The sequence below is a fragment of the Pinus tabuliformis genome, chromosome 3_2, assembly GCF_031772625.1.
Source record: "Pinus tabuliformis cultivar Carrire ecotype Pingquan chromosome 3_2, CPIR1, whole genome shotgun sequence".
NCBI lineage: Eukaryota > Viridiplantae > Streptophyta > Pinopsida > Pinales > Pinaceae > Pinus > Pinus tabuliformis.
This window is the reverse complement of record NC_142302.1, coordinates 44,208,492-44,785,207: the sequence shown is the minus strand read 5'-3', so window position 1 is coordinate 44,785,207 and position 576,716 is coordinate 44,208,492. Positions and strand designations below refer to the sequence as shown.

Genomic DNA, 576,716 nt, shown 5'->3' with positions numbered 1-576,716 from the left:
AAACAAATAGGGCACCTCAAGGAGGTTTTCACCCTATTTGCCTGCACTGGGTGCCTCCAAGGGAGGTTTTCACCTAGGGATCTTATTTTCTCTCATTTTTTTTGGCATCACTGGGCTGCCTCAGAAGAGGTTTTCAACCCAATGATGGGACTCAAGCGCCTCATGGAGGTTTTTGAGTCCTTATTTTTTTTTTTTTCTTCAGTGAGTGGGTGAAGTGGAGGCTAAGACATGCTCCACTACCATCACTGTCTTATTCAAATATTCAATGAACTCTCACTTGGAGAGGGGTTTCTTGTAGACTTTCAACTGGTGTCCATTGAAAAGCATGGGGATGGCTTCATCATCAATGGTTCTGATCAGAACTGAACCATTATCATTGCATTTCTCCACAGTGTAGGGTCCCAACCATCTTGTCCTTAGCTTGCCCTTGAAATCTTTGTATCTTGAATCATAGAGTAGTGCCCAATCTCCCTCTTGGAATTGCTTCTCCTTGATATTTTTGTCATGCCATATCTTTCTCTGAAGCTGAACTACCTCTGTATGGAGAAGGGCCTGCATTCTATGTTCATCCAATCCATTGAGCTGAAGTAATCTTTCTCTTTGTACATGGCTGAGGTCTAGGTGCAGCTGAACTGCCATCCTAAGGGTATTGAATTCAAATTCTATTGACAACAAAGCCTTCTTCCCATAGACCAGTTCATAGGGTGTGAACCCTGTAGTGGTCTTCCATGTTATGTTGTAGGCCCAAGTGACCTCAACTAATCTTTCCACCCAGTCTTTTCTGCTGTTGTTCACTACCTTTGTCAGGATCCCTTCCAATGCTCTGTTAGTGACCTCCACCTGTCCATTGGCTTGTGGATGGTAAGGGGTGGAAGTCCTGTGCTTGATTCTATGATGTGTGAGCAAGTCTTCAATCAAATTAGAAGTAAACTAACTGCCTTGATTTGTGACCAACTCTCTTGGATACCCAAACTTGTAGAATATGTTTTCTCTCAAAAATTGAGCTACTTTTTCCTCTGTCACTGCTTTGATTGTTTTTGTTTCTGCCCACTTTGTCAGGTAGTCAGTACACACAACGATGTATTGTTTCTATTTTGAAGGAGGGCTGATAGGATCCACAAAGTCCATGTCCCACTTCTCAAATGGCTCAAAGGTCACTTGAGGTTGCATGGGCATCTCATCCTTTGGAGTAGGTTTCCCCATCCTCTGACACTGATCACACTAGCTGGTATATTTCCTCACATCCTGATGAAGAGTGGGCCAGTAGTAGCCTGCTTGCAGTATTTTGAAGGTAGTTCTTTTTGTTGCAAAATTGCCTCCATAAGGCCCATCATGACAGGTCAGGAGGATGTTAAAGACTTCCTCCTCCCTGAAACATCTTCTCAAGATATGATCTAGGCCAAGTTTGAAGAGATTGCCCCCAATCCAGGTGAAATGAGCGCTTTTCCTTACTATCTTTCTCTTCTTTTTTTAGGACAGGTGTGGTGGAAACTGTGCTGAAACCAAGTAGTTAGTTATATCAGCAAACCATGGAGAGAGTACTAAGATAGTAAACAGATGTTCATCTGGCATTTGGTCATCCACCATTCCTTCTTCACCTGTAGGCAAATTTACTCTAGACAAAAATAGAAACAACATTTTCTTTACCAGGCTTATCAATAATGGTCAAATCAAACTGCTACAATAAAAGTAACCATCTAATAATGTGAGCATTTACATCTAGTTTGTTCATTAAATATCTAATTGCAGCGTGATAATTGTGCACAAAGGTTTGATAGCCTGTGATATAATGCCTGAATTTTTTTAAGGAATTCACGACAGCTAGGAGTTCCTTCTCAGTCACTGTATAGTTTAACTTTGCCTTTGATAATTTTTTGCTTATAAAGTATATGGCATAAGGTAATTTTTCATCAATTTGTCCCAAGGCTGCTCCTATTTCTTTGTTCAAGGCATCTGTGTGAATGTGGAAAGGTAGGGCCCAGTTTGGGCCTCTTAGAATTGGGGCAGTCACGAGCTTGCTCTTCAAGGTATCTAGGGCTTCTTGACAGTTTTCCAACCATATGAACTCGACATCTTTACCTAAGAGGCCAAACAAAGGAGAGGCTAGCTTGCTGAAATCTTTAATGAATCTCTTGTAATACCCAACTAAGCCTAGGAAACTTCTGACATCTCTCACCTTTTGAGGAGGTGGGACCCTTTCGATGATGAAAATTTTGTTGGGGTCCACGTGCAGTCCTTACTGAGATATGGCATGACCTAGCACGGTCCCTTAAGTCATAAAAAATTCACATTTTTCCAAACTAAGGGACAATTTCATCTCAATACACCTATCTAGAACTTTTCCTAGATTAGATAAAGCTTCCTGGAAGTCGGATTAAGGAGTAAAGTCATCCATGTATATCTCTACCGCATCATGAACTAATTCAGAAAATATACTTAGTACCGCTCTTTGGAAAGTGGCTAGAGTGTTACACAAACCAAAAGGAAGGACCTGGTATGCAAAGGTACCCCAAGGACAAGTGAAAGTGGTCTTATCTTGGTCTTCCGGGCTGATTTGAATCTGATTGTACCCGCTAAACCCATCTAGGAAAGAGAAAAACTTTTTCCTTACCAGACCATCTAACACTTGATCTATGAAAGGTAAAGGAAAATGGTCCTTTTTAGTGGCTTTGTTCAATGCCCTGTTAGCACCTAAATCTGCCTTAGGCTTAAGGAAGTCAAAATTCAGGGTAACCACAAACCATGCTTAGTTTGGTAGCTAGCCCTACCAGAACAGGAGAGGGCTCTCTCCGGGTCACACTCAGGAAAATAAACAATACGGTCTGAGATGACTCAAAAATGGATACTGATTTTAGGCTAGGTAAATAAATATGATGGAGATGTTTGAAGAATACCTGAGTTTTCTGGGATGTGTGGGGCCAAGGAACAGCATGAGCAAAGAATTTAACTCATAGACGCAGGTTATTTCGTGAGGCAAGACGGGCGGAAAGTCTAGCAATTAGAGTTGAAAAAATGTGAGGTGGAGAGATTGTTTGAGAGTGTGAAAAGGGCATAAATACATGAATCCTTTTCAATAGAAGAAAACATAGAACGTGAAAACTATCCCAAGGCAGAGCAGTGCACTGAATTCTACCTTTTTTACTTATAAAGCTTTCACTGGAAATGAATGTGAATGAAAATATGAAACATAATGAAATACATATGAAACATAAAGAAGATACATTTGCTAAACTCACACCACAGGAATCTCATGAACCAAAGCTGCAATCTTTCATTAATTCTCTATCAAAATGTACAGTGAGTGACTGGGCTTTTCTCCCACAGTTCCTAGAAATGCCAACCCTTTGCAAATAGTGTTGCATACAATAAATAGACTATGCCATTGGGAAATAGAACGACCCACAATTGAGGAGTTTTTCAAATGATTACAAACTGGAAATGGAAAGCCAACCATTAGTTACAGGTGTAGTGTTACAGAAATGACAAATGGCTTGGGTGACTGCTCGCCTTCCTTTGCCACTTAGATAGGAGCCGACCTTTAGTGAAAATACTTTTTAAACATTGCCTTAGTTTCTGAGAAAAATATAGTGTAAATGAGTAGGCCCACTTGGAGAAAATCGTGAATCAAAATGTCTCGGAGCAGAAGTGATTTTGGCCTTTGGGTCCCTATGCGCCGTGCCAAAAGCTATATGCGCCGCGCCAATTTGGAGGTGATTTTGAGGTACCTGCTGTAGGAATTTACAGGGTAAGTTCCTCAGAACATGGTCATGAATGAGCTTTCTGATGAAGTGCATGTGCAGTTCAATGTGTTTCTTGCGCTGATGTTGAACTGGATCTTTGCATAGCTGAATGGAACTTTGATTATCACACCAAAGTGTAGTCAAATGCTGCTGCTGAAGGCCAAATTCTGACAAGATCTGACGAAGCCACAAGGCTTCCTTACTAGCTTCTACGGCACCACGATACTCTGCTTCTGCTGATGAAAGAGAAATGGCAGCTTGTTTCTTACAAGCCCATGTAATAGGTCCTGAACCAAGAGTGAACACATAACCGGCAGTAGACTTCCGATCATCAGGGTCACCAGCCCAATCGGAATCAGTGAAACCAACCAATAGAGGAGCTGCTTCAGCATTGTAATGAATCCCAAACTGAACTGTACCTCGAACATAACGAAGTATTCTTTTAGCTGCTTTCCAATGACTTTCACGGGGGTTTTGCATGAACCGAGCAACAAGGCCAACAACAAAGGAAAGGTCAGGACGAGTATGGGTTAGATACAAAAGTTTTCCGACAAGTTGACGGTATAAGGTAGCATCAACTTCAGGAGAAGTACAAGTGACTGAAAGTTTGACTCCAGACTGAAAGGGAGAAGGGGTTGGCTTACAGTCTTCCATGTGAAAATGACGAAGAATATCACAAGCATACTTGGACTGGGAAAGGGAAATACCCTCCTTGGATTGCAAGACTTGAAGACCGAGAAAATAGTGTAAGTGTCCTAAGTCTGTCATTTCAAATTTCCTTTTGAGGCTAGACTTCACATGGTTTATAAGGTTGGGATCACTACCAGTAAGGATAAGATCATCAACATAAAGAACAAGGATGATAAGAGAGTTGCCCACTTTCTTGGTGTAGACAGTGTTGTCAGAATGACACCTAGAAAAGCCAGATTTTAAAAGAAAGCTATCCATTTTGGCATACCAAGCTCGAGGAGCTTGCTTGAGACCATAAAGGGATTTCTTAAGTCGACAAACAAGGCTGGAGTTTGTTTGTATGAAGCCAATGGGTTGTTCCATATAGATTTCTTCATGCGAGTCCCCATGCAAGAAGGTAGATTTAACATCCATCTGATGGACTTCCCAATTGAAAGAGGCAGCAAGGGAAAGAACAAGGCGGATAGAGTTCATTTTGGTAACAGGGGAGAAGGTTTCAGTGTAGTCAATGCCTTCAACCTGTGAAAAGCCCTTAGCAACAAGATGAGCTTTATGTTTATCAACTTTCCCATCTGGTCCATACTTGGTTCTGTAAACCCATTTGCATCTTACAAGTTTTCGTCCCTTTGGTAAAGGAACAAGATCCCATGTATCATTTGCCAATAATGAATGATATTCTTCATTCATAGCTGCTTCCCAATCTGGATGGCCTGAAGCTTCTGCAAAGGTGTCAAGATCATAATTTACTAGAGCTTGAGCCAGTAAAGAAGAGGCTCTCTCGAACTGAGAACGTGTGCGTCGCTGATCTGTAGGATCATCGACAAGATCACCTGCTACATCTCGAGTAGCACGAACCCATTTTGGAAGCTCAGGAGCTGAAGGAGGATCCTGAGATGTTGGGGGAGGATTGTCATCCTCACTTTCATCATCTGAAGAAGAAATGTTTTCAATGGTAGAAGAGATAGGGAGAGGTGGCACATCCGCCGGACTAGGCTCGCAGGCCGATATATTTTCATCAAATTTTACATCTCTTCTAATGATAACATTTTTGGACTTAAATGGAATAAGTCTATAGCCTTTTACATCTTCAGAATATCCAACAAAAGTACATTTTTCACTCTTAGGTTCTAAAGCTTTATGCTTTTCATCTGGAATATGGGCCCATGCTTCACTTCCAAAAACACGAAAGTGACTTACATCTGGTTTGATTGAACTCCATGCTTCTTCTGGAGTGATATTCTTTAGAACCTTAGTAGGAGTGCGATTTATTATATAATTTGCACAGTTAATTGCTTCTGCCCAAAAACTAAGACCAAGTCCTTTAGATTGCAGCATACAATTAGCCATTTCCTTTAAGGTGCGATTCTTCCTTTCAGCTACACCATTTTGTTGTGGAGTATATGGAACAGTATGTTGCATTTGAATTCCATTCTCAGTGCAATAGTTGATGAATGTGTTTTTCACATATTCTCCACCATTATCAGATCTTAACTTAAGAATTTGATGTCCAGATTGTTTTTCAGCAAAGGCCTTGACGGCCAAAAAAGTGTTAAATACTTCACTCTTGAGTTTTAAGAAGTATACCCAAGTGCGTCTGGAGAAATCATCAATGAAAGTTAAGAAATACTTGCAGCCAGAGAATGACACAACTGGAAGTGGACCACATAAATCACTATGCACAAGCTGTAAAGGGGCTGAGGCATGCCAAGAGGCACGTTTTTCAAAACTGTCCCGATGATGTTTTCCGAGTACACATCCGGAACAAACACCATCTCGGCAAGATACCATAGGAAGACCTGTCACCATATTTTCTTTACATAGATGCTGAAGGGAGTGATAGTTTAAGTGACCAAATCGCTCATGCCAAAGTTTGCTCACTTCATCGTTATGAGCAACAAATACTGAGGGAAGATTTGATGACCCAAAGTTGTGAAACTTATACAACCTTGTAGAATCATCAGCAATGCCAGTAGCCAAAATCTGTTTAGGATCTTTTAAGTCCTTGATTACAACATCATGAGGTGAAAATTCAACAATTTTACCTTCATCTGAATGAGTTATCTGATATACAGATAGAAGGTTGCAGGATAAGGTTGGAACACATAATACATCATTAAACTGACCATTGTCTAGATGAACAGTTCCAGTCCCTACAACATTAAGAGATCTATCATCACCAACATATATATTTTTGGTGTTACAATCATTTAAAGAAGAAAACATGGCTTTGTTTTTGGCCATGTGATAAGAAGCTCCAGAATCAATGAGCCACTCATGAGAATGAGAAGAAGAAGATACATTTAATGCATAGCCAGACCGAGATGCTTGACAACCACATGCAGAAAGTGCCATTCCTGAAGATGAAGTTGAAGTTGAAGATTGCCCCAAATGGATGTTATGCTTCTTCATTGCTGCTTCCAAGGCTTCCATCTTTTTAAAGCATTTTGATTCTAAGTGGCCATCTCGATTACAAAAATTGCAATGTCTATCAGTCTTCTTCCATTTGTTTTTATTGGTCTTATCATTTTGCTAAAATGATCTTTCATTTTGAGGCTGAGTTTGCTTAGGACCCTTGTTTGGTTTAGGACCATTCTTTTTAGGATATGACTTCTTAGGATTCTTGGAATTTGGTTGCTGCTGGGCGGCTAACGCTTTCTTGGAAGAGTTTCCAAGATTAAGAAGACCAAGGTGTAAGAGTTTTTCTTGTTCTCTTATTAAAGAATCACAAAAAGAGTCAAAGGAAGGGGGCTTGTAGTCTTTTCCTTGAGAAATGAAGGCTTCTCTTGTAGAATGGAAGGTGGAAACAAATACAGAGTAGGCTGGTCCCAACTTAATAAGGATTGAATAAATAAGGTTACTATCTTCTTTCTTAACCTTAACACCTTCCAAAAGATATCTAAGGGTCTTGAATTTAGACAAGAAATCTTCAATGCAAGAAAAATTATTAGGGTCCAATGTAAGCAACTCATTTTCAAGTTGATGGGCTCTAATTTCATTTTTAATCCCAAAAACTTTATTGATTTGTTCCATTGCTTCATGAGGAGTTTCAAGTTCTGCAATATGGAATCTAAGATCTGGAGAAATAGACATCCCTATCAAACCACGTGCTTGATCTTGTCTATTTTCCCATTTAGCAGCCTTGTCTTCATCTTTCGGTTTCTTTTCTTGGCCTGTGGCTATTCGGTAGAGACCTTTACTTCTAAGTAAATCCTCCATGTAGGACAACCATTGGAAGTAGTTGGTGCTGTCAAGGGTAACTTGGTATTGACTTTCCATTTCAATAGAAACTGAAGCTGAAGATGCTGAAAGTAAGTGTTCCAATGGATAGATCTCGAAAAATTAGGCTGGTTTAAAAAAAACGGCTCTGAAAAAGGCTTCCGGATGAAGAAGTTATGGCTTTTTGAAAAAAAGTTGTTGAAGTTGCTGACGAAGTGCGGGAATGTGTGGAAATGAAAAAGTCCGCCCCCACAAAATGGAGACTTGAACCCAAGACCTCTACTCTCTTAAAATAGCTTTGAACCAATTGATCTATACAAAAAATTTGAGAGAGAGAGAGAGAGAGAGAGAGGGGGGGGGGCCTTGGTTTGCGTGCTTGCCTTGAGAAAACTCTTTTTCCCTACAAAACAAAAAACACAAAACCCAACACGGACATGCAAAGAAAACGAACCTTATGGTTCGAAGTTAGCTTTACCCAAAAAACTAAATATTTTCAAAAATGAACCTTGCGGCTCAAAGTTAGCTTTAGCCGAAAAACTAAATATTTTTCTCAATGTTTCTGATTTTCCGAGATCACACTAAGGTGCAGGGAAAAGAGCATACGCATGAGAAAAATCTTTCCTTTCTGTTTCTGATTTGCCCAGATCGCACAGAGTCGTAGGGAAAAGAGCATACGCAGAAATGAAAGGTATAGATCCGGTTAAAAAAAAGCTAAATAAACCAAAACCGAAATAAGCAGAGAGAAAATAACAGTAAACTGCAAATAAACACTGTATACCTCTAGATCTTAAAAATGACGCAGCTAGGGCTACCGGAAACCTTTTCGCGTGAAACGAAAGGGGTTCCTCACTAGAACAGATGCTCCGAACACAACAGAGTAGTCCTCTCGGCCCGAAAGCAGTCAAAAACAGCAGATCTAGGAAACAACAGTCGGATGCAGTTCTACCGGCTTCAGATTTGGATCACCAATAGACGCAGCCCTCAAATAGCTCTGATACCATGTAGGAATTTACAGGGTAAGTTCCTCAGAAAGAACACCAAAAGGACACCTCTCACAACCAGATCACAGATCAATACACCAGTATTTTTGACATGGTTAAAACCCTCAAAGAGGGAAACAGTCCACGGCCTAAGCCAACGCGGCCACTTCAGGCAATTTATTAATCAAAGAATGAAAATTTACATAAGCTTCTCTCATGCACGGATTACCCTACAAATGACCCTCCATGTGCTTTAAATAGAATTCATGGACCAATCGGGTGTCAAGCCATGGATCAAGTGTCGGTAATACCGAGGAGAGAATGAACTGTCGGATCACTACATATCGTGACCGTCAGATTGTAAGTTACAAAATGTACAACGGTAAAGAAACACACTTTACCTAACTCTATACCTAACTCTATACTAGACCAAGTTGTACTTAACTATTTCCTATGTGTCGGAATATCCTAACACCTGCTGGAGTCCAAATTGTGCCCAAGTGTGCTTGTTGGAAAGCCTTGCCTATCTACTTTCCAACCCAAGTGGAATTTCTGAATTTGGTGCTCATTTTCCCCTCCAAAACTTCATTCTCCCAAGACTGCTTCCTGTGTGTCAAAATAGGGGCAGAGAGGTCATTTTTTGAGTGTTTTTGACCTCCTAGGGACTCAAAACTTGCCCAAACTTCTTGTCCATGCACCAGAAGTCATGATTTTTCATGCTGAATCCAAAAATGCAAACCATTTGTGATTTGGAGCTCCCAATCCTAAGCGTCGCGCCAGTGGCGCGGCGCACAGGGAGAAAAACCCTGTTTTTTGCACAAAAATTTCCAAAAACACCAAAAATGCCCCAAATTTCTTGAAATTTGGGCTGGAGCTTCCTTATCAAGTGTTATGCTGGGAAAAAGAGGCTTCGACCAATATCTAAAGTCGATCAAGCTCCCTTTGCCTCTTTTGCTTCTTGATTGCCTTCCTCAATTTCGCCTTCAAATTCCTGATTTGGGCCTTGCACAATTTGTTTCGTGCCATGTAGTGGAAAGCCATGTGTCCCAGCAATGCATGGTCCTTGTCGGCCTTGTCCAGCAGCCTCTCCAAGTGCATGTTAACTCTCTCAATATTGGCCTCCCGATCCTCATTAATCTCTTGCTCCAATGACGTGAGCTCAACTCTTCTCCTTTGTGCAGCTTGGCAATGCTCACGAATGTTTTGTAGCTCCATGATCACTTGCTGATCCTCCAGCTATTTGTTCCTCTACTCCAAATATTTCATGTTCCATTTGGCTCTTTCCAAATCAAGGGACAAGGCTTGAATCTCTGCTTGCTGCTCCTGGATGATCTCTTTAAGCTGTGCATTTGTCGGTTCTGTATCTGTCTCATCATCATGAAGGAGAACGAATTTGGTCTCTCGTTCACCTGAAGGCCCCTCATCCTGCATTGGCTCCTTGCCTTTGTCCTGTTCCTGTGATGCTGATGGAGGAAGCGAGGCCCCTTCCACCCTGGGTGGAGATAACACTTGCTTTGCCGCTGCAAACAAACGTCTGGTGCCTTTCTGATATGTGATGAAAACTGGCACACTAGCAGTCTCATGGCGATCATACCGACGAGAAGGTTCACCCTCATGCTTAACCTCTGATAATACCTGTGAAGTGCTGAAGAGGTCACGGGAGATGAAATCATCCCAAGTAATTCACTGCAATCCCAGCTGATGAACCACCAAAATCTTAATAAGAGCAAAGTGATAAACACTGCTAAGTTGTTGTTGAGGGGTCTTGTGCTGCATGAAAGTGTTCATCCTCTCTATGTTTCTGCAAATGAAATATGGGATGTTCATCATCTGTACCCTGGTAAAGTGCATGAGCAACCTGATGTGATAGGCATATAGACGAGAGAACCTCCCCTCACAACTGAAGTACTTCATGATCAACTTCATGAGTGGAGCATATTCATCTTTCAAATATCGGAATGGAAAGACTCTTGTGAGCTGCCTCAAGAAACTGGCCTTAATGTAAGGCTCATAATGCTGCCGATCAACCTTCTATTTCTTGTGCCATGGTTCTCCAACATTCGGTATGCCGGTTGCTAATGAGACAGTTTCAGGTGTCAATGTGAAGGTGACACCGGCCAAGATAGAGTGATCTCCATTTAGGTGAAGCACAAAAAGACGAGCCAACTCATGATGAACTCGAACATTAGCCACTCTTTGACAAAACTCAAAACATGATAGATGCTGGAAACATGACATAGCAAGAGGGCATGCCTGCAATTCTGTGAGGGTGGTTGGCTCATCCCTAACATGTTTTCCACTTTTATGATGTCTCCGGGGAGCCTGTTCTTCTGAGGATGAATCACTTTGAGTTTCCACCTCGTACTCCGATGAATGCTCAGATGCCATGACTGTTGTATATGGACTGTGCTTGGACTACCCTTTGATGATGGTAGTGAAACTATGTGTTGTTATGAACTCTGCCACCAAGGGGAACAATGCAAAAAGGGAATGTTAGGAAGGGGATTAATATGACGGGATTAGGGACTATGGTGAGAAGTTTTGTTTTAGGGACATGTAGGAGGGTTTGGGGATTTTATAAGGAAGGGTTTTGGGGTTTTACATTGACAAATGAGTGGAGGGGATAGGGAATAGAGGTTTAGTACTATTTTAGGGTAGGGAAATATGGGAAAAATGGAATAGGGGGAAAGGGAAAAATGCAAAGAAGGGGAAAAATGAAAGGGAGGAGGAACCTTGGCCTCAACACAACAAATTTGCAACCCTAAGAGCAATGGCTTTGATGATTTCAAGAGGTAGGGTTTAGGCATTTTTATTGCAACTATACATGGCCATAAACCATCATCATATCCACAAAATTTGATGACCAAGAAAGATGTAGACCCTACCTGTCAATTTGAAGGGTTTCAAAGTGATTTGTTGCAAGTTTGGCACAATTTCGGGCCTTTGTGGGTGTGCACTGTGCAGCAAACCCAGTGCACCGCGCTCTGTGTGTGTGCCACGCCTGTATAGTTTCACCACTGTGGGGTCGCGGTTTTTAATACACATTGATGAAAAGACCTGAGCCATCAGGTACAAGACATGAGGGGAATGAATGGTAAGTCCCTTCCGTCAGGTTATGGCATGCCCCTAGCGGAATGTAGCTGAGTGAATGGGGCGAGACACCTAAAAGTGAAATGCAGAAAGAGTTTTGATCTCTAATGGAGGACTGACAAGACCGACTCTAACATGCCCGATAGTCGACACAGATTCTCCACTTACCATTTTTCTTTGGCACTAGCACCAAAGGGGAGACCCATTCACTGTCAGAGATGCGATAGATGAATCCTGCATCATGCAATTTTTGTAGTTCTTCCTTAACAATATCTTTAAGTGCTGGATTCATCCTCCTTTGAGACTGTCAGACTGGCTTGAAATCCTCCTTGATATATATATGATGAGTACATACTGAAGGGTGCACTCCCTTCATCTCCTTATAACTCCAGGCGAAGGCATCTAGGTGTTTTCTCAGCAAGCTACGCAGTTCCTTCTCCTAGGAAGTGGATAGGGATGGATTGATTTTCAAGGTTCTTTCTGGGCTAAACTCTATATTCTTAACACAGAGAGGATTAGATTCGGCCTCAAAAAGATCAGTTGAGGGGTTGTTTTTGGTTTCTCTTACTATGTCCTATAATGGTGATACATTGGGAGGTGGATTCTGAATCATATTTTCAATCATATCATCCTCATCTTGTAGTTTCCCCCCATGGCAATTTCTAATGCACACAGCGGTGCAGAATAGACTTCATCCTCATCGTCCTCCTCCAACTAGAGAGGTAGATCATGTTCTAGCAGGGGTTGGGCAAGAGGATATAGTATTAGCTACTTGGACATATGCCCATTCTTTATGGTCATGTTCCCAGCTCAACAGCTGATGTAGGCATCGGCGGTAGCCAACCAGGGTCTTCCCAGAATGAGAGGATACCTAGTGAGCTTTTCCTTTGGCTGGAGAACTAAGAAATCAGCAGGGTACTCCGAAGAATCAATGGAGACCATCACATATTCCACAACCCCCTCAGGGGTCACGGTGGAGTGGTCTGTTAGTTGTAGCATGGTCATGGTCTTCCTCAAGGAGCCCTAGAGGTTGAGTTTGAGCATTGTGTCCTTTGTCATCACATTAATGGCAGCTCTCTGATCAATCAAGGTGTGTGGGATCATGGTGCCATTGATGTGGACATCAACTACTGGGCTTCCAGGGTTCAGATATTTTGGACAGATTACCTGCCCTAACATTAGGTTGGATAGTTGCCCTATGACATTGATGGTTCGGGCATCTCTCTTGCACCTTCTTGGATGCCTAAAGCACTTCTCTTTGATCAACCTGTTGTAGATAGGTACATCTTTTATGGCTTGGAGAAGTGGTATCTTTACACATAAATGTTTCAACTCTCTCAGGAGTTCGGTTTCTTCTGGGGTAGGCTAGACTATCATGGATAGTCTCTTAGGAAAGGGTGGAATTGATTTTGGTTCACTTTCCTCTTTATCTTCCTCAACTTCCCTAGGTGGAGGTTGGCTATCTGGGAGAAATTTCCCAGATCACAAGTTAATTTCCTAAATCTTCGCAACATAAGTTGGGCATGATGGTTCCCCACTATACACTTGTTGAGCCTGTCTGTTGTTCGGATTTGGATTTGGCTGGGAAGGCATTTGGGGTTGCTTTGGAGGAGCAAGTGGTAACAGTTGTGGTTGGGCAAGTGGTGGAGGAAAAAGAGTAGGAAGAGAGTTGTATTGGGGCCTCCACCCCTGATGAGGTGCATTCCACTGAGGTTGTGGTTGAGCATAGGATTGAAATGAATGGGTGGCTGGTTTGGCTTGATATTGAGATGTGAAGCACTAAGGAGGAGGCGTGGACCAGGAAGGATGAGCAGGGGGGGCCCAAGAAGGTATGGAAGTGACTTGGTTGGGGTTGTAGTATGCCTAAGATGTCCCTTGCATCCCTTGCTGGTATGGTCTAGGTCCATGCGGCCTCCTTTGGTTTATGTAATAGAGCTGTTCAGTGACTCCCTCAACCCCTTGATATACAACTTTAAGTCCGGGTAAGGAAGGGCACTTATCTGTAGAATGATTTTCTTCACAGACTGAACAAACCTCTATAGAGTTCAATGGGCATTCATTCCTAGGATGCCTCCTGGTGCATCTAGGGAAAAAAATGGCCAAATCCCTCTTTGTTTCCTCTTGTTTCCTTTTGATATGCAAGGTATCCATTTGCATGGCAAGAGTCTGCAACATCTCACTCTTGAAGTCTTCCAGCATGTTTCCAATTTCTCCTTTAATGGATGAGTTAGAGGAAGAGGTACTGGCTATGGGTTGACTCCCCCTACCTTTCTTTCTGGCTGCTCTAGAATGGTTTCTAAAAATAGTCTTTATGTCCTCATAGGATAGTTGGTAGATGTCTCCCCCGGCCAATAGATGGAGGGTGTCTAAAAGATCTTCCTGGATTCCCCTGAGCAGGACCAGCTTCAGAGACTTAGGGTCAAGTGTACACCCGACCCTTTTGTAACTAAGTTGGAACCTCTCTTCGTAGTCCTCCAGGGATTCATCACTTCCTATGGTCATTCGAAAAATTTCTTCTTTAGTATATTTTGACCTACAATAGTCTCGATACTTGTTGTTAAAGGCTTGCTGCATCTGAGCCCAAGTTGTGATGCTATTGCCAGGTAATCCCATGAACCAGCGCATTGTTTCATCCTTAAGAGTAGAAGGGAAAAATTTCAACTTTTGTTCATCTTTTGCATAGTCATAGGTTCGACAGATAACAACAAACTCAAACAAAAAGGTGTCAGGATCTTCTGTAGTCAGACCATGGAAATGAGGTAGGGAGGAAGGGCTTATATTCTTCATTTTGGTGTCCCCATTGGTCTCCCAATTGGGAAAAGTACCCTCTATTCTCTCTCCATTCCCCCTAGCATTTTTGTGTTTAGCCATTAGCTCCAAAGCAATGTTTTCTTCTTCTTCTTCCCCTATAGGTTCTTCAAATATGTCTAGTTGTTCACCTAAGGGTTCTTCTTGATCGCAGCCACCGAAGAAGAGAGAAGGTTGGCTGTGTGAAGCAGTGGGGGTGTTGGGAAAAAATTTCCCTGAGTTATCTCTATTCCTACAAGGCATGAAAGGAAATATTTTTGGTTGGTTTTTGTTTCTTTTCCCCACACTGAAAGTACCTGCAAAACTGAAATTGATTGAACAAAACAAATTGCAACTAACTAAAATGAACTTGCTGAAATGAAATTTGTAGAATTGAAGAGGAAAGCAAGGAAATGCAGAACTAAAGGAAAAGGAATGACTAGTCTACTCTTGCTGAAATGAAATTTGCAGAATTGAAAAGGAAAGCAAGGAAATGCAGAACTGAAGGAAAAGAAAGGACTAGTCTACTTTTGCTGAAATAAACTATTAGCAGAATGTTGCAATAGAAAATAGAAGAAAGCAGTAATCATAGAATACTTTGACGCTTCCTCGGCAATGACGCCAAAAAGTGGTGAGCACCAGTATTGCAACAATAATGTTGCAACTCCTGGGCTGCCTACTTTACTCTTATCAACCCGGTAGTTTGTAACAAAATTGGAAGTGACGGTGTTGTATGCACAAGTACTAGATGTTACTGCAGGTTGTCACTTGGTCAACCGGTGCAAGTTCACCAGGAGCTCAAGCCAACTTCTATGGATTCTAGAAGAAGCTTTATATGTGATGAAAGGAGAGAAAGATAGATGCTATTCTAATTGCAAAAAGGAGAAAGACTGAAATGTAAAGCAAACCAAGTAAATCCTAATTAACCAAATAATCCTACTTTTGTAGAAAGCACTATGAAAACCATGAAAATAATTCCATTACCTACTCAAGGAAATAAACAACATCTAACTAAGCTATTTCTAGAAGTAAATGAGAAAAAACATATTTTTGGATTTTTATGTATTTTTATGTGAATTTGACATGCATGTAATTCATTGTGTGTAAATGTGGCAGCGAATAGGTGGCGTTGGAGGGTGGTTTTGGGACTTGAGAGGATGTAGGATGGTGTGGTTGGGTCCTAGGAGGTCTTAGGTGGCCTTCTAGAGGCTTTTCCCACACTTTTCCTTCAAAAAAAATCCTACAGGAAAATCTACAGGAGGCCTACAGGAGGAGGCTGAGAGTAGTTTTGACTATTTTGAGGGTGTAAGAGTGGGTGAAAAAGGTGGATGAGGGTTGGCATGAGGTGTTAGGGCACCTAGGGTTTACCAAGAATCATTAGGAGAAAGAAAGATGATTGGATTTGCTCAAGGAGAGAGGAAGAAATTCTATGGAAAATGCAGGAAACTAAGGCAAAATTGAGGGGAGACTTGGGCGACCTGTAGGGCATGGATTAGATGGAGGATGGGATTACTGATAGGCTAGCCTACTGCTAGAAGAGATCTACTACAAAGGAACTGACAGTCAACCAATAAGATCAAACAAGAAATGAAATGAGTGCATCTAGAAAAATAGAGTTTTGCATCAAACTAGTCCAAACTATGATCTATGAAAGGAAATGCTGAGAAATGATACAAGAAAGGAAAGCATGAAAGAATACTATTGTAAATAAAGAAGTGAACATGATGAAGAAGTTCTAAAGCAAAGCAAACTAGACTATTAACCAACTAAAAAGCTGCAGACACTAGAAGTCCTATGAATGAGGAAAATCTGTGTTTTTAGTGCAAAAAGAGGGTCTTTGCCTCAAATCATTGTCCCAAAGGGAGGAAGAGAGGCCAAGGAATTGTTTCTAGCCTTTTGAATCTTCTCTTTATCACTGCTTAACCTGCTATAGAAAGCACAAATGGAAGCAAACTACTGAATCATCAAAAGCAACCTATTCTTAACCATAAAAGAAATACATCTAACAACAACCTAATCTACAAACTGAAATAAAACATACAAATACAAGTAAAGAGGAGCTTGGCTACTTGGATTGGGCCCTAACCCAAGAGCTTCAGTCCTCTAAGGTAACTTAGTGCTAACTCAAAAAGGATTCCATCTTTATTATCAAAATAATAACAAGATTACATGAGACTGTCACAAAATAATAAGCTCGAAGTTGAGCAGAGTTTACATAAGCAAAAATCCAACAAAAATCCGACCCTAGTGAGGCCCTAGGCCTCTCTACTTATACAAATGAAGCTACCAACAGCTTCCTTAAAATCAGGGAGGCTTGGCTCCCAAAACTCGAGATAATCATCAGTCATCCTCCACTTGCTCGGTTGCCTTCTAGTGCATGACTTGGCTACTTGTACTCCGAGCTTAATGAAGGGGAATTCGAAGTGAGGAGTAATCTCCTATAAGTCCTCTCCTTTTTCCACTTCAAGTTATTTCTGCCATTTGTCCACTGGATCCTTGACTTTGACCTCAAAAATCATTAATAATCTGCATTAAACACATGTTAGACCACATGGCATCATAACGAACTCAACTCACTCTATAAGCATAAATATAATCAGAAAATCATGTAATAAGCTAAGAGAATGGTTGATTTGACTAGTTTAGGAGGTAAAATGAGCCCATATAATTACCCATTTATGAGGCTCATCATCACCCCCCTACTGAAAGTGTTGCTCATCCTCTGAGCAACTTAGTCCATCTCCTCATCTTTTATGGCCCTGGTGGCCTCCCTAGCATCCCAAGCCTCTGATGTGGTCTCCTCTTCCTTGTCATAGAATCCTTCCTTTCTGGATTGGCATCAAACTAACTCAACTCACTTTATAAGCATAAATATAATCAGAAAATCATGTAATAAGCTAAGAGAATTGTTGATTTGACTAGGTTAGGAGGTAAAATGAGCCCATATAATTACCCATTTATGAGGCTCATCAGTAGCATCAGCATGAAAAGAACCATACAGGATGAGCACTCCAGAGTTGGTAGAGCTAAAGTTGCAGTTGAAGGAAATGATTGACAAGGGATACATTAGGCCAAGTGTATCACAATGGGGCACACCAGTATTGTTTGTGAAGAATAAGGATGGAACCCTCAAGTTGCACATTGATTATAGACAATTGAATAAGGTGACCATCAAGAAAAGGTATCCATTGTTGAGGATTGATGATTTTTTCGATCAATTGAAGGGAGAAACAATATTCTTGAAGATTGATCTAAGATCCGGATATCATCGGGTAAGAATTAAAGAAGATGACATTCACAAGACAACTTTTTAGACCAGGTACGAACATTATGAGTTTCTTGTAGTTCCATTTGGTTTGACTAATGCTCCAGCCACCTTTACGTGCTTGATGAATAGTGTGTTGCATCCTTATCCGGACAAGTTTTTTATTGTGTTCATTGATGCCATCTTGATATATTCTAAAAATGAAGAACACATCAAACATTTAGCAGTGGTATTGAGATTGCTAAGAGAGCATAAATTGTATGCTAATCTTAGAAAACGCAGTTTCTTTCAAACATAGGTACATTACTTGGGAGATGTTGTTTACAAGGAAGGCATAACAGTAGATCCAGAAAAGATAAGGGCTATCATGGAATGGGAAGCTCCTAGGAATGTGGATGAGGTAAGATCATTTATGGGGTTAGTAGGTTACTATAGGAGGTTCATCAAGAACTTCTCTAGCATTTCATATCCTATCACATCATTGCAATGAAAAGGTAAGAAGTTTGAATGGAAAGAAGAATGTGCAACAAGTTTTGAGCAGTTGAAAAATTTGTTGACAAATTCTCCTTTGCTAAAGATTGCAAATTCGAACAAATAATTTTTGGTATGCATAGATGCTTGCAAAAGAGGACTTGGTGGAGTTCTTATGTAGGAAATACAATTAGTATGATATGAGTCACAAAAACTGACTAAGCATGAGAAGAATTATCCAACACATGATATTGAGTTGGCAGTGATCATCCATGCATAGAAGATGTGGAGGCACTATATTCTTGGCAGGAGATTTGTATTGATTATCGATCACAGTGGATTGAGGTATTTATTTGAATAACCGAATTTGAACGTCAGGCAAGCTATATTGTTGGCCACAATCAACGAGTTTGACTTTGAGATCAAGTACATTAAAGTTAAAGAGAACATGGTTGCAGATGCTCTTATCAAGCGGATACAAGTGAACCACATAGAAACTATGAGTTCTTTTGGGATAGATTTGTTGGCATTGTGGCACTGATTTAGAGCTATGGCATAGGTGTTGTCGTTGATGGCAACTCACTTTGGTGACAGATCTCAGAATGAAAGAAAAAGATATATACGCAGGTTCACCTAGACTAAGGCACGTATACACGTGGGTTAGACGTTACAAAGGCACGTGTTAGCACTTGAAATTTCACTTCAGACTGAGAAAGGCAAACTTCAAGGCAACATCAAACCACTTAGCCTCGTAGCTAGCCCTACGGGGCAGGAGAGGGCTCTCTCCGGTATATCTCGGCAAAGATCTTCAAAGGGCGGAGATAACCAATAAAGAACATTGATTTTAGGCTAGTAAGCTGATAAAAGGTTTGATTTGAGATTTTTGGGATTTTGGTGGAAAATCGGGGAAAGTCAATTTTGGGTGCGGGGATTGGACACAGTTTTCGCAGGGGGCTCTTTGGGGCAAGATAGGAGACTGTATTGATGCCTTTGAAAGAGTTGGATGGATGAGAATGACTGGTGAGGAGATAAGGAGAGCAAGCAATCACCTTGAATTCCCCTTAAACAGATGAAAACATTGATATTAAGCAAACTTAAAAGCAGAGCATGGCAATCATGAATTCTACTTTAACACTTCATTTGCCTAATTTGCAGAAGGAAAAGTAAGAAGATAATTCACATAAAAAACTTACAAGTACAAAGAGAAACACACCATCAATACATGTAACCACAGGAATCCCAAAAAGGACTGCAAAACCCTGGTCTTTCTTCCTTTGCCAAAATTGCAGAGATACAATGAGTAATACAATAGAAGCTTTCTCCCTTAAGAGTCCAACCATGAAAATGACTAAGAAAGTACATAATATAGGCAATCTAACATCTTTCCTTGCCTCTAGGGGTCGAGCTCACTATCCTAGGAGCTGTTTCAACCAATTCCAAACTGAGCACTAAAATCTAGGCAGTCAAAACAACTTGCCTCTATAAGCTAGGAAACCAATTCATTCATTAAATTTTTGCCTATTTCATGAATGAATCTTCTAGAATAGGTAAATAAGTGCCATTTCAACATGAAAATACATTAATTACATCAAAGAGGGTGAAAAATCCCATCACAAGTCAAAACTAGTCAAAGCTGGGCGAATTCCTGAGTTGTAGATGAAAAATTGAGAAAATGTGCTGATGCGTAGCGCCCCAATCCTGAACGCGTAGCGCGCCTTTGAGACAACTTTTGAGGCACTTCCCGGAGTCCAAATGAGGCAAAAGTGGGCTTGTTGGAAATGTCGGGATGTCTACTTTCCAACCCAAGTAGAATTTCTGAATTTGGTGACCATTTTCCCCTCCAAAATTGCAACCTCCCAAGACTGCTTCCTGTGTGTCAAAAAAGTGGCAGAAAGTCATTTTTTGCTTGTTTTTTGACCTTCTGGAGGCTCAAAACTTGGTGAAATTTATTGGAAATTGCTGAGAAAATGAGTTTTTGCATGAAAAATCCAAAAATGCTGAGTTTTCATGAAAAGGAGTTGCCCATCTTTAGGGTAGCGCGCGGTGCGCTATGCGTTGGGGAAGAAAGCCTGTTTTTTGCCCAAAAAATTCACAAATGACCAAAAATGCTCAAAATTTTTTGAAATTTGTGCAGAAGGTAAGTCATTTAGCACCATGCTCCTTCAAGGAAGCTTCAGCCAAGATGTGGAGGGGATCGGGCCTTTTTCTTCGTTTTAGTGCCTTGGCCAACCTCCTTGGATCTGGCAATTGTAATTTTGACATTTCTATAAAACCATAACACCTGTGCAAAAAGTGAAGGAGGTTTTTCTTCTTTGGCATGTTGTGGACAAAAACCTCTCTCAGTTTTCCCAAATTCATTTTTGATTGCTCTGAAACATCTTTTGAGTGAAACTTATCCCGATGTGTGAAACAAGGAATTTTGTGGAAATGATGCGAAATGAAGGGGATAAGGGGCTTCTAAATTCTTGGGGAAATTTTTGGAAGTAGGGAGGGATGTTAGGAAGCAGGGGAAAGTGGAATCTCAGAGATCGAGCGAGGGGAAGGGGTCCAAACGGGCAAAACACAGGTCCAACCTAGAAAATTGCCAAGTTGTAGCAAGAAACTAGGGTTTGTGTGAAAATGAGGAATTTGGCGGATCTAAAGGATGGGAAGTGTTTAATAAGATACATTAATGATAGGGGAAGGTGTATGAACATCTGGATACAAGTTTTGCTAATGATTTGACCATCCAAGAGAAATTAGCTTTCAAAACCCTAGGAGAGGGAAATGACCTTGCCTAGGCGCAACTGAAGCATGAACAAGGTGTAAAATGACTCATTAGACACTGACATGATGAGGAAAACCCTATGAATGATGATAGAATCAGCAGAATGATGACATGGACCGACATTTGGACAACTTTAGAAGGAGTGAAAGCAAACCCTAGACCTAATGCCTAGTGACCAAATTTTGCTTGAAAACTCTTTGAAATGACAAAATTTAACCTGGACACTCTGAGACCACTTTGTAAGAGCATATTTGATCACTGGAGGAAGGCTGGAAAGACTGAAACTAACAGCGCGTATGCGTATACACTCACTTTCACGCAAGGAAAAGTGCGTATAAGTTGGAGAACTTACTTTTGGTCCGTGGTATTTAGTCCTTGGTATTTGAACCTATGGTTTTGGACCATGGTATCTCGTCAGAAGTGTTGATCCCAAGTATTGGGTCCATGGTATTTTTTTGTTATGGTTTTGGACCGTGGTATTGTGAAAGGCCTAAGACTATAAAAGGGGAAGGAGATCATTTGGCAAAGGATCATCTGAATTAATTGAATATCTAATAAGTGCTAAATCTGAAATATTGGTGATTGGGGTTATGGTGCAGATCTGGATCTGAATGAAGGAGGAACCTTAGCGCAAAGAGAAGGATAAGTTCTATAGATGGGTCATAATCTTAAGGCTTGAATGATAGTATCTTTGTATGATTTTGATCTGTTATATGTGGTGCATGCTTGATCTATAAATCTGATAATCTGGGTTAATTAGTATCAGAATATTTGAAAGAGTGAATTATCCTTTATAGATCTGTACACAGGTTCAGTGAAGCGAAGGCGCGTATACACGCTGGTTCGGTGAATAAAAACAGCGTATACGCAGGTTTCTCCAAACACAGAAGCGTATGCACGCAGGTTTCAGGTTATTGAAGTAGCGTACATCTCTTGAGTTGGGTTCTAGCTGCTTCTGTTTATTGTTGCAGTGTTCTGGGTTCAGAATTTGGTGTATGGTTACTATTACTGTGTTTTGGGTACAAGTGTCAGAGAAGTATCTACTTGATTCAGTTCTAATTGGTGAAAAGGAGATTGTTTGATGCAGAAATTCTTGATGATTGATTGATGTTCATGGATCCAATCTGAAAATTTATGAAACATGGTCCCTGGAAGAAAGAGAAGGTTGTAGCCTTCAGTAGGCCAGCACTTACGTACTAGTATCTTGGCTAGTGCAAGAGAAAAGGGGGTTGTAGCTCCCTTCCAGGAGAAGCTGGAGAAAGAGAGAGGGTTGTAGCTCTCTGCAGGTTGCAGCCTACATACTAGTAAAGGACTGCACCAATACATTGTAAGAAGAAGTTTCTAATTAAAAGAAGATAGAGACGAATTGCAGCAGGTGGTTTTCACCCACATTGGGTTTCCACCTTATATCTTGTGTTCTTGTGTGTGATTGTCTTCAGCTCTGTTTTACTATTTCTGGTTACTATTTATTTGATTCTGATACACAGATTAATGATCAACATCTGTAAGATAAATTAAATTATAAGTCTGCATTGTATACGCGGGTTTCCTTCTCTGTAGTTGCGTATATACGCGGTTTTATCTAACTGAAGTAGCGTATATGATCTGGGTTTAAAAAGAAAATAATTGACTTGATAATACTGATTCACCCCCCCTCTTAGTATTATTTCCAACAATTGGAATCAGAGCAGGTCCTTCTGAAGAAGCTTGATCGCTTGAAGGAAGATCCATCATCATGAGCAACTACGAGAGAGAAGCATCTATCAGGCCACCAATTTTTGATGGGACCAACTTCGTCTATTGGAAGGTAAGAGTCACAGCCTATCTACAATCTCTTGGTACAGAAGTCTGGGATATCATAGATACAAGGTATACTTTTCCATCCTCAACTCCTACAGATCCGGCTGGTAAGAAGCAATATGAAACAAATGCAAAGGCTATCAATCCGCAAAAGAAATATGGGACAAGATTTTTCTGAGCTATGAAGCAGATGAATAGGTAAAACAAGCAAAACTTCAAACCCTCAGAATTCAGTATGAAAATCTCTGAATGCACAATGATGAAAGTGTGGCTAACTATTTCCTTTGTGTAGATGAGATTGTTAATTGTATGAAAATTTTGGGTGAAGAAATAAAAGAGGTTGTTGTGGTTGAAAAAGTTCTAATATCTTTGTCCCCTAAGTTTGAATCAAAAGTTTCTGCAATAGAAGAAAAGGAGAATCTACGAAACCTTACCATGTCATAGCTGCATGGAATTCTGACTGCTTATGAAATGAGGAAAGGAGGACCATCAGACAGGAGAGAAGTTGCTTTCAAGGCTTCAGGCAAAGGAGATTACTATGAGTCAGGACACGTGTCAGAAGAGTCAAAACTTTGCCTTGGTGATGCAGAAAGAATTCGAAATGTCATTACTTAGAGAGCTGACATATTTTCTTGGTCTACAAATCCAACAAAATGAAGGCAGTATCTTTTTATCTCAAACCAAGTACCTCAAGCAAATTTTGAAGAAGTATGGCATGGAAGATTCAAAACCAGTATGTACCCCTATGGTTACAGGATGCAGCCTCAGTGCAAATGATGAATCAGCAGCAGTGCATCAACCAACCTATAGATCCATGATTGGAAGTCTACTTTATTTGACAGGTACCCGACCAGACATCATGCATGCAGTGGGAATAGTTGGAAGATTTCAGGCAAATCCTAAGGAAACCCATCTTTAGGTAGTAAAGAGAATTTTCAAGTATCTTCAAGGAACTCAAAACTATGGCTTGTGGTATCCAAGAGATACAGATCTCACTCTTCATGCTTATACAGATGCAGATTGGGCTAGAAGCGTGGATGACAGAAAAAGCACAAGTGGTGGTGCATTATTTATGGGTTCCAGATTAGTATCTTGGTTCAGCAAGAAACAGAGTTCGATTGCTCTATCTACAGCTGAAGCAGAATATGTGGTTGTCGCATCTTGTTGCACACAACTCCATTGGATGATGCAAACTTTGCAGGATTTTCAAATCACTTGTACTCCACCCATCTCCATCCTATGTGATAATACAAGTGCTATCAGTATCTCAAAGAATCCTGTCATGCATTCAAAGACTAAGCACATACCGATCAAGTATCATTTTCTCCGGGGAAAAGTGTTGGAACAAAAGGTCAAATTGGAGTATGTTCCCTCTAAAGAACAAGTTGCAGATATTCTCACCAAACCACTGCCCAGGGAAACTTTTGAATACCTTAGATAGAAGCTAGGAGTAGTTGATGCATCAGCTTGCTGTTGAAACTTGTCTGTTTCAGAGAAAAATGGGTGTACGCGAGTTGGATGAAGAGGATCCGTGTACATACGTTGGTTTATACAGATACAGTCACGTATATGGAGGCTTGATGGATATCAGTAGGGACAGGCTCTGGTTGAAGATAATCTGATATGGGTCTGACAGAGACCATCTGGCACAGGTTCAGGGGGAGCAGATAAACTTCTAATGATGCATTGTTGGCATTATCTTAGAAGCTTTTGGTTCTAGTTCACAGCTGTTGTTGGTTTCAGGTGGAACAAATGCAGAGGGAGAACAGAAGGAAATCATGGTTGCTGATCTGAATGGTGATTGACAGATGTTGTTGATATCAGTTATTAGTGACTTTCATAAGTCTTGCTCTAGATACTTCGTCTCTATGTCATGTATCTCTTTTATGGTGTCAAGGTCATGTAACGGCCTATCTTGGTTTCCCCACTATGCCTGGGATGAAGATGTAATGTACTTGGTTGTCATATGTAAATTTATGATGTATCCCCACTTGGTTGGGTGATGGATGTATGTATTGAGTCTTTTGGTGATAGGAAGGTCTTTTATGATGTATAAGTCATGGTTCTTCTTGAAGAACATCTTTTTGCAGATCTTGCCTACAGTCAGGGGGAGCATGGTCAGCACAACAAGGCAGAGATTTCAACACGTACTCAGGGGGAGCACAACCTTTTTTCCTTGATAACAAAGGGGGAGAATGACTTTGAGGATCTTGGGGTTGCCATCAAGTCCAAAGGGGGAGATTGTTGGCATTGTGGCACTTAGAGCTATGGCACAGGTGTTGTCCTTGATGGCAACTCACTTTGGCGATAGATCTCAGAATGAAAGAAAAAGATATATACACAAGTTCACCTAGACTAACGTGTGTATACACGCGGGTTAGACGTTACAAAGGCGCATATGCGTATACACGCACTTTCACGCAAGGAAAAGCGCATATATGTTGGAGAACTTACTTTTAGTTCGTGGTATTTAGTCCTTGGTATTTGAACCTATGGTTTTGGACCATGGTATCTCATCAGAAGTGTTGATCCCAATTATTGGGTCCATGGTATTGTTTTGTTATGGTTTTGGACCGTGGTATTGTGAAAGGCCTAAGACTATAAAAGGGGAAGGAGATCATTTGGCAAAGGATCATCTGAATTAATTGAATATCTAATAAGTGCTAAATCTGAAATATTGGTGATTGGGTTATGGTGCAGATCTGGATCTGAATGAAGGAGGAACCTTAGCGCAAAGAGAAGGATAAGTTCTATAGATGGGTCATAATCTTAAGGCTTGAATGATAGTATCTTTGTATGATTTTGATCTGTTATATGTGGTGCATGCTTGATCTATAAATCTGATAATCTGGGTTAATTAGTATCAGAATATTTGAAAGAGTGAATTATCCTTTATAGATCTGTACGCAGGTTCAGTGAAGCGAAGGCGCGTATACACGCTGGTTCGGTGAATAAAAACAGCATATACGAAGGTTTCTCCAAATACAGAAGCATATGCACGCAGGTTTCAGGTTATTGAAGTAGCGTACATCTCTTGAGTTTGGCTCTAGCTGCTTCTGTTTATTGTTGCAATGTTTTGGGTTCAGAATTTGGTGTATGGTTACTGTTACTGTGTTTTGGGTACAGCTGTCAGAGAAGTATCTACTTGATTCAGTTCTAATTGGTGAAAAGGAGATTGTTTGATGCATAAATTCTTGATGATTGATTGATGTTCATGGATCCAATCTAAAAATTTATGAAACGTGGTCCTTGGAAGAAAGAGAAGGTTGTAGCCTTCAGTAGGCCAGCACCTACGTACTAGTATCTTGGCTAGTGCAAGAGCAAAGGGGGTTGTAGCTCCCTTCCAGGAGAAGCTGGAGAACGAGAGAGGGTTGTAGCTCTCTGCAGGTTGCAGCCTGCATACTGGTAAAGGACTGCACCAGTACATTGTAAGAAGAAGTTTCTAATTAAAAGAAGATAGAGACGAATTGCAGCAGGTGGTTTTCACCCACATTGGATTTCCACCTTATATCTTGTGTTCTTGTGTGTGATTATCTTCAGCACTGTTTTACTATTTTTGGTTACTGTTTATTTGATTCTGATACACAGATTAATGATCAACATCTGTAAGATAAATTAAATTATAAGTCTGCATTGTATACGCGGGTTTCCTTCTTTGTAGTTGCGTATATACTTAGTTTTATCTAACTAAAGTAGCGTATATGATCTGGGTTTAAAAAGAAAATAATTGACTTGATAATACTAATTCACCCCCCCTCTCAGTATTATTTCCAACAAGATTTACAGGTTTGGATCTTATAGGAAGGTCAGCATGATAACAGGTACATGGAGCTCAGGCACAGGTTACAACAAAGTACAAGTACAGGAAGAGGTATAGTTATAGGTATAGGTGTAGGTATAGGTGCACAGGATGTGGACTATTTTCTCACAGTAGATGGCTTAGTCAGGTTTAGGGACAGGATATATGTGCCAGAGGATAGCGAGATCAAGAAGTTTAACTTGAGAGAGTTTCATGTGAAACCATACTTAGGTCACCCAACATATCATAAGACACTAACAATAGTGAATAAGTTCTACTATTGGCCGAACTTGAAGAAAGAAGCAGCAGAGTTTGTGGCTAGATGATTGGATTTTCAATAGGTAAAGGTAGAGTGTAAGCATCTAGGTGGATTACTACAGTCGATCTAGATTCTAGAGTGGAAATGGGAGATCATTTCCATAGACTTGATCATTGGTTTTTCGAGGAAATCTAGACAACATGACTCAATTATGGTTGTTGTAGACAGGTTGACTAAGGTAGCACACTTCCTTTTCGTGAAGTTTAATTATTTAGCTAATGATGTAGCATAGGTATTCATGAGGGATAGAGTGAGGTTGCATGGTGTACCAAAGAAGATCATATTAGACAGGGATGTCAAGTTCACTTCTAGGTTATGGAAAGAGTTATTTGTAGGTTTGAGTACAGAGTTGGATTTTAGCACAACTTACCATCCACAAACAGATGGAAAAACAGAGAGGGTAAATAGGATATTAGAGGATATGTTGAGGATGTATGGGATGGATCGGCATCAAAAGTGGGAAGAGTATATTACATTGGTTGAGTTCGATTACAATAATGGGTATCAGGAGTCTTTGAGGATGAATCTGTTTGAGGCATTGTATGGGGAGAGTTGTAATACTCCCATCAATTAGAGTGATCTAGTGAAGAGGGTGTTGATTGGATCAGACGTGTTGACAACAATGAATAGAAAATGCAGGTAATCAAGAAGAATTTAAAAGAAGCAAAATATAGACAGAAGAGTTATGCAAATCAGAATAGGTTTTTTAAGGAGTTTCAAGTTGGGGAACATGTGTACTTGTGCATCAAGCCCAAGAATAGCTCCTTGCAATTAGATCATGCGCTAAGCTAGCACCTCAGTTTTGTGGACCTTTCAAGATTATTGAAAGGATTGGACCAATAGCCTATTGACTTGCACTACCTCCGACAGTGAAAGTCCATGATGTTTTCCATGTGTCATTTCTTAAGAAATATGTTAAATAGGCCGATCATATAATTGACTGGTTTATATTGCAAGTGGAGCCAGAAGGAGAATTCTATCCGAAACCTCAATGTATATTGCAGAGAAATATTCTCATGCTCCAGAACCAAGAAGTCGAGCAGTTTCAAGTGTAGTGGAAGCACTTTGAGCTTGATGAATCTACATGGGAGATGGTGGATCAGATGTGAGCTATGTATCCTTCTCTAATCGCTGGTTGAGAAAATGTTTGGTATATGTTTTGGTATATGTTTTTGTGTATGTACATATGTATATGGATGTAAATACCACCACGAGCTATGCTATAAAATTCCAATAAGTGATATGCGTGTTATGTCATTAAGGTTTTCATGTTGTTATGTTTTCATGTTGGTTTACTTCTCAACAGGTTGATCATTGTAAATACTGAGATGAGCTAAGTTATAAAACTCCATGGGTAGTATGTTTTGTTTACAATATTTTTGTAGTTGTAGGTGTTGTCAAACATAGAGGAGGGTGTTCCCCCAAGGAAGGGGGGGGGGGGGGGGGGGGGGGTGTTCTGTAACAACCTGTTGAAGCCCCGAAAATCGGGTCTACAACAAGGGGGATACCCGCCCGGTCCGGACCTTGGTTAGTAGCTCCTTTTCCGTTTGATATAGTGGGTCCGACTGGGGATATGGGACCAGTTTCCCAATATATGTGTGTGTGTGTGTGTTGAGAATTGATATTTCTTTCCTAACGATTCCTAAGTAAAATGCTTTCTATTCTAAATCTAAGCTAACAACGTGCAATTCTAATAAACAGAAATATCTAATTCTAAGCTAACCCGGGATGTAATCTTTCCGTTATGCGATCTAAAATGATTTCAAATGACAGTTGGTAATAAATATCATTCAACTGCTATGAGAAAAGAATTCAATAGAGATAAACCATTTCATATAAAAATTTAGATGAAACAGTTGTGAAAAACATATTGCGTAGTAAGCTACTTATATACTAAGCATAAATAAATAGCTATCACTGTACAAAAGTGCCAAATGATAACTCAAGCATTTAAACATTCATATATAAATAACTGAACATGAATATCACCATAACACATAAGTAGAAACAGTTAAGAGATAAAAGTACCATTTATAACTAGTTCTACTCATGAGCTCCAGTAATAATGATCTACTTCTTCTTAATCCAACATCCACTAAGAGTACAGAAGTGCAACATCAGTAGTAGATATTAAACGCAGATATCAATAAATCATGTTCCATTCATTCATCAAAACCTCCTCGGAGGGTGCAAAATTGCATGTTCTAAGGACAAGTTTTTGATAAATTTCTAGACCCTTCTCTAAATGCATGAGAAGGTTTTAAATACTACTAACTAATTCTAAAAATAATTTATTACAAAAATGTAGGATGCTGTTTAAATGACCATTCTCATTTCAGGCAAAAAAAAAGAAAAATTAAAATTGAAACTGAATCTAAAACTAAAACTACTAACTAACTATTTATGTATCTGTTCCTTGAAATCGCATGCGTTCAGCATTTGCTTGAGGAGGGTTGGTTGGCTGACTTCTGACTTTAGCTGTCCTGCGAAAACAAAATCTGTAAGAGCTGGCACCATCTTCTCAACAGAATTGATGACACATTTTAGAGTCATGCACTGGCTATGTGGTTTTACCGAGTACACCCAGTAAGAATCCCAATTCAACCTGGTTAACCTTTGGATTGATTCTGCCTTTTCTTGAGCCTTTTGTCTCCAGCTTGTTTGTAGATGTTGTACATTTGGTAGATATTTACATACCACTTGATGATATACCTAATAAATATCATTGGTTTTGAGTTCCAGTTTTACTTTTTTTCTTTAGTACTTTTCCCTTCAAATTTCCGCGCTTACAGGAAACTAAGCAATTTGAGGCTTCCCATCTCGAGGGGTTTTTCCTGGTGATGCACGATTAGTGCTAGTAATACCGGCACTAATCACGCATCGGAAACTGCCTCTATTTCTTGATCTGGGCTTCCCTGGTGCAATTTTCGCCTCTTGCGCGCTTTGTAATTAGAGGATATAAAGCTTAAATTTTGTGGAAAGAATGACTTATACGTTCTTGGTTCTGAGATTTGAATTCTCTATAGTGATATCAGCACTATCTAGCATTCATTTAACCATGTCCGTATACGGGAGAATTTTGGGCCTCGCCGCTATCCTGTGCAAGAATGAACATGCTAGATCTGTGATAGACGCCTCAGAAGACCCGTGTGAGCCTGCAGTAGCGGTGACCTCCATTACCTTGGGATCTTCTTCCTCAAGTAAATTATACATGCCTTCCCAAGTAGTAATATCGGCATCTTTGTTGCAGGTGGTGTCTGTGTACAAGGGAGCCATCTCTTTATCTTCAGAACTGGGAGCTTTACCCTTCTTTCCCATAGTATCTTGAGTTCTGCTCTGTATACTTCTCAGTTCTTCGCTCCTGCAGTTTACAAATGAGGTGAGAACGATGATAAGAAAAGGTGACGGGAAAGCTTTAAATGCGGAAAACATATAAAATATATCACCTTACGTGAACTGGCTCCTTGATAAGATCAAAACCATATTTCATTAATGATTGCCAACTAACTCATTAATTAACATAAATGTGCATAACCGGGCCTCAGTTTATGGAAAAATATTTCTTGAATGACGGGCCGTGCAGATCTGCGATAAGGTGATTTTGCAATTTGCTTCGCAATATCACAGATCGCAGTATCGCAAGATCGCAATATCGTAATATCGCAATATCGCAAATCGCAGTTCCTTTACGTGTGGCAAGCATCCGTCAATGTATTTTCTGCGAAATGCGATTCGCGAGATGCACCATCGCATATCGGCGTTTTAAGACATTTCAGCGTAGGTGATGTTTAAGGCATGCGATGCGATGAGGGTTTTTCGATGCGTGATTTCGCATCGCAATTTCACATTTTTAGAATTCCACTTGTGAGAAGGTATTGATTACTCTTTTTGCGATGCGACGTGCTTTTAAGGAGTGATTTTTTTTCCTAACTTATCATAAAACTTAGGTTTTTTAGATTTTTGAGGGTATTCTCCTAAGTTTATGATAGTAAGTTTTATTGAAAAAGGAAATACAAGCATTAATCGATTTTTTGAATTTTTAAATAAGGGTCCCCACTTATTTAGTATTAGTGATAAAACTAAATAAGAAGGGGGGTTGTTGCTGGCCACAACAATTGGTGATTCACTTGGAAGAACCAGTTATCTCTGCTTTTCTTTTGAATTTCCTAAACTTCCAAAACAGAAAATTTCCTAGAAAATTAAACTTTATTATAGAAAGATAAAATACATTATGCTTTTCAACCGTCAATGATAGTTTGTTTCTTCTATGTGAACTTTGTTTATTTACTTCCTAGACCTCATTATTGTATCTACAACAGTCACTACTTGGTTTATAAAGATAAAAACATGGCCTTATCTGTAAATCAGTTTTAAATATGCTCATTTGTTGTAGGTAGAGCCACTGCTGCCAGCAAGCGTTTATAGCCTCGACAGGGTTACTTGTTACCCAGCAATGATCATGTATCCCACTTGGAGAAATATACAATTTTCAAAGAGAAATCCATATCTACACTTATTGCTTTCATTTTCTTTTAATCCTTAAAGAACAAGGCCTTGGTTTGATAGCCAAATTATGACAGTGCCACTCACTTTATTTATAGCTTTGCTGAACAAGCTAGCTCGTGATGAGACCCCTTGTCTTTTGATTGCAGCAATCTTGAGTCATTGTCCTGTTGTGGTATGCAGTTTTGGAAAAGTCAACAAGCTATAATATCTATGATCATGATAAGTCGGCTCATGATGAGACCTCTTATTCTTTAAGTTTAAAGTGTATCATTAGATTATTCCCTGAAGCTTGTGATTCCTTAGGTGGGGAGGAAGTCATTGTTTCCTTAAGAATAGCTCTGGACGACAATGGTAGAGTTTTTGGAAAGAGATTTTCTACATAGAATCTTTGTTTTGTTATTGACACATTTCATTTGACTGATATAAAACAAATTCCCGCTAAAGGTTGCTTTTTATCAAAATTTACAAGGTTAAAACTAGTATCATATTTCAGGATTATAGCTTTTTGACTGTATCTTTCAACAATAATGACTAACTTTCTAAATTATTTCTATTTATACAAATGGAAAAACAAAATATAAAAGAAATAATTGTCCTTTATGCGAATTCCAAATGTAACTATTTACAACTAGTTTTATTATGAAAGTAAAGAAAAACTAATCCACAAAAATCGAAGACTCATCTCCTATGGAAAGTATTTTTTGAGGATCTGCCCGTTAACAGGTAAAGATTCTCTTTTTCCTATTAAATCCTGTAACATAAAGGTAGATGGGCCTATGATTTCTGCAATTTGGAAAGGGCCAAGCCACATTCGTTGAAACTTCGTATGTTTGCCCTTTTCCTCATGAGCCTTGTCCCATTTTAAAACTAGATCTCCTATCTGAAAGTCTTTTCTGGACATCATGTTTGAGTCAAAAGAAGCTTTTACTAATGCTTGGTGATGAGCGTGAGTTATTTTAGCCTGCTCTCTTTGCTCTTCTAGCTTAAGAATTTGTAGCTGCCTTAGTTGTAAGGAGGAAGTTGGTGTTTCATCAATATATTGAACTAAGGCTAAAGAGGGAATTTCTAGATAAGTTGGAAGAACCACTTCTTTCCGATAAACTAAATTAAAGGGAGAAATTCCAATAGAGGCTTTCTGCGTTATTCGGTCTACCCATAAAGCATATATTAAAGACTTGTGCCAATTTTTATAATTCTGGTCAATGGTTCGCTTAATGATCCTAATCAAATTTTTATTCGTAGATTTAGCTAACCCATTCCCCTATGGTTAATAATTGGCAGAGTACTTGAGCTTAAAACCTCTTTTGAGTGCAAATTCAGTCATAGCATTGCCAGAACAATATGATGCATTATCAAACATTAAAGAAGAGGGTAAACCAAACCTGGTGATTATGAACTGATCTATAAAATCAATGATGTGTTCGGCATTAGTTGTCTTGAGAGGAACTGCTTCTACCCATTTAGTAAAATAATTTGTAGCTATAAGGATATACCTATGCTGTTTAGAAGAGTGAGGAACGATCTCACCTATTATATCCAATCCCCATTGATCAAAAGGTTGTTCAATGTTGACTGGTTGCAAAGGTAACGATGGCTTCTTTTATCTTCCAACAGTGGTTTGACAAACTTGACACTTCCTTACGTAGCTATGCGAGTCTTTGAATAGTGTGGGCCAGTAATAGCCTACGCAGAGGATTTTATGTGCAGTAGCGTCTCCAGCATAATGTCCACTCGCTGGTCCATTGTGTAGTTCCTGCAACACCTTTTCAGCTTTAGATTTCTCAAGACATCTAAGTAGAACAGAATCATAATTCATCCTAAAAAGTACATTGTTCATGAGTTGATATTGCTTAGCCTTCAACCTTAAAGCTCTTTTCTTTGTATAATCGAGGTTTGAAGGGGCATATCCGTTCTTTAGATAAAACATGATATCAGCGTATAATGAATCAACATTGTTTAGGCTTACCTCGTACATTTGTATCTCTGTAGATGGTATTTCAGAAATAAGCGATGCTCCAGCCAACATTTTGCAAAAGCCTTGACCTTTAACAATATTTGCTGGTTTAATCTCAATGCCATATTCTTGTAATGTGGTAACCCAATTGGCTCTTTTCTCACCCACATCTTTCTATATTAAAAGATTTCTTTCCTCTAGAAACAGTACTATGATCTTTGTATGGGTTTTAAGCAGAAAGGGTCTGAAATATTTTATCGCTTTGAAAACAGCAAATGCTTGTTTCTCTATGTCTGAATAATTTAACTCAGCCCCTTGTAGATTTGAACTGAAAAAAGCAATTGGGGCTTCTGCCTTGTCTTGATTTGCTTGAGTGAGTATCACAGCATATGATCTATCAGATGCAAATGTATATAAAATAAAAGGATTGGAAAAATTGGGAGTTGCTAAAGATGGAGCATTAACAATCGCTTGTTTGATTAAGTTGAATGCTTCATATTTGTCTTGGCCCCATTTGAAGATTGAGTTCTTTTTAATCATTGCCTGTAAAGGAGATACGATTCTTGAAAAATCTGGAACAAATCTCTTTACAAAGTTAATTTGGCCAAGGAAAGATTGCATAGCTTTCTTGTTGTGAGGCAAAGGTATTTCGGAAATCTCCTTGATTCTGTCAGGATCAATATGGATTCCAGATTTTGACACTATGAATCCTAGAAGTTTTCCTTCACTCAATGCAAAAAAGGACTTTTTTGGGTTAAGTGAAATTCCATACCTTTGACACTGTTGGAAGATCTGTTTTAAATCCCTGAGATGATTGCCTCGCTTCTTGGAGTATACAGTTATGTCATCCAGGTAGATTACTACCGATTTGTTTACTAATCCCTTAAATCCCATGGCCCTTTGGAATGTGGCACCACCATTGATCAGAACAAAAGGCATCTTTTGATAGGCATAAGTGCCCCATTTGGTTTTGAATGTGGTCTTTAATTGATCATCGGGATGGACCAAAACTTGGTTATAGTTGGAGAAACAATCCAAGAAGGACATTAATTCTGATCCTTGCAACTGCCTACAATATTTTCTCCCTAGGAGGCAAAGGAAAATTATCTTTTTGGTAGGCTTTGTTCAGGTTTCGAAAGTCAATGCAAATTCTAATGTCTCCATTCTTTTTTCTAACGAGAACCATATTGGAAACCCATTGAGAATGTCGGACGGGAAAGATGATTTTGGCTTTCAATAGCTTATTAAGCTCAGATTTGATCTGGTTTTCTAAATTAGGATGGATCTTTCTTAGTTTCTGCTGGACAGGTTTTTCATCGTTTATCATTGGGATAGTATGTTGGATGATAGAAGTGTCATAAGTCTTAAGTTCATCGTAGATCTAATCAAAGACACTTTTGTATTGTTTCAAGAGACGAACATATGCTAGTTTTTCTTCAGGAGCTAAGCCAAGGCCTAGGTTGATATTCTATGGCTTGGTATCAGTTCCTAGATTTACTAATGCAATTGATAAAGGTTCTTGACTCGAACCCCTATCTTCCGGGTTTCTCCAGTTGTCTTACTGCGCAAGAAAGCCTTTCCCTCGCTGAAGACTACATCATATCCCTTGTCTTCTAACATCGCCACAGAGATAAGATTCTTCTTCAATCCTAGAACATGCATCACTTCCTTCAATACGAAGGGTTTATCAGACTCCCTCCCAAAGGAAATGGTACCGATACCGGTCGCACTGTATCTACCATCATCGCCCATCTCAATGTGCACTCCAAGATCTTTCTCATCCAGATCAGAAAACAAATCTCGATCTCCTGTCATGTGAAAAGACGCACCACTGTCCAAAAAACATACCGATCCCATCACACTTGATACCAAGCATGCGATCAGTGAAAAATCCAACTCAAACTGCGAGGGTAAGGCCTCTCCCACTGTAGATCCAGCAGCTTGCTTATTTTTCTTCTTCTGCGGACAATTTGTGGCATAATGTCCATACTGGTGACAGTGAAAGCACTTCACCTTGGACATGTCTTGCTTCTTGCCTTTCTCACCAGAATGAGAAGCTTTCTTGTTCTTCCCCTTCTTTGCTTTGGCAGCCAAAGCATAATTTTCTTCATCAGATGCATTTGATGAAGATCTGTCCCTGGTATTCCGCCTGATCTCCTCTTGCACAAGATCAGACCAAAGTCTCTCCCATCCTGGAAATTTCTCCCGACCATTGACAAAGTCCTGATAGGAATGCCAACTCTTTGGAAGACCAAGGAGAGCCAAGCTCACCAAGTCCTCATCATCGACAGTCACCCCCACACTTCCCAACTCATCCCGGAATTGGGTGAACTTCGTGAGATACTTGGGCATATTGTCTCCTTTCTAACACTTAATGTTTCTGAGTTTATCCTTGAGCGCCAACTTCCTCTGGTCGCTCTTGCTTTGGAATAAATCTATCCACACTTTCCACATCAAGTATGGAGAAGCCTTTCCATGCAGGCTAGATACAACGTGATCCTTCATGCCCTCCAACAGAATCCTTCGACACTTTGTTGTCTTCTTTTGCCAAGCCTCAACTTGAGCAGCATCAGTAGGCTTTGGGACCTCAGCCTCTATGAAATCCTTCAACCCATTGTCATCTAACACTGCCTCCATCCTGTCTTTCCATGCAATATAATTCGAGCTGCCTTCAAGGGCATACTCTAATCGCAATCCATTGAAAGACATTTCAACTTCGACACCAAGAAAACACTGCTGCAAATTCGAATTCCACCAGCTCAAAACTCAACCGCTTCTGATCTAAAATTCGTGAGAACAAAGTATTTCTCGTACAAAGATTGATTGTATGGGCATTTACCGGATATCTCACCTTCCAAAATAAGGATGAATCTAGAGGCTACCTGGCCCGATTACAGAATCTGCCTGAAGAAATAAAAATGTAATCACTTTCTGAATAATAGATCTGATGATCAACTTCGCTCTGATACCATGTAGAAATTTGAATAATATAACACTTATTCACAGAGATTATCCTGATTATACATTATTTGCGGAATGCATTCATAATACATAACCTCCTCTACCATTGATCATCAATTTGCGGAATTAAAAAAACAATTGCATGCACACATTGAAACATCAATCTCACATATCAACACAGTATGTAATGGGGAAAGCATACAGTTGAAAACCCCCAACTATCTGTATATTATAATGATAGAGAACATGTAACAATACATAGTACAATACTCCTCACAAGTACTCAGTACTATCTCCACATGCTACACACAAACTAGCTCAGATCTGAACAAGTCATGGGTTCAAATCTCCTCCATTGTTTGCCTGCCTCTACTGCGCAATCCAAGTTGAGAATAGATCAGATCCAAGTTCGAATTCCCTTGGCTTGTACTACACAATCCTCATTGGAAATCTCAATCAATGATTTTGCAAATCTCATGCACAACTATAGTCACAACTAATAGTAGTCTCACCCTTTCACCCACCTCTAACACTTGTCTCCACTGAACTGTCCATGCACTGAGTTAACTGATGTATTCTTTAGTTGATTTATGAGTTAATAATTAGTGAATTAATTAATAATTAATTCACATCACTCATCACTAGTGTATTTGGCAGTTAGACTAAATACAACTAGTTCAACTAATTCAAACTAAACACAACTCCATCAACTCCACCAAACTCAATCACTTGAGTTCTAACTGAAGTCCATCATGCAATAGCTCAACTAACCCATAGGAAAAGCGTATTTCCTTCTGGAAGTTGCATGTGCCACATCCGTAGCTTGAACTGAAGTGCTGCAAGAGGATAAGATCATTTTTATAGTCCAAATATTATTAAGAGCTAATAATAACTAATTGGTTCATTTCGACCAGTGATTCCAGTCATTCATTATATACGTAATTACGTCATTCGAGATATGTCATACTGATAAGGCGCTGACGCTAGCGCTTTCTCTCTCTGAACCGACTGGATCCACTCCCAACTGTCTGAAAGGATGCGTAAGCAGGCTCGACTGATAAGGACCCTTTAGGGTGCTCGACTGTTAAGGATGCGTAAGCAGGCTCGACCATAGGACCTTTAGGTACTCGACCATAAGGGAGAGGGAGAGGACCCTCACCATATGAATAGTGAGTGACTCCGTCCCTTTAGGGTGCTCGACCATAAGGACCTTTAGGTGCTCGACCAAGAGGGAGAGGATGCGTAAGCAGGCTCGACTGTTAAGGATGCGTAAGCAGGCTCGACTTCGACTGTTCTATTTTTGACTGGCAGTCTAAAAATAGACTCTGCCCATATGTCTAAAAATAGAGGTCCATATATTTTTACCAACATGACCAATCATCGATAAATAGCATCCTGCAACTCATAGACCATGACCTATATGTCTAAAATTAGACATAGTCTAAAAATAGACTTTGCGCCAAAAATAGCCTGCGGGCCCACTTACTGAAGGCGACTTCTTTTCACTAAGCTCCATCATCTTGTTGCATTTTCAACATGTCTGCAACTAAAATATCGATAACCTGACATACCTTTGGATTGGATGATAGCCTTATGGTAACCTGATTTAATTCGCCGATCACTTCAACTTGTGACCGATCCTACTGTACTATGCGCACAACAGATTTTTGAGGTTGAATGTCCAACTTTGCACAAATCGATTTAGGTAAGATGTTGGATGAAGCTCCTGAATCCACTAAACAATTATGCAAATTTTTATTGAAAATTTCATAAGTAAGAAGAAATGGTGGAGTATGAGATCTTGACCTTCCTCCAATTAGAGCGATGTCATTTGGGTCAACTTTGTTAATCACAGTACTTGGAGGTCTTCCCATCTCATGGGAAGCTTGCGAGATTACAGCGGCGGGCAGAGGTGCAACTGGTACTGCATGCAATTCTTTCAAAAGGAGCTTTTGCTGATGTTTTAACTTGCTCAATTCATAAAAAGTGATGTTAGCCCTAGTCTTCTTCATATCTTCTATGATATTATACTCCATTTCATCCGAAACAATCAATGTTTTAGATGGAGTTGGTGAATCAGTTTGTACTGGGCTTGTTTGAGTCGCTTTGGATGTCGTTTTCTTGGTTGCGACTTTATCCTTAGGTGTTGAGCTTGCGCTCTTTGGCTTAGGAGTAGGTTGAGGAGGATCAAGCTGATTTCTACTTCGAGTACTAACTGGCGATGCCTCTTGATCCTCTTCATCGGGGAGGATGAAATCCCACATACCTTGTAATTCTACAACTTCTTCTTCATCGGTAGGTTCTTCGGTAGCAATTTCCTCTTCTTCTTCTTCTGATTCAACACTTGTAATAGCATTAGGGGGCTTTGAATTAGTTGAAGGATTTCTTCTATAAGGCTTGCAAGGCTTGTTAGAAGAAGTCTCTGCTATTTGTTTCTTTATATCAACCATTTCGTTAGACATGGTTTTCAAAACTTTTTGCAATCCTTCTAAATCAAATGGGTCTTTGGGTTGTTTTTTCTTTAGATCTTCTTTGAAAGAAACCTTTTTAGATTTACATTCGTCGATGGCATTTTTCTTTTCTAGAGCTATGATATGTTTCTCTACCACTATTGCTTCCTTCATATTGTTAGCTAAAGTTGTTTTGTTAGCTCTATCAATGAAGACTGCTATGTTTGATGGTAAGGCAGACATGTACCATTCGCTTCGCACTTCTTCACTTGGTTTAGAAGCAGTAGGAATCTTGTTCAATAGTTTATTAAAACGTGAGTTAAAATCTTTGATAGGTTCCTTTGACTCAACTCTAAGGTTAGACAGGTCGTTGATAATGTTGTAGTAGACCTGTCATCACCAAACTTAGTCAAGAATTGTTCTTGGAAAATCTCCCAACTAGTAATAGATCCAGATGGTAAGGAGAAATACCATGATCTAGCTGCTCCTTGCAACGTGTAATGGAAAAGCCGAATGACAGCGTCTTCATTAGTGACCCCATTGAGATTTACGGATAACATAAAATTATTTATGTGTTCTTCTGCTAGCATGCCTACTTCAGGATTAAACTTAGGCAGCCATTTTTCAGGATGGGTCGGTATTTGACTCAAGGGCGCAGGCATTAAGATTGCCCCTGGGTTATTCCATGGCATTTGGGCCATCGTTGAACCACTAATAGAGGAAAGTGAAGAAGCTGATCCCTATGGTTGGGAAGATGAGGATATTATAGTTCCAGATGTTTGAGAAGGAGATGTTGAAGTTCCAGTGGTCTGATGGACGATGATTTGAAGTGGAGGAGTGGATGGTTGACTTCGCTTTGGGGAAGTTGAGATGGATGATTATGATGAAAGAGCCTCACTATCGGACCCTTTAGGTGATTTCCTTGCTCTCTTCCTTGTAGGTAGAGGTAACTCGGTTGGTTCAATACCAAACTTTTCGCTCTTTAATCTGGTGAGAGGATGAGCAGGATTATATTGCGAAGTCACACTGCCTTGAGATTTATTAGATTTTTTAGGAGATATTGAAAATCGTTGAATTTTATGAATCGAAGATTCAACTTTAGGAGGTTCAATAGTAGATTTCTCTGAAATTTCATGGTTTACGGCAGTGATTGTTGTTATTTCGACTTCTTTCTCAAGATTTAAAGATTCTAAGTGCGATGGAGAAGTCGGGGGAGATGGTGAGGGCGATTTACTCTCAGAATGGTATTTAGATTTAGACTTACTTGCCATTCACAGTTTGGGGCCCTCCTTCTAGTGCCAAATACGCTGAAGCCCCGAAAATCGGGTCTACAACAAGGGGGATACCCACCCGGTCCGGACCTTGGTTAGCGGCTCCTTTTCCATTTGGTATAGTGGGTCTGACTGGGGATATGGGACCAGTTTCCCAATATATTTGTGTGTGTGTTGAGAATTGATATTTCTTTCCTAACGATTCCTAAGTAAAATGCTTTCTATTCTAAATCTAATCTAACAACGTGCAATCGTATTCTAATAAACAGAAATATCTAATTCTAAACTAACCCGAGATGTAATCTTTCCGTTATGTGATCTAAAATGATTTCAAATGATATTTGGTAATAAATATCATTCAACTGCTATGAGAAAAGAATTCAATAGAGATAAACCATTTCATATAAAAAGTTAGATGAAACATTTGTGAAAAACATATCACAAAGTAAGCTACTCATATACTAAGCATAAATAAATAGCTATCACCGTACAAAAGTTCCAAATGATAACTCAAGCATTTAAGCATTCATATATAAATAACTGAACATGAATATCACCATAACACATAAGCAGAAACATTTAAGAGATAAAAGTACCATTTATAACTAGTTCTACTCATGAGCTCCAGTAATAATGATCTATTTCTTCTTAATCCAACATCCACTAAGAGTACAGAAGTGCAACATCGGTAATAGGTATTAAACCCAGATATCAATAAATCCTATTCCATTCATTCATCAAAACCTCCTCGGAGGGTGCAAAAGTGCATGTTCTGAGGACAATTTTTTGATAAATTTCTGGACCCTTCTCTAAATGCATGAGAAGGGTTTAAATACTACTAACTAATTCTAAAAATAATTTATTACAAAAATGTAGGATGCGGTTTAAATGACCGTCCTCATTTCAGGAAAAAATAAAGAAAAATTAAAACTGAAACTGAATCTAAAACTAAAACTACTAACTAACTATTTATGTATATGTTCCTTGAAATCGCATGCATTTAGAATTTGCTTGAGGAGAGTTGGCTAGCCGACTTCCAAATTTAACTGTCTTGTGAAAACAGAATCTGTAAGAGCTGGCACCATCTTCTTGGCAGAATTGATGACACATTTGAGAGTCATGCACTGGCTATGTGGTTTTACCAAGTACGCCTAGTAAGAATCCCAATTCAACCTGGTTAACCTTTGGATTGATTCTGCCTTTTCTTGAGCCTTCTGTCTCCAGCTTGTTTGTAGATGTTGTACATTTGGTAGATATTTACATACCACTTGATGATATACCTGATAAATATCACTGGTTTTGAGTTCCAGTTTTACTTTCTGTCTTTAGCACTTTTTCCTTCAAATTTCTGCGCTTACAGGCGACTAAGCAATTTGAGGCTTCCCATCTCGAGGGGTTTTGCCTGGTGATGCGCGATTAGCGCTAGGCACTAATCGCGCATCGGAAACTGCCTCCGTTTCTTGATCTGGGCTTCCCTGGTGCGATTTTTGCCTCTTGCGCGCTTTTTAATTAGAGGATATAAAGCTTAAATTTTGTGGAAAGAATGACTTATACATTCTTGGTTCTGAGCTTTGAATTCTCTATACGTGATATTAGCACTATCTAGCATTCATTTAACCATGTCCGTATACGGGAGAATTTTGGGCCTCGCCACTATCCTGTGCAAGAATGAACATGCTAGATCTGTTATAGACGCCTCATAAGACCCGTGTGAGCCTGCAGTAGAAATGACCTCCATTACCTTGGGATCTTCTTCCTCAAGTAAATTATACATGCCTTCCCAAGTAGTAATACCGACATCTTTGTTGCAGGTGGTGTCTGTGTACAAGGGAGCCATCTCTTTATCTTCAGAACTGGGAGCTTTACCCTTCTTTCCCATAGTATCTTGAGTTTTGCTCTGTATACTTCTCAGTTCTTCGCTCCTGCAATTTACAAATGAGGTGAGAATGATGATAAGAAAAGGTGAAGGGAAAGCTTTAAATGTGGAAAACATATAAAATATATCACCTTACATGAACTGGCTCCTTGATAAGATCAAAACCATATTTCATTAATGATTGCCAACTAACTCATTAATTAACATAAATGCGCATAACCGGGCCTCGGTTTATGGAAAAAGCTTTCTTGAACGATGGGCCGTGCAGATTTGCGATAAGGCGATTTTGCGATTTGCTTCGCAATATTGCAGATCGCAGTATTGCAAGATCACAATATCGCAATATTGCAATATCGCAAATCGCAGTTCCTTTACGTGTGGCAAGCATCCGTCAATGTATATTCTGCAAAATGCAATTTGCAAGATGTGCCATCGCATATCGACGTTTTAAGACATTTTAGCGTAGGTGATGTTTAAGGCATGCGATGCAATGAGGGTTTTTTGATGCATGATTTCACATCGCAATTTCACATTTTTAGAATTCCACTTGTGAGAAGGTATTGATGACTCTTTTTGCGATGCGACGTGCTTTTAAGGAGTGATTTTTTTCCTAACCTATCATAAAACTTAGGTTTTTTAGATTTTTTATGGTATTCTCCTAAGTTTATGATAGTAAGTTTTATTGAAAAAGGAAATACAAGCATTAATCGATTTTTTGAATTTTTAAATAAGGGTCCCCACTTATTTAGTATTAGTGATAAAACTAAATAAGAAGGAGGGTTGTTGCTGGCCACAACACAACCCTAGTAAAAAATCCATGTAAAAATTAATACAGGTAAAATAAGACCTTGGTCATGGGACACGTATTCCAAGTTGAATGTTGGGCAGAACATAGTGATGGGGATCACTTGTGATTAATTAATGGCTATGGGAATTGGAAAAGGAAATGGACAAGGGTTTGGAAAGGAAAAATGGAATATATTGGCATTTATTTATGGAAATAATGAAATTTAGGAGAAAAGGAAGGTGAAAGGCCATAGGCTACATGTGACGAGGAAAATGAAGAAAAATAATGGAAAAATGAAGAAAATAGAGGCCTTATTAAGAAAAAGGCTTCTGATGATTAGTTCATGGCTTTTGATCAGTTCAGCTTTGGAGCTCTCATTTTCTCTCTCTCTCTCTCTCCCTCTCATACTCTTGGACACTTAGAGTTTTCTTGGAGCACTTTTGGAGGAGTGTGGAATACTTGGTATTTGGAGCAAGAAGGAAAAAGAAAATGAGGAAAGCACAAGAGGGCAAAGGGATCAACAACTACAATGGATTTTGATTAGAGGTACTGAGTTACATGTATGATCTTCTTACTAGTTTTTGCATGCATGGCATATGCATGTGGTTATTTGGTTATGATTTGTCATTAGCATGGTGGATTACCTAGATAGTGGTTTTTCCTAGCCTTGCCATTTCTTGGATGACCATGGTGTTATGGGTTTTATTTTTGTTTTCTGGTTGGTTTTCTTGTGCCTTTGGGTGTGGGTTGAGTTATTAGTTCCTGGAAGCCTTGGTGGGACAAATGCTCTGGAAGCCCTTTAACAACTTTGGTTGAGTTACTAGTCCTAGAAGCCTTAGTTGGAAAAACGCTCTAGAAGCCCTTAGTGGGTTGAGTTACTAGTCCTTGAACCCCTGGTTGGACAAATGCTCTGGAAGCTCGGCAATAGTTGTGGGTTGAATTTCTAGTCCCGGAAGCCCTAGTTGGAACAAATGTTCTAGAGCCCTGGACAACTTGGGTACAGACCAATCTGGTGATGGTTAATGACGTCCGATCGTGAGGTGGAATCACTAGTTGAGGGTTGAGGTGGTTTGGCCTTTGGAAGCCCTGGATGGTTTTGATTGAATTTTTTTATGAGATGCCACATTCATGCCTGGAATATGGCGCGGGGATGACTAGCTGAAAGAAAAGTTTGGTTCAACTTAGTCTACAGTCGGGTGGTTCATGGAAGTCCCATACATGGTCAACTTATGCAATCATCAATAAGAGCTCTCTTTCTCCTTAGTATTTTATGGGTAAATATACTTGTTTATATGTGGCTTATATGGTTGTTATATCCTTGATATTTCTGTTGGTTATATGCTAGTTATGAATGAATTTTATGACAGTGAAAATGTATGGCTCTCATAATGTTTTCGTTAATCACTAAATTTACAATGAATATGTGGCTTAATACATGGTAATGTAGTTATTTTGATGATGCAACAATGCTTCTTAGTGATTATCAGATAAGCTTGAGACCCCTATGCTCAGATATGTTGTTTAAACATGTAGGATGCATATTTGTGACATGTTTTAAGAAATGTTTGTCATGGCTAGTAGGGGTCCATTCAAGTCCTTATTCAAGTATTTTCATCTGTATCATTGTTTCAATGTTATTTTCCATTTCTGGAAGTTTCATGGAGTTTTGGGCAGTGGCCTAAGTCCTAGCCCTGAAAAAGTGGCACAAAATCTTGAGTCACTAGTACAAAAATACCTGGAAAAGTCCCCATTCACATGCATGCCTTGCTGTGGGAGTGACTGGAGGGTCCCATCCACATGCATTCCCATGTCAAGGGAGCGACTGAGGCTTTAATGTAGCAAAAAGTCAGTTTGTCTTAGGGGCTGGTCACCTGGATGGGTTGGATAGCTTGTGGGGTTTCTATTGCATGTGTGGAAGGTCAACATGTCTGTGTCCCATCAGTTCCACTTCCTTAACTACTACATAGGCAGTTGAATAATATCATAGTAACTCTTCATCACATGTTTACCCCAGTTGGCCGGTTACTTGGGTAGATGTGGGAGGAGAATGGTTACACTTATATGGACCCTGCACCCCCCCCCCTTCACATGACTCTCAATTCACCGATACCCAATCTGTCTACTATAATATATTTGAAACAAACATAGTAACATTCAAACATAAAAACTAGGAAAATAAAAATTTAAGGTGAATGAAAGAGAAAAAATCGACTAAAAACATATAAATACATACCTCGTACTTTTCAAAATTTTGATATCATTAATATTCTTCATTATCCATCTCATCATCTATATCATCCAGTTCAAAATTCATGTACAAAGGATTGACCATATCAACATCATCATCATCGTTTATAACATCATTTGGAACATTCTCTTCTACATTTGGTTCAACTTCTTCAAGTTCTTCATCCGACACAATGTCAATATCATCTAGTTCTTACAAATTACGTTGTCTTGATTAACATATATTCCTTGAACTTCTTCAAAATCTTCGTCTGACACTGCATCAAGACCCTGCTCCTCTACATCATCTTCTTCTCCAATTTCATATTCTTCTGTTATATTATAATTTATGGGCATTCCTCTTGAATCATATCTAACAACATCTGACCAGCCCTCTTTACCTGGAATGACTATGTAAAATTCATGTTCACATTGGCTTGGAAGAACATATCGCTCTGACCCCGAATTAATATTCCTTGTATCAATCATAGTAAATCCATTAGCATGCTCAATAATAGTTCTATCAAGGTCACATTCATGGTTCGTATCCTAAACCATTTGACATCGAACACAACTACTTGACAGATTCAAAGTCACACTTAAGAATATCACACATATACCAATAATATCAATTTTCAAAGAGTTTTGGATGTTTTTCACCTCTAGATGAAACATTAATTACTTGAAATACTGCAGCTATCCCACTATCATAAGTTTTCATCTATTCATACAACCTTTTGATGCGAAATTTGTGGCCATTGCACCACATTTTGTTGTGGTGTTTCAATCGCAATATGTCAAACACATAAAAAATGCATTTTCAATTGATAAGCATGCATATTTATACGTGCAAAATTTAAAAATTAAGAAAAATTCACACCACATCCATGATTATAATTGTGAAAAAACGAAGAGTATGGGTGAATATTCTAGCCTCATAATCTTTTAAACCATGTGCTAAATCAATTTTCCTCTGTGTAAAATTGGTATCTCGGCTACGTTGAGCTTCTTTGACCAATGTAGACACACCATACCATGATAACCTACCATTATTAGTTTTTTTTGCATCGTTCAATCCATACCTTCATCCAATATTTATTGCTCGCAATGTATAAATGTATTGCATTCCACTCTCGACCGACTATATTAAAATAAAACAATTCACATATATATAATTAGTTACCATGTTATACCTTCATAATAATGGATTAAATTATGTAGGAAGACTAAATATTAAATAAGTATGATATACATAAAAAAAATAAAAGTCAAATGTGCGATTAATCCCCACTGTCTACTTATATCTCACTTTTCTCATTCTACTTTTTCCCAATAGGTGATCCCCTTCAAAATCATCCACGGAGTTGACAACCGAAATGCGATCTAATAAATTAATACTTTCTCTTATTTCATCACTATATTGACGAATATAAACCATGGTTTGATATACCATATATCCCTCTACCATAGAACCCCTAGGGCATGCTCTTTGTCTGACCAAAACCTTAAGTGATTTCAAGTGCCTCTCAACCATCCACATTGATCTTGTGTGTATAGGTCCACAATTGTCAATCTCCTCGACTTGGTGTATGAGGTAGTGTTCTTGTGCATTGAAAATGCCAAAGGTATATACTTGTGTATTTCATACATTAAACAAGGAATTGTTTTTCTCCAGTACTTTATATATTCTTTATTGATTTATTTATATGACAACCATCTACATATGAAGCAAGAAATTCACAAGTTTCAACAAAAAAGGTATAATATAGTACATTATGACAAGGAAAACACATGCAGTCAAAAATATGTGACACAATTGTAGGAATTTACAAGGTAAGTTCCTCAGACAGAACACCAAAGGACACCGCTCACAAACAGGTCATAGATCAATACACCAGTATTCTTGACATGGTTAAAACCCTTAAAGAGGGAAATAGTCCATGGCCTGAGCCAACACGGCCACTTCAAGTAATTTATTAATAAAATAATGAAAATTTACATAAGCTTATCTCATGAACGGTTACCCTACAAATGACCCTCCATGCTCTTTAAATAGAGATCATGGACCAATCGAGTGTTAAGCCATGGATCAAGTGTCGGTAATACCAAGGAGAGAATGAACCGTTAGATCACTACATATCATGACCGTCAAATTGTAAGTTACAAAAGTACATAGTAAAGAAACACACTTTACCTAAATCTACACTAGACCAAGTTATACTTAACTATTTCCTATGTGTCGGAATATCCTAACATAACCCCTTAAGAACAACTTGGGATAGGATTGAAGGATGTACAAATATGACACAATAGGAGAAGGAAGGAGGCATTAGAGCCTATCCCTCCTTAGTGACAACTTCCTGAATTCCAACCATAAATCGAAGTTTAGTAAGCTTCGCCTCTGTGAGAGCCTTTGTAAAGATGTCTACAACTTGATCATCGGTTGAACAATATTGAACTTCAAGAACATGGTCATGAATGAGCTTTCTGATGAAGTGCATCTGTAGCTAAATGTGTTTGTTGCACTGATGTTGGACTGGATCTTTGCATAGTTGAATGGAACTTTCATTCTCACACCAAAGTGTAGTAGGATGTTGTTGCTGAAAGCCAAACTCTGATAGGATCTAATGAAGCCACATGGCTTCCTTACTAGCTTCTATGGCACCATGATACTCTACTTCTACTGAAGAAAGACAAATGGCACTTTGTTTCTTGCAAACCCATGCAATAGGTCCAGAACCAAGAGTGAAGACATAACCTGCAGTAGACTTCTGATCATCAGGGTCACCAGCCCAATTGGAATCAGTGAAACCAACCAGTAGAGGAGATTCTTCTGCATTGTAATGAATCCCAAACTGAATTGTACCTCGAACATAATGAAGTATTCTTTTAGCTGCTTTCCAATGACTTTCATGTGGGTTTTGCATAAACCGAGCAATAAGGCCAACAACAAAGGAAAGGTCAGGACGAGTATGGGTCAGATACAAAAATTTTCCGACAAGTTGACAGTATAAGGTAGCATCAACTTCAGGGGAAGTACAAGTGACTGAAATTTTGGTTCCAGACTGAAAGGGAGAAGGGGCTAGCTTATAGTTTTCCACGTGAAAATGGCGTAGAAGATCACATGCATACTTGGACTAGGAAAGGGAAATACCTTCCTTGGATTTCAAGACTTGAAGACCAAGAAAATAATGCAAGTGTCCTAAGTCTATCATTTCAAACTTCTTTTTAAGGTTGGAATTCACATGGTTTATAAGGTTGGGATCACTACCAGTAAGGATAATATCATCAACATAAAGAACAAGAATGATAAGAGACTTGCCCACTTTCTTGGTGTAGACAGTGTTGTCAAAATGACACCTAGAAAATCCAGTTTCTCAAATAAAGCTATCCATTTTGGCATACCAAGCCCAAGGGGTTTGCTTGAGACCATAAAGGGATTTCTTAAGCCGACATACAAGGATAGAGTCTATTTGTATAAAGCTAGTAGGTTGTTCCATATAGATTTCTTCATGCAAGTCCCCATGCAAGAAGGCAGATTTAACATCCATCTGATGGACTTCCCATTTGAAAGAGGCAGCAAGGGAAAGAACAAGGTGGATAGAGTTCATTTTGGCAATAGGGGAGAAGGTTTTAGTATAGTTAATGCCTTCAACTTGTGAAAAACCCTTAGCAACAAGACGAGCTTTATGTTTATAAACTTTTCCATCTGGTCCAAACTTGGTTCTGTAAACCCATTTGCATCTAACAAGTTTTCGTCCCTTTGGAAGAGGAACAAGATCCCATGTATCATTTGTCAATAATGAACGATATTCTTCATTCATAGTTGCATCCCAATCTGGATGGCCTGCATCTTCTGCAAAGGTGTCAGGATCATAATTCGCTAAAGCTTGAGCCAGTAAAGAAGAGGCTCTATCGAACTGAGAATGCGTACGTCGCTAATCTGTAGGATCATCGTAAAGAGCACCTGCTGCATCTCGAGTAGCATAGACCCATTTTGGAAGATGAGGAGATGAAGGAGTATTCTGAGAAGGTGGGGGAGGATTGTCATCCTCATTGTCATCATCTGAAGAACAAGTATTTTCAGAAGTAGAAGGGATAGAGAGAGGTGGCACATCTGCTGAACTAGTCTCGTAGGTCGATATATTTTCAACAAACTTTACATCTCTTCTAATGATAACATTTTTGGACTTAAGTGGAATAATTCTATATCCTTTGACATCTTCAGAATATGAGACAAAAATACATTTTTCACTCTTAGGTTCTAAAGATTTATGTTTCTCATCTGGAATATGGGCCCATGCTTCACTTCCAAAAACACGAAAGTGACTTACATCTGGTTTAATTGAGCTCCATGCTTCTTCTGGAGTGATGTTCTTTAAAACCTTAGTAGGATTGTGATTTACTATGTAATTTGCATAGTTAATTTCTTCTACCCAAAAATTAAGACTGAGTCCTTTAGACTGGAGCATACAATTAGCCATTTCCTTTAAGGTGCAATTCTTCCTTTCAACTACACCATTTTGTTGTGGAGTATATGGAACAGTATGTTGCATTTGAATTCCATTCTCAATGAAAAAGTTGATGAATTTTTTGTTAACATATTCTCTGCCATTATCAGATCTTAGCCTAAGAATTTGATGTCCAGATTGTTTTTCAACAAAGGCCTTAAAGACCAAGAACATGTTAAATACTTCACTCTTGAGTTTGAAGAAGTATACCCAAGTGCATCTGGAGAAATCATCAATGAAAGTTAAGAAATACTTGTAGAAAGAGAATGAAACCACTGGAAGTGGACTACATAAATCACTATGCACAAGCTATAAAGGGGCTGAGGTGTGCCAAGAGGCATGTTTTTCAAAACTATCTCGATGATGTTCTCCGAGTACACATCTGGAATAAACACCATCTCTGCAAGATACCATTGGAAGACCTGTCACCATATTTTCTTTACATAGATTCTGAAGGGAGCGATAGTTTAAGTGACCAAATTGCTCATGCCAAAGCTTGCTCACTTCATCATTCTGAGCAACAAATACTGAGGGAAGATTTGATGGCCCAAAGTTGTTAAAATTATACAACCTTGTAGAATCATTAGCAATGCCAGTAGCTAAGATCTGTCTAGGATCTCTTAGGTCCTTAATTACAACATCGTGAGGTGAAAATTCAATGATTTTACCTTCACCTGAATGAGTTATCTGATACACAGATAGAAGGTTGCAGGATAAGGTTGGAACACATAATACATCATTAAATTGACCATTGTCTAGATGAACAGTTCGAGTCCCTACAACACTAATAGATCTATCATCACCAACATATATATTTTTGGTGTTACAATAATTTAAAGAAGAAAACATGGCTTTGTTTTTTGCCATGTGATAAGAAGCTCCAGAACCAATGAGCCACTCATGAGAATGAGAAGAAGATACATTTAGTGCATAACCAGACCGAGATGCTTGACAACCACATGCATAAATTTTTATTCCTGAAGATGAAGTTGAAGTTGAAGAGTGCTCCAAATGGATGTTATGCTTCTTCATCACTGCTTCCAAGGCTTCCATCTTCTTAAAGCATTTGGATTCTAAGTGGCCATCTCGATTACAAAAGTGGAAATGTCTATCAGTCTTCTTCCCTTTGTTTTTATTTGCCTTATCATTTTGTTGAAATGATTTTTCATTTTGAGACTGGAATTGTTTAGGACCCTTGTTTGGTTTATGACCATTCTTTATAGGATACTGCTTCTTAGGATTCTTTGAATTTGGTTTCCGCTAGGCAGCTAAGGCTTTCTTAGAAGAGTTTCCAAGATTAAGAAGACCAAGATATAAGAGCTTTTCTTGTTCTCTTATTAAAGAATCACAAAAGGCATCAAAAGAGGGGGACTTGTAATCTTGTCCTTGAGAAATAAAGGCTTCTCTAGTACAATGGAAGGTGGAAACAAACACAAAGTAGGCTGGTCCCAACTTAGTAAGAATGGAATAGATAAGGCTACCATATTCTTTCTTAACCTTAACACCTTCCAAGAGAAGTCTAAGGGTCTTGAACTTCGACAAAAAATATTCAATGGAAGAAAAATTATTGGGGTCCAATGTAAGCAACTCATTTTCAAGTTGATGGGCTCTAATTTCATTTTTAATTCCAAAAACTTTAGTGAGTTGTTTCATTGCTTCATTAGGAGTATCAAGTTCTGTGATATGGAATCTAAGGTCTAGAGAAATAGACATCCCTATCAACCCACGTGCTTGATCTTGCCTATTTTCCCATTTGGCTGCCTTATCTTCATCTTGAGGTTTGGTTTCTTGGCCTGAGGCTATTCTGTAAAGACCTTTACTTCTAAGTAAATCCACAATGTAGGACCACCATTAGAAGTAGTTGGTGCTATCAAGAATAACTTGGCATGGAATTTCCATTTGGATAGAAACTAAAGCTATATATGTTGAAACTAAGTGTTCCAATGGAAATATATCGAAAAATTAGGCTGATTAAAAAAAACGGCTCTGAAAATAGCTTTTGAATGAAGAAGTTATGGCTTTTTGAAGAAAAGTTGTTGAAGATGTCGACGAAATGCGTGAATATGTGGAAATGAATGATAATGTTATATTTATAAAAAATCCACCCCGCCCCCCTCCCCCTTCCCCACCCCCCCCTCCAAACTTAATCTAATTAGCTCACTTTAAAAAAAAAAAAATTATGTGACTCACTTTTATAAATAAGTGAAAGCCACTTTTACAATGGTACTTTATGAGCTACCCACTAAATTGTAACTTAAATAAAAGATAAAGAGACTTTAGAATTATAAGTGACTCACTTTTTATAATGGTTGAGAACACTTTTACATAAAGTAACTTTAAAACATTAGTTACATGTGCTTTTTGAAAAAGTAACTCAACAAAAAGAAAGACTTGAACTCAAGACCTCTATTCTCATAAAGTAACTTTGGACCAAGTGAGCTAGTTTAAAAGGTTAGTAATTTTTGGAAAAGAGGAAGGGTTTTTCTTTTTTTTTTAGTCACTAAAGCTTTGGGGTGCATTCTTACTTGAAAAAGCTCTTTTTTGCCTACAAAACAAAAACCACAAAACCCAACACAAACATACAAAAAAAAACAAACCTTATTACTTGAAGTTAGCTTTATCCGAAAACTAAATATTTTCCTCAATGTTTCTGATTTTCCGAGATCACTCTAAGGTGCAGCGGAAAAGAGCATATGCATGAGAAAAATCCTTCCTTTTTGTTTCTGATTTGCCCAGATCACATAGAGTCATGGGGAAAAGAGCATACGCATAAATGAAAGGTATAGTTCCAGTAATAAAAAACAGATAGCTAAATAAACCGAAATAAATAGAGAGATGAATAGCTAGAACTGCAAATAAAGACTGTATACCTCCAAATCTTGAAAATGACGTAGCTACGGCTACTAGAAACCTTTTCACGTGAAACGAAAGGGGTTCTTCATTGGAACAGATGCTCCTAACACAATAGAGCAGTCCTCTCAGCCTGAAAGCAGTCAGAAATAGTAGATCTAGGAAATGACAGTCGGATGCAATTATATCGGCTTCAGATTTAAATCAACAACGGATGTGGCCCTCAAATAGATCTGATACCATGTAGGAATTTACATGGCAAGTTCCTTTGACAGAACACCAAAGGACATCGCTCACAAATAGATCACAGATCAATACACTAGTATTCTTGACGTGGTTAAAACCCTCAAAGAGGGAAATAGTCCACGACCTGAGCCAACGTAGCCACTTCAGGCAATTTATTAATAAAAGAATGAAAATTTACGTAAGATTCTCTCATGAACAGTTACCCTACAAATGACCCTCCATGCTCTTTAAATAGAGATCATGGACCAATCGAGTGTTAAGCCATGGATCAAGTGTCGGTAATACCGAGGAGAGAATGAACAGTCGGATCACTACATATCATGACTGTCAGATTGTAAGTTACAAAAGTACATAGTAAAGAAACACACTTTACCTAACTCTACACTAGACCAAGTTATACTTAACTATTTCCTATGTGTCGGAATATCCTAACAACAACAACTTATTGAACAAAATACACTTTGCACATAAATCTCCACTTACCTCATGTATTTTCCAAGATCATATATAACTTTTTTGACATTGTTGTCAAAGTTTTTTGGGAGAGATAAAGGTAGAACATACTACAACAAAATAATGATCGATCATTATTTTTTCCCAAATTAGTAGACAAAAAAACCACGAATTAACAATATGTTTCACCAATGTATAAATATAATAGATACACCAAAATAATTACCTTAATGAACATATGCCAATCATGAGTTTTTACCCCACATAATTCACCTTTATTTGTTAGGATATTCTCTATGTTTGAAGAAAATCCAGTTGGAAATTTAATTTCTTCAATAACCTCTTTAACATGCTTGCTTTTCTACTCTATCAATAACCATGGAAGGGTGCTTATATTTTGACTATCTCCATCGTTATTTGAATGAATATCACTTTGTAATTCATGGTAGGCCTCCTTAATGTCATTACAAATATTGACAATTTTTTCTTTATCTCTCCTTCCATCTAAGATTCACCATAAGGTCTCTGTTACATTCTTCTTAATGTGCATTGTATCAAACAAATGAACAATTTTTAGGTGTTCATAGTAGGGAAGTCTATTGAATTGCTCGAGATAAATTTTCATTACTCATGGAACTACCTTGTTATTAATGCCTTGATGACCTACAACGTGAATCATAGTTAAATATATTATAACAACAATATAACATATCAATTAGTACAGTGAAGAAAGTGCCATAAAAAGATAAAATAATCCAAACATATCATGTATATTGATTCATAGACAATTTGATCCATACCTTGAGAGACTCTATTATATTGCAACTTCTATGCATGAGGTGTCATTCTCCATTGTCTCAATCGAGTCTCTTCTTTCCCATTGAAAATATTTTTTTTCGGTACTTCGATACCTATGGTTCTTAGAAAGGAAGTGTCTATACTCATCAAACACATCCTTTCCTAAGATTCTTGAATGACAATATTTCATCTTAGGGCCACAAACTGAACAAGCAAATTTACCATTTGTTTGAAGGCCTGCAAGAAATGGAATAATTTTTATGTGAAATATTTTAAGTATGTACAATGAAGGTTGAACTATTTAAGAAAAAACATACTTGAAATGAACGTCATAAAATTAAACACTATTAAAGTGCAGGGTAAGGTTATTATAACATCCCACAAAAATGTGTTAGCCCTAGGGCATCATGAATTGTCTATACAAGCATTGCATGGAATTCAAATTCCTTTTATGCAACTATTGGTCTAGAGATATCATAGATAGTGACATGTTCCATAATTCCACTAACTCATTGATAAGAGGCTCAATATATACATTAATATGTTTGACTGAACATAGAATACATAATTACTACATATATGAGTAAATAAAAAAAATTATAAGGCATAATTGAACATATATGACTAAATTAACAAAAAAATATAGGACATAATTATGAAACAAACAAGACAAATGAGATTTTATTGTGCTAAAAAAAATTATTCTAAACAAATTAATACCTAGAACAATCATTGTCAACATTATGTGCTCCCTCTTTATTGAATTCCACGGAGGGATGTTATTGTTGATAATAAAAGCGGGCCACATCGAGTAAGTAGATGTGGGCTCTCCAAATGGATTGACACTGTCAGCTGCTAATGAAAGCCTAAGATTGTGAGGCTCTTTTTTAAACTCTTTCCACTTTTCCTATATATTGCTAAATACATATCCATCTACAGGCATTCGAAGAACACCATCTTCACTTCTATTCGTTGCATGTTAATCCATAAGTTCTACTAGGATTTTCCACCTGAACAATTGACGCAGATGTGGAATTATGGGAATATAATGAAGACCATTGTGACAAACCCTTTTTGTTACTTTATCTATTTGATATCTACTCTCATCACATTTTGGGCATTTGTCTTTCAATGCATGTTCTTTATAATAAAGAATATCATCATTAGGGCATGCATGAATAGAGAATATTTTTAAGTGTTTTTTAGGATTGTGTTTTTTTGTTTTTCTTTTCAAAAAAATTTGTAATGAAATATTTGTTTTTTCACATATTTAAAAAAAAAAAAAAATTCAATATTTTAAAGTTAGAATTTTCTATATGTTTATGTATCACAAATTAATATTTCAATGCACATCAATTGATTGTCACTAAAATAGCAATAATTTTGATCATTTGACAAAAAGTAAACATTTTCAATATAGATATAATGAACAAAAATACACATTTTGAGACTTTTTTGTTAAAAATAGCATGTCAAATAAACAATTTTTATGGGAAAATTTTAACAAAAAAACTTTAAAAAATAGCATTTTTTTATGAATTTTATGTCAAAAATTAATAGTAATCATAGTTTTTTTACAAAAAATAATGATTCACATAAAAATTAAAGTGAAAATCAGATAATACAAATATTAAACATATAACAACAATAATTGAATACTTATTCTTCTCATAAAATCTCAAAGTCAAAACATTACAAGTATAACTAATGAATAGTTCTCAAAATTGAGCTTGATTTGCAAGCATAACTTAAAGTTAATCAATAATATCATATAATCCACGTTCATCATCTTCTAGAGTTCATTATTGTTTCTTCCATAATATTTTATGCTTCAGTTTGGTCATTCTCATCTTCTAATAGATCTTTGATGTATGAAAATCTCCCAAAGTATCCTTTTCCAATCATTCTATCTAATGGTGGTTGAGGCTCCTTTGCATTTTTGTTGAAAATGCAATAATAAAATCCCGATTTAATTTTGTCCTTGAATTAAATTAGGAATAAAATCGTAATTCCACATCACAAGACAACTTGTACGAATTAACTAAGTTAATTTGACTTAGTTGGTTCAGTTAATTCGAGTTGAGGGTCTAACTTGAGTCATGTAGAGTGTCTCCTACTTTATAGGATCCCTGTTTGAGTCTATTGAGTTGTAATTAATTAATGAAGTTTAACTAAGTTAAATTCTGTTAAACTAGTTCCAACTGATGGAGGAACTAGTAGGAGGTCAGAAAGTAGGGTATTGCTTCATGTGATCAACCGGTTAGCTGATGATTCACTCATAAATAACTCATGTATGTCATATCTGAGAGTTACTCAGTTGATATTGGAGTTCAAGGGCAGTGTAATATCAATTGTATAATCATCTGAATTGTACAAGTGGTGCATGCAGTCAAAGGAAGGCCTATGAGGATTGAAAAATTCATATTGAGGAATTTCCCTAATTAATAGGGGGCTAATTCCCAAGGAAATAGGGACTTGGGCAAGTAGACATTTTACTAAGTATTGGCCAAGGCTTGTCTAGGAAGCTGTGAGACAAATAGAAATAGTGCAAAGGTTGATTGGGCTTGAGCAAAGCATTGTAATCTTCTCATATTTTCTAACTAATGCAATATACAGATAGCATGGGTTTTTAGTTGTGGCTTTCCCCAGTAAATCATTGTGTAATGTTTTCATTGAATTATTTCTTTTGTATGCTTCATGATTTCTCAATCAATTAATTGTTTCCACTGATCAGTAGAGTAGATTCAAGTCTTTTGTTTTAGAAAATTACATAAGCAGTTTGAATCTAAAAGGAATTTCTACATGGTATCAAATCATAAATCACTTTAGAAGAGGAGAATACGAGTTTGTCTTTCGCAGTTGAAATCGAATTTGTAGTATCATTCTTCAAATCTAGCAAGATGTCATTATATGGATTGAGACTTGAATATTCCCTTGAGGGTAGTTTGAACTATATTTCTTGGAAAGACAAGATGGAGGCAGCGTTGGAAGACAATGGGCTGAAGGAATTCATAGATAATGACTTTCCTAAGACTCCAACAACAAATGATCAAGATCTAGTAGAGTCGAGAAAATGTGTTACAAAGGTGAGAAGGATCATACTAGAAGCAATTCGAGATCATATTGTCTTGAATCTCCATGGGAAGGATACACCATATGCAATGTGGCAAGCCTTGATCGACTTGTTTTAGAACAACAATGACCACAAGAAGCTAGCACTGAAGGACAAGCTTCGGAATATCAAGATGGAGAAGGGTGACAAAATACCACAATACTTGAGCAGGTTCACCTAATGTTGGGATGAGCTTGGGAGTGTCGGTATTACAGTTGTTGAAGATGATTTAGTCAGCCTAGCACTTCTAGGCCTTCCCAAGAGCTAGCACAACTACTAGGATTCGGTAAATGGGAGGGAGCATCTACCAAAGTGGGAGCATTTGTGGTTTGACTTGGTGCAAGAAGAGATAAGGTAGAGCACCAGAGATGGAACCTCATCCAACCATGATGATGAGGAAAATTGTGCCTTAGCCAAAAAGGAAAAGCAGGGGAAAGGAAATAAATTCCAATTGAAAGGATATTCCAGTCAAGATGGCAAGAAGAAGGACTTGTTGAAGATTAAATTTTTTCACTGTCATGAGTTGGGAAACTATGCCACGAAGTGTCTGCACAAGAAGTCCAACAAGAAGCCCTCGGGAGGAGTGGCAGGTGAAGCTCTTGCTTCATAATTCAAGTTGGATTTCATCCTCATTGTTTGCATGGTGACATCGGTGATGGGTAGTGTTTGGTATCTGGATAGTGGAGCCTCATTTCATATGACCAAAAACAAAGAATTTTTCAGTGACTTGAAGGAGAAGGAACTCCAGATGCACATCAAGATGGGAGATGATGGAAGATATACCGCGACCAACATCAATACTATTACTTTTCAAAGGGATTTTGGTTCTCCTCTCACATTAAAATATGCCATGTATGTTATGGGTTTGAAGAAGAATTTAATTTCAGTTGCCATGTTGGAGGACTGTGGCTACGATGTGATATTTAGCAAAGGAAAGACTTTCCTTCGTCACATAGCCTCTGGAAAAGTGAAGTGGATCGAGGTTTGGGTGAAGAACCTCTACAAATTGGATGTAAAATATTGTGTAGCATTGAGCACAAAAGCAAAGAAGGTGCAGAGCCAAGACATCGGTGAATTATGGCATAGAAGATTGGGCCATCTTCACCATGGAGCTTTGAAGATCATGCAAAAGATTTCTACAAGACTTCCTAAGGGTGCACTAGAGCATAGAGATACATGCAAAAGGTGTACATTGGGGAAGTACACCAAATCCACCTTTCATGATAAGAAAAATCGAGCGCAGGGGATCCTTGAAAGAGTTCACTCATATGTATGTGGACCATTCTCAACAGCCTCCATGGAAAAGAACAGGTATTATGTAATATTTGTAGCTGATCTCTCACATAAGTGTTGGATTTTCTTCATGCAGAAGAAAGATCATACGTTATCTAGATTTTGCGACTTTAAAGCATTTGTTGAAAAAGACACTGACAAGAAAGTGAAGTCTCTTAGGAGCGATAACGGTGGAGAATCTGTGTCAAATGAATTCAAGAACTTATGTGCATCAAAAGGCATTCGATGGGAGTTAATAACACCCCATAACCCACAACATGATGGGGTTGCTGAAAGGAAGAACAGAAGAATTGTGGGAGCTACATGGGTGATGTTACATGACCAGGGCCTACCGTTGAACTTTTTGGCTGAAGCATGCAATATAATTGTATATGTGCAGAAAAGGAGTCCTCATTGGATTCTTGGGATGAGTACACTAAAAGAAGATTTTTCAGGTAAGACACCAAATGTGGCACACTTTAGGATCTTTGGTTCATAATTTTACTTTCATGTTACCAAGGATGCAAGGAAAAATATAGAACTGACAGCTAAGTTGGGCATCTTTATGGGGTAAACCGATACACCTCACAACTATCGAGTGTACCTTCCATCTCATAGGATGATAATGGTTCGTAGAGATGTGAAGTTCGATGAAGAGAAGGCCATGATATGTTCCCTTGAGAGGGAGCGTCAATTGCATGTAGATGAGGATATTTTAGCTCCAAAGGAAGAACTTCAGGATGATGTGGACCAACCACATGCAGAGGAAAAGAGAGTGGAAGAACCCACTCTTGCAGAGACTTCTAGAGATGGAATGAAGCACACCAAAGAAGTTGACAGATTGATGCATGATGCTAGAGAGAATTTGGGAGAAACCACATCAAAATGTAGGAAGAGGAGGTCACTAGATCAGTACAATAGCTACATGTCTCTGATGAGCGAGAGTGTAGAGATTGAGTCATCCTCATTCGAGGAAGTAGTGCAGCAACTAGTATGGGTTGATGCCATGGTAGAGGAGTATGACTCCATTATCAGAAACAATGTTTGGGAAGTGGTCCCAAGACCAACTGAAAATTCAGTGGTGAGTTCCAGATGGCTTTACAAGGTGGAGTAGGAAGAAGAAGGGGGTGTCAAGAAACACAAGGCCAGATTTGTGGCCAAGGGATTCTCTCAAGTGGAGGGAATTGATTAGGAGTATACCTTTGCTTCATTAGCAAGGTAATCTCCATTCAGATCTATTCTAGCACTTTCAGTGTAGATGGGATGGAAGATACATCATATGGATGTAAATATATCCTTCCTCAACGGAGTGATTGAGGAAGAGGTGTACATAGAGCAAACGAAATGTTTTGAGACCTTCAACAGAGAGTCGCATGTATATAGACTCAAGCGAGCATTTTATGGATTGAAACAAGCACCCTATGCTTGGTACACCAAGATGGACAACTATTTGACCAAGTTGGGCTTCACCAAAAGTGAAGCAGATGCAAACCTTTACCATATTGTGGTTGAAATTAAATTATTGATTATAGTATTATATGTCAATGATTTAATTTTAACAGGTGATGAGAAGCTAGTCAAATATTGCAAGAGAATTTGAGATGAAGGACCTAGGGATCATGCATTATTTCCTTGGTATGGAAGCATGGAAAGGAGATGAGGAACTATTTATCTATGAGGGAAAGTATGCCAACAAGATATTGAAGAAGTTCAAAATGGAGAGACGTAAACCCATGGAGACTCCTCTAACAAGAAATTGGAGGAAGGAAGATGCTACTTTAGGTGAAGTAGTGGAGGCTACTATTTACAGGTAACTTGTGGGTTCACTTATGTATTTGGTGAACACACGATCAGACATATGTTTTGCAGTTAACCAGCTTAGTCAAGCAATGGTTAAGCCAACCAAACTCTATTGGAAGGTAGCTAAACATGTGTTGAGATACCTTAGAGGCACCACTCAGTTTAGTCTTTGCTACAGACGGACAAAGGGAGTGAAGTTGCAAGGCTTCACAGATGTAGATTAGGTAGGGATTCCATCCAACAGGAAGAGCACATCAGGGGGAATCTTTAGTATTGGGTCAACAACAATTTCTTGGTACAACAAGAAGCAGAGATCAGTTGCACTCAGTTTGGCAAAAGCAGAGTACATGGTTGCTAGTCAAACAACTTGTGACGCTATCTGCATGAGGAAGATCCTTGTTGGATTATTCGGTCAGCAGATGGATCCTACAGTTATTTGCTAGGAAAATCAGAGTTGTATCAAACCTTTGAGAATCTAGTTTTTTTCGTGATCATACCAATCATATCGACATTTGGTATCACCATCTACGAGATTATGTGCAAAGGAGAATCATGTTTTTGGATTACATTCCTATAGAGGAACAGGATGTAGACATCTTCATTAAGGCACTATCAAGAGGAAAAATTGAGTTCCATAAAGACGGGATTGGGGTATCTGATAATCCCTTTCTTGTTGAGAGGGAGTGTTGAAAATGCAACTAGAGAATCCTTATTTAATTTTGTCTTTGAATTGAATTAGGAATCAAAATTGTAATTCCACATCACAAGACAACTTGTATGAGTTATCTAAGTTAATTTGACTTAGTTTTCTCGGTTAATTCAAGTTGAGGGTATAAATTGAGTCATGTAGAGTGTCTCCTACTTTATAGGGGCCCTAGTTGAGTTTATTTTAAGTGGTAATTAATTAATTCAATTTAACTGAGCTAAATTCAATTAAACTAGTTCCAACTAATGGAGGAACTAGTAAGAGGTCAAACAGTGGGGTGTTGCTTCATATGTTCAACCAGTTAACTGATGATTCACTCTTAAATAACTCATGCATGTCACATATGAGAGTTACCCAATTGATATTGGAGTTCAAGGGCAATGTATTATCAGTTGTAGGATCATATGAATTGTACAGGTGATGCATGCAGTCAAAGGAAGGCCTATGAGGATTATGCAATTCATATTGGGGGATTTCCCTAATTAATAGGGGGATAATTCCCAAGGTAAAAGCACAAGGAAATAGGGACTTGGGCAAGCAGAAAATTGATTAATTATTGGCCAAGGCTTGTCTAGGAAGTTGTGAGATAGATAGATATAGTTCATAGGTTCCTCGAGCTTGAGCAAAGCATTGTAATCTTCTCATATTTTCTGACTAATGCAATATACATATAGCAGGGGTTTTTAGTTGTGGATTTCCTCAGGAAATCATTGTGTAATGTGTTGATTGAATTCTTTCTCTTGTATGCTTTGTGATTTCTTGATCGATTAATTGTTTCCTCTTATGAGTAAAGTAGATTCAAGTCTTTTGTTTTATAAAATTACATAAGCAATTTGAATCGACAAGGAAATTCTACATTTTTTTGCCACACATTATTCATTAAAATCCCCTTTCCTGAAACCAATCTCTTTCATTTCATCTGGAAGAAATTGAAGAGAATTAACTCTTTGTTGAAGACTACATTGTAGTGAGTCTTTTTCAATGTCAATGTAATTTATTCCTTTTTGTAGGCAACATGCTAGTGTTGTACCTAATCATCAAGCACAAAAGAAATAATTAAGTAAATTAGTATAAACACATAAATATTAAAAATTAAAATATTGAAATTCAATTTTATATAATAAAACTTACCTGGACCTGAGAATAAATCCAAAGCCCAATATCCTTCATTTAAACATAAATCTATAAGATACTTAATCAAGGCTTGTGGTTTTTTATAAATGTTAACTATCTCTCCTTTTGCTTCTTTATCCTCATATGTTAGTTTTCTTATGACAACATCATGAACCAATTCTTGGCTATGACTCTTTCCATCTACTTGATTCATAAGAATAGGTTTATAGCTATCATCTTTTGTCCAACATTCAACATAGATGAAATCACAGTCACTTACAATCGACTAATCTTTGCAACAAATAATATTTGACTTTTGTCTATAACATGACATAGTAAAAGTTCAATTAACTTGTACATAAATAAATAAATAAATGTAACATTAATCAAACATACAATTTCAATGTCTTACCATGTAAGTTGCATCCTTGAGTTTGCTTTTCCCTTGAAGCTTGTTAATAACATTGCAAATTGTGTGTCATAATGAAATGTCACAAATATCCAAAGTAGTGATGTTGTGACTTCTTGAAAGCCTGTAACCACTTTATTAAAATATTGATAAGTATATGGCTCACTATCATATCCAATGTTTGGGAAATTGAAACCATGAGGAATATATGTAATAACTAGGGCATATTCCCTTTTAGATATGACTTTTGCAATGTCTTCACAATCACTTTGTATTATTTGATATTAAATAATTTCGATCCCATTCCAAATTAAATGACTAAGACTAGGATCAAGTTCAACATTCCTAATACATTGCTTTCTCAGCCTTTCCAACTTCATTTTTTCAATAAAGTTTTTGAAACTATTTGGTACTCCATCTACATCATTCTTCAACATCTTTAATGAAATAAACAAATATATGTCTAATTAATAAAACAAAAACAGTTTACATATAAATAAAATTAATGTATAAATCAACATATCTTTTTGAATGCAAGATAAAAATCTTTAAGTGTTGTTGTAGAACTTAATTTTGGGTAGTTGCGTACAACATCATCTCAACTATCTTCATTCAACTTTTTAACCATATGTTCTTGTATTTTCATATCGACCTTATGATTGAATAAATAAAGTAAAAAATTTTAATATAGTGATATTTATAACAAATACTACCAACAACGATATGTTATATTTAAAAGAAAATTATAATCGGCGAAAAATTTTGGGGAGAAAATTTGGAGGGAAATTTTCAATCTCTAAACTAAAAATTATCATTAGGAGAGTGCATTTGTATCATTCAACATCTTCTATTTGAAAGTCATGGATTCTTATGATAGTGAAGTTTTTCTTTTTGGAGCATCAACATCTTCGTCACGTAACAACTCTATTCATATTGATGAATATAGCAAGAATTCTTTCACTATGAATAAAGAGTAAAATTTTCCACTTGGTCCTAATCCTAAGGATTATGAAAGCAACATTGATGAAGGGCGGGACAAATAATTTCCTGTAAATAGAGAGTAAAATTTTCCACTTAGTCTTAATCCTAATAATTATGAGAGCACTACTGACGAAGGGTGGGATAAAGAATTTCCAGTAAATAGAAAGTCAAATTTTCCACTTAGTCTTAATCCTAAGGATTATGAGAGCACCACTGATGAAGGGCATGATGAATAATTTCCAGTAAATAGATATTCAAATTTTCCACTAAGTCCTAATCTTAAGGATTACAAGAGCACCACTTATGAAGGGGGGGATGAAAAATTTCCAGAGTTAAATATTCCACTTATTCCTAATCCTAAGGATTATGAGAGCACCATTGATGAAGGGGAGGGGGAGGATGAATAATTTCCAGTAAATAGAGAGTCAAAATTTCCACATTCCTAATCCTAAGGATTATGAGAGCACCACTGACGAAGGGGAGGATGAAAAAATTCCAGTAAATAGAGAGTCAAATTTTCCACTTAGTCCTAATCCCAAAGATTATGAAAGCACCATTGATGAAAGAGAGGATGAATTTTTTGCAAATGATAATTTTACTATGAATAGAGAGTCAAATTTTACACTTAGTCCCAATCCTAAGGATTATGAGAGCACTAGTAATGAAGGGGAGGATGAATAATTTCCTGCAAATGATAATTTGACTATGAATAGAGAGTCATATTTTCCACTTACCCATAATCCTAAGGATTACGAGAGCACTAGTGATGAAGAATTTCGTGCAAATGATAATTTTAGTGGCACAGATGTGAATAATGCATTTTCTCTGAGTCGTCATTTCAAAGGCACTCATGGTGATGATGATTTGAATCCTCCAAGGGAGGATTTCAAAAGCACAGATGAAGATGGTGAATAATTTCGTCCGAGTCAAGATTTCAAAAGCGCAGATGATGGTAGTGAAGAATCTCCTTCAAGTGAAGATGGTAATGAATATTTTCCAAGAAATGATGGTGGTGAATTTCCTAACTATGTTTAGAATGATCATAGTGAGGATAATATTCCTCTTGATGATGATGAAAATGCTTCTATAGAGAATGAAATGATGGAAACGTTGCAAGAAAATGTTGTATCTAAGAGTAGGAGTATACCTTTTCATATCAATCCAAGATATTCCAGCTATACAAGGGTTAGATAGAATATTTCACAAGAAGAAGTTATATGAGTGATCTGATTTCAAGTGAATGTTGTCAAAATGATTGCTTGAAACATATGGATTTCAAGTTTGCATTGGAGGAAAGGAAGAGATATTTGTCCATGAATAAAAGCATGCAAAATTCATATTTAGTGGGTTTCATGCAATCTACATTGGCAGGTTATGATTATAATATTGGAAATGTATTGCTTCGTAGAAAAGATTTCAAAATGTTTCATTCAATTGGTAATTTTCTTCTGCCAAGAATCCAAACAAGATTGGAAAAATATCCCATATTTTTTTCAGAAGTACATCATGGACGAGAGGTTGGTCCATTAGCAAATATTGCAATGTCATGGATGCAAGACTTATTTTCAAAGAATGGAGAGTGTATACCAAATAAAGACACAATACATATTCCAGATAATTTCTCAAGATGAAAAATATACAACTTATACAAATAATATGCAGAAAGTGTTCAAGGAGATGGTAATTTTATTACATATTCATATTTTACAAGGATATGGAAGAACAGATTCAACAATGTTTGTATTCCTAAGAAGACAAGGACGTGGGTTTGTAGTACATGTGATTCTCTTAAAAAAAAAGGGATAAATGTCAAGGGTAAGAAAGAGGTATGCATTCATAAAATTATTTTTTTAAAATAGATAGCTATCAATTATGAAAAATATTTATTAATAGGTTTTTTTTTATGTTATGTACAAATTTCATTGCCAAAGCACTTCAAGAGCATTGCAATCAACAAACAAGTGAAAGAAAAAAATTATATAAGCATCGAAAGAAGAGTTATGATGATCCAAATAAATATTTGGATTTGATAATTGATGGTATGGACCAAAAGAAAACACTTCTACCACATTTTGTCCGCAAACCAAAAACATTACGGGAGGAAAATTTTATTCAGTTTCACTTGGTTGGTTGTTTGGTATTTAATGAGAAAATGTTGCCAAGGATTGACTTCATAGCTCCAAATATTCATAATTATGAAAATATGACCCACGATAATATTCCTGAAGTTTTGTATTTGCAATTAGACAAAACAAGTCGTGAAAATGAAAATCAAATTGTTTTTGGATATCTAAACATACTTGTTGAATTGGGAATTTTTCAGAAAGTAAAGGTTGGTTTCCTTCTTATTGGGAACACTCATGACCATATTGATCAAATGTTCAATTATTTTTCAGTAACATTGAGGAGGAAGGATGTTGGGAGTTAGTTGTCCTTAATTAAATGTATTAAGAAATCACATTAGAGGAAATTTCAGCCTAAAAGTGCAGATGAAATTTTCATCTAGTTTCCATGTCATAATATGTAAACCAATCAAAATCCTTTAAATTCAAAAATAGGTACATGCAAATATTTTAGAGGGAAAATAACAAAAACTACTTTGTTTAATTGTATTTTTCACTTATCTCCTTATAGGTTTACTCAAATTTCAAGTGTAGACACTTGATGGAAGTAGAATTATATTCCACATCAAACAAATTCCCATTATGCATACTTTTGAGAAGACCCACATTGATAAAAATTGAAGATACATTAAGAAAACATGTTCAACACAATTTTTTAATGTATCTTCAATTTTTATCAATGTGGGTCTTCTCAAAATAATGCATAATGGGTACTTATTGGATGTGGAATTTAATTGTGCATCCAACGAATGTCTACACTTGAAATTTGAGTAAACATATAAGGAGATAAGTCAATAATACAATTAAAAAGTAGCTTTCCTCTTTTCCCTCCAAAATTCATAACCCTTATTTTTGTATTTTAACTATTATTTTATTATTTTTTCTTAGGAGGCCACTTCTAGGATGAAATTTCCTCTAATTTACATTCCAAAGCCCGTTTTTCATGTGTTGGAAGAAACTATTGACATGCGATGGTTTAATCTCGGATTGCATGGTGAGGAGAAATGCATTAACCAACTTAATGACATTAGCTTCCAACATCAATTTTCTAGCAAAAAAATTGATGGGAAAACATTATTATGGTCCAAGAAGTATTCAACTGCTACAGAATGGGGGCCATCATCAGGTTTAACATTTTTGAAGTTTATTCCAGATCATCCAATATTTGCATCAAAGATATTGTTATTACAATCAATTGTCGAACTCCATATTGCATGAAGGCATAAGAGAGCTATAAATTATTATGAATGCTTGGAGGAAATTAAAAAATCTATTAGAGATACACATGAGTATTTTAGTGTTGTTGATTCGGTTTGGTAGGAGTATTTTTTCAATAATCCAAGTGATGTCATTTCAAGATCAAAATTTGAAGATATACTTTTGAAGAGTCCATTTATTTGGCCACAAAAAATGCAAAATGAACATGAGGAAGACACATTGTTGAACAACAACTATCTCAAGGTATTATTAATTCTCCACGAGTAGATGAAAGAGAAATTTATATTGGTTCTAGAAGATTACATGCACAATGTGAAGCCATGGAAGACCTTTACAAGGGTTCTATGTAGGTTATTGAGGTTTGCATGATTGCAATGTTAGCAGATGGAGATCCACATGGCTATCCATTCTGGGTTGCCAAGGTTATAAATTTCATTAAAGAAAATGAAGATATTATAGTTGTTAAAGTACATTGGTATGCCACAAATACCCACCCATTCAATGGTGTGTACAAGCCAGATATGGTAGTTGATAAAGAAATTGGCAGAAAGAGGAAAAGAAAGGGTACAAATATAAATCCTCACTACACATACCTCTTAAAATTGGAGGATGTTGGCATACTTAGTTATGATTTCAGTTTAACAAAGAGAGAAACTCTTCTCTTTAGGACCATAAATATTTTGAAGAAGTTTCTACCAAAGGAAACAGTGTTGAGATGGGACTCTGTTGAACCCAGTCATAGATCTAGAATACTTTTGAAACCTAAAATGGTGGGCATGCATTTTGACTCAGATGGGGCACTAGTTGATGAAAGAGAAGAATATGGATCATCCTCATTTGCATACATTCATTCATCTAAAGATGTTGTAGATTTTGATGGTGTGCCAGAACCTATGAGTGATTTTGAATAATTGTCTAAGACATTTTATGTGAATGATGTTTACATGGTAACTTGAAATAATTTTAAATCTTAGATGAAGTTATGATTCATTTATAAGTTTGTTGGATTCTATGTTTTAATTATGAAGAATTCATTTGTTTAGAATATCCACAATGCAACAATGACTTACAAAAATAATGTATGTTATATTCAATCTAACAAAGTTGATATTTTGATTAAAAGTAAAAAAATATTAAAAGTTAATGTTGAATTTTTAAATTATACAATGATATTGCCTTGATATTATTTATTGTTATCATTTGGTATAAGATAGTTTTAAAAAATGTTGCAATTTTAATGCCTCATTAAAATGGGGCACTTCGTTTTGATGGTTGATTTTTAGGTTTTTTTTCCAATAAGATAATTTGTCTTAGACTAAGATTTGAAAAGAGCTATACTTTTAGCCTTTAAAATAAAAATTACTCTTGGAATAATGACTCTTTCATTTACGTGTTCATTTTTAAAAATTGTTTTAGTCATATAATTTGTCCATAATGTCATGGTTGAAATATGTTGAAAACTTAAGGTTTTTAATTCCATGGTTGAAAAATTATCAAAAACTTAAGGTTTTTCTAAGTTATAATATTTTATCTTTAATGTTATGGTTGAAAACAATTACAATTTTAGGGTTTTTTAGAGCCATGATATTTTATCTTTAACAACATAGATGGAAATTGTTGGAATTTTAAGGCTTTTCATAGACATGATATTTTATCTTTAACATCATGTCTGAGAATTGTTGAAATTTTAAGGTTTTTCAAGGTCCCGATATTTTATCTTTAATGCAATTGCTAAAAAGTGTTGAAATTGTAGCCCGAAAAAAAATAAAATAAAAATTTACTCTTAAAAAAAATATCATTTTGGCATACATAGTTTTCATTTTTAGGTTGTTTTTACATTTTTTATTGGGGTTTTTGGGCTAGAGTTCTCATTTAGAGTTAATAGTTCTCATTTGACTAGTAACTTTGTTAGATATCACTAATTACTTGGCCGCAAAAAAACTTCCACAACATTTGTCACCTAGAGAGTGACAAAAGGTCATAAGAAACAATGTTATGTACTCTTCGATACAAGGGTACCTATTTAGAAGCGGACTTAATCATGTGATTCAACAATTTATTCGAGAAGATGAAATTTATGACACCTTGAAGGCATGTCATGATGAACCATTTGGGGGTCATTTGGTAGACAAAAGAATTGCAAATAAAGTTCCACAACAAGGGTATTATTGGCTGACAATTTTCGAGGATGCTAAGAAGTATGTTCGAAGTTGCAACAAGTGTCAAAGAATGGGGAAACCAACACAGATGGATGAAATACTACTACAACCCAAAGTCGTGATTGAACCCTTTGAAAAGTGGTCTCTTGACTTTGTAAGGCCTATCAACCCTCCATCAAGACAAAAAGTGTATGTCCTAGTATGCTTTGATTATGTAACTAAGTGGGTTGAGGCCAAGGCCCTACCAAAAGTGATAGAACAAGAAGTGGTTGAATTTTTATATGAATATTTTTTTTGTCTAATTCGCTGTAATTCGAGAAATTTTTACTAATCAAGGAACTCAATTAACCTCCAAACTAGTCTAGTGCATTACTGAGAAATTCAAGATAAAAAACCGAATGTCCACTCCATACCATCCGTAGGAAAATTGAAAGGTGGAAGTTACAAAAAAAGTTTTGGAAGCCATCCTGAAAAAAAACAATCCAAAATCATCATAAATATAGGGCCGAGAAGCTTCCAGAAGCCTTGTGGGCCTACAGAGTCAGTTGCAAGAACGTCACCAATTTTACACCATATGCGCTAGTATATGGTAAGCAAGTCATCCTTCCTATTAAATTTTAAGTGAAAACATTAAGGATTGCATTGCAAGTAGGGATGAACCTCTCTGAGGCTCAAAAGAATCTATTGGACCAATTGAATTAGCTTGATGAAATGTTCCAAGAAGTCATCCAGCAAATGGATATCATCCACCAATAGCGGGAAAAATGGCATAAGAAGTTCATAAAAAGAAATAGTTTAAAGAAGGTGATTCGACCCTTCTATTTGATTCAAGGCATATGGATTTTAAAGGAAAATTCCATACATGATGGTTAGGACCTTATGAGATTGATACAATGTTTGATAATGGACCAGTGGGACTTTTTACAATCGATGACGCATGAACTCCATTGGTGGCTAATGGAAATCGATTAAGACTCTATCGGAAGCCTAAGTCTAAGGAAGAATTTGTTGAAGATTTGAAGAAGCAATATGATTTAGAAGTTGTAGAAATTTTTTCTATTCCACCCTCTTCTATGGCTTTGTAACTTTCATTCCTAGCATGAGATTAAAAAATAAAAAAGAAAAAAGAAAAAAAAATAGTTGGCAGTGAAAACCTAGTCTCGGGCACCTCTAACACCTAGTCGCATTGGAAAACTAGTATTAGCAAAGCCACTAGGAAAAGATATCATTCTTATTGTGAAACCTCCTTAGAGGTGCAATAAGATTTACTCTCACTAAAAAACTAGGAAACTATGTGGAAAAGTTTGAAAAAAAAGACAGAAAAAGACAAAAGGAAAAGGAAAAAAAGAGAAAAAGAAAAAATAATAATAATAACTAAATAAAAATATCATTTGGCTATTGCCTATTTTTGTAAAAATATACATGATGATATAAAGGCTATCCTTTTTTAGGGAAAATAATGGTATTATATTCTACAATATGGGCATAAGAATTTTGCGCAACCACAAACTTCTTGTGATTCAATTGACCATGTATCTCTTTCTCATCCTTTTGGTTTTTATTTTTGAGCAAGGAGTCTAAGGATATGTGTAAAGATAGCATGTGTACATGAAATACCTAAACTCGTTACCATATTCACCCGATATTTGAAGCCCTTGTTATCCTAGCCCTATTCACTTATTACAAAAAATTCTTTATAGTATAAGGGTTTCATACTTTTATGCTCAAACCCTTTTCACTTTAAATGATCCCCAATCTTCCCTTGCATTATATACCTTGAAAAAAAAACTAAACTAAAAATCCCTCTCGACTACCCTATACATCCACACCCAACTCTTGCATATACCCATCTCTCACTATATATATGTGTGTGTGTGTGTGCTTGTGTGTGTTACATATCTTCATGACTTATATAATACAAACACATATATAAACTATATATGTTAACCGCCCATATGTCACAAAATCTAAATTACGTGGGATGACTTGAGTTGGTCTAGCTGTCGGAGTGGCCCATCAATATCCTACTCATCCAATTTCAGTCATTATTGGTTAGGGTATCGACCTACATCATATGAAACAATAAGCCAATTAATTCACATCATTTCATAGCATGTGAAGTTGTGGTTCCGTAGCTCAAGATATTTGGAGGGATGTAGTTCAGTGCATAATTCAATAATAGAATTACAGTTACAAGGGAAGAAAATATAGGTAGTCGTAAGAGTTTTGATTAAGGAAGAAAGTATGGGAGGCTTTGTGAACAGGGAAAAACCCAACAATATCCATGAAACTGAAATCACGCCTAAGGTGTGTAATGTTTTTGAAAAAGCGGGTCAGGTTGAATTCCTGGGTCATTTTCAAGGCCACGACAAGGCCATGGCACTTGAATTTGCAAAGAATTTCAATGGGATGAAAGTCGCAGTGAAGCAAATTACTATTGAGGTCAATAAACAAATGATTGCAGAAGTTACCCGAATCTCCCAAGAAGGAGAATCCTGGTCAAAAAATTTAAAAATTGGTGGAGTTTATTGGATACCATTTTTATAAGAACCAGCTCCTCTTCTAGATTTGAGGAAAGGGATACATCAGGAGGCTTTACTCTCGCTCTCATAAGACGTGGTATTACATGCAAAGGGATATTTAGCCTGGTATGCCATTATTATATCCATATCCTCATGCATCTTGTTGAGCACAAGCCACTTAATATGCCTCACTTCCTATTTAAAAGTTTAACAAAGTTGGTCTCCTTGATTCAAAAGAGAAATGATCCTAAATAGAGCCTACATCACCAGGGTTTAATTGAAATGATAATAGTCACAGAACTTCACCGGTTAGACATTCCATGGGAGGTTTTCCTTTAGGGTATTAAAAGGAAACCCTGGTTTAGGGTATTAATTAAGAAGGGACCATCCAAGTCAACAATTTTTCTAGTCATCGAATGGCGGTATCCCACTCAGATTTCTCTACAAACTTAGAAAAGGAATGGACTGGTCTCTATGCTTGAAGCCTCTAGGTCAAAAGATGAAACCCTAGCATCCATAAAGGTATTCTCCAAGGAAACCTCTAAAGAACTTGAAGGAAATATCAGTGGGAACATTGAAGTGCTAGACTTGGAAGAAAACATCATGAAGGAAAATGTTATGGAAGAGGCACCATCAGTATTCGAAGTGGGAAAACGCAACGATAAGTCTGACAAGCAAAAGAAAGGTAAGGTTTTCAATCCTAAACCTTTCTAGTTTTGTAGCCCTACTTATCAAGTGTTCCTTAGACAAAACAAGAAATTGATTGTAGAAAATGAAAAACGCAAGGCTAAACTGAAGAAATGAGGGCCTAAATTAAGTAATCTAGGGGAATTTTTACAAGCCATAGAACAAGAAGAAAAATCTGAGACCAAAGTTGAAACTTTAGTAGAGGAGTATACTAAAGAAGCTTAACAAGATATAAATGTCATCCTAGATGATATTTTAGCAAATACTTATGCATTTACCAATTGAGACTAGACATGCCACAATTGAAAACCAAGGATGATTTGTTCGATCTGGGAATTATTAACAAGGAGAGTCATTGTCAAGTAATTGAAAAATTGAAGCAACGTTGGTTTTCAATTTATCCCCGCTGAGAGAAGAAGTGGAAGAGTCAAATAAATAAATGTAACAGCCTCTATCATAAAGCACAAAAACTAAAGGAGGAGGCATATGAGATGGGGCAAAGATTTCTTATTGTCGTGTTCCCTCTAAGGTCTACCCCATTCTCTTACATTACCTTTGGGCCTATTTTTTCTTGAGGCATATATGAGATGATCAACCCTACAAGATAACTTGACCTGAGACTTTTATAGAGGTCTACTACAATTTGGCAGCTTCATACCAAAATTTGTTATGCGATCTTTATTTGTTTAATTTATTTCTGACAAATAATTCTAGATGGAACCCTAACCCTTTTGTTGGGGACGTTCAACTTCACATGTTCATGTCCTATATGGCTAACCTTATTAAATGGAAAATGGATTCAAAATTATATGGTAAAACATAGACAAATGCATGTTTAATGGTAAGAGAAAAGTACCCCCTACCCAAGTTGGTGATCAATGATTTGACAAGATCAAGGGAGGAAGTTGGAGAATCTGCTACCATCATACATAATTAGTGATATGTGGTCATTGAATATCATGAAATGGCAAGAACTTATTTGGTGGAAGCACTCATGGTGGCTCGAGATGTTTGGGAGGGTTTACCTCCATTTCTTTAAGAGAAGAATCCCGTGGGCTACCCCTATTTTTGTTTAGCATTAAACTGAGCCTCCTTCTATACACATTCAGTATTGAAACATGGATCTAGATGGGTGGGGATCCAATTTAATTTTTCTCTCCTCTAGTTCCCAACTTGGTTCTATCGATCTCCCACTCACTGGGATGAATAAGAGGAGTGATCAAACTGGAAGGACATGGACAAGACCTTGGTGTATTACAACACTGGGGAATTTGGTCACCCAACTTACAACTGGGGAAACCTCCATCTTGCCATTCCAGAGTCAAAATAAGGTTGCATGGGGACATGCAACTGGACAAGCTGGGGGAGATGTTGGGTTCCTCCTATGACAACATGTTTTCTCCTAAAACATCAAACTTTTCCTATAAATCTTATCATCTATCACTTCTAACTCTGTCCAAATACTATATTTCTATCATAGGTATTGTTGGTCATCAAATTGCCTTATTTTTAACCTCCATTTTACCAAGACACACTACCTAATCCCTCTGTTTTACCCTTGGAACCTATTTATTCCTGCACTTCTTCTAACCCTTGCACTTATTCCTCCACTACCTTCATGATTTTCATTATTAGGGGTTATATGAGCTTAATTACTAATTAAAAAGATTAAATAGTCTATTTTCTTTTGCAACTTACATTTTTTCTTTCCTAAAGTAATTTTGATCGAGTGAAAGTATTAATCGATGTGTAATATGGGGTTGGTGCAAGATTATTCTTGTATCGTCCGCGTTATTGTACTCATGACAGCTGGCAGCATCAACATGGTTTACCACCAATGGCTACTCCAGTTTTGAAATCCGTGCACATTCCTCACCAAAAGATCAATAACATTCTTTTGGGCTCATAGCATGAGGAAAATATGGGATATGGAGGCCAAGGTTTTGATCGAATAACCCTGATTTAGTATTTTCGTCAAACAGTCGAAAGCCAAGATTATATGTTTTCTTTGATTTCTGTTGCGGCCATGAGCCGAATGATATGTATTTAATGAGGGTTTCTAGTAGAACTAGGTTGCGATTCGCTTGCGAAATTTTCACATATACTATAAATTTTTGCATCACCATACTTCTAGGCTAGATCCAGATATCCACGATGTACATTTGCAGTTACTAAGTTTAATACAAGGAGTTATGCCAGTTATTCATTTCATGTTCCAGTATTTTATGTGATGCATTATTTGAGCAATTGATTTTCCAGATCTCGTAACAGGGAAACGAGCTGGTTGGCTAGGGCCCAGCCAACCCAACTCGTTCTCCCTCTTTCGTAAGGTGTGTTAGATATATTTTCGTATGCAAGGTTTGAGAAAGAAGTATTTCATTTCTTTTATGTAGCTAACAAATCTTCGCTTCCTTCATAAATTGTGTGACTCGGATCCGAGGTGTGAAGGTGTGGGTGTGTTCATTTACTAAAGATTGAATAGCATTTATTTCCTTTGATGAGTAGTTTCCTTTATGAAAAAAGTGTGTTTCGTTTTGCTTGCACTAGTGTGCTTCATTTCTGCAAGTGAGGGTTGCTTCTACCAGTGTGTTTATTTCTGCAAGTGGATTTATTTTCCTTATGTAAATGTGTTTCATTCCTTAGTATGAAAATGTGTTTTATGCAAGTGTGTTTTCTTTAACTTAGGGTTGATTTACTTGCATTTTCCTAAGCGCTAATGAAATACTGTCTATATAAAGAGGATCTATGTTTATGCTTAATCTCTTGTGAGAATAGTTCAATTCAAGACTAGAATTTGGTGAAGGGACCTTTGAACCGAAACCTTTATTCAGTAAAAGTGCAGATCTGGTTAATTTCATAACAGTCATCTAGGAAAGAAGAGTGTTCTATATTTAGGGTGGATGATCATTTCACATGAAGGACTTTTTGTTGCAGTGGATATTTCCTTTGGCTTTCAAAGTACTTTTCACTTTCAAATGAATGATTAGATAAAGAGTCTTTTTTTATATGCAATTATTTATCTGCTCTAGTTTTCCTTGCAAGTTAATTTCTAGTTAGCACACTTTAAATTTCATGCAAGTGGTTTGGGAGCTCAGTACAGGAATACTGACTTCTTAGTACAAGAAACTCTGTTTCAGTACAAGAATTGATACACTGGTACAAGAACCCAGAATTCTTGTATGAAAGACAAAATATTCAATGCAGGAACAAAACATACTTCTACTACAGGAACATCATTTTAGTACAAGAATATCATTCCAGTGCAAGAACTCTGATCTAGTCAATGAACGTTGTTGTGGTGTAGGAACGATAATTCAGACCAGGAAGGAAAACTTGTAACAAAGACAAATGAAATTCACAGCCTAATTATTTCTCTGTCTTATGACTGCACTGACATTTAGTCTCAGATATCTTCTTTTTTTTCTTTCATTGATCAGGATTGTTTATCCCTGATTTGAAGTTCCTTTCATTGATTTTCTGCAACATACTTTCCTTTTGATTCCGGCACTAGAATTATTTTGGTATTATTTTCTTTGTAATTCTTTGATTCTGCAAATATAATTAGGGAAGTTAGGAACATATTTGGTGAAATTTTATACCATTAATCTTGGAATTTCATGTGCTACGCCTCTAAGCTTACGTAGCCCCGAGTTGGAAATTAAGTGTTGAAGGTGATTCCTGAACTACAACTCTCGTACCCAACATTTTGGCGTCGTTGTCGGGGAGTGTTTAAGATTGGTAAGAACTTTCTAATTTTTTTGCAATAGGGGTAAGTCTGCTATTATTTTTTCTGCAGTGTGCTCCTTTGCTTGAAGGATTTTTTAGTGCTAATCTTTTTATTTCACAACATTTGATTTGAGATTTTTTTTCTTTCTTATAATTTTAAAAAGTTTTGTCATTCTTTTAGTTAATTATTTGAATATGGATGCCTAAAAAGGGTAAGGGTCTGAAGCCCAATAAGGGCCAAAGAAACACAGATAAATCCGAATATTTTTCTCATTTTAGGCCTTCTTTTGTAGGTAGAAAGTCCAAACAGACACAGACTCACCACACAGGAACTGTCCACTCGGATTCTAGAAACAGTAGTTTGGGTGTGACACAACCCAAAAAGGGGAAGAAGGAAACTAGTGGTGATCGAAAGACTAATTTAAACCATAGTCAACCTTTTGATTCTATTAGGAGTGGTTCGATTGGAGGTATGAAAATGGTAGAAAACGACGCCCATGCTGAAGGGACTGGCGAGAATCAGGTAAATGAGTAACAATCCACCTTTGGGTTTCCAATCGTCAATTCAGGAACAGCTACACAAATGAAGAATATTCCATCATAAGCACTCCCTCATTTCCATGGTAAGATACATGAGGATCCATATTCTTTTCTATTTGAATTTGATATATTATGCAGAAGCTATGATTACTCTACAAATGCCTAGAAATTAAAATTATTTCCTGCAACTCTCAAGGATTCAGCCTTGCGCTGGTTCATGGGATTAGGAGGAGATACTATAAATTCTTGGGACCAAATGAAGAGAGTATTTTTGACCAAATATCAAGAATATTGTAAAACTAGATAAATGTAAGATGTGATCTTCATTATTGTGCAAGGGGATGATGAGACCTTGGAAGATTATTTAGAGAGGTTTCTATACATCCTCCAAAGTTCAAAACATAAATTTGACATAAGTACTATTAGAACATTGTTCTTAGATGGGCTTATTGAAGATTCTAGACATAATTTAAATTTGTTAGGACAAGCATATATTTCTAAAAAAACTTTTGATCAAATTTGTGACTTTTGGAGGAAGTTGTCAAGGAATCAATCTAGATCCGGTAGAGGAAGTCAAAGTAGAAACAATAAAATTGGATCTACAGGTGCTATGATCATTGGTTTGGAAAATAAAATGGACAACATGAAAATTGAAATTATGAATACTATTAGCAAACAAATAGACTCTTTGAAATTTCAACAGAAATTGGTAGAAGAACAAGAGTCATTGTCTATTTATTGTCCAAAGTGTAGGAAAAAACATCTTTTAAGAGAATGTCCTATTGATGTTAAAGGTGCTAATAAATGTGTGATTTGTGCAGGAAAACATGCTACCGAGGAGTTCCCTTCTATATTGGGACTGAAAGCAACATTCAAAGGAGAGAAATCCAAACCTAAGCCATTGCATGCCATGGGAGCATGGAGAAATTGGCCTCAGGTAGATACAGGTATGGTTCCTGAACCTCCACCACATTTTTATGGTTATAATGCATCACCATATTCCTATCATAATGCAAATCACTCTCAACCTTGGCAGCATGGGAATCACTTTCAATATGGACAACCTCCTCAACCTTGGAAACAAGGATGGAGGGGGTCAAATCATTCTCACTATTCCTATCCTGCACCTATGCAATCATATCCTATTGCATATACACCTTATCCCATGTCACAACCATCTTTACCCTCCTTACCTAAGCAAAGTCAACCAATGCCATCATTACCTTTACCACCACCCTTTCGACCACCCCAACTACATGCTCAACTGGTACCGAATCCTAATAATAAGGTGGTACAATTGATTCATTCCATTGGACCACTCCCTTCTCCCATTTATCAGACCTTTCTAGTTTGGATCCATGAGCTTCAATTGAGATCAGGAAGGGTAGTAAAACTAGAAAAACAAAAACAGTCCACGGTGATTATCGAGGAGAAAAATGAGGAGGAAACTCCCGATCATTCGAAAGAAGATGTCACCGTTCAACCCATTCCCACACATTCGGAGTTTCCATCTTCTTCAAAACATCCTCCCTATCCAAAGAGGCTAGTTATGGAGAAAAATGACCCCACTCTCGAGTCTAGTCTAGCTTTTGAGCTTAGGAATATTTGCATAAAGGTCCCTTTGCTATAGTCTATTAAAGAGATCCCCATATGTACAAAAATAATTAGGGAAATTTGTCTTAAGAATCCAGGAAGGAAGAGAGTAGAACCCAGACCATTCAGTTTGTGGGTAGAGCAGCCAAGTTGATGATAGGATGTGCACAAATGGAGAAATATACTGATCCTGGAAACCTGGTTGTTTCTGTCCAAATAGGTGATATCCTTGTCCCCAATGTGTTAATATACCTAGGGGTGGCCATTAATGTTATGACCAGGAAAACAATGGATCAACTTAGGTTGACCCATATTTGTCCTACCCCTACTGTGCTTGAACTTGCAGACAGATCTAAAATCAAGCCAGAAGGTGTGTTGGATGATGTGGTTGTTTCAATTGATTCTTGGGAATACCCCACATATTTTATTGTGCTTCAGCCAAAAAATCTTGTTGGTGGACATCCCTTGATTTTGGGATGACCATGGCTTGCCACAGCTGATGCTTATATTGGATGCTGCTCTGGTGATATGTATATTTCCCATGGAGACAATAGGAAGAAAGTCACCTTGTATCCACCTGCTAGATCCATTCAGGAGCTCAGAGATACCTTATGGCTAGATTATGACAGTAGTGATGAGGAGACTCGATTTGTTTCTTTGATCCATCATCATACCGGGTCTACCCAGGAGGATGAGTTACGGGACTTCTTGAAAAATCTAGACACAATGCCAAATTTTGACATGCTTCGTCAAATCTTTAGTCTAGATTTTCAAGAAAGTTACAGTTCTCAACCTCCCTCATCACAGACTCTAGCAGCATCTTCCTGTACTCTTGAGCTCAAGACCACTCTTGTTGAGATTAGTCCAGGAAAATATTTACACATCAGCTCAGACCTGGATTCATCCCAACAAGAGTAGCTTGTTAGTTTGTTGTGAGACCATCTTGATGCCTTTGCATGGAGTTATGAGGACATGAAAGGAATACCATGTTGTGTGTGGAGCATGATTGTTCAGAGGTCTTTGTTTCAGCCGGATGTATACCCTAGGAAGTTTGTACACCCCTCCACGCAGGGGGTGCAGGGGGGACTTGTCCCCCCTGCGGGGGTTCGGGAGGGCCAATCCCCCCTGGCTAGGGGATCCAGGGGCTAGCGGTCCCCCAGCGGGGGCTCGGGGGCAACGCCCCCGAAGCTAAAAACAAATGTAAAATTGCCTTGTAGAAGTATAGTAATTTCTAGTCAATCTGGGCCGTTCATTAGGCAGATGATCTGATGGTAGAACTTATGTTTAGTTTAGGGCTTTTTGCCCTAGAAGGAAACCCCTCTCTTTGTATGAGGGTATTGTATTGAAGGCTGAGATATAGATGTGTATTCTGTGAGTGAGAAACAAAGAGGTGATACTATGAGAGAAAACAGAGGATATTACAGCGGATTTGCTGTAGGTTGTGTCTCTTCATTTTGGTGGATAATAGAAAGGAAGGACTGGCTATTCGGGGTGGATGTAGCCCAAACTGGGTGAACCACGTATATCTGTGTCTCTCTTGTTTTGTGCGTTTTCTGTGTTTATATTTCTGCAATATTTTATGTGTTCCATTGCTCCGTAATATATAATTTTCTAACAACTGGTATCAGAGCCGAAGGTCTATTTGGCTGATAAACTCGCAGGAAAAAAGGGTTCCTGGTTCGAGTGGGAGCAATGGCGGAAGATGGTAAGTTTAGGGTCGAGAAATTTAACGGACAAAACTTCTCGCTGTGGAAGATGCAGATGGAAGATTATCTGTATGAGAAAGATCTATACCTACCATTGGGTGGAAAAACAAAGATGCCGACGGGTATGAAAGACGAAGAATGGAACCTTCTCGATAGAAAGGCACTCGGAACAATACGGTTGTGCCTTGCTGTGTCAGTCGCCTTCAACATTTCAAAGGAAACCACGACAGAGGGTTTGATGTAGACGTTTTCCAAACTATATGAAAAACCCTCGGCCTCAAACAAGGTATTTCTTATGAAACGGTTATTTAATATGAATATGTCGGAAGGTGGATCTGTTGCAAACCATTTAAATGATTTTAATACAGTTACAAGTCAGTTAAGTTTTGTAGGGGTAAACTTTGATGATGAAGTTAGAGCTCTGTTATTCTTGTGCTCATTACCAGAAAGTTGGAATGGTTTGGTAATGGCCATTAGTAACTTCGTTTCTGGATCTAGTATTTTAAAGTTTGATGATGTTGTCGGTGCTATCCTTAGCGAGGAAATGTGACGGAAAAGCTCCGGTGAGACATCGGGAAATGCTTTGAGTGCAGAGTCTAGAGGAAGAAAAATGGAAAGAGGAAAGAGCTCAGGATATTGCAGTAAATCAAGGAAAGGCAGATCCAAGTCCAGATCGGGGATAGTGTGTTGGAAATGTGGAAAGAAAGGACACCTAAAGAAAGACTGTAGATCTCGGAAGGGAAACGAAGGAGATGCACAGTAAGAAAACAATCATGAAGCAAATGTGACAGGTGAGGTGTTACAAGATGCTTTGATTCTTTCTTTCGAAAATATTACTGATTCCTGGGTGGTAGATTCAGGGGCTTCATTCCATGCCACACCTGATAAGAAATACTTTCATGACTATGTCCAAGGAGATTTTGGACAAGTTCGTCTGGGTGATGATAAACCCTGTAAAATCATTGGAATGGGTAAGGTTCTTGTAAAACAACAAAATGGAAACCAATGGCTATTAAAGGAGGTAAGGCATGTTCCATATCTAAAGAAAAATCTGATTTCAAGAGGGCAGTTAGGCAGTGAAGGTTGTGTGACAACTTTCATAGATAAAGATTGGAAGGTCACCAAAGGAGCCCTGGTAATAGCAAAAGGCGAAAAGGTTGGTACATTGTATTTATGCAATGGTATTTCTAACTCTGTTAATGCTTTAACTTCCAAAGGAGTAGATGCAGCATTATGGCATCATAGGCTCGGACACATGAGTGAAAAGGGGATGAAGATTCTTCACTCAAGGAATTTGTTGCCGGGTTTGAAGAATGTTGATTTGGATTTCTGTGAGAATTGCATTTATGGAAAACAGAAGAGAGTCAGATTTCCCAGAGTTGGGAAAGAAAAGAAGAGTGAAAAATTAGAGCTTGTGCATACAGATGTACGGGGACCTGCTCAGGTATCATCTCTTGGTGGCTCTCGTTATTATGTTACTTTTATTGATGATGCAACTAGAAAAACTTGGATTTATTGTATTAAGAATAAATCTGATGTATTTGATACTTTCAAGAAATGGAAAGCTTTGGTTGAGATTGAGACAGGAAAGAAATTGAAGCGTCTTAGATCAGACAATGGAGGTGAATATTGCAGCAAAGAGTTTGATAGGTACTGTTCAGAACATGGAATTCGCAGAGAGAAGAGAGTTCCAAGAATACCACAAGAAAATGGTGTGTCAGAAAGGATGAACAAAACAATCATGGAGCGTGCAAGGTGCATGAGATTGCATGCAGGATTGCCTTTACAGCTTTGGGCAGATGCTGTAGATACTATTGTTTATCTAATAAACAGAGGGCCTTCAAGTTCCTTGGATGGTGGTGTTACGGAGGAAGCATGGACAGGTAAAAAGGTAAACTACTCTTTTTTAAAGCCTTTTGGTTGTGAGGCCTTTGTCCATATTGATAAAGAAAATAGAACAAAGCTTGAGGCAAAGTCAAAGAAATGTACCTTTATTGGATATGGTGTTAATGATTTTGGTTAACGCTTATATGATTACGAAAATCACAAAATCATTAGGAGCAGAGATGTAATATTCAATGAAAAGGTCTTGTATAAGAATCAGTTGCAAGAAAAGAAACAGGAAAAAGAAAACAAGGAATACACAGTTCTTGACGAAATCACTGAAAAGGTAAAGGTGCCTGAAAATAATAATAATCAACAACAGCAACAGGCACCCCAAACACCTGAAAGTGGTGTTAGAAGATCTACCAGGATAAGTAGACCCCCTGAACGATACTCTCCTTCATTATATTATTTATTGTTGACTGATTCTGGTGAACCCGAATGTTATGAAGAAGCAATGCAGGTTGAAAGCAGGAAGAAGTGGGAGGTAGCCATCGAAGAAGAGATGGACTCCTTAATGCATAACCAGACTTGGGATTTAGTCAGGTTCACTGCAGGAAAAACTACATTGAAGGATAAATGGGTTTACAGACTGAAGGAAGAAGATGGAGGAAAACAGAGGTACAAAGCTAGACTTGTGGTGAAGGGGTTTGCACAGAAGAAAGGTATTGATTTTGATGAAATATTTTCTCCTGTTGTTAAAATGACTTCAATAAGAACTATTTTAAGTCTTGTAGCAGCTGAAGATTTGCATCTTGAGCAGTTAGATGTAAAGACAGCCTTTCTCCATGGGGATTTGGACGAAGAGATATATATGCAGCAGCCACAAGGATATGAGGTGAAAGGGAAGGAGAAACTAGTGTGCAAGTTGAAGAAGAGCTTGTATGGCTTAAAACAGGCTCCAAGGCAGTGGTATCTAAAATTTGACAAGTTTATGTCTGAACAAGGTTATACTAGATGTCACTCTGATCATTGTGTTTATCTGAAAAAGCAAAATGATGGCAGCTATATGATATTGTTATTGTATGTGGATGACATGCTTGTTGCGGGATCTAACATGCAGGAAATAAATGTACTCAAAAGAAAATTGGTAAATTCATTTGCAATGAAGGATTTGGGAGCTGCAAAACAAATCCTTGGTATGAGAATCACTAGAGACAGGAAAAATCGCAAATTAACATTGTCTCAGAATGAGTACATACAAAAGGTGTTGAAAAGATTTAATATGCACAATGCAAAACGAGTTAGTACACCTTTTTCTAGCCATTTCAAACATAGTAAGGAAATGTGCCCAAAGACCCAAGAAGACATGGATTATATGTCTAAAGTTCCGTATGCATCACCAGTTGGAAGCTTAATGTATGCAATGGTCTGCACAAGGCCTGATATTGCACATGCAGTGGGAGTTGTAAGCAGGTACATGAACAATCCAGGAAAGGAACATTGGATGGTAGTGAAATGGATTCTCAGATATTTGAAAGGTACCACAAATCAAGCATTATGCTTTGGTGGTGCAAACATTTCTCTACAGAGATATGTTGATGCAGATATGGCAGGTGACAAGGATAACAGGAGGAGCACTACAGGATATGTATTTACTGTTGGTGGAACAGCTGTCAGTTGGATTTCAAAAATCCAAAGTGTTGTTGCACTTTCAACAACAGAAGCAGATTATGTTGCTGCTACACAGGCTAGTAAAGAAATGATTTGGTTACAAAGGTTTATGCGTGAATTGGGTAAGGAGAATGATATGGGCACGTTATACAGTGATATCCAAAGTGCCATTCATCTTGCAAAGAACTCAGCATTTCATTCTAGGACTAAACACATACAGCTCAAGTACCATTTCATACGATCAGTGTTGGAAGATGGAGAGTTGAAGCTGGAAAAGATACACACTAGCCAGAATCCTGCAGATATGCTAACAAAAGTTGTAACCAGGGAGAAACTGAGAATATGCTCAGTTTCAATTAGTCTTCAAGGATGACGATGAAGATGAGAAACAGCCAGGTCCAAAGAGCAGTCATTGTCGAGCAAATGAAGCAGCGGTGGAGTTTCTACAATCATTCTCCAAGTGGGAGATTGTTGTGTGTGGAGCATGATTGTTCAGAGGTCTTTGTTCCAGCCGGATGTATAACCCAGGAAGTTTGTACACCCCTCGGGGGTCCGGGGGGGCCATTCCCCCCCGACTGGGGGGTCTGGGGCCCAGCGGTCCCCTGACGGGGGCTCGGGGGCAGCGCCCCCGAAGCTAAAAACAAATGTAAAATTGCCTTGTAGAAGTATAGTAATTTCTAGTCAATCTGGGCCGTTCATTAGGCAGATGATCTGACGGTAGAACTTATGTTTAGTTTAGGGTTTTTTGCCTTAGAAGGCAACCCCTCTCTTTGTATGAGGGTATTGTATTGAAGGCTGAGATATAGATGTGTATTCTGTGAGCGAGAAACAGAGAGGTGAGACTGTGAGAGAAAACAAAGGATATTACAGCGGATTTGTTGTAGGTTGTGTCTCTTCATTTTGCTGGATAATAGAAAGGAAGGACTGGCTGTTCGGGGTGGATGTAGCCCAAACTGGGTGAACCACGTATATCTGTGTCTCTCTTGTTTTGTGCGTTTTCTGTGTTTATATTTCTGCAATATTTTATGTGTTTCATTGCTCCGTAATATATAATTTTCTAACAACTGGTATCAGAGCTGAAGGTCTATTTGGTTGATAAACTCGCAGGAAAGAAGGGTTCTTGGTTCGAGTGGGAGCAATGGCGGAAGATGGTAAGTTTAGGGTCGAGAAATTTAACGGACAAAACTTCTCGATGTGGAAGATGCAGATGGAATATTATCTGTATCAGAAAGATCTATACCTACCATTGGGCAGAAAAACAAAGATGTCGACGGGTATGAAAGACGAAAATGGAACCTTCTCGATAGAAAGGCACTCGGAACAATACGGTTGTGCCTTGCTGCGTTAGTCACCTTCAACATTTCAAAGGAAACCACGACAGAGGGTTTGATGCAGACGTTGTCGAAACTATATGAAAAACCCTCGGCCTCAAACAAGGTATTTCTTATGAAACGGTTATTTAATATGAATATGTCGGAAGGTGGATCTGTTGCAAACGATTTAAATGATTTTAATACAGTTACAAGTCAGTTAAGTTCTGTAGGGGTAAACTTTGATGATGAAGTTAGAGCTCTGTTATTCTTGTGCTCATTACCAGAAAGTTGGAATGGTTTGGTAATGGCCATTAGTAACTCCATTTCTAGATCTAGTACTTTAAAGTTTGATGATGTTGTCGATGCTATCCTTAGCGAGGAAATGTGACGGAAAAGCTCCGGTGAGACATCGGGAAATGCTTTGAGTGCAGAGTCTAGAGGAAGAAAAATGGAAAGAGGAAAGAGCTCAGGATATCGCAGTAAATCAAGGAAAGGTAGATCCAAGTCCAGATCGGGGATAGTGTGCTGGAAATGTGGAAAGAAAGGACACCTAAAGAAAGACTGTAGATCTCGGAAGGGAAAAGAAGGAGATGCACAGCAAGAAAACAATCATGAAGCAAATGTGACAGTTGAGGTGTTACAAGATGCTTTGATTCTTTCTTTCGAAAATATTACTGATTCCTGGGTGGTAGATTCAGGGGCTTCATTCCATGCCACACCTGATAAGAAATACTTTCATGACTATGTTCAAAGAGATTTTGGACAAGTTCGTCTGGGTGATGATAAACCCTGTAAAATCGTTGGAATGGGTAAGGTTCTTGTAAAACAGCAAAATGGAAACCAATGGCTATTAAAGGAGGTAAGGCATGTTCCAGATCTAAAGAAAAATCTAATTTCAACAGGGCAGTTAGGCAGTGAAGGTTGTGTGACAACTTTCACAGATAAAGCTTGGAAGGTCACCAAAGTAGCCCTGGTAATAGCAAAAGGCGAAAAGGTTGGTACATTGTATTTATGCAATGGTATTTCTAACTCTGTTAATGCTTTAACTTCCAAAGGAGCAGATGCAGCATTATGGCATCATAGGCTCGGACACATGAGTGAAAAGGGGATGAAGATTCTTCACTCAAGGAATTTGTTGCCGGTTTGAAGAATGTTGATTTGGATTTCTGTGAGAATTGCATTTATGGAAAACAAAAGAGAGTCAGATTTCTCAGAGTTGGGAAAGAAAAGAAGAGCGAAAAATTAGAGCTTATGCATACAGATGTATGGGGACCTGCTCAGGTATCATCTCTCGGTGGCCCTCCTTATTATGTTACTTTTATTGATGATGCAACTAGAAAAACTTGGATTTATTGTATTAAGAATAAATCTGATGTATTTGATACTTTCAAGAAATGGAAAGCTTTGGTTGAGATTGAGACAGGAAAGAAATTGAAGTGTCTTAGATCAGACAATGGAGGTGAATATTGCAGCAAAGAGTTTGATAGGTACTGTTCAGAACATGGAATTCGCAGAGAGAAGACAGTTCCAAGAACACCACAAGAAAATGGTGTGTCAGAAAGGATGAACAAAACAATCATGGAGCGTGCAAGGTGCATGAGATTGCATGCATGATTGCCTTTACAGTTTTGGGCAGATGATGTAGATACTGTTGTTTATCTAATAAACAGAGGGCCTTCAAGTTCCTTGGATGGTGGTGTTCCAGACGAAGCATGGATAGGTAAAAAGGTAAACTACTCTTTTTTAAAGCCTTTTGGTTGTGAGGCCTTTGTCCATATTGATAAAGAAAATAGAACAAAGCTTGAGGCAAAGTCAAAGAAATGTACCTTTATTGGATATGGTGTTAATGATTTTGGTTATCGCTTATATGATTACGAAAATCACAAAATCATTAGGAGCAGAGATGTAATATTCAATGAAAAGGTCTTGTATAAGAATCAGTTGCAGGAAAAGAAACAGGAAAAAGAAAACAAGGAATACGCAGTTCTTGACAAAATCACTGAAAAGGTAAAGGTGCCTGAAAATAATAATAATCAACAACAGCAACAAGCACCCCAAACACCTGAAAGTGGTGTTAGAAGATCTACCAGGATAAGTAGACCCCCTGAACGATACTCTCCTTCATTATATTATTTATTGTTGACTGATTTTGGTGAACCCAAATGTTATGAAGAAGCAATGCAGGTTGAAAGCAGGAAGAAGTGGGAGGTAGCCATGGAAGAAGAGATGGACTCCTTAATGCATAACCAGACTTGGGATTTAGTCAGGTTGCCTGTAGGAAAAACTATATTGAAGGATAAATGGGTTTACAGACTGAAGGAAGAAGATGGAGGAAAACAGAGGTACAAAGCTAGACTTGTGGTGAAGGGGTTTGCACAGAAGAAAGGTATTGATTTTGATGAAATATTTTCTCCTGTTGTTAAAATGACTTCAATAAGAACTATTTTAAGTCTTGTAGCAGCTGAAGATTTGCATCCTGAGCAGTTAGATGTAAAGACAGCCTTTCTCCATGGGGGTTTGGAGGAAGAGATATATATGCAGCAGCCACAAGGATATGAGGTGAAAGGGAAGGAGAAACTAGTGTGCAGGTTGAAGAAGAGCTTGTATGGCTTAAAAAAGGCTCCAAGGCAGTGGTATCTAATATTTGACAAGTTTATGTCTGAACAAGGTTATACTAGATGTCACTCTGATCATTGTGTTTATCTGAAAAAGCAAAATGATGACAGCTATATTATATGTTTATTGTATGTGGATGACATGCTTGTTGCAAGATCTAACATGCAGGAAATAAATGTACTCAAAAGAAAATTGGCAAATTCATTTGCAATGAAGGATTTGGGAGCTGCAAAACAAATCCTTGGTATGAGAATCACTAGAGACAGGAAAAATCGCAAATTAACATTGTCTCAGAATGAGTACATACAAAAGGTGTTGAAAAGATTTAATATGCACAATGCAAAACCAGTTAGTACACCTTTTTCTAGCCATTTCAAACTTAGTAAGGAAATGTTCCCAAAGACCCAAGAAGACATGGATTATATGTCTAAAGTTCCATATGCATCAGCAGTTGGAAGCTTAATGTATGCAATGGTCTGCACAAGGCTTGATATTGCACATGCAGTGGGAGTTGTAAGCAGGTACATGAACAATCCAGGAAAGGAACATTTGATGGCAGTGAAATGGATTCTCAGATATTTGAAAGGTACCACAAATCAAGCATTATGCTTTGGTGGTGCAAACATTTCTCTACAGGGATATGTTGATGCAGATATGGCAGGTGACAGGGATAACAGGAGGAGCACTACAGGATATGTATTTACTGTTGGTGGAATAGTTGTCAGTTGGATTTCAAAAATCCAAAGTGTTGTTGCACTTTCAACAACAGAAGCAGAGTATGTTGCTGCTACAGAGGCTAGTAAAGAAATGATTTGGTTACAAAGGTTTATGGGTGAATTGGGTAAGGATCATGATATGGGTGTGTTATACAGTGATAGCCAAAGTGCCATTCATCTTGCAAAGAACTCAGCATTTCATTCTAGGACTAAACACATACAGCTCAAGTACCATTTCATACGATCAGTGTTGGAAGATGGAGAGTTGAAGCTGGAAAAGATACACACTAGCTAGAATCCTGCAGATATGATAACAAAAGTTGTAACCAGGGAGAAACTGAGAATATGCTCAGTTTCAATTGGTCTTCAAGGATGACGATGAAGGTGAGAAACAGCCAGGTCCAAAGAGGAGTCACTGTCGAGCAAATGAAGCAGCGGTGGAGTTTCTACAATCATTCTCCAAGTGGGAGATTGTTGTGTGTGGAGCATTATTGTTCAGAGGTCTTTGTTTCAGCCGGATGTATACCCCAGGAAGTTTGTACACCCCTCCACGTGGGGGGGGTGCGGAGGGGACTTGTCCCCCCCGCGGGGTCCGGGGGGGCCGATCCCTCCCCGCTGGGGGGTCTGGGGGGTCCGATCCCCCTGGCTGTGGGGTCCGGGGGCCAGCGGTCCCCCGGCGGGGGCTTGGGGGCAACACCCCCGAAGCTAAAAACAAATGTAAAATTTCCTTGTAGAAGTATAGTAATTTCTAGTCAATCTGGGTCGTTCATTAGGCAGATGATCTGACGGTAGAACTTATGTTTAGTTTAGGGTTTTTTGCCCTAGAAGGCAACCCCTCTCTTTGTATGAGGGTATTGTATTGAAGGCAGAGATATAGATGTGTATTCTGTGAGCGAGAAACAGAGAGGTGAGACTGTGAGAGAAAACAAAGGATATTACAGCGGATTTGCTGTAGATTGTGTCTCTTCATTTTGCTGGATAATAGAAAGGAAGGACTGGTTGTTCTGGGTGGACGTAGCCCAAACTGGGTGAACCACGTATATCTGTGTCTCTCTTGTTTTGTGCGTTTTCTGTGTTTATATTTCTGCAATATTTTATGTGTTCCATTGCTCTGTAATATATAATTTTCTAACAACTGGTATCAGAGCCGAAGGTCTATTTGGCTGATAAACTCGCAGGAAAGAAGGGTTCCTGGTTCGAGTGGGAGCAATGGCGGAAGATGGTAAGTTTAGGGTCGAGAAATTTAACAGACAAAACTTCTCGCTGTGGAAGATGCAGATGGAAGATTATCTGTATCAGGGAGATCTATACCTACCATTTGGCGGAAAAACAAAGATGCCGACGGGTATGAAAGACGAAGAATGGAACCTTCTCGATAGAAAGGCACTCGGAACAATACGGTTGTGCCTTGCAGCGTTAGTCGCCTTCAACATTTCGAAGGAAACCGCGACAGAGGGTTTGATGCAGACGTTGCCAAAACTATATGAAAAACCCTCGGCCTCAAATAAGGTATTTCTTATGAAACGGTTATTTAATATGAATATGTCAGAAGGTGGATCTGTTGCAAACCATTTAAATGATTTTAATACAGTTACAAGTCAGTTAAGTTATGTAGGGGTAAACTTTGATGATGAAGTTAGAGCTCTGTTATTCTTGTGCTCATTACCAGAAAGTTGGAATGGTTTGGTAATGGCCATTAGTAACTCCGTTTCTGGATCTAGTACTTTAAAGTTTGATGATGTTGTCGGTGCTATCCTTAGCGAGGAAATGCGACGGAAAAGCTCCGGTGAGACATCGGGAAATGCTTTGAGTGCAGAGTCTAGAGGAATAAAAATGGAAAGAGGAAAGAGCTCAAGATATCGCAGTAAATCAAGGAAAGGCAGATCCAAGTCCAGATCGGGGATAGTGTGCTGGAAATTTGGAAAGAAAGGACACCTAAAGAAAGACTATAGATCTCGGAAGGGAAAAGAAGGAGATGCACAGCAAGAAAACAATCATGAAGAAAATGTGACAGGCGAGGTGTTACAAGATGCTTTGATTCTTTCTTTCGAAAATATTACTGATTCCTAGGTGGTAGATTTAGGGGCTTCATTCCATGCCACACCTGATAAGAAATACTCTCATGACTATGTTCAAGGAGATTTTGGACAAGTTCGTCTGGGTGATGATAAACCCTGTAAAATCATTGGAATGGGTAATGTTCTTGTAAAACAGCAAAATGGAAACCAATGGCTATTAAAGGAGCTAAGGCATGTTCCAAATCTAAAGAAAAATCTGATTTCAATAGGGCAGTTAGGCAGTGAAGGTTGTGTGACAACTTTCACAGATAAAGCTTGGAAGGTCACCAAAGGAGCCCTGGTAATAGCAAAAGGCGAAAAGGTTGGTACATTGTATTTATGCAATGGTATTACTAACTATGTTAATGCTTTAACTTCCAAAGGAGCAGATGCAACATTATGGCATCATAGGCTCGAACACATGAGTGAAAAGGGGATGAAGATTCTTCACCCAAGGAATTTGTTGCCGGGTTTGAAGAATGTTGATTTGGATTTCTGTGAGAATTGCATTTATGGAAAACAGAAGAGAGTCAGATTTCTCAGAGTTGGGAAAGAAAAGAAGAGCGAAAAATTAGAGCTTATGCATACAGATGTATGGGGACCTGCTCAGGTATCATCTCTCAGTGGCTCTCGTTATTATGTTACTTTTATTGATGATGCAACTAGAAAAACTTGGATTTATTGTATTAAGAATAAATCTGATGTATTTGATACTTTCAAGAAATGGAAAGCTTTGGTTGAGATTGAGACAGGAAAGAAATTGAAGTGTCTTAGATCAGACAATGGAGGTAAATATTGCAGCAAAGAGTTTGATAGGCACTGTTCAGAACATGGAATTCACAGAGAGAAGACAGTTCCAAGAACACCACAAGAAAATGGTGTGTTAGAAAGGATGAACAGAACAATCATGGAGCGTTCAAGGTGCATGAGATTGCATGCAGGATTGCCTTTACAGTTTTGGGCAGATGCTGTAGATACTGCTGTTTATCTAATAAACAGAGGTCCTTCAAGTTCCTTGGATGGTGGTGTTCCGGAGGAAGCATGGACAGGTAAAAAGGTAAACTACTCTTTCTTAAAGCCTTTTGGTTGTGAGGCCTTTGTCCATATTGATAAAGAAAATAGAACAAAGCTTGAGGCAAAGTCAAAGAAATGTACCTTTATTGGATATGGTGTTAATGATTTTGGTTATCGCTTATATGATTACTAAAATCACAAAATCATCAGGAGCAGAGATGTAATATTCAATGAAAAGGTCTTGTATAAGAATCAGTTGCAGGAAAAAGAAAACAAGGAATACGTAGTTCTTGACGAAATCACTGAAAAGGTAAAGGTGCCTGAAAATAATAATAATCAATAACAGCAACAGGCACCCCAAACACCTGAAAGTGGTGTTAGAAGATCTACCAAGATAAGTAGACCCCCTGAACGATACTCTCCTTCATTATATTATTTATTGTTGACTGATTCTGGTGAACCCGAATGTTATAAAGAAGCAATGCAAGTTGAAAGCGGGACGAAGTGGAAGGTAGCCATGGAAGAAGAGATGGACTCCTTAATGCATAACCAGACTTGGGATTTAGTCAGGTTGCCTGCAGGAAAAACTACATTGAAGGATAAATGGGTTTACAAACTGAAGGAAGAAGATGGAGGAAAACAGAGGTACAAAGCTAGACTTGTGGTGAAGGGGTTTGCACAGAAGAAAGGTATTGATTTTGATGAAATATTTTCTCCTGTTGTTAAAATGACTTCAATAAGAACTATTTTAAGTCTTGTAGCAGCTGAAGATTTGCATCTTGAGCAGTTAGATGTAAAGACAGACTTTCTCTATGGGGATTTGGAGGAAGAGATATATATGCAGCAGCCACAAGGATATGAGGTGGAAGGGAAGGCGAAACTAGTGTGCAGGTTGAAGAAGAGCTTGTATGGCTTAAAACAGGCTCCAAGGCAGTGGTATCTAAAATTTGGCAAGTTTATGTCTAAACAAGGTTATACTAGATGTCACTCTTATCATTGTGTTTATCTGAAAAAGCAAAATGATGGCAGCTATATTATATTATTATTGTATGTGGATGACATGCTTGTTGCAGGATCTAACATGCAAGAAATAAATGTACTCAAAAGAAAATTGGCAAATTCATTTGCAATGAAGGATTTGGGAGCTTCAAAACAAATCCTTGGTATGAGAATCACTAGAGACAGGAAAAATCGCAAATTAACATTGTCTCAGAATGAGTACATACAAAAGGTGTTGAAAAGATTTAATATGCACAATGCAAAACCAGTTAGTACACCATTTTCTAGCCATTTCAAACTTAGTAAGGAAATGTGCCCAAAGACCCAAGAAGACATGGATTATATGTCTAAAGTTCCATATGCATCAGCAGTTGGAAGCTTAATGTATGCAATGGTTTGCACAAGGCCTGATATTGCACATGCAGTGGGAGTTGTAAGCAGGTACATGAACAATCCAGGAAAGGAACATTGGATGGCAGTGAAATGGATTCTCAGATATTTGAAAGGTACCACAAATCAAGCATTATGCTTTGGTGGTGCAAACATTTCTCTACAGGGATATGTTGATGCAGATATGGCGGGTGACAAGGATAACAGGAGGAGCACTACAGGATATGTATTTACTATTGGTGGAATAGTTGTCAGTTGGATTTCAAACATCCAAAGTGTTGTTCACTTTCAACAACAGAAGCAGAGTATGTTGCTGCTACAGAGGCTAGTAAAGAAATGATTTGGTTACAAAGGTTTATGGGTGAATTGGGTAAGGAGCATGATATGGGCACGTTATACAGTGATAGCCAAAGTGTCATTCATCTTGAAAAAAACTCAGCATTTCATTCTAGGACTAAACACATACAGCTCAAGTACCATTTCATACGATCAGTGTTGGAAGATGGAGAGTTGAAGCTGGAAAAGATACACACTAGCCAGAATCCTGCAGATATGCTAACAAAAGTTGTAACCAGGGAGAAACTGAGAATATGCTTAGTTTCAATTGGTCTTCAAGGATGACGCTGAAGATGAGAAACAGCTAGGTCCAAAGAGGAGTCATTGTCGAGCAAATGAAGCAGCGGTGGAGTTTCTACAATCATTCTCCAAGTGGGAGATTGTTGTGTGTGGAGCATGATTGTTCAGAGGTCTTTGTTTCAACCGGATGTATACCCCAGGAAGTTTGTACACTCCTCCACGCGGGGAGGTGCGGAGGGGACTTGTCCCCCCCGTGGGGGTCCGGGGGGGGCCGATCCCCCCAACTGGGGGGTCCGGGGCCCAGCGGTCCCCCGGCGGGGGTTCGGGGGCAGCGCCCCCGAAGCTAAAAACAAATGTAAAATTGCCTTGTAGAAGTATAGTAATTTCTAGTCAATCTGGGCCGTTCATTAGGCAGATGATCTGACGGTAGAACTTATGTTTAGTTTAGGGTTTTTTTCCCTAGAAGGCAACCCCTCTCTTTGTATGAGGGTATTGTATTGAAGGCTGAGATATAGATGTGTATTCTGTGAGCGAGAAACAGAGAGGTGAGACTGTGAGAGAAAACAGAGGATATTACAGCGGATTTGCTGTAGGTTGTGTCTCTTCATTTTGCTGGATAATAGAAAGGAAGGACTGGCTATTCGAGGTGGACGTAGCCCAAACTAGGTGAACCTCGTATATCTGTGTCTCTCTTATTTTGTGTGTTTTCTGTGTTTATATTTCTGCAATATTTTATGTGTTCAATTGCTCCGTAATATATAATTTTCTAACAACTGGTATCAGAGCCGAAGGTCTATTTGGCTGATAAACTCGCAGGAAAGAAGGGTTCCTGGTTCGAGTGGGAGCAATGGCGGAAGATGGTAAGTTTAGGGTCGAGAAATTTAACGGACAAAACTTCTCACTGTGGAAGATGCAGAAGGAAGATTATCTGTATCAGAAAGATCTATACCTACCATTGGGCTGAAAAACAAAGATGTCGACGGGTATGAAAGACGAAGAATGGAACCTTCTCGATAGAAAGGCACTTGGAACAATACGGTTGTGCCGTGCTGCATCAGTCGCCTTCAACATTTCGAAGGAAACCACCACAGTGGGTTTGATGCAGACGTTGTCGAAACTATATGAAAAACCTTCGGCCTCAAACAAGGTATTTCTTATGAAACGGTTATTTAATATGAATATGTCGGAAGGTGGATCTGTTGCAAACCATTTAAATGATTTTAATACAGTTACAAGTCAGTTAAGTTCTGTAGAGGTAAACTTTGATGATGAAGTTAGAGCTCTGTTATTCTTTTGCTCATTACCAGAAAGTTGGAATGGTTTGATAATGGCCATTAGTAACTCTGTTTCTGGATCTAGTACTTTAAAGTTTGATGATGTTGCCGGTGCTATCCTTAGCAAGGAAATGCGACGGAAAAGCTCCGGTGAGACATCGGGAAATGCTTTGAGTGCAGAGTCTAGAGGAAGAAAAATGGAAAGAGGAAAGAGCTCAGGATATCGCAGTAAATCAAGGAAAGGCAGATCCAAGTCCAGATTGGGGATAGTGTGCTGGAAATGTGGAAAGAAAGGACACCTAAAGAAAGACTGTAGATCTCGGAATGGAAAATAAGGATATGCACAACAAGAAAACAATCATGAAGCAAATGTGACAGGTGAGGTGTTACAATATGCTTTGATTCTTTCTTTCGAAAATATTACTGATTCCTGGGTGGTAGATTCAGGGGCTTCATTCCATGCCACACCTGATAAGAAATACTTTCATGACTATGTTCAAGGAGATTTTGGACAAGTTCATCTGGGTGATGATAAACCCTGTAAAATCGTTGGAATGGGTAAGGTTCTTGTAAAACAACAAAATGGAAACCAATGGCTATTAAAGGAGGTAAGGCATGTTCCAGATCTAAAGAAAAATATGATTTCAATAGGGCAGTTAGGCAGTGAAGGTTGTGTGATAACGGTCATAGATAAAGCTTGGAAGGTCACCAAAGGAGCCCTGGTAATAGCAAAAGGCGAAAAGGTTGGTACATTGTATTTATGCAATGGTATTTCTAACTCTGTTAATGCTTTAACTTCCAAAGGAGCAGATGTAGCATTATGGCATCATAGACTCGGACACATGAGTGAAAAGGGGATGAAGATTCTTCACTCAAGGAATTTGTTGCCGGTTTGAAGAATGTTGATTTGGATTTCTGTGAGAATTGCATTTATGGAAAACAGAAGAGAGTCAGATTTCTCAGAGTTAGGAATGAAAAGAAGAGCGAAAAATTAGAGCTTGTGCATACAGATGTATGGGGACCTACTCAGGTATCATCTCTTGGTGGCTCTCGTTATTATGTTACTTTTATCGATGATGCAACTAGAAAAGCTTGGATTTATTGTATTAAGAATAAATCTGATGTATTTGATACTTTCAAGAAATGGAAATATTTGGTTGAGATTGAGACATGAAAGAAATTGAAGTGTCTTAGATCAGACAATGGAGGTGAATATTACATCAAAGGGTTTGATAGGTATTGTTCAGAACATGGAATTCGCAGAGAGAAGACAGTTCCAAGAACACCACAACAAAATGGTGTGTCAGAAAGGATGAAAAGAACAATCATGGAGCGTGCAAGCTGCATGAGATTGCATGCAGGATTGCCTTTACAGTTTTGGGCAGATTGTGTAGATACTGTTGTTTATCTAATAAACAGAGGGCCTTCAAGTTCCTTGGATGGTGGTGTTCCGGAGGAAGCATGGACAGGTAAAAAGGTAAACTAGTATTTTTTAAAGCCTTTTGGTTGTGAGGCCTTTGTCCATATTGATAAAGAAAATAGAACAAAGCTTGAGGCAAAGTCAAAGAAATGTACCTTTATTGGATATGGTGTTAATGATTTTCGTTATCGCTTATATGATTACGAAAATCACAAAATCATTAGGAGCAGAAAAGTAATATTCAATGAAAAGGTCTTGTATAAGAATCAGTTGCAGGAAAAGAAACAGGAAAAAGAAAACAAGGAATATGCAGTTCTTGACGAAATCACTGAAAAGGTAAAGGTGCCTGAAAATAATAATAATCAACAACAGCAACAGGCACCCCAAATACCTGAAAGTGGCGTTAGAAGATCTACCAGGATAAGTAGACCCCCTGAACGATACTCTCCTTCATTATATTATTTATTATTGACTGATTCTGGTGAACCTGAATGTTATGAAGAAGCAATGCAGGTTGAAAGTAGGAAGAAGTGGGAGGTAGCCATGGAAGAAGAGATGGACTCCTTAATGCATAACCAGACTTGGGATTTAGTCAGGCTGCCTGTCGGAAAAACTACATTGAAGGATAAATGGGTTTACAGATTGAAGGAAGAAGATGGAGGAAAACAGAGGTACAAAGCTAGACTTGTGGTGAAGGGGTTTGCACGGAAGAAAGGTATTGATTTTGATGAAATATTTTCTCTTGTTGTTAAAATGACTTCAATAAGAACTATTTTAAGTCTTGTAGCAGCTGAAGATTTGCATCTTGCGCAGTTAGATGTAAAGACAACCTTTCTCCATGGGGATTTGGAGGAAGAGATATATGTGCAGCAGCCACAAGGATATGAGGTGAAAGGGAAGGAGAAACTAGTGTGCAGGTTGAAGAAGAGCTTGTATGGCTTAAAACAGGCTCCAAGGAAGTGGTATCTAAAATTTGGCAAGTTTATGTCTGAACAAGGTTATACTAGATGTCACTCTGATCATTGTGTTTATCTGAAAAGCAAAATGATGGCAGCTATATTATATTGTTATTTTATGTGGATGACATGCTTGTTGCAGGATCTAACATGCAAGAAATAAATGTACTCAAAAGAAAATTGGGAAATTCATTTGCAATGAAGGATTTGGGAGCTGCAAAACAAATCCTTGGTATGAAAATCACTAGAGACAGGAAAAATCGCAAATTAACATTGTCTCAGAATGAGTACATACAAAAGGTGTTGAAAAGATTTAATATGCACAATGCAAAACCAGTTAGTACACCTTTTTCTAGCCATTTCAAACTTAGTAAGGAAATGTGCCCAAAGACCCAAGAAGACATGGATTATATGTCTAAAGTTCCATATGCATCAGCAGTTAGAAGATTAATGTATGCAATGGTCTACACAAGGCCTGATATTGCACATGCAGTGGGAGTTGTAAGCGGGTACATGAACAATCCAGGAAAGGAACATTGGATGGCAGTGAAATGGATTCTCAGATATTTGAAAGGTACCACAAATCAAGCATTATGCTTTGGTGGTGCAAACATTTCTCTACAGGGATATGTTGATGTAGATATGGAAGGTGACAGGGATAACAGGAGGAGCACTATAGGATATGTATTTACTGTTGGTGGAACAGCTGTCAGTTGGATTTCAAACATCCAAAGTGTTGTTGCACTTTCAACAACAGAAGCAGAGTATGTTGCGTCTACAGAGGCTAGTAAAGAAATGATTTGGTTACAAAGGTTTATGGGTGAATTGGGTAAGGAGCATGATATGGGCACGTTATATAGTGATAGCCAAAGTGCCATTCATCTTGCAAAGAACTCAGCATTTCATTCTAGGACTAAACACATACAGCTCAAGTACCATTTCATACGATCAGTGTTGGAAGATGGAGAGTTGAAGCTGGAAAAGATACACACTAGCCAGAATCCTGCAGATATGCTAACAAAAGTTGTAACCAGGGAGAAACTGAGAATATGCTCAGTTTCAATTGGTCTTCAAGGATGACGATGAAGATGAGAAACAGCCAGGTCCAAAGAGGAGTCATTGTCGAGAAAATGAAGCAGCGGTGGAGTTTCTACAATCATTCTCCAAGTGGGAGATTGTTTTGTGTGGAGCATGATTGTTCAGAGGTCTTTGTTTCAGCCGGATGTATACCCCAGGAAGTTTGTACACCCCTCCACGCGGGAGGGTGCGGAGGGGACTTGTCCCCCCGCGGGGGTCCGGGGGGGCCGATCCCCCATGGCTGGGGTGTCCGAGGGCTAGCAGTCCCCCGGCGGGGGCTCGGGGGCACTGCCCCCAAAGCTAAAAGGAAATGTAAAATTGCCTTGTAGAAGTATAGTAATTTCTAGTCAATCTGGGTCGTTCATTAGGCAGATGATCTGACGGTAGAACTTATGTTTAGTTTAGGGTATTTTTCCCTAGAAGACAACCCCTCTCTTTGTATGAGGGTATTGTATTAAAGGCTGAGATATAGATGTGTATCTAGTGAGCGAGAAACAGAGAGGTGAGATTGTGAGAGAAAACAGAGGGTATTACAGCGGATTTGTTGTAGGTCGTGTCTCTTCATTTTGCTGGATAATAGAAAGGAAGGACTGGCTGTTCGGAGTGGACGTAGCCCAAACTGGGTGAACCACGTATATCTGTGTCTCTCTTGTTTTGTGCGTTTTCTGTGTTTATATTTCTGCAATATTTTATGTGTTCCATTGCTCCGTAATATATAATTTTCTAACAACTGGTATCAGAGCCGAAGGTCTATTTGGCTGATAAACTCGCAGGAAAGAAGGGTTCCTGGTTCGAATGGGAGGAATGGCGGAAGATGGTAAGTTTAGGGTCGAGAAATTTTACGGACAAAACTTCTCCCTGTGGAAGATGCAGATGGAAGATTATCTGTATCAAAAAGATCTATACCTATCATTGGGTGGAAAAACAAAGATGCTGACAGGTATGAAAGATGAAGAATGGAACCTTCTCGATAGAAAGGCACTCTGAACAATACGGTTGTGCCTTGCTGCGTCAGTCGCCTTCAACATTTCGAAGGAAACCATGACAGAGGGTTTGATGCAGACGTTGTCGAAACTATATGAAAGACCCTCGGCCTCAAACAAGGTATTTCTTATGAAACGGTTATTTAATATGAATATGTCGAAAGGTGGATCTGTTGCAAACCATTTAAATGATTTTAATACAGTTACAAGTCAGTTAAGTTCTGTAGGGGTAAACTTTGATGATGAAGTTAGAGCTCTGTTATTCTTGTGCTCATTACCAGAAAGTTGGAATGGTTTGGTAATGGCCATTCGTAACTCCGTTTCTGGATCTAGTACTTTAAAGTTTGATGATGTTGTCGGTGCTATACTTAGTGAGGAAATGCGACGGAAAAGCTCCGGTGATACATCGGGAAATGCTTTGAGTGCAGAGTCTAGAGGAAGAAAAATGGAAAGAGGAAAGAGCTCAGGATATCGCAGTAAATCAAGGAAAGGCAGATCCAAGTACAGATCGGGGATAGTGTGCTGGAAATGTGGAAAGAAAGGACTCCTAAAGAAATATTGTAGATCTTGGAAGGTAAAAGAAGGAGATGCACAGCAAGAAAACAATCATGAAGCAAATGTGACAGGTGAGGTGTTACAAGATGCTTTGGTTCTTTCTTTCGAAAATATTACTGATTCCTGGGTGGTAGATTCAGGGGCTTCATTCCATGCCACACCTGATAAGAAATACTTTCATGACTATGTTCAATGAGATTTTGGACAAGTTCGTCTGGGTGATGATAAACCCTGTAAAATCATTGGAATGGGTAAGGTTCTTGTAAAACAGCAAAATGGAAACCAATGGCTATTAAAGGAGGTAAGTCATGTTCCAAATCTAAAGAAAAATCTGATTTCAACAGGGCAGTTAGGCAGTGAATGTTGTGTGACAACTTTCATAGATAAAGCTTAGAAGGTCACCAAAGGAGCCCTGGTAATAGCAAAAGGCGAAAAGGTTGGTACATTGTATTTATGCAATGATATTTCTAACTCTGTTAATGCTTTAACTTCCAAAGGAGAAAATGTAGCATTATGGCATCATAGGCTCGGACACATGAGTGAAAAGGGGATGAAGATTCTTCACTCAAGGAATTTGTTGCCGGGTTTGAAGAATGTTGATTTGGATTTCTGTGAGAATTGCACTTATGGAAAACAGAAGAGAGTCAGATTTCTCAGAGTTGGGAAAGAAAAGAAGAGCGAAAAATTAGAGCTTGTGCGTACAGATGTATGGGGACCTGCTCAGGTATCATCTCTCGGTGGCTCTCGTTATTATGTTACTTTTATTTATGATGCAACTAGAAAAACTTGGATTTATTGTATTAAAAATAAATCTGATGTATTTGATACTTTCAAGAAATGGAAAGCTTTGGTTGAGATTGAGACAGGAAAGAAATTGAAGTGTCTTAGATCAGACAATGGAGGTGAATATTGCAGCAAAGAGTTTGATAGATAATGTTCATAACATGGAATTCGCAGAGAGAAGACAGTTCCAAGAACACCACAAGAAAATGGTGTGTGAGAAAGGATGAACATAACAATCATGGAGCGTGCAAGGTGCATGAGATTGCATGCAGGATTGCCTTTACAGTTTTGGGCAGATGATGTAGATACTGCTGTTTATCTAATAAACAGAGGGCCTTCAAGTTTCTTGGATGGTGATGTTCCGGAGGAAGCATGGACAGGTAAAAAGGTAAACTACTCTTTTTTAAAGCCTTTTGGTTGTGAGGCCTTTGTCCATATTGATAAAGAAAATAGAACAAAGTTTGAGGCAAAGTCAAAGAAATGTACCTTTATTGGATATGGTGTTAATGATTTTCGTTATCGCTTATATGATTACGAAAATCACAAAATCATTAGGAGCAGAGATGTAATATTCAATGAAAAGGTATTGTATAAGAATCAGTTGCAGGAAAAGAAACAGTAAAAAGAAAACAAGGAATACACAGTTCTTGACGAAATCACTGAAAAGGTAAAGGTGCCTGAAAATAATAATAATCAACAAAAACAACCACCACAACAGCAACAGGTACCCCAAACACCTGAAAGTGGTGTTAGAAGATCTACCAGGATAAGTAGACCCCCTGAACGATACTCTCCTTCATTATATTATTTATTGTTGACTGATTCTGGTGAACCCGAATATTATGAAGAAGCAATGCAGGTTGAAAGCAGGAAGAAGTGGGAGGTAGCCATGGAAGAAGAGATGGACTCCTTAATGCATAACCAGACTTGGGATTTAGTCAAGTTGCCTGCAGGAAAAACTACATTGAAGGATAAATGGGTTTACAGACTGAAGGAAGAAGATGGAGGAAAACAGAGGTACAAAGCTAGACTTGTGGTGAAGGGGTTTGCACAGAAGAAAGGTATTGATTTTGATGAAATATTTTCTCTTGTTGTTAAAATGACTTCAATAAGAACTATTTTAAGTCTTGTAGCAGCTGAAGATTTGCATCTTGTGCAGTTATATGTAAAGACAACCTTTCTCCATGGGGATTTGGAGGAAGAGATATATATGCAGCAGCCACAAGGATATGAGGTGAAAGGGAAGGAGAAACTAGTGTGCAGGTTGAAGAAGAGCTTGTATGGCTTAAAACAGGCTCCAAGGCAGTGGTATCTAAAATTGGACAAGTTTATGTCTGAACAAGGTTATACTAGATGTCACTCTGATCATTGTGTTTATCTGAAAAAGCAAAATGATGGCAGCTATATTATATTGTTATTGTATGTGGATGACATGCTTGTTGCAGGATCTAACATGTAGGAAATAAATGTACTCAAAAGAAAATTGGCAAATTCATTTGCAATGAAGGATTTGGGAGCTGCAAAACAAATCCTTGGTATGAGAATCACTAGAGACAGGAAAAATCGCAAATTAACATTGTCTCAGAATGAGTACATACAAAAGGTGTTGAAAAGATTTAATATGCACAATGCAAAACCAGTTAGTACACATTTTTCTAGCCATTTCAAACTTAGTAAGGAAATGTGCCCAAAGACCCAAGAAGACATGGATTATATGTCTAAAGTTCCATATGCATCAGCAGTTGGAAGCTTAATGTATGCAATGGTCTGCACAAGGCCTGATATTGCACATGCAGTGGGAGTTGTAAGCAGGTACATGAACAATCCAGGAAAGGAACATTGGATGGCAGTGAAATGGATTCTCAGATATTTGAAAGGTACCACAAATCAAGCATTATGCTTTGGTGGTGCAAACATTTCTCTACAGGGATATGTTGATGCAGATATGGCAGGTGACAGGGATAATATTAGGAGCACTATAGGATATGTATTTATTGTTGGTGGAACAACTGTCATTTGGATTTCAAAAATCCAAAGTGTTGTTGCACTTTCAACAACAGAAGCATAGTATGTTGCTGCTACAGAGGCTAGTAAAGAAATGATTTGGTTACAAAGGATTATGGGTGAATTGGGTAAGGAGCCTGATATGGGCACGTTATACAGTGATAGCCAAAGTGCCATTCATCTTGCAAAGAACTCAGCATTTCATTCTAGGACTAAACACATACAGCTCAAGTACCATTTCATACGATCAGTGTTGGAAGATGGAGAGTTGAAGCTGGAAAAGATACACACTAGCCAGAATCCTGCAGATATGCTAACAAAAGTTGTAACTAGGGAGAAACTGAGAAAATGCTCAGTTTCAATTGGTCTTCAAGGATGACGATGAAGATGAGAAACAGCTAGGTCCAAAGAGGAGTCATTGTCGAGAAAATGAAGCAGCGGTGGAGTCTCTACAATCATTCTCCAAGTGGGAGATTGTTGTGTGTGGAGCATTATTGTTCAGAGGTCTTTGTTTCAGCCGGATGTATACCCCAAGAAGTTTGTACACCCCTCCACATGGGGGGCTGCGGAGGGGACTTGTCCCCCCCGTGGGGGTCCGGGGGGGCTGATCCCCCCGGCTGGGGGGTCGGGGGCCAGCGGTCCCCGATGGGGGCTCGGGGGCAGCGCCCCCGAAGCTAAAAACAAATGTAAAATTGCCTTGTAGAAGTATAGTAATTTCTAGTCAATCTGGGCCATTAGGTAGATGTTCTGACGGTAGAACTTATGCTTATTTTAGGGTTTTTTGCCCTAGAAGGTGTTATCACTCAGGTTGTCCTTAAGCTCCAGAAAGGATACGGCCGAGGTAACCACAAACCAACTTTGGACTGCAGGTTCTAGCCCACCTGCAGTCAGAGAGGGCTCTCTCTTTCTGATTTAGCTTTGTTGATGATGATTTTAGGCTAGCTATTGAGTTCATGGGTTTTTGTTTGTGTTTTGGTGGGAAGGATGATGCTTCAAGTAGAGAGGCAAGGCATATCGTGGTATGTTTCAAACCATTGGGCATGGAGTCATGGAGTAAGACTGTTGGTGTGTTTTCTTGGTCACAAGAAAGATGAGGAGCAAGGTAGCTGCTCATGAAACAACTTTTGAGCTTAAAAGGATGAAAAGGGCTAAGGAATGAGAGGCAGCAAAGAATCTCTCAAACAGGTTAGCAGAAAGAAGATGAATAAACTCTATCTGGGAGCAGCTAAGAATTCCTAGATGACAGTCATTCATATGTGAAATAGATCAAACATGAGCCATAACAGAATTCATATTTATGTCTAGATCAAGAAGAAAAACATTAAGAAGCCACAGAAACTGGGCATAGAGTGCAGCAAAGCAAATTCTATACCAATCCTTTGTTATGTGACTTGAGCATGTATGAAAATGAAATAACAGAGGTAGGGAACACTTATTGTATCATATTGCAGCACAAGAATTCCTCATTTAACTCTTCAGAAACATTAATAACACATCAACAGTCCATTCTCCAAGCTTGTATGCAGTCTTTGATTATAGAAAAATATCATAAATACAGTGCGAGTCTCTCCTGGATACATTAGCTGACCAACCCCTTTAACAATGCAGGAGGTCATATATATACAAAAGGAAGATACAAAATATCTAGGTGATGACTCTTCAATCAATAAATTACACCACCAACTCCTGTCAGGGAGTAGTTAAAACATTAAACACTGTAGTTAATATTGTCTTGCTAGTTGTCTATTTTTGTCAGAAAACTTTTGACTTCATGGGCTGGATAAGTCCTGCTGCGCATTTCTTCTGTGTGTGTTGCCCTAATATTGGTACGCTGCCTGCTGCTATCTGGACCTTCATCTTGCGTGCTCAGCTTTTTAGCATTTGATGAGCTGTAATTATCATTTCCATTCTGCCTTGTGTTGATTTGTCTTTGACAGGTGCATTGTGCCATCTGCATATGCTGAGCTGTAACTGGATCAAACAATAATTAATAAATAGAATCATCTGAGCAATAAATCTTTTATCCACTTCCACCAATCCTCCGTAGGTAATTGATGCCTTTGTATCTTTATCAATGTTTCCTCAGCTTCTGTGTACCTATGGAAGGTGGGTTGGAATTCGAACAGGTGATTTATCTCGTGTGAAATGTATAATAGATTTTCTAATCTATCAAAAACACTCTGTCCTGATGGAGGCCCTGTTCCTTCTGAAGTGCTAGAGGAGGCTGTGATTTGATTGGCAGCAAAATTATTAACTCTGTTGGCATAAAGGTCATGCGACAACAGTCTTCCGGCACTGGTTAATAAACTTGGCAGTCCTCTGCTATGTAATGCCATGATCTTTGTCTTGAACTCATCCACCTCTGCTTGCATTTCTTGGCATTTTCTGTCCAATGCCTGCACAAAGTTCCTAAGGGTTAACACCTTTTTAATTAACAAGATAGTTTCAGTCCTGTTATTGATTCCTAATGCTGCCAGCTGCCCCTTGGTGCGAGTATTCAAGAATTGGATCATTCTATTTGCTTCCTCGGGCATATTTCTCAAAGATGCTCTGGCCTTTTGGTTTTCAAACTGAGCCAAATTTATCAACTCCATTTGCTCGTGAATGGTTTCAATGGATTTCCATTGATCTGTAATGGATTGGCCGATTTTGGCCCATAGAATTTTCTTTATATCAGCTAGAGTTCTATCAAAAGTGAGCTCTTTCTCTAGCTCCTTTATTCTTTTTTCTAAAGCCTTGACCTCTCTTGTCTTCTCAGCTACCTCCTGCTTTGATTTGTCATATTTTGTCTCAATTGTAGCCAGCTTTTCCTTGATTTGTCTCAACTCTGTCATTTGCAATTCCAGAGCTTCTATTTCCTTCATCATATTGTCCATTTTTAAGCTGGTATCTTTATCTGTAGGTGTTGAGGTAGTTGCTGTAGTTGGTGCTGAACTTGTGGTACCTGCTTCTGCTGCTGGAGTAATAGGGGGGACTGTTGTGCTGGCCGTGGGAGGAGTGGCTGTAAGAATCTGAGCTGTTTGAATTGGCTGAGAGGCCAACTCTCCCTGTCTTCCCTGTAATGCTGCCTCCAAGGCAGTCTCTGTTTCTACCAACCTTTTATGCAAGGTCATGAGTAAAGCCACTACATCCTTTTCTTCTTTCTGTTGAGCTACCTCTGAAGTCTGAGGATGCAACGTAGATGAAAGCTTGATATGTTTCCTAAGGGCAGCTATGTCTTCATCCCTCTTTTTTAATAGAGCTTGCACGCCCTTGGGATTTGAGGGATCATGTCCCATCTCTATGATAATCTCCTCCAAGGACTTGATTCTATTGTCCTTGGCTTGTGAAGAAGCCTTTTCCAACTCAAGTTGAGCAGCAGTGTTATGCAAATAATTTTGCAATTTGTGGGCTAACAAGGTCTTATCTGCTAGAGTGGAATATAGCATTTCCCATGTCTACTTGTGCAATTCAATCTGGTCCATCGGATGTATATCCTTGGCAAACACCTCCAGATTGGTTCTAATGTAATCAGCAGCTGATTGGGGTTGCTGAGTTGTAGGCTTGAAGTGACCAAGGGTCATTTTCCCTTCTTGGATGTCATAGGCAGCCATTAGTCTTTGCTGATTGGTGGGAGCCATCCTTATTAACTGATTATACAGTTGGATTCTCACTGGCTCATTCCTAGCCTTGATGTCAGTGAATGCTTTTTTGATGTCAGAGGGCTGTCGGCCATGTTGTATTGTGGATGATACTTCCATGCCACGCTGTCTCTCATGCTCCTGCTGAAATGAGCTGGCCGATGTCTCCATGCTAGGAGGAACCTGTTGTTCTGTGGTTGTCTCTGGCATTTCTTCTTCTGAAAAAGGATTTAACCTTTGTCTCTTCTCTCCTTGCTGCTCTGTGGATGTGCCTGGAGGTGTCTCTTGCTGTCTGTCCCTTTTCTTTGATCTCTCCTCATTGAGAGGTGTTTGCAACATAGGAATTTCTGTTACCTTTGTTTGTGTAGAAGAGTCTTGCCCTTGATTTTGTTCATCAGTAGAAGCCGGTTGATCTGCCATTGTCTCTTGTTGTCCCAAAGTGTGCACTTGCTCTTCTGAATGCTGCACCTCTTTACCTTTGTCTGTCGCTACTGGTGGGACAGTTTCTTGGGCTGGTTGTTGGGGGCCGTGGCAGATGAGGTGCCTTCTCCAAGGTGCCGAGGAGCTGTAAAGAACACCTCTCCAAAAGATTCCAAGTCAACTGCTTTTTCAAGGTTTTTCATTGCTTTTTCTGCTATTTCTTCCTCAGACAGTTCTTCAACTAGTGTGCCCTTTACCCATTCTTGCTGGTTGGCAAATTGTTCAATTTGGGGGATATCACAGTGTTCATATGATGCAAGTCTGTACTTGACTCTTCTAAGGCTTATAAAGTGATTGGGGTCATATGGTGCCCAATAAAAGCTTGTTTTCAATAACAAAAAGTCTTTCAACATCTTGTCCGCCTCCTTCCAGGCTTCTTCTCTTTTATTAAAAATAAATGGGCCCAATTGATGTCTGATTTTCAGTTGTGCCTTTTTGCTTTTGCCATAGAAATGAATCATATCTGCATTACCAAATTGTCGAAAGTATTCCAAGGCAAAGAGTCTCATGGGGACATATTTGGGTAGTCTGTAAGGGGCCAACTCACACCCATAAATCCTGATTACTGTGTGGTGTTGATAAAAATACCAGTCTCCAATACTGTAGGCCTTGGAAAGTTGCAGGATCTTTTGCATTTCATCAGTGAGTCTAGGGAGAGGAGTGCTCACCAGTAAGGAGGAAGCTGGGTATATAAATAGGTCTATAAACTCACAGTAGGTGTATGGAGAGTAATGAATATGGTGGCAGACTGATGACCAAAATATTACAGACCTTTGTTTCCCTTTAGCATCCAATTTCCTAAGGAAGACTGGGAAACTATCAGGCTGATAGTACAACAACAAATGATATATATAGGAGGTATACTTGAACACTCTTTCTCTCTCCAGGTTCATGAATTGCTCATGAATTTTGTCAGCTATGAAGGTAGCATAATCATACTGGACATCAGGGGGCTGCCCTGGAGTAAACATGGATAGCATTACCAAGACTACCTCCTCAACAAACTCACTGGTATTGAATCCTAAGATGCAGGATATCATGTCTACTAGTAGTCTCCCTGTTTCATTGAACCAGACATGTAGATAAGGAGGAGGTTGCCGGGGCTGGTAATCTGGGAGCATGAACAATTGGCCAATCCTTGTGACCTCTGAGCTGGGCAGTTTGGTACCTTGGTTGAGCAGAAAATTCATAGAAAGGGGCACCAGAGGCTTAGTTGGCTCAAAGCTTAGCATCTCATTTATGGATTGAGGAGTGATGTGAAACAAAACAGTCCCAGATGGAGCCAAAACTGCTCTTTGAGTGGGTTCATAGTGTTCACAACACTGATGGATGAAGTCTGGGAATACATTCACTTGTGGAAGATAATAGATGGGCAAGTTGGACTCCCAGATACCCATGTCATCAGTACCGCTTCTGTGTTTCCTCTTTAGCTCACAAACGGTTTCTATGTGATATTTGTTGCTTATTTCAACCGTTTCCTTCATTTGATAATCCCTGTCAGCTAGGGGCAGCCATTCCAAGTCCCTATGTGGAGCATTTAGTGGTGCAATGTTGAGGGCAACTGGGGTCTCCATGTTTCGACAATGACTAGAGTTTGGATTAAGCCAGTGCTTCAGCAAAAAATGGAATTCTGATAATGTTACTCTGGGCCAGGAACTCAGAGCTTTAAGCTTTGTGCAGAGATGTTTGATGAGCGTAGCTTAGTGAAATGAAACCCGTGCAAGGTTCTGCAATAAGTATACTGAAGGGGAGACAAACAGAGGGCTTTAGCAGACTGTCTTCAGCGGTTCTGCGGACAAATTAAAGCTGGATTTTGAAGCTATGAATGGCAGCTTTATCAGAGACAACAGAGACGTCGGGCTTTGGCCGCAACTGAGTTATATGGTGAGGCAGGGAGGAAAAGGTAGCAGGTGTCAATGTGTTCCAGGTGAATTTTGGTGTATTGGCAAATTTTTGCAGAGAAAGCATAAAAAACAGGGTTACGGGCGTTTCTTCGGGTAAATACCTGGATTTAAGGCGCTGGCAGCGAATGAGCAGGTGCAATGGCGACAAATTTGCAGGTGGCAGTGCCTCATTTGACTGAATTTTGCACTTGGGTGAAAACAACGTAAAAATAGCATGCAGAGAGCTCCCACAACTGAGCAGTGAAAATGACATAAAACGGTCGATTTGCGCGTTTTTATGAAAATTTGGCATTTTTGGCGCTTTTTTACTATGACGTCAGCATGACGTCATCGGCGGGCTGGGTACAGAGGGTGACGTGGTAGTTGACTGGGCTGATGACGTGGTGATGACACGGTGGCAGGGCGTGGTCACAAAGAGGTTGAGGTGGCAGCAACGTGGCACAGCAGCAGAGGCAAGGAGATGACGTCATAGGGGAAGATGCGGCGTGTGTACAGAAGGCGGAAAGCGGTTTCATCGGATCGCTTTCTGTACGGGAGCGGTATCCGTCAGAGCCCTTCCGATGCAATAGAAAGCGGACAGGTGTCATCTATACGGCGGAGAAACCGCCTCGCCATCGGAAGCTAACGGTCGAGCAGCGGGGCGCCTCCGAAATTACTGAGAGCCGTCGGATGGGGAGGGCCCGATCCGACGGTGGACGGGACAACGATTAGACGGGGGGTTAACGTACGGGGCCCACCTGAATATTAAATCTTTATACAACGCTGCGGGCTTAGACTTTGGGTTATATGGGTTTAATGCGCGTGGGCAATGTTTTAAACAAACGTTTAAATGCCAAACATTAATAATGAGTGCCTGAAGGTTTAAATGTGTATGCAAAAGGGGAAGACCATGGTTATTGTTTTGACCAGAGGTTAAAGAAATCCCGGTTTTAGAACGCCGAAGAGTTAACAGTAGTCCCAGATAGACTACCATTTCTCGGACTAACAACATATGGCTATATTGCCAAGGGGTGGGAATATTATTATTTTTGGGAATTTTATATGATTTTTAATAGGGAACGGGAATGGGGGGGGTAGTTAGGGAACTATATAGTATAATTAGGATTTAATATGGCTTGTGGGGTGGAAATGGAAGGGGAACAATGGTAAGTCTATGAAGTGAAGATAGACATAGAGATTATGTGGAAGATGAAAACATGATTTTTACACAAGAAATGTGGCTTCTTTTCATGAAGAAAGCCAAAACCTTGACTTAATGTTATACAAAAATGAAGTAAGACTAGGACTTGTTGGGCAGATCCCAAGGTCCTTTAGGGGGATGTTAGTAAGGAACTTTGAGAGGGAGGTGAGGGGAAGTTAGACATGCTTTTCAACATTCTGCCAGAAAAACACTGCTTTGATACCTCTGCCACTGATGAGGTGAGCCTTCTTTGACAATGCCCAACTGAAGATGATCTTGCTTCTGCAACCCTGGGCTACCTACCCAGCCTAATATACCTAGCATTTTTTGTTACTTCAGGAAGGGTGCACTTAGACTTGCAAACCCTGATTGCCTTTTTTCTTTTCAACTGCTTTCCTATCTAAAACTAGCCTTATTTCTTCCAAGGGCCCAGATTAAGCTGTTGGGCTCCTTCGTTCTCTACCTAGATACTAATCTGCCAAGCTTAAACTGTTTAGACAGATTAACTCTCTATATTCTAAAGCAAGAAATTTAAACCTAGGGAAACCAAGCTTAGACTGTTTGGCTTTCCTTTGACTGAGAAATTTTCAAAAATGGAACTTTTGCAGCATGAAAAAGATGAACATTTTTGGCACTTCCACTGTCAATCATGAAATATGAAACCTGTTGCAACAGGAGGCTAACAGAAGGCAACCCCTCTCTTTGTATGAGGGTGTTGTATTGAAGGCTGAGATATAGATGTGTATTCTGTGAGCGAGAAACAAAGAGGTGAGACTGTGAGAGAAAATAGAGGATATTACAGCGGATTTGTTGTAGGTTGTCTCTTCATTTTGCTGGATAATAGAATGGAAGGACTGGCTGTTCGGGGTGGACGTAGCCCAAACTGAGTGAACCACGTATATCTGTGTCTCTCTTGTTTTGTGTGTTTTCTGTGTTTATATTTCTGCAATATTTTATGTGTTCCATTGCTCCGTAATATATAATTTTCTAACATACCCCCTGAAACTTGCACTCACCATATTTATATTCAGGAGGGAACTTGACCTATTCGACAACTCCAAAGGCACATGAAACTTGCGCTAAGAGAAGTGGTGAAAGAATATTATAAAAACTGTTAGACGCTAACTTCATTTATCCTATATCTGATAGTCAATGGGTCTCTCCATTCGTGATAGTTCCGAAATAATATGGGAGATGGCGCATTTTCATTGATTACAAAGAATTGAATAAATCCACTCTCAAGGACTATTTTCCCCTTCCTTTTATCAATCAAGTGCTAGATACCCTTGCTGGTAAAAAGTACTTTTCATTTTTAGATGGCTTTAGCAGATATAACCAAATCCAAATTGCACCTGAGGATCAGGACAAGACCACCTTCACATGCCCATGGGGGAGATTTGCCTACCAAGTGCTTCCCTTTAGGCTATGTAATGCCCCAGCTACCTTTCAAAGGGAAGTGCTGGCTATTTTTGCTGACCTTGAGTGTGTAGAAATTTACATGGATGATTTTTTAGTATTTGGTAATTCATTCCAAGAAGCCCTCAAAAACTTAGAAAAAATGCTTTTTCTTTGCCAAGAATCCCACCTTTCTTTGAGTGATAAAAAATGTAGATTGATGTGCAAAGCAGGAGTAGTTCTTGGTCATTTGATTTCTGACAAAGTTATCTAGGTAGACCTGGCTAAAATAGAAGTTATTTTGCATCTTCCTACACCCAAAACACAAAGGGAAGTGAGAGGATTCCCAGGATATGTGGCCTATTACCGGAGATTCATTGAGAACTTTTCTAGGATAGATACCACCTTTTCCAATTATTAGCTAAGGATAGTGATTTCTCTTGGTCCACAGCTTGCCAATAGTCTTTTGAGACATTAAAGGAAAAGTTAGTACATGCACAATTTTTTAGAGGGCCTAACTGGTCCCTTCCATTTCATATTTCCTTTAATGCCTCAGATACTGCTATTGGCACAGCTTTAGGATAGGAAGAAAACCAACAATCCTATGCTATTTAATTCATCAACAAAAACTTTTCACCTATCGAGCTAAACTACACAGTAACTGAGAAGGAGTTTTTAGTCGTAATTTTTGCTATTAATAAATTCATACACTATATTACAGGATATGAAGTTTTTGTACATACTGACCATTCTGCTATAAAATATTTGATGAATAAACCATTGACTAGTGGTAGAGTGACCAAGTGGTTACTTTTGTTACAAGAATTTAATGTTATTATTATTGATAGACCAGGAAAATCTAATGTTGTAGCTGATTATCTTTCTAGATTGAATAATCCTGGTGAAGTAATTCCTATTGATGATGATTTCCCTGATGAACATCTTTTTGTTGTGTCAAAAAAATCCCCGTGGTTTGCTGACATAGCTAATTATTTAGTCACCAGAAAAACACCACCTCACTTATCTGCTCGTGAAAAGAAGAATATTATATAGAAGAGTGCTTCATATTCCTGGATCCAAGGGGACCTCTTTTACACTGGACTAGATCTCATTATCCATAGATGTGTAAGAGAGGAAGAAGTGTTTGACATTTTGAAATATGTTCATGATGAACCTTGTGGGGGCCATTTTGCTGACAAGAGAACTGCATATAGGATTTTATGAGCTGGCTATTTTTGGCCTTCCTTATTTAAGGATGCCAGACAATATGTCAAGTGACGTGATAACTATCAGAAAATGGGTCAATATGTCCAAGCCAGTGAATTGCCTTTATATCCTTAGGTTATGATTGATCCCTTTGAAAAATGGGCTATTGATTTTGTACAACCTATAAATCCAACTTTTGTGAATAAAAATCATATTTTGGTTTGTACAAATTTTGTTACAAAATGGGTAGAGCCTAAAACTATTTCTTTCGCTACTGAAAAAGTTGTTGTTGAACTTTTGTTTAATGAAATTTTTACTAGATTTGGTGTTCCTAGAGAGATTATCACTGATAATGGACTGCAGTTAGTATCTAATCTAGTTCAGGGTGTTATGGATCAATACAAAATTCGGTATAGGAAATCTACACCATATCACTCGCAAGAAAATGGCCAAGTGGAGTCTACCAACAAGGTGATCAAATCCATCCTTACCAAAACAATAAATCTTCATAGAAAGGATTAGGTCGGTAGGTTGCCTGAAGCCTTATGGGCTTATGAACCACCTAGAGGAATAGTACGGGGAATACACCATATAAGCTGGTATACGGAAAACAACTCCTTTTGCCGATTGAGTTCTAGATAAAAACTTTTCAAACTATAGTCCAATTTGGGTTAGACCTCTCAGAAGCACAACAGCCATGTTTATTGCATTTAAACGAGTTAGATGAATTCCGAAGAGATGTTGTTCAACAGAATGTGTTAGTGAAACAATAGTGCGGGAAGTGGCACGACAAGCTAATCAGAAAGAAGCAGTTCCAACCAGGTGATTGGGTACTCCTTTATGACTCTAAATTTAAACATTTTAAAGGAAAATTCCATACATGATGGATGATACCTTATGAAGTGATTAAATTTTATGAAAAGGGTAGTAGAAGTTAAAACTATTGATGGATGAGAAATAATATTCCTTGTGAATGGGCATAGACTTAAAGTATATTTTCAGCCCCTCACAAAGGAAGATTTTATGCAGCAAGTACAACAGCAATCTGAACTAAAGATGGTAGGTGGTTGTGCAAACCTATTGCAAATCAGATTCTTCCTTTTCCATAAATAAAATAAAATAACAAGAAAATCTAAAAAAAAAACAAAAAGAAAAAGAAAAAAAATATTTTGCCTGTGGTTGTGAAAATCAGTTTACTGGCATGATCACAGAAGGATCAGCTTGAAAACTATCATGCTGGCAGGAGGATCAATTTTTAATAAAATGGGAATGTTTCTTGATCTTCATATATGTTGATTGTCACCGAGAAGAAGCAGGTTTTTAGTTTCTTTGTGTAAGAACCGAGCCCTTATCCAAGTTTGGGACATCTGACAAGAAAAATCTTATGTAAGCAACACTCAATTGTCATTGCAGTTATTTTGGTTCAGCACTATTTGGTAGAATTTGAGGTGAAACTCTACCTTTCTTCTCATTCCTTTTTCACAAATTTCCCTCTACAATTCTTCTTTTTTTGTCCTATTGAGATTGACCATCCCTTTCTTCAAAAGGAAATTTTCCCTATCCGATTTCGTTATTTTCCCTCTTTTTCCCTGAAATTTGTTTCCCTGTCCCTTCTCCTTATGTCCCTCTTGGATTGGTCTCACTCTTGAAATCCCTGATGATTTCCTTCCCATTCTGAAAATTCACCCCTGTCCTGCTTCTTTCTTCCCTCATGAACGAGATTGCAGGATCTATTAAAGAATGCATGGATCATATCAGAAAGAGAATGATAATACCAAGAGCTGGCGAATAAAACTCCTTTGAAACTCTACAAACTTTTCAGATTCAACTTGTATATTATATTTTTATTAGAGACTTTTTTTCAAGATATGCCGCAACACTTTTTGAGTGCAAGAATAACAATGTTCCCTAGTACAGGAATGTGTATCTCAGTGCAAGGACATCAGAATCCTTGGTGCAGGAATATGCACTGTTGTGCACTTCTGAGTACAAGATATATATTTCAGTGCAGGAACATCGATATTCCTGAGTGCAGGAACGAGTATTTTAGTGCAGGAATCACAGGACTCCTTGGTACAAGAATGCGTGTTGCAGTCCAGGAATGCATGCCTAGTATAGGAATGCATGGTTAGAACAAAAAGATGGTCCAGGAACAGGGATTTTGTTTGGTACAGGAACCTTGTTGCAGGCATAAATGGGTGCATTAGTTTGAATCATAACATGCAATGACATTTTTACATTCGATTAGACTTTTTTTTTATCATTACTTAATAGGAAAGACATTCTTAAAGTACAAAGGAATTTTAGATATTAAATCTTACCTTAATCTAAGTGTTGTATACACCCTATGCAAAATCATGATGTGATTGGGGATATGTGCGAAATCTATTCATGATCTAACGTTCACCCTTGAGCCTGTCAATAATTAATAATCAACCTGATACCATATAATACCTTGTGTTGTTTTGATAACAAAATCCTTCCCATGACTGCCGCCTCTACCAATCATCATTACACTATGTACGTTGAGATTATGCCTGCATATGCAGCCTTTTCAAGATTGAATTCCTCATAAGTAAGGCATGATTGTTGAAGAATGTCGATATAGGGGCATGCAGTTGATCATGAACTCTCTCAAATATCTTCCAAAATTTCTTGTTTGGTACTCTTCAAGATTGCAAAGAAACCAGTGAAATTGTGAGCAATTATGGCACATGTTTGGAGCCAGCAATGGATCAGACTGAGGGTACTATTCCTTAGAGTAGAGAAACACAATGTGAGATTTCCCTCAATGACATTGGTACTTGTCATGAGTCGGTTTCTAAAGGGATTGTGATACAGGAAGACCCTGCTTTCTATATGCACAACTAGGTCAAAGAATTGAAACAAAAAATTTATAGAATTGAAGCGTTGAACCAGCAGAGCAGGAATGTTGAATTAATGGAAGAGGTGTGAGAGAGGAAGCAACAAGAAAAGTTGGAGATTTCAAGAATTTAAGTGCTGCATTCACCTTAGGAAAGTGATGAAACAACTCAAGAAGGCTTGTAGTAAAAAGTCAAGGACCATGAAGACGGGGATTAATATTCAAATTCAGGATTTAAGGGAGTCCTCCATGCTGGTTTTTTTGCAGAAGGTAAGGTTGTGTGAGGACAAACAACGAAATGGGGATGTGAGGATGTTGGTCATCAGAATTGCCTTATTTTTAACCACCATTTTATCCAGACACACTAAATAATCCCTCTGTTTTACCCTTGAAACCTATTTATTCCTGCACTTCTTCTAACCCTTACACTTATTCCTGTACTACCTTCATGATTTTCGTTATTAAGGGTTATATGAGCTTACTTACTAATTAAAAATATTAAATAGTTTATTTTCCTTTGCAACTTACATGTTTTCTTTCCTAAAGTATTTTGATAGAGAGAAAGTAGTAATCGATGTGTAAGATGGGGTTGGTGCAAGATTATTCTTGTACCATCTACGTTCTTGTACTCACGATAGTTGGCAACATCAACACAGTTTACCTCCAATGGCTACTCCAATTTGGAAATCTGCGCACATTCCTCACCAAAAGATCAACAACATTATGTTGGGCTTGGAGCATGAGGAAAATACGAGATATGGAGGCCATGGTTTCGACCAAATACCCTTGATTTAGTCTTTCTGTCAAACAGCTGAAAGCCAAGATTATACTTTTGTTTTGATTTCTATTGCAGCCATGAGCCAAACGATATGTATTTAATAAGGGTTTCTAGTAGAACTAGGTAGCGATACGCTGGTGAAATTTTGGCTTATACTGTAAATTTTTGTATCGCCATACTTCTGGGCTGGATCCGGATATCCACGATGTACATTTGCAGTTACTAAGTTTAATACAAGGAGTTATGCTAGTTATTCATTTCCCGGTTCAGTATTTTATGTGATGTGTTATTTGAGCAGTTGATTTTCCAGATCTCGTAACAAGGAAACGAGCAGGTTGGCTAGGGCCCAGCTAACCCAACTCGTTCTATGTAGCTAATAGATCTTCACTTCCTTCATAAATTGTGTTACTCGGATCCAACATGTGAAGGTGTGGGTGTGTTCGTTTACTAAAGATTGAATAACATTTCTTTCCTTTAATGAGTAGTTTCCTTTCTGCAAAAACTATGTTTCAATTTGCTTGCACTGGTGTGCTTCATTTCTGCGAGGGTTGGTTTTTCCAGTGTATTTATTTCTGCAAGTGGATTTATTTTCCTTATGTAAATGTGTTTCATTCCTTAGTATGAAAATGTGTTTTATGCAAGTGCATTTTCTTTAACGTAGGGTTGATTTACTTGCATTTTCATAAGTGCCATTGAAATGTTGTCTATATAATGAGGATATGTGTTTATGCTTAATCTCTTGTGGGAGTAGTTCAGTTCAAGACTAGAATTTGGTGAGGGACCTTTGAACTAAAACCTTTATTCAGTAAAAGTGTAGATTTGGTTAATTTCATGACAATCATCTAGGAAAGAAGAGTGTTTTGTATTTAGAGTGGATGATCATTTTCACATGAAGAATTTTCTGTTGCAGTGGAGATTTCCTTTGGCTTTCAAAGTACTTTTCACTTTCAAATGAATGATTAGATAAGGAGTCTTTTTTATTATATGCAATTATTTCTCTACTCTAGTTTTCCTTGCAAGTTAATTTCTAGTTAGCACACTTTACATTTCATGCAAGTGGTTTGGGAGTTCAGTACAAGAATACTGATTTCTTAGTACATGAATCTCTGTTTCGGTACAGGAATCAATACCCTGGTACAGGAACAGAGTACCCTGGTACAGGAACCTAGAATTCTTGTATGAAAGCCAAAATACTCAGTGCATGAACAAAACATACTTTTGGTACAAGAACATCATTTTAGTACAGGAATATCATTCTAGTGCAGGAACATTATTCTAGTACACGAACGTTGTTGCGGTGCAGGAACGATAATTCAGACCAAGAAGGAAAACTTGTAACAAAGACAAATGCACTTCACAACCTAATTATTTCTCTATCTTATGACTGCACTGACATTTAGTCTCATATATATGCTTTTTTTTCTTTCATTGATCAAGATTGTTTATGATTGTTTTGAAGTTCCTTTCATTGAGTTTTTGACACATACTTTCCTTTTGATTCCAGCACCAGAATTCTTTTGGTATTATTTGCTTTGCAATTCTTTGATTCTGCAAATGTAATTAAGGAAGTTAGGAATAGATTTGGTGAAAGTTTATACCATTAATCTTGGCATTTCTTGTGCTACACCTCTAAGCTTACATAGCCTCAGGTTGACAATTAAGTGTTGACGGAGATTGTTTAACTGCAATTCCCGCACCCAACATGTATACTTATGTTTATTTTTAAACCTTATCTCTTTTGTTTGTTACTAAATTACTGAAAGTTTGATTGAAATTAGTGCCTAGGTGTGTTTGGTTTGAATAAGATTGGTTACATTATATATGAATAATGAGTGTGTTTGTAATAAATGGTTCGGGATATTGATCCAAATTCTAAGTGTATTGGTTACATGATCATATATATATTGTGCACCTTGGTTATATACCTACAACATAATAATTGTAAATTCTCCTACACACTGCCAGTTTGGTCAAAGTCCACAAGTCATGGATACAGATAAGTGCTAGATGTATGTATTGATAGGTATGATTGTATGCCAAGTAGATGTGATCATAACGTCAATTATGTGGTATTTGGGCACAAGCTGATTTTCCAAAGTAAGCGGTTATAGTTTGATAGGGACATTGTTGTTAGATCTACAAGCATTCTGAGGTAACAATCTAGTTATCAAACCTCGTGGAGAACCATTCCACAAGCTTAAAGCTATTTCAAGGAGGTTTTGATTCCATGATGAATAGAGTTCCTTGGGATCCCAACAGATAGCGATCGTTCTGACCTGTTGCAACCATAGTCATGAATTCAACTACAGTCGAGATGTTAATTCTTGACTACTCATAGGCTCATGGGGGAATCAGTTGTTTCATGCACCAAGTTAAATTTTTGTGAGCCATCGAACAGTCTACAGTTCATATCCCTTGTCTTTGATCAGTTAGCATGGATAGGATTGAGCCTCTTTGTGTGTTTTAAAAACTTTATATAAGACATAATTGCTCATAGCGCAACAGTCATTATCATTGTCATTTATCTATGAGTTATAATATCAAGCTTCTTGTTTGTGTGATCAGCAGAGGTTCAATTCTATATTTTCACTTTGTTCTCTGGTATGCACTGAAAGCTTGTTTAGTTTCATCGTTCTATTTTGAATAGTTAGAAGAACACAGGCATGGACTAAGCCTTGAGTTGGGCCCACTCAAGGCGTGGTCACGTACCATATTTGTTTTTTTTTTTTTTTCATGGTTTTGTTCTTTTATAGCTTGAACGAAAGTTGAATAAGTCTGCCTTTTGCCCTTTACAAACATAGTTGTGGTTGCATCTTTCGACTTGTTTACATTGTGTTTTCTAAATGTTTGTTTATATATCTATATATATATATATATATATATATATGCATTTTGCGTCTTTTGAATTAGTTTGATATTTTGTTATTAAAGGTGACGCAAAGATCTTAATGGTTTTCTATTGGTTTTTTTAATGGGATTGGTGATTAGTTTCATTTTGGAAGGGTTATAAAATAATTAAGTTCTATGCAATAAAAAATAAAAATAAAAAATACTACTTCAATAACTTTGAATCTATATTGAGTTTACCTATTAGAGACCTTAGGTAACTAAAGGGCCATTTTGGCTAAATTGAGTTAAGAGGTAGGATCCCTTTTGACGAAATTAACATGCCCATGCACTTAGCTTAGGTCATCTTAATAAGCGAGAAATATTTCCATCCATGCATACTGCACTAAGGGCCTCACAAGTTTACTAGCCCTGTTGACAATTAAATCGACAGTCTATGATTAACAATATTTGATACTAATAAAAACACTTGCCATGTAGCATGAAAAAAAACCATCAAAAGTGGAACCATATTAATGTTGGAAATAATACTGAGAGGGGGGGGGTGAATCAATATTATCTAATCAATTATTTTTCATTTCACAATAAAATTTGTATACGCTACTTCATCTATGGAAAACTGCGTATATACACTACTATCTCTGAAGCAACCAACGTATATCGAAAAACTTAAGATTCATTAATTGTTGATCTTTAATCAGTGCATCAAGACTTCATTAATCATAAGAACAGTAAACAGGACCAGTAAAACAGAACAGATCATCACACACGTGGACACAAAGATATAAGGTGGAAACCCAATGTGGGTAAAAACCACCTGCTGCAATTCGTCTCTGTCTTCTTTTAATTAGAAACTTCTTTTTACAATGATTATGTACTGGTGCAGTCTTATACCAGTACACAGGTTGCTACCTGCAGAAGGCTACAACCTTCTCTCATTCTCTAGCTTCTTCTGGAAGGGAGCTACAACCCCCTTAGCTCTTGTACTAGCTGAGGTACTAGTACGTAGGTGCTGACCTACGGAAGGCTACAACCTTTTCTTTTCTTCTAGGGACCACGTTTCATAAATTTTCAGACTGGATCCATGAATAACGTCAATCAAACATCAATTATATCTGCATCAACCAATCTCCTTTGCACCAAACAAAACTGAATCAAATAGTCACTTCTCTGAATGTTGTACCAGAAAATAGTAACAGTAACCAAACACCAATTCTAAACCCAGAACATTGCAACAATGAATAGAAGCAACTAAAACATATTTCAAGATACGTACGCTACTTCAATGTGTACAACCTGCATGCATACGCTGCTGAAATAAGGCCAACCAACTTATATGCTATTCTGCATTACAGAGCCAGTGTGTATACGCGCCTTTTCTTCGCTGAACCTGCGTACAGATCTATAAAAGATAATTTATCCTTTCACTTATTTAAACATTAGTTATACCCAGATTATCAGATTTATAGATCAATTCATGCACCAAAATAACAGATCAAAATCACACAAAGATACTACTATTCAAGCCTTAAGATCTTGATCCATCAATAGTACTTATCCTTCTTCTTGCACTCAGGTTCCTCCTTGATTCAGATCTAGCTATGCACCATAACCCAATGACCAGTATTCTAGATCTAGTTCTTCATAAGATATATAATGCTTGAGACCATACCTTTGCCTAATGATCTCCTTCCCCTTTTATAGTCTTAGGCCTTACACAATACCATGGTCCAAAACCATAAAGAATCAATACCTTGGACCAAATACCTAGGATCAACACTTCAAACGAAATACCATGGTCCAAAACCATAGGTCCAAATACCAAGGACTAAATACCATGGACCAAAAATAAGTTTTCCCACCGTACGTGCTTTTTCATCCATGAAAGTGCGTGCATATGCATACACGACTTTTGATTGGCAATCCAGCGTGTATACGCGACTTAGTCAAAGGGAACCTGCGTATACCTATTTTTCTTTCATTCTGAGAACCTGAACAGTGATCTGCCATCTGAGTGAATTGCCATCAAGGACAACACCTATGTCATAGTGCCAAACCTGTGTCATAATGCCAACAATCTCCCCCTTTGGACTTGATGGCAACCCCAAGTCACTCAAGGTCATTCTCCCCCTTTGACATCAAGGGAAAAGGGTTATGCTCCCCCTGAGTTCATGCTGAAATCTTTGCTCTGCTGAACTGTCCATGCTCCCCCTGACTGTAGGCAAGGTCTGCAAGAAGATACATAACCTTATACATCATAAATGACCTTCCTACCACCAAAGACTCATACATACATCCATCTCCCAACCAAGTGGGGATATACCAAAAGTTTACACAAGATAAAACAAGAACATTACATTATCCATCCCAGACATAGTGGGGAAATCAAAGTAGGCCATTACATGACCTTGACAAGAAAAGAAATACATGACATAGAGACGAAATATCTACAACCATATAGTTATCAACAACTATCATCAACAACATTTGTTAATCATCATTTAGGCTAGTAACCATGTTCTCCTTCTACACCTGTTCCCCCTTTGAACCAAGATCTTCTAAGATAATGCCAACAATGCATTATTAGAAGAATATGTATGCTCCCCCTGAACCTGTGCTAGGTGGTCTCTATCAGACTCATATCAGACTCCTTTCATCCTGAGCCTGGCCCATTGTTTGTCTTCAAACCAACATATACGCGACTGTATCCACATAAACCGGCATATGTACGCAGATTCTCCTCATTAAACTCGTGTACAACCACTTTTCTCTGAAACAAAAAAGTTTCAACAGCAAGATGATGCATCGACTACTCCCAGCTTCTGTCTGAGGTATTCAAATGTCTCCCTGGGCAGTGGTTTGGTGAGTATATCAGCAACCTGTTCCTTGGAGGGAACATACTCCAATTTGACCTTTTGTTCAAGCACTTGTTCTCGGAGAAAATGATACTTGATAAGTATGTGCTTGGTTTTTGAATGCATGACTGGATTTTTGAAATACTGATTGCGCTTGTATTATCGCATAAAATGGAGATAGGTGGAGTACAAGTGATTTGAAAATCTTGCAAAATTTGCATCATCCAAAGGAGTTTTGTGCAGCAAGATGCAGCAGCCGCATCTTCCACTTCAATTGTAGATAAAGCAATTGAACTTTGTTTCTTGCTGAACCAAGATACTAATCTGGAACCCATAAAGAATGCACCACCACTAGTTCTTTTTCTGTCATCCATGCTTCCTTCCCAATCTGCATCTGTATATGCATGAAGTGTGAGATCTGTATCTCTAGGATACCATAAGCCATAGTTTTGTGTCCCTTGAAGATATTTGAAAATTCTTTTAACTGCTTGAAGGTGTGATTCTTTCGGATTTGCCTGGAATCTTCCAACTATTCCCACTGCATTCATGATGTCTGGTCGGGTACCTGTCAAATAGAGCAGACTCCCAATCATGGATATATAGGTTGGTTGATGTAGAAATTTTGAATAATTTAACACATATTCAATAGAGATTATCCTGATCATGTACTATTTCGGAATACATACACAATACATAAGCTCCTCTACGTTGATCATCAATATAGCAGCATCAATAACAATAAAACATCAAGAGCATTTACACATTAACACAATATGTAACCCGGGGAAAGCATCTCGCTAAAAAACCCCACACTATCTGTATATTAATGATTGAGAACATGTAACATTACAAAGTACAATGCTTATCACAAGCAATCCAGTACCAGCTCCACCTGTTACACACAATACAGCTCAAATCTAATCTCCAAATATATTCCACTGCTTGCCTGCCTCTCCAACTCAATACTTGCTCAAGAACTGATGAGAATGGTTTACCAAACTCGTATTTCACCTGCAAAGAATCACTCACACTTTGTTGTACGTGAGCACAGGCTACAATTCTTGGTATTGGCCAATTCATTGGCATACTCAATCCCTTTGATTGTGCAAATCATCATGCACAGCTATAGTCACAACTCATAGCAATCTGATCCTCTAACACCTGTCCCTGCTGAACCAAACATGCACTGACATGCAACTGAGTTAACTAATGTATCCTATAGTTGCATTATGAGTTAATAACTTGTGAATTAATTAATAACTAATTCACCCAACTCATCTCTAGTCTATTTTCCAGTTAGACTAAATACAACCAGTTTAACAAAGCTAAACTGAACACAACTCCATCAACTGCACCTCCAGTCCACTAAACTCAACTCACTTGAGTTCTAACTGAAGTCCTACATGCAAATATTAGTCATCCCATAGGTAACCACATATTTCCTTATGAGATCTGCATGTACCACATCCGTAGCTCATCCTAAATTGCTCCAAGAGAATAAGATCAAGTTTATAGTCCAAATATTATTATGAGACAATAATATTTGACTTTTCTATTTTTGACAGCCAGTCTAAAAATAGACTTTGATCACTCATACTGTGATCACTCATACTGTGGTCACCCATACTGTGGTCACCCATACTGTGATCACCCATACTGTGATCACCCATCCTGTGATCATCCATGCTGGGATCAAAAATAGAACTTGCGCCATAATTTTCCTGTGGGCCCACTTAGTGAAGGCGACTCTTTTCACTAAGCTCCATCATCTTGTTGCAATCTCAACACTCCCTCTCGACAAGATATGTATTATCAGCAACCCCTATCCTGCCTCGGTGGTACTCAAATTTGCTCCTGGTGAGAGCCTTCATCAGAATATCAGCATCTTGATCCTCCGTTGGAATGTATGAAAGCAACATGATCCTCCGCTGCACACAATCTCTGATATGATGGTACCTGATGTCCTTGCTATCATATACTCGGCCTCTTGAGCTCCCTGCCCAATCTGCATCCTCCTGTCTGTACCAAAATCCATATCCCGATGTGCCTCTCAAGTAACGCAATACATGCTTGCCCGCCTTCCAGAAGAGCTTGTTAGGCTTAACCATAGCTTGTGAAAGCTGGTTAACTGCATAGCATATATCAGGTCATGTATTGACCAAATACATCAGTGACCCCACCAACTATCGATAAACAGTGGCATCCACTTCTTCTCCCGAAGTGGCATCCTCCTTCCTCCAACCTCCAGGAAGAGGAGTATCAACAGGCTTGCAGCCATGCATGTTGAACTTCTCCAGTATCTCCCGAGTATACTTTCCCTGAGAAACAAACAGTCCACCACTACGCTGCCATATTTCCAATCCTAGGAAATAGTGAAGGAGGCCCAAATCCTTCATCTCAAACTCTGTAGCAAGATCCTTCTTGATGACAGTATCAACAGCTCATCACCCGTTAGAATCAAATCATCAACATACAGTACAATGATAAGCAACTTACCCTCCACCACAATCTGGTATAGGTTAGGATCCGCCTCGCTCTTGGAGAATCCAAATCCTGTGAAATAGCTGTCTATCCGTGTGTACCAAGAACGTGGTGCTTGCTTCAACCCATACAGCGCTCTCTTGAGCCTGCACACATGCGACTCATTGCTGAAGACCTCAAAGCCTTCGGGCTGCTGAATGTACACCTCCTCCTCAATGACTCTGTTGAGGAACATAGTCTTCACATCCATCTGATGAATGTGCCATCCCATCTGCGCTGAGAGAGCAAGAATCGTCCGTATGGAAGAATACCTTGCGACAGGTGCAAAGGTCTCCTCATAATCGATCCCCTCTATCTGTGAAAAGCCTCGGGCAATAAATCTTGCCTTGTACTTCTCCACACTCCAGTCAGCTGCCTGCTTAACTTTGTAGATCCATCTCGAACCCACCACTGATTTCCCTTCTGGTCTAGGAACAATATCCCATGCACTGTTTCTGACAATAGAATCATACTCTTCCACCATGGCATCTACCCATGCGGGATCCTCCACAGCTTCCTCGAAAGAGGATGGCTCAGTCACAACACACTTGCTCATAAGAGCCATGTATCCAATGTACCGATCAGGTGACTGTCTCTGCCTGCGTTGGGCTGTAGGTGGTCCTACAACTTTCTCTGCATCTTGAGCCAGTCGCCCAGCTTCTGTCAAGCGCTTTCGCCCTCTGATGGTTGGCGCTGCATGAGTGATCTCTTCCACTCCATGAACCTCGTCCTGTGGCTGATCCATGTCCTGAAGCTCATCCTTAGGAACTAATAGCTCCTCATCTACATGCAAGTGTAGCTCCCTCTCAAGCGAACACTTCATGGCTTTCTCCTCCTGAAATTTTATATCCCATCACACAACAGTTTTACCACTGTCTGGCAAATACACACGATAGTTGTGGGGCGTATCAGTGTACCCCACAAATATCCCAACCTCTGCGGCCGGCTTCAACTTCTTCCTGGCATCCTTCGTCACATGCATGTAAACGTTAGCACCAAAAATCCTCAAATGAGAAAGATCAGGCTTCTTACCAGAATAAGCCTCCTTGGGTGTACTCATGCCAAGTATCCTATGAGGAAAACGGTTCTACACATAAACTGCTGTATTGCATGCTTCCGCCCACAAGTGAAGGGGTAGGCCCTGATCATGCAACATTGCCTGTGCAGCACCCACAATCATTCTGTTCTTCCGCTCAGCTACCCCATTTTGCTGTGGGTTATGGGGAGCTATGAGCTCTCTTTGAATCCCTTCTGCCTTGCAGAAATCCTTGAACTCATCCGAGATGTATTCACCACCATTATCGCTCCTAAGAGCCTTCACCTTCTTCCCCGACTCCTTCTCGACCAGTGCTTTGAATTCACAGAACTTTGAATATGTCTCGCTCTTCTTCTGCATGAAGAAGATACAACACTTACGAGAAATTTCCACCAGCAATTCTCTTCATCAACTCCCTTTGACGAAGATCCGTCCCTGGTACTCCGCCTGATCTCCTCATGCACAAGATCTGACCATAGCCTTTCCCATCCTGGCAATTTCTCCCGACCATTGACAGAGTCCTGATAGGAATGCCAACTCTTCGAAAGACCAAGGAGAGCCAAGCTCACCAAGTCCTCATCATCGACAGTAACCCCCACCTTCCCAGCTCATCTCGACACTGAGTGAACTTCGTGAGATACTTGGGCATACTGTCACCCTTCTCACATTTGATGTTTCTGAGTTTATCTTTGAGCACCGGCTTCCTCTGATCGCTCTTGCTTTGGAATAATTCTGTTAATGATTTCCACATCAAATATGGAGTAGCCTTTCCATGGAGGCTGGACACAATGTGATCCTTCACGCCCTCCAACAGAATCCTTCGACATTTTGCGGTCTTCTTTTGCCAAGCATCAGCTTGAGTAGCATCAGTAGGCTTTGGGACATCTGTATCTATGAACTCCTTCAACCCGTTATCATCTAATACTGCCTCCATCCTGTCCTTCCATGCAATATAGTTTGAGTTGCCCTCAAGAGCATACTCCAATCGCAATCCGTTGAAAGACATTGTTGTGTTGCCACCAAGAAAACACTGCTGCAAATTCGAATTTCCACCAGCTCCAACTCAACTGCCTCGGATCTAAGATTCGTGAGAACACAATATTTCTCGTACAGAGATTGACTGTATGGGCATTCACCAGATATCTCACCTTCCAAAGGAAGGATGAATCCAGAGGCTACCTAGCTTGATTACAGACTCTACTTGAAGAAATAGAATGCAAACACTTCCTGAATAGTAGATCTGATGATCAATCCTCGCTTGATATCCTGTAAAAATCTCTTCTACAAATCAAGCAGCTCCAATACCATGTAGAAACTTTTTTTTACAAATCATCTAGCTCTGATACCATGTAGAAATTTTGAATAAGTTAACACATATTCAACAGAGGTTATCCTGATCATGTACTATTGCGGAATACATACACAATACATAAGCTCCTCTACGTTGATCATCAATATAGCAGCATCAAAAACAATAAAACATCAAGAGCATTCACACATTAACACCGTATGTAACCCGGGGAAAGCATCTCGCTAAAAAACCCCACACTATATGTATATTAATGATTGAGAACATGTAACATTACAAAGTACAATTCTTATCACAAGAAATCTAGTACCATCTCCACCTGTTACACACAATACAGCTCAGATCTGATCTCCAAATATATTCCACTGCTTGCCTGCCTCTCCAGCTCAATACCTGCTCAAGAACTGATGAGAATGGTTTACCAAACTCGTATTTCACCTGCAAATAATCACTCACACTGTGTTGGACGTGAGCACAGGCTACAATTCTTGGTATTGGCCAATTCATTGGCATACTCAATCCCTTTGATTGTGCAAATCATCATGCACAACTATAGTCACAACTCATAGCAATCTGATCCTCTAACACCTATCCCTGCTGAACTGAACATGCACTGACATGCAACTTAGTTAACTGATGTATTCTATAGTTGCATTATGAGTTAATAACTTGTGAATTAATTAATAACTAATTCACCCAACTCATCTCTAGTCTATTTGCCAGTTAGACTAAATACAACCAGTTTAACAAAGTTAAACTGAACACAACTCCATCAACTGCACCTCTAGTCCACTAAACTTAACTCGCTTGAGTTCTAACTGAAGTCCTGCATGAAAATATTAGTCATCCCATAGGTAACCACATATTTCCTTCTGGGATCTGCATGTACCACATCCGTAGCTCATCCTGAAGTGCTCCAAGAGAATAAGATCAAGTTTATAGTCCAAATATTATTATGAGACAATAATATTTGACTTTTCTATTTTTGACAGCCAGTCTAAAAATAGACTTTGATCACTCATACTGTGATCACTCATACTGTGGTCACCCATACTATGGTCACCCATACTGTGATCACTCATACTGTGATCACCCATACTGTGATCATCCTTGCTGGGATCAAAAATAGAACTTGCGCCATAATTTGCCTGCGGGCCCACTTAGTGAAGGCGACTCTTTTCACTAAGCTCCATCATCTTGTTTCAATCTCAACAGTTGATGTACTGCTGCTAAATCATCATTGGCGCAGAGGCTGCATCCTGTTACCATAGGGGTACATACTGGTTCTGAATCTTCCATGCCATATTTCTTCAAAATCTCCTTGAGGTACTTGGTTTGTGACAAAAAGATACCGTCTTTATTTTGTTGGACTTGTAAACCAAGAAAATATGTCAGCTCACCAAGCAAGGACATTTCAAACTCTTTCTGCATCACCAAAGCAAAATTTTGACTCATGGCTTCTTCATTGCTACCAAAGATGATATCATCAACATACACGACAAGTATTAGCAATTTATCATTATCAATTTTTACATATAGATTGCTATCTGCTGATCCTTTTGAAAAGCCTTGTTGATGGAGGTATTTTTCCAGACGATAATACCAAGCCCTTGGAGCCTATTTAAGACCATAGAGTGCCTTCTTAAGTCTGCATACAAGTCTTGGGTCATTTCCAAGGATGAATCCATCTGGTTGCTCAATATACACTTCTTCTTCCAAGTCTCCATTTAAAAAGGCAGATTTCACACCCATTTGAAAAACTTTCAACTTCTGAAAGCTAGAAAGAGCAAGGAACATTCTTATGGCTTCAAGTCTAGCAACCGGTGCAAACGTTTCTTCAAAGTCTATACCTTCTTGTTGAGCATACCCTTTACAAAGAAGTCTGGCCTTGTTTCTAATAACATCTCCATTTTCATTCAGCTTGTTTTTGAATATCCATTTTGTCCCTATGACATTCTTATCATTTGGTCTAGGAACCAACTCCCAAGTGTTATTCTTTTCAATCTGCTCAAGTTCTTCATTCAAGGCCTTGACCTATCATTCATCTTTGCATGCTTCTCTTACATTTTGTGGTTCAGTGGAGGAGAGCAATGCTATATAGCTTGAAGCTTCTGAAACAGTTCTTCTTGTTTGTACACCCGCCTCTTTCTGCCCCAAAATTTGAGTTTCTGGATGATTCTTCTGAACGTACCTGGATGGAGTCTTTTCTTCTATCCTTATATGTTCTTCTGGTGCCTCATGGGTTTCTTCTTCATCATAAGTTTGATTTGATGTTGAAGGATAGTCCTCATCATCTTCGAAATCTTTGGATTTTACCTGCCTAGGAATGTTTCCTTCTTCATCAACCACTACATCAATACTTTCAACAATTTTTCCAAGTCTTTTATTGTAACACTTGTATCCTTTGCTATGGGGAGTGTAACCAAGGAGAATGCCTTCATCTGCTCTAGGTTCAAACTTGCCAAGGGTTTCATCAGTCCTTTTGATGTAACATTTGCTTCCAAAAATCTTGAAGTATTTAACCATGGGAGTCTTACCATACCAAAGTTCATGAGGATTTTGAGTGCTGTTCACCCGGACGTTTGTCTTGTTGAGAATAGTAACCACAACAAATGCAGCTTCACCCCAGAAGGTTGCGGGAGTTCCAGACTCATCAAGCATATCATGAGCCATTTGTTGAACCGTTCTGTTCATCCTTTCCACTACTCCATTTTGCTGAGGAGTCCTTGCAGTAGAGAATTCCCTTCTTATTCCATGTTCTTCACAAAAATCAAAAAATTCATCCGAGGTAAATTCCCCTTCTCGATTAGACCTGAGGCATTTGATTCTACGATCTGATTCTTTTTCAACCAAGGCTTTGAATGCTTTGAACTTTTCGAAAGCTTCGTCTTTATGCTTCAAAAGTCCTATCCAACACATCCTTGAAAAGTCTTCAATGAAAAATATGAAGTATTCTTCTCCTCGAGGTGACCTCTTCCTAGTTGGACCACATACATCAGTATGGACAAGTTCAAGTGGCCTACTAGCTGATCCTTCCTTCTCAGGGAAATTAGTTCTGGTTTGCTTCCCAAACTGACATGATTTGCATATTGTATTGTCTGGAATTCTAATGTCAGGGAGATCACGAACCACCTGATATTTGCATGCTTTCCTTATCTGAGAGAAGCTTAGATGGCCCAATCTTCTCTGCCATAGCCAGTTTTCATCATTCTTGCTTAGATAGCATTGTTGTTGTCCTCCCTTGAGTATGTATAAATTATTTGGTGTTCTTATGCCTTTGATCACTGTTTCTCCTGTATCAAGCTCACGAACAATACATCCATTTGATCAAAATATTACCTCATTTCCTTGATCACACATTTGACTGACACTCAATAGATTATGCTTTAAGCCATCAACATACATAACATTTCCAGCTTTGACCTTTTCTTTCAAAAGAACAGAACCTTTACCTTTTATGAATGCAGGGGTGTCATTTCCAAATGAGACCTTCTTTTCCTTTTCTAAGGCACTATATGATTGAAGTTTTTCTTTATCACCTGTCATATGTTTCGAGCATCCACTGTCGATGTACCATTGATTTTCCTACCCTTCCGCATATAAGGCTATACCACATCTTTCTGGTTGCGGTTCTTTCTTCATCCATGTTTTGGGACTCAATGGAGCTTGCTCCTTCTGAGTTGTTTGCCGAAACCTACTCCTGCATTCAGAATCTTCATGACCGAAGTTGTTACAAATAGAACATTCTATTTCACTTTCAAGAGCAGAAAAATTATTGTAGGTTATTTTCATGATTCCAGTCACACTCCTTTGATTTCGTGCTTCTTTGGTCATGATGGTCTTGTAGGCAACACATTGAGCTGCTTTGTGTCCAAAGTTATGATAGGAGAAACATTGGCCATTAAAGAAATTCCTGCGATTATCAAACCTTCCGTCCAAGTGATTGTAATTTCCATAGCCATTCGTTCTTGAGGTGAATTGAGAATTATTTACCTGTGGTTGGTTGTAGCTTCTATTCATTCTTGAAGTAGATTGCCCTTGATTTACTTGGTGATCTCTATTCATTCTTGAAGTAAATTGTCCCTGATGTACCTGGTGATCTGCATTTTTCCTTTGCTGTCGATTGTCAACCTGTTCACTTCTCCTTGCTGCTTCAAGATAACTTTTGGAGGTAGATGGCTTCTGTGCTTGAGATGCTTCTTCAATATAACCAAGACCTGTCTTGATTAGAGGAGAACACTGCACCTTGATAATCTCATCTAAAGTTTTAGATCCTTTAGCAAATCTAAGATTAAGAGCTTTTGTTTTCTCAATATCTTTTCTAAGTCCCACAATTTCACATTCTAACTTTTCATTGTGTTTTTCCCTTTTAGCAAGTTGGAATGTCAGAGTATCTATAATCATATTCTTTTCTTCTAAACAAATTTTAAGTTTAGAAATTTCTTCATAAAGACCTTCTTCATCTATAGCATCCAAGAAATCATCATCTTCAAAAGCCATCAAAAGTCTATAATCATTACCTTGTTCATCTTCATCACTATTTGAACATCCATCATTGTCTTCATGTGTATAATAGCTCTTCTTACTTACATTCTGTTTTCTGTTCCATCTAACTGGTTCCTTACCTTTGTCAAGCTTATCTTTATGAGGACACTTGGCTGCATAGTGACCGACTCTTCCACAAGCAAAGCATTTAAAAGGTAGCTTACCTCTGAATCTTCCAGAACCCCGTTGAAGGTTCTTGACAAAGTTTGATTCTTCCTCTTCTTCTGAAATATGTCCTGACTCATTGTATTCTCCTTTTCCTGAGGCTTTGAATGCAGATTCTCCCATGTCTGATGGTCCCCCTTTTCTCATTTTGAAAGCAGTTAGGATTCTGTGCAGCTGTGACATGGTAATGCTTTGAAGAATCTGCTTTTCTTCTGTGGCTGAAAATTTTGATTCAAACTTAGAAGACAAAGATCTTAGAACCTTTTCAACCAAAGTAACTTCTTTTATCTCTTCACCCAAGTTTTTCATACAATTAACAATCTCATCTATACGTAAGAAATAATTAGCCACACTTTCATCATTGTGCATTCTAATATGTTCATATTGAATTCTGAGAGTTTGTAGTTTTGCACGTTTTACCTGATCATCTCCTTCATAGCTCAGAACGATCTTGTTCCATATTTCTTTTGTGTTTTGAGCTGCATAATCTTGACGAATTCTAACTGAGATAAGCTCCCTAATAGAGTATTGACAGCCTTTGCATTTGTTTCATACTGCTTCTTACCAGCCGTATCTGTAGGAGTTGCTGACAGAAATGTGTATCCTGTTTCCACGATATCCCAAACTTTTGTACCAAGAGATTGAATATAGGCTGTGATTCTTACCTTCCAATAGACGAAGTTGCTTCCATCAAAGATTGGTGGCCTGATAGATGCCTCCTTTTCGTAGTTGCTCATGATGATAGATCTTCCTTCAAGCGATCAAGCTTCTTCTGAAGGACCTGCTCTGATACCAATTGTTGGAAATAATATTGAGAGGGGGGGGGGGTGAATCAGTATTATCTAATCAACTATTTTTCATTTCACAATCAGATTTGTATACGCTACTTCATCTATGGGAAACTGCGTATATACGCTATTGTGTCTAAAGCAACCAGCGTATATCAGAAAACTTAAGATTCATTAACTGTTGATCTTTAATTAGTGCTTCAGGACTTCATTAATCATAAGAATAGTAAACAGGAGCAGTAAAACAAAACAGATCATCACACACATGGACACAAAGATATAAGGTGGAAACCCAATGTGGGTGAAAACCACCTGCTGCAATTCGTCTCTATCTTCTTTTAATTAGAAACTTCTTTTTACAATGATTATGTATTGGTGCAGTCTTATACCAGTACGCAGGTTGCTACCTGCAAAAGGCTACAACCTTCTCTCGTTCTCCAGCTTCTTTTGGAAGGGAGCTACAACCCCCTTAGCTCTTGTACTCGCTGAGGTATTAGTACGTAGGTGCTGACCTACAGAAGGCTACAACCTTCTCTTTTCTTCCAGGGACCATGTTTCATAAATTTTCAGACTAGATCCATGAATAACGTCAATCAAACATCAATTATATTTGCATCAATCAATCTCCTTTGCACCAAACAAAACTGAATCAAATAGTCACTTCTCTGAATGTTGTACCCAGAAAACAGTAACAGTAACTAGACACCAATTCTGAACCCAAAAAACTGCAGCAATGAATAGCAGCAACTAAAACATATTTCAAGATACGTATGCTACTTCAATGTGTACAACCTGTGTGCATATGCTGCTGAAATAAGGCCAACCAACATATATGCTATTCTGCATTACAGAGCCAGCGTGTATACGCGCCTTTTCTTTGTTGAACCTGCGTACAGATCTATAAAAGATAATTTATCCTTTTCACTTATTCAGACATCAGTTATACCCAGATTATCAGATTTATAGATCAAGTCATGCGCCAAAATAACAGATCAAAATCACACAAAGATACTACTATTCAAGCCTTAAGATCTTGAGCCATCAATAGTACTTATCCTTCTTCTTGCACTCAGGTTCCTCCTTGATTCAGATCCAACTATGCACCATAACCCAATGACCAGTATTCCAAATCTAGTTCTTCATAAGATATATAATACTTGAGACCATACTTTTTCTTAATGATCTCCTTCCCCTTTTATAGTCTTAGGCCTTACACAATACCATGGTCCAAAACCATAAAGAATCAATACCTTGGACCAAATACCTGGGATCAACACTTCAGACGAGATACCATGGTCCAAAACCATAGGTCCAAATACCAAGGACTAAATACCATGGACCAAAAATAAGCTTTCCCACACGTACGTTCTTTTTCGTCCATGAAAGTGCGTGCATACGCATACGCGACTTTTGATTGGAAATCCAGCGTGTATACGCGACTTAGTCAAAGGGAACCTGCGTATACCTCTTTTTCTTCCATTCTGAGAGTCTGAACAGTGATCTGCCATCTTAGTGAGTTGCCATCAAGGACAACACCTATGTCATAGTGCCAAACCTGTGTCATAATGCCAACAATTAACACCCTCATTACTAAGAAAGTTGGCAAGAAAGGCATGAAGATTAATATCAATGTTAACAAGGAAGAAGATGGAATAATCAATAATATTCATGAAACAAAGCATAAAAAATCCCATTATTCATTTGGGTATTACTAGAAACCCACAACTACGACAAATAAGAGAATCTACTAGAACAATGCATGGAATCAAAGGAAATAATATTATGCAACAACTAGTTATCAAGGATTAATAAGACTGAAAATAATTGAATCTATATGAATGGGTCATAATTAATGGTGGTAGGAGCCCACATGTGCAATGAGAGATAATATGTATCTATGGATATCAATAAATTCATTATTAGATATATGGAAACATGATTTGGATAAATTAATGTATCTGTGTTATTTGGAGGAATTTTTCTAATTTTATGAGTTATTGTGTAACTAATATCTATTATCTCTTTGAACGGTGAGCTCCACATTCATATTTTTTAAACATTGTACATCCTCTAATTTATTATGTTATTTTGAGTAACTGATACATAAAACTTTTCAATTGATATGCTTTTCTATCATGATCCCATAGAATGTAGAATGAAGAAGGTGTGCCAAAACATAACAAAACAAGATAAATTTGGGAAATGGATAATGATCTCATTTCCTGTATTGGTCTATACATATTATTCGCTTCATTATATGGATGCTACTCAACTTGGGGTTCATATTATATTTTTTAAGGTGTCCAATATTCCCTTCTTGGTTGCAACAACTTTGTATAGTGTCATTTCTAAGAGAGTGGTTTCCTAAAATAAAATATTTTCTTTCCTATTTAATCTAATTAATCCATAATCAAAGAAATAGTAAAACAAAAATCAAAATCACAACATACATGTACCCTTATGCCTTGTTAACAATGAACTCCCTATCCGAACAAGTAATCCAAAATAGAGATGTCAATAAAGGGGAAATCATAATCACATACCAAAGTAAATTTTCCACCCAAAAAATGCAACACCTATAGTCAAGTTATACCCTTTGAGTTAGGCTAATAATCTCAATGATAATAAGGATCACACTCTCTAAACACTCAACATAAGTCAAGATTCACTCTTCTTAGCAATCATAGTCATGGATCAAGAAATCAACTAAAACAATAGTATGTGTGGTGGAGATGCATTTGGACTTACAACACTTCCATAGGTAATGGGGCTAAGGAGTACAAAAAAACCCATTCTAATGCCTAATACCATAGAATATTATACATCTTTATGGTTCTTTTACATAGACTATTATTCCACCCTAGCACCTAATGCCTTCAATTGTAGACAAAATCCACTCTAGCTCTTAATACCTCTAGTGGTGAACTCCTAAGGGTGCAAAACAATTTCCCTACATAATAATGGGAATTAGTACCCCCCACACCCACACCCAAAAATTAGAGAACACTCCTATCCTCGTATACCTACTTAAACTAGTTGTTGAACATGTAATAGCCTTCACAAGTGAAACCATTTTTTTCCTTAAGGTAACAAGTAGAAAAATAATAATCCCCTCACATGAGACAAGATTATATTTTTCCAATTTCTCAAAAGTCAACAACGCATTCTTGGCTTTCCCATGTACCCACTTTCTAAATACACCTAGGGAGAAATTAGGCTTAGGAGAGAAAATACAAGTGTTATAAAAAGGGTATGTAGTGAAATAACTCATCTCTCTTAGGCCATTTAACCCCAAACCAACTTAGGAAGTATTTCTCAACATATATGTGTCATTATTTCTCTTCCCAATGGTGAGGTACTTGATCTAATTTCATTATCTTCATTAAGAAATAATCCATTCTCCTTGCTTATAGTTTCCTCCACATAATTAACATTTTTTCAGGTTGATCCCAACATCCAACCTAAGTCAGTGTGGATCTTGAGAAAAATCAACCTACATAAGATTAGTTATTTCAACATCTTAAAACTTCACCTAGCCATGGAAAAAAGCATGAATCATCATCATATTATATTTTTTAATAATAATAACCATTTATGAAAAGCATGGATTCCAACAATCGTTTATCAAAATAATAATATCACATATCATCACATTTTAACTAAATAAAAGAATAAATGATCGCCATAACTCTAGCAAAAGCTGACATCCACAATCCTAACATAAGCATGAAGTAGCAACAATATCAACCATCGAAAGCAAAACAAGCAAGATGCACAATAGTGGGGTGTTACATTGGTATTCTCAAGAGAATATGTGCAAGAAGCAGACACAAGTTTTTCTTCTTTCTTGTCTATCCATCCCCAATGCTCTAGTATTCTTTGTCGAAAAACGTGCTTGATTCATACACTTGCCAAATTTCTAACCCAAACGTGTTAACATTGTCAATTCACATAAACACCCTACTCTATTCATTAGGTTGGGTAGGAAGTTTTTTTTGTTAGGTAGTGAGGAAGTTTTTCTTCTTAGGTAGTGCATAACGTATATTTTCTTAAACAAATTCTAACATATAGAATATTTGCTTAAATAAATTCAACATATAAAATTTTTGTTTTATGTCAAATATGTGCTTTCTAGTTAGCTTGAGAATTGTTCCAAGGGCTTGCAAATGAAGAAAGAAAATTTGGGGGAGAGATTTGAAACTTCAAATAACTTTGTAAAATGAATAATTTCTCATTTAAAGCCACCTATTTGATAAGAGGCATGATAGAGGACCTTAGGTGATAATAAGATTTTGAACAAAAAGATAATGGTCCAACCTTTGAGAGAACTAGTCTAAGAAACTTGAGTGAAACTGGAATTCCCATTTGCTTCATTGTGAGGAAATGGTTATCCAGTGGAGAAAAGATGTTGTAGCTCAAATATATAACCTTAATTTCATGAATAAATTCTAACAATTTCTTTCCTACTAATATGTTCCTATTGAAGCCTAAATAGCCCTTAAAGCTTGCACTTTTTACCGAAACCTGAGGCCAACCTCCTTTTACAAATTCCATGTATGCCTAAGTCTTCCATTCTTAACTTTTTTTCTCACATGTAAAAGCATTGAACTGAGACTATTGTACTATGTTCATCAGGTCGAGGACAAAGTCATTATATCATTCCTTCACTCCATGTACCTTCAATTTTTTCCTAATCCACCCCTTCACTTTTGGCATACTTTCACACTCCCTTTTTCCTTGGGGTAAGAGGTGAAGGTTGAAGGGTAGATGTTATTGACATACTCTCTCATTCACTTGCCTCTACCCTCACTCTATATTCATATTTATCTCCACATTTACTCCTTCCCATTCCTCTGTACCATGCACAAGCATGTAAGAAAGTGGAAAAAATAATATATGATCACCACTTAACATGATCAATTTTCAATAGGCGGTCATCAATGCAAAGGTGGTAGGAAAAGAGGATTAAGCTCTAATAGATGAATTTTTTGTAGAAGGATAAATCGTTAGCTTAGGGAAATCAAGTAGATCAAGGGACAAGTGAGAGGTTACCATGTGGTGTCCAAGTGTTGATTTGGTATGATAACTTAAAATTTTCCCAAGTGAATTGAAATTTACCCTTAAAAAGATATTGTTTTGGCATACACACTTTTCGTTTTTAGGTTGGTTTTTCTTATTTTATTGGTGTTTTTGAGCTAGAATTCTCGTTTAGAGTCAATAGTTATCATTTGTTCAGTAACTTTGTTAGATATCGCTAATTACTTGGCTTCAAAAAAAATTCCACAACATTTGTCACCTAGAGAGCGACAAAAGGTCATAAGAAAAAATGTTATGTACTCTTCGATGCAAGGGTACCTATTTAGAAGCAGACCTAATCATGTGATTCGGAAATGTGTTCGAGAAAATGAAATTTATGACATGTTATGAAACCAGCTCAAGAAAAGATAGAAAAGATAGATCAACGCCTTAGAATTCAGCCTCTTCGAGGGGGCAACCTCCTTTACATTACATAAATGAACAATTCTTGGATGATTCAAATGACAAAACCTCCTTTCTATATATAGGAGTCTAAGGAGTCACAATATAATCCAGCCGACCTAACAATAATAATATAAAGCCACAAAAATAACAATAGAGGGATTCTATGGGGCACAGTAATAACAATATGGGGGCAATAGGGGCACAACAATATTAATAAGGGGTATAACTACAATAGTAATGGGGTAATCACTAGTATTATAGGGACCCAACATGCCCCTCTCCTTCAAAAAAGTGTTGTCCTCAACGCTTGAGTAGTTCTGGATACTTCTGCATAAAATTCTCATCCTCCCATGTGGAATCTTCAGCGGATAAGTTCTTCCACTTGATAAGATACTCTGAAATTGATCGATTTCGTAGCTGTCGAGTTCTTGTTTTTGTGACTGCTTCCGGTTCCAATATAATTTTTCCTTCCTCGTCAAGTTCTGGCAATATTGTTTGAACTGGGAGCTTGTCGCCTATAACCTTCTTTAAACATGAAACATGGAAAACTGGGTGCAATCGAGAAGCTGCAGGAAGCTCCAATTTGTATGCCATAGTACCAATCTTTTGCAACACCTTGTACGGACCATAATACTTTGGTGATAATTTATTATCCTTCTTAGCTTGCTTGAGGGACATTTGCTTATATGGTTGTAGCCGTAGGAATACCCAATCACCTACATCAAAACTTCTTTCACTGCGATGTTGATCTGCCTGTTGTTTCATTCTATTCTGTGCCAACACGAGGTTATCCTTTAAGAGTTGGAGGACTTGTTGTTGATGTTCGATGTGATGTTCCACTGCTTGAACCTTAGAATTTTCTCTTAAATATGATGTGATGGATGGTGGTTGATACCCATAAAGTGCCATAAATGGGGTCATTTTTGTTGTTGTATGGAAGGAAGTGTTATACCACCATTCAGCCAGAGGCAACCATTTGACCCATTGTGTCTGTTTATCAGATACAAAGCAACGAAGATATCCTTCCAAACATTTGTTTACTATCTCAGTTTGCCCATCAGATTGAGGATGATAAGATGAGCTATGAGCTAACTGAGTACCAAGACAAGAAAATAATTCTGTCCAAAAATTTCCAGTGAAAATGGGATCTCTGTCACTTACAATAATCTTTGGGTTTCCATGTAGCTTTTGAATTGTTTCCATAAATGCAGTAGAAACTGTACTGGCTTTAAATGGATGTGATAATGCACAAAAGTGTGCATACTTGGTAAGTCTGTCAACTACCACCATGATGACACTCTTTCCCTCAGACTTGGGTAAACCTGTGATAAAATCCATTGAAACCTCCTCCCAACGTTGGCTTGGAATGGATAAAGGTTGTAATAGACCCGGTGTCTTAATTGTTTCAACTTTATTTTGTTGGCAAACCAAACATTCAGCCACAAACTTTTGAATATCTGATTTAAGGCCATCCCAAAAAAATTCCTTCTTAACCCTGTGGTAAGTTTTTAAAAATCCTGAGTGCCCTCCTAAGGGAGAAGTGTGCAATTCCATAAGAATCTTTTGTTTTAGCTGGGAATTCTTACAGAGGTATAAGCGATCTTTGTACCATAACGAATCATTTTGCCAGCTAAATGTATCAGACGTACTGGAATCTTGTTGTAACTTTCGAATAAGTGCCCACACTTCTTCGTCATTCTTCCATTCCTCCCTTGCTTCGTTTATCCAATCTGGTTGGATAATAGAAATGGTGCACAACAATGCTTCCACATCCTCATCCTTTCTTGAGAGTGCATCTGCCACCACATTTTGCTTCCCTTTTTTGTAGATGATTTCAAAGTCATAACCCAACATCTTTGTGACCCACTTTTGTTGCTCTTCAGAGGATAATCTTTGTTCTAAAAAGTATTTAAGGCTATCATGATCCGTTTTTACCTTGAAGTGTCTTCCCATTAGGTAGGGTCGCCATTTCTTAAGTGCATGGAGTATTGCCAACATTTCCTTCTCATAAATAGCTTTGCTTAAAAACTTTCCCTTGATTGGACGACTTTCAAAAGCAATGGGTCTTTCATCTTGCATTAGAACAGCACCAATTCCATTTCCTGAAGCATCACATTCCACAATAAAGGTTTTTGTGAAGTCCGGTGTAGCTAAGACCGGTGCTTGGCACATTGCCTCTTTAAGATGTTCAAAGGCCTTTGTTGCTTCCGGAGTCCATGAAAATGCATCTTTCTTCAATAATGTTGTTAGAGGTGCTGCTATTCTCCCATAATTCTTAACAAACTTGCGATAATACCCTGTCAACCCGAGAAATCCTCGCAGATGCTTTATGGATGTGGGGATTTTCCATTCCTTAATGGCTTTAATTTTGCTAGGGTCTACCTTAACTCCTTCATGAGATACAATATGACCCAAATATTCCACCTCCTGGACTCCAAAGAAACATTTGGATCTTTTTGCATATAATTGTTTCTCCTCCAATAGTTGTAGCACCTTGTCAACATGTTCAACATGATCCTTCCAAGACTTGTTGTAGATTAGTATATCATCAAAAAATACTAACACAAATTTTCTAAGGAATGGTTTGAAAATTGAATTCATCAAACCTTGAAATGTTGAAGGTGCATTGGTAAGGCCAAAAGGCATGACCAAAAATTCATAATGACCCTCATGAGTTCTAAATGTTGTTTTCGGAATGTCTTCAGTCTTCATTCTGATTTGATGATATCCTGAACGAAGATCCAACTTGGTGAAGTAAATTGATCCATGCAATTCATCCAGTAATTCATCAATGACAGGAATGGGGAACTTATCTTTAATAGTGAGCTTGTTGAGCTCCCTATAATCCGGACACATGCGCCATGATCCATCCTTCTTGTGCACCAATACTACTGGAGCAGAGAAAGAACTTTGACTTGGTTGAATTATACCAGCCTCTAGCATTTCTGCAACCATACGTTCAATTTCACTCTTTTGGACATAGGGATATCTGTACGGCCTGATGTTTGGAGGAACACTTCCTGGAATCAGATGAATAGCATGATCATGATCACGCATAGGTGGGAGACCTTTGGGAGTCTCAAATACCTTGGAATGATTGTCCAGGACTTTTTGGAGATCTGGAGAAATAGATGATTCCGATGTGGAAACATCTAGCGAACATAATTGTGCAATTACACCTCTTTGCTCCTTTTTTAGAAGCTTTGTCATACCATTAGAGCTGATTATCTTTCCTGGTTTCCCTGCAATACCCCTTAATTCAACTTCCTTTCCTTCCGTAGAAAATTTGATGAAAAGTTCTTGAAAATTAAAAGCTATTGTACCCAAGGATTGTAGCCATTGGACTCCTAGTACAACATCAGCACCTCCCATTGGAATGGAAAGCATTGGGCTAGTCAATACATATTCTCCCATGGATAGCTTGATATTATGGCACTTTCCAGAGAAATTTATTGTTCCTCCATTTGCAATCATCACTTGACACTCTGGTGCTGGAAATGGAAGCAATTCAATTCTTTTGCTACCTTACAATGAATAAAATTGTGGGTGCTTCCTGAATCAATCAACACTATTACCTTTTTCTTCTTGATTTGTCCTTCTATCTTGATGGTTTGAGGAGTGGTAATTCCCGCCAATGCATTACAAGATATGGTCGGATTTATTTGTTCTTCATCTAGGCTTTGTTCCTGGAGTATATCCTCTTCTTTTGACCTTTCTTGCTCCTTTTCTTCTTCCTCTTCACAATCTATGTAGAATAATTTCTTCTCAGCACACTTATGACCTTTAGTGTATTTGCTATCACAACTGTAACAAAGCCCTTTTGCTCTTTTTTCTTCCAATTGTTGTGGTGTCAACCTTATAGGTTGTGGAAGACTAGGGGCAACAACACTTCCGTCTTTATAGTTGTGAGTGGTATGCTTCCTGGTTGCCATAATTTTTCTTTCCATTTTTCTTGCTAACCTGAATGCCTTCTCTAATGAATCAGGTTCCCAAAGGCGAACATCATGTTGGATATTATCCTTTAAAGACCCTATGAACACATCAATCCTATGCTCCTCTGGAATATATTTTACCCTTATGTTCAATTTTTGGAACTCCTCAATGTGCTCCATTATTGAACCCTTTTTTTTGAGACTTATCAATTGGCTAAAAAAAGTGTTGCTTTTTGTATCCTCATAATGTGCTATCAATTCTTCCGTAAAAATTGCCCAAGTGATAAATTGTTTACGAGAGCAAAGCCATTGATACCATACAAACTGATTTGGTTCCAAATATAAAGTTTCCATATGTACCTTTTGTGTGTTTTTCACATTATTGAGATCGAAGAATTGCTCCATCTGTAATATCCATGTGGCAGGATCCTTGCCATCAAACTTCCTCATATCGATTTTTGGAATATGGTGAGTCTTCGATCCAACATTAGCGTCTATGGAATCATGATTAACATTTCTTTTGTTCTCATCATGAGTTTCCTTTAGTACCCTTTCACCTTAGGGACCATTTCTTGTAGCAACTTATTCATATTTATCTTCAATTCGTCCATGTTTGTCTTCAAATCTATCTTCAAATCATCCATCTTAGCTTCCACGTCAATCATCTTAGCTTCTACGCCTTTCTTTAAACAGTCCATCTTAGCTTCTACACCTTTCTTTAAACCATACATCTTAGCTTCTACATCTTTCTTTAAACCATCCATCTTAGATTTTGTTCCTTTTTGTGCAAGGGACAGTTGTTGCACTTGGTCTTGTAATTTTGATATATCATGTTGCATTCTTCATGAGTCATGCTAGAGCTTTCAGGTTCCTTACTAGGTGTTTGCATTTTCTTTCCTCGGGGCACAGTTACCGATAATAATGATCTACTATGCCCTTTGAATTCCTTCAAAATAAATTTTCAAACCAAGCTTAAGCAAAAATTTAAGAAAATCTACACACCTTTTTTCACTTTGTAGGAGCTCGATATTGCCTCTGATGTATCTCTGTACTTTCCAATCATCTAGTTCTGAATTTGTGAGCTGTAGTATCCCTGTGTGTCTTTTTTCCAAGCCACAATTCTAACCCAAATTGGATTCTTCAAGGAAGAGTTATGTGAAATCTCCCACAGTGACTTGCTTATAGACTAGTTCAGTAGAGTAAACTTGTACGACGTGCCACGAGTCACTGTTTTGACCTTTGGATCTGAAACATGCATACAAGAAACTACAGTCCGTCCTCTTTCTGTACCTTCTTACGAAATTTCAATCCGATCCCCAGAGAGAAAGTTATGATGATTTTCCCCAGGTCACCTATTTTGAATGTAATTCAGGAGTCTGCAAAAAGACCAACTTCCTCAGATCATATCTCTGCAAATATCGCGCGAAAAGCTCTGAAATTCGGACCCAAGGTTCAGCGCGATTTCTTCTCAAATGGGTTTTTTTTGCGACTTCTGAAACATCACAGAAAAAAGTTATAGCGAAAATGCCACGATGACCTGTTTGGAGCAGCGAAACCCTAGAATCCAAAGCTCTGATACCAAATGTTATGAAACCAGCTCAAGAAAAGATAGAAAAGATAGATCAACGCCTTATAATTCAGCCTCTTCGAGGGGGAAACCTCCTTTACATTACATAAATGAACAATTCTTGGATGATTCAAATTACAAAACCTCCTTTCTATATATAGGAGTCTAAGGAGTCACAATATAATCCAGCCGACCTAACAATAATAATATAAAGCCACAAAAATAACAATAGAGGGATTCTATGGGGCACAGTAATAAAAATATGGGGGCAATAGGGGCACAACAATATTAATAAGGGGTATAACTACAATAGTAATGGGGTAATCACTAGTATTATAGGGACCCAACATGACATCTTGAAGGCATGTCATTATGAACCATTTGGGGGTCATTTTTTAGACAAAAGAATTGCAAATAAAGTTCCACGACAATGGTATTACTGTTGAATTAAGTTCTGTGATCCATATCAAGTTTTTTGAGAAGAGTTTTTCGGCGAAAATCACATCACAAATGAATTTTGATGTGATTTTCACTAAAAAACTCTTCTCAAAAATGGTATTATTGATTGACAATTTTCCACGATGCTAAGAAGTATGTTCAAAGCTACAACAAGTTTCATAGAATGGGGAAGCCAACGCAGATGGATGAAATACCACTACAACCTAAAGTCTTGATTGAACCCTTTGAAAAGTGGGCTCTTGACTTTGTAAGGCCTATCAACCCTCCATCAAGACAAAAAGTGTACATCCTAGTATGTATTGATTATGTAACTAAGGGGGTTAAGGCCAAGACCCTACCAAAAGTGACAAAACAAGCAGTGGTTGAATTTTATATGAATTTTTTTTTGTCTAATTCGTTGTACCTCGAGAAATTGTTACTGATCAAGGAACTCAATTAACCTCCAAACCGGTCCAGTCCATTACTAAGAAATTCAAGATAAAAAACCGAATGTCCACTCCATACCATCCATAGGAAAATTGAAAGGTGGAAGTTACTAACAAAGTTTTGGAAGCCATCTCAACGAAAATAATCCAGCATCATCATAAAGATAGGGCTGAGAAGCTTCCAAAAGCCTTGTGGGGCTACAGAGTCAATTGCAAGAATGTTACCAATTTTACACCATATGAGCTAGTATATGGTGAGCAAGTCATCCTTCCTATTAAATTTTAAGTGAAACGTTAAGGGTTGCATTGCAAGTAGGGATGGACCTTTCTGAGGCTCAAAAGCATAGATTGGACCAATTGAATGAGCTTGATGAAATGTGCCAAGAAGTCATCCAGCAAATGACTATCATCCAACAATAGCGGGAAAAATGGCACAACAAGTTCATAAAAAAGAAATAGTTTAAAGAAGGTGTTTCAACCCTTCTATTTGATTCAAGGCGTAAGGATTTTAAAGGGAAATTCCATACATGATGGTGTTGATGCCTCGAAAATCGCTGCAACAACATTGGGGAAACCACCCGGTCCGGACCTTAGTACAGCTCCTTTTCCGTTTGGAATAGTGGCTCCGACTAGGGATGATGGGACCAGTTTCCCAGAAATATAGATAAATGGGATGGATGAGTGACTTATAGACTATTCTAGCGATAGGCGATGGACTAAAACTATCAGCAGGAATATAACAACTATAATCTATCTCGGGGAGTTATCGATTTCTAAAGCGTAGCGTCTGATAATCTGTGCTTTAAGGCAGGCATATAGATGACTCTAACACTAAAGCATAGAGGTTTAAACCATTTAAGATTGCTCTGCATAATTAGTTATGCAGAGCGATAATAGCGAATTACTACACTTAGTCATTTATATCATTGTTACATGCATGAGTAAAAGAGATAACAAATCACAAAACATTCAATAGTGAAATGAAATGAAGATATGTTGTTATATCGCATACATGTATTCAATAATAGCAAAGATACTAACACAGCAATTCATATAATAAGAAAGAACACAGATACAGATAATAGTACCATGTAAGCTGCTCGATCAATCCAGTATATTAATCACTATGTCGCAGTCCTTCCTTCAAATCAGAAAGCATTCCAAACAACAGACAGTCGTGCGCAATTGTGTAAAGCAGCCTTCTAATCAAAATTAAGAACCGTTGGTCGAGTTTCACAAAAGAATATAGACTGAAGCACAATAGTGCAAACTTCAGCCTTTAAGTCTATTACAAAATTTTACGACCCTTTCCAAAACAATGAAAGGGTCTATAAATACTATACTAATCTAAATATCTAAACAACTGAAAAGATATTAAATTGGCATCAATAAATGTTTTTTCCATCTTTCTTGGCGATCTGGCAGTTGGCGGCAATGCTTCATTCGGTGGGTTCTTTGCCTTTACTCCTTAGCTGACATATCGCCAGCATTGGCTCTACTTCTGGTGGAGTGTTGAGACGCGAAGTTAGCTGGGCATCATATGTGGCATCCTGAATGTCGGGGATCAGGCATCCGAGGGCATCTGTTAAACATTTGAGAGCCGACCTTTGAGTGTGTGGCTTGATTAGAAAGAGCCAGTATGCGTCGGAGGTTAAAGTATTTACTCCAGCGATTAACCTTCCCTGCTCTTCCAAGTCATGATAATTTGTTTGTTCTATCATGTTTGCTGTTGTTATGCTTCCAGGTGTGCACTGGGAGATCATGTTTGCCAAATAGAGTGTGTCGTTGACTAGATCGATTATATTGCTGGCAATCATTTTACACCTTGAGGCCGCCCTTTCTGCTTTCATTACCTGGGTGTTCCATTCCGTGAAGAGTATGTCCTTGTACGTTTCATAGATTCGGGGCAAATTTGCCGCTTTCCCCTCTTCAGAATCTTGCCACTCAAGATAATCGGATATGGCTTCTTCGGCCTGATCTAGCTCATTTCTGGCCTTCTCTATTTGCTCACACACTGTTGTAGATATTTCGCATAATGGCTCAGCCTTAGCAAGTTGTCGGCATAAGAGTCTGATCTGAGATATTAATGCGCCATTTATTTGAGCTGCCTCTGCTCTGAATTCGTTAACATTCTGGGTGCCCTTGATACCTTCGAGCTGTGCTGATAGTTGAGCTATTCGCTCATCTCTCGATTTCATCATCAGCTCATTTGACGCTTTCAACTGTGACAATGCCTCTGACAATTCTTTTGCCTTCTGAATCTCACTTTGGTCTATCCTTTGTCTTTCAATTTGCAGCTGCTGGGTTAACAAATTGTTTTCTTGTTGTTGAGCCAGCAACTGCTCTTCCACCTGTGCTGCCTTGTTTTTCGCTTCAATTACCTCTGCCTGTAATGCATAAATTTCATGGTCCTTGTTCTTCAACAGAAGATTTACCTCCGATGCTTTGTCGATAGTCGCTGCAGAATAAGCTCCCGCAAATTGCGACAGCTTTGTTAGATCATCGGAGGGATCCAATTCCTCCTTCCAGACCATATTGCCCGTGATTGTTTGCTCAGGAAAGATAGAAGGTTGATCAAGCCTTCGTCTTTTCTTAGAGCGTTTAATAACGGCTCTATGCTTTGGGCTGTAGAAAATATCCAGGGGAGGAATTTCTTCCACCTGGAGAACAATTTGATCGGAAGGGTCCTTATTGATTACCTCGACATCCTGTGAAATGGGTGGGCCGCTGGTTCCTCCTAGAACCTGAGAAGAAGTGGTATCGGGCGCATCGCTTGTTTTAGAGGTGTCTGTGTCTTTGGAGCCTTCCTTACCACTGATAATGGAATCGAATTGGTTCCATTGTTTAATCAATTCAGGATCGGTGGAGGTTTGCTTATGTTGCTCTGTAGGGGCTTTGCTCCGTTCTTTTTCTTGTTCTAACTTTTGTTGTTCTTCAAGTGCTTTTCGCTGCTGCTCCTCTTGCGCTTTCCGCTGCTGCTCCTCCAATTCCTTTTTCTGCCTATCTACCAGTTCTTTCTTTAGTTTCTCTTCTTCCTTCTTCTTCCTCTATTCCTCTATCTCTTTCTGCTTTCTTTGCTCTTGATCCTTCTGTGCCTTTTGCTCTTTTCTTTGCTTCTCTGCCTGCAGCTTCTTTTGCCTTTCCTCCTATTGTTTATCCTGTTCTTTAGTTGTAACAGGAGGTGGGCGTGTCTGTTGCCGACCAGGCTCGCTTGAGGAAGATGCCAGGGTTGTGGATAATAAATCTAGAGGCAGAGTTTGCAACCTCTGCTCTCTAAGTTTATTAAACTCAGTTAACGTCTCATCATTATATTTCATTCGCGCAAGCTCTTTGGCACGGCCGATTGTATCGGCGGCGATGAACATGTCATCAAACATATCCTCTTGATGATCAACTTTTGTTAATTTCGCCTGTTCTAGGGCAGTGTAGGTGGTTTTATTTGGATCATAGAGCCTGCTTGAGATAGTGGCCAGGGATAAAGCTTGCATTTTTGTTGCTTCTTTTTCTGCATGCTTGTAATTAAGCAGAGTAAAAACCCCAATTCTTAAAGGAAAAGAGGGCCAACCTCTCTTCTTCTCCTCTTTGAGAGTTTGTGTGACACTCTCGGCCATAATCTGGTAGAAGATTTCCTGGGCTAACAGTTTGTCTGGGATATATAAAGGGAGGACGTGCGGCCTAGCTTTGCTTCCAAAAACTCTGATATAGGTGAAATGCTCCTCCCCGAACCAACTTGCTACGGCTGGTAAGTCAAAAGAAGCTTCATAGGAAATTCTGGGAATGGGTTTGTCATAAATAGAATAGTGAATGGGCACCATGAAACCATTACAAATTTGGTACAAATGGTCCTTGTAAGAGGACTTCCACAATTTCTGATGGTATAAATGAATGGGTGTTGGATCTTGGGTGGTCCATCTCCAACCGAGGACAGGAAACTCAGAATTAAAACACAGGGTATCCATAATGTAAGCAGTATAATAAAACGGTGGGATTTTCCTTTCGGTAACTATGGTTTTGGCTCTAAATTCACGAACAGCTGTGACCAACTTATCAGAAAGAATAGTGGCCCAATCCATAATTATACTATTGACCGCCGCTTCCATTAGGGGAACCATGTCAATATTGATATTAGCGGAGTCAGGTAATCCCCACAATCTACACATCATAATCCCCGCATAGCAATAGGGAGAAGTCAAAGAAGCGTTGGAGTACTTACCCGAACTTTCATGCTTGTGTTTGGCTGGGTTCTGCCTCCAATCTCGGAGGGGTTCGGATGGTGATTCATTTTCTTTCGCGAACTTCTCCACGAAGGCTCTGTTATAGACTAGCTCCGGTTCAGGCAAATGATACATTCGCCTCAGGTCATCAGGCTTGAACGACCCGAAAATCCTTCCATCCCTTGTATGAAAAGTTCTATCAGTGATGGGGATTTCTTCAATTGCCCAGCGCACCACATCTGTGTAAGGGAGGACCTGCTCTCTGGCCGCTATTCTGTGTAAAAAGGAGTCGGCCAAGTCTTTGAGAGTTGCATCAGACTTCCTTAGTACATCCACACTAGCCTTTGTCACTGTCTTCACCGGTTGCTCGGCCTCTAACAGATTATATGTGCCCTGCCATGTAGTCCTAGCAAGACCAGTGCACGTAGTATCTGAGATTAGGCCTTTCTTCAAAACTATGGCAGCTTGACCTGCAACCGGTGTTGCAGTGGAACCAGCAGTCTTCTTGTGTTTCTTCCCCATCATGTTCAGGCTTTTCTCAACAACCGAACTCTACACAAATGCAAGAGAAATCGTAACACGAAAAATAGTGGAGACAAAGCATAATGGGAAAGATATATATCACTTGAAGCGTGGCGATATTAATTTTCAAAAGTGGCTGCGGATCAAATCACTGGTAAGAGATTGCATATGCATTAATGGTGTTTTTAAGGCCTGCTACCCATTAAATGACCTTTACACTGTTATTCAGCTGAATGACCCCCTAACGCGTGCAACAGATATGATAATGTTTTAGACGCAAGTATTCGTTAATCGAAGGGGCAAAGTTATTAAATACGCATGCATTACATTATCCCTGCATTTAACGGCATTTTGAAATCTGCGCTTTATCAACCGGATTTAATATAACTTTAAAGGTTGAAGCAATCACCTTTTAAGAACTCTGATCACCGTTGAATGACATCGCATCGCATCGGGGGTGTGAGTGATACTATTGTTTGGAAGAGGTCTTGGCGAATGCCGATTGCGATTCCGCATCGAACTAGCGCGTGAACATATTACCAGATGCATATTAAGTGATTTGCCGACTTTCGATTGCGATATCACATTGCATCGGGGGAAAGACCTGAGCGCCTTATGAGAGTGCATGGGATTCCGCCGACCACCGATAGCGATATCGCATCGGGTCGGGGTTTATAACTTAAAGTGTTTTCCCACAAGAGGCAGTGCTGATAGCCGATCGCCGATATAGCGTCGCATCGGGGTGTAAGATATGTGCTCTTTTTGTGTATGCATTGAATACCGCCGATCGCCGATAGCGATATCGCATCGGCAAAGACCAACGTGCCATTTAAATGCGTCTCTCTTGTTATTGCGATATGCGATCTTGCGATCGCTTTATCGCAATAACAAAAGATTGTTTTATTTTGGGAACATTGTTATTCGAAAAAGGCTTCAATTCACAAACACCTTTGATTATCATACCTTTTTCGAACAAATTCATTAATGCCAATTAATTTTTTTTTTAAAAGGGACCCATTTCATATGTTGATTGTTTATAAATACAGATGATATGAAATGGGGGGTTGTTGTAGGGCACAACAATTGGCGATTCGTTGGTAGAACCAGTTATCTCTGAAATTAATACAAACACTCAAGCTTTTCAAAAATAGAAACTCAATCAGAAGGAGAAACTTCTAATATAACTAGATATTCATGCGTTCTGACCAAAAATGAACTTATTCTGTTGACTTCTTCCCATTTAGTTTCAAGAAAATAAACACATTCTAAGTTTTTAAAATAGGCCCTTATTGGTTTATAATGATAAAACAGAAAACTTTCCCAAATCAGCTTTTATAATTAACCCCTCTGTCATAGGTAGAGCCTCTGTTGCCAGCAGACGTTTATAGTCTCGACAGGGATACCATTTAACCATAGTATTGTCCACTTTTCCATTCACATAAGAGTGTGATTAACAGAATGAATCCAAAATATGTTTTCATATTTTATCTTTCACCCGTTTTTCTTAGTAATTAATAAGATAAAAAGCCACTGTCCTGGTTTGGTGGCCAGCTAATGACAATGCCACTCACTGGTAATAATTTAACTGAGCAAGCTGGCTCGTGATGAGACCCCTTGTCTTGATATTTCAAGTCATTACCCTGTTTTGGTAGGCAGTATTGGTAATGTCAGTCAAGCTATTTCCCTATGAACATGGTAAGCAGGCTTATAATAAGACCTCTTATCTTTAATCTTTTATATTTTAGAATTACACTCTGAGTAACCATAACCTTTAGTGAATGGGGTGAACAATCTTCTCCTTAAGAGCAAATGGATGACAGGTAAAGAGTTGAAGATACTGACAATGGGTTAATTTCTATCTTAAAATGGATAACCTTTGGAGACCAGTTTTGAAAACAGAAAATGGTTCACAGAGCTTTTACCTTTTGAGAAGAATCTTCAAAATTTAGATTATAGTTTCAGAACACAAGGATATCTAGTTTCCTAAAAATTATTCCTTTTGATTGAGGGTTCTATTATCTAAAAACAAATATTCATGTTATTTTCGTGAGACAGCTTCTTCAAACTGGCGAAAGGTCAATGGAGATACTCTACAGTTTTATTTCCTACCTATCCTACAAACTACGCAAATCTACAAAAGGAGAAGGGGTTACCTTCTCAATTAAAGAATTTCTTCAGGATCAGGCCATTGACAGGGAGAGAATCTCTCATCCCTGATAAGTCTTGCAATATAAAAGTTGAATGGCCTATCTTTTCACAGATCTGAAATGGTCCAAGCCACATTTTCTGAAATTTGGTATGCTTACCTTTATCTTCATGGGCTTTGTCCCATTTGAGAACTAAGTCACCAACTTGGAGCTGTTTGGAACCGGATGATGCTGAGTCAAAGGATGCTTTAATGATTTGTTGATGTTTGGCATGAGTGATTCTGGCTTTTTCCCTCTCTTCTTCTAATTTGAGAATTTGGTCATGTCTAAGCTGGATAGAAGAAGAAGGAGTTTCTTCAATGTATTGTACTAGGGCTAAAGAGGGAAGAACAAGATTCGTAGGCAACACGGCTTCTTTTCCATACACCAGATTGAAAGGAGAGGTTCCTATAGAAGCCTTTTGTGTTATTCTATCAGCCCATAATGCAAAGACTAAAGATTTGTGCCAGTTTCTATGATTCTGTTCAACAGTTCGCTTAATGATTTTGATGAGATTCTTATTAGTAGATTCGGCTAAGCCGTTTCCCTGGGGATAATAATTGGCAGAATATTTCAGTTTAAACCCCCTTTTAATAGCAAAATCATATATAGCGTTTCCTGAGAAATAGGAAGCATTATAAAAAACAAGAGCGTTTGGAACACCAAACCTGGTGATGATGAATTGGTCAATGAATTCTATGATTGCCTCTGAATTTGCTGCCTTCAAAGGAATAGCCTCTACCCATTTAGTAAAATAATCGGTAGCGGTGAGGATATACCTATGTTGTTTGGAAGATGGTGGAGTAATTTCTCCGATGATATCTAATCCCCATTGTTCGAATGGCTGTTCAATGTTGACAGGTTGTAGGGGGAGAGCTGATTTCCGTTGTCTTCCACCAGATGTTTGGCAATTAAGGCATTTTCTTACGTATTCATGGCAATCTCTAAATAGAGTGGGCCAATAATATCCAGCATGAATAACCTTGTGAGCTGTTGTGTCAGCTCCAAAATGTCCCCCAGCTGGTCCATCATGTAACTCCTGCAAAACCTTTTGAGCTTCAGGTTTCTCAATACATCTTAACAGGATAGAATCATAATTTTGTTTAAACAACACATCATCAATGAGAGTGAAATTCTTAGCTTTTAACCTAATGGCCCTTTTATTCTTGTAAGATAAATTTGGAGGAGCATAACCGTTCTTCAAATAAAATATTAAATCTGCATATTGAGATTCAGAATCAGTGACACTTATCTGATTGATTGATTCAGTCTGATCCATATCGCTTGATTCAGGAATGTTTGATGCTCCTGCCAATATCCTGCAAAAACCTTGACCTCTAACAATCTTCGCTGGCTTAATTTCTAAGTCATACTCTTGAAGCGTTGTGACCCAATTTGCCCTTTTCTCACCCAACTCTTTTTGAATTAATAGTTGCCTAACTGCCGGGAAAGGAACTATTACTTTTGTATGGGTTTTTAGAAGGAAGGGTCTATAATGCTTGACTGCTTTGAATACAGCAAAGGCTTGTTTTTCAACGTCTGAATAATTCAATTCGGCACCCTGAAGATTTGAACTGAAGAATGATATGGGTGCCTCTAAATTGTCAACGTTCAATTGTGTGAGCACTGCAGCATAAGATAAGTCGGATGCGATGGTATATAATGTAAAATGATTAGAAAAATTTGGAGTATTCAAGGCTGGGGCATTAATTATTGATTGCTTGATAACATCAAAAGCCTGCTTTTCTTCTGATCCCCACCTGAAGGTTGAATTTTTCTTAATCATCGCTTGGAGTGGTAATACAATTTGAGAAAAATCTGGAACAAATCGTTTGACAAAATTAATCTGGCCTAAAAATGACTGCATTGATTTTTTGTTGTGTGGGAAAGGGATTTCAAAAATTTCCCTAATCCGATCAGGATCAATATAAATGCCATCCTTAGATACAATAAAACCTAAGATTTTACCTTGGTCGAGAGCAAAGAAAGACTTCTTTGGGTTGAGAGAGATACCATACCTTCTGCATCGCTGAAAAATTTGATTCAAGTCATGTAAATGATCATATCTCTTTTTAGAATATATAGTAATATCGTCAAGATAGACGACTACTGTTCGATTAATCAACCCTCTAAAGGCTATATCCATGGCTCTATGGAATGTCGCACCTGCATTTATGAGTCCAAAGGGCATTTTTTGATATGCATATGTTCCCCATTTTGTTCTGAATGTGGTTTTAAGTTGGTCATCAGGATGAACCAGAACTTGGTTGTATCCTGAGAATCCATCGAGAAAGGACATCAATTCAGAGCCTGCTACTGATTGGAGGATTTGCTCCATAGTAGGCAATGGGAAGTTGTCTTTTAAGCTTGCTTTGTTCAGATTCCTGAAATCAATACAAATTCGAATGTCGCCATTTTTCTTTCTAACTGGCACCATATTAGAAACCCAGTTTGAGTGTCGGACCGGGAAAATAATCTTGGCTTTCAACAGCTTGTTGAGCTCCAACTTTATCTGGTTTTCCAAGTTTGGATGAATTTTCCTTAACTTCTGCTGAATCGGCTTCTGATTGGGAAGCATAGGAATAGTATGCTGAATAATGGATGTGTCATATGTATTCAGGTCATCATACTTCCAAGCAAAAACTTGTTTGTTCTTCTTTAACAGTTTAATAAATGCTTCCTTTTCTTCCACGGAAAGTCCTGAACCTAAATTGATATTTTGAGGAGCTTGCTCAGTACCTAGATTTATCAACTCAAACCTAAGGGTAGAACTTTGAAGCTTTGCATTAATTACAGGTTTAAACCTGTCTTTGATATCATAAAGGTCTTCGAGCTTTACCACTGGTTTGGGAATCGCATTCTCTTGAGGTAATTCCTTAATTTGGGAGTCATGCTCGTCTTCTTCGATGATTTGATTATCATAGGACTTTTCAGAGGTTAAGAATTGCAAAATATCTTCATCATGGTTGAAAACCCTCCAGTTAGTGATATTATCAGAAATTGAAGGCCTAAAAATCAATTCTACAGAAAATCTATCAAGGCTGTAGTCTTCAGAAGGCAGAAGTTTGGAAGCTACGTTGGCTAGTAGGCCGGCTGCTGAGTTCTGTGACCTAGGAATTGAGGAAATGTTAAATGCTGAAAAATGTGAGGTAAGATCTTGCACTAGCGATTGATAATGCTTAAGGTGGTTTGAAAGGTAATGAATTGCATTCCTTACCTGCTTCACAATGATCTCGGAATCGCCGAACACTTTAAGATATTGGACTTTAAGGCCGATCGCCTTATATAATCCTTGGACTAAAGCTTCGTATTCGGCAGTATTGTTAGTGCACTCAAATTCCAGTCTACAGGACAGCATTGTCTTTTCTCCCTGCGGACTAACCAAAATGCAACCTGCTCCTGAGCCCTCGCTGGACTTAGAGCCATCAAAATATAAAGAACAAAATAAAGGAGTATTAACAGACATATTTACGGCTTTTTTATCAATATTAAAACATCTAGACGTATCTGTTTGCGAAAAATTCTCAATCTGGGATGTACAATGATTAACTGAAAAAGGAGATGGTTGGGCAAAAAAGTTGCCGAAAAATGATTCTGACGAATAATTCCCCAGAATGTTGTTGTTGAATGCAACAGGCTGATTTTCTTGTTCGAAGTCAGTTACTGTGTGGGTCATATGTTTCTCACGGTCAATCCTTATTTGATTTGGCTTTCCCTTGTAGGGAAGCCACATATGTGACCAATCTGTAGAAATATACCCGTGCAGTTTCTCGGACCAATCTCTGCTCAATATTAAACCATAAAATTCAGGTATGTCGGCAATTAAAATGTCAATTCTTTGTACAACCCTAGGGTCGGCAGACAACCTGATGGTTACAGAATTAATTTCTCAAACAACCTGCACTTTAGTCCTATCCAACTGCACAATATGAGTGGCAGACTTCTGGGGTTCAATATTTAGCTTAGAGCAAACTGAAGCTGGCATTATATTAGATGAAGCCCCTGAATCAATTAAACAGTTGTGCAGGTTTCTATTATAAATCTCATACGTCAGCAGGAAGGGTGGAGTGTGAGAATTTGATTTATCTCCAATCAGAACTGAATCAGTAGCTTCAACCAGACCTGCAGGAGGCTGGCCTTGATCGTTGGCAGCTCTTGTACTGGGAAGAGGAGTAGAGGGAACAACATTCAATTCTTTGAGAAGTAACTTTTGTTGATGTTTTAATTTGCTAAGCTCAAACATAGTTATATTTGCCTTAGTTTTCTTCATGTCATCAACAATGTTATATTCCATTGAATCAGATATCACTAATGTCTTGGATGTTGAAAGAGAATTAGAAGTTGAAGGCTGATTTTGGGGAGCTACTACAGGCGATTTCTTAGGGGGAACTTTTTCTTTTGCTGTAGAAGCACCTGCACTTCTTTTCTTCGACGTTGCCTGAGCAGGTTCGGAAGTACTTTTACTTCTTGTAGTAACCGGAAAGGCTTCTTCTTCATTCTCAGTATCAGAGTTTGGGAGTATAAAATCCCACATTCCATGGCATTCAGCTACTTCTTCTTCATCATCGGTTTGTAAAGTTGTTTCCTCTTCCTCTTCTTCTTGGTCTGAGTCTGCATTGGATATAACATTGGGCGGCTTTGATTCAGTTTTCTTGTAAGTTCTAAATGGTCTTTTATTTGAGGTTTCGGCCACCTGCTTCTTGATGTCAACCATTTCGTTAGACAATGTTTTAAGGACCTTTTGTAAACCTTCCATGTCATAGGGGTCCTTTGGGGTTTTCTTCTTGGAATCTTCTTTAAACGAGACTTTTTTAGCTTTTCGGTCTTCTAGAGCAGCTTTCTTCTCAAGAGCATTAATGCGCTTTTCAACAGCAAGTGCTTCTTTCATGTTTTTAGCTAAGGTAGGTTTCCCAGCCCTGTCTACAAAAATAGCTATGTTGGCAGGTAGGGCGGTAATATACCATTCGCTTCGGATTTGTTCACTTGGTTTAGAATCGGTAGGGATTTTATTCAGGAGTTTATTAAACCTGGCATTAAACTCCTTTATTGGTTCCCTGTGCTCTATCCTTAGATTGGAGAGATCGTTTATTAAAGTAGCTAAGGACCTATCATCTCCATACTTAGTAAGAAACTGCTCTTGGCATGTGTTCCAACTGGTAATTGAACCAGCAGGTAAGGAAAAATACCAGGATCCTGCTGATCCTTGTAAGGTATAGGGGAAGAGTCTTACAACAACATCTTGCTCTGTCACTCCTTTTAAGTTAACTGCCAACATAAAATTGTTAATATGTTCTTCAGCTTGGGTTCCGTTATCTGGATTAAATTTAGGCAGCCATTTTTCGGGAGCATCTGGTAGATCATGCAATGGTCCGGGCATGTTGACTGCACCCAGCCTAGTCCATGGATCTGCCATTATGCTAGCGACAGTGGTTGAAACTACTGTTGGAATTCCAGATGTTTGGGGAGGTATCAAAGATGAAGAGTGAATAGGTTGAGATATTGAGGCTCCTGTTCCCTGATGAACAACAATATGTAATGGAGGAGTGGGTGGTTGACTTTGCAGATGGGGAGATGAGATGGAGGATGTGGAAGAAAATTCTCCACTCTCAGATCCTTCAGTATTTTTCTTTGGCTTTTTCCTTTTGGGTAAAGGAAACTCAGTGGGTTCAATACCGAGTTTTTCACTCTGAAGTCTGGTGAGAGGATGAGGGAGGTTAAACTGCGAAGTTGCACTGCTTTCTGATATCTCAGATTTCTGCGGTGAGATCGAGAAGCTCTGAAGTTTATGGATTAGAGACTGGACTTCAGGAGATTCAAGACTTAGCTGTTCTGGGATATGATGGGATTGAGCAGTGGTGGTTGATTCCTCTTCTTCTTGGTTATGGGCTGGCGAACCAGCATGCAATTGAGAAGAATGAGGAGATTTGGAGGGAAAATTACTCTTAGAATGACTTGCCGATTTGTGTCTGCTTGCCATTCACAGTCAATGCCCTCCTTCTAGCGCCAAAAATGTTGATGCCTCGAAAATCGCTGCAACAACATTGGGGAAACCACCCGGTCCGGACCTTAGTACAGCTCCTTTTCCGTTTGGAATAGTGGCTCCGACTGGGGATGATGGGACCAGTTTCCCAGAAATATAGATAAATGGGATGGATGAGTGACTTATAGACTATTCTAGCGATAGGCGATGGACTAAAACTATCAGCAAGAATATAACAACTATAATCTATCCCGGGGAGTTATCGATTTCTAAAGCGTAGCGTCTGATAATCTGTGCTTTAAGGCAGGCATATAGATGACTCTAACACTAAAGCATAGAGGTTTAAACCATTTAAGATTGCTCTGCATAATTAGTTATGCAGAGCGATAATAGCGAATTACTACACTTAGTCATTTATATCATTGTTACATGCATGAGTAAAAGAGATAACAAATCACAAAACATTCAATAGTGAAATGAAATGAAGATTTGCTGTTATATCGCATACATGTATTCAATAATAGCAAAGATACTAACACAGCAATTCATATAATAAGAAAGAACACAGATACAGATAATAGTACCATGTAAGCTGCTCAATCAATCCAGTATATTAATCACTATGTCGCAGTCCTTCCTTCAAATCAGAAAGCATTCCAAACAACAGACAGTCGTGCGCAATTGTGTAAAACAGCCTTCTAATCAAAATTAAGAACCGTTGGTCGAGTTTCACAAAAGAATATAGACTGAAGCACAATAGTGCAAACTTCAGCCTTTAAGTCTATTACAAAATTTTACGACCCTTTCCAAAACAATGAAAGGGTCTATAAATACTATACTAATCTAAATATCTAAACAACTGAAAAGCTATTAAATTGGCATCAATAAATGTTTTTTCCATCTTTCTTGGCGATCTGGCAGTTGGCGGCAATGCTTCATTCGGTGGGTTCTTTGCCTTTACTCCTTAGCTGACATATCGCCAGCATTGGCTCTACTTCTGGTGGAGTGTTGAGACGCGAAGTTAGCTGGGCATCATATGTGGCATCCTGAATGTCGGGGATCAGGCATCCGAGGGCATCTGTTAAACATTTGAGAGCCGACCTTTGAGTGTGTGGCTTGATTAGAAAGAGCCAGTATGCGTCGGAGGTTAAAGTATTTACTCCAGCGATTAACCTTCCCTGCTCTTCCAAGTCATGATAATTTGTTTGTTCTATCATGTTTGCTGTTGTTATGCTTCCAGGTGTGCACCAGGAGATCATGTTTGCCAAATAGAGTGTGTCGTTGACTAGATCGATTATATTGCTGGCAATCATTTTACACCTTGAGGCCGCCCTTTCTGCTTTCATTACCTGGGTGTTCCATTCCGTGAAGAGTATGTCCTTGTATGTTTCATAGATTCGGGGCAAATTTGCCGCTTTCCCCTCTTCAGAATCTTGCCACTCAAGATAATCGGATATGGCTTCTTCGGCCTCATCTAGCTCATTTCTGGCCTTCTCTATTTGCTCACACACTGTTGTAGATATTTCGCATAATGGCTCAGCCTTAGCAAGTTGTCGGCATAAGAGTCTGATCTGAGATATTAATGCGCCATTTATTTGAGCTGCCTCTACTCTGAATTCGTTAACATTCTGGGTGCCCTTGATACCTTCGAGCTGTGCTGATAGTTGAGCTATTCGCTCATCTCTCGATTTCATCATCAGCTCATTTGACGCTTTCAACTGTGACAATGCCTCCGACAATTCTTTTGCCTTCTGAATCTCACTTTGGTCTATCCTTTGTCTTTCAATTTGCAGCTGCTGGGTTAACAAATTGTTTTCTTGTTGTTGAGCCAGCAACTGCTCTTCCACCTGTGCTGCCTTGTTTTTCACTTCAATTACCTCTGCCTGTAATGCATAAATTTCATGGTCCTTGTTCTTCAACAGAAGATTTACCTCCAATGCTTTGTCGATAGTCGCTGCAGAATAAGCTCCCGCAAATTGCGACAGCTTTGTTAGATCATCGGAGGGATCCAATTCCTCCTTCCAAACCATATTGCCCGTGATTGTTTGCTCAGGAAAGATAGAAGGTTGATCAAGCCTTCGTCTTTTCTTAGAGCGTTTAATAACGGCTCTATGCTTTGGGCTCTAGAAAATATCCAGGGGAGGAATTTCTTCCACCTGGAGAACAATTTGATCGGAAGGGTCCTTATTGATTACCTCGACATCCTGTGAAATGGGTGGGCCGCTGGTTCCTCCTAGAACCTGAGAAGAAGTGGTATCGGGCGCATCGCTTGTTTTAGAGGTGTCTGTGTCTTTGGAGCCTTCCTTACCACTGATAATGGAATCGAATTGGTTCCATTGTTTAATCAATTCAGGATCGGTGGAGGTTTGCTTATGTTGCTCTGTAGGGGCTTTGCTCCGTTCTTTTTCTTGTTCTAACTTCTGTTGTTCTTCAAGTGCTTTCCGCTGCTGCTCCTCTTGCGCTTTCCGCTGCTGCTCCTCCAATTCCTTTTTCTGCCTATCTGCCAGTTCTTTCTTTAGTTTCTCTTCTTCCTTCTTCTTCCTCTGTTCCTCTATCTCTTTCTGCATTCTTTGCTCTTGATCCTTCTGTGCCTTTTGCTCTTTTCTTTGCTTCTCTGCCTGCAGCTTCTTTTGCCTTTCCTCCTGTTGTTTATCCTGTTCTTTAGTTGTAACAGGAGGTGGGCGTGTCTGTTGCCGACCAGGCTCGCTTGAGGAAGATGCCAGGGTTGTGGATAATAAATCTAGAGGTAGAGTTTGCAACCTCTGCTCTCTAAGTTTATTAAACTCAGTTAACGTCTCATCATTATATTTCATTCGCGCAAGCTCTTTGGCACGGCCGATTGTATCGGCGGCGATGAACATGTCATCAAACATATCCTCTTGATGATCAACTTTTGTTAATTTCGCCTGTTCTAGGGCAGTGTAGGCGGTTTTATTTGGATCATAGAGTCTGCTTGAGATAGTGGCCAGGGATAAAGCTTGTATTTTTGTTGCTTCTTTTTCTGCATGCTTGTAATTAAGCAGAGTAAAAACCCCAATTCTTAAAGGAAAAGAGGGCCAACCTCTCTTCTTCTCCTCTTTGAGAGTTTGTGTGACACTCTCGGCCATAATCTGGTAGCAGATTTCCCGGGCTAACAGTTTGTCTGGGATATATAAAGGGAGGACGTGCGGCCTAGCTTTGCTTCCAAAAACTCTGATATAGGTGAAATGCTCCTCCCCGAACCAACTTGCTACGGCTGGTAAGTCAAAAGAAGCTTCATAGGAAATTCTGGGAATGGGTTTGTCATAAATAGAATAGTGAATGGGCACCATGAAACCATTACAAATTTGGTACAAATGGTCCTTGTAAGAGGACTTCCACAATTTCTGATGGTATAAATGAATGGGTGTTGGATCTTGGGTGTTCCATCTCCAACCGAGGACAGGAAACTCAGAATTAAAACACAGGGTATCCATAATGTAAGCAGTATAATAAAACGGTGGGATTTTCCTTTCGGTAACTATGGTTTTGGCTCTAAATTCACGAACAGCTGTGACCAACTTATCAGAAAGAATAGTGGCCCAATCCATAATTATACTATTGACCGCCGCTTCCATTAGGGGAACCATGTCAATATTGATATTAGCGGAGTCAGGTAATCCCCACAATCTACACATCATAATCCCCGCATAGCAATAGGGAGAAGCCAAAGAAGCGTTGGAGTACTTACCCGAACTTTCATGCTTGTGTTTGGCTGGGTTCTGCCTCCAATCTCGGAGGGGTTTGGATGGTGATTCATTTTCTTTCGCGAACTTCTCCACGAAGGCTCTGTTATAGACTAGCTCCGGTTCAGGCAAATGATACATTCGCCTCAGGTCATCAGGCTTGAACGACCCGAAAATCCTTCCATCCCTTGTATGAAAAGTTCTATCAGTGATGGGGATTTCTTCAATTGCCTAGTGCACCACATCTGTGTAAGGGAGGACCTGCTCTCTGGCTGCTATTCTGTGTAAAAAGGAGTCGGCCAAGTCTTTGAGAGTTGCATCAGACTTCCTTAGTACATCCACACTAGCCTTTGTCACTGTCTTCACCGGTTGCTCGGCCTCTAACAGATTATATGTGCCCTGCCATGTAGTCCTAGCAAGACCAGTGCACGTAGTATCTGAGATTAGGCCTTTCTTCAAAACTATGGCAGCTTGACCTGCAACCGGTGTTGCAGTGGAACCAGCAGTCTTCTTGTGTTTCTTCCCCATCATGTTCAGGGTTTCCTCAACAACCGAACTCTACACAAATGCAAGAGAAATCGTAACACGAAAAATAGTGGAGACAAAGCATAATGGGAAAGATATATATCACTTGAAGCGTGGCGATATTAATTTTCAAAAGTGGCTGCGGATCAAATCACTGGTAAGAGATTGCATATGCATTAATGGTGTTTTTAAGGACTGCTACCCATTAAATGACCTTTACACTGTTATTCAGCTGAATGACCCCCTAACGCGTGCAACAGATATGATAATGTTTTAGACGCAAGTATTCGTTAATCGAAGGGGCAAAGTTATTAAATACGCATGCATTACATTATCCCTGCATTTAACGGCATTTTGAAATCTGCGCTTTATCAACCGGATTTAATATAACTTTAAAGGTTGAAGCAATCACCTTTTAAGAACTCTGATCACCGTTGAATGACATCGCATCGCATCGGGGGTGTGAGTGATACTATCGTTTGGAAGAGGTCTTGGCGAATGCCGATTGCGATTCCGCATCGGACTAGCGCGTGAACATATTACCAGATGCATATTAAGTGATTTGCCGACTTCCGATTGCGATATCACATCGCATCGGGGGAAAGACCTGAGCACCTTATGAGAGTGCATGGGATTCCGCCGACCACCGATAGCGATATCGCATCGGGTCGGGGTTTATAACTTAAAGTGTTTTCCCACAAGAGGCAGTGCTGATAGCCGATCGCCGATATAGCGTCGCATCGGGGTGTAAGATATGTGCTCTTTTTGTGTATGCATTGAATACCGCCGATCGCTGATAGCGATATCGCATCGGCAAAGACCAACGTGCCATTTAAATGTGTCTCTCTTGTTATTGCGATATGCGATCTTGCGATCGCTTTATCGCAATAACAAAAGATTGTTTTATTTTGGGAACATTGTTATTCGAAAAAGGCTTCAATTCACAAACACCTTTGATTATCATACCTTTTTCGAACAAATTCATTAATGCCAATTAATTTTTTTTTTAAAAGGGACCCATTTCATATGTTGATTGTTTATAAATACAGATGATATGAAATGGGGGGTTGTTGTAGGGCACAACAGATGGTTAGGAACTTATGAGATAGGTACAATGTTCGATAATGGATCATTGGGACTTTTTACAATCGATGATGCACGAACTCCATTGATGGCTAATGGACATTGATTAAGACTCTATCGGAAGCCTGAGTCTAAGGAAGAATTTGTTTAAGAATTGAAGAAGCAATATGATTTAGAAGTCGTAGAAAGTTTAGCTAGTCCACCCTCTTCTATGGCTTTGTAACTTTCAATCCTAGCATGAGATTAAAAAAGAAAAAAAAGATTGGCAGTGTTCTCGAACACCTCTAGCACCTAGTCGCATTGGAAAGCTAGTTTTTCCCAAGCCACTAGGAAAAGAGATCCTTCTTATTGTGAAACCTCCTTAAAGGCGCAATAAGACTAGCTCTCACTGGAAAATGAGGAAACTGGGTGGAAAAGTTTGAAAAAAAGACAAAAAGAAAAGGAAAAAGGGAAAAAATAAATAAAAATATCATTTGGCTATTCATGCCTATTTTTTCAAAAAGATATGTGACAATATAAAGGCTATCCTTTTTTAGGGAAAATAATGGGATTAGATTAAAAGACATGGGCATAATAAATTTACGCAACCACAAACTTCTTGTGATTCCATTGACCACCAGGTGTCTCTTTCTCATCCTTTGGGTTTTTATTTTCAAGCAAAGATTCTAAGGTTATTTGTAAAGATAGCATGTGTACATGAAATACCTAAACTCCTTACCATATTCACCCAAGATTTGAATCCATTGCTATCCTAGTCCTATTCACTTATTACAAAAAATTCTTTACAATATAAGGGTTTCATACTTTTATGCTCAAACCCCTTTTCACTTTAAATCATCCCCAATCTTCCCTTTCATTATATACCTTGAAAAAAACTAAACTAAAAATCCCTCTTGACTACCCTATACATCCACACCCGACTCTTGCCTATACCCATCTCTCACTATATGTATGTTTGTGTGTGTTACATATCTTCATGTGATCCAGATTAAACAGAAATGCAACAAATTACAGATATAACCATAAACACAAATATGTGATAGAAATAACACTTCATTTCTTTAATATCAAATACTGAAATATGCTTACAGCCAAAATGGAAATAAGACTAGCTCGAGCGATGTTAGCTTATCTCTAAGAAGAGATTTGGCGGCTACATGCCTCTGAACTGTGTTACAATGAGCCTCGAAGGCCTATTTATTGTTGAGAAACAATGGAAAACCCTAAACATCTAAAAACCTAACCCTATGAGATGAAGCGCCAAACTATAGGCCCCATTTGGGTAAATTGGTACATCAACTTCCTGGGGTCATAACTTTGGCATAGGATCGTCGTTTGATGCACACAATACCTTGTTAGAAATATCTATCTGAGGACTACAACTTTTGCGTGACCAACATCAACCTATGCCCCATGTGGTCCCAGTTTTCCCAAAAAAGCATCGTTTAGGGCCTCAAAATGTCTTCAGAAGTTCAGGACCTGAAAAACTACCAAAAATAGTAAATTGTGCTACAAATAAGGAAACTGAAAAATTGAAAGAAACAATGGTGGGGGTCCAAGTGGAATAGGAAGATGGCCACCAATATCCACGTGGATTATTCCTCCCCCCTTAGGAAGCAATGGTCCCCGTTGCATTGAGTTCCTCCATGATATGAGGAAACTTCTGCTGAACTTGGTCCCTAGTGAGCCACGTGCCCTGGTGAAGGAGTTTGTCTACTTTGACAACTCGATATAGTTCGATCCTTTGTTGTGGGTGTTCCTGATCTGCATGTCCATGATCTGATCAGTTGTGGCTTGCTCCATGCAATCTGGATATAACTCTGTAGGTGTGAGTTGTTCTGCAATGTATGATGTGTCCAGTAATGGTGGGAAGTATGGTCGAAGACAGTCCACATTGAACACTGGGTACAAGCCAAGGAATGGGGGAATGTTGAGCTCAAATGAATTGTTTCCCATAGCCTTGGTAATGGTGTAAGGACCATATCGGAGTGGTTTGAGTTTCCGATAGGCTCTGGTAAGGCGTTCCTTCTGCAAATGCAACCAAACTTTGTCGCCCACCTAAAACTTGTGTGACACCTAATGTTGATCATGTCGCTGCTTGCACTTGGCATTTTATTTCTCCAGAATGTCATGGACCTGTTGGTGAATATGTTGGATGTTCTCAATGAAGTTGTTTGCCTTATTAGCTTCCAACTGGACATGAACTGAATCTACCTGAGTAGCTGCAAATGGTATGGCCACATCAATGGGACATAGTGGTTGGAATCCCAAGCTAACCTGAAAAGGTCTGTGGCCAGTCAAGCTATGGAGAGCCCGGCTATAGCTGTGTTGGACATAGGGGAGGATCTCATCCCATGTGCATGGATGCTTTGAGCTGTACATGTGAAAAATGTGTATGATCGTCATGTTGATGACCTCTGTCTGGCCATTAGTTTGGGGATGGAAAGCTATGGACTTAGTGAGCTTGGTGTCAAGCATCGACCAGAGACTGGACCAAAATGTACTGAGGAACCTGTTGTCCTGATCTGAGATGATAGACTTTGGGATCTCAAAGTGTACCCACACTCGTTCAAATAAGAGTTTAGTAGTGGCTTCTATTGTGATATTCTTCTTGCAAACCGCCATAATGGCCATCTTTGAGAATCTGTCGACGACCACAAAAACACAGTCGTTTCCATGCTTAGTAGAAGGAAGGCCCGACATGTAATCCATGCAGATGGATTCCCGAGGTCGACTAGGGGTAGGCAACAAAGTATAGAGGCCTTGCTTCTTGATGGTTGGTTTGGCAATGACGCAGGAAGTGCAAGATCTGATGTACTTCCTGACATCCTGTTGAAGATTTAGCCAATAGAAATACTTTTACAGTACTACCACTATTTTCTTGACCTCGAAATTCCTAGTAGCTCGACTGTAGTGTGCTTCCCAAATCATCTTGGCTCACTCGCTTGAAAGAGCACAAAGGTGTCATAGGTGGCATAGCAGGGTATCCTAGAGGTGAAAACATAGAGCTTGCTGACCCTCTAAGATAATTTGGTATGTGTGGCCGAATTCTAGGTCGCTTTTGTAGAGAAGTGGCCAATCAGAAGTCTCGTGCCCAGAAGAGTTGAGCACGATGGTTAACGCCATGATCGGTAGTCCGCTGAGGCAATCTGCAACATTATTGGTGCTACCCTTCTTATACTTGATATTAAAATGGAACTGTTGCAAGTATGTGGACCACTTTTGATGGCAATCATTCTGCAACTTCCCTTGTGTCTGTATGAACTGTAGGGGTTGGTGGTCCGTGTGGATAACCGTTTCCTTTCCCAAAATGTAATGCTTCCATTGTCAGCAGGCCTACACAATGGAATACATATCTTTTTCATAAGTGGGATACTTCTGGACTGTGTCTGAAAGTGTATCACTTTGATATGCCACTGGATGCCCCTATTGAGTAAGGACTGCCCCAATAGCATAGTCAAAGGAATATGTCTTGATCTCAAATGGTTGTTGCAAGTCTAGTAAAGTGAGCACTGGTGCAGAGAAGAGGCGATGTTTCAACTCTGCGAATGCCTTATGTTGAGATTTAGACCAAAATAATTTTGCTTTCACTCCTCCCTTGGTGACTTTCAAGGGCCAAGTGATATGAGAGAATCCCAACATGAACCTGCAGTAGAAATTGGCAAGACCAAGAAAGCTACGGAGCTCTATCAGAGTGGTTGGGGCTGGCCAATCCCGAATGACTTGGATCTTGGTTGGATCCACATGCACCCCTCGTTCATCAATAATGTATCCTAGATACTAAACCTGGGTCATGCCAAAAGTGCATTTCTCTAAATTGGCACACAGCTTGTGTTGTCGCAATGTTTGGAGAACCTGTCAGATGTGGTGGAGGTGTTCTTCCCAACTCTAGCTGAAGATCAGGATGTCTTCCTTGTATACCACTACAAATGAGTTGTTGAATGGCCATAAGATGTCATCCATCAGCCTCATGAAGGTTGTAGGAGCATTTTGCAACCCAAAAGGCATAACCAACCATTCGAAAAGGCCCTCCTTGGCTTTGAAGGCAGTCTTCCACACATCAGAGGGTTTGATTGGTACCTGGTGATAGCCAAACTTCAAGTCGATCTTGCTGAAATATTTTTCCCCCCTTCAGTTGGTCCAGAAGGTCATCAATCTGTGGGATCAGGTACCTATTCCAGACAGTGATCTTGTTCAGCGCCCGATAGTCAATACAGAGTCTCCAAGTCCCATCCTTCTTCTGTACCAACACGATCGGGCTCCCACAGGGTGATAAACTCGGATGGATGTGACCTTTCTGCAAAAGCTCCTGAATCTGCCTCTTGATTTCGTCATTCTCCATAATGGAGCACTGATAGATTGGTCCATAAGGTAGCGGTGCACCTGGGGTCAGATCGATGGATTACTTGACTTGACAATGCAGAGGCACCCCTGTGGGGGAGGTGAAGATATCCTCGTACTCCTCCATGACCTTGTCCATCTGTTGTTGCCATGCGGAGGGGCCCTGTCTGGAGGTTGTGGCCACCGTCTTCTTCTTTCCCTGAGGGCGTAACATCAGGAAAACAAATTTCCTGGTTTTGGAAATGAGCTTACTGCATTGTTTTGTAGTAACCAAAGAGATGGTGGTAGGCAATGCTACCTCCGGTATCCTGTACAACTTATTTCCCAAAGTAATAATAACAACATGAGGCTTTGGATCATACACAACATGTCACTTCCATAAGTATGGTTGACCTAATAATACATCACAAACATCAAGGGGAGAAACATCACATAATATGTCATCCGTGAAGGGCTTGATGCTATATGGAAGGCGGCACTGCTAGCTCACAGGAAGATCCTGTCCTTAGTGAAGCCACCCAATGGTGTACGGTTGTGGATTTGTTGTAGTCGGTAAGCCTAGCCGCTTCACGACCTCTGCCTAAATGAGGTTCTTTTGGCTCCTGCTGTCGATAATGAACTGTAGCGAGGAACCCTTTAACCACATCTGGGAGTGGAAGAGGTGCTCCTCCTCCTCTGGATCTTCAGGTTCCTCTTTCTGGATATTCGTGGTGGCAATCGTGGCATTGGGCTCCGCATCAATAATCTGCTTCCCTTTTCATTCCCCTTGTTGGGTTCTGGCTCAGAGTCAAAACATGCATTTGATTTCGAAGCCTTTATCTTAGCCACCAGTGACTGCTTGGTTCAACACTCACTTGTGTTGTGAGTGGAGCTCTTATAGAACTCACACCACTTTCGGTGTCCTTCTTAGGCTTTGTGGCGTTGTTCTAGGCCAGCCCGCCTTGTCCTTTGTTTTGTGGTTTGGGGGCACCTTTCCCTTGCTTCGAATTCGCATATCCAAAGTCTCGCTTCTTCTGTTTAAAATTTTGCTCGATCTTGATGGCATATCAGTATTCCGTGTCAAGCAAGGAGATGTCATGGAATTCCATCTCATCCTGGATGTACTTGTGCAAGCAGCCACAGTACTTGAGAACCAAATGCTTCTTAGCATCCTTGATACCCAACTTCATGCGAAGGGTATGAAAAACATTGGTAAACTCTGGCACATCTCAGTCCCTTCCCTATCGCAGTGTTGTCCACTTTATGTATTTATCCTCGTAGCTCCCAATAGGGTAGTACTGCTCCTTGATGGCATCTAGGAATGAGTTCCATGTGGGTGCGGATGAAAACAATGAGTTTGTACTTTCATCCTTCTGCTCACAATAGGTTTCCTGCCAGTCCTTGACGTGGGGGGCTGCTTTGAGAAGTGAAAAAGTGATATTTTCCCAGCTGGAAAAATCATGAACGCAAAAATATCCTTCTAGCATATTTAACCATTTATCTACAGCATCTGCATCTATCTGACCCTCAAATATGGGAATGTCAAAGTTAACTTGTACCTTAAAGGGTGTGACGCTTCTAGAGTAGCTGCCAGAAGTATATGCGTCGCCCTTGGGTAGCCGCTGAAGGATCTAGGCAAAGTTTTCCATCATCACGTTCCTTTGTCGCACGAGGGCTTCTTTGATCCAGGATGCTTTCGCTTATAGATGTACGAAAATAATCACATGCAAAATTGCAGCTTAACACCAAAATTTAATGTGCACACAGGAAAAGAAGAAGGTAACACATAAAAGGCACAAAAGGAAGAAACCAAAGCTTGATAACGAAGTTTGTCCAAGTCGGACTACGTCTCCAAGCCCAGCTCAACAATGGGGAGGCCTTTATATTAAATGGCATGAAAGAAGAGAATTACAATCATCAACTATATACAAGAGGCTTATACCTCCATTCTAACTAATGGCTGTGAAATGGAGACCTCAGATGGAGAAGTGGGTAGCATCAAGGCGTCCGTGGCGCTGAAAGGGGCTGAAAACATCTGAAACTTGTCCCAAAATAGACAAAATGCACTCTCGGCCTCCTGCCAATCAAAACAGTGTGCTGCCAAATGCCTCCTCCTGTGCTCTTTCCATGTATCGTGTTTTTATAATGGGTTTTTGTACAGAATCCCATTTAAATCGAGGTTGTCTGGTTCATAATGGAGGCCGGTGGCGTGGAAGGATCGGTAGGCACAACTGCCCCTTAAAATGGCCTCTTATTGTTGAAACGAACAATACCCAAAAATCCTGAAAAACACTAAAATTCGACCAAAATATCCAAGCCTCGGACTTCAAAAATCATTAAATCGGCCCTATGTTCCTATTGGGTCCGAGCCCAGGAGCGCAATCAACATATCGAGGGGTGTAATAGCTCTGTTACTTGGGGATTGCTGACTGCTGATCGTTGATTTTTGATATCGGCGTCAACCGATCACATCGGCATCCCGCTCATATATCGGCCCGGTGTCCCGATAACGATCCCGCCGATCATTTTATCGTTGATCGCTCTGCCAGCATCGATACATAGATATAAGACCTTCCTCCGACCCGATTGCCCTCCGGTCACCGATCCGATTTAATCAGAGATCGGTGATCAGGGGTTCCATTGTGCCTTTCTTAAGTCCGCCTCCATGAATCCTTCGATTGTGATTTTGCCTTTAAGGCTTAAAACCCATTTTTAAAGGGAAATTCCTTATTTTCTTAAGGAACAAAGCAACCTTCTTTCCATGATAACTTCACCATCCAAACTTGGATTGAAGTATCGTTCACACCGTTGGAATCAGGATGACGAGATCTACGCTCTGGTCTTAAATTGACTTCATTCTGAGCATTTTGATTTCTGAGCTTTTCCATGCCATTATATCTTAAGATCCACCTGGATCAATCCTCCCCATTGAGGAGCTTTTGGACGACCAAAAGCTTTTCATTAGTCAATTGGAAAGTGAGGGAATTGTTCCCTCACTTTCTCTTTCTTCAGCGATCTACCATTGCTGGGGTTCATTCCCTTGAAACCAACTCAAAGGTATTCTACATCTCCTCGCAGGGAAGTCCTGGTTTTTCTGTCGAGGATGATGTATTTAGGCAACTCATCGAGATATTCTGGTGCAAAATCATCGACTGTAGGAACCATGCCCACCTCATCAGTGTCCATGATCAAAGGTGGTTCATACAACTTTAGGTTCTCCACATTCACTACTGAGTACATCTGCATATATACTAGCAAGTCAAGACGAAAGGCATTGTTCCCAATCTTCTCCAAAATAGTGAATGGTCCATACCGGATTGGTTGCAACTTCTTTCCTTCTCCCTTCATCCTGTCTTTGCTAATGTGGAACCACACTTTGTTGCCCACTTGGAATTGATGGCCAACTCAGTGTTTATCATGTCAAGCCTTGTAACGGGCTTGACTTTTCTCCAACTACTCTTGCACTGCTTGGTGAATCAATTGGATTCATTGAATGAACTGCTGAGATTTGTCCTTATCATTATGTCCACTAGAGTCATCTTCCCTTCCAAAGACCATATCAAAAGGGTCCTTTGGTAGGTAACCAAAACATGTATCGAATGGTGAATGCTGCGTAGATGAATGCACTGCTCGGTTGTAGGAATGTTGTACATAGGGGAGATGTTCATCCCACAACTTGGGATGTTTCCCATAATAGCCTCATAACAAGTGTACCACGATATGGTTTACAACCTCTGTCTATCCGTTAGTCTACAGATGGAATGTCGTGCTTCTTTTCAATTTGGTGTCCATCATCCTCCACAAGCTGGTCCAAAACTCTCCAACAAAGCGAGAGTCCTGATCTGACGCAATTGACGTGGGTAATCCAAAGTGGACCCAAACATGCTGAAAGAAAAGAGAAGTAGTCTGCTCTGCAGTAATCTGCTTTTTACAAGGCATAAGAATACACATCTTGCTAAATCGGTTAATGACGACATACAAATAATCGTGACTCTTCCTGGACAGAGGTAAACCTCCTACAAAGTCCATTGACACACTTTCCCATGGACGACTCGGAATAGGGAGTGGTGTGTAGAGCCCAAGTTTTCTATTAGATGGCTTTGAAACAGAACACATCACACAACCCTTTACATAGCGAGTCACAATGTTTTTCATATGAGGCCAAAAAAAAAATATTTGTACATGATATAAAGTCTTTTCGACACCAAAGTGTCCAGACACAAGAGAGGTGTGGACCTCTCGAATTACATGTACTCTTTCCCCTATGGGAATACACAATTTACCAAGGTGATACAACAATTTCCCTTGCAAGTGATAGTTGTCCACATGTGAACCATGGGTTAGTTTTGCATAAACCTCCTTAAAGTCATCATCGTTAGCATATTGTTCAGCATAACTCTCAAAAGATAACGAAGCATTATGCAAAATAACAGAAGTAGAAATAGGAGGGCGAGATAGCATATCGGCCACTTTATTGCTAGTGCCCTTCTTATACTTTATTACTAGATGAAACTGTTGAAGAAATCCCATCCACCTAAAATGACGAGATTGCTGCAACTTGGTTTGTGACTGCAGGTACTGCAAGGGCTGATGATCTGTATGGATGATGGTCTCCTTGCCGATCAGGTAGTGTTTCAACTTTTTCACACTCTGCACGAAGGCATAAAGCTCCTTGTCATAGGTGGGATAGTTTATCACAACTTGAGAAAACTTCTCAGAATGGTAAAAAATCAACTTCTTTTGTTGCATTAGTATAGCTCCCATGGCATAACTGTTTCAATCTCAAATGGCTATTGGATATCGGGTAAGGCTAAGACTGGCATGGTGCTGATCTTTTCCTTCAATGTCTCGAAGGACTTTTGTTGTCACACTTGTCAATGTGTGCAAAGGTGCTGCAATAACAAAGAAATTAGCAATAAATTTCCTCCAATACTGGACTGCACCTAGAAATCTACAGACCTCAGTTACACTAGTAGGCTTAGGCCAATTTATAATTGCTTCAACTTTAGAGGGATCAATTTTTAACTAACCATGACCAACAATATGACGTAGATAACCCAAAGAGGTTTTCCTAAACTCACACTTTGACAATTTTACAAAGAGCTTTTCCTTTTTCAGCACATCAAGCACTTTCTTTACATGACACACATGTACAGACCAACTCTTACTAAAAACTAGTATATCATTTAAATATACAAGAAAAAATTCATCAACGAAAGGTTGAAATATATCATTCATAACTCGCAAAAAGGTCGTTGGAGCATTGCAAAGCCTGAATGGCATCACCATCCATTCGAACAGCCCCTGCTTGGTCTTGAAAGCAGTTTTCCACATGTCCTTCTCTGCAATTCTAACCTAGTGATAGCCACTACGCAAATCCAACTTTGTGAAATAGACAACACTCTTTAATTGGTCTAATAAATCATCTATGCATGGAAGGGGATAGTGATTTTTCACTGTTATTTTGTTGAGCGTGTGATAATCCATGCACATCCTCCAGGTGCCGTCTTTCTTTGGCACTAAAACAATCAGCGAACCACATGGAGAGGTGCTCGGCCTGATGACGCCTTGATCCAGCAATTCCTGCACTTGTCTCTTGATTTCCTCCATCTCGATAGTCGAAATCTTGTACATGCCAATATTTGGCAGAGGGGCATCATGTTGTAGATGGATTTCATGTTGGATTTCCCTCTTCGGAGGTAATCCCTTTGGTTCCTGAAACAACTCATCATAATTAGAAATCAATTCAGTCAATTCCTGTTTATGCTCCCGATCGCAGCCCTGGAACGCATCAACGAATTCTGCCTCTTTTTCCCTTACAACCATAAGCATGCATCCTTTACTGGAATTCACCAGTCTTTTCATTTGTCCAACGCTACCAAGGTTGGCATTAATTTTATTTTGATGAGCCCTCACTATATATTGTACCGCATCCTTGGTGATTTGATATTTGTTCTCATGACTAAGAAACGCTGCCTTTCTATCATACAGGTATGGGCTCCCCAACACCATGCCACAAATATCCAATGGTATTACATCCATCTCTACTTCATCTACTAGCTTAGACGCAATCACAAATTTGACCTTGCACTGTTGGGTTACATTCAATTTTGCTTTATCATGTATCCATCCCAACGGGTAAGGTTTCGGGTGTGGTTTTGTCTCTAAGCCCAACTTCTTTACCAGGGATTCTGCAATTAAGTTTGCTTGGGACCCAGTATCAAACAGAGTTTCAACTTTGGTATGATTTACAACAACTATGATATGAAATAATTCAATTCTTTTTCGGTCATTCGAAAGGGACTCATCTACAAAACTGGTGCCTTCATGCAATTTAGAATTAACAGGAGGTGTAAGAGTACCTTTTGTTCCTGCTGCTGTGATCAACGCTTCATCTCCCAAATCCGATCTAAGGTCTTGCTGGGTTACTGCCACTGTCTTCTGCTTCCCTTTTCCTCCATACTTCTTTGGACACTTTTCTGGGTGCTGCTTCCAACAATGATTGTCACCGTGGCCTTCCTTCTTGCAGTGATTGTAATAAGGCCGCTCTCCTTCTTTGGCTAATGTTGTTTCCTTTTCCTTCCCTTTCCATTTCGCTTTGGATTTTCCATTGGGAGGTTTGAACGATGGCTTTCTGGACTGATCATCTCTTTCATTCTTGCCCCTGTTCTCAATATGAATTGCTTTTACACTAGCTGAGTCAATAGTGGTTGGTTCAAACAACAATAATGAATGTCTAATATAACTATGCAGTGAGCCAATATACTTAGTTACAACTTCAGGTGTATCAAGTGCAATACCCAAATTCAGTGCTTGCTTCCTAAATTCTTCTGTAAAACTTTGAACATCCTGCCCTTTGCCTTGCCTTAAATATTGCCAATTCATCAAAGCTTTCTTCTTGTATCCTAAGGGATAAAACTATTCCTTTAATGCAGAAGTGAAATCAGGCCATGAGGAAAAGAGCTTACCCACATTCTTACTGCTCTGCAATTTGCTCTCCCACCAAACGAGAGCGGTACTGCTGAGTCGTAAAGAGTCCAGTTGGATCTTTGCCTCATCCTCCATGATATGATGAATCCTGCAATAAACCTCAATCTGCCTAATCCAATTACTAAGCTTTTATGCATTACTTTCACCATTAAACATAGGAAAATCAAATTTAACATCTAATTTAAAGAAGGGTTTCTTAGATGCATCATTTGAATTTCTACGATTATAGTGGTGAGAGGAAGAAGAACCTTCACTCCTAGAAGGAGAAGGAGGGGGTTCTTCTCCACCATTCCCATGTGTTGAACCTTGTCCTTCTGGGTTCCTCTCTTCTGCTTTCTCCAGCCTTAAAACCAACTGACTGATATTCTTTGTCGTTGAATAGAAAGTTTTTCTGAAATTACACTCCTCTTCAATATGAGCTTCATCTTCAGCCATGTTTCTTCTTCGAAGTGCACGCCCTGCCTCTAGATCGAAAGGTTCTAGTTCCCCTTCACCTCTTTGAAGCCTATTTCTTGTTAGCATACAAACATGAAATTCACATCTAAAAAGCCCTGCTCTGATACCACTTGATCGAGGATGTTTTCTCTTATAGATGTATGAAAAGAATCACATGCAAAATTGCAGGTTAACAACAAAATTTAATGTGCACACAGGAAAAGAATAAGGTAACACGTAAAAGGCACAAAAATAATACACCAAAGCTTGATAACAAAGTTCGTCCAAGTCAGACTACGTCTCCAGGCCCAGCTCAACAATGGGGAGGCCTTTATATTGAATGGCATGAAAGAAGAGAATTACAATCATCAACTGTATACAAGAGGCTTATACCTCCATTCTGACTAATGGTTGTGAAATGGAGACCTCAGATGGAGAAGTGGGCAGCATCAAAGCGTCCATGGTGCTGAAAGGGGCTGAAAACATCTGAAACTTGTCCCAAAACAGACAAAATGCACTCTCGGCCTCTTGCCAATCGAAACAACATGCTACCAAATGCCTCCTCCCGTGCTCTTTCCATCTATCATGTTTTTATAATGGGTTTTTGGACAGAATCCCATTTAAATCGGGGTTTTCTGGTTCACAATGGAGGTCGGTGGCGTGGAAGGATCGGTAGGCACAACTACCCCTTAAAATGGCCTCTTTATCGTTGAAACAAACAATACCCAAAAATCCCAAAAAACACTAAAATTCGACCAAAATCTTCAAGCCTCAGACTTCAAAAATCATTAAATCGGACCTATGTTCTTATCAGGTCCGAGCCCGGGAGCGCAATCGACATATCAGGGGGTGTAATAGTCCTGTTACTCGGGGATTGCCAACCGTTGATCGCCGATCGCCAATATCGGCATCGACCAATCGCATCGGCATCCCGCTCATATATCGGCTCGGTGTCCCGATAACAATCTCGTCGATTTGTTTATCGCCTATCGCTCTGCCAACACCGATACATAGATATAAGACCTTCCTCCGACCCGATTGCCCTCCGGTCGCCGATCCGATTTAATCGGAGATCGGTGATCGGGGGTTCCACTGCGCCTTTCTTAAGTCTGCCTCCATGAATCCTCCAATTGCGATTTTTCCTTTAAGGCTTAAAACCTATTTTTAAAGGGAAATTCCTTATTTTCTTAAGGAACAAAGCAACCTTCTTTCCATGATAACTTCACCATCTGGACTCGGATTGAAGTAGCGTTCACACCGTTGGAATCAAGATGACGATATCTACGCTCTAGTCATGAATTGATTTCATTCTGAGCATTTTGATTTCCGAGCTTTTCCAAGCCATTGTATCTGAAGATCCACCTGGATCATTCTTCGAGCAGGATTTTGATAGGATCTCCTGCCCCCTCGTATTTCTTTTCATCTGCCATGGGAGGTCTTCATGATTTGCGAGGCTGGTCTTGTAAAGGTTCAACCAATTCAAGCCCTAACTTCTTATATCCCGACCTCTTTGGGGACATGTAAAGAAAAACAAAGAAAGAGTAGACCGCTCTGATACCACTAATCCGGATTTAAACAGGAATGCAATAAATTATAGATATAACCATAAATATAAAGATGCAGTAGAAATAACACTTCATTTCATTAATATCAAATACTGAAATATGCTTACAACCAAAATGGAAATAAGGCTACCTCGAGCGATGATAGCTTAACTCTGAGAAGAAATGTGGCAGCTACATGCCTCTGAACTATGTTACAATGAGGCTCGAAGGCTTATTTATTGTTGAGAAACAATGGAAAACCCTAAACATCTAAAAACCTAACCCTAGGAGATGAAGCACCAAACTATGGGCCCCATTTGGGTAAATTGGTACATCAACTTCCTGGGGTCGTAACTTTGGCATACGATCTTTGTTTGACACACACAATGCCTCGTTAGAAAGATCTGTCTGAGACTACATCTTTTGAGTGACCAACATCGGTCCATGACTTTTGTTGGTCCTAGTTTTCCAAAAAAAAAGTCATTTAGGGCCTCAAAACAGCTCCGGAAGTTCAAGACCCAAAAAACTGCCTAAAGTAGTAAATTGTGCTACAAATAAGGAAACTGAAAAATTGAAAGAAACAATGGTGGGGGTCCAAGTGGAATAGGTAGGTGGCCACCAATATCCACCTAGATCATCATGACTTATATAATACAAACACGTATATAAACTATATATGTTAACCGCCCATATGTCACCAAATCTAAATTACGTGGGATGATTTGAGTTGGTCTAGCTGTCGGAGTGACCCATCATTATCCTACTTAGCCAATGTCACACATTGTTGGTCAGGGTAGCGGCCTACATCATATGAAACAATAAGCCAATTAATTCACATCATTTCGTATCATGTGAAGTTGTGGTTTCATAAGTCAAGAGATTTGGAGGGATGTAATTCAGTACATAATTCAATAACATAATTACATTTACAGGGGAAGAAAATAGAGGTAGCCGTAAGATTTTTGATTAAGGAAGAAAGTATGGGAGGCTTTGTGAACAGGGAAAAACCCAAAAATATCAACGATAATGAAATCAAGCCTAAGGTATGGAATGTTTTTGAAAAAGAAGGTTTGGCTGAATTCTTGGGTCATTTTTAGGGCCACGATAAGGCCATGGCACTTGAATTTTCAAATACTTTTAATGGGATGAAAGTTGTGGTGAAGCAGCTTATTATTGAGGTCAATCAACAAATGATTGTAGAAGTTACCCGACACTCCCAAGAAGGAGAATCCTAGTCAAAAAATTTAAAAATCGATGGATTTTATTGGATACCATTTTTATAAGAACCATCTCCTCTTCCAAATTTGAGGAAAGGGATAAGTCGAGAGGCTCTATTGCCGCTCTCATAGGACGTGGTATACATCATTATGAATTTTCTTACATGTGAAGGGAGATTTAGCATGGTATACCATTATCATATCCATATCCTCATGCATCTCATTGGGAACAAGCCACCTAATATGCCTCACTTCCCATTTAAAATTTTAACAAAGATGGTCTCCTTGGTTTAAAAGAAAAAGGATCCTAAATGCAGCCTGCATCACCAGGGTTTAATTAAAATACTAATAGTCACAAAACTTCACCTACTAGACATTCCATGGGAGGTTTTCCTTTAGGGTATTAAAAGGAAACCCTAGTTCAGGGTATTAACTCAAAAGGGACCATCCAATTCGACATTTTTTCTAGTTACCAAATGGCGGTATCCGACTCGGATTTCTCTGCGAATGCAGAAAAGGAAGGGAATAGTCTTTGCGTTTGAAGCCTTTGGGTCAGACGATGAAGCCCTATCATCCATGAAGGTATGCTCCAAGGAAACTTATAAATAACCCAAAGGAAATATTAGTGGGAACATTGAAGTGCTAGACCTAGAAGAAAACATCGTGGAAGAAAACATCACGGAGGAAAATATTATGGAAGAGGCATCATTAGTATTTAAAGTGGGAGAAAGCAGCGACAAGTCTGAGAAATACAAGAAAAAGAAAGGTAAGGTTGTCATTCCTAAAAATTTCTGGTTTTGTAGCCCTATTTATCAAGTGTTGCTTAGACAAAACAAGAAATTGATTGTAGAAAATGTAAAACTCAAGGCCAAATTGAAGAAATGAGGGCCTAAATTAAGTAATCTAGGGGCATTTTTACAAGCCATAGAACAAGAAGATAAATCTGAGACCAAAGTTGAAAATTTAGTAGAGGAGTATACTAAAGAAGCTTAACAAGCTATAAATGTCATCCTAGATGATATTTTAACAAATACTTATGCAATTATCCAATTGAGACTAGACATGCCATAATGGAAAACAAAGGATGATTTGTTCGATCTGGGAATTATTAATTAAGAAAGTCAACGTCAAGTAATTATAAAAATGAAGCAACATTAGTTTTCATTTTATCCTTGCTGGGAGAAGAAGTGGAAGAGTCAAATAAATAAATGTAAGGAGCTCTATCATAAAGAACAGAAACTAAAGGAGGAAGCATGTCAGATGGGGGTAGAGATTTCTTCCTATTGTGTTCCCTCTAGGGTCTACCCCATTTTCTTACATGACCTTTGGGCCTCTTTTTTCTTGAGGCATATATGAGATGATCAACCTACAAGATAACTTGAACTGAGACTTTTATAGAGGTCTACCATAATTCAGAAGCTTGAGACCAAAATTTGTTATGCAATCTTTATTTATTTAATTTCATTCTGACAAATAATTCTAGATGGAACCTTAACCCTTTTGTTTGGGATGTTCAACTTTGTACGTTCATGTCGTATATGGCTAACCTTATTAAATGGAAAAGGGCTTCAGAATTATATGGTAAAACAGAGACAGAGGCGTGTTTAATGGTAAGATAAAAGTATCCCTTGCCCAATTTGGTGATCAATGATTTGAGAAGATTGAGGGAGGATGTTGGAGAATCTAATACCATCATACATAATTAGTGATATATGGTCATTGAATATCATGAAATGGTCAGAAATTATTCAGTGGAAACCCTCATGGTGGCTCGAGATGTTTGAGAGGGTTTACCTCCATTTCTTTAAGAGAAGCATCCCATGGGCTACCCCTATTTTTGTTTAGCATTAAATTGAGCCTCCTTCTATACATATTCAGTACTGAAACAGGGATCTAGATGGGTGGGGATCCAATTTAATTTTCCTCTCCTCTGGTGCCCAACTCGGTTCTATCGATATCCCACTCATTAGGATGAATAAGATGAGTGATAAAATTCAAAGGCCATGGACATGACCTTGGTTTATTACAACACTAGGGAATTTGGTCACCGAACTTACAACTAGGGTAACCTACATGTTGGCATTCCAGAATCAGAATGAGGTTGCATGGGGACATGCAACTAGAAAAGCTGGGGGAGATGTTGTGTTCCATCTATGACAACATTTTTTCTCCTAAAACATCAATGTTTTCCTACAAATTTTGTCATCTATCACTCCTAACTCTGTCCAAATACTATATATCTATTGCAGGTATACTTATGTTTATTTTTAAACCTTATCACTTTTGTTTGTTACTAAATAACTGAAAGTTTGATTGAAAGTAGTGCATAGGTGTGTTTGGTTTGAATAAGATTGGTTACATTATATATGCATAACAAGTGTTTGTAATAAATGGTTCAGGATACTAATCCAAATTCTAAGTGTCTTGGTTACATGGTGGCTCGAGATGTTTGGGAGGGTTTACCGCCATTTCTTTAAGAGCAGCATCCCATGGGCTACCCCTATTTTTGTTTAGCATTAAATTGAGCCTCCTTCTATACATATTTAGTACTGAAACAGGGATCTAGATGGGTGGGGCTCCAATTTAATTTTCCTCTCCTCTGGTGCCCAACTCGGTTCTATCGATATCCCACTCATTAGGATGAATAAGATGATTGACAAAATTCAAAGGCCATGGACAAGACCTTGGTTTATTACAACACTAGGGAATTTGGTCACCGAACTTACAACTGGGGTAACCTACATGTTGGCATTCCAGAATCAGAATGAGGTTGCATGGGGACATGCAACCAGACAAGCTGGGGGAGATGTTGTGTTCCATCTATGACAACATTTTTTCTCCTAAAACATCAATGTTTTCCTACAAAATTTTATCATCTATCACTCCTAACTCTGTCCAAATACTATATATCTATTGCAGGTATACTTATGTTTATTTTTAAACCTTATCACTTTTGTTTGTTACTAAATAACTGAAAGTTTGATTGAAAGCAGTGCATAGGTGTGTTTGGTTTGAATAAGATTGGTTACATTATATATGCATAACGAGTGTTTGTAATAAATGGTTCAGGATACTAATCCAAATTCTAAGTGTATTGGTTACATGATCATATATATATATATATATATATATATATATATTGTGCATCTTGGTTATATATCGACAACATGATATTTGTAAATTTCCCTACACACTACTAGTTTGGATGAAGTCTTGTTGAGGCCTAAAAAATTTGTGGCAACAACAAGGGGGATAACCACCCGATCCGAACCTTAGAGCAGCTCCTTTTCCATTTGGGATAGTGGCTCCGACTGGATATGATGGGACCAGTTTCCCAATGTTTTGGGTTTATATGATTTGTGGGATTTTTTCTGATGATTCGCAAAAGAATAACTAGAAATTAACACAACTTTATTCTAAGATGCAAAACTTTGAATTAAATCTATTTTAATCTAACCCAGGGTATTGTTGGTTTTATGCGATATAAAAAGATGTCTATGTAACCTATGATGATATAGATCAATCGTAGGCTATATAGAGTTAATATATTGTAAGATGATTCCTTTGAAAAAATAGTTAATCAAAAGAATTGTGAAAAACATATCGCATATTCTAATGATCACATATAAAACAGACCATTCTCTATTCTGATATCATACAATAGTGCAACTGATACTTCAAACAAAGATGACAGATTTCATACATAATTCATGAAAGATAAACTTATCACTAATGCTAGAACAAAGATTTAGCAAACATGATAATAGTACCAGATGTGTACCGTTTTGTTCATTTGACTAGTGACAATAGGCCATAATCAATCTTCTACCAATGAGTATCCCAAAGAATACAATAGTGCATCAACAATGATGAACAAAAAGATATTTGATTGAAAATACCATGTTCCATGATTCCATCAAGGCATCTACAAATTTACGATAGCGCATCCTTTGTAAATGTTCTTAATAAAATTCTGGACCCTTCTCTAAATGCATGAGAAGGGTTTAAATACTATTCTTAATTAACTAAAAATAACTTATACAAAATATCTATTAGGAGGTTTCAAACAACCTTTCTCGTTCCTAGTATCCAACTTTCCAAAAATAAAATTGCTCAAAAATTTCTCAGGTCTTTATTGATTAATCACCGCTGCCAGCTTTGCCTCTCAGCTCACAAATGTCGGACATTGGCCTGACTTTTGGTGGAATCCCGAATTGTGTTCTCAACTGCCCTGCAAATATAGAATAATGTAAAGGTGGTAGCATTCTCTATACTGAATCCAAGGAGCAATTCAAGGTCATGATCTGACTGTGTGGTTTGACCAAAAGTTTCCATACTGCCTCCCAGTCGATTTTTGATAGCCCCTCAATTGTTTCCTTCTGTAGCTGACTCTTATTCTTCCAATTCTCATCTAATGCTTTAAGATCAGGAAGTGTTTTTGGATCACTCTCATTTATGAGGTTGGATGTGTGCAACATGTGATTTATTGTTTTAATAATGATTTTTGAAATACCTGATGCTTTGGGTATTTCTAGTTCGCCCTGTTTCACCTCTGAGTCCAAATCAGTGAATAGAATATCCTTATGCCTTTCGTTGATCTTTGGGAGACTTGACTTTTTCCCTTCATCTGAATCCTGCCACTCAATATAATCAGAGATCTTAGAATTGAGTTCATTGAAATCACTTCTTTGATCAATAATGATGTTTGTTAATCGTTCACTAGTATTCAAATGTGGAATGATATTCGATATATGTTGGAGGAAGAGCTGCTTTTGCTTTGACATTAAAGTATTCAGTGTTAAAGCCTCATTAATGAATTCCTCTGCAGTAGGAATATCCTTATACTTTGCTAGGTCACTCTTTATCTCTTGGATTTGTTTGTTTTTAGAAATAAGTCATTTTCATGACTTATTTTCAGTACTTCCATATCCTGTTGTAGCTTATGAAACTGCTCCTCTGCTTAATGGTTCACGCTGGCTCTTTCTTCATCTAACTGTCGTTGTAATAGTGTGATTTGGTTGTCCTTTTCTTTAATCAAAACAAATACTTTGGTTTCTTTGTCAATTGTTGTTGTAGCACAGGCTCTGACAAATTGAGATAGCCGAGTCAAATGTTCAGTCAGATTTATTTGTGTGTCCTTCCATAGGACATCCATAAATTCATGTTCTGAAGGAGTTTCGGTTCTCCTCCTCTTCCTTTGTCTTTTTACAACAACTTTATGAAGAGGGTTGTAAAAGACGTCTAGAGGAGGGATATATATTACATTCAAGACAATTTCAGTAGTTGGATCTGTAGGGATTACCTCTGTATCTTGGAAACTTGTTTTTGGACCTTCAATGGTCACTACTGTTATTTGCTCTGGCGGGGTCTGAAATCCTATGGGTTCTTGTGTTGATGATACCTTAGGGGTATCCTGTAGTTTGTCATTGAATGCATCCCACATCTTTTCTAATTCATTTGTTTCTTCTTCATGCTCTCGTGACGTGCCTGGCTTATTTTTCTTCTGAGACTTGGTTTCAATTCTATGATCAGTAATCCAAAATTATTGTGGGGGGTATTCTAACCTCTATCCTCTAAACTCCTAGAATCTTCTTAATTTCTATGGATCTAGCTTTTTCATGGCCGCATTCAGAATCTGCTCAAAGTTCTCGGTTGATTCTAGTAAATCTTCAAACTCATCTATTGTATGAGTTACAGGTCTGATCTTAACTGAAAGGGTGAATTTGTTTGCTACTTGTTGTGGATCAAAAGACCTTGATGGTAGAACGGGGAGCTTTAATAACTACATATTCTGATACTCTTTATATGCATGACCATAATTAAGAAGGGTAAATGACCCACACTGAAGGGGAAAATTTGGCCATAGGGATTTCTTCATTTCCTTCAATGTTTTTGTGAGGCCATTTCCTACTGTTTGGTATGCTACTTCTCTTGCCAATAGTTTATCCAATACATACATAGGGAGGACATGTGGGAAAGATTGGCTACCAAATATCTGATGTAATAGAAGGACTCTTCAAGAAAATACCTTTCGATTGCTTGGAGGTCTGTGATATCTTCTTTTGTGAATCTCAGACATATTTTGTTGAAAACTGACAAATGCAAGGGGAGAACAACTCCATGGCATAATTAGTGAAAATGTGGAATAAAATCTTGTTCCAACATTTTCTTATAACTTAGGAAGATAGGAGTAGGATCAATGGTAGTCCATTTCCAACCCATGGTTGGAAAATGAGTGCAGAAACAAATAGCATTGAAGACATATGCATACATGAAGAATTGGGGAACTGCACTAGAGGAGGCAACCCTGGTTTGGCGATATTCAATAATTTCTTTAGCCAAATTCTCAGACAGAATGGTTGCCCAATTCATAATGTGAGAATTAACACAAGCATCAATTAAAGGAACCCAATTGATCGAGAACTTAGAATTATCAGGGAGACCATACAACCTACATAGCATAGAGGCTGCAAAATTATAAGGATTGGCCAAAGAAGCAATGGGTTGCATACCTACTTTATCTTGTTTGAATTTATTGTCTCTTCTCCTTCGTTCCTGTATCATTTGAAACAGGTCTTCGTTTTCCTTTACAAACATTGCAACAAATTATTTGTTGTAAATGTCCTGGGCATTGGGTAGCTTGCATATTTGTTGTAAATCTTCGGCTCTGAAAGAACCCAAGACTGTGCTTTTAGCTGTCTTGATAAGTCTATCTTCCAATTCTATAGTCTCTACTACCCATCTTATCATATATGTGTATGGCAAGAGCCTAGCCCTTGCTGCTATTCGGTGAAGGAAAGAGCACGCAGTGTCTCTGAATTGCACTCCTGAGGGTTCTGTGCTGTCAGCGATTGGTTGAATGTCTATTACTTCAGGGTTTTCATTTTACAACGTAGTATAGATAGTCTACCATGTCGTGGTGCCTCCATATGCAGTGCATACTGTATCTATAAAAATGGATGACATCTTTGCGCTTTTGATTTCTGCGATAGATTGCTGGGTATAATTCTGCATCACCTTTTGAATGGACCTCGCTTGAGCGGATCTCCTATTAAAACCAACAACAATTAATTGTTGCGTAAAATAAAAGATTTGATGAAATCACTGAACTTTGTAAGAAAAGATCCGGGATTGAGTTTAACATTAATCAACCATAACGAACACCATGATTACATGCATAGGGATGATAACTGTATTAAATCATTCTGACCTAACTCGTGTCCAGCTTGAAAACACTATTAAACATCTGTGAAATCCGTCATATCAGATATTTAAGCTATAGCACACATGAAAGTTTTTTTGATGGATCTTGCGATATGCGATATGCGATATCGCAAAATTGCAATATCGCAATATCGAGATATCACAATATCGGAGTTTTAATAGTAACAATTAAGCTCTTGACATAATATCCTCCAATGTGCGATATGCGATCAAGATGTCGCATACAAAGTTCAATCACAAGTCGCATATCCGTATTTTTTGAATGTGCTTAAATTTGCTACTAAGGAATCATGCGATTTGCGATTTGTGATGAGGAATTTAATATGTTTTAAGTTACGTTAAAAAGGGCTTTTTGAAAAGTGACAATTTTCCAAGAGTTTCCATTTTATTCACAAAGAGGGGAAAATTCATTTTTTTAAAAGGGCCCCTATTTGTATTATATATAATAAAAATGGGTGGGTTGTTGCAAAGCACAAAAAGTCCACAACTCTTGGGTACACATAAGTGCTAGATGGATGCATTCATAGGTATGATCGTATGCCAAGTAGATGCGCTCGTAGCCCCAATATGTGGTAGTTGGGTACAAGTTGCAATGACAAAGAAAGTGGTTACAATTTGATAGGGACATTGTTGTTAGATCTACGAGGATTCTGAGGTAACAATCTAGTTATCAAACCTCATGGAGAACCTTTCCACAAGCTTAAAGCTATTTCAAGGAGGTTTTTATTCCATGATGAACAGAGTCCCTTGGAATCCCAATAGAGAACGACCATTCTGGCATGTTGCAACCATAGTCATGAATTCAACTACAGTCAAGATGTTAATTCTCAACTACTCATAGGCTCATGGGGGAATCAGTTGTTTCATGCACCAAGTTAAATTTTTGTGAGCCATCTAACAATCCACAGTTCATATCCCTTGTGGATAAAAGTTACTATAGGCAGTTTGGAGCCATGACTAAATTTGCTATGTAATTGTAACTAATTACTAAACTTTGTCTTTGATCAATTAGCATGGATAGTATTGAGCCTCTTTGTGTGTTTTGAAAACTTTATATACGACATAACCACTCAGAGCACAACAATCATTATCATTGTCATTTACCTCTGAGTTATAATATCAAGCTTCTTGTTTGTGTTATTAGCAGAGGTTCAATTCAATATTTTCACTTTGTGCTCTAGTATGCATTGAAATCTTTTTTATTTTCATCGTTCTATGTTGAATAGTTAGAAGAATGCAGGCATGGACTGAGCCTTGAGTTGGGCTGGTTCAAGGCGTGGTCATGTACCATAGTTGTTTTGTTTTATTTGCATGGTGTTTTTTTTTTATAGCTTGAATGCAAGTTGAATAAGTCTATATTTTTTCCTTTGCAAACAGAAATGTGGTTGTCATCTTTCAACTTGTTTACATTATGTTTTTTGAATAGTTATGTTTATATATATATTTGATATTTGGTTATTTAAGGTTATGCAAATATCCTAATGTTTTTCTATTGGTTTTTTAATGGGATTGGTGATTAGTTTCATTTTAGAAGGGTTATAAAACAATTAACTACTATGGAATAAAAAACTAAAATAAAAAATACTACTTCAATAACTTGGAATCTATATTGAGCTTACCTATAGAAGACATTTAGGTAATTGAAGGGCCATTTTAGCTAAACTAAGTTAAGAGGTAGGATCCCTTTTGATGAAAATGACATTCCCATGCACTTAGCTTTGGTCATCTTAATAAGCGAGAAATCTTGCCATTCATGCATACTGCACTGAGGGTCTCACAAGTTTACTAACCCTGTTGACAATTAAATCAACAATCTATGATTAACAATGTTTGATACTAATAAAAACACTTGCCATGTAGCATGAAATAAATCCATCAAAAGAGGAACCATATTGACACCCTCATTACTAAGAAAGTTGGCAAGAAAGGAAAGAAGATTAATATCAATGTTACCAAGGAAGAAGATGGAATAATCAATAATATTCATGGAACAAAGCATAAAAAATCTCATTATTCAATTGGGTATTACTAGAAACCAACAACTACAACAAACCAAAGAAGCTACTAGAAGAATGAATGGAATCAAAGGAAAGAAAATTATGCAACAACTAGTTATCAAGGATTAATAAGACTAAAAATAATTGAATCTAGATGAATGGATCATCATTAATGGTGGTAGGAGCCCACATGCACAATGAGAGATAATATGTATCTATGGACATCAATAAAGTCATTATTAGATATATGAAAACATGATTTGGATAAATTAATGTATCTATGTTATTTGGGGGAATTTTTCTAATTTTATGAGTTATTGTGTAACTAATATCTATTATCTCTTTGAACGGTGAGCTCCACATTCATATTTGTTAAACATTGTCCATCCTATAATTTATTATGTTATTTTGAGTAACTAATACATAAAACGTTTCAATTGATATGCTTTTCTATCATGATCCCATAGAATGTACTGGATGAAGAAGGTGTGCCAAAACATAACAAAACAAGATAAATTTGGGAAATTGATAATGATATCATTTCCGATATTGGTCTATGCATATTCTTCACTTCATTATATGAATGCTACTCAACTTGGGGTTGATATTATATTTGTTAAGGTGTCCAATATTCCCTTCTTGGTTGCAACAACTTTGCATAGCATCATTGCTAAGAGAGTGGTTTCCTAAAAACAAAATCCTTTCTTTCCTATTTAATCTAAGTAATCCATAATAAAAAATAAAATAAAAATTTAACATGAAAATCACAATATACATGTACCTTTATGCCCTGTTGATAATGAAATCCTTATCCGAACTAGTAATCCAAAATAGAGATGCCAATAAAGGGGAAATCATAATCAAATACAAAAGTGAATTTTCCACCCAACCAATGCAACACCTATAGTCAAGTTATACCCCTTGCATTAGGCTAGTAATCTCAATGAGAATAAGGATCACACTCTCTAAACAATCAACACAAGTCAAGACTCACTCTTCTCAACAATCATAGTCATGGATCAAGCAATCAACTAAAACAATAGTAAGTGTGGTGGAGAGGCATTTGGACTTACAAAACTTCCATAGGTAATGGTGCTAAGGAGTACAAAAACACCCATTCTAATGCCTAATACCATATTACATGATACATCTCTATGGTTCTTTTACAAAGACCACTATTCCACCCTAGCACCTAATGCCTTCAATTGTGGACAAAAGCCACTCTAGCTATTGACACCTCTAGTGGTGAACTCCCAAGGGTGCAAAACGATTTCCATGCATAAAAATGGGAATTAGTACCCCCCACCCCCACAAATTTGACAACACTCCTATCCTCATATACCTACTTAAACTAGATGTTAAATATGTAATAGCCTTCACAAGTGAAACCATTTTTTTCTTCTTAAGATAACAAGTAGAAAAACACTGATCCCCTCACATGAGACAAGTTTATCTTTTTCCAATTTCTCAAAAGTCAACAACTCATTCTTGGCTTTCCCATACCCCCTTTCTAAATACACCTAGGGAAAAATTAGGCTTAGGAGAGAAAATACAAATGTTATAAAAAGGGTATGTAGTGAAATAACTCATCTATCTTAGGCCATTTAACCCCAACCGAACTTAGGAAGTATTTATCAACATATATGTGTCATTATTTATCTTCCCAATGATGAGGTACTTGATCTAATTTCGCTATCTTCATTAAGAAATAATCCGTTCTCCTTGCGTATAGTTTCCTCCACATAATTAACATTTTTTTGGGCTGATCCCAACATCTAAACTAAGTCAATGTGGATCTTGAGAAAAATCAACCCACATAAGATTAGTTATTTCAACATCTTAAAACTTCACCTAGCCATGGACAAAAGCATGAATCATCATCATATTCTATTTTTTGATAATAATAAACATTTATGAAAAGCATGGATTCCAACAATTGTTTATCAAAATAATAATATCACATATCATCATACTTTAGCTAAATAAAAGAATAAATGATCGCCATAACTCTAGAAAAAGTTGGCATCCACATTCCTAACATAAGCATGAAGTAGCAACAATATCAACCATCATAGGGAAAACAAGCAAGATGAACAATAGTGGGGCATCACATTGGTATTCTCAAGAGAATATGTGTAAGCAGCAGACACAAGTTTTTATTCCTTCTTGTCTATCCATCCCCATTTCTCTAGTCTTCTTTGTCAATTCATGTTAGCATTGTCAATTCACATAAACATCCTACTCTATTCGTTAGGTTGGGTAGGAAGTTTTTTTTTGTTAGGTAGTGAGGAACTTTTTTTTGTTAGGTAGTGCATAGCTTTTATTTTCTTAAAAAAATTATAACATATAGAATATTTTCTTAAATAATTTCAACATATAATTTATTTTTTTATGCCAAGTATGTGCTTTCTAGTTAGCTTGAGAATTGTTCCAAGGGCTTGCAGATGAAGAAAGAAAATTTGGGGGAGAGATTTGAAACTTGAAATAACTTTGTAAGGTGAATACTTTCTCATTTAAAGCCACCTATTTGATAAGAGGCATGATAGAGGACCTTAGATGTTAATAATATTTTGAACAAAAAGATAATTGTCCAACCTTTGAGGGAACTGGTCTAAGAAACTTGAGTGAAACTGGAATTACCATTTGCCTCATTGTGAGCAAATGGTTATCCAGTGGAGAAATAATGTTGTAGCTCAAATCTATAACCTTAATTTCATAATAAATTCCAATAATTTTTTCCCTACAAATATGTTCCTATTGAAGCCCAAATAGCCCTTAAAGCTTGCACTTTTTACCAAAACCTGAGGCCAACCTCCTTTTACAAATTCCATGTATGCCTAAGTCTTCCATTCTTAACTTTGTTTCTCACCTGTAAAAGCCTTGAAGTTAGACTATTGTACTATGTTCATCATGTCGAAGACAAAATCATTATATCATTCCTTCACTTCATGTACCTTCAACTTTTTCCTAATCCACCCCTTCACTTTTGGCATACTTTCACACTCCCTTTTCCCTTGGGGTAAGAGGTGAAGGGTGAAGGGTAGATGTTATTGACATACTCTCTCCTTCACTTGCTTCCAACCTCACTCTATATTCATATTTATCTCCACATTTACTAGTCAAGCCATCTTCTCCCATACCTTCAATACTTCCAAACCTTTTCTTTTCTTCAACTCTTTCTTTCCAATCCTTCCATTTTCCTCCATATAGAATTAGGTAGAAGACAAAAATAAAAATCACTACACCTCAATCTTCATGCAAATTTTCTCCTCCCCATTCCTCTGCACCACACACAAGCATGTAAGCAAGTGTCAAAAGTAATATACGATCACCACTTAACATGATCAATTTTCAATATGTGGTCATCATTGCAAAGGAAGTCAGACAAGAGGATTGAGCTCTAATAGATGAATTTTTTGTAGAAGGACAAATGGCTAAATTAGGGAAATCAAGTATAGCAAGGGACAAGTGAGAGGTTACCATGTGGTGTCCAAGTGTTGATGTGGTATGCTAACTAAAAATTTTCCCAAGTGCATTGCCATGGACATATGTGCATGGAGACCCCATTCTCACACCACAAAATGAAGGAGCGTCATGGTACATGGACATTCAAGAGAAAATCATCTCATGCATGTGGATTAAATGTTTTAGGCATAGGTCCAACTATCAATATCAATTAGACAATAGATGGATAATTCCTAAGAATTATCTTCAATAGTGCATAATTATAGCAACAAATGTCAAAATTAGGCAAATGAGAGTTTGCTAGAAGGCTTGTGAGATGTAGATCCTATTGAAACAATGGTTGTAAGTCACAACTACTTATACACAATGTGTTTCTACCAAGGAAACTCAAAATGTAAATATATGATATACCAAGAAAATATAAATCACCCAAACTTTAAAATCTCATGACATATGATGTCATTCTTAAATCCTAGCATCCAACACTAGTATGATTGCATCAAATGCATAAGCCTCAATGACGTAAACCAAAGGAAAGCCACTAGTGTTTTATAATGGAATCAAGGAATCTAAAACAGGAATGCCTCATTAATTATAATTCATCCTTTTTGTGGAGTCATTGCCCAACTCTCCTAGCGATAAGATATGTAGACACAAATTAGCATTCCAATTCTAGCCCTCAAAGACACATTCACCATGTCATGGAAGAGAAAATCTCCCATGAAATCCTACAATTGAATAAAATGCATGCACATTGTAGATTAACAAATGTAGCAAAAGAATTACACACAACATGCAGCTATATAAATTTACATAACAAAAACTAACATTTATTTTGCAAATTCATTAAAAAAAATTAGAGTGCTTATCTTTTAACAAAAAATATTCCAATATTCTCACTTCATATGAGAAATTTTCCACCCAACTGTAACTATCCAATGTAGATTCCATCCCTAGGCCAAGCCATGATACCACCAAGACAAAGGAGCCAAACCATAGGCTTCTAGCTCACTCATCCCAATAGATCTGCTCTCATACTTAGTTAATATTTTCATTAAAAAGTGCTCTATGCATCAAAACATGACACTCTCTTCCATTGCCCCACACAACAAAAGGAATATCTTTTTTTTCTCTACTCCATAGTATTTAAAGGGTATTCTTCCCTCCAATGCTCTTCTATGTGGATATATGTCCCTGATTTGTTTTATGCTTTTCACAAGTTACTTACAAGTTTAATACTTGACCCTCAAGTATCCAAAGAGAAAAGAATACATGATTTGTGAAGGGTTCCTATCTTGCCTATCCTATAATCTCTCCTTGAACAATTTATTCTCATTCAAGGTCCACAATTTACTTTTTTACAACGTTTTTTAGTTGATTTCATTGGTTATTGCTGGAAAAAGAGAACACAACCTAGGATTTCTCTTGCATGAATGTGAGGATGATCACATGAATGCATAACAATGATAGACTTGAGGAATTTATGTCATTATTTCTGACAAAAGGAATCAGGTACACTTAAACTGGCCCATCATGATTGTACTTAACATACACTTCCATAACTATGTAAAAAGACTTCCCACCAACCTCTTGCATGCATTCAATGAGTGGTTTTATAAATCAATGAAGATGGAAGGCTTTATTTAAGGCACATGGTGGAAAATACATTAGTTCATAGGCTAACCCTTGGTAGTAGAAGATTTAATTTCCCATAAGCCCCCTTTCCTCTTCTATTATGGTGGTATCCCCTCTCATGCTCTTTGCAACTATGTTGGGTTATTATATATTATATTTCAACATTAATATTTACATAGCTTTACAACTTGGTGGGCCTAATAGTTAAGAATATATGTTTGCTACAAGGAGTTCATAGATTTATATACAAAGGGGTGTATAGTATGTACATCTCTATAGGCTTCAACAATCAAACCGTTGCATGTGTTGGAAAATGTAACTAGGTTCGATATTCATAATGTCTTATGTAATCATGATTTTATGTATTTGATGTAAAGAGAAATAAATTATTATTGTTATTTTGTAGCATGGTTTTCATGCTGAAGGTCATTTTTTATAGTTGAAGCACACATTGAGTGCTTCTAGGGATTTATCATAAAGTCTAGGAGTCAAAGAGTCATTGTCTTATGTAATAGACCCTATTGAGCACTTTGTATCATGTAAATAGAATTTGCGTAAGTCAAAAAGTGTCATATTCCTTCTCCAAGACCAAGTCAGCTTGTTAAAAGACAAGTCGGCCTCAAGTGATGAATTTCGCCTCATTAGGGTTGTTCAAACTCCTAAGAAAGCCTATATATAAGTGTGTCATCAACCTCATTTGAAGAATACATTATATCAAGCAAGAAAAGGTTTGATTAAGGAGAAGGAAGAGACCTAAAAGGAAGGTGAAGAAGAGGATACTTTAAGGAAGAAGTACATACCCCCAAAAATCCATTAACAAAAAGGCATCGAAGGATTGAAGTCTATTTTGAGCCACACGTGCGAGAAAAATTAGGTCATGCCTAGTTGTAACAAAAGACGAAAATTACAGTCATCATAAAGGTTGAAGTTTAGGTTTGGAAGATCAATTTAGAATCCAAATTATCAAGGAAAGATAAGCACACTAAAGCGAAGGAAGAAGGAGATTAGATTTACCACATTCCTCCCACAGGTGCAAAATTGAAGTAATTTCAGGAAGGCCGAAAATTACAGACCTGGAGTAGTGACCAAATTTATGAAGTGAAGCCAAAATCTAAAGTGTTGAAGCAAGATTGAGTTGAGTTAAGTTTGTGAAGGGCCAACTTATCAAAAAGAGAGGTTGACTTGGTCTTGGGTCTTATGTCTTGGAATTTGTCATTTGAAGATTATATAAGAAGAGAAAAATTCTTGTGGGTTTTCCTCTCAATAGGAGAGGTTTTGGCCCTTGCTAGCAGCCTATATTTTGTGTCCTCTTGTTCTTTTGATATTCATATTTTGGTAGTTGTTTGATGATAAGAACACTATAATAAGAAAAGTAAAGAAGAAGTTAACTACAAAGAACTTCAATTAAGTAAAAGAACATCAAAGGAATGATCAAAGTAAGAGAAATCCCCTTAATATAGATACCTTAGATTTCTCAACATGGTTTCAGAGCTAAGGTGACAAGAAGAAGAGGTAGCTTTAATATCACTCCATTGAAGAAAGATATATAAGGTCCAAGCATAATAAGATCATCAAGGAAATCAAGTCATAAAAGAGAGCTAAAGAGCATCAAGGAAATCAAGTCATCAAGAAGAGCTAAAGAGCATCAAGGAAGACTAGTCTACACATCATCTTGAAGGAAGGAATTCCAGAAAGAAGAAAGAATACCTCAAGGACCCCACCTCCACTCAAAATACTCTACACACTTGAAATATTCTTGGAATCATTCTCATTCTATCCAATGGAAGCAAGAAGAAGCACTTCATCATCATCAAGGAGGTCTCTTCATTTGTCAACAACAAAGGAGTAGTAGAATTTAACATCATCAAGAAGGAATCTAGTGAAATACATCATCATCAAAGAAGCATCTTCACTTGAAAAGTAAGTATTTTATATTTTATGTCTCAATCTACAATGACCTTTTTCTGCAAGGATAACAACAAACTTGTTGGGACATTGAATTACCTTGCATGGAAGAAGAGAATAGATTTGATCCTCCTAGAAAATGATGTTAGTGAATATGTCATGGGCTCAAGCACCAAACCTTCTCAAGAGCAATCTCAAGAACCATCAAAGTATATGAAAGGAGAAGTAAGAGCTCAAAGAATCCTTATTGAATCAATCAAAGATTATCTCATCCCTTATGTAGCAAAGTTGAAGACATCGAAAGAGATCTATGAAAAATTGGTGGAATTGTTCTTTGTAAGTATTGTAGGAGATGTTATATCGTTAAGAACTGAACTATAAAAAATCAAGGTATCAAAGGAATAAGGGGTAGCCTCATACCTTATCAAGGTATCTCAAATAAGAGATCAACTTTGTATGCATTGATATCGAGAAATTACCACCATTGTACTTAATGCACTACTAGATGAATGGGGCAACTTTGTATCAAGTATCTATGGAAAGAAGGTAACTGCCCCATTTAACGATCTATGGTCATTATGAAAAATTGAAGAAACCAGATTGAAGGCAAAGAATGACGGTGGATCAAGTAAGAAAACTCAAGCATATGCAACTATGGCAAGGAACAAAGGGAAGTCTCAGGAAAAATTTCAAAAGAAAATCGACATGTTTAAGATTCAATGTTATGAATGTAATATGGGAATTTCAAAAGGAATTGTCCTAAACTCAAGAAGGACAACAAGAAGAGAAAGGAAATAAATGAATCCCATGTCATCGAAGAAGTAGAAGAACTAGAAAAGAAGAAGACAAAGAAGGAGGAATTGAAAAGCCTTTACTATGACTAAGATAACATCATATACTTAGCTCTTTTTGGTTTGCAGAAGATAACAGTCATGGTGGAAAGCATCACAAGTATGATAGGATTCATTTTAACATTGATTGAGATGGAATTGTAAGCATTCATCATGATAGAAAAGAAATAACACATGTCATCTCCATTAGAAGAATAGAAGCCATAACCTAAGTAATGGTTGAAGAAAATCATCTAGCAAGATAAGTAGATAATAAATCATCACACCTCATCATCATTACAAAGAAGCATTCACATAATGAGGATCATCAAGATCCTCCATAGGAATATTTGTTAGAAGATTCACCTCCACTTAGAAAAGGAAAGTAGATAGTCTACATTCCACATAGTGTGGGATTCACATTCAAAAAGGATGATGGTATGATGACAAAGATGTGCAGCATGTCAATAAGTATTTTCATCTTCAAGAAAGGAAAGGAAGTTGCTAGAAGCAAGTCTAGATGACCACATAAAGGAAGAGGTATGTATATATTTGGTAATAGATAGATAACGCCATAGTTGCAGATAGAATGGTTAGAATGTTCTATCTCATAAGCATGATGAAAGAAAAAGGAACTCTTCCTTCTATATGATACATGAAGGCATGAATACAATGTTCCTTGAACTCTTCTACATGATGACATGATATGACCTCATGAAGAATATGAGGTGGTTGGCGACTATGGTTCTTATGATAAAGTACCTACGTATGAAAGATCTTGAGAAAGAAATATGTGAAGAAGGTGAAAGAAGAGTTTGTGAAAGATGTATCTATAGTCACGTAAGATAAAATAAGTGATAAACATCTGATAACAAGAAGGATTATCTATATCATCTCCATGGAGAAGGTGTGAAGACCCTGATATGTATGTTGGATATGGATTCATACAGTATGCGAAGGGATGTTGATGTTGCAAGAAGTAGATGTCATGACAAAGGGCCATCATAAAGAGGTAATGTTTATTTTTTATTTTTGAAAGAAAGCATTTGGTTGGGTTGTAACAAGGCTACCGAAAGAGGGTTGTAGAAGTTCATCTACAACTAAGATTGGATGGAAGATCCTGAAAGAAAAATGACTTGAAAAGGTAGTAGTATGAAGGTTAACCAGATGATGACTAAGAAGGTCACTATTGATTCAACAGTATGTCTCATTGAAGGGAAGTGATGGAGAAGATGGTCGTAGCCCTATGAAGAAGTTATGAAAAATATGGTTTCATGATGACGAATTTGAAGACATGATGATGCAGAAAGGAAGATCTCTACAAGTAGCCGATAGTACCATTATCTCCACCAAATATCAAATAGTTGTTGTTGGTAAGAAATCCCTAGTTAAGAGGGATCTTGGGCAAGTCCCTAGTTAAGAGGGAACTTGGGTATATTCCTTTTATAGGAATGAGTAGATCCTCCCTAGTTGAGAGGGAGAGATAGACACATCATTCTTGTCTTCATGCCATGAAGAAAGAATGGAGTATTGGGTAAACATCTGAATTTCGATACTCTTTGAGGATGAGGTATGGCATCCAATAGATAAGAGTAGTCAAAGAGGAAATTCCATGAGGATGCGTAAATCCAAGATGGGAATGATCCTAAAAGGACATACCTTGTGAACATCTGAATGGGGTATGTTCCTTTAGATACAATGATGAAGGTGTCTATAAATCATTTGTCTCCTTAGCATTATGCTCTAATCTAGTTGTTAGATAGAGCTATTAGTCAAGGCCTTGTTATATAAAAATGATGGTTGATATGATGAGACGCACTTATATAATATGAGAAGAAAGCTTATAAGATGGCTTACTAATCCAGATCTTCTTATGACAATTATTCAGTATGAGAATGTCCATGTACCTTGTAAGTATTATGAATACCTATGTAGTTAAGAGGGAGTGTTGGAAAATGTAACTAGGTTCGATCTTCATGATGTCTTATGTAATCATGATTTTATGTATTTGATGTAAAGAGAAAAATAAAAATTATTATTTCTATTTTGTAGCATGGGTTTCATGCCCAAGGTCATTTTATTTATAGGTCAAGCACCCATTAAGTGCTTCTAGGGCTTTATCATAAAGTCTAGCAGTCAAAGAGTCATTGTGCAATCAAAGAGTCATTGCCTTATGTAATAGATCCTATTGGACACTTTGTATCATGTAAAGAGTATTTATGTAAGTAAAAAAGTGTCATAGTCCTCCTCCAAGACCAAGTCACCCTACTAGAAGACAAGTCAACCTCAAGTGATGAAGTTAGCCTCATTAGGGCTATTCGAGCTCCTAGGAAAGCCTATATATAAGTGTGCCATCGATATCATTTGAAGAACACAATACATCAAGCAAGAAAATGTTTGTTTGAGAAGGAAGAGACCTAAAAGGAAGGCGAAGAAGAGGAGACTTCAAGAAAGAAAAATCGAAGGATTGAAGTCTATTTTGGGCCACACATGCGAGAACAATTAGGGCATACCTAGCTATAATAAAATATGAAAATTACAATAATCATGAATACTAATTTTGGGTTTGAAAGATCAATTTAGAAGTCGAATTATCAAGAAAGAGAAGCACACTAAAGCAAAGGAAGGGCATCAGATTTGCCACATTCCTCCTGACAACCCCCACCCTGAGCATTGTCGCGGTGCCTGTACAATCCAGGCGACAAGATTTTTTTGGTGATGTTGTCGAGGGCGAGTTTGTCTTGTTGTCAGAGTTAACGACATTATCATTATTGTTCTATCATCTCATTTAGTCTATCAAGTGGCACACCATTTTTTGGCACTATTTTCGGGCATGAATTTGCTCGTTGTCGGGGTTTATGACAATTTTCCTATCCTACAATCCTTCATTTCTCTATCATTTCATTAGCCCGTCAAGTGACACAACATTTTCTTGAGCAATTACTAGGGGCGAGTTTATCTTGTTGGCGAGGTTAACGACATTCTCATTATTGATCTCTCATTTTTCCATTTTTCCCATCAAGTGGCACATTTTTTGGCACCATTGCCAAGGACCAATTTGTTGGACCTTGGCTTTACGACAATCTCCATAATCTTTTAATATTTCATCCTTCATTCATTATCCTGCCAACACCACATTTTCTAGCACCGTTGTCGGGGACCAATTTATTGGACTTTGGTGTTGATGACACTCTCATTAGTATTCCTAATATTTTAATCTTCCATCATTCTTCATCTTCTCATCACCTTATCATTTTTTTCCTTCACTAATCCTATCATATTGTTCATTCAAAATCTTATCACCTGGACGTTTAGGTTGGTTTCCTCTTTTGGGTGGCAACTCCACTTATTAATTCATTTTTCTCAGGAAGGAAGCTCTACTTGATATCCATCTGCTTGATCCTTGACCAATTTTTTGGTTTTTACCTTTTGGATCTTGGAGCTAGATTCATGTTCAAGTGAGAACTCTAATTCTTTCATCTTTTACAGGAACTTCTGCTAGAATCTCGCTTCTTGTGAATCTCTTATTTTCTTGAACATTGATCTCTCTCTCTCTCTTTGACATCCATTAGCTTCCCTTTCCCCTTAAGAAAGTCATCATGGGTGACTTGTTCGCCCATTTTCGCTTTAATGACATTCTTCATGATCTTCTGGGAGAAGCCATTAATAATTTGTCTTCCTTCATGGGTAATAATGCAATCACTACTAGTGAGCACCTTACAAAGTTCATTTTTTGTATGGAGAAGTTCAGTGGCTATGGATATGATGAACATGAGGATGTCCAGATGCGACTCTTTGTTCTCTCATTAGAAGCTGATGCATTGAATTGGTTTTGGAAGTTCCTTGATGAAACTTTTGACTCCTTACAATCAATTTTTGAGGCCTTTGAAGATAAATATGGAAATCAAAGGGGCCCACCTTGTGCCTCTAGTACTGGGAAGAAATCTAAAAGTGGTCATCAAGAGACTGTGTCGTATTGCAAACCTTAGGAGAAATTTCATAGTGAATCCACTTGTGTCATTGCAAGAAGAATCCTTGACAGTGGAAAGGAAGAGACGAGTTGTTGAATTGGTAGCAACAATGAAAAGGAAAAAGATAAGCAACTTATTAGTGAGTCAGCTCAAATAATAAAAGCCATGGAACTTAATCGTGAGAAATTGATGGAAAATCACTCTAGGGATATAAAAACATTGTTCACCAAATTAGAAAAATGTGATGAAGGGCTAAAAAGCATGAAGGTCAATCACTTCGATCGAGTGGCCGCCATGCAAAACCATCTAATCACTATGGAAGCAAATCATAAAGAAGAAATGAGTTCCATTCAAGTAAATTATGATAAAGTAATAAAAGACATGAAAATCAGTTTTCAGAACAGGTTGTCAACTATAGAGGAAAGGCATGATGAGGAGGTAAAGATCATGAAAACTAATCACTCTAATCAAATGGCTACCATAGAGGAAAAGTGTGCTCAAGAGATGGAGGCTATGAAGTCTAGCATGCAGAATCATTTGATTTCCATAAAAACAGACCATGAAAAAGTAATAAAAAATATGGAATATGGCCAGATGTGTCTCAAGAATAAGTTGTTTACCATGGAGGAAATCCATGCCAAAGAAATCAGTGCTATGAATCTTGAACACTCAGATCAGATGGGTGCCATGAGAATTGAGAAGATAACTCTTCAGAATAAACTACAAATAATGGAAAAGATACAGATATAGGAACTTCAGCATGGATCAAATAATGAAAGATACCAAGAGCCTGCGACAAATCACAAGCCTCTCGGTCCGCCAGAGCAATTTTTATCTCATTGTCAGGAGGTTACTTGCCCCACTCAATACAGGTCAGCGGAAAGTACCAAAATAAAAAAAGAAGCTAAGAATGGTCAAGCTTATGTATAACCTTTGACCGAGTACATACAAAATAAGATTGAGCATACTTCAGATTCTTCAAATCCTTCATCTATGCATTCTCAAAATCTGGACAAGAAATCTACAGTGGTCTCATTATTGACATCACAGCCCACCGGGAAGAAATGTAAAAGAGACAAGAAAAGAAAAAGGAATAACTTTGATGCATTTTATGGCCGAGAGCAACTCGATATTTAGATGAGTAATAGTCCTAGCATTTTCATAATTCAACATAGCACATCTGAAAAGCAGCCCACAGACTTTCCGAAGAGTCTGCAAATACTCAATATGCACCATGTTAATGAGATCTAATTCCATAGGGCATTGTTTTGTATAGTATCTCTAACCCTATTCCCTTTTATTTCATGTTAGTTAGATAGTTTTACTTTCAGCATTTATATTGTGTCGTTTACATTTCAGTTTATTAGAGTATATTTTTCTATCCCAACGATATATTTCTATATATGCATATGATTTTGATGTTGAATGGATATCTATTTGATGGACTTTTGTTTTCTTGGATGCAAGATTCTAGGGTTCTCGCATTACTTCATGGAAGAAATGTGTCCCCATATGGAGCCAGATGTTGCACTCAAATTGTCAAAATCCCTAGGAAGCGAAAGTGCCAATTTTTTCCAATAGGATAAGATCACCTATCAGCGTTCCATATGTCATGGTCACCCCATTTTGCAATTTATATGATGTAAATGATCCTAGTAAGACCTTGAGTCTAAGTAAACCTATAATTTTGATGACGAATTTCATCCTAGGAGGATTTTTAACCTCGTTGATTACCTGTATTTCTAGACATGGCTAATCAGAAGAGTTTTTTCCCTCCAGCTTAAACCCCAAAGCTAGGGTGGAATTTATTATCAAATTATCAAGTCCTAGTGTTTTTGGTTGAGTATGATGTAACAGTGGTTTGGGAATAATTTAATCTAATTGGCTTAATTATTTTATTACAAATCACTTGGTTTACTAGATCATATTGTGTTGCAGATGGGTTATGTGCCTTGAGGGTCTAAGATGAATGTGTATTTCCTCTTTGAATCCTGTTAATTAAAATATTATGTATTAGAGGGTTGGAAAAATAATTAATCCCCTCTTGTGTAAATTAATTAATTTTTCTGGCAAAATAAAATTAAATCTTAAGCCAGAAAATTAATTAATTAGAGTCAAATTAAATTGTCTTAGGAAAATAAATTCTCCAAATGGAAATTTTCGTGGGTCTTAAAAAAGTCAATTTTTAAAGGTCCTCCACCAAGAGAATATTGTAGTTTTCAAGAAAATTTGGACCCTTGAACCTTGTGGTTAAGTCAAAGTCAATTTTTTTTAGGAAATTAGCTAAAAATAATTAATTTTGAGTTAATTAAAAAAGAATTAAATGATAAATTTGAAAAATCCTCAAAAATAAAAAATCAAGGGCCAAGATTAAAAGATCTTGAAGTGTTCATAAATAGCCAAGATTATTTTGACAAGGATCAAAGAAACTAGCCATTATTTTTCCATTTGGAGGATTTATCTATAAATTAGAAAGTCAATTGAGTCTCTAGTCATCTTCATCTCTGGCTAGAATTACTCCTGAAGCATTTTGTAAACTATTGTCCCGCTGGGAACTATTTTTTTTACTATAATAAAATACTTTGGGGTGCAACTCGAGGTGTCTTGTTCGTTGATATGTGGTATGTATTGACTATGGGCTTCCTATGTGGTGTTTTATATTATTATTTTGAGATAATACATAGTGTTTGTACGTACTCAATCATTGGACTCCAAGTTCACTGACTGTGGGCAAGGGTTACTTTGCTTGGATCCTTGGTTTTTATAGGGTGGATTGAATCTTTGCTAGGGCTATAGTGAGCATGAATTTTTCTTAAGCATTTTAGCCATTATTTAAAGGAAAGAATATCATAAAAATATTTCTCAAAATCTATTTTTAAAACCCATGTATGTTTTGTATATAAATTGTAAATTATTTTTCTAACTTGGGTTGGGGTTTTTAGATTCATTTTGTATATATTTGGGGTTTGGGTGTTGTAAATTTTATTTTTGCAGGTTAGATCAAGGTGTCAAGTGGAAGAAGAGTTATATCTAGGTCCTTGAAGATAAGATCTAGTCTCTTGGAATTTTTTGCAGGGTTTCCACAAAAGAATTTTCAGAAGAATTAAGGAGCTAAAGCATAAAAAAAATTTGAGCAAGGGTTTCAAGGTTCTAAACCCTGATTTTCTCCTCCAAACCCTCAACGTCCCTCTTGCTTCCCTCTACATCTTGTTGTTTAGGCCTCCCAGGGCTAGTCGTGACCATTAGGCACTGCGACTTCCCTTCCTTACCCTAGCTGCAGACCCTAAAAGTTTTGTGGCTCCCTTTTCGATCTTCTTTCCTCCTCCGTGAGGCCTACTCGAACTTCTGTCCAGCCTTCTCCTCCTCACAGCTTGCCCTCTCTCGGCCTCCTTCCTTCTTGGCCTAAGCCGCAACCCTCTAAGGGATTGTGTCTCCCTTTCCTTGGCCTTTAGGCCATATGCCATAGGCCTTACGGTTCTTCCTAGGCCTCTAAACCCTCCATACCCCCAATGCTAGCTTCATTTGACATATCATAGCCTCTTTGAGACCTTATTCTTCATCCTTGGGTCCCGATCTATCATCCTATCCCTTTTATCCCCACAAATTTGTCTCCCTTAGCCTTGTTCTCCATTTTCTTGGCCTCTTTTGCCCTAAATTGACTTGAAACCCTAATCTGAAGTTTTAAGGCTAAATACTTGGTGGTTTTGCATGTTTAAGATCTCAATATTCATATTTTTCAAGCAGCAACATGATCCCAAAATTTCAACAACTTCCAACCACGAGATGTTCAAGGCCTTGGGCCTAGGGTTTGACCTCTAAACCCTTGTTTTGCTTTAGCTTTATTACTACAGTAAATCATTAATATCTAAGCTCCAAAATCACATTTTAAATGGCCAAAATCAATTAGAATTGTAAAATCTAAATTTTTACAAGTTTTGGCCACTTGGACATCTCTAATTTGACCTAAACCTAACTTTTTAGCTTGCTATAATTTACTGCATAACTGTAAAATTTAGGTCTGAAATATTTTTAAAGCATATACTTTATAAAAATAAAAATAAAAATGAACTTTTAGTTTCCGACAAGTTTTTACTATTTTTAAGCATTTTGGGCATTATCTCTAGTATTTTTTGCTTGTTGATCTATCACTATTCATTGTTGTAATATACTTATTAGTTCTAAAATTTGCTGAATCATAATTCCTAAAAGCCCTAAAAATTGAAAATTTTGAGTTTTAGTGCATTTTTACTATTTTTTGGCATATTGACCATCTATTTTTGACATCTTTAGTTTGATGATCTGTGGTTGTTTACTGTTGTAAACTAAACAATCAGATCTGAAATATCACTGAATACATCATCACAAAGTAGGCTAAATAAGTAAATTTACATTTGTTGGTAATTGAGATTTTCTATGTTTTATGTGTAAGGCAAATTTCATGATTTGAAGTGGTTTCCTTACTACTATTATAACATTGATAAAGTCTGAATTTTCGGAATTTTTACTGCCGATATAAATTGTCATAGTTCTGAAATTGTTATGCCCCTATACTACTAATGTAACCCCTTATTGTTATTAGTACAACCCCCTTATTATATTGATGTACCCATATAGTGCTCATATTGTTACTATTGTGCCCCATAGAAGCCCACTATTGTTATTATTGTGCATTTACATTATTATTGTTATGTTGGCTCTGATTATATTATGATCCCTTAGACTCTTATATATAGAAAGGAGGTATTTTCATTTGTATCATCCAAGAATTGTTCATTTATGTAATGTAAAAAAGGTTGACCCCTCGAAGAGGTAGAAATATAAGGCGTTGATCTATCTTTTCTATCTTTTTGTAAGCTGGTTTCATAACATTTGGAATCAAAGCTTTGAATTCTAGGTTTTCGCTTCTCCAAACAGGTCATCGTGGCATTTGTGCTATAAATTTTTCTCTGTGATGTTTCCAATGCTAAAATAAAAACCCATTTGAGATGAAATCGTTATGAACCTCAGGTCCAAATTTCAGAGCGTTTTGCGCTATATTTACGGAGATATGATCTGAGGAAGTAGGCCTTTTTGCAGACTCCCAAATTTCATTCCAAACAAGTGACCTGAGGAAAATCGTCATAACTTTTGTTTTGAGCATCAGATTGAAATTTCGTCAGAAGTTAAAGAAAGAGGACGAACTGTAGTTTCCTGTGTATATTTTTTAGATACGAAGGTCAAAATAGTGACACGTAGCACTTCTTACAAGTTTGCTCTTCTGGAAAGGTTTATAATCAGGTCATCTTGGGAGATTGTGCACAACTATTTATTGGAGAATCTAAATTTGATCAGATGAGTGCCATTGGAAAGAGGACATAGAGGGCTACTGCAGGTCGCAATTTCAGAACTGGAAGAACCGAAATTACAGGGTTATAGTCGTTTCAAGATCGGGCTCCTAAAATCAAGAAAAGACGATATGAGGAAGTTTGATGACAAGGATCCGGTAAATTGGATACTTCATATGGAGCAATATTTTGATCTACATGGTGTACCACTATTACAAAAGGTATGTATTGCATTTTCATATTTAGAACCAAATCAATTTTTATGGTATAAAGGGCTTTGTTCTCGTAAACAACTTGTTACGTGGTCAATTTTCACGGAGGAAATGATAGCACATTATGAGGATACAAAGAGAAACACCTTCTTTAGAGTAACACCACAACGATTGGAAAGAGTAAAAGAGTTTTGTTACATAGTGGAAAGTAAAATTATGGCAACAAGGAAGTCTACCCCTCACAACTATAATAATGGAATTGTTGTTTCTCCTAGCCTTCCACAACCTACAGGGGTTACACCACCACAATTGGAAGAGAAGAGAAAAAGGGTTGTGTTACAATTGTGATAGCAAATGCACTAAAAGTCATAAGTGTGCTGAGAAGAAATTATTTTACATAGATTATGAAGAGGAGGAAGAAAATAATCAAGAAACATCAAATAAGAATATGTACGCTAGGAACCAACTCCAGAGAAAGAAGAAATGAATCCGACCATATATTGTATTGGCAAGAATTACCACTCCTCAAACTCTCAATATAGAAGGACATATCAAGAAGAAAAAGGTTCAAGAAGTGAAAGATCACATCGAGAAAGAAGAAATGAATCCAACCATATCTTGTAATGCATTGGCCAGAATTACCACTCCTCAAATTATCAAGATAGAAGGACATATCAAGAAGAAAAATGTTCAAGAAGTGAAAGATCACATCGAACATCAAGAAATGAATCCTACCATATTGTAAAGCATTGGAAGAAATTACCACTCCTCAAGCTCTCAATATAGAAGGACATATCAAGAAGAAAAAGGTTCAAGCAGTGAAAGATCACATCAAGCATCAACAACAAGTTCTCCAAATTTTAAAGGATAACGCCACTTTGGTGTAAAATCGAATGAAACAATAGGGAGATCAACATTGTAGTGAAAAATGTTTTGATGTAGGTGATTGGATATTTTCACTGCTACATCTCAAGCAAGCTATTTATGAGAAGGAAATGTTGGAAATACTACATGCACTTAAGAAATGGCGACCTTACTGAATGGGAAGACACTTCAAGGTAAAAATGGATCATGATAGTCTTAAATACTTTTTAGAACAAATATTATCTATAGAAGAACAAAAAAATGGGTCACAAATATATTGGGTTATGAGTTTGACATCATCTATAGAAAAGGGAAGCAAAATTTTGTTGCATATGCACTCTCAAGAAAGGATGAGGATGTGGAAGCATTGTTTTGTGCTATTTCTATTATCCAACTAGATTGGATAAACGAAGCAAGGGATGAATAGAAGAAGGATGAAGAAGTGTGGCCACTCATTCAAAAGTTGCAGAAGATCCCAATTCAAACAATATTGCCAGAACTTGAAGAGGAAAGAAAAATCATATTGGAACCTGGAGCAGTCACAGAAACAACAACCTGACAGCTATGAAATCGATCAATTTCAGAGTATCTCATCAAGTGGAAGAACTTACTCACTGAAGATTCCACATGGGAGGACAAGAATTTTATACAGAAGCATCAAGAACTATTCAAGCGTTGAGGACAACACTTTTTGAATAAGAGGGGCATGTTAGGCCCCTATACTACTAGTGTAACCCCTTATTGTTATTAGTACAGCCCCCATATTATATTGATATACCCATGTAGTGCCCATATTGTTACTATTGTGCCCCATAAAAGCCCACTATTGTTATTATTGTGCCCTTACATTATTATTGTTGTCGGCTCTGATTATATTATGACCCCTTAAACTCCTATATATAGAAAGGAGGTATTTTCATTTGTATCATCCAAGAATTGTTCATTTATGTAAAATAAGGAGGTTGCCCCCTCGAAGAGGCTGAATTCTAAGGCGTTGATCTATATTTTCTATCTTTTTGTGAGCTGGTTTCATAACATTTGGAATCAGATAATCTCATCTTTGCACTCAAAATCTGACATTGATCTTGTTGATTGACATAATATCTTGTGTTAATAATCATTGGTGGATAAGATGGTTACTTGAAATTTACACTTGTATCTCTTAGCACTCATCTTGTTTAAGTTTGCATCACAACATTGTGAAGTACTCTTGCATTAAGACAAATTTCACATAAGTACTTAAGTAACTTAAGCAATCTTAACTCAAGATAATCTCACGCACAATATCTTGCATAAGCATATTATATTTAGTTTGCATTAATAATTTACCTCCTAACATAATCTAGGTTGATAGAGATATAGGGAAACCCTTTTCACTTAGCTTGAGGGGCCTCGACGAATATTTGGTGGTTAACACAATGACCTTGCAGTCGTCAAAGCCATAGTTTTTGCAGCGCCGAAGGCATCGGGTGACAAGGAGCACAACAGAAGGTATCGTTAATCAGGCCCTAGCCTGCTTCCTATTGACCTCCTTCCCAAAACCTACCTTAAAGCCCAACTTCAAAATATTCAAAGGAAATGTTACATCTAGAATATCCATTTAACTAAAAATAACCAAGATCTTACAGCGGGTGTCCATCCAGTCATTTGGTTCCAATTTACTATAAGCAAGAATTGGTGACTCCATTAAGGAATCGGTCTCATACTTTAAAATTTAATCTAATAAACAATCTTGCTTGAATTTAACCAATTGGCTAGGCCACTCATCCGTGTCTCCCAAACAAGTTGTTTTCCTTAACCACATTCCATAGGGACTACCACCCATAGCCTGTTGTTGGGAAACAACTAGAACAGAGTGGGCAGGGATTAGAGTGATATCCCCCGCCCTGAGCGTTGTCGCAGTGCCTGTACAATCTGACAACACCTCCCACACGTGCAAAATTACAGTGATTTCAGGAAGGCCGAAAATTGCAAACTTGAAGTAGTGACCGAATTTCTAAAGTGAAGTCGTAATTTGAAGTGTTTAAGCAAGTTTGACTTGGGTTGACTTTGTGAAGGCCAGCTTATCAAAAGGAGAGGTTGACTTGGTCTTGGAGGGGTCTTGGTCTTGGGTCTTAGGTCTTAGAATTCGTCATTTGAAGATTCTATAAGAAGAGAAAACTTCTTGTTAGTTTTCCTCTCAAGAGGAGAGGTTTTGGCCTTGGCTAGCAGCCTATATTTTATGTCTTCTTATTCTTTTGATTTTCATATTTTTGTAGTTGTTTGATGATAAGAACACTATAATAATCAAGTAAACAAGAAGTTAACTACAAATAACTTCAAGTTAAGTAAAAGAACATCACAAGCAGTTACCAAAGTAAGAGAAATCACCCAAATCTAGCTGCCCTAGATTTCTCAATAGCACGAAGGGCTCCCTTGTCCCACAAACAAGGACATATCATGCACCAATTTGGTGTCTAACTCAAATGTGATCTTAAAATTATGTTTTTGTTGTTTTTGTTTTTATTATTATTTAGTTGACCATGGAAAGACTGCCACATGTCTGTATTTGTGTATTTACATAATCTATTTGCTTAGAATTCAGTGGTCTAGCCTTGGCCTTGAATTATGCACTGGGATCCATACATTTACATTATTTACACATGATGTCATTTATTGAAGCTTACATGGCATGACTCCTGACATTATATCGATGCATTTACAATCTATACATAATTTGATCTAATATATTCCAAGGGTTAAAATTAGGGTAATACATTTTCAATCAACAACATCTAAGGAGTGCCTCCATGAAATAATGTCCTACAAAGATAATTGGAAGGAGGATGTCATTTTGTTTACATGGAGGGGAACTATTTAGTGGAACTTTTGTAGTTCGTTAAATAGTTAGAGAATGGACATTTGATTGGAATGAATTTGATAAAGAGTCATAGGTAAAAAACTTTAAGGGGGATAGAAAATAGGGAAGCATAAAACAAAATGGCAACCTAAGAACAAGGATCAAACAATAGATTTCTAATTAGTGGTGAGAACCAACTAAGGATCATAGGGCTTAGACATTGGAAAACAAGGTACTTAACAAAGGATTTTTCCACCAATTCCATGCCTCAATCATTCTCGAGATTTATAAAGTTCCTTTTCTATTCCATCTCCCAAGCTTCCCAAACCTATTGATGTAATGGACATGAATATTGTAAAATATTTGACATAAATAATTTAATGGCTAGACCCCCTTTCTAATGTGTTTGGAGACCATATATGCACAATAATTAAAACATTTATGGCTTTGGCCCCTTGCCTAGTTATATTTGTATTAGTAATAATTTCTAAGAAAGAATGTAGGTCATAATTGCTTATGCATTCAAGATGTTGATTAGTATTCTCTTGGTTTAATAAAATGACCATGTTCTATAATTTTGAACATCATACATGGTTACTCCATATTTTTTATGTCTTTGTGAAAATTTGGATGCCCAAATTTCTACTGCAGCGACTGATTAAGTTTCTCTTACTTGTAAATTTCTGAATCAAGTTACTTACTGTTTCCAACAATAAATATCGAAACTAATACACTGCAGTCTACACCATTTAAATTATAAGAGGAAACAAGAAACTGAACAAGAAAGAGATACAACACATCTACACAATTATTTTTGGAAAAATGTCCCAGAAAAACCCAATGTGGGAAAATCGTGCAACAGCTGAGGGTTTTATTATTACGTAGCGGTAATTTTTGAATACAATATCTAGAAGTCCTGGTTGATCTAACCATTGAATGAACAACCCCTGGTTGCCTCTATGTTACCTCTGGAAGTGTCTATGTTAGCCCAACATCACATTGTCTAGGACCTGCGTCACTATTCCCTATTGATTGATTTTCCTTTGCGATTCTAACTTATGCTCTCCTGGTCTCACACCCCATCTCCCAGCGGTAGAAATCGAACCCTCCAACAAATTTGGAACTCCCTCAAGGCTTCTGCACTGCCTCTGCGTGGCTATGCGTTAACCTCTCTGGCTATGTGTTGCCTCTACTAGATCTCTCTCTCTTCTTTGCTGAGTATTCTCTGAACGGGAAATATTTCCCTTCAGATACTATCCCTGCCCTTCTCTTTAAAAGATCACTATCGAAAATCTCTCCGGTAACTGCTCTGCTTCAAAAAATCGAACTTCTGATCTCCCCGTTGTGTGTTCTCCAAGTGCCCCTCAAGCATCTTCTTATATATTTATGTTGGACAACCAACGACCCATATTAACTTCTAATCAATGGCTTAAGATCATTTTGGCTTGATCATCATCTTATTCTAGAATTTACACCCACAGTTTAGATTAATACCCATTAATTATTTTAATTTCCTAAGTTTAGACTTAGGGTCCCATTAAAAATAATTAATTATTTTAATAAAACTATCTCTAGGTGGAATTTCCCAAAGCGATTTCTGAGTATTGGAGAATGCATGTGTCTAAGCCTCCCTCCAAATTTTGAGACTTAGAACACATTCGATGCTACTAGAAATCAACACTCCCTCTTTGCGAGGAATGTGCTTTAGCAATGCACCTTGTTGGAGCATCACTCTATTTTGTAACATCTCCTTTTTGCGCAGCTAATTTCTGACATCCCTTGCACCAACTACTGCGCAAATTTTGCATTTGTACTGCTGTTGGCTCTGCCACTGTCAACACTGCATCCGTACTGCAACTCCCTCTCAATTTTGTATCCATGTTGCTGTTGGCACTGCCACTGCCAACTACATCTACATTGCAATCTTCTCCAACTGATGTTGCTACTGCATCATCAACGGAAAAGCATCCCAAATTACTGAACAAGTGTTCAGTATGATGCATCTCTTTGTTGGAGTTTTAACTGCTGCTAGTCTCTGCGCTAGCCCTCTGAAGCCTTTGTGTGGCTGCGGACCTTTGCTCTATGCCATTTGCACTACTACCAACTCTGCTCCACGTTGCTCAGTCTCTAGCACTACAAGTCACTGTAGTTGTCACTCCGGCAATCCTCTACACCAACTGACACTTGTCCATCCTGTTACTACTGATTTGGGCTCTCGTAGCAAATAATTGATCTGAGAGGTGGACTCCTAAAGGATCCTGTCCATCTGTAGTCCTTTCGAACTACAACTCTAAATCTCCCCATCTCCCTCCTGGAGATGCTTTGGCTGTCATGGAAAACTCCTCCTCCTCAATCTTTGCAGTTGCAACCTTCGAATCATGCTTCTCATCTTTGTCCTTCTTCCTAAGAGGACACTATGTTGTGTAGTGACCGAATTCACCACACTTGAAGCATTTGATCTTTAATACCTCTTTCTTCTTCTTCTATTGCTCCTACTGCCTCTTGGATGTGAGGGCTGCATTTTCTTCCTCCTCCTTGGGCTTCGACCCACTGCTACTGCTTTCGTCAAGTTTACACTTGACCAAGTCCCTCCTCAGCTCCTCTTGCTTAAGAGTTGCCCACATTTCATCCCAGTTTGGCAAAGTCGCCTTGCCCAGGATGCTTTGGACAAAGACTTGCCATTCCTTAGATACTGAATTTAGGGCCAGTCTTACCATCTCGAAACCATAAGGTGTTGACCCCACAACTACCAACTCATCTCGGGTCTCCTGAAGCTTTGCAAGAATGGATCAATGCGTTCCCCCTTCTGCATCTACATAGATCTCATATTTTGCTCCAAGTACATCTTCCGCTACTTGGAAGATCTCTGATATAGCGTCAACAATGCATCCCACATTTCCTTGTCAGTGTTTCTGCCAGTGATGTGACAAACTATATGATCCTTCACTCCGTCAAGGATCATTCTCTTTGTCTTCGCCATTTCTCCCTTGTACTTCTTGAGCGGGTCTGGATCTGCTGGCTCAGCTACCACGCTGTCGGCGTAGACTTTGAGAAAATGCTCATCGAGAAGCCATGACATCCTTGCCTTCCAGATCACATAGTTGGATGCCCCATCCAACCTACCCTGATCTCTCAGTCCACTGGCTGCCATCTCTGCCAATCGAAAAAGTCGAATAGCCTCCTCTCCATGCAGCACTAAACTGGCCTACGCACTCCTTGCTAGAGCTTGTAGATCTACCCATCTTTGTTGTTGCTCAACAAGTGAGAATTCAGACTCCTTGGTCAAAAATCTACTGAGAAATAATTCCCTCGACTGTGTCTCTCTCTTCCCTCTGATGTCTTTCTACCCAACAACTGCTTGTAGAAAACTACATCCCACCAAAAACCCCTCTTCACCTAATCTTTTTCTGTGTTTCTCCCTCTGCCGCTGACAAATCTCGATATGGAAATCCTACCTCTCTGTCGACTCACTCAGAGAGAAATTTACCACAAAAATCTTACCCTCCTAGCCTGACTATGCAAATCCTCAGGGGATTCGAATTGCTTCCTCTATAGGAATTTCAAACTCCCTTCCTCCTTCAACGCTGGTCTCTTCTGGCATTGATCTCTTGTTTCACCTACAGCTTTGATACCATGTGAAAATTTGGATGCCCAAATTTCTACTGCAATAACTAATTAAGTTTCTCCTACTTGTTAATTTCTGAATCAAGTTACTGTTTCCTACAGTAAATATCAAAACTAATACACTGCAGTCTACACCATTTAAATTATAAGTGGAAACAAAAAACTGAACAAGAAAGAGATACAACACATACATAGTTATTTTTGGACAAATGTCCCTGGAAAAAACCCAATGCGGGAAAACCAGTGCAGCAACTGAGGGTTTTATTATTATGCAGTAGTAATTTTGAATACAATCTCTGGATTCCTTCCCAACAATCCAATTATAGAGAATATCACTGACAGAGAGATTTGTGAGACTACCTCACACTATCACCGGGAGTCCTAGTTGATCCATCCCTTGAATGAACAACCTTGGCTACCTATGCACAGTGTCTACGTCAGCGCATCATCACATTGTCTAGGACCTGCATCACTCTTCTCGGCTGATCAATTTGCCTTTGAGATTCTGACTTATGCTCTCTCGGTCTCACACCACAGCTTCCGGCTACGAAAATCGAATCCTCCAACAAATTTTGGACTCCCTCAAGGCTTTTGCGTTGCCTCTGCGTCTGCCTACGCTACCTCTGTGTGGCTCTGCATCAACGTCTCTGGCTCTACGCTGCCTCTATTGGATCTCTCTCTCTCTCTCTCTCTCTCTTCTCTGCTGAGTATTCTCCGACCGTGAAAGATTTCCCTTCAGATACTATCCCGAGCCCTCTACAAAAGATCACTATCAAAAATCTCTCCGACAACTTCTCTGCTTCAAAAAATCAAACTTGTGATCTCCCCGTTGTGTGTTCTCCAAGTGCCCCTCAAGCCTCTTCTTATATTTTTCTGTTGGACAACCAACAACCCATATTAACTTCTAATCAATGGCTTAGATCATTTTGGCTTGATCCTTGTCTTCTTCTAGAAGTTACATCCACAGTTTAGATTAATATCCATTAATTATTTTAATTTCCTAAGTTTAGACTTAGGGTCCAATTAAAAATAATTAATTATTTTATTAAAACTGTCTTCAGGTGGAATTTCCCAAAAATGATTTCTGGGTATTGGAGAATGCATGTCTCTAAGCCTCCCTGCAAATTTTGAGACTTAGAGCGCATTCAATGCTACCAGAAATCAACAGTCTTGTGATATCGAAATGTTCTTAAAAGTCCCCCAACATATTTTTCCATCTTAGCATTGTGGGCGAATGGACTTTGATCCCTCTAAAACCCACAAACTAGATCTATATGACATTGTCATTCTCTCAGACATTTAAAGATCTATTTTTCTTTAAACATCTTAGGCACCTTCTATAAAAATTAGTTTTATCTCATGGTTATGGAGAAAGATGTACAGCGGGTAAGGCATCTGTGGCATGCTCTACATATTATTTACATTTGCACTATCTTCCAATATTCAAATTTATAAAGTTGGTGATGGTGTGACTCTATAACCCTATGGTTTTACACCTATCCCATTTTTCTCCAAATTTGGAAATCATTCAAGTTAAAATATGAATATAACAGCGGTATTGCTAATGTGGCAATGAGTAAAACATTCTAAAAAATCAAATAAGGGTTACCCCTTTCATTCAAAAGCCATATTGGAACCTAAAAGTGATGTGTGGATGCCTTGGCATAATTTCCCACAAGGGTAACATCTTAGGGAACAACATGCTCTATATTGTTCTTTAAATGCTCCCCATCCCATGAGATTGTTGCAATTGAAATCCATGTAGGTGTATTTGTTGGTTGACTCAAAGCCCGTGGAATAATTTGATGTTGCTGGCATGTTTTTGGTTGAATATGTGGTGAATTTATTGTTGCAACCGTATTTTTGTATGAATATGTGGTGACATTGTTGTTGTGACAACACTACCTCTTGAAGAATTTCATGTATTGGCTTGGTATTTCAGTTTGTCTTCGATCTAATTGTCTATGGGTCTTGCATTTGGGGCTCAAGATGATGGCAAAGGCCATGACAATAGTACTTGGAACCCAATCTAATCACTTATATAAGAAATAAAAAACAAATATCAATGTTTTCCGAGAACTATATTTGAATCCTTCTAATATTGACTTCCATTAGTTGTGCAACCAAATTTGGCTATTGTTCTCACCTTCTTGATCAACTTCCATGATTGATCCAACAAAGATTATTTATGATCGTTGTTATGCTGATAATAGATATTAGGGCTCTAGTGAAGGTGCAAATACATACCTGGAAATATTTCCTTGGAACCCAACCTAACCACCCAATGAAGAAATTAAAAAACGAATTATTTATGATAGTTGCTATGGTGATGATAGATATTAAGGTTCTAGTGAAGGTGCAAATACATACCTGCAAATATTTCCTTGGAACCCAACCTAGCCACTCAATGAAGAAATTAAAAAACAAATATAGTTGGGATCTGCAGTGGACTTACTTTTCACAAATTATGATGGCATGGAGGAGTTTCTCATTCAAGGCCTCTATGTCCAATTCCTCCAAGAATATTTTCCTTTATTTTCCTTCCAACGTTCAAAGTGTTCCTCCAAGAATATTTTCATTCAAAGTGTAATTTGTGTGTGCATTTAATTGGAGACGTTGAAGGCCCAAATTGCAACCAATTAGACAACCTCCTCAAATTTTCGTTGATCACAGCAACTTTTATTCAGATAATGGGAGCAACCTGTTGCTATTAAAATGTCATATTCATGTTATAAAATGACTCTTTTCTATCATCTCCTAAAAGAGAATCTATTAACATAATGCATATATTTGTCCCCGAACTTAAGCACAAAACCCAACTCAAGAAGACTTGTGAGAAACATTTCAAGTTTATCTCCAGACTCTGTTTAAGGAAGTAAGAAAGGAAAAAATAAAAGGTGAAGTAATAAAAAATTGATAATAAGACTAACAAGAAGGGTAAGAATGATACCAATGTTGACAAAGTTGATAGTTGGATTAAAAACAAAGAAGGCACTAAAAAAGGTTTGTTTGACATAAATGGTTCTAGGGGAATTTGAGAATTCAGGGATCCTCCCTAGGGCTCAAAAAAATGGAGGAGCACATACAAGAGTTATACTCTATGAAGAGGAGCATTTAGGAATGAGAATTTTGAAAATTATGTCAAGTTTTTTTAAAAATTTGTTTGAGTCTACCCAACAAAAAATTGACTCTGTATGAAGAACCATTAAAACAGAAGTGGCATTTCGTGTTAAGGGGATGATAACACTCAATGTGTTGTTAAAAAAGTTCTCTTAAAGAATCTTGATGTTGACGTTAAGATAATGAACAATATCATAGACGTACGACTAGTAAAATAACTTATACATGGTGTATAAAGGAGAACCATGTTATTATATTCCATGACCATTCATTAATGAAAGAATATTTACCCCCCGATATCCTGTAGCACATCTCCATCTGTCCACACACTGGCAATTATACTAATATGTAAGAAGGCAGTCATTTAGTTAAACTGGTTTATACTTCCATCATTTCTTGCCACTCAGAAATGCGTTCAAGCACAGAAAATCTGAATAGCTTCCCGTGGCCATATGGCAGGGCAGCAAGAAGAGAGTCACCATGTTCTGAAGGTTGTAATTCGTGTCCACACTCTATTTTGTAGTTTGTAGTCATGTAAATATCTCATTGGCTACTAAAACATGTCCTTCCACGAATATATTGAATGCACATTTTACAGTGATCTTCTTTACATCTAATGACAACATAGTAATCTTCAATACTATATATTTGATATCATTGGCTACTAAAACATGTCCTTCCATGAATATATTGAATGCACATTTTACAGTGATCTTCCTTTTACATCTAATGACAACATAGTAATCTTCAATACTATATATTTGATATCAAGTAGCATCATTGGCAGGGTAACATATGGATTTTGAGGTACACACAATATGATTCCATGCTCTTTATTCAAGACCAGGATAAAATTTTCAACGTAGATGTGCTCATAACATAGACCTCTAGAGTAGGTCTATAGCCGTGTAGAAAATTTTATGTAATCTGTATATCGTACCCATGCATCTCATTTCCACAGTTAAAAATAGACATACATTAATTCGCTACAAGATACTAGTATCTAGCCACTAGAAATAAATTCACTACAAGACACTAGTATCTAGCAACTAGAAATACATGCAAAAACAATGTTACTTGTGCCAGACAGCATATCTATGACCACAAGTAGCTAGCTGCCACTCCCTGCCATTTGGACACCATGAGCCATCTCCAATCTTCATGCAAACTTTCCTTCCAATAATTGCAGCATAAACAGTTGAACTGGCCTCTAAAATCTCTATTGAAGAGCGGCTGTTTAAATCTTGTGTTCTCCGAATACTCATCTGTGCAAAGATCCATTGTCAGCATTATAAATTAAATGAAAATCATAAGCATGACTCAGACATCAGGAAAATGCAGACAGAAATCGAAGCCGATCTAGCAAAGACTGACTTCAACATGCTTACAGAGCAATATTATACAGCTGAGAACTGTATGAACGTATCTACTACAGATAGATATAGCCAATAATAATGTCACGATTACATTACTTTTATCCCAAACTACCTTTTTTTTTCAAAAAAAAAACTTGTCAAAGCCTCAATGATTTATATCCTATTCGCGAAATTTGAGAGAAATTATTAACATCACTCAATACACTTGCAATCCAATCAGATTGTGTGTTTGGTAACACGAGAGGATTTGTTGCTTACCAGCTTTATAATCTCGTTTTGTATTGAGCTTCCCCAATCAAAAAAATGGTCATAGAAGACTGTTGGTATTCCAGGGTGTGTCAAGATGTAAGCATAGCCCTTTACAACAAATGTTTCAAACGTGTTAGAATAGGAAAGTACAGAATCTTAAATCAAGTAAAATGAATTCGGCAATATAGGATAATAAAATCCAAGAACTAATATACTTTTGAAAACTAACTGGTTGTGTATACAATATAAAGTTACATAGTAACTAGTACATGCTGATTAGCTTAAATATAACTTAATGAAAAAAAAAAAAAAAAACAAAGACAAAGATTTCATCACAAAAATAAAACAACTAATAAAATATTATATTGTTGAGCGCCATCACCAACAATTAAAATTAAGAAATATGATTAACTAACATTGTTTGTATTGCCCACGGGGTTTTGGATTGACGGTGAATGGGTGCACTGTTAAGGCACTCCTTGCGATAGGTCACCGGTTCAAATCCCCGTGGGTACTTAGATTAGTCTTAACTAGAAAAAAAAAAACTAATATTGTTTGTATTAAAATACATATACATATATATGTGTGTATGTGTGTGTTTTTTTTATTAATATATATAATTGTCTATAATTAAATTGATTAAAATATGTTTTTGACATAATAATAAATCACCTTAAATTGAAAATATTGTGAAAATTTTATAATTCATGAAAATAGATTTAATTTATTAAAATATGTTTTTAATATAATAATAAGTCACATTAAATTGAAATTATTGTGAAAAAACTATAATTCATGAAAATAGAAATAATAGAAAAAAAAACGCTAAATAAAAATGAAATAAAATTAAAAACAAAAAATTAGTAATTAAAAAAAAAGCTAAATAAAACTAAAAATAAAAAAATTAGTAACTAATAGAAATGGAAGTTATTAAACAACCCATAATAAGACCTCAACCAATCACCTTACAAATAAATAAATTTCAATAATAATAATAAAATAATAAAAATTGAATTCCTAAAGTTAAACTATCGATAAACATCATAAATTTTTGGTCAAAGACAAACTAATACCCAGGCAAAACTGAACGCGTTATACCATGCCTGCCGCAGTATAAGACTTGCAATGCGGGAAAGGAGATTTACACATGGTGGCCTTTTGGAGATGTACACATGCATTTTGGGACTTCCTTGGAGTGGGGAACACTCTTCGACTATTGCACCAATTCATTATACGTTATTGCGTATTTTGGAGGATGATGTCATGGTGGGGACCATTTTCTCCCACGTGTGGGTTTTTTTGGTTATTTTAAAGTTATTTCAAGGCCGGCTTGTGACCTTTGACCTAGTTGACCACTCTGTGTTGAAAATGTAACTAGTGTTGCTCTTCATAATGTAATATAAAACAATTATTCATGTATTTATTATATTCATGATTATTATTTTATTTTGGTCAAAGCATGTTCTTCATGCTTATAGAATTAAAAACAAAAGTCAAAAAGAAAATATTTTGAGTCAGAAGAAATGTATTTGAGTCAAGTCCCATTTGGACTTTCGTAAAAAAAATATATATATTGAGTCAAAGTCCACCAAAATTGTCAAGTCGGCCCTCCTTGGGAACAAGTTGCCCTAGGCCTCCAAGAGCCACCCATTCGACCTCCTAGACAGATATATATAGAGGACAGTTCAATCATTTTGGAAGACATTCCATCATCATACATATCTTCTGCACCTAGCTAATAGAAAAAAAGGACGAAGAAAAAGGGAAGGAAGAGCTCGCACAGGAGAAAGAATTTATATGAGGAAAGGCCGAACTTTTGATCTAGTTGCAAGCCCAAAATTTCAAGAGCGAGATTTCAGGAAGGACCAAAAATTCAGGAGCGAAATTTTAGGAAGACCAGTTTGACCTATGTTGACTTTTGACTTTGGAGGTAACTTGGAGGAGGGCTAAACTCGGAGTTTTGGTGGCAGTTTTGGGTCTTGGTCTTGGTCTTGGATATCTCATTTTGATCTGATTCTATAAGAGAAGGATTGTTGTTGGGGTTTCCCCCTTAGAGGGTTTTGCCCTGGCTTGGAGCCTAATTTCTAGAGTCTCTTGTTTTTTGTGCACTATGATCTCTATTTTCTTGTTTCGAATGGTAATTGGTTGATGAATAATAAAGGAAAAAACAGAAGTAGAACACTAAATAACTTCACAAGTAATTACCATGTTAATGAATTCCCCCTTTGCATTGGAATTTCAACATGGTATCAAAGCCATGGTAAAGACAGGAGCACTGTTGGAGAAGCCCTAAGAAGTCAAGATCATAAAGAGCAGAGACATCTAGAAATAATAATCAAGGACTGAACTATCTAAGACATCTGAAATTCTCTCTGTGGTAATACTATTGAAGGCATCCGAGTTTTATGAGTTGACATAATGAGTTGAAGACGTATGAAGAAGTCCATACCTCATAGATCAAACATTATATGTCATCCAAATCATTTCATTCTCTATATGGCAAGCATCAAAGTACAATTCAAAAAGCCTGAGGTACTATGTTTCTGTGGAGCAAGGAAACAAGTTTGAAGTTGAAAAACAATCTGAATATCAGTGGCATCCAAACTTACTTGTTAGCCTTACACTCTCGTAAAACAATCAATAAGTCCAAAATAATAAATTATTAAACTTGGAATAATTCCTACTTGTCAATTATAGAATGAGATTGTTCCTCAAACTTGGGAGTTTGTTTAAGTCTAGTTGGTTGAGAGATTCTCTCCAACTAGTTAGGCTCCTAAATTGGTGTATGGTTGAGATATTCACTCAACCAAAGTGAGTGTGTGTCCAAGATAGACGAACTATCTTGAGACATAATCTTGATGTATTTATATCGTATCATTCTCATTATTTGTATATACAATATACATTGAGGCTACAGGCATTTTTTGCCATGTCTCTGTTTTTGTTGTCTCTGCCTCTTTATTTTTCAGTAAATCCTTTAATTGGTATCAGAGTGCTAGGTTGGATCTGTGCTTATTTAAACTGTCGTTGAGGTTGTTGTGTGATAGATTTCCATAACCAGTGGCCCTTGACTTTGAAAGGTGAAGCAAATAGTTAGATCGTTTTCCAAGAGTGTGCATCCAGCATGAAAAGGTGTGAAGGGAGAAATTCATGAGAGCCAATCATGTGACCAGGAGGAGTATGCTCAGTTGATGTAGACAGAGCCGATATCTGTAAGCTAAAATTGCAAGTGTGGGAAGTAAAATGTTTTTCAGCATGGAAACTGATATATAGTCCAATAACCAGCTTGGATTGTTAGTAGAAGTTGAAGCCAAAACCTCTATGATCGTTAGAAGCTCTTAAATTACCAAGCAGTTCATTGGAGCTTGCAGTGATTTGACAGTGATACAAGGTTCTCGAACATAAGGGCATGAAGAATATCTTGCACAAAGGGTAGCTAAATTTCAGAAGAAGGTTACTTTTTTGTATCCAATATTAAAGTGACTTAAGGAGGAAATAACAACAAAGGAGTGATGGATCGAAAAGATGTACACTCTGTAAGATTGCCTTGGCATGGAGGCCGCTAGATGATTGAGGAAAACAAGTTGCATTGAACCAAATTGCGATATGTTGAGAACTACAGATCAGAGAGAGCCACTGCGCTGGAGTGTGAGTTGAACTGTAAGTATCGGAGTTGTACATCGATTCCCAGGTTTGGACATCGTCCCTCTAGCTGCAAAGAAAAAAAGTAGGAAAGCCAATGTATCAATGGAGGAAGAAGGGAACATTGGCTCGGGCACATCTGGAAAAAAGAAGAAAGGGACTAGATACAAAAGCCTTTCCCTTTGTGGTACACTGGGCACAGACCTTAACAATAGATTTGCAGAGGCAATGGAAGAAACACTATATCCATATTTTGATCCTGGACCGTCAAATGGATCAAATGATTCTATTGAGGCTTCACAATTTCGGGACCTTAGAGCACCATTCCCCGACTCTTCCATCCCATAATGAAAATCATGTCACTGAATATTAGGGGCCTAGGATCTACCCAAACCAGAAGGTCCTTGGAACATGGTATTAGATCAAAAGAACCCACTATTGTGCTAATTCAGGGAACAATGGTGACAAAGATACTTCTTCGGATGTGTCCCAACTGGCACGGCTGTGCAACCAGCTCACAAGGCAACTCTGGTGGATTAGCTACAATCTGGGACCCGAACATCTACAACTTACAAGCATACAGGTCATGCATGGGCATCATCTTGACTAGCCACCGCAAAGGATCCCATCACAGGATACGGATGATGAACATTTACACTCCATACTCCAACTGCAAAACATTCTCGAATATGGCCAACGAATCTGGGCTACTCGACATCAAACCATTGATCATTGCAGGAGATCTCAACTTCATGATGGGGTCTATGGAATGCTGGGGACAAAAGGCCAAACCTGACCCATTGGCTAGACATTTCAGAGACCTATTCCAACACAAATCACTCAGGGACATAACATCGATCCCTCTATGCCCAACTTGGAGAAATGGACATTCTGGGGATGAGGGTATATAAAAAAGAATAGAAAAATTCTTTGTGGACTCCCAGACGTGCCACCAGATGCACCAGATTCACTCCTGGACATTTTTCTCAGATATCTCTGACCATGATGCCATAATACTGGAATGGTGCGATGAACTAGACCATCTGAATCTACCTTTCAAATTCAACACAATGTGGATAAATGACCCAGACTTCCAGTCCTTAGTCCATCTAACATGGTGCGTCCCTACCGCTAATTATATAAACAATCCTATACTAAGGGTTAGAACAAGCTTATGCGGCTCAAATTTGAATTCAAAGTCTGGATATATAACTGCCAATCCAACATGAAAAATGAGCTTCATTCTATTGAAGTCGAAATTGCACATCTCTCAGATCTAATTCTTTCAAATTACTTCTCTTTTCACAACAACATGCAATATTGGACTTAGCACTCGAGCGGGATAAAATTCTCAAACTCCAAGAAGAGGAGTGGAGACAGAAAAGTAGGCTATCATGGATTAAAGGCGAAGATCGCAATACAAAATTTTTTCACCGTGTTGCATCCAAGCGGAGACAAATAAACTCCATCTAGGAGATGCTAGATGCTTCAGGGAATACTCTGTCCAATAACAGAGACATAAAACTGGAATCTTATCGTTATTTCAAACATCAATTTTTGGACAAGGAAACATATTACATCACAGAAAAAATGGATCTGGTGGACTTGTTGCCGATAATACTCAACGATGAGGACATAGCAATCATGGACACTCCTACTAATGAAGATGAACAAATACATTCCATCAAGGAGATGGCCAAGGACAAGAGCCCTGGCCCCGATGGCTGGCTTATCGAACTATTTCAACATTTTTTTGATTTGATGGGCTCTGAGCTGGTCAAAATGGTTGAGACTGTCAGAACTGATGGACATATTCCGGGTGCCATCAACTCTACTTTTCTTACCTTAATTCCCAAAAAATCAAAGTCTTTACTTGTCTCTGAATATTGGCCAATTTCTCTCTGCAATTTTGTATATAAAATGATGTCAAAACTCCTAGCCAATAGGATAATGAAGATTATTTCACCATATATTTCGTCGGAACAATTTGGTTTTATGTCTAACATGAGAATCCAGGATGTTGATGCCATTGCTCAAGAGTATTCATTTTGTGAAATCCAAGAAGCTAAAATCTTGTCTCATGAAGATTGATCTCAAGCATGCATTCGACTATGTTGATTGGGAATTTCTCACAATGATTTTATACAAGATTGGATTCTTGCACTGTCATGTTCGGTGGATCATGGCTTGCATTAAATCCACTTCCATGGCGGTCCTCATCAACGGCGAACCTACAGATTTCTTTAAAGTTTTCAGGGGACTCAGGCAGGGTTGTGCTCTATCCCCACTACTTTTCATACTGGTCATGGATGCCCTCAGTAGAAGTATCATCGCCATGAAGGAATCTAGACAAATTACTGGTTGTAAAATCTCAAGAAACTGTGAGGTGACCCACCTCATGTTTGTTGATGATGTGTTGTGTGCATCACAGAATGGGACACATTCCACAAGATATTTGACAAATTTGGAAAGGCATCTGGTTTAGTCATCAACTCCTCCAAAACAGAATTAATCACTGATGACCAAGGCTCGGACATAATCTTGGCTATTGCTGCATCTTTTGGGATAAATATTTGCTCCATGACTGATGGCTTCAAATACCTGGGATGTTTTTTGAAACCAAACAAACACCTCTCCCATGACTGGGAGTGGCTTATTACAAAGTTCAAAAACAAGCTAACTTGTTGGGACCATCGTTGGCTCACCTTGGGAGGCTGTGTTACCCTGATCAAAGTAGTTCTACAGAGCATCCCGGTGTTTTGGATGCATCTCTTTCATATCCCACAATCCATCATCCACCACATTGACAATATCATTGCTACCTTCTTATGGTCTGGCACAGAGAACAAAAAAAAGATACACCTTGTCAGTTTATGTACCTTATCGAAACCCATAAACTTTGGTGGTTGGGGACTCCTTGACTCTTGAGGCTTCAATATTGCTCTCCTTGCCTCATCCCTCTAGACGATTTTTTATACTAGAGGCCTGTGGCAGAAAATCATATTCAGCAAATACATTGCACAAAAAAATATAGAGGATTGGGTGGTTGTTGGGGCACCCCCTACACCTGGTGCATCTATTGTTTGGCATAGTCTTCGTTGGGCAATTCCATGGCTATGCAACAACTTGCAGTGGATGGTTGGGGATGGTAGCAAAATTCTTGTCGGCCTAGATGTCATCAAAGGTATGAATGGCTGCCATACACTTACAACACCCTTGATTCATTTTCTACACACACAAGGGATCACTTCGCTGGAAAATCTTTGGGACAGGGCTTGTCTCCCAAACGTTGCTCCTGCTTGGCCACATGCTGGGCAGATTGGCCTACCAAACCAACTGGCTGAGGAATGGGATGAATACCGCCACTCTCTCCACATGGCTGGAATCCATCCCACTCTACGCTCAGACCGACTGGTGTGGGGGGGACATGTTGCGACCGACTGCATTGTGGTCAATGAAGTATATGCCCACATCACTTCTTGTTCTCAATCACTGCCATTTGCTGCTACTACTGCTACATGGTGGAAGTGGAATGCCCCACTTAAGATCAAGTGCTTCTCATGGTTGGCCCTACATAACCGTATTCTTACTTGGGACCGGCTGATTGAGAAGGGCTTCATGGGCCCCGACAGATGTCCCATGTGTGGGTTGGATTCAGAGGACTGCACACATCTATTCATAAAATGTTCTTTTGTTGCGGCTGTTTGGACGGAGGTCTCCATACTTCTTGGTGTCCCTATGCCCAGTGACTCTGTCTCGATTATGGACTGCTTCACCACTTGGTCTCTACATGCTAAGGCACACCGGACTGTCCCACTATATGTGTTATGGGGCATATGGCGAGCAAGAAACATGCTTATTTTCGAAGATAAACAACCTCATGTCCAACTGGTGGCATTGAACATTGTTGAATATTTCCAAGAAGTCGGCCCCTGTATACACTTGGATCCTGGAAGGAACATCACACTGGTTGATTTAGACAACATCTTCCCCATCTGCCATTTTGATGGGGCTGCCTCGGGGGACATTTGTGGCTGTGGGGTTTACCTTTCACTTGATCACACAACTCATTACCACTTTCACTGGCATGGTGGTGATGGTGACAACTGCAGAGCGAAATTGATAGCTTTATGGGGTGCACTGCAAGTTTCCTCATGGCTGGAAGTCAACAATCTTCTGATCGTGGGTGACTCACTGACAGTGATCAATTGGATTAAGGGGAAACACTCGTTGGAGGTTCCCTCACTGTGCAACTAGATGCAACAAACCAGTGATCTGACGACCTTCTCCACTGTGACCTTTCAGCACATATACTGGGAACAAAACACTTTGGCCAATGCATTTTCCAAACGAGGTCTTCCTCTTCCCCTGACTTCATGGTATACGGGCTGGAGGTTGATGGCTGGGAGCGATCACTAGACTACTTTGAGATCTAATTTTGGAGTATCATCCTGCATGTTTTCTGGTATATTTTCTCGTCGTTCGGAAGATTTTTCTGCGCACTGTTCCCCTTGATGGGACCAACTTTTAACATTGTCTGGTTCGGTTCCTAGACCATATTACATTTGTCTGTAGCAGTGTATCGTGCACTGGTCTTGTTTTGAGTTTTCTATATAAACAGAGTTTGTACTCTACACCTCACTTGCCACACCCAGATTGGTATACACCTGAAGGCTGATATATGTTCTCTGAACTGTTAAGGGGATAAAGCACCTTGCCATTGTAAAACTTTCACACTTAAATGAATGAAAGTTTCGTTTGTTGTCGAGTTTATTTGACCAGAGATGCAAAGTTGATTTAATAGGAAGTCAACGCGTTGTCATAGCTGAATAACGCATGTCCAGATCAAGATCGTCGACGTAGTGAGCTGAATAACGCATGTCCAAAGGAACCGCCTGCCACCAGGCATTTCAATCCCATCTGCCCTCGACCACCTTTGAATTCTCAGTGGCAGGATACGAACGGGTCTACGAAGAGCCGAAGCCAAGCCGTTCGTTTTATTTCAGCTGAGACCTCGGCCGCGTGACATCACGATTTTTCTGTGGAGACCTCTCATTTTAATCGAGCAAGAAGAGTTCGTCTGCTCTTCTGTTTATTAGGCGGCTCCCAAGTATTTCTTGTCACCTCTCTGTGGATTGCTGAGTTATGTGCCGGGTCGGAAGACCGAGTTTGTTTAAGACTGTTTATGCTAGATGTGTGACGTATTTGCTGTTAGAGGAGGAGTTGGCTGCACGACAAATTGGAGTGGTGTCTGCGTTTGGTGTGGCTGCTGTGATATGAGCCCAGGTCTCCAAAGTTGACCGTCTAGAGCAAAAAAACTAGAGCATGTGTTGACCTGCACAGATGTGCATTGTTGAGGTGTTGGAGCCACTGTTGTTCGTTGTGGAGCAGTTTAATTTCTCCAGTGGGGTTGCAGTTAAATTTTGTGTGAAAGCTCTGAAAGGTTCTGTGAAGAGCCATCTGCAGTGGCGCTGTAGGAGAACAGTGATTGCAGGGAGAATCATTGATTGTTGTTGCAGCAACCCACCTTCCTCTTTCCAGAACCAGTAAGTCGAAGCACGGCCAAAAGTTACGTATTCAAGTTGCACAGGTCCATCGTTAAGCTCCGAGGGCTCGAATAGCATTAAAATTGTGGCTATGCAAGCATTCCAAAGGCATGTCAGTTAATGGAATTAAGAGAACTCCTCGTCATGAATCCAAGGATCGACGGAGGCATCCAAATGTATTATCAAGCAGGCATTAGCAAAGGAACCCGATTCCAGATTTCGATGTGCGGCGCCAAATTGAGTCTCGAAAATTGTCAACACATCTGGATCAAAGATGTATCTGAGTCTTGAGGAAGTGTTAAATCGTTCAGATTGAACAAAGATATTTGGGCCTTGATAGGGCGTTCATCCACTGCACAAAGGACTTTTGACCAAGGAGGTAGACATCATTAGCATGAGACGTCTGAACTATTGCAGTCGAACCGTAGAGTGTAAATCTGTGCAGAGGAGTGTTGCATAGTTTGTGGTATGCATATGCCCAGAGTGTTGAACCACTCGCAGTCAGCGTGGATGAGCGTGAATCGGCATCCCTGCAGACCTGCGTTTGGAATATTTGATCTTAGGCAGAGCCAGCGTACAACGTCGAGACATCTCCGTGTGGAGTCTCGTCGTGGTTTTGAAGCCCTGTCAATAAGGAAAAAAACAGGAAAGACTCATGTTCTGGATGTGGGAGCCATGGATAAGATCAGAAATTGACAGATCTTGTCGAGGTTGTTGCAGTGAATGCAATCTTCTCCATTTTCTTGTCGAGGTTGTTGCAGTGAATGCAATCTTCTCCATTTTCTTCTGGAGGGCCCATCCTCCAACGACCGAGAGCCATTGATAGTTTTTGATGTGTGCAATTCTGATTTTCTTATTTGGTATGGTGCTTCTCCATTTTCTTCTGGAGGGCCCATCCTCCAACGACCGAGAGCCATTGATAGTTTTTGATGTGTGCAATTCTGATTTTCTTATTTGGTATGGTGCGTTGCGTGGAACATTAAATTCTGGTATTGCTCTCTATACAACCTTGAAAACGCAGAACATGTGTGTATATCATGGACGCTGCCGCATGCGTTAACGAAAGAAAAAAGAAGATCAACAACGCGGATGCGTTAATGGTGGGTTCTTCATATTTTTATGAAGCTTTATAGTTTTTTTTAAGTGCATACAATTTAAAGAAACATAAAATTAAAGCATATTAAATAACCTTTTATAAAGTGACTTTAATATATTGACCCAAAAAAAGTTACTTTGGTTAAAAAAGATTGATAAGTAGATTTTCATAAAAATATTTTTTTGGGAGTGATAAGTGCTTTTTTAGTCATAAGTTGATTTTGTAATAATGTTTTTTGGAGTCATAAGTTGATTATGTAATAATGGAGTACTAAGGGTATATTTTGTTTGAAGGCTTGGATAGTTATCACATTTAAATTGTATGGGGTGTTGAAATGTCCTAGATCTGCCCAAAATTTGAATAAGGGGATCGTAGGTACACTTTGTTAGCATGCGATGATGATTTTCTGTTTGGAGGCTTATGGTATTTTGTCTCTAATTTTGACACTATAGTTTCAAATTTTCATCATACAACTATACACTCAAGGAATTTAAATCATCCGTAATAAAGAAGCTACAAGTAAGGACAAACACGCAAAACACGTGTTCAAGCACCCATAATTAAGAAGTTGCAAAGAACAAACTCAAGCAATCATTAGCATTTCAAGACAAATCTACATCAACAAGCAACTACATCAAGAACATTTGCATCAATTTTTGAACAATGCACTTGCAACCAATTTTTGTAAGAGTCAAATCAAATTGAAATTGAATTGTATTGTAACTTGCAAATCATCATTTTTTGTAAGTTTACTGGGTGCATTTTTGAGTTCTTTCAAGAGAAGTCATTTGAACTCGTCATCTAATTGTTAACTTGGGTGCATTTTCGGTGGTAGCCGACACCCTCTAAGATCAAGCGAGCATGAAATTCAAGAAAGCTAGTTTAAGCAAACAAGTTCAACTGAGCGAGTTTGAAAAATCAAGCGAGAGTGAGTTCAAGCAAACGAGTTAAAATGGAGCAAAGTCTTCAATTGTTAGAGTTTCTAAACAATTTGATCCTATCAACTATTGAAGACATGGTGAAAATCAGCGAAGCGACTCTTGCTGACATCAAAAAACATCTACACTATGCACATGAAACCGTTGAATTTCTCCAACTTGAATTACAACTACAACATGATGAGATGCAATAGAAGGGTCATGTTTCAAAGCCTTTTAACAATACAAATTCAAATGAAGAAGATGATGATTCCAAGCCAATCAACCATACAACTTCAAGTGTAGAAGTTGTCCATGATCAAGTTCAACTTTCTTATTCCAAGCCAATTATCAAACCGTGGGAGGAAATCCAATATAAAAGATGACAACAACTTGCATATCCCAGATTATTCAAAACCAATCAAGTTTATCAGTGGAGGATTTCTTGATCAGGGAACATCAAAAATCCATGAGAAAGTTGAACAAAAACAGAAACTCAAACATTGTCAAAGAATCGGTCATATGGAAGATCATTGTTTTGATCTCCATCCTTGTCACCATTGTGGCAAGAAAAATCACTCATCAGAAAGATGTTGCAAACAAAACCAACTAGCTATATTGAAGATCAATTATGCATGGATTGATCCTTGGGAGTGGTCATCTACAATCAAACGATTGTATAAGTTTCACTGCAAAATTCACTCTCACCTATCGCAACGAATAGTCAAATGAAGATGGTACTCATGTGGGGAGTACAATGGTGCAACTCTCCTACATCTGAAGGTGGGGGGAAGGGGTGAGTTCAAAACAAATGCAGATGGTTATGGTCTCTCCTTTCAGCTAACAAAGGGGGGAATTGATGGTTGTCATACTGAAAGTTTCAACAAATTTTGCCAATGGGCATCAAAATTTTCTAGTGGGAAAGTGATTGGGACATTGATTGAGAGCATTTGTGGACATTCTTTTGTTCACTTGGATGTTCATTAGACCAAGCAAAGGATAGATGGATCATTTTTCATTGCAGCTTGGCATTGATTGAGTTATCAAGCATTTTTAGAGTTGTATCAGACTTTCAACTGATTCACTTCTCTTGGTTTACTCTCTTCGCATTGGAGTTTTTTCGACATCCACTTTTGGTGGGTTTTCAAGCAGTTCTTCATTGAGGATCAGCTCAATAGTTTCAGCATGAAGACTTGGAGATGGTACCAGGTTCTTACTTTGGACTTATGATTGAGGGGGGGAATGTTAGCCTCACACTCTCATAAAACAATCAATAAGTCCAAAATAATAAATTATTAAACTTGGAATAATTCCTACTTATCTATTCTGGAATGAAACTGTTCTTCAAACTTGGGAGTTTGTTTAAGTCTAGTTGGTTGAGAGATTCTCTCTAACTAGTTAGGCTCCTAGATTGGTGTATGGTTGAGATATTCACTCAACCAAATTGATTGTGTGTCCAAGATTGACGAACTATTTTGAGACATAACCTTAATGTATTTATATTGTATCATTCTCATTATTTGTATATACAATATACACTGAGGCCACAGGCCTTTTCAACCATGTCTTTGTTATTGTTGTCTCCGTCTCTCATAATTTAAGTTTTTATTTTCATTAATTCTTTTATCATTGTGGGAACACTTGTCTATTACATCTGAACTCATTAAGGCATCATACTTCTGGACTATTTGAGTTTACTATGACATTGTTTCTACTATGAAATGTAAGGTATCGAACTCCTTAACTACTGTAGATGCAAGTTTTATCTTTTTGAAATCTTATGGAGAAGCATTCACTCGCTTTTGGAGAAGACTATTTATTTAAAGCCTATCAACACAAATACATCTGATCCGAAATTGAAGTCAAGGCTACCTCTTCTTGAAGGCTGACCATAGAAAACAAAAATTATCCGCTCTTTAAAGAAGACAAGGCTACAAGGATAATGAAGAAAAGAAAAAGACAACAAATTTATATATCTCTGAAGCATAAAGAAAAAGGAAGAAAGGACAAATTTGAAGTATTCTCGCTCAAGCAAAAGCAGAAGTTTGTTGTATAACTTTGAGGCATAACAGTTTGTTGAATAATGGCTTGATATATATGACTATGGCATGAAAAGACAGTGTGAAGAGTTTTAGAAGTATAGTAGCAGTGCCAGGAAGACTATTAACTCTGCTATGATGCAAGCCATAAGAGGGGCATTATCTCCAATAATGTGAGGAGACTAATATTTTGTAATGCAAGCTACAGGAGCAAGCACCCATGATGACACCAAACAACAACATCCATTATACATGACACCCAAACCTTCTATGACACTATTACTTACAAAGTTCTTTATGGCAACATATCTATGTGGAAATCTGAGCATGATTGTGCCCTCCTTTTGGATCGAAGACTAAGTGTATTCACGATATCTATATAGTCCAAGTAACCAAAATGTTGTAGCTGACATCTATTATTGTTCGAGTTCAAAAGCTAGTCCGAGCTCTCTCATCTTAGAGTATGAAAAACTCTGAAATTGCCATAATGATGATCCTTGTCTAACCAAATATGTTTATGATGATGACAAAAAGATTAAAGCGAGTTTGTTTGGGAAAATGTGAGCTCTGAGGTTATATACAAAGATCTGAAGTTGACCTCATTACAAATCTTCTTGGAAAACAAACCTATGAAATTCTTTGGATGGTCATCTCGTTGACCAAAAGCGTGGTATACAGTCTTATAAAGAAATCGAAACTATGTGGATCACCTCTATAATTAAAGGCAAAATCTTTGTAGTAAGGATTCAAACTATTGAGGAGCCCAATTATCAATTTAAGAAGTAGTGTTATATCTCCTTATATCAAGGACCGTAACAATGAATTTGAAGTATTTGAAGCACATATTTGAGGCACAAATATGTGAAGCAACCATACCACCCATATTGTCTTCCTATACATAAGAGAAGAGTGAATTTCACCATGAAGCCAACATGTCTGATACCGAAGTCTGAAAGGAATCTTTGTTGAAGAAAGTTGATACATGTCAACTGAAGAAAAGTCGGATCTCTGCAAGGATGAAGAAGGTAAGTTTGAAAGAGGTATGTGTAATCTTTGTTTACAATTAATGATCTATGTCAATTATAGTGCCTGATCCAATGCTTTCTTAAAAGATAGTAGTGCATTATGAAAGGGTTCATGTAGAAATCATTGATATGTGAGCGTTTGTAGTATTTCCTTGCATATAAAACTAGGTTTCTTAAATCAAGGAATGAAATGAACTCCATCTCACGTGTAAAGAGGTTTCTAATAATATTTATAGGGTTTACAACTAGCAAAGTTGCGCACTTGTAGAAATTGAAACTTTTTAAAATGGTAGGCCTTGAAGACTTTGGAACTTGAAGCATATAGGGCTTGAAAACCCTAGCAAAGACTTGATTTAGAGAGCCCTAGGAACAAAAACCTTGACTAATCATTTCGTTTTAAAAAGTAAACCTATCTCTTCAGAATGACAGGAATAACATCATGTTGATGTGAAGACAAGGTTGATGGAAAGGTCCAAGATTAAGAGGGAGCTAACTCTTCTCAAAGAGATAAGTATTCTACACCTCCTTTATTTAATTATTACTATTGCTATTTTGTCTATGCACTTTTCCTTTTTGTTCTTTCATAGTCTTCGAATAAAGGTTGCAAATCATGACAAGATCTATCTAAGATTGACTAACAGATGGAAGAATTGAAAGAACGTAGCAAAGAACAAAGACAAGAAGAAATCAATTTGAAGTATGCATCAAAAATGTCAATTAGATAGCAGCATGAAAAACAAAGCTTAATAGAAGAAGAAGTTCACATACCTCAGCTAGAAAGAGGGAGCTCTGATTCGATTCAAGACCACATTGATTGGGTTAACAATACTAATGTTGATCGAGATACTACTGATGATATGATTTCTTGGAAGAATGTGAAGTGGAATTCTATTGCAATATGAAGAAAGATGATGTGAAGGCTTGTGCAAATCAGATGTGAAGAAGTTTGGCTCCATAAGATGTTTGATGAACTACATGATGACATGTTGGATTCAAAGTTGCATGAATATTGTCAAAGAACCAGGAAGGTTGAAGTGCTTTATGATTCAAGAGTATGATGCAGATAGGAGTCAAGAAAGCTACAACACATCTCCACAAAAGAAGAGGTGGTCGATGCATTAATGAAGTTGCTCTTCAAGAATGAGTATTTTTTAAACAAGCTTAGGCTTGTGGTTATTTCCTCCTTGTTTAAGAGGGAGTGAGGATCTTCTCCCTAGTTGAGAGGGAGTGAGGGTGGACACCGTATTCTCCACGTATCATGCACTATGGCCAGGACTAACAGATGTAAGCCTAGTAAAGGCACTAGTAGGGAGAATGGTGGATTGGATAAGCATCTAGGACTGATATTCTTTGTGGATTTGTACTTTGACCAAGACTATCCGTCGTAAGTCAAGTACATTAATCCAAGATAAGAATAATCTTGTGGACCGACATTTCTTGGTGTCAAGAATTGTGTAGCGGATTAGGAAATGGTCATGTGAGGACATACTCGGTGAACACCCTGGTGGGGAATGTGCCTAGAGAGGTAGCGGTGTCCAAATTTATGCCTTCCAGCATTGTGCTCTAATCTAGTGGAGAGATATAGCTTGTTAGTCAAGGCCTTGTTATTTTGAAAACGTTGTCTATGATGACATAAATTATCATTGATGCTTATCAATCTAGATCCTTTCTTATAAGAATATTTCAACTTGAGAGCATTCTGTTGTGTCATTATGAATACCTCCCTAGTTATGAGGGACTATTGAAAATGTAACTAGTTTTGGTCTTCATAATGTAGTATAAAATAATTATAAATGTATTTATTATATTCATTATTATTATTTTATTTTGGTCAAAGCATGTTCTTCATGGTTAGAGTCAAAAATAAATTATTTTAAGTAAAAATAATGTATTTGAGTTAAAAGTTTCATTTGGACTTTTGTAAAGAAAAAATAATTTTATATTGAGTCAAAGTTCACCAAAATTGTCAAGTCGCCCCTCCTAGGGAACAAGTCGCACTGGGCCTCCAAGATACACCCATTCGACCTCTTGGACAGATATATATAGAGGATAGTTCAATCATTTTGGAAGGCATTCAATCATCATCATCATACATATCTCCTACACCTAACTAAGGGAAAATAAGGACGAAGAAGAAGGGAAGGAAGAGCTCACACAAGAGTATTTTTGTGAGGAAAAGCCAAAATTTTGATCTAGTTGTAGGCCTGAAATTTCAAGAGCAAGATTTTAGGAAGGACCAAAAATTCAGGAGTGAAATTTCAAGAAGACTAGTTTGACCTATTGTAATGTCCCTTTCGGGAAATTTGAGGTATTTTCCTGAGAATTTTCTTTATAAAATTTTATGCCGATATTTTTGGTGAAAACCCACGAGATTATACCAAAATGCACCAATAAATAACAACCCAAAAATGATACAAGCACAATAAACCCATAAACTCAAATAACGTCAGAAAATGTAGCACAAGGAATGACTCAGCGTCATTTATTATAATATATCATGCAGAGTAAAACTGGAAATATCTTAGATAAAATAGGAAACATGATAGCTAAGTGGACCTACAAATATTTTGTTGCTATTCTGATCCTGATCCCACAAAAATCCACAACGGTTGCACTCTCCCTCCAATAACGCCTACCACTGAATCAACTGAAAGACGGTGAAGCACAAATTGAGGACTTGAATGATCCTCACTGCAATATCCCTGAAGCTCGATGAAACTCCTAGATGAAGTCTCCTCAAAGAGAGTTGGGTTTTCGTCCAACACTCAACAACATACCTGAGGGTTTCCGTCCTGTGGCTACAAATGAAGTAGAGAATCAGGTTCTTAACCTCTCATACAATAAGAAATGTCAAATCCAAGATGTTCTCTAATGGCCTCCTCCTCCTCTTTTTATTGATCTGATGGACCCCTCTAGAAGTTCACATTTTATTATTATTTTAATCGTTGAGGCTGCACATTTCCCTTAATTAAGATATTCTTTTTAATGTTGAAAAATGGTAAATTGGCCACCATGCCTCCTCAAGCGACTGAAAATCACTTCTAGCCATCCCATCTTGTAGATCTTCTCATTCTAGTTCCAACAAGCTATTACACTACGGAGTTCTGCCAAGTATTCCTCCCGAAACTCCACCCTAAGCATAATTAATTGAGTCAGACCCATTAATAACTTAGTTTTTTTGAAAGTTGTTGGAATGCAACAGAACAAAAGGAAAACTATGTGGATGATGGAATATAGCAATTGAATGCCATCGGACCTCATAAAACTCCTCAAAACCCCATGAAACACCTCCAGAAGCCCCTGGGACTGTTGATGAAGTAAATTTGCACCTGTGACTTGTCTGCCCCAGCCCTGAAAGTCCATCGTAACCATGCCATGAGGAACACCAAAATAAAAAACATTACAAGTCCTCCTGCCCCAAGATTGCTTGCCCTCAAGAAATCCAAACTTGTGGACTAGTCTAGTGGACCAATGCTGTTGAGACCCAATGCCCAGATCCCATACAAACCACTGAGTGAGGTTATGACTTTGTGCCGACCCACCAAGAATGGATCCCTCAATGGCCGGATCCCAAACCAATCTCTGGCAGAACCTGTCATCAATAAACCCTCTTGGACCCCAATGCCACCAAGTATCAATGCTCCATGGCTCCTATTGGGCTCTAGCTTCGGGCGTGAATGTTGCCCCGTCGATTATGTACTAACTAATTACCTCTCTCTAATTCAACCTCTAGCATAGATCGAGGTCAACCCTACTCTACTAATGTTGGGCTAGTGCTACTGAAATATTGATGAACTGTCGATCCACAACCCACTGCCCACTGGAACATGCAATAACCCTCTCGTCTAAGGGTCCCTGTTGTATTGTGCCCCGAACTAAGAATGATACTCCATCAATAGGATACCAACTCATGATCTCCTGCCAATCTAATGCATGGACATCTATGCAAGGAATACATCTACTAGGCTGATACCGGTCCATGCTCAACTCCTGATGCTCTACTTGATCAATCAAAACATGTCCAAGAAATCCTGCCTCTCTCCCCCTAATGGGAAAAAGTGGGCAAGTTGTGCTGCAAGTCCTATGTATGTACTCCTGGAGAGGGATGCTTCTTGAAAATGTTGCAACTTTGCCATACTCAACATGTACACACCATTTCAACATCTGTGCAACCATACAATATACAACAACTCTTTCTTAACAAATGAATTTTAATCACACAAGCTCTGCGTAGGGAATATTCGATCCTCCTACAAGTATGCAGGCAGTCACCATCTCTGTATACACCAGGATGTACAAGGGTGCACACACTTGTCATGAAAATTGGCCATCGTATTATGCACAAGTTGTATGCACCTTTTCAACGTTCTATTTTATCATTCGAGCTTCTGGCTACAACATTAAACTAGGGCTTTCTTCAATCTGGAAACTACGAATTCCATTGTACGAGACGTGACTTTGTCCACCGTGGCCGCTACAATAGTAATATATTCCCAACAAACACAACAATTAATGTTGAATATTTGCCCAGACCGGTCACTGTTATGTTGGGTGAAAATTGACGTTGAATTTTTTTTTACCACCATTTGGAGTGCGCACAGGCCCCATCATTTATCGCACATATGTGTTTGATCAATCGCATTGCACAACAATCCACACACAAGTTTTACAGTTTCTCCTTCGTTGGCTTTGTATTTTAATTGTCTGGAAGAAGTGGCCACGTTTATTCCCGACCCATGAATTTTGTCGGCGCTATTTGATCAACTACTCGGCCTCATTTACCCCGTTATTTGCATGCATACGTGGGTATTCACTGAAGCCCACTAACAACACACTTCAATTTCTCGTGTTAATATAACTCAGTCTCAGATCTGCTTAGGGGATGGATGTCTCATATTAATGCTCTGTGGCTCGAAGAAGCTCGTCCCTAATTCAATCTTCAAAATCTAGATTCCGTCAGCAGTCAATATTTGATTAAGCCCAATTTCATTAATGCATACTTGACCAAATCAAATACCGAAGCGATATTCTCGTGGCTCCACTATTTAGCTTCTGCGCAGACAAGGTTTCAATCACACCCATATTGTCAATGACCTAGGAAGCTTGATAATGATGATTACATATGTCTCTTATTGCGACACCAGTTACTTGCATGGTATCGATGTCCATACATAACCCTCATGATACTTTGAAAACCTGGCAGTTACGTGGCTCCTAAAAATCACACCTTCTTGGCCAAAAATATATTTTCCCTTGAATGATTGGCTTCATAACCTTGACCCCTTTAGACTTTATCAAATCGTGGTTCCAACGTGATTCATCCCCCTTTAATAGTTTGATGGCTAATTCTGCAATTTGACGTCCAATAATCTCATTTGGTTACACTATTGATTACAACCAAACTCAGCCTCCAGAAAATTGATGAATGTGGCCCTCACAATTTCGGCCAAAGAAAATCTACTAATTAAAATCAGCCCTGCATAAGAGATTTGGCCGCCACGAGCTTACAAATCTAAGAGTTGATACAATTTCTCCTTCAACCCTCAGAATGGCAAGATGGACAACTCTGATACCACTGTAATGTCCCTTTCGAGAATTTTGAGGTATTTTTCTGAGATTTTTCTTTATAAAATTTTATGTCGATATTTTTGCCCAAAACCCACAAGATTATACCAAAATGCACCAGTAAATAACAACCCAGAAATGATACAAGCACAATAAACCCATAAACTCAAATAACATCAAAAAGTGCAACACAAGGAATGATTCAGCTTCATTTATTAGCAGCTTAGATCCAATATAACACCGGATCTATCATGTGCCGAGAGGGATCAAATCCCTTAAGGTGAAAACCTTCTTTTTGGAGTATATAACTGGAGGAAATTTTTGCACCTCGAAGGATTTGATCCCTCTTGGTACATGATAGATCCTGTGTTAGATGGATCTAAGCTAGGTCCAGTTGAGGGCAACAATGTCACATTTTTAGATCATCATTATTATGTATATGTTTGAGAATAACATCAAAATTCACATTATGTTTTCTTTGCTTGACATGACCATATCATTTTCTTCTTTAATTTAGTTTGTGTTGCTTGCTTTAAATGGTTTGTACATTTGTTTTTGGATGTTTTGAGTGGTTTGTGTGTTTACATGTTTGGATTTGGATGGTAGTGTTTGTGAATGTTACAATTGTTGTGTTATATTTTTATATGTGTATGTAATTATCTATTAATAACTAGTTGGTGATGAAGAAGACAGATAATTTTTTAAATAATTTGTAGTAGGATTGATACTACAGATCTATTTCATTTAATTTTAAGTATCACTTTTAACAAATAATTAATTCTTAATAGTGTCCCTCTAGGTATTACTAAATATATGTTGATGAGTAGTTTTAATAATTTACTACATCAATATTACTCTTGAAATAATTTGTTTATTTGCTAATGTTTGAAATAATTTATTTCCTTCAAGAATATTTTGATGATTTTTTTTTATCTATAGTCTATTTTGCAAAGTCAAGAAATAATGTATTTTTGAATTTTTTTAATGAGTGACCATATTTATAAAATATTTACATCCAAACAATTATCACATCCCTTTCAAAAATATTTTGATTTGTTGTTTATAAATATATCTTTTCTTCTTATAGATATTTTAAATACATTGTACACAATTATCTATTAGTAATTTTGAATATATGTATTTGTCTATTAGTAATTAGTTGGCGACGAGGAAGGGTGACAATCTTGTCAAGGATTAATTTGCACTTTGCAGGAGGATTGATTCTGCGCATCTATTTCATTTTAATTCTAGGTGTTACAACTTTTCGCAGCTAATTAATTCTTAAGTGTCCCTCTACATATTACTAAATATATTTTGAAAATTATTTTTTTCAATAATCAAGAAATCAAATAGGATTAGAAAACAACATTTACACTAAAATCAATTCATCTAATGCAAAAAATCAAATGAGGTTAAAATCAACATTTACACTGAAATCAATGCATCTAGTGTAGGCAATCAAATAGGATTAGAAATCCACATCCACACTAAAATCAATGCATCTAGTGCAAGCAATCAAGTAGGATTAGAAATCAACATCTACACTGAAATCAATACATTTAGTGCAAGCAATCAAATATAATTAGAAATCAACATCTACACTTAAATCAATGCATCTAGTGCAAGCAATTAAATAGGATTAGAAATCACCATCTATACTGAAATAAATGCATCTAGTGCAAGAAATATTCTTTCCTCTCCCCCCCTTCCATCTAATCTTGAAAAATATTTTTAATAATATATAGCCTCAAGATTAAAAACATATAATCCATCTAATGCAAGAAATCAAATAGGATTAGAAAACAACATCTACACTAAAACCGGTGCATCTAATGCAAGCAATAAAATAACCCTCGAAATTAACATCTACACTGGAATCCATGCATTTAGTGCAAGCCATCAAACATAATTAGAAATCAACATCTATGATGAAATCAATGTATCTAGTCCAAGCAATCAAATAAGATTAGAAAACACCATCTACACTGAAATCAATGCATCTAGAGCAAGCAATCAAATAGGATTAGAAATCAACATCTACATTGAAAATCAATGCATCTAGTGCAAGCAATCAAATAGGATTCAAATAGAAATCATCATCTGCACTAATTCAATGCGTGCAAGCAATAAAATAGGATTTGAAATCATCATCTATACTGAAATCAATGCATCTAGTGCAAGAAATCTTCCTCCCTCTCTACCCCCTCCATATATACCTATATCTCCCTCCATATATCCTTCTTTGTCTCTCTATCTCACCTACCCAAACACACACACTCTCCCTCCATTTCTCTCTCTCTCTTTTCCCTCTCTTCACCTCCCATCTATATCTCTATCTCCCTCTGCCACTCCTTTGTCTCTCTATATCACCCCAAAACATACACATTCTTTCTCCATATCTTTCTATCTCTCCCTCTCTCTCCCCCTTCTATCTCTCTTCCCTCTTGCTCTCCTCTCTCCCTCTTTCTCTCTCTCCCTTATCTCTCCCTCTCTCTCTCTCTTCATTACTCTTCTCCCCTCTCATTTCTCACTCCCTCTATGTCTCCACTTTTATCACTCTATGTCTTTGTTCTTCCCTTCATATATTTCTAGAGTTAATTATATGTCATGATATATTAATATTAATATTATTATTATTATTATCCGATTTCAAGGTCACGGCTAAGACAAACACCAAATTGGTGTATGAGACCCCCTTGTATGAGACCCACCTCCGTGTAACGATTTGACTGCTAAGTCTACGAAGGCATACATACTCTATCTCCCTCTAGTATAATATAAAAAAATGAATATTATATTAAATTTAATATTGTATTAATCCAAAGTTATTAAATTTAATAATATTAAGATTGTAATATATTAATATTAATCTTTTAATATCAATATTAGATTTAACGATGTTTTTTACATAGCATGATAACAAAATTTATAATAGAACTACATCAAATTAATTTATATGGTTTTTCCTTTTAAAGATTCATTTTACAAATATTTAATTACACGAAGTACTAAAAGATTTTGGAGTAGGATTTTTTATTATGTGTTGAATTAACTTTTTTTTCTTTTGATTTAAGAAATGGTATTGGCTTGAGTAAAGAATAAAGATGTTTAAAAATTTACCTAATTTGGAACTTAATGTGGTAAATTGTTTTGGTAAAGGTAAATTTATGATCCATTCAAATTCACATATATGATAAAAGAACTATCAAACACATTAGCGATTTGAGATTCAAGCGAATTTTTTGGCCGACATTAGTGAAAAATATTTTTAGCAATTTAAGATTCAAGTGAATGTTTTGGCCGTGAAAATTATTTTTATTCTTTTTTGAGGACGTGACATACTTACACATCGAGGTCATACTCGGATGTACAACGCACCTCTCGGCGCAATAATATATCATGCAAAGTACAATTGGAAATATTTGGGATAAAATAGAAAAGATGATCGCTGAGTGGACCTCCAAATATTTTGCTACTATGTTGATCCTAATCCCACAAACCTCCACAACGCTTGCACTCTCCCTACAACAACAATTACCATTGAATCAACCGAAAGACGATGAAGCAACAATTGAGGACCTGAATGATCCTCACTCCAATATCCTGAAGATCGATGAAACTCCTGGATGAAGTCTCCTCAAAGAGAGTTGGGTTTTCGTCCAACACTCAACAACATACCCAAGGGTTTCCGTCTTGGGGCTACAAATGAAGTAGAGAACCGGGTTCTCAACCTTTCATACAATAAGAAATGTCAAATCCAAGATGTCCTGTAATGGCCTCCTCCTCTTTTTATAGATCTAATGGGCCCCTCTAGAAGCTTCTATTTTTTTATTATTTCAATCATTGAGCACATTTCCCTTAATTAAAATATTATTTTTAATGTGAGAAAACAGTAAATTGGCCACCATGCCTCCTCAAGCCACCGAAAATCACTTCTATTCATCCCATCCTCTAGATCTTCTCGTTCTGGTACCAACGAGCTATTACACTAAGGTGTTCTTCCAAGTATTCCTCTCGAAATGTCAGCTTAAGCATAATTAATTGAGTTAGACCCATTAATAATTTATTTATTTTTTAAAGTTGTTAGAATGCAACGGAACAAAAGGCAAATTGTGTAGATGATGGAATATACCAAGCGAATGCCATCGGACCTCACAAACACTCCTCAAAACCCCATGAAACACCTCCAGAAGCCTGTGGGACCACTGATGACTATGACCTGTTGGCCCCAGCCCTAAAAGTCCATCCTAACCATGCCATGAGGAACACCAGAAAAAAGAACATTACACCTGTGTTGACTTTTGACTTTGGAGGTGACTTGGAGGAGGGTTGGACTTGGAGTTTTGGTGGCAGTTTTGGGTCTTGGTCTTGTTCTTGGTCTTGGATATCTCATTTTGATCTGATTCCATAAGAGAAGGATTGTTGTGGGATTTTTCCCCTTGTGGGGTTTTTTCCTGGCTTGGAGCCTAATTTATGGTGTCTCTTGTTTTTTGCGCACTATGATCCCTATTTTCTTGTTTTGAATGGTAATTGCTTGATGAATAATAATGGAAAAAGTAGAAGTAGAACATTAAATAACTTCACAAGTAATTATCATGTTAAGAAATCCCCCCTTGCATTCAAATTTCAACACACTCCAGTAAACATGTTTAACGGTTTTGCTTGTAAAATCATGAAAAAGTGACTTGGCTTCCCTCTTATAAATAGATGGGAGTCTTTTCATTTTATCAATCATCAACATACTTCTCCTTTAGAAGTGCACACTAGTTATTGCTTTCTCTTCTACTTGGCCACAATGTAGTTTAATGGTGCAAATTTGTCATTGAGGGAGATTTTTGTACGAAGTTTCTTTGGGATAGATTGAAGAAATTCTTGTGGATTTTTTGTAAGTTTATTACATATCTTTTAAATTTTGCATGCTATAATATACGAATTAGGGTTTCTATGTGTGCCATGTTCAAATTTCAATATTTATCTTGAAATCTTGATTCATTATGCTATGCGAAGTTGTTTTCCTTGAATCCTTTAAGAAGACTCTGATGTGTGCATCTCTTGAACTTAAAATCTCCCATTTAAGGAAGCCACTAGGGCTTGTAATAAGAGACCCTTGCCCTCTCACCATCTTCATCAAAGCCATCTTCATTCAATTTTCCCTAAAATACTCCATTGTCCATTCAGATCAAAGCACTAATCTACGAGGTGTTGATCAACCTCTCCTTTCCTTACATTTTCTCTCTCCTCTCTAAATTTTAGGTATTTAGGATTAGGGTTAGGGTTTTCTTGGAATTGGTCTAAAATATTAATTTTACTTGATGTGTTATGTAGGGATTGCATTTAATAATTAGTAAAAATCAAAATCTAGCATTAATTGCATTATAAAGCCCTAATTATAGGGTTGACATCATCTTTATATTATTGTTTTATGCATTCTTCAGCTATAAAAACTCAATTGCAAACCATAAACCTTGCATATCTAATTGATAGTCATCTTTGTGAGGTCACTTCTTCTCTCTATTATATGACATTGCATGTAATATCATTGAAAATATATCAAACCCTAACTTATAACAACTCTACAATTCACCTAAGTGGTCTAAGGATAAAGTGCTTGAACTTTGGTAAAGAATATATTAGCCTTCCTAGCTTCGCCAATAACCTACCCCAATCATTAGACTTATCCATTACCTTGGACCCTTCTTGTTGAATATCCTTTATGTGATCTATATATAGGGAATCCCCCCTTGTGGTTTATTTACCACTAAATAGGTGGAGAAAGGATACTGAGGTGACAATGGTGGCAGATCTCATGTTGCCACAAGATCTAGATTTTCCTAATGAGGCTTTGCAGTATAATTGCTAGATTTTGTAGTAATGGTAGGTTACACATTCATTGGAAAAATAATTTTTGTTACTCTAAATTCTTACCAAGTGTTAAGTAGTAGGGATGATGAGATGAATGTTTTTATAAATAGTTCTTAATGAAAGTAACATCATGGAATTTGACATGTCTTACCAATTGTGTCAAGAAGAACATGGTTCATAAATCTTGTTTGCTAGTTTCAGATTTAGAAATCTTTTGTAAGAAGTAAAGATGTCTAGTTTATGTTGAGCATGACCTTGCATTACATTTGGCCTCATGCTATTATGTTTCATATTGTGCATGAGGATGGGTGAGGGGGACTGGCTACTTTTATCTCTCCTAAGTTTTCAGCATGAATAATCTGTTATGGTGTAGATCCATCTAAACGGTGAGGTTTCTTATTAACCTTGAGGGCATGGTTCTTGGCCTTGCTAATCTACATTCACCTCATGAAGTTGAAGAAAGAGTGATGTTGTGGGATGGGCTAGCAAAATTACTTCCAAAGCTATGTTAGATCATGTGCAGAGATTTTAATAAGCTGAAATAATGAGATGACAAAATGAGGGTTAATCCTAATTGCCTACCATAGAAGGAGGATATGGCCTAGAATGACCTTCAGGGTAAAGGTGGCCTCTATGACCCCAACAAGTGTTGTAGAGATGATTTTTCAAAGCTATAGGTCATTCGGTATATCCTTAGGACTTTATCCAGCAAGTTATGAAGCACCTCAAAAGAACCATGCTCTTAGAGAAAAACACTTTCTTTTTCGACTATAAATGGAGGTATATTGATGGAAGCCTTGGGGGAGGCCACTCTTTTTGACCACCAAACAATTATTTTCTCTATTTATATGGTTGAGGACATAATGAGAATGCTTAAATCTTGATAGCTAAACGATGTCTCCCAACTAAAGCACCCAACTTGTATTCAATACGTGTTAAGGATTTGAAACTTGTTGCCCAAGTCACAAGTGGAGTATGGTTGAATAGAATGGTGGAATGATGCCATCAACCAAATTACATCATTCCTACAAGGTTTTTCCCAAATATCAGCCATGTAGTAGTCACGCCATAAGGCAGAAAAGGACAAATTTTAGGCCTCTCAACATCTTCAATATTATATAATAATAATATATAGACTTAATGGTTGGTTATACAATAATAATACATGCTAGTATAATAATATTTTAAAATTATACTTAGACTTTGATCTCTTTTTTCTCAACTTATTTTATAATAAAATAATATAATTTAATCACACTTTTTTCTCCTTTTACTATATTTTTCAATCATTTTTCTTTCCCATTTACCATGTTATTTTATTTTATTCCATTTATTTATTTTTTGTATAATAGTCAGTTTCCATAACTAACTGATTGGTGTTTTTATTTTTCTTATAAGATAATATATTGACCAATACTCTAGCCTAACGTTCAATTTTAATTAAAATATTTTATTTTCCTAACGGTTATTTCTGGAGCTGGATGTATCTCTACTATTTAAACATGATGATAGATTGGTTTTTTCACATTTGTCCTAAGGATGAACCACAATAGGTGGTTCAAAACGTCAACCAACAACTAATGATGTGATTAATCTAAAAGACATTCTCAATCTTCAATTTAGTCTTATGAGAAAGCTCATCAATTGCGAGTTGGCAAATTGAGACATTTCTTAAGGTTAATGAGATTCAACAAACTTGTGGTGCCCAAATTTGTTCTCAACTCCACCAAGCTAAAATGAGGAATTGACCCATAAAGACCTTTTTCAAAACACTTACGATCAAGGAGGCATTTGAGAAGAGTGGTTCCTATTTACCTCCATATTTTCCTATGAAACTAGAGGGTTAAGATCCAGCTAGCTGTAAGGGCTCTAAATAATTTAATCAGATATTTATGCTAAACAGAATATGAAACCTGCTTTAAAGTTTAACCAAAATTCATAACATTAGAATTCATTAATTTGTTGTTGAGTACCTACCTGGTTTTCTGTGGTTGAAGATGCTTCAAAATTGCTCCCGCTCTCGCTCTCGCTACCAAAAGACCAAAACCTCCTAGCCAAACTGGGTACAACCTAGGTACTCAGTTCTAAAATGCTTCTCAATTGATACAATCCGGTCCCTCGTGCCCAAAAACCTAAGAACAATTGAGGCTCCTCTCAGTCTGTGACTTTCTCCATAATTTTCTCCTCCCTGCACTATCCCCCTTCTCCCAAGATTCCCCTCCTTTTATTTCTCTCCTACTGCCTTCCTCCCATCTCGTGTCCTTATTTCTATTACGTGGAACTTTACATGAAATCAAATCTCATAGATTTTTTTGAGTACGTAGGATTTGGTTTTATTTAATATTTATATTATTTTAATGAATTTATTTAATTTATAATTTTAATGAAATTATATTATAATTTTATTAATTTTAATATAAATATAATTTGTAAATTTAAAATTAACATTTTCTTTTAAATAAAGATTTATCATATATATGTATATAAGGTGGTATACGTATCAAATATCTAATTTGATATACTCATTATATTCTAGTGAGATAGGGATTTATTTCGATAATCAAATCATTACCTTAACTTAGACATTTCATGTATTAACCAGTATATATATAATGCGATACATGCGGGCCCATGCATATGTAACTATCATATGGATGTACGCTAATATTCATATTTTGTTTGTAATTGTAGGTGGGTCATTACACTAGCTTTCATCAAAATGATAGTCAAAAACAACTTTCACAAACATCAAAGACAAGTTTTTCAGTGATTTGAGTTTCAAAGGTAGAGGCATTTCCTAGGCATTTTCATCAGTTTTGGAGGAAATTATTATTTTTAGCAGTTTTCTTATTTTCTAGAAGCTAAAGATTGGAGGTCAACAAGTTAGGTGTGATTACATATTTAGGATCCTTGTGAGCTCACAATGTGATCATTTTTCAGGAAACATGAAAGAAATTACTATTTTTAGTAGTCAGCGTATCTGGGCTCATATGACAATTCTGAGCCTGTATTTGGATTCCTTGTAGAAGATTGAATTCAATAAACCTGATTTCAATGACATGCAAGATGATGTTATCTTTTGTAGTGCCTACTGTCTATTTTTAGGCATGCTATATTTTGCAGTGATCTCCCAGCAGTTCTATTTACTTTTCATCTTTCCTACCTTTTAGGGATCATGTTTATTTATGGCAAGTGAGGGTTCCATGCTCTTGGTTCCAATGGCAGCATTATTCTCAAGGTTCTAGTGTGGCATATGGCAGCATCATTTACTCAAGGAAACCCTAGGCACCTACTTGGGTAAATTTGGCAATTGGGTAAAAATTGGTTGCACATTTGAGTTCCTTTTTTGGAGGACGACTTCTCATTTTTTTTAAGTAAAACAAGGCACCCTGCTTGAAAATCTCTCCACTTGGTAATTTTGAAAAACCAAAAAATAGGCAAAATATTAATTTAGAGAGCGATTTTCTTGACTTATTTCCATGAGGAGAATTTTATTATTAGATAAGCAATTTATTTGGGAAATATTTTTCAAGGAGAGATTCATTTCTCTTTAGTTAAGTCAACACCACATGGAGTGCATAAGCTGGTCTAGAAGGAGATCGACCTCATATTAGTGAGAGTTAGAGAGACATTTGTAGCTATTAGGTGGTATTTGCAGCAGTTTAATTTATTTAAACAACCACATTACAGCAGCGGTGTTTTGCATGAGCATGGCCACCTACTTTGAGGAGTTTGGGGAGTTATATAAGCAAGGCGAGGGGAATTATTTCAGCAAAGTTAATTTAGTGAGCAGCCAACAATATTCTTTCTTCCATATTTTCTCTTCCTCTTCTTGTTGCTGCCATGCACCCATTTTTATTCTTCTTCATAGTCCAGCAAGGGTGGATTTCCAGGGCAGGGGATGGCCAGGTCAGTGGAGCAGGTTTATGTCATCAGGGGTACCGATGGAGTTTTTTATGGATTTGATGGCATTCACTTGGCATATTCCATCATCCGCACAGTTTGCCTTTCATTCCGTCACATTCTGACAACTTTCAGAAATCAGCGTTATTATTGGGCATAACTTAATTAATTATGCTCAAGGTGGCATTCTGAGGAGATTAATTGATGGAACACCTTAGTGTAATAGCTTGTTGGAACCAGAATGAGAAGATCTATAGGATGGGATGCTGCTAAGAGACTTCCAGTGGCCGAAGAGAGTATGGTGGGCAATTTTCTATTTGCCTTAGTTAAAAATGTCATTTAATTAAGGAAATATAATTAATTGGAGAAAAAGGGGCCAAAAGTGACTTAAGTGAAATAAAAAAAAATTAAAGGTCACTTAAGATAAAGTCAATAGAGGAGCTTCTAGAATAATAATAAAATAATAAAATAAGATGTTTCTATAGGCTTGGAGATCCATCCATCAGATCTATAAAAGGGGAGGAGGAAATCATTTGGAGACATCTTGGAGTTGATATTGTTTCTTGTATATGAGGTTGAGAATGTGATTCTCTACTCCATAGGCATCCCCGGGACGAAAACACTCGGGTGATTAAGAGAGACTGGCGAGCACCCATCTCCCCTTGGTGGATTCATTCATAATCCACAAGTGTAGTGATTGTTTTTCTACTTCAGTTTGGAGACCAGAGGGTCATTCCCAGCTATTGTATTTCCATCTATCTATATATAATAAAGCCAGATTTTGGTTGCTGCATTTCTCATTGTTCCTTATGTTGTGATTTTTAATGATATTTTTATGCAATTTGTGGGTTTATGGTTTCAATCAAATTTCTGGTGTTTGGGGTTTCATGGAAATTTCCTGTTAAATGCTTGAAATTTTGATTTGATGGGTTTGTTACAAATTTTCTTCATTTGGGACATTACATTGGTATCAGAGCCTCAAACTTTGCTCAGCCTAAGGGTTTATTGTAGAAGATTAGGGTTCCATATCAAGTGTTCAACAAAACTCAAAGAAAATTGTTCTCAAATGTTCATCATTGACTTTGTGGAGCGAGGGTTTTAGTGGACCAAATTATTTTTGCCAGAATATTAAAAAAAAATCCGACTTTCATATATTGGCCAATTATTTCAAAAGTTAACCGTATGATCTCTAGCCAATTCTTATTATAGATGCGACGGTGGATGAATTTTTTGTTAAAGGGACCAGATGAGGCCGCGACACTATATGATGAGTAGTTATAAAGGATGGCCAAATAAAATTTGAGCGGGCAGATTATTGTAATATGAAGAGAGCCCCGTGGCAAATTTTATGGAGTGGAACTGTTTCTCAAAGACCACGATCAAATTTGTGGAGCCAGATATATATTTTTCAAAGACCAAAGTTTGAAAAGGGGAGAGGGTCTAAAATTAAAACTCATTTGGTAAAGGGGCACGATATCATTTGTTTATCATCTTATATTTCACACTGCAAATCAAATATACAATTTGGACGACAAAATACATTAGGGCCGAGGATTTTACGATTTCTGAAGGAATCGAAAGCCACATCGTTTGGTGGAGAGAGATTAAAATTATAAGCAGAAACCCTAGTTCCCATTGAATACTTAAGGTAGTCGCTTTCATCCAGGAGCTGAGTTTGATTTCCCAGTTGAGGCCAAAGGAATATTGGTAGGTGTGAGATTGTTGTTATATTCACTGAGGTCGATTCCAAGTGGAAGACACGAGACTGCATTTGCCAGTTTGGGGAGGGTCACGCGAGGAGAAAAATCACTTACGTGCTGGATCGTGGTGGAACAAGTCGGTGTCAAATTCGTTGTTAATTAACCGGGCCAAATTTTGCAAGGGCCAAGCTTCCATGCGATAAGGGACGAGTCAACTAATATCAGGCAACCAATGAGAGTTGGCCCATTGTGTCAGAGGGGCAGTGTTAATGCTGAACACTGTACGATTAAAAGAAGATCTTGTGCGCATGGAGATGCCAACATATAGAGCCGAGTCACAGTCTGAGTCATTTTTTTTGGAAGCACAGTGAATGTGGTATAATCTTGGGAATTTATACGTCAACCTTCGAATCATTATAGCAGCCACGTCGGGAGAAGATTTTTTTTTTTTCAGCAGTTGGACGCGTCGAATTGTTGCAACGCCAGATTGTAGGTCAAATTGAAAATATTGGCTTCCTTCTGAAGTCGCATTGGCCTATTTTGTACAGACTGAATCATCAATTATTAGTGGGTTGTGCGTTGACATGATTGGAGACGGAGTAATCAAAGTATCAATCTGCATAAAATCGTCAGTACATCGATCTTTGTATCATCAATACATAAATCTGTACGGGTCCGTGGTGCTATTGGCAAGCAAAGAGCATGACATATCTACAGTCGAAATAAATTCATGGTCCGTGGATCCATGATTATGTGGTCGGTTTATGCCGAGTGTGTATTGAGTTGCCGACTGCAAACAACAAGATTTCAACAAGAGTTGCGAGAGGGCAACAACGCAGGAATTACGAAAGGGTCATGATTTCCTGTGCACGCTAACTTAGATCTCTGTCGGAGCCGTCAAACTTCTTTGAGCCAAATCCAGTCCCTTACTAGGGCGGAAGGTCGAACAATAAATTGCACGTGATGCCTATGTAGTGTGCACTAAAGTACAATGATGGTGCAAAGAGCGACTTGCAAAAACAACGTAGAAGCGCTGAGTTTGGGTAGAATCTCTACCGAAGGACGAATTTTTTCCTTAGTATTGAAGCGGCAATGCTCATAAGCGTGGGTGTTGGACATATACACTAGAGAGGCACGATTTAATGGAAGTTGGACATTATTTTGGCCAAGTGTCCCTTGTTGTAAATATCAGTCATCCGGGGCAGGCCGTAGACCTCTTTTCTGTTGAATGAAGAGCATATGAATGTTGAGGACAAGTTTGAGCAGAAAGAAGCTAACATCTCAGATTTCCATGGACCCTTTTTTCTGCAGTCAAGGCAGCGTTGATGGTATGTTGAGGTCAATAGTTCTGGGTCCAAGTGGCTAGTTCGAAATCCATCTTTGGTTATTATTTGGAGGTTGTCCCATTGTGACAAAAATTTCTAGGTTCACTTGTTCCCTTTTTTTCTATGCATTGTTCATTGGATACTGAGTATAAGAGAAATATAAAAGAAATTTATTCCAATTTGTTTACAGCATTGTGTATCAGTTGTTAGTGAATTTCTGAATGTTAATCGATTGGAGCCTATGAAAGTGATATTTTGGGCGCATGCTATTCACTCTATTTTGAAGATAAAAATTTAAATTAGTCACATATAACAAAAATGTTGAATGATGGAGTATTTAAATCAACACAATAGTGCTCTAGCATACCACAATACAAACCAGAAAACAAAATTGAACAACAGACCTTTCTCAAGAGAGGTTTATGCCATTCTTCAGAAGGAACAACCAAGAGATTTGTAGAAGGAACCTAAGATGGGACAAAAAATATTTGCACTTGGGACAGATTTGAAGCACATGAGGGTCACATGGAAAGCCCTTTCCAAACTAGATGAATTAGATGCATTCATTTCTGAAGTGAACTAGTCAGAAGAGAAGAAACTAATTTGGGCTCTAAAACCAACTATGCTTGCTCCCATACAACACAAGTTCTTGGGCGAACTTTGTGAAGGGGTCAGACTTCCAATTGCATCCTGTTTCATTAACATTACGAGGTTGACCACACCTATACCTCCTTACAATGATGACATAACGAGGAGAGTCTTCAAACTGATAGTAGAGACTTTTCAAGATTTGGATAACAGTGAGGGTCCTACTTTTGGGAAGAATCTTGAGATTCTAAAAGCAATGGCCTAGGTTAGATCTTATGACATCATGCTTGATTTGGGGTGTTATGATTTGATCCATCAGATGTTCCAATGTTTCTCTAGCATTAAGAAACATCACCGTGACACGGTCAAAGCAAACATGTTGTCCATTTTGTCTTCAGTTATGGGAGATCGCGATGCCATTTGCAGGGAGTTGCGAGCTAGATTATTAACCATTTGGAGGAGAGAACAATTGGTCTCACCTACTACTTATGAACTAGCTGAGAGGTTGGTTGAGCAGAACATTGGGCTGTTCAAGAGACAGTGGACCAAGGAGGAGCATCTCAAGATTGGGGGAACATGTAGCAAGAATGAGACGAGGAGGAAGGGACTTTTCTTTATTTGCAAGGGACCTTGAGGACCTGACCACTCATGCTTGAGTGACGCTGAGGAGATGACAGAGGTAGAGTAGGAGGAGATTCCTTCTGACTTTCAGGGTGAGGATTCTTCTTTGGATGAGTCCATGGGTTCATACAATGATACCTCTGAGGAGCACGAACAGTCATGTGGAGTTGATGATAGTAGCCCAGATATGCATCCATGTGTGGTAGAGGAGTATGATGAGTAATCGATTGTTCCCATGAGGGAAGGAGATCCAGGAGCAGATGAGCGACTGATGATTCAGCATAGAGAGCACATAGAGGAGCATGAATCATGTAGAGTCGTTGACAGTAGGTCAGATTCATATGATGAGCAGATAGTGGGTCCTAGGAGAGACATTCAAGATGATGAATCACCAATGGTGATTCAGCATGAGCAGAATATGGTGGATCATGAGTCAGCGAAGGAGGAGGATGTGTGTAGTATGCATGGTGAGCCTTCTAGGGAGGGCCAGTTGGAGGTTCATATTGAACCAGTGATGGTGGAGGAAGAGCAGCCACCCTTGGGGTCAACCATTGATGAGGAGCAGACAGATGTACAGATAGTTGGCAAAGTGACAGTATTCACTGACACTTTTCCTCGGGAGATGCTGGAGTATGATAGGATAGTTTGGCAGGAGATTGGTGGACTGGAGGAGCGTGGAGTTTCCTATCAGGCGAGGGAGATAGCAGTGCATCCATCTTTGGGGCTATGTTGCAGGAAACGTGGCATAGAGGTCCGTTTCAGTATGGAAACGGGTATGAAACGCGGAAACGCGTTTGGTACGGCTGTGAAATGCGTTTCCGACCGTACTGCCACGTTTCCCGAAACAGAAACGTGGCCAGTACGGCCAGAAACGCGTTTCAGGGCTGTACGACCCACGTTTCCTCATTAACTTGTGTTTTTTTTAATTTTTTTTTTTTAGTTTGTTTTTTAATTTACTTTTAGGGTATGTTAGTGACTTCTAGATGTGTGTCTAAAGTTATAAAAGTGAATTTTTGCCCTAGTGTTGATATGCAGTTCATGGTAATGTTAAATTCTTAAAGTAAAAGTGATATTCTCCTTTATTTTTCATTTTCATCCTTTTACTTAAATTTTTAACATTACCATGAAATGACTCAGGATGTTTGAGAGTGGTTTCGCCCTCATTGGATTTCATATGGAGAAAGTAGAATTTTAGATCTCACTCAAAATCCAGCAGACTTATTTGTTTTTCAGGATTTCAGGATTAGGGGGATTGCAATGTTTCCATTGGATTTTATCATGTACTAAGGTATGGAACTTGTATTTAATCAAGAGAATCAAGCCCTCTATGCACGGGAAACTCCCAATAATCAAGATCATGTAGGGTACTAGGGTATGAAACGTGTATTTAATCAAGAGCACTAAGGTCGTTCGACTATGTAGGAGGAGACTCCCAATACAACAATGGTCCTTCTAAAGAATGGGATGTGGATGCAGAAAATCCTCATTTGGATCTCTCTCTTGCAGCCTTATAGTCTTTATTGTACTTGCAGCCTCATATATTAATATAAATAAAGGCTGATTTTGAGATTTGGATATATAATAAACATTGCTTTTGCATATTCCGATATTTTTATTTTCATTATGTGATCATTCATGAGTAAATGTGATGTAAATTAAATCTTAATGTTTAAGTGTAATAAATTATAATGTATCATTTATGCTTTATGATTGCACACACACATATATATATATATATATATATTTTCAATATATATATATATATATATATTCGCATTTCCCCGTTTCCAAAATTTGGGGAGGTCGCGTTTCGTATCGCTTCCCGTTTCGGAAACTCGTATCCGTTTCCCTGTTTCGTGCAACTTAGCTTTGGGGCTACCCATTGATGAGGTGCAAACAGATGTAGTGGCAACCAGATGAGTTGCATCATTTTCAGGCAGCAGCCCTCTCCAGGAGTACATAGACAGGGCTTGCAGCACAGTTTACCCACTTTTTCCCATCAGAGCGAGAGAGGCAAGATTTCTTCGACATGTTTTGATTGTCTAGGTAGAGCATCAGGAGTTGAGCATGGACCAATTTCAGCATAGCAGAGGTATCCCTTGCACAGGTATCCATGCATTGAATTGGTGAGAGATGATGAGCTGGTATCCTTTTGATGGAGTATCATTTTTAGTCAGGAGCATTGTATTGCAAGAGCCCTTAGAGGTGAGGGATATCACATGCTTCAATTAGCTGTAGGATGTAGGCTGGCCACTCATCAATATTTCAGCATGGCATCAACACGATGAGATTGACCTGGGTCTATGCCAAGGGTTGGATTGGAGAGAGGTGATGAGTTGGTACGTGGTGGATGGAGCAACATTCACAGTCGAAGTTATAGCACAACAAGATTCGTGGAGCATTGATGCTCCTTCTTGGTGGCATTGGGATCCAGGAGGATTTGTTGATGACAGGTTATGTCGGAGATTGGTCTGGGATCCAGACATCAAGGAGACCATTCATGGTGGGTTGACACAGGGCCAGAGCATCACCCAGTGGTTCGTATGGGATCCTGGCATTGCGCCTCAGTTGCGTCGGACCACCAAATTGGTCCATATATTTGGATTGCTTAAGGGCAAGCAATCTTGGGGCCAAGGGACTATCATGTCCCCATTTTTATTCTTCTTCATAGTACAACCAAGGTGGAATTCCAGGGTAGGAGATGGCTAGGTTAGTGCAGTGTTGATAATATCGGCAATATATCGCCAAATATCGGAAATATCGCAATATTTTCGGCTCTCGAAAATATCGCGCGATTTCCGAAATATCGGCGATATTTTCGAAAATATCGCGTGATGATATAAAATATCGCCGGGCGTGTTTTTCCGCGGCTACAAAAAACGAAAATTGGTTTTTTTTTTCTTCATTTCTGTTTCTGAGTGTTGGAGAAGAAAGGGAAAGAGTTTTGTGGTGCTTTTCAAGGAGGGTTTGAAGATCAAACAACGATTATCACCACCAATTAAGATTTTTTTGTGGATCAAAGATTGAAGAATAGTGAGACAAACTTCATTTCTTCCATTAGCAGGTATGTTCTTAAAAACCCCTATGTTAATGATTTTTTCATAGATTTAGGGTTATGCTTTCTTGCCTCTTTGCCTACCAACATTTTGTTTCTTTGTTTTTTTTTCCTACCAACATTTTGTTTCTTTGTTTTTTTCCATTTGCTATGATTTTCATGCCCATAAACCAATGCAAGGGTTTTCTCCATATTTGGACAACAAGCTTCATTTTTTTTTTCAACTTTCTTATGCACCCTCTTATTGCCATTTTTCATTCACATTGCAAAATGCAAATAATGTAGTAATTTTTTTTGAATGAGCTTGTTATTACTTATTATTTTTTCATTTTGTGTTGGGGGGTTTAATGCCAATTTTTTGTTTTTTTTGTGCCCTAGGTTTGAATTAGTTCACTACAAATGTCAAATATGCCAAAAGCCTTGGACCCATTTTGGGAGTATGGGGAGGCTGTTTGTGGGGCAAATCAGGCATATATATCATGCAACTTGTGTGGGACCAAGATGTCAGGAGGGATTACACGATTGAAATACCATCTAGCTAAACTCTCTGCATATGATGCAGATGTGATGCCTTGTATGGTTTCTAGTGCAGAGGTTATACAAAAAGCTCGTGAAGCAATTGCTGAACAAGACAGAAAGAAAGCTGCTAGGGAGAGGCCAATGGTCTCAGATAGATAGCTGCTAGTTTTATTTGTTTTGCAACTTTTGCTACATATAAGTTTATAACTCATGATGATGAAATACTTTTAAAGTTTTATATATGTGATGTTGTTTTGTTTGAGTCCTTGATTGGACAATTATCACTATCAGGGATTAGCAGGATATGTGACATTGTGATGTTATTTTGTTTGAGTCCTTGATTGGACAATTATCAATTTATCACTATCAGGGATCAGCAGGATATGTGATGTTATTTTGTTTGAGTCCTTGATTGGACAATTATCAGGGATCAACAGGATTTGGTATCGCCTTTGAAGTTTGATGTATCATTTCTATTTGACATCATATATATCAATGCCTTCTTCATATTTATGTGCCAATGTGTTTAGTTCATGTTGTTATTGCTTTATATGTTTAGAAATCTGAAAAAAAATGAATATATTATGCATTTTTTATGCTTGCCGATATTTTCGCCGATATTGCTGATAAGATATTTTCTGGACCCTCACCAACATTTTCCCGATATCGATATTATCAACACTGGGTTAGTGGACCAGGTTTATGTCATCAGGGGTCTCGATGGAGTTTTGAGGAGTTCTTATGGAATTTGATGGCACGCGCTTGGCATATTCCATCATCCGCACAATTTTCCTTTCGTTCTGTCGTATTGCGACAACTTTCAGAAATCAATGTTATTATTGGGCATAGCTTAATTAATTATGCTCGAGGTGGCATTCCAAGGAAATTAATTGATGGAACACCTCAATGTAATAGCTCATTGGAACCGGAATGAGAAGATCTACAGGATGGGATGCTAAGAAGAGACTTCTAGTGGCCGAAGAGAGTATGGCGGGAAATTTTCCATTTTCCTTAGTTAAAAATTACTTTAATTAGTTATTTAATTAAGGAAAAATAATTAATTGGAGAAAAACGGCCAAAAGTGACCTAAGTGAAATAAAATAAAATTAAAGGTCACTTAAGATAAAGTCAATGGAGGAGTTTCTATAATAATAATAATAAAGTAATAAAATAAGATGCTTCTAGAGGCTTGGAGATCCATCCATCAAATCTATAAAAGGGGAGGAGGAGATCATTTGGAGACATCTTGGAGTTGATATTGTTTCTTGTATGTGAGGTTGAGAATGTGGTTCTCTACTCCATTGGTAGCCCCTGGATGAAAACCCTCGAGTGATTAAGAGAGATTGGGCGAGCACCCATCTCCCCTTGGTGGATTCATTGAGAATCCACAGGTGTAGTCATTGTTTTTCTGCTTCAGTTTGGAGACCGGAGGGTCATTCCCAGCTATTGTATTGGCATCTATCTATATATAATAAAGCTAGATATTAGTTGTTGCATTTCTCATTGTTCCTCATATTATGATTTTTAATGAGATTTTTATGCAAATTGTGGTTTTATAGTTTCAGTCAAATTTCTGGTGCTTGGGGCTTCATGGCAATTTCCTATTAAATGCTTGAGAATTTGATTTGAAGGGTTTGTTCCAAATTTTCTTCATTTGGAACATTACAACTGCCTACACTCTTTTTAGAGAAAATTATTGCAACTAGTCTTGTGTTCTGTCTCTATGATGAAGACCATATTTTTGCAAAAATATTGATAGAGTTTGATGTTATATATTCCTTAACCCCAGCTATTGGCAAGTTATTTCTAGTAAATCGCGTGCTATAAATTAATTTACTGCAAATTACTGAATAAATGCACTATTGGAGTTTTAACAAGTAAATAAAAATATAAAACAGTAGAAGCAATATAGCCAATCTCACGCATGCGCACACAATATCTCTGCCCTTGAAATCTGTTGTTCATTAAAATAATATCATAGCATACAAGGGCTCCCTTCATGGGAAATTGGCCTAGAGAAGATAAATGCAAGATACAACAAAAAATTTGATTTTTCCTGGGCCTCTGCACAGCCTATATGGTACACTAGAATTATCTGGATCAACTCTAGACTTGCTACACAAACCTTGCGCAACACTTGTACAGTTGTACGACCACTGTGTTGAATGGATACACTTAGCTTGCTGCACAAACCATGTGCACCATCTATATGGTTGTATGATCACACTATACAGCTACAATCTCAGCCTATTGCACAAACTCGGTGCAACACCTGTGCAATTGTACCCTCAACCTACTGCATGAACTCTGTGCAGCCTCTGTGGAGCTGTAGTCTTGACCTACACTCTATCACCCTGTACTACCTACTAAGTGGCAAAATCCTTTCGCTGCAAATTTCTTCTACTTACACTCTCCTCCTTTGGACTTGATCTCTAAATGAAACTGCTTTATCACCCTTACTAAGATCTCCTTGAATCACTGCCCTTGTGAACCAATCTCACAATGTTTCTTGTGCGTATTTTTCCTTCACCTAGCCTTTCTTTGATAAGCTTGAGTTGTCAACCATATCCATAACCCTAATCTCCAAAGTGATTGACGGTTGAGATTAAATCTCACCTCACTTGAGATCAATCAGTAAGATTCATCTAATTCACTAACGCAAAAACCTTTGCATTTTATAAGATTAAGCTCATTTTCCTTATAAAAAGCACTTCACTTTAACTAATTCTTTAATTAAAGTAAATTTCCTAAGGTTGAAGGCTTTGGACAACTTCTACATGTCTAGACACTTAAGACCTACATAGAAGTTCGTATCTGATGCTACAATCATTAATACTCCCTCTTAGTGAGGAAGGAACTTCTTGAAGAGCCACCTAGAGCTAGTTTTCCCTCCAGCCCTAACACAATGTCCCATGCATCATCCTTTACTATGGATTTCCTCCAAACCTTCAGGTCTGCTACCTTTTCAATGATGTTAGTCATAAATGCCATGTAATTTGGAAACATCTTTGATCATTTGCTCTCCCTAAATGTTCTCATAGAAGCCTCCACATGCTCCTGAGCATCCATCAATGTCTGCTCAGACTACCTAGGTCTCCTGACAGAACTAGAAGGAGCTACTAACTTCCCACCTAAAGGTTGACTCCCAGAACTAGAAGTCTCTCTATGTTGCTCTCCCTTTGAGGCATCCTTCTCCTCATCCTCTCACTACTAGTGGCAACTCATGAGACTTCCTAGATTCCAAGTTCTCCTTGAACTTAATATCTTTGCTCACAATTATCTTCCTTTGTGCTAGTATGAATATCTCGTAAACTTTTGAGGTCTCACTGTACCCAACAAATATCCTCTTCTCTCTTGGAGGACCTTGATTTGTTCTCTTCTCCACTAGCACATGGATGTATATTGGACAACCAAAGATCATCAAGTGTCCTATCTTTGGCTTCACTACTGTGAAAGCTTCCTTAGGAGTCTTGTCCCCCAATATCCAATGAGGACACTTGTTCTGCACATATCCCACAGTGCCACACACCTCTACCTCAAGAAACATAAGCAAATTCTAGTCATGTATCATTGCCTTGGCAGAAGTTATGATGAACCAATTCTCTCTCTTTGCAACCCCATTTTGTCTAGGGTTGTACAAAACGATCATCTCCCTCTTGATCTCTACCTTTTTACAAAAATCCTTGAAGTTATTGTAGGTGTACTCAACCCTATTATCTGACCTTGAGACCTTGACCTTCTTTCCTACCTCGTTCTCCACATGGGTCTTGAACTCTCAGAACCAACTGAAGACCTCATCCTTGGTCTTTGTAATAGATCTGACTTGCAAATATATAATAAAGCAAATATACCGAGAAATAACAAGATCAAAATAGATAAACTTCTCTTTATTGATCAAAACCCTTAAGGTAGGGCAACACCATACAATCACTCCTTAAGAAAGGAGAACACTCCACAAGCTATATGCTTGTCACTACAATATTCCTTGACATCTCTTAATGGGGAGTCTCTAGCCTCTATATATGATTCATACATACAATACCATGGGTCATTACCATGGTTCTCTCAATACCATATATCTAATACAATGGGCTCATTACGTTATTTCTAACTACTATTGGTCCCTTACATGATGCGGGTTAACCACTTTATTTATTAACTATGGCCCATCCCATTATTACATTATTCTCTTGGGTAACTCCTTCTGTACCCCATAATATCCTCCCTAGGTATACTACATTCCACCCCCCTTAAATATGTTTCGTCCCCGAAACATAAGAAGAACACAAATAATAAGATCTACTTAAAAGAGTAGTCCATTAGTACCATGCATGTGCATCTATCCATCCAAGAGAAAAGTGAACCCTCAATCCAGTTGGTGCCTTGCTCGCTTGAGATGGAAGTTGAACCTGGCAGCGCTTTTGTGTTCATGTGTTGTGAGTGGATCGTCACACCACTTTATCAGTCGTCGTGGGGTTGTTGTCCTTATTGCTAGTTCTTTGCCACCTTATTGGTTGTTGTCTCGTTGGGTGATGTGGCTGGCGATAGGTTGTAGCTTTAACTGATGGAATATCTTTCTTGAATTCCTCTACTATTGGTGCCTCAGTGGTGTTTGGTGCTTTTTTTGGTACCTGGTTTGATGTTTGTGTTTGGTTGTCGACCATCAAAGGCTCATCATCTGATGTGTCAGTGTCATTAGAGCTTTGTGCTTCTGCCTCCATAGTCTTTGCTTGGGTCTTAATGGAAATATCCTGCAATGTAATTTTCTTCTTTTTATATCAAAGCTTCATGAATTTTTTCTACACATTAATATTGACAATACCCATAGATTCTATCCAAGGATATCCCAAAACAACATCCATGTTATCCATATCTAAAGTATAAAAATCACAATGCAACACATACTTATCCATAGAAAGCTTAAAATCTTTATAAACTTGAACATCCTCATTATCAACCTGTGTGTTTTCAATGTGTTTTGCTGGAACTTGCAAATTTTTTGCCAAATTAACATTGATAAAATTATGTTGGCAACTAGGATTTATAGACACAATGATCTTCTCCTTCTGAATCAATCCATGAACCTGTAATAAGGAGATACCAGCAGAAAATAACCCTTTAGGTTTCTTGGTTTACTTCATTCCTGTAAAAATAAAATCTTTGCTAGGTTTATTGGTTTCCTTCTTTCCAATGTGAGACCATTTGTCCAAAAATAGTTTTCCATTTCGTCAGCACGACATAACTTCCGAATCTCACTGTCAAGTGATTTCCACCATATAGCAGCCTCATCTTTCAAATAATACCCTATGGAGTCTTTCCAAAACCATCGGCTGTCACACTTCTGATCTTGTATAAATTTTTCAATAGTCAGCCCATCAACTTTTCCTGTAAAAAACATCTTGCTAGAAGCCATGAAGAGGGTTTTAAAAAATCACTTACTTGGCAAAAATTTAAAATGGCCACAGTTCGGTCAATATTGCTCAGAATCCTTATTATGATCTGTTTTCGGAAATGGAATGACCATTATGCATCTTCCCATGTGATAAAAATCCTGATCTAGGCATTGGAATTTCAGATTTGCGCTGTAACTGTCCCGCCGTCACAATTTTTTTTGAAAAAATAGTTGATTTTAAATCAGTGATATCTCCCTCATCCGGACTCTAATTCGACCGATTTTTTTTTTGAAATTGCATAATCTTTCAAGAGGATCTCAGATATGCAATTAGTTTCTCAAAGTTCCCCTTGAAAACAACAAAAAATAACTGGAGATCCGTCTCCACTAATTTTCGTCAAAAATTTTCTGCAACACAACTGATTTTTAAATCAACGATATCTCCCTCATCCGGACTCCGATTCGGCCGATTGTTTTTTTTAAATTGGGTATTTTTTTGCAAAGAATCCAGATAGGCAATTTGTTTCTTCAAATTTTGCACTAGAAGTTACAGATCTGATTTATAAATTCGCCGCCCAAAAAATTTCCTGCAAAAAATAAAAAAAATCTCTCCGCTTGCCCAGGAAAGTGCTTTGATACCACTTGTAATAGATCTGACCTGAAAATATATGATAAAGCAAATATACCCATAAATAACAAGAGACAAATAGATAAACTTTTCTTTATTGATCAAAACCCTTGAGGTAGGATAACACCATACAATCACTCTTTAAGGAAGAAGAACACTCCACAAGCCATATGCTTGCCAATACAATATTCCTTGACATCTCTCTGGGGAGTCTCTAGCCTCTATATATGATTCATACATACAATACCATGGGTCCTTACTGTGGTTCTCTCAATACCATACATCTAATACAACGGGCTTATTACATTATTTCTAACTACTTGTTGTCCCTTACATGATGCGGGTTAACCACTTTATTTATTAACTATGGCCCATCCCATTATTACATTATTCCCTTGGGTACCTCCCTCTGTACCCCATAATATTCCCCCTAGATATACTACAATCTTCAAGAAGAAGATCCAAACTTTTTTGGAACAATCATCAATGAATATAACATAGTGTAGCATCACATGCAATGATGCCACTGATATTGGTCCACACAAATCTAAATGAATGAGATACAAGACCCCCTTGGACCTACTTTCCTTGCTTGAAAAAGCAGCCTTGACATTCTTGCAAAGTGCACACCCTTTGCACATGTCTTGTTGCTCAATACTAAAATTTGGGAAACTAGTGACAATCTCCCTCAATATTGGAAATACTTTGCAGTGCAGGTGTCCCATCCTCTTGTGCCACAATTCACACAAATTGTTGTTGTCATGTACCAAAGCCTAAACAGGTTTTTCCTTCAACCTATGTAAGTTTTGCTCCCTCGAGCTAATAATCACAGTTGTGTCTAGGCTTGTATCTGTGAAAATTTCATCTATTGCAGCAACTGGAAATTATTCTCCTAACTGTAAATTAAATTATATAGTTTATTTGCTACGAAAAACAACGAATAAAATCACAACTGCAATTTTCACCATAAAAATACCACAAAAAATAAAATACTGGAAACTGAGAAATTCTAGCACAAATGTAAGAATTTTGACACGGTTATTTTTGGACAACTGTTCCCAGAAAAACCCAATGCGGGAAAACCGGTGCAACAAATGAGGGTTTTATTCTTATTTTTCAGCAACAATTCTAAGTACAATAATTTCCATGCTCTATTGGCAATCTAACTTGAGGAAAAATACTAGCAAAATTAATGTGAGAATTTTCTCTCACCCCACAGCTAATTTCTACCACCGAAATTGCCTCCCTAGCCACACGTAGATCCTTCTTCATCAACCTCTGTGTAGTGCTTGTACAGTCCCTCTGGGAATTTCAGCCTTCCTCTCACTGCCTCTCCCAGAACTAGAACACTTCCTCCTGAAACGTTGCTGACCTCCTCTACCACCTGCTACTCACCCACTGACTCTATCTTCTTTGTTGAGTCTCTGCTATTGAAAAAATCGAACTGCCTGGGCAACTGAGTATCTGCACTAGTGTGTTCTCCATCTACCCATCGACTTCTTCTTATAATCTTCTGTTGGAGTACCAACGACCAAGATTAGAACTTAATCAAGGGCCTAGATTAATTCTTCTTCGATCTGTGTGAGTTTTTAGAGAGTTCTCACCTTATCTAAATTAATATTGATTAATTAACCATATTACCTAAGTTTAGACTTAGGAAATATTTAAAAAATGGCTAATAATCTAATTAAGGCACTTCTAGGTGGAATTTCCATAAACGATTTCGGGGTTTTGGAGATCTCATGTATTATAGCCTCTCCACCAAATTTTGTGGCTAGAACACATCCGATGCTACAGAAACTAACAATATCCTCTAGAAGAATGAGCAGCTTCATATTCCCAAATATGACCTCATATCCTCTATCCTCCATCTCTAAGATAAAAAGCAAGTTTTTCTTTATTCACGATACAACAACATGTCCTTGGCTTCCAATGTTTCTCTCAAGTCCATCTAGAACTTAATGGTTCCTTCTCCCCTCACTGCATAGTTGCCATCATCACCAAGTTCCACATGAATCAGTGAGACTTTCTTCCCCATACTACTAAACAACTCTTTTGTTTTTTTAATATGGAATGATGCACCGCTATATAAGTATCAAGAATTCTTGGTGATGGTACTAGTAGATAGGCATGAGACCAGTAAGAAGTTCTTCTCGAACTTCGCTACAAACTCATCAAGCTATACCTCTATTAATGCTACTGTCTATTGTGGCTTCCCCTTGTCCTTCTTCTCTAAACACTATGATACATTGTGTCAATTCATATGACAAATGATGCATGTGAGCATGCTCAAGTCCTTTTTAGGCTATGATCCTTCACCATTACCCTTGGAACGCTTCCCTATTCCCTTCTTGACCAACCCGACTAGGGCCAAGTTCTCTTCTTCGTTTATATGACTATACGACTACACTATATGGATGCACTCTCAACCTACTACACAAACCCTGCGCAACACCTATATGGTTGTACAACCACATTGTATGGCTGCAATCTCATCCTGGTAAATGAAGTTGCAAAGCACCTATGCAATTGCAATCTTGGCCTACTACACGAACTTTGCATAGCACATGTGTGGTTTTACTCTTGGCCTACTACACGAACTTTGCATAGCACATGTGTGGTTTTCCTCTTGGCCTCCGCTCTGTCGACCTTTACGGCCTACTAGATGGTTGAATCATTTTGTTGTAGATATCTCCTATTTCTGTTGGAATTTTTAAGTCTAACTGTTAGAAATCCTTCCTGTACTTTATGATTTATTTCTTCCTACTTGTTCTGTTAATTAACAAGTTACTTACCATGTAAATACTGAAAATAAATACAAGTATAGTCTCAACACATACAGATCATCAATAGAAGGAAAAACTAGCACACAAGTGACACCGTTATTTTTGAACTAATGTCCCCGAAAAAACCCAATGCAGGAAAACTGGTGCAGTTATCTAAGGGTTTTATTATTAAGCAATTTTAGAATACAATCTGGGTGCCAAACTGGTTCACCCAACAGAGAATGATCTCAACAGTAGTACCTCTCAGTCGGAGACATATTCCGGCTAAAATCCCAGATGAACAACCCCACAGCTCTCAGCTCCAATCTACCCCACGAAATCTCCAGCGTCTGCCTCTAGGGACTACGTTAGCCTCTCTGGCCCAACGTCACCCCAACTTGCCCTGCGTCAGCCTTTGGAAGCACTGTGTCAACCACTAGAGCCTCTACGTCACCCACGTTGGCTCTCTTTGTCACTGCACAGCTCCTGGCTACGAGCTGCCTCTGCGTGGGCCCTAACTGGCTCTGCGTGGCCTTTAGCTGGCTTTGCGTCCCTCTCTCCCGGCTTCTACGCTAATGCTCCCAGTACCCTCTCTGCCTCTCTGCTTCTGTATTCACTGCCCCTCAGCTGCAACTATGATCACTTCTTCGATTTCTTCAGCAAACCCTGCCCCAGAAAATCGAATTCTTGATCAACTCGGTGTGTTCTCCAAGTGACCCTCAAGCCTCCTCTTATACTTTTCTCATTGTCAATTCAACAGCCGAGATTAAGTCCCTAATCAACAGCTAAGATTAACTCTGTCTTGATCCATGACTTTTGGACCCTTTTAACACAGTTTTATATTAATTCACATTAATATTTTATTTTCCCTAAGTTTAGACTTAGGGATTCCATTAAAAATATTAATTATTTTAATATCTCCCAAAATATTTAGAATCTGTCCAAACCATTTTTGGGTATTGGAGATCTCATGTGCTTTAATCTTTCTATCAATTTTCGTGGCTAGAGCACATCTGATGCTACCCCAAATCAACACTCCCTATTAGCGAGGACTGTGCTCTAGTAATACTCCTCACTGAGCATCACCTTGATCATCCGACATCGGTCCTTGTGCTAATGCTAGGCCTGTTGCCCAACATCCTCTGCACTGCTGCATCATTACTGTTGCCCATGGCCCTGCCACTTCCACTGCTGCATCTGTACGACAACGCCTCTCTTCATGCTGCATCGTGCTGCCCATAGCACTGCGACTGCTAACTGTTGCACTACAACTCAGTTACTGAGAAGTAAGTAACTAATCTCCCAACTCTGACATCTTTGTCAGGCTAGAGACACCCATGATGCTGAAACTCCCTTTGTCGTTGACAAGTGCCCCTTCTCTGACCTCTACGCTACTGCAACAACTCCATGCATCTCGCACTGCCGCCTCACACTGTCCTCAGATTCCTACATTGTAGCTCCCTCTGTCGCACCATCCGCATCTGTCTCTACCGACATCCGCCAATACTGCTACTCCTCTTCGGGGCTCCCGTAGCAAGGTATAATCCAAGAGGCTGGGTACCTCGAGGATCTTGCCCCTCATCACCTATAGTCTGTCTGACTATAGCTCGATGTCTCCCCACTTCTTCTCAAGTGGCGTGTGAGCACTCATGGCACAGTCATCATCTGTTTCCACTTCCTTCTCCGCCCTTGCTGGCACAGCCTTGGTCTCGAAAGCCTCTCCCTTGCTCTTCTTCCTCGGACACTGGCTCGCATAGTGACCCATTTCCCCATAGTGGAAGCATTTGGCCTTGGAGAGGTCCTTCTTCTTCTGTTTCCCTTGCTTCCCCTCAGATGCTGGGGTAGCATCCTCCTCTTCCTCCTTGATTCTAACCCCCTTGCCGCTGCTTCCCACCTTGGTTAGCCTTCTGATCTCTTCTTGATGAAGAGCCGCCCACAGTTCCTCCCAATCTGGAAGGGTCGACCTACCCAGTATGCTCTGGACAAACACCTCCCAGTCTTCTCAAACTGCATTCAGGGCTATCCTCACTATCAATTCTTGATCTGGCGTGGCCCCTATGGAAGTTAGATGATCCCAGATCTCCTTCAATCGACCGAGGAAGGTGTCGATCTATTCTCCCTTCTGCATTTGGTATGACTGCAGCTGATTTTCTAGGAGCATCTTTCTCTACACGGAAGTATGCTGATACAATTTCATCAGGCCCTCCCACATCACATTTGCCGTGTCCTTTTCGGTAATATGTGGTAGTACATGGTCTTTGACCCCATCAAGGATGATGCTCGCGGCCCTCGCCATTGCCTCCTCATACTTATCGTTCTCAGCTGGGTCAACTCGGAACGCTATTATTTTCAAGGCGAAGTCCTTGAGATGATTCCTGTCTAGAACAGACAAGATCTTGGCCTTCCAGACTACAAAGTTTGAGGCTCCGTCCATTCTGTCCTGATCTCTTACCCCATTCACTGCCATCTCCCTGCTCCTCTTTCAACTCTTTCAAGTCTCTCTACTTCCCTCCTGGAAGTTCTCAGTGTGACTCCCTTTGAGCCTCGATTTCTCTCTTGGAAACCCCTCTGCTAATGTCAAGATGCCCCCACTCCGATCGTTAGTGCAGTTGCACCACTGATCCGGATTTCTTGGATAGAAATCCTTGGTAGCAACCCCCTCCTCCTTGGTCTTGCCTTGTTAGGTACTGTTATGACCACAGTACCCCACCAACTTCACTCCGCAACTTCTCCACAGCCACCTATGCCCCAGCAAACTGAAGGTTAGAGCCTCTAGGCTCTGCACAATCCTAGCACCAGCAAAATCCACACCTCCTAGCCATGGGCGTCAATCCTTCCTGACTGAGAAATATGATCGGGCACTGCATAGGTCAACTCTGCTCCTTTTTGCCACTGTGTTGATCCTTCTCCCGGCTCAAACTTGATGACACAAGCACTGCGTCACCCCTTCCTTGCTGCTTTTTCGCTAGGAACAACTTTTATCACTTGGGAAAACAGTTTTTGCTGTTGCTGCTCTACTCAGTTGATGCCCTCAGTTCTCCTGTGATCTACAACCACCCTTTGATACCATATTGGAATTTCTAAGTCTAACTGTTAGAAATCCTTCCTATACTTTCTGATTTATTTCTTCCTACTTGTCTTGTTAATTAACAAGTTATTTACCATGTAAATATTGAAAATAAATACAAGTACAGTCTCAACACATACAGATCATCAACTAAAGGAAAAACAAGCACACAAGTGATACCATTATTTTTAGACTAATGTCCCCCGAAAAACCCAATGTGGGAAAACTGGTGCAGCGATCTGAGGGTTTTATTATTAAGCAGTTTCAGAATACAATCTAGGTGCCAAATCAGCTCACCCAACAGAGAATGATCTCGGCAGTAGTACCTCTCAGTCGGAGATAGATATTCCAGCTAAAATCCTGGATGAACAATCCCATAGCTCTCAGCTCCAATTTGCCCCACGAAATCTCCAGCGTCTGCCTCTAGGGACTGCACTAGCCTCTCTGGCCCAGCGTCACCCCAACTCACCCTACGTCAGCCTCTAGAGCCTCTACATCACCCACACTGGCTCTCTCTGGCACTACGCAACTCCTGGCTGCCTCTGCGTGGCCCCTGACTAGCTCTGCGTGGCCTCTAGCTGGCTCTGCATCCCTCTCCCCCGGCTTCTGCGTTGATGCTCCCGGTACCCTCTCTACCTCTTTGCTTCTATATTCACTGCCCCTCAACTGCAACTCTGATCACTCCTTCGATTTCCTCAGCAAACCCTGCCTCAGAAAATCGAATTCTTGATCAACTCGGTGTGTTCTCCAAGTGACCGTCAAGCCTCCTCTTATACTTTTCTCGTTGACAATTCAACAACCGAGATTAAGTCCATAATCAACAACTAAGATTAACTCTGGCTTGATCCATGACTTTTGGACCTTTCTAACAAAGTTTTATATTAATTCACATTAATATTTTATTTTCCCTAAGTTTAGACTTAGGGACTCCATTAAAAATATTAATTATTTTAATATCTCCCAAACTATTTAGAATCTGTCCAAACCATTTCTTGGTATTGGAGATCTCATGTGCTTTAGCCTCTCCACCAATTTTTGTGGCTAGAGCACATCCGATGCTACCACAAATCAACAATTTACGCTCTCCTCCTCTAGAGTTGATCTCTGGATGAAGCTCCTTTATCACCCTTGCTAAGGTCTCCTTGAATCATTGTCCATTGTGACTCAATCTCACAATGTCTCTTGTGTGTCTTTGTCCTTCATCTAGCATTTCTTTTATAAGCTTGAGTTATAATTTTTTCTTATATCCATATATTTTCTTTCCTCCTTCCTAAGTTTTAACATTAGGAAATTAACAATAAATTAAAACTTAGCACAAATAAATTAAAATATTTTTTCCATCTTTCCTTTTTACTCTGGGCATCCCTGTCTTATTACACCCTTGTCTTATAGTTGGATACCTCTACCTTCTGCTTCCTCACACACTTGTCTCTAATGTGCCAATATTGTTGGCAGCATTTCCTTTGTTAATGTGCCCACCATGTCTTTGTCTTCATCGTCTCTTCTTAGATGTCTTACTGCTAGGAGCCACTCAACGAGATGCCAAAGCTGTACCTTAGCTTTGATATCATATTAAACCATTCATACAATGTAAAGATGCAGAGAGAAACTATTATCCATTGTTTGTTAAAAAGATGCACTCATAGTGAGGTGTTGAAAGAGAGACAACCACGGGTGCAACCCCTTATCATTGTTTTAACACATAAATTAAAATCTAATTACACTTTATGTATCAACCTTATTTATGACATATAACTTTATTACAACGTGCTTAATGTCACTTTATTGTCTATTCACCTAATAAACATAATCATATGACCATTAGACTAACTCTATGAAGTGGTAAATATAGGTTATTATACTTACAACGGATAAAAATCAAATGCAACTAGCTCAATTTCTATTCATATAGATCTGTTAGTCTGTTAGCATTGAACAAGCTTATCCAGAAATATTTCTCAGGTTTATATTTAGTAAATTCTATGCCTGGGTGCAATAATGAAAATATAAGCATAACTAGATGAAAGGCATTGACTTACCTCCATAATATGATCACATGGAAAAGGCCAATGACCCTGCGAACATGAAGATCCAAAAGTTACAAGATTGGAATAAATTTGAAATAATGAGCTTTACTTTCAAGCCTAATTTTAAAATATGGACATCCATACTTTGTGCATATTTATCTGAGTTCAAAATTCTAGAAAAAATAGAAATCACCCTCATATGTCTCTCAATGTAGACATGGTAAGCCTAAAAGATAATCTCATGGCACCTGTGTTGATCCAGTGTCGTGGTTTTCAATAAAAGTTACAGCCCTTGAAGGCCACCAGCCAAGCACTCCAGGAGGCTTTCCTTGGTGATCACGTAAACGCCAACATTGTCCTTTCACTGCCTCCTATATCAAACTCATGTAACAACCATAACTTCAGAAACCCCAGGAGAAATTATTATATCAAAATAATTCAAACGCGAAAAGGATATTCAATACGTCCTAGCATTCTCAATAACAGGTCAATCTTCTAATGTACAAACCTGAAGAATGCCCTTTGTTGTAAAATCAAATGCCGCAGAGATGCCACTAGTGCCATCGATCCAATTGATTATTCTTTGTCTATGGCTATCTGCCAAAATTTGTAAAATGAAACAACACTTAAAAAATACAATTTGTGGATTTTCTGTTGGATGCTTTCCGAAGTTAAAAAGACATAATGACCATTTTACCTATAAAATAACCATAGTTACCAGGTTCAAAAAGTTATGTAGGTCTGAGACAAGGAGAGGTTTGAAAAAGTTCGGGATTTTGAAATAAGCTTTGAAGGTTTGGAAAAGGTTCAGAAATATGGAACATGTGATATAATATTTACAGTGAAACACATTACTCACAAATTAAAACAATCATAGAAAGATACATTAAAATAAGTATTCACATTAAGGGGAATGAAAACAAGAGAGAATAATAATGAAAATATCACTACTTTTTATTTTATAACTTGAAGTAACGTGATAGGCACGCAGACAAGTCTCTAAAGTAGTTTTCTTAAACTTTAAATAAGATATGATAATTATAGTAATGTCCAATGAATGAAAAAACAAAGAAGGTCGATGGGACTAGAAAAAAGTGGTTGTCATGTCCCTTCCTAAATTATTTTGGAACAATATTAATTTCTACATTTTGGGGCCAATTTTGGAGGTGATGGGGGCCCATTCGATTTTATTAGGAGGCTAGACTTAGTAGAAGTTAATTCGATGTGGTTAACTATACGTGGGGGCCACCCATACGAGGGGATACACATTCCCTAGTTTGATTTGCATGGAGGGGAAATCGATGGTTAGGTGAGAGACCCACGATGGAGGGAAAAGTGCTCCACGAAATCTATATAAGGAAGGCAGCTCTCCTCATTTGGATATCTTATCTTTTGACATATTGAACTCAATCTTAGTTGCTCAAGATACTTAGTTGGGTTACTGTGTTGTTTAGCACACAAGTGTCTCCAAGCGGAGATCTCAACTCTTGCTTCGGTGGACTTCGAGTGCCAGCCCTAGAAGGGAGTTCTTCTTCATCTCAGTTCGTAGAAGCAACAGGGAGACGAGTTACAACAGTTGTAAGTCGAGTACTAGCAGCAGGGCGAGTAACAACAGCGTAGGGATTGCGCAGTCACAACATGAGGCACGCTGGGAAGTTGGGGAGACAGGAGCATGCTTCATCATTTTCAGGAGTATAGAGGGTAGCTACAGACAAGAGGGCCATCCTACACGCAGCTCTCATTTCATCACACGCAGGACTGCGTCATCTCCTCCATGACTGCGTTGTCATTGGAGTGAGACTCTTTAGGGCAGCACCATTCGAGGAAGTTTGGAGTTGGCAGGCTGGGAGATCATTTGGAGGGCCATTTGAGGAGGATTGTTGGAGTTGGGAGAGCAGAGATTCGCAGGATCAGTCACAACAACAAAATTCGAAATTGGAGGAGGGCTAAGCTGTGAAGAGTCAATTTTTGAAGATTAGAACCAGTGTTGTGAACATCGTGATTTTTTCAAAAAATCGCGACTTTTTTGCCCTGCCGATTTAATTGCGATTTTTTCAGCGATTTTTTTATTTTCAAAAAATCGCGATTTTTTCGAAATAATCGCGATCCGATCAGTAATAATCGTGAGTGGCGGAAACAAGAAGTTTTAAAGCTGATTTTTGGTTTTTGTTTGTCATTTTTTCAGACAGTGGGCTTGTTTGAGCACTGAGGAGGAGAGGAAGTCAACTACAAGGGCAGAGGACAAAGAAAAATGAAAGATTTTCGCATCCCAAGCAAGAAAAAAAATCGAGTTTTGACCAAATTTCTTCAGCAAAGCGTGGTTTCCAGGTATGGGCACCAAATTTGACCATTTTTTTAAGGTTTTTTCCTTGTTTTTGCTTGAGTTTCTATAACCCATTGATTATCAATGATTTTTTAGTGGATTTGGTTGTGTTTTTTTTTCATTTTTGTTGCATAGAGTGGAGAGAGTTCATTTTGGTCAAAAATGAAAAAACTTGATTTGTTAGATTTATAAGTTTAATTTCTTCTTGTGCTCTATATTTTTGCATCATTTTTGTTTGAGTTTGAATGTGCATTTTTTCATTATTGTTGCATTGAGTTGAGTTTTTTCTTTTGTCAAAAATTCAATGTGTTGTATGTAAATTTTATTTTTATTTTTTTAACTTGCAATTCTTCTTGTGCCCTAGGTTCAACTTCAAACTTCATCTTACATTAAAAGTTAAAACTCAAGAGTTCAAACAAGTTACAAGCATACCAAGGAAATTGGACCCTCTATGGGAATTTGGTGAACCTAATGGAGGGTTTGATAGATCAAACTTGACTTGCAAGTTGTTTGGGAATCATATGACAGGGGGGATATACAGATTGAAGTATCACCTTGCACAAATCCCTAGACATGAGGTAGGGCCTTGCACCAATACAACTCTGGAAATCATCCGAAGAGCTCTCAAATCATTGGAAGAAATAGAGTAAACCAAATTGTCCAAGTCAGCTCTGAAGAGTCAACTAGAAGGGAATAGAGTGTTAGGAGGTGAATATGAGAGTGGCACCGGTTCTACTTCAGCATCAGTATCTACAACCAACCCTATCGCTGTCTCATCATATTTTGTTCCTAGAACCACGTCTGGTTCGCAACGATTTGTCTCTTCAATACTGAGAAAAAATGAGAAAGAAGAAGATGACAAGTTGTTGGGCAAGTTTCTTCTTTGGAGTGATATTCCTTTCAATGTTGCAAGGAATAATCCATTTTTTCAGCTTGTTGCTAATGCTATTGCAATTGTTGGCCGAAGGTACAAAGTCCCTTCTTGTGATGACTTTAGAGGTTGCATTCTTCAAAATGAAAAGGTTGATTGCACCAAAAGATTGGAGGAGTTTAGAGCATCATGGGCACACAAGATGCATTGTGATGTTAGATGGTTGGACCAATCAAAAAGGTAGAAGCCTTATAAACTTATTGGTTAATCGTCCCAAAGGGACAATGTTTATGAAATCTGTTGATGCATCTGCACATATCAAATATGAAAAATTATTATGTGATTTGCTGGATGTGCTTATTTTGGGGGTGGGTCTAGAGCATGTTGTCCAAGTCATAATGAACAATGCTGTAAATTATGTCGCTGCTAACAAGATGCTTATGGAGAGGCATCTTACTTTATTTTGGACACCTTGTGCTACACATTGCATTGATTTGATGTTGGAGGACATAGAAAAAATTCTTTTTGTCAAAGATATTGTTGACTCATCAAAAGAATTACAAAATTTATATGTAATCATGCATCTGTCCTTCATTTGATGAGAACATTCACCAACAACAAGGAGTTGGTGCGCCCCGCCATTACACAGTTTGCCACCAGTTTCATATCTCTTCAATCCCTCTTGAATTCTATGTGGGATGTGAAGAGAATGTTTCTTTCAGGCCAGTGGCGTGCTTTGGCATTTAGCCACAAACCAGAGGGAGAGGCCATATGTAGATTAGTTTCACACCAGGAAAGCTTCTGGGCGGAAGTGCAGGAGGCGTGCAGCATTATTGAACCTTCGCTAAAGGTTCTTCTATTAGTTGATGGTGACAAGCCCTCAATGGGCTACTTGGATGAGGCCATGGACAGGGCCAAAAAATCCATTCGGACCTACTATGATGGTAAGGGAGATGAGGGGTTTCAGAAACAACTCCTCCTATGGGAAGTGATTGATGAACAATGGATCAACATATTCCATCGTCCCATTCATGTTGCAAGGATCTACCTGAACCCCGCATTTGCTTACCTTTGTGGGTTCTTACTTGATGTTGAGGTCATGGATGGATTCTTCACCTATGTTCAGAGGGTGGTACCATCTCCAGCAGAACGTATAGAAATCTCCAAAGAAATGGAGATATACAGGATGGTCGGTGGCACATTTAGCTTTGACATGGTTGTGGTTGATAGGAAGACTAAAATGCCAACTATTTTTTAGTTTGTTTCAAATTTCATTGTCTCTTCAAGTTCATAACTTCATACTTTGCTTCAACTTTCAAATTTCATTTTTTTTCTTATGTTTGTCTTATTTGTAATTTTGTTGTAGATGCATGGTGGAGAAGTTATGGTGCCAGAGTACCCAATCTATGAAGGATTGCCATTCAAATCCTCAGCCAAACATGTAGCTCCTTAGGATGCGAGTGCAACTAGAGTGTATTTGAAAAAATACACACCAAAAAGCGCAACAGGTTAAAACTTAAAATATTCCAAATTTCCAATTAATTTTTTGAATTCATTAAATAATATTTTTTATAATTATTATTTTATGACCCTTGTACAGGTTGGAGTCCCAGCGACTTAATGACATGGTCTACGTCTACTACAATCTTTGATCTTGGGTGAGGCAACTTGAGAGGACACCTGATATGGAGGCCAGCCCATTGGATGGGATTGACACCACTGCTGCATGGAGGGTTGAGGCCTAGAGGCCTCTCATGGAGTCTGCCGCTGATTGGTTAGAGTAGGAGGTAGTGGAGGGGGTATAGGGGGAGGAGGTGAAGGAGCAACATGAAGAGGAGGTGACACCACCTACCCAGGCTACCCCTATCGCCAGTAGAGGACGTGGTCTACCTCCTGTAGCTCCAAGTTTTTTAGCTTCTAGAGCACAGCAGAGTCCACTCCCAACTCCACCGCCATCTACATCTAGAGGGAAAGCTATTGCATTTTCTCGCAAGAGGGGCAAAGGAAATCAGTGTTATTAGTTATTTGGTTCATTTCATTGTATATGACATAATACATTATGACTCATGATATGAGATACATTATTATATTTTTTGTTGATATTTTCAGGCTGATTTGGGACTCAGGACTTACTATTCAGAACATGATTCACTGTTATGTGTGATGTAGCACTAAAAATGATATTACACATCTTATATATTAGTTCTTTTATCATATTTATGTGTCAATGCATTTATTTTATGTTGTAGATGATTTAGATATTAAAAAAATTGAAAAGAATGAATATTTTTATATTTGTCGATTTTTTCCCCATTTTTACCGATTTTTCCGATTTTTTCCCCTTGCCGATTTAATCTCGATCGCGATGTTCACAAGATTGGTTGGAACCAAGGGAAACCTTTTCTAGGTTTTGGGAAAGGATCACACCTAATTTTATAGAATTTTTTGGGTGGATCTAAGGGGTCAAAGAAGGGTCCCAACTCAACAAGCAACTAGAGGAGCTAAGGGGAATTTGGGCCAAAATTCCGAGGTCAACATTTGGCCAATTCCTTCATGAGTTATTCTAGATATTTGATGAAGAGGTCGAGGTTAATTTCCCGTAATTTTCTGAGCATCGGAGGTGGGGTTTCGAACAACATCTTTGCAGCAGACATCACAGTTTCACAAGGGCAGCACAAGGCATCATTGCAATAGTTATTTTGTTGGAATTTCTAAGTCTAACCCATTAGAAATTCTTCCTGTACTATCTGGTTTAATTCACCTACTTGTTTAATTACTTAACAAGTTATTTACCATGTAAATACTAAAAATAAACATAAGTACAATATCAACATCTACAGATCATCAATTGAAAGAAAACAAGCACACAAGTGACATTGTTATTTTTGGACCAATGTCCCCAGAAAAACCCAATGCGGGAAAACCGGTGCAGCTATTCAGAGGGTTTTATTATTATGCAGTTTTCAAAATACAACCAGGGTGCCAGAAATGTCTCACCCAACAGAGAATGCCCTCGGCAATAGTACCTCTCCTCGGAGACAGATATTCCAGCTAATTAATTACCAAATGAATGATCCCACAACAACAATTGCAGATTCCACTTCTCTACGTCACTCTGATAAAGATTGCGTCACCCTTCCCGACTCACCAGCACCCAGTCTGCCCCACGAAACAGCTCCTAGTGCTGCCTCTTGGCCCTACATCAGCTCTGCAAGCCTCTGCGTAGCTACTGAAGCCTCTGCGTCAACCCTTAAACCCTCTGCGTCACCCACACTGGCCTCTCCTAGCTCTTCGTAGCTCCTAGCTGCCTCTGCGTAGCACCCAGCTACCTCTGCGTCAACCTCTTCGGGCTTTGCATTGTCTTTCTGATACTAATTGTGCCTATCTGTTATGTATTCACTACCCCTCGCTGCTGATCACTGATTTAATTTCTCTTAGCAAACCCCGCTCGAGAAAATCAAATGACTGATCACTCTGATGTGTTCTCCAACTGACCCTCAGCCTCCTCTTATACTTTTCTCATTGGTTCATCAACGACCGATATTAAATCTCTAATCAATGACTAAGATTAGATTTGGCTTGATCCATGACTTTTGGAACTTTCTAACCTAGTTTTATATTAATACCCATTAATATTTTACTTTTCCTAAGTTTAAACTTAGAAATTCCATTAAAAATATTAATTATTTTAATATCTCCCAAACCGGGTACAATCTGTCCAAACCATTTCTGGGTCTTGGAGATCTCATGTGATTTAGCCTCTCCAATTTTCATGGCTAGAGCACATCCGATGCTATCCGAAATCAACATATTTGTGCCATCTAGACTTGACATATTACCACCTGGATTTGATCATGCTTGCCATTGAGGCAAGCCCAAGTGCACCACTTCCACATTATTGTACTTTTCTCCCAGGTTATAATAAAATGGCTCAGCTATTGGTTCTTCCTAGACTTTTTATGGGTGTGCACTGAATGTTTCAATTTTGTGGTGTTGTTTTTATTGTTTTCTTTGCATAGAACTATTTTTTCTAGTTTGGAACATTACAGTGGTACAATCACTGATAAGAACCACTGAGCTTGCGAGAGTGCACAAAGCTACTCCAAAAGCACAAAGTAAGCTAAACTAATAGATAGATGAATAAGCATGATCATCAGATGTGATAGGACTTGAAGTAATGTGACAAGGGAGTGCACAAGGCTCTAAAATAGTTTTCTTAAACTTTTAAATAAGATATGATAAATATAGTAAAGTCATATGAATGACTAAAAGGGTGGGTCAATTGGACTAGAAAAAAGAAGCACAATCAGTGATAAGAACCACTGAACCTACAAGAGTGCAGAAGGCTACTCCAAAAGTAGAGTGTAAGCTAAACTAACCGACACATGAATAATCATGATCATCTAATGTTAGAGAAAGAAAGAGAAGAATAGTGGCAAGATACAAAAACAATGCCATATCATCATCATAAATTGAAATACAAGTAGAAGTACATGGAAAAAAGGGACCATCATTGTCACCATCAATCACAAAGAAGGTACCAATGTGAAGCCAAACTCAATATCAACATCATAAATTCAAATACAAGTAGAAGTAGAGGGAGGAAAGGGGGCATCCCTATCAATGTCAATCACAAAGAAGGCACCAATGAAAATTTTGGTGATATCATCTAAAGAAGAGGACTTTGGAAGGCAAGTCATGTGATCTTGAGAAGACATTAGCTCTCCATTACAACTCACCAAACGTTCAAGGCCATCGGAAAGAATCTAGTAACAGAATGCTCATGGGAAATACAATGTGTGGGATGAGTCTAGTTCAAAGATATCAAAAAGATAGGATGTATGTCAACCAAATGGAATCCCAAGATGAGAGTTGTACCCTGAGTGAAGCCTCATCAAAGCCTTGGCAAGAACCAAAATGTTGGCTACAAGTCTAAAGGAGATGTAGGGTCTCATCTATCTATTAGTTATTTTCTTGCATGTCTTTAGGAAATATACATTGGTTTGGTCTACACCTATTTGGCCAATCCGAAAGGTTCGAGGTTCACCCAAACATGGAAGCTAATGAAATAACTAGAATTTTAGAGATAGCAAAGTTTGTTAGGATTGTAGGACCATTAAAACTTATAAATGACAACCAACAAAAAAAAGGTTCATCCTTTTGTTGAAAATACATTTATACAACAAATAATTACATCAACAGAGTTGAGGAACTTAAGACATGTAGGGAGAGCGATTACGTGAGTGCTTGTACAGACAGATGAGAAAGAGAAGAAGACACAGGCAAGGATGCCTAAACAAATGTGGGTATGGCCCCCAGTAATGTTATGAATCGGGGTTTAGCAAGGGAAATTTTGGGCATGGGTTTGAGAATCAATTATGTTGAAGCTTATGGTAGCTTCGGAAGGTATTTTGCATAGGATTGGTGTCTTCGCATGTGGAAGATGATTTATTTCCTCTTTAGGTGCTTGCTTGGTGGAATAAGTGTTTTATGTCTTATTTCCCAAGTTTAACTTAGGAAAAGTACAATAATTAAAGTCAATTAATTATTGTGGACTATTAAATTATTCTCTATGGATTAAGTCATTTTCTAAGTCTCGTGATGAGCTTTCATCTATTGGGGAGGTTGTAAATGATATAGAGATTGTGAAAGTAGCTCTGAAAAGATGTGCCAAGCATTGGGCCACCTTTGTGGATGGAATCATGGCTAGGCAACAACTTCTTGATTGGAGACGGTTGTGGGATGATTTCATCCAGAAGGAGATCTGGGAGAATTCATTAAGCAGAGGACAACGGAGGACTGTTGAGGAGAAAGAGGAGCTTGCTCTTGCTACACAAGAGAAAAAGGGCAAAGGGAAGGCCAAGCAAAACCAGAATGGAGGTGGACCTTCACAAGGAAAAAAGGAGAAGGGCATGAGCAAAGTCAAGTGCTTTGCATGTCACAACTTTGGGCATTTTTCTAGTTAGTGTCCAAATAGGAAGAAGGGCAAGGAAAAGAGAGTCATGGCAGCCATTTCATAGAATGGACGAGCTGATTGAAAAGTCTAGGAAGAACTTCACCTTGGTGTTATTCCTTTCTGGAAACGTCACGAGCGTTGTTTGGTTTGTGGACAATGGAGCATCTTGTCACATGACAGGATCTCAAAACATTTTCACCAACATGACCAAGTAGCCCAGAGACATAAATGTAGAGCTTGATGATAATACTATGCAGTAGAGGGAAGTGGTAGAATTGAGTTCCAAATGGACTCAGAGGGCATCATGGAGGTGAACGAGGTGTTGTACATATCGGGTTTAGAGAACAATCTCCTTTCAGTTTCATCCATAGAAGATAAAAGACTAGAAGTTAGCTTCGTTGGAGGTGAAGTGCATGTTGGGCTGAAAGGAGTAGATCCCAGCAAGATGCGATATTTGGAAGAAGGGAGAAGAATCTCTATTTGTCGAGAGGATAGCCAGTGAAGGATCTCGTACATGAGAGTGACAGCCATAGCGAGATTTGATACAGGAGGATGGGACACATACACTACAGGGCTTTGTTGATTTGTGGTAGCATCGGATGTGCTCTAGCCACGAAATTTGGTGGAGAGGTTGGGGCACATGCGATCTCCAATACCCAGAAAGGGTTTGGGCAGAGTCTAAATAGTTCAAGAGATATTAAAATAATTAATATTTTTAATAGAGTCCCTAAGTCTAAACTTAGGGAAAGTAAAATATTAATGTGGATTAATATGAAACTATGTTAGAATGGTCCAAAAGACATGGATCAAGCCAGATCTAATCTTAACAGTTGATTAGGGACTTGATCTCAACCGTTGATATGTCAACGAGAAAAGTATAAGAGGAGGCTTGAGGTTCACTTTGAGAGTACACCAGAGTGATCAGTCATTCTATTCTCTAGAGTGGGGTTTGCTAAAGGAGATAGAATCAGTGATCGGAGTTGCAGTTGAGGGGCATTGAGTACAGAGAGGCAGAGATATTGCCGGGAGCGCAGTGCAGGAGCCAGAGAGAGTGACGCAGTAGCAGCCAGGGCCACGCAGAGGCAGTCGAGAGTTGTGCAGTGCTTCAGAGAGGCCAGTGTTGCTGACGCAGAGGGCCAGAAGTTTGACGCAGGGCCTCCTGAGGCTAACGCAAACCCATTCCAGGTGACACAGGGCCAACGTTGGGTAGAGAGAGGCTGATACAATCCAGAAAGGCAGACGTTGGGGTCTCTAGGGCAGAATGGAGTTGAGGAGCTGCCGGAAGTTTTATCCGGGGTTTTAGCCGGGACATTTGTCTCAGACTGAGAGGTACTACTGCCAAGGAAGTTCTCTGTTGGGTAAGCCGGATTTGGCACCCAAATTGTACTCTGATATTGTATGATAAGAAAACCCTCAGATAGTTGCATCAGTTCTCCCACATTGGGTTTTTCCGGGTGTTAGGTTCCTATACCAATAGGAGTCATAATTTTGAATATCTAAGGTTAAGCGTTGTAATATTGTACATACCTTTGCTTTTTGCAAATGTTTTCCATATTATAAAAATTAAAAAATGTAAAGAGGGTATGTCCTAAAAGATAAATCAAAAGAAAAAAATAAGAGAAGGTAAAAAAAATGAAAATATATGAATCCCAAAAACAAAAAGACCATGAAAGTGTGCAAGTCCAAATGCCACTACTATTTACTTTTTATGCTTAATAATGATTGTGTGCAACTTGTTATTCATGCCACAATCCATGATAATCAAACAATGTAATCTTGGTTATTCCATGCTTTGAATTTTATGTTTATAGATTAGAGAATAAAATCTGACCAAACAATTTAATTTTGGTAGATCATAGTTAGGTAGATAAAATAAAAGGAGCTCATAAGCTTAATCTGAGCCCTTGGATGATATAAGGTTAGAATTGGATAGATTTACTTTTCAGAAGAAAAATAGATGAATAAGGGTTTTCTAGCCTAAATGCACCCTAAGAAATGAAGAAAATATGTTAGAGGTAAGAAATGGGTAAGTAGAAGAAAGGTTGCTAAACAGCAAAGTTACTTGGGCCAAACAACATGTATCATGCTTATACACATCTTTCAACATATATGGTCAACTATGAAGGCAAATACAAAGGTTTACAAATTTATATGATTAACTCCCCCTCATTCACTTTTCCCCTTTACTTATTAATTCCCCATCAACAAATATGTTTTAAGTACTTTTAACCCTACAAGTCAAAGAGGCTCAGAGCGTTTTTCTGACTTTTGGAGGGACCGGACCCTCGGCTTAATGACTTACGGATGCAAGTACTAGAATCCCCTTCATAATCACATTCCCCCTTCATACAAGCCATTTTCCCTCATTACCCTAAGAAAACCCCTTTTTCTAAGGTTAAACTCCATTTACCTAGGAAAAGTAATAAAACCCCCATATAAACACATTTCCTAAGGTTTAAACCCAATTTATTAAGGAAAGTAATACCCCCCATGTAAAACCCTTTCGCACAAAAAACCCACAAAAAAACCTTTTTTCCTAAGTTTAAATCTAAATGCGCAATCGCATGCCTTTTGCCCTTTTGACTTAAGAAAAACCCTTCTTCGCTCTTTTCATATTAACTAACTAACTTTATTATATAACCCCTACTAACCCTTTTCCCGTAAATAATTAAAACCCTATATAAAGTACCCCAACCCCTTAGTTTTAATAAAAACTAATATAAACTACCCATATCCCGCTATAACTTCGCTTAAGTTTACCTAACCCCGGTAAACTAAGTTAATCTCGCATCGGCTTCACCTAACTCCCTAATCCCTCATTAAGCCCGGCCCGATCACTTTAAACCTGCAACTTAAGCCTAAACTAATCCCATATCGTCGTGATTAAACCCTGGGCCCCCCCTTCAATCCCCGTTCATTTACCCCCGCACAGCTCTTCCACCCGACTACCATCCAATCGCCTCCCCGCAGATCCAACGGCCCAAAGCCATATCGGCCGGGCCCGATGGACTACCTTTACCCGCCCAATGAGGCGGTTTTCCCTCGACCCCTGATGGCTACGTGTCATGCCCAAAAGCTCATCGGGCGACCCCTCGTCAAAACCGCCCACACCTAAAAGTGGTGTGACAACTCCTCAATATCGCTTCCCCGTCGTTCTGATAAACCGCTTAACCTTCATAAAATATGAATTTTGCGCCACTTTTGAATATTTGTCCGTTAAAGTTTAAACCCCGAAAAACCCTTGTTTTCTCACTTTCCGCCAGTTTTACACTGTAAATCCATAAAACCCTCATCGCCACCCTTAAGCCTCTACGATGCAATTTCCCCTCCAATTACGTCTTAAAGCACTGCGCCGAGACCTTTCCCAAGCATTCCCATGCCTGAGAGCCATTAAGCGCCCTTCTTGCAGACCTGTGTTTTCTTAAATATTATTGATTTTTTTAAGGTTATCTAACTAAGATTAGAGCTTGGATAAACATTTCTGATACTAGTCAAAGAACCTGTTTACTGCAAGACTCGACCAAGAAACCTGTTAAAAGCACAAATTAAAAGAAGAAGACCAGTTATACATGCACAAAAGATGAAGACGATCATACACAGAGCTGAGAAGAAGACAAGGTATAGAGCAGTGACAATTCAGAACAGAGCAACCAGACCAGAGATGCAGATGAATAAAACACACTGAAACTTGATCGATATCCACTTCCAATCGCTAAGACACATAAAAAACATAAGAATTTACTGTTGAAACACACAGTAAAAGGTTAATTGTAACAAGAAAAGGGAGAAACACAAAAAGGAAAAAAACAAGTCATCAGAGTGAGAGTATCAATGACAGAGAGTATCAAATGAAAGACAGAAGTAACCAAAGCCTCCAATGTGATGAATTCAACAACAAAGAGCATAAAGAGCTCACAGTGAACCATAAAAGCCAACAGTACCACAATAAAAGGGACATCATGAAACAGTTCATTAGCTGCCTCTATCTTCCTGCAAGAAGATATTTTCTATTTTCTAGATTAAATCTCAAATCAGTTTGAGATATTTGTAATAACACCTTAGTATAAATACTTCACAAATTGAAGTATGTAGTGTGGATTCTTAGACATTTCTTTAGATTGTTTGATTGAAAGACTGTAAAATCTATTGGAGCATTGATTGAGCTAGCAAGCTGGATTGATGAATAAAGACAAGATATTTCAAAGGATTCATGTGCAGAGTGAAGTGTAGACAAGTATTTTCTCACGTTGTTGTTATCTCTTTAAGTTTTCATACTGTTGATCTAAATCTAGATGCCATAACTAGAAGTATTATATCAGAATTTGTTTAATTACACTCTGCTATAATAGTTAGGCAAATCTATGTTTTCTACAGATAATCTAAGTTAAGGAATTCTTAATTGATCCTTAGTTTAAGTTGTTTCTTTTAATCTATAGCAAAGGATTCTTAATTGCCCTTTGTTTCTGATTGCCCCCCTATTCTTCGTTTCAATCCCGATCTGAGAATTCTTAATTGCTCTCTCACCCTGGTTAAAACCTTTTCCATCCCTCTGGCCTAAAGACCTGCACTCTACTCTGCTATCTTGCCCTTTGAACATTCCCTTTAGTGAGTTGATCCAGTTCTGCTGCCCTTCTTTTGACTCCATATGCCCAATGGTCTAGAGACATCATTCTATCCATCTGTTTAAAGATCCCCACCACCCAATCTTTCAATACAAATCAAAAACCCCTTGAACCTTTCATAACTAGCCTAATATCCCAGCAAAACAAAGCTAAATCATATAGAGAGAGCCCTCTCTGGACTTAGGTTGGCTAGAGCCTAAGCCTAAAAGTTGGTTTGTGGTTACCTCAGTCATTTTCTTTCTTCTTATAACTTCTAGAGAAAATTCTAAGTGATAACATAGTGGCGACTCCACTGGGGAACCAACAATTCCTCAGACCTAATAAAGCTTTAAGAAATTTCTGATTCTGTATTTTAAGCCTCTTAAAGTCATTTGTTAGAAGTTATATTGAAAAGTCTTACAAAAACAATTGAAAATTTGAAATTTTGGCTTCTAGGAAGACTCATTTTACTAGGGCTAATCCAGATCCCAATCCTCCCCTAGTAGTTGATAATCCCAACCTGATTTCAAGAAAATCCAAAAAAGAAGAAAGTTCAGCTAGTCACACACCTTTAGTTAAAGCTAATTCATGTCCTGATGAGTGGTTATTTTTAGAATATCTTCCCTTTGATGAGCAATTTGGTCTTTCATTATTTAAAGCAAAGTCTAAAAGTGAAATATACGATACTGTTTTAAACCCTGAGTTCATTGCAAACCTTGAAGTCCAACGGGCCAACAGATCTATTGATGAGTATATTTTGAAATCTCCACAATCATCCATTACCACTACTACCCCTGAGTTTTCTGAACAGATCTCCACTACTTTGATTTCACCATTGTTCCCTTCTACTTCAATACCTCCTGAATCCCATTCTGCACCACCATTTACACCTTCACTCCCTCACCAGCCTATCATTACTCATTCACCACCTACTAGTCCTGATTCTTCATCCACTACTACATTAATCCCAATTATATCAACCCCACAACTTATCCCATCCCAATCAACAACAATGGCAAACAGATATGCTCCTCTTGTTTTACCTGCCCAACTTCATGCTATGCCTGTAGATTATCAGAGTAAGATTCCCTTGTTTGATGCTATTGGTCAGTACACTGCCTAGCAGCATGTAAACAGGATGTCTGACTTCTTTGAACTACATGAATTAGATGAAGCTGATGTCCAGATGAGACTCTTTGCCCAATCTTTGACTGGTGATGTCAAGAAGTGGTTTAAAGCCTTCCCTGCCAATCACATAGCAGACCTAGCAAACTTCCAAAGGTTGTTTATTGATAGGTGGGAAAAGAAAAAGAATCCCTTACAAATCCTTTCAGAATATGAGAATATTAAGAGAGGACCTAACGAAACAGTTCAAGATTACTGCACTAGATTCAATGGTATATATAATGCAATCCCAGTTAACCTTAGACCCCCACCTAACTTAGCCTTAATAAAGTTCCCTGATGGTTTTGATACTGATATGTCATACCAACTTAGGGAAAGAAACCCCCTACTTTAGAAGAAATGCAAAGTGTAGTTGTTAGTGTATAAGCAAATTTGTTAGCTAAAAGGGCTAGGGTTAGAAATGAAAAAAGAACTACTAAAGAAGAAACTTCACCATCTGATCTTAAAATAGATAACTTGGCCAAAAACATGGAAAGACTAATGGAGAGAATAGGTAACATGGAAAGGAAACCCCAATGGGATAACCAACAAGCACCTCCAATTAGAAACCCAAATTTCAGAAATAACCAAAACACAAGGAAAAATGGACCAGATCAGAACATAAGGCCTCCTTTTCAAGAAAATTATGTAGAAACATCCAATCCAGAAAATCCAGAGCATGATACACAAATTAACCTAATGGGAGTAAATGATGAAGAAACTGTTTTTCTAACCCAAGATGAGCAGGAACTGTATATGTTGCAACAATTACAGGTACAATCTGGTGAATCATTTGATTATAAACAAGGATATGACTCTGCTATTTTCGAATTTCACAAGCAATATAATCTAAGAAGCAAAAGAAATGTGGATGTCCCTGACCAAACAAAGAAAACAACCCAAAATGATAAAAGAAGCCCCTGTTTCAAAGGTCCTTCAAATTCTCCCTAGGCAGAACCCAAATCCTTTTGGCCCCACAATTGTAGATATAACCCCTGATCAACCTTCTGCTGATCAACCATCCACTTCAATTCCACTTGTAAATCCATAGAAAGAAATCCCCAATAAAGAAAAAGAAAACAATCCTACTCAAATCCCTGCTGCTAAGACTCAAAACCTTCAATCAAAAAAAGCTTCTTTGCCTTTCAATTTGGGAGCAGAGATAGCTAAGCTAAATATTCCAGTCCCTTTAACAGAACTAATCAAGAATGAACCTTACAAATCTTAGATAAATCAGACCTTAAACTTTGTTGAAAATGAAGATTCAGTTAACTTGTTTGATGATAAACCAGAACTTATATTTGGTCCTGATGTTAATGGAAAACCATTAGGAGGAGTTCCACCTTTTTATATAAGCCTTAGTATCCATGACAAGATTCTACACAATGCAATGTTGGATTCTGGAGCCTCTCACAATTTAATGCCCAAATCAGTAATGGAAAAGTTGAACCTAGACATAACAAGGCCCTACAAAGACTTATTCTCTTTTGACTCTACTCAAGTAAAATGTCTAGGATTAATCAAAGACCTATGTGTTACTTTAGTCCAATATCCTGACAAAAGCATCTTAATGGACATTGTAGTTGTTGACATCCCACCGAAGTATGGCATGCTTTTATCTAGATCATGGGGAGCCAAACTTCAGGGATCTCTTCAACTAGATATGTCTTATGCAACAATTTCTGTTTTTGGACAACCTAAGAAACTATACCGAGAAACCTTAATGAAATATATGGTAAGTAGCCAGGATCGGCCTCAAAACTTTCCCATCTACTCCATACACTCAGATATTGATTCTTTTATTTTGTATAATGCTAATCAGACTCAAGAAACACTTTTAGACAACACTGATACAGAACCAAAAGAAATTGCAGTTTCTACACAAGATGAGACTAATCAGACTATAGAGCTATTCAATGAACAAGAAGGTCTAATTGTTGTGAATGATGAAGAGTTTGTTCCACCAGATAGTGAAAACTATGATCATGAGATCTTATGGCATTTAGAGTTTGATGGATCAGTAAATAGGTTAGGAGCAGGAGTAGGAGTGTGGATATATAACTTAGAGAATAATTATTCAGAAGGCCATGCATATAGACTGAATTTTAAATGTACAAATAATATAGCTAAATATGAAGCATTAATTTTAGGTCTTAAGTTAGTTAGGAATTTAGGAGCTAAAAGAGTTTCTATTATGGGAGACTCTGAATTAATTGTGAAACAAATTGATGTTGTATATATGACTAAAGACCCTAGATTAAGTTGCTATAGAGATACTATTGTAGAAATACTAAATACTTTCTTAGAAACAAAGCTTGTAGTCATCCCTAGGAAACATAACATGCAAGCCCATAGTTTAGCAATGTTTGCCAGCACTTGTAAATTACCCTTCCAACCTAACTATCAGTACACTGCTGAAGTTAGGCACAAACCTGCAATTCCTGATAATTTGAAGAACTGGCAAATATTTACTAATGATAAACAGATAAATAACTTTTTACTTTCAGAAGAAGAATTTGTAAATAATAACATAGATACTGATACATCCATAGATCCTAACCCTAAGGATAAAATAGAAATAAATAAGATAGAAGATGATAAAATAGATAGACTTAACCCAACTAAATTTAACAAATCAGATGTAGATAACCTAGAGCTAATGGAAATTGATGAAATGATCAACGAAGAAACTGAAGTAATTAATCTTAAGGATAACTTCTTACCAAAGGGATTAACCCCTCTGGAAGATTTATTTGATTCAAATGATGTTCCTAAGAAACCTAAAATGGAACCATTAAGATCTGACATTGAGGAATGCAACATAGGCACTGATGAAAGTCCTAAAATGATCAAGCTTTCAAAATCATTACCTCCTACTGAAAAAGTAAAATACATTGAGTTGTTGAAAGAATTTAGGGATGTTTTTGCTTGGAGTTACGAGGACCTCAAATCCTATGACACCAACATCATCCAGCACACTATTCCTATAAAAGAAAATCAAAAGCCTTTCAAACAGAAACTAAGAAGGATCAACCCTGTCTTACTACCTACCATAGAAAAAGAAATTCAAAGGATGTATGATGCTAAAATAATTGCACCAATCAGATTCTCTGATTGGGTATCAAACTTAGTGCCAACAAGAAAGAAAACAGGTGAGATCAGACTCTGTGTGGATCTCAGAAACCTCAATAAAGTATCACTGAAAGACAATTACCCTCTCCCCAAGATGGATCACATTTTGTAGAGAGTAGTTGGATCAACCAGAATCTCATTGTTGGATGGGTTTTCTGGTTATAATCAAATCTTAGTTCATCTTGATGACCAACCCAAAACTGCCTTTACTACTCCTTGGGGCACTTTTATGTATGTGAAAATGCCTTTTGGGCTAATGAATGCAGGAGCTACTTTCCAAAGGGCTATGGATATAGCCTTTGCTAAAGAAATTCATGATTTCCTTGTGATATATCTAGATGACATTATTGTGTTCTCAAAGTCTGATAATCAACATTTAGATCATCTGAGGCAAGTCTTTATAAAATGCAGGAAGTTTGGAATTCCTTTGAACCCCAAAGTCCTTGTTTGGGTTAGAGGAAGGAAAGTTATTAGGTCACATAATCTTGAAAGATGGTATTAGAATAGACCCAACAAGAATAGAAGCCATCTTACAAATAAGACACCCCAGGAACATTAGAGAATTACAAGCTTTCTTAGGAAAAATCAATTTTCTTAGAAGATTTATATCTAACCTAGCAGAATTAATTAGATCACTTAACAATATGCTGAAAAAAGACTCCACAATAAAATGGATTGTTGAGGCTAAGAAATCCTTTGAAGACATTAAACTAGCCTTAACTAAAACACCAGTACTAATAAGTCCCAAGTTTGATAGAGATTTCATTTTATTTTCCTTTGCCTCAGAGCACACAATAGCTGCAGTCCTATTACAGAAAAATGATGAGGGCTATGAACAACCCATTGTTTTCTTTAGCAAAGCCCTGAGAGATGCCCCTTTGAAATAAAATATAATGGAAAAACAGGCCTTGGCTTTGGTCAAGCCATTAAAGATTTTAGGGTATACATCCTATATTCTCACGTAGTAGCCTATGTTCTTAATTCAGTAGTAAAAGACATCCTAACTCAGGATGGTCCAAATGGAAAGAGAGGGAAGTGGATTGCTACCATATTAGAATATCATATAGAGATTAAACCAACAAAGTTAATCAAGGGCCAAGGTTTAGCCAAGCTCATGGTTGAATTGAACTGTCAGGCATGGATATTAACTTTATTGCAGCAATAGATAGTGAAGAGGAGATGGCGACTCCACTAATCAACCAGGTCTTTCTTGAATCACTGATATTTGTTATGTTTTACTAAATTTACAAGCTCCTCCTAAATTATCTAGGACTAAAAGCAGGTTTTTAAAAATGAAATTCTTAAGGTTTTGTATATTAGACAATGTTTTGTTTTGGAGAGACCATGAAAGTATTCTTCTCAATTGCTTATTAAAAGAAGAAGCTGACAAAGTTTTACAAGAGTTTCATGCAGGTGACTATGGAGGACACCTTTACTAAAAGACTACTACAGATAAAATCCTTAGAGTTGGTTTCTATTGGCCTACCTTGTTTGCTAATGTCAAAAAATATGTGACCTCCTGTCACAAGTGTCAAATTTTTTAGGGAAGGAAAAAGCTCTTACCGTTACCCCTCAAGCCAATCTCTGCTGAAATACCTTTTCAACAATGGGGTCTAGACTTCATTGGTGAAATTCACCCACCCTCTGCCCAACACAAATGGATCCTTACTGCCACTAACTACGTTACAAAATGGATAGAGGTCATACCTTCAAGGAAAGACATAGATACTATTATCATAACCTTCCTTGAAACCAATATACTATCAAAATTTGGATGTCCAACTAAGCTCATTACTGATAATGCAGTACCCTTTAAATCCAAAATAATGATAGATTTCTGCAATAAATACCATATCACCCTAGGCCATTCCACAGCATATTACCCACAAGGTAATGGATTGGCTGAATCCTCAAACAAAAGCCTAGTAAATATCATCAAAAAGTTACTAGAAGGCAATAAGAAAACTTGGAATAGAAAGCTAGTCAATGCCTTATGGGCAGACAGATTGACTATTAAGAAATCAATTGGTACTTCTTCCTATCAACTACTTTATGGAATGGAAGTTGTCTTTCCATCCTCTTTGGGAGTGTCAGTAATGAAGATACTTCAAGAAATACAGGTTGAACCAAATAGTATCCAAAGAAGAATCAACCAAACTCTACATCTACAACAAACAAGAGAAAAGGTTTATGTCAAATCCCAAGTTGTATAAGAAAAGATAAAGAAGATTTTTGATAAGAGAACCAAGGTTGATGATTTCTACATTGGTGACAAAGTGCTAAAGTGGGACTCAAGAAGGGAAGATAAAGGAAAACATGGGAAATTTGATTTCCTATGGAAAAGTCCCTATGTCATTTATGCTTATAGAGGAAGTAATCTTTTCTTCTTGAGAGAAATTGATGGTACAAATGCAGAAGGTGGGCCAGTGAATGGTCGAACGCTAAAACATTACTTTGAACCTAATTACTAATTTTCATTTGTATATATTCTATTTTCAGAAGTCTAGTTTGGATTGGATAATGATCTTTGAGGTTAAAGCCCGAAGAGAAGGCCCTAAGCTTCAAAAGATTCACTATCATAAGTATCAATAATGCAGATTCATAGAAGGACACTTTGCAAGGCAACATCAACAACAATTCAAAAGGCTACTGATCTCTAAAGTTCTTGACATTTCACAAGGAAATGCCATCCCCAAGTGGAGTCACCGTTAGGTTCTTATACCAATAGGAGTCATAATTTTGAATATCTAAGGTTAAGCCTTGTAATATTGTACATACCTTTGCTTTCTGCAAATGTTTTCCATATTATAAAAATTAAAAATGTAAAGAGGGTATGTCCTAAAAGATAAATCAAAGGAAAAAAATAAATAAGAGAAGGTCAAAAAAATGAAAATATATGAACCCCAAAAACAAAAAGACCATGAAAGTGTGCAAGTCTAAATGCCACTACTATTTACTTTTTATGCTTAATAATGATTGTGTGCAACTTGTTATTCATGCCACAATCCATGGTAATCAAACAGTTTAATCTTGGTTATTCCATGCTTTGAATTTTATGTTTATAGATTAGAGAATAAAATCTAACCAAACAGTTTAATCTTGGCAGATCATAGTTGGGTAGAGAAAATAAAATGAGCTTATAAGCTTAATCTGAGCCCTTGGATGATATAAGCTTAGAATTGGATGGATTTACTTTCCAAAGGAAAAATAGATGAATAAGGGTTTGCTAGCCTAAATGCACCCTAAGAAATGAAGAAAATATATTAGAGGTAAGAAATGGGTAAGTAGAAGAAAGGTTGTTGAACTACAAAGTTACTTGGGCCAAACAACATGCATCATGCTTATATACATCTTTCAACATGTATGATCAACTATGAAGGCAAAGACAAAGGTTTACATGTTTATATGATTAACTCCACCTCATTCACTTTTCCCCTTTACTTACTAATTCCCTATCAACAAATATGTTTTAAGTACTTTTAACCCTACAAGTCAAAGAGGCTCAAAGCATTTCTCTGACTTTTGGATGGACTAGATCCTCGACTTAATGACTTACAGATACAAGTACTAGAATCCCCTTCATACAAACCATTTTCCCTCATTACCCTAAGAAAACCCCTTTTCCTAAGGTTAAACTCCATTTACCTAGGAAAAGTAATAAAACCCCCATATAAACCCATTTCCTAAGGTTTAAACCCAATTTACCTAAGGAAAATAATACCCCCATGTAAAACCCTTTCACATAAAAAAACCCACAAAAAAGCCTTTTTTCCTAAGTTTAAATCTAAATGTGCAATCGCATGCCTTTTGCCCTTTTGACTTAAGAAAAACCCCTCTCTGCTCTTTTCATATTAACTAACTAACTTTATTATATAACCCCTATTAACCCTTTTCCCGTAAATAATTAAAACCCTATATAAAATACCCCAACCCCTTAGTTTTAATAAAAACTAATATAAACTACCCATATCTCGCTATAACTTCACATAGGTTTACCTAACCCCGGTAAACTAAGTTAATCCCGCATCGGCTTCACCCGACTCCCTAATCCCTCATTAAGCCCGGCCCGATCACTTTAAATCTGCGACTTAAGCCTAAACTAATCCCATCCCGCCGTGATTAAACCCTGGGCCCCACTTCAATCCCCGTTCATTTCCCCCCATGCAGCTCTCCCACCCGACTACTGTTCGATCGCCTCCCCGCAGATCTAACGGCCCAAAGCCATATCGGCTGGGCCTGATGGACTACCTTTACCCACCCGATAAGGTGGTTTTCCCCCGACCCCCAACAGCTACGTGTCACGCCCTAAAGCTCATCAGGCAACCCCTCCTCAAAACCGCCCACGTCTAAAAGTGGTGCAACGACTCCTCAATATCTCTTCCCCGTCATTCCAATAAACTGCTTAACCTTCATAAAATATGAATTTTGCGCCACTTTTGAATATTTGCCCATTAAAGTTTAAACCCCGAAAAACGCTTGTTTTCTCGCTTTCCGCCAGTTTTACACTGTAAAACCATAAAACCCTCATCGCCACCCTTAAGCCTCTGCGATGCGATTTCCCCTCCAATTACGTCCTAAAGCACTGCCCCAAGACCTTTCCCAAGCATTCCCGTGCCAGAGAGCCATCAAGCACCCTTCTTGCAGACCTGTGTTTTCTTAAATATTATTGATTTTTTTAGGTTATCAGACTAAGATCAGAGCTTGGATAAACAGTTCTGATACTAGTCAAAGAACCTGTTTACTCCAAGACTCAACCAAGAAACCTGTTAAAAGCACAAATTCAGAAGAATAAGACTAGTTATACATGCACAGAAGATGAAGACAATCATACACAGAGCCGAGAATAAGACAAGGAACAGAGCAGTGACAATTCAGAACAGAGCAACCAGACCAGAGATGCAAATGAATAAAATACACTGAAACTTGATCGATATCCACTTCCAATTGCTGAGACACATAAAAATTTACTGTTGAAACACATAGTAAAAGGTTAATTGTAACAGTAAAAGGGAGAAACACAGAAAGGATAAAGACAGGTCATCAGAGTGAAAGAGTATCAGTGACAGAGAGTATCAGATGAAAGACAGAAGTAACCAAAGCCTCCAGCGTGATGAATTCAACAACAAAGAGCATAAAGAGCTAACAGCAAACCATAAAAGCGAACAGTACCACAATAAAAGGGACAACATGAAACAGTTCATTAGCTGCCTCTATCTTCCTGCAACAAGATATTTTTTATTTTCTAGATTAAATCTCAAATCAGATTGAGATATTTGTAATAACACCTTCATATAAATACTTCACAAATTGAAGTATGTAGTGTGGATTCTTAGACATTTCTTTAGACTATTTGATTGAAACACTGTAAAAGCTATTGGAGCATTGACTGAGCTAGCAAGCTGGATTGATGAATAAAGACAAGATATTTCAAAGGATTCATGTGCAGAGCGAAGTGTAGACAAGTATTTTCTCACGTTGTTGTTATCTCTTTAAGTTTTCATATTGTTGATCTAAATCTGGATGCCATAACTGGAAGTATTATATCAGAATTTGTTTAATTACACTCTGCTATAACAATTAGGCAAATCTATGTTTTCTACAGATAATCTAAGTTAAGGAATTCTTAATTGCTCCTTAGTTTAGGTTGTTTCTTTTAATCTATAGCAAAGGATTCTTAATTGCCCTTTGTTTCTGATTGCCCCCCTGTTCTTCGTTTCAATCCCAGTCTGAGAATTCTTAATTGCTCTCTCACCCTGGTTAAAACCTTTTCCATCCCTCTGGCCTAAAGACCTGCACTCTACTCTGCTATCTTGCCCTTTGAACATTCCCTTTAGTGAGTTGATCCAGTTCTGCTACCCTTCTTTTGACTCCATATGCCCAATGGTCTAGAGACATCATTCTATCCATCTGTTTAAAGATCCCCACCACCCAATCTTTCAATACAAATCAAAAACCCCCTGAACCTTTCAGAACTAGCCTAATATCCCAACAAAACAAAGCTAAATCATATAGAGAGAGCCCTCTTTGGACTTAGGTTGGCTAGAGCCTAAGCCTAAAAGTTGGTTTGTGGTTACCTCGGTCATTTTCTTTCTTCTTATAACTTCTAGAGAAAATTTTGAGTGATAACACCGGGGACATTGGTCCAAAAATAACGGTGTCATTTGGTGTGATTGTTTCTGTTTCCTTCAATTGTTGATCTGTAGTATGTTGAGAATGCACTAGTGTTTATTTTCAGTATTTACATTGTAAATAACTTGTTAAGTAATGGAACAAGTAGGTAGGAATAAATCAGATAAAGTGCATGGAGGGTTTCTAACTGGTAGACTTAGAAACTTCAACATGGTATCAGAGGGTGGTTGCAGATCACAAGAGAACTGAGGACATCAGCCGAGCAGAGCAATAGCAGCAGAAAACAGTTGTCCCAAGTGACAGAAGCTGTTTCTAGCAGAGCAGCAACAAGGGAAGTGTAACGCAGTGCTTGCATCATCAAGGGTGAGCCAGGAAGAGGCAGCGCAGAGGCTAAGGAAGGCAAAGGGAGCCTCACACAGAGCCACGCAGAAGCTAGGAGGTCTAACACAGTTGGTTGAGGAGCCGGGTTGCTGGTGCCAAGATTGCGCAGAGCCTAGGAGTTCTCACCTTGAGGTTGTTGGGGTTTAGAAGGCTGTGGGAACATTGCAGAGTGGAGCTGGTGAGGTATTGTAGTCAGAATAGTACCTGACAGGGCAAGGCCAAGAGGAGGGAGTTGCTACCCACTGTTTCTAGCCGAGAAACCCGGATCAATGGTGCAGTTGCACAGACAATCAAAGTAGGGGACATCTCGACATCGGCAGAAGGATTTCCAAGAGGGAAATCGAGACTCAAAGGGAGTCAGATCGAGAACTTCCAGGAGGGAAGTAGAAGAGCATCATGGCACTACATGGAGTAAGAGACCAGGACAGGCTGGACGGAGCGTCGAACTTCGCAGTCTGGAAGGTCATAATCTTATCCGTACTTGAGAGAAATCGTGTCAAGAACTTCGCCTTGAAGATTATAGCTATCCCAGTCGACCCAAATGATAACGACAAGTACGAGGAGGCAATGGCAAGGGCCAAGAGCATCATCCTTGACGAGGTCAAGGACCATGTAGTACCACATATTGCCGAGAAGGAAACAGCATATGAGATGTGGGAGGCCTTCAAGAAATTGTACCAGCATACTTCTGTGCAGAGAAGAATGTTACTAGAAAATCAGCGGAGGTCGTATCAGATGAAGAAGGGAGAACCAATTGACACCTTCCTCGAAGGACTGAATGAAATCCGAGATCAGTTGACTGCTATAGAACCACGTCGGATCAGGAATTGATGGCGAGGACAACCCTGAATGCTGTCTTAGAAGACTTGGAAGTATTTGTCCAGAGTATACTGGGCAGAGGGACACTTCCACCTTGGGATGAGATGTGGGTGGCGCTTCGCCAAGAAGAGATCAGACGACAGTCAAAGGCGGGAAGCAACAGTAAGGGGATCAAAGTCAAGTAGGAGGAGGAAAATGTTTCCCTAGCATCTGAGGGAAAGCAGGAAAGGCGGAAGAAGAAGGATCTCTCCAAGATCAAGTGCTTCCACTGTGGGGAGCTAGGTCATTATGCAACCCAGTGTCCAAGGAAGAAGAGTAATCGAGAGTCTTCCAAGTCTAAGGCAGTGCCAGTAAGGGCAGAGAAGGAAGTGTTGACAGACGATGATTGTGCCATGAGTGCACATGCACCACTTGAGCAGAAGTGCGGAGACATCGAGCTATAGTCAAGCAAACTACAGGCGATGAGGGGTAGGATCCTCGAGGTACCCATCCTCTTGGATTAGACCTTGATACGGGAGCCTCGAAGAGGCGTAGCAAGACTGGCTGATGTGGGTAGAGATGGATGGGGATGAAGCGGAAGAGAGAGCTATAGTGCAGGATTCCCAGGAGCAGGCTGCAACAGTGAGAGAGGCACGGGAGTGTTGCACCAGTGCAGGATGGCATAAAGAGGTGTGCAACGGTGCGAGATGCAGGGAGTTGTTGTAGCAGTGCAGAGGTTAGAGAGGGAGCACTTGTCAGCAGCAGAGGGAGCTTTAGCATCAGGAGGGTCTCTAGCCCAACAAAGGGGTCAGAGTTGGGAGATCAGTTACTTACTTCTCAGTAACTGAGTTGCAGTGCAGCAGTGGGTAGCACGATGCAGCATGATGAGAGGAGCTGCAGTGCAAATGGAGTGTTGGGAGAAAGGACCATCAGCAGCACGGATGCAAAGGAAGCTGTCGTACAGATGCAGCAATGGCAGTGGCAGAACCATGGGCAACAGTACAGGATACAACAGTGCATAGGATGGTGGGCAGCAGGCCGAGCATCAGCACAGGGACCGATGCTAGATGATCAGAGTAATACTCAGTGAGGAGTATTGCTAGAGCACAATCCTCGCTAAGAGGAAGTGTTGATTTGTGGTAGCATCAGATGTGCTCTAGCCACGAAATTTGATGGAGAGGTTGGGGCGCATCAGATCTCCAATACCCAGAAAGGGTTTGGGCAGATTCTAAACAGTTCAAGAGATATTAAAATAATTAATATTTTTAATGGAGTCCCTAAGTCCAAACTTAGGGAAATATGAAACTGTGTTAGAACGGTCTAAAAGACATGGATCAAACCAGATCTAATCTTAGCCATTGATTAGGGACTTAATCTCGGTCGTTGATATGTCAATGAGAAAAGTATAAGAGGAGGCTTGAGGGTCACTTGGAGAGTACACCAGAGTGATCAGTCATTCTATTCTCTAGAGCGAGGTTTGCTAAGAGAGATAGAATAAGTGATTGGAGTTGCAGCTGAGGGGCATTGTGTGCAGAGAGACAGAGAGGCAAAGATAGTGTCGGGAGAGCAGCGCAGGAGCCAGAGAGAGTGACGCAGTAGCAGCTAGGGCTCACACAGGGTCACATAGAGGAAGCTGGGAGCTGCGCAGTGCCTCTAAGAGGTTAGTGTTGTTGACGCAAAGGGCCAGAAGGCTGACACAGGGCCTCCTGAGGGTAACGCAGACCCATTGACGGTGACGCAAGGCCAGCATTGGCCAGAGAGAGGCTGACGCAGTCCAGAAAGGCAGACGCTGGGGTTTCTGGGGCAGATTGAAGCTAAGGAGCTGCCGGAAGGTTTATCCGAGGTTTCAGCCAGAACATTTGTCTCAGACTGAGAGGTACTACTGCCAAGGAAATTCTTTGTTGGGTAAGCCGGATTTGGCACCCAGATTGTACTCTGATATTACTTAATAAGAAAACCCTCAAATAGCTGCACTAGTTTTCCCACATTGGATTTTTCCAGGGACATTGGTCCAAAAATAACGGTGTCATTTGGTGTGATTGTTTCTGTTTCCTTCAGTTGTTGATCTGTAATATGTTGAGCATGCACTAGTGTTTATTTTCAGTATTTACATTGTAAATAACTTGTTAAGTAACGGAACAAGTGGGTAGGAATAAATCAGATAAAGTGCATGGAGGGTTTCTAACTGGTAGACTTAGAAACTTCAACAGGCTCTTCCTACATAACGAAGAATGGTTACAGGTTTTCCAAAGATCAAGTGGAGAAAAAGGAGTGTGCAAAGGGTGTGCACTTGGCAAGCAATCTAAGCCATGTTTCCTCACAGTGAGACTAGGTCTAAGGGAGTCCTAGACTAAGTGCACTCAGACATTTGTCGTCCTATTTCTATGGAGTCAATCATAGGGTCTTTGTACTTTCCAACATTCATAGATGATTTTTCCAGGAACACTTGGATGTTCTTCTTGAAGACCAAGGGTGAGGTCTTCGGTCAGTTTCAAGAGTTCAAAGCTCTTGTGGATATGTCATGTCCCTTCTCACAAACATTAGTCACAGGGTGCAGCTACACATTTTTGGCACAATTTTGACTTAGGAGGAGGACCCCACACTTCGACTTAGGAACTTTGGGGCAAATTCGACTTTATTTAGCAGCTAGTGGGATGTGGGGGCCACCCACATGGGGGAATTCGAACTTGGCCATTCGATATGCTTGGAGGGAAATCGAATGGGTGGATGGAGGGGCCCACATGAGGCTAAGGAGGCCCAAGGGAATATAAGGAGGGATCAACTCTCATTTTGGACTATCTTCTACATTTGCAAACAAACACTCACTTGTACGCTTTGTTGTTTAGCAAGTCTACCAGCTGTTTAGCCATAAATCTCACACGCGGGAGATTCAACCTCTACTTCGAGGGACCATCCATGCCCGCCCTAGGGAGACAGTTCTACAGGAGTTTCAGGGAGTCAGGGGAAGCAACACACTTCAGTCATCAGCGCAGAGAGGGAATTGCGTACTTCTAGGCAGCCATAAAACACGCAGAGGGAGTTGAAGACCAGCAGGGGATTCTTTGCTTGTTGGGAGATTCAGGAGCTGAGGGAGCAACATAGTGTAGGCATTTTCGCTGGAGTTTGCAGCTAGCTGAACCAGCACATCAGTCATTCACATTTTTGAGCAGAGGAACAGCGCAGAGGCCATCCAACAAAAATTCGTGGTGACTTGGGGAGCAGCTGATCTTGGCCAAGAGTCATCCGGGTAGTTAGGAGTTGGATAGCAGAGGTAAATCCAGCATTTGGGAGGAGTTTGCAGAGGGATTTGCAGGCAGTTTCCAGCAGGTCGAATCTGGCAGCCATAGCTGGGGAGAGGCTCCAAGGGGGTCGAAAAACCAAAGTCAAAACCAGCTAAATTCCCCTCTGGGTTTTTTGGGTTTTGCCCAAGGCATCCGGGGTTAAAAGCACAAAAACTTCTGGGTTGTTTTAGTGCATTTTCCATCCAATCGAAGGTCAGCAGTGCATCAGTTTTCTGGGGCAGCGCAATGCAGATTGGTGTGGCAGTTGGCCAGCCTTCAACTCAGCCATTTTCCCGCTTGGGGTTAGTCTTGCTTGTCCATTAGGACAAGCCCAGGTGCACCATTCTGATATATATTGTATTTTTCTTGCAAAATTCTAATAATATGGCTCAGCAGTTCCTTGTTTGCAGCATTTCCATGGGTGTCTAATATGTATTTCATCTTTATATTCTGTTGCACAGTTTTATTTGCTTTATATCACTTGTATTCCTTTTTAGGAACATTACAGTGGTATCAGAGTCTAGTTCTTGGCCCAGCTAGGGGATTGTCTCCTATGAGAGAAGGGGACCAGCAGAACATCACCTACCATAGGCAGAGGTACAGGAGCAAAGAAAGGGAGTTAGAGATTACTCGAGACATGAGCACAGGGGGGAAACAGTGGCCGAAGAGGAGGAAATGATAGATCCCAAGAGCAGGGAGGAGATGACTTTCGACAGCCTCCTGAGGGCCTTGAGTGACTTGGCCAAGGGGCAAAAAGACATGCTGGAGGAGATCAAGTCACACAACAGAGAAATGACCATGCCTAGAGGGTTTCTATATGGGGAACTTCCTGGGCCTCTCAGCCATTCGATCACCCCTCACGAGTAGCGCAACACCCTTCAGTCAGTGTGCCAACTAGGGCTACATTACCTTCTTTCGTGCCAGTGGCACAAATCAAGCCTGCAAGGGAGGAAGACCCTCCTTAGATGGGGGATTAATTCAAAGAGTGGCTGTCTATGGATGACAACTTCAAAGAAGCCCTCTCCTTCAAAGATTACAGCAAGCTCAAGCAAAGTGAGAAGAACAAGGGGTACGAAGGACAAGGGACCCAGAACTATGAGCTGCAGAGAACCATAGGGAGGATGTATTTCCCTACTTTTGATGGCACTGCCAAGTGCACGACCAGGGCTTGGGTTGAAGAGATGGACACATACTTTCAACTCAACCAGATGACAGAGAAAGAAGCCATTAAGATGGCCACGTTGCACATGGAGGGGGAAGCCCATGATTGGTGGTTTCATGGCTTGACCACCTTAGGGCATCCCCAAGTAGCTTCTTATGAGGACTTCACCCGAAGGGTGGTGGAGCATTTGATTAGAGGGATCTGGAGACTGGTTTCAAAGAGCTGACACAACTGTGCCAAACAGGCAACCCAGAGCAGTAATTTTCAGATTTTTTGCGGGTGTTAGTGGTGGTCCCAGATCTATCCAAGGCAAGGAGGGTGTATGCCTTCATTGGGGGCTTTGTTGAGCCCTTGTGTGGACTGGTGAAGTCGCCCAGACCCTCCACGTTGCAGGAAGAAGTCTTGTGTGCCAGAGATCTACAGGGGGCCATCCCCAAGACTAGAGCACCATTCACTACACGGACCCCTTTCCCACAGAAGGGGCATGATACTAGACCCCCACCGCCAAGGACCACACAAGGGAGGGGGCAATTAGATAAGGAGACACGGAAGGACCTCTGGAGGAGGAAGTTGTGCTTCACATGCAGAGAGCCCTAGGCACCTGGCCATAGGTGCACTGCAGGTAGAGCACACTACATTGAGGTCTTTTTTGACAGTGACCAAGAGGATGAGGTGGAGTAGGATTGTGGTGGGACAGATGGAGAGAGTCCGACAGACAGAGGGCCACCACCACCACCTCCACAGGGAGGGGCATCTCTTGCCCCAGCAAGAGGAGTCCTTGCTTCTTTATGCGGGATTCCTAAGTTTTTGACACTAAGGATCAGAGGCACTGTATAGGGACAGAGGGTGTCAGTGTTGGTGGATAATGGGGCTACCCACAATTTCATAGATGCCCAATTGGTCCAAAGGAGGGGCCTCACCACAGCAGAGTTCGAGGGTTTCTCAGTCCTAGTGCCAGGTGACCGTACCATCCAGTGCACTAGATATGTGCCCTCCTTGACAGTAGTTATGGGGAACTACTCGATGACGGACCACTTCTTTGTGGTCGATGTGCCAGACACCAACGTGGTGATGGGTGTCCAGTGGTTGTATTCCCTTGGGTGAGTCATGACGGATTGGAGGAAACCAAAGATGGAGTTCATTGGGCCAAATGGAAAACTGGTAGTCTTGAGAGGCATGCAGTCTTACCCACCTCAGACAGTTTCAGCCCACGAGATGGAGGCAGACCTACAACATGGGGACATTGCATGGGAAGTTGAGCTAAGGATCTCAGAGGCTAGGGGACAGGTGCAGCCACCACGAGTAGACATACAAGCTTTGCTAGATAGGTATGCAGTAGTGTTTGGGGACATTCCACCAGGGAAGCCACCAGATAGATGATTTAAGCACACCATTGAGTTGGAGTCGGGTGAACAGGTAGTTATCACTACTCCTTACAGGCATCCCAAAGCCTATAAGGATGAGATAGAGAAGGCCATCCAGGAGCTTCTTGCATTGGGCCATATCAGGCCAAGTTCCGGTCCTTTAACTTCTTCAGTGGTGTTCGTGAAGAAGAATGATGGAACCCTTCGAATGTGCATTGACTACCGAGCCCTCAACCAGAAGACTCTAAAAAACCAGTACCCTATTCCCCGCATTGACGAGATGATGGATGAGCTTAGAGGAGCCAAGTACTTCTCTAAGATTGCTCTGCGTTCAAGGTACCACCAGATGAGGATGAGGGATCAAGATATCCCTAAGACAGTTTTTCGGTGCCACTATGGGCACTTTGAGTTTCTGGTCATGCCATTTGGGCTGACCAACGCTCCGGCCACTTTCTAGTCATGCATGAACCATGTCTTCTGGGGACAATTGAGGAAGTTCGTGCTAGTGTTCTTTGATGATATTTTGATCTACAGCCGAACATGGGAGGAGCACCTCCAACACTTGGAGGAGGTATTACGCATTCTGGAGGAGCAACAATTTAATGCCAAGCTCTCCAAGTGCAAGTTTGGGTTGACAAAGATGCTCTACCTAGGGCATATCATTGGAGTAGATGGGGTGAAAGTCTACGAGGAGAAGATTTGGGCCATCCGGGATTGGCCAATACCCCGAGACATGACTACGCTGAGGGGCTTCTTGGGCATTTGCACCTACTACAGGAAGTTTGTCAAAGGGTTCTCGCAGCTGGCAACGCCTTTGACTGACTTGACTAAGAAGGGGGCCTTCGCATGGACTGATGGAGCACAGGTCGACTTTGATCGCCTCAAGGAGGTGATGAGTAGTTGCCCTGTTTTGGCACTTCTAGACATTTCTCAGCCATTCACGGGGGAGTGTGATGCATTTGGGGTAGGAGTTGGAGTGGTATTGTCACATGAGGGGCATCCCATAGTTTTCGAGAGTCGGAAGCTCCTACCGCATGAGCTACATATTCCATATATGACAAGGAAATGTTGACCATTATGCATGCATTGGCAAAGTTCCGCCAGTACTTGGTGGGCAACCAGTTCCGAATGAACACTGATCACAATAGTCTTCGACATTTCATGGGGCAGCAGAGCCTCAATGAAAGGCAACAGAGATGGGTCAGCAAGGTGCAGGCCTATGATTTTGACATAGAGTATATGTGGGGGAAGCACAATGTGGTGGCCGATGCTCTATCTCAGAGACTAGTTGGGTTATCTCTCATGAGCATCTGCCATGATTGGAAGGCTCAGTTGTTGGTGGAGTACTCCAAGGACAGGAGGGCATGCGAGGTATTGGAGGGGGCACATGCAAATGAGCATTACCATGTGATAGATGAGGTCATCTATTACAAGGGGCACATTTACTTAGTGCCCAACTCACAGTTGAGGGAGAGGGTACTCCAGGGAGCTCATGATTCAATCATTCACCACTGTCCGGACACCAAAGGTTCCGGAAGACTTATATGGTTGTTCGAGAGAGATTCACGTGGAAGGGCCTCAAGGAGGACGTGCTGCAGCATGTACGGGAGTGTGAGCCCTATCAACAGAACAAAGGGGTAGCTGACCCACCCTGCAGGATTGCTACAGCCACTTCCCATCCTGGAGGGGAAATGGGAAAGTATTTCGATGGATTTCATCACTGGGCTCCCCACAGTACAGGGGAAGGATTGCATATACGTAGTGGTCGATAGGTTGACCAAATTTGCCCACTTCTTCGCCATCCCCACTAGGTACACGGCTGCACAGGTTGTCGAGTTGTTCTTCCGGGAGGTTTTCAGACTGCATGGGCTCCCTAAGAACATAGTGAGCGACAGAGATAGCAGATTCATGGGTGGCTTTTGGCAGGAGCTCTTCAGGTTGGTTGGGACGGAGCTCACTCCTAGCACCAGTTATCACCCTCAGACAGATGGCCAGACGGAGAGAGTTAATCAGTGGTTGGAGGGGTACCTGAGGAACTATGTGACAGGTCAGCAGAGGACGTGGCTTTGATAGTTGCATTTGGGCGAGTACAACTACAACACCACACACCACATGTCCGTCAGTATGACTCCTTTCCATGCTCTTTATGGATATGATGCACTGACTTTAGCTGATATTGTTTTTGGAGACAGCTGAGCCCCAAAGGCCAAAGACTGGGTCCAAGAGAGCCAATATATCCTCAAGGCTCTCAAGGATAATTTAGTGGCAGCCCAAAATCAGCAGAAACTTTACGCAGACCGACACAGGACAGAGAGACAGTTTGAGGAGGGGGACTTGGTATACCTCTAGCTGCAGCCTTACAGGAAGTCTACGCTGAAACATAATGGGGCCTAGAAGCTACAGCAACACTTCTATAGGCCCTACCGGGTGACTAGAGGAGTTGGGGAGGTGGCTTATGAGCTAGCGTTGCCTCAAGGGAGTAGGATCCACAATGTGTTTCATGTCTCATGCCTAAAGAAGGTGTTGGGACAACAGGTGACGGCAGCAGCTGATCTACCCCCACTGGATGATGAGGGCCACTTGGTGTTGGAACTAGAGGCCATTTTGGAGAGCAGGGAAAGGAGACTGAGGAGCAGGACCATGAGGGAGTTCTTGGTACGCTGGAATAACTTGCCAGATGAGGATGCCACCTGGGAGGGTGAGCACATATTGGAGCACCCAACTTTGAGGTTGCTTGAGGGCAAGCAACATTTGGGAGGGGAGGATTGTCATGTCCCTTCTCACAAACATTAGTCACAAGGTGCAGCTACACATTTTTGGCACAATTTTGACTTAGGAGGAGAACCCCACACTTCAACTTAAGAACTTTGGGGCAAATTCGACCTTATTTAGTAGCTAGTGGGATGTGGGGGCGACCCACATGGGGGAATTCGAACTTGGCCATTCGATATGCTTGGAGGGAAATCGAATGGGTTGATGGAGGGGCCCACATGAGGCTAAGGAGACCCAAGAGAATATAAGGAGGGATTAGCTCTCATTTTGGACTATCTTCTACATTTGCAAACAAACACTCACTTGTACGCTTTGTTGTTTAGCAAGTCTACCGGTTGTTTAGCCACAAATCTCACACGCTGGAGATTCAACCTCTACTTCGGGGGACCATCTGTGCCTGCCCTAGGGAGGCTGTTTTACAAGAGTTTCAGGGAACCAGGGGCACCAACACACTTCAGTCATCAGTGCAAAGAGAGAAGTTCGTACTTCTAGGCAACCAGGAAACACGCAGAGGAAGTTGAAGACCAGCAGAGGATTCTTTGCTTGTTGGGAGATCCGGGAGCTGAGGTAGAAACATAGTGTAGGCATTTTCACTGGAGTTTGAAGCTATCTGTACCAACACATCATTCATTCGCATTTCTAAGCAAAGGAACAATTCAAAGGCCATCCAGCAAAAATTCGTGGTGACTTGGGGAGGAGCTAATCTTGGCCAACAGTCATCCGGGTAGTTAGGAGTTCGATAGCAGAGATAAATCCAACATTTGGGAGGAGTTTGCAAAGGTATTTGCAGGAAGTTTCCATCAGGTCAAATCTGGCAGCCATAGCTGGGGAGAGGCTCCAAGGGGGTCAAAAAACCAAATTCAAAACCAGCTAAATTCCCTTCTGGGTTTTTCTGGGTTTTATTCAAGGAGTTCGGGGTTAAAAGCACACAAATTTATGGGTTGTTTTAGTGCATTTTCTAGCTAGTCGAAGTTCAATAGGGCAGTAGTTTTCTGGGGCAACACAGTGCAAATTGGTGCAGCAGCTGGGCAGCCTTCAGCTCAGCCATTTTCCCACCTAGGGTTCATCTTGCTTGTCCATTAGGACAAGCCTAGGCTCACCATTCCGATATATATTGTATTTTGCTTGTAGAATTCTAATAATATGGCTCAACAATTCCTTGTTTACAGCATTTCCATGGATGTTTAATGTGTATTTCATTTTTATATTCTATTGCACAGTTTTATTTGCTTTATATCACTTGTATTCCTATTTAGGAACATTACAGGATAACTAGACTAGGAAGAAGATTAAAGAATTTTACACGGAAGCAAGGATTAAAAAGGAGCTCATGGTACCTTACAACCCTCAGCAAAATGAGGTTGTCAAGAGGAAAAACAAGAACATAATGGAGGCACCAAGGGAAATGATTTATGACTAGGAATTGCCTATGTTTTTTTGGGCGGAGGCCTACAATACAATTGTTTATGTGTAGAACAAGAGTCCTCATAGGATATTGGAGGATGTGAACCCTGAGGAGATGTTTACAGTAGTGAAATCGGATGTGAACCATTTGCGCACCTTTGGTAGTCCAGTGTACATCTATGTTCCCACGGAAAACAGGACTAATTTAGAGCCCCTATCAAAGAAGGGGATATTTGTTGGTTACAGTAAGGTCTCAAACGCCTACCAAGTCTACATTTTAGAATAGAGGAAAGTTGTATTTTGTCAGAATGTCAGATTTCTTGAGGGCGAGACCTTTAGGAGGTCTCAAGAGAGTGAGCCAGCAAGGGTAGAGGATCAGGAACAAGAGGCACCTAAGGCTAAGCAGGAACATAGCCTGTAGATCTAGAGGAGGAGCGAGGTGCTCCTTTAAGCTCTACCAGGAGGCAAGCGAGATGGGTCGAGCAGACATTGAGGGATGTTGAGGAGCATGTCAAGGATCCTAGCAACACCTTCAGGAAGAGCAGAGCACTAGCAAGATTTTCTAATTATTTGGCCTTCTCAAGCAACATTAGTGAGCTTGCACCTTCCACTTTTGAGGAGGTTGCAAATGTGTAGGTCTAGAGGAATGCCATGGTGGAGGAGTATAGCTCCATCATGAGGAATGATATATGGGACATATTGTGGAGACTAGAGGGAAAGTTTGTGGTCACTTCTCGATGGATATATAAGACCAAATATGCGACTGATTATAGTGTTGAGAAGTATAAAGCGAGGTTCATGGTGAGAGGGTTCTCTTAGAAGGAGAGAGTGGATTATGAGGAGACATTTGCACCTGTCGTCATATATTCATCCATTAGAGCAATTATGTCCATTGCTTCAGAGATGGGGTGGAGGATACATCAGATGGATGTGAAGATTGCATTCCTCAACGGGGTGATTGAGGAGAAGGTGTATATTGAGCAGCCTCAAGGCTTCGAGGTGCATGGGAGAGAGTCTCATGTATGTAGGTTGTGTGAAAATTTCATCTATTGAAGTAATTAGAAATTATTCTCCTAATTGTTAATCTAATGTAACAATTTATTTGCATGTACCATTAGGGGACTTTTGAGGTCTAAAATGGGCCTCCTAAGAAAAATGTACAACCAAATAAACTTTATAAGAACCAATAGGATTCAAGATGATGATGTCAACCACGGGGGATGATTCACCATTTTTGGAGTAAAAAAGTAAAAGGATTAAAAAATAATAAAATAATAAAACAACTTTTTCAACTTGTATCTTCAACTTATCTCCCTAAGGTTTTACTCAAATTTTGAGCGGGAGTACTCATTGGATGCAAAATCTAATTCCTCATCCAATGAGTACCCATGTTGCATACTTTCGATGGACCCTGCAATCATGTTTTTCATGTATTTCTCAATTTTCGTGTAGCAGGATCCATCGAAAGTATGCAACATGTGTATTCCTTGGATGAGAAATCAAATTATGCATCCAATGAGTACTCCCGCTCAAAATTTGAGTAAAACCTTAGGGAGATAAATTGAAAATATGAGTTGAAAAAATAGTTTTTTCTTTTTGCCCTCTAAAATTTGATGATGTCATCTAATCTTATTTTATTATTTCCACTATTATTTTATAACTTCCTTAGGAGGCCCATTTTAGACCTCAAAAATTCCCTAATGAAACAACGAATAATACTCTGCTGCAATTTTCACCATAAAATACTACGGAAAATAAAATACTGGAAACTGAAAAATTCTAACGCACACAAAAATTTAACATGGTTCTTTTTGGATAATTGTCCCTGTAAGAACCCAACTTGGGAAAATCAGTGCAGCAAATGAGGGTTTTGAAATCCATCCTTGTCAGCATTGTTCGAAGCAGCTGGAAGACAACGATCATGATCTCTGCTTGGAAGACCGATATTGAATTATATGCGGGTCCGATATCTCTATTAAAGCAGTCCCACGAATTCTGTGTTGCCAAAAAACCAGTCAGACGGCCAGTTCGTGAAGGCATGAGCCAAGATCATCCTCTAGAGATAGGAAACCGACTACCAATCCTTTATCGAGCCTGAAAATTTATTTTGAGCCGTCAATCAAATAGCCGAAATTCAAGCAGATTTGTAATGTGAAAGTCAAATTGTTTGCAAAGGATGGCAGTGCAGTGCGCCGCCACACTCCAAGAGGGATTGATTCACTCGCCCAGATTGCCACTAACGAAAGAAGGATGTAATACATTTCTTATCCAAGAAGTCGATAGCAGTTAAAGGGGGACATTTGAGTACATCGGTTGTGTCTCGGAAATGTTAACTAGAGTTATTTTGTTGCCAAGATATTTTCCTTCAGCAATTTGCGGCGGCAGAAAAGCAACATTGCAGGGGTTGAGCACTGCCAATATGTTGTGCGGACAATAGTGCAGGCTCTACCTTTGGGAAGAAGCTTGAGATTTTAGAAGTCATGGCCATGGTCAAAACATATGAATTCATGTTTGATTTGGAGTGTGATGACTTGATTCATAATATGTTCCAATGATTCTGCAGCATCAGGAAACATCATCCTGACACAATCATAGCACACATGCAATCCATTTTGTCCTCATGTATTGGAGGCCATGATGCCATTTGCAAAATATTGCGGACTAGATCGTTGGCCATTTGGAGGACAAAACAATTGGTCTCACCTGTTGCTTATGAACTAGCTAAAAGGTTGGTTGAGCAGAACATTGGGTTGTTCCAAAGACAGTTAACTAGGGAGGAGTTGCTCAGGTATGGAGGATCATGCAACAAGAATGAGTTAAGGAGGAAGGGACTTTGCTTCATCTGCAAGGGACCTTGGAGACCTGATCACTCATGCTTGAGTAACACTGAGGAGATGACAGAGGTAGAGCAGGAGGAGATTCCTTCTGACTTTCAGGGTGAGGATTCTACTTTGGACGAATCCATGTGTTCATACGAGGATGCCTTTGAGGAGCTTGAGTCATGTGGAGTTGTTGACAACAGACCCGATTTCTATTGCAGTGTGTATGATGAGCAATCAGTGGACCCTATGGGAGACATTCAAGATGATGAGTCACCAGTGATGATTCAACTTGAGCAGCATATGGTGGAGCATGAGTCAGCTGAGGAGGAGGATGTGCACAGTATGCATGATGACCTTTTTGGGGAGACCAAGTTGGAGGTTCATATTGAGCCCGTGATGGACGAGGAAGAACAACCACCCTTAGGGCCAACCATTGATGAGGAGCACACAAATGCACAGACAACACGCATGGTGGCAGTATTTGCAAACACTTGTCCTCAAGAGGTGTTGGAGGTTGACAGGGTAGTTTTGCAGGAGGCTAGTAGACAGTAGGAGCATGGAGTTTTTGGTCAAAGGAGGGAGGAGTTGTTGGATATGGTGGTGCATCCATCTTTGGGTGGACCCACTAATGAGGTGTGGGAAGATGCACAGGCAACTGGCATATCTACAATACTTTCAGGGAGAAACCCTCTCCAGGAGTACATAGATAAGGCTTGCAGCACAGGGCGGCCACTTGTACCCATTACAGAGAGAGAGGCAGGGTTTTCTCTATGGATATTGTTGATTGACAACACAGGGTTTCGTGAGTGGGTGACGGAGCAACATAGGGGAGTTATCACATATACAAGTGCCTATGCATTCGATCCTTCCCATAGGATGGATTGGCAAGAGTTCATGAGTTGGTATCCTTTTGATGGAGTATCATCCTTAGTCTAGGGCACAATACAACAGGGGCCCTTAGATGAGAGGGTTACTACATGTTTCAGTGGGCAGTGGGATGTGGACCGACAGTTCATTAGTATTTCATTAGCACTAGCCTGCATCAACAGAGTGGGGTTGACCTCGGCCTATGCTCGAGGTTGGATTGGAGAGAGGTGATGAGTTGGTATTCGCTTAATGTAGCAACAACTATAGCTGGAGACAGAGCATAGTCCGAGCCATGGGACTTGGGCAATGATTAGCCATGGTGGCATTGGGATCTAGGTCGATCTACTAGTAGCAGATTGAGTCAGAGATGGGCATGGGATCTAGGTATTGGGGAATCCAATCATGTTTGGATTGCTTGGAGGCAGGACATGGACGAGTGGTTCATATGGGATACTGGTATCAGTTTGCAGATGCCTCTACAGTGTACGGTTGCGGATTGCTTAAGGCCAAGCAATCTTGGGGCGGGAGGATTTATAATGTTCCCATTTTTTTTTCCTCCATAGTACAGCCAGGGTGGATATCCAGGGCAGGGAATGGCTAGGTCATTGGAGCAGGTTTATGTCATCAGGGGTTCCAAGGGAGTTTTGAGAAGATTTTATGGGATCTGATGGCATTCGCTTGGCATATTTCATCATCCGCACAGTTTGCCTTTCGTTCCGTCGCATTCCGACAACTTTAAAAAATTAGCATTATTATGGGGCCTAACTTAATTAATTATGCTGAAGTTGACATTCCAGGGACATTAATTGATGGAACACCTCAGTGTAATAGCTTGTTAGAACCAGAACGAGAAGATCTACAGGATGGGACGCTGAGAAGTGACTTCCAGTGGTTAGCGAGACTATGTTAATTTTGTAGCATCGGATGTGTTCTAGCCACGAAATTTGGTGGAGAGGCTAGAATACATGAGATCTCTAAAATCCAGAAATCGTTTCTAAAAATTCTGCCTAGAAATAACTTAATTAGATTATTAACCCGTTTTAAAATATTTCCTATGTCTAAAATTACAGAATATGCTTAATTAATCACTATTAATTAAGTCAAGGTGAGAATCATCTAGAAACTCACATGGATCGATCCACAGATGATCCTAGCAATCGATTAAGTTTTAATCTTGGTCGTTGGTCCTCCAACAAAGGATTATAAGAGGTGGTTGATGTGGTGATGAAGAAGACACTTCAGTAGTTCGATTTCTTGGCAGATCGATTTTCAGAGTAGTAGCAGACAGTTTCCAGAGAGAGAGCTAGAGATCGAAGCTGAGAGAGAGGGGCAAAGACAGTGAGGCTGGAGGAGGCATTCCAATTCCAGCTTGTGCAATTATAGAGAGTAAGAAGAGCCACAGAGAGGCTGATGCTAGGGAAGCGCAGCAGCCTCTAGAGGCAAGATCAATTTGCTGAGAGAAAAGATGTCTTAAGTTCCAGAGGTCGGGAAGGAGTCCCAGAGTGTCGTAGAAACATCTTTCTGGCCAACAGAACGCAGGAAATCTTCATCAGAGACCAGTCATAGACTTGATGTCTAGCAGGCTGCGTAGAGCAGTGCAGAGACTGACGCAGAGGGTCGGAGGGCCAAATTTCTGAAGGCAAGTCGTGGCGGGAGTTTCCCTGTGGGGTGAGGAAAATTCCTCACTAGATTTTTTCCAGTATTTTTCTCTCTAGGATTGACAAATTTCAGCATCCAGTTGTTCTCAGAATTTCTCACTACTACATAATAATAAAACCCTCAGTTGTTGCACTGATTTTCCCAAGTTGGGTTTTTTCGGGGACTTTTGTCCAAAAATAATTGTGTTATTTATATGTGTGTGCTAGCATTTCTCAATTTCCAACACATTATTTTTCCGTAGTTTTTATTGTAAAGGTTGCAGTGTATTTATTTCAATATTTGTCGTAGCAGATAAAGTGTTAATTACTTAACAATTAGGAAAATAATATCAGTCGTTACAATAAGATTCTGGTATTGGAATTTTCACATGGTATCAGAGCATAGTTGATTAGCGGGAGAGCTCAGAGGCAAAAAGAAGGAACTTCACTGCTAAGTGTGGGAAGCAGGCCGAAATTCCCAAGGGCAGCGCAGTCTTTTTCCAGGAATCCAAGTTGCTTGAGCAAGACCAATTTTTCTGAGGGGCAGAAAAAATCGATCCTTCCAAATCGAGTGATTCCAGAGGCAGAGGGAGCAACTCAGATTTTTCGTTGGCCAGATCTCTAGCTGGATGCAGATGGTTTTGCAACAATTCGCAAGAGCAGAGCCAACATGGGGGGTGGAAGAGAGAAGAACACACACAAAGGGAAAATTTCACTCAGGGAACTTCAAGTCTCAAGAAGTTCAATTTTTCCTTGCAGATTAGCAGTAGTTGTGAGCAGGTCTTCTCACTCTAGAGGGGAATGAGAATTGCAGAGCAAAAAACCAAGCAAAGGGAGAGAGGGAGATTTTCGAGGTTTATTTTCTCCGATTTTGGGTTTCTTGATTTTGCAGCTCTGTAGGGATGGTCATACGAGATTGCTAGAGGAGGCCGTGCAAGTTAGCCAGAATGCAGATGTGGGCAGCAGATCAACTTGCAGTAGTCGAGGTAGATGTCGGAGGAAGTGCAAGTTGTCTAGTGTGAGCTGCAAAGAAAGTAAGGGTCCCGGCCAGGGACTAGGATCGAAAGGAGATAGTAGGGAACCAAATCCAGGTTGAGGAGGAGTATGAGACTTCAGTGTGCTAGATGGGCGAGGGTCAAATGCAGTTGCAACAAGGATATCATTCAAATCCGTTCCATTTTGTTGTAGCGGGACCATCACCTTTGCTACACGAGCCCACAGTATCATAGTATCAGATTCAGTGTCAGTAGGCGTTGTCAATCATTTAGATGGCAATTGCAAATCTAGTTGCGGTCAGTTCCCGGGAGACAATTGCAGAGCTAGATGCAGTGACACAGGTAGTGTGAATTGCCCAGTTGCAGTATGCAGGTGCAGTTCTAGCTAGGAGATTTCCAACATAGAACTACACAGTCCAGTTTCCAATGTAGGAGGACAGTGCAAGTAGCCAGGAGGGAGTAGAGAGATTTCCCATAGGGAAATCGAGACTTAGAGGGAGTGTAGCTTCAGAGGGAGCGGCCCTATGGAAGCTAGTCCTTCAAGATTTGAGGAGATCATACTCATTATTGCAATTTTTGCAGCATCAGTGCAGAAGCATCAGCAGAGCAGTAGTAGTAGCAATATGAGTAGATCAGACTTCGCTATGTTTACCGATATACCTCCAGGAGTGAGGTGGGGTGACTTGGTGTTGTAGCCCCAGAGCGCTACAGTTGGGCAAGATCCTTGAGGAGTCCACCTTATGGATCATTACCTAGCTACTGGGGCCCACAGTATTCAATAGTAGTATTGATCAGTGGCAGCGGATGCAGTCAAAGACCAAGTGACAATTGCAGAGACTAGTAGCAATCAAATGCCGAGGAGCGCAGTGCAGAGTTGGCAACAGTGTAGTTGGCATAGTGAAAAGTCAGCAACAACGCAAATCCTTTAGTGATAGTGTAGATGCTAGTAGTTGTCAGAGACTCGGGAAACAAATGCATCATATTGATCACAGTTGATTTAGTATTTTAGATGCTTTTTAGTTGCAGATGTTGCAGTTGCAGCAACAAAAGATGAGAGGAAGTTCCAGTGCAAGTGCAGTGTTGGCAGAAATATAGCAAGGTCAACAGCAACACAAATGTAGCGTATATCAGAGTTTCACAGTGGTTGGTGGGCAACATGGCTAGACATCAATAGCATGATAAGAGATGATGCAGAGACATTGTGTTGTGACGGGGAGTGCAACATTAGAACACATTCCTCGCTAAGAGGAAGTGTTAGTTTTTGTAGCATCGGATGTATTCTAGCCACGAAATTTGGTGGACAGGCTAGAATACATGAGCTCTCCAAAACCCAGAAATCATTTCTAGAAATTTCGCCTAGAAATGACTTAATTTGATTATTAAACAATTTTTAAATATTTCCTAAGTCTAAACTTACGGAATATGGTTAATTAATCAATATTAATTAATTCAATGGGAGAATCATCTAGAAAATGATTCTGGAAAATCACACGGATCGATCCAGAGATGATCCTGGCCATCGATTAAGTTTTAATCTTAGTCGTTGGTGCTCCACCAGAGGATTATAAGAGAAGGTCAATTTGGTGATGGAGAAGACATTCAGCAGTTCGATTTCTTAGCAGATCGATTTCTAGAGTAGCAGCAGTCAGTTGCCAGAGAGAGAGCTAGAGATCAAATCAGTGAGAGAGGAGCAGAGACAATGAGGTTGGAGGAGGCATTCCAAATCCAGCAAGTGCATTTGCAGAGAGGCAGAAGATCCACAGAGAGGCTGAGGCTAGTGCAGCATAGCAACCTCTAGAGGCAAGATCGATTTGTTGAGAGGGAGAGACGTCTTAAATTCCAAATGCTGGTAAGGAGTCCCAGAGTGCCAGAGAAGCATCTTTCCAGCTAGCAGAAGATAGAACGACTTCATCAGAGACCAGTCAAAGGCTTGATGTCCAGCAAGTTGCGCAAAGTAGCGCAAAGGTTGACGCAAATGGTCGGAGGGCCGAATTTCTGAAGGCAAGTCATGCCGGGAGTTTTCCAAGTCGTGGGGGGAGTTTGCCTCAGAATTTCTCACTGGTGCATGATAATAAAACCCTCAGCTGCTACACCGGTTTTTCCAAGTTGGTTTTCTCCAGGGACCTTTGTCCAAAACTAATTGTGTTATTTATATGTGTGTGTGATAGCATTTCTCAGTTTCCAGTGCATTATTTTTCTGCAGTTTTAATTGTGAAGGTTGCAGTGTATTTATTTTGATTTGTCGTAGGAGAAAAATTGTTAATTAATGAAAAATTAGGAGAAATAATATCAATTGCTGTAATAGGATTCCGGTATTGGAATTTTCACATAGTATGGTGGCCAATTTACCATTTTCCCACATTAAAAAGATATTTTAGTTGAAGGAAATGTGCTCAATGATTAAAATAATAATAAAATAAGAGTTTCTAGAGGGGTCCATCAGATCTATAAAAAGAGGAGGCCATTAGAGGACATCTTGGATTTGATATTTGTTCTTGTATGAGAGGTTGGGAACTCGGTTCTCTACTTTCTTGGTAGCCCTAGGATGGAAATCCTCGGGTGATTTAGTGAGATTGGGCGAGCACCCATCTCCCCTTGGTGAATTCATCCAGAATTCACAAGAGAGCTTAGCAGTGATAGTTTAGTTCGCTTTTGGAGGTCAGTGTAGTGTAGCAGATTATCTTGGAGGCCAACATTCATCTCAGCTGTTTTGGTTGTATACACATGTAACCATAGTTTATCCATTATAATAAAAGTTGAGAATTTTCATGCTCATTGTGTCATTGGATTGCAGTGCTCTGTTTGTTTTATTTTACATGACAATCTTCTGTTAAATGAATGACAATTTAATGGTGAAATTTGGGTTAAGTTCGATCCTTGCAAATTTAGCAAAATATCCCATTTGGGACATTACAGAAACATTCCATGTAGATCATTTCCAAAACGGCATCACTCATTAAGAAAGTGCCTTGATTACAAGGGCCCAGGTTTTTTATATCAGTGGCTTTGGGAGATAATGTACATTTATGGATGCCAAGGATTTGTCTTCACTTCCCTTCAAAGAGAAAACGCACATAAAATTAAAAAATCTATAGGGGATGCACTGGAAAAATTCTAGTTTGCAAGTATGAAATACTTCCAAATGTAAGGTTGTGCATGTGGAGCTCAAAGAGAGGAAGAATCATATCATCATAGGGAAATAAAGTCTCTCTTTTGTTTTCTAGTAGAGGAGATTCTTATGACAAATAAACCTCCAAGGAGAGAGTGAATATGTTTGGAAGAGCTTTCTGCTCATACTTTAGCTCAGTTTCCATGTCCATTGCAGATTCACTTGGACTCCTTGGTTGTATTTTACTGCGTTGTCAAGGGTTTACCCATTCTAGGTTTAATGCCACAACATTTTTATTTGTTAGTGTTGCATTTTGCTTTCTTTTTTTAGGAGGAGACCTGAGATGCCCTACACACTCTTTATCTTGATATTTTTACTTCTTGTGGTTCCAAGTCCCATTCAGCTATTTTTGTCATTAGTGGGCATTAATATAATTCATTTAATTCCTTCTTTCTTTGTAAGTTGGCTACGGCTCTCTTACTATTTTATTGCTGCTCAAATTTCACAAATTCAGTTTATAATCTGAATGGAAACCAGTATCACTATTTCGATAATATCGTTACTACATTTATTATATTGAACTCAGGTTAGAAGCAATGAGTGGCCTCAAAAAGCCAAGAAATTCACAAGCAATATAGGTTTTTAGTAATGGAATAACAATTTTTGCTTGAGAGTGGCATACCTTGGTTCTTATCAAGATGATAGCTAGGAGGAGTATAATTGCACGAATCCCAATATTCCCCAACAGCAAACATGGGGGTCGATGCCTCGATATATTCTTTCACAAATTTTGCTGCATAACTGAAAATGAAACAATCCACACCTCAAGATGATGATTCCAGGAATACTATGATCTAGGCAACACAATTAGAAATTGAAGCACATTAAGCTGATGCTCATATTTTTATGAAGCTTAGATAGAACATTCCATTGAATATAGTTTCAGGTTAAATTTTCCATACCCCTTGGCAAAGTCAAATCGAAAATCTTGAAAACCAACACTTTTCCGAAGCCACCTTAACCAATCTTTGATGTCTTTGCGTACAAAATCTTGGGTGTGATCAATGTTTGGTACTCCATGAAAATTATCCCCTGTGCTCCAGTTTCCCTGCAGGCATTCAAAATGAGAAACAAAATAATATAACAGAAATATGAGAAAATATAATATTGAATATTATCTTTGTTTGGAAAATTATCATTGGCTAGCATGTTGTAGGGATTGTGTTGGAGTCACTAGCATGTTGTAGGGATTATGCCCTATGGTTTGATAGTAGTTGATTTTGGAATTTTCCAAACAATGTTAGTGACTCGATATAATTTTGGTTTGAGAAAAAAAACAGAATAACATTTCAAATCCCTTCCAGATGTCAAAATTTTACAACCTTATTCTTTCCAGGAAATTAATATTGAAACATGAAAGGGGCTTGTAGATGAGAGGAACATGTCTAAGAAATATTTCTTCAGGGAGAAGATAATCAGACAGAAGATTCCTTTCTATTTATCTTTAGTATTTTTGGCAAAAATGCTTCTATGGGGGCATGGTTCATGAATGAAGGTTCTGTCTCTAATCATGATTTAAGGAAGAGGATCTAAATACTATTGTGTATAACCTTCCACTTCTTGTTTTCTATTGACGTAAATATTTTTTGCAATTATAAGAAGTATTTCAGGAGATGGTGTATGAGGTAAGGAGTTACTTCCCAGCTACTCTTCGTTCTCAACCTAGGCGAGTTTTCTGATAACGAGGGGCATGTATAATTCAATAATCCACATTGATAACTATCCTGCATCCTATAACTTGTCAGGACTAGATAATAATTATGCTCAATGAGACTTAGCCCTGTGGACATGTATTATAGATGTACTTTGTCTATTTTATACTTCATCTCTTTCCCTTTTGGGTGACTTGATCCAAATTGATCACTCACCGACCTTATTGTATTTTATTGGCGACTTTATCAAACTTGATCACCTTCACATAGTCTTGTAGTCCTATATATAGATAATATAAAATGTAAAATTTAAAACATCTGTATAGCTCCAACAATTCTTCTGTTGTTCTTGCGCACTAGTCTACTAGATTTTTACTCAGTATGTGAACACTGAGTCCCTCTACACTGATTATATTCAGCACATAGCAGTTGGTATTAGAGCCCTAAGATTAGGAATTTTCAAAAGCTTTGTTATTCCAGTCTCCTTTAGGATTTTCTTTCTACACAAATTCCTCCTTCAAGCTCTCTCCAAGTGGTTCACAAAATCCTATGTTCGGGCCATCAGCACACAAGTAACTAATTATTGCTCAGGCTACCCTTATCATTTTCACATTTATACCCATTATTTCTGCTAATTGTGCCAAAGTCATGTACTCTATTTGCAAATCAGCAGAGCCATTTGTTCATTACACTTGTTTCATTAGATTTCAACCCCTTCCACTAATTTTTGTCCTGTACTGTTGGTACCAATAGTGTTTGCATTGCATTGGTGATCAAATCCATGCAATTGCAACCAAAATCTATGGAACAGTCAAGGACTTGCACTTTTATTCAATGGGGCCCATTCCACAAATTTTGACCTGTAGAACATTGTCTTTGCCTTTGGATCCACATACTTTGTCATTTGCAGCATCACAATGTCTTCTTAAATCCTTCCCAGGACTCTAGTGACTCTCATGACTCAAGCAATTCATAGATCCGAAGACAGTAAATGCATGAGAAACAGAAACTATTGCTGGAACCATTCAGAGTACAACAACAACTGTAGAAGATCTTTAAACCCAAACGATGCAAAGCATGATGATCATGCTCCAATAGCTCATCACTGCACACTAGCAAACCCTATGTACACAGCCATCTAATCTTCCCCAAGGGAAACCCATTCTTTAGTAGAATTTCTAGTTGGGCATTAAGTTATCTGATCCTAAATTTTATGAGGTTCCCAATCGAAACAGGCTCAACATTTGGATATGAAATCTGGAAGTCATTTCAAGACAATCAAATCTGACAAAGGATAATAGAGTTTTGATTGCTAAAGTTCAAATGGAGGGCCAAGTACTCACGTGCTAGCAAACCCACAATCAATATCTCATGACCAAAACCAAACTCTAATTCGCACTTAATATACATCAAATATGTTTTCTACATGATATTCTACGCCTTTGGGAATGTTGACACCTAATCATTGGGATTGGGTGAATATATGTAAATAATGTAAATAGTAAATAATGGAGAATAGGAATATGAAGAGACACTGGGAGGTGAAGCCCAAGAGTCTCTCCCTACTTGTATATATCCATAAGAAATCTTAATGCAAAGACACAATTCGCATTGTGGAGTTACCTCCTGGCCTGACATGGTATCAGAGCCAACTCCATTTTTGGCTTTCCTCTCTACCCTTGTAACTCCCTCTTGCTTATGTTCTGCCTGTTTTGCAGAACAGACACTCTGCCATTGCTCTTGAGGCCCGAAGCCACCTTCCATACACTGTCATATGCATTTTTTATTCCAAGCCCGAACGTTACCTGAACGTTGTTGGTTAACGCCTTGTCTCCATGCATACCTCCATACCACGGATACTCAGTGCATTTTTTTGCCGGACTCACCTCACAGTCGGCTCCGTTTTTTACACAATCAACCTCAGCCCTCGACTATGCTCCTCACACCAACTCCTGGTTACTCTGGCCTCCATACACATAACCCTTGCATATAATATCGTATACCGCCCTCCCAAACACTCTTTCCGCTATAACGCTATAACCCTATAACGATGTAACCCCTCGACCCTTCCACCTTTCGGCTTCGACTCCCCTCTGCATACGCGGTCCCTCACACCTGCGCAACCCCTTGCATAGTCGGCACCCTAGTTGCATCTTATTACCACCCTCATTGCATATTATTACCACTCCACACTGTATAATACCCACACTCCACAAACGTTGTTACAATTCATACAGTTTATACCACTCACACCATACATTGACCCCAACTCGGTTCTGCACAGCCGGTTGCTCTACAACCCTGCCATAACACACTGCCCATACTCTTTTTTTTTACATGTGTTTCATATTACACGGTCATATGCGTACCTCGCTATCTGTTGCATAAAGGTTCTTATTGCTCAATTAAGAACCAACACACATCAACTTTGGTGTGAAACGGGATGGTAGAAAAGGCCTAAAGAAGCTTGGGAAGAACGGGTGAATACATTTTGCATGTCTAGGATAGTGGAAGCGGAAAATCATTTCATTTTGGAATGTGATGCATTCAAAGACATCAGAGAAAGTTATGGGAGTATGTTAGCATCGGTTTGTTGGCATTGTCTTTTCAGCGAGGGGATTGTTGGAAGGTTGGGCCAACTCATCATCAATTTGAATAAGAAAAGAATAAGAAAAGGATTCAATTGCAAAAGGCAAAAAATAGGGAACTAATGGTCCCATAGACTATTTTTGGTCTCATGGATGTTAAAATATCATTTCATTTCATTTCATATAAAAACGTTGGTGCGGGATTTGGAGGTTTCGGCATACATTGGGCTAAGTATGTTCCATTGAGTTATTTTTTAATCACTTTGTGGAGAGTGATAAAGCATATGCTTTTTCAAATGGCTTATGGTGAATGATAACATTGGTTTTTCTATGAGGACCGTATGGTGTTATTAATTAAATGGTAATATAATATGGTATGGTATGGTAAATGGTAATGTGGTATGGTATGTGAGATGAGATGAAGTATTGATGTATGTGATGTATTATATGCCATATGATATATGGAAGTATATTGATAATTTTTTGAAGACATAGCTTATTTGAAGACACAGTTGTATACCAATCAGTTTTTATGATGCATTCACTAATTTCTATTGTGGGAATGGTTCTCACTGGCAAGGAAAACTATCCTGAGTGGTCAAAGAAGATAAAACACACTCTCATTTTCAATGAGTTGTGGAAAATAATTTGTGTAGGAGAAGGAGATAATAAACCTGCTAAGCCCACCTCAGAAAAGGAGATTGTCGTTTGGGAAAACAAGAACAACAAGGCCTATGCCTTGATTGCAGCATCTGTAAATGAAAAGGTGAGTCGCCATATTTCACCATTTTCAAATGCTATGAACCCTTATAGAAGTTGAAGGAACTCTATGACTCACTAATTTCTATTATGGGAGTGGTTCTCACTAGCAAGGAAAACTATCCTGAATGGTCAAGGAAGATAATACACACTCTCATTTTCAATGAGTTGTGGAAAAGAGTTTGTGTAGGAGAAGGAGAAAATGAACCTGCTAAGCCCACCTCAGAAAAGGAGATTGTCGTTTGGGAAAACAAGAACAGCAAGGCCTATGCCTTGATTGCAGCATCTGTAAATGAAAAGGTGAGTCACCATGTTTCACCATTTTCAAATGCTATGAACCCTTACAAAAGTTGAAGGAACTCTATGACTCACACTCTGAACTTGAAGTTGTCCAATTGATGATTAAATTGTTCAGTCTTGAATTGAAAAATGATCCTCTTGCTTTAGCATCAAAAGTAAGATCTATTACACATGATATTGAAACCACTGATGTTCAACTAAACATTCCTCTCATAGATTTTGTCAAGGCACTATACCCCACTTATTCAAATTATCTTGAGTCATTGCAAGCAAGTGGAAGCCTCAAGGAGATTACCTTTGAATCCCTTGTGAAGAAGTTTGCTGAGAGACAGAAGGCTTTTGGGAAGAAGACAACTCCTAAATCTTCTGAAGAAGTTGTGTGCCTTGCACATAGAAAGAAGAATCATGCTCACGATTCTTCTAGAGGAAGAAGTGGTCGAAGAGGAAGAGGAAGAAGAAATTTCAGAGGCAGGGGGGCAAACACTCTCAAGGAGATAAGTCTGATCTACATTCCATACGTTGCAATAGAGATAGCCATGATGCATTTACATGTAAGTTGTCTTGGGACATAATTGAGCAGGAAAGAAATCAAGCCAAAGGTAAACCAATGACAAAGAGAATGGTAAAGCAATTGAATCCGCTCACTACGTTGTGGCACATTGTCATATTAGAGTAACTGAAGACTTGCTTAATGCTTCACTTGCTTCTTGGAAAAATGATTGGTTGCTTGATTCAGAGGCAACTTGCCACATGACTTTTAGAAGAGATCTTTTTGAAAAATTTACTGACAAAGTTGATGGAGTAGTATACTTTGCAAATAAATCAAAACTCAAGCCATCAGGGCTTGGCACAATCAGGGTCAAATTGCCTAGTCTTCCAGACTTTCTTCTACATGATGTTTTATATCTCCCAGAGCTAAGGAGAAACTTGTTGTCGTTGGTCCACATCCGCCAACAAGGACACTCCATTCACATGTTTGATGGCAAGGTTGAGGTTAGAAAATCATTAGATCACTCACTTTTCATGATGGGGATAGAAGAAAGACTTCTAAAGCTGCAAGGTACCTCTATTCGTGTACAAAACTTCTCATACAGTTCTCATTATAATGAAGGTACATTTCCATCAAGTCTTTTATGGCATACTAGATTTGGACACTTGAACTATGACAAACTTTGCTTCTTGAAGAAAAATGGCATTACTAGTTTGCCTACAATTCCTAGGAAACTTAAGCAATGTGATGCTTGTATTTTGGGAAAGCATAGCAAACAGTGTTTTCATGATTCACATTCCAAAGCACATAGAAAACTTGAACTCATTCATTCATATTTATGTGGTCCAATGCTTGTTCCTTCTGCAAATGGAAATAAATATATGATGACATTTAGTGATGACTACACCAGAATGTGTTGAGTTTGTTTATTGAAGAACAAATCTAATGCTTTTCAAACATTCAAGAACTTTCATACATGGATTGAAAATGAAGCACAATCTCATATTGGCTCTATTCGCACTGATAATGGAAAAGAATATACTTCAAATGAATTTGAAAATTATTTTTGCCAGCATGGGATCAAACATCAAACAACTGTCCCTAATAATCCCCAACATAATGGAGTAGCTGAAAGAATGAATAGGACAATATTAAATATGGTACGTTCCATGATGTTTTTCAAGAATGTAAAATTGATGTTTTGGCCTGATACAGTTCTATGTGTTGTGTATGTAAAGAATAGATGCCCATCTAATGCTATTAGAAGCAATACTCCTTATGAAATGTGGTATGGCCACATTCCTTCAATAAAGCATCTCAGGGTCTTTGGTTCCACCTATTATGCCTTGATACCAAAGGAATAAAGAAACAAACTTGGTGCAAGGAGTCGTAAGTGTATCTTCTTGGGGTATTCAAATACCTCCAAAGCATACCATCTCTATGATGAAGTTAATAATAAGTTTGTTGTATCTAGAGATGTAATCTTTCCTGAATCTTCCAAAGATGACAATGTTGTTGAGAGGCAGCTTGATCGCTTGGATAGATTCAGACATGCAAAATTGTTTCAAGAATTTGATAATCAGATTCCACATCTTGAAGAGGGGATTCCTATGCTAGATCAATCTGTGGAATCTTCTTGTGAAGCACTCTCTCCCTCACATGAAGCTCCAGCCACTGATGATACTTTGAGTGATGTGATTGACAGAATTGGGAGACTCAATCTTGATTCAATCCCAAGTGAGTCAACTAAGCAGCCTAAGCCATCTCAGAAAGTTCATCCAAAATGGATGACAAAGACACTTGAAAGTGCTCATCCTAATCAGGTTGGAAAGACAGGAACAAGAAGTACAACCAGGAAAAATGGAGGTGATGTAGATGATTCTGATTCACCTGTTGATATGGATGTTTCTTATGATTGTGAACTGAATTTGTCTACAGATTTTGAACCAACTTCCTTCAAAGAAGTCGCTTCTCATGATGAATGGAAAGAAGCGATGCAAAAGGAGTATGATGCCTTGATAAAGAATGGCACTTGGAAGCTAGTTGATCCTCCATTGGGAACCAAACCAATTGGCCGCAGGTGGGTCTACAAGAACAAGTATAAAGCTGATGGATCACATGACAAGCACAAATCCAAGCTTGTGGAAAAAGGTTTTGCACAAAAGGAAGGGGTCGATTATGAGGAGACTTTTGCCCCCACAAAAATGGGCTACCATCCGAACACTCTTTGCCTTGGCAACTCAGAATGGTTGGAAAGTCCATCAAATGGATGTAAACACTGCTTTCTTGAACAGAGATTTGAAAGAAAATGTTTTTATGTCCTAGCCAGAAGGATTTGTTGTGAAGGGCCATGAACACAAAGTATGCAAGCTTGTGAAATCCTTGTATGGCTTCAAGCAAGCACCGTCAGCCTAGTATGAAAAGTTAATTTAGCATCTTTTGAAACTCAACTTCAAACATTATGATCTTGATGATGCAACTTTGCCTGTCAAGAAAGTTGGAAAAACAGTTGTATATGTTGTGGTGTATGTAGATGATCTTTTGATGACAAGGAACAATGAGAGCTACATTGCATCCATAAATAAGGAATTGAGGAAAGGTTTTGAAATGACTGGCTTGGGCTATGTTCACTACTATCTTGGTATTGAAGCAACTCAACATCTGAAGTTTATATTCCTCACTCAAAAGATGTACATTGGAGATCTGTTGAACAAGTTTGGCATCGTTGAGTGCAATCCTTTGAAGGAAAAGAATTTGAGGATGCAATAAAGTATAGACAACTTGTAGGAAGTCTCAACTACCTGACTACTACCAGACCAGACATTTCATTTGTTGTTGGAATCCTCTCCAAGTTTATGCCAAAGCTTTGTGAGGGAAATTGGTCTGCTGCAAAAAGAGTTCTAAATTACTTGAAGGGAACTCAAGACTTTGGACTCAAGTATACACAGGTGGGCAACTTGAGCTTGATTGGATACTCTGATTCAGACTTCGATGGAGACAAAGAAACCTGGGTATCTACATCAGGTTATGTTACGAGTCTTGGATTAAGAGCTGTCTCCTGAAGATCATGCAAACAATCATTTCCAGTAGATTCCACAACAAAGGAAGAATATGTGGCAGTAGTTGAAGCAACAAAGGAAATTGTTTGGCTTAGGAAAATTTTGGAAGATTTGCAGGTGAAACAAGTGCATTCAAATCCACTCATGATTGGAAACAGCTCTGTAATAAAGTTGGCCAAGAACCCAAAGTTCCATGATCGAACGAAGCACATCAATACAAAAAACCATCTGATTCGACATCATGTTGAGGCCAAGACAATCCATCTATGCCATTGTTCCACTGATGAGCATATTGCAGACATCTTCACAAAAGTGCTTGGAAGAGAAAAGTTCGAAAGGTTCAGAACGACGCTTGAACTCACCAACATCCCTTCAGACTAAGGGAGGAATGTTGACACCTAATCGTTAGGATTGGGTGAATATATGTAAATAATGTAAATAGTAAATAATGGAGAATAGGAATATGAAGAGACACTAGGAGGTGAAGCCCAAGAGTCTCTCCTTGCTTGTATATATCCATGACCAATCTTAATGCAAAGACACAACTTGCATTGTGGTGTTACCTCCTAGCCTGATAGGGAACAAGCAAGTGTTGCTAGGAAAGTGGCTCCAACTTTGACAAATCCCCTAGACAAACCATACAATTCATTTATCTCTTCAAATAGAGGTCCATCAAACTTGAGGTAAGTGATTTTGAAGGCATTTTCCATTTTAACATCATTTTTGGTTTGATACCTCACCTAAAATGAAATGGAATTTTTTCTGATTACTTTGTTGGAGCATGCCTTCAAGCTTGCTTCAAGGATAGAAGTCAATTTGTCCAACCCTAACCCTGCCCAAAAGATTTTTCTTTCTCCTCTCAGCCTTCTAGTACTCCCAAGGACCAACCCAACAACAACTAACAAAGCACGGACTCTTCCAACTCCACTCTTTTTTTCTACAACACAAGAAAGTAGTATTCTTACAAAAAAAAGTATGGCCATTTTGATGACAAGTATGGGTTTATTTACACCAAGTTTTCCAAGAAGGCTCAAGCCCTCCTAGCTAAGCAACAACAACCCTCTAAAAATACAAAAATAGAGGTCACCAGTGCATCCTCTATAGAACTACATATAGTCTCAATAGTGAAGAATCTATGTTCATCAACGTTGTCACATCAAAGGCAACATGGATTCTATCATAATGGACAATGCCATCCAAACAAATCTGGTATCCCAAAAGTTGGTAGTAGATTTGAAACTAGCAATGAACCTTCAAGTTGAAGGAGATAAGCTCGTAATGGGCTACTTGTATGAAGCTATGGATAGCGACAAAGAAGCCATCCACACCTATTATGAGGATAAGGGGGTGAGGGGTTTGAGAAACGACTATTGATATGGAGAGTGATTGATAACTAATGGAACAATACACTCCATTGCCCTATTCATGCTACGGGGATCTACTTTAACCTCGCAATTTCTTACTCATGTGGTTTCAAATTTGATGTTGAGGCGATGGATGGATTCCTCACTTGTGTTCAAAGGATGATGCCATCTCCACAAAAACATGCAAAGATCTGTAAAGAATGGAGATATATAGGATGGCAAGTGGAAAATTTGGCTTTGACATAGCTATCTAGGATAGGAAGACCAAAATGCTAGGTAAGTTTAATTTTGTTTCAAGTTTGATTGTCTCTTCATACTTTGCTTCAACCGTCAAAATTCAATGTTTTTTCTTATGTTTCTCTTATTTGTTACAGATGCTTGGTGGACAAGCTATGGCGCAAGAGTACCCAATCTCCAAAAGGTTTCCATTCAAGTGCTCAGCGAAACATGTAGCTCCTAAAGATGCAATCACAATTGGAGCGTATTTGAAAAAAATACAAACCAAGAAGGACAATAGTTTAAAAATGTTCAAATTAAATTTTGAATTCATTATAATTATAATTTATTATTTTATGCCTTGTCACCCTCTAATTATAATATATATTATAATTATTAATTTATAGTTTATGGCGCTAATATAGGTTGTTGACTTTTCAAGTGCATTAGACGCAAGCACAAATTCCTGAAACTAATAATTACTTCTAATGATAATGATATTGTCTTTAGCACTTCCAGTTTATCATTAAGAAATTATACTTCAGAAATTCAACAATAAAAGTAGTAGGATAGTAGAGATCACAATAGAATAAGAATGCACAAAGGTACAAGAAGTTTTATGCTGGGAAAAACCCAGCAACCATTTCCTAGAGAATTATTCAATTCAACAAGAAATACAAACTGATTCTTTCAGTCAAACTATCCAGCAACAAATCCCAGGTCAAACCTGGTCAAACTGCTTACAAATAGCATTAGTCATTTGTGGTCAATTTTCCCAGGAATTCTTCAAGATTTTGCTGAAAGAGCCATCATCTGCAGATTTAATGGATTGTGGCCGCGTTCTCAGGATCTCTACGCTTGGATCCATGCAAACTGGACTCATCACTGTAAGATCTTTTTCTGTTCGAAAGGCTATTTCATTGTTCTATTTGATAACAGTAAGCACTATGAAAAGGCCTTAGAAGAGGGCCCTTGGTTCATGGGAACTGCAGGGCTATTCTTGACTCCTTGGTTCCCAGATTTTGATCCAGCTACTGCAGTCATTACCAAGACTCCGGTATGGATTCGGCTTCCAAACTTACCTGCCCACCTATGGAGTACTCGTGTCTTCAGAGCTATAGGAGACACCTTGGGCAGCTTCCTCAGTGGAGATTTATGGCGGGAATCTAAAGGTCTCTACTCATATGCAAGAATATGTGCGGAGTTAGACCTGAGCAAAGGTCTTCCAGAACAAATCAACCTTAAGATAAACGACTTTGTCTGGACCCAGACACTGGACTACGAGAATACTGCTTTTCGGTGCCGCCATTGCCACCAATCTGGGCATTTGCAGAATACATGCCCATCTCGCCCGGCAAAAAAGAACAAGGCCAATGCCTCCAAGCCCAAGTCCAAACGCTGGACTCCCTGCTCTCCACCTCCAGTGGTGGATTCTGGTTCCTCCAGCTCTGAAGATGAAGACAGCGATGAAGAATTGGAACAGGCCCCTCATTCCGTGGCCCCCTCCACCGATGGTCTGGCGCCTCCCTCTGACTCAGCCATTGCTCAGAAACGTGTCCATTTGTCCTCCTCCTCGGATTCAGAAAAGGAGGGCTTCCCCAAGGAGGGATCCCCGGTGGAGGATCCCAATCTTCAAGTTGTAATCGCTCATCCACCTCAAAATGGATGGGTTGTAGTCAAAAATCGAAAAGGGAAAAAGCCTCGTGTTGAAGCCTCTACCCTCTCAGGGTAGTTTTCTATGTTTCTTTCAGCTTCTAGTGACTTGTTGTAGCTCCTTGCTTGCTTAGCTCCTTCTCCGGAACCGAGGTTGATAGGTCTATCATTTCCGGTTGCCGGTTTCTTGCATCTTTGGGATGTATCCTCTTGTACATTATTTTTACTTAATAGATTTAGTCTTAATCGAGAAAAAAAAAAAATTCCCAGGAATAGGCCAAATTTCGGCCTCTTGCTTCTACCCAAAGATTTGACTTGTTGCCTAGAACTTCAACCTTTTTCCCAAAGATTCGGTTTTTGTTAATTTTAAGCAACAATGGTATGTTCTATGCTTTAGAGCAATTTTAATTCAATTTCTTAATTAGCCCAATATCAATATTCAGTTTAGCAATCACATCAACATGATAGTAAAATGCAGATAGAACATAAACATAAATAGTAGAAGACAAGCCAAGACAAGAGGACACAAGATGTGGCACCAGCCAGGGACAAACCCCAATGTGGGGAAACCCTTGATCAATTCTTCTTATAGTCTTCAATAGTTCAGTAGAGAGCGAGTACAATTTACAAATCTGATAATTTATGACAACAGCAAAAGAGCCCTAACCAAAAGAGTCAACGTTGGTCAACAGAGCAGATTTGACCCTCAGTGAATCGATCAACTTCAGTGAACTTCAGCCTCCAAACAGCGAGATAAAACAACCCTCAAAACAGTGAAATTCAGCCTAGTCAAAGTCTGGTCAAAAAGCCCAATTGCGGTCAGCCCTAGCTGCAGTCAACACTGGTCAACAGTTAACGTTTAGCCTCGATTTCTGTGCCCAGAAATACAACTTGCCCAAACAGAGATAGCCCTCACAAAAACAAAGTCAAAGGAGGTCAATGCATGCTGGTCAACAATTGGTCAAACTGTCCAGAAATTCGGTCTCCTGAAATTTCGGCCTCCTGAAATTTCGCTCTCCTAAAATTTCGGACTTGTGGAGAGAGAGAGGCCCAGAAATCCGTACCCAATCAATGAGGAGAGAGAGAGAGAAGTGTGAATATGAGTGTGTCCAAATGAGGCTAAGTCACCTTCTATTTATATGCAACGTTGAGGATGAATAGACGTGACTGTTGAGCTTCTGAGCCTACATAAGTTTGTTGGCCAACCTTGACAATTTGACCATAATCAAAATAAATTCATAACTTCATTTATAAATGTCATAATCGGATGATCTTTAGATCAATCCTACACCTCTCGGAGAGAGGAATCCAAGAAAAATATCAGCTGCCATAAATAAGATGACCCATGTGGAGTTTGGCCCTAGTTGCCAATTTTAACACTCCCTCTAAACTAGGGAGAAATCCATCTGCCAATTTGTACTATCTATGCCATCAATGCACTACTTTGCTCTGCTCTGCTCTGCTGAACTATGAAGAAGAAGAAGTGATTGAGAATGTATCATACCATTCTCTACTGACTCGAAGTCAATCCCAAATAAAGAGTGTCTCATACCACACTTACTGACCCGTGTTGATTTGGGGTAGCATCAGATGTGCTCTAGCCACGAAATTTGGTGGAGAGGTTGGGGCACAAGAGATCTCCAGTACCCAGAAAGGGTTTGGGCAAATTCTAAACAGATCAAGAGATATTAAAATAATTAATATTTTTAATGGAGTCCCTAAGTTTAAACTTAGGGAAAATAAAATATTAATGTGTATTAATATGAATCTGTGTTAGAGACGTCCAAAAGACATGGATCAAGCCAAATCTAATCTTAGTCGTTGATTAGGGACTTAAGCTCGGTCGTTGAGATGTCAACAGGAAAAGTATAAGAGGATGCTTGAGGGTCACTTGGAGAGCACACCAGATGATCAGTCACTCTCTTCTCTAGAGCGGGGTTTGCTAAGAGAGATAGAATCAGTGATCGGGAGAGCAGCTAAGGGGAATTGAGTACAGAGAAACAGAGAAGGCAGAGATTGTGTCGGGAAAGCAGCGCAGCAGCCAAGGAGAGTGACGCAGAGCCAACAAGGGCTCATGCAGGGCCACGCAGAGGCAGCCAAGTGCTGCGCAGAGCACCAGAGGGGCCAGCACAGCTAAAGCAGAGGTTCCCGTGAGACGGAGAGGGGATGACGCAGGGCCAACGTGAGACAGAGAGGGGCTGACGCAGTCCAGATTGGGCAAACGCTGGTGTTGCAGAGCAGTTTTGGGCTGAGGAGCTGCCGAAAGGATTTTCTGGGGTTTCAGCCAAGAGATTTCTCTTAAACTGTGAGGTATAGTTGCTAAGGAAATTCTCTGTCGGGTAGGCCAGTTTCGGCACCCAGATTGTACTCTGATATTGCTTAATAAGAAAACCCTCAGATAGCTACACCAGGTTTCCCGCATTGGGTTTTCCGGGGACATTGGTCATTTTCAATATTTACTTTGTAAATAAGTTGTTAAAGAAAAATGACAAGTAGGTAGGAATAAATCAGAAAAAAAGTGAATGAAGGGTTTCTAAACTAAGTAAACTTAGAAACTTCAATAGAGCCAGTTCCAATCAAAAGAGTGTCTCATACCACTCTTACTGACTCGAAGTCATCCAATCAAAAGAGAGTGTCTCATACCACTCCTACTGATCTGAAGTTTGTTCCCATTGATCCCAGATCAATATCGGTCATCCTAGCATAGGGAATATGGTAGTACACGATGCGTCCATCGGTAGTACTATGGTCCCTATCCTCATTTCCCTACTTATTGGCCAGATGAGAGGTACTTCCCATGAGTCCCAGACTGCATGGGTAGGATGTCTTAGCAGGAGAACGATGAACCACTCATCCTGCCTACATGTCGCCAAGGGATATCACTGGGGAAGGCTGAACCACTCACCCTGTACATAGAAAACCACTAGGGGAAAGCTGAACCACTCACCCTATGGTTGCTCATCGCTCCAAGAAGTACCCCAAGCCCCCTGGAGCTCCCAGAGCTCCCAGAGTTCAATTTCCATCTCATACAGGACCCTCATAAGAGGGTCTCTCCACGACTCCAAGTCGTTCTCATAAGGCCAAGAACTTGACCTTCCCCAAGGGCTTTGTTAGAATATTGGCGACCTGCTCATCAGTCCCAATGTGATGGAACCTTATTTATCCTCGTTGTACCATATACTCGATAAAGTAGTACCTGATATCTATATGCTTGGAGCGATCATGAAACACGGGATTCTCTGATAATCAGATCCCACTCTGGTTGTCGCAAAGGATCATGGTGATATCCAGCATGTGTCCAAACATCTCACTAAAGAGCTTCCTCAACCAAACATCTTCACAGGCCCATACTAGTAGCTATGTATTCGGCCTCGGCGGTGCTCAGGCAACTGATTTTTGCTTCTTGCTCATCCAAGATACTGAAGCAGAACCCAAAGAAAAACAAAATCCATAAGTGCTCTTACGATCCACCACAATGCCAGCCCAATCAACATCATAATAATCATGCAGCCTCACATCTCCGACAGTGTATCTCAGTCCATGAGTGATTGTGCCCCGAAGATATCTCAGAAGATTCTTGGCACGAATCCAATGTATATGATGAGGCTCAAACATATATTGGTTCAATGTGTTAACTCCAAAACATATGTCCAAACAGGAGTTCACCAAGAACATCAGTGCTCCTATGATTTGACGATACTCAGAAGCATTTCCCAATTCAGGTCCAACAACACTACCGCATAACCTCTTAAAGTTAAGTTCCATCAGAGTAGTCACAAGCTTGCAGTCCACCATCCCAAATCTTTCCAATATCTTCACAACATGGTTTCCTTGAGACAGGAAAATTTCACCTGCCTTTTGCCAGACCTCCAACCCTAGGAAATAGTGCATCGGTCCTATGTCCTTCATCTCAAATTCAAATGCCAACTCCATCTTACATTTGTGAATGAGAGGGTTTGCACTTCCATCAGCTCCATGCTTGATTTTGTAGAGCCACTTAGAGGTGACAACCGATTTTTCCTGGGGTCTAGGGACCACATCCCAGACATCATTCTTCATAATAGACTCATACTCATCATTCATAGCATCCTTCCAAACTTGTTGTTTCACGGCTTCTTCAAATGATGAAGGTTCATTTTGAATGATAGTGCTCATGGCGGTCAAGTATCCTTGATACCTGTTCAGCTTCTTGCTCTCACGGAAAGTCCCCCTCGGTGCAATATGTCCCTCGCCATCTTCGAGAGTCTCCCTAAGCCATGAGGGTCTCCTCTTGGATGAGGAGGCCTCTTGGGGAGGAGGATCAATAGGATCCATAGGTTCATCAACATCTGGCATCGTCTTGTCCTCTTTTTCACCTTGATTTCCGATGTCAGCTTCTTTGTCTTTCCTTAAGATAGGAAGGTTGTTGATCTTCCTGAGGGCCATATCTTCATGGAAGGTGACATCATGACTTATCTCAACTTCCTTTTGACCAGCGACATAAATTCTATATCCCTTGGAATTTTCACTATAGCCCACAAAGATTCCTTTCTTCCCAGATGCACCCAATTTGCTTCTTTTCTCTTTCGACACATGAAAATATACAGGACTTCTAAAAATTCTAAATGAGAGACATCAGGTTTCTTACTAGTGAACATTTCTTCGGGAATCTTCGAGTTCAATGCTTGATGAGGGCATCGACTTTGAACATACACAACGGTATTTACAGCTTCAGCCCATAGAAACTTCGGAAGGCCTTGATCATGAAGCATGGCACGAACAACTTCTACAATAGAGCGATTCTTCCTTTCAACCACACCATTATGCTCGGGGGTGTATGGTGTTATAGTCTCCCTCTTAATGGCAACTTCTCTGCAATAATCTTGGAATTCATTGGATTCGTACTCAGTCCCATTATCAGTCCTCAACATCTTGACTTTCTTCTCGTTTTCGATCAAGGCTTTGAAATGTCGGAACCAGGTGAACAATTCATCCTTCTTCTTCAAGAAGTAGATCTAGGTCTTGTGAGAATAATCACCCGTAAAGGTGAGATAATATAAGTATCCTCCCAAAGAGTTTACAGGCATCATACCAGATATGTCGGAGTGGATCAATTGCAATATATCTGTGGCCTTGTTATTACTTGAGGGGAATGGTCCCCTTGCAAGTTTTCCTTTGGCACATCCCAGGCATACACCTTCATGCTCTACTTTGAACTCAGGCATACTTGTCACCATTTGTCTCACATTGGGTAGGGCCTTGTAATGAAGATGGGCAAACCTCCGGTGCCATAATTCAGATTGTAGAGATGTGTCGCAAGACATGGCTCCTAATGGACTTCCTCCAACTTGATACAAAATGTCAACCCTGAACCCAAGAGTAAAAGCATCTTTAAAATTTCTTTTCCAAACATGTACCTTTCCATCGATGAATGCCACCTTGAATCCTTTGTCCTCCATGGCTAAAATATACACCAGGTTCTTCTTGAGATCAGGTACATATAGTACTTCTTGCAAATGAATAGTGTTACCTTGATTCAATTGAAGGGTAACATTCCCTACTCCCTTCACAAGATATGTGGCATCATCTCCAAGGATGATCTCCAAGTTTGTATCCTTTTCTATCAGATTAGAGAGGGTTTCCTTGTATGCAGTGAAGTGCCTTGAGGCACCACTATCAATCAACCAATTTCCCAAAGTGTCTGGAGGAGAGGTAGCGGAGAGGGATGATATAAGATATTACTCTTTTTGCTTATTGTTAACAACATTGGATTCTTCATACCTGGAGTTCCTGTATTTCTTAGAGGGTCGATCATTTCCTTGATGTCACGCGTTCCTTTTTCCTTTGCCATTGGACCTGCCATTCCTTTGATCGTTGATGTTGAAGTTTCCCCTGGAATGATTGTGATCATCATCATGCGATGTGTCCCTTCTATTTGGACACTCCCTTGCATGGTGGCCAAACTTATTGCAAACAAAGCATCTTCCCTTCTTTCCATTTTTGAATCCCGGTCTTCCTTGACTTTGCTTCTTTGAACTTGCATTGTTCTTCCTCTTGGCATGAGCGGAGAATGCAGTGGGGTTGCTTCCATTAGAAGGCATTTCTTGCTCCACCATTCTTGTTTCTTCTTGAATGCATCTCAACATCAATTCTTCAAACCCTGGAATTCGATCATTGTTGAGTATAGTAGTTCTAAATACATACCACTCAGGTGGGAGTCCTCCAAGGGTGGTGAGAGTAAGTTCCCTGTCAGGAATGACTTCTCCAATCGAGAGTAGATCATTCTTGATCTCAGTGATCCTCAAGAAATAGGATTGAATGTCCTCGTACTTGACCTTCTTAATATCATTCAACTTATTCTTGAGAAACAGGATTTGATTAGCATTACTAACCTTGAACATGTCGACCACCCTGTCATAGATCTCCTTGGAGGTCTTCAATTCGGAGATATAGGCCACCAGATGCTTGTTAATGGACTCCCTGATAATCTTCTTCGCTTTGACTTCAGCCCTATTGTACTTGGTCTTCGCAGTAGCCGGTGCATTTGAAGGAGGCTCAGGGATTTTATCTTGCACATAATCCATCACTTCTTTTTCTTCCAAGGTCAAATCAAGAGACATCTTCCATCCATGATAGTCAGATTTATCATGGAGCTTGTCTTCAGCCGGGAAGTAGGACGAGGAACCCATTGATCCTTTTGTCCTTGTCCCACTGTCTTTGGTGATTGCTCATTCACTCTTGCTTGGGCTTTGTCTTCACCTCAGCTCTGATACCATGTTAATTCTAAGCAACAATGGTATATTCTATGCTTTAGAGAAGTTTTATTTCAATTTCTTAATTAGCCCAATATCAATATCCAGTTTAGAAATCACATCAACGTGATAGTAAAATGCAAATAGAACATAAACATAAACAGTAGAAGACAAGCCAAGACAAGGGGACACAAGATGTGGCACCAGCCAGGGACAAACCCCAATGTGGGGAAACATTTGATCGATTCTTCTTATAGCCTTCAATAGTTCAACAAAGAGAGAGTACAATTTAAAAATCTGATAATTTATGACAGCAGCAAAAGAGCCCTAACCAGAAAATTTAACGCTGGTCAACAAGGCAGATTTGACCCTCGGCAAATCAGTCAACTTCAGTCAACTTCGGCCTCCAAACAGCGAGATAAAACAACCCTCAAAACAGTGAAATTCAGCCCAATCAAAGTCTGGTCAAATAACCCACATACGGTTCCTCAAATATTTGGAGGAATGGTTTTGCTCTGTTAATTTCTGATAGCATCAAACGTTCACCAGGGAGGCTTAGACACATGCATTCTCCAATACCCAGAAATTGTTTTGGGAAATTCCACCTGGAGATAGTTTTATTAAAATAATTTAATTATTTTTAATGGGTCCCTAAGTATAAACTTAGGAAATTAAAATCATTAATGGATATTAATCTAAATTGTGGGTGAAACTTCTAGAAAAAGATGGAGATCAAATCCAAATGATCTGTGCCACTGATTAGAATCTAATCTGGGTCATTGGTTCTCAACTTGATTATTATAAGGAGGACATCAATGGGCACTTGGAGAACACATCGAGTGAAGATCAGAAGATCGATTTTCTAAAGAAGAGCAACTGCCGGAAAGAATTTCGAAGTGATCTTGCATAGTGAGGGGCAGGGATAGTTCCGATTGGAGATTTCTCCTGATCCGGAATTACTCAGCAGAGGAGGCAACGAGAGACCCGGGAGAGGCAGCGCAAAGCCAGAAGAGGCTAGTCCAAGTCACACAAAGGCAGCGTAGGCTGACACAGAGGCAGCGCAGATCCTTGAGGAGATCTGAAATTTGATGGAGAGATCGATTTCTGTAGTTGAAATCCGGGGTGTGAGACTAGGAGAGCAGAAGTCAAAATCTCAGAGGCAAATCGATCAGCTGGTAGGAGTGATGCAGACCCCAGACAGTGTGACGTTGGGCTGACATAATGACTGTGCAGAGATAGTGCAAAGATAGCCAGGGCCAGTGCATTCAATGGTTGGATCAGCCAGGATTTCTAGTGACAGTGTGAGGTAAGCTCACTCATCTCTCTGTCAGTGATATTATTTGTATTAGATAGACAACAGGGCATCCAGAGATTGTATTCAAAAAAACTTCTACATAATAATAAATTATAAAACCCTCAGTTGTTGCACCAGTTTTCCCACATTGGGTTTTTCCATGGACATATGTCCAAAAATAATTGTGTAATGTGTTGTGTATTTCTTTCTTGCTCAATTACTTGTTTCTACATATCATTTTTAATTGGTGGGATGCAGTGTATTGGTTTCAATATTTACCGTAGAACACAGTAAATAATTTTTTCATTAATTAACAAATAGAAGAAACGTAATCAGTTGCTACAGTAGAAATTTGGGCATCCAAATTTTCACATGGTATCAAAGTTGCAGGTGAAACAAGAGAGTAGTGCTGGACTAGCCCAGTGTTGAAGGAAGAAGGGAGTTTGAAATTCCTGCAAAGGCAACAATTCGAATTCCCAAAGGGATTCCACAGTTTAGGCCAGGAGGGCAATATTTTCGTGGTAAATCTCTCTCTGAGTGAGTCGACAGAGAGGTAGGATTTCCAGATCGAGATTTGCCAGTGGCAAAGGGAGCAGCGAAACAAAAGCTTCAGCGAAGAGGGGTTCCTCGTGTGACGCAATTTTTCTGCAGGCAATTGCTGGACAGAAAGACGTCAGAAGAAAGAAGAGACACTTGAGGGAATTTCTTCCTCAGAGAATTCCTAGCCAGGGAGTTCAAATTTTCATTTGCTGAGTAGCAGCAAGAGAGAGGAGGTCATTTGACTTTCGTATGGCAAAGATAGTTGTTACACTAAAAAATGTCACCATGACTATTTACAGTTAGTATGGCTCAATCAACAGTCATGCTACCCTCTTAGGCAAGTCTTATGCCTCTGCTTTCCATGTCAAACTCCAAAAAAGAGAGAAAGTCTTTCTAAACGTATTTATCTCTGGGGACGCAGGTTCTCTCAACCTTACCTGCGGGGACGCACCCAATGTTCACAAAAACTGCGTCTTTGGACGCTCTGCATGTAAAGGTGCACGTGCGTCCCCCTGAAAAGGTTAAAATGCGCAAGTTTCATCTTTAAAAAGTCACTTGTGGTCATTTCTAGAGCATTCTAGAAGGTTGTTCGACGTGTATTGAGCGCCTCCAGATGGTTCATGCACTACTATCAAAGAGGAACTTATCCCATCAATAAGGGAGCTATCCCACCCAAAGAGGGGATTATCCCATTGATGGTGGACCTGATTAACCTCCTCTTGAGCACTATAAATACAGGCATTGGGCCAGAAGGAGGAGAGGTTGAAAGCTATACATTTCTAAGGGTAAATGCTGCAGGAATTAGGACTCCCATTTAGAAGCTTGTGAGGAGAGATTGCCATCTTTGCTTGTTCTATTTGGAAGTGGGTGAGCTTTGTCAAAGTAGAGGAAGACTCTTGTGGACCCTGGAAGGAGCTTGCACAACACCAAGGCTCAGGTTGTAATGGTTCCTTTTGATTACCTTTAATGCAAATTGGTCCATTCTTCTCAATAACTTGTTGTTTATGGGTTATTTCATGTACTCCTTGGTCTATATGTTGAATATGCTTTGTTTTATGCTATAATCAGGTGCTATTTAATTGTTTGACTGTTGGTGATTGCAGGTTTTGGAGAAAAGGAGGAGCTCATCCAGATCAACAAAGCTTGGACTTCTACAACAGCGTTTGGACAAAGGTAAGAACGAAACACTTGATTTCTCATATCACAATGCATGTTTAGAGAAGGATAGCTCCAGTTTGTTTTGTTTGTCATTAGAATGTCTTAGACTTCTAGGAAGGTCGGTTGTGTCCGCACTCTTGACTGATTCCGTGTGACAATAGCAACCAGTGGGTTAAGAGATCAAGATCGGTTGGATGGTGCATCCAACTATGTGATCTGGAAGGCAAGGATGGCATGCCTTCTGGATGAGCATTTTCTCAAGATCTGCGTCGATAGCGTGGTAGCTGAGCCCGCGGATCTAGATCCACTCAAGAAGTACAAAGGAGAAATGGCGAAGACCAAGAGAATGATCCTCGACGAAGTGAAGGATCATATAGTTTGTCACATCGTATAATGTTCCAAACTAGTAAAAATAGTGCTATGCAATGCAAGTAATAAAAACAACACCATAAAATTGAAACATTCTATGCACACCCATAAAAAGTCCACGAATAACCAACAGTTGAGCCAATTTATCATAATCTGGGAGAAAAGTACAATAATGTGGAAGTGGTGCACCTGGGCTTGCCTCAATGGCAAGCGTGATCAAACCCAAGTGGTAATATATTACGCCCAGATGGCACAAATAACTGTTGCAATGATGCCCTTCGCTGCCCTTGTGAAATTGTGTTGTCTGCTACAAAGACGCTGCTAGAAACCCCACCTTTGGTGCTCAAGAAATTACAGGAAATTAACCTTGGCCTCTCCACAAAATACCCAAAATAACCCACGAAGGAATTGGCCAGATGTTGACCTCGGAATTTTGGCCCAAATTCCCCTTAGCTCCTCTAGTTACTGACTGAGTTGGGACCATTGTTTGACCCCTTAGGTCTGTCCATAAAATTCTATAAAATTAGGGGTGTGATCCTTGCCCAAAATCCAAGAAAACCCAGAAAGGTTTTCCCTTGGTTCCAACCTTCAAAAATTGAACCTTCACAGCTTGGCCCTCCTCTAATTTCGAATTTTGTTGTTGTGACTGATCTTGTCAATATCTGCTCTCCCAACTCCATCAATCCTCCTCAAATGGCCCTCCAAATGATCTCCTACTTCTCCCGACTAGCTCCAACTCTACAATTCTTTTCTCCAACTCCCACGTGAGCCTAATGATGGCTCTCTGCGCAAGCCCCGGTGACTATAAATTGAACTGCTCCAATGCAGCAACCTCCTGCTCCAAAACTCTCCCGAAAGGTTGATCCTCCACTGTAGCTCCAATGCCCAAACTCCCCCGGCAATTGCTGCCCGGATGAACCCACAAGCAACACCTGTGTGTTCCCCTTCTGCATCCTCCAGAAACACCAACTGGCTGAGACAAATGCTGAATGATATGACTGTGAAACTCCACCAGCTCTCCTCCAAGATACTACGAATTGCCTTCCTAGGGTGGAACTCGAAGTCCACCGAAGCAAGGGTTGAGATCTCCGCTCGAAGACACTCATGTGCTAAACAACACAGTAACCCCAACTAAGCAGCTCGAGCAACTAAGATTGAGTTCAATATGTTAAAAGATACCAAATGAGGCTAAACCTCCTCTATTTATAATTCGTGGGCCTCTTTTCCCATGTGGGCCCCCTCCAACTAGCAATTCAACTTTCCCTTCTTAGTCATTCAAACTTCCCTCTAAGGTGGTGTGTATTTCCTCACATGGGTGGCCCCCACGCTATGCCAACAAAACATTTCGGCCCATTTTTCCTTCCTAAGTCTTTTCCAAAAATCCCATGGTTCCCAAGGCCTCCAAAATTGTGGAATAAATAAACCTGTAACAATTTAATTTTGGAAGGGACATTACAATCCTCCCCTCTCGAATGTTGCTTGTCCCCAAGCAACTTCAGCACCGGATGCTCACATATTTTTGGAACTTGTAAGTTTAACCCATTAGAAATTCTTCCTGTGTTATATGATTTATTTCTTCCTACTTGTTCAATTACTTAACAAGTTATTTACCATGTAAATACTAAAAATAAATACAAGCACAGTATCAACACATTCAGACCAGCAACTGAAAGTAGAAAAGCACACAAGTGACGCCGTTATTTTTGGACTAATGTCCCCAGAAAAACCCAATGCGGGAAAACCAGTGCAACTATTCAGAGGGTTTTATTATTATGCAGTTTCAGAATACAACCTAGGTGCCAGAAATGGCTCACCCAACAGAGAATGCCCTCGACAGTAGTATCTCTCAGTCAGAGACAGATATTCCAACTAAATCACCGGATGAACAATCCCACAACAACAATGCAGCGTCTTCTACTCTGCATCACTCTAATAGGGACTGTCACCCTATCCAGCTCTCCAGCTCCCAGCCTATCCCACGAAAAATCTCCCAGTGCTGCCTTTAGGCTTTGCGTCAGGCTCTCTGGCCCAACTTCAGCCTCTCTAGTCCAGCGTCAGCCTCTGGAGCCTCTGTGTCTCACACGCTAGCCCTTCTTTGGCTCTGCCCAACTCCTGGCTACCTCTGCGTCGCCTCTGGCTGCCTCTGTGTGGCCTCTAGATGGCTCTACGTCAACCTATGCCAGCTTCTGCACTAATTCTCCCAGTACTAAGTCTACCTCTCTACTATGTATTCACTGCCGCTCAGCTACAACTTAGATCACTTCACTCAATTTCCTCAACAAACCCTGCCCCAGAAAATCGAGTTCTTGATCTCTCTTGCTGTGTTTTCCAACTGACCCTCAAGCCTCCTCTTATACTTTTCTCGTTGATCCATCAACGACTGAGATTAAATCTATAATCAACGGCTAAGATTAGATTAGGCTTGATCCATGACTTTTGGACCATTCTAACCCAGTTTTATATTAATTCACATTAATATTTTATTTTTCCTAAGTTTAGACTTAGGAACTCCATTAAAAATATTAATTATTTTAATATCTCCCAAACTGGTTAGATTCTGCCCAAACCATTTCTAGGTCTTAGAGATCTCATGTGCTTTAGCCTCTCCACCAATTTCCATCGCTAGAGCACATCCAATGCTACCCCAAATCAACACTCTCTCTTAGCGAGGACTGTGCTCTAGTAATACTCCTCACTGAGTATCACCCTGATCATCCAGCATCGATCCCTGTGCTGATGCTAGGCCTCCCCGCCCAACATCCTCTGCACTGCTGCATCATGTACTGCTGCCCATGGCCTTGCCACTGCCACTGCTGCATCTACATTGTATCCCCTCTCATCACACTGCATCGTGCTACCCATAGCACTACCACTGCTAACCGATGCACTGCAACTCAGTCACTGAGAAGTAAGTAATTGATCCTCCTAACTCTGACATCTCTGTCAGGCTAGAAACACTCCAGATGTTGAAGCTCCCTTTGTCATTGACAAGTGCTCCCTCTACTAACCTCTGCTCTGCTGCAACAACTACATGCATCTCATACTGTTGCCTCACGCTGTCCAGGGACTCCTGCACTATAGCACTCTCTGTTGCTCCATCCGCATCTGTCTCTACCGACATTTGCCAGTCCTGCTACTCCTCTTTAGGGCTCCCATAGCAAGGTATAATCCAAGAGGTTGGGTACCTCAAGGATCCAGCCCCTCATCGCCTGTAGTCCATTTGACTACAGCTCGATGTCTCCCCACTTCCTCTCAAGTGGCACATGAGCACTCATGGCACAGTGGTCATCTGTCTCCACTTATTTCTCAGCCCTCGCTGGCGCTGCCTTGGTCTTAGAAGCCTCTCCCTTGCTCTTCTTCCTTGGACACTGGTTCGCATAATGACCCAGTTCCCCACAGTGGAAGCACTTGACCTTGGAAAGGTCCTTCTTTTTCCATTTCTCCTGCTTTCCCACAGATGCTAGAGCAGCATCCTCCTCTTCCTCTTTCTTGATTCTGACCTCCTTACCGCTACTCCCTACCTTGGTTAGCCATCTGATCTCTTCTTGACGAAGAGCTGCTCACAGTTCCTCCCAATCCAGAAGGTTCGACCTGCCCAGCAAGCTCTAGACAAATACCTCCCAGTCTTCTCAAACTACGTTTAGTGTCGTCCTCACCAACATCTCCTCATCCGGCGTGGCCCCTATGGAAGTTAGTTGGTCCCAGATCTCTGTCAATCGCCCAAGGAAGATATCTATCTGCTCTCCCCTTCGCATCTAGTATGACCGCAACTGATTTTCTAGAAGTATCTTCCTATGCACGGAAGTATGCTGATACAACTTCTTCAGGGCATCCCACATCTCATTTGTTGTACCATTCTTGGCAATATGTGGTACCACATGATCCTTGACCCCGTCAAGGATGATGCACTTAACCCTGGCCATTGCCTCTTCGTACTTCTCAATTTCAACTGGGTCAACTATGATCGCTATCATTTTCAAGGCAAAGTGCTTGGTGTGATACCTATCTAGAATGGACAAGATCCTGGCCTTCCAGACTACGAAGTTGGAAGCTTCGTCCAGTCTATCCTGATCTCTCAGCCGATTCACTACCATTTCGCTGATCTTCTTTTGACTCTTTCGAGTCTCTCTACTTCCCTCCTGGAAGTTCTCGGTTTGACTCCCTCTGAGCCTCGATTTCCCTTCTAGAAACCCCTCTGCCAATGTCGAGATGCCCCTCTCCAATCGTTTGTGCAACTGCACCACTAATCCGGATTTCTTGGCTAGAAATCCTCGGCAGCAACTCCCTCCACCTTGGTCTTGCCCTGTTAGGTACTATTTTGACCACAGTACCCCACCAGCTTCTCTCTGCAACTCACCCACAACCTCCTATGCCTCAGCAATCTGAAGGTTTGAGCCTCTAGGTTCTGCGCAATCTCGACACCAACAAAATCTGCACCTCCTGGCCATAGCGTCGATCCTTCCTAACTAAGAAAGATGACCGGGCACTGCATAGGTCAAGTCTGCTCCTCTCTACCTCAGCGTTGATCCTCCTCCTAGCTCGAACTGATGACGTAGGCTCTCTACGCCACCCCTTTCTTGCTGCTTTTTACTAGGAACAACTTCTGTCACTTGGGACAACTGTTTCTGCTGTTGCTGCTCTGCTCAATTGATGCCTTCAGTTATCCTATGATCTGCAAACACGCTCTGATACCATGATGGAACTTCTAAGCTTAACCCGTTAGAAATTCTTCCTGTGCTATCTAATTTATTTCTTCCTACTTGTTCAATTACTTAACAAGTTATTTACCATGTAAATACTGAAAATAAATACAAGAACAGTATCAACACATATAGATCAGCAACTAAAAGTAAACAAGCACACAAGTGACACTGTTATTTTTGGACTAATGTCCCCGAAAAAATCCAATGCACGAAAACCGGTGTAGCTATTCAGAGGGTTTTATTATTATGCAGTTTCAGAATACAACCTAGGTGCCAGAAATGGCTCACCCAACAGAGAATGCCCTCGGCAGTGGTACCTCTCAGTCAGAGACAAATAGTTTGGCTAAATCACCAGATGAACAATCCCACAGCAACCATGCAACTTCTACTGCTCTGCATCACCCTATCCGGCTCTCCAGCTCCTAGTCTGTCCCACGAAAAATCTCCCAACGCTGCCTCTAGGCTCTGCGTCAGCCTCTTTGGCCCAGCATCAACCTCTCTGGTCCAATGTCAGCCTCTCTGGTCCAGTGTCAGCCTCTGGAGCCTTTGCATCTCACACGTTGGCCCTTCTCTACCTATGCGTAGCTCCTCGCTGCCTCTGCGAGGCCTCTAGCTGGCTTTGCATCAACCTCTCCCGACTTCTTCGCTAATCCTCCTGGTACTAACTCTGCCTCTTTGCTATGTATTCACTGCTCCTCAGCTGCAACTCAGATCACTTCACTCAATTTCTTCAGCAAACCCTGCCCCAGAAAATTGAGTTCTTGATCTCTCTTGGTGTGTTTTCCAACTGACCCTCAAGCCTCCTCTTATACTTTTCTCGTTGGTCCATCACCAACCGAGATTAAATCTCTAATCAATGAATAAGATTAGATTTGGCTTGATCCATGACTTTTGGACCATTCTAACCCAGTTTTATATCAATTCACATTAATTTATTTTTCCTAAGTCGAACTCCATTAAAAATATTAATTATTTTAATATCTCCCAAACTGGTTAGATTCTATCCAAACAATTTCTGGGTCTTTATAGATCTCATGTGCTTTAGCCTCTCCACCAATTTTCATGGCTAGAGCACATCCGATGTTACCCCAAATCAACATATATGTGTTCACCCTCCCAGGTGGCATCCTCATCCGGAAAATTTCTCAAATGCACCAAAAATCACTTGTCCTCCAGCAATGCCTGAACAAACGCCTCCTCTATCTGTTGATCACCCCTATAACCATCAGTAATACTGAGGTCCCAAACGTGCTACTGAGTCATCCTAGGCCCCGACATTGCCCTGACATGAAAGAATCCCTCAATACCGGGATCCCAATCCATCCTGTCCCACCTGAAGCTCTCCTCGCTCCACTCACTATCCTGTCTAGTATAAATACCAGAAGCCCCCTGCTCCATCACTGACTCGCTAAAGCCCAATGGAAGATCTGTCTGATCTCCCCCTATAGTAGCCGGCACATCCCTAAAGGTTATCGAGCTGTGATGCCCCAGTTCCCTCCTAGTCCCAGAGTGGTGCCACCATCCTGACGCTGCACTACTCTGACTATGTCATACTACCCATCATGCGCAAACAGTATCCTCCTCTCCTGGATCTTGATGGTGGAATACTGAAAGAGGCAAGACACATCCTGCCTAGGAATCTCCATGGCGTCAAGGCCTACCCATCCAAATCTAACTCTAAATCTCTGCAGCAACAGAGAATGTCTGCCTCCCCATATGATGAAACCCTCTGTGAACCCCCATGTGTCATCTCCAGAGCAAACTATATCACTCTCTACGACGACTCCACTCACCACGAGTGATCTATCGATCAACTGAATCCCTGCATCCCATAGCTAGACATGCTGCGGCATAGCCCTAACAACTGATGGAATCCCTCTGGCCCTCATCTCTAGTCCCTGCATGCCACCCATATATAGGCCTTACACGTCATGAACTAATCTGAGGCATGTTAAACTATCTTGTGCCTGCTACTGTGTAGTACTGATGACCACTAGAAACCACGTGTGCCAAGTAGATACCCCCTGAATGCAACAAAAAGATGGGTATCCAATACTCGTAATGGACTCAGGGTATGTGGATCCCTCCTATCCCTGCCAACCATCTCCCCTGGGTTTGCCATCTGCCCTCTCGATAATGTGCCAATATAAGGTCTGGAGCCCGGACACATATTGGTAAACCACCTCACCTGTATCCGGTATCCTCTACTCATGCATGGTCTCGATATGCCCTGAGAAAATAGTGACACGTGTCTCCCTCATGACTAACTCCCTAGACGTAGGCTCGGTGATGGTGAACGATACGCCACCCCTGCAGATGATCACCTCCTCCCCAAACCTTTGGCTATCTATTGATTCACCAACCCAATGCCACTACTAAAAAGTCTCCCCCCTAGTGCGCTAAGTGTCACCCAAATATCTCGGGTGAGCTCCTCGTCCCCTACTGCTCATGCCCAAAGTGTCAAAGGACACCAACTAGATCGCCCGTTTCTATAAGTGATGTAGAAGAGGGTCAAGCGTGTGAGTCCCTGTGGATACCATCGAGTATCACTCATCTATGTCCCCATCAATCTTGGGTGAACTACACCCAAAGGTATGCCCAGTGTCTCCGTCCATGGGTGTCCCTGGAGGCAACACTCGAAGACCTCGCCATGCCGCACCATATGCCCCTACATACCACCGATCACCCTAGTACTCCTGGACATGCCACTGTACACCGCGGCCTACCCTTGTACACCGTGGCCTACCCCTGTATACTGTTGGATACCCTCAACTACAGCTATGCCATCTTGTACCATCTTGTTTCCCGCCTGTGTAGCTGCACCTGTCACTCCCCGAATGTACTCAATGTGATGTGAGGCACTCCCACTCCACAACGCAGTTCAACACACTTCGACACACCACCATGCATCTCTATGCCCACCTATAGACCACTACTCAACGCTAGATGATCCCACACATCCATGGATATGATGGCCTAGAGCTATGTCTCTATGTGTCAGGCCACACTTGATCAGTATCATCACCTCCACCACTGCATCACTATACCCGCCAATGAGTGGATCTCCTCTCCGAATCCCCCCTGAGGGATCCAAGAAGTGACACTCCCTATGTGTCAGTAGTGATGCCACCACTGCTCTACTCCTCTATGTCCTCTGTGCCCCACTCAAAAGTGAAGAGCCCCCAGCTCCATACAAGGCACTGTCTGGTGACATGCCAATGCCACCTCCTCCGACAAACTCCTGCCAAAGTATGTTGATCACCTAGTGATCCCGTGTACAAATGCCATACCAAGAAAACCCAAAGACCCTATCCATAAGCTCGTCGGCCACTAATGTTGACCGAGACTCCCTTAGTGAATGTGCACACTCAATTGCAAGGTCAATTGTACCATCCCGGTTGTAGTCAACCGACATACCTGGGAAATGATAGGTAGTCCCACCCAGAACCCAATGCCAGTCTGCGTTGTCGGTATCCCCAGTGCCTAGAAGCTCCTGCTAAGCTACACCTAGGTCCACCACCATCTCCATAGCCCACTCTACAAGGTACCAACTTAGAATCTCTCGCCATCCAACCCCAAGAGAGGGATCGAATGCACGAACTCCCACACATAGAACAACCCCCGCATGTGGGTGCTACACCCTGTGCAACTCAGGTCAGCTCATCTCGCTATCCTGGTCAACACCTAAAATCTGACTAGGTAGCTCTGTTTCTCTTTGTTCAATGGGCAAAGGTAACCTAATAGTGCTGCCAACCCCGTCTATGTATGCCCGAAAAGTGTTTCTCTCATGCCCCAACGTGCACTATAGTTGCACCAGTAGAGAGTCGAACCGCTCCCCAACATGAGTCAATTTGGTCATGGACTCGACACAAACCGCTCTTGTGCCCTCCAGCTCCTCGTTCTACTGCAGAATAGCCTCTCGCACTAATACGACCTTCCTTTTTAATGCTAGAAGGTTGGACTGAAATTGATGGAACCGTCGTGGGCATCTATCACCTGTAAACTGGTCACAACTCCAGATACCTCAACTACTTCAGCATCACGTCCATGGGTGGCACCCCCTCAATAGATGGCTCTATGTGTGTAGGCTCTATCCTCTCCACCAAGGTGTCAACTGGGGCTATCAAAGAGGTCTCTAATAAAGGTGACTCCTACACCACAAGGGGTATATCGATGTGCTCCTCACCATCCTGTGGGCTCTCAGCATCCTGCTCAACCTCCTCCTCAGGCTCCTGATATCTAAATCTAGGTCTCCACCAGCAAAAGCGCCCCCTGGTCTCACCCTTTAACCGTCGTTGTCCTGCCTGCTCCTTTTCAGGAGATCCCGTGCCCAAATCTGGTCAGATTTCCCCACATGATGAAGATGGTTGCACCCCCACAACCTGCTCACCTCTAACGTCGTTGTTCTAAGGGTGAGGATGAGTTTGGTCTGTTACCCTCGTCAACTGGGCCAACCTCTCATCATCCCAATGAATTCTACCCAGAATTTATGCATACTGGATCTCCCTTGAGCCATGGGTTTGTCTCTGGTTTCACCCGTCACTGTGTACTCATGCCTAAGGCTTCCATGATCTTCTGGCTAGTTTCCCATAGCTGGGCTAGGATCATGCTCTGACACCACTGTAGTGTTCCAAACTAGGAAAAATAGTGCTATGCAAATCAAATAATAAAAACAACACCACAAAATTGAAACATTCAGTGCACACCCATAAAAAGCCCAGGAATAACCAACAGCTGAGCCATTTTATTATAATCTGGGAGAAAAGTACAATAATGTGGAAGTGGTGCACCTGGGCTTGCCTCAATGGCAAGCATGATCTAACCCAGGTGGTAATATGTCAAGCCCAGATGGCACAAATAACTGTTGCAATGATGCCCTATGCTGCCCTTGTGAAACTATGTTGTCTGTTGCAAAGATGTTGCTGGAAACCCCACCTTCGGTGCTCAGAAAATTACGGGAAATTAGCCCTGACCTCTCCACAAAATACCCAGAATAACCCACGAAGGAATTGGCCAAATGTTGACCTCGAAATTTTGGCTCAAATTCCCCTTAGCTCCTCTAACTGCTGATTGAGTTGGCACCCCTGTTTGACCCCTTAGATCTTCCCAGAATATTCCATAAAATTAGGAGTGTGATCCTCGCCCAAAACCCAAAATAACCCAGAAAAGGTTTCCCTTGGTTCCAACCATCAAAAATTGACCCTTCACAACTTGGCCCTCCTCCAATTTCGAATTCTATTGCTGTGACTAATCCTGTCAATCTCTGCTCTCCCAACTCCAACAATCCTCCTCAAATGTCCCGGCCAGCTCCAGCTCTACAATTCTTTCCTCCAACTCCCACGTGAGCCCAGTGATGGCTCTCTGTGTAGGCCTCCTGCTCCAAAACTCTCCCAAAAGGTTGATCCTCCACTGTAGCTCCAATGTCCAAACTCCCCTGGCAGTTGCTGCCTGGATGAACCCACAAGCAACACCTATGTGTTCCCCTTTTGAATGATATGACTGTGAAACTCCACCAGCTCTCCTCTAAGATAGTCTGAATTACCTTCTTAGGGTGGCACTCGAAGTCCACCAAAGTAAGGGCTGAGATCTCTGCTCGAAGACACTCGTGTGCTAAACAACACAATAACCTGGCTAAGCAGCTCGAGCAACTAAGATTGAGTTCAATATGTCAAAAGATAGCAAATGAGGCTGAGCCTCCTTTATTTATAATTCGTGGGCCTCTTTTGCCATGTGGGCCCCCTCCAACTAGCAATTCGACTTTCCCTCCTTAGTCATTCGAACTTCCCTCTAAGGTGGTGCATATTTCCTCATGTGGGTGGCCCCCACGCTATGCCAACAAAATTTCGGCCCATTTTTCCTTCCTAAGTCTTTTCCAAAAATCCCATGGGTCCCATGGCCACCAAAATTGTAGAATAAATAAACTTGTAACAATTGAATTTTGGAAGGGACATTACACATCGTTGGGAGAGACACTGCCAAGGAGATGTGGGATGCTTTGTCGACGCTCAATCATGGGTCTTCCAAGCAGCAGAAGATGTACTTGGAGCAAAAGATGAGATCTATGCAAATGCAGAAGGGGGAACACAATGATTTGTTCCTTACTAAGCTTCAAGAGACTCGAGACGAGCTAGCATCTGTGGGGTCAACACCTCAACTTTTGAGATGGTAAGACTAGCCCTGAATTGAGTTTTTAAGGAGTGGCAAATTTTTGTCCAGAGCTTCCTAGGCAGGGCGAATTTTCCAGACTGGGATGGAATGTGGGCAACTCTTAAGCTAGAGGAGTTGAGGAGAGACTTGGTCAAGTGTAAACTTGACAGAAGCAGCAACGGTGCGTTGAAGCCCAAGGAGGAGGAAGAGAATGTAGCCCTCGCATCCAAGGGGCAGCAAGAGCAGCGAAAGAAGAAGAAAGATGTTTCAAAAATCAAATGCTTCAGGTGTGGTGAATTCGGTCACTACGCAACACAGTGTCCTCTCAGGAAGAAGGACAAAGATGAGAAGCATGATCCGAAGGTTGCAGCAGCAAAGATCGAGGAGGAGTTTGCCATGACAGCCCAAGCATCTCCAAGAGGGATGTGGGGAGATTTAGAGTTGTAGTTCAAAAGGACTGTAGTTGGGCAAGATCCTTGAGAAGCCCACCTCTCGGATCAATTTCTTATTACGGTAGCCCAGATCAGAAGTAATGGGATGGACCGAGTCAGTTGATGCAGAGGAGTGTCAGAGTGACAATTGTAGTGGCTAGGAGCGCCAGAGACTGAGCAGCGCAGAGAAGAGTTGGTAGCAGTGCAGTTGGCATAGAGCAGAGGTCAGCAATAGTGCAGAGGCTTCAGAGGATTAGCATAGAAACTAGCAACAGTCAGAACTCCAGCAACGAGATGCATCACACTGAACACCAGTTCAGTAATTTGGGATGCTTTTCTGTTGTTGATGCAGTAGCAACAATAGTTGGAGAAGGTTGCAATGCAAATGCAATATTGGTAGTGGCAGTGGCAATGCCAGCAGCAGCACGGATGCAGAATTGAGAAGGAGTCGCAGTAGGGATGCAGTGTTGACAGTGGCATGGTCAGCAGCAGTACAGATGCAACATTTGCGCAGTAGTTGGTGGATAGGATGTCAGACATCAGCAACGCAGAAGGAGATGTTACAGAACAGAGTAATGCTTCAGCAGGATCCATTGCTAGAGCACATTCCTCGCTAAGAGGGAGTGTTGATTTTTGTAGCATTCGATGTGCTCTAAGTCTCAAAATTTGTAGGGAGGCTTAAACACATGCATTCTCCAATACCCAGAAATCGTTTTGGGAAATTCCACCCGGAGACAGTTTTATTAAAATAATTAATTATTTTTAATGGGTCTCTAAGTCTAAACTTTATGAAATTAAAATAATTAATGGGTATTAATCTAAACTGTAGGTGAAGCTTGTAGAGGAAGACGGAGATCGAGTCCAAATGATATGAGCCACTGATTAGAATCTAATTTGGGTCATTGGTTCTCAACTGCAGGATTATAAGAAGGGCATTGATGGGCACATGGAGAACACATTGAGTGAAGATTAGAAGATCGATTTTCTAAAGCAGAGTAGCTACTGGAAAGAATTTCGAAGTGATCTGTTGCAGAGAGGGGCAGGGATAGTTCCGATTGGAGATTTCTCCTGATCCGGGAATACTCAGCAAAGGAGGCAGAGAGAGATCCGGGAGAAGCAGCGCAAATCCAGAAGAGGCTGACGCAAGGCCATACAGAGGCAGCGTAGGCTAACGCAAAGGCAGCGCAGAGCCTTGAGGAGATCCGAAATTTGATGGAGAGAACGATTTATGTAGTTGAAAGCCGGGGTGTGATACCAGGAGAGAAAAAGTCAGAATCTCAAAGGAAAATCTATCAGCCGAGAGGAGTGATGCAGACCCCAGACAATGTGACGTTGGGCTGACGCTGTGGCTTCATAGAGATAGTGCACAGGCAACCAAGGGCAGTCCATTCAATGGTTGGATCAGCCAGGATTTCCAGTGATAGTGTGAGGTAGTCTCACTCATATCTTTGTCAATGATATTCTATGTATTGGATAGCCAACAGGGCATCCAGAGATTGTATTCAGAAAAACTGTTGCATACTAATAAAACCCTCAATTGCTGCACCGCTTTTCCCACATTGGGTTTTTCCGGGGACATTTGTCCAAAAATAATTGTGTAATGTGTTGTGAATTTCTTTCTTGCTTAGTTACTTGTTTCCGCATGTAATTTTTAATTGATGGAGGTTGCAATGTATTGGTTTCGATATTTACTGTAGAACACAGTAAATAATTTGTTCAGTAATTAGCAAATAGAAGAAACGTAATCAGTTACTGCAGTAGAAATTTGGGCATCCAAATTTTCACAAGCTCAACACAGGATAAGGAGAAAATACAAAATAAACTGACTTAGCACAAGAACATGCATCCCATGGAACATAATACCAAGATAAAGAAAATAAACCAACTTACTTCACCATGCAACATCCAAGTTCCACCATAAGAATCCATGAAAAGAAATCACATAACATCCAATATCTACCCAAGACAAGTCTCTCTACTAGGCCTCCATTGCAGACTAGAGAGAAAAGATCACTAATGAGCAAGTATAATAATACAAGTGTGGCAATGATCCAAGGGAAATCGACTCCCTTCAATTTATATGAGGATAGCCAAGTGTATTCGGCCAAAAATGGACTAAAAATCCCTAAAATATAATTAAATCCATGATACAAGGTGGATAGCTCACAAGACAACCCCTAAAGATAGCTAAACCAATGAAATAACATAAAATTTGGCCTCAATTAGCCCACACATGAGAGTTTAATAACCTCGAAAGGTTATTCAATCATCAAAAAGGCATGTCTCTCCATGAAACGTTACAGTGAACAACTTAAGAGACATGTCTTATCCCCTAAGTCATGGATCTCCATCCAAAAGAGATGTCATATCACGAAAATAGCTCTCCAAATCCGACATTATCAAAAAGGGCTCATGTCATCATCAAAAGAGGAACTAGGATGACATCCTTAAGGAATGGCATGATGTCATCAAGGTAGGGGGTGCATCTACCCCTCCAAAGGGTTCCCAGTGATCGACTTCATCAATCACCATCAAATAAGTGCAACATCCATCAAGAAGGTATAATGCCATCCTAGGGATGTGTAGTCATCTCAAGGATGTACTGATGAGCCCCAAAAATGGATAATTATTTGGGCTCATTCAACCTCCTAATTCGACTTAATCCACCATTCTCATTAGTTTATTGCATGTTTTTTATTATATTTATGCTAATAGAGTGAATTGAGTTAGTCATTATGCCAACAAGTCTAATGGGTGCTTTGTGTAGCCTTTTTGGTCAACTTGGAGACAAAATTGAAGGTTTTAATGAGCACTTGGCAGCCAAATTCGTGGGAGAACAAGGGAGAGGATTTGTAGGAAGGTGTCCCCTTCATTTATGGGCCCTTACCTCGAATTCTCCACCATCAGCTCGGAGTTCAAGGGCCACCAAATCAATTAGCACAAGGGCAGCCAAGCAAGTCAAGTAGGACTGCTGTTAACTACAAGTTTTGGGCAGCCGAGTCCCTAAAGTTTAGGAAGACTATTGGGTCCTCAATTTGTATAAATAAGAAGGCTTAGGGCCTCATTTGGGTTAGTTGGTAGCTAGTAGTTAGCCAGTAGTTAGTCATTTTGTAGTTCGATTTTTAGGCAATAGATTAGCTTTGCTTTCAGCTCATTTTCAAGTTTCCCTTGTGGACAGTTTTGATGTAACTCTTCTTTTCTTGCTCAATAAAGATGAATCCAGCTTTGCACCAGCTCTAAATCTCTCTTAGGAGGCTATAGCTCTTGGGGTTGGGCCCATCTCAAGCGCCCAATACCTCCTTTGATTATCTTTATGTGTTTTTGCTGCATTCTTAAGAGTAAAATCTGCTATTTAGATCTAAATCTTGTTTTGTTATTTAGTTTGTTTTTTTGATGAGTAAAATAGCTTTCCATGCTCAGATTTAGTTGATAGGTTGTTGACAGAAAAAGCTTCAAGAAAAGGGCCAACAAACATCTGTGGTTTCACCTCTCCCTCAGTGGGATCAGGAGCTGTGACTAGGATGACTTTGCTGCCCACAAAAACACTGACTTTGCTTTGCCATGCAATCATTAGTGTTTGGTTTTCATTTGCAGAAGTTGGTTACATGTTCAGATCTTTGAATGCTTCATTTCATAGTTAATATACATGGTTTCCTTGCAAATAAAGCTGTTGTCCATTCTCGTTACTATTAGCCATATCATATTAGGGTAGCATAGCTAGATCTTTGTTTTCTTGCATGTCTTTGTTGGTTCAGTTGGAAACACAAATTGCAGAGCACCTATACCACTTCTCTATCTACCCAGACTCCCTCAAACCCATCTTCTCCATCTCCTAACTTGGTTTCTTGCCTCACGTTGCCATACTGCCCTCATAACCCTACCTTGTGTGCAACATTACTTCAGTCTTCTTGGAACAAGTCCAGCCATCTACACCTTCTCCTCAACTCCATCCTCCAAGTCTTGAACTCCCCTATACCCCTATTTCACCTCCATACTCATTCCTCCACCTTTTTCCCTCCATCCATGCTCCAAAATTCCATTACTAAACATCCTGTAGAAAAATTACAGAACATCCTGTAGAAATCCCAGAACATCCTGTAGAACCCCTGCAGACTTCCTGTAGAAGCTCATAAACGCGGTTTCTTGGCAGCCAAACTTTGTGAAACTCTCTGGAAGGGTGTTAGAGACCCCTTAGACCCTCTCTGAACCTTTCCAACCTTTCCCAAGCATTTCTCCGCTCGATCTACCCCTGCACAGTAAAAAGCCAGTTAGAAGCACATGCATGATAATTCCAACAACTTGAACAAAAATACAAAAAGATGTTTTCTTCAGATAGAGGTAGTGTAGAGTCTAGACACATGTATTTTACTTTCATAGAAGTAATGGCATCTCTTTTCGTAGTTTGCATTCTCTCCTTTGCGTCAGTAGGACTAGCTGGTAGAATTAGGGTTTGCTAGGGTTTGCATTTCTTTTTGGCTTTTAGTTTCTTTCCGCAAGTAGATTAGCTTCTTTGAGTTAGCTTTCATCCATCAGTTAAAAAGCTTCTTCTAAGAGCTCATAGAAGTTGGCTTAAGCCCCTAGCGGACTTGTGCCAGCTGACCAAGTGACAGCTGCGGCAAGAGCTAGTACTTGTGCATACAACACCGTCGCTTCCAAGTTTGTTACGAACTACCGGGTTGATAAAATTAAAGAAGGGAGTTCCAGGAGTTGTAGCATTATTGTTGCAATACTAGGGCCCACCATCTTTTTGGCGACGTTGCCGGGGAAGCGTCAAAGTATTGGTGATTGCCGCTTTTCTTCTATTTTCCACTACAATCTTCTGCTAAGTAGTTTATTTCATTTCCATTATGCAATTTCGTTTATGCAAAAGTAGATTAGCCTTTCCCGCTTTCATAGATTAGCATTTCAATTCCGCAATTTCATTTCTGCAAGCGTAGATTAACATTTCAATTCCGCAAGCGTAGCCTAGCATTTCATTCCTGCAATTTCATTTGAGCAAAATAGATTAGTCCTTTCATGCTTTCATTTCAATTCCGCATTTTCGTTTCAGCAAGATAGTTAGTTGCAGTTCAACCTATTTTAGTTTTGTAGGTACAAGAAGAAAAATGCAAAAATCAACCAAAAAGATTTCATTTCATGCCTTGTAGGGGTAGAGATAAGTTAGAAAAATGATTGCACAACACCCCCACCGCTTCACACAGCCAACCTTCTCTCTTCTTCGATGGCTGTGATTAAAGAACCCTTAAGTGGACAGCAAGACATATTTGAAGAACCTCAAGGGAAGAAGAAGAAGAAGAAACCATTCCTCTGGAGCGAATGGCTACAAGCAGAAATGTTGGGAGCAGTACCTTGTCCAAAAATGAATTTGAAGATCAGATAGAAGATTTCAAGAGTGATATGAGGCAGTTTCTTGCCATGCAATTGGATACCCTGTGGATCCAAAAGAAGCAAGAGGAAGCCAAGAGGGCTTTGGTCATCTTTTGTCCCAGGTGCACTAGAAAGCATCCTAGGAACGAATGTCCAATGCACCCCCTAGAAGTGTGTTTCATCTGTGAAGAATACCATCCTACAAATCAGTGCCCTTCCTTACCCAGAATCAAAGCTGCATATCAGAGAGCCAAAGGAGCCACTGAATCACTCTATTATATGAACCAAAGGAGGCCACATGGACCTAGATCTTACCATCAGGAACTGCAGGGGGCATCCGAGACCTATTATGACCCCTATCAAGCCACTTTCATGCCTTCTTGGGGTCCCCCTGCTCATCCTTCCTGGTTCACACCTCCTCCTTGTTCCTTCACAGATCCATATTATGCCCAACCAGTTGCTCATTCATTTCACTCTTATGCTCAGCCACAGCCTCAGTGGAATGCACCTCATCAGGGGTGGAGGCCCCAATACAACACTCCTCCCGCTTCTTTTCCTCCACCACCTGCTCGTCCACAACCATCACCTCCTCCTCCACCAAGGCAACCCCAAATGCCTACCCAACCACAACCCCATCCGCATCCATCTCAAATACACACCTCCACTCAACTACCCGTACCACCATTTCCAAAACCATACCATGGAGCAGCTCAACCCAATTGCAAAGCTGAGGCACAACATGTCCAAACAACTGCTCTTGAGCTCAATGATCTTCACCATAGCTCAGGAAGAGTATTGCAAAAAAGAGACTATATTGAAAGCAATGAAGGACCACATCCAGCAGAAGAAGATTCAAAAGAAAAGACCAGAGAACCACGGGCTGCACTTGATGAAGAGAAGGCATCAAAATCAGAGATCGAGAGAGTTCCCTCATGGTTACCATCAAATCTTCCATGTATTCAAGAGAAAGATCAGCAAAAAGAGGAAGATGAGGAAGTCATAGTAGAAAGTGACATGAAACATGACCCAGATCAGCAAAAGGACCAAGGATATCAAAGCTATATTGAGATATGGTTTCAGAAGGTCACTAAGTTGCAGCGGTACTCTCTTCCTCAGCTATGTTTGATCCCTTCAAAGTCAGATCATTTGGTCTCTAAAATCCGGATAGCTATCCAAGCATGCATTTCGAGCCTCCACATCATTTTGTCTCTAATCTCGATGTGCACATGGCTCCATTGGAAGTATTCTTATACTTGAGAACGATTTTGTTTTTCAAGTAGGGTAGGGTAGAAAAAAAAAAAAAAAAAAGAGAAAAAAATGAAAATAAGAGAAAAATAAAAATCTAAGGTGAAAACCTCCTCGGAGGCGCCTTAGATTGGCTCATTGATTGAAAACCTCCATGAGGCGGTCAATGGGTTGGAAAAAAAGAGAAAAGAGAATAAGATCTCGGGGTGAAAACCTCCCTTGGAGGCGCCCAGGGCAAGCAATTAGGGTGAAAACCTCCATGAGGCGCCCTAGTTGTTTTTCAAAAAAAAAGAGAAAAAGAGAAATAAAAATAAACCTAATTTCCGTTGGCTAATTGCAGGTTTCAAGAAGGACATTTCAGGTCAGGAGGATCACTCAAAACAAAGACAAAGGAATTTTTGTGCTTCTTTTATGAAAACTGTGTTTTCTACAGGAAGTTTTGAATTTCTACAGGAAACATCCTGTAGAACCTTTGGACGAACCAAATTCAATTCTAAAATGGAATCTGATGGTGGGAATCTGTTGGTTAGGCCTGCAAGCACCTCTGTGTCCATCCCTTGCCTTTCTCCATCATTTTTCCACCTCATTGTGCTTCTACAGGAAGTTCCTGTAGAAATTGTAGGAAGCTAGAAATGGATTTCAAAAAGGTGGTTTGGCGAACACGATAGCTTTCTCAAGGGTTCAGGAGTCCTCCTGCACTTTTCAAACTCCTCCTCCATCATCTCCATGCCTGCATCACAGCCCAAGTTCATTTTTCATACCATACAACAAAACTGCAAAACACCTTGAAGCAAAAATACCTAGAACAAAATTTATTTTTGCCCTAACTTGAAAACCATGCATCCATTTGAAAAACCATTTTATGGGGAATCATACAGGGGTGATGGCAACATGCTTGAGCAGTTTCAGCCAATTCCAGTGCACGGTTTCCAAGAAATCAGCCTCCATCACCATCAGCCATTTTTGCATTTTCTCCATATCCGTGCATCCGTTTCAAAACCTGTTTCATGGAGAGATTCATATGGGTGATAGTAACTTACCCAAGCAGTTTCAGCCAATTCCGATGCACAGTTTTCGAGAAATTGATCTCTGAAATCTTTAGCCATTTTCCGTTTTTCTCGAAATCTGTGCATCCATTGATCACGATTTTGCTATGGGAAGTGCATCATGATGATAGGAACATGCTCAGCAATTTTCAGATCGATCCGATCTATCGTTTGGGAGAAATGGCGAAAACAAGTTTCGGTCCTGTGAAAATTCAGTGGCAGCAGCTTGAGGGTGCAGATCTGAGCGTGGAAATGAACTCCTGCAGCATGCATCCGGTCAGAGGACACCTGCACAAGAAAAACAACCAAAAATCATCAGCCAAGCCCTCATGCAACCAAAGAAACCAGATGCATGCAGCAACAAAAAGCACCTCACAGCAACCATCTGACTTCAGGTACGTGACTAAAACTTGTTCCTCTATTGTATGAATCTAATCTAAGCACTGCATGAACGAATGAGATGGGAGCAGTGTTGCACGAAGCGCCCCCCCCCCCCACGGTTCCAAGCCCCAAAGCGCGTCCCGTAAGGAAGCGCCTAGGAAGCTTGGCCAGAAGCGGCGCTTCCGAATTCGGAAGCGGCGCTTCGGCTTTTTTAGCCGCTTCCTGGAAATTTGGAAGCGTTTTACGGAAGCGCCGCTTCCGAAGCGCCGAAGCGCGCTTCGTACGGCGCTTCGGGCGTCGGAAGCGTGGCGCTTCGGAGGAGGAAGCGTGGAGCTTCGGAGGAGGAAGCGTACGCTTCCAGAAAAGCTTCCGGAAAAGTGTTTAGAAAATCATTTTTTTTCAATTTTTTTTTAATTTTAGGTGAGTTTGCTTGTTGGGGGTGGGTCTACCTTGGGTTAGGGTGACGAATGAAGGCAAAAAAAAATATAAATATAGCAGATGCTCCCTCATGGTAATGTTAAATTCTTAAGGTAAAAGTGACATTCTCCTTTATTTTTCATTTTCATCCTTTTACTTAAATTTTTAACATTACCATGAAATGACTCAGGATGTTTGAGAGTGGTTCCAGCCTCATTGGACTTCATATGGAGAAAATAGAATTTCATATCCTATTCAAAATTCAGCAGACTTAACAGTTTTCAGGAATTCAGGATCAATGGGAATGTGGCATTTCATTAGATTATATCAAGTATGAAGGTATGCGATTAGCATTTAATCAAGAGCACCAAGCCCTATATGTACCCTAGAGTTGGTGGTGTTAATTGTTGAATTCCTTTGTCACGCGGCACGCCCTTAGCAAAAAATTACCTTTCAATCAAGTCAAAATCATCAATCAAACATGTTAAGCTTTTTCTACCATATTTTAAGTCTTGAATTAGGTAGTTTGATCAAAATTGGGCAATGTTGACTAATATCCCTAGACAATCAAGGTAGAGGCAAAGGCTAGACAAGAGGAGAAGAATCTAGATTCTAGATAATTAATGTACAATGGATGTTATATCTATCTTGATTTATGCAAAAATATGCATGTTTTCATGTCTTCTACAATTAATTTGGTATTTGGGATGTTTGTTTTGAGTATAAATGCAAAAAAATATAAAAATATATATATATAGCAGACGCTTCCGCGGACGCTTCGCTTCCTAGATTTTTGGAAAATGACGCTTCGGCGTCCCCGCTTCCAAAAAACGCTTCCGCTTCGTGCAACATTGGATGGGGGGATTCAGCCAGGAAGCTAGCCATATTCGATTGCACTGATCCAGGCAAAAATCACGTAGCATGCATGTATAAGTCATTCACGTGGAAGTTGAAAAACACAGGCAGTGGTGGACGTGTTGAACTCCAGCGCACAGGACATCAGATGATTAACAGATAGAAGAAGACATGCAGTTCATAACATCACTGCAGTTCGAAAAAGCCAGCGCACATGTTTTCGCCAGCTCACCACAAATCACGCAGCAACTAAAGTAGGCTCGGCTGAATCTCACGAATTGTTGTTCATCTGCACTTGCCACATCGTCAACTGAAGTTTGCACAAAATGATTAACTAGTCATCCTCCACCAGTTTCTCTACCTATCTTCGAGATTCTGCTGCGTATCAGACTCGATCAGAAGTGCAGGGGCGCTCTACAGGCATTTCTACAGGAAGTCGTCTACAGGAAACGCAGAAAACAGCTCTGCAGAAGGAAAACCCGAGATTTTTGTCAAAATTCAAGCTTGAAATGAGGTAGGCTTGGGGAAATCTATCTGCATATGACTTATTTGAATGATTAAAAACACAGCAGTGGATTGAAAAAAGAGTCAAGTTTAAAGTTCTGCATGCATATTTTCCTTGAGTTCTACACAGTTCTCTGTTTCCTTCTCTGCACTCAAAGTTTGTCTCCTTCTTTCTCAAATTCCACTGTAAAGAAAATACATGCAACCATAGAAACCAACCTGTGTGAAAAAGGAAACAAATTTGCAAGACTGTCCACTCTCTGAAGCGAAACCTTGTGTTATAAATATTCTCTGTTTTGTCAAAGGTATTGATTTTTCTCAAAAATCGAGAAGCAAATTCAAGTTGGAAACAGTTCGAAGAAAAAATGGCAAATTGATGTTGTGAAAAAGAAGAACATGAGAAATTCCTGACTCCAGAAAGACAAACTTCAACCATTTCTCTATTTCTGGTTTTGAAAGTTTGTTTCCTCCCTCCTCACCTAAAAATTTCTAGCAGTCACCACACATCATGATAGGGAGATTTTTAGAAATATGGCAAGGGAAGATGAGGAGGAAATAGAAAAAGATGAAAAGACCAAAATGGAGAAAGAAGAACTTGAAACAAAGGAGGGAATCAAAACAGAAGATGAGAAGGAAGATCCAGAACAGAAAAGAAAAAGACTAAAGCAGAGAGGGCAGAGACTAAACAAGACAAGAAGAAAGCCAAAACAGAGCATGAGGAAGCAAGCTAACAGAGGCAGAAAATACCAAAGAAGAGAAAAAAAAGGAGGAAGAGACACACCATGAGATATCAATGACAGTAGACCGAAACAGTTTCTACAGGAAGCCAGAAAACGGCCACTACAGGACTTTCTACAGGAAGTTTGGGGAAAGGGCAGCAGAAGGAGAAATTGGCCGAGATTTTAGCTAGGGAGGCAGCACCTGTGCTGGCCACCCTAAGCACATCCATCCCCTCCATGAACACTCATTTTTTCAGGGTTCAGACACAATTTAGTCATGGTTCAACCTTCTACAGGAAGCTACAGGACTTTCTACAGGAAGTTCTGTATTTTTACCAGAAACATCCTGTAGAAGCCTTTGGGCAGGCCAGAATCAATTATGGAGAGGGATTTGAAGCTTGAAGTCTATTGAGGAGGCATGCAACCACTCTTTTCTTCCATCCTCCACTGGTTTCATCTCCTTTCACCACCATTGCCACCATCAGATTGAATATACTTGCACAATCATACCAAAGTTGAGAATTCTCTAGGAAAAGAAGCACAGGCAGTGAAAAGAAGCAAAGAGAAAAGCATGGTTTCATGACAGAGAAGAGGACATCACTTCAGAAGCTTGGCATGACAAGGAGGCCACCAGGGCCATCAAAGATGAGGAGATAGGTTGGTTGCTCAGAGGATGAGCAACACTTTCAGTAGGGGGGTGATGATGAGCCCCAAAAATGGATAATTATTTGGGCTCATTCAACCTCCTAATTCGACTTAATCCACCATTCTCATTAGTTTATTGCATGTTTTTTATTATATTTATGCTAATAGAGTGAATTGAGTTAGTCATTATGCCAACAAGTCTAATGGGTGCTTTGTGTAGCCTTTTTGGTCAACTTGGAGACAAAATTGAAGGTTTTAATGAGCACTTGGCAGCCAAATTCGTGGGAGAACAAGGGAGAGGATTTGTAGGAAGGTGTCCCCTTCATTTATGGGCCCTTACCTCGAATTCTCCACCATCAGCTCGGAGTTCAAGGGCCACCAAATCAATTAGCACAAGGGCAGCCAAGCAAGTCAAGTAGGACTGCTGTTAACTACAAGTTTTGGGCAGCCGAGTCCCTAAAGTTTAGGAGGACTGTTGGGTCCTCAATTTGTATAAATAAGAAGGCTTAGGGCCTCATTTGGGTTAGTTGGTAGCTAGTAGTTAGCCAGTAGTTAGTCATTTTGTAGTTCGATTTTTAGGCAATAGATTAGCTTTGCTTTCAGCTCATTTTCAAGTTTCCCTTGTGGACAGTTTTGATGTAACTCTTCTTTTCTTGCTCAATAAAGATGAATCCAGCTTTGCACCAGCTCTAAATCTCTCTTAGGAGGCTATAGCTCTTGGAGTTGGGCCCATCTCAAGCGCCCAATACCTCCTTTGATTATCTTTATGTGTTTTCGCTGCATTCTTAAGAGTAAAATCTGTTATTTAGATCTAAATCTTGTTTTGTTATTTAGTTTGTTTTTTTGATGAGTAAAATAGCTTTTCATGCTCAGATTTAGTTGATCGCTTGTTAACAGAAAAAGCTTCAAGAAAAGGGCCAACAAACATCTGTGGTTTCACCTCTCCCTCAGTGGGATCAGGAGCTGTGACTAAGATGACTTTGCTGCCCACAAAAACACTGACTTTGCTTTGCCATGCAATCATTAGTGTTTGGTTTTCATTTGCAGAAGTTGGTTACATGTTCAGATCTTTGAATGCTTCATTTCATAGTTAATATACATGGTTTCCTTGCAAATAAAGCTGCTGTCCATTCTCGTTACTGTTAGCCATATCATATTAGGGTAGCATAGCTAGATCTTTGTTTTCTTGCATGTCTTTGTTGGTTCAGTTGGAAACACAAATTGCAGAGCACCTATACCACTTCTCTATCTACCCAGACTCCCTCAAACCCATCTTCTCCATCTCCTAACTTGGTTTCTTGCCTCACATTGCCATACTGCCCTCATAACCCTACCTTGTGTGCAACATTACTTCAGTCTTCTTGGAACAAGTCCAGCCATCTACACCTTCTCCTCAACTCCATCCTCCAAGTCTTGAACTCCCCTATACTCCTATTTCACCTCCATACTCATTCCTCCACCTTTTTCCCTCCATCCATGCTCCAAAATTCCATTACTAAACATCCTGTAGAAAAATTACAGAACATCCTGTAGAAATCCCAGAACATCCTGTAGAACCCCTGCAGACTTCCTGTAGAAGCTCATAAACGCGGTTTCTTGGCAGCCAAACTTTGTGAAACTCTCTGGAAGGGTGTTAGGGACCCCTTAGACCCTCTCTGAACCTTCCCAAGCATTTCTCCCCTCGATCTACCCCTGCACAGTAAAAAGCCAGTTAGAAGCACATGCATGATAATTCCAACAACTTGAACAAAAATACAAAAAGATGTTTTCTTCAGATAGAGGTAGTGTAGACACATGTATTTTACCTTCATAGAAGTAATGGCATCTCTTTTCATAGTTTGCATTCTCTCCTTTGCGTCAGTAGGACTAGCTGGTAGAATTAGAGTTTGTTAGGGTTTGCGTTTCTTCTTGGCTTTTAGTTTCTTTCTGCAAGTAGATTAGCTTCTTTGAGTTAGCTTTCATCCATCAGTTAAAAAGCTTCTTCTAAGAACTCATAGAAGTTGGCTTAAGCCCCTAGCGGACTTGTGCCAGCTGACCAAGTGACAGCTGCGGCAAGAGCTAGTACTTGTGCATACAACACCGTCGCTTCCAAGTTTGTTACGAACTACCGGGTTGATAAAATTAAAGAAGGGAGTTCCAGGAGTTGTAGCATTATTGTTGCAATACTGAGGCCCACCATGTACCATATCTCAAGTCAAATCCCTAGCTCTAGTACTCAATAACCAAGGTCCTAGGGCTAGAGGACAGTCACATCATTAGTGCAAAGTCATCATCCAAGTCAACACTCCTAAAGAATCCTCCAACATCCTCTATTAGGAATCTTACATCATCATGGAATGGGGCTAGAGATTCCCTACAATGTGTTGGAGAAGCATCACTCATTCCTCAAGGGATCTTAGCTACACCTATAAAAATCAACTAGCACATACTCAAGGAATCAAGTGAGATCAACACCATGGGTACAAGAACCATTAAAGCATCAAGGTAGACCATATTCAATGCCAAAAACATCAAAGTAATTCACACAAGCATCATTTTCAAATGTGCAACTAGCTTATGATTATGTATAAGTTTCCTCACCTGAGTATTGGAGGGTCATCATATGACCTTATTAGGTAGTTCCAACACTGAAGGGAGGAATAGTCCCTAGGCCAACCCCTTCAAATGATAGGAGTAAGTGATAGGTGTTATGGCTTGGGGTTTACTTCAAAAAAGGTGTCATAGTCTTATACTAAGTTATGAAAAGCCATTGTCCATGAATGGCTTTGTAGAGGAAGTGCTTAACTGCTTGAGTTTCCTTCCTTCCCCTTTGTTTTCCAAAGCCCCCAATATTTTCCTTTCTCTTTCTTGTTTTGATATAGCTTGTTTTAACAAGCTTTGTGGATTTATTAATAATAATCACAAAATCCCCATTTAATGATGGGCAGTTTATTTCTTCAGTGGGCTCAATATGTTTATAGAGAATTCATTTTATTTCGATATGATGGATGCTTTTGGGGATGACTGGCTACATAAGAGGGGGTAGAGATCAGGGAAATGTTGGGTTTTACTTACTTTAAATCCCACCATTCTTTTGCATCTTAACATTTGGCTCATGCTCTTTCTTTTCTTACAACTGCATCAACCTCGAGTATATTCAATGCCTTATTCTCACAAGACAAGGCCAATAGTGAACCAGTACAAGCAACTACCAACAACCAATCAAAATATGGGATAATGGATATACGGGAATGATTGACAAGTGTTCAGTGTGAATAACACAAAGTGCTACCACCATCAGAGCCTCCAATTTGTGCCCCTCCTAGACAATGAAAGAAAAGACCCTAAGGAAGCTCATACTGGACTAAGGACACATGATACCACCAAGGTGAAGTAGGGGAACAAGTACATAGCCAATAGTGGTCTATAATCCAATTTCAACCTGTAATCCATACTAGAACGCATTAAACATTAAATGAAAGCACTTGAATGCAAAATTGGTTAAAGTACCTCACAATAGATGACCCAAATTCATCGGATTAGTAGGATAGATTCATGAATACACTGACTGTATCATGGATGAGAGGCATCTGAGACTGGCTATCTGTGGATGATGGTAGGGCTACTGGCTAGTAAACTGCATGTACGAGAAAAAATTTCTCCTAGGGTTACCCATGTATATGAATGGATAACAATGACAAATGAAAATGTAATGCATGGGCACACATTTTCAAATTTTCATTTATTCCCATGATAAGGATCAAGTTGTTCTTCACAATGAAACCATTTATAATACATAATGCCAGATATTTTACAATCTAGTTTTTCCTGTGCCTTTTCCTTGGATGTCTTCAAACTACAGAATGAGAACCTTGGGAATGCACACAATTCATTACTTTGAATCACGAAGCAATCATGTTAAACCAGTGTTCCACGGGGACGCGTCCCCCAGGGTCGGGTGCGCGCACCCCTCGCACCCCACGCACCCGGGACGGGGAGTCTCTTGGGGGTGCGTTTCCCCACGCACCCTTTTTGGGGAGTCTTGGGGAGACGCAAGGGGGTGCGTTTCCCCAGTGTGGGAGTCTAGACTCCCCAAGACTCCCCAAAAAGGGTGCTTTTGGGCGTCCCCCTTCAGTGTGGGAGTCTAGACTCCCCAAAAAGGGTGCCCCTGGGCGTCCCCCTTTAAATTTGTCTAATAAGACTTAAAAATTCAAAATTCAAAATCAAAAATTCAAAAATCAAAACCATTAAATTTTTTTTTTTTAAACTAAATAACTAAAACTTAAAAGTCTAAAGAAAAAATTAAAATTAAAACTAAATAACTAAAACTTAAAAGCCTAAAACTTAAAGTTAAAAGCTCATTTCATTTCAACCCAAAGTCATTTCCATTTCACTCTTAACTATTTTTGAGTTTGAACTTTGAAACTTTGAGTTATATAGATTTGGTGTTCAAACTTTGAAAATATACTAGTATGTTTTGCTTTCAATTTAGATTCTAGAATGATGAATGATGAATTTAGTTTTTAAATCAATGTAGATTGTAGAATGATGAACCATTGAATGATGAATGATATCGATCAATGTATTTGAATATTTTATTATTGATTTTTATTTTTGCTTTTCGAATCTCATGGTATGTATGAATAATAATTAATTCAATAATGAGACTTGTCACTTGAGTATGTCATATGAATGATGTATGTATCAAAATGAATGATGAGGATGGATCGATGATTCAAATTTCAATTGTCTATTTAATATTTTTATGCTTTCATTATTGAACAGTGAACAATGAATATGAACTTGAATTTTATATATATATATACCTCGACGACTCCCCGCACCCCCGAAATTTCCCTAAAATTTGAGGGTACTCCCACACGTCCCCCCTGTGCGTCTCCCCGCACCCGCGTCTCCCTGCACCAGAGTCTTGGTGGAACATTGTGTTAAACACATATTTATGTCCTTGGAATCAATGGAAATGTTATATTCATGGGAAAAGTATCTCAAGATCTGAAAACTAAGAAAAAAGCTAAACATCAGTGCTAAATGATTCTAGTTTTGTTATGAAACTGAGATGGGAAAATGAGTATTTTTGAGTTCCACCTCTGACCAGTAACAATATAGATGTTTCATTCTAAAAGTGTTATCCCAGGGAGGGAAACCATTGAATTGGTTTCATACTGACCTAGTGTGGTAGGTTCAGATTCTGGAAGAAAATGTCAAATTACAGAATAATTGTTTCTAATATGTTATTCCCCACTGAGCTACACTGGAAGCTATCTCACACTCTAGCAATGTTGATGAGCCAAATTAAACAAGCAAAACACGCAATTAAGATCAATTCTATTAATGCGACATTCATGTATTGGAGCCTTACAAGTCCACCAGTACAACGTGTAACAGCACGTTCATCCCAAGGCAGTGGCAAGCCATCATAGCGATTATGCAAGCCTCCAAACCCCTGAGAGCTTCCCATGCGATGATTGATAACTATGTCAGCCATGGCTCTCACATTTTTATTTCGCATTGTCATAAGTAAGCTTTTCAGCTGATATTCTGAACCATATGCAGAGTTCAGAGAATAAATGTTTCGGGGTAAGTAACCTGAAAAATGGCAAGCAAAAATATCAATTAGCAGTCAATACAAAAGTGTCATCAAGGTTATCAGAAAATTCGTAACAAATCAACACTCTCACCTTGGGGTGCAGCAGAATCAAAAGCAGGTGGCAGCCATACAGATGTAAATCCTGCTTTAGCAATGTGCGGGATCTTTTCTTCCAAATTTGGCCACCACTTGTATTTATGTGACTCCCAGTTAAAACCCTATGAATGATCATGCTAAGTTCAGTTTCGAAACAAGGGTGAGCCTCCATGCTTAATGATTTATTTGTTTATTATTGGAGAAAGACCAAGAATAGCTAAAAGGCATCCATAATTTCTCAAGCATGATCTTCAAATATATTTGTTCAAAACATTTGAAAGGAAAGAAAGCAGCTTACAATTAATAATATTTTGTATGCCATTATTAGAAGAATATTTAGGTTATATGAAAGCACATCTGATCTAAATTTTCAGCATGATACAAACATTTCAAAGGTCATACATCAAGAAAACTTTCAACTTGGAAGCTTATAGAAACATCCATGCAGAGATTGCTTTGAAGTTTAAACACTAACAGAGTAAAATGGAAGCCTGAATGAAAATATACAGAGCATCAGCAACTTTGCTTGCAAATATTTTGCATGCATCTAAAATGTCACACTGATGTTTTGATTTTCCTCCTTTTTCATGTTTTTTTATGTTGGGATGGATGTTTTATGAACTTATTTCTATTGCAGGTATACTTTACAATTTCATATATAAGAACATATCAAATCTATATATGACTTGATGATAAGATGCAATAAGATCATTTTATTAATCTGTATAAATGACCAATGAATGGGTTAACAGGGCTAGAAGATATGACCAATAACATTGGACTATTGGGGTGCCAAGATCACTCCTAAATGATAAAAGATGAAAAGATACAAGTGAAAATACAATAAATAAAATGTCCATGATAAAGGGTAAACCGAGAAGGAAAACTCTTGAGAGAGAGCAGTACTCAACATCAAAAATAGAGATAAAGGTAGAAGTCGAGTAAGGATAATGGACATCCCTGTCATCATCTATCACTCTAAAGGAGGCAGTACAAGCTTGATAATGTCCTCCAGGGAGTGTTTGAGGCAAACAGGGCTTGGATGAGTGAACCTACAAAGACCTTGAGAGCAGTCCATCAAAACTATCCTAACATCTTGTTGAAGAAAGTGTAACTATGTTCGGTCTTCATAATGACATGATCTTTGTAAACAATGAAATGAAAGAAATAAAATTACTTTTTGTATGCCTTGCTGCATGGGTTTCATGAGCAAGAAGTTTATTTGTTAGTGGCTCCCATTGAGAGCATTAGGATTTATCATTGAGTCAAAGAGTCAATGTCACATATGGAGAGCTCCTCTTGAGCATTTGTAAAATATATATGAGTCAACCTAATGTCTAGAAAAGCCCTCCTAAAAGACAAGCACAATCCTCTTAATGTCGGCCTGCAAAAATGAATTAAATAGCTAAAGAAGTCATGTCGGCTTGCAAAAAGAGACACATCAGTTCACTCTGTCAGGTCGGCTAAATATGGAGGGAAAACCACTATATATACCCAGCTAGGGTCTGCGCAAAAGAAGTGAAAAGGAACCCAGATTCTCTGAAATTTTGATAGGTACAATAGCTCAGATTTCGGACAAGCATCCCTGTGGTTTTTTGGATGGGTACAGAGATGAAGTCTTAGCCTCCCTGCAGTCTTGAAGATCTCTGTCTCGGCATACCAAACGCAGTCACAGTCTCGGCATAATTGTGGCAGGGAAGATCTCGGTGCAAGGAGAAAACAGTCACAGTCTCGGTGAAGATCACAGTGCAGGAAGAAAACACAGTCATAGTCTTGGTGATGAAGGTGATTTCAGGGATCCCACAGTAGCACACACAGTCTCGAAATAATTATGATGAGGTGGTCTCATAGTAACACACTCTGTCTCGACATACTTCAAGGTGCAGTCATGATCTTAGCATAGATATGGTCTCGATATTAATGGAGACACAGTCACAAGGTTATGATCTCAGTGAAGGTGCAGCTATGGTGAAACAGTCATGATCTCGGTGGATTTCTGTGCAGATCTCATTCATATACATGGAGATCTCATTGGTATGGTGAAGGTGCAGCAATGGTATTGCAACAGTAATGAAGATCTTTGTGGTGCAGTAGTGATGGCCTCAGTGTTATCTCAGCAATGATGAGGAAGAGGATTGGTGTCTTGGTCTTGGAGTGGCTAAATATGTCAAAGGTCATGGTCTTGGTATTTGCCAATTGGAATCTCTATAAAAAGAATTTTATGCAGGTTTTCCTCTCAAAGAGTTAGAGGTTTTGGCCCTAGCAAAAAGCCAACATCTTGTGCTCTTGTCTCTTTTGTTTTGGTAGCTATTTGATGAAATAAGAAACACACACTCTTATAATAACAAAGAGAAGATTGTGCTAATAAGAAAAAGTAAAAAGTGCTTATCATCAAGAAGAAGAATCAATTAACTTGAATGCCCTAGATTCTTCAACACATCCAAGTCCAAAGAGAGACATCTAGTAACAAACATTTGCCTACTAAATTTATATTAAGGGGCAACTCAATGCAAGGAACAAATGTAGTCTGTAATGTCCCAAATGGACCAATTTTGTGCTTTCTTGAAATTCTAACTAAGAAATACTTCAAATAAAAATTCCATTCATAAACACAAGATTGCCATGTAAAATTTAACAACATAGAACATGCAAATAACGATAATAAGCAGAAGGAAGTCTTAGTTTTATTTATAATATATAAACTGGGTTTTACATGTCAAAACGACTAATATAGCTGAGATGGAACTGGCCTCAAGAATCTGCTCCAATGCTACCCTGGCCCTCCACCAAAACTGAACTAAATTGCCATTGCTAAGCTCTCTTGTGAATTCTGGATGAATTCACCAAGGGGAGATGGGTGCTCACCCAATCTCTCTAAATCACCTAAGGGTTTCCCTCGTGGGTCTACTGCTAAAGTAGAGAACCGGGTTCTCAAACCTCTCCACGAGAAGAAATCTCAAATCCAAGATGTGTCCAAATGACCTCCTCCTCCTCTTTTATAGATCTCCAAGCCTCTAGAAACATCTTATTTTATTATTTTATTATTATTCTAGAAGCTCCTCCATTGAATTTATCTTAAGTGACCTTTTAATTTTATTTTATTTCACTTAAGTCACTTTTGGCCCATTTCCTCCAATTAATTATTTTTCCTTAATTAAATGACTAATTAAAGTCATTTTTAATTAAGGAAAATGGTAAATCACCCACCATACTCTCTTCGGCCACTGGAAGTCACTTCTCAACATCCCATCCTGTAGATCTTCTCATTCCAGTTCCAACGAGCTATTACACTAAGGTGTTCCATCAATTAATCTCCCTGGAATGCCACCTCGAGCATAATTAATTAAATTAGGCCCCATAATAATGCTAATTTTTAAAGTTGTCGGAATGCGACAAAACGAAAGGAAAATTGTGCGGATGATGAAATATGCCAAGCAAATGCCATCAAATCCCGTAAAAACTCCATCAAAACCCCTGATGACATAAACCTGCTCCACTGACCTGGCCATCCCTTGCCCTGGAAATCCACCCTAGCTGTACTATGGAGAAGAATAAAAAAGGGGACATTACAAATCCCTCCGCCCCAAGATTGCTTGCCCTTAAGAAATCCGCACCTATCCAATGTAGAGACATTTGCGAACTTATACCAGGATCCCATATGAACAACTGGTCCACATTATGCCTCCAAGCAATCCAAACATGACTGGATCCCCCAATACCTGGATCCCATGCCCATCTCGGACTCAACTTGCTAGTAGTAGATCCACCTAGATCCCAATGCCACCATGGCCAGTCATTGCCCAAGTCCCTTGGCCCAGACTATAATCTGTCTCTGGCTATAGTTGTTGCTCCATCAAATGAATACCAACTCATCACCTCTCTCCAATCCAACCTCGAGCGTAGGCCGAGGTCAACCCCACTCTGCTGATGCTAGGCTAGTGCTACTGAAATACTGATGAACTGTCGGTCCACATCCCACTGCCCACTAAAACATATAGTAACCCCCTCATCCAAGTGTCCCCGCTGTACCATGCCCCAAACTAAGGTTTATACTCCATCAAAAGGATACCAACTCATGATCTCCCGCCAATCTAAGGCATGGACTCTAGTGTAGGGAACAAGTCTACTATGTTGATGTTGGTCCACGTTCAACTCATGCTGCTCTACCTAGTCAATCAACAACATCTATTGATAGAACCCTACCTCTCTCCCTATAATGGCTATGAGTCGCCAAACTGTGCTGCACGCCCTATGTACTCCTGGAGAGGGATACTGCCTGAAAATGTTGTAGCTTTTCTAGCTGCCACTACATCTGTTTGCACCTCATCAATGGGTAGACCCAAAGATGGATACACTACCATCTCCCTCTTCTGTTAGAAAACTCCACACTCCTCCATTCCACCAATCTCCTACCAAACTATCGTGTCATACTCCAACACCTCCTAAGGGCAAGTGTCTGCGACTATTGCCACCCCGCTAGCTGTCTATACATCTGTCCGCTCCCCATCAATGGCTGACCCCAAGGGTGGCTTCTCATCCATCACGGCCTCAATATGAAACTCCATCTGCCTCTCCCCAAAAGGCTCATCATGCATACTATGCACATCATCCTCCTCGGCTAGCTCATGCTCCACCATATGAGAAGAATCATCACTGGTGACTCCTCATCCTGAATGTCTCCCATAGGGTCCACTAACTGCTCATCATAAAAATTTGGCCTACTGTCAACAACTCTACATGACTCGTGCCCCTCGGAGGCATCCTCGTATGAACCCATGGACTCATCCAAAGAAGAATCCTCACCCTGAATGTCAGAAGGAATCTCCACCTGCTCTACCTCTATCATCTCCTCAGTGTCACTCAAGCATGAGTGATCATGTCCCCAAGGTCCCTTGCAAATGAACCAGAGACCCTTCCTCCTAAGCTCATTCTTACTGCATGATCAACCAAACCTAAGCAGCTCCCCGTAGTCAACTGTCTCCTAAACAACCCAATGTTTTTCTCAACCAAACTTTCAGCTAGTTCATAAGCAATGGGTGAAACCAACTGTTCTCTCCTCCAAATGGTCAACAACCTAGCCTGCAAGTCCCTACAAATGGCATCACAACCTCTCATACATGATGACAAGATGGACTGCATCTGTGCTATGACTGTGTCAAGATGATGTTTCCTAATGCTGAAGAAGCATCAAAACATCTGTAGGATAAGATCATCACACTCAAGATCAAACATGACTTCATAAGTCCTAGTCATAGCCATAATGTCTAGAACCTCAAGCTTCTTCCCAAAGGTAGAGTCTCTACACTATTGTCCAAGTCCTGAATAGTCTCTACTATCAGCTTGAAAACTCTCCTCATAACATCATCATTGTAAGTAGCTATAGGGGAAGTTAGTCTCATGATGTCACTAATACAAGACGCAACTGGAAGTCTAACCCCTTCACAAGGTTCCTCCAAGAACTTGTGTTGTATGGGAGCAAACATTCTTAGTTTTAGAGCCCAAATTAGTTTCTTCCCTTTTAACTGGCTCACTTTGGAAAGGAAGGCATCTAGTTCATCAAGTTTGAAAAATTATTTCCATGTGATTCTCATGTGTTTTAAATCTGTCCCTTTGAGAAGGGTCTACTGATTTCTGTTGCTGGTTTATTAAGGAAGTTTATAAAGGCTTGTTCCATGCTTCGGCTCAATGATGACAAGAATATTTGTGATAAGTAGGTCATTATTTCTCTGAGTTTGTTGAATTTTCTCAGTGGAGGGTTTTGTCAATTCAATTTATATACAATCGTTGTAGGTATACTTTCATGGTCCACTTGTCATAATAATGTTTTAGAACAATAGAAATTGATTTATAAGGTACCTAGAACATAATTAGAAGTGCTACAAATTTGTGGACAACAGTGAGAAAGTAGAGGAACCTGGTGTACCAGTGTTGATAAGAATTTACTTCAAGGACATAATAGGAAATTTGTTGATGTAAGTACCACGAACCTGGGGTTGCAATCTGGGTCTTTTGTTTTTCTCTGGAATGTGAATGGAAGTACAACCTAGTGGTATGAGTCCTCTGCTACTGCGAGCAACCAACGTGGAGTCTTGTCCCGGAGATGATCTGTAAATTATAGCTTGAAACACCCTTGATGATGAATTTGGAAGCAATTCTAATTTCTGCAAATTGAGGTATCCTTGCCTTTGACCACGCAATCCGGTTGATCCATACAATCTGGTCATGATAAACTCAGCTCTGGACGAATGTATGACACAACTAGAAAAATTTACTGTCACAGAACTTGTCCTGGGAATCCTCTTCCAATGATGACACGACTAGCCACTAAACAAGGACAAATATGGATCTTAGTACAGACAAATAGGTCTATCTAATGTAACAACTCCACTGACACTGTCTACTGAATCCGAGCATGCATATTTAGCCCACAATATACACAACATTCTAGCAAAGGAAAATTAATCGCTTTGTCTAACCTTTGCCCGCTCGATCCATTCCACCATCACGCTAACTAACAGTGAAAATTTGTCTTCCAATGCACAACAACAATTGTCCACCAGATTAGCTTGCCATCGCAACGCTCCAACTAGCTCGGTCTAGAACAATTATCAGTGGGCAGAGCTTGTGCTGGAGATGTCTCGAAAACCAATTCAGTCTTCACTAATGAGCTGCCCCTTATAAATAAGTTTCCATTTGAATCTTCAAATCTAGAATAAACAATCTTGTGTAGCATATGCATTCGACCTCTTATGTATCTGATGCGGGTGCAGATGAGAAACAAATGACTACAAAATTAAAGCTTCAATCCCTGGAAATTAAATTCAAGCTTCAAACTTCTTGGCTCCTTGCAAGAAATTTGATGTTTGGCGCTCATCAATTGGCGCAAGCACCTCTGAATTCTCCTGAGTCTTGTGTGTGCGATTCTACCCTCAAACTCGTTCACTGGCTGCTTGATGAACTCGGTCGTCCAAAGTTGTCGCTCCAAAGGCGAAACCCAACATCTCTATGTATTGTTACAGTCATTCTATCCTCTTACAAAGAATTTACAACCCTTGTTGTGCCAACGATTATCAACACGGCATATTGCACTCCTCAGAAGACAACTCGTTCCCATACAGTTCGAATGACGGACATGGCTTCAGCGCTGGCCTTTTCGCTGGCTCATAACCTAAAAATTTGTATGGTTGTAATAGTCTCTACTTGGCATTCAGTCAAAAGATCACCACTCATTTAAGCCACACTCTGTCAATTCATTACAATGCACCCGCAATGTGGTCCGGCTCTCGAAACTGGCAATTCGATCAAGGGATTTGGTTGCCAGTTGTTCCCCAGATCAGCTTTCAGTGTAGCCCTGGTATTATAAGTTGTTGATCCTTCCAAGCAAGGACATCCACAACATGCCATCTGACAGATTGTGGCAGCTCGTCTGACTGCTTCCACGAACTTCTCGACCTGAAGCTTCATAATTGTAGCTTAGAAAAACAAAGAGTGGGCCTTCGATCAATTTTTTTCGAAAATCAAATCGATGACTTGCGCCCAAATTGCACCAGAAATGTGGCCCGAAACTATATCTCCCCTAGCCACAAATTCTCGGATCTTAGTAATTTGGCCACCAATATATTTTAGTCAAAGGCCTTCAAATCATGTAGTGGACCCCTTTATTTAAAATTGGCTCGATAGCACAATTAAAGTTTTGGCCCTTTTTAGAGATAAAATTTGATCTACGGCTTTCTGGGCCCCTTAACATTCGATTCAACTTCATGAATAATTAATATTTACTAGATTGTTCATGAGACAATAATTTCTCAAGCGTTTTTTCAAACACTTGACATGTAACCTTTCCTGATCCAATAATACCTCAAAACAATAAACCCTCGATCTTCTTCTGAAGTGGATTTGCAATGAAACCCTCAGGCTAGCAAGAAAACCAGCTCTGATACCACTGTAATGTCCCAAATGGAACAGTTTTGAATTTTCTTGAAATTGTAACTCAGAGATACTTCAAATAAAAATTCCATTCATAAATAGAAGATTACCATGTAAAATTTAACATAGAACACGCAAATAATGATAATGAGCAGAAAGAAATCTCAGCTTTATTTATAATATATAAACTAGGGTTTTACATGTCAAAACAACTGAAATAGTTGAGATAGAACTAGCCTCAAGAATTTGCTCCAATGCTGCCCTGGTCCTCCACCAAAACCGAACTGAGCTGCCACTGCTAAGCTCTCCTATGAGTTCTGGATGAATTCAGCAAGGGGATATGGGTGCTCGCCCATTCTCTCTAAATCACCCGAGGGTTTCCATCATGGGGCTACTACTGAAGAAGTGAACCGGGTTCTCAAACCTCTCCACAAGAAGAAAACACAAATCCAAGATGTCTCCAAATGACCTCCTCCCCCTCTTTTATAGATCTAATGGATAGATCCCCAAGCCTCTAGAATCTCCTCCATTGACATTATCTTAAGTGACTTTAATTTTATCTTATTTCACTTAAGTCACTTTTGGCCCATTTCCTTCAATTAATTATTTCTCCTTAATTAAATGACTAATTAAAGCCATTTTTAATTAAGGAAAATGGTAAATCGCCCACCATACTCTCTTCGGCCATTGGAAGTCACTTCTCAACATCCCATCCTATAGACCTTCTCGTTCCTGTTCCAACGAGCTATTACACTCAGGTGTTCCATAAATTAATCTCCCCGGAATGCCACCTCAAGCATAAATAATTAAATTAGGCCCCATAATAATGCTAATTTTTTAAAGTTGTCAGAATGCGACGGAACGAAAGGCAGACTATGCGGATGATGAAATATGCCATGTGAATGCCATCATATCCCATAAAAACTCCTCAAAACTCCATCGAAACCCCTGATGACATAAACTTGCTCCACTAACCTAGTCACCCCCTGCCTTGGAAATCCACCCTGGCTGTACTATGGAGAAGAATAAAAATGGGGATATTACATAGTATTATGACTTCATGAAGGTGAAAAGTCTACCACTGAGCAAGATGATGTGCATTGTCTCACAAATTTGATGTCATCTTCATCCATAGCTATGATATTTGCATGGCACTTAGTGCTTCTAGTCCCCAAGATAAGCTAGAAAATGAATTTTATGAGCCTAGTTATGCAACGTATGGAAAGGTCTCATAGGGTCTCCCATCTCTAAGTGATCATCCTAAGTATCCATAATGCCAGACATTCTAATTAAGATATCAGACAAAGGTGGTAAAACAACCTCAAGGAATACAAAAAAATAGTGGCATCTCCCACAAATATAATAATATATGGGACATCTGAAAATAAAATGTTCCTTGGTCTCAATCTCTTGAAGATAGCAAATTGACATATCATCACTACTATGGGATCCAATGATATGACTCAACTGCAACCAACAGGAACAATCCTAAACTACTTTACTAAAATCTGAGGCCAGTAACTAACAGTGTCAATTGTAGCCAAGACAGGTAATAAAAAAATCCTATAGCTACAAAAAATGATCGTAATGGGAGGCCATCTTAGTGTGTTAAAACTGGAAGCAATGGCCAAATTCCACTTTGAGCAGCTCCTTTGAAGAATATAATTATGGCATTAGATTCCTCTCGAAGTCGATCTAAAGATCGTCAAATTTTGATAAGTAAAAGTGGGCTTTTGAATTTATTCTCTCACGCGAAAATTACCAAGGTCGGCCTTATCTCTATGTTGGCTAAACAGGTCCAATAGACATGTCTCTTGACCCCTACCTAATTGTACAAATAAAGGTGGCTACACTCATTTCTGCACATCCATTTTCTCTGAAATGGCCGCAGAAGAGGAAGTTCTCCAGCATGGATATCAAGGGCGAGATTAGGGTATGTTTGGTCTTCTTCATGGGCTGAGTTCCTAAGGCAGGAGGCCGAGGTCAGAATGATGGAAGTCTGGGCTTGTCTTATATGGTAAACCCTTTCCTTCATCAGGCCAAGTATCTCAGGCAGAAGACCGAGGCTGGCTGTGGCATGTCTGAACTAGATCAATGGGTGTTTATGACAGTTCTGGGCCATATTCATCTTACCTTGTTGGCTGCAGACCTTCTGTGGAATATGGCAGGGTCATACCTTCGTTGAATGGAAGAAAAGGCGCTAAGTGATTAGCCTGGCCTAAGCCGCTTTCACTGCTGAGAAGATCGTATGGCTTTGAGGTCTATATCGTGAGTTTGTTGTTGTAGGTTAGGGCAGATGTATGCCCTAGCCAGATCTTCATGCAGTCCAAGATCAATCTACTTTGGGTTCCTCATCTTCAGTAAAGAAGGTCGCATATATGTATCCAAGATCAAGCTGCTTTGGAAGTCTGTTATGTGGTTGCATTATCTATTATGAACCACTGATGAGATCATGAAACAGAAAGTCCATACTTCACTGGGTTAATTCTTTGACATCTGGACAGTGGTATTGCTCAACATATTGGCAAGTCAATTTGACTTCAAGTGTACTCTCTCTCTTTCTCTGTTGAACATTTGATAATAATAATAAGATGAATTGATCAAGGGTTTTCCTCGTCATGGGGTTTTTCCCTGGCTTATGCCATATCCATGTGTACTCTTGTCTTGGCTTGTCTTCTGCACCTTTTGTCTATGTTCTTTCGTTAGTTACTATTATGATAATAATGTCTTATGTGATTGCTAATGAAAATTGGGCTAATATGGATCTCTGAAGTAACTATAGTATGCAAAGAACATGTTAACCAAAAAAATTAACATGGTATCAGAGCTAGGAGAAGTCAAGCCCAAGCAAGAGTTTCGGATGACAGATTCTCTAAGGTTCGTATAGTACTATTCTGAGGCAATGCGTTTCGGAATTTTGCTTGTCTCTCAGCTTTAATCAACTTTGTCTCATACAGTGTTGTCAATCTGACTTCGAAGCTACACTGGTTTTGGCATGGCAATGATAGACAGCAGGCAAGACACACTTGATTTGAGTTTCTGCAAGGTAGACTTGGTAAAAAGGATGCCTCGAGTTTAAAATCAAGTGTTGAACCCCTTTTATACAAACATGTTCAGAGTGAAGGAGATGAAACATATAAGGTTGAACATTTATTTGATGATGAGATAGACCAGAAATCTCCAAAATCTCGTAGGAAACACCTCAATTCACAAAACATGGAAAAGGCATCTACTACTATAGGTTTCCCTAGCAGTGACAGTTTCACAAAGGATGGAGATGTTACAGATTTCGCTCTATGGCATCTTCACTTGGTTAGAGTCTATGTTTGCACGACTTGGCTCAGGGGATTATCTTCGCATGACAGTATCACGGGATCTTACCTTCGCTTATGGCACCATGGCAAAGGTCTCGTATCACTGCGTTTGGTCTGGTATCTCTGCATTTAGTAAGTCAATGATCACGCTCTGGAATGTCCTCACTATGATAGATATGTATGGGGGAGTATTACTATATGCTCTCGCTTGTCTTTCCGCATTACTATAATACTCGATGAATTCTGCATTTGCTTTGATCTGTATAATCTCACTGCAGCATTTTACACTCTGTTTTGAAATCCTATTGTCTTTATGTCTCATCTCACAATAATTGATCTCACAACAGTATTTCGGTCCATCTCATATCAGTAGTATGGTTTGTCTTGACACTATATTAATCTAATCACAGTTGTATGGATGGCCTTCATTGGCATCGTAGTTATGACTTCACTATCATCACAATTAAGACTTGATTGGCAACATAGTGATATGACATCTCAGTTGTATGGCATTACAGTATGGAATGGCATGTCTCAGTTTTGATATTTTCAACTATCTAATTTTACGAAAAGGCTCAGGGTTTCGCATCTCTTCTTGGATCAAGAATTTGCATCTCTTTCTGGCACAAGCACTCGCATTTCTTATTGCCTCAGAACTCTCGCCCTATGACATTGCTTAATGGATTTGATCTTTATTGAATGAGGATTCACTTTTGGTCTTCAAATGTTGCTATCGCTCCTTGTATATCTCGCATCTCTGAATTGTAAATGGTCTCGTTTTGGAATCACTGTATATGACACAGGTTTCCATTTATGGTCTTGCACTGATATAAGACACAATTGGCACAGTTCTCCACTATATGCATCGTGATTCCTTTTCATGGCTCAGAACATTGTGAGATCTAAAGGCTGTACACAAATCTGATTACTGGTTCCTCATCTTGATACCTTTTTAAGGCTCGTATTAAAGAATCACATCCGCTCTCTGAAGAATTGCACTGTCTCCATGGTTCGGATAAATTATATGACAAATTATATTATCACGTGGGTCTGCGGCTCACTTTCTTGCTCACTCTAAGTATTTTGATGACTTGTTTCAGTTCTCACAGTGTCATCGTTGCCTATTATGGTTTTATATACTCTAGGGCATCGCTTTTCTAGAAGGCCCGACATCCTATAGTAGCTCACTCATTCTCTATGACTTGTATTAAGATAAATAGACAGTAACATGAGATCATGATCTCTGCTATGGTAATAAAATATTAAGGATGATCTCGTTGCATTGATGATTGTTTCAATGGAGGAAATAACCCTAATTCTGTAAGGGTTTTTGTTAATGATATACATGTATGATGTTGTGATCTCTACTCCTTGATGTCAGTGACATGATTCTCATATGATTGTGGTGACAATGCTCTTGTGACAGAATTGACAGCATTAGGTGACATCAATATGACAATGGTACAATGTGAAATTATATCTTCAGTTTTTAGATCAAGCAGAGATTTGTGAATCAATGTCTGCAGTCAAACTGTATCCTTGTTATGGTCTCAGTAAATCTCCAGCTTGTCGCCTCAAGGCAAGGCTTTTCCTAAATAACAGTATACATGATCTGAAAGGTATTATTGGAAGTAAACTAGCTTGACATCTCAGCATTCTCAGAGTATCAACAGTAATAAGTGCATGGCATAACTTAGTACTTCTATGACAGAACTTTTGTGCATCATCTCCATGATTCAATATATCTTATCGATCAGCTAGAACTCTGTTGAATTGAATTGAGGATGGTTAACAGTATGTCTGCACCTGTATACTCAGTTCTTATATGAAGTACCTTCGACTTTGGCATCTTGGGAGAAGTACCTTAGGAATATTCTTTCTTGAAAACAAGAACTTGGCATCCCATTACAGGCCTTCAACCATGAAGTACAGAATCAGATGTGATGACAAATATTTTCTTCTGATATTCTTCACCATTATCTTTACAGGCTAAACCAAGAAAAGGAGATGGCTGCAATGACCTTGTCCTTTGTCTATGATGATGTGATTGAACCTGAGCAATAGTTGATGACAGTCTTCCTCCACCCTTTTCGACCATATCTTCAGGAAGATCAAAGGAAGTAGAAAATCCATGTGTCAGCTCCTCTTCATGCAGAAATGGTTGAATGGATTAATAAGTCATTGATTTTTTCAAGAAGGTTGTCCATGTGGACTAATAACCAGTTGCAGATGCCTCATTGGGCAAGGTCTCTTTTCAAATCTTCAGAGGGAGCTATGATTCAGAGGGAGTTGATTTCTTCCTTAGCTTTAAGGTCTGACATAATGGAGAAGGTGTTGATTCAGACATCTCATAAATATGCTGAAGCACGGTATGGTGAACAGTAAGATGCTATAATTCACCTTATTTCATGAAGTCTGGAGCTTCCTTGTGACTGAATGCATAAAGCAGTAAGCTGGGCTTACTATTAAGACATTTGAGTTAGCACTTCAGTGAGTTATTTGAGCACACCTTTGTTGTATATTGCAAAAGAAGATGTACTTCACATACCACTTTATATGGTACAGGAAAGGACATTCCTATGGCATGCTTGAGTGGACAGATCTCATGATGAGCAGGTTGTCTGATGGACACTGTGCACTTTGGAAAAACAAGTTTAGGTTGTGGTCATGGAAAATTTTAGGAGCTAATATTCACAGGTGGGTTAATTTTCCATGATTTTTCCAAAAAAAATATTCGCCAATTTCCATTTTTTATACAAATGGTTCGCCCAAATTTTACAAATATAAAATTATTTTTCTTTAACAATCGCCAACATTATATAGAGAGTATATATAAATCATTATAAATTTGAATAATTTTACAAATACATCAATAAATTTTGTATAGTTTGTATATTAAGGACTAGTGAAATTTGCCAATATTTTTAACCTTCAAGATAATTTTCCATCCTTAAAATTTTCCTTGGTTGTGGTCTCCCTGAGTAAGAGGGAGAAGTTAAATATTATCTTCATCAAGATATGCAAGACCCAGATGATTGTTAAGCGCTGTCGAGATCTCTGCTGTAAATCAATATGTTTACTATATATACATCTATATGCTGCTAAATGAAGCTATGAGGCTCCCTTTGATCTAGTATTGACTTTCAGAAAGCAGCTTGGCACTATTCCCTATATGAAGAGATCCTTGTTTAAAATTGAATATTGGGCTCTAGGAGCTCCTGGGGGCTTGGGATAATTATTGAGCTATTAGCGACCATAGTGTGAATGGTTCACCTTCCCCTCTGATACCCCATGGTGGTTGACATGTGTGTAGGGTGAGTGGTTCACCTTCCCCTATGATTGCAGACACATGTATGTAGGGTGAGTGGTTCACCTTCCCCTACTGTTGATAACATATGCATAGGATGAGTGGTTCATCTTCTCCTGTGAGTACCCTAGTGACAGATGCATATAGACATCTGTTGACATGTCAGTGGTGTGAAAATTTCTAAATAGAAATCCTATTGCAGTGATTAGTATTATTTCTTCTACTTATTATCTCAGAAATACATTATTCACAGTGTTCTTACAGTAAATATCGAAATATATTCCACTGTAGCCTTCACAATTAAAATATTGCAGAAAGTAAATGTAAGGAAACATACTGGCACAAATATAATCACAATGACAGTTATTTTTGGACAATCATCCCCAAAAAAACCCAATGTGGGAAAACCAGTGCAGCAGATGAGGGTTTCTTTATTATTCTTCAGCAAATTCTCATGTATAAATTACAACCAGCAAAACAAGAGTGAGAAATTTTACACACACTTCCTGACAAATTCATGATCCAAGTGAAGTACTCCTCTTCCCCGGAATCCTTCTGCATCCCTCTGCATCAAACTTCTCACATTGGCCCAGCGTCTAGCTACCCATGCAGGCTCTGCGTCAATCTGCCTTTACGCTGCCTCTTTTTGCATCACCTTGTTCCTTCTATGCGTCTTGCTACCTTGCACTCTCGAAAGATGTTGATGCCCTATCATCCTTTCTCACCTGCAACTCTCCCTCTGATTCGATTTTCACTTGCCGAACTTCGACCAGTGAGAAAATCGATCCTACTCGAGCAACTGAGTATCTGCCTCTAGTGTGCTTTTCAAGTGCCCATCAAGCCTCCTCTTATAATCCTCTCGTTGATCAATCAATGTCCCAAATTAGATTCTAATCAATGGCTATGATCATATTGACTTGATCTTCACCTTCTTCTAGAAGTTTCAACCACAGTTTAGATTAATACCCATTAATTATTTTAATTTCCTAAGTTTAGACTTAGGGTCCCATTAAAAATAATTAATTATTTTAATAAAACTGTCTCCAGGTGGAATTTCCTAAAATGATTTCTGGGTATTGGAGAATGCATATGTCTAAGCCTCCCTGCAAATTTTTAGACTTAGAGCACATCCAATGCTACCAGAAATCAACACTCCCTCTTAGCAAGGAATGTGCTCTAGCAATGCAACTTGCTAAAGCATCACTCTGTTCTGTAACATCTCCCTCTGTGCTGCTGATGTCTATCATGCTATCCACCAACCTCTACACAAATGTTGCATCTATACTGTTGCTGACCTTGCCACTGTCAACACTGCATCCGTACTTCAACTCCCTCTGAATTTATGCATTTGTGTTGTTGTTGGCACTTCCACTGCCAACTGTCCCTGCACTGCAAACTACTATTGCTACTGAAACGGATTTCTACCATACCCATCTGCTCTCTGAACTAAGTGAACTTAGTTCTTCTGGGAGCCTTTGTGAGTATATTGGCTACCTACTCTCCTGTGGGGGCATATTGTAGTTGTACTGCCCCATGTTGAACACAATCTCTGATAAAGTGACATTGGATATCTATGTGTTTCGATCGATCATAAAATATTGGATTCTCAGAGAGTTTGATACAACTCTAATTATCACAGTAAACCCTAGTCGCCTCCATCCTTTTTCTGAACAAGCTCACAAGCAATTTTTTGAGCCATATAGCTTCGCACATAGTTGTGCTGACTGCCATATATTCTACTTCAGCTAAGCTCAGAGTTACCGATTTTTGCTTCCTGCAACGCCAAGATATCATCCCTGATCAAACACTGAAGCAGTACCGCGAGGTAATTTTTTGGTCTACTGAAATACTTACCCAATTTGCATTTGTGAACCCATTCAATCTGACATCTCCCCTCGGGAGTATTTCAACTCATCCCACTGTTTCACGCGCATACCTAAGAATGTGCCTAGCTACTACCCAATGCACCCTTTTTGGTTCTACCATTAACTGACTAAGAGTGTTGAAAGCAAAGCAAATGTTCGGCCTAGTGTTGACCAAATACATGAGCGATCCAATGAGCTGCCTGTACAAGGTGGGGTCTACTTCCTTGTTTCCAGATGCATCTATTTTCTTCCAGTTAGTGATCATGGGAGTAACCATGGGTCGACAATCTTGCATTCTGAACCTCTTCAGAATTTCTTTAGCATATATTCCTTGTCCAAGGAAGAACTCCCCATTCTTCTGCCAAACTTCCAACCCTAGAAAATAATGCAGCAACCCCATGTCCTTCATGTCGAATTCAGCTTCAAGATTCTTCTTGCAATCCTGTATGAGCCTGGATGACCCAGTTAGGAACAGGTCATCTACATATAATACCATAATAAGTGGCTCATTTTCTACCATCAAATAGTAGAGATTGGGATCAACATCACTCTTGACAAATCCCAACTATTGCAAGTAACTATCAATCCGACCATGCCATGCTCTGGGTCCTTCTTGAGCCCATACAGGGATTTCTTTAATCTGCATACATGAGTTCTCTTCTCATGAGTTTCGAAGCCTTCGGGTTGTTCTATATACACATCCTCTTCTATCACCCCGTTCAAGAATGTTGTCTTGACATCCATCTGGTGAATCTCCCATCCCATTTGAGTTGCCAGGGATATAACGGATCTGATAGAGGTGTATCGAGCAACTACGTTGAAGGTCTCTTCATAGTCTATTCCTTCTTTCTGAGCATACCCCTTTGCCACAAACTTTGCCTTGTACTTCTCTATACTGCCATCTGCAGCATACTTGATCTTATAGATCCATCATGATCCTACAATGATCTATCTTCTGGTCTAAGTACTACCTCCCAAACATCATTCGTCATGATAGAGTTGTATTCTGCTACCATGCAATCCACCCATACTTGGTGTTGAACAACTTCCTGAAAGCTAGAGGGTTCTTCAACCTGAGCTACCAATGCCAGGTATCTGTCAGGTTGTCTACGCTGCCTTTTCTCGGTTCTAAGAGCTCCAACAAACTCCTCTACGTCCCTCAATGTCCGTCATACTTCTCTGTTGGTTCTACCACTAGTGGTGGGAGGCTCAACCAATTCCTCCTCCTGATCTTGTCATTCCATCTGCTGAGAACTATCTGCATTTCCCCCTTCTGAGGAGATACTGGCACTGGTCACTGTACTCGATCCAGGTGTTTGTTCTCCTGCCTGTCCTCCTTACAACCCCTGCTACTCTTGGACTAATGGAACATCTCTTGACTGATCTTCTACAGGCATCTCACGAGATTTCCTGAAAGCTCTATCCTCCATGAACTTTGCATCCCTCCTCGCTACAATCTTCCTACTGCTAGGAATGTAGATTTTGTATGCCTTTGAGGTCTCGTTGTATCCGATGAGATACCCTTTTTTTGCAGTCTGATCCAGTTTACTGCGTTTCTCATCTAGAATGTGACAATAAGCCACACTTCCAAATATCCTGAGATGACTGACTTCCGACTTCTTCCCTGTGAAGACTCCTTCGGGCGTTTTCTTCCCCAATGCTCTATGAGGAGTTCTATTCTAGATATACACTATTGTGTTGCAAGCTTCTGCCCATAGATACCTAGGTAGATCCTGATCACACAACATAGCTTTGGCCACCCCAACAATAGTTCTATTTTTCCATTCTGCTACTCCATTCTGCTCCGGATTATATGGAGCTATCCACTCTCTTTTGATGGCCTCCTTCACGCAGAAATTTGTGAAGGCTTTGTCCGTATATTCTCCCCGATTATCCGAATGCAATACATTATCTTTTTCCCTGTCATATTTTCAACAAGAGTTTTAAACTCTCGGAAACAATTAAATACTTCATCCTTGGTCTTTAAGAAATAGATCCAGGTTTTTCGCCATCACTAAGAGTTCTTGTGGACATAGGACCACAAATATCTGAGTGTATCAATCCTAATACACATTCTTCTCTATTGTTACTTCTGGAAAAAGCTGCTTTAGCGTACTTCCCTAATACACATCCTATGCATAAGTCATCATGTTCACTACTAAGGACGGGTACTCCTGTAACAGTCTCTCTGAGCATCCTCAGTGCTCCCTGGTGTAAATGCCCCATTCGCCTGTGCCATAATTCATTTCACTCCTCACCATTATAGTTGTTTCCTATCAGTGCCATTGGTGACTCAAGCTGCAATATATACAACTTGTTGCTTCGAATCCCAATTTGCCTTTTCTTCGTCTAGCTTGAATGCTTGAAGTATACTTTCTTTCCCATGAAGTATACATCGTATCCCTTGCCCTGTAACCGAAACACTGAAATCAAGTTCATTCCTAATCCTAGCACATGCAATACATTGGTGGCTCGGATGCTGGCCCCTGCTTCCGCTTGAAATGCTATGGTGCCTCTCCCTGCTGGTGTACATTTCGTTATGTTTCCCATAGTGATTTGGAAGTCCATTTGTTCTTCTTGATAGCTCGAGAAATGTTCTCGTACTCCATTCATATGAGCTGAAGTCCCGCTATCAATGTACGAAACATTTACTGACGCTAAATTTGCTAGGCAGGCGAATTCTTCATCCAATCTGGTAGATAACTCTCAGACATTTTGAGTATCCATAATGTGCCAATTTCCGACGCTAACTTGTCCCAGCAACTGCTGCAAGAAAAAACGGTGTCCCACCTGAGATAACCTCTCTCGCTGAGTCTTCTGTCGCGGTGTTCCTTCTACCACGGAAAAATTTTGATCGAAAAGACTTACCTCTCTTTTGACTCACTCAGAAAGAGTTTTCCCACGAAATCTAATTCTCTTGGCTTTGAACCACGCAAGCCCCTTGGGGATTCGAATTACTGCCCCTGCAGGAAATTCGAATTCCTTTCTTCCTTCAACGTTGGGTCTTCTAGCTTCTTCCTCCTGCTTAACCTCGCTCCGATACCATGTGAAAATTTCTAAATAGAAATCCTAGTGCAGTGATTAATATTATTTCTTCTACTTATTATCTCATAAATAAGTTATTCACAGTGTTCTTACAGTAAATATCGAAATTTATTCTACTGCATCCTTCACAATTGAAATATTGCAGAAAGTAAATGTAAGGAAAAATATTGGCACAAATATAATCACAATGACAGTTATTTTGGACAATCGTCCCCGGAAAAACCCAATGTGGGAAAACCGGTGCAGTGAATGAGGGTTTCTTTATTATTCTTGAGCAAATTCTCATGTACAAATTACAACCAGCAAAACATGAGTGAGAAATTTTACAGACGCTTCCTGACAAATTTCTGATCCATGTGAAGTACTCCTCTTCCCTGGAATCCTTTTGCATCCCTCTGCGTCAAACTTCTCACACTGGCCCAGCGTCTAGCTGCCCACGCAGGCTCTGTGTCACCCTGTTCCTGCTTTGCGTCTTGCTGGCTTGCACTCTCAAAAGATGTTGATGCCCTCTCTTCCTTCCTCACCTACAACTCTCCCTATGATTTGATTTTCTCTTGCCGAACTTCGACCAATGAGAAAATCGATCCTACACGGGTAACTGAGTATCTACCTCTAATGTGTTTTCCAAGTGCCCATCAAGCCTCCTCTTATAATCCTCTCGTTGATCAATCAACGACCTAGATTAGATTCTAATCAATGGCTACGATCATATTGACTTGATCTCCGCCTTCTTCTAGAAGTTTCACCCACAGTTTAGATTAATAACCATTAATTATTTTAATTTCCTAAGTTTAGACTTAGGGTCTCATTAAAAATAATTAGTTATTTTAATAAAAATGTCTCTGGGTGGAATTTGCCAAAACGATTTCTACGTATTGGAGAATGCATGTGTCGAAGCCTCCCTGCAAATTTTGAGACTTAGAACACATTTGATGCGACCAGAAATCAACAAGTGGGACGTGGTTCATCCTTTCCCCACATGTAAGATACGTATTCCCTACGATCTATGGTTGACATGGCGGTGGGATGTGGTTCATCCTTTCCCCACATGTAGGATTCTTCATACTATTGCTGATTTGCATGCGTGTAGGACGTGGTTTGTCCTTTCGCTACTCTTGGTGTTTTGCATGCGTGTAGGATGTGGTTCATCCTTTCCCTACAATGATTGTGACATGTATTTGCGGGATGTGGTTTCTCCTTTCCCTACGAGTGGTTGTGAGCAGGATGTGATATATTCTTTCCCTGTTGATGTTCTTGCATCATCCTACCCATGTAGTCCGAGACACATGGGAAGTACCTCTCATCTGACCAATGAGTTGGGAAAAGTGGACAGGGACCATATCACTACCGATGGACACATCATTTACTGTCGTACTCCCTATATCTAGGATGAATGATGTTTCTTCAACTCAATGTTACTTGGGAGCGGGAGCGGGAGCGGGGAGCGGGAGCGGAAGCGGGAGCGGAAGTGGGAGCGGAAGCGGGAGCAGGAGCGACCATTTTCAGAAGCTCCCGGTTTGGGAGCGAATCGGGGAGCGATTTTTTAAAAATATATATATTTTTTATATTTTTTAATTTTTGATACATATATGTCAACAAAAACATGTAGAATGATGAAATAGACATAAAAACATAAATTGATCATTGAACCATATCACATCAATCATCTAGAAATTATAATCGTCATCAACCATGTCCACAAGTTAGTAAAATACATATTACAACTGCAACATATTGACTCTTATAAATCATGATTCATCAAATTCAATATTAAAGTTTCAACTTCAAGCTTTCAGAATTGAAAATTCAATAACATTTATCATCATTGATCACCAAAGTAACAAGTTGTACTTGTAAGCCAAGTTTAACCATTACAAGAAGTAATATCGAAGATATTTCTAAGTCCTAACTTCTAACTGTTAACATGATATGAAATGTTAAAAATTTATAAAATGAAACATGAATAATGAGATGAAATGAAACAACTTTAGTCTTTCACAAAGCATCATATTCATAATTCACAATCATTACCAATGAGTTATAATTGCCAAGGCCCAACTTCAAACTTCAAATTTTCATTGTCACAGTGATATAATGTTTACAAAAAATATCATAATGTCATAATGATATGAAAGAGTCAAGACTCAAGACTCAAGAGTCAAGGACTCAAAACTCAACAGTTATGAAAACTAAAGTCTAATAGAAACTAAAAAAGACAAGTAAACTGTAAATCTACAAGTGGCCCTTGCCACGAGAGTCTCCAAGAGTATAAGCAGGTCGTGGTGGTCTTCTAGGAGTCTCCCGCACAGACCGACGACCAGAACTAGAGCCTCCACGCGAGGGTGTCGATGGAGGTGGCGACAGCAATGGAACAAGACTCGGGCCCCGAGCACTGCTACTGGATGGTGGAGGTGGAGGTGGCATGGCTGCTGCAGCTGCTTCGTTTTCATCCCATACAAGCTCCTCTTCTAGTTCTTCCATATGTACAATGCCATCCTCCAAATTGTCGTCCTCAGGGTGATTGTCCCAAATTTTATATGTGGGATCTTCATTAGCCCGATCACAGTAATGGCTCAACAACCTCAAATTGTAGTGCACATAAACCAAGCTTTCTGCTCGGTTTTCGTTGAGCCTGTTTCTTTTCACATTATGTATATAACTGTAGGTGCTCCAACACCTCTCTGCAGAAGAAGAATTTACAACCTGTGAAAGAACTTTTTTTGCCAATTTTGGCAAAAGTCTGTGGCCGCCATATGTTTCCCACCATGTGAGAGAATCAAATTTATCTTTGTCGTCCATTGCATGGAAGTTACCATACAAACCACTGCCAGTGAAGTATCTGCCTATTTCAAGGCGCACAGCTGCACATTCCTCCCTGTCAGGCACCAACTTTTCTAATGCTTCCAGATATCCTCTAGTTACCTCTCGATCTAAATGGGGTTTGGTCCTAACACCACCCCCTGCTGCAGGTTTGCCCAACCAAGATTCTGAGTAGTATTTTGGAGTAAGGATATACGCCAAGCAATGTAGTGGAAGGTTAAGCCTATTCCACCGTTCACACACACAATCGTGAATCAGTTTGTACAAGTCGGGATCTCTGTTATGAACAATGTCTTTTATTTGCCCCAACATGGTATCCATTTGCTCATACACCTCGCCAATCACTGGTTTGTCTGTATCTGCAAACCGAATCATGTTATAAATTGGCTTGGTGAAATCCAATACCTGTCTCACAGTTGTCCAAAACTGCCCATCAAGAGCGGCCTCCTCCACCGTTTCAAAACCTGCAATGTCAGCTACATTTGTAGCCCTTTCCTTTAACACCTGCCAATGTGGACTTGATACCATGCTAGCTAATGCCTCTGTTACCTTCAAAAGGCGCCTGAAGGTGAGGTAATAGCTACCAAATCTAGTCCTCGCAATCTTCAGCAACTCCAATCTCGAGTGACTGCGGAAAAGGCCATGGGTATTGCTATGATTTGTAATAAATTTTATCATTTTTTTTCCTTTCTTGTACAAATCACCAATCCATTGGTATTTTTCATTTTTGTTTTTGACAATATCATGCAACAGAAGGTTCAATGTGTGAACCAAACATCCAGACCAAAATATGTTCGGGTATTTATCCTCAATAATTGCTCTCGCTGCCTTACAATTAGGAGCATTATCAGTGATGACTTGGATGACATTGTATGGGCCAATACGCTCAATTGTTTCAAGCAATGCTTCTGCAATGTTGATAGCGGTCTTGAACTTGTCTGAGTAATCATGTGCAGCTAGAAAGATGGGACCACTTCGAGACACAGCAAGAACACTTATCAATGGCTTGCCTTTTACATTTGTCCATCCATCAGATACAATGGACACCCCATTGTCAGTCCAAGAACTTGTCATTTTATTCAAAGAATGTGATATTTTTGCTTTTTCATGATCAAGGCCAACAGTTCTTGCCTTGTCATACCCAGGGCTCTTGTATCCTTTAGGGGCATCATTTATGGCAGAAACCATTTCGTGCCAATAAGGTGAGCGTAGAACATTGAATGGTATCCCACATGCATAGAGGAACCTGTAAACTTTTGAATCCACATCATTCCTACACCCCTCATCAAGGAAATCTGATATGGTTCTACGGCGTAAAGATGATGACCCTGTGCCTCCATGTCCATATCCACTGCCTTGGGAGGATGCTGAAGGAGTTCTTTGTGAGCTTGGTTCAAAGAAACCCCTTGATCTTTTTGCTCTGTATTGGGCGTCCTCCTCTTCCTTTATGTATTTGGCTCTATCTGCTGTTGACACCTCTGCACAAGTTTTGATTCCTATTTGTTTCTCTCCATCCCATGGCCTTTTCCCGCAGAGGTGTCTTCTAGCACGGGTGTATGAGCCTGTGTAATCAGTGTTGCAATGGGGGCAATGAAATTTAGTGGTTCCACCCCCTCTCCCTGTTTCAGCCCTGTGAACATATTTCCACAATGGAGTTTGGTCTTGTTTAGTTTTTTGACCCTCATGTTCACCCTCCTCCACCTCCTCCTCACTGGGGTTTTCACCCATTTGACTTCCTCCGGCTTCTTCATCCACCTCTTCAGTTTCAGGCCCCCTCCGTTTCCTGCTCTCCACCACCATAATAACCATAAAAGGGACCAGGAAGAGGAAAATGCCAATAAATATCCCCAGGTCCATCGTGTTTGATGTTTGTAGGGTTTGAGTCTTGAATCTGCAAATTAATTTAGTTTATTTGGATTAATTCATTTAATTTATTAATTTAATTTAAATTAATGATCTTTAAACTCAAACAGGTAAATTAAACTAACCAAATTAACTACCTAACCAGCTAAACTAACTAAATGATTAAGTTACTTACCTCTGCAAGCTTGCTCCTCGCTCCTTGGCACTTGCTCCTCGCTCCTCAGCTCTGGCTCCTTGCTCCTCAGCTCTTGCTCCAACTCTCAATCTCTTGCTCAAGCTCTCAATCACTTGCTCAACAAAGTTGTAATGACATGTTTTTGGCCCATTGGGCTTATAAAACAGAAAAAATTAGCTAAATTTTTTTAAATTTTCGGGTCTGGCGGAATTTTTTTCCGCCGAACCGCTCCCGGCCAGTTTAAAATCGCTCCTGGAGCGTTTTTTAATGCCCGGGAGCGATCAGGGAGCGATCGCTCCCCGATCGCTCCCGGGCATTAAAAAACGCTCCGGGAGCGCGGGAGCGATCGCTCCCTGAAACGCTCCCTATCAGACCAGGGAGCGTAAATTTTTTTAAGGGAGCACGCTCCCGACCCGCTCCCGCCCGAAGCGCGCTTCGGGAGCGGGTTCGAAGGGGGGGGGGGTGCTCCCCCGCAACACTGCTTCAACTTGATCACTTGGGATCAAGTCCGTTTGGTTCATGGTTATGTGGACTGACTTTTGTCAGTGGAGAGTGGCAAGGTCTTGTGACTCACTCTCAATCGATTATTCTTTATTATACATATTAGTGTTCAGCAGAGTAGAGTAGAGATGATATGGGATGCAGAGATGGATCATGATCACAAGATGGCATGGATTGGCAGATGGAATTATCCCTAGTTGAGAGGGAGTGTTAAAATTGGCAACTAGGGCCAAATTCCACTTTGGTCAGCTTCTTTGAAGAAGATAATTATGGCATTAGATTCCTCTCTTCGAGAGGACAAAAATTGATCTAAAGATCGCCAAATTTGGATAAGTAAAAGTGGGTTTTTGAATTTATTCTCTCACACGAAAATTACCAAGGTCAGCCTTATCTCGATGTCGGTTCAACGGGTCCAATAGACATGTCTCTTGACTCCTACCTAATTGTATAAATAGGGGTGCCTCCACCCTCATTTCAGCACATCCATTTTCTCTGAAATAGTTGCAGAAGAGGAAGTTCTCCAGCATGGATATCAAGGGCAAGATTAGGGTCTATTTGGTCTTCTTCATGGGCCGAGTTCCTCAGGCAGGAGACCGAGGTCAGTATGATGGAAGTCTAGGAAAACCTTCCTAGGGTGGCACTCGAAGTCCCCCAAAGAAAGGGTGAGCTCTTTGCTTGAAGAACTCATGTTGAACAGCAAGTGACTCAGCTAAGCAACTCGAGCAACCAAAGAGAAATCGATATGCCAAAAAGATGAATGAGATGAGGAGAGTTGCCTTTCTTATATAGATTTCGTGGAGCACTTTTCCGTCCAATTTTAACTCTATTGTGGGCCCTCACTTAACCACCTCCATGCAAATCAAACTATGGAATGCGTATTTCCCTAGTGTGGGTGGGCCCCATGTGTAACTTAACCACAACAAAAATAACTTTTCCTAAGTCTAATCTCCTAATAAAATCGAATGGGACCCACTATCTCCAAAATTGGCCCCATAATATAATAATTAATCTTGTTCCAAATTAATTTAGGAAGGGACATGACAGTCCTCCCCTCCCAAATGTTGCTTGTCCCCAAGCAACTTCAATGTTGGATGCTCAAGTATGTGCTCCCCTTCCCAAGTGGCATCCTCATCTGGTAAACTCTTCCAATGCACCAAATACTCTCTGATGACCCTGCTTCTGAGCTTCCTCTCCCTCGACTCCAAGATGACCTCTGGCTCTATAATCAGATGCCCCTCATCATCAAGTGGAGGCAACTCCACAACTACTATAACCTGTTGCACCAACACCCTATTGAGGCATGACACATAAAAAAATGTTGTGGATCCTGCTCCCTGGTGGTAGCTCCAACTCGTAAGCCACCTCTCCAACCCCCCTGATCACCCTATAAGGCGCAAAGAATCTCGGTTGTAGCTCCTCGGCCCCCTTCTGCTTCAGCGTGGACTGACGATAAGGATGCAATCGAAGGTACACCAAGCCCCACTCCTCGAAGTGCTTCTCTACTCGATCTCAGTCATCATACATCTTCTGTTGGTTATGAGCTGTATATAAGTTATCCTTAAGAGCCTTGAGGATATCTTGGCTCTCTAGGATCCAATCCTTGGCCTTTGGGCCCTTGTTGTCTCCAAAAACAATGTCAGCGAAATACAAAGCATCATAACCATAGAAAGCACGAAAATGAGTCATACCAATGGACATGTGATGGGTGGTGTTGTAACAATATTCTCCCAGATGCAACCATCGAATTCAGGCCCTCTGCTGCCCTGTCACATAGTTCTTGATATAGCCCTCTAACCACTGGTTCACCCTCTCTGTCTGGCCATCGATCTGTGGATGATAGTTGGTGCTCGGGGTGAGCTCGGTGCCAACTAGCCTGAAAAGCTCCTGCCAAAATCCTCCCATGAATTGGATATCTCAACCACTGACTATAGTCTTAGGGATTCCATGCAGACAAAAAACCTCCCTGAAGAACAACTCTGCCACCTATGAGGCTGAACATTGTGTCGGTATGGCAAAGAAGTGTGCAAACTTGGTCAGTCAGTTGACCACCACAAAAATACAATCCTTCCCTTGCACCGAGGGAAATCCGGTGATGAAATCCACAGAGATACTCTCCCATTTCCCCTCAGGGATGGGAAGAGTCTGCAACAATCCTACTAGATGGGTCAACTCTCCTTTGTTCCTCTGGCAAGCTTCATGCTCCTACACATGCCTCAACACGTCTCCTTTGAGGCCCTTCCAAGCGAGGCGCTCTCTCACTGCCATATAAGTCTTCCTAAACCCCCATGCCCAGACAAAGGAGAATCATGAGTTGCTCGAAGGATGTGCTCCCTCAACTAGGATCCCAAAACCAAAAATATGCGCCCTTTATAATAAATAACCTCATCCATCACCCTGTAGCGCTCATCTGCATAACTGCCCTCCAAGATCTCGCATGCCCGACAATCCTTGGAGTACTTTATCAATAATTGAGCCTTCCAATCATGACAAATGCTCATGAGTGAAAGTCTTACTAGTCTCCTGGATAGTGCATTCGCCACCACGTTGTGCTTTCCTTGCACATACTCAATATCAAAATCGTAGGGCTACACCTTGCTGACCCACCTATGTTGCATGTCATTGAGGTCGTGCTGCCCCATGAAATTGCGAAGACTGTTGTGACCCGTCTGCACCCGAAATCGGTTCCCCACCAAGTAATGTCTAAACTTAGCCAATGCATGCATTATGGCCAACATCTCCTTGTCGTAAATGGAATACGACATCTCATGTGGTAGGAGCTTCTGGCTCTTGAAAGCAATGGGGTGCCCTCCTTGGGACTACACTGCCCTGATCCCCACACCTGATGCATCACACTCCAATGTGAAAGGCTGTGTAAAACCCAGAAGCTCCAATACCGGGCAACAACTCATCACCTCCTTGAGGAGATCAAATGTTGTATGAGCTCCCTTTGTCCACGCAAAAACCCTCTTCCTAGTCAGATCAGTAAGGATGCTGCCAACTGTGAGAAGCCCTTCACAAACTTCCGATAATAGGTATAGATGCCCAAAAATCCTCTCAACATTGTCACATATTTAGGCTCTGGCCAATCCCGAATGGCCCAAATCATCTGCTCATGCACCTTGACCCCATCTGCACCTATGATGTGTCCCAAGTAAAGCATCTCTGTCAGCCCAAACTCGCACTTGGACATCTTAGCGTAGAACTGTTGCTCCTCCAATATACGCAAGACTATCTTTAAGTACTGCAAGTGCTCCTCCCATGTCCTGTTGTAGATCAAGATGTCATAAAAGAATACTAGTACAAACTTCCTCAACTGGCCTCTGAACACATGGTTCATGCACCACTGGAAAGTAGCCAGTGCATTACTCAACCCAAAAGGCATGACCAGGAACTCGAAATTCCCATAATGACATCTAAAAGCTATCTTCGGGATGTCCTGCTCCCTCACCCGAATCTAATGATATCCGGACCGCAAATCTTAAAGAAGTACTTGGCTCCTCTAAGTTCGTCCATCAACTCATCGATATGGGGAATGGGATACCTGTTCTTCAACGTCTTCTTGTTAAGGACCCTGTAGTCAACACACATGAGGAGAGTCCCATCCTTCTTCTTCACCAGCACAACCAAATAAGCGAATGGACTAGAACTCAGTCTGATATGGCCCAATGCCAATAGCTCCTTGATAGCCCTCTCAATCTCATCTTTATAGGCTTTGGGATTCTTATAGGGTGTGGTAATGACTGCCTACACACCAAGCTCTAGCTCTATAGTGTGCTTGAATCACCTATTAGGTGGTTGTCTCTGTGGTATATCTCCAAAGACTATTGGATATCTATACAGTACTGCCTGTATATCTGGATGTGGTGGCTCGGCCTTCCCCCCAGCTTCTGAAATCCTTAGCTTTACTTCCCATGATATGTCTCCATGCCTAAAATCGGCCTCCATCCTGTGGCCTGAAACTGTCTGATGGGGGTATGAATGCACGCCCCGAAGAACCACCGGCTTGCCATCCAGTCCAGTAAACTCCATCACAAGCTGCTTCCAATCACTGCCAACCCGGCCAAGGGAATACTACCATTGGACACCCAACACCACATTGGTGTTTGGTACATCCACCACGAAAAAGTGGTCTATAATCGAATAGTTCCCCATAGTCACTGTCAGAGAGGGAACATATCGAGTGCACTGCATAGTCCTGTCTCCTAGTATTAGGACTGAAAACCCCTCAAACTCTGCAGTGGTGATGCCCCTCCTCTGGATCATCTGAGCATCAATAAAATTGTGGGTTGCCCCACTGTCTACTAAAACTAAGACACACTGCTCCTGCACTGTACCTTTGATCCTCATGGTCAAAAATTTTGGAATCCCACACAAAGAAGCTAGGACTCCCCCGACTAGTACGAAAGATGCTCCTCCCTGAGGTGGTGGTGGTGGTGGCCCCCTCCCTGCTGGATCCTCATTGTCTCCACCAAATGCCAACTCCACATCATCCTCCTTATCACTTTTGAGAAGACCTTAATGTAACAGGCCTTGCCCGTTGTGCACTGATGGCCTAGTGCACAAGATTCTCAGCATGTAAAACACAACATCCTCCTCCTGAGCTCTCTCCTGGTCTCGTCGTCCAACTGCCCCTGCCCTTGGGCTGCTCTCTATGTTGCAGGCGCTCTAGTGTCACTTCCCTTCTGAGGGTAGGGAGGGCATGACGGAAATGGAGCTCGGGTCTTGGGGATGGTCCCCTGTAAATCTCAAGTGCAAGATACCGCCTCCAAAAGAGTAGATGGTTTGCGTGACTTCACCAGTCCCCACAGTGGCTCCGTCAACCCCTCCACAAATGTGTATAGTCTCCTCACATCTGACAAATCAGGTAACATGAATGAGACCCTCAAAAACTCTAAAATACAATGCTCCGGATGCCCTGTCTATCTGAGCTGGGTCAACTCCCTGAAGTGAGCCTCTGCATCCCTCCGATCAAAGCACTCCACTACTCTCTACGTGAAGTCCTCATAGGTGGTCACACTGGCATGCCCCAGAGTGAACAATCCATGAAACCACCAATCGTGTGCCTCTCCCTCCAAATGCAATGTAGCCATCTTGATGGCTTCTGCCTCTGTCATCCTGTTGAGCTGGAAGTATGTGTCCAACTTCTCTATCCAAGCACGTGTGCACTTGGTAGTGCCATCATAAGTTGGAAAATACATTTTCCCAATAATGCGGTGCAGCTCATAATTCTGCATACCATAGCCCTTCCCCTTTTCATTATGCTTGAGCTTCCAAAGTCTTCGAAAGTTAGATCCTTTCTAAAGTCTGTCCCATGGACTACCACTCCCGGAAATGCTCCCCCATCAACAATGGATCCTCTCCTCCACCAGTGTCACCCTGCACCAAAGGTATAAAAGAGGTTAAAGTAGCTCGAGTTGGCTCACTCAAGGATGGTCGTTGCGCAATAAGTGAAAGGTGATCGAACTGTTGAGAGGCCCCTGAAGTCTCTCCAACTATAAACTCTCGGTGAGTGCTATGCTCCAGGTTCTACATCTTGATCTCGTCAAGCATCTCCTTCTGCCCTTTTGCCAAATCACTCAAAGCCTTAAAGAGACTGTCGAAATCCATTTCTTCCCTACTCTTGGGCTCACACATATATTCTGCTACCACAGTATTCCCACGATCCTCTATGTCTGGAGTAGTCTCCAACTCCCTTCCCCTGCTCTGGTACCTCTATTTCCTGTAAGAAATATTCTGTCGGTCCTCCTCACTCATAGAAAAATTCTCCCACGGCTAAGCCAGAATCTAAGCTCTAATACCACTGCAATGTTCCAAAATTAAATGAACAATGGTATGCAAAGCAAAATAGGTTTATAACACAAAAAATTAAACAATCAACAAATGCTCAATAAACTCCAGAATTAAGAACCAACTAAACCATTTTATTAATGAAATGGAGCAAGTACAATGGAGAAACACCCATGGGCTTGCCTCAAGGGAAAGCTTGACAAAACCCAAGTGATAAATAATAATCTCAAATTCGCAAAATGAATGCTCCTCTAAAGCTTTGCGTTGTCCCCTAGAAACTACACTGCTAGCTGGAAAGGAAAAGCAAGAAACCTTGTCTCTGGTGCTCAAAAATTGCTGAAACTTTAGCCCCAATCTCCTTGGCCAAAACCCAGAAAGGGTTTGGCCTGAATCCAACCTCCCAAATTCGGCCTCCAATATGCCATACACCCTTCAAACTGCTCAAGAATACGGCCTGCAAGGAACACCAATGAAGACCTCTTCCAAGCTCCGAAAATGAAGCAAACTCCTCACTAAATGTTTCCCTTAACCTCCCCAGTAAAGTTCAGCCATAAACACTGATACTCTACCCTCCACATGAGCACCAAGTGTTGCCTCTGCGCTGACCTAGGAAGTGTGAAACTCTCCCTACAAAGAAGCACACTCCTCTAGCTCCCAAACTCCCCAAAATGATAAAAAACCTCCTATGCTTCCTCTCCGGAAAATCTCTCAACCAAACTCCACTACAAGAGACCACAAGCAAACTCGGCCTCCTCTTCACTTTGTCCTCCAGTAATACGCACCACCTAGAGGTGAATGCAACTGTTGGAAACCACAATGAGATCCTCCTCCTGAAGAATGAAGGAAAACCTTCCTAGGGTGGCACTCAAAGTCCCCCGAAGAAAGGGTGAGCTCTTTGCTTGAAGAACTCGTGCTGAACAACAAGTGACTCGACTAAGCAACTCGAGCAACCAAAGAGAAATCGATATGCCAAAAAGATGAATGAAATGAGGAGAGTTGCCTTTCTTATATAGATTTTGTGGAGCACTTTTCCCTCCAATTTTACCTCCATCGTGGGCCCTCACTTAACCACCTCCATGCAAATTGAACTAGGGAGTGCATATTTCCCTAGTGTGGGTGGCCCCCATGTGTAACTTAACCACAACAAAATTAACTTTTCCTAAGTCTAATCTCCTAATAAAATTGAATGGGACCCACTATCTCCAAAATTGGCCCCATAATATAATAAATAATCTTGTTCCAAATTAATTTAGGAAGGGACATGATAGCTTCTTCAGCATTAGGAATCATCATCCTGACACAATCATAGAACACATGTAATCCATCTTGTCATCATGTATGAGAGGCCGTGATGCCATTTGTCGGGAGTTGCAGTCTCGATTGTTGTCTGTTTGGAGGAGAGAGAAGTTGGTCTCACCTGCTGCTTATGAGCTAGCCGAAAGGTTGGTTGAGCAGAACATTGGGCTGTTCAAGGGACAGTTGAACATGGAGGAGCTACTCAGGTTCGGGGGATCATGCAGTAGGAATGAGTTAAGGAGGAAGGGACTTTGCTTCATCTGCAAGGGACCTTAGGGACCTGACTACTCATGGTTGAGTGACACTGAGGAGATGACAGAGGTAAAGCAGGTGGAGATTCCTTCTGACCTTCAAGGCGAGGATTCTTCTTTGGACGAGTCCATGGGTTCATACGAGGATGCCTCTGAGGAGCATGAGTCATGTAGAGTCGTTGATAGCAAGACAAATTCATATGATGAGCAGTCAATGGACCCTATGGGAGACATTCAGAATGATGAGTCACTAGTGGTGATTCAACATGAGCAACATATGGTGGAGCATGAGTCATCTAAGGAGGAGGATGTCCGCAGTATGCATGAAGAGCCTTCTAGGGAGAGCCAGTTGGAGGTTCATCTTGAACCCGTGATGGTGGAGGATGAGCAGCCACCGTTGGGGTCAGCCATTGATGAGTAGCAGCCAGATGCACAGATAGCTGGCAGGGTGGCAATATTTGCGGACACGTCTTCAGGAGATGCTGGAGTATGACAGGACAGTGTTGCAGGAGATTGGTGGACTCGAGGAGCGTAGAGTTTCCTATCAAACGAGGGAGGTGGAAGTGCATCCATCTTTGGGTCTACCCATTGATGAGTTGCAAACAGATGTAGTGGCAGCCAACAAAGCTGCAACATTTTCAGGCAACAACCCTCTCCAGGAGTACATAAACAGGGCGTGCAGCACAATTTGGCGAATCGTACCCATTGTAGGGGGAGAGGTAGGGTTCTCATAGCGGATGTTGTCGATTGACCAGATAGAGCAGCACAAGTTGAGCGTGGACCAGCATCAGCATAGTAGACTTGTCCCTTACACCGGAGTCCATGCCTTAGATTGGCGAGAGATCATGAGTTGATATCCTTTTAATGGAGTATCAACCTTATTTCGGGGCACAGTACAGAAGGGGCACTTAGATGAGGGGGTTACTATATGTTTCAGTGGCCAGTGGGATGTGGACCGACAATTCATCAATATTTTAGTAGCACTAGCCTAGCATTAGCAGAGTGGGGTTGACCTCGGCCTATGCCCAAGGTTGGATTGGAGAGAGGTGATGAGTTGGTATTCGCTTGATGGAGCAGCAGCTATAGCCAAAGACAGAGCACAGTCTGAGCCAAGGGACTTGGGCGATGATTTGCCATGGTGGCATTGGGATCCAGGTGGATCTACGAGTAGCAGGGTGAGTCAGAGATGGGCATGGGATCCATGTATTGGGGGATCCAATCATGTCTGGATTGCTTGGAGGCATGATGTGGACCAGTGGTTCATATGGGATCCAGGTGGATCTACGAGTAGCAGGGTGAGTCAGAGATGGGCATGGGATCCATGTATTGGGGGATCCAATCATATTTGGATTGCTTGGAGGCATGATGTGGACCAGTGGTTCATATGGGATCTTGGTATCGATTTATGGATGCCTCTACATTGTACACGTGCGAATTGCTTGAGGGCAAGCAATCTTGGGGCGGGAGGATTTGTAATGTCCTTTCTCCATAGTACAGTCAGGGTGGATTTCCAGGGCAGGGAATGGCCAGGTCAGTGGAGCAAGTTTATGTCATCAGGGGTCCCGATGGAGTTTTGTGGAGTTTTTATGGGGTCTAATGGCATTTGCTTGGTATATTCATCATCATGAGCAGTTCCGCACATCTTGTTTTTGGTTCCGTGACTTTCTGATAATTCCCGTAAAATGGGGTTATTATTGGGCATAACTTAATTAATTATGCTCAAGGTGGCATTCCGAGAGGAATATTTATGGAATATCTTAGTGTAATAGCTCATTGGAACCGGAATGAGAAGATCTACAGGATGGGATGCTGAGAAGTGATTTCCAGTGGCCACAGAGATTATGGTGGGCGATTTACCATTTTCCTTGATTAAAAATGACTTTAATTAATCATTTAATTAAGGAAAAGTAATTAATTGGAGGAAATGGGCCAAAAGTAACTTAAGTGAAATAAAATTAAATTAAAAACTCACTTAAGATAAAGTCAATGATGCAGCTTCTACAATAATAATAAAATAAGATGCTTGTAGAGGCTTGGAGATCTATCCATCAAATCTATAAAAGAGGAGGAGGAGGTCATTTGGAGACATCTTGGATTTGTGTATTGTCTTTGTGGTGAGGTTTTGAGAACCCAGTTCTCTACTTCAGCAGTAGCCCCAGGACAGAAACCCTCAGGTGATTCAATGAGAATGGGTGAGCACCCATCTCTTCCCTTGGTGGATCCATTCAGGATTCACAGGTTGCAGTTTATTGATATTCAGTTGTTTGTTGGACAATTGCAGCATTATTGTAGATCTATTTGAGGCCAGTTATATCTCAGCGATCTCAGCTATTTTGTTATTCCAGCATGTAAAACCCCAATTTATCTAATATAATAAAGCTGAAAAATTTCTTGTTCATTGTGTTATGGGATCGTAGTGCTCTATTTGTTTAATTTACATGGAAATCTTCTGTTAAATGAGAATAGTAATTTTATGTGAAGTGCTTGTTCCAATTTTTTTTTCATTTGGGACATTACAGGGACACCTGCCAAGAGTGTGGTGCTCCAGTGGGGGCTTGCTAGGCATAATGTACCAAGCATATCACCATCATCCCAAAAGTGGATCGCTAGTAATCTCTGAGCATTGATGAAGATCCGTGGAGTGTTGTCTGTTGTTGTGGAGGCCAATGGCTCTCTATGCACACCCTATATGTGCCAATGTAGACCTCTGGGGGTTAGGATCTCGTATAGGGAGACCAAACCCAAATGGAAACCACCTGTAATCCTGCATAAGATCCAATGTGTCCCCTAGGCTTCCAGTACAACCAGTCATTAAAATAATCAGGTAAAAAAGTTTACAAATCATGGATAACAAAGTGGGCACTTCATAATGGCATGCCCTTCCGTAGTGGGCTTTGGCATGTGTTAGTGTCTCCAAGCTCCAAAGGGAGTTAACCAAGTACCTTATCAAGTGGTTTCAGCCCTCAAAGGGGATAGTATGTCCAAGGTACATCCCTCTAAAGGGGGTGGCAAGTGATAAATAAATGAAATGGAATATGGAATGAAAGGGGCCATTATGGGCCACATATTGGGGCATAGGGGTAGCTAGATAAGGGGAAGCCTACACCTAGGTATGTAATGTGTTGGAGGGAGAAATCATGGTACATGAGGTGCCCCAGCCTTGATTTTTCCACTCTTCTTTATATGCATTTTGCCTTTCATGAATTTTCTTTAATTAATTGCTCGAGGCTCAAAGGACAAGAGCATGATGTATAAGATATAGCAGTGATTACCCCTTTTAGGTAGAGGGGTTCATTTCCCTCCAAGGGTGGGACAATCATGAGTTCCTGAATGATGAAGGAGGCTCATCTAGGGCCTATGGAACGAGGGTGATGGCCATGGATTGGGGTAGAGTTCATGCATTGGCTTTTGCCCGCGTGCTAATTATTTTATCCCGGCCATCTTTTGCATTTTGTGATACAATTTCTTGTTAAATGTGGCCAATTATGCTTTTTTGTTTTTCTTTTAATTGCTTCAACCTCCGGGGCATCATTCCAGGCCTGGCACAAAGTGGGGGCAAGGGGATAGGGAGGTCGGCCCTATATAGACTCAAAATGGAAATGTGGACCCAAGTGGGAGAAATGATGAATGGGGGTGTAGTGAGTGGAAAGAGAGTAATATATGCAGATAAAGGAGTGGGACCACGCACCCAAATTCATGGTTTCCTAAGTAGTACCACCCTAGAACCAAATGGTCAATAAAGGAGATCCCACGGGACTAACATCCAAGGGTAATATCCAAAAGAGATAGAGGGGACAAGAGCACAAGCTAAGCCCACCATTTCTGCAAAATCCCCCCATTAATCCATACCCAGAAGTATCCATGATAAGTTAACCCAATAATCAATTACCAAATGACAAGACATACCTTTAGATTCGATAGGCCCACCTTCAAACATACGATCAATATATGTGGGTGAGGGACCACATGGTTGGCTCAGGCGACAAAGAAATGGCACAACGAGATAGTAGGAGGCTGCAAGGGGCTGATGGCTATCGGCTGAGGTTCATCATGGAGAAAAATTTCTCCTAGGGATATCACCCACGAAGTGGTGAGTAACAGGTCCCACTACAACAATTCAGAACTAATCTGACTAATCTCCTAATTGCAACTGCGTTGGACCCTACCCAACTAACACACTGGAGTCTCACATTACTCCTCCACCTGTATCCAATGCCCCACTATCTCCTATCAATCCTAGTCCCTTGTTGGGACCCTTCTTTTCTTTGCAACTCGCACTTCCTCCAACATCTGCCTCCGGCAACTAGAAGTCGATTTGTTGCTCACATCTGCATTCTGACTAACTCATATGACCTTCTTTGGCAATATCGTACGGCCATCTATGCAAAGCTACAAAAAATTGCAAAACTCAAATATCTGGAGAATACGATCATGAATTTACTCTTTTTCTTGCAGCTCTGCTTCTGCTACTCGCACTCCCTTCTGCAATGCGCAATCCTACTTGCTAGTTATGCTTATGCAACTGGAAAAATTAGATCTCTAAAACTCGAGATCCCCTCATAGAAATTTTCCCTCTGTGTGTGCTTTTCTCTTCCACCCGACGTTGGTTCTACTGCTGCAAAAACCTCTGTGTCCAACCAAGGAATCTACTCAGCGAAAAACTGAGTTGCTGCTACTCCCTCTGCCTGCTAGAATCATGCAATCTAGAAGGTCAAATTTTTTCTACCACTTTGCATTGAAAAATCGTTCCCCAAGAAACTCAACCTGCCTAGAAATGGACTACGTTTCTTCTAGAAATTTTGGCATGCTGCTCCCTCTGAGCAGTGAAATTCTTTCCTTCACTTCTGAGCTTCCTGGATGATCACTCACGCTCTGATACCATGTGAAAATTCCACAACTGGAATCCTTTTGTAGCAATTCGAATTAATTCTTCTAATTTTTAATTAATTTAACAACTTAATTGCTTCAAAAAATACCAAATTAATCACACAACAACCTTCACAAATAAAACTACGGAAATAAATAACGCTGGAAATAGAGAAAATACTAGCACACACACATAAAAAATTACAATTATTTTTAGACAATTGTCCCCAAAAAAACCAAATGCGGGAAAACCAGTGTAGCAGATGAGGGTTTTATTTATTATGCAATAGTGAAATCTGAGTACAATATATGGATGCCCAACAAGAAATCCAAACAGTAAGAAAATTTGGGCAAAATTATCTAAAGGAATTACCCTTCCTCCACAAGCAACTCTGACACGAATTCTCTTCAAAAACTCGTCCTTCTAGACCCTCTATGTTAGCCTCTGTGTTGCTTTGCGCAAACCCTACGACGTCTAGCCTCTGAACTACCTCTGATGAAGTCATGCCTGTCTCTGCTGAGAAAATCGCTTCTTCAGCACTCTGGACCCTCTGCCCAACCTCTAGAACTGAAAACGATTTTCTCTCCAGCAAAATCGAATTGCTTCTGAAGCAACTATGCAGTCCTTTGCGCTGCCTCACTAGGAATAACTCAACCCTTACTGCTACCTCTCCGAATTTGGAAAACTTCCTCTGTATCAATGTCTTTTCCCCTCACTGACCCTGCTTCGATCTTTAGCTCTATGGCAACTGCTGCTGCTCTCTGGAAATCGATCTGCTAAGAAAATTGAACTACAAAAGTGTTTTATCCAAGTTCCCATTGACTCCCTCTTATAATCCGTTGTTGGAGAAAAAATGACCAACATTAAAACTTAATCAATGGCTAGGATCATCTTGGAGTCGATCCGTGTGAGTTTCTAGATGATTCTCACCTTATCTCAATTAACACTGATTAATTAACCATATTCCCTAAGTTTAGACTTAGGAAATATTTTAAAAATGGATAATAATCTAATTGAGACACTTCTAGGTGGAATTTCCAGAAACGATTTATGGGTTTTGGAGAACTCATGTATTCTAGCCTTTCCACCAAATTTCGTGGCTAGAACACATTCGATGCTACAAGAAATAACATTGTACGCATTGAATTTGCCACAGGGAATATACCTCAAGTCCTTGCTCATTCTGTTACAGATACAATTCGGAACTTCGTTTCTTTTTCACTGATGTAAGCCTCAGATATGAGCCCTGTACTTTTCTTCGATCAAGGAAATTTAATTAATCGATTGGAAATCAAAATCCCTGCAGTAAATCAAACCGAGATCAACAATCAAGAAAATGAAGATATACTTCTCCATATTAAGGATCTCAGGAATGTCCCCCCCTAACTCAATTACTATATGTCGAAAACCAAGAAAATACAAGTCGGATGTTGAACCGTCGCAACCCAAAATGAGTCAATTTATAGAGTATATAGATAAGACCTGTCAGACTGACGACATACTGGAAAATCCTAGAGTCAAAGTTGAAAGTGAAAAACAAGAAAGTAGCACATCCTCGAACAATCAACCAATCGTCAAGAATTTCGACACTGACGAGTCGATCAATCACAAAACAACTGAAAAAGTTAAACTTTCAAAAATTAAAATGGGGCTAAACCATATACCCCTCTATGAGGGAGACGAAGATGCAAAGAAGCATTGGTTTGTCTGTGAGAATTTTTGGACCACAAACGATATTACAAATGAAGACAAACAAATGGCTCAATTTGTAGTAGCCCTAAGGAAATGAGCACTCACTTGGTTTAAGAATTTTATTGAAAATCATACAAAATCAAAAGATGAAACACAAAACAATTTTTTTACCTTCTTCAAGGCACAGGACGTGCAAGACTTAGTAGCTCAAAAGCTAAAAGAAATCAAGTAGCAACCCAATGAGACAGTACACGAATATGACAAAAGATTTAAATATTTGCTAAGTCAAATCCCGTATTTGATGAAAATCTATTAGTCCAATGGTATGTTGTTAGACTGTTTCAAAAGATACATGGACCTTTGAGTGTGCATGAAGTTAAGACTTGTGAAGAAACCCTCAAACTGGCCCAATGAATTGAAACAAACGACGAAGGACAGTGGACAATCCCATTGACTGATAATAAGCTTGAAGAAAAAATTGAGCAACTACAAAATTTGTTACTAGCATTATCATTTCAAAAGAATAATCTTTGGTGTACTAACTGTAGAACTGAGGGACACACTAGGGAAAACTGCAAATTTTTTGACTATTTTGATCAAGATGTTCGACGGATATAGTCTGATGTATACTACGGCATATGCCAAACAGCGTCAAACCACAGTACCAAAGAATGTCGGTTTAACCTTCACAATTCTAAACCAAAGTGGTGTTCCATCTACGAAGATAATAGCCATTCAACGCAGGAGTGTCAACTTATTGCAAAAAATAAACCTAAATATCATGTCGTCTATCATACTTAAGCATCAGATCAACACAATGATCCGCCAATGCAAGGAAGAAGAGGAAATGTACAAGGAGGATATGGTGGCCGTCATGGAGGATATAATGGTCGAGGTCAAGGACGAGGTCAAGGTCGAGGAAGATTTTATTGTTTTACATGTTGGAAAGATGGTCACACAACCCCCAATTTCCCTCTAAAAGATAAAAACCTGCTTTTATGTAATATATGTGGAATGGGGGATCACTCTTTAGAGGATTGCCAAAATCATTGAAAAAATATTAAATAAAAGAATTGTGAATCTATTACAAATTGTCCCTAAGCAAGATATCTTTAATTCATAAAACCTTCATGTTGTCACAAATCGTGTTGAATTTGTAACTATGGTCGGTCTTCATAATGTATATTTGGCCACTTGAGGTAATTGTATTTATCATTGTAAAGCATATTTATAAATGCTAGAGTCAAAGAAAATTTATTTTGAGTCAAAGTCTCATTGTGACTTTGTAAAGATAAAAAATTGAATTTTTGGAATGTAAATTTTGGTTTCAAAAGTGATAAGTCAACTTCCCTCCAAGTTAAGTTAGCCTTGGCCAAGGGACACGTCCATCTACCCTAGACAGACTACAATATAAAAGCATCTCAACCTCCTCCATTTGGGCATTCACATTCTCTCACACAAGACAATTTTTGAGCAAGAAAACGAAGGACAAGAAGGACGAATAAGATGAATAGAAGGACGATTCTCTCTCTCTTCTCTCTTGAAACTCGCACATGTGGATTGGCTATTCTATCTGTGGTTAGAATTTTTTTGGGGCAACTGTTGTAGGGGGCCAAAATTTCTGGGTAACTGGGGCAACTATTGCAAGGCCAAAATTTTTGGGGCAATTGGCTATTACAGGACGACCAAAATTCTGGGTCAGACAGGCAGAGCGAATTGCTAGATCAAATTGGGTGACTTGACTTGGAGGAGAAGACCAAGTTTGACCATAGGTCTAGGTGTGTCTCTCTTTGAACAAGAAGAATTTCTCTATTGAAAAAGGTGTTGGATTTTTCCCTTTAGTGGGTTTTCCCAGGGTAAATATTGTCTTCTTTTTTGTATTGTGATCTCTACTGTTCTACTGTTCTTTATGGTTGAATTTCTGAAGTATAATTGTTGAATGATATATTGGAATAAGTTAAAAGAATATCTACATCAAAAGTAATTATCATAATTTCATAAATATTGTGCTAACACTAATTGCACTAAGAAAATCAACATGGTATCAGAGCTTTGGTGAAGGAAGAAACGAACATTGAGATCACCTTGACAAAACCCTAAAGAGCGTTTTATTCAAGTCCTTATTGCAGATTGGTATCCACAACTTCTTCCATGAAATCTGAAAACAAGCTAGAGGAAGCATCTAACTTTAGAGCTTGGAAAGTTAGAATAGATATTCTTCTTGCCAAGAACAAGGTTTTGGACATTGTGAAAGGAAAGGTTGTTGAACCAGAAGATGTTGCAGGTAAAGAAAAATTCAAGGAAGATGACATCACTGCTATGAGTATTATAGTGGACTCCATTAGGGATCATTTGGTTCCCTACATTGCAAAACTTGATACTTCAAAGAAGATGTATGATGCCCTAATGAATCTCTACACTATCAAGAATGTTGGTCAATCAATGAGCTTGAAGAATGAACTTCGAAATACAAGGATGACTAATGAGGACACCTTGGTTTCTAACTTCATAGGGATTTCACAAATAAGAGATCAGATTCAAGCAATTGGTGAATCCATTCCTAATCTAGAGCTAGTGATTACAACACTCAATGGTCTTACTAGATCATCGGATGTGCTTGTAGCAGGTATAAGCAACTGGAAGGAAGCTCCTACATTTGAAAAACTATGGACATCTTGTGCCCAAGAAGAATCAAGATTGATGACTACAGATTGTCAAGATGAAGAGGTTCAAGCCGTTGCAAGGGAAAGAAGAAGTTTGGACCTCAACACAAGAAGTCAAGGAAGAGATCTTCTTCCTCTAAGAAGAAGAAAGACTTATCAAATATCCAATGTTATAGTTGTCAAGAATATGGACATTTCAAGAGAGATTGTCCTAACATGGCTAATACCAAGAAGATAAAAGGGAAACAACATGCTTCTGCAACAAATGTTGGAGATGAAAAACCAAAGAAAATAAGGATTTCTAATACTTTTCTGCTTTGACAGGTTCCTTTGCAGATGATGATGGCATGTGGCTGGTAGGTAGTGGAGTATCAAGACACATGACCGGAGAACGTGGAAATCTTTCAAGCATGACAGAAAAGTTGTCGCAAAGGGTTGAACTAGGAGACAATAACAGTTATGCAGTCAAAGGAGTTGGAAAGGCATCCATAGAGCTGGAATCTAGTAACAATGTACATCTCAACAATGTTCTTTATGTATCAGGTTTGAAAAAGAATCTTGTCTTTGTTTCTTGTTTGGAAGATAAAGGAGATAGAGTTGCTTTTGTGGATGGAAAAGTACTTGTTTGGTCCAAGGGCTCTAGTATAGATGATGTTAGGGTTATCAGGATTCGTGACGAAAGGTTGTATAGACCTGTGAGTCAACCAGATCAAGCACTAGTACATGATGAGATAAATCCAAGTGAGTTATCGCATAGAAGGTATGGACATCTTCATTTCAGAGCATTGCCTGAGTTGAATCAAATAGTGTCAAGGGTTCTTGAATTGCAGGTAAATAATGATGGTGTAAGGTTGTGCTCTTGGGAAGAACATTAGGAAACCATTTCCAAACAGTGATAACAGATCTAAGGAAGCTTTGGACTTGATTCATTCTTATGTATGTGGTCCAATGCCTGTAAAATTGCTTGGTGGCTCATTGTACTATGTGACATTTATTGATGACTTCTCCTGTAAGACATGGATATATCTCTTGAAGACTAAGGATGAGGTATTCAACAAGTTCCAGGAATTCAAAGCTGAAGTAGAAAAATCGATAGGCTAGAAGATCAAGATACTGAGATCTGACAATGGGGGAGAATACACCTCAAAGGATCTTGTTTCTTTCTGCAAGCAGGATGGGATTAAGAGGGAGCTAATTGTCCCATATAATCCACAACAAAACGGTGTAGCAAAACGAAAGAACGGATCCATTGAAGAATCTTTCAAGGCCGTGATGCATGATTTGGACTTCTTGTTGTTCTTATGGAGGGAGGCATCACAAACAGGTGTGTACATTCAAAATAGAAGTCCTCATAAAGTTCTGGAAGGTATGACTCCTGAAGAAGCATTTTCTAAAAAGAAGCAGAGGTTGGACATATGAGAACCTTTGGTTTTCTGACATACATCTATGTTCATAAGGATAAGAGGAACAAGGTTGAGCCTTCAGAAAAGAATGGCATATTTGTTGGTTATAGTGAATCATTGAAGGCCTACAGGATATACATTCCAAAACAACAACGGTCTGAGGTCAGCCGATATGTCACCTTCGATGAGAAAGTGGCATATTGGAAGTCTAAGGAAGTCTCCATGGATTCCTTGGATGAAGTGAAGCAAGAGGCCTCAAGGGAGGATCATTTGAGTTCTACAGAATGTACAGGAAGGTTGGAAGGGCCTCAAGATCCCATAGAACTAGTCATAGTTCCAGAAATCAATAAGAGACCAACATGGCTTAGATCTACATTAGAAAAGGCAGAAGGACATGCAACTCCGTATGGCACATCTAGAGAAGTTAAGAAACCCAAGAGGTTTTCTAGCTATGCAGATCTCATGACAAAACTCATTGATGCTAAACCTTTCGCATATGAAGAAGCAACTAGCCAGCAGGTGTGGAAGAAAGCGATGATTGAAGAGTACCAATCGATCATGAAGAATGATGTCTGGGAGATTGTGCCAAGGCCTGAAGGGAAGTCGGTGGTGACTTCCAAGTGGATATAAAAGATCAAGCATGTTACAGATGGTAGTATTGACAAATACAAGGCACGTTCATGGCTAGAGGATTCCCCCAGAAAGATGGAAAAGACTATGAGACCTTTGCTCCAGTGGTCAGATACACCTCTATTAGATCCATCATTTCTCTTGCTGCTTCGTTGGGATGGAAATTGCATCAGATGGATGTGAAGACTTCTTTTCTCAATGGTGTGATTGAGGAAGAGGTGTACATAGAGCAAACTCAAGGATTTAAGGTATATGGAAAGGAATCTCATGTTTGCAGGTTGAAGAAGGCCTTGTATGGACTCAAGCAAGCTCCAAGAGCTTGGTATTCTCGTATTGACAGCTATCTAACGAGACTAGGATTTACCAAGAGAAAATTTTATCCAAACCTTTACTTTAAGGTTGTAAATGCATCTATGATTTTATTGTTATATGTTGATGACTTGTTTTTGACAGGTGTTGAGCCTCTTATCATTAAGTGCAAGAAGAAGTTAGCTTCTTAGTTCAATATGAAGAATCTTGAGTTGATGCATTACTACTTGGGACTAGAATGTTGATTTTGGGTAGCATCGGATGTGCTCTAGCCTTGAAAATTGGTGGAAAGGCTAAGGCAAATGAGATCTCCAAGACCCAAAAATCGTTTGGAAAAAATTCACCCAGATGAGGAGTTATTAAAATAATTAATATTTTTAATGAATTCCTAAGTCTAAACTTAGGAAAATAAAAATATTAATGTGTATTAATAAAATATGGGTAAGAAAGTTCTAAGTGACGAGGATCAAGCTAGTTCTAATCTTAGCCGTTGATTAGGGACTTAATCTCGATCATTGATTCGTCAATGGGAAAAGTATAAGAGGAGGCTTGAGGGTCAGTTGAAGACACACGAAATGATCAAAGAATTCGATTTTCTTGGGCAAGGCTTGTTGAGGAAATCGGGTTAGTGATCAGAGTTGCACTAAGGGGCAATTTAGTAAGGGATTTTCATCCAAGGCTGAACAATACATAGCATAAAGGCAGCGCAGTTCCGAGAGAGACAGCACAGGCCCTAGAAGGGCTGACGCAGAGGCCGTAAAGCTAATGCAGAGGACGCATAGGGCTGACACAGAAGCCGCAGAGGCTGACGCTGGGCCTCAAAGGCAGCACTGGGGAGATTTTGTGGGGCAGACTGGGAGCATATTAGCAAATTCTAAGCCGGAAGAGCGTGACGCAGCTCCTGGAGGACTGATGCAGTTCCAGAGCAGTGCTTGGAGTAGCTTTTTCTGTCCAGCATAGGGAACAACCGGAGTCACTGTGGGGTTTGATCATCCGTTTGTTGATTTGCTCGAATATCTGTCTCCAGATAGAGGTACTACTGCCAAGGATATTCTATGTTGGGTGAGCCATTTCTGGCACCCTGGTTGTATTCACGAATCTGCTTAATAATACAAACCCTCTATATGCTGCACCAGTATTCCCGAATTGGATTTTTCGGGGGACAATTGTCCAAAAATAACGGTGTCCCTTGAGTTATTGTCTCAGTTTATTTCAGTGCATGATCTGTATATTTGTGGAGGCTGCAAAAGTGTTTACTTCGATGTTTATGCAATTAAATAACTTGTTAATATAAAGAACAAGCAGAAGATTGTAAATCAGTAATTGCAGTAGAGGATTTTGATGTGTTAGATTCATGAATTTTCACATAGAAGTATGGCAAAAACCTAGCGAAGTCTTCCTTGGTCAAAGAAAGTATGTATTAGAGATCTTTCAAAGATTTGTTCTGATGGATTGCAAATCCATGGTAACTCCCATGGTAACTGACCACTAATTGGTTTGTTGATGTATTTGGTTAACACCAGGTCGGACATATGTTTTGTTGTGAACACGCTAAGCCAGTGTGAAGTTGAACCGAGGCATGAGCATTGGATTGCAGCAAAGCACATCTTAAGATATTTGTGTGGTACAGTGAATTATGGCTTGAGATATGTTGCAAACAAGGATGTACAACTTCAGGGATATACGAAGGTTTATTGGGCAAGAAGTGTTGAAGATAGGAAGAGTACCTCGGGAGTATGCTTCAGATTGGGATCCGTTATGATATCATGAATGAGCAGGAAGTAGAGGTCAATGGCACTCAACACTGCTAAAGCAGAGTACATCACAACCAATGAGGCTTGTACCGAAGCAGTATGGCTCCGGAAGTTGTTTGTAGGATTGTTCGACCAAGAGTTGGAACCAATGGTGATACACTGCGATAATCAAAGTTGTGTGAAGCTTTCAGAGAATCTCGTGTTCCATGACAAGTCAAAGCATATTGAGATTAAGTACCAATACATCCGTGACATGGTGCATAGGAGATAGGGTCTACATGAACAAGCTCAATACTTTGGAGAGGGCCCAAAAATCTAGCTATATCCCAAAAGGGAAGCCTTTTCCTAAGAAGAAAAATGAAGAGATCAAGCCAAGCTCATCACAAGTCCCCAACACTTTGGCTCCAACAAATGTTGTTGAACAAGACTCATCTTCTGAAGATGAGCAAAGTGATGAGGATGACATTGATGACGAGGAAGTAGATGAGCAAGCTAACCTTGTAGAATTTGAAGCCTTCAACATTTTGCTAGGGGGTTCATATATTCATCCTCTTATTAGTGAGGTCACTATCAAAGAAGAAAAAGAAGAGCCAATCCTTAACGCTGATGATAGTGGAAGATTCAAGGGGGTCCAATATTCACTAAAGGACAACAATAAAGACCCCACAACCTCCAAGGAACCCAACAAAGACTAATCAATTCCCAAGCAAGTCCCTCCTAAAGAACCTCTCCCTAAAGATCCCCCTAAAAAGGATCCTCTGAAGAAAGCCAACCCCAAAAAGGATCCTCAAAAGAAAGAGACCATCAAGAAAAGGGACAAGGGAAAAGAGGTCGGACTTGACATTGATCTAGAGACTGCTATAGGGAAAATGACTGTGCCAGTTCCATTAAAGGAGATTGCAAAACTTCCCCGACAACGTCAAATCAATAAATCCCTAGGCTTTGAATAGGAAGAATTACCCGAAGACTTGCAAAACATTCACCTTCCAAACTTAAACCCAAGACATGAGCCATTCATGCTTACCTTAGCCATAAATGACCTTTTATTACATAATTACATGTTAGATTCAGGGGCTTCCACAAATATCATGCCACTAAAAGTCATGAAGCAATTAGGTCTTAACATCACTTGACAGTATAAAAAGGTGTGTGGTTTTAACTCCAAACCTGTAGAAGTAGAGGGCCTCATAAAAGATCTTAAGGTTTCTTTGGCTATGAACCCCGATATATCATTGCTTATGGACGTTGTGGTCATAGATATCCCTGATGTATGGGGGATGTTGCTATCAAGGAAATGGAGAGCCATTGTTGGAGGTCATCTCCAAATGGACTTGTCATATGCCACTATTCTGCAATCTGATGGAACCCCCTTCATTCTTTATAAAGATCCTACATACCCTACTCATGTGGTCAATCTAGGACCGATCCCATACTACACAAGACATGATATTGAGAAGTCTTCTCCCATTCTTCCTTCACAAGAAGTTTGTATTCTCAAGCGACCAAATCACAAAGCAAACAAAAAGTGGAAGCCTAAAAAGGGAATACAAGGTTGGGGATGTGGTCTTGGTAGATAAAAATCCAATGCCCATCAAGATTCATGGGAAAGTTGGGGAGGATTATTACTACATTGCCAAACTCAACGACGAACTTTGGCTGCAACTAGTCAAGTCGTATCACCCCTTTCCTTGATACTTGACATTGTATTATATGCATGTTAGGGTAGGATGCATTGCATGTTGATTTTCTCATTAGAACTAACATCATATGAAATTTCTCATGGTGGATTAGCTACATTTAGGTTAGATTTGCATTCTTTTACTTTCGTGTTTATTTTTATGGCCTAATACTAAGCATGGGTGATCATAAGACACCACAAAAACATGTTTCCCCTTATGCTTGGTATTTGATATGTGCAGCTAATAGGCCTACGATACCAAGAGATTGTTGGTGTTCTCATGACTTCCCGTTCAAGTAGCTTTGCACACTGTTCCAAGAACTCATGTCCCAGTGGGAGCTAGATGTTACCCACCATCTGTGTGTAGTATGCATAGGAGAAATTTTTTCTCCTAGATGGTCCTCAGCCAGCAGCCCCTTGCAACCCTAGATAGCTCGATGTGCCATTTTCTCTGCCACCTGAGCCAACCATGTGGTCCTTGGCCCATCTGTTATGAATGTATGTTTGAAGGTGGACCTCTCAACCCCAAAGGTATGACTTTTCATTGGTTTGGTTGAGTAATTCTGTTTACTTTTCATGGGCACTTTTGGGCATGGATTGGTGGGGGGATTCAGCAGAAAGAGTGGGTTAGGTTTGTATTCTTGTCTCCCTTGCCCGATTTCGTGGTTACCCTTGTATCCTAGTCTCGTGGGATCACCTTTACTGGACATTAGCTTTAGGGCTAGCACTACATGTGAAACCCTGATTTTCGTTGCATAGTCCCGCTTTCTGACTCCATATACATCACCCCCCTTCCATTCATTTTGACCTCATTCATCATTTTTCCCATCCGGGTCCACATAGGGTTAGCCTCCCCTTCCCCTTGTCCACACATTTGGTTGAGCCTGGAATGATGCCCCGGAGGTTGATGCAGCTAAAAAGAAATTAAAAAGCATAATTTGGCCACTCTCAACAGGAAATGTACCACAAAAACCAAAAGATGGTCGGGACATACAAATTTAGCACATGGGCAAAATCCAAACATGAGCTCTACCCCTTATCCATGGTCATCACCCTAGTTCCTACAAGCCCTAGATGAGCCCCCTCCATCATTAAGGAACCCATGATTGTCCCAATCCCTGGTAGGCGATGAACTGCCCTAGCTTAAGGGGGTATCCACTGTTATATATTACACATCATGCTCTCAACCCCTGGAGCCAAGCAATTATGAAGAAAAATCAATCAAAGGCAAGAGGCATATGAAGAAAAGTGGAAAAACAAAGGCCGGGGTAACTCATTTACCACGATTTTCTCCCTCCTACACTCATATACACCAGTGTAGGCTTCCCCTATTATAGCTACCCTTGTGCCATGACATGTGGTTGGGATGTTTCCCCTATTCCCATTCTGTTCCATTACTATATCATTTGCCACCATCTACTTGAGGGATGTACCATGGACATGTCACCCCCTTTAGAGGTTGAAACAATCTAATAGGGTCCTTGGTTAACCCCCTATTGTGCTTGGAGACACTTGTACATGCCAAATCCCACTATAAAAGGGCATGCCACTGTGAAGTGCCCCATTGATCCCATGAATTGTAAGCTCTTTTACTTGATTACTTTAATGATTTGTTGTATTGGAGGGAAAGGGGACGCATTGGATCTTATGCAGGATTGCAGGTGGGTCTCCATTTGGGGCTTGGTCTCCCTATACGAGGTCCTATCCCTCCAAAGGGCCACATTGGAACTCGTAGGGTGAGCGTTGAGAGCCATGGGCCTCCACCATAGCAGAGAGTACTTCATGGATCCCCAACACCGCTCATTGATTGCTCTTGTTCCACCTTTTGGATGATGATGATGTACCTAGTACACCATGCCTAGTGGGCTCCACACATAAATCACACACTTGGTAGATGTTCCAGAGTACAGAGGATATCTCCCGCTGCAGAGGGAGGTCTTCTGTCATCATCCTAGCCCTTAAAGATGGTCTACAAGAATTTTTTATCCACTTGGAGACCCATGAGGATGTCCTTGTGCCCCCACACCCACTTGGGAGCACCACAGGTTCTTGCTTGGAAAACAAGGGGCCAACCCCTTGTCCACTATATTTGGGGTGCATTTCTACATCATGTAACCCCTTGGACTTCATTAGGCCTCCTCAAAGGCCCAACGACTCACTTTGTTCAACATTTGACCCTCTTGATGTAATATCCCTTATCAGGGGTATCCCTTAAACACAAGCAAACTCCAACCAGAGATGGACTGGGAGGGCGTTTACCAGATATGTCGCCTCTGAAAAGAGGACGAGACCTGGAGGCTACCTAGCCCTTTCCAGACTTTGTCTAAGAGTATAGGAGAAAAACACACAAGTGGTATAGTATCCGGGGAGCTCAAAGAGATAAAAATAACAGTAGTGCAGCATACAATAATGTATACATGGAATATAAGCAGATACTCGAGAAATGCAGAGAGAAATGCTAAGCCATTTTATTATATTGAGTAATGGAAAGAGTACAAGGGGTGATCAGAAAAATAGCACCTCGACTTGCACAAGGGAAGTGAAGAAATACACTCAGAATGGTAAGGAAATGGCCTCTCTTTGAACTGCGTCCAAGCTGTCAGAGAATTGTTGTGCTGCTACTACTGCCGGAATCAAGTGAGGATTTGGGGCTGTTCCCCTCCTCAGAAAATGCTGAAACGCTAGAATCAGCCTCTGCTCAATAAACCCAGAAAAGCCCAAAAAGCTTTTCTAAAATAGTTGACCCCTGAAAATCACCCCCTTGAGGATCTACGCTATCCCTCAAAGCTCTGCGCTGCCCATGAAGAGAATCCTCCAAAACTCTACCCGAAACTCTGCCAAAATCCTCCAATGTGCAAGGGCTAATCCCTTACTCAATCTCCAAGCTCAAATCCTCCCCATAAACCCAATCCGGAGCTCCTACCAAAAGAGACTGCGTCCTCCCCTCTCAAGACTGCGTAGTCATCAAAATGCTTAGTTCCTCCTCAACTCCAAAGATCGCTCCCCCTACAAATATTGATGAAACTACCTTGCCCGAGCAGGCACTCAAAGTTCCCCGGGGCTAAGGGTGAGATCTCCGAACGAAGACACTCGATGCACTAAACAGTGCTGCAAAGGCTAAATAGCCAGCGTGCTCTAAGTCGAAGTGACTAGCTCAAATGCAACATAATCCCATGCCCAAATGAGGAGGTTCCTCTCTCCTTTATAGCGTTGGCCTCTCTCAAAACCTAAGGCCCACGTCCTCCAACGTAGCCTCTCTCTTGCCACGTGCTCCTTCTCCATCCGCGCAGTCCCTCCAAGTGTCTACGTGGACCCCCTTCTCTACGTGGTCCTTTGGCCCCCTTGGATCCCCTTTTAAGTTACAACGTTGTGCTACTAGGGAGTGACTTTATTCAAAAAGTGAGTTATGTCCCCCGTTCCTCACCCTTTTATTTATAAATAACTATAGAAGGCAAAATTGAGCAAAATCGAATATTCCAATTAGCCATGGCTAATTAGGAATATTACACTTGAGAAGCTTCTTATTATGTTATTGAGCTATTTGGTGGGCTTGTCACCAAAAGTATTGTTATTATGCACATTATTTTATTTTAGGGGTTCAATTAGGCCAATTTAGCTAAATAGAATTCATTAGAGAGTGTATAAATAGAAGTGAGATCATTCATTTTCATCATCATCACTTTCAGTGGGTTCTTATCCCTTGTGAGATTTTTTCTATCCATTTTAGAGGAGGACTTTGGATGTAATGAATGAATTTTGATGTTTGGATATCTCTCGCTTGTCTTGGAGCTTCATTATTGGAATAATTTTGGTGATTGGATACACTCTTTGCACATGTAAGTAATATTTTCATGTTTATTCTTGTTATTTGCTTTAATACATTGATGTTGTTGGGATTTTCGCTATAGTAGATCTGAAATTTACTGCTTTTCTTATGTGATATTGTGGAAATTTAGTCTTTTGTAGAGTTGCATCATCTCATGTATCATGTGTGAAAGGGTGAATGTTCCCAGAGATTTTTTATATTAAACATATCTGGATAAGTCATCAATTATTGCAAATTGAAGTATAAATTCTTCTAACAGCTGCTCTCATACCCTAATTTCCATGTGAAGTTGTCTAGGAGGCTCCTTGATTGGGTGTAGTTCCTCTAAATCACAAATTTCATCTTGACTCCATATTCCCCAAAGGATTAGGCACTAATCCTTCCATAGGTGATCATTTTCAAAAAGAATTCCTCTCACCTTCTCCTCTTTTTCTAGGTCTAGCCTCCATAGGTCACATAGGGCATCACTTTTCTCACGATTTAGCAATCAAAATAATTAGATCTCTTGCCCACAACTGCGTTGGTGTGTCCTCAAGAAGCCATCCAAATTTCACAAGATTCCGACAATAAGATCTTGAGATATTTCAAGCCCTAGCTCGAAGATCAATTCTTGCCCTTGGTTTCCCATTGGCTAGTAACCTCATCGAGATCATAGCACTAAATCATCAAATAAAGATTATTTCTTTGATCCTCTTCCTTTCCCCAATTAGGCCAAGTACATCCTTGATTGATCAACTCCATATCCTTGACCTAATTTCAGGTCCACTTGGCCCTTGATGGTCCCGCAACTTGTTGACTCCAATTCCACAAAGATCACTTAGATGCCAAGCATTCATAAGGACTTTTGAGACTATAAGTTTCCTTAACAAAGCATACTCCCAAACCCTATCCTCAAAATCCCTCTTAGCCCTTCCTAGAGAACCCATCACCTTGCTTCTAAAGCAAGCAACCCATTTAATTGAGTCTCTCTTGCGAATAGGCTTAGGAATCACTTCCTTATCATATCATTGACTATATATATTATAGTGATTCCTCACATACTGGGACTCCTCCCATCGGTGAAAGTCTATAAAGAGAGGGGAGCCTTAGATGAGGTAGCAGTGGGCTATTGCTCCACTGTTGCCCTCGACCTAGTAGTTGCTCTATAGGATCCCCTCCTAGGACCTCAACTAGTTTGAGAAGTAACAGGAGATTTTCTTGATTCTTTTTGTCATTTAAATTTTTTTAATGAAGCTCCAATCAAGTACCTTCTCAAGAAGTAAAATCTATGCTTGAGGTATGTTTTAAAACGGTAAGTTCTTACTACACATTTCATTATTTAAGTTGAATTATCTTGAAATATTAGAAAAAATTGTCTACATAGAATTAACTCTTTATTTCATGTTATAACTTAGCTTTCAAGTACTTGTTTGGTTATTTTACTTGGATGAGAACTAACCCACTTGAGAAGGCTTAGATTTGTCGATTTCAGGTTTGAGGTGCCTCACCTATGCCTTGAGGTAATGGAGAATTTCAACATAAAGAGGGAGAAAGGAAAGCAAACGGAGAAGGGAAACCTCATTTTCAATTAAAAGACAAGTCAAAATTTCAAAAATTCAACCAATTCTATTTTTTTTCAATTTCCCTTTTTTAATTTTTTAAAAGCAAATTAAAATTTATCAGAGACAAATTCCTAAAATAACTTGCTTTTCTTTATTCAAGTTAGCATATCTTCAAGTTTAATCATTAATTGTTAATTTGATATGAATATATTTCAAGTATTTCAAATTGTAAAATAAAATTTTAAAACTAATTGGGAAATATTCACCTACTTAAAACTACAGTGTTGTAAGTTAATTCTGGTCTTTAAAGTCAACTTTCTACACTCGGTTTTAAATTTGATCTTACATCCTAAGGGTGTTTTAACAGAACTGACATGAGAAGTAGTATATTTAACTTTAAACATTCATCATTTCTATAGATTAAATGGGATCTAAAGTTAAATGGTGTCGATTTGATTTAAATTTTGGCACATTTCAGTGGTATTGGCAGCAGCAAAATTAAAGTTAATTCATGCATTCAATATTTAAAGTTAAATCATCAATTAATGATGCAGAAATTTAATTAATTCTCAATTAATGATGGAAGCAAATAAATTAAATGGTGGTCTTTGATGGTTTAAAGATGTTTTTTTATTTTTTTACAAGCTTGTTGCCCATTCATTTTAAGCTTAATTTTTCAATGATTTCATAGCTCAAATGTATCTTTAATCTATATTCTTTTTGCTGTATTTTAATTTGGCATGAATTAACGTGAATTCACACTTGGTTAAATTTAATTTAATTTACTACAAAAAAATTATCTTATTTCATCATAATTAAATGTGTTAAAAATTTAAATTAATCATCAGTGTTCATGAAATATGACATGGATCAGATTTTACAATGTTTGGATTCCATACATGGTGTCTTGTTTTAAATTCCAGAATTTATTTTGTTTCCCATAAATGTGGTTTTATTTTAAGTTTTGACATATATTTTAACATCTGAGTTAAACGAACTACTTATGGATGTAATCACATTAATCTTCATAGGTAACATCAATGGAATCTAAATACGTTTGCACATTTTAATTTTCTATATTATGGTTTGGCAAACATTCTACTTAATAATGGTCTCATCTTATACATAAACATTTAAATGTATCATTTGGATGGTTAAGGCTTAAACACACTTTAATTTCTTAACTGTATCCATGTGATGTGAATAAATTTCATGTGCAAGCACTTTTCTCTTGCTCGTCATAATTTCACATGTAATGGACATCTTTTTCATTGGACATCAAATTTAATGAAATTTAAGAGTTAATGAACTTTATTTGAAGATCTCACCAAGACACTCAACATTAATAATATCATTAAATCAACCAACTGAATCTTTAAACATTTGATCATTTCCAACATTTTCTTCATTTTCTACCTGACTTGTCCAATTTGAAAAATTCAGGCTACGTTGTAAGCAAACCCATAGATCATAAAGCCCCCTTTGTGAAGTAACTAGTCTAGTCCTAGGCTTTTTACCGCAACAACAAAATTTAGGACTAGCCAAGGGATTCCCAGTTGGCTTGGTTTTGCCAAGCCTAAAATGAGGAACGAGACACTTAAATGGCAAGTGGTGGCTCTCTTAGTAGTTTCCTTAGGCATTCCCCTTTGGAGGGTTAGGAATTTATCTCTAGGAAGTGTTCGAGGGCTAACAGAACCCTCACTCATTTTGTTTATTTTGGGATTTATATGGTTTAATGATATTTGTTTTGGCACTCTTCTTGTAGTGTTTATTTCTTTTATAGTTCTGGCATAGTCCCATTGGCCATTTATGGCCTCTGATGGACTTTATTATTTAAATTAAATTACATCGAATAAATAAGATACCATACATTAGGAAAAGTAATGGTGATATGGCCATTTTAAATTTTGGTATGTGTAGATTGCAATATGAAAAACATATGCAATGTCATTACTCTTTTTCACATCTTGATCAATGTCGTTGGACCCATTCATCCTTTGGGGTAGGGATAAAGGATACAAGAGATTGTACAGAATCACAAATATACTCTATGATTTTGCCTACTTGCCCATTGTATTAACCACGTAATATATTCTTCATACATTTCTACATATAATTGAACAAGTGTAAGAACAATCTCATATCTTTTTCCTTTCAAGTTTAATTTTTCGTTTTTTTCTCTCCCCAACATGGTATCTAAGAAAGTAAGAAGTCATACTATAAATACAAAAGATGAGAATTTGTATATAAGTAGAAATGCAATATAGACTAATAAAACAATGCATATTAACCGTAATTATTTTAAGTATGATTGGTTCTAATTCTCTACCATAATTGAAAAAAATATATATGAAAAAATTCAATATATGAAATTTGAGTTTTCTTCTAAACCACACCTGGAGAAGAATCTCCCTTCCTCTTTGAAGCACACTTTCACCTGAAAAGTATAGAAATATTTCAAAACTATGATAAAAACATTAATGTGGGTGTGTATGTTCTTACAATAAATGACAGATTGTCTTCATGTACTGTATATGTGATCACAAAATTGTCATTATATCAAATTATTAATAATAGATATTTTATGACATGATAACATTAATAGATACCTATCTTACAAAGCCTTACCAGGTCTCAACTTAAAATATATAACATTTTATATAAATGGAATAGGTATATGGATGCATTAGTCCTTTTTGGTTGCCAAAACTAGCTTTCTGCAAGAAGACATGATGGGAATATTTTGACACACGAAACATATGACTTTGTTACGTCAATGAATTATACTAATTTTGGATTCTTTCCTTACACCATCCGAGAAAATAAATATGTTTTATGTCGCATGGAAATTCAAAACATACAAGTTTCAAACTTATCATCACATTTTGTTGGTTGTGACGCCTGATTATCTTCCTAATTCAGAGGTCTTGTTTTTAGTCACATTTGGACCCAATTCCTGTTGAAAATTGTAACTAGGTTCGGTCTTCATTGTAATCATGACCTTGTATATTCTTTATAAAGAAAGAAAAATAAATTATATTTTATTTTTGGAGTATGGGCTTCATACTCAAGTTTGACTCAAAAGCATGTTCTTCGTTCTTTTAGGTCTTCTAGGTCTTTCTAGGATAAAGAATATTATTGGGCATGTGTCAAAATCCCATTTGGACTCATTGTAATGAAGAAAAATATTTATTTTGTCTAGAAAAAACCATGGTAAAACCCTAGACCTGTTGAAGAATGTAGCTAGTGTCGGTCTTCATAATTGTATTTGTCAAAAGAAAGAAAAAGGAGTTTTTATTGTAAAATAAATTGACTTATTAAAGCATGGGTTCAATGCTTGGGTCAATGGTCAATAGGTCAAAATCATGCATTGAGTGCTCTAGGGTTTGTGTCTTGTGTCAAAATTCAATGTCATGATGTATAAGACCCTTCTTGGGTTCATTATATCAAAGAAAAAAATTATTCTATGTATTCTAGTCATGTTAACCCCTCCACCATCAAGTCAGCCTCAAGCACATAAAAGCCGGCTTCAAACACATCATGTCGTCCTCAATGAATAGACTCCAACCACTATATATACCAAGAATTTGACCTACCTTGGAATATGAGACGTACGCACTTGTTCTGCAATGGAAGTACCAAGAAAGGGATGCGAAGTCAAAGAAGATAAAAGGACAAGCGAAAATAAGTCTGAGCTAAAACACTGAAGTATATATCATAAATATGAAGGATTATGACTAAGTTGCAGGAAACAAAGGTTCAGAATATATCTCAGAAAGTGTAGGGCCGAAATGAAAAGACAAGCTTCAGGATTGCAGAAAGAAAACATACTTTTGCTGAAGAATTTGACTACAGTTTGTCTTGTCACCATGGGAGGTCGACTTGATGAATGGAGGGGTATCTTTGTATTGGTCAAAAGGTCCTGGTTTTCTCAACTTGATTTAAATCTACTAGTGAAGAGTTTCACTGGGTTCTGCCCTTGTTAGGGGTTTTGCCCTGGCTGAGTGCCTAAACCTTGTGTCTTCTTTTGTGCGTATGATATTCATTGTTTGGCATTTCTTCTTGATGAAATAATATAATAATTTGAGAAAGGAACCAATGACTAAACTATCACAAGAAAATGTCAGTAAAAGAAATCAACTTAAGAAAAACCCTAAGTCGCTGCCCTAATGGATTTCTCAACATGGTATCAGAGCTAAGGTTAGTAGAGTAAGGCAGTTAGTAGATCACTTCTGTGCTAAGAGAAAAAAGGGCTTTAAATCCATCCTTGTAGGCCGAATCTTCAAGAAAAAGAACCGAATGGATATGATACAGTTCTGGGCATAATCATAAGACTATAAATTTGCAATTAGGCAGCAGTCTTGGATAATTAAGGCCATAGACCTAGGTCAGCAAAGCGAAGAAGTTATAGGAGTCAAATATCATCGTTTTGTTGAATCCAAGAAGCTAGGATACAAGCCTAGTCAAAACCAAGAAGAAGAACGAAATTCTATACATGAAATTTAGATCTAAAATCAATTCAAAAATCCAAAATCACCAAGTTCTGTGTAAACGAAGTTACCTCAGGTTGTGTGTGAAAGAAAAATGACCAAGTTATAGATTTTGAAGACTAAAAGGCAGTCCTGAAATCCCGCAAAGAAATAAAAAGGAGGGAACCAAGACCAAACCAATAAAGGCGGTCTCAAGATCATTTTTAAATAAGTTGCAAATTATAGTTTTGTAATTCAAAGTTGTAGCCGAAGTTGTCCAGTGATCCAAAGTCAAAATTACAGTCCAATCAAATATGAAGTTTTATCAAAGGTATTGCAAAGGACTAGGACAGAGTTATTGTAAATCCATAATCTCCATAGAAGCCTAGGAAGAAGAGATGACAAAGTTGTTTAGAGGCTATGGAACTCTACTGAAGATAACTGTTACAAAGTTACACCTGTGGTTGTGCATATATATATATATATATATATATATATATATATTGTTGATTTGGGGTAGCATGGGATGTGCTCTAGCCACAAAATTTGGTAGAGAGGTTGGGGCACATGAGATCTCCAATACACAGAAAGGGTTTGGGCAGATTGTAAACGGATCAGGAGATATTAAATTAATTAATATTTTTAATGGAGTCCCTAAGTCTAAACTTAGGGAAAATAAAATATTAATGTGTATTAATATGAATCTGTGTTAGAGTGGTCCAAAAGACATGGATCAAGCCAGATCTAATCTTAGCCGTTGATTAGGGACTTAATCTCGGCCGTTGAGATGTCAACAGGGAAAGTATAAGAGGAGGCTTGAGGGTCACTTGGAGAATACACCAAAGTGATCAGTCATTCTATTCTCTAGAGTGGGGTTTGCTAAGAGAGATAGAATTAGTGATCAGTTGCAGCGAGGGGCAATGAGTACGAGGCAGAGAGGCAGGGATAGTGCCGAGAGACCAACGCAGAAGCAAAGAGAGGCAGATGTAGAGCCAGAGGGAGCCACGCAGAGGCAACAGAGACTGTGCAGAGCCAAAAGGGCCTGCGTCATCCACGCAGAGGCTGTAGGAGTGACGCAGAGAGCCAAAGAGGTTGCGCAGAGCCTCAGTAGGCTGACGCAGAGGGTTTCAGGTTGACGCAGAGGCCAGTAGGGCTGACACTGAGCTTTAGATTATGCTAGAGAGAGATTTCGTGGAGCAGGCTTTCCAAATACCTATTTTCGAAGAGAGGTATTGCTGCTAGATTTTTTTTATCTCTATCGGGTTAGCCAGTTTGGCACCCAGTGTACTCAGAAAAGAACTACTTAATAATAAAACCCTCAAATAGCTGCACCGGTTTTCCCACATTGGGTTTTTCCGGGGACATTAGTCCAAAAATAATGGTGTCACTTGTGTGCTTGTTTCTATTTCTTTCAGTTGATGATTTGTAATGTGTTGAGCAGGTACTTGTATTTATTTCCAGTATTTACATGGTAAATAACTTGTTAATTAACAGAACAAGTAGGTAGGAATAAATCAGAAAGTACATGAAGGGTTTCTAACGGGTTAGACTTAGAAATTCCAACATGGTATCAAAGGGTGGTTAGAGATCACAAGAGAACTGAGGACATCAGCAGAGCAGAGCAGCAGCAGCAGAAAACAGTCGTCCCGAGTGACAGAAGTTGTTCCTAGCAACAAAGCAGCGAAGAAGGGGTGACGCAATGCCTGCGTCATCAAGTTCGAGCCAAGAAGAGGTTGCGCAAAGGTTGAAAGAGGCAAAGACAAGCTCACGCAGAGCCACGCAAAGGCCAGAAGGGCTAACGCAGTTGGCTGAGGGAGCTAGTTTGTCAGTGTCGGGACTGTGCAGAGCCTAGGAGCTCTTACCTTCAGGTTGGTGGGGTTTAGGAGGCTGTGGGTAAGTTGCAGAGTGGAGCTAGTGGGGTACTGTAGTCAGAACAGTACCTAACAGGGCAAGGCCAAGGAGGAGGGAGTTGCTACCGAGGGTTTCTAGCCGAGAAATCTGGATCAGTGGTGCAGTTGCACAGATGATCAGAGTAGGGGGCATCTCAACATCGACAAAAAGGTTTCAAGGAGGGAAATCAAGGCTCAGAGGGAGTCACATCGAGAACTTCCAGGAGGGAAGTAGAAGAGGAGCATGGCACTACACGGAGTAAGAGACTAGGACAGACTGAACGAAGCCTCAAACTTTGCAGTCTGGAAGGCCAGAATCTTATCCGTACTTGACAAAAATCGTGTCAAACACTTCGCCTTGAGGACGATAGCAATCCCAGTTGACCCAGCTGATAATGACAAGTATGAGGAGACAATGGCGAGGGCCAAGAGCATCATCCTTGACGGGGTCAAGGACCATGTAGTACCACACATTGCCGAGAAGGAAACGACAAATGAGATGTGGGAGGCCCTAAAGAAAGTGTACCAGCATACTTCTGTGCAGAGAAGGATGAAACTAGAAAATCAATTGCGGTCATACCAGATGAAGAAAGGAGAACCAATCGACACCTTCCTCGGTCGACTGAATGAAATCCGAGATCAATTGACTTCCATAGGGGCCACGCCGGATAAGGAATTGATGGTGAGAACATCCCTGAACGCAGTCTCAGAACATTGGGAGGTATTTGTCCAGAGTATACTGGGCAGAGCGACGCTTCCACATTGAGAGGAAATGTGGGCGGCTCTTCGCCAAGAAGAGATCAGAAGGCAGTCAAAGGCAAGAAGCAACAGTAAGGGGATCAAAGTCAAAGAGGAGGAAGATGTTGCCCTAGCATCTGAGGGAAAGCAAGAAAAGCGGAAGAAGAAGGATCTCTCCAAGATTAAGTGCTTCCACTGTGGGGAGTTGGGTCATTATGCAACCCAGTGTCCAAGGAAGAAAACTAAGGGAGAGTCTTCCGAGACTAAGGCAGTGCCAGCACGGGCAGAGAAGGAAGTTTTGACAAACGATGACTGTGCCATGAGTGCACACGCGCCACTTGAGCGGAAGTGGGGAAACATCGAGCTGTAGTCAGACGGACTATAGGCGATGAGGGGCAAGACCCTCGAGGTACCCAGCCTCTTGGATTATACCTTGCTACGGGCGCCCCAAAGAGGAGTAGCAAGACTGACGGATGCGGATGAAGCGACAGAGAGAGCTACAGTGCAGAAATCCCAGGACAGCGCGAGGCTAGCAGGCTACAACAGTGCGAGAGGCATGGGAGTGTTGCACCAGTGTAAGATGGCACAGAGAGGTGTGCAACAGTGTGAGATGCAGGAAGTTGTTGCAACAGCGCAGAGGTCGAAGAGGGAGCACTTGTTAGTGGCAGAGAGAGCTTCAACATCAAGAGTACTCTAGCCTGACACAGAGGTCAGAGTTGGGCGATCAATTACTTACTTCTCAGTAACTGAGTTGCAGTGCAGCAGTTAGCAGTGGTAGTGCTATGGGCAGCACAATGCAGCATGATGAGAGGAGATGCAGTGCAGATGCAGCAGTGGCAATGGTAGGGCCATGGACAACAATACGGATGCAAAGGGAGTTGTTGTACAGATGCAGCAATGGCAGTGGCAGAGCTATGGGAAGCAGTACGAGATGTAGCAGTGCAGAGGATGATGGGCAGCAGGCCTAGCATCAGCGCAAGGACCGATACCAAATGATCAGGGTGATACTCACTAAGGAGTATTGCTAGAGCACAGTCCTCGCTAAGAGGGAGTGTTGATTTGGGGTAGCATCGGATGTGCTTTAGCCACAAAATTTGGTGAAGAGGTTGGGGCACATGAGATCTCCAATACCCAAAAAGGGTTTGGGCAAAGTCTAAACTTAGGGAAAATAAAATATTAATGTGTATTAATATGAATCTGTGTTAGAGTGGTCCAAAAGACATGGATCAAGCCAAATCTAATCTTAGTCGTTGATTAGGGACTTAATCTCAGTGGTTGAGATGTCAACAGGAAAAGTATAAGAGGAGGCTTAAGGGTCACTTGGAGAATACACCAAAGTGATCAGTCATCCTATTCTCTAGAGCGGGGTTTGCCAAGAGAGATAGAATTAGTGATCAGTTGTAGCGAGGGGCAGTGAGTACGAGGCAAAGAGGCAGGGATAATGCCGAGAGACCAGCGCAGAAGCAGAGAGAGGCAAATGTAGAGCCAGAGGGAGCCACACAGAGGCAGCATAGACTGCGCAGAGACAGAAGGGCCTACGTAATCCACGCAAAGGCTGCAGGAGTGACGCAGAGAGCTAGAGAGGTTGCGCAGAGCCTCAATAGGCTGATGCAAAGGGTTTTAGGCTAACGTAGAGGCCAGCAGGGCTGACGCTAAGCTTCAGATTGCGTTGGAGAGGGACTTCGTGGAGCAGGGTTTCTGAATACCTGTTTCTGAAGAGAGGTATTGCTACCAGATTTTTTTATCTCTGTCGAGTTAGCCAGTTTGGCACCCAGTGTACTCAGAAAAGAACTACTTAATAATAAAACCCTCAGATAGCTGCACCGGTTTTCCTGCATTGGGTTTTTGCGGGGACATTAGTCCAAAAATAACGGTGTCACTTGTGTGCTTGTTTCTATTTCCTTCAGTTGATGATCTGTAATGTGTTGAGCATGTACTTGTATTTCTTTCCAGTATTTACATGGTAAATAGCTTGTTAATTAACAGAACAAGTAGGTAGGAATAAATCAGAAAGTACATGAAGGGTTTCTAACGAGTTAGACTTAGAAATTCCAACACACACACACACACATATATATATAAGTAGATCGAATCTGAACAGTGATGAAGGAACTGACTTCTTGGTAGACATTCTCTAGCCAAGTGGTAGTATATAACTATACATTCAGTAATGGGTGAAGCCCTATTCAAAGAAGTCAACTTCAGATTTTTTTTGAAGTAAACCTTGTCTACTTATCTTGGAAAGTAGACCAGCTTGAAGTCGATTCAGGTAAGTATCGTTGTTTTCTTTATGTTTCAATCATCTAACATGTTTTTCAGTTTGCTAATAAAATGCATCAAGCTCAATGGAATATCAACTTTTCGAGCATGAAAGACAGAGGTAAGCAAGTTTTGAGGTATGTATAATTTGTGAAAATGTGATGTTTTTGGGTTAGTTGCAAGTATGATTCTAGGAATGGAAAATCCTCATTAAAATTGTTAATGACTGTTAGCCCTAAAGTGCAGTGCTGACTTTTTGGAGGTCAACGGAAAGATTCGGTCGGCTTTGCTGTTCTTGAAGGGGTCCTACACAGGCCATTTTCCACTTCTTCCCTTATCCCACTCACACTTTACCTTTCCCGCTTCCTTTATTAACCTTCTAATCCTGACAAAACACCCCTTTGGCCTTAGCCCCAAGCATGAAAGCCAAAAATACCCATAAAACCTTACCCATATGTCTTACGCGCTTATAACACATTCCCCGAAGACATCTCGTTCACCGCATCTCCGCCGTCAAATCAACCCCCGCCAGATCTAACAACTATTGCCCATATCGCATAAACAACTAGCGCGAAAAGTACCCGCCCGATGAGGGCAGTTTCTCTCTCTCCTCCGCCGCTATGTGTCATCCACTGAATGGCATCTGGTGAGTTTTGACACTTTCCACTTACCGCCCGAGGCCTTTCCGATAAAAACCATTACCACTCAAATCAAACCACCCCCGAGGGTTATCATCCACGCACCTTTTTCACCCGATAACCATCCGATCTATCCACCCGAGATCTAACAGTCCAGATATGTCCTGCTCCCACCACGACCTCAAATCCCCTGCATACGATCTCCACCGTGTATTTCCCCGATCCGACGGCCCTCATTCACGATCGTGCCCAATCGTCCTCCACCGCTCTGTCACCTCTCTGTCCGTTCGATTCAACACGTCCATCCACCCATGCACTCCATTCTCCACTCCCTATCTATTATCCAAAGAAGAAGGTGGCCGACTCTGTCAGTCTGATGACAGTCAGACCGCTGAACCGAATTAACAAAGAGCATGGCCGAAGGAAGAAGGACACAGCACGATCCAGCAAATAGAATTAAACAGTCATGGAGCTCCACTGCCATAATCAAGCCAACTACCTAGTAGGACAGCACAGTACCAGAATTGATTAATGTTTTCGTGATGGAAATGAAATTGTGTCCTGGAACGCAATCAGACAGTTAATGCCAGTAGGTGGTCAATTAAGACATCTCCAGCCCTAAAACGGCTAAGGATCATTGTAAAAAGTAAAACTATAAATAGCCGACAACAAGATGTAATCAGGGTTGGTTGTTGTTGTGCGGTTCAACTTCTGGAGACTGTAGATACTCTGTAACTTGCAGCGTCTCATCTTCATTTTCAGAAATACAAGCTTCTTTTGCTGTTACATGTTCAATGTCCATTTCCTTTCTATTCTAAACTTGCACCTGGATTGGTTTGTTCGCGCTTTTTCCTATGTCTAATGCTAGATAACTATCATCTTATCCCTGCGTTGGGGAATTGGATCTGTTGTTGAATAGGTCATCTAAGTTTCTTCTGTATCTAATGCAAGATAACTATCATCTTATCTCTGCATTGATACATTAGATTTGCAAGTTTCTTTACTAGTTGCAGCTGGCCATCATACATTCTGTATGCATCTGCTGGTGTGGTTGGTATTATTCACCTAATTCCCAAACTATTGAGCATTGGTGGTCTAAAGCCTTGTAGTCTGAGGGTGTTCATGCATGTCTGGAATGAAAACAGAGTTGAAGTGGTTATCTGGCTTGAACCAAACCATCATCCATTCCAATCAGTGTTGCACGAAGCGCCCCCCCCCCCCAAGTTCCAAGCCCCGAAGCGCGTCCCGTACGGAAGCGCCTAGGAAGCTTCGTCGGAAGCGCCGCTTTGGCTTTTTTAGCCGCTTCCTGGAATTTTTGAAGCGTTGTACGGAAGCGCCGCTTCCATGCCTCCGAAGCGCGCTTCGTACGGCGCTTCGGGCCTCAGAAGCACGACGCTTCAGAGGAGGAAGCACACGCTTCCGTACGCTTCGGGAAAGAAGGCCGCGCGCAAGGGAAAAAGACATTTTTTTTTTCCGCGCGCAAGGGAAAAAGACATTTTTTTTTTTAAGTTATGTTAACTTAGCATAAAGGGGGTGGGTTAGGGTGAGGTTAGAGTGAGGTTAAGGTGAGGAATGAAAAGAATAAAGCCCCCATTCATTCCTCATTTTCTCACTTTGAGTTTATGAGAGTTGGAGAAGAGAAGAGAGGAGAGGAGAAGAGAGGAGAGCTTGGAGGAGTGAAGAAGGAGGAGCTAGGAGAAGGAGGAGGAGCTTGGAGCAAGAGCTTGGAGGACTTCATCTACAAGAGCTAAAGAGGTAAGTTCAAACCCCAAACTCCCTTATTTTTTTGACAATTTTTTTGTATTTTTCTCCTCCCTCTCCTACTCTTTCCCATTGTTTCTACTTGCTCGTTTATTTACAGGTTGTCCACCACCTATATCCATATTCCAAGATGGTGTTCTTTTGGCTTCTATGTATCATTCCACTCTTGGTTTTAATGATGGCAAAGGTGAATAGGAATAGAAGGGAAGAAACAGAAGAGGACAGTGGTGATGGTCCCAATATGAGTGACCCAATGTATGATGAGGAGGAAGGGTTTGAAGAGGAAGGGGATGAACCTGAAGGGGACACTGAAACACAAGATGGGAAAACTACATCAACACCCTTGTGGAACTATGTGACCAAACTTGATGGGGGAAAGGGTGGTGGATCTTACAAATTTGTGTGCCCTCATGGTTGTCATGGAGGAAAACCATATTATGGTTCATATACCCGTCTGAGGAGGCATCTTTGTGGGGTGCTGGACAATGATGAAAAAAAGGGTCCTGTGGGGGTACAAATTTGCCCAAACATTTCAATTGAAGAAAGAAGAAAATACATCCAAATAGAGATGGCTGCACAACAAAAAAACAAGAAACAAAAAACTCATTCTGAATCAAGTGCAACCTCTAAATTTGGTAGTTGCTCATCTCCTCATGGTACTTCTGCAAACTCTGGAGGTAGAAGAACAACAAGGGATTTCCTTAATGTTGCTGGGAGGGATGATGTGGATGGAAAGATAGTCTGTTTTCTTTGTGCTTGCGGCGTACCATTCAATGTGCTTCGCTCTCCCTATTGGCATGAAATGGTAAAGGCCATCAATGAAGCCCCAAAAGGATACAAGGCCCCCAACTATGAGAAAGCTAGAACAGTGTTATTAGAAAGAGAAAAAGTTAAGGTTCAAAGAGCTTTGACACGTTTTACAAATGAGTGGGTAGATTCTGGGGTATCCATTGTATCAGATGGGTGGACAAATATTAGAAACCAACATTTGATAAATGTTCTTGGTGTTTCTTCTAGTGGTGCAGTATTTATTGCATGTCATGACTCCTCCTCCATCACTGCATCTGCACAAAACATTGCAGATCTCCTATTGAAATCAATCAAAGATGTTGGTCCGAATAAAGTGGTTCAAGTGATCACAGATAATGCAGCAAATTGTAAGGCAACAGGAAAAATTATTGAGCGTACTCATCCACACATCTTTTGGTCTGGGTGCCTAGTTCACACATTGAACCTTTTGATGCATGATATTGTGAAACACAAAGAATGTGGGTGGATTGCTGAGGTTTACAGGAGAGGGAAGCAGCTCATTAAATTCATCACAGGGTATACAAGGGTAAACTACTTCTATGGCACTTACTCCAAGTTGCAGTTGCTTAAAATTGCAAAGACAAGATTTGCTATTTATTACCTCACCTTTAGGCGGCTAGTGAAGGTGAGACAAGCTTTAACTAATCTGGTGTGTGCTGATTCATGGGATGAAATTAACACTGACATAGATGGTGCTAATGCAGTCAAGGACACTGTTCTTGACAATTACTTTTGGGGAAAGGTTAAATATGTTTCGCAATTCACCAAACCAATTTATTACATGATCAAGTTTGCAGATTCAGATCGACCAGTAATTGGGGAGGTGTATCAGCAAATGGATAGCATGTTGGGGCAGATTAAAGACATTGTTGAGCCTAGAGATACCACCTTGTACAATTATATTCGTGTAGAGGTGGAAAACCGATGGGAAATGCTAAATGTTCCATTGCATGCATTAGCATATGTTTTGACACCTAAATACTATCATCCATCATGGCTTTCAACACCAGCACCTGGGGGGGAAGCAGGAGAAAACCACACCAAGATCAAGAGGTTCACAAAAAATATATGGCTGCATTGAGTAAATTAATCCCTGATGAGGAGGACGCTGCATTGGTATGGAGACAGGTGAGCAACTATACGCTCAACACTGGTCCATTTGGGAGCATGCATGTAATTAAAGATCGAGAGACTTTTTCTGCTCTTGAGTGGTGGAACATGCATGGAGGGGGTACTCCACTTCTACAGAGTTTGGCATTGCGGGTGCTATCACAGGTGGTAAACACTTCTTCTGCAGAGAGGTGTTGGAGCTCTTATTCTTTCATCCGCAATGTTAAAAGGAACAGGTTGCATTTAGACCGGGCAGAGAGCTTGGTTTATGTTCATTACAACTTGCGATTGTTGTCCCATTACTGTGAAGATGCAAAGTCTAATAAAGACTTGTTGATTTGGGACAAGAATCCAACGGAGCCCAATTTGGAGGATGGAGTGTTGCGATTAGAGTAATTAGAGGATGCTCTTATCCAGGTATGTCCACTGTGGTATGAATTTTCCAATTTTCCCTTATAAAGCATTTCTCTAATTCATGTTTTTAATTTTTTTGTTAACTAGTGTTTTTTTTTTTTTGCATGAATTTTTTGAGCGATTCCAGGATGATGATGATCGTGTTGATATGCCACCCCCACCCCCATCTGGTCCCTTGGTTCCTAGGTTCCATGTTTCAACACCAACAGCAGGGGGTTCTTCTTCATCAGTTTCAGTGCCAAGACTTCCACAGGCACCATCTTCTTCATTGCCACCACGTGGAGGCCCGCCACCACGTTCTATTCGTGGTGGAAGGAGGAGAGATTAGTAGATATATTCACAATCTACTACTTTTTGTCATAGATTACTCATTAGACTTGTAGACTTGTGAATTTGAATTTTGAACCTTTTTGGCTTGGCGGTGACCAAGTGACATATTTTGGAAACATTATTATTTGAATTTTGGACATGACAAACGTTGACAGTTGCTCACTTGCTAGATAAATCATAATATGCTCTATGTTTTATGTTTTATAATATGCTTAAATGTTTTATGTTTTATAATATGCTTAAAAATTTGATGTATGTTTGTAATAGCTAGAATATAGATGATTGTTGTACATACTAGTAACTATAATGGAATCATGGATGCCATATCTATCTTGATTTATGCAAAAATATGCATGTTTTCATGTCTTCTACAATTAATTTGGTATTTGGGATGTTTGTTTTGAGTATAAATGCAAAAAAATATAAAATATATATATATATATAGCAGACGCTTCCGCGGACGCTTCGCTTCCTAGATTTTTGGAAAATGACGCTTCGGCGTCCCCGCTTCCAAAAAACGCTTCCGCTTTGCTCCCGCTTCATGCAACATTGATCGATACTACACAGTGGCAGGCACAAGGCAGTTTAGCATGCATCAAACTAGTTCATGACATATGGATCCTATATATTGATTGCACGCAGGGACTAGAGATGAGGCATGAATGGATTCCAGCAATTGTCAAACTTATGCCACAATAGGTCCGACTATGGGATGCATGGATTCAGTTGGTTAATAGATCACTCAGTCTTGTGATGAGCAGAGGCATTGCAGAGAGTGATCTACTTCACTCTTGGGTTGGCAAATGGGGGTTCGCAAAGGCCTTCATCGTATGGCGAGGCAAGATTTCTATATTGTTTCACAAGTTCGGAGTTAGATTTGGATGGGTAGGCTTTGACGTCATGGAGATACTTGGGCAGGATGTATTTTGCCTCTATCAGTATTTCACCACTGAGTTCCAAGAGAGGAGGATACAATGTAGGCATGATGCGCAGTCTATTAGAGCCAGAGTGACACAGTGACAACATGGTGGCACCCTTTTGAGGCTAGCATGGGACCCGAGCATCACAGTTCTTGACGGCTCAAGGACCTTTAGGGATGAGGTGGCTACTACAGGGGAAGATCATTCAGATTCTCCATTTGCCTTTAGTGAGTCGCTGATGGCATGGGGAACTTCATCAACATGGCAGGTTGGTCAACAGGAGGATATCAGGAGGAACTCATGCAGGGAAGATTTCATTCGCATAGGGATTAGGTCGTATCTTAAGGGGCCCACCATTAGAGTATGTGAGATGGACTACTCGGATAGTGAGTGGAGCAAGGGGTGCTTCACGTTGATCAAGTTGGCTCGGGATCCTGGTATCGAGGGACTCCTTCACTACAGGACAGTGCAGAGATCAGGGATGATCCAGTGGCACATTTGGGATCCTGGTATAGTTTGCAGTGACAATGCGGATCCACAATCAGAGAGAGTGCGTGTTCAGGAATTGCTTGAAGACAAGAAATTTTTGGTGGGGAGGACTGTAATATCCCCAATTTTGATTTTTTTATTTGAGGAGATTAATGGAGTTTATTGGGGAGGTGATAAGCATAGCACAATTTTGTAATTTGGGCATTGGAGGCATTTTTGCCGTATGAGACTTAGGAGAAATGGAAAATTATAGCTCTAGTGGAATGTCGGGGCCAAAAGAGAAGGAAATTCAACCCAATGGATCAAATCGCACTAGTGACAAAAGAGAGAGAACAGAAGGAGTGTGAATTAGTGGAAGGTGGGGACCACCAAGGGAGAGAGGGCCAACAATTATAAATAGAGCTTGGATGTCTCCATTTGGTACTTTTGATAATTTGACAATTTAACATTAGTTCTCTTCCAAGACAACAACCGTGTTGTTCAGCAAAAAGAATTCCTGACCAAGAATTCCAACCTCATTTCAGAGAACTTCGAGTGTCTCCCTAGTGAGGCAATTGGGGAGCTAAATTCAGAGTTTCCATTGGGAACATTTACCAACATTTCCTTCAGCTGGAGCAAGTTTCCCTTGGATGCAGAAACGAAATTGTGGCTCTTGGGAGGGTCAGCGAAAAAGTAATTTCAGCCATCCAATTAGCAGAAAATCCTTCCACAAAAGGGTTGGAGTTTCTTGTTAATTTGCAGGTCTATTGGTGAGGCGTTTGGGAGAGGTGAGTTGCTCCAATTCTTGTCCTGCGCAAGGGCTCACTGGGCATTGTTATGCAATCACTTGGGCAAGGAGAGTCTATGGTGTGGCTACAGAGGAATAAGGGAAAATTTGGGAAGGAGATTTTCTAGGAGAGATTTGGAGCATTTTGTAGCATATTTCATCTACAACCAGTTTTGCTAGCCAGTTAGAGGTCCAAGCACAAATTGGGGTCATCGGAGCACGTTGAACACATCCCAAACCCTTTCTAGGTTTTTGTGGGTTTTATGAGAGGAGGCTAGGATTAATTTTGCAGAATTTTTTGAGCACTCCTAAGGGAAGAATTCCTAGTTGCATTCAGCAGTCAGCAATAGAAATTATTGGAGGACATAGTTATTTCGGGGACCATTTCCACCACTTGGGTTCGTGAGATATTTCTGGGTTTTGTTGAGCTAGTGGAGTAGTGCCTGTGGCTAATTTCTCAGAATTTTTGGAGCAGTTTGGAGGGCTAAATCAGCAGTTCCTTTCTAGCAGCAGCAACAGTTTTCTGGGTGGACGCAGATTTGGTAGTAGAGTCATTTCCAGCATTTGGGTACCATCATATTCACCTGGAATCTTGCCTTGCTTGTTGTAGCAAGCCCAGGTTCTTCTGTTCCTACTCATTGTACTCCATCTGATTAATTTAATAAAAAGGCTCAGCATTTTGGGTGTTATTTCTGGCGTAATCTGGTATTTCTGCATGTGTGTACAATTTTTATTGCATGTTTATGATTTCACTATTGTTATCACTTAATATTTCCATTAGGAATATTACAGCTACCTTAACTCTATTTTCCCAAAGTGTGATTAGGAAGTTGGTCATGGAGTTTTCCTTCATATTTCCTTTTGACACCATTCATTTTTCCATTATACTACTACCACCAATTTTTCTTAGATTAATGTTTCAATAAATCACCATGTGCCTCCACTCTATAGCCTTAACAATCCTACCTTTTAGGGAATCCCTCCTTGAGTTGGAGAAGAGCTAACCAGAAGTGAGAGGACGGGCTACTATGGTGACAATGGGTAGTCTTCCTAAATTGCACAACACTAGCCCCTTGATTCTTGAGACTTAAATCATATGGGGGTCTTAGATTCTGTTACAACAATTCCAAAAAGTTATGGCAAAAAAACCTAGAATAGTTGCATGACATCCAATGACAAAATGAAAGAAATAGTGCACTTTTAGAAATGAAATAAAGGGTATCATTTCACCCCAAAGACTATGTGATCCTTGAAAGCATGGTAATTGTTGTCGCACAAAGTGTCTAGGCACCGCGACAACGCTCAGAGTAAGGGATGTCACTCTAATCCTTACTCCGTTTAGACCCTCTCTTAGACGAGTCAAGGGGGGTAGTCCCTAAAGTGAATGAATGTAGTATCCCTTACCAGGGGTATCCCTCAAACACAAGCAAACTCCAACCAAGTGGTATAGTAGCCAGGGAACTCAAAGAGATAAAAATAACAATAGTGCAACATACAATAATGTATACATGGAATATAAGCAGATACTCGAGAAATGCAGAGAGAAATGCTAAGCCATTTTATTATACTGAGTAATGGAAAGAGTACAAGAGGTGATCAGAAAGATAGCACCTCGACTTGCACAAGGCAAGTGAAGAAATACACTCAGAATGGTAAGGTAATGGCCTCTCTCTGAACTGGGTCCAAGCTGCCGGAGAACTACTGTGATGCTGCTACTGTTGGGATCAAGCGAGGATTTGGGGCTGTTCCCCTCCTCAAAAAATGTTGAAACATTGGAATCAACCTCTACTCAATAAACCCAGAAAAGCCCAGAAAGATTTTCTAAAATAGCTGACCCCCGAAAATCGCCCCCCTTGAGGATCTACGCTATCCCCCAAGGCTCTGCGTTTCCCCTGAAGAGAATCCTCCAAAACTCTACCCGAGACTCTGCCAAAATCCTCCAATATGCAAGGGTTGATCCCTTGCTCAATCTCCAAGCTCAAATCCTCCACATAACCTCAATCTGGAGCTCCTACCAAAAGAGAATGCGTCCTCCCCTCTCAAGACTGCGCAGTCATCAAAATGCCCAGTTCCTCCTCAACTCCAGAGATCGCTCCTCCTGCAAAATACTAATGAAACTAGCTTGCCCAAGCAGGCACTCAAAGTCCCCCAAGGCTAAGGGCGAGATCTCTGAACGGAGACACTCAATGCACTAAACAGTGTTGCAAATAGGCTAAACAACCAGCGTGCTCTAAGTCAAAGTGACTAGCTCAAATGCAACATAATCGAATGTCCAAAATGAGGAGGCTCCTCTCTCCTTTATAGCGTTGGCCTCTCTCAAAACCCTAAGGCCCACCTCCTCCAACGTAGCCTCTCTCTTGCCACGTGCTCCTTCTGCATCTGCACAGTCCCTCCAAGTGTCTACGTGGGCCCCTTCTCTACGTGGTCCTTTGGCCCCCTTGGGTCCCCTTTTAAGTTACAACGTTGTTCTACTAGGGAGTGACTTTATTCAAAAAGTGAGTTATGTCCCCCTTTCCTCACCTTTTTATTTATAAATAACTATATAAGGCAAAATTGAGCAAAATTGAATATTCCAATTAGCCATGGCTAATTAGGAATATTACAATGAATGAGAATAGCTTGTGAAACATAGGCTCTAGGAGACTTAAAGATGGACAACTTGATGAATTTAGAACAAATCTTGATCAATTGAGATGGATAGATTAAAATAAGACACAACCATGAGATAAAAATAATTATAGACCAGTGCCTTTATATTCAATTAACCATAGACAAAACAGAAACAAGTTATCCCAAACAATTTATAAATATGGCATAGCGACAATCATTAACAATTAAATGTTAACACCCAAAACCTTATCATGATTCATGCAAGATATTCTAGCAATTAAATCCTGTGAAGAATTATGAAATTTAAGTGCTAAGCAATGATTTTAGATTTAATATGATTTTCATTAATAACCCAAATCTAAAATAATTTATCTCTCCAATAGTCAATGATTTTAAAACATTAATCGCACCTGACAATAGAGAAATCACTACCACGAAAGGACACCAAGGAACTTTAGATTAACAATTTAATTATTCCTTAGGCAATTAGTTTAATGTGGTAAATGAAGAAATTAAATTTTTAATGTGACCAAAAATCAAATTAAAAGACCTTAATTAAAATTTAAAAAATTTATGGGCCATAAGCCACATAAAAATTAAAAAATTTAAATGCGAGGGCACAAATTCCTCTTTTGATTTAATTCCCTAGCAATTCTAAAGTCACCAATCAAAATTTTTTAATGTTTTTTTTTAAGATTTTTAAAGCAAAATCAAAAAATAAAAAATAAAAGGAAAGAAAATCAAAAACAAAAACAAAAAATCATAAAGTAAAAATAAAAAGAAAATGTGAAATCAAAACAAGACAACAATAAAAATCAAAAATCACATTTTAAATCAAAACGAATCTAAAAGACAAAATAAAATAAATCTAACGCAAATCCTAAACTAAACAAACACAAATAATAAAAATCAAATTTAAAATTAAAAAATGAATAAGTTAATGGAGACTGCGGCAGCGTGCAGGTAATGGAGACTGCGGGCTGCACTGGACACAAAGGGAGGCTACGGATGGAGGAGAAGAATGGCAGTAGTAGGAAAACGAAGAGAGCAACAGGCAGAGGAGGGCAAACAGCGCAAAGCTGGGTAGGAAAGGCTGCGACAACGTGCAAGCAAGGACGCAGGTTTGAGGAGATACCGGAGAAGACGAATGATGCAGCCGCGGAGAAGGGTGGAGCGATGACAACGAGGTTTTTTGCAGGTGCAGCAAAGATGGTAGAAACTTGGACAAGAGCAGCAACGATGAAAGACGTCTATGGAAGAGAATGTTGGAACACTGGAGTAAGAACTGTGACAAGTGGCAGAGGAGAGCTGGAAAAAAGGGTTTGACGCAGGGAGTGAGGCCGAGGAAAAAATCTGAGGAAAAATGCAGGGAAAATAAGGTTGTGGAGAATGGACAACGGTTGGAGCACAGGCAGCAGCAGAGGGAAGAAAAGGAAAGGGTTCTTTCTAACAAAAAATCGAAATTTTGCAACGAATCGAAAACCGGTCAGCAGATCAAAAAAACTTAGTCTATAGATAAATGGTAGCCAGAAAACCCTTTAAAACATTTCTAGAAATTCTGATTAAAATGTTGAATCCTTCTGCTTCAGATTTATCCCAGAAACCCTCATGAAAATTTCCAAATCTAAGAATTTTACAACCCTTGGACTACAAAAATTTGAATAATATCCCTGCAAAATTATGTTGATAAACCCCAGAGATCCAGATCTTACCCTCTAGAGCCTAGATCTGGACTATACACAAATTTCTTCCTCGGATTTGTAGCTACACGACAATAAGAAAACACCCAAAACAATATATACAATGATAAAAACTAAAACCCAAAAAACCCATGTTATAAAAAAATAACAAAATTTACAAACTGCAGTCTCTAATTAGCGAGATCTATCATTATGTTGCACATAAATTAGAAGATTTTTTAAATTTTAAAAGTTCTAACTCGAAACCCTCATGCATCAATAAAGCAAGATATCGTATTATAAGCCCGGGATTAATCTCGTTGGGCTCTTCAGAAAATACAGATTGGGAGTTGGCAGGTCCAACTGAAAACTTCCCCTAACACCCAAGGATCTAAAATCAAGATTTCCCTGCAAACCTCGATCCATCCATTAAAAATAGAGCGAGAAAATAATAATAAAACTCAGACGAATAGAGATACCTACTATTACGTTCAAAATTTAGATTATTATTCAAAGCCCAGTGACTAAGCAAGATACTGTACTCAAATCACTCTTTAGAAGCTATCAACAATGGCTTTAGAAAAAATTATGCATGAAAACAACACATCTTACAGTATTCCCATGAAGAGTAACACCAGCAGAACTTAACCCCAAAGTCTTTCTTTATTATCTAGAAAAAGATTACACAAGAGCTTCTTGCTAAGCACACGACTCAAAGGTCGAATGTATCCACTGACAAATGACCTCCTATTTAAAGATAAATCCTCCAATGGCTAGTTCGAGTGATCCTCGTTAAAGCAATCTCGACTATTGATGAAGATTAAAATTTCTTTTAATCTCATTCGTTGAAATATTTAAATATTTGGGGAAATTCGAAATTTTTAATTAAATGCATTTTAATTAACTCAAAAATAAAAATTTTGAGTTAATTTCCCCAAAAATTTGACTTTGACTTAACCCCCAAGGATCAAAGGTTTAAAATTTAGCAAAATAATTAATTTACCTTAATCCCGGGACCTTTTAAAATTTAATTTTTAAGGACCGACGAATTTTGGCTTTGAAGAATTTAAATTTACCTAGGACCTAGAATTAATTAAATCTCTGGCTTAGGATTTTAATTATTTTTTGGCCAGAAAATTTAATTAATTAACCTATGAGAAGATAAATTATTTTTCCAACCCTCGAGTCACTTTACATCATGATTTTCATAATTTTTACATCATAAGAGGGAAAACCCATTTGTAATAGACCCTCACAAACTACCCGTTTCTGCGACACGAATATAATCCAGCAGACCAAGCAATTTGTAATAAAATAACCTAACCAAATAGTTAGGATTATGCCTAAATTAATTTTGCATAGACTCGATCTAGAATACTAGGACTCGCCTAAGATCCTAGCAACAAAATCCATTCTAGCTTTGGGGTAAGAATGGAGGAAAACTCTGCCAACCATCCGAGAATGGATCGGTGAGACAAAAAACCTCCCAGAATGGAGATCGTCACTAAAAAAGTAGGTTTACGTAGGTCATTACATACATGACACGGATATGTTGACATTATTTGCATTATACACATGCAGAATGGGTTTACATAACATCTTGGAAGTCAAGCTGACGATGATAGCTGGACGGCACGGACACATCGATCAAGTGCTATCCCTTTTGCGAAAAAAGGGGGGGTACTGATATGGGCCGTTGACACGTAGTGGTCAATAGTAATCATCAAATCCTGAAAGTTACGAATTCTACGAGGTTCACTGCAATGGATCCAAGTATCTTGACAGCCAAACTAGTTACATAAAACCAGAGACTAATGATGGTTTTGGTCAAATGAAAAAATGGTGAAGGATATAAAAGAAAAGTATAAGTGAATCTCAGCCTAAACCAAAATCTGGAAAAAGATGTCCAAATATTCAAAGTAGATGAAGTTGCGTGTGATATTCCCACTTAACAATTATTGCTAAGTGAGAATATAATTTTGTACAATTTTGACAATTTTGGGTTCTAACTTAGGAGAAGTGGGTTGGAGGACCCCACTTCCAATTTTTTATTGATAAAGGCACTCATACAAGGGAAAAAGGGAAAAATCGAACTCTTAGTGAAATGTGGGGGCCACCAAGAGGGAAATACGCTCCACTTTAGCAATTCGAGCTACTTGGGAAGGAAAGGAGTTCGATGGTGGGACCCACATGAGGAAGTGGCAACCAAAGATAAATAGAAGGTACTCACATTAGTTTGGGGCTTTTTGACAATTTGACAATTACTTGCACCTAGCACGCTTGAGCTATTGAGCCAACTCTGCACCCGAGATTCTCAAACGAGTTTCTCAGCCCTTGCTTCAGTGGACTTCAAGTGTCAGCCCAAGGAGGGAGGTCTATTTCATTGTGAGTTTGTTCAACATTATCTTCACACAATTCGTGGGTTTTTTTATGCAATTTTTTGGGCATAGGAGAGGAGTACGAGTTGCTTGGAGTGGCCAGCAAAGAGAAGAAATCTTGTTCGGGTTTCCGGGGGAGCCTTGCACCATCAATTGCTGGAGATTTTTGGGGAAAGGTCAGCTAAATTCTGGAGGAGCCTTGTTGTAGCAGCGTGACCATCTTGGTGACTACGTGGGCCTGCGCAGAGGGAGTTTCTGCGCACACGTGGGAGCTAGGGAAGTGACTATTTGGAGTTGATTCAAACTAGGGACTTGGGGAGGTATCCGAGGAGTGGGCCCCTAGCATTTTGCATTGTTTTGGAGGGTTGGAGCAGTGATTTACCAGGTGGGCCGAAATTCCCAGCCAGTTGAGGAGCACGCTGAAATTGGGGTCAATTTCAGGGGTCAGAAGTAGGCCAAACCCTTTCTGGGTTTTGGTGGGTTATTTGAGAGGAGTCCAAGGTTAATTTACCGAAATTTTTTGAGCACCAAAAGTGGTTCAAACAACAAATATTTTGCAATACACTAGGCAGTTTTTCAAGAGCAGCGCAGGGCACAACTGAAGCACACATTCCAGCACTTGGGCATTGGATTTTCTCACCTGGGGCTTGTCTAGCTTGCCTTTTTGGGCAAGCCCAGGTGCACTCACACCAAACCCCTATTGTACTATTGTTATATTTAATAAAATGGCTCAGCTGGATGCTATTTTTGGTGGTATTATGGATGTTCACTTACGTGTTTGAATTTTTGTGTGTGCATGTTCTTATTTGCTTCGTTTATCACTATATTTCCTAAGTAGGAATATTACATTGCGACATGAGGAGTCCCTAAGGAATCTAAATATCAAACAGTAAGATCACAATTTTTGGGCATGAAAAAATCACTTAGGAGTTTTGCAAATTTTTGGATAATATTAAAAAGGGGATTATATTAATTTTGTGAGAGAAGAGAGAAATTATTATTTTAAGGGGATGGCGGCAAAATAATATCTAATTGCAGAAGTAAGGCAAAATATTATTTTAATGGAGAATGGCGGCGAAAAGAGGAAATTATTTTTTTATTGGAGAATGGCGGCAAATTAATATTTTATTGAAAAAGGAGGCAAATTACTATTTTATTCAAAATGGCAGCAAAACTCTCCTAGTGGAAAATGGGCCCCACCAATAAAATAATTGGGAAAAAGGAAAATCTAGAAGCTAGGAGGAGGCTCAAGGAAGAATTATAAATAGAGGATTGAACTCATTTGAAGGGGATTCTATTCCTAACTATTTCATTGACAATTGAAGAGCTCAAGCAAGACTCAAGAGTTTCAAGCAAAACTTAAGCTAATTTCAGTGGACTTCGAGTGCCACCCTAGTTAGCTATTTGGGGAAGATCATCTTAGATCTTCCATTGTGCTTATTGCGGGGTATCTTAAACATTTGAATGAATTGTTTGCAGGAGGCTTCCACATTATAATTTAATTTCCAGGGCTATCTCCACATTTAAGAGGCCGAACTCATATCTTTCCACGAGGACCGACTATCCAAGAGCAAATTTCTGAAGCAAATATCCATTTTTAATTCTGGGCTTGAGTATCAAATCTCCAAGGCCGAAATTCTCCTCAAGAAAGGACGAGTTGCAAGAGGTTTCCAAGGAGGCCGAGTGCTCATACAAACAAAGTTGATCTGCCTAATTTCAAGGGGCCGAGACTAGTTTATTGGAACTCTGTGATAAGGTAGAATCATTCAGAATCCCTAGCATCAATCCCTTCCTAAGCCATATGTTTCATATCTGAAGCAAAAATCAGAGGGATGAATTGCATCTTCAGATTTGTCTTGGAGCAGGGTTTATGACCAGCCACCAAGGGCTGAATTCAATCTCTGGAGACGCCAAATCATTTCATCATTTTCATCATTGATTTCCGGTGCAACAAAGGAGATTGATCTCTGTTCTAAGGAGGACCGAATTGTTTTAAGAAGGACCATCAGAGCCATGAATTTCCTATCTTTGGGTCACCTTTCTACTGGTAGACAGACGGCTGGACTTTTATATTGATTTCTGGGTTTAATCTTCCTTCAAAGACATGTTGTTCAGCTTGTGCAACCCCTGATAAAAGTTCCTCAAACTTCCTAAAGTTGCTGGACGAGTGGCTGCTGGTTCATTGACCTTCTTGGCTGAAGGGTACTAGGAGAAAAAGGGACTGAAATACTCAACTAACAGCTCTCATTTCAGATTTATCCTAGCTGCTGATGACTGATATTAATATGAGAGGAATGTTACAGGTTGTATGATTTGTTCCCTATTATAAGCCCTGTCAATTGAAGTTTAATTTCTGAGTTTTATTTGGCAATAGAAATGAGCATTGATGGCTGTCATATCATCACAGAATTTTATTTTCCTTGTTGGGTTTGTTAATATCATCAAAAGGTTATTTTGAAATGCTTGTGGAGAAATATACATTCTGGTTATAAATGTTTGTGTTGTCAAAACAAGGATCATTACACCTAAAACAAACTGCCATTGAACTGTTTGACAAACCCACTTATTGAAGAAACAAACTAAAACTCAGAGAACCTCAGTAAGTGTTTGGAACATTCCTAAGGAGGAACATTACAATGGTATCAGAGCCTTGATTTTGACCAGCTGTGGGTAATATCGAGGAGAAGAATTTCAGCACTGGAATTGATGTTTGAAGGTAACAAGAAGAATGCTTCCAAATAAAAAATTTGGAGATTATAACCAAGCCTTCGCAAAGATGCTAGAGCAAATGGAATTGCGAATATCATCAAAGGCTGCCAAGGAGAAAGAAGATAATAGATCTGAAGATGATGAGACAGCAATCAAAATCCGAGGAGTTAGCTTTAAGGCGCCACTGTTGAACAAGATACTAAAACTCATGTTGCAGACAAGACAAAGATTAAAGGGCAGAGCCATGATCAAACTTTCCAGGATGAACGGGGAAGAATTGCCTTGGTGGAAGTTGAGCAAGAGGCAGATAAGGTATATCTATCTTTAGACAGTGATTTGCAAATTGGAAAAGGGGAAAACCTTAATTCAGATCTATGGCATGACTGTGACAGGCCCCATGCATCTCTGCCCCCAGTTGGAAATCAGGTGGTCTGTTTTCCTCAAAGCCGCAGTGAGCAGGTGACTGTTTCTCCAAACGAGGAAGTGGATACTGTATAAACCTTCCTCCTCAACTAATCTGCCAGTTTCACAATGATATTCAGTTTATCTTTGGAGACAGTAAGCATCATCCTTATTCTCAGCATCTAAAATGGCCATGTCCATTTGATCCTGGAGGCCCCATGCTCCTTTTCAAGCAAAGGTGGTGGGTATGGACAAGACAACATGGGAGGTATTTATTTCCTGCAGAGATTCTAAGGGCCGGAGATGTAATTCCTTTACCCGCAGCTGTTGTGGCTCCCATATGTTTCATTGGCAAAATCAAATTTGGTGTGATAAATCAGTCCTATCCTGTTTCTAATCATGTGTTAGGTAATTTCTCGCTAATTGTACACCAGTTAACTGCCATGGATTGCTTAGGCAAGTTCAGTGATGTTGTGGACCAAAGTAATAGCCTATTGGTAGAAGACTCCAAACCAAAAGGAGCTTTCTTGGAGATTGATCAATGCAATGGAGCTGATGCTTTTGAAGTTTGCAGAAAACTTTTAACAATACAAACACCACAGTGCACTAAAGGAGAATACTTGTTGATAATGAGCCCAAATGGAAACAGTAAAATATCTATTGCTGGAATGTGGTGTTCGGGTAAAGGCACCATTAGATTCCATGTTAAACACAACAAAAAAGAATCAGATAAATCTACTTTACAAAAAGTTGTCAAGTGTATTCAGCTACTTAAGCCATTTTGTGATCTTGAAGCTACAGTGAATGACAAGTTCTCCCTTCTGGAATTTCTTCGGAAGATATTACAGGGTTATTTCTGACTTCGTAATTGCAATCATCAAGTTTCCACAATGACGGTGAAGAGTGATACACTCGTTCTGATTCCTTATTCTCTCAAGTCCTCCATTGATAGTAATATTCTAAACTGCCTAGTAGACAATTTAACCGATGTTGTGACCATTCATATGCTAGTGTGAGCAACAAACATACCTCGTGGTGTAGGTTTTGTTGGGGATTGCATTCATGTTTTTATTTCCCAATTCTCAGAATCTCATACTGAATTTCCTCAGCCTCTAAGTGTGGACCAAAAAATGTTTCCAGGAAGGTGTGATCTCGAAATTTCATCCTTAAGAACTGAAGGGGCCTTAGGGGACAACAGTGGCTCGAAACAGAGGACATTCTCTTACCGATCAGTCAACAAACTGAAGCATAAATTTTCCATGCGCATCCCACATCGTACAATTACCTTTAACAAATACACATGTTCTTAAGAGAGGACACAAATGCTTATATTCTGACATGAAGGGGATATATGACCAGTGGCCCATACAAGCAAATTGCTTTGGGTTTGATGCAAATTTTGAATCTATAACCAAGAAAGGCACATGCATGTTACTGGAAGCCTTCCTGTGCGTCCTTTGGGAGCTGATATGGTAGCAGAAGATATTATTACAGGAATTGGAAAGGCAGAAAATTTCCATGTCATGAATGGAGTGCCAGAGGGAATAATTATTGGCATTAATGTAGATGTAATTGTTGGTCAGGTATTAATCATCGCTGCTGGAGCAATAGATTCTCATATTCACTGCCCACAATTAGTGGATGAAGCAAATGCAGGTGGTACTATAACTTTGTTGGTTAGCGGAATAGGGCCAACAGTTGACATATGTGCAACATCTCGCACTCCAGCACCAAGTCAAATGCAGCTAACATCATGTGCAACTCATGATCAAACCATTAATGGTGGCTTTTGTGGGGAGGAAAATGCTTCTAGCGCAGCAGGTTCAGATGGAACTACTAAGGCTGGAACTATAGGCTTAAATATGCATGATGTACAGGTGACCATTTGTACAAATGCATTGATTAAGGAAGGATGGCAGCAAATCTGTTTACAAGCCCCTGATGTGCAAATGCTTCATTTCTCGAACCCATGCATTTTCCTGGCACTGTCTTCACTAAAATTCAACACGTTGGACCTTAAGCCTATATATTTGATTGGCGAAAATTATTTGTTGAGCAGCAAAATCCATGGTGGTTCAAATTCTTATCTTGAAGAAGGCATTATTGTAGGCATATGGCAAAGGGAGGGTCCATTCCTAGATATGAACCAGGATATTCCGAATGCTAATAGACCAAGTAACACTGTTGTATATCGGTACCCTCACTTGTCCAATCTTGGAGATGAAATGGTCTTTGTTCCTAGAAATAAAATGGATGCTAATGAGAAAGGCAATTTTGAAAGGGCCATGATTTATCCAAAAAGTCAACGCATTGCTGCTAAATTTTTGGGTGTCAGCCAGCTATTCCTGCTTTGGTGGAGCGCCCAGGACAGTACATTCAGGGGTCAGCTCCACCAACAATCCCAGTTGCTGACATTAAAGTAATTGCTCACAATAACAGTGGCAATGATTTTCTAAACAAAGGTGATTTGGGTCAACAAGCTTCAACAGGATCATATGGCCTATTTTTGGGTGGTCCTCTGTATGATGGTATTGAGTACTATGCTGAAGCTCCCGAGACGAGAAATCATTTAAAAGCGTTTGAGGTATATTCATTCCCTTGCATAAAGCTCAGCCAAATCACTGGCCTGATCCATGCAGGAGAAGGGGCTGAAAGATCATTACCATCCGCCCTTTTATCACCTAGTGGTGAAGATGGGTATAAAAACAAAGCCATAACTAGTCCTGGAAAAGCATCCATCTTTGACAATCTGTTTCCTGCAAGCCTCTTCCTTCATCCATTCATGGAGAAATATTCATTTTTACTATCAGTACGGGCAATGGAACTACAATCTGCACAGGAAAAAGATGATGATGAAGAAAAAGAGAAGGACAAAGGTGAGGAAGAGAATGCGGCAGTGAAATATGAACTCTGTGTGCTAAAGAAGGAACTAGAAATACACAATGAAGAGAGAAAGTACAACAGAAAATCAACTGATGCTGCCGAAAAACACCATTTAGATAGTACGGAAAAGATTGCCAAGTCAGAGACAAAATGTCAAAGATTGCGCATCCTAGTCATGGAAAAATTTCTAGGACTTGTTGCTGTGGCCCAAATGAAAACAGAGGTTGATATATTGGCCAAGGACACAACTAAGTGAAAAAGAGAAAGGCTGCATGCAAACAGAGGTGGATTCTCTGTATGTTCAGTGCTTGGAGAGCCTGTCCACCACATAGAAGATCTTAATGTTGCAGTCTCAGATTCGGCAATACAGAAGATCAAGACCTTTGCTGACATTGTCATGTTATCCAGGAAAGAAACAAACTTTTACTGTCCAATTAAGGCTTGTGGACAACCCCTGGCAGCAAAACAAAGTAAATGCAAACATGTTGAATTTTATTGACCTAGTTGGCATATCAAGGAAGTTCAAGGTAGGGATGCATGTGAAATCGAAATGGTACACCAAGAGGTTGTTGGGTTGAAGTGTAAAATGGCAAAATTGATTCTCGCAAGAGGGATTCTGGAAATGGAAGGCACTGTTATTATCCTAAGAGGAGAAAGTTGGAAGCCTTGTAGAGTGGAAGAATATAACAATGATGTTTGAGTATTCCCTAGGCACATTTGGGACCCCGGCATTAGCTAGGCCAACGTGTGGAGAAGCCACATAGGGTGATATTGCTTGAGGACAAGCAATTTTTGGCGGGGAGGACTGTAATGTCCATAATTTTTGGGCATGCAAAAATCACTTAGGAGTTTTGCAAATTTTTGGATAATATTAAACAGGGGAAAATATTAATTTTTTGAGAGGAGAGAAATTATTATTTTAAGGGGATGGAGGCAAAATAATATTTAATTGGAGAAGTAAGGAAAAATATTATTTTAATGGAGAATGGCCGCGAAAAAGGAAATTATTATTTTATTGGAGAATGGCGGACAATTAATATTTTATTGAAAAAGGAGGCAAATTACTATTTTATTCAAAATGGCAGCAAAACTCTCCTAGTGGAAAATGGGCCCCGCCAATAAAATAATTGGGAAAAAGGAAAATCTAGAAGCTAGGAGGAGGCTCAAGGAAGAATTATAAATAGAGGATTGAACTCATTTGAAGGGGATTCTATTTCTAGCTATTTCAGTGACAATTGAAGAGCTCAAGCGAGCCTCAAGAGTTTCAAGCGAAACTTAAGCTAATTTCAGTGGACTTCGAGTGCCGCCCTAGTTAGCTATTTGGGGAAGATCATCTTAGATCTTCCATTGTGCTTATTGCAGGTTATCTTAAACATTTGAAAGAATTGTTTGCAGGAGGCTTCCACATTATAATTTAATTTGCAAGGCTATCTCCACATTTAAGAGGCCGAGCTCATATTTCTCCAGGAGGGCCGAGTATCCAAGAGAAATTTTTTGAATCAAATATCCATTGTTAATTCTGGGCTTGAGTATCAAATCTCCAAGGCTGAAATTCTCCTCAAGAAAGGACGAGTTGCAAGAGGTTTCCAAGGAGGCCGAGTGCTCATACAAACAAAGCTGATCTGTCTAATTTCAAGGGGCCGAAACTAGTTTATTGGAACTCTGTGATAAGGCAGAATCGTTTGGAATCCCTAGCATCAATCCATTCCTAAGCCATATGTTTCAGATATGAAGGAAAAATCAGAGGGATGAATTGCATCTTCAGATTTGTCTTGAAGCAGGGTTTATGACCAGCCATCAAGGGCTGAATTCAATCTCCGGAGAGGCCAAATCATTTCATCATTTTCCTCACTGATTTTCGGTGCAACAGAGGAGATCGATCTCTGTTCTAAGGAGGACCGGATCATTTTAAGGAGGACCATCAGAGCCATTAATTTACTATCTTTGGGGCACCTTTCTGCTGGTAGACAGACAGCTGGACTGCTATATTAATTTCTGGGTTTAATATTCCTTCAAAAACATGTTGTTCAGCTTGTGCAACCCCTGATAAAAGTGCCTCAAACTTCCTAAAGTTGCTCGACATGTGGCTGCTGGTTCATTGACCTTCTTGGCTGAAGGGTACTAGGAGAAAAAGGGACTGAAATACTCAAGTAACCGCTCTCATATCGAATCTATCCTAGCTTCTGATGACTGCTATTAATATGAGAGGAATGTTACAGGTTCTATGATTTGTTCCCTATTATAAGCCCTGTCAATTGAAGTTTAATTGAGTTGTATTTGGCAATAGAAATGAACATTGATGGCTGTCATATCATCACAGAATTGTATTTTCCTTGTTCAGTTTGGTAATATCATCAAAAGGTTATTTTGAAATTCTTATGGAGAAATATGCATTCTGGTTATAAATGTTTGTGTTGTCAAAACAAGGAGCATTACACCTAAAACAAACTGCATTGAACTGTTTGACAGACCCACTTATTGAAGAAACAAACTAAAACTCAGAGAACCTCAGTAAGTGTTTGGAACATTCTTAAGGAGGAATATTACAAAACATATCAACATAATTATTTCAAAACTGAATTCCAATTTGATGAGATCCCCACAACAAGAAATATGATTAATGCCCAAAACATACAAAATCCCACAAGGTGTTTAACAATGAAACCTAATGCTTTCACATTAACACTAGCGACCATAAACCACCAAAGATTTATAAAAATCCTTGAAAAGCAAATGCAAAAGGATATGCTTATGTAGGGAGGAGTGACGTTAGTAGCTCTTCAACTCTTGATGAAACAATTGGTGTAAACTATTGAAAATTCATGATAATATAACTTGGTTTTTCTTCAAAAAAATGAATATGAAACCAAAGAAATGGTAAGGGAAGCTCAACCTAAACCACAATTAAACCAAAAGAGGTACTAAAACTGATGAAAATTCTCACAACAAAGACAAAGCTTCAACATTAAGGACACATAAGGAATTACCCTATGAAAGAATGTAAGAAAACATAGACAAACCAATAAGAGTGATTTTGATCTTAGTCGCCAACCTTGATACATCATTGCAATATTAAGTAGATAAAATGTGCCCAACTTAACATAACAGGATTTCTACAAATGATATAACTTTTGCAATTTAATAAACATGGCGATAAATATTTGACTCAATTTCTCCCATATTATACCAATCAACGCCTACTTGGTGCACAATTTGTTCTTTCAAATTGAAGCTCGTGGAGCATTAAAATAAGCGAAAGTTACAAAGCAGTAAAATGGATGATATCATATAACTGAAACAACAAACATGTCATGAAAGACCCAACATTTCAGCTATGTTGAATGTATCCCATTCATAGAATGCATGGAAAACATGAATCTTACCTTCAACAAATCCTGCCCATTGATTGTGTTCCTTGGATACCTCCTAATTGCAAAGGAAACATAACCAATAAAACTCCTCTCGATCAAAAAACAATAATGGCAGAAGTAATGGACCATAGTTTCCTTTTCAAGTTGCATAGACAATAATACCAGTCTCTAGAAGAATCTGATTCAGTGCTATAGTTTAAGCAATATTGAGGAGCAAATATAAGAACAAGCAACATTAGTAATGCACATACAAGTGGGAAAATACCTGAACTGGATAGCCCATTTTCGATAACTGTAAACAAATTGATGAGGTAGTCAAGTTTCCTTGCAAACTAAAATAATTAGGAAAATTAAATAATTCCTGCATGCAGCATCAAACAATAAAGCATTACCTTCTATCATATATTCCAAAGTGTAGAGTGTGCATTATAAAGGGGAAAAAGAAGGAAACGTGTAATAATAATCAATACAAAGGCACAGAACACATTTTTCAGTTGACTTCAACTTATAACGTCCCCATTAATATCTATTATCCACGTATAGTCTATCAATGAGACGTAATAGAAGCGCCCAACCCCCATCTTGTCAGAAATGGAAAGTTTTAGCATTGATAAAACTAGACATCTAATCTATTCACTAGTCTGGTGCAAGTATCCAAAGGAAGCTTTCTGGTGGCACGTGGCACTATTCACATTTGTATTCCCTTTTAGTGTTTTTTCTTATCTAGGAGCATTAAATCCTTCTAATAAGCATTGACTTTCCTTCCCACTGAACAATTATAAAATGCATTCCTTCCTTTTTGTTGTATACCCATGATCATGTTAGAATAGAAAAGCATTTAACCAGCTAGTTGAAAACTACAGGAAGCAAGGACGTTGCAAATTATGGCTACAGAAGCAAAAGGTGGAAATAACGAACATCAAGAAAAAGAGAGAGCGTTTACACTTACAATTAGTCTTTACTTTTTGCTTGAGATAAATATATTTACCTTAAACAAGTTGTGTTGAATGATAGTATTGGTTACAAACATAGAACATTGCATGACAATTTCAGCTGCATAAGAAGCAAAAACAATAGATGCAAATGCTTTGAAGAGAAACATGAATGATAAATTTGAAATAAAAAATATGTGAAGATGGAAATTGCTTATGCACGTGTGTTATGAACAAAGTTCGTATACGCAGCAAAATATTCAGAATATCTTAAATATATAAATATCCATTAGGACAAGCAGTATTTGTATATAAATGTTGTAAGTGATATGAGATATTGTGGTTACAAATGAGTGTCTACTTATATACCTAGGCAGGTGCCCCTTCATGAATGGTCATTTAGTCTTTTGAGACATGCCTCCTCGGTACACTAATCATTGTTTAATTATTAATTATTAATTATTAATTATTTACATTCATAACATTGCCTTCCCCTTTAGAAAATTTTTGTCCTGAAATCTTATTAATGAAAATGATTGATATCTTTTTTGTCTCGTAATGTCTTCTCGTCTTTCTCATTTCTTGGAACGGTCATCCTTGATGATACCAAACAATATGAATTTTTGAGTGTGGTACAGAATTGTCGTACTGTGAAATTATCTAACCATCCCAAATTATTTTCTGTGGAATCTTGCAATTACTGGAAACTTGGGATGAATTGTTATCATAAGACTAGATTATGGTGAAATCGATGTTCTTAGGAACATAAGTCACTTTTTTCTAGTTTGAGTGATAACGATATGCAGACTAGCTAAGATGTCTACTTTTATGATTTGGGTGTCAATAGGGAGTTATTGTGATTTGATCTCCCCTTAACTTGTTTATGGTGATTTCTTGGTTTACTGGGGGTATTTGATTTCCTTCAGCCTTTTAGGTACAGAAATCGCTTGGTTAATTACTTGATCTTCACTTGAAATTTCCGTCATTTGAACTATTGTCGCTCAAAATGTATAGGCACTGCGACAACAACTCAGGTCAAGGTTGTCACCCTAATCCACAACCTCTTTGTTTAAGTTGTCTCCCAACAACAGGCTATGGGGGGTAGACCCAATGGATGTGAAATGACAAAGGACAAGTTGGGAACTTACTAGTCCAAGAGACACAGTTGAGTGGCCTAGCACTTGTTTAGATTTAGCAAGATATTAACGATTCGATTGGATTTATATACTTTGAAACCGGTGCCTTATGGAGTCAACACTCTTGCTTTACAAATTTAAAACCAAATATCGGATAGACAATTGTTGCTTTAATGCGTTACTATCCTATATGAAATACAATTCCTAAGACCTATGTGAAATGTAGGAATCTTGATTAATTTTACTTAAATGCCTAATCTAAGTTTGACTTTCCCTTAATTGTTTTGAAGCTGGGCTTCAAGGTGAGTTGTGGGAAGGAGGCCAACAGGAAGCAAGCAATGGCTTGATTAATGATACCTTTTGTTGTGCTCCTATCACCTGATGCCTCCGGCGCTACAGAGATTGTGGCTCTGACGACTGCAAGGTCACTGTGTTAACTACTGAAGAGTTGCTTGGGCCCCTCAAGTTAGATGAGAAAGGCTGTCCTAGAGATCTATCAACCAAGCTTATGCTTGGAGGTAAGTTTTTAATGCATTTAGATCTAAAATGATTATGCAAAGGAAGAGTGATCTTGATGTGAGATTGCTTAATAATTTCAAGTACTTATTGTTGATTAGTCTTTGATTATGACAACAAGTACTTATTGTTGATTAGTCTTTGATTATGACAACAAGTACTTATAAATGAGTTCACAATCTTCACCACAAGAAAATATGTCGAGTTACTAAGTGCCAAATAGATCCCACAATATGCAATTATTCAATGATTATCAATGCAAAATTATCATCGCTCTTCCTTTAGTTAGAAGCTTTCAAAATACTTCATGCCAATAATATTCAATTAGATTAAAGTAATTAGAAGCTCAAATGCCAAAGTAGATTTATCAATTTGCCAAATGATATGAAAGCACTTTGTTTATTAAGCTTTCAATGCCAATCTGAAAGAGAAGCAGTGTGACTTAGATGAATTGACAAGATGCTAAATCAATATGCCAAAAGAGACTTAGATGCTTCCAATACTCAAGCTCATGTGATTTAAAGAGTGATTAACTCACCACGACAAATATGCTAGTGTTCTTGAAACAGTTGGAAACCAATGGAGCATATGCAACCATGAAACAAATAATAGTTATAGTATAGAGCAATGAAAGCACCTGTATTCAATGCTAATGACATAATGAGCTAATTGTGAAAACAATAGTAGATTTCTTGTGAAAACAATGAACCAAATTGTCAAATTTACTCGTAATTCATTATTGAGAATACTTTTAGAATGCAACACATGAGATGAATGAAGCAACAAATGAGAAACTAGAGGGCAGCTCAAAACCAATCTCCTTGCCAACACAAATAGTGAATCATATTGTAACAACCCATCTCGAATTAAAGATGTGAATATTAGCATGCATACGAGGCATGCATATGATAGCTACATATGCATGCATCACATGCACTGCACTAGTATACGTGTTAACTAATTATGAAAAGTCCAATAAATGAATTATTGAGACACTGAGTAAATACCAAACTCGACATAATATAATGTAGATGTTAAGATGAGTTACTTACTATGTAAACCACCATTAACATATTATCCTGAATAAAAGTAAATACAAAGTATTATTCAAAATAAAAGGTAACTATAATATTATGAATTATATTAACTAAATAAGCACTATAACATAACATTATACTAATTATTGTTAATTATTAAGTATAATAATGAAATTATACTTTTGTATTAATTATAATATAAAAGTGGCCCTTGTTGCTGAGGTCAGAACAGCAGGAATAGGAAGGCGAGATCGTAGCTTCAGCATTCGGCAGGCAGCTACTACCCCAGATCGTATTGGCCCTCAGCGGCCATCTGCTGCTGAGGTTTGAGCATTATGGATCCAACGGAGGATGAAGATCATCATCACACAGATCTCCAGCAAGGATCAAAAGTAACAGAAAAAGCTTTTGCTTAAGCTTTTGCTTAAGCTTTTGCTTCCCTCATCTCTGTAATGGGTCCAGCAAAGAACAGACCGTCAGTTTCAAAGTTTGTTAAAAGAATGGAAGAAATACTAGAAATATCTCTCCCTCCAGCACTCCCAAGAAAAGCAGCACTCTCCCTGGCAGAACGAGGATTAGTAGGGCAGTTTACTAGGTTGTGGCCATCACCCAAGACTGTGCAAAAGTGGGTAGAAAGAAACTGGGCTGCATCAATATCTGGGAAGATCTCAATCAGATTCTGTGGTAGAGGTTACTATACCTTCCACTTCGAAACCAAAGAGGACCGCGATCTGATATTCAGGAATGGTCCATATTTTATGGATACAAGGGGACTGTATCTGAACAGATGGACACCAGACTTTGATCCAGAAATGGATGTCCCAAATGCTGTCCCAGTATGGGTAAGATTGCCGCATCTTCCCCTCCACTGCTGGGGAGATGATTCAGTTAGAGCTATAGGAAACGCAGTCGGGAAATACATAGACAGATGTGAGCCTAAAGAAAACATGCATGCATGCGCCCGAATCTGCGTGGAAGTGGATCTAGGGAAAGGTCTACCAGAAGCTATCAAAATAAAAGTGGATCAGTGGACGCACATACAACAGCTAGACTATGAGCAAATCCCCTTCAAATGCAAGGTATGTCATGAATACGGTCATTTTGCAAATAGATGTACAAAAAATGAAGAAAATGAAAGTGAAAGATTGAGGATCCGGAAAATAAATGGAAACAGGTCAAACGAAAGAAGATAGCCAACAAACAACCAGTCCAGTGCTCCTCTCAACCCATAGAATCTGTTGAAGCTCGGCTAAAAGTAAACTTAGCTAGCCATAACCCCTTTGATCCACTGCTCCCATCAGATCCCCCATCCCCTGGATCCAAATCTAGATCTAGATCCAGAACCCCACGCTCCCCAACCCCCCAGCGGTCCCCCCTCTCCCCCAGAGATTCAACTCACCTCTCTCCCCCTCCCTTAGTAGACAGGATATTAACTAGAAAACAAACTAAAGAAGCATTCCCAAATGCAGAAAACCAAAAAAAAGTTGGAAGAAAGACAAATAAAGAAATAAGGGATGAAGCAACAGCAAAAGAAATGGCCCTAGGAACACAACAACCTATGGATACTTATCTAGGGAAAAGTATAGGAAATATGGAGAAAAGCCAGCATAAGGGGAAAGGAGCCATGCACCACCCAACAAGTAAATAATGATAATAGTCTCCTGGAACTGCAGAGGAATGGGGACACATTTTAAGGAAAATGCAACAAGAGACATTTTGACAAAAGAGAACCCAAATATCCTTATGATCCAGGAGACAAAAGTAAACAACCAAGAATCGGAAAAACTTAAAAAAAAGTTCAGGCAATATGAAGGGGAAGCAATCCAGGCAACAGGAGCATCAAAAGGCATATGCACAATCTGGAAAAAAGGAATATGGGAACTAATGGAGAAAAAACAGGGCATCACTGGATTTTAACAAATCTTAGGAGGATCAACACAAAAGAGAAATACAGGGTGATAAATATATATGCCCCCAACCACTTTAAGGAGAAAGAACAGTGCTGGGCAACAATAAAGTAAGTATTACAAGAAACTCAAGCTAGAAAAATAATTTTAGGGGGAGATTTAAATCTGGTTAGAAGCATAGAGGAAAAGTTTGGAGGAAACTATCAAGCAGATCCATCCAGGAACTCTTTAGAAGAAATAATGGAACAGTATAGCCTTCTGGATATTCCTCCAAATAATGGAAAATATACCTGGAATAACAAGAGAGTGGGTAAAAGTAACATAAAAGAAAGGCTGGACAGAATCCTGATCCAAGAAAACATAGCAACAATGTACAACTCTAACAAATCCAAAATCATTCACACCACAGTTTCTGATCATAAACAGACTGTAGTAGCAATGGGCAAAATGGAAAACCAAGGCCCGCTCCCGTTCAAGTACAGCTCAATCTGGGACAACAGCACAGAAATCAGTGAATTAGTTAAAGCAGCATGGGCACCAAGAATATCAGGCTCACCACAGTACATATGGGAGACAAAAATAAAAAATGTAAGAACCAAGCTAAAGGAATGGGCAAGGTTAAATGAAATTTAAAAAAAAAAAAAGAAAGATACAACAGAAAATGGACAGCATGTAGGCTGAAAAAAATGTAAAGAAGAAAGCAAGCAAGACTACCTAAAAGAGAAAGAAATATTCTGGGAGATATATAGGGAAAACAGGAAAGAGGAGGAAGAGGCCAGAATGAAATCTAGAAGCCTCTGGCTCAAGGCAGGGGACAAGAATACGTCTTTTTTCACAACAGTATGAAAATCAAAAGAGCTAGAAACCAGATAGAAAAAATACAAGTGGAAAATCAAGAAATCAAAGGAGCAGAAGAAATAAAAAAAGCAGCCCACAAGCACTTCAAAAACTTACTGTCAGCAACGGAGGAAATGGCTAAATATGAAGAAATTTTGCAGCATACAAAGAAGAAAATCAAAAAAGAACAAAACAAAGACATGTGCAAGGATCTCACAGAAGAAGAAATTGTGGAGGCCATTTGGAGCCTGCATCCGGACAAAGCGCCCGGGCCAGACGGATTCACAATAGCTTTCTACAGAAATCATTGGCATACAATCAAAAAGGATTTCTTAAGAATGGCAAAGAATGTTTAAAAAAAAAATGGGAAGCCACACAAGATCTTCCTATCTTGCTTTGGTTCCAAAGGAAGCAAACCCCTCCACCTTCAATAGGTTCTGGCCCATTTCTTTGTGCAATTCCTCCTACAAGATAATAACAAAAATAGTGGCGAATAGAATAAAGAAAGTGTTGCACCTAATTATCTCAGAAAACCAAGGAGGGTTTGTCCCAAACAAACAAATCATTGACAATGTCATAATAGTTCAAGAAAATGTCCATTCCAGTGTCTTAAAGCAAGAAAAAGGTATGATAATCAAACTAGATATGGCAAACACTTTCGATAGAGTCAGCCACCCATATCTAATGGTTGTACTTCAGAAACTGGGCTTCTCAAAAGAAATAATAGAAGTGATACAAGAATGCATATCCACTCCCTGGATAGCCCCCCTCATCAATGGAAGACCCAGTGAATTTTTTCAAAGCACAAGAGGCCTCAGGCAAGGCTGCCCTCTATCACCATTTCTCTATATAATAATGGCAGAAACTCTTAGTAGAGCATTGGAAACTCAGAGGAAAGAAAGAACTATCACAGGACTGAGAATAGCAAAAGGAATAAAAACCATAAATCATTCCTTGTTTGCAGATGATACATTGTTGATGGGAGGAGCATCAACAATTATAGCAAGAAGATTCAAAAAAATAATGGATGCATTTCTACAGGTGTCAGGTGGACTTTTGAATAACACAAAATGCAGGATCTATGGGTGGAACATTCCACTGAGAACTATGCAAAGAATTTCCCAAATCATGGAAATCCCAGCACAGGAAAATTGGAATCACTTCCTCTATCTGGGATTACCAATATCAAAAGAGAGCATGAAGGCAGAAATATGGACAAAACAAATTGGGAAAATGCAAGACAGGATAAAGAATTGGGGAATGATGTGGTTAAATATGGCTGGAAGGGTGATATTAATTAAGGCTCTCCTTGTTGCATTACCAATATATCAATATGCTCTAATCATGGCACCAGCAAGTGCCCATAAGCAGATGGAATTAATTCTAAGAAGTTTTCTCTAGCAGGGTGGAAAGCAGGAAAACAAAAAGTTCAGTTTGGTGAGGTGGGAACAAGTAGTGCTACCATATGAACAAGGAGGCCTGTCCATTCGGTTGCCTGGGCTCATGAATGCAACCCTGGGAATGAAAATTGTTTGGAGACTCATAACAGGTAAAGAGAGTTGGTGGAAAAAAGCCCTCATAAATAAATATCTGAATGGTTCCAAGGAGAAACTGCTGAGTGGAAACATCCCAATAAGACAAAGCACCCAAGTATGGAAGCTAGTCAAAAGAGTCATTCCAATAATGAGAAGTCACATTTCCAAAACTCCAGGGAATGGACAAAAAATATCGATTTGGGAAGACAAAATCATGGGAAAAGACCCATTACAAGATCACCCGGAAATGGATGGCATTCAAGAGTGGATGAGAGGGAAAGGCTTTAATACCTTACATTCAATCTCTCTATGGAATCGGAAGGAATGGAAGGAATGGAAAAGGCCAGCAATCTCAGCAAACATGGAAGGACAATGGAACAAAATCAAGCAACATCTAAAGGGGGCAACACCAATTCATCATGATGAGGAAGATAATTACCTTTGGGACCTGTTGTCGCGCAGAGTGTCTAGGCACCGCGACAACACTCAGACCGAGGGTTGTCACCCTGATCCCCGATCTCTCCGTTTAAGCCGTCTCCCTAGGCTAACGGGGGTAGACCCTATGGGATAAAAGAAGACCAACTGGTAATCAACTGGCTTGGGAGACACAACGAGGGAAACAAGCACTTGATTGATTTTAAAACTTAATTAGATCTTTAAATGTTTAGTACCAGTGCCTTTGCTAGATGAAGTGGAAATCAAATAATTGGTTCGTTGCTTAGGAAATATAAATGTGAACAAATCTTTCAACAATTGCTTGAAAATATCTAGCATACGATGAGCATTAAAACATTCAAACAACCACGATCAATTTTAATAACTTAGCAAAGCTCCAGCAATTAAATTTTCAAGAGATAGAATATTTTGAATGACCACAAGATGCTAACCAGTTCATAAAATGAATCACCACTTTCAGATAGCTAATCTTCAGAAAAAATCTAAGCACATTTAGCTATGTCGAATACCACGAAAAACTTTTCTTTCAAAATTTTTCAATTTTTAAATATTGTATTTTTTATAATTTTTTTATTTTTTTAAGATTGTTTTTTAAATGATCAAAATCATAAAATAAGACTAAACAAAACCCCAAAATCCCTTTATGCCTTTTAAAATTTTCTTATTTTATTTTTTATATTTTTTATTGTTATTTCTTATAAAGCTCTAAATTCAAAATTAAAATAAAACAAAACTAAAATGAAATAAATCTAAAACCAAAACCTAACGAAAATCTAATTCTAAAACTAAGATCTAAAAAAAATATATGCTAACTTAACCAGCACATAAATTATAAAATCTAACCTAAACCCTAACTATACAAAGCTTAAATAAAATCTAAATAGAACAAAACAAAGCAAATATCAAACTATAGTTTAAACTAAATGAAATCTAACCAAAATAAAATAAAAAATCAAACCTAAATCTAAACTTACCATACGTATACAAGCCAATAAAAAATGAAATCGAGAGTTGATTGCAGGTCTGCGTGAGGGTTGAAGTTACGATAGCGGAAATGGTAGCGGTGTGGGTTTGTTTTGCAGGTTTTGGAGCAGCGTGGGGAGGGGCTCATATGGAGGAGAAAACAAAGGCAGAGAGGACGGGCAGAAGAAAGGCTGCGTTTCGGAGGAGGAATACAATGGATTCGCGGGCTAGCAGTGAGGAGAACGCACGTTTGGAAGAGGATTCAAGGCAGGCAGCGAGGAAAAGCGAGAAGGGACGGAGAAACGCATGGAGGATGAAGCTTGCTGCGGGTTGACTGCGTGGATAGGAATGGGTAACACGCTGGAAGGGACAACGAATAAGCTACGTGAAGGAGATATCGAGGGCTTGGAGGTTGCGATGGGAGCTGCAGATAGGAAGAACGTGGCACTGTTTGTTGCGCGTGCATGAGCGATGGTGAGAGCTGGAGCTGCGACATGGAGTTGGAGAGCAACGAAGAAAAAGCTGCGTAGTAGATGAAGCAAGAAACCACTTGTTTGCAAGTTCTGGCCGCTGAGGGTGTAAGGGAGCTGTGGATTCAATACAAGGACAGAGAAATGACTGCGTGGAGAGGGTTTGGTGTCCGTTGAGGGTGTAAGGGAGCTGTGGATTCAATACAAGGACAGAGAAATGACTGCGTGGAGAGGGTTTGGTATGAGCGTGATGGGTGAAGGAGCACCCAGGCAATAGGAAAAAGTTGTGGACCCTGAAAATTTTCGGAATTTTTATGCAGCATGAAACCCCACCAGGCAACAAATCTGAAGAAACCGATCGGAAAACAAATGGCCAGAAAACCCTTTAAAATTTACCAGAACTCTTTTCCAGAAGTCTTGATTTAAAATTTTGAATCAGCTGGTTCCGATTGTCAAATGAAAAAACCCACAAAATTTTCCATATCTTGAAACGAATACCCCTGCAAGCGCTGACTTTGAGGCCAGATCTTACCCTCCAAGGCCTAGATCTGGCTTCAGGATTGAATCTCACCTTCAGATTTGCAACCTGTAATGACAAAAACAAACACCCAGAAACAAAATATGCAAGAAACAAAACTTTAAAAAAAAAAAGCCCTAAAACCAGCTAAATAATTACAATATTCACAGTTTAAAGGCTCTAAATAACCAGATTTGTCAGTATGCCACAGGACTATTTTTTAAGATTTTGAATTTAAGATGAGGTGCTTCAGAAAACCCTTCATGCATTCACCAGAAAAATTCTAATGATAAGCTCGAGATCAAAACCAACTGGGCTCTTCAGAAAATGCTTTTTCGAGAGTTGGCTGGTTCAGCTGAGAACTTCCTCAAACGCCCAATGATCTCGCAATCAAGATTTTCCTGCACAACTTACTTCAACCATTAACAAAAAGGGAGAAAACAATACTAAAATCCAGACCTAATGGAGATACCTGCAATCATATTCAGAAATTTAACTACCATTCAAACCCTAGTGACTAAACAAGATACCTGTGTTTAAAATCACTCCTCATCAAGCTATCATCAATGGTTGAAATTGAATTTATGCACAGAAATAAAACAACTTACAGCATTTTCAGAAGAGTAACACCAACAAGATTTTAACCCCAAAGTCTTTCTTTATTGCACATGAAAAATGACTACAAGAGAGCTTTCTTTAGCACAAAACTCACAGATCGAATCTTCTCAAATGACAATTGACCTCCTATTTAAAGAAAAAATTCCCAACGGCTAGTTCGAGTGATCCTTGTCAAAGCAATCTCGACCGTTGATGAAGATCAAAAAATCTTTTAATCTCATCCGTCGAAATTAAAATAATGAGGAAATTCGAAATTATCATTTAAATGCATTTTAATTAATTCAAAATTTTAATTTTTGAATTAATTTCCTCAAAATTTTGACTTTGACTTAACCCAAGGGACCAAGGGCCTAAAATTTAGCAAAATAATCATTTAACCTTAGTCCCTGGACCTCTTAAAATTTAATTCTTTTAAAGGACCCTCGAATTTAGCCTTTGGAAAATTTAAAAATACCTAGGACCTAGGACTTATGAGGCGATAAAACATTTTCTAACCCTCAAAATACTTTACATCATGACTTTTACATTTTTACATCTCAAGGGGGAAAACCCATTTGACATAGACCCTCATAGACTACCTAGTTCTACGACACAAACATAATCTAGCAGATCAAGCAATTTGTAATAGAATAACCTAACCAAATGGTTAGAGTTATTCCCAAATCACTTTTACATAGACTCAACCTAGCACACTAGGACTCCCGTAAGATTCTACTGACAAAATCCATTCCGGCGTTGGGGTTAGGCTAAAGGAAAACTCTGCCGATCATGGATCGGTGAGACAAAAAACCTTTCGGAATGTAGATCATCACTAGAAGATTAGGTTTACCTAGGCAATTACATACATGACATAGATCTGCTAAGATTATTTACAATTTACACATGCAGACTGGGTTTACAAAATAATATGATCAGGCTAATGATGATAGTCGAACGGCATGGACACATCGATTAGGCGCTATCCCTTTTGCGGAAAAAGGGGGTGTACTGCTGTGGGTAGTTGACACATAGTGGTCAATAGGATCCAAGTAATGGGCAATATACAGTCAAAACTGGATATAAAATTCTCCAAGATCAAACAAATCAGCAAGTTTTGGAACCATGGAAAATAGCACTGAAAGTTTGCCTAAGATAGAAATCTTCATTTGGACACTTTTAAAAGGAAAGATCCTGACTGGTGAAAACCTTAAAAAAAGAGGACTCCAAGGGCCATCAAGATGCCCATTATGCCAGCAGGCAGAAGAAACCATTCAACACTTATTTCAGGACTGTACTTCTCAAGAGAATGTTGGGAGCAGCCCTTAAGCCTGCTGGAAGTAAATATAGACTATGGTAAACCATTGCCGGAATTTCTCAAAATTCTAGAGAAAGCCTACCCATATGCAACAAAGAAGAAAGTCACAATTATGAGAATCTGGAAATGCATTCCAACAGTCCTATGCTGGCAAATTTGGCTAACTCGGAACAAGTGCATCTTTAAAAACCAAAATCCTAGAATTGGAAAAACATTATCAAAAACATGGGGATTAACTTCAGAAATATTCAATGAAAAAAGAACTGCTCCAACGGATTATAGTGTCCTTCAACAAGAAGAAAGAGGATGGCTCAGCAAAGCCATAATAGACAACAAAGGTAAAAAGGGGCAAAGAACAGAAACCTCAGGGAAAAACTGGAAACTGAGAATGACTGAAGAAGAAATTGAAAGTTGGAAAAGACTACAAAATAGATATTGTTTGCAATTTGATGGAGCCTCCAAGAATAATCCTGGAAAGGCAGGAGCAGGTGGGATAATTTTTTATCCAAGTGGGAAAAAAATTGTCACATATGAATGGGGATTGAGACAAATTTCAAATAATAAGGCCGAAGCTTATAGCTTGCTCATGGGGACAAAAATAATTAGAAAAAGAGGAATCCAAAATCCAGTAATCCTGGGAGATTCAGCCATCATAATTGAGGCAATGATCCGAACCAAAAGTCCAAGCAATGAGTTTATGAGTAGAATTATCAAAAGAATAAGAAGAAATTTAGAAGACTCTGGTAATGTCACTTTCAAACATATATTGAGGCTTCACAATCAGCAGGTGGATTTCCATGCAAATCAAGCAGTGGAGATGAACGAAGGAAGAGTCCGGGAGAACAATGAAGAATACCACCACTCTGTGCCATAAGATCAATATGAATTTGAAAAGATTAAAGTATGGGAAAAAAAAGGGGCAAAGCAAGATAAATCATGGAGAAAATTAAAAAAACAAAAAAAACAAAAATAAAGCAAATCAAAAGAACACCCAGCCCAAAGAAATCTCAGAAAATCATGGACAGGTAGAGGAAAAAGCAAGGAAAAAAGGAAATGCAAATTATCACTGTCAGAAATTGTAATCCAAGTCACAAGGCTTATGAGAAAGCAAAGCACAGCTCAGAAGAAAATCGAGCCAGAGAAGGAAAAAGCACGCAAGTGACAATTCTCAAGTTCAATGCATGGAGGGGCCGTTTCAATTATAAGTATGGAGGCAAAGCGTATGAGCATCATAGTTATAACAAAGAGCGGATAGGAGAGCGATTTGCGTTCTGGAACCCCGTGACTGGCCCTCAATTCCTCTTAGCTCTTCCAGCCCAGCTCTCTCGAAGCTCAGCCAATCTCTGGTTAGCAAGAGCAACTGCTCTCTGCGCGTTCCATATTCCCTTCTTCTCGCAGGCATCCACGCGGTCTACAAGGCGTGCTCAACTACAATCTCTCCCTCTAACCTGCTTAACAGGCTCTGCACCCTCTGTACCTCGTCCACATGCATACGCACTTCATCTGGCAGCCTATTTATCTCCCAGCCCTTTGTTTTTGTTTGACCAGCCTCGGCCTATAAATTCTTGGCTCATCCGCATCTTGCTCCTCTTTGATCAGCCTTTGCCATCCATCATTCAACTCCCATCGCAGAGTGGTTCAACATCTACTGCATATTACCTTCCTCTCCAAAATCGCAGGCCCTCTATCATATTATCTCCCTCAGCGGCAATCTCCACAGCTACACAAAAAGTTCAGAACAGAGGCCATCAAATCAGAGCAACGAAGGATCAAGGGAGCGCAGGCAACTACAGCAAAGCAAGGGGAAATGTTAAAATTGGCAACCAGGGCAAAACTTCATGTGGGTCATCTTATTCATGGCTGATAATATTTTTATTAGATTCCTCTCGTCGAGAGGTGTAGGATTGATATAAAGATCATCCGATTCCGATAAGTATTCATGGAGATATGAATTTATTTTGATTATGGAATTATTATCAAGCCGACCTACAACTCATGTAGGCTTAGAAGCCCAACAGTCGCATCTATTCACCCACCAACGTTGTGTATAAATATAAGAGGACTTTTCCTCATTTGAACTCACTCATCTCATCACATCTCTCTCTCTCTACTGCGCAGATATGAGTCTCTTCTCTACTGCGCTGAAATAGGTCTCTCTCTCTCGCACATGTGAAGCCGGAAGCTGTTGAATTTGAAGCTGCAACTGCAGAAGTAAAGATTGACTTGCGTGGCCTAGAAGATATCCTCTTTGGAACTGCGTTGTAGGTTCATCTGAACCTCCTTTGAAAGCCGCAACTTTTGGTGGTGGAATGAAGTCAATCCGACGAACAGTTTGCAAGATATCGACTGCCCTAGTTTGAAGCCGGAAACTGCTGAAACTGAAGCTGCAACTGCAGAAGTAAAGATTGACTTGCGTGGCCTAGAAGATCTCCTCATCTGAACTGCGTTGTAGGTTCATCTGAACCTCCTCTGGAAGCCGGAACTTTTGGTGGTGGAATGAAGTCAATCTAACGGTCGGTTTGTGAGATATGGTGTGCCCTAGTTTGATAATGAAGCCGCTAATGCTGATGCCGCTGATCTAGGGTTTGCTACTGCTGATATGAATCAGATTTATTGTACTATTTCTCTCTGCTGAATTATTGAAGATAAAAGAAGATTTGATCAAAGGGTTTCCCCACACATTGTGGGGTTTGTCCCTGGCTAGCCGCCACATCTTGTATCTCTTGTCTTGGCTTGTTTTCTGTCGATCGTTTAATGTTCTATCTGCACTTTACTTTATGTACATGTGATTGCTAATCGGTGGAATATAATAAGAAAAAGAAGTAAACTGTTATAAGCATAGAACATACCATAAATTAACAGGAAACAGCAGTCAGATGGAGTTTAACCCCATTAAGAAGGCAAGCAAGAATGACTCATGCCCAGCATGCAAAGGAAACGAGGCCATGATTCATTGGCTGGAGCAGTCTCTCAAAGATCTAAGAAGTGAAATGAGAATGGAGTATAGCTTTCAGAAGAAAAATATGGCAGTGCAACAACATGAGATAAAGGATCTGAAAACCAAGTGCAAGCATCTGGAGGAAGCAGTAGAATACTACAAGAGCAACACTATGAGCAGTGAAGGAGAAAACTCAGTCAACAACAACAACATGACTGAAGCAGCCCAAGAATACTCAGTCAACAAGCCATAAACCCAATGAGAATTTATGTTATGTAAATTTGTTTTCTTAGTAGGTCAATACGTCCGGCAATATTCTAGAATATTTAAAAGAATCTATGAAGTTTGGAAATTAAGCACAGGAGAAGGGACTGCGCTCTCGTCTCGTTGCTTTGTCTACTATCACAATATAGCTTAATGTAATAGGAGCTTGCTCCACACCCTTTTTTGGTAATATATCATCTAACCGATCTTGTTAAAAAAAAATTATAATATAAAGGAAATTAAGGAAATATAAAAATATAACTATGTCCACAAAGGGAACCAAAGAAATATAATTAAAGGGACATATGTAACATAAACTTATGTATATGGAAATATACCATATATTATTAAAAAGGGAATTGAATATAAATATTAATTTGGTATTTAAAAGAAGTCATGATTAAAAGTAATAAAATATAAAACAAATTAAAATAACCCATAAGATAATTCATAAAGTCGCGTTGTCAAAAGGGAGAGGTGACCTCACACAAAGAACCCGTTGTGTCAAGAGAATACAGTGACCGCCTCTGCAAATTCAGAAAGATACCTAATTGAAGGCAGCAAAGAGATGGGGCGGTGGAGGAAACCTCAAAGATTTAAGGAGGAATTGAACCCGAGGAGGGTGTGAATTTTATGAATCTTACAGAGACTAAAATTTCTAACAGAGCCACAGGCAAAGAGGGAGAGGGAGCTTAATTGTTCTTGGATTTTTTGGCATGAGAGCCAGAGTACTTTGATTTTGAAGTATTTTGGGAGCTGGGTACCGAGATTGTGCCCAATTTGACAGGGAGGTTTTGGTCGTTTTGGTAACAAAAGCGGGAGCAAGAGAAAATCAAAAGCACCTTCAACCACCGGAACCTAGGTAGGTACTCAACATCCATTCTGATATTCTGAATTTTTTTTTTAACAGAGTCGGTTACTGGATTTCTATTCCAAAAAAGAAAAGAGGAGGCAAGCCCCCATTACATCGATGCAAAATGGAGAGGGGTGACCCGAAAGAAAACCAGAGGGCAAACATTCCCTATCTTCCAAGCCCTTCCCTTTTTGATTCTGAAAGTACCAATTGCACTATCCTTATAAATACCTACGAACTGATTCAACAGGAATATACATTTACATAACATAATAAACTATTGGAGGAAGAGCTTTGCAGAGAGAAGAAGAGAAGAAATGAGGAGTCTATTTTTTGTTGACTGAAGATTCATGATGAGACGGAAGTCGATTCTTGCTGCTTTGATAGTTAGAGTTCTCTCCCATCTGATTGATTAGTAAATTCTTCAAATAGTTGATTGTTTCATCCATGTGCTTGCATTTGTGCTTTAGGGCTGCAATTTCCTTCCTCTGCTCTTCCAGTTGTCTCTTCAGGAATGAGTTCTCAGACTTTGCTTCAAATTTATAGTCCTTAATCGTTTCTCTAATCTATTCGATCATGAATTTGTTGGCTCTACACATAGCGCAGCTCTCGCACTTAGGTACATTTTCTAGAGGATTCCATTCCATTTTTCCTGAAGGATGACGATGTTCTTTCCAGAAGGGGGAAGAAGAGGCGGAAAGTACACGAGAATAGATGCTAATTTTTCCACAAGACAGACCACCAAGAATCAACAGTTGCCACACTAGGACTGTGCGAGGGGAGGCACAGACCTCCAGAGCTGCGCAACGGCAAGAGGCAGATACCACCAGAGCAGCGCAAAGGGGAGAAACGAATATGACCAAAGCTGCGCGAAGGGGAGAAACGAATACCACCAGAGCTGCGCGAAGGGGAGGGGCAAGACTAAAACAGAGAGGATAAGCTTGGTCACCAAAGGAGCGCAATGACAATTACAGGGAGATTGAGAGCTTCTTTTGTGACTAGGCAGAAAATAAAGGAGAGCGTAGGATATAGAGCGACCAGAGAGGTGAAGGCGTCCTTTCCGACAGGGAGAAGAAGAAGCTATAATAAGTCGAGAGTAAATGCTAACCTGGCCACAAGGCAGGCCAACAGGGAGCTGCCAGTGAGAAGAGAACAAAGAATTGAAGGCTATAGTGGTGCTTTTTGAGAAAAAGAGATAAGCCAAGAGTCGAAGCAGGAAAAGAAGCCACCAGAGCTGCGCGAAGGGGAGAAGCACGAACCACCAGAGTTGCGCGAGGGGGAGAAGAGGTAGAAACCACCAGCTCAACACGAAGGGGAGAAACATATACCACTAGAGCTGCGTGAATGGGAGGGGCCAGACAATATCAGAGAGGATAAGCTCGATCACCCAAGGGGCACAGAGACAGTTGCAGGAAATTTGTAAGTTGCTTCTGGGACCTGACGGAATATAAAGGAGAGCGCAGGAAACTAAGCCCAGGGACAAGAGAAAGACAGAGAGAAAGAGCAGCGAAGAGATGGGAACAAGCGCAGAGAGAGGAAGGTTATATAGCTGCGCTGAGGGCCTCTTCAGGATAGATAACTTGTTCATTTCATGGGGAGCCTGAGAAGCTGAGACTCGCTTGATTGACAAAGTCTGACAATGTTGTCTGTACATTGTGATTTTCTTGATTCTATTATGCTTCTGAGTTCTAGCTTTTCGTATTGAGGCGACCGATGCCCACCTTGATGTCCTCGGCTTGAGTGCAATTCTCTGCACTTGACGGCTTGAAGTCTTATGGGATGGATTTTTTAGCAATTTCATTGTCAATTCTGGATTCTCCCATAGGACGATTGACAGCCAAATTGGCCTGCATATCAGCTGTACCATTATTTTCTCTTAGGATATGATTGAAGGTGACTTCTCCAAGATACTGAAGATTTTTTTCCACCCTTTTGATTATTTGACTCAGAGTCCGGTTCTTGAGGCTTCTTCTCTCCACCATCGATTGAATAATTATTGTCGAATCCCCCATTATGACTGGGTTCTTCATACCTTGTTGCCTTAATATTTTCGTTCCCAAGAGGAGGTTGTATGCTTCTGCCCTATTGTTGGATAATTCTCCTAATCCCCATTCATAAGTGATGGGATTTATTCCTCCTGGATCGAAGATGAGACCTCCAGCTCCAGCCTTGCCTGGATTAGACTTAGAAGCTCCATCAAACAATAAACAAGGCCTATTTAATTTTTCTGACCATGCTTTAAAATCCTCTTTTTTAATTCTGATTTTCCAACTCTGAGTGCTAATAGCAGATCTACTGATGGTTGATTTGCTGATGTTTGTTTTTTGTTGCTTGCTCATCGCAAATTCTAACCAGGTTCTTTCCTCATGCTGCATATGTTTGATATCTATTGCTTTAGCTCCTTTGGAGTTGATGAACTCGATTGTCATGCTCCAGGTTTTAGCCAGTACTGTTCTGTTGCTTGGAGTGCGGTCTTTGAAGATCCTCTGGTTTCTTGCTAACCAGATTTGCCAGCACATAAATGAGGGCAAGCTCAGCCAATATCTTTTGATTGTTTCTTTACTTTTTAAAGTATATGGATACTTTTTTTTCCAATTTGTTAGGAGTGTTTGCAGAGGCAACGAATGTTGAATACTTACCCCCAGAGGTCTTACGAGCTCTTGCCAACAAGCACGAGCAAAGGGACATCCCACGAAGAGATGTTGGATGTTTTCTTCACTTTTCTGACACATTGCACAGCGTGAAGGGCCTTCATAACCTTTCTTTTTAAGATTATCAACAGTAAGAATCTTGCCTTTGAGGAGTGTCCACATGAACACTTTGATTTTTGGCAGGGATTCTATTTTCCATGCCTCCCTCCAGTGATCCCAATCACTATTTTCTTGCTAATGTAAGGAGGCATATCCAGATTTGACTAAAAAACTCCTCCATCAGGATCCCAACGGAGAGAGTCCTTTGAGTCCAAACTCAATGGGGCAGCCCCTTTAAGATGCGAGATTAGTGACCTCCACTGAGGGACAAGGCCTTGGGGAAGATTGTGGACTCTCCAGTCCTCCCAATCTCCATCTCTCCAAATAGAGATGTCTTCCAACGTACTGATACCTTTTGAATTCATCCACCTTCTCAAGTCTTGAAGATTTTCTTGGAAAGCTATAGGCTGATTTCCCATTATTTTGTCCTTCTAGATTTTGATGAGTCTACCATTCCCAGGGATCTTAGAGGAGTTTTCTTTGATTAGGGGAAGGGTCTTTTTAATCAAACTCTAGATCTAGGAACATGGCCTTATTGGGAAACCTTTTTCTAATAATAGAATTCTATTATGGTTCATATATTTTGCTTCTAGGATTTGCTTCCACCAGCTACTCTCTCCAGTTATAAATCTCCAAGTTATTTTTGCCCCCAATGCCAAATTCATTATCCCAGGAAGTCTTATAGCCAAGCTGCCTTTCTCATAGGGTTGCGTTACTTCATCCCATTTCACTAGGCTGTGCTTCTTTATTTCTACTTTACCTCCTTGCCATAGGAACCCCCTAATTACTAGCTCGATTTGTTTATGTATGCTTGCCAAAGCTAGTATTGTTGTGTACTGATAAATTGGGAGTGTTGTGAGTAATGCTTTGATTAATACCACCCTTCCTGCCATGTTTAGCCAGTTCATTCCCTAGTTTTGCACCTTTTTTTGGGGTATGCTGTAGAAATTCTTCATACTCACTATTTGTTGCTGAGGATGATAACAAATTTTTGTAATATCTGAAAGCCTCCTTCTTTATTTCCTCTTGTCCTCTCACTTCTTTGCCCTCATTATCCATAATTCTGTCAATATGATTTTGTATTCTCCTGATCCTGGCAGTATTATGGAAGAAGGTTGTGTTCTTATCACCTTCTTTAAGCCATAAACTTCTGGACTTTAGTCTCCACTCTTCTTCTTCCACTCTGTTTTGCCTATAAAATTCCCAATACGCTTGTTTTTCCTGCCATAGACTCTCCTGCGTTTCCGCTTGCTGCTCTTTTTCAACTTGGATTCTCTCTATTTTTCTGTTATTTCTAGCTTTCTTTTTTGTGTTTCTATTTGTTTGCTCCTTGCCCACTATTTCAGCTCTTTCCTCAATGATTTAAGTTTAGTTTCCCAGACATAATTAGGAGAGCCAATGATTTGATTTGCCCATACATCTCCAATGATTTTTTTTTTACTTCTTCATTGTCATTCCAAATGGAACTGAATCTGAAAGGAACAGGGCCAAAGTTCTCTAATAACCCAAGTGAAAGTGCCACTGGTTTGTGATCCGATGCAATGTTATGAATGATTTTGGATTTTATTTCACTGAAGGAGGTGGCTATTGTGTCTTGGATTAGGAATCTGTCCAACCTTTCCTTTATATTATTTTTACCAATTCTTTTGTTACTCCATGTATACTTCCCATTGCTAGGAGGCATGTCCATTAATCTGCAAGTTTCCATAATAGATTCTACCATTTCCCTTGATGGATCAACATTATATTTCCCACCAAACTTCTCCTCTACATTCAGTACCAAGTTGAGATCCCCTCCTATTATTATGCCTCTGTTTTGGACCTGCAAAAGATGATTTTTTAAGGTGTCCCAATAGACTTCCTTATCCATGTAATGATTTGGGGCATAAATGTTAACAATGCAATATATCTCCTTTGACTTTTTGTTTTTCAGGTCTATTTTCATCCAATGCAGCTCTTTTTTTCCTGAATCAACTCCCACTTCTCTGTTTTCCATAATGTACAAATCCCTCCTGAAGCTCCTATTGTTGGGATTGATGTTCCTTGGTAGTTTTTCATTTTTTGAGTCATTGTTTCCATTTCCTTTTCATTTATCTTTGTCTCCTGGATCATAAAAATATCAGGCTTCTCTGACGCTATTAAGTCTTTCATTGCCTTTATTTTTGGCATACTTCCCATTCCTCTGCAGTTCCAGGAGACTATATTCATTATCACTTGGAGTTGAGGGTAGAGGGACCTTTCCCTCTGTTGGGTTGAGCGGTTTTCTCCTTGTTTTTTTCTAGAAAGGTGTCCAATGGTTGTTGGGTGCCCAAAGCCATATCCTTTGCCATAGCTTCATCTCTGATTTCTCACTTGGATTTTCTGCTTGCCCGTTTAGGGTGGTCAAGGGAGGAGAGGAGATCTTTGGAGATGGTTCGAGTGATTATTCGGTCGAAGGAGGAATGGGAAGGGCTATGGGAGAGGATGGGAGAGGAGGGGGAGGGAATAGAGGGGAAGGGGAGGAGAGGAGGGGAGGAGGGAAGATCAGGGTCCCCAAGAGAGCTAAAGGGGTTAGAAGCCAAAAGATCCGACGAGGGGGGCGGGGGATTGAAGAAGGAGGTAAAGATGAGGAGAAGGCAAAGCAGCCGAGGAGGAGGGGGGGAGGAGGGCGAGGGTCGAAGATGGGAGGATGGAGACAGAAGAAGGATGGGATGAGGGTTTGGATGCTGACTTTTTCTTCTTGACCTGCTCCCATTTTGGTTCCTAGTTTTCTATTTCTTCTGATTCTTGATTTTTAGCACATCTATTAGCAAAATGACCATATTCATGACATACCTTGCATTTGAACGGAATTTTTTCATAATCTAGCTGTTGAATGTGAACCCAGCTATCCACTTTGATCTTGACTGCTTCCGGAAGTCCTTTCCCTAGATCTACTTCCACACATATTCTCGCGCAAGCATGCATGTTTTCCTTTGGCTCACTTTTGTCGATATATTTCCCCACTGCATTTCCTATTGCTTTAACAGATTCATCTCCCCAACAATGCAGAGGAAGATGGGGAAGCCTCACCCATACTGGCACTGCATTTGGCACATCCAACTCTGGATCGAAGTCCGGAGTCCATCTGTTGAGATAAATCCCTCTTGAATCCATGAAATATGGTTCGTTTCTGAAGATTAAATCTTTGTCCTCTTTCGATTCGAAGTGGAAGGTAAAATAACCTCTTCCACAAAACCTGATGGATATTTTCCCCATGATAGATGAGGCCCAGTTTCTTTCCACCCATTTGAGAACCGAATGGGGAGAGGGCCAGAGTCCAGTAAACTGACCAACCAATCCTCATTCAGAGAGGGACAGAGCTGCGCGACGAGGAAGGGAGGGAGGAAGAATTATTTCAGGTATTTCATCAATCTTCTTAACAAACTTTGATATTGATGGCCTAGGACGAGACAGTCCAAGGGAGGAGATCAGAGAGGCAAAGGCTTCCGCATTTTCTCCCAGTTGAGCTGAAGTTCCGGTAGTTGAGGCAGGGATCGATGCACCCACAGGAGGAGGCTATGCATGGTCCATCGCATACCAGTCGAGGGAAGCAAGCCCCGGGAGCAGGAGGCCCTGAGAGCCGAAGGGAGAAGGCGCGCTCGGAGTTTGAAATCGCCAAGACGGGAGCAGAGCGCTTCACTGCATAGTTTGATATTCTTAATTGTTATACTCTATTAAAAACTTTAAATTTAAGGCCTCACACATATGCAAGGGGAAACCAATTCTCGATGAGCCTAAGACCCTCTGTGATGCCATTGTCAATTATGATCAGACCTTGGAAACATTATGACAGTCATTACACTTTCATAAAGAGAGCCAAACAGAGAATACCTTGTTGATGCAAATAACTTATAATTTTATCAGGTGACTTATTAGGAATTTTTGCAGTACTTAGCCTGAGATTTTACCACTGCTATTAAATGATTAGATGCTGCAAATTAAATCAATGAGGGAGCAAGAGGTAAATGTTAAATGAACTCATAAATTTTTATAATAGCATTCCTATGCTAAGATCAGACCATATGATGCCTTTCCAAACAATAAGACAGTCACCTAAAATTGCAAGTTATATCAATTAGAGAATGCTCAAATTTTATGAGTAACCGTAGCAAATGTATGACAAGAGAGAATTCTTACTACAAACAATCATATCAGTCCTCCAAAAAACCTTATGACAGTCACCTAAAATTTATGATAAAATTAATTAAGCAAATGCAAAAGTGTGTTCAATAATTCTTCAATGTAAGATGAGTTTAATGCCACTTGTATGCAAATTTTATTTGATTGAAGCAATAAGGTAAGGGTTAGAAGATGTGTACCAGGAAGCCCTAGGGCTTGAAGACACTTTCCAGATCTGCAAGTCAAATCACCCACACCTTAGATCTGAATACCAAATTTCTCTTCAAGCCAACGTTTGAGGTTTTGAAGGGAGTGTTTGAGGTTTTGAAGGGCCTATAGGCCACGACAAAGGAAGGAATGAAGGTAAGGGGCAGCGTTAAGAGAAAAGAGGGAAGGCAAGGTTGCGTTAGGGTTTGAAAGCTGCTATAGGTAGTAGAAAAGGGTAATGAGGGCAGCTGCAGGGTTAGGAGAGGGCCGAGAGGGAGATAGGAGCTGCGACAGAGAGGATAGGAGCAATGGAAGGGAAGAAAGGAGTCACAAATAAGGTAGCGGAGGAGGGTTTAGGGTAAGCGGATTCCACAGTAGGGATAATGCAGGGATAAGGGCTATGGAAGAGTTGACACAGGCAAATATCAAGGGAAGGAAGGTTGCTTGGAGGAGACAAGGGGCAGTGTAGAAAGAATAAGGGTTAAGGGAGCAGTTGCAGGGCTGCCGCAGGGGATAATGGGCTGAGAAAAGGGAAGCGAAAGATCTAGGAGGGCTTTTAAGGAAGGGAAAGGCAAGAAGGAGGTAGCAGAGGAGGGACAAGGGGCAAGGTTGAGGTTGCGGAGGAGATATAAGGCCACGGCAACAGGGGTAGAGGACTTTGAGGTCATGGTAAGGCTGAAAAAGGTAAGTCGCGAGGGCCAGGAGGAAGTAGAGGGCATCGGTAAAGGGTTTAAAGAAGAGCGAAGAGCTTAGAAAGGCCTTTTAAGGCCTACGTTAAGCCTTAAGGGCTCAAATTTTTGCCCAATGTCAACTTCAGATCTTCGTTTAATCAATTTCATTGAATAATGTTTTATTATAGCCTTGCAAACAAACTTGAGATTAGATCTTGCCCTCCAGGGCCTAGATCTATCTCAAACCCGAACACCTTCTCTTGAATAGGTTTAGATCTTCATCTCCACAAGTAAAAAATAAAATACCCAAAACCCAATATATACAAAATTTGAAAATAAATCCCAAAAACCCCAAAAGTTAGAAAATCAAAATTTGTCTTACCAAAATTATTTCAGATCTATACAATTAGAATACAGATCTACTGAATTTGAAGAGTATGAGTCTAACTCCGCACCCAGATCTGTAGAAATAATCTCTTCCTCGCTAGATCTATCTAATGAGCACAATATATAAAAGATAAATGAGTTTAAATGAGGCACTAGCCAAGAAACCCTGCAAGAAAATCTTCGTTAGTAATATTGGGATTCAATCAGGAAGGCTCTTCAGTTCTTATGTCTTGGGAGTTGGCTAGTCTAATCGAGAACATCCCCTCATGCCCAAGTTTTCGAATATAAAAGATCTCATGCACACTCAAGATAAAGTTGTCAGATCGATAGAAACATAAAATGACAATATAATCCTCAAGAATTAGAGATACATGTTAATTCAATTGAATTAAAATGTTACCTTAGATCCAATAAGCTATGCAATACATTTGTGCAATAAGTTATTCCATGAAGGCTAATGATCAACAACTTCTAAAATATTACTCAGCAAAGCATTAAGAACAGTAATACCATAAGAAATAGGAGAGAAACACCACCATCAATGAAACCCCCAAAGACTCTTGCGTTTTTATTATTCCAAAAAAATTACAAGAGAGTTTCGAAAGCTAATACATGATTCACAATCCCATCCTTTGAGAAGAAAATGGCTTATAATTTATAGATAAATTCTCCAAACAGCTAGTTGGCTTGATCCTCGTCAAAGTAATCTCAACTATTGATAAAGATTTAATTATCTTTTAATCTCCACCTGTCGAAAATCTTTATTTTTGAGGAAATTTCAAATCTTTCTTTTAATTCATTTTTAATTAGCTCAAAATTAATTATTTTGAGCTAATTTCCTTAAAAAATAAACTTTGACTTAACCACCAAGGCCCAAGGGTCAGAATGTTCTTGAAATTTTCAATATTCCCTTAGTGTGGGACCTCCAAAAATTAATTTCTTTAGGATCCACGAATTTTTTCTTTTGGAGAATTTATTTTCCCTGGTATTTTAATTTTGACTCAAATTAATTAAAGTTTTGGCTTAAGATTTTAATTTATTTTCGCCAGAAAATTCAATTGATTGACACATGAAGGGATTAATAATTTTTTCCAACCCTCTAATATTTTAGCCATGGTGCTAAAATATTATTTACATAAGATAATTACATTTCAACCCTCAAAGGGGGAAAAACAGGTCATTATAGACCCTTAATATTTTACCAAATCCTGTGACTCAATATGATCTAGTAGACCAAGTGATTTGTAATAAAATAATTTAGCCAACTAGCTAAAATTATTCCCAAATCACTTTTACAGAGAACTCAATTAAAACACTAAGACTTACCTAAGATCTTGACTACAAAATCAACCCTAACTTTGGGGTGAAGCTGGAGAGAAAAACTCCGTCGATCATCCATGTTTAGAAACACAAAGGAATCAGTGAGACAAAATACCTCCTAGGATGAAAATCATCACCAAAATAATAGGTTTACCTAGGTTTTTACATACATATATGGTCTTACTAAGATCATTTACATTACAAACTACAGAATGGGTTTATAACTCTGATAGACTGATGACTGATGATGACAAGTCCTAGATGATCTGAATGCCCGAACATGATGGAATTCGTTTGCGAAAATGTGTATTGCTATAGGGTAGTTGACACAGAGTGGTGAACATTTGGATCTACTTGGGGACACTTTGCTTCACTAAAGGAATGTGAGAATCCAGAATCTGCACCCAAGCAACACACAAGTTCATATAAGTAGCGTCCATCCAAATATAATCCAATAATTATCATATAACATTAAGTACATGAAATAAAATCTCTGTAACTAGTAAAAATTAATCTATGAAACAAAATGTTGAAATGAAAACTACTTTAACAAAATAAATAACAAGGAGTAGGGTTAGAAATACAATACAGAAGATGCCCTATGGCATCAGATGTCTTCAACATAGTGCATATTGAGCATCTGCCGACTCTCCGGCAAGTCTGTGGGTTGTTTCTCAGATGTGCCATGCTGAATTCTGAAAATGCTAGGACTTTGGCTCATCTGAATATCGAGCTGCTCTCGATTATCAAACACATCAAACCTCTTCCTTCTTCTTTTCTGCTTTTTGTTTTTCTTCTCGGTGGGTTGTGATGTCAATAATGAGACCAACTTAGATTTTCTTTCTTGATCACGAAATTACTCAGATGAAAAATATGAGGTATGCCCAATTTTATCCTAGATATATTCTGTTAATTGAGACACATAGGAAAGATCTTTCCAATTTTTATTTTCAACCTAGGCACTTCCAGCTGACTTTTCTTGAATGGGGCAAGTGACCTTTTCGCGATGAGATGAGAACTGCTCTGGCGGACTAGGAGGCTTGTGATTTGTCGAAGGTTCCTTGTTTCTTTCATCCTTTGATCCATGCTGAAAATCTTGTACCTGTACCTTTTCCATTACTTGCAACTTATTCTGAAGAGTGATCTTTTCAATTCTTATGGCATCCATCTAGTTAGAGTGTTCAACCTTCATAGCATTGATTTCCTTGGCATGGCTTTCCTCCATGGTCAACAACTTATTCTGAAGATATATCAGACCAACTTCCATATCTTTTATTACTTTTTCATTATCAGCTTTTATGGCAATCAAATGATTTTGCATATTGGACCTCATAGCCTCCATCTCTTTTGCACACTTTCCCTCTATGGTGGCTATTTGATCGGAGTGATTAATTTTCATGATCTTTACTGCCTCATCATGTTTTCCTTCTATAACTGACAACCTGCTCTGAAAACTGATTTCCATGTCCTTTATTACTTTATCATAATTCACTTGAATCGAACTTATTTCTTCTTTATGACTTGCTTGCATGGCAGTCACTTGATCGAAGTGATTGACCTTCATGATTTGTAGCTCCTCATCACATTTTTCTAATTTGGTGTACAAGGTCCTCATATCCTTGGCGTGATCTGCTATCAATTTTTCTTGATTAAGTTCCATGTTTTTCATCAACTGTATTTGACTAAATTGCATGTCTTTAACCATTTGCTTTAGTTCCTCAATAAGATGCTTATCATTTTACCTTTCATTGTCGACACCGATTTGACAACTTGTCCCTGCTTTTCCACTGTCGCAGATTCATCTTGCAATGACACAAGTGGATTCATCATGAAAATGGTCACAAGGTCTGCAATAAGGCACATTTTGATGTGGCACATTTTCTTGAAATATTTCTTTGATAATTGGGTCCTTTACAGGATCACTTTCATCTTTTGTATAGCACTAGGGGCACAAGGTGAGCCACTTTGATCTCCATATCTATCTTTAAAAGCATCGATGATGTCTTGTAAAGAATCAAAAGAATCATCAGGACAATTGCAAAACCAATCTCTAACATCACCTTCCAAGGAAAGCACAAAGAAATGCACCTTGACATCTTCATGATTATATTGTGAAGATCCACAATATATTATCATACAATGAGTAAACTTTAAGATATGCTTTGCAGTAGTGATTGCATCATTACCCGTGAACAAAGGCAATTTATTAATGGCATTTTCTAGAATATCATGAAGAATGTTAAAATGACATGGGGAAAACAAGTCATCCATGATGACTTGCTTAAAGGGGAAAGGAGCTAATGGGTGTCAGAGAGAGAGATCCTTGTTCAAAAAAAACAAGAGGTTCACAAGAAGTGAGCTTCTAGCAAAAATTCTTGTAAAAAATGAAAGAAGTGGAATCGCCACTGGAACATGAATCTAATTCTAAAATCCAACAGGCAAGAACCGAAAAGTTAGTCAAGGAGGAGCAAATTGATATCAGGGAGAGCTTCCTATCTAAGAAAAATAAATAAGTGGAGTCACCACGCAAACAAGAAACCAAGTAGAATGCCCAAGTGTTGATGGTGCGGATAGAGAAGATGAAACGATTAGTGAGAGGAAAAAGATAAGATGATGAAAACATTAAGAAATATAATGGTGCCAGAAAATGTGGCGTTGATGGGATAAGAAATGATGAAAGCTTGAGAAGAACAAGATGATTAAGACAAATGTCACAAAGCCAATGTCCAATAAATTGGTCCCTGGAAACAGCGCCAAAAAATGTTGTCGCTCAAAATGTATATGCACTACGACAATGACTCAGGTTGGGGGCTATCACCCTAATCCCCAACCTCTTTGTTTAAGTTGTATCCCAACAACAGGTTATGGGGGTAGACACAATGGATGTGAAATTACGAAGGACAAGTTGGGAACCAACTAGTTGGGGAGACAAAGTCGAGTGGCCTAGCACTTGTTTAGATTTAGCAAAATATTAAGGATTCAATTGGATTTTTATACTTTGAAACCAGTGCCTTATGGAGTCAACACTCTTGCTTTATAAATTTAAGAACAAGTACCGAATTGACAACTATTGCTTTAATGCGTTACTATCCTATATGAAATGCAATTCCTAAGACCTATGTGGATGCAGGAATCTTGGTTAATTTTACGTAAATGCCTAATCTAAGTTTGACTTTCCCTTTACTGTTTTGAAGTTGAGCTCCAAGGTAAGTTGTCGAAAGGAGGCCAATAGGAAGCAAGCAATGGATTGATTAATGATACCATCTGTTGTGCTCCTATCACTCGATGCCTCCGGCGCTATAGAGACTATGGCTCTGTCGATTGCAAGGTCACCGTGTTAACCACTGAAGAGTTGCCTGGGCCCCTCAAGTTAGATGAGAAAGGTTGTCCTAGAAATATATCAACCAAGCTTATGCTTGGAGGTAAGTTTTTAATGCACTTAGATCTAAAATGCTTATGCAAAGGACGAGTGATCTTGATGTGAGATTTCTTAATAATTTCAAGTACTTAATGTTGATTAGTCTTTGATTATGACAACAAGTACTTATAAATGAGATCACAATCTTCACCACAAGAAAACATGCCGAGTTACTAAGTGCCAAATAGATCCCCACAATATGCAATTATTCAATGATTATCAAAGCAAAATTATCAACACTCTTCCTTTACTTAGAAGCTTTCAAAATACTTCATGCCAATAATATTCAATTAGATTAAAGTAATTAGAAGCTCAAATGCCAAAGTAGATTTATCAAATTTTCCAAATGATATGAAAGCACTTTATTCATCAAGCTTTCAATGCCAATTAGATATCCGAAAGAGAAGCAATGTGATTTAGAGGAATTGACAAGATGCTAAATCAATATGTTGAAAGAGACTTAGATGATTCCAATACTCAAGCTCATGTGCTTTAAAGAGTGATTAACTCACCACAACAAATAATTTCCTGTTCTTGAAACAGTTGGAAACCAATGTTGAGCATATGCAACCATGAAACAAATAATAGTTATAGTATATAGAAATGAAAGCACTTGTAGTCAATGCTAATGACAACAGTGAGCTAATTGTGAAAACAACAGTAGATTTCTTGTGAAAACAGTGAACCAAATTGTCAAATTTACTTGTTATTCCTTTATTGAGAATACTTTCAGAATGCAACACATGAGATGAATGAAGCAACAAATGAGAAACTAGAGGGAAGCTTAAAACCAATCTCCTTGCCAACACAAACAGTGAACCATATGCAAGGGGAAACCAATTCTCGATGAGCCTAAGACCCTTTGTGATGCCACTGTCAATTATGATCAAACCTTGGAAACATTAAGGCAGTCATTAAACTTTCATAAAGAGAGCCAAACAAAGAATACCTTGTCAAGGCAAATAACTTATAAGTTTATTAGGTGACTTGTTAGGAATTTTTAAGGTACTTAGCCTAAGATTTTACCACTGCTATTAAATGATTAGATGCTGCAAATTAAATTAGTGAGGGAACAAGAGGTAAATGTTAAATGAACTCAAAAAATTTTATGATAGCATTCCTATGCTAAGATCAGACCATATGATACATTTCCAAACAATAAGACAGTCACCTAAAATTGCAAGTTATATCAATTAGAGAATGCTCAAATTTTATGAGTAACCATACAAAATGTATGACAGCAGAGAATGCTTACTGCAAAGTCATATCAGTCCTCCAAAAAACGTTATGACAGTCACCTAGAATCTATGATTAAATTAATTAAGTAAATGACCAGGTGTGTTCAAGAATTCTTCAGTGTAACATGAGTTTAATGCCACTGCTATGTAAATTTTATTTGACAGAAGTAATAAGGTAAGGGTTAGAAGATGTGTACCAGGAATCCCTAGGGCTTGAAGACACTTGCCAGATCTGCAAGTCAAATCATCCACACCTCAGATCTGAATACCAAATTTCTTTTCAAGCCAGCATTTGAGATTTTGAAGAGCCTAGAGGCCATGACAAAGGAAGGAATGAAGGTAAGGGTCAGCGTTAAGAGAAAAGAGAGGAAGGGTTGTGTTCAGGTTTGAAAGTTGCTACAGGTAGCAGAAAAGGGTAATGAGGGCAGCGGTAGGGTTGGGAGAGGGTCGAGAGGGAGATAGGAGCTGCAAAAGAGAGGATAGGAGCAGCAACAAGGAAGAAAGCTGCTGCGGATAAGGCAGCGAAGGAGGGTTTAGGGGCAGCGGATGCCGCCGCAGGGATAAGGGCTATGGCAGAGTTTTCGCAGGCAAAGATGAAGGGAAGGAGGGTTGCCTGGAGGAGATAAGGGGCAGCGTTGGAGGAATAAGGGTTAAGGGAGATGTGGCAAGGCTACCGCAGGGGATAATGGGCTGAGAAAAGGGCAGCGGCAAACCTGGGAGGGTTGCCAAGGAAGGGAAAGGCAGGAAAGAGGCAACAAAGGAGGGATAAGGGGCAAGGTTGAGGCTGCGGAGGAGATATAAGGCCACGGCAGCAGGGGTAGAGGCCTTTGAGGCCACGATAAGGCTGAAAAAGGTAAGCTGTGAAGGCTAAGAGGAAGTAGAGGGCAGCGATAAAGGGTTTAAAGAAGGGTGAAGAGCTTACAAAGGCCTTTTAGGGCCTGCTTTAGGCGTTAAGGACTCGAATTTTTGTTCGATGTCAACTTTAGATCTTCATTTAATCAATTTTCACTGAATAATGCTTTACTATAGCCCTGTAAACAAACTTGGGATTAGATCTTGCCTTCCAGGGCCTAGATCTATCTCAAACCCCAACAACTTCTCTTGAATAGGTTTAGATCTCCATCTGCACAAGTAAAAAATAAAATACCCAAAACCCAATATATACAAAATTCGAAAATAAATCCCAAAAACCCCAAAATTTAGAAAATCAAAATATACAATTAGAATATGGATATATTGAATCTAAGGAGTATGAGTCCAACTCCGCTCCTAGATCAATAGAAATAAGTCTTCATAGCCAGATCTATCTAATGAGCACAGTATATAAAAGATAAATGAGTTTAAATGAGGCACTAGCCAAGAAACCCTGCAAGAAAATCTTTGTTAGATAAATCTTGGGATTCAATCAGGAAGGCTCTTCAATTATTATGCCTTGGGAGTTGATTAGTCCAACCGAGGACTTCCCCTCACGCCCAAGTTTTCGAATATAAAAGATCTTTGCACAATCCAGATCAAGTTGTCAGATCGATAGAGACATAAAATGACAATATAATCCTCGAGAATTAGAGAAACCTGCGAATTCAATTGAATTAAAATGCTACCTTACATCCAATAACCTATGCAAGATACCTGTGTAATAACTTATTCCATAAAAGCTAATGATCAACAACTTCTAAAATATTATTCAGCAGAGCATTAGGAACAGTATTACCATAATAAATAGAAGAGAAACACCACCATCAATGAAAACCCCAAAGAATTTTGCGTTATTATTATTCCAGAGAAAATACAAGAGAGCTTTGAGAGCTAGTACACAATTCACAAATCTCATCCTTTGAAAAGAAAATGGCTTCTAATTTATAGATAAATTCTCTAAACGGCTAGTTGATTTGATCCTCGTCAAAGTAATCTTGACCGTTGATAAATATTTGATTATCTTTTAATCTCCACCATCAAAAAACCAACGTTAGCCTCCTCCTTCCCTACATTCCTTCCTTGTGGCCCTGCGTCACATTTTTCGGCCCTTCTAGGGTTGGTCGTAGCCCTTAGGCTCGAATTTTTGCTCGATATCAACTTTAGATCTTCGTTTAATCAATTTTCACTGAATAATGTTTTATTATAGCCCTGCAAACAAACTTGGGATTAGATCTTTCCCTCCAGGGCCTAGATCTATCTCAAACCCCAACACTTTTTCTTGAATAGGTTTAGATCTCCATCTGCACAAGTAAAAATTAAAATACCCAAAACCCAATATATATAAAATTTGAAAATAAATCCCAAAAACCCCAAAAGTTAGAAAATCAAAATATTCAATTAGAATACAGATCTATAAAATCTAAGTATGAATTCAACTCCTTTCCTAGATTAGTAGAAATAAGCTCTTCCTAGCCAGATATATCTAATGAGCACAGTATATAAAAGATAAATGAGTTTAAATGAGGCACTAGCCAAGAAACCCTGCAAGAAAATCTTCGTTAGATAAATCTCGGGATTCAATCAGAAAGGCTCTTCAATTCTTATGCCTTGGAAGTTGGTTGGTCCAACCGAGGACTTCCCCTCACACCCAAGTTTTCGAATATAAAATATCTTTGCACAATCCAGATCAAGTTGTCAGATCGATAAGACATAAAATGACAATATAGTCTTCGAGAATTAGAGATACATGCTAATTCAACTGAATTAAAATGCTACCTTAGATCCAATACCCTATGCAAGATACATGTGCAATAACTTATTCCATGAAGGCTAATGATCAACAACTTCTAAAATATTATTCAGCAGCTATGTTGCCAGGAAACGTGGGTGCGGGGACGGGGACGGGGACGGGTACAGCATTTTTGGAAACAGGGTGCGTGGGTTCGTCGGGTAATATAATAATATTAAATTTTAATAATTATATTTTATAAATTATAAATTATAAATTTATAATTAATAATATATATGAAATTTGAATTTGTATATTTTTTCAACTTTAAATTTTAAACAAAAAAACTTTAATGATAATCATTTAAACATGCATATTATTAATTAATATTTCATATATATAATTAATAATATATATGAAATATATTAAAGTTGAAAAAATATAATTAATAATATATATGAAATTTGAATTTGTATATTTTTTCCAAACCCGTTCTGATAATGCATAAATGGACTTGCTTACCATTTTCATCTGATGGCAGTCTGGCACATGCCTTCAGAATAATAGTGAAGATCACCTGGTTTGGATTTATGCCAAACCAAAGCATTCTGCCACAAATTGGAAAGCATCCATGCAACAGTTGTGGTCAGCATATCCTGCTGTCATTGAGTTCCACAAAACCGCATACCACGCAAGCATCCTATCAAATACAGTTTTGCAGGTCAAACTTGTTCCCTAACTCTATATTGCCATATTAACATTGCAGGCATCATTGTTTGTCTGATCACACTGCTATAATGTCCATCCTTTTCCATGCTTCCAATTTCTCTTCCTATGCTTATCTTTCATTTTATTTTGAAATTTTCCAAATCCAACAGAATTTCAGACCTTTCTCAATTGTTATGTTACCTGTTTGACCCTCAAACACAAGTCCCCAGTATTAGCTACCATAAAAAAGAGTGAAGATATTAACTATTGTTTTATACAGACAAGCATAACATCTGTTGCTTGATGCAATTAACTTATTCAATTTAGAGTTGCACCATATTTTCATCCAAAAATGAAACACATGAAATCAGTACAAAGTCAATTATACAGCTTGCTGGCAAGCGTCTTTTGTCAAGCCAACATATTGAATAATACATTACAGCTATAAACTATAATTCTTGTGTGCATCTCTCTATGTCCATTAATGTCTGTTCTCTCTATGTCCATTAATGTCTGTCTATGTGTATGCATCGATTTGTGTGCATACATCTACATCTTATATGTATTTATGTGAGATTTGAATTTCAACACTTCTCATCATGAGCAAAAATAGAACAAGAGTGTCTCTGAAAATGCCTTTACTGCTATTTATAAGTCATTACCTGAAGCTCCAAGGAAAAAAAAGGTCTCTAACTAAAGCCCGATCCCTATTCTGCCCAGACAAGCTCTCTGCAATCATATATCCAAGGAGGTCAACAATCCACTCACATCTTTTGTTCACTTGAATATCTTGATGTAACTTCAACCTAAAAATTTTGAAAATACCCATGCTACTTCAAACTTGTTGTATGGGCTCTTGTCCTTGAGAAATGCCCTAGGGAGATATAGCCTTTGGCATGATACATGAAAACAGTGAACAGTCCTCAAACCTCCACTCCCTTTGTAGAGACACCAACAAAATAATATAGCACTTCCAGCTAACTTATTTTACTTAAGCCTCAATATAAATCCCAAAAAAACAGAGTTGAGGAAATAATGAAGTGGATTAAATCACTCAAGACGGTTTCCTGCATGGTGACCTCATTTATGAATTTGACAAAATAGTGGCAATTACGACATATGCACTTCTTGCGCTTTTGATGAGACTTCAGTGGTCTTTACAACTTGCTGAAAAGCACAAACAAAATATAAGATTCTTCCTCTTGTAAAACAATGCAGATTCCCACCACTCCTATTGCACATCATGTGATGATCACTACCACCTGCTCCTGTTTCTTATCATGCAGCATAAAGTGCACATCAGGTACATCCCCTGCTTCCTTCATCAACCCTGTCAGTCACTGCAATTCTGCATAGATCTCCTCTGTCTGTGGGTGTGATCTATCTCCTACAACAAATGTATGCACTTTGTTCTTAGCCTCAATCCAACTATATATTATTAATTATATTTTTAATATAGGTTTTTTATGAAGAACCCAACCCAAAGAACCTGAAGAACCCAAGAACCCAAGCACCCGAAGAACCCAAGAACCCGTTAAAGGAAAAGAACCCAATTTTTTTTTTGAAGAACCCGGTTCTTCATGGAAGAACCCGGTTTTTCGGGGTTCGTCTGGGAAGAACCCGTACCCGAATGCGGTACTTGGGTGTGGGAACCCGGGACGAGTTCGAGAACCCCACCCCCGGGTGTGGGTACCCGTGCAACACAGTTCAGCAGAGCATTAGGAACAATATTACCATAAGAAATAGGAGGAAAACACCACCATCAATGAAAACCCCAAAAACTTTTGTGTTATTATTATTCCAGAAAAATACAAGAGAACTTTGAAATCTAGTACACAATTCACAGATCCCATCCTTTAAGAAGCAAATGGCTTCTAATTTATAGATAAATTCTCTAAACGACTAGTTGGCTCGATCCTCGTCAAAGTAATCTTGATTGTTGATAAAGATTTGATTATCTTTTAATCTCCACCGTCGAAAAACCAACGTTAGCCTCCTCCTTCCCTGCATTCCTTCCTTGTGGCCCTGCGTCACATTTTTTGGCCCTTCTATGGTTGGTCTTAGCCCTTAGGCTTGAATTTTTGCTCGATGTCAACTTTAGATCTTTGTTTAATCAATTTTCACTAAATAATGCTTTACTATAGCCCTGTAAACAAACTTGGGATTAGATATTGCCCTCCAAGGCCTAGATTTATCTCAAACCCCAACACCTTCTCTTGAATAGGTTTATATCTCCATCTGCACAAGTAAAAAATAAAATACCCAATACGCAATATATACAAAATTTGTAAATAAATCCCAAAAACCCCAAAAGTTAGAAAATCAAAATATACAATTAGAATACAGACCTATTGGATCTGAGGAGTATGAGTCCAACTCCGCTCCTAGATCATTAGAAATAAGCTCTTCCTAACCAGATATATCTAATCAGCACAGTATATAAAAGATAAATGAGTTTAAATGAAGCACTAGCCAAGAAACCCTGCAAGAAAATCTTTGTTAGATAAATCTTGGGATTCAATCAAGAAGGCTGTTCAATTCTTATGCCTTGGGAGTTGGTTGGTCCAACCGAAGACTTCCCCTCACGCCCAAGTTTTTGAATATAAAAAATCTTTGCACAGTCCAGATCAAGTTGTCAAATCGATAGAGACATAAAATGACAATATAATCTTCAAGAATTAGAGATACCTGCTAATTCAATTGAAATAAAATGCTACCTCAGATCCAATAACCTATGAAAGATACTTGTGCAATAAGTTATTCCATGAAAGCTAATGATCAACAACTTCTAAAATATTATTCAGCAGAGCATTAGAAATAGTATTACCATAAGAAAAAGGAGAAAAACACCACCATCAATGAAAACCCCAAAAACTTTTGCGTTATTATTATTCCAGAAAAAATACAAGAGAGATTTGAGAGCTAGTACACAATTCACAAATTCCATCCCTTAGAAGAAATGGCTTCTAATTTATAGATAAATTCTCTAAACGGCTAGTTGGCTTGATCCTCGTCATAGTAATTTTGACCGTTGATAAATATTTTATTATCTTTTAATCTCCACCGTTGCAAAAACCAACGTTAGCCTCCTCCCTCCCTGCACTCCTTCCTCGTGGCCCTGCGTCACATTTTTCGGCCCTTCTAGGGTTGGTCATAGCCCTTAGGCTATTCGGCCTCCTCTTCTTCCCTTGTCGCAAACCTCTGAGGCCTTTTTCTCCTCTTTTAGTGGGTTTTGGGCCCTGTTACCGCTCAACTAGAAGGGGACCTAAAGGGGCAAATGTTAGACCAAGGGAAACAAATGGAGACTTAGCCCATTGTCACCTCAGCTAAGGCTCCCTACAATTTACGCACTTTCACCAATAGGAGGAGACCCAGTATATATGGAGTCACAAATGAAGGATAAATCAACAAGTGGATATAGAGTGACCCAAATATTTGAGGGTTAGTCAATCATTTAAGCAGCGGTTGTCCATCCGGTTACTTGGTCTTAATTTGTAATAAGCAAGAATTTTGACTCCATAAAGCACTGGTCTCATTCTAAATCTTAATTAAATCCTTAAGTCTTGCTAAATTTAACCAAGTAGCTAGGCCACTCAACTATGTCTCCCAGACAAGTTGGTTACCAACTTGTCTTTCATCATCTCATTTCCATAGGGGCTACCCCCCATAGCCTATTGTTGGGAGACAACTAGAACAGAGTGGGCGGGGATCAGGGGGATAGCCTCCGCCATTAGTCGTTATCGCGGCGCCTGTAAAATATTAGCGACAATATTTTTTGGCGCCATTGTCGGGGACCAATTTAATGGACCTTAGTGTTGACGACACTCTCATTAATCTTCATAATCCTCTGATCTTTCATCATTCTTCATTTTTTCATCACTTTATCTTTCTTCCTCTCACTAATCCTTTCATCTTGTTCATTCACACTTTTAGCACCTGGACATTTAGGTTGGTTTCCTGTTTGGGTGGCAACTCCACTTGTTCAATCATTCAAAAGAGCTTACTCTAGAAGGAATCTTGGTAACTTGGTTAACCCTGCTTCCGATCCTGAAAAGGTTTTAAGAGCCCAATTAAACAAATTTCATTCTAGAGAGCAATTAAATTTTCTTGGACAGGAAGCTCTCCTTGATCTCCACTTTCTTTTCATTAATCAAGGCATCATGGGTGATTATTACAAGCCTTGCAACTTCACAAATGTCCAAGGGTATCCTCACAACCTTCCGAATGAGTCTACCATGAGCAAGCTTCCGGCCTTTCAAGGAAAAAATGCCATCAATGCTGAAGCTCATATTAAAAAGTTCAACACATTTGTGCAAAAAATCACTCATTCCACTGTCTACAATCATGAAGATGTCAGGATGAAATTATTTGTTTTGTCATTGGAAGATAATGCACTTGACTGGTTTCATGATAAAGCGGATAATTCCTTTGACTCTTTGAGAGCCCTCACTAATGCTTTCAAAGACAAATACGGGGATAAGAGGGAACTAAAGTACTTAGTCAAAGAATCGAATACTATAAAGAAAAGAGAAAATGAAACAGTCAAAGAATTCAACCAAACATTTAATGATCTTCTAAGGGACATGCTCAAGATTATAGGCCTCTTGACAAGACAGTTTTGGGACAATATCTCGAAGCCTTTAACAGTGACACTAAATATAAAATTAGACGTGCCAAGCCTATTACCTTAGCCACTACCCAAAGTACAGCTAAAGAGTTGGAAAAGGATAGAAAAGCTTCAGGTAAGTCAGAGGTCCCGAGTTTTGATAAAGGTCCAACTAAATCTATGGGAAAGGAAATTAAAGAAGAAGACCCAGAAATAGTTAAGGAATTAACTCGAGTAATCAGAGAAATGAAAATTGAACATGCCAGACAAATAAGTGATATGCAAAATCTATTGATCCAGATGGAAGGAAGCCAAATACAGAGTATTTTTCTGAGGAATAACAATAATAATAGAGGTAACAATAATCCATGGTCGAGAAAGAATCCTTCTAATGGTCAAAGGCCTGCCACACTGCTTGAGCCTCCTAATGTGGTTGACGAGCCTATCCCTTTCTACAGACCTTGTGAAAGCTTCCATGAAGAAAGTACATGTGTCTTTGCTAGGAGAATTTTAGAGGAAGAAACAAGTCAACACGCAAATAATGTAGGCCAAGACGCTCCTAAAGAGATTCAGTGTGATGATATGATTTCTTCATGATTCACCATAAATAATTTTAGTGAAGAAAAGGACCCCATCACTCAAGCATACGGTAAAAAACCATCTCAAGAGAAAATTTTAAAGATTGCTAAAAGTAAGGGATACACCTATCAAAGGAAAAGTAAAGATCAGAATCAGAACAAACAAGTTGCTTCTGAAAGGTACAAGTCAGGATTAAAAGTGGAATGGGCTACATGGATTAATAGCATTAAGATGTCTGTCCCAATGCTTGAACTTTTAAAAATTCCATCTCAAAGGGCATCTTTCTTCAAGGCTTTGGGTATGGTTCAACAGGGTAATGTTGATAATGATTCTAAGGATGAGGAAATTAAGTTGAAAGATTTAAACTGTTATATGACAAATGAAGATCATCAACCCTTCTTCCTAACTTTGGACATAAATGACCAATTGCTTCACAATTGCATGCTTGATTCCGGTGCATCTACAAATGTTATGACTAAGAAAGTTATGGAACAATTGAACTTAAGAATATCTAGGCCTTACCATAATATTTGCTCAATGGATTCTAAAAAGGTTGAAATCCTTGGTGTGGTTAAATATCTACAAGTCTCCTTGGTTGATTACCCATAGAGGATCATCACCATGGACATAGCAAGTAATTGATGCACCAGATGTTGGGGAATTCTTCTTTCCAGGAAGTTTGCAGTTGATTTAGGTGGGTCTATTTAGATGGATTTATCTTACGCCACTATTCCCACAGCAACTGGTGGCATGGTCAAATTATATAGAGAAGTGGAAAGAAGATATCACGTGGAAGTTCCAAAGAGATTGGAAAATGGTGAAGAAGTTGTGCCACAGGGTCATCCACCATATTTTGAATCAAACTTTGTCCAGCCAGTTTATCACTTTTCTTCATTCCACTGCCCATCCCCTCCTCCAAACAGAAAGAGAAGCATGTTTCAGTTTGACAGAGATATGCAGCGTAATGATGATCAATTACACCGACCAAAGAGGGTCAAGTTTCAGCAAGGGACATCTGATAAGCAACCTATTGATCTACCAGTCAGCAAGCAGATGTCCGAGATTGTGCCACATCGATGACATCTAATGCCATGGGGCATCGTTTGTATAATATCTCTAACCCTACTCTTTTTTAATTTATGTCATTAGCTAGTTTTATTTCATGCGCTTATGTTCTAATGTTGTTTTCCAATTTGTTAGAGTAGATTTTTTCTATTCCAGCAAGATTTACTATATATGCATGATGATTTCGATTTTGAATGGATATCTATTTGATGGACTTCTTTTTTCTTGGATGCAGGATTCTGGATTCTCACGTTACTTCATGGAAGCAACGTGTCCCCATATGGAGCCAGATGTTGCACATTTTTTGTCAAAGTTCCAAGGAAGCAGATATGCCAAAAAATATTCAAGGGATCGGATCATCAGTCATTAGTTGATTGAGTCTTTGTAAACCCATTCTGCAAATTTATAACTTAAATGATTCTAGTAAGACCATGTATGTATGTAACAACCTAGGTAAGCCTATTGTTTTCACAAGAGTTTCATCCTAGGAGGTTTTCGTCTCACTTACTCATCTGTGTTTCTAAACATTGATGATAGGCGGAGTTTTTCCCTCCAACCTCACCTCAAAGCTAGGGTGGAATTCTTCATCAAAGTCTTAGGTGAGTCCTAGTGTTTTAGTCGAGTCTTATGTAAAAGTGGTTTGGGAATAATTTAAGCTAATTGGCTAAATTATTTTATTACAAATCACTTGGTCTACTAGATCATATTGTGTTGCAGAATTGGGTATGTAATTTGAGGGTCTATACCGAATGGGTGTTCCCCCTTTGAGGGTTGAAAATGTAATTATCTTATGTAAAAAATATTTTAATGCATGGTCCCTCATACTTAGACACCATGGCTAAAATATTAGAGGGTGGAAAAATTATTAATCCCCTCAAGTGTCAATTAATTAAATTTTCTGGCAAAAATAAATTAAAATCCTAAGCCAAAAATTTAATTAATTAGAGTCAAAATTAGAGTCTTAGAAAAATTAAATTCTCCAAGTGGAAAAATTTGTAGGTATCAAAAAAAAATATTTGGAGGTCCCCCACCAAGGGAATATTGGAAATTTCAAGAAAAATTGGACCCTTGGATCTTGGTGGATAAGTCAAAATCAATTTTTTGAGGAAATTAGCTCAAAATTAATTATTTTGAGCTAATAAAAAATGAGTTAAATGAGAAATTCGAAAATTCCTCAAAAATAAATATTTTCAATGATGAAGATTAAAAGATGATCAAATATTTTTCGACAGGCGAGATTATTTTGACGAGAATCAAGCCAACTAATCGTTATTTTTCCACTTGGAGGATTTATCTATAAATTAGGAGTCATTTGTGTCTCAATCCATCTGATATTTGACTAAGAAAATTCTGCAAAAAAGTTGATGTGACACTACTATCCTGCTGAGAACGTTTTTTGAACCATAATAAAGACTTTGGGGTGCAGTTCATGGTGCTTATTGTCCACTGATTTGTGGTATGTGTTGGGTATGGGCATTCCTATATCGTGATTAAATCTTTAAAGTTTGTTTGTTGATTAGATGTTGATAAGGACATTCTATTGATAGATTTTGGGTCTATCTTAGGTGATCTGATTCGCCATATATCTAACAAGCTTTCTTGAAGAAAATATATAGTGTTTGCAGGTTCCCCAATCCTTGGGATCCAAGTTCACAAACTGTGGACGTAGGCTGACCTTGTTTTGATTTCGAATATTTTATGGTTTATCTAACTTCACTAAGGATGTAGCTTGCATTTATTTTCCAAAGTATACTTAGCCATCTATAAAAAAATCTCTAAATTTTTTATCTTCAATATTCCTTTTAAAAGCATTGTATATTTGTACATTTATAAATAAATTTGTATAATATATTTTGTAAATTATTTTTTCTAATTGCGGTTTTGGGTATTTGTAAATTTATTTTTGCAGGTGTGAGAAAGAAAAAAGAGTTGGATTAGAGCCAGATCTAGGCCCTTGAAGGTAATATCTAGTCTCCAAAATTTTTGTAGGGCCAGCCATTGAAGAATTTGCAGCAAACAGAAGATCTGAAGCAATAAAAATTTTCAAAGCTGATGTTTCAAGTTTTAGGGCTCCTAAGCCCGGATCTTCCCTCTCAAGGGCCAACATCATCCTCTTCTTCGCCAACGTCAACCCTTCTAGGGACTGTGTCACCTTTTTGAGGCTCCTTGAGGCCAACACTAGTCTCCTCCTTCCTTGCGTCCCTTCCTCGTGGCTCTATGTCACATTTTTCGGCCCTTCTAGAGTTGGCCATAGCCCTTAGGCTATTCAGACTCCTCTTTTGCCCTTGCCTCGGGCCTCTGAGGCCTTTTTCTCCTCTTTCTGTGGGTTTTGGTCCCCTCCTTGGCTTTCGTTCCCCCTCCGCTAGCCTCTTTCTCCTCTCAGCCCTCCTTCCCCTACCTCTCCTTCCCTTTTCCTCTCATTTCTCCTAGTCGCAACCCCTTCTAAGCTTTCTATTAGCCTTGGTGCCCTTGAAACCCTAGGCCGTGGGCCTTAGGGCTTCTCCCAAGCCTCTCAACCCCATCCTTTATCCCTGCATTAGGCCTACTTGGCCTTTCTCCTCCTCCTTTTGCCTCTTTTGTGGCCTCCTAGGCCCTCTTCTCCCCAACGCTAGCCCTACTAGGCCTAGCGTTTCCCTCTCTTGGCCCTAATTTGTGAAAATTTCTGAATCTAACAAATCAGAAATCCTACTGCAGTAAACTGATTTGCATTACCTACTTGTGTTATTAATTTTAGCAAGTTATTTTCAGAATTATTCAGAAAATATTAATGCAAATACACTGCAGCCTACACAAATATATAGATTAAGTACTGAAAAATAAATGAGACAACCACACAAAAGACACACTTATTTTTGGACTAAACATCCCCAGAAAAACCCAGTGTGGGAAAACCGATGCAGCAGATATGAGGGTTTTATTATTATGCAAATTTCTAAATACAACTAGGGTGCCAAATCCGGCTCACCCAACAGAGAATAAACCCGGCAAAAGTACCTTTATCCGGAAACAAAAAATTTGGCGGATCTAGCAACTAGATGAATAAACCCCATAGGTGACTGCGATGTCCCTAGTGTTGTGCAGCGATGGCTGCTCCCAACTCTGTGTTGGGATTGTGTCACCTCCTCTAGGAGCTGTGTCACCCTCTCGGTGAGCCTTCCCAGCTCAGAAATCAATTCGCTGAATTGATGCCCAATCTACTTCAGAGAAACCCCGCACTGCCTCTATGTGACTGCATCAACCCTCCAGCCTCTGTGTCACCCTCCTAGAGCTACGTTGTCTCTCCCTGGTGTTGTGTTGCCTCTCTACTATGTATTATCGGCCTTGGACGAAAGTCCCACTGCCGAACTGCCCCTCTTTGCACTAGAAGCTCACTCTGAAATTCTCAGCAAACCACACCCCAGAATTTCGATCTAGCTCAAGTGTTGCTCTCACTGTGTGTGTTCTCCAACTGACCCCAAGCCTTCCTTTATACTTTTCCTGTTGAGAAATCAACGGTCGTGATCTAATCTTTAATCAACGACTAAGATTAAATTAGGCTTGATCCTCATCACTTAAAATCTTCTTACCCATATTTACATTAATTCACTTTAATTATTTTAATTTCCTAAGCTTTAACTTAGGCACCATTAAAAATAATTAATTATTTGAATAACATGCACTCTGGGTGGAATTTCTCCAAAGAATTTATGGGTCTTGGAGATCTCATGTGTTCTAGCCCCTCCACAAAATTTCGGAGCTAGAGCACATCCGATGCTACCCCAAAAACAACATAATTTTCCCTCTCTTCCATCTCTGGGAGTAAGTTTGATTTTGAGACTGAAACTTGGTGTGTTTTGCAAAGAAAATTGGCTCAAAATTTGTATTTTTCAGGTGGAAAAATCATTGAAGAAATTTTGGCATTTTGGGCAAGTGTGCTACAAGGCCTTGGGCCTAGGGTTTGCTTTCTAAACCCTCACTTTGTCACTGTTTTTCTTCAGTTGTCATAATCATTTCATAATAGTGAATTGCATGACCTAAAATCACATCTAAGTGATCTAAACATATTGATAATCTTAGGGTAAAAGTTTACTAGTATCTTGGCTACTTGGGCATTGAATATCTAGCTTAGATCTAGTCATTTTCTTGCTGGAAATTCTCTGCATAACTGAATATATCAGATCTAATAATTTTTTAATAGCACATCTTAAGAAGCCCTAAAAACTCAAAATTGCACAATGGTAAATTTGTTTCAGCATCTAGAAAGTTTTGGGCATCTTTTGGCATAAATTATTGCACTAGTAGCTCACTAATTGCATATTTTTCTTGCTGCTGTAAATAGAATTTCTAGATCTGATATACTCTGAATAATTCATCATATGTGGGTTAGTTAGGTTATATTTTCAATTGGCAAAGTCGTCTAATGTTCCATTGATCATATTGGGTGCTTACATGTTTAATAATTTATTGATCTAGAGTGATATACTTACTATTGTCCTATACTTCATCATAAGTAGCTCCTTCATGATTAAATTGGCTCATAGTGGTTTTTGTTGTTAAGTTCTAACAATTGCTTTTCTTGTGTTAGAGATTTTGTTAACTTGGCACTAAAATCATTCAAACATCTAAGCTCTTAATCTCCTAATCATATTTATGGTCTAAGTTACTTTGGCATTAAGATCTAATTGACATTGTCGTTGAAAAGTTAAGTTAAGATCATAACCTTGTGCTTTTTCACGATCTTAATAAGCTTTGGTAAATTTGTTGTCTATCTTGAGGAATTGGTATCTTAATATTTATTCTAATTGAGCATCTTTCAATAAGTGGTGTTATTTAAAGAGCAAAATCTTGGCATAAGATTATTGATAATCAATATTTAAATATCTTGTATCTTGTGTTGATGATCTTTGGCTAATTGTTAAGTGGATTATCATCCTTAGTTGAGCATCCTATGGATTGGTTAACATTGGCACTAATTTATTGGCACTTTCTTGGTTGTAAGATTGCATATAATTTATAAGTACTCTTGTCTTTAAAGATTCATCATAACTTAAAGTACTTAAGCAAATCTTAAACTAAGAAACTCACTCATAACTATTGCTTAAGCATTTTAGGCTTAGCTTGCACTAATAATTTACCTCCAAGCATAAGTTTGGTTGATAGATCTCTAGGAGAAGTTGAGGCTCATCCGAATGCAGAAGGGGGAAGGCATTGTTGGAAAATGTAATTAGGTTCGGTCTTCATTAATGTATTTGAGTCATCATGTAATGTACTTGTCAAAAGAATAACGAAAAAAATTATTATTATTATTATTATGACTTATTAAAGCATGAGTTTCATGCTTGGGTCATCATGTTTTAGGTCAAAGTCCCCATTGAAGACTTCTAGGATTTATTCCGAGTCAATAGAGTCATTGTACTTTTAAAGAGACCCTTCTTGGGCTTTTGAATCATGTAAAAAGGTTAAGTATTGAGTCAAAATGTGAATTATGTTACCTCCACACCAAGTTGGCCTTAAGATGATCAAGTCGGCCTCAAGGAAGGCTATTCGACCTCACCTAAAGGCTATTTATGAAACAGTTTGAATTCCATTTGGAGGACAATCAACTAAAGCAAGTTCGATGTCTCCTTGAAGCTGGGAAAAAGTGCGAAATAGAGGAAGGAAGCAAAAGGAGTACGAGTTTCGTCTAGGAGAAGGAAGGAAGGAAAATTGAAGCTTTGGTGCATCTATCTCTCTCTCTCGTGCCCTAGTTTGGAAGATCAAAGTTCCCTTGTTGATGTTGTAGCCAATTGCTGCATGTTGTTGCTGCCAGATCAAAGTATAGATCGAAGTTGTTGTTGCTGGGTGTTGCTGCCTCTAGAAGTTGTATTGGACCAAGATCGAAGTTTCTAAGTGAAGATCGAAGTCTTTTAGTGAAGATCGAAGTCTCCAAAGCAAGGTCAAAGTTGTCGGGTTTAAGAAAGTGTTGCTACTGTCGTTGTTGCTATCAGGTCAAGTAGGTTCATCTGCAATCATAGAAGAAGGCTGACTTGGTGTGGAGGAAAGTTTGTGTCAAGGTCTAGAGTCTTGGAATATCTCAAGAAAACTATTGAAGGAAGAATTATTGACTGGGTTTTCCCCTAGAGAGGGGTTTTTCCCTGGCTGTGTGCCTATATCTGGTGTCCATTGATTTACGTGCTATCTCTTTGGTAATTGCTTGATGAACTAAAATAAAGAAGATATAAAAAAACCTAATAAGAAATCAAGAACGTCACAAGTAATTATCAAGTATAAGAAAATCTTGCTGCCTTTCTGATTTTCTAAGAGTGATAGACCCTTCCTCACCAGGATTCAAGAGGTTTGGGACCAATTGTCAGTTGTTGTGGCAGCGCCTCGACCCACAGTGCTTGTAAGATTGACTCTCAACAATGTCTCCGAGGAATGACAAGTCTTTGTCCAAAGCATTTTGGGCAGAGACAAGCTACCAGATTGGGACAAGATGCGGGTAGACTTGCAGTAGGAGAAATTAAGGCAAGCTCTTCTAAAGAACTCCATAACTAGCAGCAGTAGTGGACAGAAGCATGTGAAGGAGGAGGAAAATGTGGCCCTTGCATCGAAGGTGTGAAAAATTCTAACCGAAATTCTACTGATTTATTTCACCTACTTATTTCTCACAATAAGTTAATTACGAAATTCCTTCAGCAAACATTAAAATAAATTCTATTGCAGTTATCACATAATTACATAGAGAAAATAACAGTGATATACAAGCAAAATAACAAATCACATCAACACAGTTGTTTTCGGACAATTGTCCCCAGAAAAACCCAATGTGGGAAAATCGGTGCAGCAAATGAGGGTTTTATTAATCTTCAGCAATAATCACTTTACAAGGAATGGTTTTACAAAGAAACTAAGAGAAAACACCTAAGGCAAGGTTCATACTTCTCTTGGAAACATTCTGACACCCTGGAGACCCTTCTCCCACTTCTGTGTGGTTCTGTGTCCCTCTGCGTCAGCCAGCGTGAGGACTATGTCTCCTGGACTGCGTCTTCCCTCTGCGTTGTCTCTCAATACCCCTGCATCACCTTCTCCTCAGTCACTGACTGTTGTTGATACCCTCCTCTTCCTCCACCCTGCAACTCTCCCTCTGGAATCGATCTCCTTCTCTTCGAGAATCAATTTTCCTTGGGATACTGAGTATCTGTCGGTGGCTTTCCAAATGATCCTCAAGTCTTCTCTTATGTTTTTCTTGTTGATGAATCAACGGTTGAGATTAAGTCTCTAATCAATGGCTAAGATTAAAACAGACTTGATCCTCGTCTCTTAGAAGCTTCTCACCCTTATCTTTATTAATACCCATTAATATTTTTATTTTCCTAAGTTTAGACTTAGGAACCCATCAAAAATATTAATTATTTTAATAACTCCTCATCCGGGTGGAAATACTCCAAACGATTTCTGGGTCTTGGAGATTTCATGTATTCTAGCCCCTCCACAAAATTTCAGAGCTAGAGCACATCCAATGCTACCCAAAATCAACAGAAGGATCCCAGTCAGGGACAAGGGGAGGAGAGGAAGAAGAATAAGGACCTGTCAAAGGTCAAGTGTTTCAGGTGTGGTGAGCTCGATCACTACAGTACCCAATGTCTTCTCAAGAAGAAGGACAAGGAGGAGAAGCAAGACCAGCAGACAGCTTTAGTAGAGATCGATAGGCTTTCCTCTAGGCTGGAGGAAAACTTCGCTATGTTCGCAGATATATCTCTAGGAGTGAGGTGGGGAGATTTGGTACCATAGTCCCAAAGAACCACAGAGATTGGGCATGATCCTTGAGGAGTCCACCTCATGGATCATTACCTGGCTATGGGGGCCCACAGTATTCAGTAGCAGGATGTATCAGTGGCAGTTGTTGCAGTCAGAGACCGAGTGACACTTGCAGAGACTAGTAGCAGTCAGATGCTAGGGAGCGTCGTGCAGAGTTGGAAGCATTGCATTTGGCACAGTGCAGAGTCAGCAACAGTGCAAATTCCTCAGAGACAATGCAGATACTAGCAGCAGCCAAAGACTCAGGTGATAAATGCATTATACTTATCACAGTTGATTCAGTATTTTGGATGTTTTTCAGCTGCAATAGCAACAGATGAGAGAGAGTTGCAGTGCAGATGCAGTGTTGGCAACAATACAACAAGGTCAGAAGCAACACAGATATAGCGTATATCATAGTTGCGTAGTGGTTGGTGGGAAGTATAGTCAGACATCGGCAACGTGACAGGAGATGATGCAGAGACAGGGTGCTGCCACAAGATGTACAATAGCGCTAGAACACATTCCTCGCTAAGAGGGAGTGTTAGTTTTTGTAGCATCGGATGTGTTCTAGCCACGAAATTTTGTAGAGAGGCTAGAATACATGAGATCTCCAAAACCCAAAAATTGTTTCTGGAAATTTCGCCTAGAAATGACTTAATTAGATTATTAACCAGTTTTTAAATATTTCTTAAGTCTAAACTTAGGGAATATGGTTGATTAATCAGTATTAATTAAGTCAATGCGTGAATCATCTAGAAACTCACACGAATCGATCCAGAGATGATCCTAGCCATTGATTAAGTTTTAATATTGGTCGTTGGTGCTCCAACAAAGGATTATAAGAGGAGGTCGATGTGGTGATGGAGAAGACACTTGTGAGGTTCGATTTCTGAGTAGATCAATTTTCAGAGTAGCAGCAGTCTATTGTCGGAGAGAGAGCTAGAGATCGAAGCAGTGTGAGAGGGGCAAGGACAGTGAGTCAAGAGGAAAGATTTCCAGATCTGGAGAGGCAACAGCAAGAGGGCCGAGTTATCCCAGAGAGGCAGCGCAGAGGCTCTACGCAGTAGCTTCACCAGGCAGAGTGATTTGCTGAAGAGGAAAATCGTTCTCCGTTCCAGAGGCCAGGTAGAGGTGCTAGAAGGTCGGAGAAACAATTCCCTCATCAGCTAGAGGCAAAATGGCTTCATTAGTGGCAGTTTTGAGCCACGTGTGGCAAATGGTGCAGGAGAGGCTCATGCTGGAGTTTGGAGGCCGAGTTTTCTAAAGGCAAGTCATGCCAGAGATTGCATGTCGGAGAAGGGAAATTCCCTTCAGTATTTTTGCCCAGATTTTCTTGTTGTGGATTGCCAGTTTCAGACATCCAGATTGTACTTAGATTTTTCACCGCTGCATAGTACTAAAACCCTCATCTGTTGCACCAGTTTTCCCAAGTTGGGTTTTTCCGAGGACATTTGTCCAAAAATAACTATGTTATTTATTATGTGTGCTAGCATTTCTTCCAGCGTTTATTTTTCCACAATTTTATTTGTGTAGATTGCAATGTGATTTATTCAATATTTTCTGTAGCAAACAGTGAATAAATTGTTAAATTAAATTAACAATTAGGGGAATAATTTCCAGTTGCTACAATAGGGTTCCAATTTGGAATTTTCACAAAAGGAAGGTTTGAATTGTGCATTGGTTCTATGTCCTGCGTGCCAACAATGAACAAGAAAACATTCAAACCAACCTTGGCACATATAAAAAAATGGGCAATTAATAGTCAATCGACATGAGTATTATCAAGACATTCCATAGCCACATGTTCTAGTCAAATTGGGAAATTTCTAGTCTAGTAAGAAGAAGAATATTTTGTTTAATCTCCCCTTAGGTGCAGGACACTGGTTGTCTCTTTAGTTGTACTTCTCCCTATTGATTTTGGTCACATTTTTAATATTATAATAAAAAAATTCAAAGCTTATTAAGAAAAGAAATGGAAAGCTTGCAAAACTTGGTTGTTAGAATAATAAATATGCCAATACGATATCAAATCCTCCGAATTATAAATAAGTTAAAATCAGACCTGCGAATTTCAATATCAACCATAGAACTGAACACTATGCTAAAAGCCATTGGCCTTGCATTCAAAATAAAGAAACCAAAAGCCATTAACCTTGCATTCAAAAGAATGCTATCCTAAAAGCCACTAGCCTTGCATTCAAAATAAAGGAACCAAAAGCCATTAACCTTGCATTCAAAATAAAGGAACCAAAAGCCATTAACCTTGCATTCAAAAAATAGAGGGATCAAAAGAATCCAACCATCCACCATCCCACAAGGAGAAGAACCTTAGGAATAAGAATGAAGAATCAAACCTGATATTGGAAAAATAGTCTTCCTCAGAAAGAAAACATTTAAGGAAGAAATTTAGAATGTACATACTGTAGAGGACCTAACTTCAATAACAAATGCCCCCATGGAAACAAAAAATCCTAAGAATAAAAACTCGAAATATGGAATTAAGAAAAGAAGAAAAAAGAAAAAGACAAAGATGCAACCAACAGGGATAGCTAATGGCCAACAACCTTACAAAGAAATCTGGTCGCATTGGTGACAATCAGCATCTCAAAGGGGCAAAAGCTGTGACTCCCCTCAATAGAAAGATTCACAGATTTAGTTATGTGCATAAAATGGCAGCCTAAATTCATATAAAAGAATAAATAACTTGAGGAGAAAACTAGGCTGACTTAAATCTAGAAATATACAATGGCCCCACATGATACAGGCCAATAATAAACTCCATACAGGCACCTTGCAGTAGAGTATTAGACCGACCACGACCAGGACTACTTCACTACTATATGTAGAGTTCAAATAGTCCTCACTTTCCATAACCATCACATATCTTCACTCATTTAGCGTGCACTCCTCCATTTTCTAAAGAAGTTTGGATTAAGATTGGTTAAACTCATGGATGCTTTCGATCATTGAATTATATTCTTGTGAATTATTAATAAATCTCCTTTGTTTTAAAAATAGGAGAAACAAGCCAAACTCAAGAAAAGGCCCTCTGGTTTTCATCTCCCGGGAAGCAAAATGAGATAGGGCAGAAAATAAATATTTCATAACGTTGTAACAAAACTATTTATTTAGAAAATGAAGCGATTGAAGTATACAATATTTTCTTACAGTAACTGGTGAATCAGTAACCGGTGAATCTGTAATTTTGGAGGAATGTTTTGGGCAAAATCCATGATGCTACTCATAACAGGTGCCACTATTCACTTTAATATTAAGCTCTTTTTCACTATTCACCTCAGCCCTTTCAGCCTTATAGGATTCAAATTTTTGCCACACAGGCTAACATATCTCCGGTTAATAGAACCCGAGTGAAAAGGGAATTAAACCCACTGACTACCACTCAAGATATTGTCCCTTGTCACTATTGAAATATACCATTGAAATAGGATCCAATAACTAAAAATCTAAATTTAAAAATACAGCCATAATATTCCGTTGCAGAGACAACTGCCAAGCCAGAAAGGCGCTATTTAAATTGATTATCAACAAATTTCAACGCCAAATTCAATTATCTTCCCCATTGAATAAAACAGGAAAACGAAGAAGAGTACGACAACAAATAAACAATGCGCTGAAACAATGTCCCAAGTTTCCAATTTTCTGGTCCAATAAAAATTGTCTGCGTACCTGTTCAAAAGGGATCAAGTCCCAGCAGGGTATCCCAGAATTTGCTCCTCACTTGAGTAGGCAATGCACTTATCTCGCTGTAGTTTGCCTTAAATTGATGAAAAAGCAATCAGTAAATAGATTCGTTGCGAGAAAAAGAACGAGGGGAACTGAAATTTCGAATTCAGACAATGTAGAAGAGCATGTGTCGTATACTGTAATATAGAATTTGTGAGAGAGTTGTATTCCCTCTGTCACCCAATGGGTATGGTCCTGGTATTACCATGTGTATGAAGGTTCTGCTTACGCGTGGTTGCGTCATCCAACATTGACAGAATAATGATCTGCGATCCAAAGTTATTTTTGCAGACGTGATTCTCTCTGCAATTTGCAAAGTTGTCAAAGTGTAGTTATCCTTTTCGTCTTCTTTTAAATTTATGTAGCACCGTGCAAATTGCTATACCCTCCACCGTTATTGAGGCCTGCACCTTTTGAGGACCATATAAAGCCATTGCAGGGATTAAGGCGAATTCCACATAAGCGCAAGCAAGAGAGCCAATGGATTCAAAGTGAAAGGATGTTTGAAATGGAGCATCAAATATATTCAAAGTGAAAGGATGACAGAAGGAATTCCGTGCTCGATTCACTATGAAGATCGAAGATTTAAGAAAGGGAGAGAGTGAAGATGTTGAAGGTTTGGGAAAGTGACCATGGAGAAGAATTAACGTACGGGATGAGTGTCTCATAGCATCCAAACAACATATGAAACATGTGAAAGAGTAAATGTTGTGATATAATTTTAAATATTTAAATATCAATTTAATATAAGAAAGATGTTATAGGATTCTTAAAATGAAGCATGAGATTAAATAATTATAATAATAAAATATAATGTTAATTTATTTTATTTTATTTTAATTTTAGATTTATTAAGTATTAGGAGAGATCAGATTTTTTTAAGGTGTAATTTTTTTTGAGTGGATATCTTGAAAAAAGTTTACATTTTCAGAAATTTAATTTTTTTAAGCACTCTAGATTTATATATATATATTTGATTCTTTTAACCACATATTCTCCCTCTAAAAAGATGTATTTCTATGTAATTTGATTTAGTTAAAATGTTCACATAACATTATAATCTCTGATATCATTTTGGGATTCCACTGCGTTAAGTAAGTCATTCACGTATGACCATTTCCATGAGAGGTAGTCGTAACTGACTAATTTCTCATGATTTAAATCATGAATAGTTCACTTAGCACTCATTGCATCGGGTGATGCTCATAGAATGATATCTAATATAATGCACTGCGTAAACCCCCTAATACTTAAATTATAATATCTCTTTTATAACATGCTAAAAAGCGATTTTGAGTGGAAAAAAAATAATAAATAAATAAATATTCAATTCAATTTGTTATATTATAATTTTGTTTTTATTAATAAAATTACATTTATTTTTGTCCAAAACAAATTATGATATATGTATAACATTAAATAAATTTAAATTATAATGATTTATATTAGTAATTATGTTGTTTCAGTATATATAATTAATACCATATCATGTGTTTACATGGATAAATCTTTCAAGATGCAAACTTTTTTTTAAATGCAAAACTTGAGGAATGATTTGCACTTTAAGAGATTTGATTCTTCTCTACACTTGATAGATCTGAGATAAGTAGATGCATTTTAACGATCTACAATGCTCTTAGAGAGATCAAATCTCTCATTATGCAAACATTTTTTAATGTGAAAATTGAAGAATGATTTGCACCTTGAGAGATTTGATTCTTCTCAACACTTGGTAGATCTGAGTTAAATAGATCTATTTTAACTCTGGATCTACCATGCACTAAGGGGATTAAATTTCTCAATATGCTAACCTCTTTTTTAATGCAAAACTTGAGAAAAGATTTGCACTTCAAGATTTGATTCCCCTAAGGCACTCCACAATCTAGTATGGGGGAGATGTTGTAATGATCATAAATGAGTGTAGACATGCTCAATATGGGAGAGATGTTATAGTGTTCATAAAATAAAATATTAGATTAAAAAAAAAAAAAAAAAAACATAAAGTGTGATAAATTAAAAAAGTAATAATAAATAGATTCAATTCAATTTGTTATATAAAATAATCTTATAAGTATTAACTTATCATCAATAATAATAATAATAATTTATAGTCTTAACCTTGATGTTTTAGAATATATACTTGATAAACATACCAAAAAAATAATAAATTTAATTAAGAAATGTGTAATTAAAAATAAAAATATTTTCCAATATATAAATGTAAAATATATATAAAATATAAAGAGTAATTATAAATTAAGATTTGTTAGATGTAGACATGTTCAATGTGAAATGTTATAGTGTCCATAAAATAAATCACTAGATCAAAAAATAATAATAATAAAATATAAATTCTGCTAATTAAAAAAGTAATAAAAAGTGAAAATTAATAAATGGATTCAATTCAATTTGTTATATGGTAATTTTATTTTCATTAATAAAAATAATCTTATAAGTGTTAGCCTACCAAAAATATAATAATACATAGTTCTAACCATTATATTTTAAAATATATATAATTAATAAATATATAAAAATTAATAAAATTAATTAAAAATATGTAATTAAAAATAAAAATATTTCCACATATATATATATATATATATATTAAAATCAGTTAGACACTTAATTTGTAAGGATTAAGTGAAAATATGTTAAAAAACAAAAAAAAACTAACTTAATTTTGAGGAACTACCATCTTGACCTAATATTCAAGAACTACCATCTTGACCTAACATGATATTAGACCACAGGTCTCGAGTTCTAAGTTTAGATATTCTAGCTTGCTTTTTTTGTAACTCCTTTGTCGCTGCTACAATCCTCAAAAAAGCTCCCTGCCATCTTTATCTGTCGTTCCCTCCTCAAAAACATCCCCTCTGCTACAACCCTGAAAAATCTCCCTGCCATCTTTATCTGTCATCCCCCCCTTCAAAAACATCCCCTCTGCCACGCTTAGGTTTGCAGCGTGTCTGTGTTAGACCTATCCATTACTCTCCTTGTGCCTAAGTTGTGCCATGCTCAAGTATTTCGTTAACATGGAGGTTAGTTTTTGAACGTTGTGTGCTCCAGTGGGTTTTTTTTGGGGAAAATTCAAGAGTGGATTTAATAGGACCAACCTGGTCATGGTGGTTGCCGGTGGTCCGAATCTAAACTTCTTTGAAAATTTTCTCGGAGTTAATTTTTCATGCAAAAATGACGATTCTTGTTGAGCCTCTTCACGACCCTGAGCCGCAGCTCACGATGGATAGTCGTTCTAGCCCCGCATTGTTGAGGAAATTCCCATCAACATTCACATCTCCCCCATGGAATAACGGGTAGAGCGTCGAGATGGACTATCTTGAGAGGTGCTCCCAATAAACTCCACGACAACTTAGTCTGCAACAGCTTTTAGTATCATTAGGGTTCAAATATGTGCATGAATTGATTCATCTTGCTAATAATACTTAGACATCCAAGTCATTTCAATTTTTTTTATTTTTTTTCCAAGGTACTATACGGTAGTTTTTTAATCAACGTTTTTGGCTCAGGTAAGAGCACGGATTTGTAAAGAAATAAGTGTTATAGTGGGTTTATTTTCATTATTATGAAAGTGATCGGCCCTTAAGTTGTCTTTATGAGGGTTTATGATGTCCCATTTTCTTTTGTATATTGTCTAGCTCTATTTAATTCAACTTAGGAGTGAACAAAATTATATTGTAGTAGATTTTAGCTTTTAGTGACATTTTCAAATATAAATTATTATTGTAGTAATTTAACGGTGCTTTGAGCTCATCTTGAAAATACATTCCTTCATCTTTATCATTGGCATAGTACTTTTTTGCAAGGAGAACTATTACGAATGGTCCATAAATATCAAGCACACTCTCATCTTTAATGACTTATGGGAAGGAATTTGTGAAGGATAAGGTGACAATGCACCTGCCAAGCCCACATCAGATAAAGAGTTAGTCATTTGTGAGAATAAAAACAATAAAGTGTATGCCATGATTGCTACTTATGTAAGTGAAGAAGTGAGTTGTCATATTATGCCAATTAGAAATTCTTACAATGCCTTGAAGAAGTTGAAAGATTTATATGATTCACACTCAAAATTAGAAGTAGTTCAGTTGATGATTAAGCTCTTTAACCTGGAGTTGAAGGACGCTGACACCTTGGCCTTAGCCTCAGAGAATAGAGCCATCATTCATGATGTATAAACCATTGTAGTTAAAATGGACATCCTTCTCACAACCTTCATCAATGCCCTCTATCCTACATACTCTCACTATCTTGAATCCCTACAAGCTAGTGCTCAACTCAAGGACATTACTTTTGACACTCTTGCGGATGCAGGACGGGGGAAAGCTTTTGGGAAGAGGAAGACAACTTCTCATTCCCCTAAAGAAGAAGTGTGCCTTGCACAAAAAGAGAAGAATCAATAACAAAATTCTCCTAAAAGAAGAGGCAATAGAAGAGGACGTGGAAGAAAGAATCATAGAGGAAGGGGGCAAACAACATCAAGGGAAAAGGTAAAATCTGTGTTGCATTTGTTGTAATAAAGATGGACATGGTGCATCTGCACGCAAAATCCCTAGGAGAGAATCAAGCAAGAACACAAAGAAGACAAAGGTAAAACACCAGGTACAACAAAAGGTAAAGCATTTGAATCTACTCATTGTTAGTTTTTGTAGCATCAGTTGTGTTGTAGCCACGAAATTTGGTGGAGAGTCGAGAATACATGTATTATCCAAAACCCAGAATCGTTTATGGAAATTCCACCTAAAGACGAATTAGTTAAAATAATTGATATTTTTTTTAATGGTGCCTAAGTCTAAACTTAAGAAAATTGATTAATTAAAGGGTATTAATTAAGTCATGCTGATAATCTTCTAGAAGAAGACATGGATCGAGTTCTAGTTAATCTTAGCCATCGACTATGTTTTAATCTTGGTCGTTGATGTCTCAATGAGAGATTATAAGAAAAAAATTTATGGGGATTGGAGAACACACATGAGACACAAGAAATTCGATTTTGCTGGGAAATTGATTTCCAGAGTAGCAGTTGTGTGTTGTCGGAGGTGATTCGGTAAAATCGAAGCAGTGAGAGACAGGCAGGGATAGTAAGGCTGGAGGGAGATTTTCCAGTCCAGTGAGTGTATAGCAGAGAGACGGTGAGTTTCATAGAGAGGCAGCGCAGTGCTTCAAAGGGGAAGTCATATTCTTCTAGGGAGAAATAGTGCTTCAGTGCCAGAAGATGGAGTGGGAGCCCAGATGTGAGAAGAATCGATCTTTTGAATAGTAGTTGATCAGTTAGAAAGAGATACGTTGATCTGAGTTGTGTGACGCATCACTGCATAGGCTGACGTAGGGACTACATAGAGGCAGCAGAGAACAACTCATCTTGAGCCAAGGTCAATGTCAAATCACCGATGAGAGTGAGATTTTTCTCACTAGACTTAAGTCAATCATTTCTCTATATGGATTGCTAGATTTGAGCACCCATAGATTTGTACTCAGATTTATTATTGCATAATAATAAAACCCTCAGTTGTTGCACTGTTTTTCCCAAGTTGGGTTTTTCTGAGGACATTGATCCAAAAATAACTATGTATTTGTGTGTGTGTGTGCATCTATTCTTACAGCATTATTTTTCTTCCGCAATATTGTATTTGTGAAGGCTGTAGTGTATTAGTTTCGATATTTACAGTAGGATACAATAAATATTTATTTTTTATTTTTTATTTTTTTTTATTTATTATTATTTTTTTTTTATTATTTTTTTTTTATTTATTTATTTATTTATTTTCCAGTTTATTTAACAAATAAAAGAAACTTAATCAGTTGTTGCAGTAGGATTTGGGGCTTTTCGAATTTTCACATGGTATTAGAGCACAGATCGTAAGTCGAAGAGCTTAGTAGCACAAGGGAAGAGGAATTTCGAATCTCTGCAGAGGCAGCATAGTCCCTTGGGCCAGGAGGGTCAGTTTTTGAGGAAAATTTGTTTCTCTGAGAGAGTTGACAGAAAATAATTTTTCCAGATCAGAAATTACCAGAGGCAAAGGGAGACGCAATATTTTTTTCCTTACAGAGCGGATATTCAGTTGGGACGTAGTTATTTTGCGGCAATTTTCTAGTGCAAAATGGCGTCAGAAGGAAAGAAGAGCACACATTAAGGGAATTCTTTCCTTGGGGAACTTCTAGCCCAGAAGTTCAATTTTTTCTAGCAAAACAGTAGTCATTGTGAGCAGATTTCCCCTCTCTAGCAAGGAGTGTATAAAGCTAGTCAACAGCTACGCAAAGGAGAAGAGGAGAAATTCGACTTTCTTCAGAGATGGCGTCGACAGGGTTGAGAGATCAGGATCATTTGGAGGGATCCTCCAACTATGTGATCTGGAAGGCAAGAATTTCATGTCTTATAGATGAATACCATCTCAAAACTTACATCGATAGGCTGGTAGTTGTACCCACAAACGCAAATCTGATAAAGGCCTACAAGAAGGAGATGGCAAAAGCAAAGAGGTTGATTCTCGATGGGGTTCATGATCACGTGGTGTCTCACATAGCTGACAAAGAGACTTCCCAACAGATGTGGGAGGCTCTTTCTATGCTATACGAGGGATCTTCCTAGCAGTGGAAGATGTATCTTGAGGAGAAGATGAGATTCACGAGGATGTTGAAGGGGAAGCGCATAGACCTGTTCCTCACTAGTATTCAGCATATCCGAGATCAGTTGTTTGTAGTAGGGCCAGTGCCCCAACCTAGAGAATTGGCGTGGTTTGATCTAAACAATGTTTCTGAAGAATGACAAGTCTTTGTCCACAGTATTCTGGGCAGAGAAAAGTTTTCAGATTGGGATCGAATGTGGGATGATTTGTAGCAGGAGGAGATGAGACAAGATTTGGTGAATACCACCATCAGTGGCACTAGCAGCAGCAGTGGGACGAAGCAAGTGAAGGAATAAGAAAATGTGGCCCTCACATCAAAGGGGAAACAGGAGAAGCGCAGAAGGAAGAAGGACATTTCTAAGGTGAAATGCTTCAGATGTGGTGAGCTTGGCCACTACAACACTCAATGTCCTCTAAAAAAGAAGGACAAAGAGGAGAAGCAGGATCAACAGGCTACATTTGCAGAGATCGATAGGTTGTCCACAAGATTGGAGGAAGAGTTTTCCATGGTCATCGAGATACCTCCAGGAGTGAGGTGGGGTGATTTGGTTTTGTAGCCCAAGAGAGCTACGGGATGGGTAGGATTCTTGAGGAGGTCCACCTTATGAATCAATACCTTGCTACGGGATCCCATAGCATGCAGTAAAAGGATGGATCAGTGGAAGTTGGTGCATTCAGATGCCAGAGTGACAGATGTAGTAGCTAGTAACAGTCAGATATTGAGCAAAGCAGAGCAGAGTTGGCAGCAGTGCAGTTGGCACAGTGTAGAGTCAGTAGCAACACAGAGGCTTCAGCGATAACGTAGAGTCTAGCAGCAATCAAGACTCGAGTGACATACGCATCATACTGATCATAGTTGATTCAGTATTTTGGATTTTTTTCGTTGCAGTTGTTGCACTTGCAAAAACAATAGATGGAAAGGGAGTTGCAGTGCAGATGCAGTGTTAGCAGCAGTTCAGCAGGGCCAGCAACAACACATATGCAACGTATATCAAATTTTCCCAATAATTGGTGGGCAGCAGCAGGCATACATCAGCTGCGTGACAGGAGGTGGTGCAGAGACAGGGTGTTTCTTTAGTGGGTTGTGGCACCAGAACGCATTCCTCGCTAAGAGTGAGTGTTAGTTTTTGTAGCATCGGTTGTTTTCTAGCCACGAAATTTGGTGGAGAGGCTAGAATACATGTATTCTCCAAAACCCATAAATCATTTCTAGAAATTCCACCTAGAGATGACTTAATTAAAATAATTAATCTTTTTTTAATGGTTCCTAAGTCTAAACTTAGGAAAATTGATTAATTAAAGGGTATTAATTAAGTCATGGTGAGAATCTTCTAAAAGAAGACATGGATCAAGTTCTAGTTAATCTTAGCCATCGATTATGTTTTAATCTTGACCGTTGATGTCTCAACGAGAGATTATAAGAATAAATTCAATGGGGGTTGGAGAACACACTTGAGACACCAGAAATTCGATTTTGCTGGGAAATCGATTTCCAGAGTAGCATTTGTGTGTTGCCGGAGGTGATTCAGTAAGATCGAAGCAGTGAGAGGCGGGTAGGGATAGTAAGGTTGGAGGGGGATTTTCCAGTCTGGTGGGTGCATAGCAGAGACACAATGAGTTTCACGGAGAGGCAACACAGAGTAGAGAGGTAGAGTAGTGCTTTAGAGGGGATGTCGTATTTTGTTGGGGAGAGGTAGTGATTCAGTGCCAGAAGCCGGAGTGGGAGCCCGGAGGCCAGAAGAATCAATCCTCTAGATAGTAGTTGATTAGTTAGCAAGAGAGACATTAGTCTGAGTTGTGTGACGCAGCACTGTGTAGGATGACGCATGGACTGTGAAGAGGCAGTAGAGAGCAACACATCTTGAGCCAAGGTCAATGTTGGATCACCGATGAGAGTGATATTTTTCTCACTAGAATTTTGTCATTCATTTCTCTGTATGGATTGCTAGATTTGAGCAACCATAGATTTGTACTCAGATTTACTACTACATAATAATAAAACCCTCAATTGTTGCACGGTTTTCCCAAGTTGGGTTTTTCCAAGGACTTTGGTCCAAAAATAACTATGTATTTGTGTGTGGGTGCACCTTCTCTTCCAACATTATTTTTCTTCTGCATTATTGTATTTGTGAAGTTTGCAGTGTATTAGTTTTTCGATATTTACCGTAGGATGCAGTAAATAATTTGTTCAATTTATTTAACAAATAGAAGAAACTTAATCAGTTGTTATAGTAGGATTTGGGGTTTTCTAAATTTTTACACTCATTACATTGTTTCCCATTGCAATATTTGAGTAACTGAAGATTTGTTTCATACTTAATTTTCTTCTTGGAAATATGCATGGTTGTTTGATACATGTGCAACGTGCCATATGACCTTTTGGAAATACTTCTTTGAAGACCTTAATGATAAAGTAGATGGAGCAATTTACTTTACAGAGAAGTCAAGTCTCAAGCCATTTGGACTTGCCACCATTGTGCTTAAACTTCTTGGACTTCCTAACTTTCTTTTGCATGATGTACTCTACCTTCCTATTACACAGTATTTTGTCACACCTCCTGCACTTCCCTGTGACATACCATGAAGTGCCCAAAACATGACCATCATGTAGTGTACTTATTCAGATATGCAACTCATATCCTCCCTAAAACATTGATTGGAAAATTCCTTGAGTTTTCCCCTGAAGAAATAGCTCTAAAACCCTAATTTTGAGACTCATCGCTCTTATGATGTTAAAAACCACGATGGTCGTCTGTTGCGTCATGCTTGACCCGTGATGGAATCACTCTGTTCACTTGTATACCCGCAATGATCCCCAAAAATGCAATTTTCCCAGAGAGTATGAGAAGCTTCGTGATCTAGAAGCTTCCAAGGCGATGAGCTGGAGGTTGTTCGGCATGGATGAGGTCGAATTCTCCCAACTTTGGCTCTTGGTCTTATCCCTATGAGCTACCTCCTTGAGATGAGGGCCTACTCCTATCTTTGGAGAGATCCTAACTCCCTCTCCCTACCTATATATTTCATATTTTCCCACTCACAAATGGTTGGTCTATGCCTATTTGCACCCTTATGCTAAGATTTTTCCTATATGCTATTCATTTTTCTTGGAGAAGGAGTGCTTGGAGAGCTTAGCTTGGACTTGGATATTCATTCAAGGAGAGCCTATCAACATCAAGGCTTGGTTGTATGCTTCCCCTTATTTTCTATTAATATACAACTGTTGGTTCATTTTCCCTAAATGTGTATACAGCAACCTGCTTTTGAATATGTTATTTGTATTTGCATGCCTTGTTGTGTCTTGATCTCTTGTGCAGGTGCATAAATGCTGAGAGCAGCAAGAATGAGCCCATGACGCGAGTGATTCAAGGTCTTCAACAAAGGAGATCGAGATAGCATCAGAATGAGGTAGGTCATCTTCTTCGTCTCTCTTTTCAATTGCAACTTAGGAAAGTGTCTAGTAGATTGTCACTTTGGTTTCTAGACCCACTCATTGGGCTAGAGGGATCGTCTCTGTCCGCATAGAGGATTTACCTAGACAAAAAAATGGCGACTCTGCAGGTGAGCCTATGATCCTTTCCATTCAATCCTTCATCTTGTTTTTGTGATGAGTTTGACCTACCGTCCATTCCCAAACTTGTTTGCTTGTCTTTAACTATTTTCACTTTCTAGTAATTGCTTGAAGGTTCTTGATTTGCGCTGCTCTTGAAGTTTTTTTTTCTTTTTTCTTTCTCAACCATCGCGGTTTTTCCCCGACAGTCGCAATGACATCACAAAATATGTTGATTACAGTAGCGATGAACATTGCTTTTCTTTTAACAGGTGTTACACAGTAATTTGTCACCATTGGTCACCGTCCCTGTTACCCCTTTCTCGTACTTTGGAGGACTCATTCCGGGACCTGTGAGCAGTGACATAACTTAAAAACACTTGCATTATGTTCCCCTAAGTATGTACTTCATGTGCCCTGAAGACACCCCCTGCAAAATATCCCTGAAAAGTGCCATTTTTCCATTAGCACGGGTCCACAGTGTACTACCCGCGCCAATGAGGGAGATCCTCAAAAGACGGCACGCCCATTGGCGCTCTGTCTTAGAGTAACACCCGCGCCAACCGATTTTGGAAAAGATTTTTAACAAACGTGCGCCCGGATGTTTTTTCCCTTCAAGTCATGAAGTCTTTTGAGGATAAAGCTAATCTTCTAGATGTCGAGATTCATCATCTATCCACAGCGGCTTTTTGGAGATAATGCCAATCCATAATGGGTGTCTTGATGCATTGTATCTTCCTCCCCTTCTCCATCTATAAAAGTATGTCCTCATGCATTTGACAAGCTAGTTTTTGAGTAGTGGTGATAGTGCTAGTAGTGATAACGCTTGTCTTGAGTGATAGTAAGAGTCTTGGAGCATAGGGAGGTTATGCTGTCAGAAGTCTGAGCTGTGTATTCATAATCAAAGAGAGAGAAAGGTCTATTGCAAGACATATGTAGCTGCTCGCCCAGCCAGAGGAGAGATTCAACGTCAGAACTTTGGTTGTATTTTTCTCTGTTGATTATTCATTAATAAACGACTATCATTATGGTTCCGATCTTATTGTTCATTATGATAATGTTTGATCTATGTCTTTTCTGACCGATATATAGTTGTATTTAGTGGATTTTATGCTTGTATTCGCTTCGTTCTTTGCATGTGCAGGTATCCATTCGCGGAGATCGTGAGGATCGTGACCTGCCGGAGCAAGGGAACGAGAGTATCAACTCGTCTACGACACTAGTGTTGGACTCCAGGTTGGTTCTCATAATCCACTTTCAATTTGCAACTAGGAACTTGCATGGTAGTGTTAATTGATTGTTGCTAGACCCATTTTGGGCTAGTGGGATCGCCTCTGTCCGCAGAGGGGATTTACCTCTCCAACAATTTGGCGACTCCGCTGGGGACGTTATTTGTTGTTTGATTCATAAACCTTGGACGGAGCCTGAAGTACGGCCAGGCAGCCTTCAAAACGCTATTGCTTTGCATTAGCGAAGTAGATCAACGCCACTTCAGTCAATCTCCGGTTTGGTTTACGAACCGAACAGCTTGGAGTTTGTCTTGCATTTTGGTTTTCTCTTGCTTGCTTGCGTAAATGAGCTTTCTGGGTTAGTTTTAAAGTTGTTTCTTGCTGTTTGATCTGTCTGAATATTGTCGACCAGACCCTGAATTGCTTGATTTATTTTTTAAGCCAGCAAACCTTATTAGCGCATTTTTCTACCTGACAGTCGCGCCAGTTGGCGCAGGTTGCACAAAAGCAACTCGTGCTAATTCCTTAATAGCGCGAGTTACAGGCTGATAGTCGCGCCAGTCTTGTGAACTTTGCCAGTTTGTTTGTTGGAAGCTTTTTAAACTCAGATTTCTGTTTTTTTTCATCCTTTTCAACTACTGGAGTGTGTCAGAACTCTGTTTGACTGGTTTTTTACCTTTATCCTTCGGGTGTTTGCCTTTTTTCCATCGATCTTATATCCCAGCCCCAAAGTATCTAGTGGCTTGGTACATCGAGCCTTCCGTGGGAGTTTTGGTTCTTTGATTGTCCAGTCAACTCTTTGGTTGTTTTCAGCACTTGTCTAGTGGTTGACAAAACCTTTTATTGTGTGCTTCGAGCAATCTACTTATTGATCGTTTGGATTTCACTTGACTTCGTTTTGGGCTTAGATCACATAGTTCATTGAGGTCTTTGTGAGGTTTTTGACAGATTGTCTTGGTGTTTCAGACTTGGTTCTACTTGCATTGAGTGAAATTTGTCTGTTTACTTTTGTTATCATCTCTCGAAATTTGTTTAAATGCATTATGCCATTTTTAAAAAAAAACAAATGATCTTTTTTGCATTACATTAGTTAGCATTCTTCATTGTTATTGGCAATTAGTCACTTTTTAAGAAAAGAAAAAAAAAAGTTTCATTTATTGCTATTAGCTGCATTAGGATCTTTGTTGATTGTTTGGCGATCATTTTGTTTGTTTGAAAATCTCAACTCTTCTGTAGTTAGCATTCATTGAGCGGAATGATATATTTTGGCATATAGTTTGCATTTAGGAAATTCTGAGAGATCACATAAGGTAGGACCTAAAAACTGAAACCTAATTGAAGATCAACTGTAAAATGAACTGAATGAATCTAACAACGCATTGGATCTTAACGCATACATTCTAGAGGTCTAGGCTAGAGACGTGTTCCGGCGTCGTTAAACCTAGCCACTATTGTTTCACATTACGGTTGGGTGATTCCTCCTTTTGTGACTCAGTAGTGGTCTAGCATGGATTTGTGCTCCCACGTACCGTCGAGTATATGTGGAGACCCCACTAGGTTATCATCCTTTATCCACAGGAAGCCGTGTCTGCCGCCTTACAAGCCGTAATGCACTGAACACAGCATTCGGGAAGATTGACTGTCGTACGGGAAGTCCTTGGTTTTCATCTGATTGCCAAGGTGTATAAGCACTTTTACGGATTGTTTGGTAAACCCTTTGCCTAGAGTCTCCAGAGTAGTCACTTTTGATCCTTTTCGGACTCCTTAAAAGAAAAGGTGCCAGTGAGCGTCTTGTCACTTCGTGCTCATTAAACATTCGAAGGAGACTAGAGTCACCTTTTTGTCCTTTTCTCGACTCTTAAAACATGAAAAGGTCAAGTTCAGTTCCTTTGTCTTAAAATTTATTCGGCCACGATACACATTTACCCGGTTAGATTTTGTTTGCATTAGTTTGAATAGGGTCTTGTCTCGTTAGATTCCCTAGGATTTTGTGAAGTTTCATCCTGGCGGAATTACCCATTTCGTCTTCCGAGATACCAGTTGTGAGTGAAACTCTTTCTGTTGTTCCGAGTATACAACCGATTAGTTCTCGTGCTCCAGGCGACGAGACTTACGAGTTTCATTGGAACCCTGTTTGGGAACCGTCTGAGGACGGTATCCCTTTTTGGGAATACACTTCTCCTTGTGTTCTAGCCCCACCATTTTCTTCTGACATGGAGGACGTATCCCCTACTTCGACTGACGAATCCGTTGCGACGAGCGGTGAAATTCCCACCGCAACGGAATCTACGCTTGTTAGTAGCACTCCTACTATTGGGAGACTACCTCCAGGCTATAAAGCAATAAGCAATGTTATGTCTTCTGGAACTCCCTTCACGAGTTCCATTTGGTCACAACTCACTTTTTCCACCACGGAACCTTTCACTCCACAAAGTCGCAGTACGTCTGTTACCTCAATCACAACCGCTCCAACGGTATGTGTGGCTTCTTCGACTCCTATTTTTAGTCGACCTTTGGCCTCTTTATTCGGAGTCTTCGACCCTACATCAAACGTCCCATCTGAGGGCCCATACAATCAGTATGTACCACATCTTGGTGGGCCTTTGTTGTCTCAACCGACTGTTGAGATTTCAGTTCCGCTGTCAATTGATTGGGGTCCCACCTCTTATCATGGTGGCCAAGCATCGTCTGCGCAATCCCAAAGACCACCTCATCAAGACCTACAAGGACAATCCTTTCAAGGAAACCCTTTCGCCTCTAGTGGTCCGTTTTTCACCTCTTATGCTCAACCTTCTGGTAACTCAGGTCAATCTTCTGTTCAACAAGCCCAACCTGGTATCCAGCAAGGTTATCCTACTGGACAAATTGGTCAATCATTTGTTAACCCAAATCAACCCAATGTCCAGTATGGTCCAATATCTGGACAAGCTGCTCAACCACCTGGTCAGCCCACCGTCCAGTATAATCAACCTTCTGGGCAAGTCGGTCAGCCTCAAACCCAATTAGGCCAACCAACTGCCCAGCCCACTCGGCCATCTGGTCCGTCAGGACAACCTTCAGCTGTGCAACAACAACTCCACTCCCAGCAGGTACAACCTTCTGGGCAGGTAGGCCAACTTCAATATCAACAAGGTCATCCTTCTGGCCAGATAGCCCAACCTACAGGACATCCTTCTGGCGCTGCTCAACCCGGTTTTTTGCCCCAAGCTGGACCCCAAACCCCATCCGGTCTTCAAATGCAAGTTGGAGTTCAATCCCAACCAGTCTATCAAACTCAGCCTGTTTCTCAAACTCAGTTTGGAGTCCAGCCACCGTATGGTTACCAGCAACCTCAAGGGCAACCTTTGTTTGCCCCATATCAAAATTATCAACAACTGCAGGCGAATCCTTATCAGAATTATCCGCAACCATATGGTGCTCCTGCAGGACCGTTTGGTAATCCATGGAATGCTGGGGGGCAGAACCCAAATCCCTACGGACAAAACCCTATAGGGCCAAATCCGTCCGGACCAAGCCCTTGGGGGCAACCGCCAGTTGGTTGGAACCCTGGTGTTCCATCCCACCAGCAGCCCCAAATGTCCTTCAATCCTCAGTTACCTTTCTTAGCGACTTTAGAATTACCGGATGTGTCCAAACTGACCAATGATCCTATTCTCCATAATCCATATTGGCCTCCGGTTCCAACGAAAATCCCCGGTGACTGTCCAAAATTCGATGGTAAAGCTAATGAAGATCCACAAGCTCATGTCATGACTTATCACCTGTGGTGTTCATCCAATTCATGGCTTGATGATTCAATTCGGCTTCACCTTTTTCAAAGGACTCTCACTGGCTCTGCAGCTAAGTGGTATATTGAGCTCAATCGCGGATCCTTTCAGGATTTCAACTCGTTGGCTATGGCATTTCTCACTCATTTTCAGTTGCCCATTCGATATGAAACGGGTACACACCTCCTGACATCCTTAAGACAGACAACGGCCACGCATATCTCTGATCATATCCATGAATGGAGACGGCGTAGACGTATGATCAAATTTTGGATTCCCGACCAACTTCTTACCGATTGGTTTACGACTTCGTTCGTTCCTCCAATAGCTCGGGACATTGCCATGGGGGCGTGTGTCACTGAAGAGCAAGCTATCACACGCGCTCAGTACCTTGACTTGGTTTATTCTCAGTCAGGTACATTGTATGATTATCTGCCTGACGCCCCGAGACCAGGAACATCCAAAGCCCCGCCAACACCAACTGTTGACGGTATTATTGGTTCTGTTAATTCGTCCTCGAAGAAAAATTCCGCGAACCCTGGGAAGCAAAAATCAAGTGCTTCGAATGAACCCACTTCTCAGGTAACACCCACTTCGAATATTACTTCCGAGGTCAATGTCGTCCAGTCCACCACGGCAGACAAAGCCTCGAAAGGAAAGAAGAAAGGGAAAGCGAAGAATAAGCCAGATCAACCTAAACAGGACTCCCCTAAACCTCCACCCGAGGACGGTGCCAAGCGCAAACCCAAGTATCCTTGTCTTATCTGTGATGAAGATCACTATACCAAAGACTGCCCTAGGCGGTCCGAAGTTAGTCGTTTGTTGAAAGGCGCTCCTGGGATTCCTGTGGTGCTCAAAGAACCCTTTCCCTCACAACAAACTCAAATGGTGGCTGACCCCTCTCAACCTCCCTCTTCCTTCGGTTCTCAAGTGTTTATGGCTGGAACAATACCTGTCAATATCAGTACTCGAAAAAAAGATTATCCGTCATCTGCCGGGAAAGAGCCGGAGCTCCCCTCCAGTTCTCCTCCGTTTAGTTCAGGCCCGCTCCACATCGAGAGACCTAGTACTGAGATGCCTATTCGACCCCCTCCAAAAGGAGTACTCCGGAAATCTTCTTACAACCCAAACGCCCGTGCTACACAGCACTACAATATCGTTGAGGACTTAGCTCAGACTCCATCGGCTATGTCTGCTTTAGAAGTTCTCCAGAGCTGCCCTTCTCAGAGGAAGTCCTTGCTATCCGCTATCGGTGGCATAGACCTGGCCGACTCGGATTTAATTACTTTTGACTTGGAACGCCATACGCAGAGACTGCCTCCCCAAATCGCATTCCTTATACAGGTTATTATTGATTCCAAAATGATTCATCGTACAGTCATTGATGAAGGTGCTTCTACTTGCATCATGTCTGTTTCCTGTTGGAAAGCTATTGGATCTCCGACGCTGAGCCAGTCTCCCACAACCTTGGAAGCTTTTGATGGAAGAGCATCCCGTCCTTATGGTATACTCCAACGTTTTCCCATCTCTTTGGAAGGGAAGACGGTCGAAATGGAAGTTGAAGTTGTTGATGCTACTCTTACCTACAACCTCCTTCTCGGACGTAGCTGGATATACGCGATGCAAGCTGTAGCTTCATCTTTGTTTCGTATCATCCGTTTCCCTCATCAAGGGAAGATTGTTACTGTAGACCAGCTGTCATTCTTCGCTTCCTCTTCTGAAGGAAACATCCCTTTTGTGGAGCATACCTCCAGATCATCTGAGAGTCTGGGTCACGGGCTTTTCAAAGATCCCGCCCTGATGGGTGTTTTTCCACTCCCACCTCCTAATGTCGCTTCCGTCAATATGATTACTACTTGTTCTGATCCGTGGATCCTCCCTCCCACCGACCAAGTAGATTCTTGGGGCGACCAGATGCCGTTGAGTCCTGCCGAGCTCAACTATGTCAAAATCATTGCTGCATCGGCTCCCTCTTCTGAACTTGCCCTTTCGAGCAAGGTTCTCCACTCGTTCGCTCCATCCTCAGGGCTTGTAGATGAGACTTCTTCGGACCCTTTAAAAGAAACTTTCCCTTCCGACGAAGCCATTATTGAGACTATGTCTCTCGAGGAACCTCCTTGGCATGATTCTCACCATCGTTCCTCGTTTCTACCTGCCCATCAGGATATGCTTACTTGTTTCGAGCGGTTTGCTCCTTGTATCCCATTTCAAATCCTTCAAACACCTATCCAAGTTTATCAAGTGTCCTCTGAAGGAAATATGGCGAACATTACGCAAACCCAGCCCATCGACATCTCTGTGCAACCAGGGATTGTCGAACATCTTCACATTGGAGTCACTTGTACTCCGGAGGAAATTCAACTTTATTCCAATCTTTTTCGCGAATTTCGTGACGTCTTTGCATGGTCCTATGAAGAAATGCCCGACATTGATCCTAGCATAGTCGTGCATGAGATAATCACGTACCCAGGTGCTAAGCCTGTTCGTCAACGTTTACGCCCTATACACCCCAGAAAGGCTGCAGCTATTAAGGCCGAAGTAGAGAAGCTTCTTAAAGCCGGTTTTATTTATCCTATCTCGCTCACAGATTGGGTTTCCAATATCGTACCTGTGAATAAAAAACAGGGTACAATTCGTGTTTGTGTCGATTATCGTGATATTAATCGGGCCTGTCCTAAAGATAATTTCCCCACACCATTCATTGATCAAATTATTGACGAGTGTGCCGGAAGCGAAATGTACTCTTTTATGGACGGTTTTTCTGGATATAACCAGATCAATATTGCTCCCGCTGATCAACACAAGACCGCCTTTATCTGTCCATGGGGCACTTTTGCCTATAAGAAGCTCCCTTTCGGTCTCAAAAATGCCGGTGCTACCTTCCAACGTGCAATGTCCTATGCTTTTCATGACATTCGACACATTGTACAACCATACTTGGATGATCTTCCAGCTCATTCAGCCAAACGTCAAGACCACCCTACTCACCTTCGCGAGATCTTTCTTCGCTGTCGACACTACCGAATTAGACTCAATCCTCACAAATGTGTCTTCTGCGTTGAATCCGGCCGACTTCTCGGGTTTGTCGTCTCCCGAGAGGGCATCCATTTAGATCCCCTTAAAGTCGAGGCTATAGTGAATCTTCCTCCCCCTGGTTCTTTACAACAATTGCAAAGCTTGCAGGGTAAAGCAAATTTTCTACGACGTTTCATTCCAAACTATGCCGAGGTGGCCAAAGGTTTCACACGATTACTAAAGCGAGATGTCCCTTTTCATTGGGATACCATTGCTCAGGAATCTTTTGAGCGTCTCAAGGGTCTCCTTGTTTCTGCTCCATTGCTTCGTCCTCCGAACTATCATCGTGACTACACTCTGTATTTGGCTACCGCCGACACCACTATCGGCATGGTTCTCGTTCAAACTGACGATGATGACACTGAGCATGTTATATATTATCTCAGCCGCAATCTTTTAGATACGGAAACTCGATATGCTTATGTCGAGAAGTTGGCTTTGGCCGTCGTTTGTGCTGTCCAATGTTTCCGTCATTATATTCTGCTGCGCACTACTACCGTGATTTCTGATTGCAACCCCATGACGTATATTTTTTCACGCTAGTTGCTGGGGGGCAAGTACTCAAAGTGGATTGTCATCCTCCAAGAGTTCGACTTGGAATTTACCACTGCCAAGTCCAAGAAATCCCTTGTCTTTGCTGAGTTACTTTGCTCTTTGCCATCTTCTTCCCCGCCCTCTCATACAGAGGATCAAATTTCGGTTGAGACTTTATTTCTCATTAGCACCCTCGATCCCTGGTACGGAGATATCATTATATATCTGCAGACATCCTCCTTTTGCCCTGGCGTGTCCAAAGACGCTCGGCGAAGGATTCGTCATCAGTCTCAACCATACCGTATCATTGGGGATACACTATATCGCCTCGGCGTCGACTCTGTTCTCCGCCGTTGTCTAACTCTCGAGGAAGCTGAGCGTGTCTTGAATGACTGCCACTCTGGTGCCTATGGTGGTCACATGTCCGGATATGCTACTGCCCAAAAAATCCTCCGTGCTGGCTACTTTTGGCCCTCTATCTTTAAGGATTGCATTCTTGTCGTCTGTTCTTGTCATGAGTGCCAGATATACCAGCGGAAGATGCGAGCGCCTCCCGCTCCATTGCACCCTTTTTTCACCGTCGGCCCTTTTGCAAAATGGGGCATTGATTATACGACCTGTAACCCTCGCTCGGCCGGGGGGCATGGGTTTATTATCATTGCCGTCGATTACTTTACTAAATGGGCCGAGGTGATGCCTACATTAACTGAAGACGGTCACACAGCGGCGCAATTTTTATTCAACCATGTTATTTCGCGATTCGGCGTCCCTCAAGCCATCGTCACTGATCACGGGAAGCATTTCCGTAATCATATGATGACGGAACTAACAACCCAGCTAGGCTTACAGCACGATAGTTCGACTCCATACTACCCTCAGTCCAATGGCCAAGTTGAAGCTATCAATAAGATTTTGGTTACAATGCTTCAGCGTACCGTTGGCATGCATAAGTCTAACTGGCATTTGATGTTGTTCCCTGCCTTGTGGGCCTACCGAACCTCCGTGAAGGACGCCACTGGTTTCACTCCATTTCAGCTAGTTTATGGACTAGAGGCTACCCTTCCAATCGAGTGCGAAATCCCTTCATTAAAATTGGCTGTCGAACTACTTCCCAACACTACTCCATTAGAAGAACGCCTTCTTTACCTGGAACGGCTAGATGAGACCCGTCGCCTGGCCTCTTTGGCCATCGAAACACAAAAGAAGCGAGTCAAGACTCACTTCGATCAGACTGTACATCCACGTTCTTTTGTTGAGGGAGATTTAGTCCTGCTATACGATCAGGCAAACGATAAGCTAGGAGCAGGAAAGCTCGAGCCTATGTGGCTAGGCCCTTACATTGTCAAGAAAGTTTTGCAAAAAGGGGCCTACGAGCTAATTGATTATGAAGGGAACCCTCTCGGGAAGCCCCGAAACGGGCTGTACTTGAAAAAGTACTATGCATGATGCTTGTACACTTTATTTTGTACATACATGTACTCTAGCAAGTGTGTTGTGTGTATGTGTGTCAGTTTTAAAGGCGTAACTGCCACTTATTGTGTCTTTCGCTTCTTGTGCAGATGTCTGATGCACCTTATGTTGGTTTCGCTGATGGTGCCTGCCGCAGTACTCGCAACTTGTCCTCTGCGGCGTGGGTGATCTATGATCCTCATGGCAAGCTGATAGATTTTCAAGGTGTGTGTTTGGGTCGTACCACTAACAATGTCGCCAAATATTGTGCTGTAATCGAGCTACTTGCTGAAGCAATTAATCTCGGCATTCGTGCATTGGTAGTGAACCTGGACTCTCAACTTGTCGTCCACCAGCTCAACGGGCAATATTCCGTCAGAGACCATCACATTCTAAGGTTGTATTTACGTGTGAGATTGTTAGAAAGGAACTTTGATTTTATCACATATCAGCATATTCCACGACAATTAAACACATTATCTGATGCATTGGCTAATCATGTATTAGATAGACATTTGCGTAATTTGTAATCAAAACATTATACAAGCAAGCACATGAAAGCACAATAATAAACCATAGGCATATGTATATATATACGTGTGTGTCATAATGTTTGCGCCGTGCGCGTTACATAGTCCAAAAAATTAATACATGTTCGAATCTCATATGGCCGGAGACAACATGTCTCTCAAAAATATGCAAAAATGAAACCTAGGCGTCTAATCACGGTGATGCTCATGATAGCATGTCACCGCTCGCACCAAACGTCTCAGCAGACGGTGGACGCGAGTCGGTACTCCCACTGTGTGCCTCTGGTACGCGAAGGGCACATCCGCCAATCTGGCATAGTCTGGAATCCCTCGAGTGAGTCCCTCAAGGTTCTGTACTAGCTCTTCACCCACACCACCCTCTACCTGAGGGTCGGCTGTGGGTTGTACCCTCCGTGCTATGTGAGACAGACCAACTGGTCGCTCTGCACCAACATCTGCATACATATATATAGCTGTTGTCAGAGACATGCATGTATTACAAAAAAATTATTAAATACATCAAAAACACAAAGAGTTCTTACCAAGCTCCTCATCCCAGTCTTCTCCCGCAGGCAATGGGAGATCTGGGTCTCCAATAAAATCGGTGCCCGTATAGGGCCAATCCTCTATAACGATCATCTGGTGACGAAGCCATATGAAGAACTCGGGCCTCCAGGCCATCTGCTGGCCCCCTCCTCCTCTGGGCATGAGTGCTGCCCATCGAGTCATCCTCGGTTCCCGTGGCACTGGATCTGCCACTATACCTCCTTGAATCCGGAAAATCGGTAGTCGCTCCAAGAAGAAGGATACCGCAATGGATCCATACCCGAACTGTTTGTTGCCCCCACGCTTACACTTCGTAAGCTGTCTCTTGATGTTAAGGGTCACAGCTGTGGCCCAGTCAAACAGAGTAGGGTTGAGACACTCGGTTGCCAGCAGTAAATGATTCTTGTTGGCCTCATGGGGCGCCTGTACCCCCGCCGTCCATGTAATAGTGAATAGTATCACCCGTAGCACTAGGTCTGGAACTGTGACGAAATCTACCTTAGCACTGTTCTGTCCAAACTGTGCCCTCGGACAAACCCGGTCCATCACCTCCCCCATCTTTTCTCCGGAAGGCCTACTTCCAGTCAAAATGGGTCGTGCACCTCTCCGCGATAACCCAATGATAAAATAGACATCGGAAACATCCAGCTCCAATGTCTGATCTCGCAAGCGGAATACCTGATCCTCTATGTCCCAAGCATCCACGATAAATCGTAGTAGCTCCGGTTGTGCACGCAAATAGGAGGTGAGGAAAAACTTCTTTAAGCCGCAATCCCTCAAGGCATCCATGCAGGCTTCATCCTCTAGTGCCAGAGCATCTATAGCATCATGCTCTCTTTCTCTCCATTCTACAACCATTTTGACGAATCCCTGCAACCATAAAGTCGAAAATACCATCATTAGATCACTGGTGAAACCATAATTCAAGGAAATTTGCGAAATTAACGGTAAAATCCACGGGAAAATTAGGTCGCGCGGGTGGCGCGACTGTTTTCAAAACAGTCGCGCCAATGGCGCGCCCCCTTTTGGAAAATAATCCCATTAGCGCGGTCCCGAGTGGGAAACCCGCGCCAATGGCGCAACCCTAAATTTTGCAAATCCCCTTGCAGGGGATCCATCTGTGGATGGAAAACTGAAAAAACGGAACGAAAATGAAGCTAAGGACAAGACCTCTTACCTGCTCTAGACGGCGGCTCGATTGCTTTCCTGGATTGATCACAATCGACGGTTGAAGTTTGCACCCAAAACCATCCAATGGTAAACTCACAAGGTGAAAAGTAAAAAGTGAATTTGTTTTTTACCATTTCGCTATTTTATAGCATTTTTTTGACCTAAAATGCATTAAAAATATTATTTTTTTGGTATTTTTGAATATATTTATATCAAAATGGGTTTTACGCTGTTTTTTGTATGATGACAGGTGTTGGTGCAACTCAAGCAACGAAACGAGCTCCTTTTTTCTACTTTTTCAAGCTCGGTAAAACATGTGAAAAGGTTACTTTGAGGTCCGCTTTCAGCTCTTTTCTGACCGTTTAAAGACGAAAAGATTGCCGAGTTACTCCTCTTGACTCATTAAACGTTAATAAGAGGCGGTCGTTTTAAGTTCTTTTTGTTGACCGTTAAAACATAAAAAGATTACCGGGTTTTTGTCGTTTCAGACTCGTTAATGGTTACGAAATGACGTGGTTTTGATCGCTTTTTTACTTTTTCAGGTCGAAATCACTATTTATGAAAAGTACTCCTCGATCGTAATGGTCGGGCGGTTCTTTCGAGCATTGTTTTATACTTTTTCGGGCTCGAGAGACACAACTTTACGAAAAAGGACACCCTTGGAGTTTCCTTTTTTGCTGTCTTTTCAAACTCTCTAAACATGAAAAGACGCCGAGTTCTTCCTTTGTCAGACTCGTTAAAACCTGATGACATCGGATTCTGTCGAAATGACGCACCACAAGCATATGCTATCCCCATCAAGCTTGTTAAAAATAATTGGGGTACTCGCCAGAAATGGCGGGGGAAAATGGAACCATAATTATTGTCGTGTCGGCAGTATGTCGCTCTTGAACATGGCACTTGTCTGCTTTCGTGTCTGGGTGGGGATATCTCATCTCATTTTTCACTTGCCTCCGTGGATTTGGATAATCCTGTTTGACCTCTCATCTGCTCATTGCCTCGTCACCATGACCTCTGATCCATTGATGTCAAATACTGCCAATTCCACTATCGTGCCGCCGATATGTTCAAGAGAAGTTGACCTCTGCAGAAAAACAACCTCCCTCTGATAGCTCACATAATCCTGATTCACAACATTATCTCTCTGTCTCGTGTCGATGATGTGGGAAACATCATGGCCCACCTTCGATCAAGGTCACTTCCTGTCGACTTCAGCTCATTATCCAGGAAGCTGATCTAGAGGCTCCCTTCCGGTGCCTTGGAGCCTGCATGCCTCAATGGCAGGTTCTTCGTGTTCGACGTGAGGTTTTCATCATTGGCCTCCGATCGAATGATTCTGCGGGTGTTCGACGCCAGATCACTAATTCGCACGCCGTAGATTGTACCTATAGTACCTTGAGGGCCATTGTCATTATTGGTGGTACCTCTCGCGTCTGTTAACAGTTTTCATTATTGACTGGTAATCAGACGATGTTCATGCATGTTCGACTTCAGCTCATATATTCGCATGCTTGAACTTGTACTTTTGTTCGGGTCGAGATGGAGCGCAAGACCCTGGATTTTGTCTGTTGTAATCCAGGCGTGATTCTTGTTACATGACTGATTCACTGGATGGCTGCGACCATATCTGAGTCTATTCATTGATCCTAACCAGATGGCTGCGCCCATACTATGGATCTAGATTATTATGTACTCTCTTATGGATGGCTGCAACAATACCACATATATCATGTACTTGAGCTATCAGTTGTATCTCTCGATGCAGATTCTCAGCGGTAGCTACATGTGTTCTTGTAAAGCATTTCACCCCTCTCTCTCTCTCGGGCCTCATGCTTTAGGGGGCATCTGTTACACAGTAATTTGTCATCATTGGTCACCGTCCCTGTTACCCCTTTCCCATACTTTGGAGGACTCATTCCGGGACCTGTGAGTAGTGACATAACTTAAAAACACTTGCCTTATGTTCCCCTAAGTATGGACTTCATGTGCCCTGAAGACACCCCCTGCAAAATATCCCTAAAAAGTGCCCTTTTTCCATTAGCGCGGGTCCACAGTGTACTACCCGCGCCAATGAGGGAGATCCTCAAAAGACGGCGCGCCCATTGGCGCTCTGTCTTAGAGTAACACCCGCGCCAACCGAGTTTGGAAAAGATTTTTAACAAACGCGCGCTCGGATGTTTTTTCCCTTCAAGTCATGAAGCCTTTTGAGGATAAAGCTAATCTTCTAGATGTCGAGATTCATCATCTATCCCTTACATCTATCCACAACGGCTTTTTGGAGATAATGCCAATCCATAATGGGTGTCTTGATGCATTGTATCTTCCTCCCCTTCTCCATCTATAAAAGTCTGTCCTCATGCATTTGACAAGCTAGTTTTTGAGTAGTGGTGATAGTGCTAGTAGTGATAACGCTTGTCTTGAGTGATAGTAAGAGTCTTGGAGCATAGGGAGGTTATGCTGTCAGAAGTCTGAGCTGTGTATTCATAATCAAAGAGAGAGAAAGGTCTATTGCAAGACATATGTAGCTGCTCGCCCAGCCAGAGGAGAGATTCAACGTCATAACTTTGGTTGTATTTTTCTCTGTTGATTATTCATTAATAAACGACTATCGTTATGGTTCCGATCTTATTGTTCATTATGATAATGTTTGATCTATGTCTTTTCTAACCGATATATAGTTGTATTTAGTGGATTTTATGCTTGTATTCGCTTCGTTCTTTGCATGTGCAAGTATCCATTCGCGGAGATCGTGAGGATCGTGACCTGCCGGAGCAAGGGAACGAGAGTATCAACTCGTCTACGACACTAGCGTTGGACTCCAGGTTGGTTCTCATAATCCACTTTCAATTTGCAACTAGGAACTTGCATGGTAGCGTTAATTGATTGTTGCTAGACCCATTTTGGGCTAGTGGGATCGCCTCTGTCCGCAGAGGGGATTTACCTCTCCAACAACAGGTTCAATGATATTAGAGGTTAAAGAAAATTAGGGTTTGTCTTCTTGTTTTCAGTATTTTTCCTTCTGTCAGTGGTTTACCAATGTGATTTTAGTGTCCTTGTCTTGCTTGACATGTTTGTCTGATTACAATTGTCTCTTGATTTGGTTTAAGTGTGTTTGGAGCTTGATTTTCCTTCTAGTGTTTCCAGGACTTCTAGGTCATCCTTCATTCACTGATTGATCTTTTCTTCAAAGATAAATTACCCTTGTTAAAAAAGGCTTTGTGTGTCTAGATGTCTTTTGCAAATCACTTTTGGTTCTTGGGTATTAAGTTGTTTTCATTAGTGTTGAATTGAGTAGATGCTTTGAAAGTCACTTTAGTTCCATTTGGCAAGCAATAGATTACAAAAATGTTTGTTACGATTGAACTGAAAGGAAGTATTTGCTTTGAATTTTGTGTTTCAAAAAGTGAAAGCGAAAGTGGTTATCTTTTGATTAGTTTTCGAAGCATTTGTTGCATTCAAAATCATTAATGTGAAAGAGATTTTCATGATTATTGAGTTGTTTGCATTCTCTTTTTCTCTTTTGCACTAGATTACATTGGTTGCACTAAAGTGAAAAGGAAATCATCATTATATCTTAAGGTAGATCACTTTAATATTTTATTTTGGCATTGCATTTTCTTATGAAATGAAAGATTAAATTTCATGTTTTGCATTTAGCATTGGAAAAGTGTCATTGATGCATTGTTGCTTTTGTTGATGCATGATTTGGGTGTTTCTCCTCCCTACATAGGTAGCCTTCATTGAATGAAAGGATTTCAATTTCTTCATTTAGCTGCATTTTAAGAACATGTGACATTGTTAAGGCCTTGAAATTAAAACATAATTTCAAGATTAACTTTAAAATCTATCAATCCATCTAAGGAGCATTTGAAACATTAACGCTCATACTTAGTGGTCTAGGCTAGATATGTGTTCCGGCATCTATAAAACTCAGCAGTTGTCGTTCGCTCTTGCATTAGATAGCATTGGCACGGATTTGTGCTCCATGTATCGTCGAGTATATAAAGGGAGACCCTCGTAGGTTGCAAACCTTTATCCATAGGAAGTTGAGTCTACCGCCCTATAAACGTGGTACACTGAAAACAACATTCAGGGAGATTTCCTACACGTACATCAAGTCCTTCGAAAATTTATTTACTAAGGTGTATATTGTAGTTCACGATTACTTGGTAATCCCTTTTGCCTAGACTATCCTGAGTAGTCATTTCAATCTTTTCTGACTCCTTAAACTTGAAAAGATAATTGAGTACTTGTCCTTTCAAGATCGCTAAACCAATGAAAGTGATTGTAGTCACCTTTTCATCCTTTTCTTGACTCTTAAAACATGGAAAGGAAAAGTTTTTGTTTCAAATTATAAAATTAATTGACCGTGAACAACATCCTTCCTGTGGAAATACTCCTTAGTAGTTCTTAGGTTAATACCAATGGAAACATTTCCTGAGTCTACTAGTCAAGGAAACCCCTTTGATGGGAATCCTAGTCCTTTTCCTTCTTTTGGAAATATTGGTGCTCCCTATATAGCGATGTTGTCCCTTCCTGGATTGACCATTGGTCCTAAAGTTGACCCCTTGCCTTCTTTGCCTATTTCTTCACCCCATTATTCCTCTTCGCCTAGAGAAAGTTTGGATTCTAGTAACTAGGAAGCTAAGAAGAAGAAGAAGAGGATAAAGAAGAAGAAGAAAAATAAGCAAGGGGGTAACCAAACAACTGTTGTTACCGATGCAACTAATGAAGAAAAATCTTCCAACCAACCCCGGAAAGTAAAATTCCCTTGCATGTTATGTAAGAGTGACCACCTTCTTTGGAATCGTCCTGGTATTCCCGAGGTCTTAGAAGTGTGGTCTATAGGTTCACATCGATCATCAGCCTTTGGCAATCATGCTGGTGATAAACCTTCAACTAGTAACAGTAAAGCCTATGGGAAAAAGGGAAAAGTCAAATTTCCCTGTAAGTTGTGTGAAGGTAATCATCCCATTCACCTTTTTCCTTTAATGGATGAAGCTTCCAAAGAGTTGGAAAACCTTATAGCTTCTGAACCTCATCTTCCAACTTGGTATCGAAAGCTTTCCCATGATCCTTCACTAGTTGATCCAACGATTGATCAAAAGTCATCTTTTGTCAACCCCTCTCTCTGAAGTGATTCTCGTGCGCTCGTTCTCGACCAACCATTGGTTGAGAAATTGATAGACTTGACTCCATCTTCAATTAACCACACCTGTCCAGTAGAGAGTGAACCTCATACTGCTCAGGTTCTTCTAGTTTCTTCAGTTTCGAATGAATTGGAGGGAAATCCTCCCAATCCTGAGATGCATGAGAGTATTTCTCATGTTCCCATCAAGCAAGAGGTCAACTCTCACGTTCTTACGACTCCCCCTCCAAGTAGTTTGGTCACTTCTTTTGATTGGAGTCGACTAACAGGATATCGTCTTTCGTCTTATGTACTTTTTCAGATTACATTAAAGGCTTACCATATGGTCGTACCTAGAACAGTTGTAGACGAAGGCACATCTATTAGAATTTTGTCCTCAACTTCTTGGCAAGATTTAGGTTCTCCTCAACTTGTTCCTGTCACCCATAATCTGTTAGCTTTTAACAGAGGAACCAGTCAGCCATTAGGGATGCTTCCTAAGTTACCTATTACTTTGGGAGGAAAGACTATCTATATAGACATGATGGTTGTCCAAGGCTCTTTAGATTTTAATCTACTCCTTGGTTGTGAGTATGTTTATGTCATGGGAGCTCTTGTCTCTTCCCTCTTTTGAGTGATTTGTTTCCCGCATGAAGGAAGAATTATGATCATTGATCAACTTACATTCCTTGGTCCTGAGTCAACTCCCCATCAACCATCATCCCTAAATGGTTCTTATGTGCAATCGGTATCATCCCCGCCACAGGTTAATTACGTGGCCACTTGTTCCATGCCCACATCTACTGATGATCTAGTAGGTGATGTAGTACACCATGTACTGGGGGCATTAAAGCTTGATTTTTCATTTGGATCCTTGGACATGTGTTCCTTCCAGAGCGTTGTTCTCCCATCTGATGAGAACCTTTTGGAAGCCATGGCCTCTTTTGATCTTTGATCAGGTTAGGTGTGGAGCAAATTTCCTTGTCTTGTGTCAAGCTTGTTAAAAAATGAAACAATGATCATGGAGAAGAGTTCCCTGTCCTGTGTCAAGCTCCTTAAAAATATGAAACAAGGGATATGAGGATAGTTCTTTTAATATGTCAACCTCATTAAAAAATGAAATAGGTCATGAGCATGGTTCTTTTCCTGTGTCAAGCTCATTAAAAAATGAAACAAATCCCCTTCCAATTCAAGTATTTGATTAGATTTCGTAAAATCCCAGTCGAGTCTTTCACTTGATCCCGTCAGTGAACCTTCATTCCATCCACCTTTTAATAACTAATTGTTTACTTAGGTGAATGAAATGAAGCTTGGGGGGCATGTACCTTGAATTGAGTCATTATGCTGGTGGCATGCAAACTTATCTCAAGCATAGTTTTTCTCATGTTTCAAGCTTGTGTAAAAATAAAACCAAACTCAAGCATAGTTTCCCATGTTTCAAGATTGTGTAAAAATGAAACCATTTCCCTTTTTACATCTCGTGATTACTGTTTTTATCAGTCAATTTTTTCCAGATGAGCCTTGGTTGTTTCATTCCATCGTTACCATCTCTTTGGCCGATCATATTCTTTCACTTGGTTGTTTTACCCTTGCCTGAGGAACATCTACGATGAGTGGTATTATTAGCCAAACTCTTAACCATTACATGTTTTGAGCAATTCCATCAGTACCGAAACCAGTTGCTATCATTTTATACCATTCGTTCAGTGGAGTCATCTTTAAGCTCTTTTTTGACTCTCGAAAAATGAAAAGATTGCCGAGTACTTGTCTTTTTGAACTCGTTAAAATTAAATGAATTGACGTCGTCTCAATATACGTTTACCCTTTTTTCATGCTAAGATTGACTATTTACGAAAAAGGTACACCTTGATCGACATGGTTAATAGGTTCTCTCAAATATTTTTTCTACCTTTTCGGATTCAAGAGACAAATTACAAAAAGGGACTAGATGGAGTTTTCTTTTTCGTCTCTTTTTCAAACTCTCTAAGTTATTCTTACGTAAGACTCGTTAAAATTAAATGACGAAAGACTTGTCACCATGACTAGCCTGAGTTTCTCCTTCCTAGGACTCGTAAAACTTACTAGAATGGATTCATCCGAAGGATGAACTTATATGACAAGCATATGGTATCCTCTTCAAGCTTGTGTAAAAATAAAGAGGCACTCACTAGAAATAGTGGGGAAAAACTGAAAGTGAAACATATATTGTATAGGCAACATGTCACTCTTGAACATGACACTCTTCTATTTCTCGTGTCGGGTTTGGGATATCCTCACTCAGTCACTTATCCTTTCGGGTTTGGGTGATCTATTTTTCCTCTCATCTTACTATTCTACTTCATCGTTATGACCCTTGGTCCTATGTTGAGTCTAATGTTGCCACACTCTGGAGTCATGTCGCTAATATGTTCAAGAGAAGTCCTATCTGCAGTCTATTACCTATACATTGTCTGACTCTTTGCTACAATCTTGGATCTTACTCATTTCATTCCACTTTATTCCTCGTTTCGTGTCGATGATGAGGGAATCATTATGACCCTCCTTCGATGGGTCACTTCTTGTCGACTTTAGTTCATTATCCAGGAAGATGACTTAGAAAATCCCTTTCAATACCTTAGAGCTTGCATGCCTTAATGGCAAGTTATTTTCATCCGACGACAGGTTTTCATCGTTGGCCTTCGATCAGATGATTCCATGAGTGTTCGACTTCAACTTCATTATCACAGTCATAGATTATATTGTTGTACCTTGAGATCCATTGTCATTATTGGTGGTTTCTCTCGTGCCTATTAATGATCCACATCGTTGGCCGGTAATTAGGTAATTTTCTAGCATGTTCAACTTCGACACATTCACTCGCATGTTAGAATTCATACTTTGATCGGGTTGGGATGGAGCACAAGACCCTGAGTCTTGTCTGATATAACTCAGGTTGCGTGGAGTTATGTGGCATTCATGATTGTACACATGTTTCATTTATACAGATTGTTGTGACCATACCGTGGGACTTTATATTTATGATGATCCTTCTATATCGAATGGCTGTGTCCATACCTCAAATCTTCGATTTACAGATGATCCTCATTACCTGGATGGTTGCGCCCATACCATGGATCTTTTCATATAGTCCTCATTATCCAGATGGTTGCGTCCATACCATGGACTCATGTTTGATATCAGATATGTATATGTATATGCATCCTTGATTTGCAGGTCTCATGACAGTGTTTGTCCTTGTCCTTGCCAAAGCTCGTAAAGCATCTCATCCATCACTTCCTGTTCTAACTTCATGCTTTAGGGGTCATCTATTACACAATACTTTGTCGCACCTCCTGCACTTCCCTGTGACATACTCTGAAGTGTCTGAAACATGAGCATCATGCAGTGTACTTATTCAGATATGCAGCTCATATCCTCCATAAAACATTGATTGGAAAATGCCTTGAGCTTTCCCCTGAAGAAATAGCTCTAAAACCCTAATTTTGAGACTCATCGCTCTTATGAAGTTAAAAACTGCAATGGTCGCCTGTTGCATCATGCTTGACCCATGATGGCATCACTCTGTTCACTTGTATACCCGCGATGATCCCCAAAGAGGATGAGAAGCTTCATGATATAGAAGCTTCTAGGGCGACGAGCTAGAGGTTGTTCGGCATGGATGTGGTCGAATTCTCCCAACTTTGGCTTTTGGTCTTATCCCTATGAGCTACCTCCTTAAGATGAGGGACTACTCCTATCTTTGGAGAGATCCTAACTCCCTTTCCTTGCCTATATATTCATCTTTTCCCATTCACGAATGGTTGGTCTATGCCTATTTGCACACTTATGCTAAGATTGTGCCTATATGTTATTCATTTGGCTTGGAGAAGGAGTGCTTGAAGAGCTTAGCTTGGACTTGGATATTCATTCAAAGAGAGCCTATCAACATCAAGGCTTGGTTGTATGTTTCCCCTTATTTTCTATTAATATACAACTGTTGGTTCATTTTTTATAAATGTGTATACTCATGTATCATTTAGCTTAACATTCCTTCATCATTTAAGTAGGTTGCTTTTGAATATGCTATTTGTATTTGCATGCCTTGTTGTGTCTTGATCTCTTGTGTAGGTGCATAAACATTAAGAGCAACAGGAACGAGCCCGTGACACGAGTGATTGAAGGTCTTCAACAAAAGAGATCGAGATAGCATCAGAATGAAGTAGGCCATCTTCTTCGTCTCTCTTTTCAATTGCAACTTAGGAAAGTGTCTAGTAGATTGTCACTTTGGTTGCTAGACCCACTCATTGGGATATAAGGATAGTCTCTTTCCGTAGAGAGGATTTACCTAGACAACACTTCCAGAACTACAAAGAAACGTGTTGTCCCTTGTTCACATTCACCAACAAGGAAACTTCATTCATATGCTTGATGGCAAAGATGAGATAAGAAAAGCATCAGACAACACAAATTTCATGATTAGATTAGAGTAGGAAATAACGTTGAAGCTACAAGGAACATATGCTTGTGCATTGAACTTTGCATATAGTTCTCAGTACAATAAAGGTGCATTACTACTTCCATCTAGTTTTCTATGCCATGCAATAATTAGACATGTTAATTATGAAAATATTCATTTATTGAAAATAAACGGTGTTTCTCATTTACCAACTATTCAAAGGAAATTGAATCAATGTGATGCTTGAATCGTGGGAAAACAAAGAAAACAACGATTTCATGAATCTGCTTCCAAAGCATGTAGAAATCTTACACTGATTCATTCTTATTTGTGTGGCCTTATGCGTGTTCCTTCTGCAAATGGAAATAAATATATGATGAATTTTATTAATTATTTCACCATAATGTGTGGGGTATACCTATTGATAAGTAAATCAAAATATTTTAAGTTACTTTCAAAAAAATCCATGCATGTATTGAAAATGAAGCACAATTACATATTAGATCTCTCTGTACTCATAATGGAAAACAATATACTTCTAATGAATTTGAAAACCATCTTCGGCAACATGGGATTCAACATCAAACAATTGTGTCATACAACCCTCAACAAAATGGTGTAGCTAAAAGAATGAACATGAGCATCTTAAATATGGTTCGCACAATGATGTTTTTCAAAAAACATAAAGCTAATGTTTTGGGTTGATGCAGTTCTATGTGTAGTATATATCAAACATAGATGTCCATCTCATGCTCTAAAAAACAAGACTCCTTATGAAATATGGTATGGCCACATTCCTTCAGTAAGGAATCTCAGGATCTTTGGTTCCTCCTGTTATGCTTGATTCCTAAGGAACAAAGAAGCAAGCTTGATGCCAAGAGTCGAAAGTGCATCTTCTTGGGGTACTCAAATACCACCAAAGCATATCATCTCTACAATGAGGTAAATAAGAAGTTTATATTGTCTAAAGATGTGATTTTTCTTGAATCTTCCAAGACTGACAATATTGTTGAGTGGCAATTTGATTGTTTCAATAGATTTAGTCATGCAAAAAATTAACATGAATTTGATAATGAGATTCCACATATTGAAGTGGGGTCCCTATCTTGGATCGATCTATGGAATCTCCTTCTGAAGCACTATCTCCTTCTCTTGAAGTTCCAACCACTTCTTCATATCAGGAAGCCCCTTTAAGAGATGTGATTGAGAGGATTGTAAGGTTAAATTTTGATGCAACCCCATCTCAATCAACTGAGCATCTTGGACCATCTTGGAAATGTCCTCCAAAATGGCTCATTAAAACACTTGAAAGTGTTCATTCTGATGAGGTTGGAAAGACAGGAACTAGAAGTCTCACTAGACAAAATGTAGATGATGTAGATGGCTTTGATTCAGTTGATGATATGGAAGTTTCTTATGACTGTAAACTAAATTTGTCTACTAATTTTGAACCAAATTCCTTTAAAATATACGCTTCTAATGATGGATGGAAAGAAGCAATGAAGAAGGAGTATGATGCCCTCATAAAGAATAGAACATGGAAGTTGGTGGACCCTCCATTTGCAACCAAACCAATTGGCTGCTAGTGGGTCTTCAAGATCCAATACAAATAAGATGGATCATATTACAAGCACAAAGAAAGGCTCATGGAAAAAGGCTTTGTGTAGAAAGAAGGTATCAATTGTGAAGAAACCTTTTCCCCCACAAAAAAATGAGCCACCATCCAGACCCTCTTTGCCTTAGAAGTTTAGAATGGATCGAAAGTCCATCAAATGGATTGAAAGTCTTCTTTCTTAAATGGAGACTTGAAAGAAAATGTTTATAGGTCTCAACCGTAAGGTTTTGTTGTGAAGGGACAAGAACAAAAAGCAAGCAAACTCATCAAATCCTTACATGGCCTAAAACAAGCACTGAGAGCCTAGTATGTAAAATTGACTGGGCATCTTCTAAAATTAAATTTCGAACACTTTAATCTTGATGATGCAACTTTATTTATCAAGAATGTTGGAATTTTTTTTTCTACCTTGTGGTATATGTAGATTATCTATGGATAACAAGGAACATTGAAAACTATATTGCATCCATAAAGAAAGAATTAAAGAAAGGATTTGAGATGACAGATTTGGGACACCTTCATTACTACTTGGGCATTGAAGTGACCCAACATCCAAGGTATATATTCCTCTCTCAAAATAAGTACATTGGAGAATTGTTGAACAAGTTTGACATGGTTGAATGCAATCATTTGTCCACTCCAGTGGAACAAAATCTGAAGCTCACATCTAAAGAAGGAAATAAATTTGAGGATGTAACCAAGTATAGATAGCTTGTGGAAAGCCTTACATACCTAACCACTACTAGACTGGATATTTCATTTTTTGTTGGAAGCGTTCCAAGTTTATGCAAAAGCCTTGTGAAGGACATTGGTCTAATAATTCTAAAATACTTGAAATGGACTTAAGACTTTGTACTCAAATATTCATAGGTGGATGACTTCGGCTTGATTTGATATTTTGATACATGCTTTGATACAGATAATGAAAATGGAGTGTCTACCTTAGGCTATGATATGAGTCCTGGATCAAGAGTTGTGTCCTGGAGGTCACACAAATAGTCAGTTCCAACAGATTCCACAACATAGGCAAAGTATGTGGCAACTGCAAAAGTAACTAAGGATATTGGGTGGCTCAGGAAAATTCTTGAAGATTTGTAGGAGTGATCTGAAATTGGATTCGGTGATTTATTCCTCTTTTCCAAAATCAAATAGAACAAAAATTGGGACCATGTCAACGCTTTGCAAGATTAAAAATGGGTCTTGAAACAACAGGTTTATTCAATGTCTCTTCAAACATGAATTAATCTTCATATGTAACTGGACATGTTGAAAATAGCACACATAATCCATGAAGGCATAAAGAAGAGCAAGAAAAAGGTTTTTTGATGGAGTTCACCCCTCTTGGGCTACATCTTTGGGCTTGTCAACATGACTAGACCACTCATATATTTAGTATCAATGAAGTACATAAACATTTGTTGCAGGTAAATAAGTGGCTATTACCCCTACAAGGTAATATTCTCCTACAAAGAACTCTCACAACAACATCAACTCAAAACATCTCCTTCAAAGATGACATACTTCAACTGAAATGAGTTAAAAACATCATGTGCATGCTTCAATCCTACATTGAAACATACAAACAAAAATTCATGATAAGATAATTTGAACCTATGATGAACTCTGCTAGTTACATCTACTGCAGTATCCTTTTGGAAGTGAGAATACCCCTGCAAGGTCTTCTCCATTCCCAAAAACTTCCCATAATTGCTTCCAAACCCTGACTGATCCATACACCTTTAGTATCAAACTTACAATAATAACCTGTATATGTGCTCAAATCAGAAAATAGAGGCTACCAATGGATTTAGAACATCTAAGAACCTCTAAGCGGCCTCTTTCTAAGCTTAATTTGGATAGAAACTTCAAAATTTATGACCTTTTAAACTCTCTCGTGAACTTCTCCGTTAACCATCCTACAATTCGACCTAGACCTGGTTTGAGCACTCCAAACCTGGAACCGGCGTGCAAATATGGCCTACAATCACATCGATGGGAAAAATTGTCAGACACTTAAAATGTCCACTAACCCCTGAAATTCCGAAATTTGTGGTCATATGGGGGCCACGTGCCCAGGGGTTGGGGCTAACCGCCCGTCCCTGTCGGCCAACCTCCAACGAATATGGTAGCGGTCATGTTATGGCATGTTTAGCGCTCAAAACCTTGGGTTGAAAGCTTGAAACCTGCACGCCCAAACTGTTGGAGGGATCGGCCATATAGTGGACCATGTGTCCTTGGGCTGGCCCCTACCGCTAGCGCCTTTGCGCCAAGCACCTTTTGCATCTTCCTATGGTTGTATTAGTTCGCATATGGCCTGGGTTGGGATCCCATCGGAGCACCTTCTAGCCTAACACTTTATCCCTCTGCATTGTGGTCATGTGAGGCCCATATGGCCTCAGGCTGACCCTCGCTCTACGCCCTAGGGGATGGCCCCCATACATACCTCTGATATGTGGTTCCATTGTGTTATAGTTGCATGGGTTGTGACCTTGGGGCTGGGGCTAAGCCCTAGCCCACTAGTCTGCCCCTTGGTTCTGAGGGCGCGAGGACCGAGGTCGGAGCTAACCCAAAACATGTTTTGTGCCCCCATTTAAATATAGGTCGTAACATATATGGTTAAGAAACAAAGTGTATGGTGTGATGGTAAAGGGTCTTGCTATTGGGTGATAGGTTCCATTTTCGAATCATGTGGGGTGCCCTTGGCCCTCAACCAATTTTTTCCATGTCGCGAGGAGGTCACGTGGCAGCCAACCATTGGAGCCACCAAATTACACAGTCAACCAGAAATATAATAAAAAATTCGAACACATGAAATTCTAATATTTTTTTACCAGCCTAGAGAGGCCAATTGGAAACCTGCCACTCGCCCACAAATGCAGAGTCAGCCTATCGCCTGCATTATTTTACTTGTTTGAGAAAATGGTCAGCAGACGATAACTTGAGCTCCCGGTGTCGGATTGAGGTGAAATGAACGTCGTTGGATTCAAAACGACGGGCACTTTGATTTGGCGATAGTTTCAACAAGTTCTGGGCGCTTTCATTTTTGAGTATAAATTTGATTACCTGATCATGGATAAACAAGTGAACTCTACTCCTCCTCTGATCGACAATACTTCTACAATTAAATTGGCCAAGAATCCAAAATTCCATGATCAAACCAAATATATCAACACAAAGTGTAATTTGATTCAACATCATGTAGATGCCAAGACAATTCACCTACGACATTGTTCCACAAATGAGAAAATTGCGTACTTCTTCACCAAAACACTTGGAAGAGAAAAGTTTGAAAGATTTGGAAGTATGTTTGGATTCACAAACACCCCTTTAGATTGGGGGGGGGGGAGGGTTGTTAAACACCTAATCCTATGGGATTGGAAAAATATGTGTAAATATGTAAATAGAGAAATTTGAATTATTAGAATGGGAAGAGACTCTAGAATCTAAATCCCAAAGCCCCTCTTCATGTATATAATGATGCTAACTTTAATGAAAAACACAATTTTCGAGAGTTACCATCGAGACCTAACAAGATTCATTTGACCATCCCCAATTATAGTCTTTTAAGTAGCAAGCGTGCAAGGGGGAGAGCGGTCAGGCCCTCTGTCGTCACTGAAGTAGGAGCATTGACCCATCCTTTGAAAAAATTTAGCAACAATAATTTTTGTAAGGCGAAAATGAGAAAAAAGAAGAAGTCAAAAGGCAAGCAATTTGGTAAAAAGCGTGAAAAATCAGATTTGTGAGGGATCTTAGGGATTATGTTGAGAGCTTTGTGAAAAATATCATGTTCAGATCTTTGTGGTGAGGATCATGTGAGTGATTTATGGAGAAGACCATGGATCTTGAAATGATCCACAATATTATAATTTCCTCTATAAATTGTACCCTTTGGGCTTTGAAAAGAGGCAGCCATTAGAATGAAGATCTGGGCATCCAAGGCGCCAATAGATGTTATGTAATAGTTTAGTGGGTTTAATTAATGAAATTTGATTTCTACTTTATGTAATTCTATGTGTGTGCATGGTGATTTAATGAAATGATGGCTTGATGTATAGATCCATTGAATTTGTTTGATGAGTTAATGTTACATGTAGACCATAGGGTTCTTCAATTTGCAGTGGAAGCGAGGATGAGTTTAGTTTGTGGGCTCATAATCAACAGGTCCTAGGATCCAGACCATAAGAAAAGTTGAAATGATAGACCCTCATAAATCGTTTGCATCAAGTGGTTTCAAAGCGCAAAATATTCCTGCGTGTAGTGTGGAGGAGAAGTAGAAGAAGGTACAAGTGATTGAAGATATGGTAAGAGATTTGTTTTCTCTTTGTAGGTGAAAATAGTGGAAGGTGAGAATATTTGCAACAACCTAGAGTAATGAGTGCTCAAAGGGTTCTAGAGAAGAGAACCAGGAAGATGCCAAAAGCCCAAACTCAGGAGAAAGTTTGGTGAGGTATCATGTAACAAGGTGGAGACTTGTTACTGTAGAGGTGAGTTGCAACTCACAAGTTGAAGATGTTACAAGAATACTAGATGCATATGACCAAGAGATCATAAATTTTTGTACCTTGGGAGTCTGATGCAGGAGCATCAACCCATCCTCTGAATTTTTTTTTAGCAAGAACTACTTTTCGAAGGCAAAAATGAGAAAAATCGTCAAAAGGCAAGCAATTTGTTAAAAAGGTTAAAAAATTAGATGTGTGAGGGATCTTAGGGATTATGTTGAGAGATTTGTGAAAAGGATCATGTTGAGAGGTTTGTGGAGGGGATCATGTGAGAGATTTATGGAGAATATCATGGATCTTGAAATGATCCACAACATTGTAATTTCCTCTAAAAATTGTAGCCTTTGGGCATTGAAAAGATGTGACCATTAGAATGAAGATTTGGCCAGCCAAGGCGCCAATAGATGCTATGTAATAGTTTAGTGGGTTTAATTAATGAAATTTGATTTCTACTTTATGTAATTCTATGTGTGTGCATGGTGATTTAATGCATTGATGGCTTGATGCATAGATTTGTTGAATTTGTTTGATGAATTAATGTTACATGTAGACCATAGGGTTCTTCAATTTGCAGTGGAAGCGAGGATGAGTTGAGTTTGTGGGTTCATAATCCATAGGTCCTAGGATTAGGACCATAAGAAAACTTGAAATGATAGACACTCATAAATTGTTTGCACCAGTTACCCTAATCAACATTAATCTACCTAGCTCATAACATTAACTACCTATGCATGGTATGATCATGCCCCAAACATTACCCAGATCCATACGTATTTGACAAAGAAATCATTGTAAGTGTTGTGGGTTACTCTAAGTTGCGACAGTGTAATTGGGGGCAACTTGCCACCCTCTCATTCTTCTTTCTAAAGCTCTTCACAATTTTCTTTATAAGGATATGAGAAGGCCCAACCCCCCCTGACCTAGCCTTCCTTGTGGGTAATTTGATTGTTAGAAAACCTCTCGTTTTTTTGTGGCAGTCAACACCACAACACATTAGGAGCTTTGGGGTTGGTCTACATGAGATATCTGAAGGAACTAGGATTTCAATGAGCAACATACACTTAAAAGGTCATCATATATTAGAAATGGTTTTGGTTTCAACATCCATCCAATAGCACTCAGGCCCATGTGCTCTTCCTAATTTTATTTTTAAGCATATTGATTGTCTTTGTATCTGTAATTTTGGCTTTACTTGAATATTACTATCTATGAGGAACAACCTCAATTTTTCTAGGTATCCATTTCTATTATTCTTATCTCCAACTCCCCTAGTGCATTTTCCCTCCTCCTTGGTCATCATTCTCACTCATTAGCACCTTGTCTCTTTGTCTACAATGGTTTGTGGCCATCAGGGCTTGGCCAATGGGGTTCCTTTGTTCCTATTGAGGATGGTCCGACTACGGTCTCTTATATTCTAATGAATACTCTTCCACTCTCGTCATACTTCCTATGTTATTTGGCACCTATGCATGCGATAAAGAATCTTACCCTAATGTCCTCCACCTCCCTATAGGGAAATTTAGACAAAACAAACCCCATTCAACCTCCATTGCAATCGACTCTATCTCTCCCTACCTTTTGCATTGGTCCGTTATACGTCACCAACGAATGAGAAGTCGTCATGGCTCAGCTGGACGAGGGGAAGGAAGCTCACATAATCACTTTCAAGTGCAGGAAACAACTCAAATATATCAAGGGCACACTCCTGAGCACATTTAATATGCAGTGAATCAGGTCAAAGTATAAGTTAAGGCTAAAAGGAATGTGCATAGAAACGAGGAAATCCTTTCCCCGCTTGCTAAGTGGATTAAGGATATGGGCCACACTTGTGATCATCAAAACCAATACTTGTGCATAATAGAACTCTATTGGCACATTACAACTCTCATTGGAAAATCCTTGGAGGAGAAAGAGGATAACAAAAGCAAGATCTCTCTTCAACTTAGTATCATACATGCAGAGAACAAGGAAATGTCCCTAGAACACAAGGACATGGCCCACAAATTACCACGAATTGAAGTTTTCCTTTCAAAGGGCATAGGCTCCACTTCACGAGGCACTTTGACGACACTAATTGGCGTATCAACCTCTACTTAATCTAACCTATGAATCCTAAGTTATTTGTTGGAGTGGTTTTAGATGGATTCTACATTATACTAATATCACAAGTCTTGGGCATCATTGTCATTTTGTTGCTTCTAGTATTATATGTCTGCATGACAGACTTAGAATATATATCAGGATATGGCCTAGATCTAGCTTCTATGATTATTATGTAATATCTTTCATTGAAGAACTATTATAGTAGTATATTATCTTAATTTTTATATATAAAATAGTTATAAAAAGATTAATTTTAAAAAATAAAAATTTATTTATTTGTGTGTGTGAGATTTTAAAATCACTAGTATAGATCCATCTTAGACACAAGTCTAGCAAGAGCTGAGACATATCAAATCTCTTGAGGTGCAAACTCTTTTTATATTACAAAGTTTGAACCATATATAATATGTAAATTGTTGACATTGAAATAATTTAGTTAATATGAGCATTGAGATATTTTATTTATGGATAACATTATCCACATTAAATCTTTTTTTCTTTATTTGTATTAATATATATTTAAATACATTTCAATAGTACTTTCAGCGTTTTTACTTTCAATTACTTCATCTATTTACACATTGAAATATTTTATTGTGGTTCATATATATATATCTATATCTATATATATATGTTTATGTTTTTATCTAAAGTTGATATTAAATAAATTAGTTAACATGCATAATAAAATGGTTTAGTTACACATCCAATTGAGATATGAAAATATAAATAATATCAACATTATTTGTTTTTTGTTTTAGTTATTTTAAAAGAATTTTAAAAGATACAAAATTATTTAATTTCATATGAACATGGAAATATTATATTTATAACTGAGAATGAGAGTGAAATAATTTTACCATATCTCCTTTGTATTGGGTTGTAATATCAACAACCAATAAAACATATTTTTAAGTAAAGCTAACCAATTATTATTATTATAATTGACATTATGTTTTAATTTAATAAAGAATATTTTATTTTATTTTAAAAGGGACATGTGTCAACTCCACTTTGAGCATGGACGAAATTACACATCGCCCTGATATTGAGCTGTAGAATTAGTCTCTTGACAATAAAATGAGTTTAATACATTAAATTACTATCTTATTATTATTTTGTTTAAATAATTTACTAATTAGGTTGGGTTTGTACACACAATGTCAATTAGTATTGCACATTCCCAACCACAACCCATGGGTTAGGTGAGGTTTGAACCAATGATAATGAGACTTGACTGTAATTCTATAACAGATCTCGGAATATTTCAAAGATGTGAGGGACACGAGGGAAGTCAAACAACTGAAATAATCTACACGAAAGAAAGAAAAAAAATTATTTTAACGTCCACAAGGCTAAAACTAGCCCATGGGACAGATTGCTTCTTCATCTGGTTGATGTATTCGACCTTTTTCCTGTGGAGCCTCACAATAAACGATTCCAGCTTCTCGACAAACCCCTCGCTAAATATATTATCCCAAGAGCTAGTTGCCAGAATATCTGCATAACTTTCCCTGTTGTCTTTGAAGGCCTCACATTCTAAAATGAAATGCTTTTCTGTTTCCACTTTTCCGAAAGAAGAAAAAATACATACTCTTTCCTCCCACACTTATTTTGACCTTTTCCAACACCTTGTTTCACAACAGAGTTGATGAGAATTAGTCCTTAATTGAGCAATAAGAATTTTGGCTCTCCAAGAAATATTGGCCTCTATGTATGCTTTTTGTTGATGATTATGAGTGGGATTAAACACTTAAATATAATACTTTTTATTTCTCCCTAGCTCCTTATCCCAAGTATGCTTGTGGAACTTATCCATAACAAAGGCTTTTATCTCTTTACTATTTATGGGACACACGTTCAAGCAAATACCCCATTTACTAAACCATTTGTTATTTTGTTGCATCCAAGTCTTTTTTCTTTTGCACAATATGTCATTAAAGACAACCTTAAGCCATCTACCCTCTTCCATTTGCTCAATTTTTTTTTAAATACCTTATGACTCGAACCATAGCAATTGCTTCAATAGGAGCAACACATGTTTCACTTAACAAGATAGCATAAGGAATTGCACTTTTAATTTTGAATTTGTTTGTAATCAAACGCTTCCAAATTTTCTAAATTTGTTTCCACTGCATGTCGAATGTATTGTTGGCCCACAGTTCACAACCATAGAGAATCACCAGCGTCACTAGAAGCCCAAAAACAGTTTGAGTGGTTAACCAGCCCCATGACTCTACCTCTCTACACCTATTTTAAAAAGCATAAAATGCTTTCCAACCCCGCAAAGTTCTTTTCTTTCTATAGCCATCCAAACTTAGATTTTTGTTGAAGTCAATTCTGAGGTATTTGTGTTCCACAACTTCTTCCATAATGTTTCCTTCAAAGTAGAGCTTATGTTGGTTATGTGTCATTTTTTAGAGAAAACTACTACTTTCGTTTTGCTAATATTGACTTGCATCCCCACCCTTCTACAAAAATTCTCAAGTGATAGTAAGTGCTCTTGCAAACCAAGAGAAGATTTAGCAATCAGAATAAGGTCATCTACATACAAAAGAAGCCTTATAACAAACTTTCCTAAATAGATAACATCATCTACTTGCGAATTTAACCACTCCTCAAGCTTGTTGATATATAAACCAAAAAGGATAGGAGACAATGGGCAACCTTGCTTGACCTCGATATAACTTATAAAACTTTCAGAAATGCCTGTTGAAGTTCTAATTTTGGCTTTCACCTCTTCATATAGCCTATGCATAACTACTCTCAAATGTTTAGGAACCCCAAGTTCCTCCATTCTGTTCCAAATCTTATCTCTAGAAACCGTGTCAAACGCTTTTATGAAATCAACAAAGCAACAAAAGGCTTCTTCCTTTTTCTCCCAAACATTTTCAATGATGTGCCTTAAAGTTATATAATGATGAATGTTGAATAAAGAGTACCATAACAATACACTATATCGCCAATTGATTTATATTGGGTGCAAATTTTATTAATATTAATAATATGATTAAAACAATTTATAAAAGTAAGGTACACATATTTCTTTGTCTTTTTCTAACTTAAAATAAATAAATACTATTTACCAACCTAAATCGATTTTAAATACAAAAATTACAACTTAAGAAATTTGATCCCTTTGAGTGTGTAGATTTAGGTTTATATATCTATGCTCATTTATCTTTTTAAAAGTTGTCATGTACATATGTATACAAATAGTTATTTATTTCTTTGTTATTATGGAAATACATACATATATAGTTATTTGCTTTTTATTTTATTTCGGGTTATAATGCAACATTAATTAAACAAATAATTATTTTTTAATTTTATTAATATTAACTATTTATTATTATTATTATTAAGTAGTCAAATTAACAAAAACATAAATCTAGACTTACTTTAAAGACAACTAGTATTTTTTCCCCGATCGGGGTGCGAGAAGACAATTGGGCACAATCGGGATCTGTGCCATGGACAGAAGATCAATGAGAAAGGGTGGTGAGGGGTTGATTGGCGGCCCTCACACACTCGCCTTCAACTGCAAGGTGGCAACGCACATGATGGACATTAATGGCGATTGGAGAGATCGAGGTGACATCTCCTCGTCGGGATTTTATGCAATTAGCCAAGGTTGGTTCAAAAGTATTTTTCTTGGTATTTTTTTAGGTCTGCTTGCAATCTTTGGGTCGCCTATGATGGTACCTCAGTAGGGTTTCCCTCCAGGTCCAAACGACCTCACCCTCTTCCCTATGGACGTTAACTGTGAGTATGTTAACTCAATGTGTTTTACTCATGCCCTTATCTCTGTGATTCAATTCTCTCTGATCCTTTACTGGAGACGTGTCTCTGAGATGACACCTTGGGTTAGAAAGTAAATCTTCTGTGAAATTTGGGAGGAAATAATTGTTTTCTCTGATAAGATGTCTGAATATAATAGAAATTTTTTTTTCCCAAGGAAAAAAACCGGTAACTTTTTATTAAAAAGATAATGAAAAGTTACACAAAGCAGATGCATTTAAGCATTCCGTATACTGCCACAAGGGCCCGAGTGCTTTCGCACCCCACGCAACGTTAGAGGACTAACGTGCAAAAAGAATAAGAAAAGAGAAGAGAAAAGAGAATATGTAAGGAGCAAAAACCGGAATCCGGCAGTGAGTAGAACTCACGCGTCAAGTTTTTCTCCCCTTCTTCTTTTCGACCTTGCGCCACACTCCTTGTGTGGGCTCGATCGAAGCGATGACTAACTGTGTCTCTGTATTCTGCGGGCTAGGTTCCTTGTCTGAATCTGAAGTATCTGAGTGGTGGTGCCGTTTGGTGCCACCCGTACTAAGATCCATGCTTGTCTCCACTGCCTTGTTGTCTGATGGGGTTCCTTTCTGTTTCTCCATTTCTTGGGTTACCTCAGTTTTCTCTTCTGGAGGTTCTTCCTCTGCTGCTTCTGATTCTTCATCCTCTGAATCTGGGGGAGAAAAGTTCCAACCTTTCCTCTGCTTCCCTTTCTGCTTCTTTTTATTCTTGGCTTCTGGACACGTGCTTTGTAAGTGACCTGTCTGCCTACAGATCCTACATCTGAAAGCGGTGTTTTCATAATCTAGTACCTGCAACCAGTTCTGTTGTTTGTAGATCAACCTTATATTTTCCGGCAGTCCTTTACTTAAGTCTACTTCCACACAGATACGTGCGTAAGTGTAGATCCTTTCATCGATCCTGTCCATGTCTGTTTTGATATACTTCCCTATGCTGTTTCCAATGCCTTCCAGCACCCGTTCATCCCAAAAATGCAAAGGAAGATTGTGTAGTCTAACCCAAACTGGCATTCTGGTTACCGTCATTTTATTTGGATCAAAATCTGGGAACCATGGGGTCACAAATAGCCCTGCTGTTCCCCAAAACCATGGTCCGGTACTGATAACTGTATCTCTGACTTCCTTGGATGTGAATCTCACTATGAAAAAACCCTTTGCACATAAATGAATGTCACACTCCATGGTCCAGCTGGTGAAAATCCAGTGGAAAAGATCCATAGGTTTAGGCCAAAAGCTGTTGAAACGGCAGATTAAAGCTCGCGTTTCATAGGACTTGACGAAATCATCTAGCCCTGAGGAATCTAAGTTTAAAGCTGGGGTTTGCTCTGACTGATCTACTATGTATGGCCTGGGCAGGTGTCCTCCTTGATCTGGAGGTGGCCCTGAGCTTCTGCTGCCCTGTAAAATGTTTTTATAGGATTTTGGTTGGTGCTGGGCTGCAGCTTTTTTCCCCTTGTCTCCCCCTGAGGAGCTTGGCTGTCCCTGAGGCAGAGCCCCACCTCTCAATCTGAGATTTAGAATAATGTTTGATCCTGGCCCAATCTCATAACTTTCCAGAGATCTACAGTCCTGGAGGGACCTTCTTCCACTGACCAGGTGCTGGGTCTGAACAGGGTACCCCATTTCTGCCCAAATTTGTTGTTTTAGCTGCATGGAGGTATCTCCTGCATGAACCCATACTAATCGAGATTTCCCCTGAGGGGGTTTAATCAGGATCTGAAAATAATAATTAGTTACCTGCTTTGACTGATGGCGAAAGTCCAGATCTGGCTCCGTTTTGGTTCCTTTTTCCTTTTGCTTGCCTGAGTCTGCATAATCTCTGCCCGATCTAGGATTGATGTCTTTGTTCCAACAGGTTAGATCTGACCAAGATCTGTATTTATTGGGCCTCAGATCTGGTAGATCCGACCCAGATCTGCCGAGGTTAGGTCTTACGATTTTGGGGTGGTTCGGATCTGCAACCCACAGACCCCAATCCTTGCATGCAGACTTCCTGAGGAGATGGGCAATATTCCCTCTGACTGATCGGTGCTTATACCCACCGATCTGCTGCCCGAACTCCTGGAGATCTTGGATCTCTTCCTTTTTTGTGAGATCCGGCCTAGATCCGCTGGTTTTAGGCCATGTTATAGGGTATATGGGCGGATCTATCCCATGCAAACCTTCATCGTTGCCTGCTTGAAGAAACTGTGAAGGGGTAAGCCAGATAAACTCTTTTCTGCCCGGTCTTGTACATATCAGAAAGATTTCTGCCAAATTTCCGCACTCCAAGGGAGACCCGATCCCAAAGACGAAAAGGGTCTGCAAATCTCTGGTCTCGATCAGGGTTGCTGGCCTCTCCTTCAGATCATCACTGGTTCCTTTTGGCCCAGCGTGCGAATGGTGATTTGGACAGAGAAAAAACGTTGTACCCACAGCTTCCAGGGGTTCTTCAGATACTTTGGACGGACCAAACCATGCCATAGCCGCGGCCCTGCTGTCAGATCTGTAGGGAGCAGGGACGGCGCCCTTCCCTTCCACTCCATCTTCGCCGAACGCCATGCCGCGGGATCGATTCCTGCACAAACCCTCGTTCCTCCCTGGAGCTCCGAATTTCCGTCTGAATATAATAGAATTATCTCTATCTATTATGGAATTTTTCTTTCTAGGATGTGCATGTATTTTGGGTCTAAATATTGGAATTTGATATGCACTTCCTGCATGGGTGATTTTGTCCATTATTTAGTCTCTTTGATGTACCTGTTGCCTCTTAAGAAAAGGGGTCTCCTGAGAAAGGAAACACCCGAAGGGATTCTGGGTCTTGCTCCAAGAAGGCTCAGGGAACCATTTATTGTTGTGTATGCCCTGTCTAGGCACACCCAACTCATTATCATGGTGAAAGATATGGTTTATAGCCTTAATTCTTACAAATATGTGGTATTTTGTTGCGACAATTCTATAGGTTTGAATCATCAGTGTTTGCACCAAGACCCTAAGCTAGTATGTCAACTTGAGATAGAGGTCTTGGCATTTGATTTAATGTTATTCTATCACCTTTGTGGTTTGCAGAGTTGCAGTACAGTGCGTCCATCCTCTGGTAGAGACACCTCGGCAAGGGGAGGCCGCAAGAAGAATCAGAGTGGTGGTCAAAGGTGGGGAGGAAGCTAACCCCAACCATGTCCAGCTAGAGGATGAGGTTGTAAATCCACCTCAAGCCTAATTCGGTAAGCTGCTCAAGTATACTATGCCGGTACTCAACCTCAAATTCTCCAGTTCGGAATGAGAAGCGAATTTAAACCAACAGGTAGCAAGCATGGATCTAGATATGGAGGAATGGTAGGATTTGGTGTCAGACCCTGAACATTCCATAGGTCGGTAATCTCAATACAAACAAACTGTTTATCTTTACTGGTTAATGAAGAATATTGTGGCTAGAGCTTTGGCAACTCCCTCAACTGGTCCCTCCAAGACTGATACAAAATTCCAGGAAATTCAGAAGGAATTTCAGCTCATATAATTTCATATTCAACAACAGAATGCCCACCTCAACCACATAGAGAAGCATATTCTTTGTCTCCCTCAGATGTAATTGCTAGGTTCTAGTGCAAAAGACCCAGCACCTGTGGACTCATTCGATGAGTAGTACCATGACTTGCATAGTTTGGCTTATTACTTTTTGCTTTGTATAGATGAAGGTTTTGCAGACTTTGATGTTATGTCCTAGTTATCTAGTTACTAGAAGAATTAAGGATAATCATGCATATATATCTCTAATATACAATCTCTAAATATTTTGTTTTTGAATGGCTTATAATGCGGTAAGGTGGCCAATAGACTTGGTTTCCCAATGGGCAAGTTGAGGTTGCCAAACCATATGGATATGGATGTAACCTACCTGTTTTTGATGAAAATGAATGAAAAAGATCTTGCCAAGCTTGCAAAAAAAAGACAACTAGTATTTTTAACATTTTTAATATAAAATTATCTAATATTAACTTGGCAACATCTTCTCCACGTCTCTAACTACAATAAATGCAAAAAATTTAACTTTTTAAATATATCTTTTTAATAGTAATAAATATTTGGGAATGGTGATTTCAAACAAGTGGATTAAGATATAACACATGAAAAAATAATGGAATTTGTTGTTTAGTTGATAGAACATTTAGACACTACACTTTAGAACAAGGGTTTCTCATTTATGTTTAGGTTTTGCAGAGAAATATCTTTGGTGAAAGGACATTGTATTCTTATGCCAACACCTTGGGGAAGCCCCCCTCCTCCACCCCCACCCCATCATTTCACAATGTCTTGGCCAATTACATTGCTAGAAAATATGGTAGCTTTCCTGTTAGGAACGATGTTTCTTCTAAGCCATTGTCACTGTTAGATTCAATAATTATCAATCCATATAATAGGGGAAAATAACTAATGGTTGAGGATTCTTTATCGATCGTGAACATAAGGAAACCTAGACAATGAATGCCCCGAGCCAATAAAATTCCAAGGTATGAAATGAAAACTCATAAAATGAGTAACAATGTGAAATATATGAAATATCACGCTATGATAGGTCGTTTTCTAGGTCTAGCCATTTGAGGACCTTGTTAGTTGAATTAATAGTTAGTAGAGGCCCAAGGGATTGACTTAAAGTTGGGATCCAAGGGATTTTTTACCAACATATTTCATAATAAGGTGGATTAGGATAGTGTATTTGAAAATGGGCCATATTTATCCCATTCTACTAGTCTTCACCTCTTGTATTGGATGAAAAAACCCCAACAAGGAAAATTTCACCCACACTCCAGTTTTGATTAGGTTGTATTCTTTACCACATGAATATTGGAATCTAGAAATACTTGAACTAATTTTCAATACATTGACAATTTTGTAAAAGTTGTTGAAGCCACCAAACAAGGTTGATATACAACCTATGTTTGCATCTGTGTGTACATGGAAAAGTTGATGCTTTTACAAACCTCAATCTACCTCTCCTATAAGGACTTTTGATTGGATTCAAATGATTGATTATGAGTACATTCCTTTCCAATGCAAAAGGTGTCATGCTCATGGGAATTCGTTTCATGGTTGTTCCCTAGACAATCCCCAAAGGCCTTGAGCTCTAATGTGGGAAAGGATAAAGAAGGAATTACCAAAGTAAACAATAAAAGAAGACTAGGAAGAAAAATCAATTCCTTCTCATCCTTCTAGCTCCCTCCCAACAAGAAATCGCTTTGAAACCCTTGGTATGTAAACAAAAGATCCTATAGGTCTCAACCATTGTGACAATCCTTTCCAACCACCCATGATGGAATCTTCAAAATCCACTTTGGAAAATATGAAAGACTCCAAGCATTAAAGCCCAGTGATAATATTGCATCCAAAGGTCAAGATGAAGTTGTGACCACAAAAGAGGATGCTCATCTAGAACAAGAAGGGTATGATATGCACCTAGATGGCATCGATATGGAAAAAATTATAAAAAATTTCTAAAGTGAAGACATGCATTATATTCCACCAGAGCATCTAGTTTAAATTCAAAAATCATTCAAAAATCACAAATTCCTCTCATCTTACCCAACCCTCTCCTAGTGGAACCTCAAGTCTTGGCATTTCCATCAATATGGGTCAACCATTGAAGAAAACTCCTAAAGATGAAAAACATCGAGGAAGGAGATCTAATCTTCAGCTTCTCCATGAGATTGGTGATATTCTAGTGAACATAGGATATAATGCTCTAATCATAGGTTCTTACCCCCAATCCCAACCCCAAATTTATTAATGAAAGTTTTTTCGAAAAATGTAAGAGGTAGAATGGCGTATGAGTAAGTAGGGGCTCTTACATTTTAAATTCAATAAATAATCTCCTGACATTCTTCTACTTCGAGAAACCAAAAACGCCATAGAAGCAATGGGATCTTTTCATAAGAGACTCTGGAAAAATTGCAGCTATATGGCTGTAGATGAAAGGGATTCCTTAAGTGGCCTAGAAATATTATGGAACCCTGATTCAGTTCTAATTTTAATTCTTTTTACAACCAAAAATATTTTATCTGCTCAATTATGACTCCTCATATCCATTGAAGATGAAGTACTCATAAAACTGTATGAACCCTGATTCTTTATTAAGAAGAATGAATTTTTATGCAATATTTATGATCTCCAACCAATGGTTAGTGATAAAAATTAGATCCTTTGATGTGTCTTCAACTTAATCACCTCTCTAGCTGAAAAGTATGGTGGTTATCATTACACAAATCCAAATAGTGAAGTCTTCTCTTCATTCATTCGTCATATGAATCTCATTAACATTGAGATAATTAATGGATTATACACTTGGAATAACCAGAGAGAAGGCCCTTAACAAATAACAAGGAAACTCAACTCATTCTTAGTTCCAAAATTATTGATCATGTCAGGTCAAAATATGGAGGCTAGTATCTTATGCTTTGCATGCTCAAATCACTTACCCATTAATATAATCTAGAATAGACCAGACATCCATAAAAAGTGGCCTTTCCATTTTGAAAAATTATTGTTGGCACATCCAAATTTCAAACAAAACATCAATAAATGGTGAGAAGAAGTTGAGATTGACCAAGGCACTTTAGTGTACAAATTCCAACATCATTTCAAAAGTTAAAGTAGTGACTTAGAACCTACAATAAGATGGTCTTTGGTATTATCTTTCAATCCCACAAATAACTTGAAACTCAATTGGAGGAGATTCAAAAAAGGATTATTTTGCATGGCAAGTCCACAAAATTTGTCAATAGAGAGCAACAGGCTCATCAACAACCATAAGAGAGATATGAGAAAAAAGAAAATTTGTGGAAGTGAAAATCAAAGATTCAATGGTTGAAAGAAGGTGCCACAACACCAAATTATTCCATCAATACATGATCCAAAGAAGACAAAACAACATGATGACTTTTCTAAAAAATAGTTAATTTATGTCTCTCACTTCCCATGTAGATATTAAGAATGAACTTACCAACTTTTTCAAATGTCTTTTGGAGGAACCTTTACCTAATTTCTCTCTTATTATTTCCAAAATAACCTAGCATATCCCCCAACTCATTCCTAAGGACCACAATGATATTTTATTGTGGTTAATCACTCTCCAAGAAGTGGAATCCACAATAGTGGACCTACCTACTAGTAAATCCCTTGGCCTTGATGGATTCACCTCAAAATTCTTCCACTTCTATTAATCCACAATCAAACATGATGTTTTGGAATTGGTGGAGCAATCTTAGGAAATTAATAGATTCCTTCATGCTCACAATGCTTCTTTCATCACTCTCATCCCCAAAGAGCATGAAACCTTGGAACCTAGTAAATTCCAACCTACTACTCTCTACAATGTGATCTATAATGTCATCTCCAAATCCAACCAGCTTAAACCAATCATGCCTTTCATAATTTACCTCAAACAAATGGGTTATGTGGAAGGTCGTTAGATCCTGGACAACATTATCCTTTCCCATGAGGTGGTTCACTCTCTCAAAATATCACAGACTCCTAAGATGCTTATTAAACTTGATATGTGTAAATCCCTTGACAAACTCAGTTGGAAATACATCTCTGTAGTCCTCCTCATCTTTGGGTTTCATTCTTCTTAGGTTAACTATACTCTTGGCCTTACTCTTCATCCTCATTAACTACTCTCCATATACTTCTTTTTTCCCCTCAAATGGAAACTATCAAGGAGATCCCCTCTCCCCCTTGATATTCATCCTAATGGGAGAAGGAATTAGTTGAGGTATAACTATTGTTGTAGACTCCAAAAAGCTTCAAGGACTATGATTGCATTTGATACCTCAACCAATCTATGACAATCAATTTATGGTTGACAACATGCTTATGGGTGTTCCCATTACCAAGGAAGCTAGAGACTTTAAATCTTATTTGGATGATTTCATGGATGTAATTGGGACCTTTATTAATCATCTTAATTCACAACCCTTATTTTTCAACACCCCTTTGCAAGTCCAATTTCATATTACCCACTTTTTTGGGATTTCTAGGAGTTCCCTTTCATCCAAATATCTAGGAGCTCCCCTCCTCCTCTTTGTAGCTCGCAAAGATTATAGGAATTTATCCTCACTAAATTAAGTCATAAGCTATCCTATTGCACCTTTTTATCTATCAACCTTGCAACACAACTAACTCTTCTCAAATAATTTCTACAAGTTATTCCTCTATACACTTTTTTAGCTCTTAAGTTTATCCTTAATTCCATTTGGAGCATTCAATGCAACTTTCTATGGAAAGGAACAATGGATATTAGGAAATGGGAATCAATATCTTGGAAAATTATTTGTGTCCAAAATCTAAAAGGTGAGATGCGTCTTTGTGATTCATAAAACCTCAATAATGTTCCAGGGGCAAAAATATAGTGGAGGTTGTTATGTGGAAAATTCACTTCCGCGGACAAAGATGAACTCCCTAGATCTAGTGGTCTGATCTAGAACAACAAAGGAAAAAAATATCTATGTTTTCCTTAGAGAGATTGAAATATGAAAATAGACCAACCTGGAATCTGTAGTAAGTCCTCTTCTCCTTGCTTGTAAGCTCCAACTCTAGCTCCACACACTATAAATGGAACTTGCAACAATGGGTAAAACAAGAAAGAGAAATATAATATCCATATAGCATAAACCAATATCTCTACTTATTGATTCAACATGGCATTGAAATACATAAGCATCAACATGACACAAGTATAGGAAAATAGAGTTCTTTTTATATTAATAAGTAAAGGAGAGAGTTACAACCATATTTAGAAGTTGACTTTGTAGATGTTTCCCTAATTATTTTTCCTTCCTTGCCACAAATAAAACCTTCACACCCAACCCTAATGCATAAATGGATGGATTCCTTAAGCTCAAGGCGACAACATGAGAGCACTAGTAATCTCCAAAATCCAACCCAGACTCCATGGGAGGCAGTAAATTTATAGGGTAAACATGGTAGTTTAGGATTTACCAATATAGGCTTGAGATCAAGTTATGAGGGAGGACAACCTCAAGGGATAAGAGATAAGATCACTAGAGTAGGATCAGATAGGAATTCAAGATCTCTATCCATGGTAAATGGTTAAAACCACCTTAGAAGCTTCTGGAAGGAGAAGATTCGAAAATATTTTTTAATTTTCCTGAAATTTTAGAAGCAACACACCTGTAGAATGGAGCAACCTGCACTAATCAACACAGATTCTCAGTTATGCAATTTTCATCCAACACAGGTTGACAGACATGCAAAGTGCATTGGGGCTAAAAACATGGTTTTTGAGCAGATATACCCAGAAACTCAGACTTTTTAGAGAGACGATGCTTAGGGATTTTTAAAGCGATTATGAAAAAGTGTTCAAGGATGTTGATTGATCTGGTTTTCAGGACTTTTTGGCTAATGTGACAAAATGGCCTGTAAATATTGCCCCTAAAGTGCAAAGTCAGAAGTAGTGTCTGAGGATCGAAGTGCTTTACCTTGTGACAAGTCCGGATCAAGAACAAATCAGTCGAGATCATCATCTGTTACAACACATATTATCATCATGATATCATTGTTGAGGGAGGCATAACCATGCTCAACACATAAGCCAATATTACATGTACAATGACCAAGAAGTCTCATTCACCGATGATAGAGAGTGGACCTATTCTTGAATGATTGTTTAGATGATCATAACCATCATACTTTGTAATCTTGTATGAATCCTGAAATCGCAACCTAGATGGATGGAACTAGATCTAGGGTCTTCCACCTCATCACTCTATATTACAAGTCTAGCTATGTGAATAAATGAGTTGAATTCGAACATGGTAGACACCATATGATTACCGACCAATGATGTAAGTCGATAATAGACGTAAGATAAACCATCGATAATGATAATTGATCTCAAGGTACTATAGTACAATCTATGTGGTGTGAATGGATGAGCTGAAGTCAAACACCACATAGAGTCTTCCGGTCAAAGGCCAATGATGAGGACTTATTGTCGAGAGCGAGGAAACTTTCCATTGATGTATGCAAGATACAAGGTACCAAAGGGAATTTCTAAGTCAACTTCCTAGATAATGAGTTGATGTCGACAGGAAGTGAATCATCGTAGGAGGGCCTTAATGTATCCCCCATCAATGACACGAAATGGGTATCAAGATTTGAAACATAATCATGTTGATGAAGATTTGGCTCAGGAGCGACAGACATGAAATAAAGCTTAAGAGTATCGTAGCAGATATCAACAGAAGGAATTCTCTTGAACATATCAACGACACTTTATGGATTTGGCAGCATTGACCAAAAAATGATTATGAAGGATTTTAATATGGAATTATTAACTAAATAGGAAAGAAGATTTCCCAACCCAACAGTTGCGGATATGATTTGAAAGAGTGTCATGTTCAAGATTGAATTGTTTCCATTAATAGGTTAAGTACCCTGTTTTCCCAATTTCCCCAACCATTTCTGGTCAATACCTCTTCATTTTTGACAATCTTGAGGAGGATAACATATTCTTTATCTATAAGTTCACCCTTCGGATGAATCCTTCTGAGTATTTTTAACGAAACCTGAGAAGGAGTGGTTCGTCCCCGTCATGCTTGATGAGTCCAATGATGTTTGATGATTTTACGAGTCTGGCAGAGGTGTAACTCGACTTCTTTTTCATGTTTAGAGAGTTTGAAAAAGAGGCAAAAAAAGAAAATTCCAAAGGTTCCTTTTTGTAAATTTAGTCTCTTGAGTCTGAAAAGATAGAAAAGGATACTTAGGAGAACCTTTTAGTCATGTTCGACTAAAGTATCCTTCTTTTGTAAATAGTTTATCCCATTCCAGAAAAGGGTTAAACTTATACGAAGTAGATATCTTTTCATTTAATTTAATGAGTTCGAAAAGGAAAGTGCTTGACAATCTTTTCATGTTTAGGGAAAAGAGTTCAATGAAAACTCCTCCTGGAGGAATGAGTGGTATAAAGGGTAAGAACTAGTTCCGGTCACGATGGAACTGCTCAAAACACGTAGAGGTCAAGAGGTTGGCCAAGAAGACCACTCATCGCAATTGTTCCTCAGGAAAGGGTAAAAAAACCAAGTGAAAGTGTATGATCGACCAAGCAGATGGTGACGATGGAATGAGAAATCCAAGGCTCATCTAACAGAAATAAGATGATAAAAAATGACAATCACGAGGGATAAAATAATAATGGTTTCATTTTTACACAAGCTTGAAGCATGGAAAACTATGCTTGAAATTGGTTTCATTTTTACACAAGCTTGAAACAAGGAAAAACTATGCTTGAGAGTAATTGGTTTCATTTTTACATAAGCTTGAAATAAATGAAAACTATGCTTTAGAGGGGTTTTATTTTTACACAAGCTTGAAACAAAACAAAATTATGCTTGAGATAATTTTTCGTGCCCCTTACACAATAATGTGATTCTAGGCACATGCCCCCCAAGCTTCATTGCATTCACCTAAGTAGACTATTGGTTACTAATAGGTGGATGGAATGAAGATTCATTTATGAGATCAAGTGAAAGACTCGACTCAACATTTACAAGATCTAATCGAAGACTCAAATTGGAGGGGTATTTGTTTCATGTTTTAACGAGCTTGACATAGGAAAAGAACTATGCTCATGACACCTTGTTTCATTTTTTAATGAGTTTGACACAAGAAAAGGAACTATGCTCATGGAACCTTGTTTCATTTTTTAACGAGCTTGACACAAGAAAAGGAACTCTGCTCTGGCCCCTAGGTAGCTCAGTAACCTTGTGGGGGAAGGTTAATTGTCGGTGAGGGATATCCAAGATAGGACGGGATGGGTTGGGCTACTAACATTTGCATCCCACCTTGATACAAACTATTTTGATAATTAGAATAAACCATGCCAGATTTTCCAGTCCCAGGAAAGTCCTGATATTGTTGAAAAGGTTGACCTTGGAAATATTTTCTTGAATAAGGATGTTGCATGCTTTTCGTCTGACCAACAAGATCTTGGGGTATTCCTTTTAAATGTTGCCATGATGGAATTTGCATCATTCTTGGAACAAGCTGAATAATTGGCATATGTGGCATGCTATAATGGATTGACTTACTTGTACTTGTTGAATAGCCTGACAAAGTGATTCATTACTTGGAGGCAGTTCTGTGACAATAGGAGAAATGTCCCCTTGTTCGACAAGATCTGAAGAAACAAGAAGAACCTGAGTGGTATGAACCCCACTCTCTAGGAGAAAAATATGATCAACAAAAGGTGGAATCGATTCAACCATTTTCTCAACCAATGGTTGGTTGGGAATGGAGTCATGGGATTCATGTTTATAGAGATTGGGATTAACTGAAGATGGATTCAAGTCAAATACTTCATCAACTAGTGGAGGATTGGGAGAAAGCTTCCAATAACTAGTAGGAAGTTGTGCCTGAGACACTGTAAGGTTTTCCAACACTTTGAGGCTTCATCCATATAAGGAAAAAGGTTAATAGGATGATTCCATTCACATAACCTATAGGGAAAATTAACTTTACTCTTTTTCTCGTGGACCTTACTATCACTAGTTGATGGTTTAACACCAGCATGATCTCCATAGGCTGATGACAAGGGTTGATGTGAGCTTGTAGAATACACTTCTAATACCTAGGGAATACTAGGAAAATATTTAAGGAGGTGGTCACCCTTGAAAATCTTGCAAGGGAATTTCACTTTACAGGACTTGTTGGAAAGTTTCTCAACATTAGCTTCATTCAAAGAAATGTTTGCTTGGTTTCCCCCTTGCTTATTTTTCTTCTTCTTCTACTTCCTTTTCTTCTTCTTCTTAGCTTCCTGGTTACTAGAATTAAGACTTTTACCAGGAGAGGAGGAAGAAAGGGATGAAGAAACAACAGGAAAAGAAGGCAAAGGGTCAACTTTAGGATCAACTTGAGGTTGAAGTTGTTCAGGTGGAGGACTACTTGGTTGAGAATAAGTTTGCACATTCAGAACCAAGGAGGTTGAAAATAACCAAACTAGTAAACCAATTGTAAATTCGGGAAGGGACAACATTGCCATATAAGGAGCACCAATATTTACAAAAGAAGGAAAAGGAATAGGATTACCATAAGAGGGGTTTCCTTGACTGGTAAACTCGGAAATTGTTACCATTAGTCTCAACCTAAGATCTACTAAGGAGTTGTTCCATGATGAGGATGTTGTTTCGTGGTCAATTAATTGATTTTAGAAACTAAAGACACAAATAAAACAAAAAATGGGGTAACTAAGCAAAAGGATTTACCAAGTCACTGTGAACTGTAATATATTGTTTCCAGCACGTGTAGGCATTCTCCTCGAATGCTTTGTCGGTATATCACAGTTAACAAGGTGGTCGACTCGGTTACCTATGGCGGGCTAGCAACCTATAGGGGAATTCCAAAATATACTTGGAGGTACATGGAAGCATAGTCTGTGGTAGTGATGTCTAATGTGTCCAACACACTATGTGGGGCCTATAGGCACAACAAGCAGAAAAAATGGAGGATATATGAGATTTCTTTTTATAGAGTTGAGAGGGGCTTCTATAGAGAATTTTGGAGGGATTTTAGGAGCTTAATTTTTTATTATTAATTATTGACTATTCAATGACCAAAACCAATTATGAGTGCCATGCCACAACCCCATAGGGTTTTAGCCCACTAATTGGGGTTACTAACTTCAAACATGAATATCTCTCAAACCGTGAAGAATTACTTGGCGTGCCATATATCAACGGAAACATCTCAACAAGTAGAATCTATCTAGAAGATCCTTGACTCAAAATAGAGTAAGTTGTCAAGTCAAAATTCCCTTGCAAGATCAGGGTAGCCCCTGGTGCTGCTTGGGTTGACATCAATGACAACCTCAAATCATATTTAGATCAACAATCTCCCCCTTTGGCATTGATGGCAACACAAGTACTCCTCCTGTGATCAGGGCACCTCTTCCTACTACCTTCTCTCCCCCTTTGACATCAATGGCAAAGGGTAACTCCCCCTGACACACAACCATCATGTGGACCTATACACACTCCCACTCCCCCTTTATTTTCTGAATAAGGAAAATCAAATGAGAACTTGGGAGAATCCCAACCTTTTGGCGAAGATATTCAAATGCTTCATGAGGTAAAGGTTTAGTGAAGATATCAACGATTTTTTCTTTTGTACCAACATATTCAAGTTTGATATTCTTTTCAGCGACTTGTTCTCTAACAAAATGATATTTTATCGGAATGTGTTTTGTTTTTGAATGCATGACAGGATTCTTGGAGATGTTGATGGCACTGGTGTTATCACAAAAGATGGGAATAGGTTCACTGAATTGTACTTGAAGATCTTGCAAAGTTTGTTTCATCCAAAGGAATTGAGTACAACAAGTTGTCGCTGCAATGTATTCTGCTTCCACTATAGATAACGAGATTGAGGTTTGCTTTTTGCTCAACCATGATACAAGACAACCACCTAGATAGAATGCTGCTCCACTAGTACTCTTACGATCATCAATGCTTCTTGCCCAATCTGCATCTGTAAAGGCTTGAATAATGAGATTATTTCCCTTGGGATACCACAAGCCATATTCTATTGTGCCCTTTAGATATCGAAGAATTCTTTTGATGGCAATAATATGTGATTCTTTTGGTGCTGCTTGGAATCTTGCTACTTGTCCAAATACTTGCATAACATCTGGTCGGGAGGCTATTACATATAGAAGACTACCAATCATATATCTGTACAACCTCTGATCCACATCCTTAGATGAGTTGTCTATGCTTAATTTGGAACCTGTTACCATCAGAGTAAGGATGGGTTTGCAATCTTCCATTTTAAATTTCTTGAGCATTTCCTTGATGTACTTGGCTTGACATATAAATATTCATTTCTATTGCTGAGATATTTGAAGCCCTAAGAAGTATGTCAACTCACCAAGTAAAGACATCTCGAACTCATTTTGCATCTTTGTAGCAAAGTTCTTACTTAGTTGATCATCATTGCTACCAAAGATTATATCATCCACATATACCTCAACGATTGTTAAATTATCATTATCTATTTGTATGTAAAGATTGTTATCAGTTGTACCTTTCTTGAACCCTTGTTGACGTAGATATCTGTCAAGACGCGCATACCATGCTATGGGAGCCTGCTTGATACCATGCAAAGCCTTCTTTAACCTGCAAACATAGTCTTCTTTTTCTGATAGTAGAAAACCTTCAGGTTGTTTGATCTAAACTTCTTCTTCTAATTCTCCATTCAGAAATGCTGACTTAACATCCATTTTGTAGACTTTTATTTTTCTTGAGCATGCATAGGTGAGAAACATCTGGATGGCTTCCATTCTGGCAACTGGTGCAAATGTTTCGTCGAAATCAATTCCTTCCACTTGTGCATAGCCTTTGCAAACCAATCTTGCTTTGTTTCTGGTAACCTGTCCATCTTCATTCAATTTGTTCCTGAACACCCATTTAGTCCCAATGACATTTTTATCTTTTGGTTGTGGAACTAATTCCCAGGTGTTATTCTTCTCGATTTGATCCAATTATTCATTCATAGATGCTACCCAATGTTCATTATGGCTAGCTTCCTCAAAACTACTAGGCTCAAAGGTTGCTAGAAAAGCAATGTGAGCTTGTTGTGATGAACGAAGTTGTCGACCTTTTCTTGTTCCAATTCCTTCATTTATGTCACCAATGATTTGATTTGATGGATGGTTCTTTTGAATCCATTCTTTTGTTCTCTTTGGAGGAGCTTCTTGTTGTTGTTCCTGTATATCTTGTTGATCATTATTTACTTCTTCCTAGTTGATAGTTGCTTCTTGTTCTAGAATTTTGTCTGTACCTTTTTCAGCCTCTGTCTCAAGCATCAAAGATTCTAGATCCTCATCATTATCCATTAGAACACTATCTTCATCAATTGTAACATTTATGCTCTCCACTATATGTTTTCATCTTAGATTATAGAATTTATAGGCCTTTCTTTTGCGTGAGTAACCAACAAAGATTCCTTCATCAACACACGATTCAAACTTACCCAATTTTTCATCTTCCCTTTTGATATAACATTTTCTTCCGAAGATTATGAAATATTTTACATTAGCCGGTTTTCCTTTGCATAATTCATACGAGGTCTTATTGCAATTATTTCTGAGAAGACTTATGTTGATAATGAAGACTGTTGTATCAATTTCTTAAACCCATATTTTTTCATCCAATTTTGAGTCCTTCAACATTGTTCTACCCATTTCCTGTACAATTATGTTCTTTCTTTCAGCAACTCCATTTTGCTGAGGTGTTTGTGCTGTTGAAAATTGTCTTTTTATTCCATTTTCATCACAGTATTGCTAAAATAATTTGGAAGTGAATTCTCTGCCATTATCTGATCTTAGACACTTTATTTTTAAATCAGTTTCATTTTCGACCAACTCCTTGTAGATCTTAAAGCACTCAAATGCTTCAGATTTTTTCTTTAGGAAATTGACGGTTGTCATCCTGGTATAGTCATCTATCATTAACATGAAATATAATTCTCCATCTAAGCCTTTTGTTCCCATAGGACCACATAGATCAATATGTATCAATTCCAATGGATGTGATGCAAAGTGTTATTTTGTTTTAAATCCGCATTTTGTCTGCTTGTCGTGCCGACAGACCTCACATAGTGTGTTGGAAGGTTTTGAGATTTTTGGAATTTCTCGTACTGCTTCCTTTTTGCTTATCCTGACAAGATTGTCAAAGTTTATGTGACCCATTCATTTGTGCCATAACCAACTTTCATCTTCTTTATCTAGTAGACATGCTTTAGTTGCTTCATCCAGAACATATATGTCGTTTGGAGCTCGACTTGTTGTAGCCACAATTTTGCCATGTTTGCCTTTCCTGATTTCACAATTTGTGGAGTTGAATAACATTATGTGTCCTTGATCACACATTTGTCCAACACTGAGTAGATTATGATTCATGTTTTCAACCAATAGAACATTATTGGCTAGAGCATCTTTGCTTCGGAGACTGATGGTACCTGACGGTGACACGGTTCCATCCTTCTTCTCTTTCAGAGATACAAATTTATTTCTATCTCCAGTCATATGCATTGAGCAACCGCTATCAACATACCACACATATTTGTTGTTTTGAGCCTTGACAGCTAGAGCACAATTATCAATGTTCTTCTTCTTCCATGTTCATTTGTTCTGTGGCTTCAAAGATTCTTTTGAAGGATTTTCAAGTTTGCAGTCTCTGGCTATGTGTCCAAAGTTTCGACATTTGTAACATTCAATATTACTTCTTAAATGTTCAAATCTATTGATGTTTCGTTGAGCCATGGGAGGTTCATATTTGACAGATCTCCTGGAATCGTATTAGTTCCTAGGGTACGTGCGACATTCTACAACTTTACGACCAAATTTTCCACATGAATAACAATAGCCATGAAAAATATGTTGGTACCTGGATGGAAATATTCATTGGGGAATTGTCTTCCAAGGCTGTTCTTGCGAATCTTGTCCAATGAAGTCTACATGCCTGTCAAATCTCATAGGTTCATTGTATTTTGTTGTAGAAGGTCCTACTTCTTCTTCTTTGTAACCGAGGCTAGTTCTATCATTGTAAGATCATTGATTGTTGATGAGTTCTTCCAATGCCCTTGAGATGTTGGCATAGTTTTGGACAATTTTTCCCTTCTTCACTTCCTTACGCAGCGAGACTACTTTAGCTTCTAATGCTTCCCTTTCTCGGTTGCTTTCTTCCAACTTATTTTGAAGTGACTCTTCAATACATTTGTGTTCTTCAACTTCAATTTTGAGACCTTGAACTTGTTCTTCAAGAGTGTTGGAATGGATCTTCTCAGCCTTGAGCTCTTTTATAAGCTTGATTGCCTCCTTAGAAAATTCTTCTATGGTCAACCCTTCTTCTTCATTGTTTGATACCTCTTGTTTATTGTGCTTGGCCATAAACAATACTCTCTCATTGGCTTCTTCTTCACTGTCACTGTCTTCATCGGATGATGAGCTATCTTCTTTAGAGAGAAAGTTCCTTTTGAATCCTTTCTTCTTGCCTTGCTTGTTGAATTTCTTAAAGCCTTTCTTTCCTTTTGAGTTTCCATCACTTCTATTTGGACATTTTTCTGTGAAATGCCCAACCTCACCACAACCGAAACATATCAATGGAAGTTTACCTTTGAATTTTCCCTTACCAATTTTTAGTTTTCTCGTAAATTAAGCATATTCTCCATCGGAAAAACCTTCTTGATCATCTTCCTTTTCTTCACACTTGCAGGTGTAGGTGCAGGTCTTTACCTTTGAAGGTTGTTTGTCCTTATTAGTTTTCTGCAGCGAATGCAGTTTCTAGATGCGAAGTACCCTCTTCTTCATCAAGTCTCATTTCATATGCTATGAGAACTCCATGTAATTCCTCTTTGCTGAGTTTGTCCAGATTTACACTATATTCTAAGACCGATACCTTTGGGTTGAATATTCCTGGTAACATTCTAAGAATCTTTTGTATAATAATCTTCTCGTCAATAGGCTCTCCCAATCCTTCCAGAGTGTTGGTTATTTCATCAACATGTTGGAAGTATGCAACAACGTTGTCATCTTCTTTCATTCTGAGTTTCTCAAATTTTTCTCTGTAGATTTGAAGCTTTGCTTCTTTGACATTTGAGTCACCTGCATATATATTCTCAAGATTGTCCCATACATTTTTGGTGGTTTTACAACCCAACACCTTATGATAAGCAGATTCAATAAGTCCACTGATAATATTATTCTTTGTTTTTGCATCATTTACCAAATTCTTCTTACCTTGTTCATTCGCGGTTGGTGTAAAGCCATTTTGAATAGTGTCCCATACTTCGTAACCTTGCGCCAAGAGATAGACCTCCATTCTTCCTTTCCAGAGTGCATAATTATTTTCATTGAATAAAGGTACACCATTCTTGGTATGCTCCATGATCTCCTTCCAGTTGTTAAACTGCTATTGAAGGAGCCAAGCTCCGATACCAATTGTTGGAAAATACTTGGGGGGGGGGGGGGGTGGCTTGAATCAGTTTTCCTTAGTAATTAGCACTTTTAAATCTTTTCAAATCATTAGTTAATATTCAATTATCATTAATGTTTGTGCAGTAACAACAATGAATAAAGGAACACAGGAGGCACAAAATTTTTAGATGGAAAACCCCATCCGGGTCAAAAGCCACCAAACACTTTTCTAATAATTCTTTAATCTTTAACTCCAATTGAAAAGAAAGCTCCAAATTCCTAGAATCTAGAAAAGGATTCTTCTCCAATTCCCACTGGATGGACTCTCCAACGCTCGATATTCTTCAGTAGTCAACTGAACAGATGCCCCAACACCCAATGAGCTACAACTCACCCTAGCACCACCCTACCACCCTGAAGTTTTCACAGGCTTGAACCTGTTGGTGAATTCATGCACCAGCCTAGCACCACACTACCACCCTATAGAAGAATAAAAGAAGAATCGACTCCCGTAACAGGGAAAATGGTCCACTTTACAATGACATAGAATGATGTAGAAGAAGACACACTAGACCATAACCCCAACTATGACACAACCACCTAATGATGATCCTAGATCCCCCGACACTACCTCTTCAACTCTTGGCAGATAGACACTTGTACAACTTTTACAATGATGTTTTTACAATGACTCTGTACAATGATTGTATGCAGTGCTTCCCACTTCAAGACTTCATGTGGTGAACTTCTTGCTTCTGTTCTGCACCTTGATTGTTTCTCTTGTCATGCTACCATTTCTCACTCTTTAGAACATTAGATTATGCATTGAGTCTTCTCTTTATGAATATATAATACCTGCAAAAATCCTTCAAAGAAATACCCATGATATGATAATAACAAAACTTACCTCATCCTGCAGAACATATGTCAGCGATAAACAAAAACAATAAATTAGAATACAAAGAAACTAATGCAATTAAGAGATGAACATGCATATACAAAAGATAATTACCTGTGGCTTACCTCTACAGCATCATTTTACTACACCTTGCTCTTTGTTGCCCTAGAAAGTTTGGTCCTTTACACTCCTTGACAACACTTGATCTAATGTTTCTTACCTTTTAGGAGCACGATATTTAATCTGATATATCTTTGCGATTTCAGATCCCCAACATGTGATATTCGGTCTTGTAGAAGCCCTCTGAGTCTTCTTTCCAATGCCACAGGTCTGACCCGATTTGGACTCTTCAAGGCAAAGTTATGCCCAATCTCTCACAATGACCTAATTATGGACTAGTTCAGTAGAGTGAACTTGTACGACGTACCACGTGTCATTGTTTCCTCCTTCAGCTCTGAAATTGATACACAGAAAACTACAGTCCGTGCACTGTCTGCCACTTTTTACAAAATTCCAATCCTCTTCTCTGAGAGAGAGTTATGATGATTTTCCCAAGGTCACTTCTTTGAGATGAAATTCGGTAGCCTGCAAAAACCCTAACTTCCACAGATCATATCTCCGAAAATATAGCAAACCAAGATCTGAAATTCGGTCACGATGTTCATCAGGATTGTGAATCAAATGGGTTTTAATTTTAGAATCTAAGACTTCGCATAAATGAAGTTATAGCGAAAATTCCACGATCACTACATTTGGAGGATATATGAGATTTCTTTTTATAGAGTTGAGAGGGGCTTCTATAGAGAATGTTGGAGGGATTTTAGGAGCTTAAAAAAAATTATGAATTATTTACTATTCAATGACCAAAACCAATTATGAGTTCCATGACACAATCCCATAGGGTTTTAGCCCACTAACTGGGGTTACTAACTTCAAACATGAATATCTCTCAAACCGTGAAGAATTACTTGGCATGCCATATATCAACGAAAACATCTCGACGAGTAGAATCTATCTAGAAGATCCTTGACTCAAAATAGAGTAAGTTGTCAAGTCAAAATTCCCTTGCAAGATCAGGGTAGCCCCTAGTGCTTCTTGGGTTGACATCAATGACAACCTCAGATCATCTTTAGATCAACAATATATTATTAGTAATATTAATTTATTAATATTAACTATATATTTTTTATTAAAAAAATTGATTGCTTGTGGACTGATGTTGTTCACCAGAAACACATTCACCCCTCTCCTCTGGAAGATTGGATTCGTTCCCCAAATAAGAAGAGGCCTAATGTATCAATTATCTGGAAAGCAGTATTCTCTTCATTTTCTGTGGTTGAAGAAGGTCTGGCTTGGAAGGTTGGCAATGGCGAGAAGGTGAGGATTGGAATAGATCTGTGGGTGAGTTGTGGTGAAAACTTCTATTTTCCTCATGAGTTGGTGGATTTTCTATATGCTAATGGGAGGTTTACTTTGAACCAGGTCGTTGATAATGCTAGGACCTCTATTTAGGCATAGGGTTGGGTTGATGCATACTAGTTAAAGCTGCCTCTTGTACACATTGAACAATGGTTGTAACATTACATAAATTCTCTCAACATATCTCATGTTTTCCTTCATGACAGAGAAGATTCTTTATGTTGGGTGCATTATGCTCTTGGGGAGTATTCACCTAAATTTGGCTATGTTTATATCATAGATGACAAGAGACTAGGGGATTTAGTCTAGTGGTGGAGAAAATTATGGAACCCTACTAAAGCTCATCTATTTCAGTGGTGCATAGTTACAAATAAATTCCCAATAGAGATAATTAAAAAAAAGAAAAGAAATATTGTTGGGCCGTGTTGGTGTGCCCTATTTAAAAACTCTAAGGAGACTATGGATCATCTTTTCTTATCTTATCCTTTTGCACTAGGAGTGTGGTATGATGCTAGGACTTACTTGGGTATAAATAAAGATTGTCTAAGTGAATCTTATCAGGATTCTTGGAAGATGTGGTGGTCACAAGAAAACAAAAAAAAAAGGTCTCCACCACCTCTCATTTGCTAGGCCATATAGATTTCAAGGAACTCTGAAATTTTTCAAGATAAATCTAATACACCAGATAGGGTTGCAACACACATTGTTGCAACTTTTTCTCTTATATCAGATGTTGTAGTTGCCCATCACCCACACAATATTATAGCTGAAGTTATTGATCACACATATCCCTAGGCTTTCTTTGACAAAGCCCCCAAGCGAGAGATGCATGCAGGGAGGAATTATCCTATATCTTCAGGAAGATCTTTTTTTCAATATTCAGAGTGGGTTGGGACAAACATATGAGCCTTAAACTTCTTTTATTGTTCTCCATTGAGAAGGGTGTTCGTATACTATATATATTTGGTGACTCGAAGATTGTAATTAATTGGTTTAATGAGATATTGAGATGTCACATGCACACATTGTTCCAAATCATTGAAGAGATTTTACATTTAAAGCAAGTTTCTTATCATATCTCATGTTGTCATATTTATAGGGAAATAAATACCATTGCAGATAGTTTAACTAAAGCAGGTGCTTCACAAAAGTTAGGCATTTGGAAGATCGAGAAAATAGATGGGTAGGTCTATGAATACCATCATAGGTCCTTCATAGAGGGCTCGCTTTTGGCTACATAAAGGCTACAAAACAATATTTTTTTATATATGTTTCCTCTATTTATGGTCCCAGGTTACTTGGAGTTTTTGTAACTTATGACTGGTTATACCTCTCAGGATTTTTATCTAATAAACACTTTTCATTATTTTTGGACATGGAAAATCGATTTTTGAGTCTTGATTTTTCATATAATCTAGCCGATTTGGATGGCCATTTTTGGTGTTCACTTGAATGCACATTCAAAATTTAATTTTCACTATATAATGAAAGTTATGCTTTTTTTCTTCAGAAAAATTAATATAAAATAATAATAATAATAATAATAATAAATTTAAAATTAGTGAAACCCGTTGCAACGACTAGGCTTTTCCATTGCTAGTCGATCTAAGCTTAAATCATGGATTTCTTTGCAAATATTGTTGCAATCTATTCAATGGTGAATCTTAGTGATACAACTATGAAGACAATTTATTTTACAGGAATGGTTGCCGGAAAAGCAAGCTCTTATTCGATTTCATATAGTTCCATTTTGAAAACTGGATTTGGCCTCCTGGTAGTTCAAGAAGTTACTTCCCTCAATGTTCCTTTGGATGAGGAAGCTTTTAGCTGTGAGAATTTTTTTTTTTGGAGCAACGTATGGTTTGCAAGTTTAATGAATTTTGGCCACGACTCATGGATCTGCACAAATGGATCTCTAAGACATAGAGATCTCATTTATCAAATGATCTAAATATTTATCTAATGGATCATGGATTTTTCATTGTTGTTTTCGACAATATTAAGGACAAGAAAGTAATTTGCGAATACGGGCCATGGTTCTGGGGTAGTGTCAGTCTCTTCATGCATCCCTATTTTCCCACCTTTTATTCGGTAACAATATCAATATCCACAACTCTAGTTTGGGTAAGGATTTCGAGCCTACCCTTGCATCTTTGGAATCTCCAGTGGTTATTCTCTATTGGGAATACTCTTGGAAAGTTTTATTGCCACAACCCATATACATATTTTTTTTATAAAACTACTTATGCTTGTATTTGTGTGGAGATGGACTTTAATAAGGGTTTTTCCACTGAGATCAATTTGGCAGCCTCAAATTATGTTTGTGTCTAAGATCTCAACTACGCAAATGTTTCATTCTAGTGTAGAGAGTGCTTTGAAATAGGGCATGTAATTAAAAACTGCCCTAAGCATCAGAGCAACACAAATCGAGAAAAATTGTGAAGGCCTAAATGGTGAGAAGGAGCTCAGGGAGATCACTATATGGTATATAAAGAGGAAGAGTCTCAAGATAAGAAAGAACCATAAGATAAACCAAAATTTGATACTACAAAAGAAAATGCATTAGAGGCAACAAAAATGAATTAGGAAAAATCGCATACCAATGAGGAACCTCCACAGTGAAAGTGGAAAAGAAACAAACCCTATGGATCTCCTCTGGAAACCACAAGGAATAATGTTGGAAGGCAACTTCTTGGGCAGGTTAGGTATGTTATATAAAGAGGAAGAGTCTCAAGATAGGAAACAACTAGAAGATAAATCGAAAGTTGACACGACCAAAGAAAGTGCATCAAAGGCAACAAAAATCAATCAGGAAAAATCGCATGCCAATGAGGATTCTCCAAAGCAAAAGTGGAAAAGCAACAAACCCTCGTGGAAAATGGATCTCCAGAAACCACAAGGAATAATGTTGGAAGGCAACTTCTTGGGCAAGTCAAGTGGATGAGGAAGACTTCAAGAACAAAAACACACACTTGCCAAAGAATAACTCGTTGGAATTTGTAGAAAACACGGGTTGGATTCAAGTTGGGAAGAAAGGAAAAAGTATTTCACCAAGAAAAACAAGAAGTCATACTAAATCAAAACAAAAATAGTGACACATGGAATATAAATGTGTATGGATATTGGGGTTTGTTTGGAAAAAATTAGTTGTAAAGGGACTAAATTTTTTGTGTCATAGGCAACTCACTTGAGGGTTTGGATTAAGACTTCGTACTCAATCTCAAACATGCAAGAAACACTGGAATATGTAAAAGTTCTGACCTTATAATGCATATTTTTTTAATAATACAAATCTCTACTCATTTCATTAAAAATAATAATTTAAAATTACAATTTAATTTGATGTATAAAATCTTTTATGTATAAAATAAAAGACTCCATAAATATAACGATTCAATTTAATAAGTTTACATATGATACATCTTCCATATTCAATTTTGTAAAAGAAAAAACCTCTTGACGTACTTTAAATGAACATCGTTTTATAATTATATATATATTTTTTAAAGTAACCTCTTGACGTACTTTAAATGAACATCGTTTTATAATTATATATATTTTTTTAAAGTAATAATGTAATATAATATGATATGATTTTCTATCATAATGGCACAACCTAAGCGTGGTTGGCCATTAACCCACAGGTCCGAGGATCCCTCGCTATGACATCTCTAATATTTTTTTTTTTTTCCGAAGGTGGTAAAACCTATCAACTCAGGTGTCAAACCAACAGTGAGGACAGCCATCTCTGGCTGCTATCCGCGAATGCTGGGTTGACTCATCACTGTTAAATAGGAAAACCACGCCACCTGGCATAACCCTGCTGGTGGTCCGTAATCGGGAGCAGGCTCTCACTCCTGCCAGATGCCTCTGGGTCTTGGGCCGTTAACCTGTTTCCTTACGTCCGAGGAAGACGAGCTCTTAGCCAAGCAGAGGCAGCTTTATGACATCTCTAATATTATTTGAAGATACAATTTTTTTTTTCGAAGGATTATACGAATTTTTGAATTTTTTTTTTCAAAGGATTATACAAAAATTTAACATGAGTTAGATTTGCTTTCTAACATAGTTTTTTAATATTATAAGGTTGTATGGAATTTTGTTTTATGAAAATTGATGAGATAGAATTTAGGAGTTAAATGGTAATCATAAATGCGTATGAATTAATGTTTTATGTTAAAATATTTATTGAATTTTAAAATAATAAAATTTTACATAAGATGAATTTAAAATTATAAATAACTAAGTGTAAAGTTTTGGTTGGGGGCTCATTAATATGAGAATTTTCGGGAAGGCTTTACTTTGCAAATCTCTCTTCAGGGGCATCTTCGGTTCCGGTCCATGGAGTAAGATTATCCAAAACAGATACCTAAAAGGGCGCAGTTTGGTGTATTGGTATCGTAGATCCTCTATTGGTATTAAATCAGGCTCTGCTATTTGGAACAGCTACAGGAAAATACTGCCCTTCTTTCTTGAGAATCTTCAATGGAGAATATTTTCGGGTTCCAGTATTTATATTGGTATCGACCCAATTGTGAATGGCTTGGAATTGATGATACCAAGATGCCTGATAACCTTCCTCCAATCAAAGGGCATATTCACGTGGGACAGGCTAATAAAATCATGGACATCCTCATCCCCTGCATGGATGGACGAAGAGGACTTATCGCTGCCCCCTCACATGAGACCATTATGGGCTTCGGTGATCCTGAACTTATCAAGCAAAGGCTTTCAGCGCTCAGGTAATAAAGATAAATTGGTATGGACTAGAAAGAACTCAACTCAGCCGATTCAGGTCAAAGACATTTACAATGCAATGATTGATGGTCCCACTGCTGGCTCTGTTCCATTGTTTCCTCTATCACTATGGAAAGTGACATGCCCGCTCAAAATGATTCTATTTTCCTGGCTGGTCTTCTCCAACAGAAATCTCTCTTGGGAGGTTCTTCAAAAGAGGGGCTGGAATGGTCCGGGCCGCTGTTCCATGTGCCACTCAGATCACGAGACAAATGCTCACATGTTCTTTCAATGCGCCAACTCTCTACAAATCTGGTATGAATTGTCTTTATCTTTTTGTTTCCCTTACCGAGTTTTTGCTTCTGTACAGGAGGGCTACAGGTGGTGGAGTGAGCAAAGTATTCCTCTGCGCTCCTTGTTTGTAACGGTTGTCTGGCTACTATGGAAATGGAGGAATGATTGTATTTTTCAAGATCACAGAGCCCCTCTTGCATCCATACTGATGCGAATTACTGAATGTTCAATCACTCCTGTCTCGTAGGGATTTTTTCCTACAGGTTTTGATGATGACATTTTTGATTTCATTCTCTTTCTACAGTCATGGCTTTCGCTGGGCTGTTTTGCATATGAACATTTTGTCGTTCCTGCCTCCTTCATAAGGATTATATGTCATATTATCTGTTTCAGCCGGTTTGGGATGCATCATCCATTATCTGCATTTCTCTCTTTCTTATTTCTTTTCAGGAACGCTGAGGTTCATCCAGGCATGAATATCTGACTATGTATATGTGTTTCATTATATTCTCTTAATATAATCTATCTGGTTTTTTCTCTCTGAAAAAAAAAAAGTTTTGAAGAATATATTTAGATTATAGTGAAAAATTTACATATAAATAATTTTAGATTTATAAAGATGCACATAAGAAAAACAAGGATTTAATATTATTTATTTATCAAAAGTATCATAAATATACATAATACATAATATTGTATTAATTAAGAATGTGATACATGTAAGTTATGTATTTTCTACTTTAATCAATTATAGGATTTTAACTCTATTTTATCTTATTGCTTTATTATAAATGTTTTAAACACTATAACAATAAGCATATTGAAGATTGAAATATCCTTGAGACAAAAGACATCAAATCTACAAATGTAATTTTTTGTAATTCTTAATTTTATCTTCAACTAACTTATGCACAACTTGTAGTCATTATCCTTGGAAAAAACTTGTAGTCATTATGTGATATACTTACTATAATGGAGCATAATGCTATCAGTCTACTTCTTACTAAATAAATTATTGCACCCATATCTAAGTTGAAAACATAACATGTTGTGAACTTTATGTCATCAATTGAGTCTAACTATATTGAAATTGATGTCAAGTTAACAAAAACCTCTCTCATCTTCGATACATGATGTTCAAATCCAAAGTATGCTTTACATAACTCAAACTCCTTTGAGTTGTTGCCTAATGACTCACTTGTGGGGATATCATAAATATCAAAACTATCATTGCTTATAAAGCTCAAATATGGCCTCATGGTCGATGGAATTCCCTAATAACGTCATGTGTATTTTTTCAGTGACTAATTTTGAGTCAGATATAGCTGTTGACTTTAACTGAACCTCCATAGTTATAGATGTTACAAACTTGTCACTTAAGTTATAACACAACAAATTGGATCGAAATCTAACATCATAAATTAATCTAAATCTTCTAAGAAATCTATCAATCATACTACATCAATTTCATGGAACTTAATCAACTTTTAAAGAGATTTTATCAACCAATGCACTAGTTATATCCTATTATTAGAGATCTTGATGTAAATACATACAAACTTCCTCTTTGTCTTCAAAATCATTATTTACATTTTCTCATCAAAATATCTTGCCATAGAGAGAACCAACTTAATTGTATTCAATTTTGCTATTAAGATAAGTGCATACTCATAATTAATCCCTACAATGTGATTAATCCGAAACACTGTTTTCTAATCCCCTTTATATAAACCACTTTACAATATCTTATACTTATCTAATAACACATTTACCTTAAACTTTATCTGGTAAACTTAACAATTACGAAAATAGATAAACTCAACAATTGCAAAATTAAATTCTTTATATAAAATAATTCTTCTTTCACCCTCATATTTCTCTACATAAGAACATCACATTCTTTATATAAAATAATTCTTCCATCACTAACATATTTCTTTGCTTTCTTTGCTTGAAGCACCATAATCACCCATTTTTCACTCATTCATCCTTATAATTCATTATTTATTGCCCACATATTTATTTACATGAAAGCATTATTCACGCTTTTAACTCATTCTCAGATCACCTTTCCACTTTGTCCTAATTTTAAATTTCCACTTTTTCATCATTTTCAAGGTCAATTTTATTTTAATGCATTAAACCATAGTTATCGAATTAGGCTGAATCGACGAAAAATACGGAAATTACCAAATTAGGCCGAATCGACGAAAAATACGGAAATTCGTGAGTTCGATTCGTTTCTCAAATAATTCGAGAAAAAGTCGATCCCTTTCATGTTAGCGTCGCGTGGGTAACTGAAATTCATGGTTTATAATTTATGACACATGACCGGAATGGTAAATGGCGGCGGGATAGAATATGAAATGGAAAAGAATTGTGATTGAAAAAAAATTTCGAGTTGGGTTAAAACGCTGAGTGAACAAGAAAAGAAAGCGTCTAATGAGGTGAGGAATTGTTTTGATTGCTAAAAATGTCGGGAATTTGGGCAAAATATTTTTTTTGTAAAGGTAGTGTTTGAATCTGTTTTTGATGGTGGAAATGGATTTAGCACCATAAAAAACGTCTAGAACACCTAAATTTTGAAGTTTAACAATGATAACTTGGATTTACAAAAATCCTTGCGAGATTTTCTCTAAATATGACCAGAATTTCCATAACTTTCCTGGGAACTCCTCCACATGTTAGACTATGCGGAAAGTGGTAAGTGGCTTGATCGCATGTGAAATGGAAACAAATTGTGACTCGAGAAATTTTCCCACTTGGTTTAAGAAGCAAAGTGAACCGGGGAAGAAAATCTTGAAGTTGCTCTTATATATATTTAAACTTTGAAGTTGCTTATATCTATTTATGTTAAAGGATGTAGTTTTGAGTTTTCAATACATATTAATTATAAAGGATTTTAGATAAGATTATAGAGATCTAGTTTAGAATTTTGAAAAAAATACAAATTTTGAAAATAACATATAAGTGTGGTTGTGGTTAGTAAATTATAATTTTAAAATTGTTTATAGTGATTAAAATTATTAAAATTTATTTAAATTTCAAAATAGATAAGAAAAATATAAACACAAGATATCGAAATTACATAATATATACTTTCAATTTTTTTTCCAAATTAAAATATTTTAGCAAATGCTTTTATCAAATAATATCAAATACAAATACAAATTCAAATTCAAACTTAGTAACCTCACATCATCACCCTTTTTACCAGACCGATCCACAATTATATGTTGTTGCCCTTTAACCTTTTCGTAATTTTCAAACTCTTGAATGCAGTACACATCACATCAATAGCCTTTTCAGAACGTTTACAACTCTAGTGTGGACGATTCACCTTACTCCTCGCATCATTGCTTTTGCCCTTTCACTTCTCTCACAGCGGAGCCACAAAGTTATGGAATCATTCGCTGTTAAAATTTGAGAGCCGTGTGGCTCTGCTGCAACTGACGAGGCAACGTAATTACTTTTCTCAGCTTTATCTGTGCACTGTGCGACGAGGGGATTTGGCATCGTTTTCTCGAATATCATAATAATAAAGTTGGTTTCCTTTTTCAATAATAAAGTTTCGTTGGGAGGATTGCGTTAAATATGTGCAACGTATTCTTGTTTGTTTATCCGATTTCAAGTTATGTTTTTTTATTATAATTAAAAAAATATTATTATTTTTAAGTGTGATTTTTTAGATTTTTAAGTGGATTATGTGTTAAAATTTGGGAAAAAAATTTGTAATGAAATTTTAATTTGTGTTATCTAAATTAATTTTTTTTGATTATATACCTTCAAAAATTTTTAAGACATTTTTATTGTAAAAAATTCACTAACTTATACATCCTAAAAAACCTTGAGACACTTTTATTATAAAAAATTTACTCATTTGTGATTTCAATAAATCCATTCTAAACAAATTAGATGACAAAATAAACGGAATTTTTTTTCAAAAAATCAAACTTAAAAATTACACTCTTTAATTTGTTTACTTAATCCTCCAACAAAAATGAACGTTCTTAACTTTTTGCTGTCAATCATTTGGATCATCTCAACACACAATCCGGTGAAAGATGATGAGTCAGTTTACAAAATCACTTGCAAATCATACCATCAGACTTTGAGCTTTTAACATAGATTTGAGGGTCTGGCTGACGAAATTCAAGCGAACATTCAGGTCATCATGACAACAAGATTAAAGATGGCCTTTAAGACGATGGTCTAAATATGAGAGGTAATCTGATTACTTACTTTATTATTTAAACACAAAGTTTATTTTCTTTATAACTGGGGTTATTTTATTATTTAAACAAAAAGTTTATTTTCTTTTATAACTATATTATATTTATTTATTTTTAAATAATAATATTTATGAGTACAAATAACACAAATTTATTAATAAATATAAGTAATATACTCAAAAATATTATTTTTATTATTAATAACCCATTCATATAATTTAATATTAATTATTTATATTAAAATCTTAATATCATTAATAATATTTATATTAAAAACATTAATATTATTAATAATATTAATATTAAACATTTATAGTAACACTGATATTATATGATGATGATGATGACAGAGATCAGAGGCGCACAGCTCTTGAACACAACACACAAACACTGAACACAAAACACACATCAAGCTGGAGAAGTTTCTGGAGATCAGTTCAAAGGGTGGCTTCCTGGAGAAGCTTGCCTATTTTCAACGATTTCTAGAATCAACATTTAAATCGCTGTTGAACATTGGTAGCGGATAGTTGGAATTACTTAATTTCTTCCAACACTCCCCCTTAATTCCAACTACATATAATAAACAAGACACTATACTCTTAATTGTCATGCCTGCTGGTCTAAGTCTCAGCTAGGCTTACAACATAATTTGGATTTTCTACAATGTACAACTTATTTCTACACATTTCAAATTTAGCCTTTCCAAGAGGCTTGGTGAACATGTCAGCCATATTTTCATTTGTATTACAATATGATAAGTCAATTTCTTTTGATTGCAATTTTTCTCTTACAAAATGATATTGTGTCTCAATGTGTTTTGTCCTTGCATGATATATAGGATTGTTTTCCAATTTGATAGTGCTTTGATTGTCACATCTGATTACTGTAGGTGCTTGTTGTGTTTCTCCAACATCTTCAAGTATCCTCCTAAGCCATATTGCTTCACAGGTTGCACTGCATAATGCTTTATACTCAGCTTCAGTGGATGACAATGAAACAGTTGGTTGTTTCTTACTGCTCCATGATATTGGTCCTGAACCAATATTGAACACGTATCCAGTAGTAGATTTCCTATCATCTAGATTTCCAGCCCAGTCAGAATTAGAATAACCTGCCAATTCAACATCAAATTCATCAGTATACATAATACCAAAATTAAGTGTTCCTTTCAGATATCGAAGGAATTTCTTTGCTGCTTTCCAATGGCTTTCACAAGGCTTAGCCATGAACTGACTAAGTATGCTGATAGAATATGCTATATCTGGCCTGGTAGTGGTGAGATAGTTCAGACTTCCCACCAGTTGACGATACATAGTTCCATTCACCTCTTTGGTTCCATCATCACTGCACAATTTGACATTTTGTTCTAAAGGAGTAGATGTTGCCTTGCATTCAATCATATTGAATCTTTTAAGGATTTCCCTTGTATATTTGCTTTGTGTGATTAGTGTCTTACCAGGTTCCCTCCAAACTTCAAGACCTAAACAATAATACAATTCACCAAGATCCTTCATCTCAAATACATGTGACAACTGATTTTTAATTTCTTCAATCAACTTGCATGCATTTCCTGTTATGATAAGATCATCAACATACACAGATATTAAAGCAACATTCTTGCCTTCATCTTCCTTGATGTAAAAGTTAGGATCATTTTTGCTTCTCATAAAAGAAAGAATCAATTTTCACATACCATGATCTTGGTGCTTGTTTCAAGCCATATAAAGCTTTCTTTAACCTACAAACCAAATGCTCCTATCCCTGTTTTACAAACCTTTCAGGCTGAACTAAATAAACTTCTTCTTTTAACTCACCATTCAAAAATGCAGATTTGACATCTAACTGTTGCATTTTCCAATTATATTTTGTAGCTAATGCAATCATGATTCTAATTGTGTTCAACTTAGCTACAGGTGCAAAAGTATCTTCATAATCAATTACCTCCTTTTGTGAATATTCTTTTGCAACCAATCTAGCTTTATGTTTATCAATACTTCCATCAGCATTAAATTTAGATTTATAAAGCCATTTGCATCCTATGGGAACTTTGTTTTTAGTTAGTTCTGTTAATTCCCATGTGTCATTCTTCATTATAGAGTTATATTCTTCATTCATTGCATCTCTCCATTCTTCATATTCTTTAGCTTCATCATAGCTTGAAGGTTCTACAAAATTCATAACCTGAGACATTAATGCATAATCTTTATACTTTACAGGTACCTGACTTTGACGTGATGACCTTCTTGGAGTTTTACTGCTTTCATCTTTCTTTTTGCTTTGCGGAGTCCCCTCTCCTCTTCTTGGAGTATCATGACTGCTTGATGCTCCTTGCTCTTTAGCTTGTATCTGTTCCCGTGCTTGTTCCTGTTCTTGTTCAACACTTGTATCTATTTTGACATAATCATCAATATCATGCCACACACTAGTATTATTTATTTTATCACCTTCATTTGTATTTTCATGAAACACCACATCCCTACTTGCAAGCAGTCTATGAGTACTGGGATTAAACAACTTGTATGCTTTCTAATTATCACAATAACCAATAAATATGCACTTAATTGACTTTGCATCAAGTTTTCTTCTTTCATCTTTTGGAATATGAGCAAATGCCTTGCAACCAAAAACTCTTAAATGACTCACTTTTGGTTTGTACCCATAAAATGCTTCAAAAGGTGTTTTAAGCTCTAAACTTTTGGTTGGACTCCTATTTTTCAAATAAACAACAGTATTAATGGCTTCAGCCCAAAAAACATTAGAGATATTTTTACCTTGAAGCATACTACGTGCACATTCAACTAGTGTTCTGTTTTTCCTCTCAGCAACTCCATTTTGCTGAGGTGTATGTGGCACTGTAAATTGTTGTTGAATCCCATTGCTTTTACAATATTGATTAAATTCTCTTGATTTGAATTCTCCCCCTTGATCAGATCTCAAAATTTTGATGTAATTACCAGTTTGTTTTTCTATCATATTCTTATATTCTTTAAAATACTCAAAAACATCACTCTTCTTTCTTATGAAATAAACCCATGTATATCTAGATCTATCATCCACAAAAATAATAAAATACAATGCTCCACCAATAGATCTAGTTTGCATAGGTCCACATACATCAGTATGAATTAATTCAAGTATTTCCATTTGCCTTTTTTCTTTATGTATAGGAAATTCCTCCCTGTGTTGCTTGCCAAGTACACATGCTTCACATTCAACATGATCATTCTTCAAGCCAGGAAGACCTTCAACCATTGTGTTCTTTTGAAGTAGCACTAAATCTTTGTGATTTAGATGTCCATACCTTTGATGCCATAAATCTACTGTTGATATTGTTGTAGATGCCAATGCTTGATGACTTTCCTGGTCACATCCAGTTTATACAAGCCTCCAACTCTGGTTCCTGTGGCAATAACCTTGTACTTATCTTGAATGTCTTTCACTACACACTGTGATTTTACAAATTCCACCTTCAAATCTTGGTCAGTAATAGTAGAAGCATAAATTAAATTCTTTTTGATATCAGGAACATACATCACATTATGGATCTGTTTCTCTTGTCCATTAGGCAAATTCACACCTATTACTCCATAACCTTGAACTTTAAGTCATCTGTTATCTCCTAGGCAAACATATGTTCCTTCAATGTTTTCATGATATTCATCAAACCACTCCTTATTACAAGACATATGTAGTGATGCACCAGAATCAATGAACCAAGCATTCTTATCATCATTTTCCACAGACAATGCAGCATCATAAACAAACAATTTAAGATTTTTAAATCCATCACTGGTTGAGGTATCTTTGTCCACAAAATTTCCAATATGCCTTCTGTTTCTTTGCCTAGACTCATTATATTTCCTTTTATAACAATCTTTAGAATGATGCCCAGGTTTGCCACAATAATAACACTCATCATTTCTCGTTGGAAATTTATACTGTGTCATACCTTTTTGTTTTGCTTGAAAGTTGCCTCCTTTGTTCTTGTCCCATGGCTTGCCTCTGTATGGATATTTTCCCTTGGCCACCAACGCCAAATCTGAACTGCTAGAGCCCAAATTAAAGCTCTTCATCCTCTCCTCCTCTTGTAGAAGAATTCCTGTCAATTCATCAAATGAAGGGGGTTTCTCTCTAGCTGCAAGACTTGAAACAAAAATTTGATAATCTTTCACTGAGCCATTTAATATTATGGTGACTAAGTCAGTATTAGACACCTTTTCACCAATATCTCCTAACTTATCACTTAAATCTTTGACACGAGATATGAAATTGCTTATATTTTCATTTGCTTCCATTTTTAGAGATAAAAGCTTAGTTTTCAAAAACAAGATCCGGTTTGTATTTGTTGTTTCATACAAACCCTTCAGCGTATCCCATGTTTCTTTTGATGTCTTGCAATCTCTAATGTGAGGAATAATGTTGTCCTTTACGGACATACGCAGCAATACCTTTGCTTTTGTCTCCCTTCTCTCCCAATCTGGAATAGAACCTGCAATAGTGGGTTTGGGCTCATCCCCACTCACAATGGACCACAAACTATTTCCTTCTAAAATAGTCATTAACTTAAATTTCCAATTCACATAATTGTCTCCATCAAGT

At 39.1% G+C, this 576,716-nt stretch overlaps 1 protein-coding gene and 1 pseudogene across 2 annotated transcripts; one reads left to right on the top strand and one right to left on the bottom strand.

Annotated features, from left to right (window-relative positions):
• Nucleotides 1-213,526: 213,526 nt before the first annotated feature.
• On the bottom strand, nucleotides 213,527-498,095 carry LOC149179730 (putative alpha-amylase 2). Of its 2 annotated transcripts, XM_089415781.1 has the most exons (14): nucleotides 497,702-498,095; nucleotides 497,440-497,527; nucleotides 446,251-446,346; nucleotides 445,998-446,040; nucleotides 415,757-415,797; nucleotides 360,843-360,969; nucleotides 360,524-360,750; nucleotides 311,434-311,579; nucleotides 311,154-311,272; nucleotides 266,212-266,300; nucleotides 265,952-266,074; nucleotides 265,716-265,751; nucleotides 214,431-214,529; nucleotides 213,527-214,061 (listed from the first exon to the last, which is right to left on the bottom strand). In XM_089415781.1, the coding sequence occupies exons 3-14, from the start codon at nucleotides 446,266-446,268 to the stop codon at nucleotides 213,870-213,872; spliced, it is 1,260 nt and encodes a 419-aa protein (XP_089271907.1). In that variant the 5' UTR covers nucleotides 446,269-446,346; nucleotides 497,440-497,527; nucleotides 497,702-498,095; the 3' UTR covers nucleotides 213,527-213,869. The 2 variants fall into 2 exon arrangements, with proteins under 2 accessions (XP_089271907.1, XP_089271906.1); XM_089415780.1 differs by having other exon boundaries at nucleotides 497,440-498,095.
• Nucleotides 441,156-442,870, top strand: LOC149179731 (uncharacterized; annotated as a pseudogene).
• Nucleotides 498,096-576,716: the final 78,621 nt, after the last annotated feature.

Coding starts and splice junctions, on each gene's coding strand:
- LOC149179730 (XM_089415780.1), bottom strand. Junction 415,798..445,997: donor ATGGGCAGGATTTGTTGAAG/GTAAGATTCATG, acceptor TATACTTTTCAG/GTGAAAGTGTGCTTCAAAGA. Junction 214,530..265,715: donor CATGTGATCATATTATGGAG/GTAAGTCAATGC, acceptor TTTGTTGTAAAG/GGCTATGCTTACATCTTGAC.